At 37.9% G+C, this 487120-nt stretch overlaps 7 protein-coding genes, 2 long non-coding RNA genes, 1 other non-coding gene and 3 pseudogenes across 25 annotated transcripts; 7 read left to right on the top strand and 6 right to left on the bottom strand.

Annotated features, from left to right (window-relative positions):
- Positions 1-23007: 23007 nt before the first annotated feature.
- LOC143677087 (protein O-mannose kinase-like) lies at positions 23008-51205 on the bottom strand. 3 transcript variants are annotated; one of them, XM_077152644.1, is made up of 5 exons: positions 51143-51205; positions 50447-50543; positions 43715-44017; positions 26129-26845; positions 23008-23715 (listed from the first exon to the last, which is right to left on the bottom strand). In XM_077152644.1, the coding sequence occupies exons 3-5, from the start codon at positions 43994-43996 to the stop codon at positions 23635-23637; spliced, it is 1080 nt and encodes a 359-aa protein (XP_077008759.1). In that variant the 5' UTR covers positions 43997-44017; positions 50447-50543; positions 51143-51205; the 3' UTR covers positions 23008-23634. The 3 variants fall into 3 exon arrangements, with proteins under 3 accessions (XP_077008759.1, XP_077008760.1, XP_077008761.1); XM_077152645.1 differs by lacking the exon at positions 51143-51205 and adding an exon at positions 51001-51107; XM_077152646.1 differs by lacking the exon at positions 23008-23715 and having other exon boundaries at positions 24134-26845.
- On the top strand, positions 34860-34963 carry LOC143678500 (U6 spliceosomal RNA). Its single transcript, XR_013173303.1, has one exon. It is a non-coding gene; the product is annotated as a U6 spliceosomal RNA (small nuclear RNA).
- Positions 51206-71385: 20180 nt separating the features above from the next.
- Positions 71386-103619, bottom strand: FNTA (farnesyltransferase, CAAX box, subunit alpha). 2 transcript variants are annotated; one of them, XM_077152643.1, is made up of 9 exons: positions 103361-103619; positions 102116-102201; positions 95363-95477; positions 91554-91658; positions 82009-82135; positions 78368-78516; positions 75133-75195; positions 72304-72475; positions 71386-72035 (listed from the first exon to the last, which is right to left on the bottom strand). In XM_077152643.1, exons 1-9 carry the CDS (start codon positions 103564-103566, stop codon positions 71913-71915), a joined length of 1146 nt encoding a protein of 381 aa, XP_077008758.1. In that variant the 5' UTR covers positions 103567-103619; the 3' UTR covers positions 71386-71912. The 2 variants fall into 2 exon arrangements, with proteins under 2 accessions (XP_077008758.1, XP_077008757.1); XM_077152642.1 differs by lacking the exon at positions 103361-103619 and adding an exon at positions 99952-100049 and having other exon boundaries at positions 102116-102195.
- A 60-nt stretch (positions 103620-103679) lies between these two features.
- Positions 103680-167552, top strand: LOC143677085 (uncharacterized). The gene is made up of 3 exons (XR_013172373.1): positions 103680-103794; positions 105860-105915; positions 167452-167552. It is a non-coding gene; the product is annotated as an uncharacterized LOC143677085 (long non-coding RNA).
- On the bottom strand, positions 125939-302129 carry HOOK3 (hook microtubule tethering protein 3). 3 transcript variants are annotated; one of them, XM_077152641.1, is made up of 23 exons: positions 301877-302129; positions 301185-301531; positions 294671-294756; positions 238811-238883; positions 235845-235895; positions 228352-228484; positions 220524-220591; positions 213669-213731; positions 212219-212302; positions 198665-198828; positions 190781-190921; positions 188693-188894; positions 183156-183266; positions 182347-182434; positions 161347-161416; positions 158834-158974; positions 156597-156684; positions 152030-152064; positions 148898-148980; positions 148260-148360; positions 137146-137250; positions 136910-136981; positions 125939-134209 (listed from the first exon to the last, which is right to left on the bottom strand). In XM_077152641.1, exons 3-23 carry the CDS (start codon positions 294691-294693, stop codon positions 134069-134071), a joined length of 2037 nt encoding a protein of 678 aa, XP_077008756.1. In that variant the 5' UTR covers positions 294694-294756; positions 301185-301531; positions 301877-302129; the 3' UTR covers positions 125939-134068. The 3 variants fall into 3 exon arrangements, with proteins under 3 accessions (XP_077008756.1, XP_077008753.1, XP_077008754.1); XM_077152638.1 differs by lacking the exon at positions 301185-301531; XM_077152639.1 differs by lacking the exons at positions 183156-183266; positions 301185-301531.
- Positions 247674-249928, top strand: LOC143676695 (S-adenosylmethionine decarboxylase proenzyme pseudogene; annotated as a pseudogene).
- A 198-nt stretch (positions 302130-302327) lies between the features above and the next one.
- RNF170 (ring finger protein 170) lies at positions 302328-347780 on the top strand. 7 transcript variants are annotated; one of them, XM_077152631.1, is made up of 8 exons: positions 302627-302757; positions 307546-307621; positions 308352-308495; positions 318609-318684; positions 321085-321193; positions 332446-332519; positions 335514-335624; positions 344783-347780. In XM_077152631.1, exons 3-8 carry the CDS (start codon positions 308359-308361, stop codon positions 345050-345052), a joined length of 777 nt encoding a protein of 258 aa, XP_077008746.1. In that variant the 5' UTR covers positions 302627-302757; positions 307546-307621; positions 308352-308358; the 3' UTR covers positions 345053-347780. The 7 variants fall into 7 exon arrangements, with proteins under 7 accessions (XP_077008745.1, XP_077008746.1, XP_077008743.1 ...); XM_077152628.1 differs by having other exon boundaries at positions 302627-302914; XM_077152630.1 differs by lacking the exons at positions 302627-302757; positions 307546-307621 and adding an exon at positions 302328-302564.
- Positions 347781-351015: 3235 nt separating this feature from the next.
- LOC143677083 (dystrobrevin beta pseudogene) lies at positions 351016-357662 on the bottom strand (annotated as a pseudogene). Its single transcript, XR_013172372.1, has 2 exons — positions 357158-357662; positions 351016-356756 (listed from the first exon to the last, which is right to left on the bottom strand). The product of XR_013172372.1 is annotated as a dystrobrevin beta pseudogene (transcript).
- Positions 357162-362824, top strand: THAP1 (THAP domain containing 1). 3 transcript variants are annotated; one of them, XM_077152636.1, is made up of 3 exons: positions 357162-357518; positions 360449-360644; positions 361188-362824. In XM_077152636.1, the coding sequence occupies exons 1-3, from the start codon at positions 357448-357450 to the stop codon at positions 361560-361562; spliced, it is 642 nt and encodes a 213-aa protein (XP_077008751.1). In that variant the 5' UTR covers positions 357162-357447; the 3' UTR covers positions 361563-362824. The 3 variants fall into 3 exon arrangements, with proteins under 3 accessions (XP_077008751.1, XP_077008752.1, XP_077008750.1); XM_077152637.1 differs by lacking the exon at positions 357162-357518 and adding an exon at positions 358122-358233; XM_077152635.1 differs by lacking the exon at positions 357162-357518 and adding an exon at positions 358183-358286.
- Positions 362825-398481: 35657 nt separating this feature from the next.
- CHRNA6 (cholinergic receptor nicotinic alpha 6 subunit) lies at positions 398482-411198 on the top strand. 2 transcript variants are annotated; one of them, XM_077151835.1, is made up of 6 exons: positions 398482-398560; positions 400312-400451; positions 406559-406603; positions 407414-407523; positions 407620-408598; positions 410069-411198. In XM_077151835.1, the coding sequence occupies exons 1-6, from the start codon at positions 398482-398484 to the stop codon at positions 410198-410200; spliced, it is 1485 nt and encodes a 494-aa protein (XP_077007950.1). In that variant the 3' UTR covers positions 410201-411198. The 2 variants fall into 2 exon arrangements, with proteins under 2 accessions (XP_077007950.1, XP_077007952.1); XM_077151837.1 differs by lacking the exon at positions 406559-406603.
- A 5023-nt stretch (positions 411199-416221) lies between these two features.
- CHRNB3 (cholinergic receptor nicotinic beta 3 subunit) lies at positions 416222-465688 on the bottom strand. Its single transcript, XM_077151699.1, has 9 exons — positions 465540-465688; positions 465321-465433; positions 464626-464805; positions 444526-444609; positions 435851-436002; positions 434732-434776; positions 422122-422231; positions 420564-421446; positions 416222-418553 (listed from the first exon to the last, which is right to left on the bottom strand). The coding sequence occupies exons 1-9, from the start codon at positions 465686-465688 to the stop codon at positions 418419-418421; spliced, it is 1851 nt and encodes a 616-aa protein (XP_077007814.1). The 3' UTR covers positions 416222-418418.
- On the bottom strand, positions 424995-425483 carry LOC143676694 (activated RNA polymerase II transcriptional coactivator p15 pseudogene; annotated as a pseudogene).
- LOC143675976 (uncharacterized) lies at positions 430396-431817 on the top strand. The gene is made up of 3 exons (XR_013171728.1): positions 430396-430429; positions 431010-431137; positions 431683-431817. It is a non-coding gene; the product is annotated as an uncharacterized LOC143675976 (long non-coding RNA).
- Positions 465689-487120: the final 21432 nt, after the last annotated feature.

Raw genomic sequence — 487120 nt, 5'->3', positions numbered from 1 at the left:
GACAGATTGGCTTTTAATAAAAGGGAATTAATTTTGTTAGTTCTTCAGAGGAAAGGCAGCTAACTTTCCACTGAAGTTCTTTCTTATGTGGGAAGGTACAGGATGGTCTCTGGTGGCCTTCTCTCCAGGCCTTTGGGTTCCGACAACTTTCCCCGTGGTGATTCCTTTCTGCACCTCCAAAGGCCTGGGCTGAGCTGCAAGTGCTGAGATAAGGAATGCTGAACTGCTTGGGCTAGGCTACCTTGTGCTCATTTAAGCACCAACCAATTAAGTCAAACCTCAGTCATTGCAGCAGGCCAGCCTCCTAGCCGACTGCAGATGTAATTAGCAACAGATGAGGTTCAGGTACCCTTGGCTCAAGTCCACAGCAACTGTGCTGGTTTGAAAGGAAGTATGCCCCCTAGAAAATCCATGTTTTAACCAAAATCCCATTTCATAAAGATAGAATGGTCTCTGTTCAATATGTATGTTTGAAACTGTGATCGGATAATCTCCCTGGATGATGTGATTTAGTCAAGAATGGTTGTTAAACTGGATTAGGGAAGACACGTCTCCACCCATTTGGGTGGGTCTTGATTGGTTTATTGGAGTCCTATAAAAGAGGAAATATTTTGGAGAATGAGAGATTCAGAGAAAGCAACACTACGAAGCAGAGAGTCCACCAGCCAGCGACCTTTGGAGATGAAGAAGGAAAACGCCTCCCGGAGAGCTTCATGAAACCGGAAGCCAGGAAAAGAAGCTAGCAGATGATGCTGTGTTCGCCATGTGCCCTTCCAGATGAGAGAGAGAAGCCCTGACTCTGTTCGCCATGTGCCTTCTCACTTGAGAGAGAAACCCTGAACTTCATCGGTCTTCTTGAACCAAGGTATCTTACCCTGGATGGATGCCTTTGATTGGACATTTCTATAGACTTGTTTTAATTGGGACATTTTCTCGGCCTTAGAACTGTAAACTAGCAACTCATTAAATTCCCCCTTTTAAAGGCCATTCCGTTTCTGGTATATTGCAATCTGGCAGCTAGCAAACCAGAACAGCAACAGAATTAAGTGCCTTCACCTGGCCAAGTTGACAACTGAATCTAACTACCACAACTCTCAATTCAAATAACGGTTGGGAGTAGACGGATCAAAATGGCAAGAAGTCCAGCTTGACAGCAGATTCCAAGCGGTCATAGGTTTTATTGCTTAAGTTGGGTGATAGGTATATAGGTGTTCCTTATATTATTTTTTACACTTTTCTATATGTCTGAATTATTTCATAATGTTTAAAGCTACAATACAGTGTGGTAAGTGTCCTGTTAGAAGATGTTTGCTATGCTATGGGAACATTAACAGGGGCACCTAAGCTAGTTTGGGAAGGCTTCCAGGAGGACTGGCTTTTAAGCTGAGACCTGAAGGTTGTTAGCCAGAAGAAGAGAGGAAGAATGTTCCTAGGAGAATGAACAGCCTTTGCAAAGGCTCAGAGAAAGCAGAGCTCAATGAAGGAACTGAAGGAAATCCAGTGTGACTGAAGCGGTGTTCTGTGACAGGAGGGAGATGAGAGGAGGTGAGTTAGACAATAGAGTTTAGTTAGCCTTCTTCCTAAGGGCAGGGAGCTGTTGATAAATTTTAAAATAGGAAATAATTTTCACAAAAGTAATAGTCATAAATTATTTCACAAATGCAAGTTTTGTCCTGAACTTCATTCCCCCATGCCAGAATGTCAGGAAGAAATTCAGTTTCTCCCTCTTTCCTGTTTGCCCTCTACCCAATTGTTCAAAATCCCAGAAATGGAGGAACACTAGTATCTAAGCAGTCTGCCAAGGCCATTGTCAACCAGACCTCTTCTCAGCAGTGGTCCTCCCTGACCAGCCTCGAATGGGACCACACAGGTCATTGGTTAAATGTGTCCTCTCATCGCTTTATGAGTACAGCTCTTTCAGCTCTGTCACATTCCTCCATGCACAGGAGAGCCTGGAGTTTTTGTCTTGGGGCTGTGCATGTGCTGTTCAATCTGCTTGGAACACCCTTCCCCCAGATAACCTTATGGCTCACTCCTTGACTTCATTCAGCTCTCAGCTGGATTGTTACCTCCTTCAGGGAGGCTTTCCCCAAAAGCCCTGTCTCAAATTTATTTCTTTATTTTCTATTTTCTTATCCAACTTATCTGCCTTATTCCCTTCATTGTATTCATCCCTACCTGATATTATAATGTATATTTGTTTGACTGCTTCCATTGCACTAGAATGTAAGCTCCATAAAGGCAAGAAGTTTGTCCCAAGGACAAGAACCTTCTCTGTTCAATTATCCTGTACCAGTAAACAGCTTCCAAATCTTGGTGGCTGATTCCAATGAAAGCTCAGTTCTTATTCACACTATAAACCCAATTTTCTTCTCAAGAGCTTCCATCAGGACTGTAGCAGTAGGAAGACAATATGACAAATTTCCCAAGGGCTCTTAAAGTTCCTACCAGAAAAGACACCTGTGGCTTCCATTCACATCTCACTAGCCAAAGCAAGTTCATGGCCCTGTATGACCAATAAATGCAGGAAAAAAACGCTGGACAAAATTAAATTTCCTGTTCATGGTAAACACTCTCAGCAAACTAAGAATACAAGGGGATACAAGGGAACATCCTCAATCTGATAAAGAGCATGTATTTAAAAATTACAAGTACTTCCAGGAAGATGGCTGACTAGAACAGCTGGAGACTAGCCCTGATCCAAGGAAAATTTCAGAGTGCAGCTGACCTAGGAGAGCGTCCTGCATCACATGTGGCAGCCCTGGTTGCAGAGGCCGAGGAACTGAGAAGGAGGAACTCAAAGGCAGAAGGCTGGAGCCTGGCGTGGAGGCATGGAGCAGCCCATGGACGAGTACATGGGACTAGGAAGTAAACCAGGCGGTGTTCCTTGGGTGCACTACCGTCACGGCGTAGCCCAGTAACCAGCGTCTCACCCCACACCCCATGCACCTAAATCCTCTCACCTGCTCCCATTCTCCACGCTCCAGGCGTCCCCTCCCCACAAGCCCCCAGTGCATGTACCTGCCACACCCCCCCCACCCCAAATGCAGTCCAATCCACTTCTCCTGCACCCGTCCCGAGCACAACCTCCCCCTCCCTGTTCCCTTCAGGATGTCACCAGTGCATAAAGGTTGCGGGCACTAACTTCCATACCTAGCCTAACCCCGCCCCCGCCCCACTCCCCATAATGTTGCACAGCCTCACCCCACCCTTCCTGAGCTCAGTGCATTCGTTTACGACACTCCCAGGCATACGCATGTGTACAAGCCCCCAATTGCGTCATTCAGCTCTGGGGACTGCATGTTGTAGCAGCCTTAGAACTGCACGTGCGTACAGTCCTTAGCCTCACTTCCACCCCCAACTGGGGTCACATCTGCCCCCAATCCACGAAGTCCTAACGCTGACCTGATGCCAAAGCTCTACGCATGCACACAAAGAGCCCCATGCCTTAGACCAGCACACACCAGGTTTACATCCCCCAGACCAGTGCACCCACACAGCCACATTCTCCCTGGCTGTTGCACCCACATTCACAAGCACCAGCATAAAATCCCCAACCTGTGCCCATACCTGCCCTGAAACAAATCCCCATACTGAGTGCCCCACCCCGTGCCCTGCTCCCTGCTGTACAACCATCCTGCAAACACAGGGCCTTAGACTACTGAAAGAAATCAACTCCCAAAGTAAATCAGTTAAGATATCTACATGCAACGAAGACAGCAGAAGATCACCAAACATATCACAATGCAGACAGATATAGCTCTGCCTAATGACCAAATTAAAATACCTGGGGAGACACAGACGTTGGAACAACTAATCAAAGATGTTCATACAACTCTACTTAATAAAATAAGTGGGATAGCAAATGACATAAAGGAGATCAGGAAGACAGTAGAAGAGTACAAAGAGGAATTTGAAAGAATAAATAGAAAAATAACAGAAATCATGGAGAATAAAGACTCTGCTGACCAAATAAAAAACTTAGTAGAGGCACACAACACCAGATTTGAAGGGACAGAAAAAAGAATAAGTGATAGAGGATAGGATAATTGACTTCGAAGACTCAAAACAGTAAATGGCAAAAAAAAAAAAAGGGGGGGGGGGAAAGATTGAATGGGAACTCAGGGAAATGATAGACAAAATAAAGCACACAAATATAAGAATCATGGGTGTTCCAGAAGAAGAAGAGAGGAGTAAAGGGCTAGGAAGAGTAGTTGAGGATATAATAGGGGGAAATTTCCCAACCCTCATAAAGGACATAAATATACAAATCAAAGAAACCCAAAGAACTCCAAACAGAATAAATTCAAATAGGCCTTCACCAAGGCACATACTAATCAGTCTGTCAAATGTTGAAGAAAAGCAGAAAATCCTGAAAGCAGCAAGAGAAAAACAACCTACTACATACAAGGAAAATCAAATAAGACTGAGTTCAGATGACTCAACTAGCACTCTGGAGGCAAGAAGGCAGTGGTATGATATATTCAAGATCCTGAAAGAGAAAGACTTCCAACCAAGAATTTTGAACCCAGCTAAAGTGTCCTTCAAAACTGAGGGAGAGATTCAAGTTTGCACAGACAAAGAAGTCCTAAAGAATTTGTCAACAAGAGACAGGCCCTACAAGATATACTAAAAGGAGTTCTGCCTGCTGAAAAAAAAAAAAGACAGGAGAGGGAGGTCTGGAGGAGAGCACAGAATTGAAGACTACCACTAAGGGTAATTTAAATAATACAAAGAGAAAGAGGGAAAAGAACATATAGATCTGAAAAATAAAATTAAAAAGATAAGATGGTGGAATCAAGAAACGCCTTTTCAGTAATAACTTTGAATATTACTGAACTAAACTTACTAATTAAAAGATACAGATTGGCAGAATGGATTAAGAAACATAATCCAGCTATATGCTGCTTACAAGAAACTTATCTTAGATGCAAGGATATAAATAGATTGAAAGAGAAAGGATGGAAAAAGATTTTCCACACAAATTGTAACCAAAAGAAAGCTGTAGTAGCTATACTAATATTGGACAAAATAGAATTTAAATGTAAAGACATCATAAGAAACAAAGAACACTGCTACAAAAAGGAATAATGTCATCAGGCATGCAATGATGTGGATGAACATGTGGGAACATGTGAGACAAAATAAGCCAGAAACAAAAGTTCAACAATAGTATGGTCACCTTTAGAAAATGCTTATAAAAAAACAGGAGCCCAGATTGTAAGCTTTTAGAGCAGACACATTAAGTCCACAGTGGTGATGATTATTTCTGGATTTTGAGAGGCTGTTTTATGTATATAACCTGATATTTAGAAATAAGAATGAAGCAGAACAGGTTGGGGTTAAAGTAATTCAGAACATAGGGGTAAGGAAGACAGTGTCTATATTTTAGAACTACACATACTGTTTGAGACCAATGGAAGAAAAGTTTATTTGATCTGGAACTGAAATTTTCTGAAGTGTATAATCTAATTCAACTTATCTATATAGATCATTTTAACAACTGAAACACAGAAAGCACAGAATAAGAAAGAGGTCCTTTAATCATGTATAGATTATTGTAAGGACTGGAAACATCCTAGAGTATATGAAGCAAATAATCAAAAACTATTGGCAGTTCCCAGAGGGAGGGGAGAAAGACTATGGAACTATTAAACCTTACCATCAGGTACCCCTGATACTGTGTCAAACTTTAGGGATACCCAGTCAATAGGCCATGCCCTCGATCATGAGGCTCACTCTTGTGAAACTTATGTAGGTAGCAGAGAAGCTTAGACTACCTATAGGCATGCCTAAGAATTACTTCTGTTGTTGCTCAGATGTGGCCTCAGTCTCTCTAAGCCCAACTCTGCAAGCAAAATCAATGCCCTCCCCCCTATATGGGACATGACATCCAGGGGTGAAAGTCTCCCTGGTGACATGGGAGAGGATTCCCAGGGATGAATCCAGACCTGGCACCATGGGATCAACAATTACACCCTGACCAAAAGGTGGAAAGAAGTGTACTTAATAAAGTATCAGTGGCAGAGAGAGTTCAAATAGAGTCGAGAGGCTACTTGGGAGGTGGCTCTTATGCAAGCTTCAGGTAGACCTTGTCACCTATCATAACCTGCCAACCCCCAGCCAGGACAATTCCAGCCAATCCTAAAGAACACCTAGGGCAATTTATAAGATTCCACAAGGGTTCCAGGCACTAAAGTAACTTGCCAGAAACCTACAACCTCCAGATGGGTCCCTGGTCCAGATAAGTCCTGTAACCTAGCCCAGTCTCTCCAGAACATCAGGGAGTTCCATCTCCCTACCCCATATTAGTGACAGACCCTTCCAATATCAAAAACTTAGAATTGCCATAGCCAAACAACCCCAATGAGTGGTACGGAAAGATCAAAGGTGATAGTGGAATTACATATAGAAGATAGGACTTAACAAATGAATATGAATGCTGAATCATGAAATTGATATCTCTTTTAGTCTCCAGTATTTTAGAGCAGCTAGAAGCAAAAACCTAAAATTGTGAACTTGTAACCCATGTCAAAGTCTGAAATATGTTCTACAACTAATTGTGGTGCTATGCTTGGAAATTTATAGCTTTTTTGTATAAATGTTATTGTTCACAAAAAAAAAAAAGGGAGAAAAAGTTGATTGTGGTGATAAAAAAAAAGTATCTAAGCCCTCCAGTCTCCTATATTCTGGAGCAGCTAGAAGGAAAAATATGAGAGGATTGTTTGGTAGTCCATGACAAACTCGGGGATCTATCCTGTAACCACTTTTTGAAGAGTGCTTTGAAAACTATTGCTTTTTTATTTCTTTGCTTAGTATATATGTTATACTATACAATAAAAAAAGTTAAAAAAAAAAAAAAAAGATTCCACAAGGGTTCCAGGCACTAAAGTAACTTGCCAGAAACCTACAACCTCCAGATGGGTCCCTGGTCCACATAAGTCTTGAAACCTAGCCCAGCCTCTCCAAAGCATCAGATAGTTCCATCTCCCTACTCCATATTAGTGACAGGCTCTTCCAATATTAAAAATTTAGAATTGTCATAGCCCAAACAACCCCACAGAGAGGTATGGAAAGATCAACAATGATAGTGGAATTATACATAGAAGATAGGACTTAAATGAATATGAATGCTGAATCATTAAATTGGTGTCTCTTTTAGTCTCCAGTATTTTAGAGCAGCTAGAAGTAAAAACCTAAAATTGTGAAATTGTAACCCATGACAAAATCTGAAATATGTTCTATAACTAATTGTGGTGCTGTGCTTTGAAAATTTTTTTTTAATTAATTAAAAAAATTAACTAACACAACATTTAGAAATCATTCCATTCTACATATACAATCAGTAATTCTTAATATTATCACATAGATGCATATTCATCATTTCTTAGTACATTTGCATCGATTCAGAAAAAGAAATAGAAAGAAACAGAAAAAGAAATAAAACGATAATAGAGAGAAAAAAAATTAAAAAATAAAATAAAATAAAAAACTATACTCAGATGCAGCTTCATTCAGTGTTTTAACATAATTACATTACAATTAGGTATTATTGTGCTGTCCATTTCTAAGTTTTTGTATCCAGTCCTGTTGCACAATCTGTATCCCTTCAGCTCGAATTACCCATTATCTTACCCTATTTCTATCTCCTGATGGTCTCTGTTACCAATGACATATTCCAAGATTATTCTCTAATGTCGGGTCACATCAGTGGGACCATACAGTATTTGTCCTTTAGTTTTTGGCTAGTCTCACTCAGCATAATGTTCTCTAGGTCCATCCATGTTATTACATGCTTCATAAGTTTATTCTGTCTTAAAGCTGCATAATATTCCATCGTATGTATATACCACAGTTTGTTTAGCCACTCGTCTGTTGATGGACATTTTGGCTGTTTCCATCTCTTTGCAATTGTAAATAATGCTACTATAAACATTGGTGTGCAAATGTCCATTTGTGTCTTTGCCCTTAAGTCCTCTGAGTAGATACCTAGCAATGGTATTGCTGGGTCGTATGGCAATTCTATATTCAGCTTTTTGAGGAACCATCAAACTGCCTTCCACAGTGGTTGCACCATTTGACATTCCCACCAACAGTGGATAAGTGTGCCTCTTTCTCCACATCCTCTCAAGCACTTGTCATTTTCTGTTTTGTTGATAATGGCCATTCTGGTGGGTGTGAGATGATATCTCATTGTGGTTTTGATTTGCATTTCTCTAATGGCCAGGGACATTGAGCATCTCTTCATGTGCCTTTTGGCCATTTGTATTTCCTCTTCTGAGAAGTGTCTGTTCAAGTCTTTTTCCCATTTTGTAATTGGGTTGGCTGTCTTTTTGTTGTTGAGTTGAACAATCTCTATAAATTCTGGATACTAGACCTTTATCTGATATGTCATTTCCAAATATTGTTTCCCATTGTGTAGGCTGTCTTTCTACTTTCTTGATGAAGTTCTTTGATGCACAAAAGTGTTTGATTTTGAGGAGCTCCCATTTCTTTCTTTCTTTCTTCAGTGCTCTTGCTTTAGGTTTAAGGTCCATAAAACCGCCTCCAATTGTAAGATTCATAAGATATCTCCCTACATTTTCCTCTAACTGTTTTATGGTCTTAGACCTAATGTTTAGATCTTTGATCCATTTTGAGTTAACTTTTGTATAGGGTGTGAGATACGGGTCCTCTTTCATTCTTTTGCATATGGATATCCAGTTCTCTAGGCACCATTTATTGAAGAGACTGTTCTGTCCCAGGTGAGTTGGCTTGACTGCCTTATCAAAGATCAAATGTCCATAGATGAGTGGGTCTATATCTGAGAACTCTATTCAATACCATTGGTCGATATATTTATCTTTATGCCAGTACCATGCTGTTTTGACCACTGTGGCTTCATAATATGCCTTAAAGTCCGGCAGCATGAGACCTCCAGCTTCGTTTTTTTTCCTCAAGATACTTTTAGCAATTCGGGGCACCCTGCCCTTCCAGATAAATTTGCTTATCGGTTTTTCTAATTCTGAAAAATAAGTTGTTGGGATTTTGATTGGTATTGCATTGAATCTGTAAATCAATTTAGGTAGAATTGACATCTTAACTATATTTAGTCTTCCAATCCATGAACACGGTATGCCCTTCCATCTATTTAGGTCTTCTGTGATTTCCTTTAACAGTTTTTGTAGTTTTCTTTGTATAGGTCTTTTGTCTCTTTAGTTAAATTTATTCCTAGGTATTTTATTCTTTTAGTTGCAATTGTAAATGGAATTCGTTTCTTATTTCCCCCTCAGCTTGTTCATTGCTAGTGTATAGAAACACTACAGGTTTTTGAATGTTGATCTTGTAACCTGCTACTTTGCTGTACTCATTTATTAGCTGTAGTAGTTTTGCTGTGGATTTTTCAGGGTTTTCAATGTATAGTATCATATCATCTGCAAACAGTGATAGTTTTACTTCTACCTTTCCAATTTTGATGCCTTGTATTTCTTTTTCTTGTCTAATTGCTCTGGCTAGAACCTCCAACACGATGTTGAATAACAGTGGTGATAATGGACATCCTTGTCTTGTTCCTGATCTTAGGGGAAAAGTTTTCAATTTTTCCCCATTGAGGATGATATTAGCTGTGGGTTTTTCATATATTCCCTCTATCATTTTAAGGAGGTTCCCTTGTATTTCTAGCCTTTGAAGTGTTTTCAACAGGAAAGGATGTTGAATCTTGTCAAATGCCTTCTCTGCATCAATTGAGATGATCATGTGATTTTTTTGCTTTGATTTGTTGATATGGTATATTACATTAATTGATTTTCTTATGTTGAACCATCCTTGCATACCTGGGATGAATCCTACTTGGTCATGATGTATAATTCTTTTAATGTGTTGTTGGATTCGATTTGCTAGAATTTTATTGAGGATTTTTGCATCTATATTCATTAGAGAGATTGGTCTGTAGTTTTCTTTTCTTGTAATATCTTTGCCTGGTTTTGGTATGAGGGTGATGTTGGCTTCATAGAATGAATTAGGTAGCTTTCCCTCCACTTCGATTTTTTTGAAGAGTTTGAGCAGGATTGGTACTAATTCTTTCTGGAATGTTTGATAAAATTCACATGTGAAGCCGTCTGGTCCTGGACTTCTCTTTTTGGGAAGCTTTTGAATGACTGATTCAATTTCTTTACTTGTGATTGGTTTGTTGAGGTCATCTATTTCTTCTTGAGTCAAAGTTGGTTGTTCATGTCTTTCCAGGAACCCGTCCATTTCATCTAAATTGTTGTATTTATTAGCATAAAGTTGTTCATAGTATCCTGTTATTACCTCCTTTATTTCTGTGAGGTCAGTGGTTATGTCTCCTCTTCCATTTCTGATCTTATTTATTTGCATCCTCTCTCTTCTTCTTTTTGTCAATCTTGCTAAGGGCCCATCAATCTTATTGATTTTCTCATAGAACCAACTTCTGGTCTTATTGATTTTCTCTATTGTTTTCATGTTTTCAATTTCATTTATTTCTGCTCTAATCTTTGTTATTTCTTTCCTTTTGCTTGCTTTGGGGTTAGTTTGCTGTTCTTTCTCAAATTCTTCCAAGTGGACAGTTGATTCCTGAATTTTTGCCTTTTCTTCTTTCTGATATAGGCATTTAGGGCAATAAATTTCCCTCTTAGCACTGCCTTTGCTGCGTCCCATAGGTTTTGATATGTTGTGTTTTCATTTTCATTCACCTCAAGGTATTTACTAATTTCTCTTGCAATTTCTTCTTTGACCCACTCGTTGTTTAAGAGTGTGTTGTTGAGCCCCCACGTATTTGTGAATTTTCTGGCACTCCGCCTATTATTGATTTCCAACTTCATTCCTTTATGATCCGAGAAAGTGTTGTGTATGATTTCAATCTTTTTCAATTTGTTAAGACTTGCTTTGTGACCCAGCATATGGTCTATCTTTGAGAATGATCCATGAGCACTTGAGAAAAAGGTGTATCCTGCTGTTGTTGGATGTAATGTCCTATAAATGTCTGTTAAGTCTAGCTCATTTATAGTAATATTCAGATTCTCTATTTCTTTGTTGATCCTCTGTCTAGATGTTCTGTCCATTGATGAGAGTGGGGAATTGAAGTCTCCAACTATTATGGTATATGTGTCTATTTCCCTTTTCAGTGATTGCAGTGTATTCCTCACGTATTTTGGGGCATTCTGGTTCGGTGCGTAAATATTTATGATTGTTATGTCTTCTTGTTTAATTGTTCCTTTTATTAGTAGATAGTGTCCTTCTTTGTCTCTTTTAACTGTTTTACATTTGAAGTCTAATTTGTTGGATATTAGTATAGCTGCTCCTGCTCTTTTCTGGTTGTTATTTGCATGAAATATCTTTTCCCAACCTTTCACTTTCAACCTATGTTTATCTTTGGGTCTAAGATGTGTTTCCTGCAGACAGCATATAGAAGGATCCTGTTTTTTAATCCATTATGCCAATCTATGTCTTTTGATTGGGGAATTCAGTCCATTAACATTTAGTGTTATTACTGTTTGGGTAATATTTTCCTCTAACATTTTGCCTTTTGTATTATATATGTCATATCTGATTTTCCTTCTTTCTACACTCTTCTCCACACCTCTCTCTTCTGTCTTTTCATATCTGACTCTAGTGCTCCCTTTAGTATTTCTTGCAGAGTTGGTCTCTTGGTCACAAATTCTCTCAGTGACTTTTTGTCTGAAAATGTTTTAATTTCTCTCTCATTTTTGAAGGACAATTTTGCTGGATATAGAAGTCTTGGTTGGCAGTTTTTCTCTTTTAGTAATTTAAATATATCATCCCACTCTCTTCTTGCCTCCATGGTTTCTGCTGAGAAATCTACACATAGTCTTATTGGGTTTCCCTTGTATGTGATGGATTGTTTTCTCTTGTTGCTTTCAAGATCCTCTCTTTCTCTTTGACCTCTGACATTCTAACTAGTAAGTGTCTTGGAGAACGCCTATTTGGATCTATTCTCTTTGGGGTGCGCTGCACTTCTTGGATCTGTAATTTTAGGTCTCTCATAAGAGTTGGGAAATTTTCAGTGATAATTTCTTCCATTAATTTTTCTCCTCCTTTTCCCTTCTCTTCTCCTTCTGGGACACCCACAACACATATATTGTGTGCTTCATATTATCATTCAATTCCCTGAGCCCCTGCTCAAATTTTTCCATTCTTTTCCCTGTAGTTTCTGTTTCTTTTTGGATTTCAGATGTTCCATCCTCCAGTTCACTAATTCTAACCTCTGTCTCTTGAAATCTACCATTGTAGGTTTCCATTGTTTTTTTCATCTCTTCTTCTGTATCTTTCATTCCCATAAGCTCTCTGGTTTGTTTTTTCAGACTTTCCATTTCTTCTTTTTGTTCATCCCTTGCTTTCTTCATGTCCTCCCTCAATTTATTGATTTGGTTTTTGAAGAGGTTTTGCATTTCTATTCATATATTCAGAATTAGTTGTCTCGGCTCCTGTATCTCATTTGAACTATTGGTTTGTTCCTTTGACTGGGCCATATCTTCAATTTTCCTGGTGTGATTTGCTATTTTTTGCTGGCGTCTGGACATTTAATCGGATTTCCCTGAGTGTGAGACCCAGCAGGTTGAAAGACTTTCCTGTGAAGTCTCTGGGCTCTGTTTTTCTTATCCTGCCCAGTATGTGGGGCTTGTCTGTCTGCAGGTCCCACCAGCAAAAGATGTGGCTCCTTTAACTTTGGAAGACTCTTGCTGCTGTGTGCGTGGTGGAGACAGAGGAAAGGTTGTAGGCTGCTTTTAATGGCTTCAAATTGCGAAGTCCTGGGATCTGAATTCCTTGAGAGAGGGATTCCACCTGAGATGCGTTTCACCCCTCCCATGGGGAAGGTTCAGGTGGTAGAGAGCCCTGAGAGCAGCCTGTTTCTGCATTTGGGGCAGTTGCAACCTGTGTAATCCCGGCGCTGAGCTCAGAGGCACCAAGCCTCCGTAGAAACAGCTACAGAAGGCTCTGTTTAGCCCCCTTTCCTCTTTTTCAGTTAGCCCAATAGGCAACTTCCGCCTTGATCAGTTTCGCCTGAGCTGGGGGCCTATTTTTAGTAGTCAGAATTTGTTTATTAATGCCACTATTGGTGTTTGGTTGTACTCAGTCCCTGCTACTGTTGGAGACTCTTTCCTTTCCTTCCGGGTAGCCACCTGTGGGGGAGGGGCACCGGGCACCGGCCGCCGGCTGCCGCGGCTTGGGGATCTCGCTGATCCGAGACTCATAGCCGGTCCGGGAAGCCACCCGCAAGGGAGGGGTGCCGGCCGCCGTGGCTTGGGGAACTTGCCTCTTTGAGACTCTCAGCCGGCCCAGGAAGGAGGGAGGGAGGGGCGCCGGCCACCAGCCGCCGCAGCCCAGGGAAGCGCGCGCCGCTCGGGGATCTCACCGCAGCGGAGTCTTGCAGTTGGTCCAGCCAGTCCAGACTGGGGTACGCTGTCTGTCTGGTCTCTGTCGTGGCTCCAGGAGCTGTTCTGTACTGTTTCTGGTTATTTAGTAGTTGTTCTGGAGGAGGAACTAAGACGCACGCACCTTACAAAGCCACCATCTTGGCCCCCCTCTTGCTTTGAAATTTATATCTTTTTTGTATATATACTATTTTTCACAAAAATAGAAGGAAAAAAGTCTCTCATGATGAAAAAAAAAAATTTAAGCCCTTCAGCCTCCTTTATTCTGGAGCAGTTATATGGAAAAATATGAGAGGATCGTATGGTAGCCCATGACAAACTCTGGGATCCTGTAACTATTTGTTGAAGAGTGCTTTGAAAACTATTGCTTTTTTATTTCTTTGCTTAGTATATATGTTATACTATACAATAAAAAAAGTTAAAAATCTAAAAAAATTAAAATGTCCAACAGTAACAAAATATTGCAATTCCTATTCCAACTCCCCTTACTTCAGCGTTCCATTTCTCAGGAGCAATCACTTTCAATACTTTAAAGCTGTTTCTTCTGGTATTAATCTTCATTTCTAAGGAATAGAGTTATACTGCTAATTTCTTCATTTTTCAGTTTTGACATTATCCACTGATTTTCTTCCCTAAATAAGTCTTAAGTTCCCCTATATTCTTTTATCCCTCTTCTCTACCACATACTTACTTTTCCCCTTTTGGAGTATAGTGATATCACAATTTTTGGTTAAATCAATATTCAGTGTTTATATTACTGAATTCCTGTAAATATTCCTAGCTGAGTTGTAGAGTGTACCATGATTACATTTCACTTCTGTACAACTTTTTTTTCCTTGTTACATATCATTAATTCTTCTTGTAACCTTCCAATACAGTTGTCAAAATCCCATAAGGCTATCAAACACATCAGGTAATCTACTTCTCCTATTTTTTCTTGGAGACATTCCTGCTGGAAACTTTTAGTGTTTCTCCTCCTACCTGAACTAGCCACACACTAGGCTGAGGTCCTGAGACTTTCCTTCATTATTATCCTGGGAATTCCCTCTGCCTCCCTTCTGTGTAGGCATCCTTGTTTCCTGGGGTCTGTATCTTTCTCTTTCTTGGTTTACTCTTGCGTTTTGGCAGAGCAATCTTCCACAGCTTTCTAAGAATGAGTTCTTGGCTAAAAAAAATCTTTGTTTGGAGAAACTGGATGACAGGAATTTTGTACTACTTTTCAACTTCCATAACTCTATAATTTTAAATTAAAAAGTTTTTTTAAAAAAGTCTTTGTTTTGCTTCATTCATGATTGAAAGTTAAGTTTTAGAATTTCAAGCTGAAATAATTTTCAATCAAAGTTTTTAAAGCTTTTCCATATTAATTTATGTTGTTGCTACTAAAAAATAGGAGGCTATGCTGATTACCATTCTGGAAAAATATTTACTCTGAAAACTTTTAGCCTCTTCTTTTCTCTGACTGTTGTGAAATTTCATGGTGTGCTTTAGCGTGAGGCTTTTTCCATTCATCATGCCAGTACCCAACGGACATTTCAACCTAGAAATTCATTTTCTTTGGCGCTGAGAAAGTTTGTATATAATACTTTGATAATTTTCTCCCCTCCACTTCGTTTTTTTTAAGAATTTCTCTTAATCTATTATTGATCCTTGACCTGTCTTATCTTTTCTGAACTTTTCATCTCTTCATCTTTTTTTCTCGATTATTTTAAACTTTATCTCTGGGGGATTTATTCCTATAATAATATTAATTTCCAAGAGTTTTACTTGATCTCAGAGTGTTCTTTTTATAACATCCATTTTCTCCTCTCCCACCTCTTATTTTTATTTATTTTTAAAATTTTTATTGGGGTAACTCTTATCTCTTCTTGATTCTTTGAGTATTTTCACTGTAGTTTGTTTTAGGATTTCTGCTGCCTGCATTCTCTTTCATTAGAGTTCTTTTTCTATTTGTTTTCACACTAGATTCTTTTCTCAAGTGTCTGGTTATTCTGTTATCCTAAACTGACCATTTCTGTTTAAGAGGAAGAAACTAAAAAGGAAAATGGAAGGTATAGAGTATGTTTGGAGGAGTCTTATTTGACTGATGAGTTCTTTTGGTCTTCACATTTCATGGGGACCACCCAAAATGTCAGTATCTGTAACTGCTTCTTTGGGGTTAGGTTCCTTTAGAGATAGCAATCCTCTTGTCTCCTGGTTAGTGGAGAAGGAGAGATGGAATAAAGTCATGCTAGTAGCACTGAAGGGGATGAATTTATATGTGTTGTGGGTAGGGATGGAGTGGAAGGTGGGGAAAGATATACGCTAGCAGCAGTACCATATACTATTCAGTTTATCAATAGATCCCTCCATTTTCACTATGCCACTCTACCCTCAACTTATGCTATACCTGTGTACCCAAGTTTAGTGGTTCTCTTGTTCATTTTCCCCAGAGAGTGAGTGTCCCTTTCCCTGATGAGGAGAGGGAGAGAGAGAGAGACAGTATTTTCACTATAAGAAATTTGCAAAGGGGATCTGGAGTCTAAATGTTCCTTATTGCAACTTTCAACACTTTTTGTGTCTTTCAGTCCCATTTCTTACTTTTATATTCCAAGGAACTTGGTATCTCCAATTTTAAAGACTTTCCAGGTTATGGGGCATAAATGGTCTCGCTTTTTATTGGCCTGCCCAATGCAAGCAGTTTCCATTTTCTCTGCTCTGCCAAGTTACTTAGTATTCATCCATCTACTTTCCATACTTCAAAATTTGTTGAGCTTACTCTTTGGTGTTTTATTTCTCTTTATTTTTTTGCCTGTGTGGTTTATACTTGTTGTTCTAGTTTGGTAGCTGCGAGAATGCAATATACCAGAAATGGAATGGCTTTTAAAATGGGTTATTTAATAAGTTGCTAGTTTATAGTTCTAAGGCTGAGGAAAATGTCTTAATTAAAGCAAGTCTATAAAAATGTCCAAGCTAAGGCATCCAGGAAAAACAACAGCATTTTCCTCTCAACTGGGAAGACACACGGCGAACATGGAGACAGTTTGCTAGCTTTCTTTCCTGGCTTCTTGTTTCATGAAGCTCCCCGGGAGGCACTTTTCTTCTTCATCTCCAAAGGTCACTGGCTGGTGGACTCTGCGGTTCTCTTGTCCTTCTGTTGTGATTCTGTGGCTCTCTTCTCATTCTCAAAAAGGCACTCTCTCCAAAACGTCTCCTCTTTTATGGGATTCCAGTAAACTAATCAAGACCCATGAAGAACGGGTGGAGACATGTCTCTATCTAATCAAGTTTAATACCCAGAATTGACTGAGTCACACCTCCACAGGGGATAACCTAATCAAGTTTCTAACCTATCGTGCTAAATAGGGATTAGAAGAAACCATTGCTCCCATCAGATTAGGATTAAAACACGGCTTTTCTATAGTACATAAATCCTTTCAAACTGGCATACCTGTTTATTTCTTTACTGCCATATTAATTTGGTTTTAGAAGGGAGTAGAGATAAATGTGTGTTCCATCTACCATGTTTAACTAGAAATAATTCATCTGCTGTGTCCCCTTAGAAAATTTAAATGATATTCTAAAAATATATACATATATAAATATATCATTCTCTAGGAACAAATCATTGTTTAATGTGAGTTATACATTAAATTGCTGTTTCTTTATATCAATATATTTTCACCTCACTCAAAAACTGGAATTGTATTACCTAGTATGCTGGTTCGAATCTGTGGTAGATCCCAGAAAAGCAATGTCCTTTCATCCTCATTCAATATTGCTGGGTAGGAACATTTTGATTGTTCCCATGGAGATGTGACCCATCCAATTGTGGGTGGTAACTTTTGTTGTTGTTGTTGTTCAAGTTTTTATTTTAACAGTTATTTTGCCAACCACAAAGGCACCCAAAGGAAACTGCTGCTGACTCTGTAAATAACCTGAGCAATAGGTGTGGTACCCGCTGGAACCCATTGTGTTCACTATCCTTCTCACTGTCTCTTCAATCATCAGTGAGTCTCTCAAGTCCAAGCTCCCCTCTTTTTGGGTCCAAGCTCTCCAATCTCACTGAGTTCCTGCCCAGGAGTTAACAGGCCAAATTATTCTTGGCAAGAAGGTTGCTTAAGGGACCTGAGTCTTTACCCTTTGGTTTTGTTCACAGCATTTCAACTGTGGGGCCCATAGTGGTTTTGCTGCTGTTTGTTATGAGATCCCCAAATTAAGACACTCCTCCAGGTAGCATCCCATCATCTTTTATATGTAAGATTTATGGGGCACAGAATTATGCCTACTTAACTAAATGGCAGAATATCACTAAGAATAATTTAGAATTAAATGGCCCTAAGGGAAATTTTACCCATCTTACAGGTGCCCTTTAAAGGGGGGTTCCCGGATTAGGCCAAATAGGATGCCTATTTTTTTTTAATTTTTAATTTCATTTTCTAAATACCAAAAAACATATAACAAACACAAACATTCCTCTTTTGATCATTCCATTCTACATATAATCAGTAATTCACAATATCATCACATAGTTGCATATTCATCATCATGATCATTTCTTGGAACATTTGCATCTATTCAGAAAAAGAAATAAAACAAAAACAGAAAAAAAATTTTATATATACCATATCCCTTACCCATCCCTTTCACTGATCCTAGCATTTCAAACTGAATTTATTTTAACATTTGTTCCCCCCTAGTATTTATTTTTATTCCATATATTCCACTCATCTGTTGACAAGGTAGATAAAAGGAGCATCAGACACAAGGTTTTCACAATCACACAGTCACATTGTGAAAGCTATATCATTATTCAATCATCATCAAGAAACATGGCTACTGGAACACAGCTCTATACATTCAGGCAGTTCCCTCCAGCCTCTCCACTACATCTTGAATAACAAGGTGATATCTACTTAACGCGTAAGAATAACCTCCAGGATAATCTCTTGACTGTTTGGAATCTCTCAGCCATTGACACTTTGTCTCATTTCACTCTTTCCCCTTTTGGTCGAGAAGGTTTTTTCAATCCCTTGATGCTGAGTCTCAGCTCATTCTAGGGTTTTTCTCAATCCCTTGATGCTGAGTCTCAGCTCATTCTAGGATTTCTGTCCCACGTTGCCAGGAAGGTCCACAGCCCTGGGAGTCATGTCCCACATAGACAGGGGAAGGGTGGTGAGTTTGCTTGTTGTGTTGGCTGGAGAGAGAGGCCACATCTGAGCAAAAAAAGAGGTTCTCTTGGGGGTGACTCTTAGGCCTAATTTTATGTAGGCTTGACCTATCCTTTGTGGGGTTAAGTTTCATGTGAACAAACCTCAAGAATAGGGGTTCAGCCTATAGCTTTGGTTGTCCACACTGCTTGTGAGAATTTCAAGAATTCAACTTGGGGAAGTTGAATTTTCCCCCCGTTCACACCATTCCCCGAAAGGGACTTTGCAAATACTGTTCCACTCACTGATCAAATCACTCTGGGTTTCATCGGGGCAAACTCTGGACAAACCAACAAAATCTCATGTCCTACCCAAGGTTCCATGTACTTATGGTGTTCAATTAAGCTGTCTACATAAGTTATATTAGGAAATGCACTAATCCTAATATAAATTTTGTACCAAATAAACATTTTTTGCTTTAGTCTCACACATAAGTTGAAATTTTAAAATATTACCATCTATTTTCAGCACCCTGCAGTAATGACATTCTTTTGTTCTTCCTCATGAAAAAACATTTTCAAAATTTGTGCATTTAGTCACTATCATTATACACTATAGGCATTCCTAGATTATACCATCTCAATCTTTATCGTCTTTCTTTCTGATTTCATTTATGCCCCCAGCCCCCCTCCCTCTATCATTCTCACATTCAGCTTCATTCAGTGTTTTAATATAATTGTATTACTGTGGGTGGTAACTTTTTTTTTTTTTTTTTCATATTTCAGGTGCAGCTTCATTCAGTGTTCCAACCTAGTTACATTACACTTAGGTATTATTGTGCTGTCCATTTTTGAGTTTTTGTATCTAGTCCTGTTGCACAGTCTGTATCCCTTCAGCTCCAATTACCCATTATCTTACCCTGTTTCTAACTCCTGCTGGTCTCTGTTACCAATGATATATTCCAAGCTGATTCTCGAATGTCGGTTCACATCAGTGGGACCTTACAGTATTTGTCCTTTAGTTTTGGGCTAGACTCACTCAGCATAATGTTCTCTAGGTCCATCCATGTTATTACATGCTTCATAAGTTTAATCTGTCTTAAAGCTGCATAATATTCCATCGTAGGTATACGCCACAGTTTGTTTAGCCACTCGTCTGTTGATGAACATTTTGGCTGTTTCCATCTCTTTGCAATTGTAGATAATGCTGCTATAAACACTGGTGTGCAAATGTCCGTCTGTGTCTTTGCCCTTAAGTTCCTTGAGTAGATACCTAGCAGTGGTATTGCTGGGTCGTAATCCATTCTGCCATTCTATGTCTTTTGATTGGGAAATTCAGTCCATTAACTTTTAGTATTATTACTGTTTGGATAATATTTTCCTCTACCATTTTGGCTTTTGTATTATATATATCATATCTGATTTTCCTTCTTTCTACACTTTACTCCATACCTCTCTCTTCTGTCTTTTCGTATCTGACTCTAGTGCTCCCTTTAGTATTTCTTGCAGAGCTGGTCTCTTGGTCACAAATTCTCTCAGTGACTTTTTGTCTATAAATGTTTTAATTTCTCCTTCATTTTTGAAGGACAATTTTGCTGGATATAGGAGTCTTGGTTGGCAGTTTTTCTCTTTTAGTATTTTAAATATATCATCCCACTCTCTTCTAGCTTCCATGGTTTCTGCTGAGAAATCTACACATAGTCTTATTGGGTTTCCCTTGTATGTGACAGATTGTTTTTCTCTTGCTGCTTTCAAGATCCTCTCTTTCTCTTTGACCTCTGACATTCTAACTAGTAAGTGTCTTGGAGAACGCCTATTTGGGTCTATTCTCTTTGGGGTGCGCTGCACTTCTTGGATCTGCAAATTTAGGTCTTTCATAAGAGTTGGGAAATTTTCAGTGATAATTTCTTCCATTAATTTTTCTCCTCCTTTTCCCTTCTCTTCTCCTTCTGGGACACCCACAACACGTATATCTGTGCGCTTCATATTGTCCTTGAGTTCCCTGATACCCTGTTCAAATTTTTCCATTCTTTTCCCTATAGTTTCTGTTTCTTTTTGGAATTCAGATGTTCCATCCTCCAGTTCACTAATTGTAGCTTCTGTCTCTTTAGATCTACCATTGTAGGTATCCATTGTTTTTTCCATTTTTTCTTCTTTGTCCTTCACTCCCATAAGTTCTGTGATTTGTTTTTTCAGATTTTCTATTTCTTCTTTTTGTTCAGCCCATGTCTTCTTCATGTCCTCCCTCAATTTATTGATTTGGTTTTTGAAGAGTTTTTCCATTTCTGTTCGTATATTCAGCATTAGTTGTCTCAGCTCCTGTATCTCATTTGAACTATTGGTTTGTTCCTTTGACTGGGCCATATCTTCAATTTTCCGAGCGTCATCCATTATTTTCTGCTTGTGTCTGGGCATTTGATCAGATTTCCCTGGGTGTGGGACCCAGCTGGTTGAAAGCTTTTTCTGTGAAATCTCTGGGCTCTGTTTTTCTTTTCCTGCCCAGTAGGTGGCGCTCGTGGAGCTCGTCTGTCTGCACGGCAGTCGGCCCGGGAAACCGCGCGTGGAGGCGGGGGTCGCTGGCCACCGCGGCTTGGGAGAGTGCCGGTCCTAATTGCCCAGCTGGCCCGAAACGCCAAGCGTGACGGGAGGGTCCCGCTATCCAACGTTCCCAGTCAGACCGGGGAGCCACGTGCGTGGAGGGGACCCCAGTCGCCAGCCGCCCCGGCCGGGAAAACGTGCGCCCCTCGGGTATCTCACCGCAGCAGATTCTCCCTGCCCGTTCAGCTGTTCCAGAATGGGGTACGCTGTCTTTTTGGTCTCTGTCGTGACTCCGGGAGCTGTTTCGTATTGTTTCTGTTTCTTTAGTTGCTTTTCTGGAGGAGGAACTAAGACCCGCGCGTCTTACTAAGCCGCCATCTTCTCCGGAAGTCCTGTGGGTGGTAACTTTTGATTTGATGATTTCCACGGAGGTGTGTCTCCACCCATTGAAAGTGAAGTTGTTTACTGGAATCCTTTAGAAGAGGGAACATTTTGGAGAGAGTCCCTTTTGTAGAACCATGAGAAAGCCCGCAGATGCTGCCATGTTTGCCGTGTGCCCTTCCAGCTGAGAGAGAAAAGTTGAACGTCATTGGCCTTCTTGAACCAAGGTATCTTTCCCTGGATGCCTTTGATTGGACATTTCTATAGACTTGTTTTAATTGGGACATTTTCTTGGCCTTAGAACTGTAAACTAGCAACTTATTAAATTCCCCTTTTAAAAGCCATTCTGTTTCTGGTATGTCGCATTCTGGCAGCCAGCAAACTAGAACACCTAGTAATGAAGGAATGAATCTTGACATATTCTATTCTATAATTACTAGCCCTTAAATAATCTGAATATTTCTGAAAAAATCCACTCTGGAATGCCTACTGGAGTGATCTGCTCAAATTCATAATGTCTAAGCTGCCTACTGTGACAAGAGAATAAAAATTGACCCCTAAAAGATCATTCATCCTCTTTTGTTGCTCAGATGAGGCCTCTCTCTCTCTAAGCCAACCTGGCAGATGAACTTACTGCCCTACCCCTTGTGGGACATGACTCCCAGGGTGTAAATCTCCCTGGCAACGTGGAACAGAACTCCTGGGGTGAGTTGGCACCTGGCATCATGGGATTGAGAAAATCTTCTTGACCAAAAGGGGAAAGGGAGAAATGAGACAAAATAAAGTTTAAGTGGGTGAGAGATTTCAGAGTCAAAAAATTATCCTGGAGGTTATTCTTATGCATTATATAGATATCTGTTTAGTTTATGGTACAATACAGTGGGTACATGGAAGTACCTGAAACTGTTGAACTGTGTTCCAGTAGCCTTGATTCTTGAAGACGACTGTATAACTATGTAGCTTTTACAATATGGACATGTGACTATGAAAACTTTGTTTCTGATGCTCCTTTTATCCAGGGTATACATAGATGAGTAAAAAAATAAGGAAAATAAATAAATAATAGGGGGCATAAGGTGTAAAAAAAATTTGGGGTAGGTTGAAACACTGGTGGTCGATGAAAGGGAGGGATAAGGGCTATGGGATGTATGAGTTTTTTCTTTTCTTTTTATTTCATTTTCTGGAGTGATGCAAATGTTCTAAAAATGATTATGATGATGAATACACAACCATGACAATACTGTGAGCCACCGATTGTATGCTTTGAATGAACTGTTTGGTGTGTGAAGATATTTCAATAAATTTTTAAAAAAGATAATACATGAGAAAATCCCAAAATTTTAAAGTTTGAATTGCTTTTTAACAACATCATTATTACTTCTTTTAGTTTCTAGCATCCCATTTTAAGGTTAAGAACAATTGCCAGACTAAAAATGATGAACACAGTCTGGCATAGGTTATAATTTACATATTACATGCATAGCATTTTTCCCTCTGAAAAACGAACCCAAGATACAGATGGGATGCTGTATTAGTCAGGGTTCTCTAGAGAAACAGAACCAACAGGAGAGATCTGTGAATATGGGATTTATAAAGGTGTCTCACAGCCATGGGAATGGAAGAGTTCAATATCCATAGGGCAGGCTGTGAAGTTGGCAGTTCTGATAAAGGGTCCCGATGAACTCCACAGGAGAGGCTCACTGGCTGAAGAAGCAGTGAAAAAGTCTCTCTTCTTCCTTAAAAGCCTTCAACTGATTGGGTTATCACATTTGTGGGAGACATACCCTTAACTGATCCCAGAGGTAATCAGCTACAGCTGCAATCAACTGACTGATGATTTAATAAACCAGCCTTCTGGTTTCTCAACCAGTCACGAAATATCCTTCCAGCAACAATCAGGCCAGTGCTTGCCTGACCAGACAACTGGGCATATTACCTGGCCAAGCTGACACCAGAATCTAACCATCACAGATGCCATCTAGGTATAGAAATAAAGAGGGGGCAGTGCCTTGTAGGCTTCTGAATTGTATTCAAGAATTTTGTCCTCTTGAGCCATCTGTCTATTTCCAAATTCCTGAAAACTACTTTCTGGGTGTTCCTGCTGCCTCCAAGCTCCACCCAGTGGCCACAAGAATTCTGTCCAGGAGACAGCTTGGATGTGGTCCACAGGTCTTGAGAGTTCACAGGGTCCGGCATCTATCAGAGGTGACTAATCGCAGTGCCCACTGAGCACACACAATGGGACTTTTCCACAGCGACAATACAGACTCTCCATTTCAGCTGTGATAAAAGAGAACAGAGAGATGATGGAAAGCACTGGCTGTTAACAGATACTAGGTACATTTCTTAGTGCTAAGTCCAGAGGAACAGAACAAAAAATTCATATAATGCCATCTTCTTGTGAAATGCTACACATGAAAGTCTACCACATGAAATGAGGAGCGAATGAACCTAATTTTCTTTCTAAAGGTGTTAATTCCAGGTAGCAAAGTATAAATAAAAACTTTGAAAGTGGATGCAGTACTCTTGCTGACTTCCTTATTAGAGATTTGCTTTCAAACTACATTGCAGATCTCTAGAATCTAAATTAATTCCTTCATTCTGTGTTTGAACTCACAAAATATTACAAAGAGGCAAGAAAGTATGGTCTCACATTTTAACTTACCCATAAGTAATCAAAAGTCACTGAGAATAATGATTACTGAAATTAAGCGACATTTATTTTTAAATATGGGGATGGGAGTGGGGAATACAATAAAGGACCTTTCTAAGGAGAGCTGTGTGAGGTAAGTTTTCCATCGCCACCCCTCATTTTGAAAACTGCCAGGTGTTCTGCCTCTGTTCAAGCATTAGCAATGGACTGAAGGCCCCCAGAGGCTTGGAGCATTTGTAATATCACATGAAATGATGTAAAAATACATTACAAACCATGCAGTGGGGATGATTTTTTTTTTTTTTAACATGGGCAGGCACCGGGAATCGAACCTGGGTCCTCTGGCATGGCAGGCAAGCGTCCTTGCCTGCTGAGTTACCGTGGCCCAGGATGATTTTTTTAACACTTGGAATAAGGTAACCAGGAAGAGAACAGTGGTTCTCTGGCAGCACTTTGAGGCTGTCTTGCCTCCCCTGCCTCTCCTGATTAGATTTCTGCTGAATGTGAGGCAGCAGGTTAAGTGTGCAATGACTTTCTCATTTAGGTTTTAGTTAGAACTTCACTCTCTTGTGATTCTGCATTTCTCTTGATACTGAGGCATGTCCAGGTACAAGCTAAAGACTGAATCCTGAAAGGCAAAGTCCTGTTTGGTGTCTGGCACTGGCATTATAAAGCACCAGAGATCTCAGGGAGCACAGTGGAGGTTGGAGCCATTCCCACCAATGCCCCCATTTCACAGACTGCATTTGTCTGTGGCCACTGGCCACACTAGTAGTTGCAGAGCTGGGACTGTCAGCCCTTCTAACTCTGAGTGCAGTGCCCTTTCTTCTACACCATCTGTTTATTCTAGGTATATTGGCAATATATCAAAACAAATTAGTTTGAGGCTGACAACTATGTGATTCCAAGTAATTCTGATGCACGCTAAAGTTTAGAGGGAGGCTGAGCCCACTGCAGAGCATCTTTGCCTCTGAATGTCAGCTTTAACCACCCTATGGTGATAATTAATATACACTAACTCCACCATTTGCTGCAAGTGAGGATAAAAATGCCACAGGAGAGCAGTGCAATAGTGGCTCAGTGGCAGAATTCTCACCTGCCATGCCAGAGACCCAGGTTCGATTCCTGGAGCCTGCCCATGCCAAAAAAAAAGCCACAGGAAAGGGCTTTTTGGAGGACTCAATCATGTAACTCAAGTGGAAGGGTAAGATGCTTCCCAATAATTAATGATACTTGGTGATATAAAATGTTCACAATTGATTTTGGTCACAGAAAACCCAGAGCACAGATGGAAGGTAAATATGAATTTCACAAGTACCATCCAAAGCAGTAACAAGATATAAATATGCTCATACTCGCTGTTTAAATATTTCAGTTCCTATCCATTCAGAATTTCAAAGAGCGTTCTATTATAGTTCTTTGATTCCTTGAAAAGAGGATGGTGAAGGAGGTTCATGGAGCAATAATTTAAAACAGTAAAGACGACCTTATTGATAACATGTAAAACAGACTATAAATACTCTGGTGACCTCACACATTGATTACCACTTTAAAAATTAGCAAAAAAATCTTCTTCAGAAAACAACTTTTTTTCTTGTGCTGCCATCTAAAAATCTTTGATATAAACATTTAAGCTTATAAATTTAGTTGTTATGTTAGTTGAAGCCTCTTTGAGGTAACATTTTTGTTACTTCTTTCGAATACTGATTAGATTCACTACCTCTTTGGATCTCACCAGGGAGTAATCAGAGTTAGAAAGGTGAAGCTAGATTTAAGTGAAGTCTGATTTCCTCTCATTTTGCAACTTCAGCCAGAAAGGTACAACCCACTTAAAGTGTGGGTATGGATGTGGATGTAGATGAAGAACCATGTAGCTAAAGAACAAAAACACCTAAACCCAATAAAAGAACTCCACTGTCAGAACAGAATTGCTGTAACTATTCCATTCCATCCTTAAATCCCATCTTTTGCTGACTGGACTGGTTTTTATAGCATTTCTCTCGTCTGAGTCACGACAGCATCTATGAGTGAATTCCAAACCTTCTGGTAAGTGTCCAGAATATCCTGAGCAGTGGGTCTTTCTGCAGGATTCTTGTTCTTACATGCCTTATGAATATCAAACAAATGGAATCGGACCATATCACTCCCTTCAACATGTCCCAAAAGAAAACTGGAGACATCAGGGACCTTCCAGATGTCAATCTTCTCGTCGTATGAAGGCATGAGGTCATCTTGAAAAGGCAAGTCCTCTCCATAGGGCCACAACTGCTCTGGGGCCACAAAATCCCCATGAAGCTCCCGATGGCCGCACTTCACAAACGTCCTAGAACTGTGGTTCACTAGGGGCAAGGCATCCAAGTCATTTGCCACAATGCTGAAGTTGCTTGTCAGCAGATACTGGGAGAGTGTCTTGGGCAAGTCATTGGAGTCACACATGACTCGCATGCCCAGTGGGCTGCTGTGCAGGTAGCTGATGATGCTGACATAGTCCATAGCCAGCTGGAACCTGTGCTGCCAGGTATTCATATTTTGGTACTTTGAAAGGTTTAGTGTTTCTTCCAAGTTGCTCAAGGAACCTAAGGGGTGATATTCAGTAAGAACAGTGTTGTCATCCTCACAATAGCCAAGCAGCATGACAATATGTCTACTTTGCAGAGATTTCAGCATCTGCAGTCCATGGAGGAAATCACCTTTCATCTCCAAACTTGTGAGCCTGGAGAGGGCAACTTTGCGTTCCTTCCACTCGGAAAGAAATACCTGAAAATAAGGCACAGGAGACCATCAAACTTAAAACTTTTACCTAAATTACTGAGCTGAGAAACAACTCAACAAATGTCTTTTTCTTTTTTTTGCTATGGGCAGGCTCTGGGAATTGAACCTGGGTCTCTGGCATGGCAGGCGAGAATTCTGCCACTGAGCCATTGCTGCACCACCCTCAACAAATGTCTTTCAAGTGGTATGGAGGACACAGAAATTCATGAAACATAGACCCACTCCCAGAATTGTTTAGTCTAGAAAAAAAGACTGGCTTATGAACAAACACTCAACACCACTGTGACAAGTGCCACAACAGTGTGCACAGGCTCAGGGCAGGAGGAAGGAGGGAATAACTCTGGTAGTGGGAGAGGATGCTGGAAGGCTCCTGGGAGTTGGGCTTAAAAAAAGGATCAGGAATTGCAGGTGGAAGTGGAGCATGCTCCCAGGAGAGGGGACAGTATGAATAAAGGCAAACAGACTGCTGGTACCAAATTACTGCAGTACAAAGGGTGGGGAGACGAATGGGGATGGAGGGACTGGAAAAGTGGGAATTATTCTCCCAACTCATAGTCCTTTCAGCAGTCCTGTTTGGTCAGTAAAGAAACCTAATGGAACATGATGAATGGCAACTGATTATAGAAAACTGAACAAAGTAACTCCTTGCTTGTTGGTCTCTATGCCAAACATTGCTACTTTATTACAAGTCATAAGTACTCACTTAGGCCAATTTCATATTTTATTAGACCTTGCTAATGCTTTCTTCCGTATTTCTTTAGATCCCTCCAGCTAGCCTGCATTTGCATTCATGCCAGGAGGACAGCAATGGACATTTACCATGCTAGCACAGGGCTACCTTCACATTTGCCATGAACTGGGGGTACAAGACCTAAAGTGTAGAAACTCAACTGAAAATGTGACTCTTTCGTTACATTGATTATGTCATGCTAACCCATAATTCTTTTCCAGAACTAGAAACTGCTGCTAGCACAGTAGTGACCTACTATTTATAGCTCACAGATGGGCTATAGCCCACAGATGGGCTATAAATTGAGACAAATTACAGGGGCCTAGATGTTCTGTCAAATTTTGGGGTGTTGTCTGGTTGGGTAAGACTAAAACTATACCTTCTGCTGTTGATGACAAAGTACAAAATTATTCCACCCCCTATAGTCCCAAACAATGGCATTCCTGGGTTTATTAGGATATCGGAGACTGTTCATACTGCACTTAGCACAAATCTTTGTACAAATCTCTGTACACATTGTTCAAAAGGGGAAGACTTGGGAATGGGATATCCCCAGCAGGCTGCCTTTCAAATGGGCTATAGTACAGGAACAAGCTCTAAGGGGGGCAGATCTAAATATGCCTCGTGAATTGGACGTGACCAGTATTAATATTGGCTTTAGGGGGGGCTTATGGCAACAGGTAAAATGTGTATGTATTGGATTCTGGTCACAACTGCAGAAAGGAGCAAGAGGTAAGATACAATCCTTTAGAAAAACAATTGTGTGAAGCCCATAATGCCTTGCTGCAAGTAGAAGGACTAACTCAAAAGTTATCCAGTGGGCAGACAATGGTGGCGCAGTGGCAGAGTTCTTGCCTGCCTTGCCGGAGACCCTGGTTCGATTCTTGGTGCCTGCCCATGCAAAAACAAACAAACAAACAAAAACTGTTGTCTAGTGACTCTGCAAACCACCATCACCATATAGGGATGGGTGTGTGACACCACAAAAACCCCCATTCCAGGAAGTACTCAGCTTAGCACAATGACAAAGTGGAAAGCCTATCTCTTGCAGTGTGCTGTTTTCAGGAATAGCCTGTTAAATGCAGAGATGCATGACATCTTGGGACCTGTTTCTTGTGTGGAAAAACAGTGCTACCGGCTGACCTTCCCATGGTCACATGGAAGTGGCTGTTCCCATGCCCACAGTGGATGGGAATGGGAGCATACCCGACTCTCCCAGTACACTGATGGGCCAGCATATGGGCAGCCTGCCACTTGAACAGCTGTGGCTGTCCAGCCTAGCACTGACACCATCTGGTAGGAAACTAGGACTATGAAGAACAGCGAGGATGGTCATAGTTCATGACCCCAGTGATGCACTGACCATTTGTACTGACAACTGGGGTGGATGGCTACATGGAAACAAGAGCAATGGATGGTGGTCGGTCACCCTCTGTGGGGAAAAGAGATGCGAGAAGACACCTGGACTGCTTGCCATAAATGCAAGGTAACTGCTTTCTATGTTTCTGCCCATAATGATGATTCACTACCAGGCAACATCAAGGCAGATGCTCTGGCAAAGATCTGCAGCCTAATGCCTGCACCACATGAGGTTGTCGAGTGGCTGTACCAGAAAACAGGTCATCAAGGACATTAAACTTGTGATGACCAGCACAGCAATTTCAGCTGCCCATAACACAAAAGCAGCTAAAGGAAGTGGTAGACACCTGCCCTTCACTATGCTGGCCACTATGATGGCCCAGGATGCTTCCACATTAACTTGGTCACATCAGCCATGAGCAGCTCCTAGTTACCTAGTGGCAGGTAGACTATATAGGACCCCTTCCTCTGTATAAGGCCATAGAACTGCTGCTGGCCTTCCCAGCAGGAAAGGGCTACAATACAAAGCCTTGGAAAAATTAAATGCCTTTTTCAGGGTCCCCAACCAAATGCACAGTGATAGGAGAACCCCATTCACTGGACAATTGACTCAAGCCTGAGCCATAGAGCATGATGTTTTGTGGACTTTCCACTTACCCTATAATCCAACCACAGTGGGACTGGTTGAGAAGATGAATGGTCTCTTAAAAGAACAATTAGAGGACGACAGAAGGTCCCTGCAACTGTGGACTCAATAATTGTACTCTGCCTTGACCAACATCAACTCCAGACCCAGGGCAACTGTCCCTGTACCCACTGAGATGGTAATGGCTGGACACACGCAGGCCCTGAGGATACAGGTAAAAAGGCCAGTGGCATTACAGCCACAGGGAGGTAATGAGAACACCTTGCTTTTGCCTGTGTGTCAAGCATTAGAAAATGGGGGAAATAAGGTTAATTAGCCCCAGTCCTGGCCTATGCAGCCATGCTGATTAGGGATCTTAAGTCCATGGGGGATTGGGATTGCTCACAACTTAAGTATTAGGCCAAAGTTCTTTCATAAAATACCAAAAACTGTTTATGAACCCTGAACTAACCCCCCATACTGCAAGGTACTGTAAGTATGACATTATGGACTCTTATTATGCCTAAGCTAACTGTAGACACCATCCTGGGGACTGTGTACCGCCCCAAAGGGAAAAAATTTGGTATGTGAGGCCCCCATAACACGCCTTCTCTACGCACTCTTTTATCCACCAATGGAAGCCCAGCATGTATACTGTTAGACTACCAAGATCTGCCTCTTATTGTTCCTCACAAACATCTTTCTTTTTGCCTGCAGTACTGTGGGAAATACATTTCTTCGGTGGGCTTCTGCTGTAACCTACATGCACAATAGGTCTCAGTGCTGCTTATGCACTGAGTTGCCATCGTCCAGTGTCACCGGCCTCTTGTGGACCGTCACTCCTGCCAACCAAATGATATGGGATGCAACGCTGATGTGGCAGAACACCCACTGGTGGTGAGTTTGGAAAAAATTCTTCTCTTCCTTTCCTCATCACCAGAATTGTATCCCCTAGGGCTGACTCCTATTCCTATATATACTCTCTGGTCCGGAAAAGTCAACAAATTCTGGCCTATACTTGGATATCAAGAGTTGATGACTTAGGATGGCTCACTGCTGAGACTGTCACTGTTGACAAAGTGGTACCTGTCTACATGGAGCAAATTGAAGGGTGCAAGGACATGGAGCAGCTGCCTTGTAATTTGACCATCTGCTTGGAAAACAGCAGCCTCTTCCAATGGCAAGGTATAGTAGATATTAAAGCATGGAGCCTATCCCTCCCCCAAGGGATGGCTCTAGAGCTGTGGGCAAAATGGCTGGCCCTATTTGCCCTATAACTGGATTGGACTATGTACATGGGGACAGTGCTATGTACCTGCTACTCTTTATTACACCTTACAACATAAACCCAGTTAATTGGGAAGTGGTGAGAACTAGATATAGAATAAAGTGAACTGCCTGATGGTTCTACCCTTTAGATAAATTCATACTAGGCAGAGCTGCCACTGTAACTGAAAAACACGTAGCTGCTTTAGCTAATAACACTGCACAAGCACTTAATGAATCAAAATTAGCCATATATTTAATTAAAGATGAAATAAGCAACTTAGAAAAGTAGTTTTACAAAATAAGATGGTACTAGATATCCTTACCACCACTTAAGGTGGTACCTGCGCTTTAATAAATATCCAATGTTGCGTATTGTGTATATACAGCTGATAACTCACAAAATGTTACACAAGTTTTAAATCACACGGAAAGTTACATATAAAATATTGAGCATCTATTCGATGATCCCGCCACAATGCTTCAGTTCCTTAATCTGGCCATGGCACCACTGGCTATGTGGACTACTTTCTGCATGTGCCAGCTTGTTTGTACTCTGTTGCTGTCGACTATGTATGCAATATCTGCCCTAAGGTCAATACAAACTGCTGTGTTGGGGTGGATTGTAGGAGTCCAGGGGCCGAACCACTCCCTGAGCCTTTGTGAAACTCTAAAGCACACAGCTATTTGCATGATCTGGGCCAGTTAATGTTTAAGCTAACCACTTTACAAAGGTAGAATGCACAGATCATCAATGTACACAAGAAACCAGACCCTTCTCAGCATAAAGATGTTAATCTATACCCTACTCCCCCTTCCGGAATCATGTTTACTGTTTTTCACGAGACCCCTATGCTGTCTTTGTCTTGGCCCCTATAACTGGCCCTGTTGATTTCTGCCTACTTGTGAAACGCTTTCACACTGAGCTCTGAACCCGCTGCTGTTAGACTAGCTTGATTACCTGAATGACTGCCTTCTTTCACTCCTGTAAGTAAATTCCTATAACAAAGGTTCATGTCACAGTCTGTGTCTAGTACTTTCTTCGGTCACTCGGCTCAAAAGTCCCCTGTGGGTTGGGACAGCAAGGCTAGGGTAAGAGGATGACCACAAGCCCCCCAATTAGCAAAGGCCAGGATGGCTGGAGTGGAATGAACAAAGGGGGATGTGCCAGTTTGAAACTGTTGTGTGCCCCAGAAAAGCCATGTTCTTTAATCCTCATTCAATTTTGCTGGATGGGACCTTTCTGATTGTTTCCATGGAGATGTGACCCACCCAATTGTGGATGGTAACTTTTGATTAGATGGTATCCATGGAGACGCGTCTTTACCCATTCAAGGTGGGGTTGCTTACTGGAGTGCTTTAAGAGGGAACTATTTTGGAAAAAGCTTCAGTGTGGACAGAATCCACACAGCCAGAGATCTTTGGAGATACAGAAGGAAAATGCCCCTGGGGAAACCTTAGGAAATGAGGAGAAAAAGCTAGCAGATGTCATCAGGTGCCTTCCCAGCTGAGAGAGAAATCTGGAATTTCATCAGCCCTTTTCTTTGAGGTCAAGGTATCTTTTTCTGGTTGCCTTAGTTTAGACATTTCTATGGCCTCAGAACTGTAAACCTGCAACTTAATAAACTGCCTTTTGGGGAGTGCAAAGGTAGTTCAGTAGTAGAATTCTCGCCTGCCATGTGGGACACCTGGGTTTGATTCCCAGCCTATGCACTTCCGCCCCCCTAAAAACAAACAAACAAAAAACCAAACAAATAAAAAAATTCAACATATGGTGCTGCAATAATGGATATTCACATGGAAAAAGAATGAAATGTGATCCTGGCCATACAGCATACAAAAATAAATAAATAAATTCCTTTTAAAAGTCATTTTATTTCTGGTATATTGCATCCTGGCAGCTTAACTTAACAAACTATAACGGGGGTGCTGTGGAAATCAACGACACACTCAGTGGCCATCTCTTAGCCCTCACTTATTCTCCTCTTTTTCCCCTCTTGCTTGTTTGTGTGTAGATGTTTATGTTTCCCTCTCGCTTGTTTGCATGCAGATGCTTGGCATGTTTCTATTTCACAAGAGACTGCAGGCAACTGGGGAAGACTTTCATTTAAATCTTAACCAGTTCCAGGTGTTGCCAGGGCACAAAGGTTGGGCACTGGTAGAACCACCCCCCACCCCAGATATATAAAAGCTCAAGATTCAGTCAGGTGCCCCTCATCTTCACAGTGAGAGGTGTGCAGAGCTGCTAAGCAGTTGTCCTACTTGGAGGGCCACTCAAGGTGGGATCTTATCCCCTTTTCTGGACATTGCACAGTACAAGCAATAGAGAGATCATTTGCTGGGAGTTTCTGTTGTGCCTGAACCTATGTTCCCATCACACACAGTGTGCTAGTTTGAAACTGTCATTCAGTATTGCTGGGTGGGAGCTTTTTTACTATTCCCATGGAGATGTGACCCACACAGTTGTGGGTGATAACTTTTGATTAGGTGGTTTCCATGGAGATGTGTCTTCACCCATTCAAGGTGGTATTGCTTACTGGAGTCCTCTAAGAGGGAACCATTTTGAGAAAAGCTTTAGTGCTGACAGAGCCCCAGAGATCTTTGGAGATGCAGAAGGAAAATGCCCCCAGGAAGCCTTATAAAATGAGGAGAGAAAGCTAGCAGACATTGCCATGTGTCCTTCCATCTGAGAGGTGTCCAGAAGCCAGAGACCCCACCAGAGATGCCAGCCATGTGCCTTCCCAACCAACAGGGATGTTCTGGATGGCATCAGCCTTTCTTGAATGAAGGTAAACTCTTATTGATGCATTAATTTGGACAGTGTCATGGCCTTAGAACTGTAAACTTGCAACTTAATAAATTCCCTTTTTAAAAGTTCTTCCAGAAATTATTCCATTCTACATATGCAATCAGTAATTCTTAACATCATCACATAGATGCATGATCATCATTTCTTAGTACATTTGCATCGATTTAGGAAAAGAACTAGCAAAACAACAGAAAAAGATGTAGAATGTTAATATAGAGAAAAAATAAAAATAATAATAATAGTAAAAAAAAGACACAAACAAATAGACAAACAAACAAACCAAAAAAAAAAAGTCCTTCCAAAAAAAAGCTATTCTGTTTCTGCTATATTAAATTCTCACAGCTTTAACAAACTAAAACATATTTTATAGCAACCTGCTCCACAGGGGGTATAGTAGGAGAGAGGCTCAGAAAGGATGCAGATCTTGCAAGGGCCTTGTAGCCACTGAAAGGACCCAGGCTTTTGTTACAGTGAGGGAGAGGGAGCCACTGGAGGATTCTGAACAGAGACCTGACACTGTTTGACTTATAATTTAAGAGCAGTATTCTGGCTGCTGTGTAATATATTGAAGAGGGAGGGGTTTGCAGAAGCAGAGTGACCACCGTGGAGGCTTTTGAAAAAAATCTAAGTATAGAATGATGGTACCTTGGTGGGGGCTACTGATAGAAGTGTGAGGAGTGGCCAAATTCTGGATCTATTCTGAGTGTAGGATGGTATAACTTGCTGACGGATTGAACTTGGATGTGAGAGAAGTCAAGGATCCTCCAAGGTTGATGGTCTGAGCACCTGGACCACTGGAGTTGCCATTAATTGAGATGGGGAGAAATACAAGAAGAGCAGGCCTTGAGAGAGAAAATCTGGGACATATTAAGTTTGAGAAACCTTTCAAACATCAAAGAGGAGATGTGAGGTTGGAAATTGAATAGAAAAGTCTGGAGTTCAGGGGACAGTCTCAACTGCAGTTAAGCCATGAGGTCACCCAGTGAGTGAGTACAGGTAGAGAAGAAAGGTTCAAGGTTAAGAGGAATGATGAGGTGGACACAATAAAGGAAAATGAAGAGGAGGCATTGTTATTTCATACTTTTAAATATATAATTCCTGTAACATTGGTCCTCCAGAAAGCCTTAAGTATTAACAATCACATACGATATTTCTAAATATTACACAAAATTAGAGGGTTGCAAAGGAACTAATAGAAAGAATCATGTCCTTGTTTTGGCCACACATGTACTAAAATTGGAATGATACAGAGAAGATTAGCATGGCTCCTGTGCAAGAATGGCATGCAAATCTTGAAGAATGAATCAAATGTATTCTTCTGACAAGATCCAACCCAAATTGTACAGGTGTTTAATATACTATAACTTCCTTTAAAGGAAAAAAACTACTCAATGTAGAAACTGATTCTCAACCGTGACTTGTGATCTCCTCAAGTCACCGTCTTGGGTTGGGCACACAATACTTTGTTGGAAACATGGTCAGCATCACATGTGGCCATGCTGCCTCCTGCTCTTCCACAGTAAAATGAGGTATGATCCAAATTGCTACTCTGGTGTCCACAGCTATATGACTGAACATTCTGGAAGAATGAATGTCTCTGCTATAACATCTGTTCTTGCTCTTGCTGCCCCAAATCTATACTGTAGAAAATGAGAAGTCTTCCATGACTTAGTTATTACTGCCCTTGAGATGGCTGGGACTGTATGAATCTGGGTCTTTTAATGTAATTTTGGGTTTAAAAATATAAAAGGGATAGATCCTTGTTATCCCTAAGGAATAAGCCTAGAATGAAGAGAGGAAGAGGTTGGGGAAGGGAACTTTTACTTTGTACTTGACTTCTGTATCAGTCAGGGTTCTCCTGAGAAACAGAACCAACAGGAGAGCTCTGTAAATATGAGATTTATAAAGGTGTCCCACACAACTCTGGGAATGCGAGAGTCCAAAATCCATAGGGCAGGCTGGCAACAATAAGAAGGAGCTGGCTATGTCAAGAGGTGAGGGAAGAGGATTTCAGGCAGAGAAAAGCAACTACAAAGGCCCCAAGGTGAGAACGGGCTTGATTTGATCAAGGAAGAAAAGAAAGGCCAGAGTAAATGCAGGGTAGACAACAGGGATCTGTGATGAGTTTGGGGAGACAGACAGGGCCCAAATCATCAGGTATGGTGTTGCAGACTGTGGTAAGGCGCTTGGACTTTTTTTCCTCCTAAGAGTAGCAGGAAGCCACCAACAGGGTTTTAAGGAGGAAAGTGGCATGATTTGATATGTGTTTAAAAGGTTATTTTGATGGCTGCACCGTAAATAGCAAAAGTGGAAGCAGGGAGACCTGAGAGAAGGCAAGATACAGTGGTGATTTAATTAGGATGTGTCACAGGAAAGATCTAGCTTGAGACATATTTTAGAAATACAACTGATGAAACTTGCTCCTGGCTTAGTTAGGGCGTGAGGAGGGGTGCTGATAAGAGGAACTGAGGTGACTTCCAGGACTCTGGCTCAAGCTACTGGGTGGGAAGTGGGGCCTTTTACCAAGACAGGGAAGGCTGGTGAAGAACAACTTCAGAGGGGGAAAATGATCTAGAATTCCAAATTGGACATATTGAGATGCTCAAGAGACCTCCAAGAAAGATAAATAAATCTGTGGCTCAGTGAAGGTATATCCTAGAGAGATAACTTGGGAGTCATCAGAATAAAAAAATGAATGTAAACCCATGGAATGGGATAGCTAAGTGTATCTAAGTATATCTTAAACAAAAGAAAAGAATCTAGGAAGAAACTATGAGAAATTTTAACATTTTAGAGCAAGGCTTCTCAGCCTCCACACTGTTGACATTTTGTCCAAATAACTTTTTATTGAAGGGTGGGAGCTGTCTGCATTGGAGGATGTTTAGCAGTGTTGCTGGCCACTGGATGACAGTTGTACGCCACCCCCAGTTGTAACAACTACAAGTATGTCTCCAGGCATTGCTAAGTGTTTCCCTGAAGAGCAGAAATTGCCCCCAATTGAGAACCACAAGTTTAGAGACAAAATGGGGGGAAGGAAGCCAGCAAAGGAGAGTATTTTGGTTTCCTAATGTTGTTGGGAGGTAATATACCAGAAATGGATTGCATTTTACAAAGGGGTTACAAATTTACAGTTCAAAGGCCATGAAAATGTCCAAATTAAGGCATCAACAAGAGGATATCGTCACTTAAAAAAGGCTGATCACGTCTGGGTTTCTCTCTCACATGGGAATGGAGATGACTGCAGGCCCTTTGTTCCTGAGTTTTGTTACTTTCAGCTCCTGATTCCAGTGGTCTCCTCGCTGAGCTTCTGTCTGTCTCCAATCATCTCCAAATGTCACTTGGTTTAATCTCTCTGCTCACTGTGTCGGCTCTGAACTCTCGGTGAGCTCTTTTAAGGACTCTAGTAAACTAATTAAGACCCACCTTGAATGGGTGGGATCACATCTCCATGGAAATAACTTAATCAAAACATCCCACTCACAATATGTCTGCACCCACAAGATTGGATTTAAAAAGCATGGCTTTTCTGGGCGTCCATGACAGCTTCAAACCAGCACAGAGAGGAAATTAGGAATGATCAGTGAGAGGAAGGAAGTTAAGAAGATGTGGTGTCATGCAAACCAGGTGTGGTAGTTAGATTCAGTTGCCAACTTGGCCAGGTGAAGACATCTATTTCTGTTGCTGTGGACGTGAGCCAATGGTACATGAATCTCATCTGTTGCTGATTACATCTGCAGTCAGCTAGGAGGCGTGCCTGCTGCAATGAATGACATTTGACTTAATGGGCTGGGCTGGTACTTAAATGAGGGAGCGCAACATAGCACAGCCCATGCAGCTTGGCATACCTCACCTCAGCACTCGCAGCTCAGACCAGGCCTTTGAGATGCAGAAAGCTTTCCAGGGAAAGCTGCTGGAACCCAGAGGCCTGGAGAGAAGGCCAGTAGAGATTACCCAGAGCTTTCCCACATAAGAAAGAACCTCAGATGAAAGTTAGCTGCCTTTCCTCTGAAGAACTAACAAAAAAAAAAATCCCCTTTTATTAAAAGCCAATCCATCTCTGGTGTGTTGCATTCCAGCAGCTAGCAAACTAGAACACTAGGAGAGACCAGTGTTGCAAGGAGAGAGGAGTTAACTGGATCAAGTGCTACTGAAAAGATGAAGTAAAAGGAACAGAAAAACGTGTCCAATCTGGAGTTTGCTGGTGATCTTGATAGGAGAGTTTTGTTGGAATGGTGGTGTTTGGAAGTCAACTGGGAAAAGGCTGCAAGAGTGAATGGGAAAATAGTTATAGATGTTTAGTGTAAAAGAAAACGAAAATGGGCAGTAGCTACAGAGGAAACCGAAGGAAGGTGCTTTTCTTTATTTTAAAAGTGTGTGTATTCCAATAGGATCATCTCAGAAAGGGAAAGACCCATGATGCCGAGAGAAGACATGACTGACAAGAGTGAAGTCCTAAGAAGTAAGGATGGGTACCCTAGCTGGCAGCTTTATAGATCAGGTGGTGGTGGGAACAGTGGCTTCTGTTCTTATAATGCATGAAACAAGATCATAAGCTAAGACAGCGGTGGAGGATGTTTGAAGAAATATTTATTTCAGAGAATGGGAAAGAAAACTAAGGGAACAGAGCACGATATACTGGGCTGTGCTGAGTGACACCTGAGTTTGTGGACATGCAATGAATTATGAGCGAGTAGTGTTTTTCTCTTGCTACCTTTCAAGTGAAGATGCCAAGGAGGCAGGCAGTTGGCTTCAACCAAGTTTGAGGATCTCCAATTAGGTGTGATCGAAACTGAGGGGTACAAGGGTGTTGTTGCAAGTGCTTGGCGTAAGAGTGATGAGTATAAAAGACCACCAAGTTTTTGCTGCATAAATAGGGGAATGAAGACAGGAGGGAGTGTCAGAAAGTAAAAAATAGTGGGATCAATACACTGGAGGTCTCGATGAGATTGAAGAATTGTTGAAGCAAGGGAGCTAGACGGACAGGAGACAGAAGTCGGGGCGGTGAGATATCAAGAACTTTGGTTATAGAATTCCTATTTAAAAACATAAGCCTTGGGCGGGCCACGGTGGCTCAACAGGCAGAGTTCTCGCCTGCCATGCCAGAGACCTGGGTTCGATTTCCGGTGCCTGCCCATGCAAAAACAAACAAACAAACAAACAAACAAACATAAGCCTTCTACAGCATGGATGAAACTTGAAAAGTTACGCTATGTGAAAGAAGCCAGACACGAAAGACCACATATGGTGTGAGTCCATTGATACCACATGCCCAATGCAGGCAAATCCATAGAGATAGAAAGTAAATTAGTGATTGTCTTAGGCCAGGGTTGGGTGGGAAGAGACAGCCAATGAGTACAGGATATCTTTTTGGGAACATGAAAATGTTCTAAAATTGACTGTGAATATACTAAAACCATTGAATTGTATATTTTAAATGGGTGAATTGTATGGTGTATGAATTACATCTTAATAAAGAAGATCAAAGTTGGAGGACCCACACTTCCTGGTTTCAAAACTTATTTCAAAACTACAGTAATCAAAATAGCATCATACTGGCACAAGGATAGACTTGTAGATCAATGGAATCAAATTGAGAATTCAGAAATAAACCCTCACATCTATGACCAATTGATTTCTTTTTTTTTTGTATGCTGCACAGCGGGGGTCACATTTCATTATTTTTCTACATGAATATCCCATTATTGCAACACCATTTGTTGTATGTTTTCTTTCTTTCTTTTTTTTTTTTAAGTGCATGGGCCAGGAATCACATCTGGGTCTCTCACATGGCAGATGACAATTCGACCAATGAACTGCCTATGAATCCTGGCCAACTGATTTTCTTTTTTCATTACATAGTTGCATATTCATCATCATGATCATTTCTTAGAACATTTGCATCAATTCAGAAAAAGAAATAAAAAAGAAAACAGAAAAAAATTCATACATACCATACCCCTTGCCCCTCCCTTTCATTGATCACTAGCATTTCAATCTACTCAATTTCTTTTAACATTTATTCCCCCTACTATTTATTTATTTTTAATCTATATATTTTACTCATCTGTTGATAAGGTAGATAAAAGGAGCATCAGACACAAAGTTTTTACAATCACACAGTCACATTGTGAAAGCTATATCATTATACAATCATCTTCAAGAAACATGGCTACTAGAACACAGCTCTACATTTTTAGGCAGTTCCCTTCAGCCTCTCCATTACACCTTAACTAAAAAGGTGATATCTATATAATATGTAAGAATAACCTCCAGGATAACCTCTCGACTCTGTTTGGAATCTCTCAGCCACTGACACTTCATTTTGTCCCATTTTGCTCTTCCCCCTTTTGGTCGAGAAGATTTTCTCAATTCTTTGATGCTCAGTCCCAGCTCATTCTAGGGTTTCTGTCCCACACTGCCAGGAAGGTCCACACCCCTGGAAGTCATGTCCCACGTGAACAGGGGGAGGGCAGTGAGTTTGCTTGTCATGTTGGCTGAGAGAGAGAGCTGGCCAACTGATTTTTGACAAAGGTGCTAAGTCCACTCAATTGGGAAAGAATAATGTCTTCAACAAATGGTACTGGGAAAACTGGATAGCCATATGTAAAAGGCTCCTACCTCACACCATATACAAATCAACTCAAATGGATCAAAGACTTAAATAGAAGAGCTAAAACTATAAGACCCCTAGAAGGAAATATAGGGAAGCATCTTCAGAAATTTATTTTAGGAAATAATTTGCTCATCAAAAGTATGAGCAACACAGATGTGGCCCCTCTCTCCTGCCAACACGATGAGCAGTCTCACCACCCTCCCCCTCTCTGCATGGGACATGACTCCCAGGGGTGTGGACCTTCCTGGCAACGTGGGACAGAGATCCTGAAATGAGCTGAGACTCAGCATCAAGGGACTGAGAAAAACCCTAGAATGAGCTGAGAATTAACATCAAGGGATTGAGAGAAACTTCTCGACCAAAAGGGGGAAGAGTAAAATCAGACAAAGTGTCAATGGCTAAGAGATTCCAAACAGAGTCGAGAGGTTATCCTGGAGGTTATTCTTACGCATTAAGTAGATATCACCTTGTTGTTCAAGATGTAGTGGAGAGGCTGGAGGGAATTGCCTGAAAATGTAGTGCTGTGTTCCAGTAGCCATGTTTCTTGATGATGATTGAACTATGATATAGCTTTCACAATGAGACTCTGCGAATGTGAAAACCTTATTTCTGATGCTCCTTTTAGCTACTATATCAACAGAAGAGTAGAACATATGGAATAAAAATAAATAATAGGGGGAACAAATGTTAAAATAAATTTAGTTTGAAATGCTAGTGGTAAATGAAAGCGAGGGGTAAGGGGTATGGTATGTATAGTCTTTTTTTCCCTCTATTATCATTTTATTTCTTTTTCTGTTGTCTTTTTATTTCTTTTTCTAAATCAATGCAAATGTACTAAGAAATGATGAATATGCAACTATGTGATGATATTAAGAATTACTGATTGTATATGTAGAATGGAATGATATCTAAATGTTTTGTTTGTTAATTTTTTTTTAATTAATAAAAAAAGTTTTAAAAAAAAGTATGAGCAACAAAAGAAACAATAGATAAATGGGACTCCATCAAATTTAAAAACTTCATGCATCAAAGGACTTCATCACGAAAGTAAAACATAACATACAGAATGGGTGAAAAAATTAAGAAACTGCATATCTGATAAAGTCTTAATAACTAGAATATATAAAGAAATCCTACAATTCAACAAGAAAAAGATGAACAACCCAATTTTAAAAATGGACAAAAGACTTGAACAGGCATTTCTCAAAGAAGATATACAAATGACCAAAAAGCACATGAAAAGATGTTCAACATCATTAGCCATTAAGGAATTGCAAATGAAAACTCCAATGAGATACCATTTTACATCACTACAATGACTATTATTTATTAAAAAAAAAAAAGTAACAAGTGTTGGAGAGGATGAAGAGAAAAAGGAACACTTGTTTATTGTTGGTGGGAATGTAAAATGCTATGGCCACTGAGGAAAATAGTTTGACAGTTCCTCAGAAAGTTAAGGGACCTGGCAATTCCTCCTTTAGGTATAGACCCAAAAGAAATTAAGTAGATATTCAAACAGATATTTTCACAATGATGTTCCTAGCAATATTCACAACTGCCAAAAGATGAAAGCAACCTAGGTGCCATCAAAAGATGAACAGATTTTTAAAATGTGGTACATACATACAATGGAATATTTAGTAAAAAAAAATAAGTGCTAGTACATGCAACAACACAGATGAACCACGAAAACTTCATGTTGAGTAAAGTAAGCCAAACACAAAAGCACAAATATTGCATGAACTCACTAACAGGAAATAATTAGAATAAGCAAATTCATAAAGTCAGAAAACTAAAACCCAGGCTTCCAGGGGCTGGGGTAGGAGCAGAGGGTGGGTAGTTAATGCTTAATTAACAGAATTTCTGTTTGGAATGATGGAAACGTTTCAGTAATGGATGGTGGTGATGGTGTCACAACATTGTGAATGTAATTAATAGCACTAAATTATATATTTTAAAGTGGTTGTGCCAGTTTCAAAGTATTATGTATCCCAGAAAAGTCATGTTTTAATCCTGATCCAATCTTGTGGGAACAGCCATTTCTTTTAATCCTGTTCCTACGAGTTGGAAAAGTTTGATTAGATTATCTCCATTGGAGATGTGGCACACCCAATTGTGGGTGCAACCTTTGATTAGATAGAGATGTGACTTTACCCATTGTAGGTGGGTATTGATTAGTTTACTAGAATCCTTTAGAAGAGGAAACATTTTGGAGAGTCAGAAACAACAGAGCCAACAGGAACTTCAGAACAGAGCTAACACAGATACTGACAGAGAACAGAGACATGGATATTTGGAGATGCTTGGAGCCCAGCAGATGTTGCCAGGAGATGTTAAGTGAGCCAGAATCTGGAGAGAGTTAAGGGAAGCCAAGAGATAAGGCCAGTCCTGGAGAAGCAAAGTGAGGAACCCCCACAGGAAGAGAGGCTGAAAACAACACAGCCCAGGAGCAAGGGACCAGCAGCTGTCAGCCATGTGACTTCTCAGCTGACAGAGGTATTTCTGACCCATTGGCCTTCCTTGAATTAAAGGATCTTACCCAGGATGCCTTAGTTTGGACATTTTTATAGGCTTATAACTGTAAAGTTGAAACTTATTAAATTCCTCTTTTGAAAAGCCATTCCAGTTCTAGTATATTGCATTCTGGCAGTGCGCAAACTAAACCAGTGGTTAAAAGTGGAAATTTTAGAAACGTTACTAGAATAAAAAAAAATGTTTTAAAGCCATTGGACTGTACAACACAGTGAACTCCAAAGTAAACTATGGACTATAGTTAGTGGTACAGTTATTATAATATTGTTTCATCAATTGTAACAAAGGTATCATTCTAATAATGCTAAGTTTTAATAGGAAAAACTGTGCTTGTGTGAGGTGTGGTATATAAGAACTCTATATTTTCTGCAAACCTACAACTTTTCTATGAATAACAATTTTTTAAAAATATGCTAGGAGCAATAAGACTTACATAAAAATAAAATAGCTGGCCAAAAAGAAAATAGATATATACAATTTGTATCTAATTTTCACATCTCATCATAACATTTTTTCAGGTTGCTACTTGGGGTTCTTCATTATGCTTATTGGCTACAGAATATTTCATCAAGTGAATGAACCATAATTTAATTAACCATTCCTCTATAATCAGTTTCTAGTTTTCTATTACTGAAAAAACAAAGGAGGGCAGGCCGCAGTGGCTCAGCAGGTAGAGTTCTTGCCTGCCATGCTGGAGACCTGGGCTCGATTCCCAGTGCCTGCCCATACAAAAAAAAAAAAACAACAACAAAGGAAAATACTCCTTTTATACATTTAGCTTCTTCCTTCTTTTAGATAATGTATTAGGATAAAATACCAGTTGGGAGATCACTGGGCTAACGGGTAGAGACATTTTATGAGTTAACACCCCCACAGCAATTACACCCTGATGATAATGCAAAGGGAAATCAATAACTCACTCTCTTCACAGCTCCTTCCCCAACGCGTTTTAACTGCCTCACTTCTGTTCTCAGCTCCTCACAAGACAGCCATGGGGAGCAGTTTTTCATCTGTCCCATTCTGAAGTAACCAAAGGGACAGTGACTGAGGTCCACGGCAGAATGTTGAGGGGAAATAAAAAAGCGATCGAGGCAGAAGTAGAGCAGCGCGTTCATGAATACCATGGCAAGCAGCAGCACAACCACTGGAGGGACTTCTCGGTAGGGAGATCCTTTTTTACCATTGTGGAATTTCTTTTCCATGTTGGTATCTTCTACAATTTTCTAAAATAGAAAAAGAAACAAAACACAATAATAATGTTGGGTTTTTTGTTTTGTTTTGTTTTACATGGGCAGGGCCCGGGAATCGAGCCCAGGCCTCTGGCATGGCAGGTGAGAACAATGCCACTGAGCCACCACTGGCTGCCCTGATGTCGGTTTTTATTTCTATTAAGGTGCTTTGATCATGGTGGATTGGAGGTGATCACACCCTCTGATGGCTCTTTAAGGAGGATTGTTTTAGGATCATCATGAATATTAAATAAAATACTGAATATTAGGCTCATACCAAACGATCCAAGTTAGCTCTTCTCATAATCATCTTTTATTACAAACTAAGCTTGGATTCATTTAGATTTGATGAGAAGGGAGATGTTTGTGTCTGAATTTTGTCTCTCACACAGTTGTTTTTACTGAGTAGATAGATACACAAGAAATATTTTTAATAATGAAAGCAAAATATATATCTGTTAGTCCAGTAGGGCTAGGGTAGAGGGTGGAAAAGGAGAGTAGTAGCTACAGTAATAGGTGGGAGCTGCCAGACTGAGGCCTTGTGAAACTGGCTAAGGAGTTAGTATATTCCTTGAAAGGCATTCAAAAGCTACTAAACATTTTTGCTAAGCAAAGGCTACTCCTCAACAGGTGTGGAAGATGGATTTTGGGTGGAAGAGACTGTAGCTGAGAGACTGGTTAGAAGGCTCCAGCAATAATCCAGATTAAGAGCTACTAACACATGAGTAAGAATAATAGTGGTGAGACTGGAGAGAAGATGATTCAACAGGGACATTAGAAATAAATAATCATAGATAAGGCATGAATGCTTCTCAACAATCCAAATGCATTCTGGCTCGTGATGGAGCTGGTCCCAGAGGCCTGCAGCAGCCAGGCATTGCCATGTTAGTTGATGGATGGTGGAGGAGTCAGAGTGGGGAGGACTCAGGGAGGTGCCTGAAGAGCAGGTATTTGTCACTGATGACGCTTGGGTAGAGGCCACTTATGAACCAGAACGGAAATGTGTCAGTACCAGGTGCAGAGCTTCAGATAAGGAGTTTCTGGAGATAATAGTTTCCAAGGAAGCAGGACACTGGGTCTACTTTGCAGTTCAGACCAGATGCCAGCCCCTTTACAAGCAAGCAGCCTACTTGGCTTTGGGCTATGAACACACTGCTTTGTTTAAATTTTGCCTGATTCTGCTGTTTTAGTTTGTTAATACTACCAGAAATGCAATGTACCAGAAATGGGGCTTTTATAAAGGTAATTTATTAAGTTTACAGTTTTTACAAGTAATTTACAAGGTTACAGTTCTAAGGCCATAAAAATATCCAAAGGCCAAAAAAATATATACAGAGAAAGATTCCTTAACTCAACAAAGGCGAATCTGGGAAGGCACATGGCTAGTGTCTGCTGTTCCTTTGGCTCCTGGTTTCAAACAGCTTCTCCAGGGGCATATTCTTTCTGCATCTCCAAACATCTCTGTCTGTGTCAGCTCTGGGATTTTTCCAAATGGTTCCTTCCTAAAGGACTCCAGTAACCACCTAATCTAAAGGTCCCACCCACCCCTGCGTGGGCTACAGCTCCATGGTAACAACTTAATAAAAAGATTCCACCCAAACATGAAGTCTGCCCCCACAAGATTGGACAAGGAAAAAGAACATGACTTTTCTGGGGTACACAACAGCCTCAAATCAGCACACCTACTCTTCTCTAAAATTCTTTAAGTCTTTTACTTCAGTTGAGACACCCCAGAGGTTCACTGGCGTGTGGTTCTCCTCATTGCAACCAGTCAATAACCTGGCAATAAACCTAACAGGTTCGTTATGTGTGGTGAGACTAGATTAGGACACCTTCTCTCTTCAAATCTATATCACTTCTCCCCTACTCTTATTCTCAAAATGATGATCTTGTCTCCTATTTTGCTGGAAAAAAAAAAAAAATAGAAGCAATCAGAAGAGAATTTCCATAAGCTCCCAACATGCAAACTGTGACCCCCAGTCCTGTTACTATGAAACAATTGGCCACGCTCCCAGCCCAGCAACCCCTGTGCCTGCTCACTAAATCCCCCTCTTTCCACACAGGCAGTGGGTCTCTCCTCCTGAATCAAGAGTGTTTTCTTCTGTATAGGATGTTACAAGTATGCCATAATTTCTCCCATCATTAAAAAAACTCCTCACTCCATTTTCCCCTCCACTAGTACCCTAGTTCTCTCTTCCCTTTGAAGCAAAACTGCTTAAAAGAACATACCTATTAACACTCTCCATTTCTTTCTCCTATTCGTCAAACTCACTGCTACCCCACCGAGACCTTATCAAGGTCACAACCAGTGGCTTCCACATTGCTAAACACAGTAGTCAATTTGCAGTCTTGGTCTTACTTAACCTCTCAGCAGCATTTGGCATGGCCAGTCTCTCCCTCCTCTTTGAAACACTTTCTTTACTTGGTTTCCAGGACTCTGCCTTCTCTGGCAACAGCTTTTCAATCTCCCTGGTTGGTTCTTCCACATCTCTTTCACCTATAAATGTTGGAGTGCTCCAATGTTCAGACCTTAGACCTCTTCTCTTTCTAGCTACACTCACTCACAGGTAAGTTCATCGAGTCTCATGACTATATCTTCACATCTGACAGCTCCCATCAGGTCCCTCCTCAGAATGCAAAAGTTGCCTCTGACATGTCTATTTGGAAGTCTGATGGACAACTCAAAAATTGTATTTACCCTTGACAATAAAAAGATAAATAGCTCAATTAAAATATGCCAATTTTTCATAGTGGCATTATTCACAATAGTCACAAGGTGGAAACAACCCAAACATCTATCAGCAAATGTGCTGGTTTCAAAGGATGTATGTCCCCTAGAAAAGCCATGTTTTAATCTAAATCCCATTTCATAAAGGCAGAATAATCCCTATGCAATACTACATGTTTGAAATTGTAATGAGATCATCTCCCTGGAGATGTGATTTAATTATGAGTGGTTGTTAAGCTGGATTAGGTGACAACATGTCTCTACCCATTTGGGTGAGTCTTGATAAGTTTCTGGAGTCCTAAAAAAGAGGAAACATTTTGGAGAATGAAAGAGATTCAGAGAGAGCAGAGCAGAATGACACAGCCACGAGAAGCAAAGTCCACCAGCCTGCGACCTTTGGAGATGAAGACAGAAAATGCCTCCCAGGGAGCTTCATGAAAAAGGAAGCCAGGAAAAGAACAGATGACGCCGTGTTCGCCATGTGCCCTTCCAGATGAGAGAGGAACCCTGACCGTGTTCACCATGTGCCTTTCCAGATGAGAAAGAAACTCTGTGTTTGCCATGTGCCCTTCCACTTGAGAGAGAAACTCTGAATTTTACCAGCCTTCTTGAACCAAGGTATCTTTCCCTGGATGCCTTAGATTGGACATTTCTATAGACTTGTTTTAATTGGGACATTTTTTGGCCTTAGAACTGTAAACTAGCAACTTCCTAAATTCCTCTTTAAAAGCCATTTTAAAAGCCATTCTGTTTCCGGCAGCTAGCAAACCAGAACAGCAAATGAATGGATAAATGAAATATGGCATTTACACAGAATAAAATATTATTTATTCATTAAAAGGAATTAAGTTCTAATACATGCTACTTCATGGATCAACCTTGAAGAAGATATCATGCGGAGTGAAAAAACTTAAACATAAAAGGATAGCTATTACATGATTCTATTTATACTAAACAGCTAGAAAATGTAAATTCATAGAGACAGAAAGTAGAGGACAGATTACCAGGGGCAAGGTGGGAGGGGAATGGGGAAGTAATGCATTACTAGGTGCAGGATTTTCTGTTTTGGGGTAAAGGGATGGTGGTGAGGGTGGTACAACACTGAGAATGTGATTAATCCCACTGAATTGAATGCTTGAAAGTGGTTGAGATGAGAATGTTTATGTTGTATATATGTTTCCACAATTAAAAAAAAGAGAGACTAAAGAGATAATGACAATTAAATGCAATACAGGATTCTGAGGTAGATATAATGATGGAGAAAATGTCCAAAAGGACATTATGAGGCATATAAAACATGGAATACAGACTGTATTAAGTCTCTTAAAATTAATAACTGTGCATTAGGTACTTATATAATGAATATTCTTGTTGTTAGGAAATAATTAAGTGTTCAAAGAGCATAATGTATACAACCTACTCTCAAATGTTTTAAAAACTGCCAGCTACTGAGGCAGGATTGGGGGAGACAGAGTGAGAGAGAGAAAAGAAAAGAACAGAGAGGGAGGGGAGGGAGGGGAGGGAGGGGAGGGAGGGGAGCGAGGGGAGGGAGGAAGGGAAGAAGGAAGGAATAGCAAATGCGGCAAAATGTTAAAATTGGTGGACCTGGGTACAGGGTGGGGCGTACATTGAATTTTCTGTATGTGTTTTGTAATATTTTTACAACTGTCTCATAAGTCTGAAATTATTTCAAAGTAAAAAGTTAAAAAATTTTAAATGGCAAAGGGTTTGAATCAACAAGTCTCCAAAGAAGATATCCAAATGGCCAATAAACACAAGAAAAAATGCTCAACTTCATTAGTCATCAAGGAAGTGCAAATGAAAACCAGAAATGCACATCAAAATCTTCATATCTACTAAGACTGCTTTAGTTAAAAAGCCAGATAAGAGTTGATGAGGATATAGAGAAATTGGAATTTTCATATATTGCTGGTGGAAATATAAAACGGTATCGCCACTATGAAAAACACTCTGGCCATTCCTCAAAACGTGAGACATAGTTACCCTATGACCTAGCAATTCTACTTCTCAGTATACCCAAGAGAACTGAAAATACATGTTCATATAAAAATCTGTACAAGAATTATCAAAGCAACATTATTCAAAATAGTGAAATAATGGAAATAACACAAATGTCCACAACTGATGAATGAATACACAAAATATGGTACATCTATACAATGGGTGGATGGGAGTGACTACTAAGGGGTACAGGGTTTCTTTTGGGGGATGAAAGTGTTTGAAATTAGATAACGACAATGGATGCATAACTGTGAATATTTATACTAAAAACAATTACTTGAACACTTCAAAATGGTGAATTTTATAATATGTGAATTCTATCAATTTAAAAACATAACAAAAATATTTCCCAAACTCAATTCCTGATCTCCCCATCTGCCCCCACCCCCCCGCCCAGATCTGCTCTTTTCAGTGTTCATGATGTCAGTAAGTGGCATCTCTATCCTCCAGTTACCCAGGTCAGTGAGGCTGTGGTGATGGCAGACGGCAGCTGCATACCTTCGTCTAATCAGCAAATTTTAGAAAGAACTGATTCTGCTACAACTCAGTGTAGTTTTCCTCCATCAATAAATAAAATGTTGCTGTCCTTGTCCTTGAAGTCACTAACAGGTGCTCAGCAAACTCTGGTTCAATCGAATTGCCTCAGTTTTACTCAACATCCTCTCTTTTCATGAAATGACTGCCAGCTCATACCACCAACTTGGTCTCTCCAGATATGCTATCAATATTCAGGACGGGTGCGTGCTCACCCTTCTTATAAAGATTCCCAGTCCGCATCCTTCTTTCCAGCCCATTCCCTCCTGTCATGCTTAGGGCCCTCTGATACTATAATGACTTTTAGCACTCATGGGCCCCCAAGTTTAGGTGCTCCTTAAAAAGTGGATTAAAAAGTGGACTACTAGCTCTATTCCACAATATTTAAATTGACCAAGTGTGTCTCAGCTTGGACCTTAGGTCAAAAGTCAGCAAACTTTTTCTGTGCAGGCCTAGGTAGTAAATATTCAGGCCTTGCAAGCCGAGAGCCAAAACTGAGTTACAAATGCTTTACTGTGAATGGTTGTGCACTGAGCAGCATGTAAAATGATGAGCGTACAAAATACTGTCTGTCCTGGTTTTTCGATTTGCCCACTGGAGTGCAAAAGCAGCCCCAGACGATAGATAAACAAATGAGTGTTCCAATAAAGCTTTGTTAATAGGCATGGAAATCTGAATTTCATATAATTTTCATGTGTCACCAAATATTATACTTATTCCTTTTTTTAACCTTTAAAAATAGAAAAAGCATTCCTAGCTCACAGTCTACGCAAAAGTAGGCAACGGGCCAAGCAATGCCTTAGGTAACTACTCTGGGTTCTGTCACAGGCCATCTTCTCATCTACACATCCTTTCTATACAACTCATCTGTTCACAAGGCTTTGGTGACATGTAAATGCTGTCGATTTTAAGCCTACACTGCAGCCTCTTTCCTAGGATGTCCACACTGAGCATGGCATCTTCTTTCTGTCCCCAGGGTTCTCTCTGTGATGGGTACACAAGACACACATTGGCTCAACCTCTCAAACCAACAAATCACCATGTATTGTCAATTCTATCACCCAAATATCTCTCAAATCTGTTCACTTCTCTCCTTTCCTGCTGCCACCACCCTTGCCTAGGCCACCAGCATTTCTCACCTGGGCTTTTGCAACAGTTTCCTAAGTGGTCTCTCACTTCTTTCTCTTTTCCAGTCCATTCCTCACACAGCAAACCAAATCTTTATTCTTCCACGAACTATTTCAAGCACAGAGAAAAATGGAGAACAAGATAATGAAGATCCATCCAGCTTTGTCATGTGATCCTTCTAAAGCAAAATTTGATCATCACTTGCTTAAAAACTTTCTACAGCACCCCACTGCCCTCAGGATGAGGTCGGAACTGATAGAGCCCCTGAGGGCTGGTCCCTGACCAGTCCGGACCCCTCCCTGTACTTCCAGCCCCCAGCACTGAGCGCCCCCCCTTTCGAGAGACCCAGGCCCTGCCGTGTGCGTCCGTTATTCCCCCGCACTGTGAGTTCACAGCCATTATATGTCCAGCCTGGGCGCAGGGCCGGGCGCGGAGGAGGGGACTGGGCAGGCGGCACGTCCGCCTTCCCGGAGTCAGCCCGGCCTCCGGGCCAGCCCAGGGTAAGCCGGGCGCGGGCTGTCTCAGGGCCCGGGGCCCGGTCACCGCCCACGGTCCGGGTCTGGACCTGGGGGCGGCGAGGCCCGGCCAGGAGCAGGCCCCGCAGAAGAGGCGAGTGCCCGGGCCGCCAGGCATCCAGTGTGGTGGCTGGGGAGGGAGGCCGCCCCCCCCCCCCCCCGGTCCGCCGCACCCGCGCCGACCCCGCTTACCTGTTCGCCCCAGCCGCTCCGCGCACGGCCTCTGCAGCCCGCCCGGCCGGAAACGAGTCCCGGGAGGGCGAGCGCACGCGACTGCCCCCTGCTGTCCGCCTCCCGCCGCGCAGCTGGAGGCCTGATGTTAAAATGCAAAGCCAGGGTTTGAGCGCATCCTGATTCTAGCCTGAATGCATTGTCCCATTTTCTATTCCGGCTTTTTTCTGAGCGTCTGACGACCTATTTTTGTTTTAGTCAGGACGCCCAGCCCGGTGCTGGGTACCGCGGCGAACTGCTGTAAGATCAAGACTCTTCAAAGAACTCCAAATCATTGCAAAGCAGTGGTTTCCAAACTGTGGTATAAAGAGTACCTATCCAGCTTTGTCAATTAACATTGTATCATATTTTTTCAGGTGTTTTTTTTAAAGAAATACAATATATATATAATTGAAAATCCTTTGGGTCCCTTCCAAGAGGCAATCACTATCCTCAAGTTGTTGTAGGTCCAGTTTCCAAACTGCAGCATTCAGGACCAGCAGCATTCAGCATCTCTTGGGATTTATGAGAAGCGCAGATTCTTGAGCCCAACCCCACACCTAATGAATCAGAAACTTGGGGGAGGAGGCCTCCAATCTGTGTTTTAACAACCCTCCAGCAGCATCAGCATCTCCAGGGAATTTGTTAGAAATGCACATTCTCCACCTCATCCCAGGCCCACAGAAACTTGGAGGCTGGGAGGACATGGGGGAAGGAGGAGTCGCAGCAATCTGTCCTGTAACCAGGTGTGATGGTTAGGTTCTGGTGTGAACTTGGCCAAGTGATTATGTCCAGTTGTCTGGTTAGGCAAGCACTGGCCTGACTTTTGCTGCAAGTGTATTTCCTGGTTGGGTGATAAAATACGAAGGCTGGTATATTAAATCATCAGACAGTTGATTGCATCTGTAGCTGATTACACTGGCAATCAACTAAGGCATGTGTCTCCCACAGTGATATAATCCAATCAGTTGAATGCTTTTTAAGGAGAGAGACTCTTTGCGTCTTCAGCCAGTGAGCCTCTCCTGAGGAGTTCGTCCAGATCCTTCATCGGAGCCACCAGCCTCACAGCCTGTCCTATGGATTTTGTCTTCCATTCCCATGGTTGTGTAAAACACCTTTAAAGGTCTCATATTTACACATCTCCCCTGTTGGTTCTGCTTCTGTAGAGAACCCTAACACACCAGGCTTCCAAGTAATGAGGGGCCCCTCAAGGTTGAGAACCACTGCTGTAAAGGACACCAAAGCCCTTAACCAGTAAAGACTAAAGCTGAGTTTCACATATTCAAGGGCCTGGTGGTAAGAACTTGAGCAAGCCCCAGAAAGGGGTAGAATTTGGAAAAGGGGAGGGAGCAATCTGAGGGCAGGTTCAACCTCCATGGCTGATTCAAGCATTTGTGCCTGATGGAAAAATAAGGGGTAAAGGTTGTGGCATTAAAAGTCAAGTGTAAAAAAAAGCAAGTGTACAATTATATAATTTTTTTTCAGTCAGAAGTTTTACCAAGAGAATAAAACATGGTATTATTAAAAAGCTGAGCCTGTATTGGGAACCCAAATAATGGAAATTAAAATAAAAGCCACCCTTTTCCATCACAGTGGCAAATAGTAAAAAGGATAATATCTACTGCTGAAACAGACTCTAAAAGTTCCCCCATGTTATGTGAGTATAAGTTGGTATAACCTGTAGCAATTCTCCCTATGTAGGACTCTAGCAAATCCTATTTCTAGGAATTATCCTGCAGAAATAATTGAATCAGTATGCAAAGATGTATGTTCAAGAGATCTTGCTGAAGTTTAATTGACCAAGGATGTTTATAGTAGAAAAAAAAACTGTTTAACAATAGGGATTTCTTAAAGAGATTATGTTACATCTATGCAGCCATTAAGAATAATGCTTTAATGCTGCCATGTGCCTTACCATGTAACAGGTTTCCAGGATCACTAACTAGCACCCGGTCTTCAGGAAGAAAGCATTGTTTTGATGATACCCGGATTTGGACATTGTTCTAGTTTGCTAGCTGCCAGAATGCAACACACCAAGGATAGATTGACTTTTTTTATATATATATATAAATTAATGGAAAAAAAGAAATTAACCCAACATTTAGAAATCATACCATTCTACATATGCAATCAGTAATTCTTAACATCACATAGATGCATGATCATCGTTTCTTAGTACATTTGCATCGGTTTAGAAGAACTAGCAACACAACCGAAAAAGATATAGAATGTTAATATAGAGAAAAAAATAAAAGTAATAATAGTAAAAACAAAACAAAACAAAACAAAACAAAAACATATAGCTCAGATGCAGCTTCATTCAGTGTTTTAACATGATTACTTTACAATTAGGTATTATTGTGCTGTCCATTTTTGAGTTTTTGTATCTAGTCCTGTTGCACAGTCTGTATCCCATCAGCTCCAATTACCCATTATCTTACTCTGTTTCTAACTCCTGCTGGACTCTGTTACCAATGACATATTCCACGTTTATTCTCAAATGTCGATTCACATCATTGGGACCATACAGTATTTGTCTTTTAGTTTTTGGCTAGACTCACTCAGCATAATGTTTTCTAGGTCCATCCATGTTATAACATGCTTCATAAGTTTATCCTGTCTTAAAGCTGCATAATATTCCATCGTATGTATATACCACAGTTTGTTTAGCCACTCGTCTGTTGATGGACAATTTGGCTGTTTCCATCTCTTTGCAATTGTAAATAACGCTGCTATAAACATTGGTGTGCAAATGTCCGTTTGAGTTTTTGCCCTTAATTCCTTTGAGTAGATTTCCAGCAATGGTATTGCTGGGTCGTATGGCAATTCTACACTCAGCTTTTTGAGGAACTGCCAAACTGCCTTCCACAGTGGTTGCACCATTTGACATTCCCACCAACAGTGGATAAGTGTGCCTCTTTCGCCGCATCCTCTCCAGCACTTGTCATTTTCTGTTTTGTTGATAATGGCCATTCTGGTGGGTGTGAGATGATATCTCATTGTGGTTTTGATTTGCATTTCTCTAATGGCCAGGGACATTGAGCATCTCTTCATGTGCCTTTTGGCCATTTGTATTTCCTCTTCTGAGAGGTGTCTATTCAAGTCTTTTTCCCATTTTGTAATTGGGTTGGCTGTCTTTTTGTTGTTGAGTTGAACAATCTCTTTATAAATTCTGGATACTAGACCTTTATCTGATATGTCATTTCCAAATATTGTCTCCCATTGTGTAGGCTGTCTTTCTACTTTCTTGATGAAGTTCTTTGATGCACAAAAGTGTTTAATTTTGAGGAGTTCCCATTTATTTATTTCCTTCTTCAGTGCTCTTGCTTTAGGTTTAAGGTCCATAAAACCGCCTCCAATTGTAAGATTCATAAGATATCTCCCTACATTTTCCTCTAACTGTTTTATGGTCTTAGACCTAATGTTTAGATCTTTGATCCATTTTGAGTTAACTTTTGTATAGGGTGTGAGATATGGGTCTTCTTTCATTCTTTTGCATATGGATATCCAGTTCTCTAGGCACCATTTATTGAAGAGACTGTTCTGTCCCAGGTGAGTTGGCTTGACTGCCTTATCAAAGATCAAATGTCCATAGATGAGAGGGTCTATACCTGAGCACTCTATTAGATTCCATTGGTCAATATATCTATCTTTATGCCAATACCATGCTGTTTTGACCACTGTGGCTTCATAATATGCCTTAAAGTCAGGCAGTGCAAGACCTCCAGCTTCGTTTTTTTTAGTCAAGATGTTTTTAGCAATTCGGGGCACCCTGCCCTTCCAGATAAATTTGCTTATTGGTTTTTCTATTTCTGAAAAATAAGTTGTTGGGATTTTGATTGGTATTGCATTGAATCTGTAAATCAATTTAGGTAGGATTGACATCTTAACTATATTTAGTCTTCCAATCCATGAACACGGTATGCCCTTCCATCTATTTAGGTCTTCTGTGATTTCTTTTAACAGTTTTTTGTAGTTTTCTTTATATAGGTTTTTTGTCTCTTTAGTTAAATTTATTCCTAGGTATTTTATTCTTTTAGTTGCAATTGTAAATGGGATTCATTTCTTGATTTCCCCCTCAGCTTGTTCATTACTAGTGTATAGAAATGCTACAGATTTTTGAATGTTGATCTTGTAACCTGCTACTTTGCTGTACTCATTTATTAGCTCTAGTAGTTTTGTTGTGGATTTTTCCGGGTTTTGGACGTATAGTATCATATCATCTGCAAACAGTGATAGTTTTACTTCTTCCTTTACAATTTTGATGCCTTGTATTTCTTTTTCTTGTCTAATTGCTCTGGCTAGAACCTCCAACACAATGTTGAATAATAGTGGTGAGAGTGGACATCCTTGTCTTGTTCCTGATCTTAGGGGGAAAGTTTTCAATTTTTCCCCATTGAGGATGATATTAGCTGTGGGTTTTTCATATATTCCCTCTAGCTTTCAACAGGAAAGGATGTTGGATCTTGTCAAATGCCTTCTCTGCATCAATTGAGATGATCATGTGATTTTTCTGCTTTCATTTGTTGATATGGTATATTACATTAATTGATTTTCTTATGTTGAACCATCCTTGCATACCTGGGATGAATCCTACTTGGTCATGATGTATAATTCTTTTAATGTGTTGTTGGATACGGTTTGCTAGAATTTTATTGAGGATTTTTGCATCTATATTCATTAGAGAGATTGGCCTGTAGTTTTCTTTTTTTGTAATATCTTTGCCCGGTTTTGGTATGAGGGTGATGTTGGCTTCATAGAATGAATTAGGTAGTTTTCCCTCCACTTTGATTTTTTTGAAGAGTTTGAGGAGAGTTGGTACTAATTCTTTCTGGAATGTTTGATAGAATTTACATGTGAAGCCGTCTGGTCCTGGACTTTTCTTTTTAGGAAGCTTTTGAATGACTGATTCAATTTCTTTACTTGTGATTGGTTTGTTGAGGTCATCTATGTCTTCTTGAGTCAAAGTTGGTTGTTCATGTCTTTCCAGGAACCCGTCCATTTCCTCTAAATTGTAGTATTTATTAGTGTAAGATTGTTCATAGTATCCTGTTATTACCTCCTTTATTTCTGTGAGGTCAGTAGTTATGTCTCCTCTTCCATTTCTGATCTTATTTATTTGCATCCTCTCTCTTCTTCTTTTTGTCAATCTTGCTAAGGGCCCATCAATCTTATTGATTTTCTCATAGAACCAGCTTCTGGTTTTATTGATTTTCTCAATTGTTTTCATGTTCTCAATTTCATTTATTTCTGCTCTAATCTTTGTTATTTCTTTCGTTTTGCTTGCTTTGGGATTAGTTTGCTGTACTTTCTCCAGTTCCCCCAAGTGGACAGTTAATTCCTGCATTTTTGCCTTTTCTTCTTTTCTGATATAGGCATTTAGGGCAATAAATTTCCCTCTTAGCACTGCCTTTGCTGTGTCCCATAAGTTTTGATATGTTGTGTTTTCATTTTCATTCGCCTCGAGGTATTTGCTAATTTCTCTTGCAATTTCTTCTTTGACCCACTCGTTGTTTAAGAGTGTGTTGTTGAGCCTCCACGTATTTGTGAATTTTCTGGCACTGCGCCTATTATTGATTTCCAACTTCATTCCTTTATGATCCGAGAAAGTGTTGTGTATGATTTCAATCTTTTTCAATTTGTTAAGACTTGCTTTGTGACCCAGCATATGGTCTATCTTTGAGAATGATCCATGAGCACTTGAGAAAAAGGTGTATCCTGCTGTTGTGGCATGTAATGCCCTATAAATGTCTGTTAAGTCTAGCTCATTTATAGTAATATTCAGATTCTCTATTTCTTTATTGATCCTCTGTCTAGATGTTCTGTCCATTGATGAGAGTGGGGAGTTGAAGTCTCCAACTATTATGGTATATGAGTCTATTTCCCTTTTCAGTGTTTGCAGTGTATTCCTCACGTATTTTGGGGCATTCTGGTTCGGTGCGTAAATATTTATGATTGTTATGTCTTCTTGTTTAATTGTTCCTTTTATTAGTAGATAGTGTCCTTCTTTGTCTCTTTTAACTGTTTTACATTTGAAGTCTAATTTGTTGGATATTAGTATAGCCACTCCTGCTCTTTTCTGGTTGTTATTTGCATGAAATAACTTTTCCCAACCTTTCACTTTCAACCTATGTTTATCTTTGGGTCTAAGATGTGTTTCCTGCAGACAGCATATAGAAGGATCCTGTTTTTTAATCCATTCTGTCAATCTATGTCTTTTGATTGGGGAATCCAGTCCATTAACATTTAGTGTTATTACTGTTTGGATAATATTTTCCTCTACCATTTTGCCTTTTGTATTATATATATCATATCTGATTTTCCTTCTTTCTACACTCTTCTCCATACCTCTCTCTTCTGTCTTTTTGTATCTGACTCTAGTGCTCCCTTTAGTATTTCTTGCAGAACTGGTCTCTTGGTCACAAATTCTCTCAGTGACTTTTTGTCTGAGAATGTTTTAATTTCTCCCTCATTTTTGAAGGACAATTTTGCTGGATATAGGAGTCTTGGTTGGCAGTTTTTCTCTTTTAGTAATTTAAATATATCATCCCACTGTCTTCTAGCCTCCATGGTTTCTGCTGAGAAATCTACACATAGTCTTATTGGGTTTCCCTTGTATGTGACAGATTGTTTTTCTCTTGCTGCTTTCAAGATCCTCTCTTTCTCTTTGACCTCTGACATTCTAACTAGTAAGTGTCTTGGAGAACGCCTATTTGGGTCTAATCTCTTTGGGGTGCGCTGCACTTCTTGGATCTGTAATTTTAGGTCTTTCATAAGAGTTGGGAAATTTTCAGTGATAATTTCTTCCATTAGTTTTTCTCCTCCTTTTCCCTTCTCTTCTCCTTCTGGGACACCCACAACACGTATATTTGTGCGCTTCATATTGTCCTTCAGTTCCCTGTTACCCTGTTCAAATTTTTCCATTCTTTTCCCGATAGTTTCTGTTTCTTTTTGGAATTCAGATGTTCCATCCTCCAAATCACTAATTCTATCTTCTGTCTCTTTAAATCTGTCATTGTAGGTATCCATTGTTTTTTCCATCTTTTCTACTTTATCCTTCACTTCCATAAGTTCTGTGATTTGTTTTTTTGTTTTTCTATTTCTTCTTTTTGTTCAGCCCATGTCTTCTTCATGTCCTCCCTCAATTTATCGATTTCATTTTTGAAGAGGTTTTCCATTTCTGTTCGTATATTCAGCATTAGTTGTCTCAGCTCCTGTATCTCATTTGAACTATTGGTTTGTTCCTTTGACTGGGCCATATTCTCAATCTTCTGAGCATGGACCGTTATCTTCTGCTGGCGTCTGGGCATTTAGTCAGATTTCCCTGGGTGTCGGACCCAACAAGGTTGTAAGATTTTTCTGTGAAATCTCTGGGTTCTGTTTTTCTTATCCTGCCCAGTAGGTGGCGCTCGTGGCACACGTTTGTCTCACATGTTTGGAAGGAATCCCCCCGGTCACCGTTCTCCGCGGCCTGGGGATTTCCGATCCAATTCTCTCAGTTGGTCCGGGGGCTGCGCGTGGTGGGGGTGTCAGCCGCCGCGATTTGAGGGGACCCTGTGGCTCCTTTATTAATTCCCCTATTGGTGTTTGGTTGGACCCAGTCCCTGCCACTGTCGGAAATTCCCTCCTCTCCCTGGAGGGGTGTCGGTTGCCGGCCGCGGGCCCGGGGAATTCGCCACCGGACCAGGAAGCCGCCCGCAGGGGAGGGGCGTCGGTCGCTGGCCTCCACGGCCTGAGGAATTCACCACCGGACCAGGAAGCCGCCCATGGGGGAGGGGTGTCGGTTGCCGGCCGCCGCGGCCTGGGGAATTCGCCACCGGACCAGGAAGCCGCCCGCGGGGGAGGGCCACTGCGGCTTGGGTAGCCCTCTGATCCGAGACTCGTAGCCGGTCCAGGAAGCCGCCAGCAAAAGAGGGGCACCGGCCGCCGCGGCTTGGGAAACTTGCCTCTCCGAGACTCTCAGCCGGCCCGGGAAGGAGGGAGGGAGGAGCTCCGGCCGCCACAGCTGCCGCGGCTCAGGGAGTTGCGCGCCGCTCGGGGATCGCACCGCAGCCGAGTCTCGCAGTCAGACTAGCCAATCCAGACTGGGGTACGCTGTGTGTCCATTCCCTGCCGTGTCCCCGGCTGTTCTGCACTGTTTCTGTTCACCTAGTAGTTGCTCTGGAGGAGGAACTAAGACGCACGTACCTTACTAAGCCACCATCTTCGATAGATTGACTTTTAATAAAAGGGGATTTATTTCATTAGTTCTTCGGAGGAAAGGCAGCTAACTTTCATCTGAGGTTCTTTCTTCCCTGGGAAGGCACAGGGTGATCTCTGCTGGTCTTCTCTCCAGGACTCTGGGTTCCAACAACTTTCCCCAGGGTGATTCTTTTCTGCATCTCCAAAGGCCTGGGCTGAGCTGCAAGTGCTGAGATGAGGTATCCTAAGCTGCTTGGGCTGTGCTACATTGAGTTCGCTCATTTAAGCACCAGCCAATTAAATCAAACATCATTCACTCCAGCAGGCAGGCCTCCTAGCCGACTGCAGATGTAATCAGCAACAGATGAGGTTCACATGCCATAGGCTCATGTCCACAGCAATAGATCTAGGCACCTTCACCTGGCCAAGCTGACAACTGAATCTAACTACCACAGACATTTTCACAGCTTCAAAACTGTAAGTTTGTAATGGTAACAAATTCCATTAAGAGCCAAAATAAGCAAAAAGAAAAATGATACTGTAGATCTTTATGTACTGATATGAAAGGCTTTTCATAACAGATGGTTAAGGGTAGGGAAGCAACCCCATTTAAAAAATATGTATTTATCACATGTTTATACACTTGTGTTTATTTGCTTCTATGTATATAGGAATCATCTGTAATAAGGATACTGCGATGCTCTGGAAATGAACAGCCTCTCTAAGAAAAGATACAAAGGAGAAGAGCCAAATCTGAGCTCTTGGAAATTTTGATTTGGGGACCAGAACAAATGTTAGTGGAGGACAAAGATACTGTGAAAGGAGAGATTTCAAGAAGAATGAGTAAGAATGGTAAGATGGAATAAACACATGCAAACCTTTCCCTTCCAGTGAAGGCAACTATAAAACCTGAACAGAATTCATGGCACAGCTGTTTGAGGTTTCTGAAAAGTAAATACCACCAAGTGGATCGAGAAAGAACACCAGAATTTAGAGTACCATCAAACTGGCCATGATGCGGTCCTTTTTTTTTTCCCCTCTGATATCCTCAACCTGAACTCAATACAGCCCAAAACCTGGAAAACTTGAGTGGGGGGAGAGAGATCCAGGAGAAAAAGACCAAAAAAGAGAACTCCTAAAGCTGCAAGTGGAGAAAATCCCATCTTTTGTGTGTTTCTCCTCTCCGTTTTCTCTATTGGTCTTCCTCCCCATCCTGAAGGCAATTTGGTGGCAGGAATAGAGGTAGCAGCGAAATGGTCAGCAACAGAAAACTGCAGGAGCCAAAACTTCCAGGAAGGGAAACTCTCCTTTTAATGGAGCTCTGACTACCAGAGGGCAGAAGCAAACCTCATTGCTGCTTTCTCTTTTTCTGTCTATTCTTCCACTGCTAAGGGAGTTTCTCACCAGAAAGGGAGGTTTCTGGCCAGAGGACCAAATTGGGAGGCCTAGAGAACTGAAACATATCAGAAAGATAGTGAAGACGGAAAAGACTGGCAAAGCAATCTTCTGTAAAATTGTCTGTAAACTCTTAGGCTCACCCCTGACCTGTGCATGCATGGATCTGCTTCTAATTAGCATACCAAAGATTTTGAAAACTATAAGTCTCAGACTAACCACTGGGCAACACACACATGGGACACCTCCAAATAGCACTGAAAAGTCAATGAAAAACTTAACTGACTTTGGAAACACAGTCCACAGGAGAGCTGCAACTTGCAGAGTGTACCTAACTTGGAGAAGTGTTTTCTACAACAAAAATATCAACATTCTCCTTAGGATTTAAACAAGAACCAAAGCCTGATAATATAATATTTAAAAATACTCAGTTTGCTTTGTATATATGTTATATTATACAATTTTAAAAGTTAAAAAAATTACTCAGTATACAATTCAAAATTACCAGACAAATGGAATGCAAAAATTTCAATTGCACAGGGAAAGACAATCAATTGCCACCATGAGATGACAGGGCTGTTGGTATTATCTGACAAAGACTTTAAAGCAGTTATGAAGATGCTCAATCAGGAAAACTCAAACCAAATGAGCAATTATGAATCCTCTTGAAACAAAAGTTAAAACAGAAATTATCAGTAAAAAACAGAGGATATAAAGAACCAAATAAACATTTTATAACTAAAAAACACAACAAAATAAAAAACTCACTGGATAGATTTAAAAGCAGAATGGGGATGATACAAGAAGGGGTCAATGCATTGTTACCTATCATAACTTGCCAAACCCCAACCAAAACCACTCCAGCCAATCCTAAAGAACACCTAGGGCAACATATAAGATTCTACAAAAGTTCCATGCTCTAGGGCAACTTTCCAGAAACCTACAACCTCCAGATGGGTCTCTGGACCAGATAAGTCCTGAAACCTAGAGGGCTCACTTTCTCCAGAACATCAGCTAGTTCCATCTCCCTACTCCATATTACTGACAGCCCCTTTCAACATGAAAAAGTTAGAATGGGCATAGCCCAAATACCCCTAATGAGTGGGACAGAAATATCAAAGGTGATGATGGAGTTATACAGAGAAGGTAGGGTTTAACAAACAAATATGATTGCTGAATCATTAAATTGATATTTCTTTTAGTCTCCAGTATCTTAAGAGTAGCTGGAAGTAAAAACCTAAAACTGTGGAAGAGTAAACCATTCCAAACTCTGAAATCTGTGCTACTAATTGTTGCACTGTGCTTTGAAATTTATTGCTTGTTTGTATATGTGTTATTTTTCACAAAAAAGAAAAAAAGTCAACTGTGAGGATAAAAAAATATTTATTCCTTCTAGCCACCAATGTTCTGGAGCAGTTAGAAGGAAAAATCTGAAATGATGGTATGGTAGCCTATGACAAACTCTGGGATCTGTCCTGTCACTACATCAAAGAGAACTTTGAAAACTATTGCCTTTCTTCATTCTTTACTTTGTATATATGTTATATTATACTACAGAAATGGTAAAAAAAAAAAAATAGGGGTCAGTGAACTTGAATTTAATAGAAATTATCAATCTAAATGAAAGAGAAAAAAAGGTAGGAAAAAAAATGAACAGAACCTCAGGTTCCTGTGGGGCAAGAACAAAAGGTCTAGCATTCATGATTATCAGAGTCACAGAAGAGAAGAGAACATACTTAAAAAATATTTGAAGAAATTATGACTAAAAATTTCCCAAGTTTGGTGAAACCCAAGAAGATTCAAGAGACTGAGCAAACCTTGAACAGGATAAATTAAAAAATCGACAGCCAGATATATCATATTCAAATTGCCAAAAACTAAAGACAAAGAAAAAAGTCATGAAAGCTCATAGGGAGAAATGAAGCATAAACTATAGGTATACAAACATTAAAAGGAGAGTAATTTCTTATATGAAATCATGTCATTTAGGAAAAGTGGCACATTTTTTGCATTAACAACTGTAAGCCAGAACTCTGTATTTTGCAAAAATATCCTTTATGAATGAAGGTGAAATAAAGACATTCTCAGATGAAAGAAAATAAAGAGAATTTGTAGATTGCAAAACTTGCTATAAATTAATTTAATAGTTTTTTAGACAGAAGAGAAATTGGCAGAAACTTGGAACATCGAAAATGAAGGAAGAATGATAGAAATGGCAGATTTCGTACATATAATGGACTATCTTCTTTTCTTGAGTTCTTTAAAGTATGTTTGGTGGTTGAATTTTAAAAGTATAAAATTTTGTTGAGATTTTCAATGTCTGTAGATACAATATATAAGGTAACTGTAAGATAAATGATAGAAGTTAAAAAGACCTATATGCTGCTAAGGTTTCTACATGCCAAGTGAACTGATAAAATATTACGATTATGAAAGGTTAAATATATATTTTGTAATCTCAAGAACAACCACTAAAAAAAAAAGCCAAAATAACAACCAGTATCAGAGGGTAACAGGAAAACCTTCAAACACTTAGGAATTAATCAATACACTTCTAAATAATCCATGGTCAAAGATGAAATCTCAAGGAGGAAAATTAGAAAATGTTTTGAGCTGAATGAAAATTGAAATACAACATATCAAAATTTGTGAGATGCAGTTAAAGTAGTTATTAGAGGGAAATCTATATCATTAAATGCTTATATTAGAAAAGAAGAACGGTCCCAAATCAATCATCTATGTTTCCAACCTTAAAAAAAAAAAAGAGGAGGATTTTTTGAGAAGATGGCAAAGTAAGAAGCTCCAGGAATCAGTCCCTCCACCAAAACAAATATTGAACAAGCAGGAAATGCTCTGAATCAACTATTTTGAAATTCTGGCTTCTAATGGAACAAGTGCAGCCTCCAGGGAAGAGCTGGAGTAAGAGGTTGGTAAAATGTGTAAATATTGAATCTCAAACTCTGTTTAGTAGCTACCATCCCTATCCCCCAAACACATGGCAGGCAACACCTGGGGAGTGGAGTCTGGGCTCCTGGTAGAGCTTCCTTGATGCCAGGGTGATTTATAAGGGCCCATCCTGGCATAATCCTGGTGATGTGGTCTGATCACTGATCACTGCTTTTGATAAGCTACTTACATCACTGGAGAGCTGACTCTGAGGGCCACTGTTCCAACTCCCCTTAGGCAAAAGCAGCAGAGGAGTCTTGAAGAGGAAATGCCTATTTTTTTTTCTTCCATTCTTCATTTGGGAACAAAAATGGTTTGGAAAAGTCACAAACTGATGGCTCCAGACCTCAACAAACACAAATTCTAGCCTCCCAGAGGAGAGCTAGATTTCCAGAGTTATAACAAGATAATACTCAATGTCCAGTTCTCAACAAAAATTATAAACATGAAAGAAACAGGAAAGCATGGTCTATTCACAGGAAGAGGAGAACTTGACATCCGCAAGGAAGCTCACACATTGGCACTATTAGAGTCTTTAAATCAAATGTTTTGAATATGTTCAGTGAGTTAAAGGAACCCATATATAAAGAACTAAAGGAAATTAGGAAAAATTTGTCTGAACAAAATAAACAAATTATAAAAAAGGAACTAAACAGAAATTTTGGAGCTACAAAGTATAGTAATTAAAGTAAAAAATTCATTAGATGGGTTTAATAGCAGTAACAGCAGAAAAAGGGATCAGTAAACTTGAAGACAATAGAAATTATCTAGTGTGAGAAAAAGAAAGAAAAAATAATGAAGAGAAAGGAACAGAGCCTCAAGAACTGTGGGACACCATCAAGTATATCAACATATGCATCACTGGAGTCCCAGAAGGTAGAGAGAGAAAAAGGCAAAAACTATTAGAAGAAATAATGGCCAAAAACTTCCCAAGTTTGATGAAAGACATGAATATATGCATCCAAGAATCTCAATGAACTCCAAGCAGGACAGACTAAGGGAGCTACAAGACAAGATACAATGATACTGTCAAAATCCAAAGACAGAGAGGATTTTGAAAGAAACAAGTGACCTGCCACAAACAAGGGATGTCCAATAAGATTAACAGATTTCTCATCAGAAACCATGGAGGCCAGAAGACAGTGGGATGAGGAACTTAAAGTTCTTAAAGAAAAAAACTGTCAACCAAGAATTTATAACCAGCAAAATTATCTTCCAAAAATGAAAAAGAAATCAAGATATGTACAGATAAAGGCTTAAAGAGTTCATTACCAGAAGACCTGACCTACAAGAAATGCTAAAAGAAGTCCTTCAGGCTGAAATAAAAAGATCTTAGGAGTAGCTCAAAGCCATAATATGAATAAAGAATATTGTTCAAGGTAACTATATGAGTAAATATAAAATCTTTTATCATTGTACTTTGGGTTTATAACTGTTCTTTTCCCCATATATGACCTCGGCAAATATGTAGAATAACATTCAAAATCTGTTAATGGGCATACAATGTATAAAGATCTAATCTGAGACAATATAAAGGGTAAAGGACAGATATACAAGTAGAGAATTTATATGCCACTGAAACTAAGTTGGTACTAGTCTAACTAGATTGTTATTAGTGTAAGATGATTATTTAATTACAAAGATAACCACTAAGAAAATAACTAAAATAAAGAAAAGGAAAGAAGGGAATCAAATGGTAAACTAAACAACAACAACAACAAAAACAGCAACTTATTACAAAAAAGGGGCAGCAACAGAATGAGAACAAAACATATATGATACAGAGAAAACAAACAGCTAGATGGCAGAAGTAAATACTTCCTTCTAAAGTGTAAAGACAACCTACAGAATGGGAGAAAATAAGCCTCCACACATACAACTGAAAAAGATTTAGTATCCTGTATATACAAAGAATTACTACATCTCAGTAACAAAAAGACGACCCAATTAAAAAATGGGCCAAAGATTTAAGTAGACATTTCTCCAGAGAAAATATTCGAACGGCCAATAGGTATATGAAGATGATCAGCATCACTACTGGAGAAAGGCAAACTAAAACTCAATGAGACATCACACCCACTTAGTTGGTTATTATTTAAAAAACAGAAATAACAAGTGTTGGCAGGAATGCAGAGAAATAGGAACTCTCAAACATTTAACGATGTTTATGTGTGTTAACATAAACAATGTAAAATAATACAGCTACTGTTAAAAAGTTTGGCAGTTCCTCAGAAAGTTAATCATAGCATTACCAAATGACCTTACAATCCCACTTCTAGGTACACACCCCAAAGAATTTTAAGCAGGAACTTGCTCAGATATTCGTATACCAATGTTCACTGCAACATTATTTACAATAACCAAAAGGTGGAAATAACCCAAGGTTCTATAAAAAGATGAATGGATAAGCAAAATGTTGCATATCCATACAATGGAATATTATTCAGTTGTAAAAAGGAACGAAGTTCTGACATACTACAACATTGGTGAACTTTGACAAAAGTCATTTGAGTAAATTAGCCAGATACAAAAGACAAGTATTATAGGACTTCTTTTATATGAAATACTAAGAAAAATAAAAATTTCAGATAGCAGAATAATGGTTACCAGGGGTCAGGGGAGGGGAGAACAGGGATTTATTGTTAAATAAGAGTTTTGGTTTGGAATGATGAAAATAGTCTGGAAATATTGGTGAAAGTTACAGTATCATCAATGTACTTAATATTAAAGAACTGTCCACTTAAAATGATTTTCTATCTTATGCGTATTTTACAGCAATTAAAAAGAATTATTTTTTAAACTAATAAAACAAGCAAAATAAATCCAAACCAAGTAGAAGAAATTATAAAGCTGAGAATTTAAAAAATTTGCTATTACATTTCATTTTTTAAAAAAGCTAGTTGAGTATATGTAAATTTTTTTTTCTGTTTTTATTTTTCTGTTGTCTTTTTATTTTTTTCTGAATTGATGCAAATGTTCTAAGAAATGATCATGATGATGAATATGCAACTATGTGATGATATTGTGAATTACTGATTATGTAGAACGGAATGAGCATATATTAAGGATGTTTGCGTTTCTTGTAATTTTTTTTAATTAATAAAAAATCATTAAAACTGAGCTCCTGGGCAGAACTCACCAAACCGAAGATGGAGGGAGGAACTTTTGTTCCCTGGACTCCAGTTTTCAAGATGTCTCATTCCTGCTCTCCACACTTCCTCTCCTTGTTTCAACTGGGAAAGCACATCTGATTTTCAGACCTGACATCCCACTAATACTAGATGATAGATATTCTCCAGCATCACTTCTCTGGGATGGGCCTAGCATACCTGCTTTTCCTGGGTAAAGTCTACAGTTACATCTTTGAAGTTCACTGACTCTATGGTTGCATTGTCAAAAACTCAGCTGTCAATTGTCTTCCTCTGGATTTTCACTCACAATCAGACAAGCAGTAGATGAGCAAAGACATGAGAACTATGATTGTTGTCACCATCCTAAATCCATTGTGGTGACTTGTGCATCCCAGGCTGCTGCTCCCTTTGCAATATCAATGCAATCTGGGTACTGGAGGAAGATTCCAAGAAGAGAAAATCTCCTAATCAGTTTTATTCACACACATTCTATCCATCCTAAGTAAGCAATCAATGGCTCCTGTTATAATCACATAATTAAGCATTCATGGCAATAATCCAAATGAGAATATTTCTATTTCTTCTGCAAAGAAAGAAGAGGAAAAAACATAAAGAATAAGCAAAATAAAAAGGAGAAACAATGACAACAAAAACAAGAATCCCATACCCCTCCCTTATATCCCCCTCTTATTGACATTTAGCTTTGGTATATTGCCTTGTTACAATTAATGGAAGGATATTACAATGTTACTGTTAACATAACCCTCATCTGCATTCATTGCATTTTTTCCATATACCAACCCATTTTCAATACCTTGCAATGGTGACATTAATTTGTTCTCCCTCATGTAAAAGCTGTTTTGCATTTGCACATTTAATCACCATCATTGTCAACTATAGTTTTCACTAAGTTATACTGTCCCAGTCTTTATCCTTTATTTTTCTTTATGGTGTCATACATGCCCATAGCTTCCCTCTTTCAACAAAATTCACACTCAGCTTTGTTCGTTATATTTGCAATATTGCACTACCATCAGACAGTATTCTGCTACCCATTTTGGATCTTTACAATCAATCCTATTGAACATTCTGCACTCCTTCAGGATCCAATGCCCAATTCCTATTCTCTTCTTATCTTCTGAAAACCTGTGGTCTCAACTTTAACTCTCAAAATTTGCTCATTAATGTTAGTACATATTAGTGAAACTATACAGTATTTGCCCTTTTGTTTCTGGCTAATTTCACTCAACCTAATGTCTTCAAGTTTCATCCATGTTGCTGCATTCATCATTACTTTATTCTGATATATCATATCTTATGTTTTTTCTCTTTTTACCCTTACTGACAGTCTTCATTTCTACACTCTTCTCCAAACCTCTCTCTCTCCTGTTTTTTCCTATCTGCCTGTAGTGTTCTCTTTAGTATTTCTTCTACAGCAGGTCTCCTGTTCACAAACTCTCTCAGTGTCTTTTTGTCTGAAAATATTTTAAACTCTCCCTCATTTTTCTTTTGCATGGGCAGTCCCTCATTTTAGAAGGACAGTTTTGCTGGATATAGAATTTTTAGTTGGCAGTTTTTGTCTTTCAGAATCTTAAATATATCGTACCACTGCCTTCTCACCTCCATGGTTTCTGCCAAGAATTCCATACATCATCTTATCAAGCTTCACTTTAATGCAATGGATTGCTTTTCTCCTGCTGCTTTCAGAATTCTCTCTCTTTATTTGACATCTGAGAATCTGATTAGCAAGTGTCTTGGAGTAGATCTCTTTGAATCTGTTCTGTTTGTAGTATACTACACTTCTTGGATCTGCAATTTTATGTCTTTCATAAGAAATGGGAAATTTTCAGAGATTATTTCCTCCATTAGTCTTTCTGGCCCTTTTCCCTTTTCTTCTTCTGGGACACCCATAACATGTATATTCATGCACTTCATGTTGTGTTTCAATTCCCTGAGGCTCTGCTCACATTTTTTCATTCTTTTCCCTATCTGTTCTTTTTGAGTATAAGAGTTCAGATGTTCTACTTTCTAGTTCACTAATCCTTTCTTCTCCTTCTTCAAATCTGCTGTTGTAGGTCTCCATTGTTTTACTCATCTCTTCTATTGTGCCTTTCATTTCCATAAATTCTGTGATTTGTTTTTTCAAACTTTGGAGTTCTTCTTTATGTTCATCCATTCTCTTCTTTATATCCTTGAACTCTTGCATGTCTTCCCTCAACTTGTTGATTTGATTTTTGATGTGATTTTGCCTGTCTGTTCAAACATCCTCAATTATTTGTTTCGACTCCTGTATCTCATTTGAAATACTGGTTTGTTCCTTTGACTGGGCCATGTCTTCAATTTTCTTAGAATGACTCATTGTTTCCTTTGCTGGGGTTTAACTAAGGCATTAGATTTCCTTAGTTTACTCTGGAGGTGATTTTCATTATTTTACTTAGGGTTTCTTGTTGTTTAACTTTGTTTTCTATCTATTCTTTGGCATTCAGTTCAACATATTCTAGACCTTTAGTATAGCTCTGGCTTAATTTTCAGAATTTTTCAGCTTTTGTTTTTCTATTTCTTGCCCTGCTTATATGGAACCTTTTTGTGTGTGTGTGGAGGGTCTCTTCAGATATGACTGGGGTCTCCCCAGTCAGATTTTCCCAGACTAGACAGGCTAACATTTCAGGAGGAGGGTGTATACAATATCAAAATTCCCTGAAAGTGAGAACCAGCAGGTTTTCAGATCTTCCTATGAAGCCTCTAGACTCTGTGCTTTTCCTATCCTATCCAGCATGTGGTGCTTGTCAGCCTGCAGCTCCCCATCAGCATAAAGTGATGCGGTGCCTTTAATTCTCAGCAGGCTCTCCCTTCCAGTGGTGTGGTTGAGACAAAGGCTGAGGTAGGAGATGGGCTTAAGGTTGCTTCTGTTTTCCAGCCCCCGGGGCCTGAGTTCCCTGAAGGAGAGCAGCCACTTGAGCTGAGCCCCGCCCACCTTTTCTTGGGGAAGATACATCCTTTAGGGAACTATCCTCCCCATTCACCTGACTAGTTACTTTGTCTCTCAAGCGTGCCTTAATCCTGCACTTGCCTGGGTCAGTGCTGAAGCCTGAGACTGTTTGCAATTCTATCTAATGTGCTGCTAAGAAGGTAAAAAATAGAGTAAGAAAACCCTTTCAGAACCAGGTCCCAGCTCCCCAGGTTTGCCAATCAAGAGCTGGAGTTGGTCTATGGTTCCATGTGTTGCTGGGATCTATGTGCCCTCTTTTCTTGGGTCCCAGTCCTTTTCCAGTATTTTATGCCACAATTGGAGCTTGATTGAGCTACCTTCCTTGCCTCTAGTATGGTCTGTTTCTTATCCCCTCGGGGAGTCAGCTTGCTGTACTCATGGGTAAGGGGCACTGGCCTCCATGGCTTGGGAGACTTACAGTTCTGTGTGGGATCTCAGCTATTCTACCCATTCCAGACTGGTGTAGACGGTATGTCTGGTCACTGATATCCCCCCCAACTGTTGTTCCATATAGTTCTTAGCTATTTACTACTACTTTGGAGGATGAATTAAATCCCACATCTCACTACACTGCCAATTTGCCCCAACCGCCAAACCCTGCTTAATATTAAATATTAGTCTTCTTAAAAGCACCCTTAAGAAAATGAATAGGCAAGCTCCAATCTCAGAGAAACATATAACAGTCAAAGGACTGGTATCCAGAATATACACATTTGCCTATACTTAAAAGACTTAAAGACTTAAAATGTGTTGGGCACATTTTAATGAGATTATCGGCTATTCGTATATATCATTTTTTTGAAAAGTCTATTCTAATCTTTTGCCCATATTTTTCACTATGCTGTTTGTATGTTTAGTTGTTTATTGTAGAAGCTTTTTAATACAATTTTTTAAGAAGAGAATTTTAATGCTGAGTGTTAACTTCACAAAATTTTTTTCTATGGTTTTTGTTTTTAGTAGCTTTTTTTTAATTACATTATTCTTTGTATCTTGTGCAATAAAACTTTGTCTGTACCCTAGGGGGAAAAAAAAAGCTAGTTGAGACCCATTAACTTGATATAATTACTTATTAGAACTGAATTTAAAAAAACTCCGATTTATATAACATTATAGGTATACTTCAGAGATACACTAACCATACCTTTACTTTTTAACTGAATTACATGGGAGAGAAGCATATGCGTCTGCACAGAGCATGGCAGAGGTGGCAGTCCTGGAGCTGAGAGTCTGGACTGTGACCTCCTGATTTAGCAACTCCTGATCTTGACATAGGACACAGCAACTTTCTGGCCCAGTTCCACTGTATGGTTTTGGAATGTACTCTTAGATCAGCCAATTATTCTGTGAACTATCTATATATCTTTAAAAAACCCTTTGAGTTTAAACTACCTTGAGTGGGTTTTGTTGCATATAGTCAAAAACTTGTACCAGCTCACTTTTTAATAGCATTTCTTTTCACATAATCATATTTAGGGTTTTTATAGCTTTAAAAGAATATTTTTTCCTCTATTGCTTTTCTAAGTCCAATTTCCCTGTATGTATATTGTTAAATGATATTTAAAAAATACAAACCACTATGGTACTGCTTTTAGATACATCTACAATTTTATTACAAAACCATTCTTTTGGCATTAGTTGGTTACAGTGATAGCAAGATACTGTCAGTGTGGCAGAGAAGCTCTAAAGTAACAACTGCATTCCCTGTTTACTGAACCTAAATTTAAGTTACCTCATATACTTACATACAAGTTACCTGCAATCTTTACTGCCGCAAATCTTTACTCATATTATTTTAGGGAGCAGTTGGTGCTAATGGATTAAATGTTCAAAAGACTAGAAAAGTTTCGTTATGAGATTTTCTTTTCCTTTTCCCCTCCAAAATTACTTTACATTAAAATGTAAATCATTTAAGAATCAAATTACTTAGTGCTCGTCTGAATAACAGCAGAGACCAAGAAGCACTGAACTTAGTTCTCATTAAAAAGCAATACCTGCGCAATGCATGTTTAATGCCAGCACAGGCAAAGGGAGCAATCATTCTAGTTTTAAACTCCCTCGTTAGAGTCCCTTAAAAAAATAAAAGCATTGAATCAAATTTTTCTGGATGGTGTTATTGCTGTGCATCTGCCGACGGGTCACTTTCTGTGCTGTGTTTGCTTTGAAGGGATCTTCCAATGTATCGCCAATATTCCTTTCTTATAGTGTCCTTTTCTTTTGCTAGGATTTCACATAACTGAAAATGAAAAACAAAAATTCACTGAAGTAGATGTGTAATTCAATTTCTAGGGCAAATGCTTTTGAACAAATATAGCTGAACTCACACTACGTGAGACTGAAATATACTGACAGTCACAGACTTTCTTTACTACTGACATAGGCGTTGTCTTAAAACAGCAGAAATAGCTCTGCAATGAATTCTGAGTAACCACGCTAAAAGGGGTACAACTTTTAGCAGCACTGGGGAGACCCAAAAAGAAAGGCACTGAAATTAATCAGCTCACCTCTAATGCTTTATTAAGAATGTCCTCCTTGTTGTCACATTGGTTTTCTAGCATGTCTTCATAGATATCCACAAGAAAGGCAATTAGGTAGGGAGAACTATGACTTGGTTGTAAATCAAGTAATTGATTTAACAAATTAGGATATTTGGAAAGGCCACGATCCTGTAAAATCCTAAAAACAAAAACAAAAACAATTGTATCCAATTTTGAGTAGGAAGAGGATTTAAAAACAAAATCAGCAGAAAGAATAAAATATGACCCATAAAACACAAGCAAGGAAAAGAGACTTATTTTGAAGGAATTTAAAGTACAGATCCATTCAATTCAAGGACTCATCCTTGCCTCTGGTTTACTGTGAATGCACTGAATGCATTAAAGCAAAAGTCTCTCTCTACTAACTCCTCCTAGGGATCTGAATGAAGCACTAGAATGCTCCACTAAAAACAATGGCTAAAATATCCCAAATATGGTCTATTTTACTGGACAAATGAATAACACACAAGGTAAAAAAAGAAAGATTAACCTATATATATAAAAAGACCTCTCACCAATGCAACATGTGTTTGATATTTAGATCCTTACCTATTTATAAAACAATCAGGTAAATCCAAACTCACTGGATTTTTTTTTTATATTAAGGAATTAAGTGTTCTTAGGTATGATCATTTTATTATGGTATGTTTTATAATACTTAAGAAATTAGAAGAAAAGTTGCAGTGAGCATAGTTTCCAAATTGTGACACTTAAAAATCTACTACTTTTAAAATGTTTATTAGTAGTTCTGATACAGCTTGGTGTGGAAGGAAGCCTTTGTCAATCTAAATTTCTCCAAATTCTTCTACTTTTCTCTTGGCAAATGGGCCTTGCTCTTGATTTTATAAATTAAATTGGAAATTTCAAGCCTGAATAATTTTTCATCTGTTACATACTAGACCTAGGCACTGTTGTTTTGAAATATCCTTATCATTAAGGAGCTTACCTTCTAATAAGGAATGCAGACAATTAAATTGAATTAATATAAGCACTGCAATGAAGAACATTATATATGAACAAAGGGCCTAGAAAAGTCATAGACCAACAGCTCATAAGAGATTAAACAAACTACTTCATCCTCAAACTAAAATCATACTATATTTTCTCCCATTCTTTCTTGCAATCCTAGAAGAGGGCTCCCTTCTGACAAATGCCTTTGACCTGTGCTCTAAATCCAATTCTTCTCTTTAGACCTTTTCCCTTCTCTGCTGTCATCCTCCCTACATATAATTCTCTCTCCCATCTTAAAACAAACAAAAAAATCCTCTTAAACCATACATAACACCCTGCTACAATTGGTTTTTCTCTCCTCTTCATAGTCAAACTTTTGAAAGCACTGCTAACAATGTCTCTAATTCTTCCTTTCCTATTAATTTCTCAATCCATGAAAACTACCTGTCTTCCTAACTTAATGAAATAGCTTCCACTAAAGTCACTGTAAACCTCTTAATAGAGTAATGTATTGGTCACTTCTAAGTACATTCTTAACCACTCTATGGCATCTGATATTGTTATCACTTTCTCTCTTTTTGGAGTTTCTATAATTTCACCCTCAATTGATGGTCTTCATACTTCTCTGGCTGTTCCTCTAGAATGCTACTTTCTCTATCCACTCTCTGAATGTTATGTCCCCTTACCCCCCAGTTCCATCCTTGGCTTTCTAACTCTGGACAGTTTTCCCACATCTCTGAATGAATTACCACCCAAAGAATAATGAGGCTCAAGTCTGTACCTTCAGCCTTATCCACTCTTCTGAGATTCTAAACTGTACCTGTGTCTAAAGGCTCCTATTGAGATGTCCCACAGATATACTTCAAATTCACTTTATTAGATTTTCTAACAAAATGCCTAGGCCTACCACATAATAAATGTAACATAAGTATTTCCTGAGTGAATGAATGGGGTTGAAACTAAATGAAACTTTTAAATTATATATGAACTTTATTATGGATAATTTAGTTAAAAAGATACTGAAGTTTAAAAGTGATCACTTACAACTCAAACTGTATACTACATAAAATTAAAGCAACAGAAAATCTTCTTAGATTGAAAAGTGAAAACAAAACAAAACAAGATAAATGTCCCCGTTTCTTTTGGGGGGGAGGTCCATGGTCTAGGAATTGAACCCAGGTCTCCCACATGGAAGGCATGCATTCTTATCACTGAAACACTGAACCACCCATGCACCCTGTCCCTGTTTCTTGAGATGGTTCTTTATCCTTTTGGCTCTCCAGATTCTGTAAACCCCAAACCCTGACACATCTCCAAATGGGATTGGGTGCCATATTTCATGCTCTTTGGGCCTAATTTCCTTGAAGCCTCTAACTTAAACAAGAAGCCTGATTATGTCAGTGGCCAGGCAAGTGAAATGAAACCTTTTCTATTTAAGGAATGAGATTTGTAATAGGCCATTTCTAGAAAAAACAGAGAAAGTTTCTGGCTATCCATCTGTACAATCTGCTTGTCAAAAGTCTACCTTGCTTTACTGTGCTCCTGAGCTTAACACAAACTGAGTGTGGGTAATTCCTTGCCAGCCATAAAGCCTATATATTTTCTAAATGCAATTAAAATTGTGTTATTATTTACTCATGAACTATTTTAAAAGCTGTGCAGGTATTTGCTTGAGAGATTAACTGAAGGATAGGGAGCACTATTCTTAGGAGTTACACTTCTCCTATTAGAATCAGAAAAATGGAAAATTTTTTACTATTTATTTGGAAGATCACAGCATATATTCTATGATGCATCATAAACTTGTTTGTTTTTTACACCAGAAAAGCAAAAACAATCTTTTACCCTTTCAAATAGTTCCATGCACTTTCATTATGTGGAACTAGTTTGATCATTTCCAGAGTGTACCTGTAAGAAAAAGACACACATGCAATTGGAAAACAGTAAAACAGCTTATTGTCTTCATAGATATTTACAAAAACATGTTACAACTTGACACATGGTTTCATTTGTCCTTGTCTTCACTTATCTTAGTATACTATGGAACCTTTAGATCATATCATGAATTAGAGAATCCCTTAAGTCTGCAGTTGTCAATCTTATTTACATAGTTCCTACCTCCTGTATATCTGTGCCAATTCTGAGGAAAGACAATTAATCTAAAGGCTGCAATTCACAGTGAGTAATATGGAAATATCCTTTATGTTTGTATGTTTGTTTGTCAAGGTTTACAATGGAAATATCCTTTGAGGCTTTCCTTCTGAAGGAAATGTCGGCTAAAACAAGGAGACTGTGCTTTTCATCAAGAAGTAACCCTGAGGGGAAAGAAGGAGAAAAAAGTCTAAGATCTATTTATGCTTCACAAAGCCTTAGTCACTAAAAAAGAAAAATTACATGAATATAATCTTACATATAATAAACAATGGACTGAATGGAAATTATAGACTAATAATAAAAGCAAGAAGCCAATACAAGTATACATGTCTTGTAAGAAAAACAAGATGACTAGCAAATTAAGTAAATCCCAATCAAAATGGTCAATCCCTATTTTTCTGTTTCTTTCCCAGATTATAATTCAGATCCAATCACAACAAATTCCAAGGGAGTTAAAGACCTTTGCTTCACTGTAAACTGGTCACTGGCTTCCCAACTTTGGTTTTATTGCAGTACTGTGATAACAGAATTTCTTTCACAAGCAATAATAGATCCAGTCATCCCTAGGAAAAGGTTTTTCAGGCCTACTTTTAGAAGACCTAATGTTTTCAATTATTTGTAAAGACATGTCCCTGCAGGTCTTAACTAGTTCTTGTAGAAGATTCTTAATTTCATTTGGCAATACCTAAAAAAAATTTTATTTACATATATATGCACTAAAGGATTATCTATTTTAATGGCTAAAACATGAACTTTGAAATCAAACTGCTTGGCTTCCAACTTTTAGTGCCATCAGTTATTATCTATTACAGATAATAAGAGAACTTCTCTAAACTTCAAGTGCTTCACCAGGTATACCACATAATTATGAGAACTAAGAATTTCTGACACATAGTAATAATTATTATAAATCATAATTTTTATATAAACAGTAGCAGTAAACCATGTACTGATATTGATATATGGCCATGGTACATTAAATGAAAAAAAAAAACAATGTGTATAATATTGCTTAGGTTGGTATATATAAATGCTTGAAAATGTATTTATAAAATCTGGAAGGATTCATACTAGTCGTAGCCCACTCTAGAGAATGGGATGGGAAAGGAATGATTTTGACTTTTTACTTTATAAATTCACTACCTCCCCCCCATAAATAACTGTGCAATTTTCATAATAAAATTTAAAAAATTAAAGTAATTAGTATGTCTATAGTTTTATGAATCAAAAAACATTAATAAAATTGTGAATTCTAGATAACTACAGCTAATATTAATAATCTAGATATTTCTTTTACCTATCTTAAGGGAATAAAAAACCTTAAGTATAAAAAGCTCTTTTAGATTCTTGGTGGATTATTTCTGTTTCTATTTGGAACTGAAAGCCAATGATCTACCTTTGAAGGTTGAGAAAGAGTTTGGCTTTCCAAACTCTTCATATTCAATTTTTAAAAAATATTTTATTATTCTTAACCTAATGAGGTACAATATAGTAAATAAGGAATATGTCATATTTGAAATCTTAATTATTAATAGGATATATTCAAGGTAGAATAACCTGAAGTATTCTACATTTTGGTGAGAAAGCTATTGAACTTTCTAAAGAAAAATGCTTTGCATTCCTTCAGGGTGCTTTCTAAGAATCCTCACAACAGAACTAAACTCTAAAAGAAATAATAAAAGAGTGCCAAACAAGTGAGTCTGACTTTTCTCTATCTCAGCTCCAGTCTTTAGGTTTAAGAATGGTAAAATATTTTTCAGTTAGTCCACTATTATTCTTTATGCCAACACTGTCCAACTGGAACTTCCTGTGATGATGGAAATGTTCTAGTTGTGCTGTCCACCAGCCATATGTGTCTAGCTATAGAGCACTTGAATTGTGATTAGTGCAACTGAGACTGAATGTTCAACTTTGTTATTTAACTTCACATTTAATTAAATAATCAAATTTTTATTAAATCTGTTACATTAAATTTAAATAGCTATATTTGGCGGAAGGATACCATATTGTATAGCACAGCTTCAGACAGTAAAGCAATAGGAAGAAAGAATAAGGTGTGCTTGAGGGTGTATGGGTTTGCTCCAAACATAAGCTTAGAGCAGAGAGTAAGTACAGGACAGTGGATTATTAAGCTTCTTTTTTCTTTGATTACAGACTTAAAAAAAAAGAAAAAAACTTAAATTACCAGAATTCTATACAGAACAGATAAAAGATCTAGCTTCCCTGATCCAAGCAGAAGTGAGGGCCACGGAGATAAGACAGATAAATCAGCTCTCCTAGCAGCTCTTAAAACAGCTTTTATAATTAAAATTATGACTATGGTTTAATCAGGCTTTAAAAACAATAAATACATTTAAAATCCATTCAGGTATAATTTAATACCAAGGCAAAATGTACAGTCAGAAAATACACAGCTATTAATTTAAAATTTATATATATAATATAGAAATTCATGGCAATTCAGAAATGTGTAACACCTGTAACAGCGTTTTGTATATTAGAGCAACAGTTCTCAACCAGAGGTGATTTGGCCCACCAGGGGGCATTTGGTAATGTCTGGAGACATTACTGGATGTCATATCTAGGGAGAGAGCCTACCTAGGAATGCCATTAGACATCCTAAAACATACAGGACAGTCCCTAGCAAGAAAGATTTATCTGGCCCAAAATCCTGTTTTCTAGATACTATGGAATCTAATTTCTTTTCAATCTCTAGTAGCAACAACATTTCAATAAACTTAAGACACTACAGAGTAGAGATGTACTATATTTTTAAATTTATCATTATGCTTCATCTCAGTATTCTGTCCTATTAGTTCTATGAGAGTAGGATCTGAGCCAGTCTTGATTTTTGCTGTATTCCCAGTATCTGAAACATGGCAAGTATGTTTTTTAAACAAATAAGCAAGTACAGAAGATTACTAACTGGACTTCTCTCTCCAAAACAGTAGAATCATTGTAGCCAGTGGTGTTAGAAATTACAAAGTATCTTTGGTTCCAGACAGAGTTATTTCTCACATCTTCTATGAGAAGTTGGTCTACATATTGCAGCTCATTATCCCAAAGTTTAAATTCCTAAAACAAAATAAAAAAAAACTCAGTTGGAAATGTCTCATTATTTTAAAACTGAAAAATTAAATAAAACTTACACAAAGCTAAAAGATATAGAACTGAAGACACAAAATCTGTCACAATTTGGAAATGTTAGTTGTAGCTCAAGGACACTGAGGGGAGAGGAGAGTATAAAACTGAGGGCAGAGCCTAGGAAAACACATTGTAGTACATAGGAAGCAAGTCATCAAAGACCAGGGAAAGGTCATGAAGGAAAAAAACAGGAAGAAAGAACCATTAACAGCCAAAGTGGCCTGTAATTCAGTACAGCCCTCCTGATGAACAACAAGAGGTATTAAAATAATTAAAGAATTATATTCTAAAGAACTAAATTTAAAAAATTACAAAAAAGTTTATCTAGCTAAATGTTTAAAACCGTTTTGTTTATGGTAAAAATTTAGGAGGGGGGAAAAACCCCAATTCACCAATAATAGAATGATTAACCACATTATAGTCTATTAACCTGACATTATGTAGCTTTTAAATATCTGAAGATAACTAAGAAACAAAAGTCCACAGAATACCAAAAGGTAAAAGGGCAATATTAAAAATGCATACATATTAAAAACTACATTAAAATGCATGTGCAAAATACACACAATTGTTTTCTGGAGGTAAATGTTCACATTATAAAGCTGTTTAAATAAAAAAAAATTATGAGGAAAGAGAACCAATATAGACAATTTGAAAAAGGGATAGAATGGCCAGTATTTTAAAATGCTGCAAAATTTAGAGACTTTGACTATGGAAAAGTTAACGAAGTTTTATTTTTTACTTGGTAATAGCAAAAAAGAATTTCAGTATGATAGTCCCTGACTTTACAGGTGATAAAAAAATAAAAATGCATCAAAGAAGATACATCTTTGTGAAAATTTCCATCTGCTGATTAGAGTGTAGTTCAATGATACTAGTGTGGGCTGCTGATTGGTGCTAGTCCTCAAACTGTTTATAGTCTGCAATGCAAGCATAGAAATAGAGAAGGCATTTAGAGGCTTTTATACCAAATTAACATAATTTTTTGTCTGCTGAATCTAACATTAAAAAATTGGGTTTTGCAACTCTCTCTCTCTATATATATAATGTGTGTGAGTGTGATAAACTAATTACAGACTCACAGGGAACTGCAAAAATAGCACAAGGTCCTACAGACCCTTCATTCAGTTTCCCCAATGAGACCATTTTACATAACTAAAGTAGTTTCGAACCCAGAAAATGGCATCGGCACAATATTGTTAACTAGACCTTATTCAGATTTCACCAGTTTTTACACACCCTCATTTGTGGTTGTGTGGTGGGGGCAAGGGGGAGGTACAGTTTCAGGCAATTTTCTGTTTTATATAACTACTACCACAATCAAATACAAAACTGTTTCAATACCACAAAGAAACTGTCTCATGTTACCCCTTTATAGTTGCACCCTCCCCTTCCTTAATTTCTGGTGACTACTAATCTATTCTCCATCTCTCCAATTTTGGTATTTTGAGAATGTTATACAAATGCAATCAAACAATAGGAAACCTTTTAAGACTGACCTTTTTCACTACGTACGATGCCCCTGAGAGTCAGCCAATGTTGAAAGGAATATTACATTCCTTTTTATTGATCAGTACTAGTCATATATGCACACACGTATAATTTCATTTTTTAAGTAATATATTTTTATTGTATTTTACATAAATGAAATACATATAAAATACAATAAAAATATAACTAATCTGTAACAGACTAAGAGGAAAAATAGTCCTTTACTCCATCACTTGAGGAGCACTATTACAATTAACTTTAAAGTTTCAATTCCAAAGAATTTATAGGCCAGGTACTCAAGAATGTTCAAAATTAATGTTTAAAACTAAAATTTTCTTCATATTTATAATATGTAGATCCTAAAACAGTTTTTAAGAATTGTCTCATATTCCCATTTTAAGTAATCAGAGTATGCTGAATTCATTCATCTTCACTGGAAAGAAAAGAAGTATTTTAAAAATGGCTTTCAATGTGGAAGCAAAGGTACAGGTTTCACTGACATACACCAGGGTTTCTTAGCCCATGCACTGCTGACATTTTGGGATAGAGAATTCTTTGTTGTAGGGGACTGTCTTGTACATTTTAGAATGTCTTATCACATCCTAGGCTTCTATCATCTAGATACTGAATGCCCCCAATAGAATCATACCTCAGTTGGGACATACAAAATTATATCCAGGCACTACCAAATGCCCCCGGGACATTTACCACTGGTTGTAAATGACTGATGTACACGAATTTAAGAATGTATCTATTTTCCATTTTCAATCTTCAGTTAATTTCCTTTCTTTATTATTTGCTGTATTAAAACTCATAGATTCTCTTCAGTTTTCAGAATTCATTTGCTCACTATAGTTAAAATTAGTCTTACCTTTTAGAAACTGAGTTGTTGGAAATGCATGAAACTAATATATCAAATGTGAAAACAGGGAGTAGACTTTGGAGTATGATTTTACAGTAACATGCATTTTATTTCTACTCATGTGTTAAAATTTTATGCTAAAATCTGAATACAAGAGAATAGTTGTAACTCCCACGTTAGACATTTTACTTACTCCAGCAGACAGTTCTACTATTGTTTCCTGTGATTTTTTTTTTTGGTGATTGCTACTCTCTGTACTGTTCATTATTTTAGAGTATTTCATGAAAAAAATTTTCCTTAAAATTTTAAACTTTTTCAAAGGTATTCAATATTTTTATTTTTTATAACAACTTCAATTCTATAAGAGTACACATAATAAATATACACCTATGAACCACCACAACATCTTAAGAAATTGAACATTACAGATATACGTGAAAAGTGCTTCCCCCACTTTAAATTACTTATTAAATATTTCCATTGGAAAGTATTCTAAGATATCCCTCAATTATGTTTTAGTCTGTAAGTTTCTGTAAATGTGGAGGTACACATAATCCTCTCCCTGTTTTCACATTTGATTACAGACTTAAAAAAAAAGAAAAAAACTTAAATTACCAGAATTCTATACAGAACAGATAAAAGATCTAGCTTCCCTGATCCAAGCAGAAGTGAGGGCCACGGAGATAAGACAGATAAATCAGCTCTCCTAGCAGCTCTTAAAACAGCTTTTATAACTAAAATTATGACGGAAAATTATTCGGATACTTAATTAAAACCCTCTGTCTTTCATGTTGTTTATCCTTTATAAACTCTTTGAATATGTTGGTGAGTAACCCTGTATTAAACAAGAATAATGGAAAATTTAAAATATTTTTTAGATTAAATTTGTATCACTTCTTATATTTGCTAGCTAATTGAGTAGAAGAAATATTTGCAGATTTTTAATGCAATTGTATTGGTTTAATATGATCATATTAATGGAGAATACTTAACATTTAATAGTAATTTCAATTTTTTAATTCAGTTAAAAAATGAACATCTGAAAAACACTATAACAAGAAAGACACTACCTGGATAACCCACTGTCGATGCTGCCATGCATGGTAATTCTTTGCATCCTGATTAAGAATATCAGCAATAAACTCAAGCTCCTGAGATGGATCTTTCAGCCATTCCACTAAGACTCGCCTATGATGCCTAGAGCCCAAAGAAAGAAGTTCCGTGTTAAAAGTTTATTCGAAACTAAAATATCTGCTGCATGTTTTCTATTGCTCTAAGTGACATGAATGGACATTAAAAATTAGAAACTCATGTTATTCTTAAGACTCCACTGGAGAAAAAAGGTAACACAAAAGAAACACTAAGAGAAAAAATAACAGATTTCAAAATATTAAGAACTAAGAAACATAAAAGAATGATCTGCATGGAAAATGACATCAGACATTTAAAGGTTTTAAGAACCTTTATTTCAGGCTAAATTTAGAAGCACATTGATTGATCTTGTGACAGTGACAAAATTCTATCAAAGAATTCTGAAATATTACAAGACGGCTTATTGAGAGTAGAGGAAATGTGAAACTATTTTATCACATATAGAAGCTTCTCTACTTATATAAACAGGCTGTCAATTTTCCCAAAATGCTATCATATAAGAATTTCATATTTTACCAGTTTACTGGCAGAACTGATGTTGATTGCACTCTGGAAAGTAGCAATGACAAGTTGCAAGTTTATTAAAAGAAGAGTTTCTGTACTAGGAAAATGCCTCTAAGTGTTTTCTGCTAGGTCCACTATTTGCAATTTTCTTTGGTTAAAATATTTATTAAAGTCTAATACTGGAGTATGTGAATATACTTCAATAAAATTGCATTTAAAGATCTTTTAACTGGGGGTGGGCAATGATGGCTCAGTGGCAGAACTCTCACCTGCCATGCTGGAGACTCAGGTTGAATTCCCAGTGCCACCCATGCAAAAAAAAAAAAAAACCTATTACTGGAAAATGTTCTAAAACTAACTGTGCTGATAGTTGCAGTGTACACTTCAAATGGGTGTACTGAATGGTATGTGACATGTACCTCAATAAAGCTGTTTTTAAAAAAACTATTAGACTATAGTACTCATAATACTAAAACTGAGCAGGGGTAAAAGATAAAAGGGGAAGGATTTAAAGTTTTAACAAATGAACTATTCCACATTACAGGAAAATTCAAAAATTCATCTTACAAAATAATTAAGAAGGCAAGATACTACCAAGAAAAAAAGTTTCTAAACAATTTAAACTTCAGCAATCTTTCCACTCAGTGAATACCAGTAGCTTTATTTTTCACTTTTTATTTTAAAATAATTTCAAACTCACAGGAGGAAAGTTGTAAAAATAAATCCCTACCCCTTCAAATATATACATCTACCGATTTTAGTATTTTGCCACCTTTCTCTCCTTCCTTCCTCCCTCCATCCACCTGTCCACTTTTTGTCTCCCAAATAGATGCACACACCATACTCCTTGAACACATTATACTTCCATGTACACGTCCTACAAACAACAGTATCCACTTACATAATCATTTTATGTGCAGTTATCAAGTTCAAGAACTTTAATATTGATAAAAATATTCTTTATAATTTTATATTCTTATATATAGTTACATTAAATTCTTATAATTCTTACTCTTATATTTTATATTCCAATTTTTCCTTACCTCCAAATAATGTCCTTTATGAGCCTTTTCTCCTTCATTTTTTAGATCTCATACAGTATCATGTATTGCATTTAATTGTCATAACTTTCTTTTTTAAAAAATTGTGAAAACATATATACAACATAAATCTTCCCATCCCAACACCTCCCAAGCATGGCATTCAGTGGGATAAATCACATTCTCAGTGTTGTAGAATCGTCACCACCATCCACTACTAGGACTTTTCCCTTCACCCCAAACAGAACCCTACAATAAGTTTCCATTAACTGTCGATCCCCTACCCCCAACTCTGGGTAACTTGTACTCTACTTTCTGTAAGTGTGCATATTCCCTGCAGAACATCCTAAACCTGTAACAGTGTCATTCGCTTTGACATCAATGGAACAACTTCAATAGCATACACAAACTATGTTCCTATACCCCTCGGTCCCTCCATTTCTCTGCAGTTCTGGTCACAAATTACATATTTATACTTTATGAGTCCCAAAACACTGATTTATCATTACATTTTGGGCATCTGCCTTTTAGATCCTATAGGAAGTAAAAGGTGGAATTTCAAACCAAAAGACACAACAGTATTGGTATTTATATTTACCCATGTTGTTATCTTTTTTTTCGCATGGGCAGGCACTGGAAATCGAACCCAGGTCTCTGGCATCACAGGCGAGAACTCTGCCACTGAGCCACCATGGCCCACCCCTCATGTTGTTATCTTAACAGAAATCTTTATTTCTTCATCTGACCAGTCAAGGTTCTTTCAAGACACAGCTCCCTTTAGCATCTTCTATCAGGCTGGTCTAGTGGTGATCAAGTCCCTAAGCTTTTGCAGGAATAGTCTTAGTGACTCCTCATTTTTTGAAAGACAGTTTTTTTGGACGTAGAATTCTTGCTCAAAAGTTTTCTGGCAGCACTTTAAATCAGTCTTCCCACTTCCTTCTTACCGCCACAGTTTCCATTGAGAAAATGACATCTCTTGCTGTGGCTCCCTTGTATGTAACACACTGATTCTCTTGTGTGACTTTCAGAATTCTCTATCTTTGGCATCAGTTAGCTTTTATATAACATGGCATGATTTGGTTTATCTTGTTTGGAGTTCACTGAGCATCATGAATGTGTATGTTCATATCTTTTTGTTAAATTTGGGAAGCTTTCAGCCATTATTTGCTTGGATATTCTCTTTCTACTTCTAGGATTCTAACAATGTGTATATTGGTGTACTTGATGCTACCCCACAAGTTGCTCAGGCTTTGTAAACTTTTCTTCATTCTTTCTTCCTTTTACTTGTCAGATTGGATGATTTCAATTTCTTATCTTCAACTTCACTAATTCTTTTGCAACTCCAATCTGCTACTGAGCAGGTTGAATTTCTGTTGTTGTGGTCTTCAGCTCCATTGGGTTCCTCTTCACAATTCCCATCTCTCTGTTGATAGTCTCCTTATGTTCATCTATCATTCTCCTAATTTATTTCTTTGTCAATGTTTTCCTTTAGTTCTCTCGGCTTTTTTTTTTTTTCTGAAGTATTTGTATGGACTATCTCAGGTTTGATCCTCCCCAGTGATGGTTAATGCTTCAATCTTCTGCTTTGCCTGTGGTATCACTTCCTGTTTTGTTTTGTTTTTTGGTAATGTTTTGTAATCCTCTGTTGAAACCTCTATATTTTGATCTTTTAGCTTATTACTGCTGAATTTTAGACCTTGAGGGCTCTGTTTCTTAAACTTATATCCAGTTAGAAACAGAAGTTTCCTTGAATGCCAGGAGGTAAAAAAAATTTTTTTTAAAAGTAAGGATAAAATAAACACACCTTTCTCAATCTGCAGATTGATCTGTGATAGTGTTCTCCTTCAGAGTTTACCCGTACTAAGAGTTTATATAGTAGCTCCAGGACGAAGTGTAAGTACCTCCCTGGTCCTTTCTTCTCAGGTTTCTTGTGTTAGGCATGCATATTTGGCCCTAGGAATTGCCCCATTTAAATGGACAGGAATGTCTCCTCTTCTCTAGGGAAGTTTCCTCACAGTACTAGGCACTACACTCCAGGTCCTACAGCCAGCAATACCTTGCCCCAGGCAGCCACTTGACTGCTCACCCACAGCCTTGTGTAGGAGAGCTCCGTAAGCCACCTTCTTAACACATGGCAAGTATTGGGATAGTGAATCCCTCAGGCCACACCATACAGATTGAAACATACATACATGCTCCCCGCATGTGCATGAGGGTTATTCTGCTGTATTTGGAACTGGGGACAGGGGATGAGTTAAAGTACAGACCAATTCTGTATAGAGCCAGTAAGAGAGGCGCCAGTTAGGACGCCAAGAGAGCTACTGCTTTCAAGTAGCCCCTTTCATGATTTGGAACGCGCCTTGTTACTGCAGCCCTTTAACTGTTATCAGTTGCTTTGAGAAAGATGTGTGTGCCAGTGCTTATTGGTTGTTACTGCTAGCAGCATCTTAATTTTTCAGGGTCCTAGTAAATGCTACAATTTAGGAAAAAGTTAAAAAAAGAAATCAAACTGACTTCTAAGAAGACAATACCAAGAGTTTTATCTAATAGTCTAGGATTTAAAAGGCATTAAATGCAAGGGTTTATATTACAGCATGAGTCTTCATAATGAGAATTTAATAAAAAAGTGACTAATTAATTAGAATATAGGATTTGCATTACTTATACTGGTTATAAAAGCAAAGGGCAGAGTAGGCAATTAAAAATCGCTGGGCTTCCAGTGAATGTGTATTTTGGATAGACTGTATGGTATGTGAAGACACCACAATAAAAATATTTTTAAAAAATTGCTGGGCTTTCAATTCCATGCTTTGACTAGCTTGTTTTTCATAATGCTGGGTGATAAAGTGTTAATGACATGGTGAGGCAGGCAACTAGGCAAATGAATCTTAAGGACAGTATGTTGAAAGAATGGCAAAACAGAAAGATAAATATTATCATGCCTCATTCACATTTACTAACTATATAAACACAGAGAACTGCAGCGAAGAGCATGGATTATCAGGTTGGGGACTATTGTAAAGGGTCCTAGAGTATAAGCTCTTACAGCAGTCACATATATTCAGGAGTCGTTATTTCTAAATTCTGAGGTACTAGCTATTTTGTATTACCAAGTCGTTCCCCTGAAACTTTGGGTACTTATGTGACATCAAGGCTTTGAGTTAGAGTACTCAAGCTACGAAAGTCATCATAAACCATATAACAACTGTTAAAAATAAAGTTGAAAATAAATAAATTAAAAAAATAAGTAAACAAATAAAGTTGAAAAAGTGATCAGACTTTGACTGGAGATATGAATGAAGCTGATCTGGATAGGACTAAGGTAAATGAGAATGGAGAGTGAAGGATGATATGGTCCATATTTTAAAACTTCAACTTCTGTCTAAGACCAAAGGGAGAGATGTTTATTTGGTGCAAAATTTATATTTTGGGTAGCTCATTATATAATTTAACTTGTATGGTTAGTTTATTTGAACAGTGTAACTACATGGAATCTTGAATAGGGAGTGAGATTTGTTGGTATGGACAGGTTAGTGTGATGCCCCAATATATCCCAGAATAATTTGAGCAGAGAATAAGAAAGTATTTGCAAAGTCCACTAGAGGAATGGGGAGAAAGGAGGAAACATTCAACTCCCCCATTTGGGGAATTCCTGATATTCTTGTAAGCAGTGGGGACAACCTAGTCATAAGCTGAACCCTCAATCTTGGGGTTCACCCCAATGAAGCTTATTCCTGCAAAGGAGAAGTTAAGCCTACTTGCAATAATGCCTGAGAGTCACCCGCAGAGCACCTCTTTTGCCACCCAGATGTGGCCTCTACGCCAGCTCACCAGGTGAACTTACTGCCCTCCCCAGTATGCAGGACATGACTCCCAGGTATAAATCTCCCTGGCAACATGGGACAGGACTCCTGCGGATGAACCAGAACCTGGAATCATGGGAATGAGAAAGCCTTCGTGACCAAAAGGGGGAAGAGAGAAATGAGACAAAATAAAGCTTCAGTGGCTGAGCGGTTTCAAACAGAGTCGAGAGGTTATCCTGGAGGTTATTCTTATATATTATATAGATATCCCTTTGTAGTTTATGGTTTATTGGAGTGGCTGGAGGGAAGTATTTGAAACTGTTGAGCTGTGCTCCAGTAGTCTTGATTCTTTTAACTTTTTTTATCGTATAACATAACATACAAACGAAGCAAAGAAAGAAAAAAGCAACAGTTTTCAAAGCACTCTTCAACAAGTAATTACAGGACAGATTCCAGAGTTGGCCATGGGCTACCATACATTTCAGATTTTTCCTTCTAGCTGCTCCAGAATATAAGAGGCTAGAAGGAATAAATATTTTTTTATCATCACAATTAACTTTTTTCCTTCTGTTTTTTTGAAAAAACTAACATATATACATAAAAAGCAATAAATTCAAAGCACAGCACAGTAACTAGTCGTAGAACAGATTTCAGACTTTGGTATGGGTTACAATTCCACAATTTTAGGTTTTCTTCTTCTAGCTCCTAGAAATAACTGGCAACTAAAATAAATATCAATTTAATGATAATCAATTTAATGATTCAGCAATCATATTCGTTTGTTAAACCCTACCTTCTCTGTATAACTCCACCATCACCTTTGATCTTTCTATCCCACTCTTTAGGGTATATTTAGGCTATGGTCATTCTAACTTTTTCATGTTAGAAGGGACTGTCAATTATATGCAGTAGGGAAATGGAACTATCTTATGTTCTGGAGAGGCTGGACCCTCTAGGATTCAGGACTTATCTGGTCCAGGGACCCATTTTGAGGTTGTAGGTTTCTGGAAAGTTACTCTAGTGCATGGAACCTTTATAGAATCTTATATATTGGCCTAGGTGCTCTTTAGGATTGGCTGGAATGGTTCTGGTTGGGGTATGGCAAGTTTTGATAGATAGCAACGTCTAACTGAGGCTTGTGTAAGAGTGACTTCCAGAGTAGCCTCTTAACTCTAAGTCAACTCTCTCAGCCACTGGTGCTTTATTGTTTATACTTCTTTTCCCCTTTTTGGTAAGGATGGAATTGTTGATCCCACGGTGCCAGGGCCAGACTCATTCCTGGGAGTCATCTCCCATGCCACCAGGGAGACTTTCACCCCTGGATGTCATATCCCAGGTAGGGGGTAGTAGCCTTGATTCTTGAAGACACTTGTGTAACTATATAATACTGTAAAACTACATTTTACAATGTGACTGTGTGATTGTGAAAACCTTGTGTCTGATGCTCCTTTTATCCAGGGTATGGACAAATGAATAAAAAAGTAAAGATAAAAAACAAATAATGGGGGGGATAAAGGGTAAAAAGTTGTATAGATTGCAATGAGAGGGAAGGGTAAGGAATATGTGATGTATGAGTTTTTTCTTTTTATTTCTTTTTCCGGAGTGATACAAATGTTTTGAAAATGATCACGGTAATGAATATACAACTATGTGATGATACTAGGAGCCACTATGGATGGACTATAAGTATGTAAAGATTTCGCAATAAAAAATACTAAAAAAAAAAAAAAGTTAATGTCAGTTATCTGTAGTGTCCAAAAAAACACAAGCTATTTCTCTTAAGTCAAAATTAGACATAATAAAATGCTGAGAATGCTTGTGAAGTCTAGATCTTGAAGCTATGGATTTTATATAAAAGCATCTTTTTCCTTCTGTCTCCCATCCCCCATCATATTCGAAGCACCATCTCTTCTAACCTACGCTGATATAATGGCCTACCGGACTCCAGCACTGTGAACCTATTCCAGCCCATCTCCACACTGCTATCAGAGTAAACCTTCTAAAACAGAAATCTAATCATGTTATTTCGCTCAAATAAAATTTGTCAATAGCTCTCCACAGCTATTATGCGTTATAAAATGACTTTTGGGGGAAAATTCAACTTCTCCCAGTTGAATTCTTGATATTCTCACAAGCAGTGCAGACAACCAAACCTATAGGCTGAGTCCCTAATCTTGGAGTTTGTTCACATGAAACTTAACCCTACAAAGCATAGGTCAAGCCTACTTAAAATTAGGCCTAAGAGTCACCCCCCAAGAGAACCTCTTTTGTGGCTCAGATGTGGTCTCTCTCTCCAGCCAACACAACAAGCAAACTCACCACCCTCTCCCTGTCTACGTGGGACATGACTCCCAGGGGTGTGGACCTTCCTGGCAACATGGGACAGAAATCCTCGAATGAGCTGAGACTCAGCATCAAGGGATTGAGAAAACCTTCTCGACCAAAAGGGGGAAGAGTGAAATGAGACTGTCAATGGCTGAGAGATTCCAGAGTCGAGAGGTTATCCTGGAGGTTATTCCAATGCATTAAATAGATACCACCTTGTTAGTCAAGATGTAGTGGAGAGGTTGGAGGGAACTGCCTGAAAATGTAGAGCTGTGTTCCAGTAGCCATGTTTCTTGAAGATGATTGTATAATGATACAGCATTCACAATGTGACTGTGTGATTGTGAAAACCTTGTGTCTGATGCTCTCTTTATCTATCTTATCAACAGACGAATAAAACATATGGAATAAAAATAAATAATAGGGGGAACAAATGTGTTAAAATAAATATAGATTGAAATACCAGTGATAATGAAAGGGAGGCATAAGGGGTATGGTATGTGTGAATGTTTTTCTGTTTTCTTTTTATTTCTTTTCCTGAATGATACAAATGTTCCAAGAAATGATCATGATGATGAATATGCAACTATGTGATGATATTGTGAATTACTGATTGTATAGGTAGAACAGAATGATCAAAAGTTAAGAATGTCTGCGTTCGGTGTTACATTTTTTAAAAAAATTAAAAAATCAATTAACAAAAAAATAACTTTCAAATCCCTTATCAATATTCCTGAGGTCCTTTATAATCTTGCCTACAAGCCTAGTTTTATTTCAATGACTCCCCAAATATACTAAATACTCTAATCATATGGAATGATAAATTTCCCCAAATATACCATACTCTCACACATCTGTCCATAATATTTTTTCTGCCTGAATTTCTTCCTATGAGAATTCTTTCTTAAATTTAAATCTCAGGCGTAAAGATAGGGTAGTTTGTGTGTATGTCATTGTGTTTGAAAAGGATAAAATGGTGGCAACCCCTGTATCGGGGGCAGGTAGCCAGTGGCACAGAAAGCTGAGACAGCTCTTGGTGGTACTCCAGCGTGCCTATTCTACTTCACCACCACTATCACTCCACCACAATAACAGAAGCAACAGCAGTTTCCTTTCTTAGAGTACTCACTACATGTTGGGTGTTGTTCAAGCTCTTTATACAAGTATCCCCTTTATTTCTTTGCTATTTGTTCTGTCCCCCTGCTTCATAACTTTTGTCCCCATTGTCTTCTGCCACCCACACTCGTAATAATCCTCACTAAACTCCATACCCTTCTTCATGCTAACTTAGGGGCTTAATTTCTAGACTAAATCCAGTGAAACACTCTACCAGTATACTTCTCACATTGCTCTGTAAAATAATTGGGTTAAGTTAGCTGATTTCCCCTCTAGGCTTCTAATTTCTGGTTTATCTTTGTATCACCAGCATTAATAAAATATTTTGATGAAACAAATGAATAAAAGATCAAATATCATAATGTCATTTTATAAAATAGACAACATTTTCAATTTTTAATTCAAAATTTTTTTCTGCCTCTAGCAGTATTACAGGCTCATGTTGAAACTTGAAATAATAATACCAGCTAACATTTATCTGCTTATTGTGGGTCAGGAACCATTTTAGGCACTAAATACAAAATCATCTTATTTAATCCTAAAACCTTATAAAACAGGTATTATTAACTGCAATGTAAAGTACCAAAATCACAAAAAACAAAAAGTCCCCATAATCCCATCACCCAATTTTATGTACTGGCACAGCAACATATTTCCTTCCTATCTGTTTCTTACCAAACTTGATAGTTTTTGGGCTGTTCCTCAATTATTGCAGTGATGTAGTTCATTTCCTCATGTAGATCCTTTTGAAGTGACTTTAAGAGAACTCTCCGAAAATGCCTATAGCAAACATCAAGCATCCAAAGTCTAATTACTACAAATAAATTGCCTAGCAACAGTATCAAACAAAGCTACAACAATATAGTTAAATTTCTTTTTGGTTGTCTACATAACCAATCATTTGGCAATTTAACTTTTAGTGACTGGAAATGCAGGTGACCGGAAGAATCAAGCATTTCTGAAGTAAAAATAGTGAGAGGTAACAAATGTGAGAGATGAAAAGTACATTTTTAATAAAAGGAAATCCACAAAATAATTATTCTATGGTAACACTTTGGTTATAAGAGTGTCCTATAGTAAGAGAATCAAAGGTATCTCTTTCCCCATGTGGTATTTAGCTTGTTCTTGTAAAATTATTCATATAATAAATTAATCCCATTACAAACGTTATCAAACATTTTACTCTTAAACCACCACAAAAATACTACTTATAAATGAAATAACGTTTCTCTTCATAAGGGGAGTCAAATCATTAAAATTTTTTCCCCTAAAGATATGGTTTAGTCTGATCTATTTTCATTTTAAAACTTCAAAAATCTCCAATTCAATAAATAAGCTCACTAGCTATTTTTTAAATTATCTTTAAAAAAAAAACGCTAAATAGATGTGATCCCTCTCTCTAAACCAACTTGGCAGGTCAACTCACTGCCCTCCCCTCTACATAGGACATGACTCCCAGGGGTGTAAATCTCTCTGACAACATGGGACCTGACTCCTGGGGATAAGGTGGGATTGAGAAAGCTTTCCTTGTCCAAAAGGGGGAAGAGAAAAATGAGACAAAGTTTCAGCAGCTGAGAGGTTTCAAATAGAGTGGAGAGGTATTTCTGGAGGCTATTCTTATGCATTATACAAATACACTTTTTTTTTTTATTTTTAGTGTATATCGAATAGCTAGAAGGAAATACCCGAAACTGTTGAATAGTATTTCAGTGGCCTTGATTCTTGAAGATAATTGTATAATGATATAGCTTTTACAATGTGACCCTGTGATTGTGAAAACCTTTACAATGCTCCCTTTATCCAGGGTATGGTCAGATGAGTAAAAAATACAAGGAAAAAATAAATAAATGATAGGAGGCAGAGGGATAAAAAAAAAAATTGGGTAGATTGCAGTACCAGTAGTGGTCAATGACGGGGGTAATGGGTATGGTATACAAGGAGTTTTTATTTTTTTCTCAAATGATGCAAATGTTTTTAAAATGATCATGGTGATGAATACACAACTATGTGATGACATTGTGAGCGGCTGATTGCATACTTTGGATGGACTGTAGGGGTGTGAAGATATTTCAATAAAAATATTTTCAAAAGAAAAAAGCTAAATAGGAAAAAAACAGTATTTCTCCTATATTTTTATTAAAGAAAATTATGCTTCAAAACTCATGTCAATACAAGCAGCTTGGTTTATATAGGTAAAAACTCCAAGCATATAGTGTTTTAAAAAAAACAGCAAATAAACTTCACAAATTTTAAATGCATTCTAACTTGATTCATGCTATGTTGGTGCCATGTCTAACTGATTTATCAGGAATTTCTTAAACGTTAAAAAAGTGCATATAAAAGACACAAAATGATGGAAAATCATATTACCAAATGGATGGCATGGAATATCATAATCAACTGCAGTATTATAACATTAACTGGAGAATTTCGGTTAAACATGGTAGACTGAATAAATCATTTATCTTCACTCTCTAATAAACCCCATTAAAATGATAATAAAGTAATAAAAACGGTGTAAGTCCATAAGGACAAAGGTAAATGGGGGGGGAGGGAGACCACAGAACTCAAGAGGTCAACAAACTTAAGGGAAACAATAAGCAGATAGACAAGTTTTAACTGAGTTGGCAAAACAGAAAAGTACTTAAAACTTAACTGCCATCACAGAAGGAACTAAGGATAGTTCAGAAATCATAGGCATCTGGTATCTCCAAAGCTGGGAGTCAAGGGTGGGGCTGAAAACAGTATATAGTGTATAGACAGAATCCTTCACTGCTAAATTCTACCCCTCACCCTTAGCAGAGAGGTGACAGTACCTCTTGACCTGGGCAGGAGAAAAGTGGCTTTATTTGCTGGAAAATTCTGAAGCAGAAAGGGACAGAAGTAGAGTGGAAGGCAGGGTAAGGGAAAGAACTAGAAACAAGGAAATTAGAAAGTTAAAATACTAAACAGTGAGATACACGCCCACCCCCAACCATTTTCCCCTATCTGACCCCCTGAAGTATCCCCCTATATGACCCCCTTAGTATCACAACTTAGATGATTCCTCTTTGGAGAAACAAATTTGCCATGAGAAAAGACCTAAACAAGACTAACAGATGAAGATTTCACAATAAACTCAGTAACTTTACAGTGAAGCCCAATAATTGACAAGCTCAGCCCCCAAAGAGCTTCCAAAGAGGTTTTCCTACCTTAATTACAAATATGAAAGGAGAGCCAAGAATTACCAATCATTTGAGAAAAACAGATACATGAAACCGAACATTTACAAGAGGCCCGATATCTACAAAAGACGTAAACAAACACAGATAACAAGATATTGCACACATGAAATATGAAACAAGATACTACTAAAAAAAAGAACAAGCAAGTGCTCATGGAAATTAAATTGGCTGCAGAAATTTTAAAAAGCATTAGAAGATTAAAGCTGAGGAAACAGCACAAAAATAAATCAAAAGACAAAGAAATGAAAATAAGAAAAGAGAATCCAGGAGGTATAAAATATAACTAAAAGGCATTCTAGAAAGAGAGAAAAGAGGAAAGGGAAGAAACTATCAAAATAAATTTTACAAATTTCCCTGAACTTAAAAACAGTTTAAACAAAACAAGGAGAATTTTCTCAACTGAGAACAATAGAGACTTAAAAAAATGGAAAAAGTTTTTAAAATTCAGAAGTAAAATTATTTTAGAATTCTATTTCTCAAGTCTGGGTGCCCTAAAGACACTTTCAAATGTACAAAATCTCAAAATTTATCTTGCACCCCATATCTTTTTTTAAGTTTTCTTCTATTCTGGGATGTGTTCTATCAAAATAAGAGGGTAAATCAAGAAAGAGAAAGACATGGGATCTAGAAAACAAAGATCCAAAGCAGGATCCCCAGGATAACGGTGAAGACAGATTCTTGAAGACCAAATTTCAGCAACCCAAAATGATGGAGGGGGAGAAAAGGAACAGGAAGATTATGTGTTGTGTTCCCAGTAAAGAGAGGCATTTTATATCTATGTCACAGAGTCTAGAGGATAAATTAGCTTTAGGTACAAAGAATCCTAAACCAAACAAATGGGCAATCTGTGGAAGGGAAATTATACAACAGAATGTAGTTCAGCATGACCCATAAAATGACTAATGATTTAACTGAAAACTGTGATAGACGTAAGATCTTGGATAGTGAAATCATATCTTCCATAGAAGGAACAGAGAATGTCTAAAATAAAACAACCAAAAAACCAATGAAGCACATTATTTAGAAATACAGAGGTTAATTAAAAGAAAAAAAGAGCAGGACTCTTAGCTAGCAGCTAAGAGTGGGACCCTGGTGATGGGAAGGAAGGGGCTGAGATCATCATTTTCATCCAGCCACTGATTTTTAAATTATTACTTCGATAAAAATTAAAACTTAAGGTTCTATTAAGAGAAATAAAAATCACCCAAACTAAAACTTGAAACAATTAAAAAGAACATATTAATGATGCATATTACTTACCACACTGTATAATTGGCTGCATTTAACTCAATGGCATCTCGGGTTAACTTAAAAGCTCGTTCACTTCTTTCATCACGCTGCAGAACAGCACGGAAATAATCATAAACATCTCTAACTGGAAACAGAGCACAAAATTGTATTAGGACTATCATTCACATTTAACACTGATATTACAATATAAAATATTGTTATGCCCTATGAGGAAAAGATATTTTATTGCATGCACATCATTTATAACAAGCAAAATAAGGAGTCAAATGATTATATGAACATCTATGCCACCCTAATAATGCTATTGTATTATAGCCACAAAGGTTAGACTACATTCATATAACCACACTTACTGCTTGCATGTTTATATTAATGCCAGACTCAAGATTACCTGAAGACCTTATATGTTAAAGTAAAATTATGAGTGCATATATTCAAATATAAATAGTGAGGTTTTTGCATTTTATTTTTATTGCTTTTTTTTACAATAAAAACCAATACTATTTGAATTTACAATAAAAAAAAAATACTATTTGAATTTCCTACCTGTGCAGAGGTAGTACAAAGGTAGTACAAAAAGGTTCCCCATGAAAACCTAAATTTCCTCCCATTAAACTGTCAATTCTCCTCCCCAGAAGCAACCACTGTTTCCTGATTCTGGTGTATCCTTCCAAATATATTCTCTCTATATAAAAGTATATAGCCAAATTCCATTCTCCCATTTTTTATATAAATGAGATCAGATCACACTCAATGATCTGACCCTTCCTTTTTCACAGGCACATTATTAAAGGTAGTATAAACTGTTACAAACCTCTATAAAAAACCATTTGATAATACATGCTAAATTAAAATCTACATAGCACTGACGTATCAAATCCCAGTTTCAGTAAGTTTTCTTAAAAATACATTCTCATATGTGCCCAAATTATCCAAGGATGTTTACTGTAGCATTTGGTTACAGAAAAAATTAAGAAGAGAAATAGTACACAACTGAAATTTGTTAGTAAAGAATGTGTTAAATATATTACGGGACATCCATACAAAGAAACACTATGCAGTTATTAAGAATGAAACTGATCTATTATTTTACTGATCCAAAATAACTGCTAACTAAAAAAAGTAAGTTGTAGAGCAATATGCTATCTGTTGAGTTAAAAATATACGCTTATTTATGAATATACCAGTCTAGGGAACAAAGGCAAGAAGAAGACATTCTTTCAACCACATTTCCGGTTACAAAGTTTACCTCATTTCTGAAACAGCCATATACTATTTTACTGTCTGAGTACTCTAATTTTATTGAACCCATTTATATTCATATACATACAAAATTCATTTATAATATTCATTTATACGAATATAAATGATCTGTTTTCATTCTTTTGCTGTCCTGTGCACATGCAAATGTATCCGTAGGATAAATCCCTACAAGTGGAATTACTGAATCAAAGTTAAATGCGCTGTTGACTGAGATTGCTAAATTACTCTCTGAAGAAGTCTCATCAAAGTACATTACTGATCAATGTTCTACCTCTGCCAATCTCTTAACTGAAAAATCTATGTATCTATGTATCAGAAAAATCAACTGTATCTAACAGCAGATTTTAATTCATTGGTTTAATTTGCATTTCTTTCACTTAAATTTAAGCAACTTCTCATGTCCATATAAGCCATTTTAATTTCCCACAGATAACTGGTATTTTAAAAATATGTATTAAGAAACTTAGACTTGGGCAAACATTAACATGTTTTCTTCTCATTTTTCATAAGAGGAAATGATGCTTAGAGAGATTAACAAAGGTCCAGTGTTCTTCAGCGTCAGAATTTAAACCCAGATCAAGTCTGATGTTGCTAATAACAACTTAAGTGTATATACAGCTGTTGAAATGTCCTTAAAACATAGCATAAATCGATGTAGAGAACAAATGATGTCCCAAGATAGACTATCAAAAAACAGCTGCCATTCTTTAAATACCTCCTTTCTCCATAGTTAAAAAAATTAATGTAAACAAGCTATGTTATTTTGCTTATAGCACATCATTTTCCAGTTCCTGACACTTTACAACTTTTAACAGGTCAATATGCACGAAAACAACATCAATATACCTTAGTCTGCTCAACCATTCTGCTACTACAGATCACTGGACAATTTTCAATTTTGTTTTATAAAAATCACTGCTTTATGCTTCCACTAACCTTACATTAAAAAAATTTTAATTATACATATAACATATATAATACACATATGTATTTCTATGTGTGTATGTATTTCTGTGTGTATATCACTTCCTTAGACAGTAACTCCAAAAGTGAAATTATCAGATCAGAACATGAACAATTATACCTCTTAACATTCTCTGAGCTATATGGGTCACCTGGTTCTAAACATAATCTTGAAAAATCTGAATTAAATTTACACTAAAGGGAAATTTAGAAAATGAGTGGCTAACAACAAGGGAATAATATGCACTCATTAAGAACCAAACTTCCAAATAATTTAAAATCTATACCAAAATGCTTATTATCATGTTAACTCAATATACAATGTATAGATAAATTACTTTATATATCCACACACATATAAATATATAAAACACCACCACATGCATTCATATAGAGTATGATACCAACTCTGTTGAAACATATTCGCAGAGCAGTGGAAGGCTATACATCAAATTTTAACAGCAGTTATTTCTGGACGATGAGACTTTTCTTCTTTCAAATTTAACACATCTTCAAAATTTTCTACAACGAACATGTATAACTTTAAAAAATGTTTTTAATTAAAAAAAAGAAACACATGTTCTGTGTAAACACTGTAAACAAAAGTACATGAAATTTCCTCTACCCCAATGCCACTCCTCAAGTGTAATCACTGTTACTAGTTTGCTAAGTATCTTTTCACATATTTTTCTAAACATTTATTTGCGGTTTTGTGCTTGTGTTTTCTTTTAATTTTTTTAAATTAATTTTTAAATTAAAAAAATATTTAATAAACCATTCCTAACTTATGATCATCCCAGTCTACATATATAATCAGTAATTCACAATATCATCACAGTTAAAATTAGTTGAATATTCATCATCATGATCATTTCTTAGAACATTTGCATCAATTCAAAAAAAGAAATAAAAAGACAACAGAAAAAAATCATACATACCATACCCATTATGCCTCCCTTTCATTGATCACTAGCATTTCAATCTAAATTTATTTTTAACATTTGTTCTATTATTTATTTTTATTCCATACGTTTTACTCATCTGTTGATAAGGTAGATAAAAAGAGCACCAGACACAAGGTTTTCACAATCACAGTCACACTGTGAAACCTGTATCATTATACAATCATCTTCAAGAAACAAGGCTACTGGAACACAGCTCTACATTTTCAAGCAGTTCACAGCCTCTCCCTTACATCTTGACTAACAAGGTGGTATCTATTTAATGCATTAGAATAACCTCCAGGATAACCTCTAGACTCTGTTTGGAATCTCTCAGCCATTGACACTTTATTTTGTCTCATTTTGCTCTTCCCCCTTTTGGCCGAGAAGGTTTTCTCAATCCCTTGATGCTGCTGGTTTTTAACGAAATTAGTACATTATTCATACTGCTCCTCATTTTGCTATTCCCCTCTCATTGATATATCCCTCCATGCCTGTGTATATGCATCTGTATCAGTACTTTTTAAACTATTCCATAGATATGCATAATTTACTTACTGATGAATACTTTAGGTTGTTTCTGTTTCACTATGGCAAATAATGTTTCAGCAAAAACTGTTACATATATGTATATATTTTTACAAGTCAATGCTACTTTTCTACAGAACTGAATTCTGTAAGTGTTAACAGAACACTCAGAACTATATATTCTAAATTGACAAGAATCATACAATAATTAGGAATTATATAAAGACAATTTTATATCCATTAAATAAAAGAAACTTTTTAATCAAAACAATTTTAGGTTTACAGAAAAATCTTGCAGAAAGTACAAAATTCCTTTATACCTACCTACCCCAACCCCAGTTTTTTTATTAACTTTTTGTATTAGTTTGCTACCTTTGTTAAAATTGATGAAACAGTATTACTATAATTATAGTAATAATCCAGTTTAGAGCAGGGTTCACTTTTTGTGTTGCACAGTTCTATTCTGGTAACATCATCCATTAGATTTTTTTTATAGTTTTCTTTTGATATTACTCTTTTAATTAAAGAGTACTAACTTAACATATTATTATACTCCAAGTTCTAAAAATGTATGTGTTTTTCATTCAACATTGTTTCTGAGATTTGTTCATGTTATTACAAAGATGCAGATCTTCTTAATGCTTATAAAGTATTCAATTGTATGAGAATAATACATTTTATCTATACATTCTCCTTAAGATTAAGATATGTAGGTGGGTTTCAATATTTTGTTTTTTTAAAAAATGCTGCAAATCATGGCAGCTAATGCATAGGGGGCTTACAATGAGTCAGACAGCATTCTATTTTTTGTGTGTAATTCACTCACTCTGTAAAGTAATTACTATTATTATTCTCATTTTCCATAGGAGGAAGCAGAGGCACACAGAGGTTAAAATAACTTACCCAAGATCACAGAGACAGTAAACGGTGTAGTTAGAATTTGAATAGGTGGTCTGGCTCCAAAGTCTGTGCTCTTAACCTCCCTTTGAACAAGTCTTCTCCTGCCATGTGCCAGAACGAACCCAAAGTATATAAATAGAAGCAGCATTGCTAGGTTTAAAATATGAGCATTTCCAGTTTTATATATCATACTACTCTTCAAAATGGCTAAAATATTAAAAGAACCATCCGAAATGTATTGATCTGTTCATATGTCTTGATTTAAGTGTTTTAATTTTTGCCAATCCGATGGATGACAAATGGCAATTTCATTTTAATTTGCATGTCTTTCATTTCTAATGATAATGATCTTTTTCCTGTTTATTAGCCAACAGAATTTCCTTTTCTCTGTTCTTTCCAGTTCATGCCCTTTGATCATTTTTTTTGATTAGGTGGTTTGCCTCCTTACCCTTTTGTAGGAATTCCTTATAAAATTCTGAATACCATTTTTTTTGTTTTACATGGTAAAACTCTTGTCTTTTAACTTATCTATGGTGTCTTCTGTTGCACAAGTTTTAAATTTTTATATAGTCAAATTTCTCTAGCTTTTCTTCATGGTTTCCAATCATGACATACATAAGAACTTAAAATATCAATTATTTTTACCCCATAAAAAAGTTATTGACTTATCCTCAACAGAAATATATGATAGCTTCCTCAACATCTTTGTTTTATGTACCTTATGAATCTGAAAACACTGTTTTATATTTCTTTCATCAATAGTGAGGAACATCTTTTCATAGCTATTTCTATTTCCTCAGTGAATTATTTCTTCACACATACTATCTCTTATAGAAGTATGGAAATTTTGCAACTTTATGCAGTCATATCTTCTGACATTTTCCTTTATCAATTATGAATTTTACACCACTCTAAATAATACCTTCTCTATCCCAAGAATGAAAGATTATGATTATCTCTATATTTACTTCTAATACATCTACAACATTTTTTAGAGCTTTAATTTCTCTGTAACTTACGTTTTTGTAAAATAAAGATATAACTTTGTTCTTTTCTGAACACATAGCCAACTGCTACAAAATCATCATCTGAGAGGTTCAGCTTTTGATGTAGGTATGAGATAACCTTTTTATCACATATAGATGACCTATCATTAGATACTCTTTAATCTAGTTATTTCTCGACAAGTTCCATAATGTTAATTATTTTAGTAGTTCACTTTCATATTTGATAGCAAACCACCCATACCATTATTCTTCCCTTCAAACAATTCTTGGTGTTAACTTTATAATAATAATAAAAAAAAATATGCTTTTTGTAAAAGAGGAATAATCTTGGATAACAAAGACTAAATGAGATATTAAGAGTGAAAGAGAGGCTAAGAGCATGAATAAATTAACAATTCACTAGAGTTGAAAAACTTTCTATTCTTGCAACAAATGTGCACTGGTTTTAAAAGCTGTGCAAACTGTTTAGAAAGGATAATTACTAACTATGCTTTAACACTTTTTAAAAAATGTATGACAAATGTTCATCTTCACAAGGTCACTTTCATGCACTAAATTTTGTACAGATCCTAAGAAAATGTGTATTCCTCAAAATAAACTGTATAAAAGATATATAGTTCAAAAAAACTTAAAGAAATACATAGATAACTACAAAATTAGCATTTCATTTTACTCACTCACTCCTAGTAGAACCATTAACATTTGTATGACCTTCAATTTACAGAATATTTTCACATTCATTATGAACAAGCTGTCAAAAAAGAATCCACTCATTTTAATACCAATGACTATATTCCAACTAAATTTTAACACTTCACTGCCAAAACATATTTGAAATGCTGATTATAGTCACGAAAGTTTAGGCTAAATCAATTACTTGTTTATGCTGTATTTTACATGCAGATTAAAAAGTAGGACACAGTAGCAATTATATATTATAATGTAACATTCATTAATTATACTTAGAATATGTCCATTCTTTGGACAAAATAAAATTTACGATGAAAATAAATGAAGAAACATACAGTTAGCTTACCTTAAGTCATTCAGAGCTTTATTAGACAAAAAACTGTCCTCTATCTTGTCACCAAAAATTGTGACTCTCAACTTTGCTATTAAATTTGACTTAGAAACCATTTTCCTAATAAAAATAAACTTACATTTTTCACTATAAATGATTTGGACCACTGGATTGGGGCCATCGTTCTGCGGTACTGGGTCTATATCAGCCCATTCTGCTCTGTCCCTGAAAATACATATACATTTTTTCAATGATTACATTCAAACACATAAGAAAGAGAACTATGGAGTTTAAAAATGGCAACAATTACAAGTACATTAATATTAAAACATCTTAATGTTATCACGGTTTGAGCCTTCATGACCAATTTTTTTGTTTGTTTGTTTGTTTTTTTTCACATGGGCAGGCACCGGGAACCAAACCCAGGTCCTCTGGCATGGCAGGAAAGCGTTCTTGCCTGCTGAGCCACCGTGGCCCCCATTCATGACCAATTTTTGCCACTGTGTTTTACATATTAAAGTAAAACGAAGATAAAATAATCTTCCCACTAAAAAAGTTGATAAGTTAACATTTTGAAAAATGTTTGCAGCAAGTACACAATGCTTTTAACTTCCAAATGAATCTAATTCATCGGTCTAAGAATCAGCTTTCCCTTAATTCAAAAGACTATCTGAAGTCACCGAGCATTTTAAAAAATTTGAAAACAATTTGCTAGGAACTGACACTTTAAAATCAAAGTAAACACTATTAGTTCATAGTATACCAGAAATGTAGCCCAGGTGGTAAGAGTTGCAGGTTCTGGAATCAGATAAACTGCCTGAATTGGAATATAGGCTCTACACTTACTAGCTGTGCGACCTTGAGAAAGTTACTTAACCCTCTCGGCCTCAGTCTCTTTATCTACAAAATGGGGATGATAATATTACCCATCAACTGCAGAAGACTGTTTCGAGCATTAAACAAGGTAAAGGTATTAAGTACTATATATGTGCATTCAGTAAGAAGACTTCTGGGAGCATGGAAAAAAGCGGGAAGTTTCTTAAATTCATGAATCATGGCACCCTGACAGCCTAAGAGAGTGCTGTCCGGTGTTTGTATTTCTACGTTCCTTATAAACCGGTGAGAAGCCACAGAAATATCGCAGGTTTTCAGCTTCTCCCCTTCCTCTCTGAAAGAGTGTTGAATCCCCGAGACGCTGCAAGCCCGAAAAGAGCGCCAGGGAAGCGGGCCCCCGACTCGGCAGAGTGCGTCTCCCCGCCCGCCGGGGAACAAAACCGCGAAAACTTCAGCCCAAACACACTGAGACCGGAGACATGGACTGAGGACTGCCCCCACTTGCTGGGGAAGGGCCCCCAGCGCGGAGGCTATGTCGCGGGGGCGTTACCTGTACAGGACATAGGTGGGCGAGTCCAGGCTCAGAAACCCGTCGTCCATAGGGGACGCCACCGCTTCTCCGGCCTCAACTGCCATCTCTTCTTCCAGCTGCTGCTGCTGCTGGGGCGGCGGTGGGTGCGGCTGGGGCGGTGGCTGCTCGGGCTGACCAGGCTCGCTGCCCTGCGCAGCCTCCCCGACCCCCTCGGTAGCCGCCATCTCGCCTTGGTCCGCAGCGGAGGTGGCGGCGAAGGACCCGCCCCTCTCCGGCCCCGCCCCTCGCTCGCTTCCCCCCACGCGGCAACTCACTTCCGGTTTTCTCACCCTCTTACCATAGAGATGCGAGCCAGAGTGGCCCGGGATGTGAGCTGGAGGGAAGGGTCCACAGGGAAGGTTTCCTAACGCCCCCCAAGGCGCCCCCCAGGTTTCCTTTACTTCATGCCATCGGTAGGCCTTTCCAAATGCTTGATACTTAGGGCTATTAATTTGCTCCAGATGGGGGAGATGGTTACCCTTTTTGATGGAGGCTTAGATGCAGTACAGTGAGGGTAAGCTGAAGATCCTTTGCCCTCTAACTCAACGAAACATACCTCCAGTGCTCTGCTTTAAGCTTTTAAGGACTTTATGTTCTTGCACACATTTTTTTCCTTTGAATGCTGAGGGTTTATACCGCAGAACTTAAGTAACCCAGGGTTTTTATTCTTTGAAATTAATTTTTTAATTATACAAGTTATAGATGTAGACGTTAAAGGAAAGGGAAATACATTCATATAACAAATATTTACTAACCACCTGTTGTGTGCCAGACTTGCCTGCAGCAGTGAATAAAACAGAGTCTCTGTGGTCAAGGAGTTTACATTCTAGTGAAGAAGATGATGATAACTAATAGCTGTGTCATGTCAGTAGTGGTAAGTGAAAACATAAATGAGGAAGTAAAATATTTGTGTTGGTAGGTGCCTTTGTAGGTAGGGTAGTCAAGAAGGCTTTGTTGGGGGTTACTGAGCAGAGACCTGAATAAGAGACATATGTGCTAGCTAGAGAGAACAAGAAATGAATGCTTAGCGTGTTCTTGCTTCGGCAAGGATGCCAATATGACTGAAACCCTGTGAATGACAGGGAGGAATTAGTAGGTGAAGTTAAAGAAGTAAGGAGTATGGGCAGGGTAAGAATTTAGAATTTGGTTTTAAGTGGAAATCAGTGGAAGGTTCTGAACAAAGGAGGCACATGTAAGTTACATTTTTGAAGGATTACTCTCCCTAATGCATGTAAAATAAATGGTTGAGGAGCAAGAATGAAAAGAGACCAGTTTGAGATGCACCGCAATAGTCCAGGCAAAAGGTTAAAGTGTTTACATTTGATTCATTCATCATGTGAATTGTGGATCATGAAATTAATTTCGTCCTCTTGTGGTGGGGAAGGGGATATGCCAGCCCTCCTCCAAAGAAAGATTTGCTGGCCAGAGTCAGAAAGTGCAGGCAACAGAAAGGTCCAGCATGGCCTGAGGGGCAGCTGACACTGGGTGAATAAATGAGGGACCTGACAAAAAAAACTCCCAACAGGCAAACTCACTGCAGAGCTCCACACCTGGTAAGCTGAGCCTTCAAAGGGCTCAGTTTGAATTCACAGGTATTTATCCCAAATTTTGCATCCACATTCCATCTGACTCCATGGCCAGCATTTTTTTTTTTAATAAAAAGAATGGAGTAGAACATATCAGAGTACATTTTGTATTTAGGAAAAAAAATTAATTTTGGTAATGTTTTTATTATTTATACATATTCAGACATAATAGGTCATGTTGTAAAATATATTTCTTACTTTATATTGTGGATCAGGTCAACAGTTTTGGAAAACATTGGAACATTAGTTGTGGAGGTAATAAGCAGTAGTTGGATTCTGGATATACTTTAAAGGGTGATCTGATAGGCTTTGCTGATTTTTTAACTGGATGAAGGATTTGAGACACTCCCCCTCCTTAAACAAAACAAGACAGCTAAGTATGACAACAAGGTGAAAGTTTGATTTGATCAAATTAGGAAAAAGTCCCTTTGACATTCAATCCTGTTTTAGTTTGGTAGTACATTGAATACTTTTCCTGTGGATTTACATCCACATATAGTTTTCTGGTTTTTTGTTTTGTTTTGTTTTTATTTTAACGGGTCCTTTTTTTTGACAAATTTTAGTTTTAAATGGAAAATTTATTATTCTGAACCACGATATAAGATTCCCTGTCCTTCCTGATCTTTTGCTATGCACTTCCCCAAACTCTATTTCAACAACCTATACCTACCTATACGTTCCAGAACATATTGCTTAAAGTTGTAAGGGTAGGAAGAGAAAAGCAATTACTGCTGCCACTGCAAGTACTCTAAACTCCGATCAGCCCTCTCACAAAACCTGTCTCAATGAAAATACAATCTATGTAAAAAGACTGATCCTCCTTTGGACCAGACTGCCACCTGAACGCACTAATTGTGTGAAGTTGAATTCTGGAACTGGCACTGTCTTTCAGATCCCTGCTATGTACTAAGAACTATGTCCCTGAGTGCTGTCTTCGAAAGATACAGGGTAAATATTTAACTATCCTGCTTTCTTATCAATCTTTGAGAATATTTATAACAGTATAAAACGTGTGGTGAAAATAAGGACAGAAAGATGGAAGCCAGAGAAAGGAAATGGTGGGATTAAGTAGAAGACTTTATAACAGAGAAGGAAGGACATGTGGCTCTAGATGAATATTCATAAGGATACATGAATGGCTGGCAGGACACACAAAATTATCAAATTTGAGATTTATAACAACCTGGTAGAGAAAGCAGAGCAGTTATTATCCCCATACCTTACAAATATGCTGGGTTTGAGGGCGCTTGTGATAGGATATGGAGTAGGGTAACACTTAGGACACTGACCCCAACATAACCCAAATGACCTCCCTATTTCAAAGGTTACCTTCCTCTAGTCCAGTATTTCTTAACAGTGGCTTCACCTTAGAATCATCCGGAGACTTTTAAAAAGTTCCAGTGACTAGACCTTACCCTCGAAAATTCTAATTTCATTGGTCTAGAGTGAGGCCTTGGCACTTTTTTTAAATGTACTAGAGTACACTTTAAAAGCTCCCAAGGCATGCTAATGTGCTGCCCAGGTTGAGAACCATTGCTCTAGTCAGTCCTTGGTGCAGCCTCTTTTGTCAATCAGGTTACCTGGAGCTTTTGTCATCAGGTTACCTGGGGCTATTCAGGTACCATGATTCCTAGGGAGAGAGACCCAGGCAGGGTTGATACTAAAAATATTTAGCAACTAATATGGTTGTTAAATATACCAATCAATCAACAAATAAGTAAAATATATATTGCCTTTGTTTTGGTTTGTTAAATGCTGCCAGAATGCAATATACCAGAAATGGAATGGCTTTTAAAAGGGAATTTATTAAGATACAAGTTTACAGTTCTAATGTCATAAAAATGCCCGAACTAAGACATCCAGAAAAAGTTACCTTGATTCAAGAAAAGCCAGTATCTGTCACATGGGAAGGCATGTGGTTAGTGTCTGCTGGTTCTTGTTCTCAGTTCTGTTGCTTCTAGCTTCTGATGCCAGTGGCTTCTCTAAGTGTCTGTGAGCCACTGAGCTCCTCCGGGACACAATTCTGGGTTCTGGTTTGCTTAACATCTCATGGAAAGGCATATGATGATGTCTGCCGGGCTCTGCATCTCCAAATGTCTGTGTCTAGGTGTCTTCTCTCTGTGTCAGCACTCCAAGCATCTCCACATGTCTCTCTCTGTCAACTCTGAAGCAATTGTGTTTTATCCAAAATATCTCCCCTTTTAAAGGACTCCGGTAAACTCATCAAGACCCACCTTGAATGGGCGGAGTCATATCTCCATCTAATTAGAAGTCCACACCAACAATCGGCTGTGCCATAACTCCATGTAAGCAAACTAATAAAAAAGTCACACCCACAATTGAGCAGGCCAGTCTCAATGGAAACAATCAAAGATTTCCACCTTACAATGTTGAATCAGGATTAAAGGACATGGCTGTAATGAGGTACACAATACTTTCAACCCAGCATACCCTTATATTCTCTAAATTAACTAAACCACTATACATGTGTGTAAATAAAACTGCTTACCAAGTGATTATAGTACAAGCTGTTCCTTAGTTCCTAACACCTTTATTAAGGTGTATTTTCAGTATAAGGTGTATTTTACATAACACAAAAATTCACCTATTTCAAATATATAACTCATCATAAATTAAATTTTGAGTTTTGGAAATTGTTGCTATGAGTTTTTCTTTGGCATAGCTGTCACTTAGCTAAAGGACTGAACTCTTCCAAAGATTCCTCCCTAAGGTTGATCATCAGTATGTGCCTGCGGATCCTCTTAAGAGTCTGAACTGTCAGCTTTCAGCTTTTTCCAGGGATCTCCCAGCTTCAGCTCCTCTTTCAACAATCTCTGTACCCTATAATCAGTCACAGTGATATCATCAGGGCATTGGTTGCACTCCAGGAGCTAGTACCAAGAAAACTGCAAGCTAGAGAGAAAGAGAAAAAGGAGGGTAGGATAGAAAAGAGGACTGGTGAAAGGGAGTTGGTTAATCCTGTTTGGTTGAATCAGGATCCCATTTCTTGTTTGTCTTGTTCCACCACCAAAGATACACAGCTGGGCCCAGTCAAGAGACAGTCAGCATAAAACATCAAGGCAGTGATTGGTTGCAGCCCAATTACTAAATGAGACAAAGGGAGAAGTCAATGAAATAATAATCACAGACAGTTGAAATAAAACATCTGCCAACATAGATTTTTTTTAAAAAATGTTTTATGTCCTGCAAAAATCTTCAAGAAAGAAAACAAAATAAATATATTTTCAGATAAACAAAGACCGAGTACATTTCTTACCATCAAACATCCTGCATCTCTGACTTTCCATCTGACAGTCTGTCAACTTGTCAAATACACCCCCACCCCCAATCCCATCCTAATGAGAGTTTGGTGTACTGGTTTGAAAGTATTGCGTACCCTAGAAGAGCCATGTTCTTTAATCCTCATTCAATATTGTTGGGTGGAATCTTCTTGATAAAGTTGCTTCCTTGAAGATGTGGCCCACTGAATTGTGGGTGGGACCTTTTGATTAGGTGGTTTCCATGGAAATGTGTTTCCACCATTCAAGGTGGGGTTGCTTACTGGAGTCCTTTAGGAAGGAATCATTTGGGAAAAGCTTTAGAGCCCACACAGCCAAAGATCTTTGGAGATGCATGGAGAAAATATACCTGGGGAAGCCATTTGAAGAAGACCAGAGGGAAAGCTAGCAGACATTGCCATGTACCTTCCCACATGAGAGATGTGTCCAGAAGCCAAAGACCCCAGCAAATGCCAGTCATGAGCCTTCCCAGCTGACAGAGGTGTTCTGAATGGCATTGGCCTTTTTTGAGTGAAGTTAACCTCTTGTTGGTTCCCTAATTTGGACATTTTCATGGCCTTAGAACTGTAAACTTGCAATTTGATAAATTCCTGTTCTAGTTTGCTAGCTGCCGGAATTCAATATACTGGAAACAGAATGGCTTTTAAAAAAGGGAAATTTAGTGAGTTGCTAGTTTACAATTCTGAGGCTGAGAAAATGTCCCAATTAAAACAAGTCTATAGAAATGTCCAATCACAGGCATCCAGGGAAAGATACCTTGGTTCAAGAAGGCCGATGAAGTTCAAAGTCTCTCTCTCAAGTGAGAAGGCCCATGGTGAACACGGTCACAGTTCCCCTCTCATCTGGAAGGGCACATGGCGAGCAAGGCATCATCTGCTAGCTTTCTCTCCTGGCTTCCTGTTTCATGAAGCTCCCTGGGAGGCGTTTTCCTTCTTCATCTCCAAAGCGCTGGCTGATGGACTCGATGCTTCGTGGTGCTACACCATTCTCTGCTCTCTCTGAATCTCCCATTCTCCAAAATGTTTCCTCTTTTATAGGACTCCAATAAACCAATCAAGACCCACCCAAATGGGTGGAGACATGTCATCACCTAATCCAGTTTAGCAACCACTCTTGACTAAATCACATCATCCAGGGAGATGATCTGATTACAGTTTCAAACATACAGTATTGAATAGGGAGTATTCTACCTTTATGAATGGGATTTTGGTTAAAACATGGATTTTCTAGGGGGCATACTTCCTTTCAAACCAGCACAATTTCCTTTTTCAAAGCCATTCCATTTCTGTTATATTACATTCCAGCACCATTAGTAAACTAATGCAACTGAGGTTTTATCAGATCTACAGATCAATTTTGGGAGAGCTGATATCTCTACTATGTTAAATCTTCCAATCCATGAACTGGTATATCTCTATTTAGGATTTTAGACATATCTCAGTGAATTTTTATAGTTTCTGTGTAGAGCACTTTCACATTTCGTAAGATTTAGATTTGCATTTTCTAACATTTTCTGGTATAAAGGAATTAAATTGATTTTTATATTTAGCCACCGTGCTAATATCAATTAATTCTAATATTTTAGTGGTAGTGATTAAGAGAGTTTGGTATTTAAAAAAAATAAGGATAAAATAAATAATAGGGGGAGATATTAGGGGTAGATTTCAATACTGTTGTCAATGAGAGGTAAGGGATTGTATGAAGTTCTTTTTTCTTTTTCTGTTTATTTCTTTTTCTGAAGTGATGCAAATGTTCCAAAAATGATCATGGTGAAGAATACACAACTATGTGATGATATTGTGAGCCACTGATTCTATAATATGGTTGGCCTGTATGTGTGGGGAAATTTCTCTGTAAAAATATTTTTTTAAAAGATAAAGCAAAAACAAAACAAAACAAATGAGTGTGGCTGATGAATCACTATATTAATATTTCTTCTAACCTCCAGTTTTCTGGAGCAGCTAGAAGGAAAAATCTGAGATGGTGGAATGGTAGCACATGACAAACTCTGGGATCTGTTCTGTAACTACTTGTTGAAGTGTGCTTTGAAAATTATTGCTTTTTTTTTCTTTGCTTTGTATATGTGTTATATTTTACCATAAAAGTTTTCCTTTTTTTAAGAAAGAGAGAATGGTATTGATGCCAAGATAGACAATGAAATAGTAGAACAAAATAGAGAATGCACAAATAAATTCATGTGTATATGGATGCTTGAGGTTTGACAAAGACTTCTTTGCAGATAAGTGAGAAATAGATGATCTTCTGAATAAATGGTCTGGGACATTGAGGCATCCATATAGGAAAAAAAATGAAGTTGCATCCTTTCCTCACAGGCTACCTAAAAAGTCAATTCCATATAGATAAAAGACCTCTATCTAAAAGGCAAACAATAAAGCCTTTAGATGAAAACATAAGAGAAAATCTACTTATGATACCCATGGATAGATGTGGCCAAAGGGTATGTTGTCTGAGAAGCATAAGGATGAACAGTGGTTTATACATTGATGGAATACTGTGTGGCTAAAGAAAGGAATGAAGTCATAAGGCATGCAACAAAATAAATCATGAGGACATTGTGTTAAGCCAGGACAAGTATTGTATGGTCTCTTTTAGAAAATACTGAAAAGAAAATTGGGGCCTAGATTGTAAGCTGTTATGCAGTCACATTTAGTCCTGAGTTTTAGCGTTATTTTTTAATTCTGAGATGCTGTGCTATATGTGCATAACCTGGTATTTTCCTGGAACTTTCGGTACCTGTGTGACAACTAAGACTCTGAGCTGGAGTTCTGCAGCTCTGAAAGTCAGCGTTGCTGCATACAGCCACTGTTAAAGAAGCTGAAAAAGAGATAAGGCTTTAATTAGAGATAAGAACAAAGCTGATCTGGTTGGGACTAAGGAAATAAGAATACAGGGTAAAGGATGATATTGTCTATATTTCAGAATTCCAACTACTGCATGAGACCACAGGAAGAGAGTTTATTTTGTCCAAAACCTAAATTTTCTGTGGCACACGATCTAACTTAATCTGTCTGGCCAGTTCAGTTAACCAGTCTAAACACATGGAGCCTAGAATTAGGAATGAGGGCTTGTAATTCTGTATAGCTTAATTTAATATCTGAATACATTTCAGGGTATGTTCAACAGATAATTTTAAAGTATTGGCAAAGTCCCTTGAGGGACTGGAGAAAAAAATATGGAACTATTATACTTTCCCACCTGGGAAATCCCTAATACTCTCTCAAACAGTAGGGACTTGCAACTTAATAGGCCAAGCCCTCAGTTTTTTTTTTTTTTTTTTTTTTTGGCTTTCAATAAAAGGGGATTTATTTAGGTAATGTATAGATCTTCAGAAGAAAGGAGGTAACTTTCAACTGAGGTTCTTCTTACATGGAAAGGCACAGGGCTATCTCTGCTGGCCTTCTTCCTAGACCTCTGGGCCCTCAGTCTTTTTTTTTATTTAAATTGAGATATCTTCATGCACCATCCAGTCCATTCAAAGTATTACAATCACTGGCACAAAATATCATCACACAGTTGTGTGTTCATCGCCATGATCATTTTAAGAACATTTGTGTCACTCCAGAAAAAGAAATAAAAATTAAAAAAAACCCTATATATCCCATATGCCTTACCCCTCCCTCTCATTGACCACTAGTATTGCAATCTACTTAGTTTTTTTTTTTTTACCTCTTATATCCCCTTATTTATTTATTTTTCCATATTTTTTTTTCTCAACTGTCCATTCCCAAAATAAAAGGAGTGTCAGTCACAGGGTTTTCACAATCACATGGTCACACTGTAAAAGCAATATAGTTACACAGTCATCTTCAAGAATCAAGAATAGTGGAATATAGTTCAACAATTTGTGGTATTTCCTTCTAGCTATGCTAATCCCCTAAAAACTAAAAAGGAATGTCTATATAATGCATAAGAATAACCTCTTGACTCTATTTGAAATCTCTCAGCCTCTGAAACTTTGTCTCATTTACCTCTTCCCCCTTTTGGTCAAGAAGGATTTCTCAATCCCATAATATCAAGTCCCAGCTCATTCCTGGGAATCATGTCCCACCTTAGCACAAAGATTTACACACTTGGAAGTCATGTCCCACATAGGGGTGAGGGCAGTGAATTCACCTGCCCAAGTTGGCTTTGAGCGAGAAGCCACATCTGAACAACAAAAGGATTTCTCTGAGGGTGAGGCTTGCTCTTATGAAACAGAGTTTTTCTGTAACAGAGACACTAAGCCTACCTATAATTATGCCAAAGAGTTACTTCCAGAGAGCCTCTTTTCTTGCTCGGATGTGGCCTCTCTTTAAGCCCATTTCTGAAAGGAAAATCATTACCCCTTATGTAGGACATGACAAGCAGGGTGTACTTCTCCCTGGCAATGTGGGACATGACTCCCATGGATGCGCTTGGCCCTGGCACTGTGGGATTGACAATGCTTACCTGACCAAAAGGGGAAAAGAAATGTAACAAAATAAGGTATCAGTAGTTAAGAGAGTTCAAATAGAGTCCAGAGGCTATTCTTGAAATTACTCTTATGCAAACTTCATCCAGATACTGCTAATTGCCATAGTATGCCAAGCTCTAATCAATAATATTCCTGTAAACCCTTATGCCAGTTTGAAACTATTATGTAACCCAGAAAAGCCATGTTTTAATCCTGATCCAATCTTGTGGGGGCAGCCATTTCTTTAATCCTAATTCAATATTGAATGGCAGAAACTTTTGATTAGATTGCTTCCATGGAGATGTGACACACTCAGTTGTGTATGTAGCCTTTTGATTTTTTTTCCTGTTTTTTATTTTCCTTTGTATTTATTTATTTATTGTTAATTTATTTTTTTATTTAAGAAAACAAACAATACACTTAGAACCACCAACAACGGATTTCTTAGTTAGCTTAACCCTAGGCATATTTAAATAAAGTATCCATATAATCATTGTAAAGCCTGTGTTTCTGCAGTAAGTTTCAAAACCAATTTAAAATTAAGGCAACAAGGGAAAAAATCTACATATTCAGATAGCAAAATTCTTAAATTCTAAGTATTAAACACTAACTTAGATATCATTTGATCAGCTGTCAAAACTGAATGTTCTCAGAATATCCAGTAGAAAGTTCATACAAATATCTGCATTGCTATAGTAATGACCTGTGTTACTAAATATAGACGGAGAGATGTAACTCCACCCATTCAAGGTGGGTCTTGATTAGTTTACTAAAGTAAAACTAAAAGGGGAAACATTTTGGAGAAACCTGAGGTGCAGAGTGTGCTGGTTTGAAAGGATGTATGCCCCCTAGAAAAGCCATGTTTTAATCAAAATCCCATTTCATAAAAGTAGAATAATCCCTGTTCAAAACTGTATGTTCGAAACTGTGATTGGATTGTCTCCCTGGATGATGTGATTTAGTCAAGAGTGGTTGTTAAACTGGATTAGGTGATGACATGTCTCCACCCATTTGGGTGGTCTTGATTGGTTTACTGGAGTCCTATAAATGAGGAAACATTTTTGGAGAATGGAGATTCAGAGAGAGCAGAGCAGAACGACATAGCCACGAGAAGCAGAATCCACCAGCCTGCTTGTAACACAGTGTTACTCCAAGGTAACACAGTGACCTTTGGAGATGAAGAAGGAAAATGCCTCCCGGGGAGCTTCATGAAACCGGAAGCCAGGAGAGAAAGCTAGCAGATGATGCTGTGTTTGCCATGTACCCTTCCAGCCGAGAGAGAAACTGTGACTGTGTTTGCCATGTGCCTTTCCAGATGAGAGAGAAGCCCTGAATATCATTGGCCTTCTTGAACCAAGGTATCTTTCCCTGGATGCCTTTGATTGGACATTTCTATAGACTTGTTTTAATTGGACGTTTTCTTGGCCTTAGAATTGTAAACTAGCAGCTTATTAAATTCCCCTTTTTAAAAGCCATTCTGATTCTGGTATATTGCATTCCAGCAGCTAGCAAACTAGAACACAGAGACATAGACATTTGGAAATGCAGATTCAGATGCTTGGAGAACAGTTGGTTCAGTGCTGACAGAGACATGGATGCTTGGAGATGCTTGGAGTGCCAACAAAGAGAGTAGATGCCTACACCTGGGCAGAGTCCAGCAGATGTTGCCATGTGCCTTCCCATGAGTGCTAACCAAACCAGAACCCAGAGCTGTGTCCTGGAGGAGCTAAGTGAAGGCCTGCAGATGCTGAGAGAGGGGACCACTTGCATCAGAAGCTGGAAGCAAAGGAACTGGGAACAAGGACCAGCAGATACCAGCCAGATCCCTTTCCAGATCAGCCTTCCTTGAGCCAAGTTATTTTTCTCTGGATGCCTTAGTTTGGGTATATTTATGGCCTTAGAAGTGTAACCTTGTAACTTAATAAATTCCCTTTATAAAACCATTCCATTTCTGGCATGTTGCATCCTGGCAGCTTTAGCAAACTAATACAACCATAAAGAAACCCTATAAAAGTTTCACTCACTAAGTTTATTTTTCAAAAACCTATAATCTCCAGATGGTTCCTAGGCCAAATAAGCTCTGAAACCCAGTTACCCAGTCTCTCCAAAATCATCAACCAGTTGTATCCCCCTACCCCATAATGACACTACTTTTCAATATGAAGAAGTTGGAATGGTCCTTGCCCAAATATCCCTAGATATTGGGAGAAAGATCAAAGAAGAAGGACTTGTAACACAGAAGATAGGAGTTAACAAATGAATACGACAATTGAATCATTATATTGATACTTCTTTTTAGTCTCCAGTGTCTAAAAGCAGCTAGAAGGAAATACTGAACTAGTAGAACTGTAGCAAACCATACTTTGAAATTTGTTTTAAAACAACTTGTTAAAATGTACTTTGAAATTTATCATTTTTTGTTTATATAGATATATAAAATACTTCACAATAAAAAATATTTAAAAATAGATCTTCAGACTTTTGGGTCAGAAAAAAAAATTTAAACAAGACATAAAAAGACAATAATTTTTAACATAAGATATTTATAAGAAAAATTGATAAATCTGACTATATTACAATTAAGAACATCTATGCATCAAAATACACCATTTAGCAAGTAAAAGGTAAACCACAGAGGACTTATATCCAAAATATATAATGGATTCCTACAAAATTAAAAAAAAAATACAGATAGACCTAAAAAAAATTGGGTTAAACAGATTTTTCACAAAGGAGTAAAGCCAAATAGCAAATTAAAATTTGAAGTGGTACCCAATCTGATTACCAGTCAGGAAATGCAAATTAAAAACATTTCAGCATACGTCCTACCAGATTAGCAAAGATGAAAAAGCTGACAGCTTTAAATGCTGAAACCACTTTGGAAAGTACTTGCCAGTATGTAGGAAAGTTGATGTTACGTATTCTTATGACCCAGAAATTCTACTCTTAGATATATACCCCAAAGAAACATGTGTTTGCATGCATCGGAATAGATGAGCAAAAATGTTAGTAATGACATTGTAATAGTCACAAACCAGAAACAACCCAAATGCTCGAGAGTACAATGTGGTAGCAATACATGCAAAAATGAAAGTGAATGAACTACAGCTCACACAATAAGAAGGATGCATCTTATAAACAGACTGCTGAGCTATACAATTCTATTTATATAAATTCAGTAACAAGTAAAGCTGTATTATTTCTACTCAGGGAGACAAAGAAGATAAACACAATATTTCTTGAGTATTAGTGATCGTGCTAAGGAGGTAATGCAGAGAACAGAGGTACAAAGTGAGAGGAAAGGTTACAATTGATGGTTGTGTTAGGGAAGTTCTAATTCAGTAAATGACACTTGAATATAGATTTGAGGGAGATGGAGTGAGCCAGTGTAGTTATCTGAGGGAAGACCATTCCTGGCAAGAGTTCGAAGTCACTGAAGAAGGAGGGTCTGGTATGTTCATGGATCTAGGAGGCCAATGTCATCGGGCTGTAGTGACTGAAGGAGAGAGTAGGAGGAGATGAGATCTGAGAGTTAAAGCAGATTACATAGGGCTTTATAGGACTTAGGCTCACTCTTGAGTGAGATGGAAAGTCATTGGAGGATTTTGAATAGTAGAGTGACATAATATGATTTATCCTGTAAAGTAAAGTCACTGTGATCACTATGACTTCTGTATTGAGAATGGACTTCTTTAGTGAACTCAAAATATAGCAGGATGTTAAGCAAGGTAAAGCAGGGAATCTAGAGAGGAGGCTACTGCAATAACCCAGAAGAGATATACCATCTTAGACTAAGATGGTAATGGTGGAGGTGGTGAGAAGAGGTCAAGTTCCAGCTAAATTCTGATGGTAGATCTGTCAACGTGTGCTGACATATTGGATTGTGGGGTGGAGGGGCTGAGTAGTGAGAGAAAGGGAGGGTCAAAGGATGACTCTAATGCTTTGAGCCTGAACAACTGGAAAATGAAGTTGACATTTACTGATAGGAGGCATTCTGTGGCAAGAGGAGAAATTTTGTTTCTTTGCTTTAGGGCAGGGTTGGGGGTCAGTCAGGAGCTATTTTGGCTTTGTTAGGATTAAGATACCTTGTAACGTATACAAGCGGGCACTTAATATATGGGTCAGAAGCTTAGTCAGGTCCATGATGAAAATTCAAATTTAGGAGTCTTTAGCATATATTTGTTGTATAAAGTTATGAGACTGAACGTGATCACCAATGGACTAAGTGTAGATAGAAAAGAAAAGAGGTGTAAAGTCTGAATCTTAGTGGCATTTCAAAGATTAGAAGTTGGAGAAAAGAGCTAAATCCAGCACAAGTGACCAAGAAAAAACAGGTGGTAGTAACGGTCATAAATCAAGTGTCAATAAATTGAAACAGACTCATACATACGAAGTATATTCTATCCATGGTGGAATTAAATTTGATTGTCAAAACAGAAATATTCTTAGAAAATCACGAAATATTTGGAAACTAAATGACACATTTCTAAATAACTTATGGGTCAAAGCAGAAATCAGGATGAAAGTTAGAAAATATTCTGAACTGAATGAACACAGAAACATATAAAAACATAACATATAAAACATAATATATAAAACAGGAAGATGCAGCTAAGGCAGTAGAGAAATTTATAGAACTAAAGCCTATATTAGAGAGTAAAAAAGATTTCAAACCAATGACCTCAGATGTTACAAGAAACTAGAAAAAGAAGAGCAAAGGAAATCCAAAGTATGTTGAAAAAAAGGAAAAATAATGGTCAATGTAAATCAGTGAAATAAAAAAAAGAAAATTAATAAAGCCAAAAGTTGGTTCAGTTGACTCTCTATTAGTATTAATTGGAAATTGAAATAAAAAATATGAAATACTTAGGATATATCTGACAAAAGACATGGATTGAAGACTCAATATTAAGATATCAGTTCTCCGTCCAACATGAAAAAGTTAGAATGGGCATAGCCCAAGTACCCCTAAAGAGTGAGAAAAAGATCAAAGGTGATGGTGGAGTTATACAGAGAAGGTAGGGTTAAGAAATGAGTATAATTGCTGAATCATTATATTGATCTTTCTTTTAGTCTCAGTATCTTAGAGCAGCTAGAAGTTAAAACCAAATATTGTGGAATTGTAACCCATACCAAACTCTGAAATTTGTTCTACAACTAATTGTTGCAATGTGCTTTGAAATGTATTGCTTTTTTATGAATTTATTTTTCACAAAAATGAAAAAAAGGATATCAATTCTCAAATTGACCTATAGATTCAGCACAAATCCAAAAAAAAAAGGCCCAGTAGGCTTTATTATTCTTTTTTGTAGAAATTGATGAGTTGATTCTGAAATTCATATGGCAATGCAAAGAATCTAGATTGCAAAAAAAAAAACTTTGAAAAATGGTTGGAGGGCTTACACTATGATTTCAACACTTTAATATTACAGTGATTCAGACAGGCTGTTATTGATATCAGGAAACAGATCAATGGTATAGGAGTCCAGAAAGAGACTCACACATATAAAGTCAATTAATTTCCAAAAAAAGATGCAAATACAATTTAGTGCAGAAAGGTAGTCTTTTCAACAAATAGTGCAACCAACAGTTCTTTATGCCTGTGCAAAAAAAAAAAAAATTTAGTTTCAACCCACACCTTGTACTATACACAAAACTTAGTCAAAATGGGTAAGGAAACTAGATGTAATTTCTGAAACTATGAAATTCTAGGGAAAAAACATACAAAATCTTTGTGGCCTTGGGTTAAACAAAGATTTCTTAGATTCACACCAAAAGGCATAATCCATTAAAGAAAAATTGGATAAATTGTAGTTCATGAAAATCTAGAACTTCTGCCTTCAAAAAACACTTAAGAAAATGAAAAACCAAGCACCAGAATTGGTGAAAATGTTTACGCATCACTTAACTGATAAAGGACTTGAGTACAGAATATACAAAGAAATTTCAAATTCAATAACAAGAAACATTTCCTTTGATGAATGGTGGTAATGGTAGCACAAACATTTGCATGTAATATATATATATATTATTACATGAATGTGGTTAAAAGGGGAAATGTTATGTTGTATATATGTTAATATATATTAACAATAATTTTTTTTATGTCCATGTAACTGCACTACACAAACAGGTTAACTCTGAGTTAAACCATGGATTGTAGTTAGTAGTGCAATTATAAAACTGTGCTTTCATAAATTGTAACAAATATTCCACACCAATGCAAGGTGTTAATAATAGGACAATATATGAGAATTCTGTATTTTATGCATGATTGTTTTGTGAATCCACAACTTCTGTAAATAAATTTTTTAAAAAAAGCATGGAAAAATAAATTTGATCAGCCTTAGTTAAAAAAGCAAGAGTCAAGAAGACTACTTGCACTTCCTGAGAAGATGGCGGCTTAGTAAGATGCGCGGGTCTTAGTTCCTCCTCCAGAACAGCAACTAAAGAAACAGAAACAATACGAAACAGCTCCCAGAGCCACGACAGAGACCAAAAAGACAGCGTACCCCATTCTGGAACGGCTGAACGGGCAGGGAGAATCCGCTGCGGTGAGATACCCGAGGGGTGCGCGCTTTCCCGGGCGGGGCGGCTGGCAACTGGGGTCCCTTCCACACACGTGGCTTCCCGGTCTGACTGGGAACGTTGGATAGCGAGGCCCTCCTGCCACGCTTGGCGTCTTGGGCCAGCTGGGCAATTTGGACCAGCACTCCCCCAAGCTGCGGCGGCCGGCGACCCCCCCTCCACGCGCGGTCTCCCGGGCCGACTGTGAGATTCGGATTGGCAAGTTAAAGGAGCCACAGCATCTTTTACCGGTGGGACCCACAGAGAGACGAGCGCCACGAGCGCCACCTACTGGGCAGGAAAAGAAAAACAGAGCCCAGAGATTTCACAGAAAAACCTTTCAACCAGCCGGGTCCCACACCCAGGGAAATCTGATCAAATGCCCAGACACCAGCAGAAAATAACGGATCACGCTCGGAAAATTGAAGATATGGCCTAGTCAAAGGAACAAACCAATAGTTCAAATGAGATACAGGAGCTGAGACAATTAATGCTGAATATACGAACAGAAATGGAAAACCTCTTCAAAAACGAAATCAATAAATTGAGGGAGGACATGAAGAAGACATGGGCTGAACAAAAAGAAGAAATAGAAAATCTGAAAAAACAAATCACAGAACTTATGGGAGTGAAGGACAAAGTAGAAAAGATGGAAAAAACAATGGATACCCACAATGGTAGATTTAAAGAGACAGAAGCTACAATTAGTGAACTGGAGGATGGAACATCTGAATTCCAAAAAGAAACAGAAACTATCGGGAAAAGAATGGAAAAACTTGAGCAGGGGATCAGGGAACTGAATGACAATATGAAGCGCACAAATATACGTGTTGTGGGTGTCCCAGAAGGAGAAGAGAAGGGAAAAGGAGGAGAAAAACTAATGGAAGAAATTATCACTGAAAATTTCCCAACTCTTATGAAAGACCTAAATTTACAGATCCAAGAAGTGCAGCGCACCCCAAAGAGAATAGACCCAAATAGGCGTTCTCCAAGACACTTACTAGTTAGAATGTCAGAGGTCAAAGAGAAAGAGAGGATCTTGAAAGCAGCAAGAGAAAAACAATCTGTCACATACAAGGGAAACCCAATAAGACTATGTGTAGATTTCTTAGCAGAAACCATGGAAGCTAGAAGACAGTGGGATGATATATTTAAATTACTAAAAGAGAAAAACTGCCAACCAAGACTTCTATATCCAGCAAAATTGTCCTTCAAAAATGAAGGAGAAATTAAAACATTTTCAGACAAAAAGTCACTGAGAGAATTTGTGACCAAGAGACCAGCTCTGCAAGAAATACTAAAGGGAGCACTAGAGTCAGATACGAAAAGACAGAAGAGAGAGGTATGGAGAAGAGTGTAGAAAGAAGGAAAATCAGATATGATATATATAATACAAAAGCCAAAATGGTAGAGGAAAATATTATCCAAACAGTAATAACACTAAATGTTAGTGGACTGAATTCCCCAATCAAAAGACATAGACTGGCAGAATGGATTACGACCCAGCAATACCACTGCTAGGTATCTACTCAAAGGACTTAAGGGCAAAGACACAGACGGACATTTGCACACCAGTGTTTATAGCAGCATTATTTACAATTGCAAAGAGATGGAAACAGCCAAAATGTCCATCAACAGAAGAGTGGCTAAACAAACTATGGCGTATACCTACGATGGAATATTATGCAGCTTTAAGACAGACTAAACTTATGAAGCATGTAATAACATGGATGGACCTAGAGAACATTATGCTGAGTGAGTCTAGCCAAAAACTAAAGGACAAATACTGTATGGTCCCACTGATGTGACCCGACATTCGAGAATCAGCTTGGAATATATCATTGGTAACAGAGTCCAGCAGGAGTTAGAAACAGGGTAAGATAATGGGTAATTGGAGCTGAAGGGATACAGACTGTGCAACAGGACTAGATACAAAAACTCAAAAATGGACAGCACAATAATACCTAATTGTAATGTAACTATGTTAAAACACTGAATGAAGCTGCACCTGAACCATAGTTTTTTGTTTGTTTGTATCTTTTGTTGTTGTTTTTTCTTTTTCCTTTTATATATATATATATATTTATTATTATTATTATTTTAATTCTCTTCTCTATATTAACATTCTATATCTTTTTCTGCTGTTTTGCTAGTTCTTTTCCTAAATCGATGCAAATGTACTAAGAAATGATGATCATACATCTATGTGATGATACTAAGAATTACTGAGTGCATATGTAGAATGGAATGATTTCTAAATGTTGTGTTAATTTCTTTTCTTTTTTTTGATTAATAAAAAAAAAGACTACTTGCCTGTCAAAGTGTAGGATTTATTAATAATATTGGATATGTGGGATTTTATTCACAAGAATTTATAGCATGAGATTATATAAATAATGCCACTAGAATTTAAGCAAACCTGACCACTCAAAACTGAAGCCATGTGGATATGTGCATGTGATACCAGGACTGATTTTTTCTCACTATTCCTTCAGAAATTATATGATCAGTTTGTCAAAATATATACTGCATTTTAAGTGGTGAAAGAGTGGTTCTTAGTGCCAACTATCAATTCCTCTTTCCAGGAAACAGAAAGTATTTCTCAAATGTACTAAATGACTGCTTCATATGAACGAGTGCTTGTAGGTTTTATAAACAACCATATAAACAATGAGTGCTTACAGGTTTTCTAAACAAGCCTAAAATGATAATTAGGTTAAAATTATAATTATGTCCTTTAAACTAACTTTAGGTTAAATATATTTTATGTTTCACTTCAAAATAAAACAAGAAACAAACAAAAGTTTAAAAAAGAGAAAAGAAATATAATAAAAAGATTTGAACCATCATTTTATCTGAAAAACTATATGGATGGCAAAATAAGAACAAGAAAACTGCTCAATGTTATTGGTCATTAGGGAAATACAAATTAACACTACCAGATATCATTATGCATCTATCCAGTGGTTAAAATTAAACAGACAGACCAAATCCAAACTACAGTGAGATGCCATGTCATGCTCACTAGAATGGCTGAAATAAAAAAAGATGGACACGCATCAGCAAGGCTGTATAAGAACTGGAACTTTCATAATCTGCTCCTGGGTCAAAATGGTGTAACTACTTTGGAAAACACTTTGGCAGTTTCTAAAAGATAAGCACACATCCACAACATGACCTGGCTGTTCACCCCCTAGTTGTTTCTCCTGGTGCTTGGTGTGGAGCCCTTATCTACGTTAAGAGTTATAAATACACATTCATGGCACCTTTATTTCTAAGAGACCCAAACTGGAAACAACCCAAATGATCAACAGGTGAATGAACAAGCTAATTGTGGTACTCAATACAATGGAATACTATTCAGCAATAACACAGAATTAACTGTGGATATACACAAGTTGGATGATTCTTCAAATCATTATGCTGAGTGAAAGATGCCAGACAAAAATCTGTAGACTGTGATTCCATTCACATAAAGGTAAAGAAAATGTAGAACAATGTACAGTGAAAGAAAGCAGATCCCTGGTTGCCTGGAGATGGTAATGGGTGTTGGGGGAGCAAGGAAGGCCAGGACAGACAGAGGGACTGGACCTGAAAAAATTTTTTGAGGTGATAGATGTGTTATTTTGATTGTCATGATGTTGTCAATAGTAACAATACATTTCAAAATGTATCAAATGGTACACATTAAATATGTGCATTATACTGTATGTCAGTTATACATCAGTTAAGCAGCTAAAAAGTAAAAATTCACAGAGTTTGAAGACAGAAGAAATAAGAGCATGTTTTTATGTTGCTGTGAATGGTTCAGTAAAGGGGAAAAAACTGAAAATGCAAAGAGAGAATGGAAATTTTCTGGAAGCATGCCCTTTAGCATCTATTGTACAAATGGAGGACCTTGGCTGGGAATGTGGACAGTTTCCACTACACATAAATGCATATTTATACTTTGGATTATTTCCTTAAAATACAGTCCAGTAATTAACTATCAGGGTAGAGGATATAAACTCATGTCACATATGGCTAGACGCCTGTCAAAAAAAGTACCATAGTATTTATGGTTTCAAACTTACCTGGAGTTCTTTGTAGTATCAACCTCAGTATTTGTAGATACACTGAAGTATGTACTTGACTTTTCTGCATGACAGTGAATGTGCTTAGCATAAGCAATAGAAAATGAGAATGACTGTGACTTCAGGAGTATTATCTTCTTAGCACCAATTTCCCTTCTTTTTGAATCCGGAAAAATAACTGTGGTAACTTGCCTTCAAGATTGCCACCATCAGTTCCTTACCTTGCTATATGTACAAGTCATTTCTCCATTGAGAGGTGGAGTATATTCTGTCAGCCCCTTGATTCTGGCCTTGCTTTTGACTGTTTTGACAAACAGGTTGGAAGTGATGTTCAAGATGCTAGTTTATAAGAAACTTTGACACCTTCACCTGGATCTCTTAGAACTCTGGAATTCTAAGGGAATTTAGCTGCCATGTAAAAAGTCCATGTACATGGCGACTCCATTTTGTGAGAAAGCCCAAGCTAGTCATGCCAGAAGGTTGGGTGCACAGAGTTGCTTGATCAGGTGTTCCATTCCTATCAGTCTGGGTGCCAGACCATGTGAGAGAAAAAGCCTTGAGCTGAGTCTTGTGTCAACCCTCAGTCATCTGACTGCAACTGAATGAGGGACTCCAGTTGAGTCAAGCTGAGCCTGCCTCCAGACCTGTGAGAGATAATATTGCTTGAAGTCACCAAACTTTGGAGTGGTTTGTGGTGCAGCAAGAACAGAACAGTAGCATAATGTACTTAAGGCAAACTGGTAGGCTTTCAGCTGCATGTGTTTCTATTTAGGAATTTTCTGAGCTGTGTCCTATTTAATCATACAAGTCCTTGAATGCAGTAACATTATTTTGGTTTAATTTTTGTGATTCAAGCTATCTCCTCATCCCCCACCTCAACATTAAATAACCTGGAGCAGGCACTCCATAAATGCTAAACCTAAAATGGTTATTTTCAGCTAATGAGTAGAGAATACATATTTCTCTCTTTGATGTTAAAATGTTTCATTAAAATAATGGAGTTTTTTTTTGCCTATGTGCATATTAGTTTTCCTTCCCTTATGCTAAATTCACTTTAGAATTACCTAGCTGATTAATCTAAATATAAAATTCTACTCTATAAAAATAGATTATTATATACAATCTAAATATAAAAATATACTCAGTATATATCACTGTATAATACTGAAGATACCGTATTTTAGTAATGTTGTAAGTGGGGAAAAGGGTGAATTTACTTGTAAGGAATTAAAAAAGCAGGAAAATGGGTATTTCTTGCCTAAAACAGGCTGTCTCAACAATAATGCTTCATTGTTGTGAAATTAAATTGTCAAAGAATGTAAATATTCTACTATTGGTTCTTGCTATACTGTTTGTGGGAAAATTGATCACGTTAACATGGTGACTCCGAGGGGAGAAGACAAGTGTAATTTTTATCTGTAGGAACTTTGGCCAACCAGCAACTAGCCCAAATCAACACAAAATCTATCACAAGTACTGGGGAAAAACTCAAACAGTATTTCTTATTTACTATGAACAGTGGCATAATCTTTAAACTGACAGTTAATTTCATGTTTCAACTTGGCTAGGTCATGGTGTCTACTTGTTTGGTCAAGTACGCACTGGCTTGGTTGTTACTGTAAATTATTTTGTAGATAGATTTGCATCTATAGTGGATTGATTCCATCTAAGTGTGATTGCATCTACAACCAACAAAGGAGATTGCCACCTCAGCAATGAAGGGAGTCACCTCATCCAAGTTGTTGCAGGTTGTAACTCAGAATTGAGGATTTCAGAGATCCAAAAGAAGAATTTCTGCCTTTACTTCAGCCAGCCAGCTTCTCCTAGGGAATTCAACTTCACCTTCTTCAGTGTTTCCAACTTGTGGCCTGCCTTACAGCATTTGAATTTATCAATGCCTACAACATGTTAATTTCTATAATAAATCTCTTAGTGGGTGTATATGTATACAGAAAACATATATAAATATATACGTTTATCCTGTCATATATATATCCTGTCAGTTCTGGTTTCTGTAGAATCCTGACAAGTGCAGATACTATGGCAAGTACCAAATAAAAAGTGAAATGAATCAGAGTTTCCAACTTGTGGCCTGCCCTATGGAATTCAGTCTTGCCAATACCCATAGTTGCCTGAGCCAATTCCTATAATAAATCTCATAATATTTATATATATGCCTTTTGGCTCTGTTTTCTGGAGAACTTTGACTAATAGAGATTGAATCCCCCTTTCCACTTTATTTCATCTTCCCTCCCCAGAAATAACCATGCTCTTAAAATTTGGTGATTATACTTCTCTTGGCTCTTATCACTATTAAAACATTTGTATGTATCCATATAAAATGTGTAAGATTTTTGTTCATTATATCAGTGGTATCAGGTTGCATGTAACATTCCACAACTTGCTTATTCATGTATTGTTGTTTTATCTGATATAGATAGAAATGTATTTCAGCAATTGTTAGATTGTACTTCATTGTATGAACAATACATAATTTTTAAAACCTAGTTAAAAATGAATATTAACTGATTATTGATTATGTGCTTATCACCACTTAAGAGCAGAAAAAAATTCTAAACTGAATTTTTATGCAAGTCTTTATTTACAACTTGTTTAACAACTGTACACTTTTTGCAGCCTTGAAAACATTTTTTGTACTTGAATGGGAAAATATAGTTTGACCAAATCTTAACTTTATTCTTCATATACATATACATATTATATGCATATATAAACACATACATATAATTAATACCATAACAAATTGGCAATTGTAAAATTAAAATGCATATGTGATATGAAAAAGAAACAAAATGTAACATTTCAAAAATTTAAAATCCATCTCCTGTGATTTCTTGGACTTTGTTTTTGTGATTTAAAAATTTCTAACTTAGGTTCTCTAACAAGTTGTTCACCCCAGATAAAACAGTGAGAATATTCAACAATCTTAACACATAAAAAAGTTGGTGAACTCTGGAAACAGGTGGAAAAAAAATGTTTTTGGATTTCATTATGTACAATGTTGCTAAATCTGTCCTTATTCCATTTGTGATGTGAGAAATTTAGAGTCTTAAATTTTACGTGGACATCATTTTTTAAATACAATTACAAAGAATGAAATTGTAAATTCCAGTCAACCAGAAATAGAAATATACCAGACAGTATCCCTTTTCAAAGGCTAAAATGCCAGGTGGATAACTACGACATCAAATACCAAACTAACAACAATTCACAGAACAACCTATAATACTTAAGACATGAGTTATAAGGCTTTAGAGCTGGGACTGTAATCAGTACAACTCCAACTCCAATGTGCTAAGGTGTTTTCCAGCTCATCTGAAAAGTTTTAAAACTACTATGGGGGGAAAAGCCTCTATCCCCAAATTTTTAATAGCATTCATTAATCAATATAAGGCAAATTACTAAATTAGTATGAATTTTACCATTTCATTATACAACTAAAAATAAGGTGGTACAAATGGTGAGCCATTGTCAAAACATGAAAACTGCAAAACAAGATAAACCTGGAAATCATTCTTCATTCTTCTGAGTACAAAGCATTCTGAACTGTACAGAACTTGTAAACAGCAAAATTAGTGACAGCAATGACATTCAAGTGCATTTGAATATTAAATAACTAAGGCTTTTAAAAAATAAAAAATACTACTATTAAAAATAATTACAAGGCCTCAAATCTTTGATTGGCATTTGTGTACAGACATTTCCTGTATTTATACAAAAGTGCTATTTCTTATTTGAAGCATATTGAAAAATTTCCCTTAACTAATGAGTCTCTGTAGAATGCATAATAAATTAGGCCATGAAAGAAAATAAACTCAAATCACACCATTTATTCTTCTGTATTTGACTATGCAAGAATTTCATCATAATTTGCTTGTAATCTGACTCTATTGGATCAAGTTTGTCGCTTGAATAAAAAAATTTGAAAAGGAAAAGGAAAGCATTTATGACTTCCTAATAGTATGATTCTAACTAAGCACCAAACTGACACGAAAGAATGATTAGTCCCTTATTGCATTAAAAAAAATCAAAGATCCATCTGTACAGATCCTTTTAATTATGTTAAGCACGTTAGTAACAGGCCAAGTAAATTAATAATTATTAAAATCATTAACTAAGTCATTGGAATAGTAAATGTTTGCTTCATACATGAAACTTAATTTGATTCATAGTACAAGTTAAAAAAATCAGGAAGCTATGAAGAAAAATAAGGAAATTATTGGAATCTTGGTGTTCCTTTGAGGTGGAAGATGATCAAATGTGACTTTATGGACAAATGTTTAAAGAGGCAGAAATAAAATGTTGACAAATTTCAACAGATCTATAAAGTAAAAGTAGTAGAAATGAAGGCTATGATGAAGTTTATCAACTTGCATTTGAAAGTAAACTAAGCATTTATCAGTTCCTGCTTGATAAGTTAGACACTATATTTTATCTATTTTCAAAAAGGAGTATATAAAAAGGAAAACTCTGAAGATACTAAGTAATGGTTTATGAAATGATTTAAATATAACCCTTGAAAAATAAAGTGCTGAGAACTTTAAATATATATATATGGAAAACTAACTCAAAAGAATGGAGTTTTGATTTTTCCAAGGTTCTTAAAAAGGGTTAGTATTAATTCTTGTGAGAAAATTGCTTCCATCAACTATGGTTGTAAAATCTCTCTGGGTTATAACTTAATTGATTGCCTTATCTTGTCCTATTTTCACTTTGGGCATTACAGTGTTGTCAAATAGCAGTTTCTGATATAATGGAAATGTTCTATAGCTGTGCTGTCCAATATGGTAATCACTAATCATATTTGGCTACTAAGTACCCAAAATGTGGCTAGTGTTACTGAAGAACTAAATTTTGTAAATTGCCACATGTGACTAGTGACTACTGAATTGGACAACGCAAGTCTAGAATCTACTCATATAGATTAATAGGAAGCCAAAGAAGATTAAGACATTTAGAAGGGGAGTAAGGAAAAGAATCCTAGTGGAAAAGATATTAATAGAATATGCCAAAAAAGGAGAGAGAGAGAAAATAATTATTTAATATTAGTAAAGTGCTTTGACTCTTGCATTAAAGTATAAATAATACATAAATGATTAAAGGTAATAGTAAATAATGTTGCGACATATCTAATAGTGATGTACTTAAAATAAGCACTGTAGTATGTATACATAGTAATGAAATCACTGCCCATAGGTTGACAGATGTACCAAGAATAAATATGAGTCCCTGCTATTAATTTTATAATTGCTAAACTATTTTCCTTCATCAATTTAGAGATCTCTTAAAGCGATAACCCTTGCTCAGAAGTCTCTTACATACATTAAAGCCTTAGTACGCTTTGGTAGTTTTATTTTCCTCACTCTGATGTTGCTCTTATGAAAACTGATTCACCCTTTAAGTTCTAAGTACATATAACTCAGGATATTTAATAGTCCCACAGGCCTAAAATTTTGAGGCAGTGGACACCTTTGAGATTTCATCTTCAGACTCTTAGCACCTAATTCAGAGTCTGGTTGTAATGTATCAAGTACATAAAGGTTTTCCTTGAAAATTAGAAAAGAAAAGTCTGCTTTCATTCTCACTTTAAATAAACCTTTGTTGAGCCTAGTATGTTTAATTAAGGGAGACATGAAAGTGAGGCTAGGGTTGGAAACTAGATGAAGTGGCAGATCTAGATAACTGTTAGTTGTCATGATTTTTAGGTACTACAGATTTCTTCTCATCTCATCAAAGCACAGTATTCTTAAGTGGCTAAAGGATACTTAAGATTTAGTAATGGGTTAACATAAATTCACTACTTATATTAGACTTAGTAATGGGTTAACATTCTAAAACTGAAAACAGATGCCTTCCCTTCCACTAATAAACATACACAGTCACTGTGTACCTAGTTAATGCCTAGTGAAAAGGACAATTAGAAAATAGTCTATTCTTTTTAATCGACTGATAGAGTATAAAAGAAGATTTATGTAAACTAATACTTTAGCAACGTTTGTTAAGATGGTATAAGATTTCATTGTCTTAGTCCTTCCATTTGCCTGGATACCTGTTTATAATTAGGTCACTTCTCCTCCTGATAATCCATTCTACTCTGTAGGAATAGACTTGCCTTAACAAACGTCTGTGACTTTCTTGGACTTCTATCCTCACTTATATACAGTGTGCAAACATAATCTTAAAGAATATTGTTGGAAAATATATGAAAACAGAAAAATAATAAAAGAGCGACAACATATGATCCTTATATACAATCATTAGGAAACATTTATCACCCTCACAACTGCAAAAATATACTTGCCATAATCAGGCTCAGATCTGTTTCTTAAAATAAACTAGTGCTCCTGATTATTTTAGTGTAATGTAAGGATATTCATGTTTTAGGACAACATTAAATATAAGTTTCACAAGTTTCTATATTCACAAAGATGATACATGGGAACTATATTGATAGAAGACTATTTAAAAAGAAAATAATCAGTACGTACTTCCCTAGAATGTAAGTGAAAATTTAAAAGAGATGGATGCCATCACATTTGTGCTGTCCTTCATTTTATAAAAAGGAAGCTAAATATTAATACTTCTGTATTTGGGGGACAGAAATCATGTGTCACCAGCATATTATTTTGTTTTTTAAGCTTCTGAGAACTGAGGAGTACTTACTGCAAACTTTATAACATTACTGCCCTGAAACTGGACAATAAAACATTTTCAAATTTTTCAATAAAAGGAACATACACCAATTATTACTTAAATTATGCTTTATAGAAAGTAAAACATTGGATGACAAATACATTGATTATAGCCTTCTTCATATAAAAATTTTCATGATATAAAATATGCAAATCACTACAGTTAAAAGAATAAGTTCTGAAACTTCTTTCTAAATGTAATGGAACTGGGTTGAACAACTACCAAAATAAGCTGCCATTGTGACAGCTGGGCTAAAGGAAAAGAGATTATTGAATGGAAAACCCTTTTAATTTAAAAAAAGGGAAAAATAAAAACATGTTAAAATAATTTTCAAAGAATCTGATAACCATTTTATTTTGTTTGGTGCATTCTTTCATCACACTTAAGGATAACACGGCCTCACTGTTCAGAAGTGCAATGCTGCATCAGTCTGGCGGTCATTTCTATGCAGAGTCCCTTCATAATATAAAGCTGGAAGTCAAAATATTTTCCATAGTTTAAAGAATAGACAACACAAAGCATTTTGTCTTCGTGTTGTTATTTTATCCTTAGCAAAAAGCAAGATGCACTTTCCTGTTACTACTTGGGGATCAAACATGTTCTTTTCCACATAGTTGTAAACGAACTAGGTCTCCACTCACTGTGGGCTATGGGTGTTTTTTTTTTTCAGATAAATCTGACATGTTCCAATTGGGGATAATTGTAACATTTCTGGATTTGGGCAACTGGAGATTAAATGCAGACAGTTAAGAGATAAGAGAATTTTAAAATTTAAATTTTGTTTCAAGATAATTCTTACAATGGGATAATGATTTTCAGTTTTTAACATGTAATATCATTAAACTAATTCTTTCATTTAACAATCCTTTACTGCTGATCTATCCACACACAGCATGGATTTTCATTCACTTGTGAGGACTAATGAAATATATAGGCTGAGGTTTCTGACTGGATAATATTTAGCTTAATTTGTACAACTGAACTTTCATTAAAGAAGCAAAACAATAAAACCTCAAAACATTAGACTATAATACTATCTTTATTATAATCTAATTATAATCTGATCATCACATTAAGCCAATTTTACCAGTCTAGGGATAGGCAATGGAAATAATTCAAATATGATAAATTTGGAACATGGGCCTTATATTTAGGGACTTCTTTTCCTTGGTTAATATGAAGTAAATTAGACAGATGAATTAAAAATATATACTCAGGAGAGGAGGAAAGCACCACACTCCCCATCTGTCCCCCAAATCTTCATCCAGATCATTCTAGAGAAAATGTCAGAGGAAGTTGCCTTGACTTTCCATCTTAGAGCTGACCTCCTGCCCCCATTTCCCTCCTCCTCCCTATTTCTTCTCTCCCTCTTCTATTCCTTCTCCTATCTTCTCTTTCTTTCTCTCTTTATCTATTTCCTTTTCTCCCTCCTTCCTTCCCTAAAACATATAATACATATAATAAAATAAAAAAGATATAATCAAGTTTTTGAAATTTCTTTCAAAATATGTTCAATTGCATTACTTTATTCTTTCTTTTAGATGTGGTAAATGACTATATTTGCTGATTTTTTTTATTACAAACTTGTTAAATATACACTGTGGAACATAAATGCTACTATGCTTTAATATTCTTTCGGTGATTTACTTTGTATATTCTTACCCTGGTTAGAATAAAAACTGAAATTAAGCTTTTTGTTTATAAGAATTCAGACACTGTAGTGATGGCTCACTCTACCAGTGCAGTAACACTGTACTGACTCCACTGCTGATGACATGACTGGGTCCCACTAGAAGCATGCAGTAGGATGCTGACGAAAAAGTAGAAGGAAAACCTCCTTCTAAAAAGCTTGGCACCTTTCTGACTCACTTAGAGAAATGTATCTAGGTGGGTAGTTAGGTAGGAGACCAGCACAGGGGCAATAAACAGAGAATAATAAAACCTCTTATCTCATGGAACATGATCCCTTTAATGAAGTAGCTCACAGACTCTTTCAGTAATCTTCATCTGCAGATGAAATTTCCCAATAATTTAAATTTTACTGAGGTTAGTGTTCAAGCCCTAATTTGTTTTGAAAACAATTGACTCCTTATGCTTTTGTAAAATAAAGGGATAAGAACCACTTTAAATAAATATTTAAAAATCTTTTATCGCCAAAATTTTATATGTTGTTTTTTGTCTGCTTGGCCTCCTGAAAGCTCACAAAGCATTCTACTTAGGTGGCTCTCTCCACTGTTGCTTAAAATGTTCATATTACACTCACACTTCTTTATTTACTGTAAAAAATATTAGCTAAATCAATGGAATCATTTCTGTGTATATTCTAAATACCTTTCTTCAAGTGCAAATTCTGAGCACAAATGAAAATACTACTAACTGTAGATCAACTGTTCTTATTTTAAAAAGAGGGATTTAAATCAAAATTTTGAATATAGTTTTTGAAAATTCTTAATCACATTTAGCTTGATATAAAGTTATTTACCTGCATTAATGCACAGAACTAAATGAAACTTTCAAATAGCAAGTGCATGAAATAAAACACTCTTATTAGGTGACCCATCTTTAAAAAATAGTAATAATAATAAACCTAAGTTCAGAAATTATTTTTTTTTTTTTAAAAATGGGCTATGGTATAAGAAAAAATGGGCTACAGAGAGGAACTTAACATCATTTGAGACCAAATACTTATTAAAGAAGTCAATATGGAAAATTAGGCAGAAAGCATTTCATTTTCAAATAAATGGTATTTCACATTTATATAGCACTTATATAATCAAAGTGCTTTACAGTCATTAATTATTTGGCAGCCATTCATGGATGTAAATAAATGTTAACAATTTGTGAACAAATGTGAGGACTGTGAAGCAACCAAGTTATCCTGGAGAATCTATTCAGTAACAAAAACCTGGACTAGTGGATAGAATTAAGAAAAAATGTAAGAGACCTGCCATAAAACATCACACACAAAAGAAGTCACTTATTTATCTTACTGATTGATGTTAAGTTAAATATTAGGAACTATTGAGAAATGGAAGGGCATATATTAAAGAATAAGTAAAACAAATGAGGCACAAGTCAACAAGGAAATTGCCCAAAAAAAGTCAGGCTACCTATTTCTTGCAAATTTATGAAAAAATTTTTTTAGATACAGAAGGCATTTGAAACTATAAATATCAGCCACATTTGACACTTGATCCTCAATTACAGTAATATTCTAAAAGAAGAAAAAATTAATGCACTGCCTGATTTCTTTCATAATTTCCTCCTAAATAACCTTGCCAATGCATTTGCATCTGTCAGCACACAAGATACCAGGAAATAATGAAATTCTATGTATTTATGTTTTAAAAATAGTCTCCAAATCTTTGGACAAATTTAATTTCCTATAAAACAATGTGAAAACTCATTTTTTTTCCTTTAAATAGTTCCACCAGGTGCCTTAGTTAAGATTTCATTAGCACCTCTGCCACTGTATTTATGTCTTTGCAAAAAGTGCACCTGCCAACTATTTTATACAGTAAATATGCAAGTTATTTGAAGTGCATTTGGAAAACAATTTAAAACACAGATTAATACATCATAAAAAGATTAATTCCCTTTAAACAAAGACATTCTTATAAAGCATGGTAACACATAGGCACAATAAAGAATATAAATTGTATATCAATTATTGGCAGAAAATTTAATTCATTATAAAGCCTACATCACTGGGGAAGAGGACATTTTCATACAAAGAAAAGTAATACACTATTTTACAACACTTTTACTGAGCATTTAAAAAATTTTGGCACATTAAAAGGAACCGAAAGGACTACAAAATAAAGGACAAAGAAATTAAAACATTACGGATACAGGAGAAAAAGTCCTCAAGTGAGAAACAACTAACATAGACTGGAGACAAAATATAAGCTGGCTGAATTTCCTGAAACGTTGTTATATGTAACAGAAGTATGCTCTGAATGCAGGTTGTTTTTTATTTCTAATGCAAGACTTTTCTACCTGGCTGTGGCTGGTTGAACATGGCCAGGATAAGATCTTCTTGTGCTGGTTGCTTGTCTTTGCCTAGCCAGAAATGACTGGCCTGAACCTGTGCTAGCAAGTCTGTCTTCAGCTGCCTTTTTATGCAGAGTCATTCCCTATAATAGGAAAAAATTAATCAATGAAAACATAATGGAACAGTTTCACAAAAGATAACCGCATCATGCAGAATTTGTTATTTTACTTCATAAGGCACAATTAGGAATATAATTATTTTCATTATAGAATAAAAATCTTATCTTGTAGAAGCATTTTAATCCATCAATTTGGTACAAATCTTCTTTTGGGAAAATTAAGGCTTATTTTTCTGAATTTACAACAACTAAAACGATAGGTAATGAAGACAGATTTTTTTGAATCACTGACACTGAACTGTATTTCCCTTAAAATCAAATGTATGAAGTGATTTTCTAAGAAAAAAGTGTAATTGATTAGTAGCAGTTGATTCACATGGGGTTTTGGAAATCACTGGATTTCTTTAGAATGGAAACACTCAAATGCACGTATTTCCTAAGGTGGGAAGCCACTTTAGGTATAATACATACCACCACCAAGTTGCTTTTCTTCATTTCTGGCAGACTTGTATTCTCAAGCAAATTAAGAAAAGTTGCTAACAGCCCAAACAAGGGGGCTCAGCTGAGATGCAGGGGGTCTTTCTTGAAGACAGGAGACGCTAGCTTAGGAGGGTGAGGAGCCAACGTAGCGGCCCTGACTATCTCAACAGGACGGAGGAAATCTGGTGCTCTCTGAACTTGGGGGAATAGTAACAATCACAATAATAGTAATACTTTATTAAAGGCAGAAGTCTGTGAGTAGATTAGGAAAAAAGTTGTTTTAGTACTCATTTGACAAGGATGTGAAAAATCCTAGTCAAAGAAACATTAAGACTGAAAGCTGTTGTCTAATCTCACAAGTAACTAGAAACAAGTAAACCAAAGGGAGCAAGTGGAAGTTAAGAAAAAAATAAGCAATTGGGAGAAACGAAATAATAGGTAGATAAGACCAGGTTACATAAAAAAGAGATCCCGCTTTCCCAGAAAGAACTGTACAAAGACAGGAGACTAGAAGCTTCACTTGTTAATTTCTAGGGAGAACACTGGTCTGACTTTATACTTTTAGTATTAATTTCAGTCTACAAAAAATCCCTCCAAAATACAAGATTTCTCTATTTTCGTAATAAGAAAATCCAGAACATGTTTTTCACTCAATTTGCAATCAAAACACTTAAAATTTTTTGAATAAATTGACAAATATGTATTGTTAATCATTAATTTATTAACCCATAATGTACTTAAAATTATATTTTATTTAAAATATACTTTTTTTCATTTTCACATTTCAAGCAATTTATTCAAATTCTTTTTATACTTTTAGGACCTATGTATCTTTGTCATCATACAGCCATTCTCTGAGGTAGTTAATACCTATTTCCAGCACTCATCATCTTCTCTTCCATTTAAATTGTTTGAGATGCAGAACCTTATGAATATCAATACTGTTACTGGTTATTTTATCTGAAAATAACTTGTATGAGTTTATTTGAAGTTATTCTTTAATCTCTGGAGAGCTGAAAATTAGGACTATTCTTTAGTACAGAGAATAATAAATTTGAGTCCATAAAAAACACAATATATAGGGAAGCACAGGTGGTTCAGTGGTAGAATGCTCGCCTTTCATGCAGGAGACCCATTTGATTCCGGGACCACCCACCCAAAAAAATAAAAGCCAAAAAAAAACCCCACAATATATGTAAAGTCTTAAAAATCAATCAAGAACATGAAATTACTAATAAAGATTGAAGTGTAGCGCTCCAAGCTGCAGACCTTAAGCTTTAAGAAGCACAAAGAAGAGACATAATAGCTGGAATCAGGACTAATTTCCAGAGAACTTCTTAAATATACTTTTAACAAAGGCAAATATAGAAATGAACATGATGTCATAAAATTTTTGAATTTTTGACAAAGAGCAAACCACATTATTAGGAGGACTCGGAAATTAACCTTTAAGAGGCAATATCAATTTTAACTGTAAAATAGAAACTGGTATTGTGCTAACAACAAAACTACAGGGTCAGAGGGGTGCTGAAAGAAATCTGGTCCAATTATCTGTATAAAGCTACTAACATTTTGATAAGCTAGAAGCAGTAGTCTTACTGGGAAGAAGAACAAAAAAGAAAAGGAATGTCAAACATCAAGGAAAAAAAATGAAGAAGAAGGTATAGATGTCTCCAAAATTCACAGCTTATTCATAACCATAAAATCTTACTGAAGCCCAGACTCTTGATAAACATTTGGTTTTCCCTACAGTATATTAAACATTTTGTGTGTGTGTTGGGATATTCAATTTAAAAACCCCTAGTGGCCCAGGGTCTGGCACAGTTAACATTCTCCAAACCCCATGAGATAACTTATCCTCAGTCTAAGTGGCACTCAGTCTAAAGGACACTGAAATAGGCCAGAAAACAAAAGCCACTTCATCTGTCTTTAGATATTATTATTAAAGTCTCTTACCAATAGGATAAATAGCTCTGAGGGACAGAAATCAAACAGACATTTAAATTTCAACAAATCAAACTCCTCTAGAGAAAATAATGTGTTCAAAGTGCCCTAATCTTATTTATGATGGTTCTCATATTTGCTTTTCAGTCCTAAGCTTGGTATTAGGGTTTGTTAATTTTTGCTAGGATAGAAATTACTTCCAAATTCATTCATTAGAATTACATTTACAGTAAAGGCAATAAAAAAAAAGTATAATATTCACTGAAGTTTAAAATCTGTTTCAAAGAGCTATTTTCTTACCATATTGTACCAGGCACTAACAATATATTTCTCCTCCATCTCTCTCTGGCTCTTTGTTTTTTCATATTCTTTCTATAAAACAAGCACAGGTAAAGATACAAAATAATTCAATATCAGTAAAATACTTACAAGTAACTGTCCACATCCATGGATAAAATTTTTGTCTAATATAGCACAGTTCCTAGAGGATGGAGACTCAAAACATAAATATTTTACTGTATAGAACAGAAAACTACCTCTAACGAATGGAACAGTCGGTCTCGTTCCTGGAGTTGGTTTTTAAGAGCTTGTATTTCTGGTGCGGCTCCTTGATTCTGTTTAGGATCTAATGTACGAATAACCTGCAAAAAGCATTCAAAGAAAAATTTTAAAAACCTCAAACTTAAAAGGATATCATAACATCTGGGCGGTGTAATGGCGGCTCAGTGGCAGAATTCTGGCCTGTCATACCAGAGACCCAACACCCGTGTTTGATTCCCAGTGCCTGCCCATGTAAAAAAAAAAGATATCATAACATCTAAAGAAAAAGTTACTAAAAAAAAAATAATAATACCTGTGACAATCAAAGGCAATCTTACAAGGATCCTTTAAAATTTGAATGTATGATGACATAATATTCAATTCTTGCAACTTACTAAATAAAATAATCAGTTATAATAACCATTTCTGGCTTAAAATTATAATACTAAAGCAGACACCACAAACAGTTGTCTACTCTTTTTCTCTTTCTCCCTAACAGAGCTCTGATATGATTCAGGTAGCCATCTGTCTCTGAACAGGAGCTTATTTCAGGAAGTGGATCTTGACTGATTTAAGCCTCTCTTCTTTAGGCTTGGACAGTTGATGCAATTCTGGGCTGGCCAGCTAGAAGTATTCTGGAAAAGGTCTTTTTGTTCTTTCCCCCAACACTTTTACTAAGGAAATGTTCCAACCTATAAAAAACTTTAAAGAATAGAACAATAAAAACCCATTTACCCCTTTCTTATGCATTAAGTAGGTATCACCTTGTTACTCAAGATGTAAAGGAGCGGCTGGAGGGAACTGCCTGAAAATGTAGGGCTGTGTTCTAGTAGCCATGTTTCTTGAAGATGATTGAATAATGATAAAGCTTTCACAATGTGACTGTGTGATTGTGAAAACCTTGTGTCTGATGCTCCTTTAATCTACCTTGTCAACAGATGAGTAGAACATACGGAATAAAATTAAATAATAAGGGGAACAAATGTTAAAATAAATTTAGTTTGAAATGCTAGTGATCAATGAAAGAGAGAGGTAAGGGGTATGGTATGTATAATTTTTTTTCTGTTTTTGTTCTATTTCTTTTTATGTTATCTTTTATTTCTTTTTCTGCATTGATGCAAATGTTCTAAGAAATGATCTTGATGATGAATATGCAACTATGTGATGATATTGTGAATTACTGATTATATATGTAGAATGGAATGATCATATATTAAGAATGTTTGTGTTTCTTTGTTATAGTTTTTAAATTTAAATTAATTAAAAAAAAAACCCATTTACCCTTAAGCCAGATTTATGAATTGCCATACTGCACATTTTCTTCTCTCTTTCTCGCTGCACACACACATTTTGTTATGGGGACCATTTTAAAGTAATTTGAGGCCTTGTGACAATTCTTTCTTTTTTTTTTTGCACGGGCAGGCACCGGGAATCAAACCCGGGCCTCTAGCATGGCAGGTGAGAACTCTGCCACTAGCCACCATGACCTGCCCTCTTGTGACAATTAACCATTAAATATTTCAGCATTCATCTCCTTAGAATAAGGACATTCTCCTATATAATCATAATTCAATTATCTTTAAAGAAGACTAACAATTCTATAAAATCACTATTTGGTCCAAATTTATATTTATATCATTCCTAACATATCTTTTTTTTTTTCCTTTTTTCATGTTTCCTATTCTGTGAAATGCCCATTCACATCTTTTGTCAATATTTCTTTTTTGTTTCAAAAGCCTTTTATTGTATAGTATAACATATACACAAACCAAAGAAATAAAAAAGGAATAGTTTTCAAAGCACTCTTCAACAAGTGGTTACAGGACAGATCCCAGAGTTTGTTATGGGCTAGCATACGATCCTCTCATATCTTTCCTTCTATCTGTTACAGAATATAGGAGGCTGGAAGGCTTAAATACTCTTTTTTTCTCTTATTATATGATCATTCTGTTCTTGTTATATAATCAATAACACACACAGTCATCACATAGTTGTATATTCATCATCATGATCATTCCTTAGAACATCTGCATTGATTCAGAAAAAGCAATAAAAAGAAAACAGAAAAAAATTCATACATACTGTACCTCTTACCCCTCCCCCTTCATTAATCACCAGCATTCCAATCTACCAAATTTACTTTAACATTTGTTCCTCCTATTATTTATTTCTTTTTAATCCATATGTTTTACTTGTCCTTCAATAAGGTAGATGAAAGCAGCATCAGACACAAGGCTCTCACAACCACACAGTCACACTGTGACAGCCACATTATCACACAATTATTTTCAAGAAACTAGGCCACTGGACCACAGCTCCACATTTTCAGGCAGTTCCCTCAGTCTCTCCATTACACCTTAACTAAACAGGTGATATCTATTTAATGCGTAAGAATAACCTCCAGGATAACCTCTCGACTCTGTTTGGAATCTCTCAGCCATTGACACTTTATTTTGTCTCATTTTGCTCCTCCCCATTTTGGTCGAGAAGGTTTTCTCAATCCCTTGATGCTGAGTTCTAGCTCAATCTAGGATTTCTGGCCCACGTTGCCAGGAAGGTCCACACCCCTGGGAGTCATGTCCCATGGAGAGAGGGGGAGGGCAGTGAGTTTGCTTGTTGTGTTAGCTGAGAGAGAGAGGCCACATCTGATCAACAAAAGAGTTCTCAGGAGGTGACTCTTGGGCCTAATTTTAAGTAGGCTTAGCCTATCCTTTGCAGGATTAAGTTTCATAAACAAATCCCAAGATTGGAGGCTCAGCCTATTGCTCTGGCTGTCCCCACTGTGAGAGCATCAAGAATTCTCCACTTGGGGAAGCTGACTTTTCCCCCTTTCTCACCATTCCCCCTAGGGGACTCTGCAAATATTTCCCTATTCACTGTTCAAATCGCTCTGGTATTTATCTGGCATCAATCTGGATAAATCTACAAAATTTCATGTCCTATGCAAGGTTCCAAGTACTATGGTGTTCGATTAAGCTGTCCACATATGTTATATTAGGAAATGCACTAGTCAAAATATAAATTTTGTACTAAATAAACATTTTTTGCTTGTCTCACACATAGGTTAAAGTTTTAAAATATTAATTACCATCTATTTTCAACACCCTGCATTAATGTCATTCCTTTGTTCTTCCTCATGCAGAAGCATTTTTAAATTTGCACATTTAGTCACTATCATTATACACTCTTGGCACTCCCAGATTATACCATTTCAGTCTTTATGTCTATATTTCCTTCTGATTTCATTTGTGCCCCTAGGCCTCCGCCCTCTGTCATTCTCACATTCAGCTTCATTCAGTGTTCTAACATTACTGTATTACACTTAGGTAGTATTGTGCTATCCATTTCTGAATTTCTACAATCAGTCCTGTTGCACAATCTATATCCCTTCAGCTCCAATCACCTAATATCTACCCTATTTCTATCTCCTGATGGTCTCTGTTACCAACTAAAATTCCCTAAGTTCATTCGCTAATGTCAGTTCATATCAGTGAGACCATACAGAAACCATACTTTTGTTTCTGGCTAATCTCACTCAGCATAATGTCCTTAAGGTCCATCCATGTTGTTACATACTTCATAACTCTATTCTGTCTTACAACTCCATAATATGCCATTGCATGTATATACCACAGCTTGCTTAGCCACTTGTCTGTTGATGGACCTTTTGGCTGTTTCTATCTCTTGGCAATTGTAAATAATGCTGCTATAAACATTGGTGTGCAAATGTCCGCTTGTGTTCTTGTCCTCATGTCCTCTGAGTAGATACCTAGCAATGGTATTGCTGGATCATATGGCAATTCTATACTTAGCTTCCTGAGGAACCGCCACACTGCCTTCCACAGCAGTTGTACCATTCGACATTCCCACCAACAGTGGATAAGTGTGCCTCTTTCTCCACATCCTCTCCAGCACTTGTCATTTTCTGTTTTGTTGATAATGGCCATTCTGGTGGGTGTGAGATGATATTTCATTGTGGTTTTTGTTTGCATTTTCCTTATAGCCAGGGAAGCTGAGCATCTTTTAATGTGCTTTTGGCCATTTGTATTTCCTCTTCTGAGAAGAGTCTGTTCATGTCTTTTGCCAATTCTGTAACTGGGTTGTCTTTTTGTTGTTGAGTTGAACAATCTCTTTATATATTCTCAATACTAAATCTTTATCTGATATATCATTTCCAAATATTGTTTCCCATTGTGTAGACTGTTATTTCACTTTCTTGACGAAGATCTTTGATGCCCAAAAGAGTTTAATTTGAGGACTTCCCATTTATTTATTTATTTCTTCAATGTGCTTTAGGTGTAAGGTCTAGGAAACCTCCACCTATTATAAGATTGATAAGATATTTCCCTGCATTTTCTTCTAAAAGTTTTATTATTTTAGATCTAATGTTTAGGTCTTTGATCCATTTTGAGTTAATTTTTTATTAGGATGTGAGATATGGATCCTCTTTCATTCTTTTGCATGAGGATATCCAGTTTTCTAGGCACCATTTATTGAAGAGATTGTTCTGTCCCAGGTGAGTTGGCTTGACTGCCTTATCAAAGATCAATTATCCATAGATGAGAGGGTCTATATCTGAACACTCTATTCAATTTCATTGGTCGGTATATCTATCTTTATGCCAGTACCATGCTGTTTTGACCACTGCACCTTCACAGTATGCCTTAAAGTCAGGTAGTGTGAGGCCTCCGACTTCATTTTTCTTTCTCAGGATATTTTTAGCTATTCGGGGCATCCTGCCCCTCCAGATAAATTTGGTTATTGGTTTTTCTACTTCTGAAAAGTAAGTTTCTGAGATTTTAATTGGTATTGCATTGAATCTATAAATCAACTTAGGTAGAACTGACATTTTAATTATATTTAGTCTTCCAATCCATGAACACGGTATGCCTTTACATTTATTTAGGTCTTCTGTGATTTCTTTTGACAATTTCTTATAGTTTTCTTTGTGTAGGTCTTTTGTATCTTTAGTTAAATTTATTCCTAAATATTTTATTCTTTTGGTTGTAATTGTAAATGGAATTTTTTTCTTGATTTCCCCCTCAGATCGTTCATTACTAGTGTATAGAAACACAACAGATTTTTGAGTGTTGATCTTGTAACCTGCCACTTGGCTGCACTCATTTATTAGCTCTAGTGGTTTTGCTGTGGATATTTCAGGGTTTTCTATATAGTATCATATCATCGGCAAACATTGAGAGTTCTACTTCTTCCTTTCCAATTTTGATGCCTTGTATTTCTTTTTCTTGTCTAATTGCTCTGGCTAGAACTTCCACACAAGATTGAATAACAATGGTGATAGTGGACATCCTTGTCTTGTTCCTGATCTTAGGGGGAAAGTTTTCAGCTTTTCCCCACTGAAGATGATTTTAGTTGCTGGTTTTTCATATATTCCCTTTATTATGTTGAGAAAGTTTCCTTCTATTCCTAACCTTTGAAGTGTTTTCAATAAGAAAGGATGCTGAATTTTCTCAAGTGCTTTTTCTGCATCAATTGAGATGATCATGTGGTTTTTCTGCTTTGATTTGTTGCTATGGTGTATTACATTAATTGATTTTCTTATGTTGAAGCATCCTTGCATAGCTTGGATGAATCCTACTTGGTCATGGTTTTTTTAATGTGGTGCTGGATTCAATTTGCTAGAATTTTGTTGAGGATTTTTTGCATCTATATTCATTAGAGAGATTGGTCTATAAGTTTCTTTTCTTGTAATATCTTTGTCTGGCTTAGGTATGAGGGTGATGTTGGCTTCGTAGAATATGTTAGGTAGCTTTCTCTCCTCTTCCATTATTTTGAAGACTTCGAGCAGGATTGGTACTAATTCTTTCTTGAATGTTTGGTAGAATTCACATGTGAAGCCATCTGGTCCTGGACTTTTCTTTTTGGGGAGCTTCTTAATGACTGATTCAATTTTTTTTTACTTGTGATTGGTTTGTTGAGGTCGTCTATTTCTTCTTGAGTCAATGTTGGTTGTTCATGCCTTTCTAGGAGGCATGAGTTGTCCATTTCATCTACATTGTCTAGTTTATTAGCATAAAGTTGTTCATAGTACTCTTTCATTACTTCATTTCTGTGGGGTCAGTGGTTATGTCTCCTCTTCCATTTCTGAATTTATTCATTTGCATCCTCTCTCTTCTTCTTTTTGTCAACCTCGCTAAGGGTCCATCACTCTCATTGATTTTCTCATAGAACCAACTTCTGGTTTTCTTGATTGTTTTCATGTTCTTAATTTCATTTATTTCTGCTTTAATCTTTGTTATTTCTTTCCTTTGACTTGCTTTGGGGTTAGTTTGCTGTTCTTTCTCTAGTTCTTCCAAGTGGACAGTTAACTCCTCAGTTTTTTGCTCTTTCTTCTTTTTTTGATATAGGCATTTAGGCCAATAAATTTCCCTCTTAGCACTGCCTTTGCTGCATCCCATAAGTTCTGAAAAGTTGTGTTTTCATTTTCATTTGCCTCCAGATATTTACTGATTTCTCTTGTAATTTCTTCCTTGACCCACTGGTTGTTTAAGAGTGTGCTGTTGCGCCTCCATATATTTGTGAATTTTCTGGCACTCTGCCTATTATTGATTTCCAGCTTCATTTCTTTATGATCTGAGAAAGTGTTTTGCATGATTTTAATCTTTTTAAATTTATTGAGACTTGCTTTGTGACCCAGCATATGGTCTATCTTTGAGAATGATCCATGAGCACTTGAGAAAAAGGTGTATCCTGCTGTTGTGGGGTGTAATGTCCTATAAATGTCTGTTAAGTCTAGCTCATTTATTGTAATATTCAAATTCTCTGTTTCTTTATTGATCCTCTGTCTAGATGCTCTGTCCATTGATGAGAGTGGGGAATTGAAGTCTCCAACTACTATGGTAGATGTGTCTATTTCTCTTTTCAGTGTTTGCCACATCTATTTTGGAGGATTCTGGCTTGGTGCATAGATAGTTATGATTGTTATGTCTTCTTGTTGAATTGTTCCTTTTATTAAGACATAGCTTCCTTCTTTGCCTCTTTTAACTATTTTACATTTGTAGTCTAATTTGTTGGATATTAGTATAGCTACTCCTGCTCTTTTCTGATTGTTTTTTGCATGAATATATTTTCCCAACTTTTCACTTTCACCTTTGTTTATCCTTGGGTCTCAGATGTGTTTCCTGTAGACAGCATATAGATGGGTCCTGGTTTTTAATCCATTCTGCCAGTCTATGCCTTTTGATTGGGAAATTTAATCCATTAATATTTAGTGTTATTACTTTATGGACAGTATTTTCTTCTACCATTTTGCCTTTTGGATTTTATGTCATATCTAATTTTTTTTCTTTTTTACTTTTACTGATAGTCTTCATTTCTATACTCTTCTCCACACCTTTCTCTCCTGTCTTTTCGTATCTGTCTCTAGTGCTCTCGTTAGTATTTCTTGCAGAGCCAGTCTCTTGGTCACAAATTCTCTTAGTGAATTTTTGCCTGCAAATAAATGTTTTAATTCCCCCTCATTTTTAAAGGACAATTTTGGTGGACATAGAATTCTTGTTTGGCAGTTCTTCTCTTTTATTATCTTAAATGTATCATCCCACCATCTTCTCGCCTCCATGGTTTCTGCTGAGAAATCTATGCATAGTCTTATTGGGTTTCCATTGTATGTCATGGATAGTTTTTCTCTTGCTGCTTTCAAGATTTTCTCTTTCTCTTTGACATTTGACATTCTGATTAGTAACTGTCTTGGAGCATGTCTGTTTGGATCTATTCTGTTTGGGGTATGCTGCACTTCTGAGATCTGTAATTTAAAGTCTTTCATAAAAGAGTTGGGAAATTCTCAATGATAATTTCCTCCATTAGTTTTTCTCCTCCTTTTCTCCCTTCTCTTCTCCTTCTGGGACACCCACAACACGTATATTTGTGCGCTTCATGTTGTCATTCAATTCCCTGAGACCCTGCTCATATTTTTCCATTCTTTTCCCAACATTTTCTTTTGCTTGTGGATTTCAGATGTCCTCTCCTCCAGTTCACTAATCCTATCTTCTGCCTCTTGAAATCTGACATTGTAGATTTCCATTGTTTTCTTTCATCTCTTCAACTGTGCCTTTCATTTCCATAAGTTCTGTGATTTGTTTTTCAGACTTTTGATTTCTTCTTCTTGTTCATTCCTTGCCTTCTTTATATCCTCCCTCAATTCATTGATTTTATTTTTGATGAGGTTTTCCATGGCTGTTCGAACATTCTGAATTGTTTCAACTCCTGTATCTCATTTGAATTGTTGGTTTGTTCCTTTGACTGGGCCTGTTCTTCAATTTTCATAGTATGATTCATTATTTTTTTGCTGGTGTCCAGGCATTTAATTAATAAACTTTAATTAGTTTATTCTGGAGATTGTTTTCACTTTTTTTTTTCCTCTATGATTTTCCTGCAGGATGACTTTGTTGTCTGTCTGTTCTTTGACATTCAGTTCAGCATGTTCTAGTCCTCTAGCTTAGGTTTTGCTTAACAGATCAGAATTTTTCAGTTCTTGTTTTTTTGTTTCTTGCCCTGCCTGTATGGTGCCTTTCCCCCACCCCTTAGGAGGGTCTACTTAGTTATTATAGACCCCAGTCAGATTTTCCCAGACCAAACTGGTCTCTTCTCAGGAGGAAAGAGTCACCTGCATCAGTTTTCCTTGAAGGTGAGACCCAGCAGATTGAAAGTCTTTCCTATGAAGTCTCTGGACTTTGTGTTTTTCCTATCCTGCCCAGCATGTGGTGCTTTCCTGCCTGCGGGTCCCACCAGCATAAGGTGATGCGGTACCTTTAACTTCAGCAGACTCTCCCTGCTGTGGATGTGGTGAAGACAGGAGAGGTTGTACACTGGCTTTAATGGCTTCACTTTTCCAGACCCTGGGGTCTGATTCCTTGAGGGAGGTATTCCACCTGAGCTAGGCCTCACCCCTGTCCTGGGGAAGGCACAGGCTCCAGACAAGCTCTCAAACAAGCTCAATTCTGCCTATGCCTGCGGCAGTGGAGCCCAAGAATCCTTGCAGCTGGATCCAAAGAGTAAACAAGCCATAGAAACAGCCACAAAAGAAAAAAAGAAAAATCCCTTTTAGAGCAGCACCCCATTCCTCCGGTTTGCCAATCAAGAGCTTAAGTTGGTATGTCAACTCTGTGTATCTCCAGGTCCTATGTGCCCCCTCCTTTCCTGCAGGACCCAGACTTTTTCAGATCCAAAAAATACTTCTGTTTTTTTTTTTTTTTTTTTTTTTTTTTTTTACCTTTTTTCCTTTTCTGTCAGCCCTGTCCCCTCTGTGCTGGGGCAAAAATCAGCGACATCTGCTTTTACTTGAGGTTCGGCTGAGCTGGGGGCCTGTTTTTAGTAGTCAGAATTTGTTAATTAATTTCACATTTAGAGTTGTGTTGCACTCAACCCCTGCTGCTGGTGAAGTCCCTTTCCTTTCTCCTCTGGGAAGCAGACTGTGGGCGAGGGGCGCTGGCTGCCACGGCTTGGGGAACTCACAGTTCTGGGGGTTCTCGCAGCCAGTCCAGCTGGTCCAGACTGGGTACACCTGTGTCCAGTCACCGATGTGGCCCCAGCAGTTGTGTTATACTGTTCCTGGCTATTTACTAGCTGCTCTGGAGGACAAACTAAATCCTATACCTCGCTAAGCCGCCATCATGCCTTCAATCCCTAGCATATCTTTTATAACTGACCCCTGGCCCCTAATCCAGGATACAAAGGTTATATTTGACAGATAAGTCCCTTTGAACAGCTTCCTGTCCCCACTGCCTATTTTTGTTTTTCATGACATTGACTTTTCTGCTGGTTTTAAAGTGTTATATAACCCAGAAAAGCTGTATTATTTTTTCCTAATCCAATCTTGTGATAGCAGACCTATTGTTTAGCATGGGAACGTTTGATTAGGTTGTTTCCATGAAGATATGACCCACCCAATTGTGTGTGGGACTTCTGATTAGGTGGTTTCCATGGAGATTTATCTCTGCCCATTCAAGGTGGGTCTTAATCCACTTACCTGAGTCCTTTAAAAGGGAACAAGCTCAGAACCCACAACACTGAGAGAGACTTTGGAGATGCAAAGGAAAACACCCCTAGGGAAGCTGTTTGAAACTGGAAGCCAAAGGCTGCAGCCATGAGTCACATGCCTTCCCAGCTGACAGACGCATTCCGGACACCATCAGATGCCATCAGTATTTCTTGAATCAAGGTGTCTTCCTGGATGCCTTAGTTTGGACATTTTTATGGCCTTAGAACTTTAAACCTGTAACTTAAATCCTCTTAATAAATGCCAACCCATTTCTGGTATATTGCATTCCAGCAGCATGAGCCAACTAATATACTTTTATCCCTGTGTCAGTTTGAATCTGTCATGTACACCAAAAAAGCCAAGTTCTTTCATCCTTATTCAATGTTGCTGGGTGGGAGCTTTTTGATCGTTTCCATGGAGATGCGACTCACCAAATTGTGGGTGGTATCTTTTGATTAAATGGTTTCCATGGAGTTGTGTCTCCACTCATTCAAGATAGGGTTGCTTACTGGAGCCCTTTAAGAGGGAATCATTTGGAAAAAGCTTTAGAGCCACAACAGAGCCAAAATAACGGACAGAGTCCTGGGGAAGCCACTGAAGAGAAAGCTGGCACATCTTGCCATTTGTCTTTCCAGCTGAGAAGTTCTCAATATCATCAGCCTTCTTGAATCATGGTATATTGCATTCCAAGTCTGGATTTATCTGCTGGTTTCCTCAAGTTATTAAAGTTTTTCCAATAACCTCATTTTTGCTTTGAACTAGAGGTTAGGTACAGAGGTTTGATTAGATTCAGGTTAAATACTACTGGCAATAATACTCCATCACGAGGTATAAGATGTTCATTGCCCAACCATTAGTGTTGCTAATTTTGATTATTGTTTAGGGTGGTAACTACCAGTTATTTCCTTTGAAAAGATACATTTTCCTCTGGGTAATTAGTTAAGTAATCTGTATGGCGACCTGTTTTGATCATTGCCTCTATGTAAAAAGTTTTCTTTTGTTCCCTTGATTGTTCTCGGCACAAAAAAATCATTGTAAATACACTAGCTTTTTAGACTCCTGTGAGAAACATGATCAGAAAGTGGACTGAGAGGCTCACAAATTTATACTTACACTTTTGGCTTTCTCTAAGTATTTCTTATATCGTTCTTCCATTTGCTTCATTTCCTCTTCTTTCTTCCGTAAAGCTTCCTGTAATTCTTCAATTTTTAATGCTGTAGGTGTGACAGAGGAAAAATATCTATTTTTAGATTGGAAAAACCTTGAAAATATTTCAAATGACAATAATAAATAGTTAATAGCTTTGGGAGATTAGCTTTTGAAAACCAACTTTTTTTTTAAACAAAAGCTGTTCTTATAAATAAACAAAATCTCCAGTATGGAAGTACATAAATTTTAAAGTGAAACTATTCTACCCATACCTGCACACAAAAGAATGAATAAAGTCAAGTTACCTACAGATGTAAATACCAATAGAAGTAAAGGTTTAGCTGACTTAACTGTAATTACACAATGAAAATATCTGATTTTATAACATATTCATTAGCTTCCATAGTTAAGGAAAAACACATAACTATAACTAGAAATGTTAGGAATAGTATGCAGACTGTATACTTTTTCTGTAAATAAGGCAATTTTTTGAAATTGCTAGAACACGTAAAGGGGCCTAGTTTTAAAATTTATAATTGTATTACTATTAGGGTAACATATGGCTTACACAATTTAAAACAATGCTAATTAGAAAAACTCACAGCTGTTGTTAAATCTTGGCTCAAGATCTTCAATAATGGCTCTCTTCTTCTGCAATTCATTATTGGCTTCATGCAGCTTCTCTCTGTTATAAAAATTATAACACCGTGTCACCTACTACTGTATCTGCATTTCTTTCCACTTCAAATGAAAGGTCTAAGTTCTTTATTATTCAAATACACCTCCATAACAAATATACACTATTAAATTGATAAAAGACAACCAGTGTGAATTTTTTTGATTATTTAAATTAATTTTTAATTAAAAAAAACATGACAACAAACACAAACACTCTTAACATGATCATTCCATTCTACATATACAATCAGTAATATACCAATGTGAATTTAATATATTTTAATAAGGAAATTGCAAACATTTAAGTTACAACTTTGCAGAGTTTTACAATGCAAAATATTATAAAAAGGTGAAGTTCTGAAGAATTAGAAAGAAAACTACACACCAACAGAAAAGAATGAACAAATGATACATGTAACCACATGGATGGATCTTAGCAAATAATGAACAAATAATGAAATAAGGAACTCAGACACTAGGGTGTAATGCTGTGTGATTCCATTTATATGAAATGCAAAGTGGTAAAACTAATGAAAGGAAGAGAGATCAACATGGCAGCTAGAATGAGGACGTGACTGGCGGGGAAGAAAAACAGAATCCTGCTAGGGGGTTGCTAGAAATATTCTATATCTTGATCTAGGTTTCCTGTGTAGGTTGGTAAACATTCATCAAGCCGCATACTCAGGAATTTAGGAATTGTGTATTTTACTGTATATATAAGGTATAGTTCAATATAAAAGAAAAAGAATTAACAGAAAGTCTTGTTCCTGGTATTTGGGCAATATGTGTAGTTCATCTCATTAGTATGAGATGAAAAGGCTTGAAAAAATGGAAACTACAAATGAAATGTCTATTTCTGTTATTTTCTATGCCTACTTCTTTAATACATCTTTCTTTTTTTCACAAATACTTTTTTGACAGTGTGACATATAGTATATACACAAAAGAATACATGAAACATATAGGTACAATTTAAAGAAAAGGAAAAAAAAAAAGCCCAATCAATCACTACCAAGTTAATAAACAGACATTATTCTGTAAACTTAAAAGTCCATATTTGTTCCTATCCCCTTCTGAAAGGTAAAAAAAATTCTGAGTTCTGTTTTAATCATACTCATGATTTTCTTAATGGTTTTATAAAGATACCTACATAACACATTGCTTAATTCTGCCAATATTTACTTTATACATCAATAACCATACTGCATTTATTGTTCTGTGACTTGTATCTTTTAAATTCTTGAGAGTCATCTATGTTGATGTGTTAGCACCAGGTTACACATTTTCACTGGAGTATGGTGTAATATTGTTTGAATAAAACTCATTTCTATCTTTCATTTTACTATTGGTGGATGCCTGTACTGTTTCACCTTTTCTGTGATTACAAACAATGATGGTCTATATTTTCATCCACCTGTTTCCCAAACACATGGACAACCATATCTCTAGAAATCTAGAGTACGTACAGGGGAGTAAAACTTCTGGGCCACAGAATATGTGCCTGTTCAGTTTTACTAAGTAACATGGTATACACTCCTACCAGCAGCAGATGAGAGTTACCATTGTTCAACATCTTTGGCAATACTTAGTATGTCTGATTTTTAAATTTTTACCAATTTGCTGTTTGTAAAGTAGTCTCTCGTTGTAGTTTTAAATTTGTATGAGATTGAGCTACTTTTGAGACGTTTATGGCTCCATCCTAACAAATCCCTTCTGATAAAGAGTTTAACCGTGTAAATGACTGAAAACCAGAACAATGGTCAGGTGGTAGTTTTATGAAACAACTTACTCTATTTTTTGCAATAAAGGCATGGAATACAAAAAAAAGGCCAGAATTAAGTACTAAATTCTCATTCAAATTTTGGAAGGTAACATTTTGTCTTCTTCTAGCACATTAAGAAACTGCTCATTGTTGAGACTATGCCAGCAAATCTCAGTTGCTAGAAGTCTCATTTCTCCCAGATTAAACAAACAAAAATTTAGACAGTCTGAGGCAAACTATCAGTGTGTAGAATTTGTTTTAGAACAAGTGTAGATTATCTCTGTGGCACTACTGATGTTTGGTTTAGCAGAGGTCAACATTATAACACTAAAACAGGCTGTTAATTCATCGAAACCCTTCATTCAATGTTTGTAAAGAGAGTTTTACTAGAAAATGATGAAAGGAATTAAGGTTGCTACTGGGTGCAAGAAAAATTATGAAACATTCTTAACACTGTTAATCACACACAAAGGTAAAGATGGATAAAGACTTCAAGAGAAAACAGAGTATTTTCAAATTTATTTTATCTTTTAGATTAAAAATGTCCTGCTCAGATATGTCTGTAATTCAAGGAAATGTCAGAATATCTGCTTTATAATACTTTAAAAATTCACCTAAAATGGAAGAGTCAACTGGCTATATTCTAGAGAAGGATTAGTATACTATAGGCTGTGGACCAAATCCAGCCTATCGCCTGCTTCTGTAAGTAAAATTTTATTGGAACACAGCCATACATCAGTCAACGCAATGACTGCTTTCAAACCCCAACTGGAGAGCTGAGTGGTTGTGACTGAGACCACAGCTTGCAAGGCCTAAAATAACTGCTATCTGACCCTTTACAGAAAAAGTTGCTGACCCCTAATCTACAGTGTTTCAAATTTCTCCTATGATTATAAATGCAATTGCAAAGATATAAAATCCTTGACTCTCATTTACGAAAACAATTCTAAAGTCATTATTGTTTTGACCTCAGGACCTTGGTTAGAAATTACACTTTAGACACTATTAAATAAATTTAATTATTTTTAGAAACTTAAAATAGATTTCCTTGAAATATACCTTACAATTTTCTAAATTTTTTCTTCTTTTTTCGGGGTGGTGGTGGTGGTAGTGCATGGTCCAGGAATCGACCCCAGGTCTCCTGCATGGAAGGCGAGGATTCTACCAACCATAATTTTCTAAATCTTAAAGTACTGCCCATATCATTGTCTAGACACCTAGTATCCACCTTATATAAAACATTTATGTTCCACTAGATAATTTGAGAATTAGCCACAAAAGCTTTTATACTTACAGATGTTCCTCAAGTTTCTTTTTCAGAAGAACTGACTGAGAATGGAAAACAGAAAAGTTTATTACTTAACATTTTAACTAACAAACTTTTTAAACAATATTAAGACTATAGTTATAAACAACTCTGTGTGAGCCCTCAGTAATTTCTCTGATCACAGAACTCAAAACACACAATGTATCCAAGCTTAACTGTCTTTGATGAGGGAGACAGCAGCCCATAAATGATAGTAATAATTATAAAATACTCTGATGTAGATATCCGAATTCTTTATTTGAAGTCAGGGAAATGGATTAAAAAGCTACTTAACTACAGATCTAATATTCTTGGACTCAATAGTAAGGTAGGAGTCCAATAATAAACTTTCCCTGAGATAATTTTTATATTCTTTTTCTTGCAGCATGATAAAATCTGGGATCAATTTCCAGAAACACTTATTGACAATCAGTAATTTACTGACCATACACAGGCTGCCAATTATTTTTTGATGGCACGGGAACGTGAAGGACAGCATATGCTAGGATTTCAATATGCCAAAGAATATATTTTTGGCTGGGTATTTAAAAAAAAAAGGTTTCCTGAAAAGCAGAATATCAAAATTGATCTAAAAAATAATAAAAGACATTCTATAAAGTTTCATAATTAAATTTACACTTGTATAAGGAAAATTGCTTGTGTGTGGGAGGGTAATATGGGCTTCTAAACCAACTACTCAATTAATCAACTGCAGTGTTGGGGGGTAGGGGAAGCAAACCTCACACTAAGTTCTTTGATTTTCTGCCACTTTATTTGATAATGATTACTATAACTGTTCATTCCATTCTAACACAGCTCCAGGGTATTTAAAATTCACTTCATTGCTTAGTATGTTAACTATATCAAGGTAAGTAGACTATAACATCCTCTTCACTGCTTCTCCCAAAGATAAGAAAGGTAACTTTCACTGATTGTACACCAAGTATGGAATGTTCATATGTTAAGAATTCTGTGTTGATATGTCCTTTTGTCATTTAAAAAAAAAAAAAAGAACTAAAGGGGACTTCAAGGTCATTCCTTTTTTTTTTTTCACATGGGCAGGCACCAGGAATCGAACCCAGGTCTCGGGCATGGCAGGTGAGAACTCTGCCATTGAGCCAGTGTGGCCCACCCCAAGGTCATTCTTTTTTAAAAAATTGTTTTATAAACATTTTTTTTAATGGTTAAAAAAAAAAAGGAAAAGATAACTTTCAACCATTGCTTCCTTCTTTAGTACAGGTGATAAAATGTAAATTTTTAAGAATCTTATTTTTAATTTTTTGTACTTATATCTTTGTTAGGCTACAGGCAAAATTAATTTTAACCCTGAGATAACACGCAATAAAATAATTATTTAATGAGTAAATACAAATGACAGGCATTGCACTAAAGCAATTTCATATACATTGCCTCATGCAAACCTCACAACCCTGAATACTATTAGCACCATCTTGTAGTTGAGAAAGGTGAGGCTAGGGGAGACATCTAGTAGCTCTGAAGTGGCAGATCCAAAATTAAAACCCAGTTGTGCACCAGACCCCAAAGTCCATGCATGGTCTTCACTTCCATGCGTTCTATGTTGCAATGCCTCTCCATTTTACTATCAAAGACCTTTTTTAACTTTAAAAAAAAAATTTTTTTTTTTAATACATGGGCAGGCACCGGGAACTGAACCCAGGTCCTCGGCATAGCAGGTGAGAATTCTGCTACTGTGCCACCACTGCACAGCCCTATCAAAGACTTTTACTATCAAAATATGTGGCAGGAAGAGGCCAGACTTTGATAGGAAGCTAGCTTCAAAATAAGTTTTAAAAATGAACTACAATAATGACAAAGAGTCAGGAGTGGGATGATTTATAATTTCTAATATCTTTTAAGTATCTTAATTGTAATGGCCATAAGCCTCTAAGACAAATAACATTGGTATATTCATTTTGCATAAATCACCTTAATTTAAAATTTCATTACCATCAGCTATGATGGCAGAAACTATATAAATAAAAAAACTGAACAAGGGGGTGCATGGTAGTTCAGTGGTTAGAATGCCCGCCTTCCATGCAGGAGAGCTGGGTTCGATTCCTGGACCATGCACCCCCCAAAAAAAAGCAACAGCAAAAAAAACTGAACAAAAGGAAACATAATATATAGAAATGTATAGGAAGCCATACTTACAATAGCCTTGAGCAGAAACCATGCCAAGAGACAGAGAAGACATATTAGTATGAAGCAAACACAGCAGCCAATAGAAGGAACGATTTAGTAACTCATGAACAGAAGTAAAAGATATGCATTTTTTTTCCTGAAATGTACATTTTTCTTTCTTCTATGGTCTCCTCATCCTGTCTCGTTCTCTGGAGAGTTTTATATACTGTGGCTAGCTCAAATTATCCATATGACTGGATATAACAATGCTTTTCTGCTTCCATGCTAAAAACAAATGACATAAAAATAATAATAAAAATGTGCAAACCATCCTACGCTAAGACTTAAGGTCACATGAATGGACTGCGCTTTTGAAAACAGAAATAGGCAGACATTAGATTGTTGTTCTTCACACAGGATCAATTCCATTTGGCAGGTTGCTCTATGTATATTATACATCCCTGAGATACAATGTTATAGGTTAGTGAAGGAAAAAAGTAAGACAAAAACATCAAAAATATGCCAGGGGAACCACCTGTCTTATACCACGCTGTTTCTTCAAACCATTTAGAAGCATAGCTTCAGAGTAAGGAATGTTTTCTATTCGAATTTTGTCTACATATAGAAAAGAGCTCGAATTTCCATTTAGTATAGAGTAAGACATCTCATTACCATCTTGGCAGTAAAATAAATTGACTAATTCATGCAAATAGTACTTTATAGGCTTGTATCACACTTCTGAATTGTTTTCTTAAAGTGATGGTCCATAGCATATTTAATTAATTTAGGGTTGATGACCAGATTGTACCTCATCAGAATATGGCAGAATTATTCTTTAAATAATAAACTCCTTTATTTTTGTTTTGATATAAGCAAGTAAGAGAATCAAGTACTATAGTTATCAGTGTACCACTAAGGTTTAGCTGAAACTGATGTTTTTCTATTTTTACTTTCTATATACTACTTCCCCTCTCCCCACCAATAACAAATGAATAAAGGTCTCCTCAAAATTTTAGACTGAAACTAGTTATACATTTATTTAATTTAAAGATTCTAGTGAATTTCATCAAATTAAGAATATTAGCCCCTTTGGTTCAACTCTAAGATACTCTTAATCGGGCTTAATAACGTTTCAATACACTAATGGTGGTTTTGCATCACCTCTTTGTGACTTAGCTGCATAAAAGCATGCTTAAAATAAACCAAGACATTTCAAACAAGTTCTAACATTAATAAGGGAATAAGGCAGTTTATGTGTTAATGACAACAACCTTAGGACTATAACTTCCCAATCTGTAAAATTAAGAGAGAATAAAAAATATTCATTAAAAGACAAACTAAAATCACTGATCTTAGAAGGAGCATGCTGCCAAAATAAACTAGATGCTATGTTTAAGAAGCTGACAAAAGTAAATCACTGATGACATTTTTATGTCTGATATTCTCGAGTTTTAAGTAATATAGTTGTTTGAACTCCCCTTCTTTGATTCCTTTTGTTTTTATACCTTCTTATACTAATAAAGCTGGATGGGATTTGATATATCTATAGTTCTGAAGCTGATCTCCAAAATAACTTAATCAGTAGAAACAATAAAATAGATTTATTTATACTTCTAAGGCCAGAGTTAACAGCAAATTACACTAGGTAGTACAGGGGGAAAAATCAGCTAGTTGAGGCAAAGACTGATCACTAAACTTCAGGTGTTTTCCTCTTTATACTATTTTAAAAAACACTTCATAAGTCTCAGGTCTGCTGTATATTGTTAATTAAATTTAATGGATTTGCAAAATATGGCTTATTTACAGTTTTCATCAAAGATTGATTGGCCACTATGTGTTAGATGGTGAGATGAAGGAAGACAGTCCCTGGGATCCACACATTTATCATACTCTAGTGTTGGGAGGCCAATCCAGTAGGGAGGGCACTGTCAAAGACACCAAGAGTGCCAAGATAATAGAGAAAGTATCGGTGAACTTACACTTTCGTGGGGGTAATAAGAGGAGTTCAGAAATTTAGAGATGGCAGGATTCTAGGGATGTCGTTGTTTTCTTAATATCACAATTTTACATTAATGATTTCTACCAGTATTTATTTATTTTTTTTACCACAGGGAAAAACAGTATACTTTGTCTCTGAATACTGAGTCGAGCACACTTAAAATCTAAAGCTTCAATTAATTCTTTATCTGATAACTAGCAATGAACCTCTAATTTACAGCAGAGTACATGTGAAAAAGACAAAAAAACACTGTCTGGTCCTATTTTAAAAAGAAAGATAGTAAAAAGAAAACACTCTTTCTTTTCTGTAAGTAATATAACTAAATTATTTTGATAGAGATCATCAAATAAAAATAAAAGCTTTTCTCAACACTGTGAAGTTACTAAGCCATGGATAGTGTATATAAAAACTTACATCTTCTGCTTTTGAGCCTTGATCCTGTAAAGATTTCTGCAATTCTTCAACTTGTGACTGTACTTCCAGAAGTCTTTGGTTCACCAACCTAGGAATTAAATGTACATTAATTTTCCAAGTACTGAATTATGTGTGCCTATTTCTTTACATCATTTTGGTTAGAGAGACAGTATAAATAATACGATAAAGTCTCATGTTATAGCAGAAGTACACTTTCTTGATTATTTTTTATTTTGTTAGAAGGTGGACAGAAGGATTATAGGAACAAAGTTTATATATACTATTGAAGTTGTTCATTTGGCATCAAAGCAAACGAGATTGATATAGATTTAGGATGTTAAATTTAAATCCCAAGGTAAGCACAAAGAAAATACCAGAGGATATGCAAACTCAAAGAGACAAAAAGTCAGGTAAAGGTTACCAGGGACAGAGGGGTGAGGCAATGGGGAGTTAACGTGAAATGGGTATAAGGTTTCTGTTTGCAATGAAGGGAAAGCCCTAGTAATGGAAGGTGGTGGGGGTACTGCAACATTGTGAATGCAATTAATCCCACTGAATGGCAAGCTTGGGGGAGGGGGGTTTGATAGGAAAACTTATGTTGCATATATGTTTACACAATTAAAAAAAAAAGATGAGAAGCTAAAGCTATAATGAGAATTAAATCCAATCATGTTGAAGGAGAAAAGGCTCAAAGGGATATTACTGGAATGTAAGAAAAAATTGATATAGAATGCAAGCTTATATCAATCAAATTTCTTAAACCTGACAACTGCAATAAGGTGGTTACATAAGTGAATATCCTTGTTCATAGGAAATGTACACAAAAGTATTACATGTTCAAGGAGTATGATATATGCAACCTGTTCTCAAATGTTCAGTAAATAGATGATAGAAGATAGGCAGACTGATACAGCAAAGGTAGCAAAATGTTAAAAATGGTGGACCTGGGTATCTAGGGACTGGAGATTTGTATTATTTTTACAACTGTCGAAATTATTTCAAAATAAAAAGTTGGAAAAAAAAGTATAATTATTGAATTCATATAGTTGTCAAGGGGGTGAGGATGATCTTAAGGTCACAATATACTCTGAGCAGTAGGGAACAAGATCATGTATACTCTGAGAAATCTCTGGGCAATTCTGATATGGTTTAATTTCAACCTTCAACCTGCTCTGAATCCTGTTTGAGAGTCAATAGGTATTACAGACTAAAAAAAGTTAACTCATTAGGAGAACTAAGTGGAAAGGACTTTTTGAAGCCTACTACAAACCTTTCCTTCAAACAGAGGATATATGGATGGAAAGCAAATTGTATTTAAGGTCACACAGCTAAAAGACTCAATGGGATTAAAATCCAGGTTTCCTGATGCTGCAAACTAATAAGAAATTGAGCTGGAAACAACGTAATGTAAGTACTTATAAAACTCAGCACAAACAAATTTAGGGTAATTCATTTAAGAGGAAAAGCAAACTGTAAGAGGATGACAGGAAAAACACAAATGTTTTGCAAACACTGAAGATAAACTGGCAAGAAAGAGCATATGGATTAGGTATAAGGGGGCTCTGGAACCAGGCAGCCTGGTTCTGAGCCGAAGGTTCCCCATCTGTAAAACTTTCATAAGACAACATTTTTAAAACACTCAACACAATGTTTGGAACAAACAATTGCTCAATAAATGTTAGCTGTGATTGGTAGTTATAGATCAAAGATGGCCACAAGCTAAAGGTAAGTTATCATAGGTGTTGTAATTTAAAAACAAACACAAAACTAAAGTTGTAAACAGCTGTAGAAAAAACCAGAGGAACCTGGGAAGTGACTAATCACCTACATATATAGATACTGTAGAAATAACAACCAACTGTTCTGTTTCGGATAAAGAGCAAAAATTGTAAAGACTGTGAGAATCAATGGAAAGCATGGTAACAGAAGTTGTGGATATTTTTTTAGTGAAAAAAAAAAATCAGGATAGGGAGAAAGCTTTCCTGACTAAGATGCTTAAGATAAGCTCAAAGGCAAAGGAATAATGAGATGAACCCAAGACTTCTTTTGCCACTGGGATTACATGATTTTTGTACTTTTCAGCAAGTCTGTCTAGAAGTGGAGAAATGGGTTAAAGTACTCTTAAAAGGAAATGGAGTAGCACGTTATCACTTTTCAAAATGCAATTCAAACCTTTAAGTAGTCAAAGTTAAGGCAAATAGAGTAGCCTGTGGCTGACGTTGCTTACATATTCCTACCTATTTTCCGTCTCCAATTCATTCTTGCGTAGATTTGCATCATCTAGAAGGCTTTGCAGTAAAGCAATTTTTTCATTGTCTGAACCCTCTTGGTTAAGTTTTAATATCTTATTCTCATGCTGAAGACGAATAAGTTTTTCCCTGAATGAGCAAAATAAAAACGGATTGTCTGGTACATGAATACAATATAGTTATCAAAATATATACTTATGACAGTTATGGATTTAAGACATAAAATAGAAATGAAAAAGAGGACCTGTAAAAAACTCCTATTCTTTAGAATAGAACTTCAGCTCCTATTATAACTGGTTGAGACAATAAATTTCAAGTACTTTCTCTTTAGAGTTGATAATCTGAAGAAAATAGAGTCTTCTAATATCCTGATATAATCAATGAGATTTCAAAATCCTATTTCTTTTCTGCTTTAAACATTTAAGTTACGAGTACATACTTTTATTTTTCCATGTAAAACATGATCTCTAATGCTATTATTCTCTTAAAACTTCCACCATTTATAGAAGGATAATTGAAGATTAATTTATTTGAAGATATAATTAAAGATAAAACTGTTGGAGATATAATTCATTCTCTACATAGTGATGTAGATATTACTATGAGATACCAGATACTATGGAAAGTCATGCTTTTCATGGAAAAAAAAATAAAAACAAAACAAGAAACAACATGAAAAAAAAACTCCAACTCTGCTTTTATTTTATAAACACCATACAACATGTAATGCACTTTCGCTTTTGCTACTGGGAAGATGAGAGCCAAATTTGTGGCAAGATTCAAACAAATATATAGAACTTGAAATATTTTGTATATAGACATTAACTTCATCCTATTTTTAGACTATAAACACCCTCATTGTAAGAAAAAAGATAAAGGACAATACAAATAATTCATACCTCTATACAGTGCAAATTAATATTGAAATATGGCCTTCTAATTCTATGCACATATACACATGTGAAAACATTTTAAAAAATGAGATCATATATACATGTTACATTAACACTTGTTCTTTACACTTAAAATATCATGATCTTTTTATATCATTAAATATTTAACATTTTAAATCACATATTATTAACGTACATAGATGAATCATTATTTATCTAATCAATACCTAATTATTAGACATTTAGATTATATCAATTTTGAGTTTAACATGTTAATGATGATCACCCTTATACATCTGCCTTTGTGTATATCCTTGATTATTTCTTGAAATAATTCTGAAAAATGTAATTGGATAGACATTTTTTTAAGGTAACAGACACATTCTCGCAAACTTCTACTCTTAGTGCATGAGATTTTTCCACACCCTTACCATCAGTGTAAATTAGAATTTAAAATAGACTTGATAACTTAATTAAGAATATTAACCCCCCTGTCTATGATATGTGTTGCAAAATGTTCATACCTGTTTGCTATTTCATCTTCTTGATAGTTCTTTTGGACAGAGATTATTTTAATTTGTATGTAGCCATACTCAGAAAAGTCATTTTATTTATTGAATATGTCTTATCATTGTTCTTTTCATTAGCTTAAAAGCCAATTACATTACCTATAAATTTCCCTACATGGTTTTTTAGATATAGCCACATTTTATTTATAAACATTCATAAATAATAAGTGTTCATTCAATACATTTTATTTGCTCAATTAAATATAAAGTACCATGTGAGAGAGCAAAAAGTAAAAGATACACAAGATGCTGCCAAAATGGGTGCTGCATTATACTTCACTTATTTGTTCCTTCTTAAATAAATGACAATAATAAATTAATATTTTTCATTTATTCAATAAATATTGCAATGTTTATTGCAAACCTATCATTTATAAAACCCTTACACAATCATTACATTATTTGCTACCCCAAGGATCTTATCAGGAATCAAGACCAGTGTCTGTTTTAACTAAGGAGCAAACTAGCTCAGGAAATGTAATAGTAATATTCATAAGGAATCATTCTCTTTCTGCTGGATACTTGGCATTCCTCCCTGCCCCACCCCATTTCCCCCATTTTTTCATTCTATACATAAAGCAAGGTATAAACTGAAATAAATGGAATTTTTAAATGCATGACTAGTAAGGTGATGACTGAGGGAGGAGCAGCAGAGAAGGGGAGTTATGTCCTCCTGTCTACTGCAATAAACCTTCCCAGAAACATCCCATGTGGTTACTATATAAAGCTCAGTGACTACTTCGTAGGCTGCTGGCTAAGTATAACCTTTTTCTCTGGGCCGAGTGTCTTCACTGCTAAATGTCTGTGGAGGATATCTAAGCACGAGGCATTTCAGTTCGCTGTACATAGGAGGAAATCAAGTTGGGCCAGCTGAAGAATGCTTCCAACAAGCTGAAAACATGGAAATTTAATATTGATTTCAAGTGAAAGTGTCGGTAATAAAGGATAAAGAACTGGTCTGGTCCTTTTCATATTGAAAAGGACTAAGTTTTCAGCAGGAATACTGGGTGCATTGTGACAGCAAACATAAACTACTTACCTTATTTCAGGGGTAACAATCTCTGCTGCCAGACTATCTGAGGATTCCTGACTTCCCAGAGGCATTAACCCTAGAGGTATACATATATGAATACAAAGTTAATAGAAAACGCAGCTATCATCTTTTTTCTAAAATCAATGGAAAAAGACTATTTATTAAAAGGTGTGGGAGAGGGTGGGCCACCGTGGCTCAGCAGGTAAGAGTGCTTGCCTGCCATGCCCGAGGACCCGGGTTCGATTCCCGGTGCCTGCCCATGTTAAAAAAAAAAAAAAAAAGGTGTGGGAGATTGCTATTTAATGTGCCCCAATGAATGATGCATCCCTGTTATACAAAGGGATTACAAAAGTCAAGCACACTTTAAGTAAAAAAATCTCAAATATATAAGTTTATAAAAAAGAATATTATAAATACTAGTCACCTTTTTTTTTTTTTAACTTGAATTTGCATTTATTTTAAACTGAATTTATTTCCGAGTCATATGTCTTTGTTTCTTCAGTTTCTTCTGTGCAACCTCCTCCTCTGGTTTAGAAACAATTTTTCAGTAAGGATCATCGCCATGTGGCAAGGGGAACTCATGTCTGGGTTAATCCGACCATTTCTGTAAGTCCTGCGGCACATCTTAGGGGCTCTGTTCATCTGAATGTTCTCAATGACCAGAGAATCTATCTAAACCCTTAAGTCAGCATTACTCTGCATTTTTAAGCATGTGCAACAGAAATACAGCACTCTTTTTGGGCCACTGACCCTGCGTCTAGCCCCACTGTTTGGCCTGGGCACACCTACCAATACCACCATTGTAATGACGGAATGGAACACACTGCTTTTGTAAAGTGACATCTTTCAGGTACTTGGTGGCTTTTCGAATACGCATACCCTTGATGGCCTGAGCAGTTACTCGAGTGTTCTTAAAATGAACACAAAGATTTGAACCTCTTGATCTGCATGATTTTGTAGGGTTTTCTGGGTCAAATGAATAGCGAACCATTTTTAGTGATTACCTCAGAAGAACTCACCTACTTTTTAAAAACAGCTCTACTGAAATAAAATTTAGATAGCATAAATTTTGCCCATTTTAAGTATACAATTTATGATTCTTTATAAATTTATAGAGTTAAACAACCATTACCAAAATAAAAATTTAGAATATTTCTTATCACTCCAAAAAGATTCCTCATGTCAATGTGCTTTCAATTCCCATTCTCATCCTTAGGCAACCACAATTTAATTCCTATCGCTATAGATTTTCCTTTTCTTATCACTTCATAAGAATGAAATAATATGGTATGTGGTCCCTTGCATCTGGCTTCTTTCACTAAATGTAATGTTTTTGAGTTTCATCCATATTGTAGGATTTATCAACAGTTTGTTCCTTTTATTGCATTATGTGGGTATACGACATTTTGCTTATCTATTTACTAGTTGATGGACAAGTGGATTGATTTTCCTTTTTGGCTAATATGAATAATGCCACTATGAACATTTGCATACAGATCTTTGCGTGGCTAAATGTTTTCATTTCTCCTAAGATTGCTAATATCCCAAGGAGTGGAACTGCTGGGTTTTAGGGTAAATTTACATTTAACTTTTTAAGAAATGGCTAAACCACTACCCAAAGTGGCTGCCCATTTTATGTATCCATCAGCAATGTATAAGGTTTCCAGTTGCTGCACATTCTCTCCAGTATCTGGTTTTGTCAATTTTCTCAAGTTTAGATACTCTATTGGGTGTAAAGTGGTATCTCATTGTGGTTTGATTGGCATTTCCCTAATGACTAATGATAATGAACATCTTTTCATGTGCTTCTTAGTCATTTATATATCTGCTTCATGAAATGTCTATTTGACTCTTTTCCCCATTTCTTAATTGGGAAAATTTTTTATTACTGAGTTACAATAGTTGTTTATATATTCCAGGCAAATCCTTTATCAGAAATATGATTAAAAAATTTTCTCCTTGTTTTTTCGTTTTCTTAATAGTATCTTTTAAAGCAGAGAAGTTCAAATTTTAATAAAGTCCAACTTAACAATTTTTTTTTCTTTTATGTACTGTTTCTTTTTTTTTTGGTGTCCTGTCTAGGAATTCTTTATTCTTATGAAAGGAATAAATTTTAATTTGTTCCTTTGATTTTATCCCAGGATTTCTTCTAAAAATTTTATACTCTTCACACTTAAATTTAGTCCATGATCCATTTCTAGTTCATTTTTGACTATGGTGCAAGGTAAAGGTCTAAATTAATCTTTCTGTAAGTAGTTATCTTTGTCCTAGCATTATTTGTTCAAGATGTCATCCTTTTTTCATTGACTTGTCTTGGCACCTTTGTTACAAATCAACTGAGCACAAATGTTTGGATTTCTGGACTCTCAAATCTGTTCCACTGATCTCTATTTCTAGCCATATGCCAGTACCATGTTATGTTGATTAACTTTACAGAATAAATTATACAATTATAATTATAAAATTATAGTTATAAATGATAAAATTATATAGTTACCATATAGTAACTTTATACAGTATATTTTGAAATCAGGATGTGAAAGTTCTCCAACTCTGTGCTTCTTTTTCAAGACATGTTTTGATACTCTAGTTCTCTAGCATTTTCATATAAATGCTAGGATCAGCTCATCAATTTCTACCAAAAAAAAAAGGCTGCTGAGATTTTGATTGGGATTGCATAGCATCTGTAGACTAATTAGAGAACTGCCATCTTAATTATACTGAAGCTTCCAATACATGAACATGAAGTGTCTCTTTAATTACTCTCAGCAGCGTTTTGCAGTTTTCAGTGTAGAAGTCATGAACTTCTTTTGTTAAACTCATTCCTAAGTATCTCATTGTTTTTGATACTACTGTAAATGGAACTTTCTTAACTACATTTCCAGATTGTTCACCTGTGAATAAAGAAAGATAATTTAGATTTGCATACTGATCTTGTATTGTCAGTCCTTGCTGAGCTCACTAGTTTTAATTTTTTGTGTGTGGATTCTTTAGGATTTTCAACATACACAATCATATCATCCATGAGTAAAGACAGTTTTACTTACTTCTGTCCAATCTGGATGCCTTTTATTTCTTTTCCTCACCTGACTATGCTGGCTAGAACCTCTAATATGATGAATAAAAGCGGCAAGAGTGAACATTCTTGCTTCTTCCTGATCTTAGAGGAAAAACATTCAGTCTTCATCATTAAGTATGAGGTTAGCTATAGGTTTTTCATAAACGCTTTTTACCTGATTGAGGAAGTTCTCCTGCATTCTTAGTTTGTGACTCTTAATCAACAAAAAAATTATTGTAGGAACATATATTCAATTTAAAATTTCCCATTTTAACCTCATTCAAGTGTTTAATTTAGTGGTAATAACTGTATTCACAATATTATTGCTATCATCACACTACCTAACTCATTTCATGAAGCTAATATCATTTTTTTTTTTTTAAAGACAGACAGAGAAGGAAGGAAGGATGGAAGGAAGGAAGGGAGGAAGAAAGGGAAACATCTTTAAACATTTTCTTATTTTATTATATTTTGTTTGTTTATTTGTTTTTTACATGGGCTGGGGCCGGGAATCGAACCAGGGTCCTCCGGCATGGCAGGCAAGCACTCTTGCCCGCTGAGCCACCGCGGCCCGCCCATGAAGCTAATATCATTTTAATACCAAAACTGGATAAAGATGTTATGAGAAAGGAAAACTACAGGCCAATCTCCCTAATGAACCCAGATGCAAAAATTCTCAACAAAATACTAGCAAATTGAATCCAACAACATATTAAAAGAATTATATACCACGACCAAGTGGGGTTTATACTAGGAATGCAAGAATAGTTCAACACAAGAAAATAAATTAAGATAATACAGCACATTAACAAATCAAAAGGGAAAAATCACAGTATCATCTCAATTGTTGCTGAAAAGGCATTTGACAAAATTCAACATCCTTTTCTGATAAAAACACTTCAAAAGATAGGGCTCAAAGGTAACTTTCTCAATATGATAAATGGCATATATGAAAAACTGATAGCCAGCATCATACTCAATGGAGAGAGACTAAAAGCTTTTCCCCTAAGATTGGGAATGAGACAAGGATGCCCTCTGTCACTGTTATTATTCAACACTGTGCTAGAAGTTCTAGCTAGAGCAATCAGGTAGGACAAAGAAATAAAAGGTATCCAAATTGGAAAGGAGTAAATAAAACTTTCATTATTTGCAGATGACAAGATACTATACTTGGAAAACCTTGAGAAACCTACAACAAAGTTACTTGAGCTAATATATTCAGCAAAGTGGCAGCACATAAAATTAATGTGCAAAAATTATTACTACCATCACTAACACCCATTATTGAAATTTTTTCATTACTGCAAACAGAAACTCTGTACCCATTAAACTGTAATTCCTCATTTCCCTGGTAACCTATGATCTATGATCTGTTTCTACGACTTTCCTTATTTTCGTTATTTTATAATAAGCGAGATCATATACTATACATCTTTTCGTGTCTGGTTTATTACATGTAAGATAACATTTTCAAGATTCACACATGTACCATATATCATAACTCCATTTTTTATGGCTGACTAATATTTTATTTTGTGCATATACCACCCATTTTGTTTATCCATTCAACTGCTGTTGGATCCTTAGGCTGCTTTCGACCATTTGAATATTGTGAATAATGCTACTATGAATATTGCTATACAAAATAAGTATGACTGATGAATCATTATATTGATATTTCTTTTGGTCTCCATTGTCCTGAAGGAGCTAGAAGGAAAAACCTAAAATTGTAGAACTATAACCCATATCAAACTTTGAAATATGTTCTATAACTATTTGTTAAAATGTTTTTAATTTCTTGCTTTTTTGTATATTTGTTATATTTCATTATAAAAAAGGGCAAGTTTAAAAATGTGTACAACATAAGTCCAATTTTGAAAAGTATAAATAATGTATGTGTAGAAAGAAAACTGGAAAAAAAAGACTAGAAGGATATATTATCAATATTTTAAGTGTTATTACATTTAGGTGATATATATAAATGACTTTGAAGTTTGCTTTTTGTGTTTTCTGTATTTTTGACATTTTTCTAGGTGGGATTTATATTACCAATATAGTTTTTAAAACACAATAAAATTTAAAATAAATCTCAAAAAAATATTGATGTACTGCTTTTATTTCTTTTGTTGTTTTACCTACTTTAAAATATATTTATTTTCAAATACATTCAAACTTAAGCAACAGTTACAAAAACAATACAAATCCCTAACAGAGAACCCCAACATATCCCACCCTTCCTCCAAGATATCTAGATCTACCAATTTTAACATTTTGTTCATATTTGTTATATCATTCTCTCTCCATCCATCTACTTTCTGAACACTGGAGTAGGTTACAAACATTATGTTCTCTGAACACTTAATCCTGCCATGTACATTTCATAAGAGCAAAGATATTCACTCATGTTACCAGCTTAAGTGCAGTTATCAAATTCAATAAATTTAACACTGATTTAAAGCTTACAATCTACATGTCAATTTTTTCATGTTCCAATAATGTCCCTTAAAGTCTTTTCTCCTCCCTTGCTAGATTCCATCCAGAATCATGCATTGCATTTAATTGCCATTTGTCTCTTTAGCTGGCTGCTCCTTCTTTGTTTTTAATTTTGGAGCATATATACAACATAAACTTTCCCATCTCAACCACCAAGCATAGCAATTAGTGTGATTAATCATATTTACAACATTGCACTACCCTCACCACCTTCCATTACCAAATCTTTCCCATTTCCCCAAACAGAAATCCTATCCTCTTTAAGCATTAAATTCCCATTCCGCCTGAGCCCCACCCTACATCTTGTATTCTAATTGCGGTCTCAGTAAGATTGCATTTTCTCCAATACTTTCTTTGTAGTTACCATGGGGCTTTAATTTAACATTATAAATCTGTAACAACCTCGTTTACTTTGATACCAACTTAGAGTATACACAAACTGTGTTCCTACACCTTTCCATTAACCCTCTTTTATGTAGTTCTTGTCACAAATTACATGTTTAATCATTTTAGTACTAAACCACTGACTTAACATTACATTTTGTACATTTGCCTTTTAGATCATTTTGGAAGTAAAGAGTGGAGCCACAAAACTTCTGGAAGTGGGGTATGGAGCCTTGAAGCATCTCACTCTGCTGTCTTGTATTAGGGTGGGGTGGGGGGGGTGTTACCTATTTATTGATTTAATAATATAACATAGACATCTCTCCATGTCAAGCATATATTAGATATACCTAATTCTTTAAAACTGCTCTACAGTATACAGTTGAATGAAAACGGCATACCTATACTGCTGAACTTTTTGGTTGTTCCTAAATTTACTATTAAAAACAATGTTTTAATTCATGGCTTTTTCAATATACTCCAGGGAAATTCCTAGCGCAAAACTGCTATATCAAAGAATATGCACAAAAAGAAGTATTAATATATATAGCATTCATGTGGTAGACTGGGTTTGATTTCCGGATAATGCACCAAAAAAAAAAGAATAATAATAATAAAATTAAAAAATACATATATGTATATATGTGTGTATATACATATGTGAGTGTGTGTGTATATATATATATACATATTACTATATATATATAGGTAGCAAAGAAACAAAGGTGAGAATTTTCATAAGATGGCCAAGCAGCAGTGAAGGTTCAGTTATAATCAGAAATGATATATTTTTGGTGAAGAAAATGTGAACAGATAAATAATTTTTTTCCTTGGTCTTGATAACCAGAAACAACCAAAAACTTTCAAGCTATCTGAATTAGAGCTTGACAAGCTTGGTCTAGAAACAGGTCAAGAGAATAAAGAAAAGAGATTAGTAGTGAGAACATAGTAAAAATGGTTGACGTGCAGACTGGGTAAACTGGAAAATGAGGACAGAGAGGATTGATTAACAAAGAAGGGATTAGAAGGTGAAATGTAGTAGCTGAACAGGTTTGGTGGGAGGAATTGGAATGGGAGAAAAGGAGGCGAAGTCAAAGAAAAGGAAAACTCCGGTTTTCAAGAAACTGCAATGCCAAGTGCTGGTTGCTTTAGTGGCAGTGAACAGACCGTGAAGCTGTACAAATCCCAACACCCCTTAGCATGATGACAAAAGAAAGGCAGAAGTGTAAACCTTGAGCTTAGTGCTGCGCCTCTCATGGGAGAAAAGGAAGGTTTCCACTTGAGAAATATGTCCCTTGAGGATTTATACCCACCTCACATATCTCAGTTGAAAAAAATCACGGTTTAAGAATTTTACATATTTAAAGAGGCCATGGAAAACTTACACTGAGATAAGTTAACAAATGTTTGCATGTCATAAAATCTGTGCAACAGTTTAAAATCTGTATCAATTTTAAGGTCTCACCACCAACTTTTCACTTTCCTCTTAAATTAAATCTAATATTTTATTGATGCTATTAAAAATAAAGCATGACAACGAAGATAGTATATGACACTTCAGGGTGTAGTCACCCCCCCAAAAATTTTTGAAGAACTAGCAAAAATGAGTTCTTTAAAACTAGTTTTGAAGAGTGAAGAGCTATCTTCCTTAAAACTCTGGGGGAAAAAAAGGGTTACAGTAACTGGGCAAAGGCTGAATCAAGAAAGCGCAGTTTTAAAAATGATGGTAGGGCAGGTCATGGTGGCTCAGCAGGTAGAGTTCTCACCTGCCATGCTGGAGACCCAGGTTTGATTCCCGGTGCCTGCACACGCAAAAAAAAAAAAAAAAATAGGGAGAAGCTCTTGGTGCCCTAGCCGGCCACTTCTCTACCCCTTCTCTGGCCCAGTGCAGAGCTACCCTCACTAGCACTGAGAGTCCTTGTCTCTATTCCAAAGATAGGAGACTAACCCTGTGCACATGCTGGGGCACCTGCACATTAGTGCCAAACTGCTGGGTTGCAGTGTGAAAGACTGGACCAGGAAATGTGTCTCTGGCTCACCCTCCCAGGACTTGCCCCGCAGGCAGAAGTAGTTTGTGAACAACTAAAGCAGTGCAAAGAGAAAAAAAAAAAATCACAAGCAAAACCATATTCAGTTTTGTTTCAATTCCTCGCCTTCATTCCAGATAATAAAACTCAACATCTCTACAGTAAGTGCCTCTGCTAGCCTGACCTAAGTTGTCTTTGCTATTTGGTCTGCAGTGCAGTACACTGCATTAAGCCACAACTCAGAAGTGCTATCATTTTTGGGTTTAGTAGAAATTGTATTATGTTGATGGGAGGTCTGTTTGATTTTCAAAATGTATGAAACGGCCTTTTAATTTGGGAGCCTCCATGTCAGATATGTACTTTATTTGTGCAAAATATCAGATTCTACTATGGTGGGTTGTGCCTAAGACAGATCTTAAACTGTGTATTTTTTTTTTGTTGTTGACAAGTTTATATACTTTCTAGGAGCTCATTATGAAGGGGTAAAGAAATCAGAATAGCCATTTCTTTAATAACTATTTAAACTCTATTAATTTAATGTTAGTGGGACCATTAACTTGTCACCAATTAGGACTCTTACTTGAAAGTAAAATTTAAGACTATTTGCAACCTATGTGTGTTTAGTCCTGGTTTAAAGAAAAAGCTTCATAATACTGATTTATTCAATACATTAACCAGCTGTAAAACACAAACCTTTATCAATAGCAGGCAAAAAATTTGGGGATTCATATACAGATAACCTACAAAGCTATAGCCATGTAATTTGAAAAGCAGTGTTTCATTATGAAACAACTCTCAAGTTGCCTGTAAAGTTAACTTAATTGAAAAAGATATATAAATGTCCTTGAAAAAAAAATGGGCAAAAGACATGACTAGACATCTTTCCAAAGATATACAAATAGTCAGAAAGCATATTAAAAGATGCTCAATATTATTAGCCATCAGGGAAATGCAATTCAAAACCATGATGAGGTACCATTTCACATGTATTAGAACGGCTGCTATCCAAAAATTGGAAAATAACAAATGTTGGAGAGGATTCAGAGAAATAGGAACATAATTCACTGCTGGTGGCAATGTTAAAGTGGTATAGTCGCTAGGAAAATGGTTTGGTGATTTCTCAGAAAGCTAAGTACAGAAATATTATGTGACCCAGCAATCTCATTGCTTGGTACATATTCAAAAGAATTGAAATCAGGGACTTGAACAGATATTTACACAACAATGTTCACTGTGGCATTATTTACAAATTGCCAAAAGATGGAAGCAACCCAAGTGTCAATCAACAACAGATGAATGGTGTGTTTCCTGGCCCATGCACCATCCCACCCTTCACCCCACCCCCAAAGAAAAAAGCTGATGAATGGATAAATAAAATGTGGTATATAGATACAATGGAATATCATTTTTTGGTAAAAAGGAATGAAGCCCTGTGTCATGGTCAGGTTCATGTGTCAGCTTGGCCAAGTGGTGGTACCTGTTTGTCTGATTGGGCAAGTACTGGCCTGTCTGTTGCGATGAGGACATTTCATAGAATTAAATCATGAACACGTCATCTGCATCCACAGCTGATTCCATTTGTAATCAGCCAAGGGGAGTGTCTTCTGCAACTAGTGATGCTCAATCTAATCACTGGAAGCCTTTTAAGGAGGATTCAGAAGAGACAGGCTCTTCCTGCTTTGGCTGAGCCTCTCCTGTGGAGTTTATCTAGACCCTCCATCGGAATTGTCAGCTTCATAGCCTGCCCTGTGGATTTTGGACTCTGCATTCCCACAGACATGTAAGACACTTTTATAAATTTTATATTTGCGAGTGTTCCCTGTTGATTCTGTTTCTTTAGAGAACTCTAATCCTGATATATGCAAGCATGTGGATGAACACTGAAGACATGATATTGAATGACATAAGCCAGACCCAAAAGGACAAATATTGTAAGAGCTCACTGATTTGAACAAATTAGAATAAGCAAACCCACAGAGTCAGAATCTGGAATACAGGCTACCACAGAAAAATATGGGAATAGGGAATGGGAAGTTAAAAAATATGGGAATAGGGAATGGGAAGTTAAGGCTTAACATGGTTTCTATTTGGAATGAAGGAAATCTTTTGGTAATGAATGGTGGTTATGGTAGCGTAACATTGTGAATGTAATTAACAGCACTGAAACATATATTTCAAAGTGATTGAAAGAGGAAATATTAAATTATATATGGTAACAGAATAGACACTAAGCAAATAGTGGAACTTAAACCATGGACTTTAAGGAATAGTACAATTACAAAAATGTGCTATCATCAATTGAAAAAAATGTTCCACACCAGCACAAGATGTTGGTGACGGGATGGTGTATGGGTATCCTATATTTTATGCATGATTTTTCCATAAACACAAAACTTCTCTAATAAAGAAAATAATAATAAAATTAACAACAACTAAGCAAGGCAGCCTGTGACAAAGGACTACTTGCAAGTCATATAACAGGGAACCCAAAGTGGGAGGGGAGATCTAGTCTATTTCACAGGACATAGCAGGGGCATCCAAATTCCTGTAAACAGAGCTATTCCTAAGGCCATGAGAAAACATAAACCCAGAACAAGACACAGTCTCAGCAAAGATATGGAGCACCTCAACCTGCACTTCACTTTCACCTTGGGCTAATCTACTTGATAGGAAGGTAAACTCTGAAGGAAAGCACCGGTCAAGGCAGAGTCAATTTGCAAAGAATGTGAAAGATATCTTTGCATTTTTTTTTCTGTTAGCTACTGGCACTCAAGGAAATCTCTGTTATATCACTAACAGGATAAAAAATTGATGGACAACTCAAGAACTAAAACCTAGAGTTAACACTTTGAAGAAATAAAATGTACAGTATGCAACAAAACATACAAGACAAACAAAGAAATATGAAACGGTCACCCATTCATAAGAACAAGATAAAAATTCAGAAACCATCAACGAATATGAAATTAGAGATATAAAGAACAGTTTTAAAAAATGATTCTCAATATGTTCAATGCGATAAAGAAAAAACAGATAAAGAATTAAAGATTCTCAGGAAAATGATGAATGAATAATAAGAGAATCTCAATAAAGACATAGAAATGTTAAAAAGGAACAAAACAGAAATACTGGAGTTAAAGGCCACAGTTACTGAAATGATAAATTTCCTAGAGGGTTTCAACAGCGGATCGTAGCTGGCAGAAGAAAGAGTAAGAGCAAGTGAACTAGAAGACAAGTTCACTTGAAATGATTAAGTCTGAGGAGCAGAAATAACAAAGAATGAAAAAAAAATGAACACAACCCATGAGAATTGTGGGCTGACATGAAGCATACCAATTTGTGTGTTATGGGAATTCCAGAAAAGAGAAGGGACAGAAGATATATTCAAAGAAATAATGGCAGAAAACTCCCCCAATTTACAAAAGATGAGTATACAAATATAGGTAGCCCAATAAAGGCTGGAAAAACTAGAAGAGAACCATCCCAGACACAGAATACTTGAACACTCAAATGCTAAAGACAAGGGGAGAATTCTGAAAGCTGCAAGAAAAACTTGTAAGGGAGAACCAATAACATTAACTGTCAATTTCTCATCAGAAAACAGGAATGCAAAAAGGAAGCAGGACCAACTATTTAGTCCTGAAAAAAAACTACTGCTAAATGAGAATTTTATATTTGGTGAGACTGTCTTTCAAAAATAAGGGAGAGATTAAGGCACTCAAAGATAAACAAAAACTGAGGAAGTTCATTACCTCTTGACTTGCCCTACAGGCAATGCTAAAGGGAGTTCTTCAGACTGAAAAGAAAGGAGATTATGCAGTAGATCGAACTGGCATAAAGAAATAAAGATCTCAACCACATGGGTAATTAGAAATGCCAGTACTATTGTATTGTAATTTTTGGTGTGTGTGTGAGTTCCTCACTTTGCTTCTCCAGGGCTAGCTTTCATCTCTTGGCTTCCCTTAGCTCTCTCCAGGTTCTAGCTTGCTTAACATCTCAGGGCAATGTCCGCTGGGCTCCAAGCATCTACAAACATCCATGTCTCTGTTCTCAACGTGTCCACATCTGTGTCAGCTTCTGCTGTGAAGTTTCTGTCAGCTATAAAATTTCTGTCATTTCTGACTCTCCAAAATGTTTCCTCTTTTAAAGGATTCTGGTAAACTAATCAAGACCCACCTTGAACGGGTGGAGTCAAAGCTCCATCTAATCAAAAGGTCATACCCACAGTTGGCCATGCCACATCTCAATGGAGTAATCTACTCAAAATTCCCAGCATCCATTACTGAATCAGGATTAAAATAAATGGCTGCCTCCACAAGATTGAATCAGAATTAAAACATGGCTTTTCTGGGGCACATAATATTTTCAAACCAGCACAATATGTAACTCTATTTTTTACTGCTTACAGGTTCTAAAATGCGAATGCAAAAGAAATTTATGATAAATCTCTGGTTTTGGAATACAATGTTTAAGGATATAATCTGTAACAAGTATAAGAAAAAGTTAGGGGACGGAGGGGATAGGAACGATCTATGTATCTGCTACTGAAATTAACTTGATATCAAATCAAACCTCAGTTTTATAGATTCAGGATGTTAAATTTAAACCCCATGATAACCAGAAACTGCTTGAAAAAATGTATTCAGAAGGTATTGAGAAGGGACTCAAAAGGGTAAACTACAAAAAAAAAAATTCCAAATATGAAAATTAGCATTAATAGAAGAACTGAAGGACAAAAAGGTGTCAAACTCCCAAAGACCACATAGCACAATGGTAGAAGAAAAATTCACATTATTAAGTAGTTATTTTAAATACAAACAGATTAAACTCAAACTCTCCCGTCAAAATGCAGAGACTGGCAGAATGAATTAAAAAGCCTGACTCAACTATATTCTGTTTGGAAGAGACTGCCCAAAGACACAAGCTGGTTGAAAGTGAAAGGATGGAAAAATATATACCATGTAAACAGTAACCAAGAGAGAGCTGGGTAAGCTATACTAATATCAGATAAAACAGACTTAAAGACAAAAACCATTTACAAGAGACAGAGAAGGTCACTATATACTGACAAAGGAGTCAATTTAATAAGAAGACATAATTATAAAATATATATGCACCTAAAGGCAGAGCCACAAAATATATGAACCAAATATTAACAGATTGGAAGAGAGAAATAGGTTTGTACACTAAAAGCAGGAGATTCAATACACCACTTTTAATAACAGAACACGTAGACAGAAGGTCAATAAGGAAAAAAAAAGATTTGAAAAATACTATCAACTAACTAGACCTAAGAGACATACATAGACCACTTCATCCAACAGCAGGAAAATAAACATTCTTCTCTAACACTCATGGATCATTATCCAGGACAGACCATGCCTCTTAGGCCACAAAATAACTCTCAAGCAATTCAAAAATATTGAAATCATACAATGCATATTCCCCAACCACAAAGTTAAAGAAGCTAGAAAGCAATAACAGAGGGAGAACAGAAAAATTCATAAATACACAGAAATTAAACAATGCACTCTTACAGAATTAAAGAGTCAAAGAAGAAATCACAAGCAAAATTAGGAATTATCCTGAGGCAAATGAAAATGAAAGTACAGCATAAAATTTATGGGATGCAACAAAGGCAGTGCACAAGGAAATTTATAGCTCTAAATGCTTACATTAAAAAAGAAGAAAGACTTCAAATCAGAGACCTAACTTCAAAACTGGAAGAACTAGAAAAACAAAAAAAGCTAAATCCTAAGTGAGCAGTAGGAATGAAATAACAAAGATTCAAGTGGAGATAAATGACATAGGAAAAAAAAAAGAGAGAGAGAGAGCGATCAGTAATACCAAAAGTCAGTTCTTTGAAAAGATCAATAAAGAAAACAAACCTTTAACTAGAATGACAAAGGAAGAGAGAGAGAGATGATGCAAATAACTAAAATCAGAAATGAAAGGAGCTACATTGCTATTGATTGACCTCAGAGAAATAAAAAGGATTAAGAGGATACTATGAACAACTGTATGTCAACAAATTATTTAACCAAGATATACTGGGTACAGTGCACTCACCTCCATCCATCTTGGGTTTGGTGAGTTCTGCCTGGGAGCGCAGAAATAACCCCCCAACACACACTTTAAATTTCCTGGTGTACCTTTCTTCTTTCTCATCCTTTTGCCTTCTAAACCTTTCATCTGGTGCCGGAAACCCGGGAGAGGAGCACGGGTGCCGCCTGTCTGGCCAGAGGCACCCTGGCTTCCTCTCTCCTCCTTTCTCAACAATAGCCAGCGACAAAGGATCCTTCGGCCCACCACTGCATCCACCACAGATTGGGTAAGTCCCTTCCCTCCCAGCCTTGCTGCCGGGGTCCGTTAATTATGCTCCAAAAATCGTGAATTCACGTCAGGTTCTCTTCCGAGGGCTGAGGTGAACGGGGACGCCCGCAAGCCTCATACCCTTTTTCCGGGACTCGAAAAGCTGTGGGGACACCCCGTTTCTCGTTTCCCTGCCGAATTCAGGTCCAGGACCTGAAAGGGCCTCAAACCAGGGTGAGACATCCCCTGGGGAGACGAGCCCCTGCTCGTAAGACTCCGAGGACTCTCTCAGGGCGTTGGGATGCCAACACCCCCTGGGCCAGTCCTTTCTCCTTTGAGACCCATCAGTATGGGCAGTAGGTCCTCTCTCATTGGCCTGAGACGGGACTTTCAATTTTAATATCCTTATGAACCTCCACAACTTTTGCCAGAGGAACGACAAATGGGCCGAAATTTCTTATGTCCAGGCTTTTTTCCTTCTGTGCTCCCGCCCCTCCCTTTGTATCCTCCTCTCCCTCGCTCTACCCTCCCCTCCCTCTAGCGGTGCTCCAGTCACCATCTTGCCTTTCCCTCCCCACTTCTGCTTCGGCAACATCTCAGTGGCCATCTTGTCCTTCTCTTCCTCCTTCTGTTCCGGTGACGTCCCAGCCGCCATCTTGCCCTCCTCTCTCCCCTTCTGCGCAGGCGGCACTCCCGCCACCATCTTGCCTTTCTCTTCCTCCTTCTCAGCTGGCGCCACTTCAGCCGCCATCTTACCCCCCTCTTCCTCCCCCGGCTCCAGCAGCATTCCAGCCACCATCTTATCCTCCCCTTCCATCTCCATCCAGTCCCCCACTGTCCTCAACAGCCTTTCCCTCCTCACCTATAAGCTCTCATACCCGCCCAAAGAACTCTTTACTGTCCACTACAGGGAGTTGCGGGACCTGAGGGGTTAGTTCGAGTACATATCCCTTTCTCCCTAGCTGACCTCTCTAATACTAAGAAATGGCTAGGTTCATTCTCCAGCGACCCAACCACTTATACTAAGGAATTTCAATATCTAGCTAATGCCTAAGATTTAACCTGGCATAACATTCATGTAATCTGCTCTTCTTCCCTAACTACAGATGAAATGGACCACATTTTCAATGCAGTCAGGGCTCCTGCTAACCAGGTGCATATAACCGACCACACCATGCCGGTAGGGGCCGAGGCAGTGCCAGACCAAGAGCCAGGGTGGGACTATCAGGTTGACACTCCAGCAGGAAGAAATGGGCAGACTAGATAGGACAAAATGCTTACATGCCTCATAGCCAGCATGCAGAAAGCTTCGCATAAAGTAGTGAACTTCCATAAGCTAAGGGAAATTACCCAGGGTCCTAATGAAAACCCGGCCACTTTTCTACACCGGCTCACAGAAGCCCTCTCCCAATATACCTGCCTAGACCCTGACTTGGAGGCTGGTAAAACTGTTTTAGCCACACAGTTTATATCCCAATCGGCTCCAGATATAAGGCGTAAACTTAGAAAAATTGAAGACGATCCTCAGGCCCCTATCCGTGACCTGGTAAACATGGCCTTTAAAATTTTTAATACTCATGATGAACTAGAGAGGGCAGAAAAGGAATCCCGGGACTGCTAAAAGGCGAACTTATAAACCCAATCCCTCATTGCGGCTCTGCAGCCCACTTCAATGGAGAAGAAGCTGGCTACGACTAATCCACCACCAGGAAAGTGCTTCAAACGTGGCCTCGACAGACAGTGGTCCTGCCAGTGCCCCAATCCTCGACTGCCCAAAGAACCATGCCCTCTCTGTGGTACAAAGGGACATTGGAAAAGTGACTGCCCCTTGGTGCCTGGCTGTGGAGGGGCCGTCCTTCCAACCCCTAACCCACCGCTAGCAGTCCTAGGCCTGGCCTCCGACGACTGATGACACCCGGCCTCAGCGACCCCAATCACCCTCACTGAGGCCAGGGTAACAATCAAGCTAGCGGGTAAGTCCACCTCCTTTTTAGTGGACACAGGGGCTACCTTTTCTGTCCTCCCCTCTTACTCAGGTCAACTCCTTCCTTCCCAGGTCACGGTTATGGGAATAGACAGCTGCCCTTCGCACCCCTTAACTACTGGACCACTTACATGTTTAATAGAAGGGTACCCCATTACACACTCTTTCATAGTAAGGCCCTCTTGCCCCAGCCTACTAATGGGGCAAGATCTTCTTGCCAAATTAAGAGCCTCACTACACTGGATAAAAAACCCTCAAACAAAACTTCATAGCAAGTGCCAGACTAACGTCACTATCCACAACACCACCCATGCCCCTAAAGGACAATATTTCTGGTGTAATGGAACTCTTACCAAGTGCCTTAACTCCACTGCCCCAGGACCATGCTTTCTGGTAACTACTGTTCCTCAATTGACCCTCTATGGGGAGTCTGAACTAACTTGACTACTGCCCTCTCCTCTCTCCAAAAGGGCTGCCTTTCTTCCCATCCTGGGAGGCATCAACCTAATTGCCTCAGTTGCAGCCTCAGCCACAGTGGGAGGGGCACTGGGACATGGTATTTTAATCTCTCAAATCTTCGAAACGTGACTACAGGTAGCCCTGGAATCAACATCAGAATCCCTCTCCTCTCTACATCGCCAACTCACCTCACTAGCCCAGGTAACTCTTCAAAATCGACGGCCCTTAGACCTGCTGACAGCCGAAAAAGAAGGAACGTGTATATTCCTCCAAGAGGAATGCTGCTATTACGTCAACGAGTCGGGTCTGGTGGAACAAAATATTCAAACCCTAAACAAACTAAGAGACGATCTCTATCACAGAAAACAAGGAACCCACTCTGCCTTAAGCTGGTTTTCTTCTCCTCTGGCAACATGGCTCCTCCCGCTATTAGGACCAGTTATCATAATCTGTCTCTTTTTTTTCCTAGCTCCCTGCCTCCTTAACTTCCTTCAGGGATGCATGAAGGAACTATCCTGGGTAGCAGTCAACCAAATGCTCCTGCATCATTATCATCTCCTGCCTTCCTCACCAGATTCTTACAGCCAGCCTCCCCACTCCCCTGGCCATGATGGTTCTGGCCTATAACTCCACGCCGCCCCATTACAGCTGGAAGTAGCCAGAAAGATCTCGGCGCCCTATTACCACAAAAAGGTTGGAATGTTAGGTCGGGGGAACAGGGAAGGGCACTGCAACTGGAGCTGCGGAAGCTGTGTCGCCCCTCCCAGCCTGACTTTCAGAACTAATGAACCACCCCTTCCAGATGTCACCTGACCTCCATCCTTAAAAGCTGCCCGCGACAAAGCCCACATGCGCACTCACCTCCCTCCACCTTGGGTTTGGTGAGTTCTGCCTGGGAGCGCAGAAATAAACTCCCCCCACTTAAAAAAAAAAAAAAAAAAGATATACTGGGTACATTTTTAGAAACACACAAACTACCTACACTTACTCAAGAAATAGAAGGTCTCAAAATACCAATAACAAGTAGAGAGACTAAATCAGTAATCCAACCCTCCCTACTGCACCCCCAAAAAGCCCAGGACCCTCTCATTTCACTGGTGAATTTTACTAACATTCTAAGAGGAATTAACATCAATCCTGCTCAAAGTCTTCCAAAAAAGTGAAGAGGACGAATACTTTCTAACTCATTCTATGTGGCCAACATCACTTTAAGATCAAATGCACCAAATGATACAAGAAAAGAAAATTATAGACTTAAAATTCCTTATGAATATAGATGCAAAAACCCAAACAAAATAACTAGCAAACCATCTCCAAGAGCACATTAACACAATTATATGCCATGATCAAGTAAGATTTATCCCAGATATACAAGGATGGTTGAACATAAAATCAACACAATATACCACATTAACAGAATGAAGGAAAAAAAGATACATGCTCATCTCAATTGACAAAGAAAGCATACTTGACGAAATCCAGCACCCCCTCTTAATATAATCTCTTCTCAGGATAGGGTTAAAAAGAAACTTCCTCAACATGATAAAGGGGATATATGAAAAATCCATAGCTAACATCATGCTCAATGATGACAGTCCGAAAGCTTTCCCTCTGGGATCAAGAACAAGTCGGGATGCCTACTGTCACCACTGGTATTCAACTTATTCAACATTGTACTGGAAGTTGTAGCCCAAGCAAATAGACTAATAAAAGAATTAAAAGGCATCCCTAATGTAAGGAAGAAGAAAACTTGCCCTATTGGCAGATGACATGATTCTCTATAGAGAAAATCTTGAAAAATCTACAATAAAGCTATTAGAGCTAACAAACAAATTCAGCAAAGTGGCATGGTTTAATATCAACATGCAAAAATCAGTAGTGTTTCTATACATAAGAAATGAATAATCAGAAGACATTATGTTGAATGAAATAAGCCAGGCACAGTAGGACAAATACTGTATTATCTAAAGGACATGAAATAGTTAGAATAAGCAAATTGATAGTCAGAAACTAGAATCTAGGTTTTCAGGGGTTGGGGTTGAGGAGGGAATGCAGAGTTAATGCTTAAATGGTACAGAGTTGTTTTTTTTTCCCTAGCAATTTTTTTTTATTAATTAAAAAAAATTAACTAACAAAACATTTAGAAATCATTCCATTCTACATATACAATCAGTAATTCTTAATATCATCACATAGTTGCATATTCATCATTTCTTAGTACATTTGCATCAATTTATAAAAAGAAATAAAAAGACAACAGAAAAAGAAATAAAACGATAATAGAGAGAAAGAAAAAAAAAAAAAAACCTATACGTACCATACCCCTTACCCCTCGCCTTCACCTACCACTATTTCAAACTGAATTTATTTTAACATCTGTTTCCCCCGTTATTTATTTTTATTCCATATGTTCTACTCTTCTGTTGATATAGTAGCTAAAAGGAGCATCAGACATAAGATTTTCACATTCACAGAGTCTCACTGTGAAAGCTATATCATTGTTCAATCATCATCAGGAAACATGGCTACTGGAACACAGCACTACATTTTCAGGCAATTCCCTCCAGCCTCTCCACTACATCCTGAACAACAAGGTGATATCTACTTAATGCATAAGAATAACCTCCAGGATAACCTCTCGACTCTGTTTGGAATCTCTCAGCCATTGACACTTTGCCTCATTTTACTATCCCCCCTTTTGGTCGAGAAGGTTCTCTCAGTGTCTTGATGTTAATTCTCAGCTCATTCTAGGATTTTTCTCAGTCCTTTGATGCTGAGTCTCAGCTCATTCCAAGATCTTTGTCCCACGTTGCCAGGAAGGTCCACACCCCTGGGAGTCATGTCCCACGCAGAGAGGGGGAGGGTGGTGAGAATGCTCATCATATTGGCTGGAGAGAGAGGCCACATCTGAGCAACAAAAGAGGCTCTCTGGGGGGTGACTCTTAGGCCTAAATTTTAAGTAGACTTGACCTATCTTTTGTGGGGTTAAGTTTCATGTGAACAAACCCCAAGACTGGGGGCTCAGCCTATAGCTTTGGTTGTCCACACTGCTTGTGAGAATATCAAGAATTCAACTTGGGGAGGCTGAATTTCTCTCCACTCTCACCAGTCCCCGAAGGGGGCTTGCAAATACTTTTCCAGTCACTGATCAAATCATTCTGGGATTCATCGGGGGATCACTCTGGACAAACCAACAAAAACTCATGTGCTACCTGAGATTCCAAGTACTTATGACATTCAATCAAACTATCTACATTAGTTATATTAGGAAATGCTCTAGTCAAAATCTAAATTTTGTAACAAATAAACATTTTTTGCTTTAGTCTCACACATAATGTGACATTTTAAAGTATTAGATATCATTGGTACAGAGTTTTTATTTGGGTTGATGGGAAAAGTTCTGGTAATGGATGGTGGTGATAGTAGCATAATACTGTGCACATAATTAACAGTGCTGAATTATATAGTATTGAATACAGTTAAAAGGGGAAATCTTAGGTAGTATATTTGTTACTAGAATAAAAATTAAAAAACAAAACCAAACCATAAGATTCCACAACACAATGAACTCTATGATAAATGATGGACTATAGTTAACAGTCCAACTATAAAAATGTTCTTTCATCAATTGTAACAAATGGACTACACTAATGCAAGGTGCTAATAATAGGGAGGTATAGAGGAACTCTGTATTTTATGCATGCTTTTTCTGTAAACCTACAACTTCTCTAATTAAAAAAAAGAAATACTGTATGATCTTACTGATATGAAATATTTAGAAAAACCAAATTCAAAGAGTCACAGACAATAATACAGGTTAACAGGGGTAAGAGTAGAGAAGGAACAGAGAGTTCATGCTTAATGGGTACGGAGATTTTATTTGTGGTGATAGAAGTTTTGGTAGTGGATGGTGGTAATGATATGACAACAATGTGACCGTACTTAACCACAGTGAATTATATAGTTTTGATTAAAAGGGGAAATTTTAGATTTTATATATGTTAAAAATTAAACTTTAAAGAAAACATAGGACTGTATAACACAAACAGAGAGTTCTAATGTAAACTATGGACTATGATTAATAGTATAATTATACCAATTTTCTTTCATGAATTATAGCAAAGGTACCACGCTAACGCAAAGTGCTAATAACAGGGAAAACTGAGTGTGTGAGGGGAGAATATCGGAATTCTGTAGTTTCTTCATGATTTTTCTGTAAGCCTACAACTTCTCCAATAAAAAAAGATTTTTTAAAAATCATGTTCTTTCAGCTACAAAAATGTTTTTACCTTGGGTTGTGAGCTGCCCTTCTTGAGCCTGGACACAACGAAGCTCTTCAATAGTTTCCTTTAGAGAATCCCTTTCTGTTCTTAACCTCTGGAGGGGCATAAAAACAAGGGAGGTGAGTTTCAAGTTTTATAAGTTTATTCATCAGTGGTCCTTGCCTTACATAATAGAACAATAAATAGTAGTGAACATGGACATGTTTTATCTTTTGATCTTCTATGGAAAGGTCACAGAAGAAGGAAAATCTTAAAACAATTTTTCATTTAACAAACACTGAGTGTATAAAATGTACAAGGCAATATAATATGGTATCCACAGTTAAATGTAAGAAATTACAGACTACTCCTTCCTTAAAAATAAGTACTTTCTTAAATAACATTCTTTTTATCAAACATAAAAAGATCAAAGAACAAAATCTTTAAACATTCATGAATCATGACAAAGTAAAAATATTTTTAAAAGATTCAAAATATGCTGAACAACAACAAAGAAGAATTATGTCCTATATATTAGTCACACAGAAAACAGAAAAGCCACATAAATTTACAGAAAGTCATGAGCAGAGAGAACTCAGAAGCAACAGTAGTAGAAAAGGTAGATATATATGTAAAAGAAATTAGAATGGAAGTAAAAATATTCATTTTATCTTTTATTTTAGATCTATTTCTGAAATACAATGGAATGGAAACCTGTAATTTTAAATCTTTAACTTTCATTCATAAATAGAACGAATTAATGAAGTAAATATAAATTAAATCTTTGTCTTATTTTTTTGCAATTCTCAAAACTAAAATGCCTAATATATACTCACATCCTTTTCTTTTTGAAGACTGTCAACTTTTTCTTTTAGCCGCTTATATTCAAAATCTAATTTATCTGCTTTCTTTGATTCTTCAGACAGTCTATTTTGCAGTTCTACTACCTAATACAAAAAGATACCATTAATTTAAAAAATTTGAAACATTAAAAACGATCACTATTTTTATCTTCAGATCTATGACCTCCCCCCAAAAGACTCAAATGAATATAATAAAGCAGTCCAATAAAGTGAAGAGCTTGGAATAAAAATCTGCCCAGATACTATGAGTTCCAAAATCAGGATCTTCTAGAGTAATAACTCAAAATTATGCAAAAATCTACAGTGCTTAAAACCTTTGTGCTATAAAACAAAAGAAATGTCAGGAGAAAATATTCAATTGCATAGCTAAACTTATAAGAAAGTAAGGAAAATCCTCAGGGGAAAATTCCCATTAAAACTGGAATGGGAAGTTGATGCAAAAGCTACAGGTACATGAGATACAACTGTCAACACCCAGGAACCTAAAGGTTTAATTTTAATAGGAGATACACCACCTTGACTCTTCAATGTGGTAAGTTAGCAAAAAAATAGGTTTAAAAAAAATCCACTGACTGGCAATGCCAATAACAAAATTTTTGCCTTAAAAAAAAGCACCCCTTGAAAATTTGTAACCGTGGACTGCTAATAAATAAATTCGGGTCTGAATTTTTACTACTTGCCTTATCTGAGTAACTATAAGCCAATCAAGTAACTTAAAGTGGTCCTGGTCAGTAATGCTGAGGAAATCTGGCATAAGCAAACACATATATTGTCTGGAGGTCTACCTCAACCCAGTCCCCTCAGGATTCTCCACGATAAAGATGGGCCAAATGAAAGAGCAAAACCCAGAATTACAAAGGACATAAAAAAGTAGCACTATATGTGGGAGATGACTCCCAGGGATGAGTCTAGCCCTGGCACTGTGGGATCAACAATGCCATCATGACCAAAAAGGGGGAAAAAGAAGTGTAACAAATAAGGTGTTGGTGGCTGAGAGAGTTCAAATAGAGTCAAAAGGCTACTTTGGAGGCTTACACAAGCTTCAGTTAGACATTGCTACCTACCATAACTAGCCAACCCCCAAACCAAAACCATTCCTGCTGATCTTAAAGAACACCTAGGGCATTATATAAGATACTACAAAGGTTCCATGCACTGGGGTAACTTTCCAGAAACCTACATCCTCCAGATGGGTCCCTAGATCAGGTAAGTTCTGAAATACAGAGGGGCCAGCCTCTCCAGAACATCAGCTAGTTTCCTCTTCCTACACCATATTGTCAACAGCCCCTTCTAACAGCCCCTTCTAACCCCTAAAGAGTGGGAGAAAGATCAAAGGTGATGGTGGAGTTATACAGAGAAGGTAGGGTTTAAAGAATGAGTATGATTGCTGTATCACTGTACTTTTCTTTGAGTTTCCAGTATTTCAGAGTAGTGAGATGTAAAAACCTAAAATTGTGGAATTATAACCCATATTAAACTTTGAAATTTGTTCTACAACTAATTGTTCAAATGTGCTTTGAAATTTATTGCTTTTTTGTATATATGTTATTTTTCACAAAAAAGAAAAAAAAATTCTTCTAGCCTCCAGTGTTTTGGAGCCGCTAGAAGGAGAAATCTGAAATAGTGGACTGGTAGCCCATAACAAACCTTGAAATCTGTTCTGTATCTACCTGTTGAAGGGTACTTTGAAAATCATTGCTTTTTCTTTATTTTCTTTGAATATATGTTATATTGAACAATAAAAAATAAAAAAAGAATGGAAGAATCTATTCTATAACTACTTGTTATAATGTACTTTGAAATTTATTGTTTTTTAATATATGTTATATTTCATAATAAAACTTAAAAAAAAAAAAGTAGGGTGGGCCACAGTAGCTCAGCAGGCAGAATTCTTGCCTGCCATGCCAGAGACCCGGGTTTGATTCCCGGTGCCTGGCCATGCAAAAAAGAAAAAAAAAAGTAGCCTTATGAACAAGAAGCAGCAGAAAACAGCAACGGCAATAAAAACACAACAAATAGCAGAAAAGAACCCAAGAACGTTTGATTGGATTTATCGGATACAAAATATAAGCAGTAAATTCAATACTTTAAAAAAATTAGAGAGGAAATCTAAATTATGAAAAGGAATGAGATCATAAAAATTGATGAGAGGTTTGAAAAAGCAACCAAAGAAAATTTGTAGAAAGAAAAACATTATCACTGAAAAATAATCGACTAAAGAGTAGAATAGACAGAGGTAGAGAAAATTAATGTATTACACAGTTTCCCTACAGTATTTCTAGATATAGATTTATTATTTATTTTTTGTGATTTATTTTTAATTCTAAATCTCATGTCCTACCTTAATTCTGAAAAATGTTCAGCTATTCTTTCCTTCAAAAGATGACTTTCTTTAATTCTTTCTGTTTTCTCTCTCTGGATCTCCAATTAGAGTACTCTTTATTTTTAGTCCATACCTTCTAATCTCACTTATAATTTCCATCTCTTTAAGCACCATGCATATAGGTAATTTCTCAGCCTAAATTCAAGTTCATTAATTCTTTCAACTTTGCTGTTTGCTCGAAAAATTTATAATAAAATACTGGGGAAAAATGTACCCAACCAAAAAAAAACTACTACAGGGCTTCTCTACTAAAACTTCAAGGGATGGAAAATTCTAGTTTAAGTCTAATGCTAAAAGCAGATAAGAAAAGTACGGCAGAAAATTTCAAGTGAATCAAAGAAAAACGGTCCTAAGGAAAACAAACAAAACAAATAAAACAATGTGAAAACAATAAATAAATACACTGTGACCAAGTTAAGTATATCTCAGAAATGAAAGGATGGCTCGAATTTAGAAAACCATTAATAATAACTTACCCCCTTGACAGAAAGGAGAAGAAGCATAGGATTCTCTACACACACAGGAAAAGTAGTTGATAAAATTCAATTTCCACTTAAGATAGAAACTCTGAGCAAATTAAGAATGTCACAGAATTTCTTTATTCTAATAAAAGTCGACTATTAAAAAAACTACAGCAATCCTCATAGTATACTGATAAACATTTAAAGCATTTTGTACCAAAAAAAAAACTCATTACCCACTATTATTGCTTCCATTTAAAATTGTATTAAAGGTCAGACATATTAATTAAGAAAAAAGGTATGGAACAGAAAACTGTTTTTGTTTGCACACAAGAGAATCTACAGATAGAATTAAAACAAGAATTTGGTAAGGTTAGAGAATAAATATACTAAGAATTAATTTCATTCACATACATTAGCAACAAAGAAAACATTGTGTCTTTCTTTTTGTTAACTGAATTTGCAAAAAACACCAAAACCATAAGATAACTAAGGATACAGCAAAGTATATGCATGATATTCAAAAAGAACATTATAAAACTTAATTGAAAGACACCTAAGAGCTAAAGAAATGGAGAGATGCTATGTTCATGGATAGGAAGATGCACACTGTCATAAAGATGACAATTCTCCCCAAACTGATCAACAGAATCAATACAATTCCAATTCCCGAAGGTTTTAATGCAAAAGCAAAGGGTTAAGAACAGACAAAACAATTTTGAAAAAGAACAAGGTATAGGAGTCTAGACTATCACATACCAAAATTACCAAAAATCTACAGATAATAACCTGCTGTGGAACTGGTGTTGAAGTAGACAAACAGACCAATGGTACAGAAGAGGGTGAGCAGACACAAACCCACATTCCTAATATACGACAGAGGTAGGATTTCAGAAGGTCAGAAGTGATGGACTATTACATAAATGGTGCTAGGTCAACTGGTTATCCATACGGACCAAAAAAGTATGAAATGGATCCCTACCACAAACGCTACACAAAAATTAACTTCAGATGGATTATACACTTTAAATATGCAAAACAAACTTTATATCTTTGTAGAGGAAATCGGAGTTACATCTTTACATAGTATTGGAGACTGACTCATATGCCCCACCTAAGTAATGCTCAGGTCGCCATCTCTGGTCCTATGGATGTGAACCTATTTTACAGATAGGACCCCTGAAGGTGTTATTAGTTAGGGTGTGCTCAAAACTGAATAAGGGTGGGCCTTATCCCAGTATGGCTGAAGTCCTAAGACACAAAGGAATTTGGACACAGAGAGAAGCCATGGCAACAGCCAGAAGCTGGAAGTCAGCAGAACCCAGAAGAGAAAGAAGATGCCAGTGCTTGCATTGTCATGTAACAGAAAAAGCAAGGAAGAGCGAAGATTGCTGGTAAGCCGAAAGACATTACCCCTGGGAAGAAGCAAGCCTTCCAGCCTCTAGAACCGTGAGCCAAAAAAGTCCTGCTGTTAAGCCAACCCACTGTATGGTATTTGTTTTAGCAGCTAAAAAGCTCAAGTAAGTACGAAAAAATTTCTTAAACAAGACATAACAAGCACAAATCATCAAGAAAAAGATCCTTAAAGTTCATTACATTAAAATTATCAACCTCAAAAAAAGTAAAAGGACAAGTCACAAACTGGTAGGAGATAAATATAACATATGACTGACACAAAATTAATATCTAGAACATATAAACAACTTGAAATTGAAAAGTGAAACAGTTCAATTGAAAAATGGATAAAAGATTAAAATAAATTTTAAAAATTCACAAAAGAAATGTAGTCAGTGTATTTGCGCAAATTAAGATCATTATGAGACACCATTTTATATTCCTCCAGTTGGTAAAAATTAACGCTATCTATTGTGATGATGCACAGCAATAGGAAAAACAACTGCTTGTCTGTGGGAACATAAACGACATTCAATTACTTTGAAAAACAATTTGTCAATACTAATTACGTTAAAGACACTCTAAGGATGAAATTCCACATAGCTGTAAAACCTTCACACCTGTATAAAAGGGGACATGTTCAATACTATTTATAGAGGCATTTCATGTAATATATAAAAAAAGTTGAAACATTTTATATGTCCTTCAACAAGAGAATGGATAAATTGTAGAAGAATAACTCAATGAGCTACTATACAGAAATGAAAATGAATGGAATAAAGCCATATCTGTTAACACGAATCTCACACATAAACTATTAAGGAAAAGAAAATAAATTGCAAAAGAGTATTTTCACTATATCATTTACATAAAGTTTTGAAACATGAAAAAATACTATAAATTGTTTAGGGGTTAAATATACATAAATGTAGCAAAAATATTAAGGGATGCAAGAGAATGATAACCATAAAACTGAAAATAGTAGTTACCTGTGATGAAGACGAGTATCTTTTATTTCTTAAGCATGGATACTTACTGTTTTATTCTTTAACTATTTTATACTTTTTAAGTATGTATAATAAATTAAAAATTAAATAAAGGATTTGCTATAGAGATGAATAAATATAACTTTTGGATAAGAACTAAGTTTCACAGGTAAAAAAAAAAACAGAATACGACGAAAACGAAGACCAGTATTCTTGGTAATGAGAGTTTATAACGGAGAACTTGCTTGAAAACATCATTAATAAACTTTGTTACTATTCTTTTACCTGTCTCTTATATGTCTCAAGTTGACTTCGAGCTGCATTGGCTTTTCTTAACTCTTCCTCTAGACTGACAGTGTTCTGCATATACATAGTATTCTTCTCTTCTAAGAGTTTAACCTGCCTCCTCAAATCACCAAGATCTTCTAGCTTCTTTTTATAAGATTCCACTTGGCCTTCTAGTTTAGTCACTTTATCAGAAGAATGTCTAGAATGCAAGGGGAAATAAAAAATCAGACACACATCCACAGTTGTGAGGTGTATTAGAAAGCGCTAGATCAAGAAGGATTGGCAGGAAAAAAACATGTTCTAATGAAATTATAAGACCCAAACTATAAAAGGTTAAGTGTTTACTTAGGCTCAGAAATATGACTAAAATTACGGCTAAATGTGTAATGGAAAATGCCATATAACTGAAGGGAGAGCAAGTAGGAGGGGATAGCTAGTAGAGTCACATGTAACACAGAGGTCAAATAAACTCTCAGCCCTTCTCTGACACAGGACCCATGTTACCTCAATTATCTTTTCTCCTCTCATCTTGAAACACCTTCCTTAGCATATGTATATGTTTAGGTTTCTTTCATCTTAAAAAAAGAGAAAGGTTTATTACTTTCTCCTTCCCTCCAGAACCAAATTTTTATTAAATAAGGTAAAAGGATTGGCAGGAAAAAAAACATGTTCTAATGAAATTATAAGACCCAAACTATAAAAGGGTAAGTGTTTACTTAGGTTCAGAAATATGACTAAAATTATGGCTAAATGTGTAATGGACAATGCCATATAACTGAAGGGATAGCAAGTAGGAGAGGATAGCTAGCAGAGTTTATTTGACCTCTGTGTTACATGTGACACAGAATCCAAATGATTTAGTAATTAGTAGGTTATTAGTGACAAGAGGAACATCTGTTTCAGTGGAGTAATGGGGAAGGAGCGACACGGCAAATTTTAGTGGGTTGATGACAGAATGTTAAGTTTTACCTTATTTAATAAAAATTTGGTTCTGGGGGGAAGGAGAAAGTAATAAGCCTTTCTCTTTTTTTAAGATGAAAGAAACCTAAACATGTACATATGCTAAGGAAGGTGTTTCAAGATGAGAGGAGAAAAGATAATTGAGGTAACATGGGTCCTGCGTCAGAGAAGGGCTTAGACTCAGAGCATACATAAAGGAATTAGCACTGGACAGGAGGAAGAACAGTTCTACACTCTAGAAACAGAAAAGACAGGTAAGAACAGGGAAGTTTAGAGATACAGAATACACAGAATGTGGAAGTTAAATAAATCATGACTTTCTTTTCCTGTGAAGTAGGAGACAAGTTCTTCTGCTGAGACTAAGGCATGGGGTAGATGTGGTGGGCCAGCAATTAGGTGAGCAGAATTACAAAAATAAGAAATGGCTGTGGGAGTAACAGAGACGGAACTATCTACGGACGACCATAGGAGGGTAGACCAGTATAAGGAACCCACTGGATACTAGAGATTATTAATTTCTGGTAGCTCCAAACTATATACTGATGTGATTTTCTCTATTAGGACCCAGTATTCAAAGAGCAAAAGTAGAAAATACAGATGACTGGAATGATCCAATAGAGCCTAGGAGAAGGAAAAGTAAGGTGGCAAACAGTTGAGGGGGCCTGTGAGAGAATAAGATAAAAAGAGTCTAAATTAATTACTAGCAAGGAAATGAAGTCTTGTGGGGTCTGACAGTATCTAAAAATAGGAAGACTGGAGGTCTCTAAATTAAAGAACAGGAGTGAAGAGACTAAAAGCTTCAGTGCAATGAGAGTATAAAGTGACAGGTGAAGATTAATTTTTATTTTACACAACTTATATAGCACTTTTTTCCCTAGATAACTGTTGTAAATATTTCCAAGAACAACTCATTTAATTCCTTATATAATGAGGTAGGCAGGTTTCTCAGATGAGAAAACGGTTGCATAGAGGCTAAATAAATGGTAGGATTGGGATTTGAACCCAGGTGGGCGGCTCTTAATCATTCTGCTCTGCACAGAGGCCCTAGAGTTTAAAATGTCAGTGGCAGAGATGTCCTGGGTGATGACAGCTCCAAGCTTCCACAGAGGTGGGATGACTGCTTACCTAAGAACATCTATTTCATCTTTTAGAGACTGGGCTTCATCTGCCAAAGTGGTTAGTTCATCATTCTGTTGCCGAAGTTCAGAGATTTCCTTCTCTAGCTCTTCACAGCGTATTCGATAATCATCTTTGGCTGCTTCTAGTCTGTAACCAAAACATAAACAAACTAAGAAAGCATTACTGTCTGCTAGTAAATTTTACTGTCTTAGAAGAGTAAAGGGAGTAAAGGGAAATAAAAATTTAAAGCATGAGAATAAACTTTCCTTAAATTTGTCTCCCACTATCTTGAAAATTGTTTCCACTGTTCCAAGGCTTTAGGAAAGGTGACAGCTGATTACCATTCTTTATTCAGAAAGTTAACATCAAGTAACGTTTTCTAAAACAATGCAGGCATAATTTGTTTAAATTTTACATTTTGATTATGAAATTAACATGTTTATTGCTGAAAATTTGAAACTTAAAGAAAATTAAAATCATACATGAATCTGGAGAGATGATTAGTGTTAACATATTTGGAGTACATCTATCTTTCAGCCTTATTTCTATTCAAAGATTTTTTTTTCCAAAATATGGATAATACATTTCTGATTCCTTATTTACTTAGATATACTTAAAGTACAGCCTTCTTTTTGATTACCTGGGTCTTTTCTCTCCTGTCACAATTATTTTATCCAGTCAATAGTTAACTTTAAATTTTATTTATATAGGTATTTAATGTATGGACATTCTTAATTTTTATGTAATACAACTGGTTAATCTTATACTTTATAGTTTCCACTTTTATTGTATAATTAGAAGGTTTTTTTCTTTTAATCCTATGTTTTCTCTTGGTACTAACATGCTTTTAATTTTTTTTTTTAATGCATTGGAACTCGAACCTGGGTCTCCAGCATGGCAGTCAAGATCTCTACCACTGAGGCATAGATGCCTTAATTTTTAACATTTATTTTTATTTGCCTGAAATTAATTATGGTATTTGATGTAATGCAGGAATCTAATGTTTCCTGCCAAAATATCTACCAACTGTTACCAAATCATTTAACAAGTATTCTAACTTTTTACCTACTGATTAGAAAATGTCACCTTTGTCATATCACACGTTTTTATATATACCGAGGATCTGTTTCTTGATCTTATACTGTGTCACTGGGTTGTCTGTATTTTGCTATTCTAGTACACTGTACTTTAATCAGTGTAGAATTATATCACATTTCAGTATTGGAAATGGTAAGTACTCCCTCATTATACTTTATCCTCAAAATGTTTTGAGTCATTCCTGTTCATTAATTCTAGATGAACATAAAATTCAGATCGGAATCTAATTCAAGTTATTTAAAAATTTATGGAAATATTCTTTACTATGCTCCATAAACATGTAAAAAATCATTTTTCTCTCTCCACATATTAAAATTTTTTGTTTTACATATGTTTCATCATATAAGCATCCTATATTACTTAAAATTTTCTCTATATTTTTATAAATAGAAGTTTTCCCTGATGATACTGTTAAGGCTAGGATAGCTTAGACCTAAGGCAAATAGGACTTACAGTTACCTTCTCTCTCTTAAACTTAATGGTTCTAAGAACTTTTCAGTTGATTCTCTTACGTCTTCTAGGTAGACAAAAATATCTATAAATGATCATTTAGTTTTCACCTTTCTACTATTTTCAGCTCACTTTGTTTCCTTAATTCATTATTAGAAAACAGGTAAATTTAAACAGCAATTGTGTACCAGGTACTGTTCTCAGTTCTTTACATATAATAACTCATTTAATCTTCACAAAAATTGTAGAAGATAGATAATACTAGTACACCATGTTATAGCTGAGGGAGCACAGGTATGTCCCATGTTACAGAACTAACAAGTAGCAAGGTTAGGATATTTAGAATGGCTAGGAAAAAGTCAAATGATAGATGAACACTCATCATCTTGTACTTAATTTTATTAAGAATTCACACACCAAGATTATAGTTTTCTTTCTCCTTTAATTCATGGTTTGAAGAAGTTATATTAATAGATTTAATAGTTATTTTAATGGGCTAATAATAACGAACAGGTTAACAATCCTGGGATAATCATATGGTGCATTTTATTTGCTGCTATTTAATTTAGGATTGTTTTAAAAAAGAACTTCTCCAGTTCTGTAATTTTGTTTTGTCTTGCAGAACATCAACATATCTCCTTTTAGTTCTTTTTCCCTTTGACTACCATTCTAGTTAGCTAGCGGCTAGAATGCAACACACCAGAGACGGACTGGCTTTCAATAAAAAGGAATTTATTGGGTGGGTCACGGTGGCTCAGCAGGCAAGAATGCTCGCCTGCCATGCCAGAGGAACTGGGTTCGATTCCTGGTGCCTGCCCACGTAAAAAAAAAACAAAAAAAAAAAACAAAAAAAAACGGGGGGATTTATTTTGTTAATGTATAGTTCTTCAGGGGAAAGGCAGCGGGTGATCTCTGCTGGCCTTCTCCCCAGGCCTCTGGGTTCCAACAGCTTTCCCCAGGGTGATTCCATTCTGCATCTCCAAAGGCCTGGGCTGAGCTGCGAGTGCTGAAATGAGGTATGCTGAGCTGCTTTTTTTTTTTTTTTAATTCAATGGAAATTTATTTCTTGTTGATGAAAGTGTAAAATAGGGATTCCATAGCACTGAAATTCTTTTCTGTATGGGATACGTAAGAGAAACAGAACCTTTCCTTTGATGGATTCACCATTTCAACATATGACTTACAAATTTTTTTTCTGCCTTATTTTAAAAATTTTTTATAAATTAAAAAAAATTATAAGAAACATAAACATTCCCAACACACAAACTCAGCAATTCACAATATTACCACATAGTTGCATATTCATCATCATGATCATTTCCCAGAACATTAGCATCAATTCAGAAAAAGAAATAAAAAGACAACAGAAAAATATAACAAACAGAAAAAAAAAATTTTTACAGGCCATACCCCTTACTGATCCCTTTCATTGATCACTAGCATTTCAAACTAAATTTATTTTAACATTTGTTCCCCCTATTATTAATTTTATTCCATATGTTCCTCTCATCTGTTGACAAGGTAGATAAAAGGAGCATCAGACACAAGGTTTTCACAATCACACAGTCACATTGTGAAAGCTATATCATTATATAATCATCATCAAGAAACATGGCTACTGGAACACAGCTCTACAATTTCAGGCAGTTCCCTCCAGCCTCTCCATTACATCTTGGATAACAAGGTGATATCTACTTAATGCATAAGAATAACCTTCAGGATAACCTCTCGACTCTGGAATCTCTTAGCCATTGACACTTTGTCTCATTTCACCCTTTCCCCTTTTGGTCGAGAAGGTTTTCTCAATCCCTTGATGCTGGGTCTCAGCTCATTCTAGAGTTATCCTCAATCCCTTGATGCTGAATCTCAGCTCATTCTGGGATTTCTGTCCCATGCTGCCAGGAAAGTCCACACCCCTGGTAGTTATGTCCCACGTAGACAGGGCGAGGGTGGTGAGTCTGCTTGTTGTGTTGGCTGGAGAGAGAGGCCACGTCTGAGCAACAAAAGAGGCTCTCTTGGGGGTGACTCTTAGGCTTAATTTTAACTAGGCTTGACCTATCCCCTGTGGGGTTAAGTTTCATATGAACAAACCCCAAGACTGGGGGCTCAGCCTATAGCTTTGGTTGTCCACACTGCTTGTGAGAGTATCAAGAATTCAACTTGGGTAAGTTGAGTTTTCCCCCGTTCTTACCATTCCCCAAAGGGGACTTTGCAAATACTTTTCCACTCACTGATCAAATCACTCTGGGATTCATCAGGGCATCACCTGGACAAACCAACAAAACCTCATGTCCTATACAAATTCCATGTACTTAAGGTGCTCAATCAACTATCTACATAAGTTATATTAGGAGATGCACTAGTCAAAGTATAGATTTGTACCAAATAAACATTTTTTGCTTTAGTCTCACACATTAGTTGAAATTTAAAAATATTAAGTACCATCTATTTTCAGCACACTGCAGTAATGACATTCTTTTGTTCTTCCTCATGCAAAAACATTTTCAAATTTCTACATTTAGTCACTATCATTATACACTCTAGGCATTCCTAGAATACACCATCTCAATCTCTATCGTCTATCTTTCTTTGTGATTTCATTTATGCCCCAGCCCTCCTCCCGCTATCATTCTCATATGCCATTTCATTCAGTGTTTTAACATAATTGTATTACAGTTAGGTAATATTGTGCTGTCCATTTCTGAGTTTTTATATTCAGTCCTGTTGCACAATCTGTATCCCTTCAGCTCCAATTACCCAATATCTTACCCTATTTCTATCTCCTGATGGTCACTGTTACCAACGAAATATTCCAAGTATTATTCACTAATGTCAGTTCATATCAGTGAGACCATACAGTATTTGTCCTTTTGTTTCTGGCTAATCACACTCAGCATAACGTCCTTAAGGTCCATTCATGTTGTTACATATTTCATAACTTTATTCTGTCTTACAGCTGCATAATATTCCATCTTATGTAAATGTCACAGTTTGTTTAGTCAACTGTCTGTTGATGGACATTCTGGCTGTTTCCATCTCTTGGTAATTGTTAATAATGCTGCTATAAACATTGGTGTGCAAACGTCCATTTGTGTCCTTGGCCTCGTGTCCTTTGAGTAGAGACAGCATATAGATGGGTCCTGTTTTTTAATCCATTCTGCCAGACTATGTCTTTTGACCCATTAACATTCAGTGTTATTACTGCATGGGTAGTACTTTCTTCTACTATTTTGCCCTCTGGATTTTATATGTCATATCTAATTTTCCTTCTTTTTACCTTTACTCATAGTCTTCCTTTCTACACTCTTCTCCACACCTCTCTCTTCTGTCTTCGTATCTGTCTCTAGTGTTCCCTTCAGTATTTCTTGCAGAGCTGGTCTCTTGGTCACAAATTCTCTCAGTAATTTTTTGTCTGAAAATGTTTTAATTTCTCCCTCATTTTTGAAGGACAATTTTGCTGGGTATAGAATTCTTGGTTGGCAGTTTTTCTCTTTTAGTAATTTAAATATATCATTCCTCGCCTCCATGGTTTCTGCTGAGAAATCTACACACAGTCTTATCGGATTTCCCTTGTATGTGATGGATTGCTTTTCTCTTGCTGCTTTCAAGATCCGCTCTTTCTCTTTGACCTCTGACATTCTGATTATTAAATGTCTTGGAGTATGTCTATTTGGATCTATTCTCTTTGGGGTACGCTGCAGTTCTTGGATCTGTAATTTTAAGTCTTTCATAAGAGTTGGGAAATTTTCAGTGATAATTTCCTCCATTAGTCTTTCTCCTCCTTTTCCCTTCTCTTCTCCTTCTGGGATACCCACAACATGTATATTCGTACGCTTCATATTGTCTTTCAATTCTCTGAGTCCCTGCTCATATTTTTCCATTTTTTCCCCTATAGTTTCTGTTTCTTGTTGGATTTCAGATGTTCCATCCTCCAGTTTAGAAATCCTATGTTCTGTCTCTCGAAATCTACCATTGTAGGTTTCCATTGTTTTTTTCATTTCTTCTACTGTGTCTTTCATTCCCATAAGTTCTGTGATTTGTTTCTTCAGACTTTCAGTTCGTTCTTTTTGTTCTTTCCTTGCCTTCTTTATATACTCCCTCAATTCATTGATTTGGGTTTTGATGAGGTTTTCCATGTCTGTTCGTATATTCTGAATTAATTGTTTCAGCTCCTGTATGTCATTTGAATTGTTGGTTTGTTCCTTTGACTGGGCCATATCTTCAATTTTCCTAGTATGATTTGTTATTTTTTGCTGGCGTCTAGGCATTTAATTACCTTAATTAGTTTATTCTGGAGATTGTTTTCACTTCTTTTATCTAGGGTTTTCTTGCTGGATGAATTTGTTGTCTATCTGTTCTTTGACATTCTGTTCAGCTTTATCTGGACCTTTAGCTTAAGTTTTGTTTAACAGAGGAGAATTTTTTAGTTCTTGTTTTCTTGTTTCTTGCCCTGCTTGTGTGGTGCCTTCCCCCCCCCCCCACACTTAGGAGGGTCTACTTAGATATTATAGACCCCAGCCAGATTTTCCAGACCAAATTGGCCTCCTATCAGGAGGAAAGAGTCGCCTATGTTGGTTTTCCCTGAGGGTGAGACCCATCAGGTTGAAAAACTTTCCTGTGAAGTCTCTGGACTCTGTTTCTCTTATCCTGCCCTGTGTGTGGTGCTTGTCTGACTGCAGGTCCCACCAGCATAAGATGATGTGGTACCTTTAACTTTGGCAGACTCTCCCTGCTGGGGGCGTGGTGGAGACAGAGAGGTTGTAGGCTGGCTTTAATGGCTTCAAATTACCAAGCCCTGGGGTCTGAATTCCTTGAAGGAGGGATTCCACCTGAGTTGAGCTTCACTCCTCCCCTGGGGAAGGCACAGGCTCCAGACAAGCCCCCAAAAGAGCTCACTTCTGCCTATGCCTGGGGCAGTTGCAGCCTAAAAAGTCCTGCCGCTGTATCCAGAGGCAGTCAAGCCTTTGTAGATACACAGACACAAAAACCTCTGTTTCCTTCTTTTTTTTTCCACTTTTTTCTGTCAGTCCTGCCCCCTTGGCGCCAGGGCAAAAATGAGCAACCTCTGCTTTGATCAGGTTCACCTAAGCTGGGGGCCTATTTTTAGTAGTCAGAATTTGTTAATTAGTTCCACAACTGGCATTTGATTGTGCCCAGTCCCTGCTGCTGGTAAAGTCCTTTCCTTTCCCCTCTGGGAAGTGGCCTGTGGGGGAGGGGCACTGGCCGCTGCAGCTTTGGAAACTCACGGTTCTGGGGGATGCTCGTAGCCGGTTCAGCTGGTCCAGACTGGGGTACGCTGTGTGTCTGGTCACTGACGTGGCCCCAGGAGCTGTTCTGTACTGTTTCTGGTTATTTAGCATTGTTCTGGAGGATGAACTAAAATGCGCACATTGTTAAGCCGCCATCTTGACCCGGACTCGCTGAGTTGCTTTTGCTGTGCTATGTTGAGCTCTCTCATTTAAGCACCGATCAATTAAATCAAACATCATTCACTGCAGCAGGCACACCTCCTAGCCAACTGCAGATGCAATCAGTAACAGATGAGGTTCACATGCCATTGGTTCATGTTCACAGCAAAAGAACTAGGCACCTTTACCTAGCCAAGTTGACACCCGAATCTAACTACCACAACTACCCAACTGCCAAAGGGCCTTTTCACTCCCAGAAGACTGCTTCTTTAAATCAGCTTCTCTTTAAAATCCTCTCCCTTCATGGTGTGCCTAGAAAGGGCATCAGTCTCTAAATTTCATGTCTGTACCTTTTTAGGAGATGTGGCATCTCCTATTATAAGGAGATGCAATACTTTGAATTCCCTTTCCTGCAGGTGGTAGTCTAATATGTCTTAGTTACTTTTATTTCCCCAAGTAATTTCTGATTTTGGTGATATTTCTGGTGAGCAAGCCAACTCACCCTCAAGTCCCTTCATTAATGTTCCTCCTGTGTTTTTTTCCCTTTTATTCAACCTGCCTCTGTTTATTACAAACCTCCGGGGCAAGGTGGGGGAGGGGCAAGTATATGAAATGCATACCTGGTATTATTGTTTTTTCCTTTTACTCAGTTGTTTTGCAGTTTAGGCATTCTGCCATCAAAAAATGTTCAAGGTATAGTTTTGGTACAATTTCTCCTAAATGTATTACATTATTTCAGGTTGTGTGGAGGAGGAAATTTTGGGAAGTTGGTTATCACTCAGCCTCCTTTGTCCAAAGCTACCCAGAAATCTGAACAATATATTCTTAACTTTAAATTATATTTATAAAATTTTTAGAAATTACATTTTTTAAAAATAATTTTTTATTAATTAAAAAAAAATTAGAAATTACATTTTAATAAACGGTCTTTTACCTGAATGTTTCTTCCTGGAGCTGTTCTAACTGAGTTTGGAGCTGCAGATGCCTTCTTCCTGCTGGACTATTAGGATCTTCAATAGAATCAGACTGATTGAGTCTTTCCATTAATATTTGATTCTCTGCCAACAAACTGCTTTTCTCTTCTTGCAATGCTGCAACCTATTAGAATATAAAAACACAGTAGCTATTTCTTCTGATTATACTAGCATCAGTACAATCACTAGTGAATTATCATTATGAAATAAAGTCTGTTTTAATAAAATATAATCAACTTCCACTTAAAATATTTAAGTTATTTTGGAATATGGTACAGGCAGAGTAACATTTAAGAGTAAGTAAGCATTCATTTTTTATTTTAAATTTGAACTGATACTTTTCCAAATAAGATATATGGGTAGCAAATAAATACAGGAAAAGATGCTCATCATTCGTCATTAAGGACATGCAAGTTAAAATTATGACACTGCCACTAAAATGGCTAATATTAAAAAGATAGGTCACACCAAGCACCGGGGAAAATGGGGACGTTTCATATAGTTCAAAAACTTCTGGGAAAAATGGAGTATATTGAAATACTAGCGATCAATGAAAGGGAGTGGTAAGGGGTATAGAAAAAAATAGGGGGACCAAAGGTTAAAATATAATGCGTAGATGGAAATACTAGTGGTCAATGAGAGGGAGGGGTAAGGGGTATGGTATGTATGAGTTTTTACTTTTTACTTTTTATTTCTTTTTCTGGAGTGATTCAAATGTTCTAAAAAATGATTATGGTGATGAATATACTACTGTCTGATGATATTATGAGTCACTGTACACCATATATGGAATGTTTGTATGTTAAGAATGTTTCATGTTTCTATGATGTTTTAGTGTGTCAATAAAAAAAAATTCTGGGAAGAATGTAAACAGTTTCAATCACTTTAGAAATAGTTTAGCATTTTCTTAAAAGTTTAAACATAAAACTACCATATGACCCAACCACTCCACTCCAAGATAGTCACCAAAGAGAAATAAAAGCAATTTTCCAAACAAACACTTATAAATAAAAAAAGATAAAGTAGCAGCAGCTATACTAGTATCAGACAAAATAGACTTTAAACATAAAGACATCATAAGAGACAAAGAAGGACACTATATATTAATAAAAGGGACAATTCAACAAGAAGAAATAATAATCATAAATGTTTATGCTCCCAATCAAGGAGCTTCAAAGTACATGAGACAGATATTGGTAAAACTGAAGGGAGTGAGAGAACTTTCAACAATAATATTAGGAGACATCAATACACCATTGTCTTCTATAGACAGAACAACCAGACAAAAGATCAACAAGGAAATAGAGAACTTAAACAATCTGATAAATGAATTAGACCTAACAGACATATGTAGGTTACTACACCCCAAAACACCAGCATAAATATTCTTCTATAGTGCTCATGTAACATTCTCCAGGACAGATCATATGGTGGGGCACAAAACAGGTCTTTATAAATTTAAAAACACAGAAATTATTCAAAGCACTGTCTGATCACAATGGAATGAAGCTGGAAATCAATAATCACCAAAGAATGAGAACATTCACAAATAAATGGAGATTAAATGGCACACTCTTATACAATCAGTGGGTCAAAGAAGAAACTGCTAGAGAAATTGGTAGCTATCTGGAGATGAATGAAAATGAGAATATAGCATATCAGAACTTATGGGATATGGTAAAGGTTGTGCTGAGAAGGAAATTTATTGCCCTAAATACCTACATTAACAAGGAAGAAAGAGAAAAACTTGAGGACTTGAGAAAGAACAGAAAATTAACCCCAAAGCAAACAAAAGAAGAAAAATAACAAAGATTAAAGCAGAGTTAAATGAACAGGAGAACAAAAGAACAACAGAAAGAATTAATAAAACCAATAGTTGGTTCTTTGAGAAAATCAATAAGATCAATGGACCACTAGCAAGGATGACAAAGAAAAAAGGAGAGAAGATGCAAATAAACAAAATCAGAAATAAGAGGGGGTCATTATCATACACCCTGAATAAATTTTAAAAAAATCATAAGAGGATACTATGAACAACTGCATGCCAACAAACTAGACAACTCAGATGAAATGGACAAATTCTTGGAAACACACAAACAATCTACATGACTCAAGAAGAAACAAGATCTCAACAAAGCAATCACAGGTAAAGAGATTCAATCAGTAATCAAAAATATTCCTACAAAGAAAAGCCCAGGGCCAGATGGCTTCACAGGGGAATTTTATCAAACATTCCAAAAAGAACTAACAACAATCCTGCTTAAACTTTTCCAAAAAATTGAGGAAAAAGGAACACTATCTAACTCATTTTATGAAACTAACATCACTTTAATACCAAAAACCGGGTAAAGATGTTATAAGAAAGGAAAACTAAAGGCCAATCTCCCTAATGAACATAGAAGCAAAAATTCTCAACAAAATATTAGTAAATCAAATACAACAACACATTAAAAGAATTATACACCATGACTAAGTGGGGTTTAAGCAGGAATGCAAGGATGGTTCAATGTAAGAGAATCAATTAATGTAATACAGCACACATTAACAAACGTTACTCTTTTTTTTTTTTTTACATGGGCAGGAACCAAGAATCAAACCCAGGTCCCTGGTATGGCAGGCGAGAATTTTGCCACTGAGCCACCATCCCACTGCCCCTCATTAACAAATGGAAAGGGAAAAATCAATGATCACCTCATTCGATGCTGAAAATGCATTCAACAAAATTCAACATCCTTTTCTGATAAAAATACTTCAAAATGTAGGAATCAAAGGTAACTTTCTCAATATGATAAAGAGCATATAGAAAAAACCCATAGCCATCATTGTACTCAACGGTAAAAAATGGAAAGCTTTCTCCCTAAGATTGGGAATGAGACAAGGATGCCCTCTGTCACCACTACTATTAACATTGTACCAGAAGTTCTAGCTAGAGGAACTAGGCATGAAAAAGAAATAAAAGTCATTCAGGTTGGAAAAGAAGAAGGAAAACTTGATTACTTACAGATGGCATGACATTATCCTTGGAAAATCTTGAGAAATCTGCAACAAAGTTGCTTGAACTAATAAATTCAGCAAGGTGGCAGGATATGAAATTAATGTGCAAAAATCAATAATGTTTGTATACATAAGCAATCACCTAACTGAGGAATCAATTAAGGAAAAAAATCCATTCAAAATAGCAACTAAAAGAATCAAGTATCTAGGAACAAGCTTAACTAGGGATGTAAAGGAGTTGTACACAGAAAACAACGTAACACTGCTGAAAGAAATAAAAAATCTAAATAGGTTTGGAAAGACATTCCATGCTCACAGGTAGGAATGTAGTTAAGATGCCAATTGTACCCAAACTGATCTACAGATTCAATGCTGTACCAATCAAAATTCCAACAACTTACTTTGAAGACCTGGAAAAGCTAACTACCAAATTCATCTGGAAGGGAAAGATACCACAAATAGCTAAAAGCATCCTAAAACAGAAGAACAAAGTGGGAGGATTAACACTTTCTGACTTTAAAACTTATTATAAAGCCACAGTGGTCAAAATAGCATGGTATTAAATTTTAAAAATGTTTTTGCATGAGGAAGAACAAAGGAATGTCATTACTGCAGGGTGCTGAAAATAGATGGTAGTTAACATTTTAAAATTTCAACTTATGTGTGAGACTAAAGCAAAAAATGTTTATTTGGTACAAAATTTATATTTTGACTAGTGCATTTCCTAATATAACTTATGTAGACAGCTTGACTGAACACCATAAGTACTTGGAACCTTGGGTAGGACATGAGATTTTGTTGGTTTGTCTAGAGTGATGCCCCAATGAATTCCAGAGTGATTTGATCAGTGAGTGGAAAAGTATTTGCAAAGTCTCCTTCGGGGAATGGTGAGAACGGGGGAAAATTCAACTTCCCCAAGTTGGATTCTTGATATTCTCACAAGCAGTGTGGACAACCAAAGCTATAGGCTGAGCCCCCAGTCTTGGGGTTTCTTCAAATGAAACTTAATCCCACAAAGGATAGGTCAAGTTAACTTAAAATTAGGCCTAAGAGTCACTCCTAAGAGAGCCTCTTTTGTTGCTCAGATGTGGCCTCTCTCTCCAGCCAACACAACAAGAAAACTCACCACCCTCCCCCTGTCTATGTGGGACATGACTCCCAGGGGTGCAGACCTTCCTGGGAACATGGGACAGAAATCCTAGAATGAGCTGAGACTCAGCATCAAGGGATTGAGAACATCTTCTTGACCAAAACAGGGAAGAGTGAAATGAGACAAAGTGTCAATGGCTGAGAGACTCCAGAGTCAAGAGGTTATTCTGGAAGTTATTCTTATGTATTAAGTAGCTATCACCTTGTTATTCACAATGTAATGGAGAGACTGGAGGGAACTGCCTGAAATTGTAGAGCTGTGTTCCAGTAGCCATGTTTCTTGATGATGATTATATAATGATATAGCTCTCACAATGTGACTGTGTGATTGTGAAAACCTTGTGTCTGATGCTCCTTTTATCTACCTTGTCAACAGATGAGAGGAACATATGGAATAAAAATAAATAATAGGGGGAACAAATGTTAAAATAAATTTAGTTTGAAATGCTAGTGATCAATGAAAGGGAGAGGTAAGGGGTATGGCATGTATACATTTTTTTCTGTTTTCATTTTATTTCTTTTTCTGAATAGATGCAAATGTTCCAAGAAATGATTATGATGATGAATATGCAACTATTTGGTGATATTGTGAATTACTGATTATATATGTAGAACGGAATGATCAAAATAGGAATGTTTGCATTTTCTTTGTGTTTTTTGATATTTAAAAAAATAAAATAAAAAGATTAAAAAAACACAACAGCATGGCACTGGCACAAAGACAGAAGCATTAACCAATGGAATCAAATCAAGAGTGCAGAAATAGACCACCAAATCTATGGTCAACTGACTTTTGACAAGGCCCGCAAATCCTCTGAACTGGGGCAAAATAGTCTTTTCAATAATTGCGCATGGAAGAACTGGGTATCAATAGCCAAGAGAATGGAAGAGGACCCCTATCTGACACCTTGCACAAAAATTATCTCAAAGTGGATCAAGCCCCTAAGTTTAAGAACTAGCACCATAAAGCTTCTAGAAGAAAATGCAGGGGCACATCCTTAAGACCAAGTAATAAGGTAGCTTCCTACACTTTACACCCAAAGCATAAGCAACAAAAGAAAAAACAGATAAATGGGAACTCTATAAATCAAATGCCCGTAAAAACTTTGTGAAAAAGGTGAAGAGGAAGCCTGTTCAATGGGAGAAAAATATTTGGAAGTCACAGAAAGGTTTGATATCGTGTATAAAGAAATTACACAACTCAACAACAAAAGAACAAACAATACAGTTATAAAATGGGCTAAAGATATGAATAGGTATTTTTCTGAAGAGCAATTACAGATGGCTAAAAAGCATATGAAGAGATGCGTATTTTCAATAGCTATAGGGGAAATGCAGATCAAGACTATAATGAGCTATTACCTCACACCTATAAGAACGTCTGCTTTTAAACAAACAAAATTACAGTTGGAGAGGATGTGAAGAAACTGGAACACTTATTCATTGCTGCTGGGAATGTATAATGGTACAGCCACAATGGAAAACAGTTTGGCAGTTCCTTAGAAAACTGAACATCAAGTTGCCCTATAGCTAGGCAACACCACCAATCATATATACCCAGAAGAGCTGAAAGCAGTGAAACAGACATTTGCACACCAATGTTCATTGCAGCAGTATTCACAATCGCCAGAAGATGGAAATGATCCAAATGCCCAACAACAGAAGAGTGGATTAACAAAATGTGGTATATACATACAATGGAATATTATGCGGCAGTAAGATGAAATGATGTCCTGAAGCACATGACAAGATGGTTGAGCCTTGAGAACATAATCTTGAGTAAAATAAGCCAGACACAAAAGGATAGTGTGTGATTCCACTTTTATGACCATGGTAAAGGTAAAATCAGAGGCTTATAATACAGAATATGGGGACCTAGAGATACGTGGAAGCTAGAGATGGGTGAATGGTTACCTAATGAGGTTGAACTCAAATGTAAGGGAATAGCTGGAAGTGAAAATGGTTCACTAGTCTGTAAGTAATACTACCACGTTGAAGGTGAACATGATTGAAATGGATTGTATAGACCCATTTGTCCCACTGATTAACACTACAAACATAAATAAGTTCTTGTATGAACTACTATAAAGGTATGAATCTTATACAAAGAGTGTATAAGTACCGGGTATGGGGGAAAAACTGCTAATGCATGCTATGGACTGTGTTTAACAGGAAAACATCAGCAGTATTACAGCAACACCAGGAGGAAATAATGGGGGGAAAGACAACAGTTACGGGGAGGTTTAAATTTTCTTTTTGGTGAGGGTGTTTATTGGTTATATTTTCCTTGGGAGCAATGATATTATCTAAAATTGAGAGTGTTGTTGGACTGTTGAGTTTGGACATCATACATGATGCCCAATTTAATGGAGATGGCTGAAAGAAGCACTGACTGATAAGTAGATTGGTAAACTAGGGTGTATATATATGATCAAATAGTGTGCTGCTCCAAAAACGAACAAAGTTGTGAGGCAACCAACAATGAAACTGTGAAACATTTGGAAAATAAGCCAGAAACAAAAGAGCAAATATTGTATGGTCTCATTTAGAAAATACCTATAAGAAAAGAGGGGCCTAAATTGTAAGCTCTTAGAGTAGTCACATTCAGTCCAGGGTGGTAATTGTTATTTCTGGATTTTGAGGTCCTGTCTTATATATGTATATCCTGGTATTTAGAGATAAAAATGAAGCCAATCAGGTTGGGATTACGGTTATTCAGAACAGAGGGGGTAAGGAAGCCATTTAGAACCTCATCTACTCTTTGAGACCAAAGGAAGAAAGTTTTATTTTGTCCAGAAGCTAAATTTTCTGTAGCACATGATTTAACTCAACCTGTCTGAACAGATTATTCAAATAATCCAAACACAGCGAGCCCAGATCAGAATGAGGGCCTTTAATCCTATATAGCTTATTGCAATGCCTGAATACATTGCAGATAATCAGAAAGTATTGACAAAGTCTCTTGAGGGGTGGGGAAAAAATATATGGAACTATTAAACTTCACCACTGGGGAAATCCTTGATACTGTGCTAAACATTAGGGACACACAAATTAATAGGACAAGGCCTTGATCTTGAGGTTTGCTCTTGTGAAGCTTATGTACATAGCGGAAAAGCTTAGTATACCTATAGGTATGCCTGAGAGTTACTTCTGGAGGACTTTTTTTGTTGGTCAGATGTAGCCTTTCTCTTTCTAAGCCCAATTCTGCAAGTGAAATCATAGTCCTCCCCACTACGTGGGACATGGCATCCGGGGTGAAAGTCTCCCTGGTTGCATGGGAGAGGACTCTCAGAGATGAGTCTGGCCCTGGCGCCATGGGATCAACAATCCCATCCTGACCAAAATGGGGAAAAGAAGTATAACAAATAAGACATTAGTGGCTGAGAGAGTTCAAATAGAGTCAAGAGGCTACTCTGGAGGTCACTTCTACACAAGCTTCAGACAGACATTATTACCTATCATAGCTTGCCAGACCCCAAATAAAACCATTCCTGCCAATCCTAAAGAACACCTATGGTGTCATATATATAAGATTCTACAGATGCACTAGGGTAGCTTTCCAGAAACCTAAAACCTCCAATGGGTCCCTGGACCAGATAAGTCCTGAAATGCAGAGGGGCCAGCATCTCCAGAACATCAACTAGTTACATTCCCCTATCCCATATCCCTTCCAACATGAAAAAGAATGGGCATAGCCCAAATACCCCTAAAGAGTGGGAGAAAGATCAGAGGTGATGGTGGAGTTGTATGGAGAAGGTGCGGTTTAACAAATGAGTATGATTGCTGAATCATTATAAAATTATTTCTTTTAATCTCTAGCATTTTAGAGCAGCTATAAGTAAAAAACTAAAATTGTGGAATTGTAACCCATACCAAACTCTGAAATCTCTTCTCCAACGAATTTTTGTGACATGCTTTGAAATTCCTCGCTCTTTTGTATATATGTTACTTTTTACCAAAAAGAAAAAAAAATGATTGTGATAAATGCAGCTCTACATAAAAAAAAAAGAAAGTTTCCAAGTTCTCTGTACTTCTCTTTAGCACGTTACCTAACGTGGCCTCTAAAAGAGAATGTTGCTAAAGTATTTCTTATTTTGAAATGAAGATGGGTAAGTAAGATTTTTTCTTTTTTGTAATTTGATACCTACATATAATGAACTATTCAACCAAGAGTGGAAAATACCCGGTATGAAGCCAAACCCCTGTTATTTGAGAGTCACTATTCTGACTCTACATTCTCAAAAGACTGTTGAGGATATGACAAACTACAAAAAAAAAAAAATGGAAACAAATGAAAAAGAAAATAATATTAGTGATATAATTTGGCCAGAGGGCTTGTGGATGTTCATCTGTGCTTAACCCAGCAGAGTTGCATGTGAAGGAAAACAAAGAGCACCTACTAACAAAGGGGCAAAAGGCAGTCTCAAAGGGCCACATGAAGAGATCTCGATTGAGTCATGTTATTATGTGGAAGTGAGAATGAGTGTTACACTACACATACAGTGGATCTTAAGTTAAACTCGGGACTTAAATTGTACAGTTTTAAAATGTGCTATCATCAAGTGTAACAAAAGTTTCGCACCACTGAAAGGTAATACATGGGAATCCTGTATTTACGTATGATTTTTCTGTAAACCCACAGCTTCTCTAACAAAGAAAACTTACGAAATGAAAAAAAAAAGTAATACAATTAAAAAAAAAGAACAAACACTTGATACCAGCAATTTGGATGAAATGTAAAATAATGAAAGAAGTCAGACCAAAAACAAAGAGTACATACTATATGATTACTTTTTCATGCAATTCCAGAAAATATAACTTAATCTATACTGACAGAAAGCAGACAAGTCGTTTCCGGGGACTGTGTCAGGGGGTGGAGTATGTTGAGGGGGTAGAGGTTTATTACAAAGAGGCATCAGGCAACTTTTGGAGTGATGGGTTCATTATGTTGATTGCAGTAATGGTTTTGTGGGTTTACACATACGTCAAAACACATCAGAATTGTACATTTAAATTTATGTATTTTATTGTATATCTATATTTCAATAAAGTTGTAAAACTAAAAGCTGCCTGATTTAGCCAATTCTCTCCTCCTCCCCCACTTTCTCTTGAGCTCATTCCAGTCAGGCTACTGCCCCCACTGCCCCATGACACTGCTCATCAGGATCACTGATGACCTCCACGTCACTAAGATCTATCAACATTTGACACAATTAATCATATCCACCTTGAAGCACTTTCCTTGCCTCACTTCCAGGATACCTTACTCCCCTGGATTCTGTAACAACTCACTGATCTTACCTTCTCATTTTTTTTCAGGCAACTCCTCTTCATCTCTCTTGTTCTCTTGGACACTGGAATGCCCCAGAACTTTTCTTTTCTAAATATGGTGATGACTTCATTTTATCTGTTCATTGACACCATGTGCATTTCTACTACTAGTCTGAAACCCTGTACTGGACATCATTTCCACTTGGATGTCTAAGAGGCATTTCAAATTCAAGTTTCCAAATGGAACTCTTAACTGTATTCACCCAACTCCTTGCACAGTCTTTCCCACTTCGGTTAATGATAATTATCCTTCCAGTTGCTCAGCCATCATTCTTAACATTTCTTTCTTACACCCACATCCACTCACTCTGTCAGCAAATATCACTGACTCTACCTTCACACATATATTGTTTTTTATATTCATCATCATGATCATTTCTTAGAACACGTGTATCAATTCAGAAAAAGCAGTAACAAGAAAACAGAAAACCATTCATACATACCAAACCCCTTGGCCCTCCCCTTCACCAATCACCAGCATTTCAATCTATTAAATTTATTTTAACATTTGTTCCCCCTATTATTTATTTATTTTTAATCCATATGTTTTACTTGTTTGTCGATCAGATAGACAAAAGGAGCATCAGACACAAGGCTCTCACAACCACAGTCACACTGCAAAAGCCATATATCATCATACAATTATCTTCAAGAAACATGGCCACTGAGCAGAACTCCACATTTTCAGGCAGCTCCCTCCAGCCTCTTCCTTACACCTTAACTAAACAGGCGGTATCTATTTAATGCATAAGAATAATTTCCAGGATAACCTCTCGACTCTGTTTGGAATCTCTCAGCCATTGACACTTTATTTTGTCTCATTTCACTCTTCCCCCTTTTGGTGGAGAAGATTTTCTCAATCCTTTGAAGTTGAGTTCCAGTTCATTCTAGGATTTCTGTCCCATGTTGCCAGGAAGGTCTACACCCCTGGGAGCCATGTCCCAAGTAGAGAAGGGGAGGGCAGCTAGTTTGGTTGCTGTGTCGGCCGAAAGAGAGACAGAGGCCACATTTGAGCAACAGAAGAGGTTCCCTTGGGGGTGATTATTAGACCTAATTTTAAGTAGGCTTAGCCTATCCTTTGCAGAATTAAGTTTCATATGAACAAATCCCAAGATTGGAGGCTCAGCCTATTGCTTTGGCTGTCCCCACTGTGTGTGAAAATATCAAGAATTCTCCACTTGGGGAAGTTGACTTTTCCCCCTTTCTCACCATCCCCTCTAGGGGACTCTGCAAATACTTCCCTATTCACTGTTGAATATGGATTTATCTGGGCATCACTCTCGATAAACCTATAAAATTTCATGTCCTATGCAAGGTTCCAAGTACTATGGTGTTCGATTAAGCTGTCCACATAAGTTATATTAGGAAATGCACTAGTCAAAATATAAATTTTGTACCAAATAGACATTTTTTGCTTGTCTCACACATAAAGTTCTAAAATATTAATTATCATCTATTTTCAACATCCTGCATTATTGACATTCCTTTGTTCTTCCTCATGCAGAAACATTTTTAAATTTGCACATTTAATCACTCCTAGATTATACCATCTCAGTCTTTATGCCTATATTTCCTTCTGATTTCATTTGTGCCTCTTGGCCTCCTCCCTCTGTCATTCTCACATTCAGCTTCATTCAGTGTTCTAACATTACTGTATTACACTTAGGTAGTATTGTGCTATCCATTTCTGAATTTCTACAATCAGTCCTGTTGCACAATCTGTCTCCCTTTAGCTCCAATTACCCAATATCTACCCTATTTCTATCTCCTGATGGTCTCTGTTACCAACTAAAATTCCCTAAGTTCATTCGCTAATGTCAGTTCATATCAGTGAGACCATACAGTATTTGTCCTTTTTGATTTGTCGGCTAATCACACTCAGCATAACGTCCTTAAGGTCCATTCATGTTGTTACATATTTCATAACTTTATTCTGTCTTACAGCTGCATAATATTCCATCTTATGTAAATGTCACAGTTTGTTTAGTCAACTGTCTGTTGATGGACATTCTGGCTGTTTCCATCTCTTGGCAATTACAAATAATGCTGCTATAAACATTGGTGTGCAAATGTCCACTTGTGTCCTTGCCCTCATATCCTCTGAGTAGATACCTAGTAATGGTATTGCCGGGTCATTTGGCAATTCTATACTTAGCTTCCTGAGGAACCGCCACATTGCCTTCCATGGCGGTTGTACCATTTGACATTCCCACCAAGAGTGGATAAGAGTGCCTCTTTCTCCACATTCTCTCTAGCACTTGTCATTTTCTGTTTTATTGATAATGGCCGTGCTGGTGGATGTGAGATGATATTTCATTACCTTCACACATATTTTGACCATTTTTCACTATCTCCACAACCTGATCTAAGTCAACATAATTTCTTGCCTAGATTATTGCAGTGGCTCTCTTCACTGTTCTCCTTGTTTTGGCCCTTGCCTCTCTTCTGTCTATTCCTCATACAGCAGCCACTGCGATCTGTTAAAACAGAAGTCAAATCACATTATTACTCTGTTCAGGATCCTCCAATGGCTTACTAGACGTGAAAGTCAAAGCCTTTACAAAGGCTTAGTAGGCTTAGCACTCTGAATTCCTTCTCCTATTCTCCCCAACATTCTCTTCTCCTGCCATCTTCATCTTCTTGCCTTTCCTTTAATGCAACAGTCACACTCCTACCTCAGGGCCTTTGTACTTACTGTGACACTTAGGGCTCCCTCTGCCAGTAATGCTACTCTCCCAGAAATCTGAGAAGTTCACTCTCCTAACTTCTTAAGGATTTTACTCAAATATCACTTTTCCAAGGGGGTCTTTGTTAACTACCCAATTTTAAATTAATTCTCCTTACTCCATATTCCCTATTCCACCTCCTTTGTAATTTTTCTCTAGAAAACTGACTCTATGTAATACATTATATTTTTATTTTGCTTATTATCTTTCTTCACTAGAAAGCAAACCCCCTGAGCACTGGAATGTAATTAGACCAGTACATGATACATAGTAGGTGCTCAATAAATGTTTGTTGAATAAATGAATAAAATTGAAATGCAAGCTCTTTAATCAGAGTTCCATAAATGCATGGGTCTTTTCTGCAGTGTACTGTATATCACTGGCCTGTTTCATTCATTTCTGCTCTTTCTGTACTTTAAAAAATAAATATTTAGGGCTTTAAAGGTACTGCCTTAGCTACCTCACAAAGATTCTGATATATGATATTTTTGCTTTTGTCTAGTTCTGAGTATTTTTCTACTTGCTATTATGGTTTATATTCAACCTACAAGTTATTCAGAAGCATGCTTTTAGATTTCCAAATGGATGGGATTTTAAAGAACTCATCTCTTCTTTACTCATTTCTAATTTTAACTGTACTATGGTCAGATAATATGATCTGTATGAGGCAGATTCTTTGAATTATATTGAGAGCTGTTTTATTTAACGTGGTATACAGTCAATTTGTATGAAGTCTGAGTGTTTAATGAAAATTTTTAATACTAGAATTTATCAGAGTAGCTAACGTTGTGAAAATATTTTAATTCAGTATGGTATGACAGAAATGCTTTTTACACACAGAAACATGATTTAATTTTAGAAAAATCAAAGGTAAAGGGGCTTATAATGAAAAGCTACAGCTTTCTGTTGAGTTTTCCCACCCCCAAAAGACAATCGGTTATAACTGCTTCTCATTTTACTGCTTTGGCATGTTACTTTAAATCTCTAAATGTTACAGTGCTATTTTTTGATTCATCAACCTTCAACTGAACTGAAAGGTGAACTGAAGGTGAACTGAAGCTGATGGGTTTGAGCCTCTGGTATGCTTTGCAGATGTACATGGAAGCAGATTTTGTCAGTGAGCTCAGGGTATCTCAAAGAAGGGTAGAAGTCCTAATGTCTGTTAGATACCCATACGAATGCTGTTTGCTACAGTTCTGCGTCCTACGCTTGGATGTTTTTTATAAGAATTGTCAATGTTGGAAATTCTTAAATAAAACTGATTTAAAGTAAAAAAAAAAAAAAAAAAAGTGGTATACAGAACAGACCTCTTACCTGCATATCTAATTCATGGCATCTTTGAGCAATTTCTTCTTTTGCTGACAAAGCTTCATTTAATTCCTCCGTAGTTTTCTTCAACTGGTTAAAAACAAAGAGATAAGATTAACATTTCAATATGGCAACCATTATTAATTACATATGAACAACAGAGAATCAAAAGTTTTTCCAGAAAATTCCCACATTTTCCCCCTTCTCCTTTTTTAGGTGGGGGTAGGAAATAAGAGGTATGTGTCGGGGAAGGAGAATCAAAAACCCTTCTGCAAGAATCTCAAAAGGCACTTATAAATTTGAATTTTTTTTAGTTCAAAGTTTATCTTTTCTGTCTTTTCCCTACATTAAATTTTCTTATACATTTTATTCTTATTATTAATATTATCAATTTTTATTCTGGGATATTTGGTCCTTGGTGCTACTGATTCTATAACTGAGACAATTTACCTTGGTATAAAGTATGCATGTACTACAGGTAAGAGGGGTTTCAACTGTTAAATATACATCTAGTCTATTTTCAACATAAGTTTTTTAGTCATCTTAAACCTTTATATGCTAATTTGTATATCAGCATTTTCAAAATAAAAGATTTTATTATGATTCTCAACATAAAATAAGCCTTTCTGAGTTGTGTACCAATATCACTTCGTTAGCAGAGAACCAAAAAATTGAATAAAAAAATTTTTTGTTTTTTCATTTCATATAATGAAACATCTGTGTAATATAGATCCTAAAAATGCATTCAAGGTATAACAACTTAAAAATGAAACACCACAAAGTAAAAGAAAGACAAATTATAATTTGGGTTAAGACTATAGCATATGCAAAGATTCTTCTGCAAAATCTTGAGAAGATATGAGAAAACAAAGAATACAAAGACTTTTTGCCCAGAATAACGTGAACAAAGAAACTGACAAATATAACTAACAATATTTCACTAAGAAGCAATCACTGAAATTATAAAATAATTTTCTGTTAAAATCACTGCTGTGTTCTCAAAAAATACAGTAGTTCCCTTAGTGCATTTAAATATCTCCTGGCAGATGATTCACTACTTCACAAAGATAAAGGTTAGGGTAGAAGAGATATCCTCAATTGAAGAAAAAAGTGAAGTAAAAGATAAATTACATTTTGTATTATAAATAAATCCTAAGATTAAATGTATGCCATTTTCCAGGAATGCATCTACTGTGACTTGACTACACAAATTACAGTTATTTAAAGAAGTTAATTTATTTTAAAGGAGGTTATACACAGATGCTATTTATTCATAAATGTGTAGCATCCATTAGTAAGATGGCTTTTTAAGTTCTTAAATTTTAGGTAAATTATAAGATTTTAGAGAATCATATCAATATAGCCCATAAGAAATTTCAGCCAAAACGTTCTTTTCACCAATACAAATGCATCCATTTTAATCTTCACGTGAACACACTCATGAAAAATTGGATACCTGGCGATCAAGGTCAACATAGGCATCATTTCCAGCAGAGACAGGGGATTCTTTACTCATCAGCTGAAATTAAGATGTAAGTAATTATAATTTTGATGTAAAGAAGACATATAACATAACGTACACAACAAACGTAAGGGCCCAGCCACAATATAATTATAAAAATTAAAATGAAACATTAACATAAAAAGGAACATTTTCTTATATAGTAAAGATTTTCAGTATGGAACATATCTTGTATTCCAAGATAATATAATGCTTTCATTGAAAATGAGAGGCCTAAATTCTGGTGCTCATTTTCACAATAGGCCCACTCATAAGAATCAAGTGTTATTTATTCTTATCAATAAAGACAAGTCTAAGTTAAAAATATGGCTAGGTATCTTAAAACAGTGACTTTTTAGTTAAAACTAACAACACTATTTCTAAAGAATGAAAGGTGGGCATTAGCCAATGCTAACTGGTTTATATTTAATAATACATGCACATACACAAATCGATGCCTTAGTGTCACCAACCAGTGTGCTGCAAAGAGAGAAGATCCAAAGGGTATGTGCAGGGGTGGGGGAAAAGAGGACAGAATTCCAATTGTGACTAATGGCTGGGGCAGATTCAAACGGTAGCAATCCCTTATGGTTTCCTTATGTTCTGTGTGAAGGACAAAAGGGAGGACCAATTAGAAATGTGGGGAGATACTGTGAAAGAGCTTGTGATTTCAGCCTTGACTCCACTCTCTAGAGAAAGGAACTGTTACATTCAGCTACACTTTTTTCCTCTCTATCAGTGGCTCTCAAAGTGAGGTCCCCAGACCAATAGCATCAGCACTGACTGAGAACTTGTTAGGAATACAATTTTTAGGGAGGGCCACCCCAGGGCCACCAGAAACTCTGGGGTTGGGGTCCAGCAATCTGTCTAATAAGTTCTCCAGATGATTCTGATGCACACACGTTGGAGAACCATTGCTTGATATTAAAGTAATGAGAAGAATTGAAAGTCCCTCTAAATAATAAGGAAAATAAATATCAGGAAGAGTGAAAAAACTGCCTTCATTCTTAGGCTTTTGCCATTATAACATTAATATAAAATATTTTTTTAAAAAAACTTTTCTTCCAATTGACAAAGAAATAACCATTGTAGAGAAGGTAAAATTCAGAAAATTAAAAAAAAAAATCATTATTCACCATTCAGAAATGACCACTTTTATAATTTGTAAGTATTTAAGAATATCAGTGCCTACTATCAATAGACAAGGACTGTGAAAGGATATTCAAAGCCAATGCATCTAACTCAGATGGGAGTGGCAGAAGGGAGAAGTATTTTCTTCTAGTTTTTTTCTTTTTCCCATTGTTACAGCACTGCCTCAGAAATAAATATCCAGGTATTCCACTCTCTAAATACAACTTTCTCTTGTTCTAGGTCTCTCACTCAATTACATGTAGGATTTCCATTCAACTTCATTGAAGCTTCTAGACCCCATACTTTTCTACTCTTCTCCCTACTTTGCAGTCTTTCTTACTTTGCTTAAACACTAGTGGACACCAGTTAGTTTTGCCTGCCTTAAGTTTACTCTTTTCTTTTGCTAACAAAATCTTGCTAATTTTGGGAATACCCATCTCCCTACTTTAGATATTGCAGTTCATGATTTGTTTAATCAATTTCTTCTCTATCCAGCCTAGGTTTCATGGCCTATTACTTTTGCCATGACCTCATACTCTTTTTCTAACCTCATTCCTTCGCCCCGGCAAAAATCTCAATCCAAGATCAACTCAACTAGTTATTTCTTCTGGTCATATACACTGACTGCTAATACTGAGAGTAAAACATTAAACAAAAAAAAAAACCCAAAAAGGTAATATTATTATTAACGTACAGTTTCCGATCTCAAATGGGCCTTTGAAGGTACCCCACCGTAAAGGTATGCTTCCCCAGTCAGCAGTCTCCTTTATTCTCTTTAGAGGTTGTTCCAAACCTTTCCCACTTCTCAAATCTCACCAAATACCCCACATTCTTCATCAGAAAACCTTGCCCCCAGATAAGAATTTCCTTCAATTTCCAATACCCTAACTAAGTTAGCAACATTCATGTCCATTCTTGCCTTTTTCAATCCTGTTACAATATCCATGGTCATTCTTTCTGTCCAAGGCTAATCCCGCCACTTGTATTGTCAAACCAGTCTCTTCCCATTTTCTCATGGACCTTGTTCTATTTAGTCTAACAATCCTCTTGTATATTTCAACTGCTCTCTTTCACTTTCTTATGGTTTCTTCCTATTAGTATTTAAATAGTTAAAAGACCATCATCTTACAAAAGCCCTTCTTCAATTCCATGATTCTACCCAGCTATCCCTATCCTACCCTCCCCCTGCCCCAAGTCCAGTAAGTCTCCAAGATTACTGATTCAAGCTCTGATACCGTTCAAGTCTATTTCTTTTCGACCTCACTGCCATAATTTACTCCAAGCCTCCATCAATCTTTACTGGATAATTACTCAGGTCTCTTAATTGGTCTCCCCTTTTCCAGCCTTGATTTCCTTCAATCCATTCTTCCTGTTGCACAGATGTGCTCAAATACAGGCCTCAATGTATTTTCTCCTTAAAACCATTTATTGGTTTCCAAAATTCCAACTCGTTTAACAAAGTTATACAATATCTTAATGATCTTCTTTCTCTAACTTTAATCTCTAAACGTTTTCTGTATCACATTGTTTGCTATAGGCATTCTTTTTTCAATACCTTCCACATGCCATACAGGTCTTGGTTTCTCTTGACTTCTAACTTTACAATATTTTTTGCCCCTCCCTCACTTATCTCATCCTCCAGTGCTCAGTCTAGAGGCAATTTCCTTTGAGAGCCTTCCCTAGTGCCCCCAAACTGAGTTAGATTCTCCCTTCAGGTGCTCCCATATTTTTCCTATCATGGAATATTTCACAGCAGATTTGAATTGCTTGTTCAACCATTTCTCCCATGAAACTTATGCTTCCTAAGGCTAAGACCATGACCATCTTTTTTCATACTTATATGCTTAGGCCTGCTAAATTGCCTGGCACATATTAGGTGCTCAATAAGTATTTACTAAATGAATAAAAGGATATGCATATAATAGACATAAACTATTTTTTAAACCTAACTGGGATCATACTATAATGCAATTTTTCATCTTGTTTTTTAAATAGTCTTTCTTCTATCATGTTTTTTTAAAATGTTCACATACTTTTTCTTTTATAAGTTATCAGCTATATAAAATTTCCTCATATGGAGGTGCCATAATTTAAATACTTGCTTTTCAATGGACTTTTACATATTTTTACATTTCTAGTAATATAAAATAGTTTGATAAATATCATTGTGCCTAATCTTGGTCTGAATTTGTAAATAATTCTTTGGGATAGATTTATAGAATAGAAATCCCTTGGTTAAGGAATATCAATTTTACAACATTATCCTGATTATAGATATAGTACTTATTATTCTAGAAAAATTGGAAAATAAAGAGTTAAAAAAATCAACCATTTGGATATGTTTAACATTTTGGAAAGTATATTTTATTGCACTCATTTTAATTTTTATTTTTTATTATAACTGAAATGGAATCATGCTGCTAAAGTGTTTTGTACTCTACCTTTTATTTTACTAATGCATTGAAAGTTTTTCCCTATGTCACTAAATATTTTTCAGGATAGTCCCCCTAATCCCCCAAAATTCAGAACTATGCTTGGTTAATTAAACTTTTCTGTTATCTAATTTGCTCAAATTACCACCAGAAATTGAGATGTAATGGGAGTTACATAAAATTATCATACCAGAAAATTGGGTTTTTGAATGAATTTTAAACTAAGATGGGGTTTCTGAATTGTTGCAGCCTTTGCTGGAAATGGATACCATTAAAAAATTAGAACCATATAAAACAAAATAACCTTTTCTCTTCTTCTTTCAAAACATAAGGTAAATTTTCACTCTGAAAATAATGAAGACTGAGATTATACTACATAACTGAGGCTGGACGAATACTTTGATGTAGACCCAATCAGAAGCTGAGTAATCTAAATTCAATACCTTGACCATCAAATAGTAACTATAAGGCAAACTACTTCCTATTTCCTGAAGGGTGTAAAATCTAATTCATGCTGCATCAGAACAGATTAATAGCAAAGAATATCATTTGGATACCTAAATAAAATTACAATATATTATTATACTATAATTTATTTATCCATTGTCCTATCTTATTGCTGGGCATTTAGGTTGTTTCTAATGTTTCACTACTTGAAAATAACTGAAAGAAATGATCTTGAGGCACCATAGCACAAGGGTTATAGGCAATAGGGTCTGGATTCAGACTGCTCAGATCTTATCCTACCTGTGTGAACTTGAGCTACTTATTCTAATTCTCTTATGCTTTAGTTTCCTCTTTTATAAAATGAGAAAAATAATAGTACACAACTCACAGGATTGTAGTAATTTGTAAATAAGTTAACAGATGTAATGGGCCAGCACCATCTAGCACATGGCAGGTGCTAGATAAATGTTTGCTATTACTATCATTATTTCATATCTTTGTATTTCCTTGAGATAAATTGCTAGAAGTGGATGTGCAGGATCAATTAGGGTAAGGCAGAACTAGTAGCTCCCTTACTCATGTTCCTGTTCTTGCTTAATAACAGAATTCTCAAATTTTGACTGGGTCTGTGATCACCTCCATTAAAGATCATGTTTTCCAGGACATCAAGGGGTGAAAGACTTTCTAGCAATGAGGGATCTGACTTCCAGGGATGAGCCTGGCCCTGGCACTATGGGATCAACAATGCCTTCCTGACCAAAAGAGGGAAAAGAATCATAAGAAGTGAAGTATCAGTGGCTGAGAGAGTTTGAATAGAGTCAAGAGGCCACTCTGGAGGCTACTCTTATGCAAACCTCTGCTAGACATTGCTACTTATCATAGTTTGCCAACCCCCAACCAAAAACATTCCTGCCAACCCTAAAGAACATCTAGGGCTTTATCTGAGATTCTACAAAGTTTCCATGTACTATGATTACTTTCCAGAAATCTACAACCTTCAGATGGGTTCCTAGACCAGATTAAGTCCTGAAACCCAGAGGGCTGGCCTCTCCAGAACATCAACTAGTTCCACTCCCCTATCCCATATTATCGATTGTCCTTTCCAATATGAAAAAGTTAGAATTGGGACGGGCCATGGTGGCTCAGCAGGCAGAATTTTTGTCTGCCATGCTGGAGGAAACCCAGGTTCGATTCCCGATGCCTGCCCATGCAAAAGAGAGAGAGAAAAAAAAGTTAGAACGGGAATAGTTCAAATACCCCTAAAGAGTGGGAGAAAGCTCAAAGGAGAAGGTGGAGTTATAACAAAGAAAATAGGAAGTAACAAATTAATAAGACTGCTAAATCATTACATTGATATTTCTTTTAGTCTCCAGTGTCTTGGAGCAGCTAGAAGTAAAAACCTAAAATTGTGGAATCACAACCCATGTCAAACTCTGAAATCTGCTCTACAACAAATTATTGAGGTGTGCTTTAAAATTTATTGCTTTTTTATATATGTTATTTTTCATAATAAAAAAAAAATCACGTTTTCCAGATTTCACTTATGTTTGGCTCTCTGAATTAGTTCTGAGTAATGGAATGTAGATAGGAATGGGAATTTTTGATGTTTCCTTAAGGAAAGTGGATAATGTTCCTTTTATCCTCAGTGCTGACTAGAATGTGATGTGATAGCTGAAGCTTGAGAGGTCATAGCTGGACCTTATGAGAATCACATGTTATGATGGTAGAGCAATAAGGCAGAAAAATACTGTGTCCCTAATGACTACAGAGCCTCCACAATAGCCCAAGATCATTCAAAGGCAAAGTAAAATTCTATTTTGCTTAGGTGACCATCATTTTGATATTTTAACACTAACAACCAGACTTTATTTTATATGATACAATGGAATATACGGTTTTTAAAAGATGTACAAATTTGCACTTCAATCATCAATGCTAACTGTAAACTGATAAGCATTTTTAAAGCTTTGGTTTTTTTTAAAGGATTTTGAAAAACTATCTTAATTAGCAGTTAGCATTTTTTATGCTTGTCTTTTGTGTTTTTTGTTAGTTTCATAATCATGTCCTCTATATAATTTTGATTTCCCTAAATTTTTGTTTCATTGCTTTTATGATTAAAAATGCTGCTCCCTGGGGGGTGCAATGGGTAGTTCAGTGGTGGAATTCTTGCCTGCCATGCAGGAGATCCAGGTTTAATACCTGGACTATGCACTTCCCCAAAACACAAATAATCAAAGAAAGAAAGAAACAACAAATTCAACAAATGGTCTGCAATAATGGGATAGTCGCATGGAAAGAGAATGAAATGTGGCCTCCATATAAAAAAAACAAAAAAAATTGCTCCCATTCTGAGATAAACCAGCTATTGATCTATTTCTTACTTTTATAATTTTGTGTTTTACATTTAATATAATAATGTATCTAGAAACGCCTTTGGGTATGATTAGAACTGAAGGCCCACTTCCTTCCAAACAAGAAAATAATAGTTATGTGCAAGGTAGTCAGCTGGTTTAAGATAGAGATTACTAATAATGCCTTTAGAAATTAGTCTACTCTTCTTAGTTCACTAAAACCATTAAAAAAAATTAAGAATAGTAACTTAATATCTATATCTGCAAGGTAAGTGTTTAACATTTAATAAATGAGAAATTTAAATTTCAAGAGTTAATATCAAGAGTTCAAAGAAAAAATTTCTCTAAAAATAAACAGTAGACTTTAAAAATTTTTTATTTCTACTATTTAAAGACATGTTTGGTCTTCAATTTTTCATAAACTGTAAGCACAAAGAGTTCTAACATACCTCTTGAATGGCTGTCATGACAACATGTTGAACAGATTCCTCCATCATCATAATGGCCTGGATGTACTCTGAAAATGAGAATAATCTGGAATGTCACTGTTCAAGTTAAAGAGAGTCAAGGGAGTAAAGCTAATACCTCACAGATTCTTTTAAGAAGCAGTTTCTTGTGCTTTGATCTTTCCTAGGAATCCCTCACATATTGTTAATTACACATGCCACAGGCAAAGAAAAGGCTGAGAGTTGCATTATTTATCTTTTCATGAGATGTATTTTTTCCACTTACCATTCCTCATCAATTTAGTTGAAGCTACGGCTAAAGATCATGGGAATGCAACATCAGCAGGAGTGCGGGTCAACGTAAAACAATGCAATAGAAAAGCCTATAGTCAGGATGGATAGAATGCCATAGCATTTACCTAAAACTAAAAAAATACCTGTCTTTCAGTTTTCTTTGGTTTGTTAAAAATTTTGAAATCTGTGCTTTATTCTTATGTGAAATCGATGTACTGAATTATGTAAAAATCCTGCCCTAACACTCTTTGGTATAAAAAACAAAACGATAATGAACCAGATATCTGTGTAGCATAAAAGATTAAGATGAATTTCAGAAACTGATGCTATAGTTAAATGGATCATAACCCACATCTCTAAGAAGTTGAAGGAGCAACTTCATCAATCTCAGCCTTACCAATGTCAAAAAAGAGAAGAATCTGTCAGAAGTAACAAAATTGAAAATAACAATTTTCTGTCTTCTAAAAAAGCACTGGGAGCAATTTTCAATATTTTTAAATCCAACAGATGACAAAAGTGGCACAAAGCATTAAAAAATAGTAGGCCAGCTGGACTCCGACAATAATGGTAAATACATTTAATAAGATAAATTTAAAAGGGTAATTAGGAAATTAAAAAAAAATCGTCTTACCCCTCTAAGTATTATATGAAGGGATTATTAAGAAAACATGATGTTTTAATGAAACACCACCTTAATTACAAAAATAATAATAATAATAAGGACTTAAATTAAGGTCATTATGCTCAAAATTAAGTCTAAAAAATACTTTTATGACTCTTTAAAAACTTGAAAGTGTACTGAGAAGAGTTACTATGAAATTGTCAAAGAGATCTTTTGGCAGGAGTCTCCTGTATGTGGGATATGAAACTATAATTCAATTTCCAACACGTATACTGCTTTAAAAAACTATTTTTACAATACTATTACATTGTGACATTCTAACACTTAATGCCAAAGCTTTTGGTTTATTGAAGACATATTTTTAAGCAACTACTGTCCTAAGGGTACTTGTACCTAAACAAATATGAGTGTACACATGCAAATACACACAACACACCTAAATTGTAGGCATTGTCATTAGGCCACCAGTTTGGAATATGCCATATGTTAGTCAGAAAGCACTATTTGGTCAAAAAATAATTCATTAATCTGAGCTCATCTCTTTTTTTCTTAATATGGGGCACCTGATGAGTGCTGGAATACAGCATGGGAGTACCTTTAGATATTCTGTTCAAATGCACCACACAATTCAAAGGCTACAGAGAAACTAGCAGCATAGCATAGCTGGGTTGACTCATCTGTCCTCAGTATAAAACACTGTGAATACGGAAGAGAAGCAACATTGGCATTGATAATGGAGAAGGAAAACTTAATAACAGCCTACTGGAAGTGAAGAAAATAACAGTGGGAATGGGGAAGTCAGGAGGTTAGTAAGGTGTGAGAGGGGAAGCGTTAGTTAAGAAGCGGTGTTGCCACGTCAAGGCCCTTCCCCGCGAACACCGTAAAATGCTATATGATAAAGTGACGATGAGAATTACATCAATACACATTTTTTAAAAAAGAATTTACAAATCCTTAAAATTCAAAATACAAGTATATATGATTTATTGGGTGCACATCTGTGTGGCAATGCTGGAGAATGAGGTAAGCTGTGTAAGGGAGTTTATCCTAAAAAACTAGTTTTTAGGTCTAAAATTTACAGCACAGTTTAGTACAAAAACTGCAAGATTAAACGTGGAGAAGACTTGGGTTTTTGTCCTCACTTGCCTTATATCATAAATGTCTACTGACAACTAATACTGAACTCAGGAACTCTTTTAATTTGATTCTTAGTTCTCAATTGTGTTCCTAGGAGTGGAGGATGGCTTAAATCTGGATAAATGGGACGTTAAAATTCATTCCATAAGTTTTTATCATTTTTACGATTTGGGGGGGAAAAATGGAATCAAGTTATTCTATATAACTCTTAGCTTAGTATGAAAGTTCAATAAATATTATGACTATCTTCTTTTCCAAAGGAACACATATAAAGATAATACCCTATTTTTCCCTATTCATATCCTGTAATAAATAATTAACCAACTCTTAGCTATACACTTCCAAGGATCCCTGTCTTAAATAGGATCCCAGGACCTGATGAGTCTCCTAACAGAATCAATATGCCAAGTCATTATCTGATATCAATGAACTATATTAATTTCTCACCTACATTAAAATCAATGCATCTACTTAGAGATTCAATGTTTTTAAATCTTCATCTGCACCCATATTCTAACCTTTGACAAAACTAGTTAAATATTACAGTAAATATACAAAACTCACAAATGCAGAAAATTATGTATTTTAACTTTTGATCTAAACGGCATAAGCTAACAAAAATTTAGTGCAAGGGCATGGCATGCTAAAATCTAAAAGGACTTGAGAAATAACCACATTGTCAAAAAAAAAAATCCTGAAATCAGAGACCAATAACACTAGTCACAGCTTCAGGAAAACAATGTTCACTATTATGATGCTTATCACTAAAACACCAAAAAGGTTTAGACAATTACTAAAAACCTGGATTGCATTACTGGGGATGGGGGGGAAAACGAGAAAAAAAACTTTCGAGTTAAAAACAAAATCCATCCTTTTCAAAGTCCATATAAATAATAATGAAATAACAGGCAGTCATCATTTAGAATAGTCTCTACTTAATTATCTATTTAATCTCCATTTATTCCATTCTCCAATTATGGTGATTGTTTCTTTTAATTCCTAAAGACAATTAAGGTCTTTTTTACATTCAGCTTCTGCTGCCTACGATGCCTACGCTTCACCCCTTATCCTTCATATCTAAGCTTAAATATTTTTCCCTTACCCACTTAGACTGTCCCCCCTTACACTTCACCTTCGGAGTGCTTCCTACTACCTTGGTTCCACAGTTAACTGTGGCATTGTTTAATACCTTCCCCCCACCCTAGACTCAAGTCCAAGAGAGCAGTTATATTGCATCTGTTTTCTCAAACATTTTGTGCCTAGCCCTGCGTGGAATGTATGGATTTAATAAATATTTGTGAAAAAATCAACGAAAGAAGAGGGAAAAAATAAATGTAATAACTAAGGTAAAAATGACCTACTTTATGGATGATGAATTGGAACAGAATTTTTATAGAAAACAAATTATTTCTATGCAAATGAGAAATGTCAACAGAGGGAAGAGAAAAGCCATTTAGAAAAGCACTTGGGAAGAACTAAAAAAAAAAGATGTGAATTTATAATTATCAAAGCTGGTCTTCAAGTAATCTCAACAAAACTTTACTGAACTGGATATGTTACACACAAAAAAGTACTGCATTTATTTTTTTAAACTCTGTAGAATAAAATTTAATTTGTTTCAGTGTAAATTAGTGATTTTACTAATAAGTATAAATCATTAGGTAAATACCAAGACACTACCTTATGGTAACTAACACTTAAAAATTTTGGCTACTTGAAAGGTCACCAAAACACACAACAGTAATCTGAATGAAACTTAATATTTTTAAATACAATACATAAAAAATTATAACAAAATCATTTCAAGTTTGTCAGACACTATACTAACTGTTTCACATACATTACCTCTTTTATTTTCCCCAATAACCTCAGGAAATGAGTACTAACATTAACATTTTGCAGACTGAGAAATCAAAGATTTCACTTAGAGATTAACTGATTTACTCAATATCCCACACTTTGTGAGTGGTAGATCAGGATTTGGACACAGATTGGCTGGACATTGGAGCCCATGCACTTAAATTCAAGTACAGAAATTGCCATTATACCAACCAAATTAATAAATAAATGAACCAGTATTTAAATAATATGATGATATTGAATCAACGTGGCTAGGAACTTAAAAAATTAGATATTTTAGACTGCAAGTAAAAAAGACACAAGTAATAGAAAAAGATTATAGTTCAAACTTCTATGATTGGCAACAAATTTTTCTGGCCTTGAGATATTTTTGCCTTTAAAAAATAGTCAAGGCAGAAAAGACATGAACTGACATTTTTCCTAAGAGGAAATACAGATGGCTAAAAAGCACATGAAAAGATGCTTAGCTTCAGAGCTACCAGGGAAATGCAACTCAAAACCACAATGAGATCTCATTTCACACCTATTAGAATGGCTGCTATTAAACAAACAGGAACCTACAAGTGTGGGAGAGGATATGAGAAATAGGAACACACTTTCACTGCTGATGGGAATGCAAAATGGTACAGCTGCTATGGAGGATATGTTTGGTGGTTCCTCAGGAAGCAAAGCATAGAGCTGCCTCAAAACCTGGCAATCCCGCTACTCAGGTATATAACCAGAAGATCTGAAAGCAGGGACATGAATAGACATTTGCACACTGATGTTCACAGCAGTATTATTCACAATTGCCAAAGAACCTAAATGTCCATCAACAGACGAATGGATAAACAAAATGTGAGGTACCCGTACTATAGAATATTATTCAATGGTAAAAAGGTATGCAACAACACGGATGAACCTTGAGGATATTATGTTAAGTGAAATACAACACAAAAGGACAAATATCATATGATCTCACTGATATGAACTAATTATGACATGTAAACTCACAGACATAAAATACAGAATTTGGGTTACCAGGATATAGAATGAGGCTAAAGAACGGGGAGCAGTTGCTTAATAAATGCAGATTGTTTAACTAGGTTTGACTTAAACATTTGGAAATAGTCGGGTAATGGTAGCACATTATTGTGAGAATAATTAACAATGCTGAATACTGTGTGAATGTGGTGGAGTTTAGAGTCACGTATGTCACCAGAAGGAAAGTTGGAGGTTAAAACATGGGAATATTAAAATGTCAGAAACAAAAAAACAAATATTATCATACCTCACTCATATGGATTAAATATAACATACAAACTCAGAGAATTGATGTCGAGAGCATGGGTTACCAGGTTGGGGTGTATTGTGAAGGTCCTTGACTGTAAGCTCTTAGAGCAGTCACATAATACTACGGAGTTGTAACTGACATTTCTAAACTCTGAGATACTGAGTTATTTGTATGTAACCTGGTCGTTCCCTGAAACTTTGAGTATTTCTGTAACACCTGAGACTCAGAATAGAGCACTGAAGCTAAGAAAGTCAGCATTACCCCAGTATTTATGTGACATTTGAGACTCAGAATAGAGCACGAAAGCTAAAAAAGTCAGCGTTACCCCAGTCAGCAACTATTAAAAAAGCTGAAAAAGTGACCAGATTTGGATAAGACTAAGGTAAATCAGAATACTGGGTAAAGGATGATATAGCCCAGTTTCAAACTTTAATCTCTGTGCAAAACCAAAGGGAGAGATGTTTGTGTGGCACGAAATTTGTATTTTGGGTAGCACATTATCTAATTTAATATGTATGGTCAGTTTATTTAAACACCATAATTACACTGAATCTGGTTGGTTTGTACAGGTTAGTGTGATGCCCCAACATATCCTAGAATAATTTGGGTAGAGAATAAAAATTTATTTTCAAAGTCCCCTTGGAGGATTGAGGAAAAGGAGAAAATATTAAACTTCCTCATCCTGGGAATTCCTGGTATAACTTCAAGGAGGGAGAACAACCAATTCAAAAAGGCTGAGCCCTCAATATTAGACTTCGCCCCAAGAAGCTCATTCCTGCAAAGGAGAGGCTAAGCCTACTGATAATTACGTCTAAGAGTCACCCTCAGAGAGACTCTTTTGTTGCTCAGACGTGCCTCTCTCTAAGCCAGTTCAACAGGTGAACTCCCTGCCCTCCCTGCTATGTGGAACATGACTCCCAGGGGTGTAAATCTCCCTGGCAACGTGGGACCTGATCCCCAGTGATGAGCTGGGACCCGGTATCATGGGAATGAGAAAACCTTCTTGACCATAAGGGAGAAGAGAGAAATGAGACAAAATAAATTTCAGTGGCTGAGAGTTTTCAGAGTTGAGAAGTTATCCTGGAGGTTATTCTTATCCATCATATAGACATCCCTTTTTAGTTATGGTGTATTGGAGTGGCTAGAGGGAAGTACCTGAAACTGTTGAGCTGTGTTCCAGGAGCCCTGCTTCTTGAAGAAGACTGTATAACTATATAGCTTTTACAGTGTGACTGTGTGACTGTGAAAACCTTATGTCTGATGCCCCTTTTATCTGCAGTATGGAGAGATGAGTTAAAAAAAAAAAATACAAACACATAAGGATAAGGAATCAAGAAATAACAGGAGGAGATAAATGGTAAAAATTGGGCAGACTGAAATATTATGAGTCAATGAGAGGAAGGGGTAAAGGGTATGGGATGTATGAGTTCTTTTTTTTTTTCTTTTTATTTCAATTTCTGGAGTGATACAAAATGTCCTAAAAATGATCATGGTGCAGAATACACAACTAAGAAATGATACTGTGAGTCACTGATTGGATGATATGCTTGAACTGTACATGTGTGGATGTTTCTCAATAAAAATAAAATAAAAAACAAACAAAGAAACACACAGGAATGTATGACACAATGAATCTTGTGATGGACAATGTCCATGATTAACTGCACAAACATTTAAAAGTTTTTTCATTATCTAGAACAAATGCACAACACTATTAGAAGGAGTTAGGAGGAGTTAATAATCAAGGAGTATATGGGAAAAATGTACCATTGCAAACTATGGACTATAGTTAACAGTAATATTTCAATATTCTTTGATCAACAGTAACAAAAGCACTACATCAATACTATAGGTTAATAATAAGGGGGGCTTTGGGAGTATGGGAAGATATGTGTTTTCTTTTTTAGTTTTCTTTCTTTTCTGGAGTAAGGAAAATGTTCTAAAATCGACCATGGAGTTGTATGCACAACTGTGCAATGATACTGTCAATGAGTGATTGTATACTTTGGATGGTTTGTATGGCATGTGAATATATTTCAATAAAACTGCATTAAAAAAAAATAATAACTACCCAATGTAATTTAACTACCCAATTCCCTGAGGATAACTACCAGATTTAGAGGTAGGTGACCCAATTTCAAATCTATTTTTTATTGTTTTAGAGACCGGATATAATGATACCCTTTTCCCCACAGTAACTACAAATTTGTAAATATCTCCACATGCAATAAGCCTCAATAAAAAGGTCTAAGACATCTGTCTCTTCCAGATGTATACTGGGAAGGCAAACTCGAATACCTATTAAACTACTGTGCATCTCTGCTCATTTTTTCTAAACTGACAACATGTGGACCCTAGTTCATTTAACAACAAATTTCATTATACTCAGTATAGTTAAAATGCACTAAAAATAATCTACTCAAAGAATTTTGTGTTTTTGCAGAAAGAAGAAGTATATCATCACAATCAAATTTATTCTAGTTTGTAAAGCAAATTATTAGCAAAATATTGTAGAAAATCACATTCTTTGTAGGTAGCCTCACAAAGATGTTATTGTCTGTATGGGTAATTTATATATTAAATATACAGTATGTATTACTTTCCTATGTTATTTTAAACACATACACCAACTTCAAATAAATTACCTTGCTTCTGTTCACAGTTCACAGCACAGCCTAAAATGAGCTGAAGCATCCTTCCAAGTTCTGCAGCATCAGAATGTTCTCCAATCAGGTTCACATCAGGAAGGGTAAAGTCATTAATTTGCTGTCCTAAAATCTGAAGATAAAAAGATTACATTTGCATTTATATATATATATATATATATATATATATGGCCAAATAAAATACTTGATAGAGATTAGTTTTTCAGCACCAGAAATTCACTATCAAGGGCAGAGAGAGCTATTATGCCTATCTCATTCCCAGTTTCTGCTACCTCCCATACCTAGGTTAAATCTATTTTGAGACATAGGAACTAAATCCCTAATCTTATATGCACGTACCTGAGCAGAGACACTGATTATTACTGATTCCTTCCCTACCCTAAAACTGAATGTATACTCTCTGGAGAAGGAGAAACAGGGGTTCTGAACCAGGGGCACCAGAAATAGCTGAGATTAAACATAAATTCACATCCCCAACACTAAAATTCTCCCTAGCCACCTTCATTGCATTTGACTCTGAAAGTGCTGGCAGCAAGAAACTTGTAACAGGAAGCAGACTGGAGGATATCTTTATAGGAAAACTGGCCCTAAATGAAAAGATATATATATCTAAACAAATGGGTAGGTCTTTAACTGAAAACCCTACAGTGAAATGTATCACTCAAAAAGCACCCCTACTCAGATTCCAATGAACTTTTTTTTTTACAGCGCTCTACCTTTTTTTATGGCTTTTTTGGGAGGAGTGGGGGTGGTGGTGCACGGTCCAGGAATCAAACATGGATTTCCTGCGTGGAAGGCAAGCATTCTACCGCGAACCACACGTGCACCCCTACAGTGCTTTACTTTTAAATATCAACAACTAACCAAGGATCATCAAGACACTGAAAAAAGTCCTCTTGGACATGAAAAAAAGAGACATAACAGAAACTCAGAAGAAAGCAAACAATGCAGTAAATGGAAGAAAATTTAAAAATTTAAATTCTATAATTGGAGGTATACACAGGAGGTAAAACTACCAGGAAAAGGAAGCAGATAATTGTCTTTAAAAAGCCAGGATAGGGCAAGGGTGGCTCAGTGGCAGAGTTCTCGCCTCCCATGCAGAGACCCAGGTTCGTTTCCCGGTGCCTGCCCATGTGAAAAAATTTCTTTGGAAGGTGGGGAGGAAAGAAGGTGTGATTAAGAAGGTGAACATGTGTCTTCTGGGGGTGGTGGTTATGCCCTATTTCTTAATCTATGCTACATGATCGTTCCCTTTTTAACAAACTATTAAACTGTACACATACATTTACATACGCTTTGGAATATATGCTTATTTTATAAGAAAAAGAGTGTTGGATGTATAGGATACCAGGGACTAGAGTAGGGTAGGGAATGGGGAGTTAATAGGTGGCACATGGAAACTCTGTATTTTGGCATGATTTTTCTGTAAACCTACAACTTCTCTATTAAAAAGGGGATGAATGGCTATTTTAGGTAAGCAGTGAAGAGAGGCCCCCATGCTAAGGTAAAAACTGAGCAAAAACCTGAAATAAGGAAGCAAACCATATAGCTATACATGCAGGGGAAAATACAACAGGCAGATATTACCATAGTGCAAAGCCTTGAGGCAGGAGTTCATTGAGGAACTGTGGGAACACCAGGAAGGCTAGCATGGAATGGAGAGGGGTAGAAGATGAGGAAAAAGGGTTGCGGTTGGGGGATGGTGGTCACTTAAGTCTTGTGAGTTATGTCAAGGATGTGAATTTTATTCTGAGTGATATGGAAAATAGACAAATAGAAATATACCCCCAATGCAGATTAAATTTAGTTTTCCTCATGTATAAGAAAAAATCATCTCTAGAAGGACACACAAGAAACTGATAATAGGAATCTGGGCAGCTGGAGTAGGAGGATGAATAGCTTTTCACTGTTCACCCTTCTCTACCTTCTTAGAATGATCAATTCATGTATTATGAATAAAATAATTAAAACATGAAATTAGAACATGAAAATTAAAAGGTCTAAAATTAATATCCTGAGAGTTAAGAAAATATTTAATCTAATAAAGATTAAATATTTGTATTTAAAGGGATACAAAAGCTACATTCAGAAAAAAAAAGTGCTCTTAGAAATTACAAATATGATAGAAATGAAAACTTCCATGGGCAACCTGGAAGAAAGGTGTATATCTCATAAAATAGGGCAAAAACACAAAGAAAAAAAGGAGAGAAAAGGTTAGGTAACGAAAAGATCAATCCAGGAGGTTCAATAGCTAAATGGAATTCAAGCAAATGAACATAAAGAGGAAGAAACAATAGAAAAAATAATATATAAAGAAATCTTCTAGAACTAAAGTTACAGAGTATTGGGATTTTAAGGGCTTGCTAAATGGCAAGCACAATAAAAGCACACAACAATGAACACTGAAAATAATAAGTTCCTGAAAGCTTCAGAAAATGAACAAGTTACCAACAAGAGAATGGGAATCCAAATGACAGACCTTCAACAGTAGCACTGTAAGCAAGAAGACAACGGAGCAATACTTGAAAAAACCTGAGGAATTATTTCCAAGCTAGAATTCTATCCAACTCAATCATGAGGTGTGGTCTAGTTTGCTAGTTGCTGGAATGCAACACACCAGAGACGGATTGGCTTTTAATAAAAGGGGATTTATTTTGTTGGTTCTTCAGAGGAAAGGCAGCTAACTTTCCACTGAGGTTCTTTCTTATGTGGAAGGCACAGGATGGTCTCTGCTGCTCTTCTCTCCAGGCCCCTGGGTTCCAACAACTTTCCCCGGGGTGACTTCTTTCTGCATCTCCAAGGGCCTGGGCTGAGCTGCGAGTGCTGAGATGAGGAATGCTGAGCTGCTTGGGCTGTGCTACATTGCAGTCTCTCATTTAAGCACGAGCCAATTAAGTCAAACGTCACTCATTGCAGCAGACACGCCTCCTAGTTGACTGCAGATGTACTTAGCAACAGATGAGGTTCACGTACCATTGGTTTATGTTCACAGCAACAAGACTAGGTATGCTCACCTGGCTAAGTTGACAACTGAATATAACTAACACAAGGTGTAACAGGGGAATTAAGATAATTTTGGATATGTTGCACATAAAAAAAAAATCTACCTATTGTGTACCTTTTCTCAAGACACCACTAGGAAATTTGCTCCACCAAAACAAGGAAGTAAATCAGGAAAAAGAAGTACACGGGATTCAGCAAATGGAATTTAAGATAGGAGAGAGAGAAAGGAATTTCCAGGATGAAAGTGAATGGTAATTAATATAAGTTGATTATTCTTATTTATTTCATTTAGAGAGAATTATCATGTTTGCTGCAGAAATATCAATGTAACAGAATATGGGGGTATAGCCCTAGACCCCATGGGAGATACTTACATAATACACAGTATATACATGTTATCTTTCTAAAATCTGAAAAATTCTGGATTTCAAAATGAATCTTGCCTAAAGCATTTTTGATTTGAGGTTGTGGATCTGCATGTACATATTTTAGGTACATTTCTGTATATTTCTAAAAAATTGAGATCATATATACACACATAACTTCATAATTTTATATTATTAAAGTATTTATAAAAACGAATTTTCATGACAGTGTGGTATTTGTCTTATAAATGTTTCATTATTTTCTTACTGTTAGATATTTAGATTATTCTCAATTTTTACCTACTATGAAATGATGATGAGGTAAATGTCCTTGTATAGTTCTGTAAGATAAATTTCTTGATGGCATTACCAGGTCAAAAAATGTTATGCATTCTAAAAATACTTGAAATAAACAACGTCAAATGGCCCTTTTGAAAAACCATGACCATTTATATTCCCACCATCTATCACTATCTCTGTGTAAAACTGCCTTTTCCCCTGTACACCAAACCTTTAACAAGAACTGTATGTCCACTCATTCAACAAGTATTTGCTGGGTGGGTGCTATACTAGGTACTACTCACATAATGGTTAACAAAACAGTAAAGAATTTATAGACCAAGGGTAGAAATCATAAAATGAATAAGTAAACATACAAAGAAATACATAATTACAAATTATAGGAAGTATTATGAAAGAAAAGAACATTGAGCTATGAGTGAGGTTAAATGTGGAGACTGGTAACAAATCACTAAATGGTTGCGTGTATTCAGATTAAGCAAACACAGACCACACAAACTGATTTTTGTTTTACTGACTCTCAAGCTCTTTCCATAATCATGTAGTAACAAGTACAATTAGCTGTTTAAAAAGCGCAGTCCAACCACACTAAACTATCCTCAGAAATTGCTGTTTTTTTTCTTTCCCCTAGTATTTATCAGTAGAGAAAGATAATGTTAATTAGGACCACAGGGTAACACGACAGACCCAAGAACCAAGGCATTGACAAGGAAAATTTCAAGGGGTTGGGTGAAAAAAGAAAAGTAACAGGATGGAAAGAAAAGTAACAGGATGGAAAGAGAAAGCAGTATACATGGTTTTAACTATCAGCACCTCAGTTTCTCATCTATAGTATGGAGATAGCACGTAGGCTCACAATAACACTCAGTAAGTGGTTCCTGTGATACTGTCATTCTCACTGTCATATATTTTATTTCTTTAGTGTAATACTTGAAGAACCATCTGCCTTTTACAAAGCAAGCATGATAATCAGAACATAGAAATCATTTCTTCTAAGCCCAAAAGGCCTACTAAATATGAATTTCTTTAGCACATTTAGAATACAGTAATATATTCTTCTGACCAAAAAAATTACACTCTGGTCCACTATATTTCTTCAAGATCTGTAAAAGTAACTCAATATGTACATTTATATATCTGAAATATACTTTTCTTTGAAATGAAATACTGAGTTGAAACAATGTTTTATTGAAATTATATTTACTTGTTGTTTGAAATTTTACAGACAGTGCTGAGCTAAGGGAAGGCAATATAACAATGACTATGACAGGTCTGGTTTCAACCTCGTTTCCTGGCTCTGGTAAAGAAGTGGGTAAGTCAGGTGGAGATACAAATGTGTGGGACATGTCTGCTAGGTGGTGACTGAAGCCCATGGGTGAGAGAGAAGGGGACCAGGAAAGCATAAAACCTGGCTGGATATTTGCTAACACTGAGGAACTGATATTAATATATTTAGGAATAGTACTAGTATTATGGTTATGTTTTTAAAAAGTTATTTTAGAGATTGTAATGGTTAATTTCGTGTGTCAACCTGATGAGGTTCTGACGTCTAGTTGTTTGGCCGAGCACACACTGGCCTGACTGTTACTGGGAGGGTACTTCCTAGGGGATTTAAATCACTAGTCACTTGATTACATCTATGGCTGATCACATCTTTAATCAACAAATGAGACGGCCTTCAGTAATGACAGAAGTCTCCCCTTCCAATCAGTTGAAGGCCTTGAAGCAACAACAGAGGATTTCACAAATCAGAAAGAATTTCTGTCAGCCAGCCAGCTCCTCCAGGGACATTCATTGTCACCTTCAGATTTCCCAACTTGTGGGCCGCCCTAAGGAATTTGGACTTGCCAATTCCCACACAGCCTGAGCCAATTTCTATAATAAATCTCATTATATATTGAAAAAAAAAAAAGTTGGGTGGGCCACGGTGGCTCAGCAGGCAGAGTGCTTGCCTGCCATGCCAGAGGACCTGGGTTTGATTCCCGGTGCCTGCCCATGTTAAAAAAAAACAAAAAAAACCAAAACAGTCATCCTGGCTTCGGAGTGGAGAACAGATTGTATAGGGGCCAGGGTGGAATCAGTTAGACTATTCTAGTTATCTAAGCAGGCACCAATGATGGCTTGGTGTAGCAAGAATGGATTTGGAGGTTTAACTAATAGGTCTTGCTGAAGATATCAAAAGAAGTCAAGAATTAGGATGATTTCTAGGTTCTGGATTTGAGTAGTTGGGAAGGAAGTAGATTAATTTACTGAGATGGGGAAGATCGATGATGTGGGTCTAAGTGTAGGATATGGGGAAAACGACAAAGTTCCTTTCTGCACTGACAAAGTTTCCAGGGAAATGGGTTGTAGGGAGGTTTAAAGAAACAATCTATCAGACAGTATTCTCAGAGAGTGGGAAATAACACATGAGGAAAATAAGATAGGTTTCTAAAAGCAGTGTTCATGTGACACCTGTGATAAAGTGAAACTAGTTAGTTCTATTGCCTGATTTTCCCCTAGCAATGTGTGACTGTTCTGTTGAAGACTTACAGGATAAACTGAGTTGATCTAGGAGTGGGATTTTGCCCAAGGAATAAAATGGAGGCAGACAAAGGAGTTAATTATAATGAAGAATGGATGCTAAACTACTTTCAGAAGAAGGAAAGAAATGAGAGCGTTAATAAACAGCAGAAATCACAGCAAAATTTAACATAAATTAGTGATCTTCTAAAGCTATCCTATAATACAGCAAAAAAGACTATTCATCTATTAACCACTTAAACTATTTTTGAACAAACATTAAACATTATTAAACATAATTGTAAAAATACAATTATTCTTTTTTTATGATTCATTTGCGTGTTTTTTTAAAATTTTTTTTATTGTATAGTATAACATATATACAAAGCAAAAAAATAAAAAAGCAATAGTTTTCAAAACACTCTTCAACAAGTGGTTACAGGACAGATCCTAGAGTTTGTCATGGGCTACCACACGATCCTCTCATATTTTTCCTTCTAGCTGCTCCAGAATATAGGGGGCTAGAGGGCTTAAATACTTTATTATCATAATCGACTTTCTTGTCCTTTTTTTGTGAACAATAACATATATACAAAAAAGCTATAAATTTTAAAGCACAGCACCATAATTATTTGTAGAACATATCCCAGGCTTTGACATGGGTTACAATTTCACAATTTAAGCTTTTTATTTCTAGCTGCTCTAAAATACTGGAGACTAAAAGAGGTATCAATTTAATGATTCAGCATTCATATTCATTTGTTAAGTCCTATCTTTTATGTATAATTCTACCATCATCTTGGATCCTTCCCTACCTCACCTGAGAGTTGTCTGGAGTATGGCAATTCTAAATTTTTCATATTGGAAGGGTCTGTCACTTATATGGGGTAGGGAGATGGAACCATCTGATGTTCTGGAGAGGCTGGGCTAAGTTTCACAACTTATCTGGACCAGGGAACCATCTGGAGGTTGTAGGTTTCTGGAAAGTTACTCTAGTGCGTGGAATCTTATTTATTGCCCTAGGTGTTCTTTAAGATTAGTTGGAATGGTTTTGGTTGGGGGTTGGCAGGTTATGATAGGTAGCAAGGTCTACCTGAAGCTTACATAAAAGCAACCTCCAGAGTAGCCTCTTGACTCTATTTGAACTCTCTCTGCCACTGATACTTTATTAATTACACTTCTTTTCCCCCTTTTGGCAAATTATTAATTTTCAAGATAATTCTTCCTTAACTTGAAATTATTGCAAAATTAAACTATCCTATGGTAATATTTGCAAGTATCATGAGGAAAAAAAGGTCTTACCTCATGATTGTAATCCAGGATTCCTTTTAAAATTTTCTTTAAATTGCTTATCTATTTAAAGAAAGAGAAAACAACTGGCTTAAGGGCAAGCACAAATCAAAATATATCATAACATAAAAATTTTCTGAGCCCACCAACCAGTTTAGTTAATCATAAAGTAAATATAAAAAATTAAATTTTAGTAGTATATTGGAATTACTATCATCTTCAAGAAAGAACCATTAATAGCTGAATTTATTTCACCTAAGAGATTTATAAAACAAATAATTTCCAATAATGAAAATTTTTCAATGTTAGGACCACATTAACAAAAACTAGAGGGTAATGGCATGAAATGTAACAGTATGATTAAATTATTTCAATTTTCTGCAGATGAAGAATAAATGTACCATTCTTAATGAAGACTTGAGCTTGGTACTGCTACCCTAGAAAAGGGGAGGTGAATCTTACATAGAAGTTAGGTTCTAAAGTCAGAGCAGTAAGTAAAAATAGTCAAAATTATTTTTGAAAATCTCCTAAATATCATGTCACCAAATCCGTCCAAGAAACAAAAAACTGCTGTTCCTTTAGTTGAGCACTAAATAAAATACTTAGTAATTATAAGCTTAAAAAATATTACTATATCTTGAAACACAGAAATAACACTCAGCATGCATGCTACTTGTGCTATAAGAAGCAACTTAGAAACGATACAGGATGAGAAGCCAACAAATATTGAGTCCTAACTCTGACTATGATTTTTTTTCAGTCAGGTCATAAATTCACTGGCCACCTGTTATCTAAATAAAATGGCAGACAAAATCACCTGCACTACTTACTGTACAAATATTAATTTTCTCTCCCCCCCCCCTTTTTTTTACCCAACTCATAGGCTTCAATTTGTGTTAATTTGAGTGTGCATATGTCACGATTCTGTTGATTATCTATCAAGCCTTTCCTGGTCAATGTCAGTAGTTGAAGATGTCCTGGGACAAAAAACAGTAGAGCTTATGGCAGAATCACAGCAGAGTGATCCAGTAGTTAATCAAAGGAAGAATTATTTTTAAGGGAGAAATAACCTGAAAACTGCTAATTAAATTAACATGCTTACACTTCTGAAAAAAATTGGAAGCATGGAAGATATATAATATACTTTATTACTCTTATGCTAGGTTTTTTTTCTTCACATTTTAACACTTAAAACTAAAATATCTTAATAATCGTAGTGTTCATTTAAAACGGTAATGTGTTTTTCCCCTTAGAAAAATCTACATATCCTATGAATCTGGCATCTTAAGATTGACGAGAAAGAACATAGGGTAAAATACTGAGGAACAGGAATACAAAGCAGAACAAAAACAGCAGTTATTAATATTAAGAATATAATAAACTTTTTCCCTTTTCCAATGCCATACTCATGACACTGAAGAAGTGTGTATGAGTGTGTGTGTGCATTTGTGTGAGTGGGGGGCATGGAGAGAAATGTACAACTTCTGCTAGTCAAATGAACAAGCAAACACAATTGATGATTAAGTGCACTATTTTAAATATCCGTAAATTGTTTCAAAACTTATGTAAAGCATTAAAAAGCAATTATTTTAATTGTCTATTCTTGAAATATTGTTTAGAAAATAAAACAATACCATCAAACAGTTTCCATTTATTCTAGGTTAGTAAAAAGAAATTTGATTTGCGCAGACCCATAACATAAGCAATCAATATATACTTTCTGTGGGAAATACATGTGTTGAAGGGAAAAATAAAGACTAAGTTGGCATATCATAAATTCATGGCCTTCACATGCTTTCTCGATTCTACTTTTAAGTCTATATCAAAAAGAAATGGTTTAGTTTTCCAAACTGTGAGTATACAGTATATATACTACAGTAGTGGAAAACAAATGAGTGGATGCCAGGGATTCGGGATGGGGTCTTGTGGGTGTGCCCCAAAGGCAGCAGCAGACAGCTGTGCGGTGGTGGTTACATGAATCTGTATGTGTAATAAAATCATATAGAACTATTCTCACACAAATACAAACGAGTGCATATAAAACTGGTGAAATCTGCACACTCTGTGGATTGTACCAATGTCAATTCCCTGTTTTGATGTTGTAGCAGAGCTATGCAAGTATCATCATTGGGGGAACTGAGCAAAGGAGACCCTGATGAAGGGTACACTACACTTTTTTTTTGTAATTCCCTTTGAATCCACAATTATTTCAAGATAGAAAATTAAAATATCAATTTAGTGGGTTGCAAACAATATTTAAGGTAAAAAAACATCACTGCATAAAGTAAAAGTAAAAACCTGTTTCAGCTATATATATATATAAAAGAATACATTTAGGTGTGTGGCAAGTCGCAATGTAAACCATATTTTTCATGTGGAGTTTTCGTTTAAGAAGTCTGAAAACACTGGAATATAGTGCTACTAGAAAGGAAATGAAAATGTTTCATTCTATGATTGCTTTGGACACAGCTAAAATGGCTAGTATTTTCTCATTATTAACAAGAGCAACGATAGCAACTGACACTTATATGTGTCAAGAACCTTCTAAGTTGTGACTATGGTGGTGGTTACACGAATCTGCATGTGTGATAAAACCATACAGAACTATCCTCACACAAACATATATTAACTCATCTGTTTCTGTCAGGTACATTGCATTACAATCCTCACCAAACAAATAGGGAAACTGAGGCACAGAAAGATTAAACAACTCGCCTACAGATAGTAAATGGGAGAGCTGTGATATGGACACAGGCACTTGGGCTCCAGAGTCCTGCATTTGTACTTGGTGAGCAACTTCCATTTGTATTTAGTGAGCAACTTCAGGTTACCACCAATCTTCAATTCTAGATTATTTCACTATGGGTAGCCTAAGTTTCTAAAGTTCACTGGACACATTAGACCAAAAATCAACAATATCATAAACACATACAAGTATTTTAGGATTAATTTACACATAGAAAATAAAAGGAAAATACCTTTAGCCTCCAATTATCTCCTACTTCAGTTTTGATTCTGTTTAGCCAATTGTCATCAAAATATGCAGGATCTCTGCAAATAAGGAAAAGCTAGCATATTAAGATTATGAATCTATCAAGCTGAAAAAAAACAACAAGGAAAACTGAAATCCATCCATATAACCACTTAACTACAACATAAAAATGTACTTGCTACATAACAGCCATTAAATAACTCAGTACATGGAACCAATACAGTCACAGCATAATTCTCTAAAATCAACTTGATTGTTATTAGCCCATTAAAGAAGACATTTTACCAAAACATAAACCAAAAGGTAAAACTGGTAACACAGTTAATACATTTTAAAAACAAATTACAGATGATTATATTAACCTGGAATTATTGTAGACACCACACTAACCTAAAAATGATTAAGTATCAATGACATGCTTTTAAACAGGCAAAAGAAAACATGGCAAGAAAGTTAAAATAAGTTTTTCAGTTAATATTTCAATGACTCCCATCACCTCATACTGTCAAGATCCCCCATAGTGTCACTAATATTTCAATTTCTTCGAACAACATAAGCTGAGAACTGTTTGTCAGATGTAGTACTAGATTAGACAAAGTTGGACACTATTTGGTTTACAAAAGGCTTAAAATCAAAGATAACAATGGGGCAGACAAAAATATAAACAAACAATCTTTTGAAACAGCATTATCCTCATTTTAAAGATTTGAAACTGAGACACTAAGAAAATAATTTGTCCAAGATCACAAATAGAACACCTATGTTTGACTCGCTCTAGCAATTACTAGGTCCAAAGATTTTCCTATAACACTACAGTTATGTCTAGTCACCGAAAAATAAAACGACAATGAGAGAAATGTTAGAAAAAAGTCTAGATTTCAATGCTTACTTCAACCCAAACAGATCAATACAATAAGTAATAAATTCTGTCCAAATTATCTTTAATGAAGTAATATGCTATTTAGAAATTTTAATTTTATTATTTAAAAATGTACTTGTACATATTTAAAAAAGGTTAAATTTACCTCTGTAGAAATATGTTATTATTTTTGAAGCCTATGTCATTTCACTAGATAACAGGGATGTCTATCAGTGTACTTAAAAAAAAACAGCTTTATTGAGACATAATTCACATATTTAAAGCATACAATGCAATGGTTTTATATACTCACAGAGTTGTGCAGCCATACCAAAACCTAATTTTAGAACATTTCTATCTCCCAAAAAGAAATCCCATATCCATTTGCAGTTACTCCCCCCTTTCCCTTGCCCCAACCTCTGGGAATCACTAACCTACACTTTTTATCTTTATGGATTCTGCATATTCTACATTATTAAATGAAATCATATAATACATGGTCTTTTGTACCTGGCTTATTTCATATAGCTTGATGTTTTTAAAGTTCATCCATATTGTAGCATGTACCAGTACTTCAAATAATGTTTCTTTGTATAGATAAATCATATTTCATTTATTGATTCATCAGTTGACAAACAGCTGTGAAGTAAGTGGGCTGTTTTCACTTTTTGGCTATTATAAGTAATTCTGCTGTGAACATTCATGCACCAGTTTTGTGGCTTTATGTATCAGGTAGGTCTATACCTAGAAGTCGAATTGCTGGGTCACAAAATAATTCTATGTTTAACATTTTTTTTGAAACACAGCATACTTGTTTTCCAAAGAAACGGTACCATTTTACATTCCAACAGCAATGTGGAATGTAAATTTCTCCATCACCTTGCCAACACTTATCTGCCTTTTTGACTACAGTCATCCTAGTTGGTGTAAAATGGTATCGCATAGTGATTTTTTTTATCATCACATAGCTGTGTTTTCATCACCAGGATCATTTTTAGAACATTTGCATCACTCCAGAAAAAGAAATAAAAAGAAAAAAGAAAAAGCCCACACATCCCATTCCCCTTACCCTTCCCTCTCACTGACCACTAGTATTGCAATTTACCCACCTATAATTTATTCACCCGCCTTATAATTTATTTATTTTTTGTTCTTATTTCTTTAACTCATCTATCCATACCCTGGATGAAGGAAGCATCAGTCACAAGGTTTTCACAATCAAACAGTCACACTGTAAAAGCTACATATTGATACAATCATCTTCAAGAATCAAGGCTACTGGAATACAGTTAACAGTTTCAGATACTTTCCTCTAGCCACTACAATGCAGCAAAAACTAAAAAGGGATATCTCAAGTAATTTTGATTTGCATTTCCCTAATCACTAATGATATTTAGCATCTTTTAATGTGCTTACTGATCAATTTGCATGTTTTCCTTGGAGAAAAGATTATTCAGTTCCTTTGGTTTCCAGCTGACAGAGAAACCTCAAATGTCATTGGGCCTTTCCTGAATCAAGGTATCTTTCTCTGGATGCCTGAGTTTGGACATTTTATGGTCTCAGAACTGTAAACTTGTAACTGAAACCTCTTTTATAAAAGCCAACCCAGGGAGAGAATGAGAGATTCAGAGAGAGCAGAACGATGTAGCCATGAGATACAGAGAGTCCACGAGCCAGCAACCTTTGGAGATGAAGAAGGAAAATGCCTCCCGGGGAGCTTCGGGGAACTGGAAGACAGGAGAGACGGCTGGCAGATGACGCCATGTTCGCCATGTGCCCTTCCAGCCGGGAGAGAGGCCCTGACTGTGTTCGCCACGTGCCTTTCCAGATGAGAGAGAGAAACCCTGAACTTCATCGGCCTTCTTGAACCAAGAAAGCCCACGAGAGTGCTGTGGGACCTGTATAAACAGAGCTGCTGCCAGTCTGGACTAAGGGGTTCAGAGAATAGACACATTGGAGGAAAAATAACTTCAGAGGCAAAACCACGGAGGCTGAGGTCTGAAGTCAAGAGCCTCGGGACAGGGGAGCGGACCCACCCAAGCCCGTGGAGAAGGTGAGTTGGCCCCAAAGGCAGAGAATGGGCCTTCCACCTCATTGCAGTGGAAAAGTCATGCTGCCTCAGGCCTTGGAGAGGGTGAAGCACATTCCTTGGGGTTTGGGGAGAGCCTGGCTGCCACCACATGGAGGGGCTGAGCGTGTGCCCCGGAGATGGCAGAGAGCCCAGGTGCGGCCCCAATGCTTGGAGAGGGTGGAACCGAGAAAAAGGTGGTCTCCCAGTGTCCCCCAAGGTTGTATTTGGAGAGAGGCAGGCCTCTGTGTAGGCCCTTGGAAAGGGTGGGACTGCCACTTTCTAAAGCCCTGAGGATAAATAACTCTCAGACTTTGAAATCTAATGGACTTTGCCCTGCAGGTTGTCGAAACTGTATGGGTCAAGTGATCCCTGTATTCCTTCCTCCCTATGGAAATGTGTATATGCATTCTATGAATGTTCCTCCTTTATATGTTGGCAGCAAATAACATGTTATGAGTTTTCAAAGATCCAGAGCAAACAGAGAATTTTGCCTTAGGACAGACCATGCCTGTAGCTGACTTGATGAGATTTTATACTGTCTCTAATTTTGTACTTCCTTTGTATTACTACTGAAGGGTTTAAGATTTCTGATATTGTTATGAAATTAATGTACTTTGTATATGGGAAAAACATGTCTTTTTTAGGGGCCAGAGGGTAGAATGTGCTGGTTTGAAAGGAAGCATGCCCCCTAAGAAAAGCCATGTTTTAATATAAATCCCATTTCATAAAGGTAGAATAATCTCTATTCAACACTGCATATTTGAAACTGTAATGAGATCATCTCCCTGGTTGATGTGATTTAGTCAAGAATGATTGTTAAACTGGATTAGGGGATGACATGTCTCCACCATTTGGATGGGTCTTGACTGTTTATTGGAGTCCTATAAAAGAGGAAATATTTTGGAGAATGAGAGATTCAGAGAGAGCAGAAAGATGTAGCCATGAGATGCAGAGAGTCCACAAGCCAGCAACCTTTGGAGATGAAGAAGGAAAATGCCTCCCGGGGAGCTTCAGGGAACCGGAAGACAGGAGAGTAAGCTAGCAGATGACGCCATGTTCCCATGTGCCCTTCCAGCTGAGAGAGAAGCCCTGACCGTGTTTGCCATGTGCCCTTCCACTTGAAAGAGAAATCCTGAACTTCACTGGCCTTCTAGAACCAAGGTATCTTTCCCTGGATGGATGCTTTTGACTGGACATTTCTACAGACTTGTTTTAATTGGGACATTTTCTCGGCATTAGAACTATAAACTAGCAACTCATTAAATTCCCCTTGTTAAAAGCCAAAAAAAAAGAAAAAAAAGCCAACCCAGGGGTGGGGGTGGGGGGCAGGCAACCGTGGCTCAGTGGTGGAATTCTCACCTGCTATGCTGGAGACCTGGGTTCAATTATTGGACCCTGCCCATGCAAAAAAAAAAAGAGCGACCCCATTTCTAATATATTGCACTTCTGGCAGCAGTAACAAACTAAAACAGGAAATGACAGCATTTTTTATGTAATAAGCTTCCAATCTACTACTTAATGTGGAACATATCAAGAATACAAATCTACAACCTTCTCATATCCAATGTGATTTTTCCTAGTAAATAAGCTTTGATTAAATATGCAGGCATCTGGCCATATCTTCTGTATCTAGTAGTAGTCTACAATTTCAACAATGTTTTCTAAATACCCCTTAACTATAGCTCTCAGGCTAGGAACAAACGACAATCTGGTGATTTTCTAAAAAATCTTAATAGATTGCAGTTCGGTGTAAGTATGTAAACAAGAACTGATAATCTCATTGGGAAAGCCATCTTTAGCTTCTTATTATGTCCTGACTTCTGCTAAGAAAAAAAAAAGATACAAAATAGGTTGCTTAAATTTTGTTAGCAACCTATTTGTGTGTAACTTACTAGTTATAGCTTAAATTAAAGGAAAAGCTATAACTAATTTATAATTCTTAATCCAGAAATATACTGTCCGCATGCCAAGTGCTTTTACAGAAAAAAAAAATTAAATTTTATTTCTACCGCTAGAATGATTTAAACACAATAATATCTTAATGCATCTCTCCCCCTAATTAAGACAGAGTCCAATATAAACATTGCATTTGGTTCCATTTCTTAATAGGGTATTTTTTATTAGCAAACTTTTAAAGATATTTTAAAAGATACTTTAAAAGATATTTAAAAGAAAGGTAGACTGCTAGGTATAATTATTTTCTAATGATCTTTTAAATATCAAAAATAATAATGTTGGTCCCTTGCCATTAAATGTGTATTGAAAAACTGGTTATAATTAAGTTTCAAAACCATAATAACAACAAAAATATGGCAAATTATGTTTAGGCCTGTGCAGGTTTGAAATTGTTATGTACCCCCAAAAAGCCTTGTTCTTTTAATCCTGATCAACGCTTGTGGGGGCAGACCTATAGTTTAAGGTGGAACCTTTGATTAGATTGTTCCCAAGGAGGTGTGGCCCCACCCATTTAAGGTGGGTCTTAATTAGTTTACCTGAGTCCTTTAAAGGGAAATATTTTGGAGCGATACAGATGTTTGGAGATGCAGAAGAGGCTGAGAGAGCTGTTTGAACACAGAAGCTAGTAGAGAAGAAATCTCTGGCCCCAGGAGATGCTAACAGATGAAACCCAATGTTTTGCCCTAGAGTAGCTAAGTGAGGTGAACAGAAGTTTAGAGAGGAAACCACTGTAATCAGAAGCACAAGGCTGGAAGCAAAGAACTCCAATGCCAGCCATGTGCCTTCCAAGCTGACAGAGAAATCCTGGACACCATTCGGACTTTCTTTGGAGTGAAGGAATCTTCTTCTAGATGGCTTATTTGGACATTTTTAAGACCTTACAACTGTAAACTTGTAACTTAACAAATACCCTTTATAAAAGCCCATCCATTTCTGGTATATTGCATTCCAGCAGCATTAGCAAACTAAAACAAGGCCCTAGTGAATCAAAATTAGCAACAAAGGCACATGAAGAATAGGTTCTAAACCAAGGGCAGATAACTTAGGTTACTATAAAAATAAAAGTATACATAAGAATCAATCCATTAAGAGTTATTCTACCATTGTTTATAGCTTAACCCTCATTTTCTTTCCTTTGGTCTCATATACCTCCTTTTTTCCCCCTTTCTTGAACTCTAAAACAAAAACTAATGACACTGAGAGGTATAAATTGCTATTTCCTATCCTGACTCTTTCAATTGGTATGCACTGACAAAAGAGAAAAGACAGTTCTCTTTTAATTTCGAAGTCAAATTTTATAGTTCCATATTCCTTCCTTCCACAAATATTTCCTGAATCTACTATAGAGTAGGACAAAGGAGATCTGGAGTGTAAGAGCGTTGACAACATTAAATAGGGTGGTCAGGACATGCTTCACTGAGAAACTTACAAATACCAGTGAAGGTTAGAAGGTGGAGAGGAAAAGTGTTTTGTAGATATCAGAATGAAGAACATTCCAGGCAGAGGGAAAGGCCATGCAAAAATCTTAAAGGCAGAAGAATATCTGATGTGTTGAGGATGAGTAAGGAAGCGAGATGGGAAAAAACTCAGGTAGAGATCACAGGAGAAATAAGCAGACCAGATTACTTATGGTCTTATATACCATTATAAGGAATTTGGCTTTTACCCTGAGTGAAATGGGGTACCACTGCAGGGTTCTGAGCAGAAAATCTGCCCTACTAAAGGATCACTCTGGCTGCTGGGTTCACATGAGACTGTGGGGCAGGCAAAGGTAAAAACTCAGACACTAATTAGGAGGTGTTCTAGTTTGCTAGCTGCCGGAATACAATATACCAGAAAAGGAATGGCTTTTAAAAAGGGGAATTTAATAAGTTGCTAGTTTATAGTTCTAAGTCTGAGAAAATGTCCCAATTACAGCAAGTCTGTATAAATGTCCAATCAAAGGCACCTAGGGAAAGATACCTTGGTTCAGGAAGGCTGATGAAGTCCAGGGTTTCTCTCTCATCTGGAAGGGCACATGGAGAACACAGGGTTTCTCTCTCTTGGCTGGAAGGGCACATGGCGAACACACGTCATCTACTAGCTTCCTCTCCTGGCTTCCTGTTTCACAAAGCTCCCCAGGAGACATTTTCCTTCTTCATCTCCAAAAGTCACTGCCTGGTGGACTCTGCTTCTCGTGGCTGTGGTTCTGCTCTTCTTTCTCTGAATCTCTTTCATCCTCCAAAATGTTTCCTCTTTTAATAGGACTTCAGAAACTAATCAAGACCCACCCAAATGGGTGGAGACATGTCTCTACCTAAGCCAGTTTAACAATCACTCTTGATCACTCAAGATCACATCAAGATGTGACTCCCTGAGATGATCTAATTACAGTTTCAAACATACAGTACTGAATAGGGATTAGAAGAAACGGTTGTCTTTACAAAATGGGATCAGGATCAAAACATGGCTTTTCTAGAGTACATACATCCTTTCAAACCAGCACAGGAGGTTATTAACATAGCCTAGGCAAGAAATGACAGTGCCCAGACAAATGTGATAGCAGTAAAGGTAAGAACTTGATAAAACTTTTTCAAACACACTGAAAAGTAGAAAGAATATGGTGAGCAACCATATGCCAATCACAGACATTTAACATTCTTCCATGTTTGTTACATATTGTTTTAAAAATTATCAAATCTAATTTTCACTCTTAACAATTAAGTTTGCGTCTCTAATAAATAAGGACACTTCCTATATAAACCAAAATTCTAACATAATAAACATCCCCAAAATATAATCTAATGCTCAGACCATATTCAAATTTTCCATTATCCTCAAAATGTATTTTATAGTTGGTTTGTTTAAACAGAGTCCAATGAAGAATTATGTATTAAATCAGGTTAGCATCTTTCTCTAGGTTCTTTGATCTAGAATAGTCCACCCTCTTCATTTCTTCTCATGATATTGATTTGTTGAGAAAACAAGGCAAGTTGTCCTTTGAAATGTCTCACTTTCTGGATTTGCCTGAGTGTTTCCTCATGACTTAGTTTGTTCCTCTAGTCTCCGTAAACTGGAAGCTAGATCTCAAGATTTGATTTAGATATATTTTGAAAGTATAGTCATCAGGAGTTCTTGACAGATTGTGTGTTGGATGGGAGAAGAAGAGAGAAGTTAAGTTTACCTCCAAAAGTTTTTGATCTGAGAAACTGGCTCGCTAGAAATACCAAAAACTAAAATGAGAAGACTTCTGGTGGAATGGTTTTAATGTAGAAGATTGGGAGTTTAGTTTTAGATACAAGTTTGAGAAGTCTTGTATTACACCAATCTGGAGATGCTGAGTAAACAATGAGACAAATCTAAAGATCAAAGGAAAGATTAGTACTGAAGATATAAATTAGTCATTAGCATATGGCTGGTATTTAAACCCATGAGACTGGATGAAATCAAGGGAGTGACTGTAAATAGAAAAGAGAAGAGCAAAGCCTAAGTCCTTAGACAATTCAACATGAAGAAACAGAATGGAAGAGGAAACACCAGCCAAGAAACTATGGATCACTCATGACACAGGGTGAAAAGTGAGAGTGTAACAGTATCCTAGAAGCCAAATATAAAATATGCTTCAAGTAAGTAAGCATAGTTATTGGAGTCTTGGTACCAGAGACAGCAAGGCAAAAAGATCAGAAGTAGTGATCCAATAATGGAAAATACAGAACTGGAGAGGTTTTATATTTCTGATCATTACAAGGTGTAGGGTATGAGCTTAGGAACAAGAGGCTGAAGAAGAAGACAAGATCAATGGAAAGAAAGAGTTCAAGAACTAGAAGCAAGGAGATGAAGGGGAATCTAAAACATATTCAAATAACCAAGAATTTAGACAATAGTCATACTGGAAAGCATGACGGTGGATCCAAAATTGTTGAGAAATGAGAAGGAATGAAAACAACAAGGAGTAAGATTAAAAACTGGGAGCCATTAGGGAAGATGAAGGAGAATGGTCTAGAAGCTGCACTGAGGGGTGCCATTTCTGGGCTAAATGGTATATGAAAGCTGCGAGAGAAAAAATAGTCATCACTTGCCTGGAGCAGAAGCAGTGCTATTAGGAGAAGTCCAGATTTCTTTAAGAGCAAAAAGGTAAAGGGAATTGAAGATGGATCAGGAAAAAGCACTGATTGTTTTTAGGCACATACACCATAAGTTCACCAAGATCAAAGGTTTTATATAAAAACAGTCCATTCAAGTTCCAGCTGTCTCATAAAAAACATGCTGTACTGTCCAACATGGGGGCTACTTTGCAAAAATTTTTATGAAGTCTAATGGCAATTTTTTAAAACCACAAAGTTCAAAAGAGGAAAGAAAATTCAATAAATGCTTTTTTTTTCATTTTTTAATTGTTCTCATACAAATATAAAAGAATAGACTCAACCTTGGACAGAGTTTTCAGTGACTGATAAATTAGTAGAAAATATTTAAATGAACAAGAATTTAACCATTCTTGAATAATGTCTGTCCATTAGGCAGGTCATCATCATCAAAGCCCTAAAAATGTGGAAAGGAATCTTTTCAACAAAGTGCAAGAACAATCATCATAAGCCAATAAATAAAATGGCCTTACCTCACATTATATGCAAAAAGTAACTCAAAATACATCACACACCTACACATAGGCATTAAAACTATAATGTTTCTGGAAGAAAACACAGGAAAAATCTTAGTAACCCTGGGTTTGGTAAAGATTTCTCAGCACAATAAAAAAATATGAACTAAAAATGAAAAAAAATCAATAAATTAGGTTTCATCAACGTCAAGTATTTTTGTTCTGACACAGACACCATTAAGAAAATGAAAAGGAAAGCTACAGTGATATGGGTCGAATTGTGTCCAAGAAAACACATGTTCAAGCTTATAGTATGCTTGGCAACATTAGCGGACACTTTATTGTCAATAACGAGGAAATAGTGGACTACAAGAGACTCACTGAACTGAAACCACCTCTATTTCCAACAGACTCAGATTCAACTTTCATTTAAAAAGCTAGGGAAAGTTTAAATCTCTTTAAAAAAAAAAAAGTTAACATAAAACTAGAGCCAAAAAAAAAAAAAGAACCTGAACTTTAGTAACACAGCTGTAGTGGTGGTGGCAATGGCAGGAAAACAGACTTAATTTAGTTGGTTTTCTGTGGTTGTTGCTTATTTATTAGTCTCACAATGATAAAAGCAGAACATCTTTTCAGAGACCAAGAAAATGCTGGACATCTGGTGCTCCCAGCAGCAGTGTGATGCAAACCAATTATCTGGGGAGCTTTGCACCATCCCAAGATCTGAATGGGACATACTTTTGAAGGGTATGCAACATTCAAACATAAGTGTGACAAATAACTGACAGGCAGAAAGCTTATGTATTCAGTGAGGTTAGTATGTCTGTCTCTAAGAGATGTTTCATTTTGAAAACATGTGGTATTACCCTCTTACTGAGAGCATTGGTGTGTCAGTTAAAGCTTGCTAAGGATTATAGTGGGTTTGATTCAATTCAAAGCCTCTTTTATTCTCATGAGAATTTCATGAAGCCTTCTCACTAGGTGTATCCAAACCAGAATTTCCAGGAAGAGAGTTTCTTAATACAATTTTCCCAAATGGAGCAATGCATTATATGGGATGTATGAATTCTGACTCTTGCTTGGGATTTCCTAGAGAGTCTACATGCAATCAGTCAGATTAAACCCTGGAAATTATAATGAGTGGACCTGATGGCAGCAGTTATGGACAATAAAATATGAAAGACGGTGTTACTGAAAACGATGTCACATGTGAGAATGGAATTCATCACGTTACCAGGTTCTGTCACTGATGCCACACCATTCAATCCTTGTGGGTATTTAATGAATGGAACATGATCAGATGGAATTTAGTAAACTATTCAAATCACTCCACAACCAGAATTTTCTTATGCTAGCTTTGAAACAAATTTACTTCAGATCTTCTAGAATGCCCTGATCTAGAAAGTTGTGGAAGTCTTCAAGCCAGGAAAATTTGTGGCCACTCTATTTGTAAACAGAGCTCTAAGTGTCACATAGTGCTTTCTTCACCTAGAGATGGAAGGTTTTAAATGTCCTTCTTGCCTATCAGAGTGCTATGTTTAATGATTACAACGTTGTTTTTACCAGTTTTGCAAAGAAGCACTAACAACAGAAGAACTGATTAAGAAAAATAAAAGCTAAAAGAGAACACATACAGAGGAAGGTGGTCATGGATTTCTCAATATTGATATCGAGGGACATGCCTTCTATAACCTTGTAGTGGCAGGAAGCCCTGATTGTAATCATGGTGTAATCATTCTGAATTATACATATTATCATATCAAAGAGTTAGACTTCTTGCATGAATGCTTCCTTTTGTGTTCACGCTTGTTGTGAAACTGAAGAGCATGAAAGAAAAAACCTTTTACTATGTTTAACTTCACAACACTTATGAAAATAATTCAATATGGTTTATGTTCAGTATGGTGTTTCTCCAGGTATCACCCAAAATTTACCACAGAGAAGGCTTTCATTCTCATGAGATGTCGACCTCCACTTACCATCTGGGACTGCTGTATTAAACTGCCACCAGAATTTTACATCCAGTACCTCCACTTTCTAGAATGCATTCTCCATTAATGTTACTGAAATGAATTTCTACTTCATATAGATGTATTTTCTGCAATAGCAGTTAAAGTTTCTCTCCCACTAAAATAAAGATAAATATAAGTCCTAACTGTCAGTCCTATGAATGTGATCCTATTTGGAAATAGGATCTGTAGATGTTTGCTAGTTAAGATGAGGCCAAACTCGATTAGATTGGGCCATAGCCCAATAGACTAGTGTCATCATAAGTAGGGAGAACTTGGACACAGACTGAGGGAAACAGGGGAGAACACCATGTGCCTACTGAGGCAGAGATTGGAACACAAGTATTGCTGGCAAACCACCAGAAGCTAGGAAGAAGCAAGGAAGGATTCTCTCCTACAGATTTCAGACTTCTAGCTTCCTAAGCAGTGAAACAATCACTTCTATTAAGTCATCTGATTTGTGATACTTTGTTTAAGCAATACTAGCAAGACCCAGATTAACAGGAAATATTTTAAAACATATATCTGACAAAGGACTTGTATCTAGAACACATAAAGAATTCTAAACTCATTAATAAGACAAACAATCCAAATAAAAAGTAGGGAAAAGATGTGAACAGATACTTAACCAAAGAAGATATTCAGATGGCAAATAAATATATGAAAAGATGCTCAACATCATTATCTTTAGAGAAATGAAAATTAAACCCACTACACAGCCACTAGAATGGTGGAACTTAAAAAAACCGACCTTGACTTAGAGGAAGATGGCAGAGTAGGGAAGGCTGGTTTCACCCCTGCTCTGTGGGGCAACAGGAGAGGGAAGAGAAAAAAATGACTGGAAATGCCACCCATGGTGAAAAGCTGTGCCTGCCAGGCATTGGGATCAGTAGCTCCACCAGTAATACTGTAAACAGTCATCCCAACCACGGCTACAAGCGGCAGTTCCACTGGACACCAGGATCAACTGCCCTGTCCCATGTGCTAGGACCAGCCATCCCGCTGCACGCCATCTTTCCCAGTTGACTACCATAGTGAGGAAGAGGTGGGCTTGAGGGGAGGAGGTGATTCAAGAGTGCCATATGCTGGGAAGAAGCAGCAAATGCAACCTGGCAAACTCATTATTTGCTTTTCTTTTTTTTCCCCTTTCTGTTTTGTGGGCACCAGTCTGAGTTCATTCTCAATATCTCTCGGGGTGTCTCCTTTTGGCTTCAGGGCCTACTATTGCTAAGGTGCAGTTTTTTATGGTGGGGGCAGGGAGCATGGGCTGGGAATCTAGTCTAATCTAACAGGTATTCTGCCACTGAACTACCCAGGCATTCCTGCCTAGCTTTTAATAGACTCTCAAGTAGACCTGCACCCCCTACATGAGTTCTGGGCCTTGGTTTGACAGAGAACTACTAGCAGGAGATGGGGTCTGGAAGAGGGCACAGTATTGACTACCAAATTACTTCAATTACCAGGAAGGGTAATTTGAAGGATAAAAAGAGAGGGAAAACAATATACAGACTTGACAAATAAAAACTAAAGGATAAGATGGTAGACTCAAGAAATGCTTTCACAGTAATAAATTTGAACATGAACAGATTAAACTCACCAATTAAAAGGTACAGACTGGTAGAACAGATAAAAAAATATAAACCATCTGAACTAGTTTGTTAAGCTGCTGGAATGCAATATACCAGAAACAGAATGGCTTTTAGAAAACGGAATTAAACAAGTTGCAAGTCTATAGTTCTAAGTCCGAGAAAATGTCCCAATTAAAACAAGTCTACAGAAATGTCCAATCTAAGGCATCCAGGGAAAGATATCTTCGTTCAAGAAGGCCAATGAAGTTCACAGTTTCTTTCTCAAGTGCAAGGGCACATGGCAAACACAGTCAGAGTTTCTCTCTCAGCTGGAATGGCACATGGCAAACATGGCATCATCTGCTAGCTTCTTCTCCTGGCTTTCTGTTTCATGAAGCATTTTCTGGGAGGCATTTTCCTTCTTCATCTCCAAAGGTCGCTGGCTGGTGAACTCTGCTTCGTGGTGCTGCAGCATTCTCTGCTCTCTCTGATTCTCCTTTATTCTCCAAAATGTTTCCTCTTTTATAGGACTCCAGAAACTTAAAGACCCACCCAAATGGGGGGAGACATGTTCTCACCTAATCCAACCTAACAACCACTCTTGATTAAATCACATCTCCAGGGAGATGATCTGATTACAGTTTCAAACATACAGTATTGAATAGGGATTATTCTGCCTTTATGAAATGCGATTTTGACTAAAACATGGCTTTTCTAGGGGACATACATCATTTCAAAGCAGTACACTGCTCCAGGACAAAACTCTAGGTTTCATCTTTTAGCTTAGCATCTGTCGGGGCTGGAGATTTCTTCTCTTCAGGTTTCGACTATTTCTGTGAGTCCTTGCTTAGGAACCAGGCTATCTGTGTCTCAATCTTTAACAATGGCTCTCTCTGTCAGCTCTAAGCTCTCTCCAAAATGTTTTTTTTTAAGGATGGAAGTAAACTAATCAAGTCCCAACTTGAATGGGTAGAGTCATATCCTATCTAATTAAAAGATTACACCCACAAATAAGAAACGAAAAAAAAAAAAGAGAATAAAAAAAACAAGGTCACACCCACAATTGGGCAGGCCACACTGACGAGGAGATAATCTAATCAGAATTTTCTGCTCTACAATACTGAACGAGAATGAAAAGGAACGGCTGCCCACACAATATTGTATCAGGATTAAAGCATGGCTTTTCTGGGGTACTTAATAGCTTCAAACCAGCATACCATCTATATACTGTCTACAAGAGAAGGAGCTTAGACCCAAGGACACAAATTGATTGAGAGAAAAAGGATGGAAAAAGATGTTCTATGCAAGCTGTAACCAAAAGAAAGCAGGAACACTATAATAATATCAGGTAAAAAAGACTTTAAATATAGTGTGTTAGATTCAGTTGTCAACTTGGCCAGGTGCGCATACCTAGTCTTGTTGCTGTGGACATAAGCCAACGGTACCTGAACCTCATCTGTTGCGAATTACATCTGCAGTCAACTAGGAGGCGTATCTGCTGCAATGAGTGACGTTTGACTTAATTGGCTGGTGCTTAAATGAGAGACTGCAATGTAGCACAGCCCAAGCAGCTCAGCATTCCTCATCTCAGCACTCGCAGCTCAGCCCAGGCCCTTGGAGATGCAGAAAGAAGTCACCCCGGGGAAAGCTGTTGGAACCCAGGGGCCTGGAGAGAAGACCAGCAGAGACCATCTTGTGCCTTCCACGTAAGAAAGAACCTCAGTGGAAAGTTAGCTGCCTTTCCTCTGAAGAACCAACAAAATAAATCCCCTTTTATTAAAAGCCAATCCATCTCTGGTGTGTTGTATTCCGGCAGCTAGCAAACTAGAACATATAGACTTCATGAGAGACAAAGAAGGACACTACATATTAAAAGGGACAATTCACCAAGAAGAAATAACAATCATAAATGTTTATGCTCTCCATCAAGAAGCTACAAAGTACATGAGACAAACGCTGGCAAAACTGAAGGAAGCTATAGACATTTCAATAATATACTAGGAGACTTCAATACACCGCTCTCTACTATAGATAGAACAACCAAACAGAGGATCAACAAGGAAATAAGAGAACTTAAACAATACAATAAATGAATTAGACCTAAATAATTATACCCAAAACACCAGGATATACATTCTTCTCTAGTACTCATGGAATCTTCTCCAAGACAGATCATATGCTAGGACACAAAACAGGTCTTTATGAATTTAATAAGGTTGAAATTATCCAAAGCCCTTTTTCTGAACACAACAGAATGAAGCTAGAAATTAATAATCACCAAAAAAAAACCAGAACTTTCACAAATAAGTGGACATTACACGACACATTCTTAAATAATCATGGGGGTCAAAGAATAAATTGCTAGAGAAATGGGCAAATATCTGGAGATGAATGATAATGAGAATACAACATATCAGAACTTACGGGATGTGGCAAAGGTAGTGCTGAGAGGGAAATTTATTACCCTAAATGCCTATCTTAAAAACCAAGAATAAGTAAAAATCAAGGATTGAACTGCTCACCTGCTAAAATTAGAGAAAGAATAGGAAACTAATCCCAAAGTAAATAGAAGAGAAACAAAGATTAAAGCAAGAAAAATGAACTGGAGAATAAAAAATTGGAAACAATCAATAAAATCAAAGGTTAATTCTTTGAGATAATCAATAAAATATTGATTTTTTTTGTCAGCTAGGCTGACAAAGAAAAAAAAGAGAATGAAAATAAAATCAGAAACAAGAGGGGGTTAGTTACCATGAATCCTGAGGAAATTTTAAAAATCATAAGAGAATACTATGAATGACTTATGCGAACAAACTAGGCAACTTAGATGAACTGGACAAATTCCTCAAATACATGAACTAGCTATACTGACTTGAAAAGAAACAGAAGATCTCAATAAACCAATTACAAGCAGAGATTCAATCAGTTATCAAAAATCTTCCTACAAAGAAAAGCTTAGGACCAAACAGCTTCAGAGGTGAATTTTATCAAGCATTCCAAAAAGCTAACACTAATCCTCCTCAAACTCTTCCAAAAAAATAGAGGAAGACAGAACACAACCTAACTCTTTTATGATCTAATAGCATTCTAATTACCAAAATCAGATAAAGATGCTATAAAGAAAGGAATAATACAGAGCCATCTCACTAAGGAACACAGACGAAAGAAATTCTCAAAAAAAAAAAAATAGTAACAAATCAAATCTAACAAAACATTAAAAGAATCACATATCACAACTATATGGGGTTTATACCAGCAATGCAAGGGTAGTTCAACATAAGAAAATAAATCAACGTAATATAGCACATTAAGAAATTGAAAGGGAAAAAAAATCACATGATTATCTTGATTAATGCTGAAAAAGAAAGCATTTGGCAAAATTCAGCATTTTCTGAATTCTTTCCTGATAACATATCAAAAGGTAGGACTGAAGAAAACTTCCTCAATATCATAAAGGACATATATGAAAAAACCCATAGCCAGCATCATACTTAGCAGTGAGAGATGGAAAGCATTCCCCTAAGATCAGGAACAAAACAAGGATGCCCATGGTCACCACAATTATTCAACATTGTACTAGAAGTTTTAGCTAGAGCAATCAGGCAAAAGGGAATAAAAGGCATCAAAACAGGAAAGGAAGAAGTAAAATCTTCATTATTTACAGATGACATGATACTATACTTGGAAAACCCTGAAAAATTTATGGCAAAGCAACTTGGGCTAACAAATTCAGCAAAGTGGTGGATACAAGATTTATGGACAAAAATCATTAATGCTTTACCCAGGTAATATTCCAGTTGAGGAGACAATTAGGGGGAAAAAATCCATTGAAAATAGTAACCAAAGAATCAAGTATCTAGGAATAAGCTTAACCAGGGATGTCAAGGGCATGTACACAGACAACAACAAAAACACTGTTAAAAGGATTGTCATTATTGCAGGGTGCTGAAAATAGATAACTAATACTTCAAAATGTCACATTATGTGTAAGACAAAAGCAAAAAATGTTTGTTACAAAATTTAGATTTTGACTAGAGCATTTCCTAATATAACTCATGTAGATAGTTTGATTGAATGTCATAAGTACTTGGAATCTCAGGTAGCACTTGAGATTTTGTTGGTTTGTCCAGAGTGATCCCCTGATGAATCCCAGAATGATTTGATGACTGGAAAAGTATTTGCAAGCCCCCCTCGGGGAATGGTGAGAGTGGGGAGAAATTCAACTTCCCCAAGTTGAATTCTTGATATTCTCACAAGCAGCGCGGACAACCAAAGCTATAGGCTGAGCCCCCAGTCTTGGGGTTTGTTCACATGAAACTTAAACCCACAAAAGACAAGTCAAGTCTACTTAAAATTTAGGCCTAAGAGTCACCCCCAAGAGAGCCTCTTTTGTTGCTCAGATGTGGCCTCTCTCTCCAGCCAATATGATGAGCATTCTCATCACCCTCCCCCTCTCTGCATGGGACATGACTCCCAGGGGTGTGGACCTTCCTGGCAACGTGGGACAAAGATCTTGGAATGAGCTGAGACTCAGCATCAAAGGACTGAGAAAAACCCTAGAATGAGCTGAGAATTAACATCAAGACACTGAAAGAACCTTCTCGACCAAAAGGGGGATGAGTAAAATGAGGCAAAGTGTCAACAGCTGAGAGATTCCAAACAGAGTCGAGAGGTTATCCTGCAGGTTGTTCTTTCGCATTAAGTAGATATCACCTTGTTGTTCAGGATGTAGTGGAGAGGCTGGAGGGAACTGCCTGAAAATGTAGTGCTGTGTTCCAGTAGCCATGTTTCCTGATGATGACTGAACAATGATATAGCTTTCACAATGAGACTCTGTGAATGTGAAAATCTTATGTCTGATGCTCCTTTTAGCTACTATATCAACAGAAGAGTAGAACATATGGAATAAAAATAAATAATAGGGGGAGCAAACGTTAAAATAAATTCAGTTTGAAATAGTGGTAAATGAAAGCGGGGGGTAAGGGGTATGGTACGTATAGTTTTTTTTTTCTCTATTATCATTTTATTTCTTTTTCTGTTGTCTTTTTATTTCTTTTTATAAATTGATGCAAATGTACTAAGAAATGATGAATATGCAACTATGTGATGATATTAAGAATTACTGATTATATATATAGAATGGAATGATTTCTAAATGTTTTGTTTGTTAATTTTTTTAATAATAATAAAAAAAAACACTGTTAAATCAAACACCTAAATAGATGGAAAGATGTTCTGTGCTCATGAATAGGAAGGCTGAATTTCATTAAGACATCAATTCTATCCAAACTGATCTATACATTCAATGCAATATTAATCAAAATTCCAACAACCTACTTTGAAGACTTGGAAAAGCTAGTTATCAAATTTATTTAGAAGGGAAAAAGATGTTGGATAGCTGAAGTTACCTTAAAAAAGCAAAGTGAAGTGGGAAGACTAACACTTTCTGAGTTTAAAACGTACTACAAAGCCACAGTGGTCAAAACAGCATGGTACTGTCACAAAGATAGAAGTACTGACCAATGGAATTGACTGAAGGTCTATTTGGAGACAGACCACCAAATCTATGGCCAATTATCTTCAATAAGGTCCCCAAATATACTGAACTGGGACAGAACAGTCCTTCCAATAAATGGGCATGAGAGTACTGGATATCAATAGCCAAAAGAATGAAAAGAGGACCCCTACCTTGCACCCTATACAAAAATCAATTGAAAATGGTTCAAGACCTAAATGTAAGTATCAGTACTATAAAACTCCTAAAAGAAAATATAGGGAAACATCTTTAAGACCTAATAATAGAAGGTAGCTTGTTTTAAACTTTACACCCAAAGCAAAAGCAACAAAACAAAAAATTGATAAATGGGAACTCCTTAAAATCAAAAGCTTTTGTGTCACAAAGGATTGTCAAAAAGGGTGAAGAGGCAGACAACTCAATGGGAGAAAATATTTGGAAACCACATATCTGATAAAGGTTTGCTATCTTGTGTAAATAAAAAAGTTATAAAACAACAACAAAAGAACAAACAATCCAATTATAAAATGGACAAAGGATATGAAGAGACGTTTTTCCAAACAGCACATTGAAATGGCTGAAAAGCACAAGAAGAGAGGCTCATTTTCATCAGGTTCGAGGGAAATGCAAATCAAGATGACAGTGAGACAGCACCTCACTGCCAGTGGGAATGTATAATGGCACAGTCGCTGTGGAAGCAGTGTGGTGTTTCTCAGAAAACTAAATATCAAGGTGCCCTACGACCCAATAATACCAATAATCAGTACATACCCAGAAGAGCTAAAAGGCAGTGACACGAACAGACAGTTGCACAAAAAAATGACAGTTGACATTTTTTACAATTGCCAAAAGATGGAAACAATCCTAGTGCCCATGAACAGATGTGTGGATAAACAAAGTGTGGTATATACAAACGATGGAATGTATGCAGCAGTAAGACAAGATGAGGTCCCAAAGCATCTGAGGACATAATGCTGATGAAATGTCAGACACAAAAGGATAAATACTGTATGATTTTGCTATTATGACTCTGATAAAGGTAATGTCAAAGGTTTACACTGTAGAATGCAGGAACCTAGACATACACAGAAGGCAGAGACAGGGGAAAGAATATCCAACGAAGCTGAACTTCAATGTAAGGGAGCAGAAATAAGTCATGGCAGCTGCTTAATGGGGTTATAAGTAACACTGCTGTGTTAGTTTGCAAGTTACCAGAATGCGATATACCAGAACTCGAATGGCTTTTAATAAGGGGAATTTAATAAGTTACAAGTTTACAGTTCTAAGGAAGTGAAAGCATCCAAATTAAGGAACGAACAAGAGGTTACCTTCATTCAAGAAAGGCCAATTGGTCTGGAACACCTCTGTCACCTAGGTAGTCATGTGGCTGGCATCTGCTGGTCCCTTGCTCCTGGGCTCCGATGCCTTCAACCTCTGTTCCTATTGGAGTTCCTCACTTTGCTTCTTCAGGGATGGCTTTCATCTCTCGGCTTCCCTTGGTTCTGTGCAGGTTCTGGCTTGCTTGAGAAGTCATGGCAATGTCTGCTGGGCTCCAAGCATCTCCAAACATCTGTGTCTATGTTCTCCACATGTCCACATCTGTGTCAGCTCTGATGTGAAGTTTCTGTTGGCTCTGAGGCTTCGGTGGTTTCTGTGGGCTCTGTAGTTTGTCAACTCTGTAGTTTCTCTCCAAAATGTTTCCTCTTTTAAAGGATTCCAGTAAACAAATCAAGACCCAACCTGGAATGCATGGAGTCACATCTCCATCTAAACAAAGTTAACACCCACAATTGAGTATGTCACACCTCCCTGGAGAAAATCTAATCAATAGAGTCCAACCTACAGTATTGAATCAGGATGCAAAGAAATGGTCTCTCCTACAAGACTGGACCAGGATTAAAACATGGCTTTTCTGGGGTACACAATAGATTCAAACCAGCATAATTGCCATATTGAAGATGAATATGATTGAACAGGGATACATAGTGCCATGTATCCCAATTAACTCTACAAATAAAAATAAGCTCTCACATGAACTCCTTCAAAGGTTTGGTCTTGTATAAAGAGTCAATAATAGAGGGGTATGGGGGAAAACTAATATTATATGCTATGGCCTATAATTAACAGGAAGACAGCAACAGTACTGCAGCAATGTGAGGGGTAAATAATTGGCGGCGGGGGGGGGGGGGGGAGACCTGATTAGGTGAGATTTTGATCAACTACTAGAGCTGTGTTCATCGGTTCTTTGTCTCTTTGGACCAAAGAAAACTGTCTAAAATTGAGAGTGCTGATTGTTGAACAGCTAAGTGAGGACACTGTTAGACATAGTGTTTACTATGGACATCACCCATGATGTCCAATAGATAGAGGGGGCCAAAGAGTACAATGACTGAGAAGCTGAAAGGTGAACTGTGATATATATATATCGGAATATTGTGGGGCTACAAAAAGTAATGACGTCATGAGACACACAACAGACTGAATAAACCTTGGGGACAATGTATTGTGCAAAATATGCCAGAAACAAAAGAACAAATATGCTATGACCTCTTTCAGAAAATACTTATAAGAAAATTGAAGCCTAGATTATAAACTCTAATAGCAGCCATATTTAGCTCAAAGTTTTAAGTACATTTCTAGATTCTGAGACACTAAGCTATGTGTATAAGTTGGTATTTCTCTGGAACCCTGAATACCTCTGCGACACCTAAGATTCAGAACTAGAGCTCAGCAGCTCTGAAAGTAAGCCTTGCTACATATGAAAACAGTTAAAGTAACCAAAAGAGAGATCAGGCTTCAATTAGAGGTAAAAACGAAGCCGATTTGGTTGGGACTAAAGTGAATAAGAATATATGGCAAAAGATGATAGTGTATGTATGCTGAGCTTCACTTACTGTATAAGACCAAAGTGTGCTGGGTTTAAATTATTATGTACTCCAGAAGAGCCATGTTTCAATACTGATTCATTCTTGTGGAGGCGGCTGTTTCTTTTAATTCTAATTCAATAACGTACGCTGGAAACTTTTGATTAGATTATCTCCAGGAAATGCGATGTGCCCAAACCTTTTCATTAGATTGAGATGTGACACCCCCATTCTAGGTGGGTCTTGACTAGATTACCGGAGTCTTTAAAAGGGGAAACACTTTGGAGAAAAGACAGAAATGACAGAAGCCTCAGAGCCAACAGAAACTTAACATTAGAGCTGACATAGATGCGGACACATGGAGAACAGAAACACAGATGTTTGGAGATACTTGGAGTCCATCAGACATTGCCATGGTTGTTAAGCAAGCCAGAACCTGGAGAGAGCCAAGGGAAACCAAGAGATGAAAGCTAGCCCTGGAGAAGTAAAGTGAGGAACGCCCACAGAAACAAAGGGTGAACACAACAAAGTCCAGAAGCAAAGGCCCAGCAGATGTGAGCCACACAACTACCCTGCTGACAGAGGTGTTCCTGACCTATCAGCTTTTCTTGAGTGAAGGTAACCTCTTGTTGGTGCCTTAATTTAGACGCTTTTGCCTCCTTAGAACTGCAAACTTGTAACTTATTAAATTCCCCTTTTTAGAAGCCAGTTCTGGTATATCACATTCTGGTATATCACATTAGCAAACTAACACACAAAGGCAGAGAGGTTTATTGTGCCTAAAACCTAAATTTTCTGTAACACACAATCTAAATCAGCCTACCTGGATAGCTAGTTTAAACAACCCAAACACATGAGAACAGAATGGGAACAGGGCCTTGGAATTTCTGTATAGCTTATTATAATACCCAGAGATATCCCTAACTATGCTGGGCTAATAATGAAAAAGTATTGGTAGAGTTCCTCCAGGGACTGGTTGAAAAAAATAAAGTGTTGGTAGAGTCCAACTTCCTCCAGTGACTAGAGGAAAAATATGGAACTGTTGAACTTTCCCATCTGGGAAACCCCTGGTGCTCTCTCAAACATCAGGGAATCCCAAGAAAATAGGTCAAGCCTACAATTCTGAAGCTTACCCTTATGAAACTTATTTCTATAGTGGAGAAGCTAAGACTACATATAATTATCCCTAAGAGTTGATTCCAGGAATCCTTTTAGTTGCTCATGGCTAAGAGTTGAAATAGAATCAAGAGGCTATTCTTGGATGCTACTCTTATGTGCAAGCTTCAGCTAGATACTGCTAATTGCCAGTTTGCCAAACCCCAAAGAACATCATACCTATTAATTCCTAAAGAACACCAAGGGCTTTAACTGAGACTCTATAAAAGTTTCATGCACTAAGTTTACTTTCCGGAAACCCATTACCTCCAAAGAGTTTCTAGGCTAGAAAATCTCTGAGACCCAGAAGGGCTTAACTACACAATAATACCAACTAATTTTATTCTCCTATCCTTTTATCATCAACACCTCTTTTCAATATGGAAAAGTTAGAAAATGCACAGCCCAAAGATCCTTATTGAGTGGGAGAAGGATCAAAGTAGAAGGAGGAGTTATAACAGAGAAGATAGGATTTAACAAATGAGTATGACTGTTGAATTACCATATTGATATTTCTTTTAGCCTCCAGTGTTTTGGAGAAGCTAGAAGGAAAAACCTGAAACTGTGGACTGGTAACCCATACCAAACTAAGAAATCTGTTCTGCAACTGCTTGTTGGAGTATACTTTGAAAATTATTGCTTTTTTTTTTGTATATATATTTCAAAAAACGTTAAAAAAAAAAGAAACTGACTTTATCAAGTATTGGTGAGGATTGGAGCAAGTGGAACTCTAATATACAGTTAATGGGAATATACATGGCACATTTACTTTGGAAACAGTCTGTTAGTTTCTTAAATATCAAGTATATGCTCATACAAGGACATGTACACAAATATTCATAGCTTTATTTATAATAGCCCCAAAGTGAAAATAATCCAGATGTTCACCAACAGGTGAAGGGAAGAGTAAATCATGGTATCCAGACAATGGGTATTTGTCTGGATTTCATTTGCAACAAAAATGAACTATTAATATAGGCAACAACATGAAGAATCTTTAAAACAATTTTCCTGAGTGAAAGAAGTTAGATACTCCCCACCCGCCAAAAAAAGTAAACATGCTGTGTGAAGTTCTAGAAAATACAAACTAGTCTATACTAACAGAAAGTAAATCAGTGGTTGCCAAGGGCTGGGGGAGTGGGAGGGTGGCAGAGATTAAAAAAGGGCACGAGGAAACTTTCTGAACTGATCGATATGATCATTATCTTGATTAAGGTTATAGTTTCATATATACACATGTCAAAATTTATCAAACTACATTTTAAAAAATGTGCAATTTACTGCATATGATTTTATCTCAATAAAGCTGTTAAAAGATGGGGAAGCATGGACTTACATGGAAAAAGGAATAAGAGAAGAGCAACAAAATTTGGAAAGCAAGAATACAAATGAACACGTAGAAAATGACAAAGAATAAAGGGAGAAATAGAAAATTTCTATTAAAACTACAGAAAGATAGCTTTCACATTTCAGCTCAGCTAAAATGGAAAAGGATGTTATTTCTAGTAATACTCACCTCTGAGCACATACAATTTATGGACTTTACTCCTGCCTCTGCTGATAGTTTATCTAGCCAACCAGTAAATGCCTAAATTCTTTAAGGCTTAGATTAGACATTTTTGTTTCTTATACTATAACCTTCCCTGGGTGATTTAACCCATACTATGTCTTCAACTAGGAAATACCCAAATAGATATCTCCAATTCAGATTCCTTTTCAGAACTCAAGACCTGTTCAGTCAATTGCGAACCTGGCATTTTGTCTTGATGTATCAACACACTCAAATACAATGCCCCCCAACCTAAACTTGTGATATATCCAGCATCCCTCCACACCAGATCCTCTTCCTGCATTCCCACGTCAGTGATTTCTACCCCTTCCAAGTATTTGCTTAAGACAGAAACTTAAAAGTAAACTCTTAAACCTTTTTCTCACTACCTCCCTCATGTTAATCATCAAAATCTACTGTGTGTCATTTTGATTTCACCCACTTGTTTTCATCTTCTTCATATCTCCTAGTCCAAAGCACCATCATCTTCCTTCTGAACGAGTATAATTTCTTTCCAGCCAATTATCCATCATTCACTCTAGCCTCTTCCAATTCATTTTATACAATGCAGCCAGAAAATTCTCAAAATGTTTGAATATGTTAACCATGCTCTCCTCTTTAATTACTTCTCACAATCCTTAAAATAAAGACAAAACTCCTTTGCATAATTTGTGAGGTCTTACGAGAATCTACTTTTCAATTCTCATTTTGTACCATGCTTCTCTTCTCTGCTTTAGTGACTTAAACCTTTCATTCATTAGTAGTAATCACATATTACATTATCCCACTGGGCCTCTGCATATGGTCTTCCCTCTGCTTAGAAATCTTGTTACTGCCCCTCCTGCTCCGGAGGCTCTCCAACCACCACCGTGCCCTCTTCCGCCTTCACTGGCTCCTCCACCACCAGCCTCGAAAGCCGTGCCACCCTCACCTTTCCTCCTCCAGAACAGCTACTGGGGGATGGAGACAATACAGAGCAGCTCCTGGAGCCAAGACGGAGATCAAAGGAACGGCGTACCCCATCCTGGAACGGCTGACTGTCTGGGAGAACCAGCTCTGGTGAGATCATCGAGAGGCGCGGGTTTTCCCGGGCAGGACAGCAAGCGGCCGGAGTCCCTCCCTTCCTCTTTCCCAGGCCAGCTGGCAGAATTGGGCAGGTGGTCCCGGTGGGCGGCGGCGGCTGGCGCCCCCACCACGCGAGGCCCCCCGGAACAACTGAGAGAGTTGGGTCGGAAATCCCCAGACTGCGGAGAATGGTGACCGGGGGGTCCCTTCCAAACACGTGACTCCCCGGTCCGGCTGGGAACAGTGCACTCTCCCGGGCTGCGACAACTGGCGCCCTCCCGCCATGCTTGGTGCCCCAGGCCGACTAGGAAATTCGGTCGGGCACTCTCACGTCCTGCGGCGGCCGGCGACCCTCCCCGCGTTCGGAACCCCGGGACAGCTGGCACTCTTCCAAGCCGCTTCGGCTGCCGAACCTCCCCTACGGGGAGAGTTTTCCAGAGTTAAAGGACCCACAGCAACTTTCACTGGTGGAACCCGTAGACAAACGTGTGCCACGAGCGCCACCTACTGGGCAGGATAAGAAAAACAGAACCCAGAGATTTCACAGAAGAATCTTTCAACCTGTGGGGCCCAACACCCAGGAAAATACGACTAAATGCCCAGACGCCAGTAGAAGATAACGGATCACACTCAGAACATTGAAAATATGGCCCAGTCAAAGGAACAAACCAATAGTTCAAATGAGATACAGGAGCTGAAACAATTAATGCTGAATATACGAAGAGAAATGGAAAACCTCATCAAAAACGAAATCGATAAATTGAGGGAGGACATGAAGAAGACATGGGCTGATCAAAAAGAAGAAATAGAAAAACTGAAAAAACAAATCACAGAGCTTATGGAAGTGAAGGATAAAGTAGAAAAGATGGAAAAAACAACGGATACCTACAATGACAGATTTAAAGAGACAGAACACAGAATTAGTGATTTGGAGGATGGAACATCTGAATTCCAAAAAGAAACAGAAACTATCCGGAAAAGAATGGAAAAATTTGAACAGGGTATCAGGGAATTCAAGGTCAATGTGAACCACACAAATATACGTGTTGTGGGTGTCCCAGGAGGAGAAGAGAAGGGAAAAGGAGGAGAAAAACTAATGGAAGAGATTATCACTGAAAATTTCCCAACTCTTATGAAAGACCTAAAATTACAGATCCAAGAAGTGCAGCGCACCCCAAAGAGATTAGACCCAAATAGGCGTTCCCCAAGACACTTACTAGTTAGAATGTCAGAGGTCAAAGAGAAGAGAGGATCTTGAAAGCAGCGAGAGAGAAGCAATCCATCACATACAAGGGAAACCCAATAAGACTATGTGTAGATTTCTCAGCAGAAACCATGGAAGCTAGAAGACAGTGGGATGATATATTTAAATTACTAAAAGAGAAAAACTGCCAACCAAGACTCCTATATCCAGCAAAATTGTCCTTCAAAAATGAGGGAGAAATTAAAACATTCTCAGACAAAAAGTCACTGAGAGAATTTGTGACCAAGAGACCAGCTCTGCAAGAAATACTAAAGGGAGTACAAGAGTCATATACGAAAAGACAGAAGAGAGAGGCATGGAGAAGAGTGTAGAGAGAAGGAAAGTCAGATATGATATATATAATACAAAAGGCAAAATGGTAGAGGAAAATATTATCCAAACAGTAATAACACTAAATGTTAATGGACTGAATTCCCAAATCAAAAGACACAGACTGGCAGAATGGATTTAAAAACAGGATCCTTCTATATGCTGTCTACAGGAAACACATCTTAGACCCAAAGATAAACATAGGTTGAAAGTGAAAGGTTGGGAAAAGATATTTCATGCAAATAACAACCAGAAAAGAGCAGGAGTGCCTATACTAATATCCAACAAATTAGACTTCAAATGTAAAACAGTTAAAAGAGACAAAGAAGGACACTATATACTAATAAAAGGAACAATTAAACAAGAAGACATAACAATCATAAATATTTACGCACCGAACCAGAATGCCCCAAAATACGTGAGGAATACACTGCAAACACTGAAAAGGGAAAGAGACACATATACCATAATAGTTGGAGACTTCAATTCACCACTCTCATCAATGGACAGAACATCTAGACAGAGGATCAATAAAGAAATAGAGAATCTGAATATTACTATAAATGAGCTAGACTTAAAAGACATTTATAGGACATTACATTCCACAAGAGCAGGATACACCTTTTTCAAGTGCTCATGGATCATTCTCAAAGATAGAGCATATGCTGGGTCACAAAGCAAGTCTTAACAAATTGAAAAAGATTGAAATCATACGCAACACTTTCTCGGATCATAAAGGAATGAAGTTGGAAATCAATAATAGGCGGAGTGCCAGAAAATTCACAAATACATGGAGGCTCAACAACACACTCTTAAACAACAAGTGGGTCAAAGAAGAAATTGCAAGAGAAACTAGTAAATACCTAGAGGCGAATGAAAATGAAAACACAACATATCAAAACTTATGGGACGCAGCAAAGGCAGTGCTAAGAGGGAAATTTATTGCCCTAAATGCCTTTATCAGAAAAGAAGAAAAGGCAAAAATGCAGGAATTAACTGTCCACTTGGAAGAACTGGAGAAAGAACAGCAAACTAATCCCAAAGCAAGCAAAAGGAAAGAAATAACAAAGATTAGAGCATAAATAAATGAAATTGAAAACATGAAAACAACAGAGAAAAATCAATAAGACCAGAAGTTGGTTCTATGAGAAAATCAATAAGACTGATGGGCCCTTAGCAAGATTGACAAAAAGAAGAAGAGAGAGGACGCAAATAAATAAGATCAGAAATGGAAGAGGAGACATAACTACTGACCTCACAGAAATAAAGGAGGTAATAACAGGATACTATGAACAACTTTACGCTAATAAATACAACAATTTAGAGGAAATGGACGGGTTCCTGGAAAGACATGAACAACCAACTTTGACTCAAGAAGAAATAGATGACCTCAACAAACCAATCACAAGTAAAGAGATTGAATCAGTCATTAAAAAGCTCCCTAAAAAGAAAAGACCAGGACCAGATGGCTTCACATGTGAATTCTACCAAACATTCCAGAAAGAATTAGTACCAACTCTCCTCAAACTCTTCAAAATAATCGAAGTGGAGTGAAAACTACCTAATTCATTCTATGAAGCCAACATCACCCTCATACCAAAACCAGGCAAAGATATTACAAAAAAAGAAAACTACACACCAATCTCTCTAATGAATATAGATGCAAAATTCCTCAATAAAATTCTAGCAAATCGAATCCAGCAACACATTAAAAGAATTATACATCATGACCAAGTAGGATTCATCCCAGGTATGCAAGGATGGTTCAACATAAGAAAATCAATTAATGTAATACACCACATCAACAAATCAAAGCAGAAAAATCACATGATCATCTCAATTGATGCAGAGAAGGCATTTGACAAGATTCAACATCCTTTCCTGTTGAAAACACTTCAAAAGATAGGAATACAAGGGAACTTCCTTAAAATGATAGAGGGAATATATGAAAAACCCACAGCTAATATCATCCTCAAAGGGGAAAAATTGAAAATTTTCCCCCTAAGATCAGGAACAAGACAAGGATGTCCACTATCACCACTATTATTCAACATTGTGTTGGAAGTTCTAGCCAAAGCAATTAGACAAGAAAAAGAAATACAAGGCATCAAAATTGGAAAGGAAGAAGTAAACTATCACTGTTTGCAGACGATATGATACTATACGTAGAAAACCCAGAAAAATCCACAACAAAACTACTAGAGCTAATTAATGAGTACAGCAAAGTAGCAGGTTACAAGATCAACATTCAAAAATCTGTAGCTTTTCTATACACTAGTAATGAACAAGCTGAGGGGGAAATCAAGAAACAAATCCCATTTACAATCGCAACTAAAAGAATAAAATACCTAGGAATAAATTTAACCAAAGAGACAAAAAACCTATATAAAGAAAACTACAAAAAACTGCTAAAAGAAATCACAGAATACCTAAATAGATGGAAGGGCATACCGTGTTCATGGATTGGAAGACTAAATATAATTAAGATGTCAATCCTACCTAAACTGATCTACAAATTCAATGCAATACCAATCAAAATCCCAACAACTTATTTTTCAGAAATAGAAAAACCAATAAGCAAATTTATCTGGAAGGGCAGGGTGCCCCGAATTGCTAAAAACATCTTGAGGAAAAAAAACGAAGCTGGAGGTCTCACGATGCCGGACTTTAAGGCATATTATGAAGCCACAGTGGTCAAAACAGCATGGTACTGGCATAAAGATAGATATATCGACCAATGGAATCGAATAGAGTGCTCAGATATAGACCCTCTCATCTATGGACATTTGATCTTTGATAAGGCAGTCAAGCCAACTCACCTGGGACAGAGCAGTCTCTTCAATAAATGGTGCCTAGAGAACTGGATATCCATATGCAAAAGAATGAAAGAAGACCCGTATCTCACACCCTATACAAAAGTTAACTCAAAATAGATCAAAGATCTAAACATTAGGTCTAAGACCATAAAACAGTTAGAGGAAAACGTTGGGAGATATCTTATGGATCTTACAACTGGAGGCGGTTTTATGGACCTTAAACCTAAAGCAAGAGCACTGAAGAAGGAAATAAATAAATGGGAACTCCTCAAAATTAAACACTTTTGTGCATCAAAGAACTTCATCAAGAAAGTAGAAAGACAGCCTTCACAATGGGAGACAATATTTGGAAATGATATATCAGATAAAGGTCTAGTATTCAGAATTTATAAAGAGATTGTTCATCTCAACAACAAAAAGACAGCCAACCCAATTACAAAATGGGAAAAAGACTTGAACAGACACCTCTCAGAAGAGGAAATACGGATGGCCAAGAGGCACATGAAGAGATGCTCAATGTCCCTGGCCATTAGAGAAATGCAAATCAAAACCACAATGAGATATCATCTCACACCCACCAGAATGGCCATTATCAACAAAACAGAAAATGACAAGTGCTGGAGAGGATGCGGAGAAAGAGGCACACTTATCCACTGTTGGTGGGAATGTCAAAGGGTGCAACCAGTGTGGAAGGCAGTTTGGCGGTTCCTCAAAAAGCTGAATATAGAATTGCCATACGACCCAGCAATACCATTGCTAGGTATCTACTCAAAGGACTTAAGGGCAAAGACACAAACGGACATTTGCACACCAATGTTTATAGCAGCATTATTTACAATTGCAAAGAGATGGAAACAGCCAAAATCTCCATCAACAGAAGAGTGGCTAAACAAACTGTGGTATATACATACGATGGAATATTATGCAGCTTTAAGACAAGATAAACTTATGAACCATGTAATAACATGGATGGACCTAGAGAATATTATGCTGAGTGAATCCAGCCAAAAACTAAAGGACAAATACTGTATGGTCCCACTGATGTGAACGGACATTCGAGAATAAACTTGAAATATGTCATTGGTAACAGAGTTCAGCAGGAGTTAGAAACAGGGTAAGACAATGGGTAATTGCAGCTGAAGGGATACAGACTGTGCAACAGGACTAGATACAAAAACTCAAAAATGGACAGCACAATAATACCTAATTGTAAAGTAATCATGTTAAAACACTGAATGAAGCTGCATCTGAGCTATAGGTTTTTGTTTTGTTCTGTTTTGTTTTGTTTTGATTTTACTATTATTACTTTTATTTTTTTTTCTATATTAACATTCTATATCTTTTTCAGTTATGTTGCTAGTTCTTCTAAACCAATGCAAATGTACTAAGAAATGATGATCATGCATCTATGTGATGATGTTAAGAATTAATGATTGCATGTGTAGAATGGTATGATCTCTAAATGTTGGGTTAATTTCTTTTTTTCCATTAATTAAAAAAAAAAAAAAGAGAAGGGATAATTGGAGATGAAGGGATACAGACTGTACAATGGCACTGGATATAAAAACTCAGAAATGGACAGCACAATACTACCCAATTGTAATGCAATTATGTTAAAACACTGAATGAAGCTGCATGTGAGGTATAGGTTTTTTGTTTTTGTTTTTTTTGTTTTTTTCTTTCTATTATTGTTTTAATTCTTATTCTGTTGTCTTTTTATTTCTTTATCTAAATTGATGCAAAAGTACTAAGAAATGATGAATATGCAACTATGTGATGTTATTAAGAATTACTGATTGTACATGTAGATTGGAATGATTTCTAATTGTTTTGTTAATTCTTTTTTTAATTAATAAAAAAAAATAAAAAAAAAAATGGATCAAAGATCTAAACATTAGGTCTAAGACCATAAAACAGTTAGAGGAAAATATAGGAAGATATCTTATGAAACTTACAATTGGAGGCGGTTTTATGGACCTTAAACCTAAAGCAAGAGCACTGAAGAAAGAAAGAAATAAATGGGAGCTCCTCAAAATTAAACACTTTTGTGCATCAAAGAACTTCATCAAGAAAGTAGAAAGACAGCCTACACAATGGGAGACAATATTTGGAAATGACATATCAGATAAAGGTCTAGTATCCAGAATTTATAAAGAGACTGTTCAACTCAACAACAAAAAGACAGCCAACCCAATTACAAAATGGGAAAAAGACTTGAACAGACACCTACCAGCAGAGGAAATACGGATGGCCAAGAGGCACATGAAGAGATGCTCAATATCCCTCGCCATTAGAGAAATGCAAATCAAAACCACAATGAGATATCATCTCACACCCACCAGAATGGCCATTATCAACAAAACACAAAATGACAAGTGCTGGAGAGGATGCGGAGAAAGAGGCACACTTATCCACTGTTGGTGGGAATGTCAAATGGTGCAACCAGTGTGGAAGGCAGTTTGGCGGTTCCTCAAAAAACTGAATATAGAATTGCCATACGACCCAGCAATACCATTGCTAGATATCTACTTAAAGGACTTAAGGGCAAAGACACAAACGGACATTTGCACACCAATGTTTATAGCAGCGTTATTTACAATTGCAAAGAGCGGAAACAGCCAAAATGTCCATCAAGAGAAGAATGGCTAAACAAACTGTGGTATATACATATGATGGAATATTATGCAGCTTTAAGACAAGATAAACTTATGAAGCATGTAATAACATGGTAGGACCTCGAGAATATTATGCTGAGTGAGTCCAGCCAAAAACTAAAGGACAAATACTGTATGGTCCCACTGATGTGAACCGACATTCGAGAAGAAACTTGAAATATGTCATTGGTAACAGAGTCCAGCAGGAGTTAGAAACAGGGTAAGACAATGGATAATTGAAGCTGAAGGGATACAGACTGTACAACAGGACTAGATACAAAAACTCAAAAATGGACAGCACAATAATACCTAATTGTAAAGTAATCATGTTAAAACACTGAATGAAGCTGCATCTGAGCTATAGGGATTTTTTTTTTTTTACTATTATTACTACTTTTATTTCTTTTCTCTATATTAACATTTTATATCTTTTTCTGTTGTGTTGCTAGTTCCTCTAAACCGATGCAAATGTACTAAGAAACGATGATCATGCATCTATGTGATGATGTTAAGAATTACTGAGTGCATATGTAGAATGGTATGATTTCTAAATGTTGGGTTAATTTCTTTTTTTTTTCTTTCCGTTAATAAAAAAAAAAAAAAGGAACTAAACAGAACTATTGGAGTTAAAGACCACAAAAAAAAAAAAAGAAATCTTGTTACCAATCATCCTTCATGTTTAACTTATTTTTACTATGCACTCAGCTTTCATAACACTGTGTACTTTATGTAGTACTTACTAAAATAAGTATCTTATTTTGGTGGTTATTAAAATCTGTTTCTCCCCAAGTTATAAGCTCCTAGAGGGCAGCTTCCATGTTGGTTGTGGCTCACCCTTGGATCACCAACTGGACACAAAGCAGCCATTAAATAAATACTTATCAAATTGACAAAGGAGTGATTGAATGTTGGTAAAGTCATGTATATCATACACTTATTTAAAATAAGGGAGATAATATGAAACAGTATGGATGAATTTCAGACCTTGCGTTGCATGAAAAAAGCCAGACATAAATGCATTTAGTATGATTCCACTTATAAGAAGTTCAAGAACAGGCAAAACTAGTTGATGGTGATACAAGTCAGAAGCAAATCTACATTTGGGGTAACCAAGGCTATGATTAGGAAGGAAAATGAGAGGACCCATCTGAATGCTAGAAAGCCTGTATATTTTTTTAATGCAATTTTACTGAGATGTATATATACACAACAAATAATCCATCCAAACTGTACAATCAATGGCTCACAGTATCATCATATAGTTGTGCATTCATCACCACAATCAATTTTAGAAACTTTTCATTACTCCAAGAAGATAATAATAAAAAAGAACACTTAAAACATCCCATATCCATTATCTGCCCCCTATTATTTATTTATTTATTTTTGTCGTTATTTTTTTTATTCAACTGCCCATATACTAGATAATGGAATTGTCACTGTGCTGGTTTGAAAGGAAGCATACCCCCTAAGAAAAGCCATGTTTTAATATAAATCCCATTTCATAAAGGCAGAATAATCTCTATTCAATGCTGTATGTTTGAAACTGTAATGAGATCATCTCCCTGGATGATTTGATTTAGTCAAGAATGGTTGTTAAACTGGATTAGGGGATGACATGTCTACACCCATTTGGGTGGGTCTTCATTGGTTTATTGGAGTCTTATAAAAGAGGAAACATTTTGGAGAGATTCAGAGAGAGCAGAGAATGCTGTAGCACCACAAAGCCGAGAGTCCACCAGCCAGTGATCTTTTGAGATGAAGAAGGAAAACGCCTTCCGGGGAGCTTCATGAAATAGGAAGCCAGGAGACAAAGCTAGCAGATGATGCTGTGTTTGCCATGTGCCCTTCCAGCTGAGAGAGAAGCCCTGTGTTCGCCATGTGCCTTCTCACTTGAGAGAGAAACCCTGAACTTCATCGGCCTTCTTGAACCAAGGTATCTTTATCTGGATGCCTTTGATTGGACATTTCTATAGACTTGTTTTAACTGGGATATTTTCTCGGCCTTAGAACCTTAAAGTAGCAACTCATTAAATTTCCCTTGTTAAAAGCTGTTCCATTTCTGGTATATTGCATTCCAGCAGCTAGCAAACTAGCACAGTCACTCACAAGGTTTTCACAATCACATGGTCACATGATAAAAGCTATATAGTTATACACTATACAATCATCACCAGGGATCCATTCTGTATTACAGTTCAACAGTTTCAGGTATTTCCTTCTAGCTATTCTAATACATTAGAAAGTGAAAAAGAATACCTATTCAATGCATAAGAATAATCTCTAGACTGCTCTCTTAACTCTAGCTGAAATCTCTCAGCCATTGAAACGGTGTTTTGTTTCACTTATTTTCCTCCTTTTGGCCAAGAAGACTTTCTCAATCCCATGATGCCAGGACCAGGTTCATCCCTGAAAGTCGTGACCCATGTTGCCAGGGGTCCCAAATAGAAGGGAGGGCAGTGAGTTTATTTTCAGAGTTGACTTATAGAGAGGCCACATCTGAGCAACAAAAGAGGTTCTGTTGGGGTGATTCTTAGGCATAATTATAAGTAGGCTTAGCTTCTTCTTTGTAAGGACAAGTTTCATAAGGGCAGGCCCCAAGATCACGGGCTTGATAAATTCCCTAATACTTGTGAGAATATCAGGAATTCCAGAGGTGGGGAAGTTTTAACATGTCCACATTTTCTCCCCAGTCCTTCAAAGGGAACTTGTAAATACTTTTTTATTTTCTGCCCAAAATACTCTGGTATTACATTAACCTGTACAGAAAAAATGTTCTGTATTTAATCTGGATAGTGGCTACATGGATATTTGTGCTATTATTTATGTATACATGTATGTATGTATGCATACAAACATGTAAAAATGAAAACAGAAAGCATTTCTCAGAAGTCAGAAATGAAGTATTTATGAGAAATAGGCCGAGATTTTGATAAGTTAAAACAATCACTCTGCAGAATGTTATCTTTTATGATCTTACATAGATAAAACAATATACAGATACATTTTTTCTAAAGGTTGCAAATAGCAGAAAATCTACTCAAATTAGCTTAAGAAATTCATTTATTGACAAAGCCTGGGTGAATATGGAAAGCTCTGGAAAGTTTGTGGAAGTAAATTTTTTTTGTCATAGTCAATGCTAACTAAAATTTGATAAGCTTATGGGAACGTGTTTTTGTCCTAATATAAAATAGCTAGTTTTAACAGAATGAGAGGTAGGCATATATAAGACAAGATCTGAATGCAGATGGAAAGTGGCAGAGGGTTTACGAAAAGTGAATCTTGCTGGCTGTAGTCAATACTGACCAACAATTTGAGGGGCTTTTGTTTTTTTGATAGCCTTTTAAATAATATTTTTAAAGACCTTTTGCATCAAACTATGTATTTGTGCAAAAGTGGACTTTATTTTTCTCTCTGTTAAAGTAATATGATCGCTGGTCTGCTCTTTTTTTTCTCTCTTTTTAATATTTTCATTGAGAAACATCCACATACACATAGTTCAACCATACTACACAATCAATGGCTCACACCATCATCACACAGCCGTGCACTCCTCACTATGACTACTTCTAGAACTCTTGCATTACTCCAGAAAAAGAAACAAAATCCATGTATCCCACAACCCCATAACCCTCTCCCCACACAGATGTTGGTCTGCTCTTAATGAAAGGTTATCAAAAGTTTTTCTTAACCATCTGAGTACTCTATCTAGAAGACAGACTCTGTTTCATATCAGAATAATATCCTCGCTAATGTTTATATTGACCTCATCATCCTTTATTTCAGAAGACAAGTCTTCTCACTTTTAAAGGCAAACTGTTGCAAAGGATTCTTTCTTTCACCTAGTGAAGGTGAGGTGCTAAAAATAGTTTAATATACTACATGGGCAGGGGGGAGCAACGGTAGCTCAGTGGTGGAACTCTCGCCTGCCATGTGGGAGACCCGGGTTTGATTTCCAGCCCATGCACTACCCTCCTCTTCCAAAAAAAAATAAAAATCAACAAATCGTGCTACAACAGGATAGTCACATGGCAGAGAAATGTGACCCCTACAATACAGCATACAAAAATTAAAAAAAAGGAGCATATTACATAGGAAGTGTTTGGGAAGTGTTATAATAATTAAAAGGATGTCTAGCCTTCTGTTGGGTGATATTGGGAATATTATATGGGTGATATTCATACATGCTATTCATATATGTAGATACTGTTTAATGTTCATGGGGACTTGACAATGCCCTTGCTGTCCACGTTATGTCCTGATGTTGATCTGCAGGATGTTGTGATGTTTTTGGTCAAGGTTTTAGTTATCCTTAGAAGAACGCTGCACATAATGGAAACAATCACGTTGCCTTGCCACTCTGTTTTGCTCTAATGCTTCTCTGGAAATGCACGTGATCAGCTACAGATTACAGCTTCATGATTACAGCTTCATCATCGACAAAAAGAACTTTAAAAGTGAAATAAGGCAAGTCTACCTATTAATTAACATTAGCCTGGTAAAAGAATAAAGGTGAGAGAGGAGAAAATTTTTGCTATGGGTCTGTGATTGATGATCTCAATATAAATTAGCTGTCAAATGTTTTTATTTCTGGAAATAGCTTCATTTAGAAAAAGCTCATAGGAATTAGGACCTAGATTTTAAACCTAAAGCAACATATTTTTCCTAGGCTTTAGTTATTTCTAAATTTCGAAGTGCTTTGCTCCTTGGGTATGTGACATATTAACTCCTTGGAACTCTGGATGTCTGTGTGACACCTAAGACTCAGACTCGGAGTTTTCCACTTCTGAAGGTACTGAAAGGGCAGCAATACTCCATACAGAAAGTGCTAAAAAAGCTGAGAAAGGGATCAAACTTCAATCAAGGCTGTGAATGGTGCTGATTTAGTTAGGATTAAAGTGAATCAGCACACAGGGTAAAGGATGATACTATCTGTATTTTAAGACTTTAATTTCTATGTGAAACCAAAGGAGGAGAGATTTATTTTGTCCAAAATTTAAATTCAGAGTGGATAAACTGTAGAACATACATATGATGGAATAACACACAGCTATAAAGATGGAAAAAAGTCATGATGCATGCAACAATATGGATGAAACTTGAAGACATTATGTTGACAGAAATTAGCCAGAAACAAAAGGACAAATACTGTATGGTCTCACTAATATGAATTAACTATTACGACCAAACTCTGAGAGCTAAAGTTGAGAATACAGATTAACAGGAGATAGAAAGAGGGCAGCAATTGGGCATTTGATGCTGAAGGAGGACAGAATGTTCAACAGGATTTATTGTAAAGATTCAGAAGTAGATAGTACAATACTGTGTGAGTGTAGCACAATATAATAAGTATGATGAACCAAGCTGAGTATGAGTATGGTTGTAAGAGGAAGACTAGGGTCATGTATGATACCAGAAGAAAAGAAAGATGATAAAAACTGCAACTGGAAAAAGAGCTGGAAGATGGCGGCTTAGTAAGACGCGCGGATCTTAGTTTCTTCTCCAGGACACCTACTAGGGGAGTAGAAACGATACAGAAAGCACCCAAAGCCACAAGAGAGATAAAAAAGACAGCGTACCCGATCCTGGAACGGCTGGCTGGCTGAGAGAAGCAGCTCGGGTGAGATCGCCGAGGCGCGCGGGCCTTACCGGGCGGGGTGGCAAGCGGCCGGAGTTACTCCCTTCCCCCTTCCCGGGCCGGCTGGGAGAATTGGAGAGGCGGTCCCCTGAAACAAAGACGGCTGGCGCCCACACCACGCGCAGCCCCCGGACCAACTGAGAGAATTGGATCGGAAACCCCCAGGCCGCGGAGAACGGTGACGGGTGGGGGAGGCCCCTTCCAAACCCGTGACTCCCGGGGAACGTGCACTCTCACAGGTGGGCCGCTGCGGCTGGCACCCTCCCGCCACGCTTGTTGCCCAGGGCCGACTAGGAAATTCGGACGGGCTCTTTCCCTGGCTGCGGCGACCAGCAACCCTCCCTGCGTTCGGACCCCGGGCCGGCTCAAGCCGTTTCGGCTAGCGAACCCCCAGGACGGCGAGAGTTTTCCAAAGTTTAAGGTCCCACAGCACCTTCTACTGGTGGGACCCGCAGACAAACGGGTGCCACGAGCGCCACCTACTGGGCAGGATAAGAAAAACAGAACCCAGAGATTTCACAGAAAAATATTACAACCTTGCTGGGTCCAACACCAAGAGAAATCTGAATAAATGCCCAGACGTCAGCAGCAGAAGATAACTGTCCACGCTCAAAAGATTGAGAATATGGCTCAGTCAAAGGAACAAACCAATAGCTCAAATGAGACACAAGAGCTGAGACAACTAATGCTGAATATACGAACAGAAATGGAAAACCTCTTCAAAAATGAAATCGATAAATTGAGGGAGGACATGAAGAGGACATGGGCTGAACATAAAGAAGAAATAGAAAAACTGAAAAAACAAATCGCAGAACTTATGGAAGTGAAGGATAACGTAGCAAACATAGAAAAAATAATGGATAGCTACAATGATAGATTTAAAGAGACAGAAGATAGAATTAGTGATTTGGAGGATGGAACATCTGAATTCCAAAAAGAAACAGAAACTATCGGGAAAAGAATGGAAAAATTTGAACAGGGTATCAGGGAACTCAAGGACAATATGAACCGCACAAATATACGTGTTGTGGGTGTCCCAGAAGGAGAAGAGAAGGGAAAAGGAGGAGAAAAACTAATGGAAGAAATTATCACTGAAAATTTCCCAACTCTTATGAAAGACCTAAAATTACAGATCCAAGAAGTGCAGCGCACCCCAAAGAGATTAGACCCAAATAGGCGTTCTCCAAGGCACTTACTAGTTAGAATGTCAGAGGTCAAAGAGAAAGAGAAGATCTTGAAAGCAGCAAGAGAAAAACAATCCATTACATACAAGGGAAACCCAATAAGATTTTGTGTAGATTTCTCAGCAGAAACCATGGAAGCTAGAAGACAGTGGGATGATATATTTAAAATACTAAAAGAGAAAAACTGCCAACCAAGACTCCTTTATCCAGCAAAATTATCCTTCAAAAATGAGGGAGAAATTAAAACATTCTCAGACAAAAAGTCACTGAAAGAATTTGTGACCAAGAGACCAGCTCTGCAAGAAATACTAAAGGGAGCACTAGAGTCAGATACAAAAAGACAGAAGAGAGAGATATGGAAAAGAGTGTAGAAAGAAGGAAAATCAGATATGATATATATAATACAAAAGGCAAAATGTTAGAGGAAAATATTATCCAAACAGTAATAACACTAAATGTCAATGGACTGAATTCCCCAATCAAAAGACATAGATTGGCAGAATGGATTAAAAAACAGGATCCTTCTATATGCTGTCTACAGGAAACACATCTTAGACCCAAAGATAAACATAGGTTGAAAGTGAAAGGTTGGGAAAAGATATTTCATGCAAATAACAACCAGAAAAGAGCAGGAGTGGCTATACTAATATCCAACAAATTAGACTTCAAATGTAAAACAGTTAAAAGAGACAAAGAAGGACACTATATACTAATAAAAGGAACAATTAAACAAGAAGACATAACAATCATAAATATTTACGCACCGAATCAGAATGCCCCAAAATACGTGAGGAATATACTGCAAACATTGAAAAGGGAAATAGACTCATATACCATAATAGTTGGAGACTTCAACTCACCACTCTCATCAAGGGACAGAACACCTAGACAGAGGATCAACAAAGAAATAGAGAATCTGAATATTACTATAAATGAACTAGACTTAAAAGACATTTATAGGACATTACATCCCACAACAGCAGGATACACCTTTTTCTCAAGTGCTCATGGATCATTCTCAAAGATAGACCATATGCTGGGTCACAAAGCAAGTCTTAACAAATTTAAAAAGATTGAAATCTTACACAACACTTTCTCGGACCATAAAGGAATGATGTTGGAAATCAATAATAGGCAGAGTGCCAGAAAATTCACAAATACGTGGAGGCTCAACAACACACTCCTAAACAACGACTGGGTCAAAGAAGAAATTGCAAGGGAAATTAGCAAATACCTCGAGGCGAATGAAAATGAAAACACAACATATCAAAACTTATGGGACGCAGCAAAGGCAGTACTAAGAGGGAAATTTATTGCCCTAAATGCCTATATCAGAAAAGAAGAAAAGGCAAAAATTCAGGAATTAACTATCCATTTGGAAGAACTGGAGAAAGAACAGCAAGCTAACCCCAAAGCAAGCAAAAGGAAAGAAATAACAAAGATTAGAGCACAAATAAATGAAATTGAAAACATGAAAACAATAGAGAATATCAATAAGGCCAGAAGTTGGTTCTATGAGAAAATCAATAAGATTGATGGGCCCTTAGCAAGATTGACAAAAAGAAGAAGAGAGAGGATGCAAATAAATAAGATCAGAAATGGAAGAGGAGACATAACTACTGACCTCACAGAAATAAAGGAGGTAATAACAGGATACTATGAACAACTTTACGCTAATAAATACAACAATTTAGAGGAAATGGACGGGTTCCTGGAAAGACATGAACAACCAACTTTGACTCAAGAAGACATAGATGACCTCAACAAACCAATCACAAGTAAAGAAATTGAATTAGTCATTCAAAAGCTTCCTAAAAAGAAAAGTCCAGGACCAGATGGCTTCACATGTGAATTCTACCAAACGTTCCAGAAAGAATTAGTACCAATTCTCTTCAAACTCTTCAAAAAAATCGAAGTGGAGGGAAAACTACCTAATTCATTCTATGAAGCCAACATCACCCTCATACCAAAACCAGGCAAAGATATTACAAAAAAAGAAAACTACAGACCAATCTCTCTAATGAATACAGATGCAAAAATCCTCAATAAAATTCTAGCAAATCGTATCCAACAGCACATTAAAAGAATTATACATCATGACCAAGTAGGAATCATCCCAGGTATGCAAGGATGGTTCAACATAAGAAAATCAATTAATGTAATACACCACATCAACAAATCAAAGCAGAAAAATCACATGATCATCTCAATTGATGCAGAGAAGGCATTCGACAAGATTCAACATCCTTTCCTGTTGAAAACACTTCAAAAGATAGGAATACAAGGGAACTTCCTTAAAATGATAGAGGGAATATATGAAAAACCCACAGCTAATATCATCCTCAATGGGGAAAAATTGAAAACTTTCCCCCTAAGATCAGGAACAAGACAAGGATGTCCACTATCACCACTATTATTCAACATTGTGTTGGAGGTTCTAGCCAGAGCAATTAGACAAGAAAAAGAAATACAAGGCATCAAAATTGGAAAGGAAGAAGTAAAACTATCACTGTTTGCAGACGATATGATACTATACGTCGAAAACCCGGAAAAATCCACAACAAAACTACTAGAGCTAATAAATGAGTACAGCAAAGTAGCAGGTTACAAGATCAACATTCAAAAATCTGTAGCATTTCTATACACTAGTAATGAACAAGCTGAGGGAGAAATCAAGAAACGAATCCCATTTACAATTGCAACTAAAAGAATAAAATACCTAGGAATAAATTTAACTAAAGAGACAAAAAACCTATATGAAGAAAACTACAAAAAACTGCTAAAAGAAATCACAGAAGACCTAAATAGATGGAAGGGCATACCGTGTTCATGGATTGGAAGACTAAATATAGTTAAGATGTCAATCCTACCTAAATTGATTTACAGATTCAATGCAATACCAATCAAAATCCCAACAACTTATTTTTCAGAAATAGAAAAACCAATAAGCAAATTTATCTGGAAGGGCAGGGTGCCGCCGAATTGCTAAAAACAGCTTGAGGAAAAAAAACGAAGCTGGAGGTCTCACGCTGCCTGACTTTAAGGCATATTATGAAGCCACAGTGGTCAAAACAGCATGGTATTGGCATAAAGATAGATATATCGACCAATGGAATCGAATAGAGTGCTCAGATATAGACCCTCTCATCTATGGACATTTGATCTTTGATAAGGCAGTCAGGCCAACTCACCTGGGACAGAGCAGTCTCTTCAATAAATGGTGCCTAGAGAACTGGATATCCATATGCAAAAGAATGAAAGAAGACCCATATCTCACACCCTATACAAAAGTTAACTCAAAATGGATCAAAGATCTAAACATTAGGTCTAAGACCATAAAACAGTTAGAGGAAAATGTTGGGAGATATCTTATGGATCTTACAACTGGAGGCGGTTTTATGGACCTTAAACCTAAAGCAAGAGCACTGAAGAAGGAAATAAATAAATGGGAACTCCTCAAAATTAAACACTTTTGTGCATCAAAGAACTTCATCAAGAAAGTAGAAAGACAGCCTTCACAATGGGAGACAATATTTGGAAATGATATATCAGATAAAGGTCTAGTATCCAGAATTTATAAAGAGATTGTTCATCTCAACAACAAAAAGACAGCCAACCCAATTACAAAATGGGAAAAAGACTTGAACAGACACCTCTCAGAAGAGGAAATACGGATGGCCAAGAGGCACATGAAGAGATGCTCAATGTCCCTGGCCATTAGAGAAATGCAAATCAAAACCACAATGAGATATCATCTCACACCCACCAGAATGGCCATTATCAACAAAACAGAAAATGACAAGTGCTGGAGAGGATGCGGAGAAAGAGGCACACTTATCCACTGTTGGTGGGAATGTCAAAGGGTGCAACCAGTGTGGAAGGCAGTTTGGCGGTTCCTCAAAAAGCTGAATATAGAACTGCCATACGACCCAGCAATACCATTGCTAGGTATCTACTCAAAGGACTTAAGGGCAAAGACACAAACGGACATTTGCACACCAATGTTTATAGCAGCGTTATTTACAATTGCAAAGAGATGGAAACAGCCAAAATCTCCATCAACAGAAGAGTGGCTAAACAAACTGTGGTATATACATACGATGGAATATTATGCAGCTTTAAGACAAGATAAACTTATGAACCATGTAATAACATGGATGGACCTAGAGAATATTATGCTGAGTGAATCCAGCCAAAAACTAAAGGACAAATACTGTATGGTCCCACTGATGTGAACGGACATTCGAGAATAAACTTGAAATATGTCATTGGTAACAGAGTTCAGCAGGAGTTAGAAACAGGGTAAGATAATGGGTAATTGAAGCGGAAGGGATACAGACTGTGCAACAGGACTAGATACAAAAACTCAAAAATGGACAGCACAATAATACCTAATTGTAAAGTAATCATGTTAAAACACTGAATGAAGCTGCATCTGAGCTATAGGTTTTTGTTTTGTTTTGTGTTGTTTTGTTTTGATTTTACTATTATTACTTTTATTTTTTTCTCTATATTAACATTCTATATCTTTTTCGGTTATGTTGCTAGTTCTTCTAAACCAATGTAAATGTACTAAGAAATGATGATCATGCATCTATGTGATGATGTTAAGAATTAATGATTGCATGTGTAGAATGGTATGATCTCTAAATGCTGGGTTAATTTCTTTTTTTCCGTTAATTAAAAAAAAAAAAAAAAAAGAGAAGGGATAATTGGAGATTAAGGGATACAGACTGTACAACGGGACTGGATATAAAAACTCAGAAATGGACAGCACAATACTACCCAATTGGAATGCAATTATGTTAAAACACTGAATGAAGCTGCATGTGAGGTATAGGTTTTTTGTTTTTGTTTTTTTTGTTTTTTTTCTTTCGATTATTGTTTTAATTCTTATTCTGTTGTCTTTTTATTTCTTTTTCTAAATCGATGCAAATGTACTAGGAAATGATGAATATGCAACTATGTGATGTTATTAAGAATTACTGATTGTACATGTAGATTGGAATGATTTCTAATTGTTTTGTTAATTCTTTTTTTAATTAATAAAAAAAAAAACAAAAAAACTGCAACTGTATAACTACAGCAAATCCATGAGTGGACAACAATGGTGATCAAATGTACAAATATAAATAAGTTTCTACATGACAGAAAATAAAAGAATGTCAACAGTGCAAGGTGTTGAAAAAAATGGGATGGTACGTGAAATAAAAAAAAAAATCAATGCAAACTAGGGTCTACAGTAACACTGTAATATTTTTTCATTAATTCTGGCAATATATCCAAGCTAAATGTCAAGAAGAGGGGGAATATAAGGGAGAGGCATGGAATTCTTGTTGTTGTTTTTTTCCTTTTTATTTAAAAATTTTTTCCCACTTCTTTCTTTGCAGAAGAAAGGGAAATGTTCTCATATACATTGTGGTGCTGAATGCATAACTATGTGGTTATAACAGAAGCCAGTGATTGCACACTTAGGATGGATTGTATGGTGTGAATAAAACTGTTAAAAAAAAACAGAAAAATACAAGCGCTGAAGAAGAGGTGGAGAGAGAGATAAACCTATTCACTTGCTAGGGAAGTAGAATGGTGCAGCCCCTCTGGAGGGCAGTGTAGTAATGCCATAGGAGGCAAAGAATAGGGGTGCCATATGATCCTGCAACCCGATTATTAGGTATATACTTGGAAGAACTGAAAGCAGGGACACGAACAAACACTTGTACACTGGTATTTATGGTGGCATTATTTCAAGATTTGCAATGGACGGATGTAGTCCAAGGGTACATGGACTGATGAATGGAAGGGCGAATTGTGATGTATACATACAATGGCATATTGAATGGCTGCAGGAAGTAAGGAAGTCGTGAGGCATGCAACCTGGTGAAAGAACCTTTAGGATGTTATGTTGAGTGAAGCAAGCCAGAAATGAAGGGACAAGTATTATACGGTCTCATTAATGTGAACTAACTATAATGAACAAACTCTGAGAACTGAATCTGAGAACATGGGTTGTCAGGGGACAGAAAGTGGGCAGAGTTTTGGCAAGCAATGATTAAAAACAGAATGTTCAAAAAGGTGCACTGTTAAGATTCCTAGACTCCTTTGTCCCTCACGGCTGGTGGTCGAGCGCGGGGAAGGCGTGCCCGCAGCCAGAGAACGCCTGCCAGCGCCTGGAGTACGCGGGGACGAGTCTGGAGCCTGCTCACGGGACAGGCCCTGAACGGAGGGGATTGAAATAAAACATGCTTCTGTTTTTGTAAAAAAAAAAAAAAAAAAAAAGAAATACAAACAGTACAGAACAGCTCCCGGAGCCACAACAGAGAACAGAAACACAGCGTACCCCATTCTGGAACGGCTGAACTGGCTAAGAGAATCCGCTGCAGTGAGGTCCCCGAGAGGCGCGCGCTTCCCTGGGCTGTGGCGGCTGGCGGCCGGATTCCCTTCCTCCCTCCTTCCCGAGCCAGCTGGGAGATTTGGATCGGCGGTCCCTCAAGCCGCGGCAGCAGGCGCCCCCCACCACGCGCGGCTTCCCAGGCCAGCTGGGAGGTTTGGATCGGCACCCCCCCCCCAAGCGGTGGCAGCCGGCGCCCCCCTCCCACACGCGGCTTCCCAGGCCAGCTGGGAGCTTTGGATCGGCAACCCCACAAGCCGCGGCGAATGGCGCCCCCCGCGGATTCCCGGGCCAGCTGGGAGATTTGGATCGGCACTCCCCCAAGCCGGGTCGGCTGGCGACCCTCCCCCACAGCAAGAGTCTTCCAAAGTTAAAGGAGCCACAGCATCTTTTACTGGTGGAACCCACAGACAGACGAGCACCACATACTGGGCAGGATAAGAAAAACAGCCCAGAGACTTCACAGGAAAGTCTTTCAGCCTGCTGGGTCCCACACCCAGGGAAATCTGATTAAATGCCCAGACGCCAGCAAAAAATAACGGATCACACCAGGAAAATTGAAGATACGGCCCAGTCAAAGGAACAAACCAATAGCTCAAATGAGATACAGGAGCTGAGAAAACTAATGCTGAATATACGAACAGAAATGGAAAACCTCTTCAAAAACCAAATCAATAAATTGAGGGAGGGCATGAAGAAGGCATGGGCTGAACAAAAAGAAGAAATGAAAAGTCTGAAAAAACAAATCACAGAACTTATGCGATTGAAGGACAAAGTAGAAAAGATGGAAAAAACAATGGAAATCTACAATGGTAGATTTAAAGAGACAGAGGCTACAATTAGTGAACTGGAGGATGGAACATCTGAATTCCAAAAAGAAACAGAAACTATAGGGAAAAGAATGGAAAAACTTGAGCAGGGGATCAGGGAATTGAATGATAATATGAAGCACACAAATATATGTGTTGTGGGTGTCCCAGAAGGAGAAGAGAAGGGAAAAGGAGGAGAAAAACTAATGGAAGAAATTATCACTGAAAATTTCCCAACTCTTATGAAAGACCTAAAATTACAGATCCAAGAAGTGCAGTGCACCCCAAAGAGAATAGACCCAAATAGGCGTTCCCCAAGACACTTACTAGTTAGAATGTCAGAGGTCAAAGAGAAAGAGAGGATCTTGAAAGCAGCAAGAGAAAAACAATCCATTACATACAAGGGAAACCCAGTAAGACTACGTGTAGATTCCTCAGCAGAAACCATGGAAGCTAGAAGACAGTGCGATGATATATTTAAATTACTAAAAGAGAAAAACTGCCAACCAAGACTTCTATATCCAGCAAAATTGTCCTTCAAAAATGAGGGAGAAATCAAAACATTTTCGGACAAAAAGTTACTGAGAGAATTTGTGACCAAGAGACCAGCTCTGCAAGAAATACTAAAGGGGTGGCACTAGAGTCAGATACGAAAAGACAGAAGAGAGAGGCATGGAGAAGAGTGTAGAGAGAAGGAAAATCAGATATGATATATATAATATAAAAAGGCAAAATGGTAGAGGAAAATATTATCCAAACAGTAATAACACTAAATGTTAATGGACTGAATTCCCCAATCAAAAGACACAGACTGGTAGGATGGATTAAAAAACAGGATCCTTCTATATGCTGTCTACAGGAAACACATCTTAGACCCAAAGATAAACATAGGTTGAAAGTGAAAGGTTGGGAAAAGATATTTCATGCAAATAACAACCAGAAAAGAGCAGGAGTAGCTATACTAATATCCAACAAATTAGACTTCAAATGTAAAACAGTTAAAAGAGAAAAAAAAGGATACTATCTACTAATAAAAGGAACAATTAAACAAGAAGACATAACAATCATAAATATTGATGCACCGAACCAGAATGCCTGAAAATACGTGAGGAATACACTGCAATCACTGAAAAGGGAAATAGACACATATACCATAATAGTTGGAGACTTCAATTCCCCACTCTCATCAATGGACAGAACATCTAGACAGAGGATCAATAAAGAAATAGAGAATTTGAATATTACAATAAATGAGCTAGACTTAACAGACATTTATAGGACATTACACCCCACAACAGCAGGATACACCTTTTTCTCAAGTGCTCATGGATCATTCTCAAAGATAGAGCATATGCTGGGTCACAAAGCAAGTCTTAACAAATTGAAAAAGATTGAAATCATACACAACACTTTCTCGGATCATAAAGGAATGAAGTTGGAAATCAATAATAGGCGGAGTGCCAGAAAATTCACAAATACGTGGAGGCTTAACAACACACTCTTAAACAACAAGTGGGTCAAAGAAGAAATTGCAAGAGAAATTAGTAAATATCTCTGGGCGAATGAAAACGAAAACACAACATATCAAAACTTATGGGACGCAGCAAAGGCAGTGCTAAGAGGGAAATTTATTGCCCTAAATGCCTATATCAGAAAAGAAGAAAAGGCAAAAATTCAGGAATTAACTGTCCACTTGGAAGAACTGGAGAAAGAACAGCAAACTAACCCCAAAACAAGCAAAAGGAAAGAAATAACAAAGCTTAGAGCAGAAATAAATGAAATCGAGAACATGAAAACAATAGAGAAAATCAATAAGACCAGAAGTTGGTTCTATGAGAAAATCAATAAGACTGATGGGCCCTTAGCAAGATTGACAAAAAGAAGAAGAGAGAGGATGCAAATAAATAAGATCAGAAATAGAAGAAGAGACATAACTATGACCTCACAGAAATAAAGGAGGTAATAACAGGATATTATGAACAACTTTACGCTAATAAATACAACAATTTAGATGAAATAGATGGGTTCCTGGAAAGGCATGAACAACCAACTTTGACTCAAGAAGAAATAGATGACCTGAACAAACCAATCACAAGTAAAGAAATTGAATCAGTCATTAAAAACTTCCCAAAAAGAAAAGTCCAGGACCAGATGGCTTCACATGTGAATTCTACCAAACATTCCAGAAAGAATTAGTACCAACTCTCCTCAAACTCTTCAAAATAATCAAAGTGGAGGGAAAGCTACCTAATTCATTCTATGAAGCCAACATCACCCTCATACCAAAACCAGGCAGAGATATTACAAAAAAAGAAAACTACAAACCAATCTCTCTAATGAATATAGATGCAAAAATCCTCAATAAAATTCTAGCAAATCGAATCCAGCAACACATTAAAAGAATTATACATCATGACCAAGTAGGATTCATCCCAGGTATGCAAGGATGGTTCAACATAAGAAAATCAATTAATGTAATACACCATATCAACAAATCAAAGCAGAAAAATCACATGATCATCTGAATTGATGCAGAGAAGGCATTTGACAAGATTCAACATCCTTTCCTGTTCAAAACACTTCAAAAGATAGGAATACAAGGGAACTTCCTTAAAATGATAGAGGGAATATATGAAAAACCCACAGCTAATATCATCCTCAATGGGGAAAAATTGAAAACTTTCCCCCTAAGATCAGGAACAAGACAAGGATGTCCATTATCACCACTATTATTCAACATCGTGTTGGTTCTAGCCAGAGCAATTAGACAAGAAAAAGAAATACAAGGCATCAAAATTGGAAAGGAAGAAGTAAAACTATCACTGTTTGCAGATGATATGATACTATACGTCGAAAACCCGGAAAAATCCACAACAAAACTACTAGAGCTAATAAATGAATACAGCAAAGTAGCAGTTTACAAGATCAACATTCCAAAATCTGTAGCATTTCTATACACTAGCAATGAACAAGCTGAGGGGGAAATCAAGAAATGAATTCCATTTACAATTGCAACTAAAAGAATAAAATACCTAGGAGTAAATTTAACTAAAGAGACAAAAAACCTATACAAAGAAAACTACTAAAAACTGTTAAAAGAAATCACAGAAGACCTAAATAGATGGAAGGGCATACTGTGTTCATGGATTGGAAGACTAAATATAGTTAAGATATCAATCCCACCTAAATTGATTTACAGATTCAATACAATATCAATCAAAATCCCAACAACTTAATTTTCAGAAATAGAAAAACCAATGAGCAAATTTATCTGGAAGGGCAGGGTGCCCCGAATTGCTAAAAATACCTTGAGGAAAAAAAACGAAGCTGGAAGACTTGCACTGCCTGACTTTAAGGCATATTATGAAGCCACAGTGGTCAAAACAGCATGGTATTGGCATAAAGATAGATATATCGACCAATGGAATCGAATAGAGTGCTCAGATACAGACCCTCTCATCTATGGACATTTGATCTTTGATAAGGCAGTCAAGCCAACTCACCTGGGACAGAACAGTCTCTTCAATAAATGGTGCCTAGAGAACTGGATATCCATATGCAAAAGAATGAAAGAAGACCCATATCTCACACCCTATACAAAAGTTAACTCAAAATGGATCAAAGATCTAAACATTAGGTCTAAGACCATAAAACAGTTAGAGGAAAATGTAGGGAGATATCTTATGAAACTTACACAATTGGAGGCGGTTTTATGGACCTTAAACCTAAAGCAAGAGCACTGAAGAAAGAAAGAAATAAATGGGAGCTCCTCAAAATTAAACACTTTTGTGCATCAAAGAACTTCATCAAGAAAGTAGAAAGACAGCCTACACAATGGGAGATAATATTTGGAAATGACATATCAGATAAAGGTCTAGTATCCAGAATTTATAAAGAGATTGTTCAACTCAACAACAAAAAGACAGCCAACCCAATTACAAAATGGGAAAAAGACTCGAACAGACACCTCTCAGAAGAGGAAATACAAATGGCCACAAGACACATGAAGAGATGCTCAATATCCCTGGCCATTAAAGAAATGCAAATCAAAACCACAATGAGATATCATCTCACACCCACCAGAATGACCATTATTAACAAAACAGAAAATGACAAGTGCTGGAGAGGATGCGGAGAAAGAGGCACACTTATCCACTGTTGGTGGGAATGTCAAAGGGTGCAACCACTGTGGAAGGCAGTTTGGCGGTTCCTCAAAAAACTGAATATAGAATTGCCATACGACCCAGCAATACCATTGCTGGGTATCTACTCAAAGGACTTAAGGGCAAAGACACAAACGGACATTTGCACACCAATGTTTATAGCAGTGTTATTTACAATTGCAAAGAGATGGAAACAGCCAAAATGTCCATCAACAGATTAGTGGCTAAACAAACTGTGGTATATACATACGATGGAATATTATGCAGCTTTAAGACAAGATAAACTTATGAACCATGTAATAACATGGATGGACCTAGAGAACATTATGCTGAGTGATTCTAGCCAAAAACTAAAGGACAAATACTGTATGGTCCCACTGATGTGAACCGACATTAGAGAATAAACTTGGAATATGTCATTGGTAACAGAGACCATCAGGAGTTAGAAACAGGGTAAGACAATGGGTAATTGGAGCTGAAGGGTTACAGACTGTGCAACAGAACTAGATACAAAAACTCAAAAATGGACAGCACAATACTATCTAATTGTAACATAATTATGTTAAAACACTGAATAAAGCTGCATCTGAGCTATAAAAAAAAAAAAAAGATTCCTAGACTATAAGTTCTTACAGCAGTCACATCTATTCCTGAATTTTAACTGTTATTTCTAAATTCTGAGATGCTGAATCCTAGCAGTGTCCTGGAACTTTGGGTATCTGTGTGACATCTGAAATTCAGATGCAGAGTTCTGTAGCTCTGACAGTCAGCATTATGCCACACAGCAACTGTTAAATAAGCTGAAAATGAGATGAGGCTTCAATTACAGATATGAAAGAAATGGACCGCGTTAGGACTAAGACTATATCCTCCTTTGCAGGGCAAAGGAGGATATAGTCTGTATTTTAAACCTTCAACTTTGGGGTAAGGCAAAAGGAAGAGCTGTTTATTTGGCCCAAAATTTAAACTTTCTGTAGCACACTATCTAATTTAACCTGTATGGTTAATTAATCTAAACAACACAATTACATGGAACTTAAAATAGGGAATAAGAATGTGTTATTCTGTACAGGGTAATGTAATACCCTGATACTTTCCAGAGTATTTAGGGGGCATAAAATAAAAAAGTATTTGCAAAGTTCCCTTGATGGATTAGGGAAAAGATGTGGAAATATTAAACTTCTCCACTTGGAGAACTCCTGATATTCTTTCAAGCATTAGGGACTCCCAATTTAATAAGCCAAACCCTAGATCTTGAAGCTTGCTCTTATGAAACTTCTTTCCGACATGGTGAAGCTAAGCCTACTTATAATTATGCCTAAGAGTCAGCCCCAGAGTACCTCTTTTGTTGCTCAATTATGGCTTCTCTCTCTAAACCAACTCTGAAAATAAACTCACTACCCTCACCCCTTTATGTGGGACATGACTCCCAGGGATGAGCCTGGCCATGGTAGGCTTTTGACCAAAAAGGGGAAAAGAAATGAAACAAAAAGTTTTAGTGACTAAGATATTTCAAAAAGAGTCAAGAGGTCATTCTGGGGGTAGTTCTTATGCAAATTTTAGGAAGACATTTAAAATTACCATAGTATGCTAAGCTCTCACCAACAGTAGTCCTGAAAACCCTAATACTGTGGGCTCTAAGACTCTGTAAAAGTTTCTCTTACTGAATTTATTTTTTCAGAAATGTAAGGCCTCCAGATTGTTCCTATGCCAGAAGAGTCCTAATCCAGAGGTACCAGTCTCTCTAAGAATTATCAACCAGTTTTATTCCTCTACCCCAAAAGATCAACACTTCTTTCCAGCACGAAGAAGTTAAAATGGTCATTTTCTAGATATCCCTGAAGACTGTGAGAATGCTCAAATGAGAGGGAGGAGGTGTAATTGAGAAATCCTACCAAAGGATTATGACTACCGACTTGTTATATAGATATTTCTTTTGGTTCTTGTGTATTAGAATAGCTAGAAGGAAATACCTGAAATCACTGAACTGTAATCCAGTAGCTCAGATCTTTGATAACTGTAAAACTATATAGTCTTTACTGTATGACCATGTGATTATAAAAACCTTGTGACTAACACTCTCTTTATCCAGTGTACACGGAGATGAATAATAAAGACCAAAACAAAATTTTAATTTTCTGTGGCCCATTAACTGATTTCACTTGTCTGGTTAGTTTATTTGAACAACCTAATTCAAATTTATTTGACATGGAACCTAGAATATGGAATTAAATCTTGGCATTCTGTACAACAAGTTGATATAATATGCTGATGCATTTCAGAGTGTTTGGGGCACAAAAGGAATAGGTATTTGCAATTCCTCTGGGGAACTGGGTAAAGAAAGCATGGAATTATTAATGTTTTCTTCCTGGGGAATTCTTGCTATTCTGTCAAGCAACAGAGCTCCCAATTTAATAAGCCAAGCCTTCAATCTTGAGGCTTGCCCCTATGAAACTTATTTCTGTAATGGCCAAGCCCTTGATTTTGAGGCTTGCACTTATGAATTTATTCCTGCAAAGGAGAATTTAAGCCTACTTATAATTATACCTAAGGGTCACCCTACTGCACCTATTTTGTTGCTCACATATGGCATCTCTCTAAGTCAAACTCTACAAATAAACTCACTACCTCCACCACTACATGGGACATGACACCCAGGGGTGAGCCCTGGCCTGGCACTGTGGGACTGGCAAAGCTTTCCTTACCAAAAGAGCAAAAAGAAATAAAGTAAAGTCTCCAAGATTTAAAACGGAGTTGGGAGGTTATTCTAGAGGTTACTCTTACACAGGTTTTAACCAGATATTGCAAACTGCCAAAGTATGCAAATCCCCAAGTAACAGTGCTCCTGAAAACCCTAAAGGAATACTCTGGGCTCTATCTAAGAATCTATAAAAAGTTTTATGTATTGAGTTTATTTCTCAGAGACTTAAAGCCTCTGGATTATTCCGATGCCAATTAAGCCCTGAAACCCAAAGTTACCAGTCTCTCTAAGAATGACAACCAATTTCATTTTCCCCACCCCATAATGTTGATGCCCCTTTTCAGCATGAAGAAGTTAGAACAATCTTCACCTAGATAGCCCTCAAGAGTAAGGAAATAGACAAACAAGAGGGAGGAGTTGCAACTGAGATTTAAGAATTAATGAATGATTATGATTTTTTAAACTTTCTAGCATATTATAGAATTGCCAAAAGCTAATGCCTGAAATTACTGAAACTCACTGAACTAGTCCCAGCCCTTGTTTTTACTTACTATTGGGATGGTTATTCTAGCCTAGTGTCAGCCTGTGTTCATACTTATTAATGTGATAGTGACAACTCCATCGCCCCTTGTTTGAATCCATAAAAAAACTTAACTCCTTAGGCTTGAGAAAACAGATTTTTAGGTCCAAAGGCTATTTGATTTCCTGCTTTGTCCTTAGCAATAACTCTTCCTCCTTTTGGAGAAAAAAAAATCATTTATTGACACATACCTGGAAAACTCACTTAACTAAGCCCATGTGCCCACAAAAAAATATTGTTCTTTCACTGAAGTTTTCAACTTCAAGCTCTAGAACATCTCAAAGCTAAAAATTATTAGGATGCCACTCAAAGATGACCATGAAGTTATAAGATCACTCTTCTCAGAATGTTATAACCAGGTTTCAAAGGGGGCTTCACAAGTTTCATCAAAAATCTTGTGTTCCTACAGATTTGAAAAGATTGACCATTCAAGCAAAATAAGAGAAGACAGAAAAACAAGTTATGGTTTTTAAGCATGAGTCTCCAATTCTAAAAGCACAAAGGCAAATGCTTGAAAATGCAGGCTTATGAGCTGCTTTTAATATGGCAACTCTATATAGCTTATAACAAGATCAGTGGAAGTGTTGAGTAGCAGTATTTAATGATGATACTGATTGTCAAAAGAACTGCAGAAAATTCCCACTAGTCATACCAGGCTGACAAATGCTCAGGGCTTCAAAAGAAAAGAGTAGCTCCCAAATTCTTCAAACTCAACTTCTTAAATTCACAGGTAATCTTCTATTTTTAAAATTCCTAGGTCAAAAGTTAAAGACAGCCATACAATACCCACTTTACAACTATTAGGTGTTTTCAAAATACTTAGAAGGAGGGTGCATGGGTGGTTCAGTGGCAGAATGCTCGCCTTCCATGCGGGAAACCCGGGTTCAATTTCTGGACCATGCACTCCCCCTTCCAAAAAATATTTACAAGGAAAGAATCGGGTATAGTTTATATATCCTTGTGGTAGACTGAATTACGGACCCCAGAAAAACATGTTATTAAACTTAATCCATTTTGTGGCTGTGACCTCATTGAAAATAGAACTTTCTAAAGATGTTATTTTTAGTTAAGTTGTGGTTAACTAAATCAGAATGGGTCTTACCCCTATTACTAGAGACTTACAGAGGAGGCCACACGGAAGCAAGAACATGAAAGCCAAGGGAACCAGGAAAAGAAAGAAGAGGCTACAATGTGCATTGCTAAGTGATAGAAAAGTCAAGGACCCAAGGACCATCTGCAGCCAGCCCCGGAACTCTACAGTTTTTAGGGAGGAAGCATCACCTTGCTGATGCCTCAATTTTGGATTTCTCCTAGACTTAAAACTGTGAGCCAATAAATTCCTGTTGTTAAGAACAACCCATTTTGTGGTATTTGTGATCATAGTTGGGAAACTAAGACAATTCCAAAAAGATATCTCATTCCTTTAGTCATTCAACAACCATGAGCATCCATAATGCAGAATGAACCATAAAAAACTGCTGATATTTGACTATTTTTGACCTATGAGGAATGGTAATTTTGAGTGGTTCAATCAAAAACCAGGTACGGTCCTAGTGTTAGGATATGGTTGTGAATAAAATAAATTCTCTACCTTTCTATGGTCTATATTTGTGTGTGCACATGTGTGTGTGTGTTTACATGTGAGTGTGGGGAAGATAAACAAACAAGTAAATAGATCATATATGAGACGGTGTTACCTGCTTTGAAGAACACAAAAGGGTAAGAGTGATAAGGAGTCAGAGAAATGGTTGTCGCTATTTTATATAGGTGTGCAGGGAAGGTCTTGCTGATAAGATGACATTTGAGGAAAATCCTAAATATAAAAGTGGGAGTTAGCCTTTCAGATCCCTGTACAATGGCAAAATGTGGTCAACAGCAAGAAAATTTCTGTTAAGTTCATGCTAAAAAAAAACAAAATAACAAATAATTCTACTAAAGCTATAGAGTACTAGAACAATTACAGCTCCAATTAAACTTGTAACCAGTCAATCCACACCTAACAAGGTTATTTCACCAAAATTATCATTGTGGCTTACAGTTCATATTCTACATGAACATGAGTTTCATGCTAGCATTATAATTTTTAATCTATGTTTTCAATCTAATAAATATCAATGATTAAGAACATACAGAGATAAGCAATTTATTCTTACATCTTTTGAAGAACCTGGGCCATCACAACCCCATTCGTTAAATCTTCCACAGTCTGGCATGGCGCATCTACATTAAACGTCTGGATCTGAAAAAAAAAAAGCGGGGGGGGAGATTCTATGGTTAACTATATAAGAGAGTTCTTAGGCTTCCTTTTGCAATTATATCATCTAAGGAGTCGAAATACATTTTAAAAAGTAGAATAGTTGGGGGCAGTTTGACAGTGGCTCAGTGGCAGAATTCTCACCTGCCATACCAAAAACCCAGGTTTGATTCCCGGTGCTTGCCCATGCAAAAAAAAAAAAAAAAAGTAAAACACTTGGAAGTATTCCAGTGTGGATAATTTCATGCAGATTATTAAAATTTCCCCAATTTATTAAAAGAAAAATTGTGGTAGACAATGGGTGACTACCCAACATTTATTTACTCAAAGATGACCTATCCAGGATAACCACAGTAACTTCATCCCCACACCAGAGCCTGATTCCGGGATGGATAGGTCAAGCCAGTTTGGGCCAATGAGAAGCAAGATGCTTACTTGAACTTCTGGAAAAGAAATGTTAATCTCCTCAATGTGAATAAGGAAGTTACTGCTTGAATTGTCACTAGCAGTCGTCTTGTGACTATGAAGGGATTAAGTCCTAGGATGAGGTCAGTGTGGTAGATGGCCAAGAGAAGAGAAAATGAACTAGATTTTTGATGCCAAAATTGACCCACTGATTTGACAAAAACTTTAAAGCTTCCTTTTATATAAGGTAAATTTCTTTATTGTTTAAGCCAATTCAGTTTGAGGTTTCTGTCAGTCAGAGACTAAGCATTCTGACACTGTATAGATGGTGTCATACTTACTATGGTTAAGTTAGATATTCAATTCACTCTGATTTCAAATGTACCCTGAATTAAAATTTTGTACTGACCAACATGATGTGGCCATCAAAGTGTTATAATAATCTTATTGTAGAAATTAACTTGGTGAGTAAGAAAATGTAGCTGAACTAACAATGATTAGATCCAGCAGTACAATCAGGACTTAGAAGGAAATATAATCACTTAGAACAGTCAGATACAGCCTATGCCCCCACAGAGTTTACAGTTTATGAAATGAAACAGTACTACAGGAAGTTTAAACAGCAAGGACAGAGATGAAAAGTGAGAGTGGGATGTAATGTAAGAATGAAAAGAAGCTTAGTGTGGATTGGGTAGGGGGGTGGGGATTAAAATGGTGAGAGACAACTAAAGAAGCATACAAAACTTCATAAGTCATGTAGGACTTTATCCTGAAGAGCAATGGGGAGTCAGCAAAGAATTTTTAGCAGGAAAGTGAGGTCATATGTGTTTATAAAGATCATACAGGCTACAATACGAAGAAAGGATTGGATGGAAAAAGGCAGGGAGATCTATTTTAAGTAGGTTTACATATTACCACAGATGAGATTATATGGTAGGCTAAATAGTGATAATGAAAATATTAGGAATAATGCATAGGGGACTGTCTTCACATACATCTTTATTTATTGGGTCATATTCCTAGAAATAAAAGTGGTAGGTCAAAGCACATGTAGATTTTAAGGCTCTTGATAAATATTGTCAAACTGTCCTTAATAAATGCTGCAACTCTCTTAATAACAGTAGGCAAGTATCCACTTCTCTATATCATATCTATAAAATTTTTTAAAATACCTGTATTTCATGCATGATTTTTCTGTAAACCCACAACTTCCCTAATAAAGGAAGAAAAAAAGGAAAAAAAAATTTTTAAAAGGAACTATTAACAAATACAGTCAGCAGCTTCTTCATATTTTCTATATAAGAGAATCTCATGCGTAATGATCAGGTTATGGTGGTAGAGGCTAAGGGAATTAACTTGAAGGTCCATATAAGTAGCTTTTACTTAAGAATCTATTTGAGGCAGGTAATGAAAACAGTGTCCTTCTAAGTCACCCCCATGATGCTAACCTAATATATAGCATTGGCTTAGTAAATGATTGGTAAATGAATAAATGCTACAAATAAACATCATCTGCAGAGGATGAGTCTGAGTTTTAATCCATACTCTCAGCTGCCTCCATGTAGGCCATGTGGTGGTAATAATGTAGTTTAAAAAGAAATAAATACCAGCGTTCCTTTCACAGTTGGTAAGTTAATGGCTCATTTTTCAAAAAAATCAATCTCCTTTCTTGTAGATTTGTTTAGAAGGAAAAAGAGAGGCAACAGTGAGAGCCATATCTCACTTTATCTCTCTATCACTAACCTTACCACAGTGCTCAATACAGAATAGGCCCTCAGTGTATGTTGTCTTGAACGGAACCTACTAATTTTACTCCCAGCTTTGTTCCTAATTTGCTGCATTAGATTGGACATGTCACTTCATCTCTCTCAAAACTGGTTTTCCATCTAGAAATTGGGGACAAAATGCCTTCTGGAGGGGTGTGTTGCTTAAAGAATGAATGAGAAAACAAACACACATGATGTATTTTGAAAAGTCTAGGTAAAGCACTAGAACCCAAACATGGTTGTACATCAGAATCATCTGGGAACTTTCTATTTTGAAAATACACATTTTTTGGCTCCACCTACTGAATCATAATCTGTATATAGTGGTGGGGGAAGAAGGCTGGAAATCTACAAACTCATCAAATAATGCTTATGCAGCTGGGCACTGGTTTGGCATTTGGAACCCTCTGATCTAAAACACTACCCAAATGTAATGATGAAAGATTAGAAAGTTGCCTCTTATCAATGAGAAGAAACAATTCAATAAAGCAGGTAATTTAGTTGTAAGACTATCTGTTTTTCTGTAGGGATTTAAAGTCTTTTTCATTTTAATTTCTAGACAATTCTTATTTTCTCTGTATTAGGCCTTGAGATAAATAGATGTTCACTGAAGGCTAGAGGATGTCCCCTCTATTTTGGCATGAAAGTAAAGCAGATCCCAAGGAGATCTCTTCCTATAGGGTTTCCTTTTGGGGTAATGAAAATATTCTGGAATTAGTGGTGATGGTTGCATAGTTTTGTGAATATACTAAAAATCACTGAATGTTATACTTCAAAAGGTTGAATTTTATGGTATGTGAATTATATCCTGATTTAAAAAAAAGTCTATCACCCCTCAGTTCCCCAATACTCTGGGGTAGTTCAGTAAAGCAATATAGTAAAATCTGAAAATAATTGCAACTAATTGAATTAAGGCCTGAAATTCTACCTGAAGGGTCAGAATCTCTCTTTTAATTCCACCAAGCTCTATTAACATCATTCAACCTCCTACTTACTCTGCTCTGGAATAAGTATCATTAGAGTAATGATTCTCAACAGGGGCAATTTTGTTCCCAGGGAGACATTTTTGGTTGTTACAACCAGATGGGTGCTATTGGCCTCTGGTGGGTACAGGCCAGGGATACTACTAAATGCCCTACAATGCACAGGGGAGTGAGTGCCCACAACAAAGAATTATTCAGTCTCCCAAAAATGTTGATAGTGTCAGGGCTGAATAACTTTGGTCTAGAAGTTGTTCTCAAAGTATGGCTCTCAGGCCACTAGCAAAAGGGATGACTGCTAGAAACAAAAAAATCTCAGACTCTAGCCTGACCTATCTGGAGTTAGAGACCAGCAACCTGTGTGTTAACAAGTCCTCCAGGTGACGCTGATGAATGTTAAAGTATGAGAACCAATTCTACAGTTAGCAACCTCAGTATTAAATATAAATGTAATTAAAACACAGAGGTGAAGTTATCTGTCCATGGTCATCTATAGTTTGTACGAAACAAAACTAGGATTTAAACCTAGTCTAATGTCAGAACCTGAATGCTTAACTACTATGCCATAATGACCCCCAATTTAAAAAAATAATAAAAAAGCTTCAAAAAATATGTGACAACTTTTATACAACAGTGATTTCTTTATTCCTTCGTGAGAGGGCAAAAATTGTTGCCCTCCCTAATTCTATGGACTAGTACACATTTCATAGGCTGCTAAAAATCAGTACTATGATTATTATAAGAATATGTTACTACTGTTGCTGGCTTCCCAGAATAAATGTACTCAGCCTATATGATGATTCTTTCTCCATGCAATTTATGGCCATTAACTGGTAGCAATCCAGATTCTTTCATGTTTTCAGTCCCTAAAACCAAGGAAAGTACAATCTTTTCATTGAGATTCATATATAGTTCAAGAAATTAGCCTTGACAGGTTTAATAGGGCAGGGCAGATATTTCTAACAGGCACATTTTGACTCAGAGGGTGGGGAGAGGAGGCAGAATGGAAACTTCAAGCATATCCTGTTGAACTTGCTTGCTGCACAAACTCTGATTTGAAATTTAAGGTTAAGATTTTTTCCACTGGTAGGATAATACTTGGTCTTTTCCTAAGTATTCCTCTTTCAAAAGACATTTGGGCAGGTGATGGTGGCACAGTGAAAGAGTTCTCACCTGCTGTGCTGGAGACCTGGTTTGATTCCCGGTGTCTGCCCAAGCAAAAAAAAAAAGAAATTTGGAACATTTGTTTTTTGGGCTCTCTACTATAATGGCAATTATCTAGCATTTGGGGCAATGAGTTAAACCACAGAATTGAAGTCTGCATGGGTGACAAAGGTAACCCTTTTAAGTGCCTGAACTTTAACCATTTCTGATGGAAGAACTTCTAAAATGTATTATACACATCTCTCTTCTCTCAAACTAAATGCTATATAGTGAAAATACACTAAAGTTTGATATTCAGGATTATTATGATCTTTAATACTTGAACGTGGAGGCTCTTATATAAGGCTGTCAGACCAAAGACTGAATCACCCAGACTGAACTTTCAGTTCCTGGGTCTTCTCTGTCACTGACAGCTGTCTGGATTTTGGAGAGTATTGCATTTCCCTTCCAACCTGATGGGTGCAAAGAAAACACACAACCAAGTTGGCTACAAGTTTATGTAAAATAGAGTCAATTATTTAAATGAGAATCTTTTCATTGAAGTGAATTGCATAGATAATTTTCTTGCATTTGGTCTTTGAACTGTGTTCAGCATTAACCAGGCCTCAGTATATGTGGGATGTTACTAGACTACATGTACACTTTCCACTACCTCAAACATTTTTCATGTAAACATTTATTCTGCCTCTTATAAAAATTAAAACTCAAATTTTTAAACGTTTCCAATGCCTCTACACCTTGGAACTCTACATCTTTGTGTGAACCTGACCTCCAGTTTCTGTCACTGATAATCGCTAATCTTATCTCTTCCAGAACTTTTTCGTTGATTAGACTTTCAAAGACCTTCAAAAAGCCCATTCTACAACACCACATTCCTTGACTTCTCTACACCTGATAATATGAATTATCTTGGTTTTCTTGACATTTTTGCCAAATTCCAAATTATTCTAGATTTTCTCATATTCTCTAGTTTGTTAGTATTTCTTCAAACTTCCTCTATGATTTTTCCTCATTATTATTAGCATTTCTCAAAGTGCACTACCCATCCTTTTGCAGATACTCTTCAAATACACCTGTTTCCATGACTTCATAAATTGTAAACAATGTATCCCTACTTATAATTGATTAGCTTCCTCATCTTTGCCTTCTTATCTCTTTTTCTAGCATTGAGGGAGGCACTACTTGTACAGGCTCAAAACACAAAATCTTCAGATCCTCAGCCTTTGGTTTCAATCTCTGCCAAATCTATTCCTTCCACAGTATCAAAGAAAGTGGTAATTCTTTATCTCTCCCTTGCCTAGTCAAATCTTGGCCACATTATGCAACTTATCAGTTTTTCCCTCCTCCAAAACACAGCAGTAAAACCCATCTTCTTTGCCTGAGTTTGGAACATTACAGCTCATTATGGTTGTAAGCTGTGTCATAACTATGTATTATTGCAAATAATCTGAAACGCAAAAACGGTTAATATAGAAATTAAAGAATACGCCAAGTCTTACCACTGTATACATTTCAATGTTTTAGAGGACATAATTTGATTTGTAAAACAGCCAAATTATGAAAACCTCACACTCTATTTCCATGATAACTTGCTACAACCAACCAAAGGCAATGCTTCACAAACCTTTCCGTCAAAGTTCCAAGCATAGGAGAGTAATATATCTCCAAGGATCTGAACTTCTAACCCAAACCACCAGCGTTTTACCTTCAAAATTAGAACAAACGTTGTAGTCTTCTCTATAAATACATTCCTGTTTATTTTGCCAAAAAACATATATATTTTCAATATTTAACTATGAGTAAAATAATGCTCCAGAAGGAAACATCAGTTAATCCGGTAATTTTGCATACCCTTCACACTCCTTCTTCAGAAACCGGCACCACAATTTGAGTAATAAGCAAGTATGGCTTTAATGATCGGTCCTTGAAGAAGCTGCTTAAATGCAAGACTGCTGGGATAAGAATTGAACGCATATTTGCTTCTAAAATGTGAGAATATTAATAACCGTTTAATAAAGTTATAATCCAAAAACGCTACTCCAAACGTCCTTGGGTTTCATTACTAATTCTCAATTGCCTTACAGATCTATGTATTTACCTCTAATATCTTTTATAAACACCTCCATACCACTTCCTTTCAAATCTCCAAAATGCATCTTGCCTTTTAATACTCTCTCTTTCTGGGCAAAACCCCTGAACAATTTTCTGGACCCCAATCCGGAATGTCTCTCGGACTCCTTAAAAGTACTTCTGTTTTCTTTTCCAGTGGACAGGGCGCGTCCCTGGAGGGGCTAAGCTCCATCCTCCGTGAACCAAACAACAAAGGCGAGGAGCGTCGTATCCAGGGGTCCCGAGTGCCTCTACCGGCTGCGCGGGGGCGCAGGGAGAACCAACGCTTTGGTGTCCTCTCAGAAGCGCAAAAGGGAAGCACCAGCGCCTCACCAGCTGCAACCAACAACAATCCTAATTACAGTGTCGCCTGCATCCCATCATTACCCTCCACTGAGCCGGTTTCCCCTCGGACAGCAGCCAACACCTCAAGCCAGGCAAGTTTCTCTCTGACCCTGGGCCAAGCCTCCTCCCCACCACCGGCCGTTCCCCGCCTGACCCCGGCGGAGCCGCGGGTGTAGCCGCGGCCCGCACCCGCGTCCCCCGGCTCCGCCCGCCCCAGGCCCCGGATGTGACGGCACCGCCGCCCTCAGCGCTTGCCCCCCGGGACCAGTGTGGGGGGATCCCGGAAAGACGGCTGGGGGAGGGGGTCTACCCACAGACCCGCCAGGCATCACATACCCAAGTGAGAAGGCTTTCGCACAGCTCCACCCGCTCCACCGACTCCACGTTGAACATCTTTCCCTCCTGGGGCTCGGCAGTGCCTCCCTACTTAGCCAGAAACGGCTGCTGCTCGGGTTCGGGTGAGGCCGGAGGGTCCGGGCAGCTGACCTGGCCTCTGGTCCACCGTCTCCTCCGGCCCGGGCTGCCGACTGTGGCCGCGGAGCTTGCAGCGGCTCCCGCACCGTCACCCCCTCTGCCCCTCCTTCTTTCACTCGGGACCGCGCGCCCGGCGCGCGCGCCCCCGGCCACGCCCGCAGTCCCGTGTCCCCGCCCCAGCCTCGCATACCCCTCCCCCCGAGAACCACGGCCGGGCGAGAGCCGTGGTGGCCGACCCACTGCGCATAATCGCACTCGGGACCGGCCCGCCTCCCCGCGACCGCGCGCGTCCCCGACTCCGGCCCCGCTGCGTGTCGCCTTGCGCACGCGCTCGGCTCCGGCTCCGGCGGCAGCGGCCGCCAGGTTCTTTCTCGCCCGTCCGCTCGCGCCCGCACGGAAGCTCGGCAGTGCGCGTGCGCCTGTGCCTGCATCCCAAATTAAAAAAAGAAGCTGCAAGTGGTTTCCTGGGAGGGGTGGCGGGGGCAATCCCCGGAAATAAGCTATTTTCAGTCAACGGGAATTGGCGAGGTAGTTCCTCTGCGGTGGAGAGGTACGCGGCCCCCCTCCCCCTCGGCCCGCGGCCTCCCGGCGCCCTGCGCGCGGCGAGCCACGCCCACCCGGATCCGGGGCCCGGGAGAGTCGCCGACGACTCGGGGCTGCCGGGGCCGGCAGTTCCATCTGGGGGTCGTCTCAGGGCTGCGGAGTTGCTTCGGGGAGGGAGCAGTCGCTGCATCGAACCCCAGGTCTCCGCCTTCCTTTGGGGATCCGGGCAAAGCCCCAGAGTCGCACAGTTGCCGTCGGGATTGGCCCGGAGACGGAGGAAGGGCCGACGTGGCGGGTGTCTCGATGGTTCTCGTGGGCTTGGCGGGCGGTGAGGAGAGTCTGCCGAACCTTCTTTGGGTCAGTTGGAGTCTTGACTCCCTGAAAACTTTAAAGTAGGGAGAGGGTGTGCGCTTGGTCACTAATCCGTAAGCGTTTTGGAGCGTTCCTAGGGCCTCTTGGTAGAGGCTTGTTCAGAGTTGGCTGTCTCCCTTAGTGGAGAGGTGGCTTGCCCTCGAGCACTCATCTTTTTCGAGTAGTGAATCTTTACAGGGTTACCGAAGCTTATAACAAACCCAGAGGAGTGCATGCAATATACAGATTTAAAGACTAATTCATAATAAAACACCCAGATAAAAACAACATTGCCGGTACCCCAGGAGATCCCCCACTCACACCCGGGTTGCTCTGTAAACATAATTCCCTCCCTAGACTGATTTTTGTAATAATCACTTTTTTGCTCTTCTTCATAGCTTTACCATCTGCATACGTGCTTAAACAGTATAGTTTTACTTTGCCAGCTTTTGAACTTTATGAAATCGTTTTGCTATTTTGTGGCTTTCAATTAAATATTAAATTTGTATATCTGTAGGTAATTTTTACTGTTGTCTAGTATTTCTTTGTCTGATTAGAACAATGTTTCCATCCTGTTGTTTGGCATTTTGTTGTTTCAGTTTAGGGCTATTAAGAACAATGCTATAAACATTCTTGTACCTGGACCCCTGGGGGCATATGTCCAGAAACTTCTTTAGAATACTTCTTGGAGTACTAGTAATGGAAATGTTGAATCATAGGGTATTTGTAACTTTACCAGATAATTCCAAACATTTATTTGAGATTCAGCAAAGATAACTTCCCAGCACACATGTTTACTTTATTTTGCAGGTGCTGGAGTCTCCCTTTTCCGATTAAGAGTAGGTTTTCTCATTTTGCATCCAAAAGCTGGCAAGACAGCATAGAATTTTTTAACAGTACTGTTGAGAAGGTACCAGTTAATAGTTCACACATGATGATATATCAGCTTTTTGAATATTAAAACATACTCGAAGTCTTCTCCGTGACCTTTCCTCCACAAAGGGCAAGAGAAACCTTTAGAGATTAAAAATACGTATCTCATCTTGTTTGGTTTAGTCTATTGCTGCCTCTGGAAGTTTGTCAAACCTGAGTTCCTACATTCCATATTAGGTTGTTTCTCTAGATTTTGTATCACGTCTTAGGCTTATAAAGTCAGTAAGTATGTTATATTGACTTAAGCCTGACTCAAGTGCGTCATGTCTTTGGGGAGATGAGCAAGATGCTAGCCTTTGCTGGAAATACTGTGGTGTAGCCAACATCTTTACTCCAGATGCTCAGATTTTCAAGACTTACCTAATTGGCCTCAAACTTTTTTCTTGAATGTTTACACACAACACTTTTATGCATGATATTGCAGTGTTCTTGAGGTTTCATTTTTGTAGTCCCAGCAACCTTCACTGAAGGAAATGATAATTAAAAGCTGGGTTGTGAGTTATTTTCTGCGGAAGCCATGTGACCTTCAAGATTTTACATGAGTTTGGGTGAAAGGACACTAAGTTTCCCCTTTAAAAGTTTTGGAATTTCCTGTATTTCCTTTATTTTTCTGTTTTTTGTTTTTTCCTGAAAGCTTGGAAAGAACCCAGGAAAATAATATGGTACTTGTCATTTCCTTAGTGCAGTTAGTTGAAGGCGTGTGTTCTCATCAATGGCTGTTTATCAAATTCAAGTAGCCATATGACAACGTACTGAAGTTCATCCTGAATCCCAGGGGAACACATGTTTAGAGCTTTGATTAAAGAGTGTTTGAGATGCTCCACAGTACAGCTATGGGGAAGGCATGGCTAAGTATTATCATGGTTCTCTGATTCCTTGACAGTTGTCAATAATAGTGATTAAAAACTTTAGACTTTCCCTCTTCAGAGAGCCTATCAGATATGCCAAGCAATATGCAAAATGTTCTGCCTTCATTATCTCATTATAAATCTCTTAAAGCAAGGAATTTTTGACCAAAAAAGTGGTGGTTTGATATGATTCAACATAATTTTCCATATCTTATAATGAGCAAGTGGAGACCCACACTCCAAGCCTTGATGCTTCTTTGCTACTTAAACTACTCCTCAGTAATACTTAGCCATCTGAACAATAACGAAGCCAAAGCTAGAAGCCAGTTCCACTTCAGCGTTCTATCAGTTATACCAGAGTTTCCAAATTTTTTTTGTATATTTTGTTCTGTTTTTGTAAATCTCAGTTAAAAGCAGACTCAGTACTAAAAATGCATTTTTGTATGTGACAGGACCTAGAGAAATATAGTAGATACCATGTTCTGTGAATTTAACAACCTTGTTTCAGTTTTCAAGTAGACAGCATTTGATGTCCCCTGCAAGATGTAAGACCCTGTTCTTTGCTCAAAGGAATGAGTCTGGGTTCCTGATCGAAAGGAGCTCATGAGTGAGGGACTTTAGCAACTGCTATTGAGGAAGCTGTAAGTATGGGTGCCTTCCCTCAGCTCTTCGCTGTCTTTAAAAAGCACCATCAGGAAACTGAGAGTGAGTAGGGGCAATTGGTCGGAATGAGACTTGAGGCAGACTTTTTAAATCTTTGAGAGTGAAACGGAATTTGCGTCTCAAGGAAGGAAGTACGCTCTGGCTTTTATTTTTAAAGTAATATATACCTGAAAATAATTCAAACTATATATTTCCCCTGTATTCAGGGGAAAGTGAAGGTCTCGGTCTCTAGTTTATGTTCCCCACTAGTAACCACTTTACCCTTTGAGATTTTTCTTTCCTGCCTTTTTTTTCTATTCCAAAAACTCTGAACCAGAGGTATGTAGTCGTGGTAGGAATTTGAAAAATCATCACGTCCGATTTTTACATATTGCAGAAAAGGAGAGGTTCTGAGACATTGAGGGGGGTCATAGTTGTGGTGTCAGAATTGGAACTAGATACCCAGGCTCTTAATATCCAAGTAGCAACTGCTTTGGGTTGAGTTTAGACTCTGCTGTTGGACAGAATCACCAGTGCTTTTTTGTTTAGACAAGTCCTGATTGTGAAAAACAAAAGTTGGAGAACTGAAATCCAGATTGATCTTGAAATTCATTTTCAAAATTGAAGTATATGGTACCCTCAAGGAGGAAATTTTGTTCTCTGTTGTTTAATAGTAAATCAGATAAGCCTCTTTCCAAACTAAAGTGATGTTTTTCCTTATAATACATCATTGTTTGAGCTGTTAACTCCTACATGTCCTTTTTTACTCTATTAGAAAAACTGCTGGCAGCAGTTGTATCATTGAAGCTCCCCAGGAGTAGGTCAACTCCATTAGTAGATCTCCATGTGAGAGCCCTAGGTTTTAGTGGGGATTTCCAGATGCTGGGAAAATGCAGCTGATGTCTGTTCCTTTCAAAAACTTATCAACAATCTCCTCCTACCCTGTTATTAGGGCAGAACCTCCTTTAGTGGTACCAAAATTTGTGGAAAGAAAAAGTAACCATTTTTTTTTTCAAGGGCATTGGCAACTTCTGCTATAAAATGGTGCAAATAACTTTATATAGCCATGTAATACTTAAAGTAGCCTGGATCTCAGATATCTTGGAACCTGTATTTTAAGATTATAATTGTGTACAGGTCAAATACATATTACCACATATATTGCCATATAATTAGTCACATTACCACTGATTACATCTGGAAGAACTAAAGTAAATGTAACCCCCTCTTTTTTTTTTACTATAAAGTAGTAAACTGCCCACATATATATCATAGGAGAAAATGTTTCTTTCTAGTGATAACTATAATACCTCTGCTGGTGCACTTAACGTGCAAAGCACTTTTTGCCTTTGTTAATTTGGTTTAATTCTCACGTCTCTAAATAATTAGATTTTGTAATTAGAGGCTAGGGACTCTTGCCACAGAGATAACACTTTGGTTATCTTTAAACAGATGCACGTAGCCCTCACTAGGACTTTTGACAGCCATAACATCTCTAGATTAAAAAGAGGAAAAACAAAAGAACAAATAATTTAAAAGAGGGAACATGATAAAATAAAAATCTAAATTGACTATATGCTCCACCCCTAGATTATTTGAGGCTTTTTCTCACTTTCGGTTGGCAGTTCATTGGACTCTTCTTTTGAAATTAAGGTACTAAAATTAGAGCTCGATCTCATAGTTTCTTGGTGTGTACCTTCATAATGGGTATTTGAAACCTGTCATTAGAAAGCTCTGACCTATCAGGCTATTACTATGTGTAAAGCTGGTGAAACCTGCCTTTGATCTGTTGTCCTGTTTAGGTTTCTTCCATGAGAGGTGATTTTCTTACTAGCAGCCTTGTTGAGATTCTTTTCCAAGGGCTTAGACTTCCACACTCAGTTTCCCATTAACAGAGACTCAGCTGATTAATGATGATATTGGATAAAACTCTTTTCAGAACAATAGGTTACATAAATGCAGAACATTATTTTAATTATTAATAGTCATATATATTTAAACATTTATTTCCTTTATCTCCCTTTAGGTGTCTTAATAAGACTTTGAACTTCACTGTTTTGCCATCTGAAAAAATATGTGAATTACCTGTGATATTTGGAGTCTGATATGGTTGGGCTGTCTCCCCTCATACCTGTAGAATTGGGTATTATCATTTTTCCTCTAGTTTAGAATATAGGAAGTAGAGTTTCATATCCTCCCTTTTCTCTTCATAAGGAAATGCAGCCTCAGAGTGATTCCATATTTCAGGCAGTTCAAAGAATTCAGAACCACAAGCTCAGCTTAGTTTCAGGTGAGGCTAATGGTTTTTTAAGCACCAGAATTTTCATTTATTCAATGTAGTTTTAGTATAGATATAAATGTCCTATAGTCTAAATGTTTTTCACCAAATTACTTACACTATAAGTGAGGTAAGTTACTCTTTGACTTTAAACATTTATTAGATCCCACTGTGTACCTGACACTATACTAGTGTAATATAGGTGTATTTGCAGAAAACGACAATACATTGCTTCCCTTAAAAAACACTGACATATTAGGCAAACTAGGACAGATCTATAAATAGCAGCCATACATTAAATTCCATAAAGATGAAAATTCAGTGAAATGAGCGAAGAGTTTGATCTAGTTAGAATTTAATTGGTGTTTGAGGAGTCAGAAAAGAGCAGTTGGGCAAGAGCAGTATCTTTTTGCTTAAATAAAATTAAAGGAGCTGAGCTTGAAGGGAGGAGGGTATTTTTAGTATAAATTTCTTTAAAAGAAACTAAATGGATACTAAATTACAGTGATTGTTTTCTTTAAAATGGAATTCTGTATTCCCCCAAATGTCACTGGCAAATTTGAAAGAACTCAGTAATGGGGGAATATCCACTAGAGTTGTATTTAATGCAGCCTGCTTTAAGTGGATGCTACAAAAAAGTTAAATATGTTAGAAATCAGTTATATATTGTGTGTTTTTTTTTTTTACTTTATTTCATTTTCTCTATGTCATTTGTAACTTCTGTCTTTTCTTCATCTTTTAGTCCTGGAATGGCCACATATCAAGGTGAAGTTCAAAGTTTGAAACTGGATGATGATTCAGTTATAGAAGGAGTAAGTGACCAGGTACTTGTGGCAGTTGTGGTCAGTTTCGCTTTGATTGCTACTCTGGTATATGCACTTTTCAGGTGAGGACAAAGGACAGAAGAATTGAAATAATATATATTCTCAAGGGCCACCGATTTTTGACAGCTTCTAATAATGTTTAATATGACAAGCAAATAATAGATTTCTGTGATTAAATAGATTTACTAAGGTATTTTATTTTTCAGTGGGCTCTGAATGTTACCATATATATTTCTTACTATTAACTGTCTTATAAATTCAAATCTATAATATATATTTCAAATGAAATTTTAATATTTTATATGGGAATATTGCAGTTTTAGAAAAATATAAAATTTTCATAATTGAGTCTGTCAACTTGTAGGCAATGTAGATAATAAAGATACCATATTTTCAGTTTTAAATGGAGAAACTGGGCAAAAAGGATTGGATTTGGACAGTGTAGAAAGAATTCGGATTAGAAATAAAATTACTGATACTAGAATCAGGAATAATGTTTAAAGGCCTCAGATGACTGTGTAACAATACACAGAGACTGGGTAATAAAGTATAAAGTAAAATTTTATATGTATCATTGAAAGCAGAAACAGTAAAAAGTATAGAAGAGAATATAGTTAATTACAAAAGTTACAAATCAGTAAATTTCCTATAACAATTATAGAAAGGATTAATCAACAGAATGTGAACACTTAGAAAAAAGTGGTGATTACTCTTTTACCTCTGCAAGAAAAAAGTGGTGATTACTCTTTTACCTCTGCATTATTAGTCCCTTAGATTTGGGCAACGTTATATTTATTTTGGTAGGATATTTTATGGACTATTTGGTAATACACTGGTGGCCCTAAACAGGGAAAAAAATGACTAAATGATAGGTGAATTCATATTCCATCGCCTAATACAAGGTCCTGAAGATTTTCCCCTCTGTTTTCTCCTAAGAGTTCTATAGTTCTGGTTCTTATATTAAGTTCTTGATACATTTTGAGTTAATTTTTGCAGTTGGTGTGAGGTAGAGGTCCACTTTCATTAGTTTTCATGTGGAATATCAAGTTTTCCCAATACCATTTATTAAAGAGACTATTCTTTCCCCATGGTGTGGACTTGGCACCCTTGTCCAAAACCAGTTGACTGTTCATGCATAGAGTTATTTCTGAACTTTAAATACTAGTCCATTGGTTTATTTGTTTGTCCTAATAGCAGTTCCACACTGTTTTGGATTATTGTAGCTTTGTAGCAAGATTTGAAATCTGAAAGTGTGAGTCCTCCAACTTTGTTCTTCTTTTTCTAGATGGTTTTGGCTATCCAGAGCTGCTTGCCATTCCATGTGAATTTGTTAATTGGCTTTTCCAATTCTGCAAAGAAAAGGCTGCTGGAATTTTGATTGCGATTGCATTGAATCTATAAATTGCTTTAGGTAGTATTGACATCTTAACAATATTAATTCTTCCAATCTTTGAACATGGGATGTCATCCCATTTACTTAGGTCTTCTTTGAGCAATGTTTTGGAGTTTTTATTGTACAGATCTTTTACATCCTTGGTTAACTGTATTCCTAGATATTTTATTCTTTTAGATACTATTATAAATGGAATTGTTTTCTTGATTTCCTTTTCTGATTGTTCATTGCTTGTGTATAAACACATAATTGATTTTTTGTGTGTTGATTTTGAACCCTGCAACTTTCCTGAATTCTTTTTTTTAGCTTTAGTAGTTTTCTTGTGGCTTCCTTGTGATTTTCTAAATAAAAGATCATGTTATCTGTGAACAGATGTAATTCTATTCCTTCTTTTCCAGTTTGGATGGCTTTTATTTCTTTTTCCTGCCTGATTGCTCTGGCTAGGATTTCCTCCACAATATTGAATAGCCATGGTGAAAGGGGGCATCCTTGTCTTGTTCATGATTTCAGGGGAAAACTTTCAGCCTTTTACCATTAAGTATGCTATCAGCTGTAGGTTTGCCTTTATTCAAAGAAAGTTCCCTTCTGTTCCTAGTTTTCTGAGTGTTTTTATCAAAATAGGAGGCTGGATTTTGTCAAATGCCTTTTCTGCATTAATTGAAATGACCATGTGGTATTTCTCCTTCATTCTATTAATATGGTGTTATATTGATTAATTTTCTTATATTGAGCTACTATTGCTTTCCTGGGATAAATCCAACTTGGTCATGGTGTGTAATCCTTTCAGTATGCTGTTGGATTTGGTTTGCTTATATTTTGTTTAGGAATTTTGCGTCTATATTACTAAGGGATGTTGGTCTGTAATTTTCTTTTCTTGAGATGTCTTTATCTGACTTTGGTATTAGAGAAACTGGCTTCATAGACTGAATTAGGAAGTGTCCCTTCCTCCTCAATTTCTTTGGAAAAATTTGGGCAGGATTGGTGCTAATTCATCTTTAAATGTTTGGTAAGTTCACCAGTGAGACCATCTGGTCCTGGGCTTTTTTGGGGGCAGGGAGAAGTTTTGATAGTAAATTCTCTTTATTATCGGTCTCTTGATATTTTCAATGTTTTCCTTTGTCAGTTTAGGTAATTTGTGTGTTTTTAGAAATTTATCATTTTTATCTAGGTTATCTAATTTGTTGATGTGTAATTATTCATAATATCTTTTTATAATCTTTGTATTTTTAAGGTGAAAGATGTCTTTCCCTCCACACACACACACACACACACACACACACACACACACACACACTTTCATTTCTGATGTTAGTTATTTGCTCTTTCTTTTTCTTTTTGTCAGTTTAGATAAAGGTTTGTCAATTTTATTTATCTTGTTGAAAAGCCAACTTTTGGTTTCATTTATTTTCTCTAATTTTCTATTCTCTAATTTTCTATCTCTGCTCTAATCATTATTAATTCCTTCTTTATGCTCTGTTCTATTCATTTTCTTATCAGCTTGGATGAAGACATTAATGGCATGCTTATTAAATTGTCTGTTGGGAGAGTTAGCTAATATATTGGCACAACAGAATCAAGATGCAAAAATAGGTCATGACTGGGCAAATACAAGTAGTGTCTACTCTTTACTTATTAAGAGTGGGATGCAGATGTGAATTTATTGTCATGTGAAAGTATTCATTATAAATTTTTAAGGGATAATTGTTGAATGCAAGAACAGTCATCACAGAACTGTAATTAGTCTGTTTAAAAATATTTTTGTAAGAGTATTTTAATTTAATTTTATTTTATTTTATATATTTTTCCTTGATTTCTTTCCCCTTATATGTTTACTCTAGTATGGATATCTATTACTTATGTAATAAAAGTTCTTTCCTCCAAAGACTAGAATGATGTGATAGGTACAAATTTAAAGTTTCCATTTAAAAGTCAATTGTAAGGATTCATCCCAGGTATGCAAGGATGGTTCAACATAAGAAAATCAATTAATGTAATACACCATATCAACAAATCAAAGCAGAAAAATCACACGATCATCTCAATTGATGCAGAGAAGGCATTTGACAAGTTTCAACATCCTTTCCTGTTGAAAACACTTCAAAAGATAGGAATACAAGGGACTTCCTTAAAATGATAGAGGGAATATATGAAAAACCCACAGCTAATATCATCCTCAATGGGGAAAAATTGAAAACTTTCCCCCTAAGATCAGGAACAAGACAAGATGTCCATTATCACCACTATTATTCAACATTGTGTTGGAGGTTCTAGCCAGAGCAATTAGACAAGAAAAAGAAATACAAGGCATCAAAATTGTAAAGGAAGAAGTAAAACTATCACTGTTTGCAGACGATATGATACTATACGTCGAAAACCCTGAAAAATCCACAACAAAACTACTAGAGCTAATAAATGAGTACAGCAAAGTAGCAGTTTACAAGATCAACATTCAAAAATCTGTAGCATTTCTATACACTAGCAATGAACAAGCGGAGGGGGAAATCAAGAAACGAATCCCATTTACAATTGCAACTAAAAGAATAAAATACCTAGGAATAAATTTAACTAAAGAGTCAAAAAACCTATATAAAGAAAACTACAAAAAACTGCTAAAAGAAATCACAGAAGACCTAAATAGATGGAAGGGCATACCGTGTTCATGGATTGGAAGACTAAATAAAGTTAAGATGTCAGTCCTACCTAAATTGATTTACAGATTCAATGCAATACCAATCAAAATCCCAACAACATATTTTTCAGAAATAGAAAAACCAATAAGCAAATTTATCTGGAAGGGCAGGGTGCCCCGAATTGCTAAAAACATCTTGAGGAAAAAAAACGAAGCTGGAGGACTTGCACTGCCTGACTTTAAGGCATATTATGAAGCCACAGTGGTCAAAACAGCGTGGTATTGGCATAAAGATAGATATATCAACCAATGGAATCGAATAGAGTGCTCAGATATAGACCCTCTCATCTATGGACATTTGATCTTTGATAAGGCAGTCAAGCCAACTCACCTGGGACAGAACAGTCTCTTCAATAAATGGTGCCTAGAGAACTGGATATCCATATGCAAAAGAATGAAAGAAGACCCATATCTCACACCCTACACAAAAGTTAACTCAAAATGGATCAAAGATCTAAACATTAGGTCTAAGACCATAAAACAGTTAGAAGAAAATGTAGGGAGATATCTTATGAATCTTACAATTGGAGGCGGTTTTATGGACCTTAAACCTAAAGCAAGAGCACTGAAGAAGGAAATAAATAAATGGGAACTCCTCAAAATTAAACACTTTTGTGCATCAAAGAACTTCATCAAGAAAGTAGAAAGACAGCCTACACAATGGGAGACAATATTTGGAAATGACATATCAGATAAAGGTCTAGTATCCAGAATTTATAATGAGATTATTCAACTCAACAACAAAAAGACAGCCAACCCAATTACAAAATGGGAAAAAGACTTGAATAGACACCTCTCAGAAGAGGAAATACAAATGGCCAAAAGGCACATGAAGAGATGCTCAATGTCCCTGGCCATTAGAGAAATGCAAATCAAAACCACAATGAGATATCATCTCACACCCACCAGAATGGCCATTATCAACAAAACAGAAAATGACAAGTGCTGGAGAGGATGCGGTGAAAGAGGCACACTTATCCACTGTTGGTGGGAATGTCAAATGGTGCGACCACTGTGGAAGGCAGTTTGGCGCTTCCTCAAAAAGCTGAATATAGAATTGCCATACGACCCAGCAATACCATTGCTGGGAATCTACTCAAAGGAATTAAGGGCAAAAACTCAAACGGACATTTGCACACCAATGTTTATAGCAGTGTTATTTACAATTGCAAAGAGATGGAAACAGCCAAAATGTCCATCAACAGACGAGTGGCTAAACAAACTGTGGTATATACATACGATGGAATATTATGCAGCTTTAAGACAGGATAAACTTATGAAGCATGTAATAACATGGATGGACCTAGAGAACATTATGCTGAGTGAGTCTAGCCAAAAACTAAAAGACAAATACTGTATGGTCCCACTGATGTGAACGGAGATTCTAGAATAAACTTGGAATATGTCATTGGTAACAGAGTCCAGCAGGAGTTAGAAACAGGGTAAGATAATGGGTAATTGGAGCTGATGGGATACAGACAGTGCAACAGGACTAGATACAAAAACTCAAAAATGGACAGCACAATAATACCTAATTGTAAAGTAATCATGTTAAAACACTGAATGAAGCTGCATCCGAGCTATAGGTTTTTGTTTTGTTTTGTTTTGTTTTGTTTTTACTATTATTACTTTTATTTTTTTCTCTATATTAACATTCTATATCTTCTTCGGTTCTGTTGCTAGTTCTTCTAAACTGATGCAAATGTACTAAGAAACGATGATCATGCATCCATGTGATGATGTTAAGAATTACTGATTGCATATGTAGAATGGTATGATTTCTAAATGTTGGGTTAATTTCTTTTTTTCCGTTAATTAATAAAAAAAAAAAGTAAATTCCATCAAGCATGGTTGTGAGATGATGAAACAAAGAAATTTTGCAACAATCTTGTGTTTTGTAGGGAAGCTTTTTCAAGGAAGTTCAGATTCTTTCCACATTTAATAATCTCTCATCAAATGCTTCTGCCTCTCAGATTTGGCCTTCTTATTTTATAGATGAGGGACTCAAGAGCAGGGGCTGGTTAAGTGAACACAAAAAGAACTATACAAGAATGTTCAAAGCAGCTTCATTCATAATATCCCAAATGGGAAACTACCTAGATGTCCATCAACAAGTGAATGGATAAACAAAATTGTGGTATATTCATACAGTTAAATGCTACTCTGCAATAATTAGTGATGAGCCACATAACAATGTGGATGAATCTCAAAAACATTATATTGAGCAAAAAGAGCTGACGACACAGTAAAAGTATATACTGTAAAAAAAAAAAAAAGTCAATTGTATATTGTAGCTGCCGAAACTTAACAGTGTTATGTTGTATTTATCAAAATGGCTAGTTATAGGTCTCATCTACATTATATTCAGTTTAGGGCAAACATTTTAAACCAGAAAATATTCAGAGGAAACTGTCAAAATAGAGAAAGATAGGGAAATGAGTCCTTTAAAAATGGTTAAACAACCTGGCAATATTCATCTCAGGGAAAGGAATGGTTGGATATATAAGCCGACTTTATGTTGAGGGCTTGTTTTTTGGAAAAAGAATTAAATTTATTCTGTGGACAGAACTAGAGCCAATAGATGGAATAAATGATGAGGTTTCGGTTCAGCCTAAGAAATCGCTTTCACATTGTGTAAAGTGTTCCCATTGCTTGGACATTGCTTTGAATACTATATGATGGGTTGAGAGGTTGGTTTAAATTCCTGTCCAACTTTTCAGATTCAAACGTAGTTGGCAATTGTAATCCTCTCACTTTACTGATGTAAATAATTAGTGATTGGTTAGAGAGGGTATGTGCAGTTTAAAATTCAAACAAAGCAATCTTTTGTCTTCTTTCTGAAATTTTTTATGTTTTTAGTCATAATAATTAATTCTTTTAAAATTCTTTTTATTTCCTTTTCCTTCCTCATAGTATATTAATAATAACTGCCATTTACTGACATACCAGAAGTCAGTTAAAAGGGTCTGGTATGGGCTTTAGCCTGCAAACCACACACTTCTGCACATTTGTAAACTTCGAGTCAAACTTTTTTTCTTTGTCCCAGGGTTTGAGTATCATTTCTTTCCTCTTATCAGAGGTTCCTGACTCCTTTCCAGGGCCACATACAACTGCATTTGGTTTGATGTTTCTGATTTCCCCTTTCAGAGAACACAGAAGAGCTGTAAGTCATTGGTAAATGTAGTAACAGCAACAGCAATAACAACAGATGCACTCTGGTTGTATATTACAGCCATAGTCTTCACTGGTTTCTGACTTTAGACCTACTTAGTGTCAAATGCCATGTCATTTCCTCATAACTAAGGTGACAGTAATTCCCAGATGTTCTGATCTAGCTTTCCATTTATGTTAATTATTTCAGAGTTAGGGGATTCTAAGGTTTGCTTCTGTACTCACAGCTGCCCAATTACATTCAGTTAATTAACTGAGCTACAGGCATTGCTCAAGCAGCTTGGGCTGTTACTAAAGGGATGGCTATACTTTGACTTTTCTAATATCCTACTGCCTGATTTAAGATTTCCCAATCCTCTCTTTTATGGAAAGAAGCCAAAAGAGAGACCTTCCAGTCTCATGGGTCTATACTCTGAAAAGTCATGACCATATTTTTTCAATGAAAAAGAAATGGTTTTCTACGCATCTCTAAAGAAATGCTTTTTAGCTAGGTATTTATTAGTATTTAGGTAAGTTGATTTCCTAGGATGTTCCTTGATAGACTGCCTTCATATACAGGTAACCTTTCAGAGATAATTTATTCGGTCATAAGAATGTAACTTAGTTTAAAATAAACTATCAAAAGTTAAGGGGTTTAATTAGAGATAAGAATGAAGCAGATCTGGTTGGGACTAAGGGCAAAGGATTATACTGCCTGTACTATAGAGCTGTACCTACTGTATGAGACCGGAGGCAGAGAGATTTATTTTGTCCAAAACCTAGATTTTCTCTAACACACAATCTAAATCAGCTTGCCTGGATAGCTCATTTAAACAGCACAAACACATGGAGCCCAGAAGGGGAAGAAGGGCTTTTAATTCTGTGTAACGTAAGGTAATACCTGGGTGCATCTTAGGGTATGTTGGGCAGATAATTAAAAAGTATTGGCAAAGTCCCTTGAGGGACTGGAGAAAAAATATGGAACTATTAAAGTTTCCCACTTGGGAAACTGCCAGTGCTCTTTCAAACATTAGGGACTCCCAAGTCAATAGGCCAGTCCCTTGATCTTGAGGCTTACTCTTATGAAACCTATTTCTGAAGCAGAGAAGCTACGCCTGCCTATAGTTATGCTTAAGAGTTACTTCCAGAAAACTTCGTTTGCTGCTCAGATGTGGCCTCTCTCTCTAAGCCCAACTCTGCAAGAAAATCAATACCCACCCCACTATGTGGGACGTGACATCCATGGATGAAAATCTTCTTGACAACATAGGACGTGATTCCCAGGGATAAGTCTGGCCCTGGCACAGGGATTGACAATGCATTCCTGACCAAAAGGGGGAAAAGAAATGTAATAAAATAAGGCATTGGTGGCTAAGAGATATCAGAAAGAGTCTAGAGGCTATTCAGGGTGCTATTCTTATGCAAGCTTCAAATAGGTATTGTTTAATTGCCATGGTTTGCGAAACCTCAACCAGCATCATTCCTGTTAATCCTAAAGAACACCCAGCTATGTCTGTGATTGTGTAAAAGTTTCATACACTAAGTTTACTCTCCAGAAACTTATAACCCTTGGATGGTTCCTAGGCCAGATAAGCCCTGAATCCCAGAGGGGCCAGCCTCTTCAAGAACATCACCTAATTCCATCCTCCTATCCTATATTGTTGACACCCCTTTTCAGCATGAAAAAGTTAGAATGGGCATAGCCCAAATATCCCTTAATACTGGGAGAAGGATAAAAAGAGAAGGAGGAATTATAATAGAGAAATTAGGATTTAACAAATGAGTATGTCTACTGAACCATTATATTGATATTTCTTTTTAGCCTCCAATGTCTTAGAGCAACTAGAAGGAAAAAAAATTGTGGAACAGTAACCCGTACAAAACTTTGAAATCTGTTGTATAACTACTTGTTGAAATTTATTGTTTTTTTGTATGTATGTCTCAAAATAAAAAACGTTTAAAAAAGGGGGGTTTTAAACTGTTCACAAGTTTCATTACATTTATGTTGAACTTCTGATTAGATCTTGTGACTTTCATTTGTTTTTCTGTCCTCCCCAAACTAATGGTTAATTTTGTCAGCCTTCTTTTCTAAAATTTTAAGTCTTTCCTAAAAATGGAATAATTATAGAGTGGATTTCTTTAATTTTCCTTCTATTAGCATATTGATTTAGAGTTCTTACCTCTGTTGGAAATTTGCTCACCCAGAGAGAAAGGATTCTTCTATAGAGTAACACTGGGATTGAGTGGATTTAAAATATTGCTGTTAAAAGATGTTTAAGTTTAGAGAAAACTTCTATAGCCAAATGAAATTAAGCTGTGATGCAGATGTAAATCTTTACCTTTTCCTTACCCACCCTACCACCACTTCTAATTTTCAGTACTCACATCTTACCCATTTATATGAGCCACTCAGTTCTTACCTTTGATTCCCCATTTTAATTGTTAATGTTAAGATACTAGTGTATGTTACATTTTGGCTTTTCTACATTATATAGTTTTAGTTCCAGTTTTTGCTTGTTCCCTCCCCTTATATGTGATAAGTTGGGAGAATGGTTAAATTAGGTATGGATATGTGTTCAAATGTATATTTAAATGCATAATAATATGTAGATTTATGTAGCTGCTTATTTTTTTAATTCCACAAAAGAAATGATAAATGTTAATTGTCCTTTTATAGTATTTGAAAGGCTGCAATTACAATAAGTCCCTAAAGTACTAGACCTCTGGATTACATAATTTGCCAGTTAAACCATTGATTAATGATTTTAGAAGAACTAACCATAGAGTAGCCTGGACTATTTGGTCCTGGAATTGGAGAGCAGTCATATGCCATCATTTATATTTAAGTTACCATTAGTTCTAAGTTGAAAATTAAACTTGTAAAGAAAATTGATTTATCTGATAATAATTTGTATTCAAAGTCTATTATATTTTATTCAACAGAAATGCACATCATAACATTCACCCAGAAAACCAAGAGCTAGTAAGGGTGCTTCGGGAACAACTTCAAACAGAACAGGTATTGAAGTTATAGAAGTATGTGCATTTATGTAAGTAAGGAGTAGATGTTTTAGTTCTCCCTGCATATGAAATTGAGATGAAACATTAATAAGTTATTTTTTGGGCAAAGGGTTTCTTTCCTGCTTTTAGTTTCCTTAAATTATATATAGATTGTATATATTTAGGTTAGGCAAATGCCTAATCTTAATGTATTCATATTTTTCATGTTTGTTTTTTTAACCTGCTTTACAAGTCAGAGTTTTCCTATTATTTATTTGTGTGAGGAAATAATCATTGTCTGATTGATCTTAATGAAATGAAGTAGAAAAACTATTCTTTCTAACATGTACTCCTTGAAACCTACAAAGAAATTACTAGAAAGGATGGATTTTTTTTCCTCAGTGGTCAAATCTAACAAAACTAGTTAGGCAAAGAGAAAAAACTTTTCAGCCTCTTTGCTTTTCTCCAGACAGAATCTCTAAGAACCAGAAATGTTATATACTGTATGAAATAGGAAACTGGAAGAAGTAGGATATTTCATGCTGAAATAGCTATCATCAAAAACAAAAACAAAATACTTGCATTCCTATCCACTGAGAAATCTTCAGTTCTAACAAGGGTTTATAATTTATCCATTTACTAAATAGTTATTGTACATCTACCATATGCCAGACAATGCTCTAAGCATTTTGAAATTCAATTGTGAACTGAACAGATAGAAATTCCTACCCTCATGAAACTTTAATTCATTGATACAAGAATAGTTTTTAAGCATGTTACAAGTAACCCTCTGATCCAGAATTATTGTTATCAATTAATTCATGTCAGTATAATGTTTGGCAGTTTACAAAATACTTTTTTATATAACTATCTTATTTAATCCTCAAACACGCAGACTTGATTGTAAGTCTGCTGTTCTAATCCCCATTTAACATATTAAATTGCTAAGACTTGCCTAAATCCACACCAGTGATTACATGACTAGAGCCAACAATGCAGGAACCCCAGATGGAGGTTAGTCTTCCAGCTTTCTTTGTACCATTGTCCCATTCCTCTCCTTCAGACCTTCCTCAGGCATGGCATATAGCTCTTAGAGTGAGAATGAAGCTTGTGTCTTAGCCTCATTCTGCACTGTCCAGTATAGAAGCTACTAGTCACATGCATCTGCTTAAATCTAAATGAAATAAAATTTAAAATTCAATTATATGGTCATACTAGCCACATTGCAAGTGCTAAGAAGCCACATGTGGCTCATGGCTACTGTATTGAACAGAAGAGATAAAGCTTCCTATTCTCAAGGAAAGTTCTATTGAACACCACTGGTAATTGTTTTAGGTCAGTTAATTTCTAAAGAATAATCATGAGAAAAGGTAGAAAGGAGAACATTAAGAGCTGTATGTTTTTACTGCACCTTTAAAACCAACATAAAAGACTTTATTATCAAGATGTCACCTTGGCAGATAGACTATTCTGCTATTTTAGGAAATATGAAATTTCAGTTATAATTTATTTACCCAATTAATATTTCTTGGGTTAATTGACTGTTACAACCAGTTCATATCTTCAATATTTGATATGTTCTTTTTTACTAATTTGATGTTTTTATGTCAGCTACTGTGTTTATAAGCTGGGTGCTGGGTGCTATAAACAGGTTTTAACACATTTGTGTTTTAGCAGATATACATTAAATACTAGGACTAGCTACTTTTCTAGGGGATGGGGTACTAGACTGAATCTTATAGATAAAGTCTGTGACCCCATGGCACTTATATTCTAGTGGGTCTTTGATATTTAGATGCTTCTTGAACTGTTAATTCTATGCAGCATTTCTGTTACAATCACAACAGTCATATAACTGAGAAACATCAAGTTATTAATTTGACTATGTGAAGGATTAAGTTCAGTTTGTCAGTAGTGTTAAATTTTTCTACCTTCAAAATGACCAAATAATCTCTGAAAATACACTCTTGTCTCTTGTGAGGTTCAGTATACACGCAGCACTTATAAGGAGGAAATGTTAAAAATGAAAAACAGCTAATGTGTAGAGAATAGTTTGACATTTCTTATTCTTCAGTTTGTATATTAGTTTAGCCTTGTGTAACTCAAGATAATTTAGTCATTCCAACAGAAAAGAAAGAGAAATTCCTGAGTCAATCTAAGTTTTTATCTTTAAGTTACATTTCTGAAGGAAGGTAGAGACCCATGCAGCTTAAACAAGATAATAGTATTATCATAACCTTATCAAACATGTAATACCTTCACTATTGCATATCTAAAGTTTGATGAGGATTATGAACTTTGGGCTATAAACTTAAATATAATTAAACAAAAAGATAATTTTGAAAACCCTCTGTGTGTCATGTATAAATCCGCATGTATGTATATATATATATATATATAATTTTATTTTTCTTATCAGGATGCACCTGCTCCTGCTCGGCAGCAGTTCTACACTGACATGTACTGTCCAATCTGTTTACATCAGGCCTCCTTCCCCATTGAAACAAATTGTGGACATCTTTTTTGTGGTAAGCAAGTAATGCCATACTTGATAAAAATGAATATTTAGACCAAGACCCATATGTGTACATAGACTGGATTCCAAATTTTCTTTTTCACATTTCATATCTCCTGAGTCTTGTTTCAAGTGAATCCTTCACTGTTTATCATTTTTTGGTGGTAAACAAAAACATTTATTATTCATTTTTTTCTAGGGCAGAAAATTTCTCTCAAGAGCCCTGCCAAAGCCCTTCCTTTTTACCTCTGAGTTAACACAAAAGTACTAAGCCTCTCTTTCTTTCTGATGTCAAGAGGGTTGGTGAGGGAGAATAAGATACCTAAAACAGAAATACTGGTTTTATATTCTTTTAGTATCAGTAAGGGGTGTTTTCTACTTTCCATAATTTTTCCTGACCCTCCAGAAAGATTTCATAGGGAATAATGAGTTATCATATAGTCATTGCTTGGTATGGTCATACAAGATTGTGGGGAGAGAGGCAGAATCAGTTGCTAAATGCCCACTCTGTGCTGGGCACTCAACATACACTTTGTCTTATCTAACTCCATAAATGAGAAAACTGAGGCTAAAAGATGTTAAGGAACATTACAAAGCATCGTTTAACTGCTAAATAACAGAACCAGGTTTTAAACCCAGGTCTAACTTCAACTCCTACAGTAAGTTCTGCTACATAACTGGTGGCTTACACATGGTGAATACTCTTAAGGACCACTGTCTACTTAGATTTGTGCCATCACTTGATCTGTTTTTTTTTCAGCAGTCATATTTATTTATTAAATCCTATCTTCTATATTATAGTCTTCCTTTTCTTTTTTCTTTTTTATGAAAAATAACATACATACCAAAAAGCAATAAATTTCAAAGTACATTGCAACAATTAGTAGTAGAATAGATTACAGAATTTGGTATGGGTTACAATTCCACAATTTTAGGTTTTTATTTCTAGCTGCTCTATGTACTAGAAACTAAAAGAAATATCAAAATAATGATTCAGAACTCCTACTCATTTGTTAAACCTGAACTTCTCTATATAACTCCACCATCACCTTTAATCTTTCTGTTACTCCTTAAGGATATTTGGCTATGGTCATTCTTTTTCATGTTGGAAAGGGCTGCTGATAATATGGGATAGGGGGATGGAACTAGTTGATGTTCTGGAAAAGCTGACCCCTCCCTCTGCATTTCAGAACTTATCTGGTCCAGGGACATATCTGGAAGTTGTAGGTTTCTGGAAAGTTACTCTAGTGCATGAAACCTTTGTGGAATCTTATATAATGCCCTACATATTCTTTAAGATTGGCAGGAATGGCTTTGTTTTGGGTTTGGCAAGTTACAATATCAGCAATGTCTAACTGAAGCTTGCTTAAGAGTGACCTCCAGAGTAGCCATTTGATGTTGTCTGAACTCTCTCAGCCACTGATACTTTATTAGTAACACTTATTTTCCCCCCTTTTGGTCAGGATTGCATTGTTAATCTCACAGTGGCAGGGCCAGACTCATCCTTGGGGGTCATTTCCCACACTGTCAAGGAGACTTTCTTCCCTGGATGTCATGTTCCACATAGTGGGGAGAGCAATGTTTTCACTTGCAGTATTGGGCTTAGAGAGAGAGAGAGAGACCACATCTGAGCAATGAAAGAGATCTTCTAGAGATGACTCTTAGGCATACATATAGGTAGACTAAGCATCTTCATTACATATAAGCTTCACAAGAGCAACCCTCAAGATCAAGGGCTTGGAATATTGATTTGGGTGTCCCTAATGTTTGACACAGTACCTAGGATGTAAAGTTTGATAATTCCATATTGTTTTGCAATATTTTTTAAACGGGCAGGCACTGGAAATTGAACCCGGGTCTCCAACATGACAGTCAAGAATTCTGCCTCCTGAGCCAACATTGCACTGCCCTGATCTGTTTTTTTAACTGGCAGTATTTCTACCTGTTTGAACAGCTATATTCAAGATAGGGTCCTAGTTACTCCCAAAATGTACCCAATTTTCACATGAAGACTAATTTTAAATGTAGCATATAATAATCCTAAAATTGCTTTCTCTCCTTCATATCTTTGTCTAACAGACTTCATCATATAGAATTCTTAGGTACAATATTATTGTTTCTGTTCTTGGAAACAACATAAGTATTTGAAATCCATGGCATGCAATGCAGATTTCTCCATACTTTGTACTCATTTATTAAATACTGACCAATCTCATTATTGCCTCATTCATTTTTTTAACCTCTTCACTCAGGCATTTGCGTAAGCAGCTTGCAAATTATAAAACCCTTATTTCACTTTCTATCTTTATCTGTTTAAAATACTAAGAAACAACAAGATAAAGAAAGATCTATGGAGAGAATCAAATGTCCATCAGAGAAAGCAGATGCCTGGCATCCCTACAACTCTCCTACCAAACCTGTGGTATATACTCCTTATCTCTTTTCTTCTGAGTCTGAATATGGCCTTAATCAGCCTCTCAACACAGTATTCCACCCAGGTGTTAGGAATCAATGAGATTTGGCAGGCAACATAAATTCTTTTTGCCAAGTAAGGCTTAGATTATTCACTAAGTGTAAAACTCAGTCAGTTGAGAGATGGCTGTATTGTGTTCTTAGTTTTACCTCTGGGTTTGAGGTAATAGGGTAGATTGCTTCTGATATCCTGTTCTACTTATCAGCACCTTTCATTTAGTGTCTGTGAATTAGAAGGTTAAAAAAAACGAGTTATTCAACTTCTTAATAAGCAGAAATGTGTTTCTTTGACTAGAGGTTCAACTATATCAATATCATGTATATTGAGAGCACTTTGGCGTAATTTCTGCATGAATCTACAGTTATGTTTCGTTACAGTGGTTAAGAATGAAAGCAATGACAGGCATCACCTTATTTGCATTTGTGGCGCACATTTTATTTAATTCTCCAGTAGTCTTGTGAAGGCTGTGTTATTCTCACTTTACAGACAGAAAAATAGATTTAGAGAAATGTGACCCAGATTAAAGTCATTCAGTCATTTCTTACACAACTATCCTATTTCAATGGTTTTCTCTTTCTCTAGAGAAGGAATGTTGAGGAACAGGGATACATCAAGCTTATCATAGCAGGTGTGTATGAACTCAAGTATTTGATTTGCTGGACCACAATTTTTAGTGCAGCCAAGTGGCAATTACATAGTCTGCAGAACAAGGACACTTAAACCCCAACTTGTGAAAAAGAGAGATGTAAGATTAAGTGAAGTAATACATGTTGTCATGGTCAGGTTCATGTGTCAGCTTGGCCAAGTGGTGGTACCTGTTTGTCTAGTTGGGCAAGTGTGGCCTGTCTGTTGCTATGAGGACATTTCGTAGAATTAAATCATGATCACATAGACTGCATCCACATTTGTAATCAGCCAAGGGGAGTGTCTTCTGCAATGAGTGATGCTTAATCTAATCACTGGAAGCCTTTTAAGGAGGATTCAGAAGAGACAGGCTCTTTTCCTACATCAGCCGGTGAGCCTCTCCTGTGGAGTTCATCTAGACCGTCCTTTGGAATTGTCAGCTTCGCAACCTGCCCTACAGATTTTGGATTCTATGTTCCTGTGATTACGTGAGACACTTTTATAAATTTTATATTTACGAATATTTACTATTGATTCTGTTTCTCTGGAGAACCCTAGCTAATACAACTTGGTACCAGGAGTGGTTCTTAAGAAACAGAATCTTAAAAATGGATTTTTATGAATGGTTTTCTACTCTTACTGGACTCAGACAGTAAGGACTCTGATTCCCATAATCAGAATGACACTGCCAGTCCATGGAGTGAGGTGGCAAAAGAGCTAGTCAAAATATCACCATTCAGTTCTTCTAATGCTTCACTTGCATGAAGCCAGGCTCTGGGTGATAATGTTTTTGACACCTTTACGGAGTTTTGTGGAAATAGGAGGTATAGAGATGTTGGCTGGTTGTTGTTAGATACACTGGATACATTAATAAATGAAAAGGATGGGCTTAAGGCTTCAAACGAGAAGCTTAAGCATTGCCTGATAGATGTAGAAATTTCTATGAGTGTCCTGAAGGAAAATCTTATTTCCTATAGTTGTAGACTTGAGATCTCTGATAATCAGACTCAGAATCTTATTGTTAGAGTAGCAACTTTACAACATAAACTGAAATCTCAGTCTTGCATGGTGTCTGTCGTGAAAGTGAGGGCACTGATTGGAAAGGAGTGGGACCCTGAAAAATGGGACGGCGACATATGGATTGATAATGGTGTTGGGGGCAAGGTTGAAACCCTAGGTCATGCTGAATCTTCTCTAGATAACCCTGTAATAGCCTGCCCTGAGGACATAGCTGCCCCACCTCCAGCTGGCCTTGAGAAGTTGGCCACCCAACCTCCATCTGAAGGGATTAGCCCTAAAGTGATTAATCCTGTTTGACCAGATGAAACTGCAAATGAATGCCCTGAAGCAAATGGCTTGGAAGATATTTCTAATTCTTTTCATGACCACCCCCACCACCCCTCATTTCTTCCAGATCTATAACTGGACTAAAGTCCCAACAGGCCCCTAAAGGCTCCTCATCACACATGAGGAGGTACGTTATACTCCAAAGAACTGTGTGAGTTTTCCAATTTATATAGACAGAAATTAGAGGAATATATGTAGCAGTGGATTTTAAGGGTGTGGGATAATGGTGGGAGGAATATAAGGCTGGATCAGGCTGAATTTATTGATATGGGCCCACTAAGCAGAGATTCTGAATTCAGTGTTATAGCTCAAGGGGTTAGAAAAGGCATTAACAGTTCAGATGGTTGGTTGAAACATGGAACAAAAGGTGGCCAACATCTGAGATTGAAATGCCAGAACTGCCCTGTTATAATGTAGATGAGGGGATCCAGAGGCTTAGAGAGATTGTAATGTTTGAGTGGATTTATCATACAAAGCCTGCTCTTATACCCCAGGAATGTCTGGAGGATGCACCTTTACCTCAGTGCAGAACAGTGAGAAATGAATTTGTGAGACTAGCGCCATCATCCCTGAAAATCTCTGTAGTTGCTCTTCTCTGTAGGTCAGATATTACTGTGGAAACTGCTGTCAGTGAGCTGGAATCCTTAACACAATGGGGGTGACAGGATCCCAAGTTGGCAGAAGCCACGTGGCAGCACTTATTCACCAAAGACAGGGTAGACATGGCTATTATAATAGCAAATTCAAAACAGGAGTCAAAATAATCCTGACTCACAGAGATTTGTGGCATGGCTAGTAAATCATGGGGTACCTAGAAATACAATAGATGGGCAGTCTACTAAATTCTTGTTTGAGCTGTATAAACAAAAGAGTTCTAGGTCAAGTGAATAGAAGTCTAACCTGAATTACAAAAACATAGGCCCCTTAAATCAATTTCCAGACTTGAAACAGTTTACAGACCCAGAGTCCCTTGAATAAAGGGAAGGCTAGGTCTCTTTGGGGGAGAGCCCTGTTACACTGCCACAAATATTTGCTGTTAATCTTCCTCCAAGCTTTCCCCAAGGAGACCAGTGGCCTTTTCCCAGGGTGACTGTACATTGGGGAAAAGGAAATGATCAGATATTTCTGACCCAAAACGTCACTCTGACCCACCTTATGGAGGCCAGGTGATCGATGGAGTTTTAGCTCAGGTCTGTCTCACAGTGGGTCCAGTGGGCCCCCGGACCCATTCTGTAGTTATTTCCCCAGTTCCAAATGTATAATTGGTATAGACATACTGAGCAACTGGCAGAATCCCCACATTGGCTCTCTAACTCATGCAGTGAGGGCTATTATGGTGGGAAAGGCTAAGTGGAAGCCACTAGAACTGCCCCTACCAAGCAAAATAGTAAATCAGAAGCAATACCAGATTCCTGGAGGGATTGCAGAGATTACCGCCACTCTTAAGAACTTGAAGGATGCAGGGGTGGGTGATTCCCACCTCATCCACATTCAACTCTCCTATTTGGCCTGTGCAGAAAACAGATGGGTCTTGGAGGATGACAGTGGATTATTGTAAGCTCAACCAGGTGGTAACTCCAATTGCAGCTGCTGTTCCAGTTGTGGTATCATTGCTTGAGCAGATCAGTACATCCCCTGGTACCTGGTATGTAACTATTGATCTGGCAAATGCTTTTTTCTCAATAGCTATTAGTAAGGACCACCAGAAACAGTTTGTTTTCAGCTGACAAGGTCAGCAATACACTTTCACTGTCCTACCTCAGGGGTATATCAACTCTCCAGCCCTATGTCATAATCTTATCCTCAGGGACCTTTATTGTTTTTCCTTCCCACAAGACATCACACTGGTCCATTATATTGATGATATCATGTTGATTGGACCTAGTGAGCAAGAAGTAGCAACTACTCTAGACTCACTGGTAAGGCATTTGCTTGTCAGAGGATGGGAGATAAATCCAACAAAAATACAGGGGCCTTCCACCTCAGTGAAATTTCTAGGTGTCCAGTGGTATGGGGCATATCAAGATATCCCTTCTAAGGTGAAGGATAAGTTGCTGCATCTGGCCCTTCCTACAACCAAAAAAGGCACAACACCTAGTTGGTCTCTTTGGATTTTGGTGACAACATATTTCTCATTTGGGTGTGCTACTCCAGCCCATTTATCGAGTGACCAGAAGAGCTGCCAATTTTGAGGGGGGACCTGAACAAGAGGAGGCTCTGCAACAGGCACAGGCTGCTGTACAAGCTGCTCTGCCACTTGGGTCATATGATCCAGCAGATCTAGTGGTGCTGGAAGTGTCAGTGGCAAATAGAGATGCTATTTGGAGCAAAACCTTACCATCTGCTGCAGATAACTACTCTCCTTTTGAGAAACAGCTTTTGTCCTACTACTGGGCCTTAGTAGAGACTGAATGCTTAACCTTGGGCCACCAAGTTATCATGAGACCTGAGTTACTATCATGAGCTGGGTGTTGTCTGACCCACTAAGCCATAAAGTTGGGCATGCGCAGCAGCACTCTGTCATAAAATGGAAATGGTATATGTGAGATAGGGCCAGAATAGGTTCTGAAGGCACAAGTAAAAGTGGCCCAAATGGCCATGATCTCGACTCCTGCCACATTACCTTCTCTTTCCCAGACCAGAGCTATGGCCTCTTGGGGAGTTCCTTACAGTGAATTGACTGAGGAAGAGAAAACCCGGGCCTGGTTTACAGATGGTTCAGCACAATACGCAGGTAACACCCAAAAGTGGACAGCTGCAGCACTACAGCCCCCTTCTGGGGTGTCCTTGAAGGACAGGGGTGAGGGGAAATCCTCCCAGTGGGCTAACTTCGAGCACTGCACCTGGTTCATTTTGCTTGGAAGGAGAACTGGCCAGAGGTGCGTTTGTATAGTGACTCATGGTCTGTTGCTAATGGTTTGGCTGGATGGTCAGGGACTTGGAAAGACCATAATTGGAAAATTGGTGACAAAGAGGTCTGGGAAAGAGGTATGTGGATAGACCTTTCTGAGTGGCCTGAAAACATGAAGATATTTGTGTACCATGTGAATGCACACCAGAGGGTGACTTCAGCAGAGGAAGGTTTTAATAATCAAGTGGATAAGGTGACCCTTTCTGTGCATACCAGTCAGCCTCTTTCACCAGCAACTCCTGCCATTGCCCAATGGGTTCAGGAACAAGGTGGTCATGGTTTTAGGGATGGAGGTTATGCGTGGGCTCAGCAACATGGACTTCCACTCACCAAGGCTGACCTGCTTGAGTCAGCCTTGACTCTGCTGAGTGCCCAATCTGCCAGCAGTAGAGATCCACACTGAGCCCCCAATATGGCACCATTCCCCAAGGTGACCAGCCAGCTACAGGGAGGCAGGTTGATTACATTGGACCACTCCCTTTATGGAAGGGGCAGCGATTTGTTCTAACTGGAATAGACATATACTCTGAATATTGGTTTGCTTTCCCTGCATGCAATGCTTCTGCTGAAACTACCATCTGTGGGCTTATAGAATGCCTTATCTATCGTCATGGTATTCCACATAGCATTGCTTCTCATCAGGGAACACACTTCATGGCAAATGAAGTGCGGGAATGGGCACATGCTTGTGGAATTCTCTGGTCTTACCATGTTCCCCATCATCCAGAAGCAGCTGGATTGATAGAACAGTGGAATGGCCTTTTGAAAACTCAGTTATGGTGCCAACTAGATGGCAGTACCTTGAAGGGCTGGGGTAATGTTCGCCAGGAAGCTGTGTATGCTCTGTATTAGTGTCCGCTGTGTGGTGCTATTTGTCCCATAGCCAGGATCCATGGGTCCAGGAACCAAGGGGTGGAAATGGGAGTGGCACCACTTGCTATTACCTCTAGTGATCTACTAGGAAAAATTTTGCTTCCTGTCCCTGCAACCCTGAGCTCTGCTGGTCTGCAGGTTTTAGTTCCAAAAGGGGGAGTGCTTCCACCAGGAGAAACAGCAATGATTCCATTGAAATACTACCACCTGGTCACTTTGGGTTACTCATGCCCCTGGATCAACAAGCCAAGAAGGGACATTATTGGCCGGGGTGATTGATCTTGACTATTGGGGAAATAGGACTGCAGCTACGCAATGGAGGTAAAGAAGAGTTTTCCTGGAATATAGGAGATCCCCTAGGATGCCTTTTAGAACTACCATACCCTGTGATTAAAATCAGTGGAAAACTGCAACATCTCAATCCCGGCAGGACTACCAATGGCTCTGAAACTTCAGGAATGAAGGTTTGGGTCACCCCACCAGTTAAAGAACCACAGCCAGCTGAAGTGCTTGCTAAGGATAAAGGGAACATGGAATGAGAAGTGGAAGAAGGTAGTGATAAATATGAACTACAACCACGTGATCAGTTACAGAAATGAGGACTGTAATGCTGCTTTGTTTGTGTTATACTATTTAAGTTGTAAGATATCAAGTTTAAGAATGAATATTACCCTATTTTAATGAATATACCCAAGTTTAAGAATGTACCATATTCTGGAGAGATTTAATGTGTTTCTGGTTATATGCAGGACAGTTGAGTATTGTTAGGTGAAAGAAACAATGTGTTTTATTGTTTTTTGTTTAGAAATTAAGTATGGTTTGAGGTGATGTGCATAGCTGCCAAGTTGACAAGGGGTGGACTGTCATGGTCAGGTTCATGTGTTAACTTGGCCAAGTGGTGGTACCTGTTTGTCTGGTTTGGCAAGTGCTGGCCTGTCTGTTGCTATGAGGACATTTCGGGAATTAAATCATGAGCACATCAGCTGCATCCACAGCTGATTCCATTTGTAATCAGCCAAGGGGAATGTCTTCTTTAATGAGTGATGCTTAATCTAATCACTGGAAGCCTTTTAAGGAGGATTTAAAAGAGACAGGCTCTTTTCTTGCTTCGGCTAGCAAGCCTCTCCTGTGGAGTTCATCCAGACCCTCCATTGGAATCGTCAGCTTCACAGCCTGCCCTTCAGATTTTGGATTCTGCGTTCCCATGGTTACATGAGACACTTTTATAAATTTTACATTTACAAATATTTCCTGTTGATTCTGTTTCTTTCCCTAACTGATACACATGTCTTAGGTGAAAAGCAATAGTTAAGTTTCGGGAATCTATTACAGATGGTAATAATAATATATAAATATAATAACAGATTAATAAGTTTTGCCTTCATATGTTCCTGTATGAAATTATATTGCTCAAACTACTTAATATTATCTAATTAACACAGCATTCTGTCAGAGAAAAGATATTAGATAAAGATGGTTTCACTTTTAAATTCATGTTTACATCAATAAGCAAGTTTTTCTTGTAGTCACTATATTGTCCAATTTGGACAGCCTTAGCTTAACCCATCTGTTTGGCCACCAGCCTCCTTACACACCATTTATTTCTTCTTCTAGTATTTGCTCTTGCTGTTCATGGAACCTGGAGTGTCCTCCCTCTTGTTTTCTGCCTAGCTAAACTTTACCCTGTCTTCAAAGTTCAGTTCAAATCCTCTCTGCTCTATAAGTTACTCTTTCTAAAGCCTCCCAGAGAGTTTTCCCTTGCTGCACTCCATATATACTTAATTTTATACAGTTCAAGATTTAACTATTTTCTAATTGGTTTAAGTATGCCCTCGTGGTCTCCTCAATTTGATTGTCACTGCTTGCTTTGAATTCTGAACACTTATTTGATCTGAAGGAATTAGACTAAGAAATAAGTAAGGACTAAACTAGGTTGCTAAGGCAAGAGTAGGAATACAGGGAAGATCCTGGCATTAGAAGGAAGAAGGAAAGCAGTGTAGTTCAACCTCACCTTTGAGTCTGGATGGTTGGAGAAGCAGGAGTCCTGCAGAGAAGAAAATGAATTAGCTCCTTAAATATCAGGCTGTATTTTAAATATTCCTTCTTCATCTTTTACTGACGTAAAGGGGAGTGCTTATGTACTACGTAAAGGGTAGTGCTCACCTACCAATTTTTTTCTTTAATGCAACTTTTTAAAGGCAATGTTATTGAGATGTATTCACACACCATACAGTCCATCCTAAGTATACACTCGATGGCTCACAGTATCATCACATAGTTGTGCATTCATCGCCACAATCAATTTTAGAACACTTCATTACTCCAAAAAGAAAAACCTTTTGTACTCCCTATTTTTGACACTTACATTGATGTGGTATCTTTGTTACAATTGATAAAAAGAGAAAACTAAAATATTACTGTTAACTGTAGTCCATAGTTTGCCTTATCACCTATCGATTTTTAAGGTCATATATATTCTTCCTTTAGGCTGTGCCACTCACCTTTAGCTGTTTGATGCTCTTCAGTACCTTAAGAAGAAAAATCAGATCCATCCAGTATAAAAGTTGATTCAACTAGTGAATTGGATCATAAACTTTTTTTAGGGCAGGCAGCATGTAATCTTTGTGTCTTTTGGCTCCTTGATCGTACTATTCAATTATTACTGGTTGATAATTCAGTAATTTGGCTTTCTAAACTCTTGAAAAAAGAAAAAGTTGTGTTTTTATCACAAATACATATCAAATTTGGAGCAGAAAATTTATACTGGGAATTTACATAAAAAATGGTAAAATATTTAGTGGTATAGCATCAAGGCAGTTAATGCATTCTTGTTGTGTAAAATGTCTATAGTTTTACTAGCAATTTAAATGAAATTATTTTTCAGTAGCTGGGAATTGATACAAGACTTGTGTTTGCATACAGTTTTATGGGTAAAGAGTTAGTTGGATGAACTAAAAAATATTTAAAAATAAGGCGATACTATTACACTATTTCAAATATATGAAGTTTTCTCAGTATTGATTTTTTTTCCCATTAGGTACCTGCATTATTGCATATTGGCGATATGGTTCATGGCTTGGGGCAATCAGTTGTCCAATCTGTAGACAAACGGTAATGTTTCTATATGGAAAGAATCATTTATGCTAATTCATTTTGTAAATTTTTAGTTTCAGTATCAAAATTTTGTATCACTTTATTTTTTACCCAAAGTATCTATGATGTCACTGTTATTTTAAAAGGCATTTTTAAGACATGATCTCAAAAAGGGTAATTGCCTTTGAAGTCTTATATTTTTACTGAAAAAAAAAAAAAAGAAAACCTCATAAATGAATCCCCCTCACAATCCTTATCCAATCTTTGTTGTAATACCAACAGAGCATTAACTGAATAGCTAATCAGGAGTAAGAAAATATACCACATATACTACTTTTGAAAAAAAAGAAAACCACTTTTATTTCTTTTTAATCTGCCCTTTTGCACTGAGGGTTCAGATAGCTTTAGATAATGAAAAATAATTTTTAAAATGTTCCAGTTCTTTTAGAGACACATCCACATTGCATTGTACAGAACAGATTAGAACACTAGTCAGTATAGAAACCACCTCAGGAGGGAAGCAGTGGATTTTTATTAATTTGAAGAATTAAAATGATAGCACCATGTGAAAAACTATAATGTGCCAAATTTTGTCAATCTCTTTGACAAACTAGAAAACAAAGTGATGTTCAATATGAGAAGCCGAAGTTCTTAGCTTTTTAATTAGTAAACATTTCAAAATAGGACCTTCTATCAGTTGTAAACAGTCATTATTTCCTAATACCCTTATTTTATTTTTCATATATATATATATATATATATATATATATATATATATATATATATATATATATATATATATACACCTTTCTGATAGCAAGTTATTAACATGTAAAAAGATCGTATTTCCTTAGGAGTCTTTCAGCAAGTAAAATGAAGTCCTAAAAAGTGATAGAGGAGATCTATGTAAAGATGTCAGACTGAATGCTGCACACATTTACTTTTGTTCCTTCTTGAAACCTCAGTAAAATAACAGTAAAAGGAATTTTGTAAAGGCATAAATCCCCAGAGACCAAAAAAAAATAAATGACAGAAGAGGCAACAATTTTTCAAAAATGCCATGTGAAATATAGCAGCAGGCATACAGAAAAGCACCCAATGAATAATCACATGGCAATGCTCAAGTAACCACCACCAAAATAAATAGAAACTTGTCATCAACCCCAGAGAGAGGCCCCCCTCTGAGCACCCCTGCCCCCTCACCTAGAGGTAAGCACTAAAGTGGCTAGTAAGCAATTCCATTATTTTCTTTATAGTTTTACTACATAGATATACCTCTAAATATTGTTTAGTTGTGCCTGATTTTTCAACTTTATATAAACAAAACCACATGGTATGTATTATTTTTAAAAATACACCCACACATATATATAAATATCTTTCCTTCAGCATTTACTTTGATTTTCTCCATTTTTTTGGTACTGAAAGGAAGGTTCAAGTTTTTCTCTTCCTTCCTTCTTGCTTCCACATACCCTTTCACACTTAATTTTTTTTATTAACGTGATTAAAAAGAAAATTGATTTTTTTGTACTGCCTCCAGTTGATTTGATGAGTGGTCCATGTACTACTTATCATCATCTTTTCCCATCTGTCAGCAACATTGAGACCATAAGTTGTAGGTCTTTGCATTAAAGAATTAGCCTTGCCACCTGTGTCCTTTTCTTGATTCTAACCGTGGCTTTTCTTAAGGTTTATGTATATTGGTTGGTATTTTCCTTTGTACCATCCATAAAAGGAATTTTTGGATTGTAAAAAAATTCCTTGTACTGGTTCTACAACTGTAGAGCAGTTCATCTTGGAGGCAAGGCAGGTGGCAGATACCTGCTCAACCTTTCACTGGGCTCCTTTTATAAATGGATATGGAGATAATAATGTACCAGCTCTTACCACGTCTCATCCCAAAATGCATACACAGACAAAAGTTCTACACATATTTCAAGGCCTAGCTTAAATTTCAAACTTTCTGAACACCCCAGGCAGAAGAGATATCTACTCTCATGTCATCATTATAGCACCTACCACAGCATCCTGGAACAGGCTTTTGAACAGGTCTGCTTCTCCTTCTGTCTTGGTTATTGTGGTCACCAAGGGGCAGTCCGTGTCTTCATTTTTCTGTATGCCTAGAAGTTAGCAGTGCCTGACCCACAGTAGGTGCTCAGTTAATGTTTACTGAAAGAATGCATTTAAAAAAAAAAAAACTTGTAAAGGAAGAGATGGCTGTGCCTGCTCTTACCACCACCTACTGCTCGTAGTCACTCCTTTGTTTAGCTATTTGGAAAGCATTTGAACTGAAAGAATAAAAGCAACAGTTGGAAGATTTGAAATTACTGCTTCTTCCCATCTTTATGGGAATGACCTTTTTTGAAAGGTACTGTCATCTTCAGATTATCCCTGTGCAGTTGGGACATGTATGCCCCCTACCACTCCTATGGAGGAAGCTGGGTTAAAAGTATTACATTTTACATAACAGTATAAACAGTTACATTTTTTTACATTATAGTATATATTGCTGTTTGAGAACTAGTCCCTATTTAATCTCTGAATTATGGTTGATAGCATTCAGAGATGTTTCAGACATCAGTGAGAATAAGGAATCATGATTTTCATACCAAAAAAGAAATCCCTAATTTTTTCTCTCTCTAGGTGATAAATATTTTCATGTCACTTTTTGTACCTGAATATTTTTTCATCGTTCTTATATCTTCAAGTATCTGTTGGCCCAAACACAGTCTACTGCATTTATTCTTAGTGTGGACAAGAAAATACTAAAATCAGTGCTTGGATATGGTGCTCATTTTATTTTATAGGAGTTCAAATAACATTTTACATTGTATTTTATTATAAGGCAATAATATTATAGCTTACTTCCCCTTTCTCCATGTTGCTTATATGAAAAGAAACAAATGAAATATTAAATTCAGGAGCTTTTCTCATTCTATTGAGTAGTAACACAAAAATGAAAAAAGTTAATGATACAGAAAGATGTAATATTATTTTTTCTGTAATATACAGGTAACTCTACTCCTAACAGTATTTGGTGAAGAAAATCAATCTCAGGATGTTGTACGATTGCATCAAGATATTAATGATTATAACCGGAGATTCTCAGGGCAGCCCAGATCTGTAAGTAATGCTACAGTAGGTAAAAAAAAAAGTTAGAGGGAGCCGTTATACTTTTTTTTTTCCTAAACTAAAATTTTCCAACAAGTATTCTTTGAACTATGAAAAATCCCATTGCTTGTGTGTATTGGGTAAAGTTTTTAGATTTTTTCTCCTTCATTTTTGTTAATCACTGAGTTATATCTTTTTTCTTTCTTAAAAAAAAAAAGCAAAAACACAAATCAAACACATGATAAAAATTTATGAGAGAAACCAGCAAAAAAAAGCAGTAAGAAAAGCTGGAAGGAAATATAAAATTATTGACTCCCATGTGATCCTAAATCATGGTTTGTCTTATGAGAATTTCTGGAGTGTTCTAATTTTCTAGCTGCAGGAACACAGTATACCAGAAACAGAATGGATTTTAAAAAGGGGAATTTAATCAGTTGCAAGTTTACAGTTGTAAGGCCATAAAAATGTCCCAGTTAAAGCAAGTCTATAGACATGTCCAATCTAAGGCATCCAGGGAAAAATACCTTGATTCAAGAAGGCCGATGAAGTTCAGGGTTTCTCTCTCAGCTGGAAAGGCACATGGCGGGAAAGCCACATGGCGAACATAGTCAGGGTTTCTCTCTCATCTGGAAAGGCACATGACAAACACGGCACCTGCTAGCTTCGTCTCCAGGCTTAGTACTTTATGAAGCTCCCTGGGAGGCATTTTCCTTCTCCATCTCCAAAAGTCGCCGACTGGTGAACTCTGCAACGTTTTGAAGCTTTCTCCAAAATACTTCTTCTTTTATAGGATTCCATTAAACTAATCAACACCCACGTTTAACAACCATCTAATCAAGTTTAATACCCACACGAGTCATATCTCTGTGGAGATAACCTAAGCAACTTTCTAACCTATAATACTGAATAGAGATTAGAAGAAATGGCTGCTTTTACAAAATGGGATTAAGATTAAAACGTGGACTGTTCTAGGGTGCATAAATCCTTTCAAACTGGCACATGGAGAGACATTTACAATTGTGGTTTTTTTTGTTTTTGTTTTTGTTTTGTGCATAGGCAGGCACCGGGAATCGAACCTGGGTCTCCAGCACAGCAGGCAAGAACTCTGCCACTGTGCCACTGTCGCACTGCCCTACAATTGTGTTTTATATTATTTACTCCCTTCCCTGTCCCACCCCGTCCCACCCCATCTGCCACCCCCACCCCAATTTGAAATGTGTCTAAATAACCCTAGGTTTAAAACTCTCTTTATTTGTTTTTGTTTCTGTTTTTTCTTTTTCGCATGGGCAAGCATCAGGAATTGAACCCAGGTCTCTGGCATGGCAGGCGAGAACTCTGCCTGCTGAGCTACCATGGCCTGCCCTGTTTTGTTTTTTTGTGTGTCATCTTAGTTTATTAAAAAAATATATTTTATTTTTAAAGAACACATTAATTACTACAGTTAACCTCTTCCCCAAAAAAGAGCATTTGGTAAATTTAAAATTACCACATTTTGCTGACTTATTACGGTTTTCTTAAAATCTAACAAATGATTCTAGAAGCGTGTACAGGACTGAATATGTACTTCCAAAGCCAGAATATACTAAGTACAAGTTTATATAGAAAGCCCAACCATCTCCTCTGAGCTTCAAACAAAACTGCTTAGTTTCCTCTCCACTTGGATGTTCCACTGATATCTCACACTTAACATATGTAATATTGAATTCCTGATTCCTTCAACTCAGTTTATTCTTTGCTCAGTCATACTCAACTCAGTAAATGGCAACAACTTCTATTCAAGCCCAAACCCTATGTACCATCTTTGATTTGCTCCTCTCCCTCGTTCCCTTCATCTGATCTACAAATAAGTCCTAACATTTCTTTTCTTTCTTTTTTTTTGGATGTCCCGTCATTTTTACCTCATAAAAATATCCTGACTGTGGCCACTCTTGTCTTTCACCATAGCCATCATATTAATCCAAGTCATGTCACCTGTTGCTTAGGACTCCTGCAGTGACCTTCTTACTTCTGCTTTTTTCTCTGCACAGCAGCCTGAGTAATGTTTTAAAAACAGAAATCAGACCATGGTGCTCTTGTGTTTTAAAACTTACAGTACTCTTGAATAATCACAGAAGCCTTATGATGACTTACAACGCTCTGCAATATCTGGTCCCTCCTTCCCTCTTTTTTTAAAAAATATTTTTATTGAGAACTATCTACACACATACAGTCCAATCATATTATACAATCATTGGCTCACAGTTATCATCACATAGTTGTGTATCCTTCATCAGGATCATTTTTAGAATATTTGCATCACTCCAGAAAAAGAAATAAAAAGAAAAAAAAGAACCCATACATCGCATATCCCTTACCCCTCCCTCTCACTGACCAACAGTATTTCAGTCTACCCAATTTTTACCCTTTATTTCCCTCCTATTACTTATTTATTTTTATCCTTACTTTTTTTTTTTTACTCATCTGTCCATACCCTGGATAAAAGGAGCATCAGACACAAGGTTTTCAGAATCATACAATCACATTGTAAAATCTATATAGTTAATACAGTCTTCAAGCATCAAGGCTACTGGAACACAGTTAAACAGTTTCAGGTACTTCCCTCTAGCCACTCCAATACACCATAAACTAAAAAGGGATACCTATATAATGCATAAGAATAATCTCCAGTATAACTCTTGACTCTATTTGAAATCTCTCAGCCCCTGACACTTTTATGTTGTCTCATTTCTCTCTTCCCTCTTTTGGACAAGAAGGCTTTCTCATTCCCATGATGCCAGCTCCCAGCTCATCCCTGGGAGTCATGTCTCATTTTCCTACATGAGCCATGGTGGGCAGTGAGTTCACCGGCCAAATTGGCTTAGAGAGAGAGGCCACATCTGAGCAACAACAGAGGTTCACTGTGGGGGTTACTCTTAGGCATAATTATCAGTATGCTTAGCTTCTGCTTTGTAGGAATAAGCTTCATAGGGATAAGCCCCAAGATTGAGGGCTCAGCCTATTGAATTAGTTGTCCCCACTGTTTATGAGAATATCAGGAATTCCCCACATGGGGAAGTTGAATATTTCTTCCTTTCTCCTCAGTCCCCCAAGGAGACTTTGCAAATACTTTTTTATTCTCTGCCCAGATTACTCTGGGATATATCAAGCATTACACTAAACCAACACAATCTCACACCCTATTCAAGATGCCATGTAATTATGGCTTCAAGTAAACTGATCATACAAGTTAAAATAGATAATGTGCTCCCCAAAATATAAATTTTGTACCAAATAAACATATCTCTGTTGATCTCACACAGAGTTTGAAGTTTAAGAATATGGGCCATATCACCCTTTACCCAGTATTCTGATTTACCTTAGTCCTATCCAGATCAGCTTCACTCATATCCCTAGATGAAGTCTGATCATATTTTGAGCTTTTTGAACAGTTGCTGAATGGGGTAATGCTGACTTTGATAGCTTTAGTGCTCTAACTCTGAGTCCCAGGTGTCATGTAAATACCCCAAGTTTCAGGGAATGACCAGATTATGTACAAATAGCTCAGTATCTCAGAAGTTAGAAATGTTAGTTACAACTCCTAAATATATGTGACTTCTATAAGAGCTTACAATCTAGGAACCTTTACAGTAGCCCCAACTTGATAACCCATGCTCTCGACTTCAATTCTCTGACTTTGTAAAATTACACTTAATCCATATGAGTGAGGCATGATAATATTTGTCTTTTTGCTTCTGATATTTCATTCAACTTACTGTCCTTAAGATTCATTGATCTAGTTGCATGCTTTACAACTTCATTCGCTCCTGCAGCTGCTTAGTATTCCTTGTATGTAAACACCACAGTTTCCCCTTCCAATCCTGAGTCATTATACCCTTCAGCCACCTCCATCCATTGCAAATGGTAAACAGCAGTGTGCAAATGTCCATTTATGTCCCCACTATCAGTTCCTCCAGGTATATACCTAATAATGGGGTTGCAAGATCATACGGCAACCCCACCCCTGTCTCCTGTGGAACCACCACACTGCCCCCCAGAGGGGCTGCACCTCTCAGCTTCCCTAACACCGGTGAATAGGTAATTCTCCTTCTCCATGTTCTCTAGCATTTGTTTCTGTCCATTCATTTTTAAACAGTTTTATTTGCACATCATAACTAGTCCTATCTAAGTTACTAGACATGCCTTTGCCACCAAAATCTAAATGAAGACAATTCCTTTTCTTCTGCATATAATCCATACCCTGCCCGCCCCCCCATCCCCGCTTGTTGACATTTAGTTTTGGGATGATGCCTTTGTTAACATTCAGTGGAAGCATATTACAATGTTACTGTTGATTATGGACCCTAGCTTGCATTGATTGTACCTTTTCCTGTATACCATCCATTTTCAACCCTTTGCAATGTTGACATTCATTTGTTCTCCCTCATAAAAAAAAAGTTTTCATATTTGTACATTTAATCACCATAATTGTCCACTCTAGGCATTCCTAAATTATACTGTCCCAGTCTTTATTCTTTCTTTCCTTCTGGTTTCATATGTGCCCCTAGCCCTTCTCCCTCAATCATACACATTTAGCTTCATTCAGTGTACTTATATTATTGAGCTATCATCAGGTAGTATTGTGCTATCCATTTCTGACTTTTTATAATCAGTCCTGCTGCACAATGTGTATTCCTTCAGCACCCAATGCCCAATTTCATCCCTTTTTCTATCTGCTGATAGCCTGTGTTCTTAACTTTAATTCTCAAAGTTCATTCATTAATATTAGTTCATATTAATGAGACCATACAATATTTGTCCTTTTGTTTCTGGCTAATTTCACTCAAAATAATGTCTTCAAGATCATCCACATTGTTACATCTTCATGACTGTGTTCTGTCTTATAGCTGCATACTATTCCATTGCATGTGTATATACCATAGCTTGTTTAACCACTTGTCCATTGATGGTCATTTGGGCTGTTTCCATTTCTTGTCAGTCATAAATGCTGCTAAAAACATTGGTGTGCAAATGTCCATTTGTGTCCTTACTTCATTTCCTCTGGATATATACCCAGTAATGGGATTGTTGGTTCTTATGACAATTCTATACTTACCTTCTTGACGAACCGTCAAACCACCAAACTGCCTTCCAGATTGATTGTACCATTTTACATTCCCACCACCAATGGATAAGTGTGCTCTGTTTTGTTTTTTTTTTTTAGGATGGCCATTCTAGTAGGTGGAAGATGATATTTCATTGTGATTTTGATTTGCATTTCCCTAATAGCCAGTGAAGTTGAGTATTTTTTTCATGTGCCTTTTAGCCATTTGCATTTCCTCTTCTGAGAAGTATCTTTTGTCCATTTTTTTAATAGGGTTGCTTGTCTTTTTGTTGCTGAGTTGAGGGTATCTTTATATATTCTGGATACTAAACCCTCATCTGATATGTGGTTTCCAAATATTGTCTCCCATTGCACAGGCTGCCTTTTTTCGTTCCTGACAAAGTTCTTTGATACACTAAAGTGTCTAATTTTCAGGAGATCCCATTTATCTATTTCTTTTTTCAATGCCCGTGCTTTGGGTGTAAAGTCTAGGAAACCACCTCCCATTACAAGATTTATGAGATTACAAGGTTTATAAGATATTTCCCTACCTTTTCTTCTAATAGTTTTATGGTCTTAACTCAGATATTTGAGTCTTTGATCCATTTTGAGTTCATTTTTATATAAGGTGTGAGATATGGATCCTGTTTTATTCTTTTGCTTATGGATATCCATTTCTCTAAATACCATTTATTGAAGAAGCTGCTCTGTCCCAGGTGGGTTGGCTTGACAGCCTTATCAAAGATCACTTGCCGTAGGTGAGAAATAGAGGGTCTATTTCTGATCACTCAATTCTATTCCATTAGTCAGTATATCTAGCTTTATACCAGTACCATGCTGTTTTGACCACTGTAGCTTCATAATATGCTTTAAAGTCAGGTAGTGTGAGACCTCCCACTTCATTGTTCTTTCTCAAGATATCTTTACCTATTCAGAGTACCCTTCCTTCCCAAGTAAATTTGGTTATTGGTTTTTCTATTTCTGCAAAGTAAGTTTTCGTGATTTTAATTGGTAGTGCATTGAATTTATAAATCATTTCGGATAGAATTGACATCTTAGCTATATTTAGTCCTGCACTCCATGCATACGGTATGCCCTTCCATTTATTTAGGTCTTACATGATTTCTTTTAACAATTTCTTAACAATTTTCTGTGTATAGGTCTTTTGTATCCTTAGATAAATTTATTCCTAAATAACTGATGCTTATGCTTGTTATTGTAAATGGAACTTTTTTCTTGATTTCTTCCTCAGATCAGTCATCACTAGTGTACAGAAACACTACTGATTTGGGGGTGTTGATCTTGTACCTGCGACTTTGCTGTAATAATTTATTAGCTGTAGTGGCTTTGCTGTAGATTTAAAAAATTTTTTTTCAATTTAATAAGCTATTTATGGCAATAGTCATAGAAGAGGGAGCTTCTCCTGCTCTCACTGAGATGGATTATCCATCTGCTTTTCTCATGGCTGATGAGTCATCTTTTAAGTCCTTCTTAACTAGACCCCTTTCAGAGAGCTTTCCCTGATCAACTATGATATTCTCTATTATTGCCATCTGTACATTTCCTTCCTAGTGTTTGTCACACATAGTACTCAAACCTTGTTCATTATCTTTCTCTCGCTAGACTGAAAATTCCACGAAGGCACGGACTGTGTCTGTTTAGTTCACTATATAATCCCAGTGCCATGTTCAGTACCTGAGTCACAATAGGCCCTTGATGTTTCTTGACTAAATTAATGAGTTATTCTTAAGAATTGATATAACTCTTCCTAGCCAAGAATATCAAACTGTTAAAATGCTTCAGTAATAAAATGTGTTCTTCTGTGGTCCCTTGCACATACACCTTATTCTTTGATGTCATGTACCTTTGAGGGCATATGGTTTCAACTGTTGTGGAAGACAATGGGTAAATCTTTTAGGTGTTTAAGCAACAAGAAAACTTAATCCAGTCGCTTTTATCCTCCACAGTTATCTGCAAACTTTTTTGCTGTTCAGCAAATTTTATTTTTTTATCATCCAGTGACATTCGAAGGATGATTCTTATATAATTAACAGATTTATATAAATGATGATAACCATATTAAAAGTGAAAGAAATAGCTCTGATAAAGGATAGAAAGAAATTCAAAAGACATACTTGTTGTTCACTAGAATATTTAAAGTGACTTGCTATAGCCTTTGTTAAACTGTGCAGCTGTTTTGCTTTAAATATTAGTTTCTTCCATAGGGAATGGAAAATTAACATAGGAAGTGATTCTAAAAAGATCATTCTTGTTCTTTTGTGACCAGTATTCCAAAAGGAGTTATAAGGCTTTCCTTATCTGGAAGGGTTTTTTGAACTGTTTCCTCCATACTTGCTCAGTTCTTCCCATGTTTGTTTCCGTGCCATCTCAGTTTATTTTTTGGCACTTTGTGAAACAAAACATATCCAGAGTTGAATTTGTGATTTTTATATAGATTGCTTAAAAATAGCTGAACTGTGGGCAGAATGGCCATAGGAAGTGATTTATTCTTCTGGTTAGTTTCTCATAATAGATCATTACTAGACAGGACCTTGTAAGTCACGTAGTCAAATAGCCACACTTGACAAACGAGGAGTTTGCCATTGCTGAGAGCAAAGTGACTTGCTTAGGGTTATACAAATAGGTATTGGTTTAATTTCTCTCTCCTTTTTTAAAATTTATTATTATTTTTATATTTACTGAAATATAATTCACATGGCATAATGTGTACCTATTTAAAGTATACAATTAAATGGTTTTTAGTGTATTTGCAGAATATTTTCATCATCTCAAAAAGAAATTTTGTACCCATTAGCAGTCATTTCCTATTCTATCCTTTACCTCTCCATAGTCCGTGGTAACCACTAATCTACTTTCTGTCTCCATACATTGTCTATTCTAGACATTTCATATGAATGGGATCATATAACATATGGTCTTTTGTGTCTGGCTTCTTTCACTTAACATAATGTTTTCAAGGTTCATCCATGTTGTAGCATGTTTCAGTTCTTCCTTCCTTTTTATTGCCAAATATTCCATTGCATGCATATACAACTTTTTATTTATCCATTCATCAGTTGATGGATATTTGGGTTGTTTCTACTTTTTGGCTATCATGTATAATGCTGCTATAAATATTCATGTACCAGTTTTTGTGTGGATGCATGTTTTCATTCTTCTTCATTAAATATCTAGGAGTGGAATTGCTGTATCATATTATACCTCTGTGTTTAAAATTTTGAAGAACAGTCAAACTGTTTTCCAAAATAGCTGTACCAGAAAAGCCTGAAGCAATTTCTGCACATCTTTCAACTGTGTAAATTTTTATGTTCATTTGTATAAGCTTCATGATTCATGTGTTTTTCTGTACATATTCAGGAATTTATTAGGACCTGTATATAGAAAATCTTTATGGCAATTAGTAATTTGATTAAACTCATGCTAAGCTGATTAAACATATTAAGCTGATTAAACATCCTATCTATAAAGAAATCAGTTTCAGTACTATTTTTAGACTTTCAAAGCCATAAAAGTTGATAATGTTTAGATGTGTATTATCTGGCAGTTTATGAAGGTCTTTTATGTATACTGTCTCTTTTAGTTCTTAGAAGTTCTGTGGTATATAAATGTTCAATTTGTTATTGAATTTTCTCCAGTAAATTAAATAGCTTTCCCCAAGGTCACCTGGCTAATAAGTGACTTTGAATTCACAACCAGATCTTTCTGATTTTAATACTGAAGCTTGAGCTCAAGCCTCAGACTATAATCGTATATACTAGGTTGTTAATTTAGTTTATTTTACTAACTCAAATTAGAGATGACTTGAGTTTTGCATTACTGTATCCCATATTTTAACCTTGTTGACACTTAGGTGCTTTTGAGTTATCTCTAGTAAGACCTATTTTGTAAGAATTTAGTAATCAAAGAACTATTTTTATATAAAATGCATAATTAGAAAACATGATGTGCAATCAACAGGTAAAACTCCTTAGTATATCTTACCTGAGTTTTTCTACATAAGAAAATTCTATGATTTTGAAATTTTACACCTTAGATACCAAATCATAATATTTGTTCTTTCTCCTACCAGATTATGGAAAGAATTATGGATCTGCCCACTTTACTGAGGCATGCATTCAGGGAAATGTTTTCAGTAGGAGGCCTTTTCTGGATGTTCCGCATCAGGATAATTCTTTGTTTGATGGGAGCTTTTTTCTACCTTATATCACCTCTAGATTTTGTTCCTGAAGCCTTGTTTGGAATTCTAGGCTTTCTAGATGATTTTTTTGTCATCTTTTTGTTGCTGATTTACATCTCTATTATGTATCGCGAAGTGATAACACAGAGGCTAAACAGATGAAAAACAAATGAGACAAGAATATTTGAGCTCATGTATAGAATCAGAGATCCATGGCATTATAAAGCATTTGAATATTATCTTACAGGCTTAAAACCACTGTATGACAAACATTTGATTATCAGTTGACAAATAGCTAGCAGTATATAACTGGAATTTTAACATGTTGCAGGTTCTAATATTATAGTTAGAATTATAATGATTTACAACTATATCTTGATTCTATGTTGTCTATAAAGTCTCTGGAAAAATTAGAATTATATAAAAAGGGATTTTTATATATTTTTCTTTCCTCAAAAATGACTCAGATTAATTGGATGTTTAGTGAGATATATCTTACTAAATTTATCTTCCTCAGTAGGTACTTATATGATAATATATGATTATGAAACTCATCTAAATATTTTCATTACAATAATTGTATAATATTGAGGGACAGTCAGTGTTTCCTTTAATACTAGCAAAGTTTTGTGCATTTGGAGCAGTTCTGTTTTTTCCATTCTGGTACAATTCTTTTATCAGCTGAAACTGAGGAAAGAAACTTGAGCTTAATAATTTGATTTCATATTCTGCTTTACAGAACAATTTTTTAACCAGTGGGAGAATTAACTAGATGAAAAACATTTATCTCTAGGCAGCACACTTGATGTCCACAGCTGTGACTTTGAATTTGTTCCTTTTATAAGATTAGTATATGAAAGTAACTTGTGAAGGGATAATTTTTTCATGAACTTGGGTGACACTGCAGACACTTTGTAGTTTGATGCATTTCTGGAGAAAGTGGATGTTCATGACTCTGACCATCAAAGCCCTTAGGAATTTTAAATTTGACTACTGAAATGACTGATTTAACTCTAGCAGCAAAATAAACAAATTTGGTTTTCTGTTCCACCAAAATACATAATATTGCCTCTACATGGCAGCATATAGCCCCTCACATATAAAAACAACGTGTAGAATAAGCAAATATATGAAGCGAATAGGTAGGAAAGTTATCTTTTTTATTTTTGTGGCTATAACATAAGGATCTAATGTGCTCTTCTACAATTTTAGGTTAAGAAAGATAAATACCACAAGTATTATAAGATCCTAATTCACCTCGGCTAGCATTGTTCCTTAATGAACTTAGGGCAGTATGGAATAAGGTGATGCCCAGGAGTCAATGTTAGTTTAACTTGTGTTCACTGATAATAATATTATCCATTAATTTATTAGTGACCCTCAGTAAGTGTAGATAGGGAGATAAAGAGAAAAACTTGTCCAGTTTTCCCAAGTTAATCAGATTAGCCGACAACTAATGAGATTTTGAATGATGTGTCAAGAGTGGTGTTTCATAATTTGGGCATAGGACAAAGCTGTTGCTTGTCACAGAGAAAAACAATAATGCTTAAACATAGCACATTATAATTACAGCAATTTCTTATATACTTTGCATTTTATCCTTAATCAATTTTGTGACCAAGGCAGGGCATTACCTTTATTTTCCTAAATGAAATGCCCATGTTATAGATGAAAGTTTTTTGCTGAAGCCACATGACAATGAGTGAACTGAGATTGGACTCTTGGGACAGATGTATATGTTGCTTAGATTCTGATAGTGAAGGTTATTATGAAGGGGGAACAAAAGAGAAATTGAGAGGGATCCTCTGAAAGTCTTTCAGAATCTATCAGTCCTTCCTTGAAGTAGAATAGCTTAGGTATTTCTAAGAAAGGAAAAAGTCTAGAAAGATAACACATCAAGACTTCAGGAATTCTTCCAAATCATCTAACAGGGTAGCATACTTCATAGAGAAACAGTAGAGCTGCAGTCACCAACTTGAAGAGCAAATGCTGGGAATTTGTCACACCACAATTTATGAGACTAGAAAAGCATTTCATAGCAATTACAAATATGGTATGGGGCTATAGCAATGTCATTTTTGCAAGTATTTTCTGTGTATGTAAGTGTTCTGCTCCAACTGTCACATTTCTGGTTATAATAATTTTTTGTGATATTTTGAAATTCTTTCAGACTTTCCTGGGAAAAGTCTATTGCAGCAAATTTTGTAAGATACAAAATACTATATGATCAGGCGGGCCACAGTGGCTCAGTAGGCAGAGTTTTTGCCTGCCTGCCATGCCAGAGACCCGGGTTCAATTCCCGGTGCCTGCCAATGCAAAAAAATGAAAAAAAAAAAAACACAAAACTGTATGATCTGAAGTCTTATTAAATTGAAAAGGGAACATGCTGACATCTCAGAAATTTAGACCTGTTTCTTATATCACCTTCAGTTACAGAGAATAAATGCAGAGGGGACTTGAAAGAATATTTAAAGCAAGTAGAGTTAATCAGTGTTTTAAATATCATAGTAATAATTCTATGATTTAGAGTGAAATCATATAAATCTAACATTAATTTGGACTTTTTAAAACAACAATATTGTAACTGTCACAGAAACAAATGGTTCAACCCCAGGAGCAGAAAATAGGGTGGCTCTGTGGGGCACAAGACAGATGAAACAACTGTTTTCACTGCCTACTAAGACAGCAGTTTCAGTTACTACAGTTCACACCTTTTGATTCAAGCACAGGAAAAATGGAATTGTATAAATGATCCCTTGTGGCTGTGCAGATACCTACCTCACAGAGTTGTTGTAGATGATTGGTAGTTTGGTTCAAACTTTGCAATTTAAGAGTTTGTCAAGAAGTCTATTATTTTTGAATAAAAGCACGATATGTAAAATTTTAAAAATAGATGTTATTTTCCTGTTTCTTTGATATTGCTTCCTTTAAAATTCAGAACTCCCAAAATGGCATTCAATATACTGGCTGTAATGGCTTTCGTACTAAAGGGTATCCAATATCTCATCACATATCTAATTAATTTGGTTTAGATTTCTTAAAATTTGAAAGGTAGAAAAGAGGTATTTTGTTTTTAAGGAAAGTGATTTAATTGGGGCAGTCTATTAATGCTGGACAATAATGGAGGAATTCAGTGTTTAGCTTGATCCTCATTCCCTATCCTTTCTCCTTTGATTTATATTTGAATTGTATATTTGATAACTGAAATTTTCTTTTCAGAGTCTTATGTTTGCATCACACAAAACCCCAACTACCCACCCAGCCCTCAGAAACCCTGAATGTCCTCCAGGCCTTTCCATTTTGCTAAACAACAATCCATAAACTTGAGACTGTGGGAGGAGGTAGGAGTAGAGTATTCAAGGCTTTAGGCCTTAGAACTTAAGAGTCTCCCAGAGCCAAGGCAATACTGTTCAAGGACTGCTGACAGGAGGCGATACTATAACAGATCACAGACATGACCACTGAGTTTTGTGGTTCTATCAGAACCACACCGTCTTCATGGCACCAATATTTGTTCTAAGCATCAAGTTCTTGATTGCTCACGGTGTTGTAAGGATTCTACAATGAACTTCACCATCTTTTATCACTCTCTTCTGCAATCACCTGCGAATTCTGGCTTGTCCCATGTTCCAGAATGGTGCATGAGAGAAGTAAACACATCATAGAAACATTATGCTCAGGCCACTGTCCTTGATCTCCTTCTCACACTAGGGGGATTTGGCTTGGATTTCAGCTGTAGGCCTTTAGAGGAAAATATTATATGTGATGTAGAAGTGGGTGAAGGACTAACAATGTTTTAAAGTCACTGATATTTACAACAGTTTAGAATTTTTTTTTAGGTTGATCAATCCATTGAGCACTATCAATGGATTTGCATTGATTTTTTTACTTTTTATTGTGAAAAATAACATATATACCAAAAAATGATAAATTTCCAAGTACCTTCTAAAAAGTAGTTACACAACAGACTTTAAGGTTTGGCATGGGTTACATTACACTTCCACTATTTTTCATTTTTTCTTCTAGCTGTTCCAAGATGCTGGAGACCAAAAGAAATATTATATTGATTCAGTAGTCATATTCATTTTTTAAATCCTGTCTTCCCTTGTTTTTTCCTTTTTGTGAAAAATAGCATATACAAAAAAGCAGTAAATTTCAAAGTACAACAGTTAGTTGTAGAACAGATTTCAGAGTTTGGTATGGGTTACAAACCTACAATTTTAGGTTTTTACTTCTAGCTGCTCTAAGGTACTGGAAATTAAAAGAAATAACTGATTCAGCACTCACACCCATTTGTTAAACCTGGTCTCTGTATAATTCCACCATCACCTTTGATCATTCTCTCATTCTTTAGGGGTATTTGGGCTATGGCCATTCTAACTGTTTCAGTTTAGATTTCAATTTTTAAGAAAACATAAATTAAAAAAAATATTTTAAAATACCTGCTATTAAGATAAAAACAGTAACCCTTCTTCTAAACGATATTAGAGAAAACCTGTAATTTACATTTACATGAAAATCACCCTAATCTCTGTTTTACTAATCCTAGAATATTAGAGTTGTAAGGGATCTTAAAGTTTGGCTAGGTTTTGTAGGTTTTTTCTCTGTGAAAATCAGATGGAAAGCTATGGACAGCTCCCTGGAAAAATGAACATATACACATACATGTATAATTTTGCAATCATTTTCAGGGTATGCAAAGGCCTGAACATCTGTGGACTCCAAATTAAGCATTGCTGATTTAGTCCTACAGCCCCAGTCTACAGAACAATCAGTGGTTCACATTATCATCCCTTAGTTGTGTATTCATCACTGTGATCATTTTAAAAACATTTGTATTCCAGAAAAACAAATAAAAAAGGAAAACCCCATACATCCCATACCCCTTACCTCTCCCTCTTACTGAGCACTGGCATTGCAATCTACTCAATTTTAAGACTTACAATATGGAAGTAACTACAACAGTGTGGCACTGACACAGAGAGAGAGAGAGAGAGATCAGTGAAACAAAACAAAACATCCAGATGTAGATCCATACAAACACAGGCAACTGTTTTTTTTTTCTTTTTGCTCTATAGTTACCCAGTCATTATCAAAGATCAGGGCTATTAGATTACACTTCAACAACTTCTGGTATTTCCTTCTGACTATTCTAAAACACTAGACTCTAAAAAAATATATCATATAATGAGTCAGTAGTCATCGTCATTTGTTAAATCCTACTCTCCTTCCTCTCATTTAATCTTTCTCACCCTTCAGGAATCTCTGGGCAATGACCGTTTTAATTTCTTTGTGCTAGAAAGGGGTGTTGGCCTTCTGGGGTAGAGGAATGGACCTGGTTGTTCTGGAGAGACTGGTACCTCTGGGTTTCAGGAATTACCTGCCTAGGCTCAATCTGGAGGCCTTAAATTTCTGAGAAAATAAACTTGCTAAGAAAAGTTCTTATACAAATTTAGAGTTCAGGGTACTCCCTAGGGTTTTCAGGAATATTTTTAGTTGGGGCATGGCATACTGTGGTGGTATAGAAATACCTGGCTAAAGCTTGTTTAAGAGTAGTCTCAAGAATGCCCTTTTGATTTTCCGTTAATTAAAAAAAAAAAAAAAAAGAGAAGGGATAATTGGAGATGAAGGGATACAGACTGTACAACGGGACTGGATATAAAAACTCAGAAATGGACAGCACAATACTACCCAATTGTAATGCAATTATGTTAAAACACTGAATGAAGCTGCATGTGAGGTATAGGTTTTTTGTTTTTGTTTTTTTTGTTTTTTTTTCTTTCTATTATTGTTTTAATTCTTATTCTGTTGTCTTTTTATTTCTTTTTCTAAATCGATGCAAATGTACTAAGAAATGATGAATATGCAACTATGTGATGTTATTAAGAATTACTGATTGTACATGTAGATTGGAATGATTTCTAATTGTTTTGTTAATTCTTTTTTTAATTAATAAAAAAAAAAAAAAAAAAAAAAAAAAAAAAGAATGCCCTTTTGACTCTATTTGAAATCTCTTAGCCACTGAAACTTTACTTTTTAAGATTTTAAAAATTTATTTATGTATTATTTTTATTTTTTTATTAATTAAAAAAATTAACACAACATTTAGAAATCATTCCATTCTACATATGCAATCTAAAATTTATTTACTTTTAAAATATAGCAACATACAAACATGAACATTCTTACCAGATGATCATTCCATTCTCGATATATAATCAATAACTCACAATATCATCACAGTTGTATATTCATCATCATGATCACTTCTTAGAACATTTACATCAATTCAGAAAAAGAAATAAAAAGAAAAAATAATCATACATACCATACGCCTTACCCCTCCCTTTCATTGATCACTAGCATTTCAATCTACTAATTTTAACATTTGTTCCCCCTATTATTTATTTTTAATCCATACATTTTACTCATCTGTCCATACCATAGATAAAAAGGAGCTTCAGACACAAGGTTTTCACAATCACAGTCACATTGCAAAAGCTTTCTCATTATACAATCACCTTCAAGAAACATGGCTACTGAACACAGCTCTACATTTTCAGGCACTTCCACCCAGCCTCTCTATTATACCTTAACTAACAAGTGATATCTATATAATGCGTTAAGTATAACCTCCAGGATAACCCCTCGACCCTGTTTGAAATCTCTCAGCCACTGACACTTTGTCTCATTTCTCTCTTCCCCTTTTTGGTCGAGGTTTTCTCAATCCCTTGATGCTGAGTCCCAGCTCATTCTAGGACTTCTGTCCCATGTTGCCAGGAAGGTTTACAACCCTGGGAGTCTTGTCCCATGTACAGAGGGGGAGGGTGGTGAGTTTGCTTGTCGTTTTGGCTGAGAGAGGCCACATCTGAGCAACAGAAGAGGTTCTCTGGGGATGACTCTTAGGCCTAATTTTAAGTAGGCTTAGCCTATCCTTTGAGGGGATACATTTCATATGAACAAACCCCAAGATTGAGGGCTCAGCCTCTTGCTTTGGTTCCCACTGCTTGTGAGATTATCAGGAATTCTCCACATGGGAAAATTGAATTTTCCCCCTTTCTCGCCATTTCCCCAAGTGGACTTTGCAAGTACTTTTTATTCACTGTTCAAATCACTCTCAGACTTATCAGGACATCACTCTGATCAAACCTATGAGGTGTCACGCCCTACTCAAGGTTCCATGTACTTATGGTGTTAATTAAACTGTCCACATAAGTTATATTAGGAAATGCACTAGTCAAAATATAAATTTCGTACCAAATAAATGTTTTTGCTTTAGTCTCACACGTAAGTTAAAGTTTTAAAATATGAATTACAATCTACTGAAACGTTATTTTGTTCCATTTCTTTTCCTCCTTTTCATCATTCTCAATCCCATGATGCCAGGGTCAAGCTCATCTCTGGGAGTTATGTTCGACATAAGGGGAAGGATAGTGAATTTATTTGTAGTGTCGGCTGGAGAGATGATATCTGAGCAACAAATGAGGCTCTCTAGAAGTGACTCTTAGGCATAATTGTAAGTAGGCTTAGCTTCTCCTTTGCAGGAGTAAGTTTCATAAGGGCAGGCCCCAAGATCAAGAGCTTGACTTATTAAATTGCGAGTCCCTAATGCTTGAGAGAATATCAGGGACTCCCAAGGTGAGATTCCCAAGTCCCTCACGGGGCCTTTGTAAATACTTTATTTTCTGTCCCTTTGCCTTTCAGAGCTGCAGAACTTTAACTCTGAGTCTCAGGTATCACACAGATACCCAAAGTTCCAAGGAATTTACCAGGTTCTACACAAAGAGCTCAGCATCTCAGAATTTAGAAGTAACAATTAAAATTCAGGAATAGATGCAACTGCTATAAGGGCTTACAATTTAGGAACCTTATAATAAGCCTTACTGAACATTCTGTACTCCTTAATCATCAATTGTCCATGTTCTAGCCTGATAACCTATGCTCTTGAATTCTATTCTCAGTGTTTGCTCATTTCAGAAACTGGTCAAACTTGCTAAATATAATTAAGCCTTTGGAACCTGGGTATCTGGGAGAAAGCATACCTCAATATATCCAGCACTTTTCCACCACACATGGTTGCTAACATAGCTTTAACTGAAAATACCGGCCCTCACTGACATAACACAGCAATCATAAAGTTGAGGAGGCTGATGGACTCTTCAACACTGATCTGGTGAGTGGATGGAAGGCATTTTGTTCAGCTGGTAGTAGATGGACAAGATGATAGTTTCAAGGCAGGAGACACTGATCTTGGGTTTAGGGTCCAGTATGTTAAGACTGTTATCTCGAAAAGCTTCAATCAGTTCCCGATATCAACAAGATGAAGGTTGCATCGTTTTTGTACAAATCATATCCTGCAAGCTGTTCTGTAAGTTGATAGTCTAGGCCATCAAAATTATGAGCACACATTTCTATACACAATGCCTCTTCTCTGCCATGGTCTTCCGCTTGGTCCCACTTTGCTCAATCATCTTCTCGGCTGGATCTGGGGACTTCAGGAAGTTCTTCGGTGACCACAGCCTTCTTCACCTCCTCTAGGCCTGGCCCCCACAGCCAAAATTACCAGGTACCCACTCCCGCCCAACCCATGCTTGATATCTTGATTCCTTTTCCTTCCTTTCTCATCTTCATATACTTTGTATCAGCAAACCCTGGCACTTCTACTTCCTAAATATATCTCGAAGCCTACCACTCTATCTCTGCTGCTATCATCTTGGTCCCAGCTATTACTGTCCCTATTAAAAGTCTCCTAATTGCTCTGCTTCCTGCATTGTCACCCCTTTATGAGAAACTCTCCACACAATTGCCAGAATGACTTTTTAAAAACATGTATTAGACCATGTCTCTCCCTTGCTTAAAATCATTCAATGGCTTCCCACTGAAGTTAAAATCCAAACCAAGACCCTTACATACTTTTCAACCTCATTTCATGCCCTTCTTCCGCAGCTCACTGTGCTCGACCCCCCAGCCTCCATACAGTTCTAGAAAATTCAGAGCACTTTAATACCTCAGAGCCTTAGCTCACATCCTTTTGCCTGGAATGCCTTCCCAAACCTTTCCGCTTCATTCTTCATGTACTGGATATTTTCCATTCTATGGTTCTCAGGTTAAATGTTCCCAACTCTGACAAACTACCTAACCATCCCAGCTAAAACAGGTAGTGACTCTCCATTCCCCTAAGTCACCTTTAGAGCATTCTGCTGTATTCAGGCATCTTAGCACAATGTTATTTTATTTACATTTTTACTGACTGTTTTCCCCTCACTAGAATATAAACTCTATGCAGACAGAGACTTTGTCTTGCTGACCAATATATTCTAGACCTAGCATAACATCTGCCACAATAGTAGGGGCTGAATAAATAAAGAGTAATAAATAAACGAAAGGGGGAAAAAAGGCAGGAGAGTACACAAGGAAAGATCACTTCTTACTCCTTCATTGCTTCCCAAGTCACCATTATTTCTCACCTACATCACCACAGCAGCCTTATAACCAGTCTCCTATCCTCCTAGTTGTCCCAGTATCTATACTCAACACAGTAGAGATCTCTTTAAAAGATTGTATCAAACCCTGCTTTCCATTTCACTCAGAGTAAAAGCCAAAGTCCTTACACTAGCCTACAAGGGTTTACATAATCTTGTTCCTTGGTTTTCTCTGACCTCATCTCTCGTCTCCCCCAGTCTATCTGGCTCCAGTTACATAGGCCTCTGTGCTGCTCTTTAAACATTACAGGAACACAGTGACCCTATGAACTCTGCCTTAGCCATTCCCTTTGCCTGCAAGGTTCTTCCTCAGGATACCCTTAGCTCTCTCACCAACCCCAAATCTTTGCTCAAATGTGACTTTCTCAATTAGGCCTGGCCTCTGCATTATATTTAAAACTGTTATCCCTCATCTCCATGTAGCACCTTTCGCCCAACATATGTGGTTGCTTATGTTTCCTCTCTGCCTTCCCCAACCCTCATTAAAATTAATTAGCTCCATGAGGGCAAAAACCTGTTTCACTCACTTATGCATCCCAAACCCCTAGAACTGTGTATAGAACATAGCAGATGTCCAGTAAATATTTGTTGAATCAATTGATGAGTAAATAGTTCAGTGAACTCCGAGTTAAAACGTACTTTTTCAGTTCAGTTATCGCATTCTGACATTTATTGCACAGGGAACCACAGAAGAAATTACCACCCGTCTCAATAACCACTTGGAATGCTAATAAGCTATTATTCTGGTGCTTTTGTATATGGATATGGCCCTTACACTATTTTAGAATTAGTTTCTGGGCCCAGTTGATTCAACCAAAAAGTTCTAAATATTTAATTTATGCAAGACACTGCAAGCTACAAGATTATGAAAGACTCAGTTCCTGTTCTCAACAGGATCATAGTTCTAGTGAAGAAAACAGACGTACACAGAAATTACACTATGCGGGCTTATAACTGCAATAGAAAAATAAGTGCGGGTACCTTAAAATTTTAGAAAGGGTAAAATTCTATCAATTTCCAGAATTGACAGAAATCAGATCAATGTTTGCCAAAGGTTGTGGGTGAGGGAAAGAATTTTCTACAAAGAAGCACAAGAGAACTTCCTGCAGTAATGGAAATGTTCTATGTCATGACTGTAACAGGAACTATGCAACCATATATGTTTTTAAAACTCAGTGAATTGCAGAATTAAATTTTGTGAATTTTAATTTATGTAAATTATACTCCAATAAAGCTGATAAAAAATTTACCTGCAAAAAAAAAACAGGATTTCATTAAAATAACAGAGATGCTATGTGATGATATTGGGAATTACTGATTATATATATAGAATGAAATGATCATAAGTTAAGAAAAATAAATAAAATAATAGAGATGCCTATGGTGAAAAGGACAAAGAGGGTAGGGAAAGTTTGAAAACACTTAGATCACATCTTAAAAGTTGACAGGTCAGGGACAGACATTTCTGGCAAAGGGAAAGAGCCTATTTAAGGAAATCATGAGAAAGCCTACCTTCTGTAAGACATGAAGCTGAAAAACAGTTTAAGGACAAATAGAAGGAAGAGTAGAGAGGAGTATCCAGTCCTAAAGCACTTTGTGTCCCCATAAGTCTGGACTTTATTCAGTACACTGCCAGGGTAGCCACTGAAGGACGTGAGCAGTGGAGTGACATAATCTGTTTCTGTGGAGGACGGACTGAATAGAGGCAAAACCTGACGTTAGGACAGTTAGGTTGCAGCAATAGGAAGGGAAGGAAACTATGTGGGGCCTGATCAAGAACCAGTGCCAGAAGAGATGCAAAAGGATGGATTTAAGAGGTTTTTATTTCATAGGATAACCTGGTGATCAGAGGATGTGGCGGGTAAGAAGGAAATCCCAGAAACTCCAAGGTTTCTGGCTTGACCAACTGAATAGACAATTGACAGATGACACTACTGAAGGCATAACACATATTTAAGAAATAACATATTTGGGATGTCATGGCATTTGATTGAGGTGAAGGAGCAGGGTGTTTACAAGGAGGGCAGAGGATCACATCACATGGGAAACATCACATTTAAGAGAGGCAGAAAGAGGTCTGAAATTACTCAACACAATATCTAGGTTTCCAGACTCTGATCTACATAAAGGAGGGGAGCAAGGAAGAAGGAAGATTAAGACCTTTCTTCAATGAGATAATCGCTGTAGGGCTTCGTGATTTCCAGCACAGCAGCTGGAGATCACTGTAGAAACAGCCTTCAGAAGCGGGTTTGCTTGGTTAGTTGCAACGGAATGGCTCACCGAAGCCAGAGAGGATTAGGCCAAACACGTGGGAGTGTGTGCGTGTTTGGTTTCTTACATCGCTAAAAATTTGTCACCTGGGTTTTCACAGGGCCTTGGGATACCTGGAAAGACAGGTAATAGGACAAGATTAGGGCTCGGGAAAAGGGGTCTGCGAAGGTTTACCAATGATATACCACCCGTGACCATCCTTCAAAAGATGAGCGCAATTAGAAAACCACATCAGCGTTACACTCTGGTCTCCTTTAGGTCCTCGGACCCAAAAGGCCATATTTGTTCCTCATCCTAAAACGCCCCAGGAAAACTCTGGACAAATTTACCCACGGAGACTCCAGGAGTAACTGGAGCTTGGGCCAAGTTCTCGCGCCCCTAGCCTACCCTTCTCCCCTAATCCCTCTTTCTCTCTGCAAAAAAACTCGGGGACCCCGCCCACTTCCTCAACGTAGACCCCCAACGCGCAAGACGTCTTGTCTCAGCCAATCGCCTGCTTCCCAGGAAACGTTACCTCTGACCTTGGAGCTAATCAGTGAGAGTGGAATGAACTCCTCGCGAGAGGTGAAGTTGAAGCTGCCTCCGCCATCTTGGAGATGGGAGACGGGCGATGGCTGTGGTCTTTCTGTTATAGCAAGCAACAGAACGGGCGCGGTACTCATACCCGAGTGAGGCTACCATCACTGTAACTGTTGGCCAAAGCTACAGAAGAAACAAGGGTGTCAAAGCCGAAGGCGGCGACACGGATAGCGGCTTCACCTGCCTGCCGTGACGGCAGAAGTGAACTGACTGAGGACCGGAAGGATGGTGCAGTCCTGTTCCGCCTACGGTTGCAAGAACCGATATGATAAGGATAAGCCCGTTTCTTTCCACAAGTAAGTGTCCTCCGTGCCTCGCGGGACCGGCCCCAGCTGGGACTGGGGACGCGCGATCGGCTAGTGTCGGGGGCGGAGCCCGGCGCGGGTCTGCTTTGAGACTGAAGAGGGAGCGGAGGCAGGAGCAGGGGGCGGAGGCAGGGGCGGGGCGCGCCGCGTCGGGGGCGTGCCGGGCGGGGGTCCTCGTGGAGAGGCGCGGCTCCTGCGCCCGAGCCGCGCTCTTCCGGGCCGCGCGCGTTCGCGGTGCGTTGCCGCGGTGACCGTTACTCGTGGTCGGAGAGGCGCACTTGTGTCGCTTGCTGACGGACTCGTGGTGGCGAGTTCCGAGCCCGTGGGCGAGGCGCCGAGTCCCCTCGGGTGCTGAGATGTCGAGGCTCTCAGATCCGAGCCCTGCAGAGTGAGGTGGCGGTAACTCCTCAGCGGCGTTTTTGAAATAGAAACAAAGACATTTACAAAGACGGTGGACGTCAGTTTTTCGTTCCTGAGAAACTTTCTGTGAATGGGCGGCCAGAATCGCAGCAGTATGGATTCATTTTCTGGCCAGGATTTGAGGGAGCGTTTTATTAATTTTTTATTTAACTCAAAGGAACAACGTCAGGGACTCCTAAGTCTTAGAGGAAAGCTTCTGGTACTGCCACGATAACTGATTGTCTTTTCAGCACACCGTAGTCGTAATATGGACCATAATAAATGCCGTGATAAAGGTCAATATGAGGTACTGTGGGAACATAGAGGAAGCCCTCGCAGCCTTCAGGGCTGTTTTATCCAGTAGGTGCTGCAATTACAACCTTATGGCGAAAAATATTGTCTTCTCAATGGGAAAACTACAAAATCGAAATTGAGTTGATGTTGAATGTCTACAGCGTGGGCCATGACGGCATTTTTATTCAGCCAAACTTAGTATTTACAGATTTTAAATTTACGTTAAATTTTCTTTGCGAGAGCTTCCGAATCTACATAGATAGCTGAGAAATCAGAGCAAATAGTAAAATATCAAAAATTTTTCATATTCAAATAATTACAAAAGCCAAATTTTAAGTATTCTTTGGGGTGGGGGGAAATAGAGAGTGGGGATTACATACTGTTTATGTTTAGTCGGGGATGTGGATGATCTTAATCTGTTTGATATAATGTGAGATTGACGCTACAGAAATGGGAGCCTAGAATGTAGATCTTGAAATGGAAGCTTAGAACATAGATTCACGTAGGAGGGTATAGAATACTTGCAGGATTCAGTTCAGTAGAGCCTAATATCTCTTGATTTATTGTAATCTCAGAACCCTAATGACATTGACTTCCAGTAGGAATAGGTCAGATATAGTGCCACTATCGTTTGCATTCAGCTCCCCATCCACGCATTTCTGTTGATACCTCACCTCAGAGGGAATCTAAAAACTCTTCCTTGGCACTGGAAAGTGGTTAAGGATGACATTCACACATTAGAAACATTGAATTTCTGCTGGATATTAAAACGATTGATTCTAAAGAACAGCTAACTGCATCTCACCCCTTACCTAAACAGTATTTGGGGAAGTAGATGGGAAAGATCTTTTTTTTATGAAAAAACGTTTGTTTTATGATTTTTTTATTTAAAAAAATTACAGAAACACAAACATTCCCAAAATGTGATCATTCCATTCTACATATATAATCAGTAATTCACAATATCATCACATAGCTGCAGATTCATCATCCTGATCATTTCTTAGAACATTTGCATCAATTCAGAAAAAGAAACAAAAAGACAACAGAAAAATCAAACGAAAACAGAAAAAAAAAACATACACACCATACCCCTTACTCCTCCCTTTCATTGATCACTAGCATTTCAAACAATTTATTTTAACATTTATTTCCCCTATTATTTATTTTTATTCCATTTGTTCTACTCATCTGTTGACAAGGTAGAGAAAAGGAGCATCAGGCACAAGGTTTTCACAATCACATAGTCACATTGTGAAAGCTATACCATTATACAATCATCATCAAGAAACATGGCTACTGGGACACAACTCTACATTTTCAGGCAGTTCCCTCCAGCCTCTCCATTTCGTCTTAGATAACAAGGTGACATCTACTTAATGCATGAGAATAACCTGCAGGATAACCTCTCGACTCTGTTTGGAATCTCTCAGCCATTGAGATGGGAAAGATCTTGACAGAACCTCACACACAACCTGAGAATTTGTACCTTGGTTCAGGAGGCCATATGCAGCAGGGACCCTCTTAGAAGTACCTTTTCTCCCAGTTTAAACTTGTTGACAGCAGGATGAGCTGTGCTGGACAAAGAGGGGCGATTGTCATTAAGATCAGTTCGCTCTTAATGATAATAGCAGTAAGGCCCTGGCATACCTTAGATGAAAGAGAAACTGTAGAATAGAATATAGGTTTGAAATATGCTTTTTTGGCTTCTTTGAAATCCTCCGGGTTTACTAGATCTTTGACCTGGAAAATAAAATTACAGTAAATTTAAATTCTTCTTACCTCCCTTTATCTGGGCCTAAGGGAGATACTCCATTTACTTAAGAAGTAAGTCAAAATAAAGACATAATTTTCTTTATTTCTTTATCATTATCATTCGCCTATAATTTGATTAATTCAAATTCCATCTGTTCATATTTATCAGATTAATTCTTGAGAACTAGAAGAGTTTTCTTCCCAGCACATAGATATAAATGTGCAACTTTATTTTACAGCACACACATACGTACAGAAAATTACTGGTATAAACAATACTACAAATTCACTTTATGACAAGTATATTGTTTGAGACTTTGTGTCTTCAAATAAAGTTAACTTTAATCAATGAGCTAAATAGATATATGGAGCTATTCTTTAAACAAAAGTTCTTTAGTATGTTAACACCAATGTAAGGTAGTGCTTTTTTTTTTTTAATAATGTCACAGAACTGAGTTATGTCATCTTCTTAGGTTTCCTCTTACACGACCCAGTCTTTGTAAAAAATGGGAGGCAGCTGTGAGAAGGAAAAACTTTAAACCCACCAAATATAGCAGTATTTGTTCAGAGCACTTTACTCCAGACTGCTTTAAGAGGGAATGCAACAACAAGTTACTGAAAGAGAACGCTGTACCCACGATATTTCTTTGTACTGAACCACATGACAAGGTAATTGTGTTTTAAAATATTAGGTGCTTTCCTGTTTATAAAACTAATGTATGTATTGTGGGAAATTTGGAAAATTCAGAGTAATGTTAAGAAAATAAATACTACCTAGTACCCATTACTTATAAATAACTACTATTAACAGAAATATACTGTTTAAAAACATAAGATGCAGTTTATTAAATAAATATTTTCTTTCTTAGAAACATATATTGACTTTGTAACTTAAAGATCATTCTATAACCCTTCTTGTATGTTGGTAAGTTTGGGTTTTTCTTTATCAGCCCATAGTCTTTTGTTCCTCAGTTTTAAGCACTTAGTACATATTTAATTAAATTGAAGTGCTTGTTCTGCCTGTTTATTGCATCATGCTTTACTTCAGGTAGGAAAGTATAACTAAAACTTAAACTGTTTTCTTGTTTTGGACAGTTTCGCTAACCATGGACTCACATAGCAGTCTAATATCTCTTAAATTTTACAGATTAATTCTTTAACCTGTATTTTTAGTTACTCAATTCAAACATAACTCTGCATTGTTGTTTTTAGAAGGAAGATCTTCTGGAGCCACAAGAACAGCCTCCCCCACCTCCTCTAACACCTCCCGTTTCCCAGGTTGATGCTGCTATTGGATTACTAATGCCTCCTTTGCAGACTCCTGATAATCTCTCAATTTTCTGTGACCACAACTATACAGTGGAGGATACCATGCACCAAAGGAAAAGGATTCACCAGCTAGAACAACAAGTTGAAAAACTCAGAAAGAAACTCAAGACTGCGCAACAGCGATGCAGAAGACAAGAACGACAGCTTGAAAAATTAAAGGAGGTTGTACATTTCCAGAAAGAGAAAGATGACGTGTCAGAGAGAGGTTATGTGATTCTACCACACGACTACTTTGAAATAGTTGAAGTACCAGCATAAAAAAATTAAATGTATATTGATTTCTAATGGGGCGATAACCACATAGCCTCTTATAATCTATAAAGGAGTTTGATTTGAAAAAGTAAACACTTGATTACTTGTATAAAAACAATTCAGAATATTTTTTTAAAAAATAAATTAGATATTTACTGTAAAATTGTAATTTTTGTTTGTAATTTCAGGTTTTTTACATTTGAACAAAATATTTTAAATGTAATAAACCAACCTCAGAGCTCCAGCATAAGTTGGTTTTGAGATTGGGTATATTTGTTTTTTTAAATTTGAATATTTATAGAAATAATGTAAAAATTAAAGCGATGAGAACAGTACAGAAAGGATGACTTAAATTAAAAATGCAGAATTAATACAGGATATTGAAAGAACTCAGTTATATTTTAAATCAGAAATATGGGTCAGATCATGGGACATAACTTCTCAAAATATATATATATTCACATTTATTTTTTAAGTAAAAAATTTCATTTATCCTTCTGAATCACTTGTCAAGGATAAATTGACAGGTCAATACTTAGGGGAAAAAGTTTGGTTGTATTTGGAACAGAAAATGAAAAGTCTTTCCATACCTAATCAAATATAGTTAAATCAGTTTATAAAAATCGAATCTTTATGAATGAGCCCTTATTTTTCCTACCATATAGCATTATAAAATTAGACTTTTTGTCTCCAATGGAAGAAACATTCTTCAATATAAACAAAATAGACATTGTTATTAAGGAAGTGATAAAAATGGGAGTCTAATCCATGGCATGCTGTTTTTTCTCATTACCCAGTAGCTGAGGGACATCCAGTTCCCCACCTACTATAATTAGAACTGCATCCAAATTCCCAACAAATGTGTTGTGTTAGTAGAGTTTGATTTGTATCGTAATATGGTAGTCTTGCTCTTGACTCATTGAGTTTAGGCAATACATCTTTTAACAACAAGCTGGAAATTATATCCCATTTATTTAAATGAGTAATTTGTTCAAAGCAGTTAATATGTAATGTTTATTTTTTTGGATGTAGAGATTTAAACACTGAGGTTTCTGTTCAGACTGTGAGTTGTGTTCTGACTTTGTGAGAAATTTTACCTATATTTGAAATGAATGTAAGTTCTGAGTAAACAAATATTCCCATAGGAATTTTCTATTTAGATTTAGAATAACTGTTCCAACTATAATTATTACTTTTATATTTCCAAGTACATTGAGATAGTTGAAGATTAACAGACCTTTTAAGACAGTATTAAAGATGTGAAACAATGACGTTTAAAAGTGTCTTTTGTAGACCTGGTTTTCAGCCTAATTCACTGCCATGCTGCCAGTGGATAGCACTTTGATTCATGAAAATTTGATATTTTTTAAGAACCAGTAGTTCAAAAATAGAAAATAACGATTACTTGAAGTTACATAGCTTCAGATAACATTATTAAGAATTAAATATAATGAGTCAGGATTTTTTTTGTAGGTATTAATGGATCACATAACTTCTTTTTTGAAGCCACATAGTTTCCAAGTAGTTGTTTTTACATTTAATCTCTCCAGTGATTTCTGGAGGTTATGTGAGTAAACATTTTTCCAAATATACATCTTCATCCTAAATTGTCTTCTACATAAAAGATAATCACTGTATCCATCTGTATGTATATAAACCTCCCTCAGAACCAAGAATCCAGCTTAGATTGTAAAAGTAGTAATTATAATAGTCATAATGACTAGCATCTGAACATTATGATTTAACCTAAAGCTACTTTCTTTTCCTAACAGACATAAATCCCTATTTCCAGAGGACTATGCAATCAGCATGTATTTTACCAACTGCTTGAATTTAAATAATTTATCATTTTAGTTTTAATATAGGAAATTTGAAGTGCAGGTGCTTATTTGTGATTTGTGAGATGTAAACTTCATTTTGTCTTTTGTATAGTTTATTATATTACTAAGAAAAATATAACAGGCTAAAAAAAATTCTTTTCAAACATAGTGAAATTTATCAATTTGAAACAAACAGGTCAGGCCTCAATCTGGCACAAATGGGGAGTAGGCTAATGTGAATGGCAGTATTCTGAGAGATGAAATTTGTTTCAAGCACATATAGTAACATACTGAAATTTCTGTACATGTGTGACAAAATCTGGCAGCAATGTTAAGAATGAACTGCTCCTTCCATTAACATTCAACATGATTACTATAAAGGCAGTACTTACTTCAACCATCTTACCCTTAGTCTTTTTTATGTCATATCTTATTTTTTGTTTTTCTTTTTACCCTTTAAATTTCCCTTACTGATAATCTTCATTTCTTTGCCGATCCCCTTTCGCCTGTCTTTTCCTTTCAGCCTGTAGATGTCCCTTTAGTATTTCTTGTAGGGCAGGTCTCTTGTCTCTCTGTTTCTGTTTATCTGTGACTATTTTGAACTCTCCCTTGTGTTTGAAGGACAGTTTTGCCAGATAATGAATTCTTGGCCTGCAGTTTTTATCTTTCAGTATCTTAATATATCATACCATTGCCTTCTTGCTTCTGTGGTTTCTTTGTGTGTGTGTGTGTGTGTGTGTGTGTGTGTGTGTGTGTGTGTGTGTTGTATGGCAGGGGTCACAGTTCATTCTTCTTCCCTGTGAGTTTTCCCTTATTGCAGCACCATTCGTTGAATTTTTGTTTGGTTTTTCGTTTGTTTGTTTGTTTATGAAGTACATGGGCTGGGAATAGAACCTGGGTCTTCTGCATGGCAGGCGAGAATTCTACCACTAAACTACCCTTGCACCTCCCTCTGTGGTTTCTAATGAGAAATTTGCCCTTAGTCTTAATGGGGATCCTTTGTATGTAATGAATTGCTTTTCTCTTGCCTGTTTCAGAATTCTCGCTTTGTCTTTGGCATTTGACATTCTGATTAGTATTTGTCCAGGAGCAGATCTATTTAGGTTTACTCCATTTGGAGTATGTTGTGCTTCTTGGATATGTATATTCAGGTCTTTCATAAGAGTTGGGAAGTTTTCAGCCATTATTTCCTCAAATAATCTTTCTGCCCCCGTTCCTTTCTGTTCTCCTTCTAGTACACCGATGATACATATGTTTGTGTGCTTTGTGCCATCATTCAGTTCCTGAACTGAGTGACCCTGAGGTCCTGCTGAAATTTTTCCATTCTTACTTCTCTCTGTTCTTTGGACTGTATGATTTCAGATGTCCTGTCTTCTAGCTTGCAGATCCTTTCTTCTGCCTCTTCAAATCTGCTGTTGTATGCCTCTGTTGTATTTTTAATCTCATCGATTGTGCCTTTCATTCCCATAGGTTCTGTTATTTGTCTTTGCATGCTTTCAGATTCTTCTTTGTGCTCACACATTTCTTCCTAATATCCTTCATCTCTTTAGCCATATTTCCCTTTACCTCCTTGAGTTGATTTAGGAGACTTGTTTGAGTATCTTTGATTTGTTCTAAATTCTGTTTTCTCTGACTTTTTAATTTGTTCCTTTGGGCCATGTCTTCCTGTTTAGTATGGCTTGTGATTTTTTGCTGATGTCTAGGCATCTGATTATCTTGATACATTTGCTCTGATGGTCAGTTTCTTTCTCATGCCTAGAGTTTTATTGTTGATTGACTTTGAGTTTAGGCTCCTCTTTGACACTTGGTTCAACTTATTCTAGATCTTTAGAATTGCCTGTGTTTAACTGATCAAAACAGGGCCAGGAAACCATGCAAGAGGCACAGATCAGTTGCATAGGGCACTGGGAAGAGGGCCAGGAAAGATATCAAAAGTCTTTTTTTTTTTTCCACCTCCCCAAAGCTACTCTTTCCTGACCTGCCTAGCAGATGACACTCTTTGGAAGATCTTTTCCTGCAGCGCTAAGAAGGGTGTGTACTTCCTCAACCTCCATGGGGTGGTGTTGAAACAGTGGCCGCAGAGACTCCTGCTTTGAGCATGCTTGAACCACGGTTCAGAGCCAAAACCCAGAAATCCAGACTTGCCAATCAGAAGCCATGTTCAGCACTCAATGTATCCCCCACCATTCCTAGGAAGGAAGAACCTTCATACGCCTTTCTGTCAGCAGCAGCCAGCCACTGATGGTATCGGAGGCAATTCTCAAGAGTAGGGGATGGGTGCCAGCCACTGCCCAGGAGTTGTCTCTCAGTTTTTGCTGTAGTTTCTCAGTCTTACCATCCTATTCTTTCCTATGTGCTATAACAGTGCTCTCCTGGTCTCTGGAACCCCAGAACCATTGATGCAGACAGTTTCTACCTGTCTATTAGCTGTTTTTGTAGGAAGAGTGTAGCCTGTCTTTCTTATTCCATTATCTTTCCTGGAAGCCCTGAATTGTTTCTTAATAGAACTGCTGAGAGAACTGCAGAAGCATGGAATTTTAGAATTGGAAAGACTCAGAAATCCTTAATTTGAAATCTAACCACCCTACCTGCAGAATCCCCTTCTGTAATATCTTTGAAAAGTGTTCATCCATTCTTTGTTTACCATTTAAGTTTAAGCAATTACTGTGTTTAGGTTCCTCAAAATAATTTTCTGGATTAGAATAAAATGAGTTGCTATTTTTTATGCCTCCTTTATGCACTTCACCTTGAATTACCTAGATTGAATAATAAATTTCAAATTAAAGAAGTTTTAACAATTTTGTAAAATTTAAATGTTTGCTAATTGTGTACCTGTTATGTGTACTTAAAATAATTCTGTCATTGCAGTAAAGAAACAATGGTGTTTACAAATTATTAGCAAAACTTTTTACTTGGAAATCCAAGGGTGTGAGGGGCTTTTTTAATTTGAAGTATTATTTGTGTAATTCCTTTCTCAGATGTATCACAATAGTGGTAAAGGTAAATGAAAGTTTCACTTGATACGGATTTTTTTTTTAGCTTAAATGAATGTTCTCAGATCATCAGTTATTAAAAAATTTATGCACTGTGCAAACCCAACACCTATTGTTTTTTTTTTTTTACATGGGCAGGCACCGGAAACTGAACCCGGGTCCTCAGGCATGGCAGGCAAGCACTCTTACCTGCTAAGCCACCGTGGCCCGCCCACCTATTGCTTTTTTAAAGCCAGTAGTAAGTAATGTAAAATAATGAATTAAAAAAATTCATTTGATCTATAAAAATAAAAATCCTTTGTGTTCCAGAATTTTAAAATGATAGTTAAGCATAGTGACATGAATAGCAATTAAAGGTAAAGAGTCATAAGAAATTTGCCTGATATTGGGGACTCTTTGATTTGGAAATGACCAGTGAGTGAAGAGCACTGATCTTAACTGATGGTAACTGGTGTTTCTGGGTGATATGGGTTTATGTAATCTTGTGAATTAAAGTACAATCATTGACATGAAGGAAAAACACCACAGGGCGAACCCAGTGGTTCATAAGCAATAATCATTGTACTTATATAGGTAACAGAAAGGTTTGCTCAAAGCAATATTATTTTATATAATTCCATGTCTTGATTTCTTTTTTACATTGAATATGGTTTTAGTCTACTGAGATTTTTTTTTACGTGATAAATATTTTTAAAGCTCTAAAACCTGAGACTTTTTATTCATTCTTTTCTAAGCTTGTTGTATTTTGTGTTTTGAGATGATTAAATTTTCATTTTTAAAAATTCTAAGAGATATGAATAAATTTCCGTTGTTTTACACTGTTTTTGATGAGGTAAACTATAGAATGTCCACAATAATTGAATAGAGAGATGACTTCTGGAATGACGAGTGCCACCAACCCACTATGAAGGGTAGCAACCATAATTGGTGAACATTGTTTAAAAGGAACACAATTAAGTCTCTGCAGATTGTTGTAAGCAATATAGCAAATGAAGAAACATTCAAGAAAATCTACTAAATCTTGGTAAGAACAGTAAGAGTCTGTATGGCATTTGAGTCACAATTTATCTTTTAACACCTACCCTGCACCCCCCCACCCCCCACCCCAGATCTGTGTGATAGTGTAATGACAGAACTTTCCTTGAAAACCAGAGGCTAACAAAAAAAAGGAGAAAAGAAACATCTTTCCTAGTCTTTGCAGATTGACCTGCGCAAGTGCTCTCCTTCAGAGTTTATTCATGCTGGGAGTTTAGAGAATAGCTCCAGTCCAAAGAGGAGTAGCTGTCCCAATCCTTTCTGCACATGCGTCTTATCTTGGGCATGCGTCTGTGGTCCCAGTAATTCCCCCATTTACAGAGTTCTGAATGTCCCCTTCTTCCTAGGAAACAGTTTCCTTACAGTCCTGGATGCTGTAGTGTAAGTCCTAAAGCAAGGAATCCTTTGCCCCCATCACAGTGTTCTTTAGGAGACTCATGAGGCAACTATAGGAGACTTGCCTGTACCATACAATCCTCCCAGATTTTTCCTTCTAGCTGCTCCAGAATATAGGAGGCTAGAGGGCTTAATTATTTTCTTATCATCACGATCGACTTTTTTTTTTCCTTTTTTTGTGAAAAATGACATATATATATATATATATATATATATATATATATATAAAGCTATGAATTTCAAAGCACTGTACCACAATTAGCTGCAGAACATATTTCAGAGTTTGACAATTTCACAATTTTAGGTTTTTACTTCTAACTGTTCTAAAATACTGAAGTCTAAAAGGATACCAATTTAATGACTCAACATACTTATTCATTCAATAAATCCTATGTTCTCTGTATAACTTCACCATCACCTTGGATCTTTCCATCCCTCTCTTTAGGGGTGTTTGGGCTATGGCAATTCTGAATTTTTCATATTCTAAAATTTCAGTCACTGATATGGAGAAGGGAGATGGAACTATCTGATGTTCTGGAGAGGCTAGGCTAGGTTTCAGGACTTATCTGGACCAGGGACCCATCTGGAGGTTGTACGTTTCTGGAAAGTTGCTCTAGTGCATGGAACCCTTCTGGAATCTTATATGTTGCCCTAGGTATTCTTTAGGATTGGCTGGAATGGTCCTGGTTGGGAGTTAGCAGGTTATGATAGGTAGCAAGGTCTACCTGAAGCTTGCATAAGAGCAACCTCTAGAGTAGGCTCTCGAATCTATTTGAACTCTCTTTGCCACTGATATTTTGTTAATTACACTTCTTTTCCCCCCTTTTGGTCAGGATGGAATTGTTGATCCTATGGTGCCAGGTCTAGATTCATCCCTGGGAGTCATCTCCCACGTCACCAGGGAGACTTTCACCCCTGGATGTCATGTCACGTAGTGGGGAGGGCAATGATTTCACTTGCAGAGTTGGGCTTGGAGAGACTGAGGCCACATCTGAGCAACAACAGAGGTCCTCCAGAAGTAACTCTTAGGCTTGCCTATAGGTAGTCTAAGCTTCTCCGCTACTTACATAAATTTCATAAGAGTAAGCCCCATGATTGAGGGCATGGCCTATTGATTTGGGTATCCCTAAAATTTGACACAATATCAGAGGATTCCCTGGTGGTGAGGTTTAATAGTTCCATATTCACTCTCCCCTCTCTCAGGGGACTTTGCCAGAATTTTTTGACTATCTCCTTAGGAAACTCTAGGGTGTTTCCAGGCATTACAATAATCTATAAAAAATTAAAGGACCTCTTTCTTATTCTATGCTTCCTGTGTTTCATTTGTTCAAATGAATTATACAGACAGGTTGAATTAGATTATACTCCACAGAAAATTTCAGTTCCAGATCAAATAAACCTTTCTATCACTGATCTAAGAGAATGTGTGTGGTTCTAAAATATAGACATTGTCTTCCTTTCCCCTATGTTCTAAATTACTTTAACCCCAGCCCGCTCAGCTTCATTTTTATCTCTCAAAATCATGTTGTATATATAAAACAGCCTCTCAAAATCCAGAAATAATAATCACCACTCCGGGCTTAGTGTGTCTCCTCTAAAAGCTTACAATCCAGGCCACTGTTTTCTTATAAGCATTTTCTAAAGGTAACCACACCATTCTTGTTCTTCTGTTTCTGGCTTATTTTGTCTTATCAAATGTCCCACATGTTCATTCACATCTTTGCATGCCTCATGAGATCCTACCACTTTTAAATAGCCTTTTTCTTGATTTGGAACTTGCCCTGTTATTGTAGCCCTTTAACTATTTTCTGGAACTTTGAGTAAAATGTTTCTACCAGTTCTTACTGGTTGTTCAAAGTTTCTAGAAGCTTCTGATGGAAGTGTCCTAACCCATCATCTTGATTGGGGCAGGGCCAACACCTGGAATTTTTAAATTATATGTTTGTGGAAAATGTTTTTCACGATTTATTTAGATATAGTTCCCTATATATCACGTGTGGATACATAAAAAGAGAAATATTTGCAAAATAAGTTGGGGTATTCCTAAAACGTCTCATTCAGAATCTTACTTTTTAAAGTAACTCTGATTTAGAGTCTGTTTTAGGGTTCTCAGAGAAACGTATGTGAAAGGATATATATATATATATATATATATATATATATATATATATATATATATATATATACATAGGTATTTTACTGGAACTGGCTCATGTGACCATGGGAATTGGCAAGTCTGAATTTCACAGAGCAGGCCAGGCCATGAGTTGGAATCTCAGATGAAGATGATTTAAATTCCCCAGGGGAAGCTGACTGACTGGAGTAGAAGTAGAACTTCTTTTTGACTGCTGAAATCTTCAGTTCTCACTTTAAGGCTTCCAACTGATTGGATGAGGAGGCTCCTCTCATTGCTGAAGGCAATCTGCTTTGTGGATTGTAGATGTAATTAGCCATAGTTGCAATCAATTGACTAATGATTTAAATCCAGTTACCAAATACCTTCACAGTAAACAATCAGGCCAGTGCTTGCTTGACCAAACAACTGGATACCATAACCTAGCCAAGTTGGCACATGAAATTTACCATAGAGTCTTTGCGAAATATTTTCTCCCATGCAATATTCTATGTCACCAAGTGCTTAGGTGATTGAGCATTTATTAAAAAGTGCTCCACTATTGTCCCTTGAGGTCTCTTCCAGGTCATTGGCATCACTTCTTCAAGGTGTGATGCTGACATTTTATTGATTCACACCATAAGATGTGAATAGAAGATGCTCAAACTCATATTTTTTTCTTCAAATAGACCTTAAATACCTTGTTGACAGAAATATACAGTTTCCTTTCATGCCAGTAGACATAACCAGTCTTGCATATGTTCAGGCAATGGTTACTATGTCATGACTTTCACCTGGCCAACAGCAGTTATAAGGCACCATCAGTTAAATTTCAATAGTGTTAGAAGTGAAAAAATGTATATTTTAGAATAAGTGAACTATAATAATTCCTTTTTCGCTTAAGTAAACCAGAATTGATTTTTATTTGCTTAAAACCAAGAACCCTAATACACTTCCTAACCCACACATTCAAATTAAACATTTGTAATACCCGGGGTTTTAAAATGGAAGCCTCCTTTTAGGATGTGGTGCTCAGAAGGACTTAGAGTGTGCCTACCCCCAATCCCTTCTCCTCTCTACCAACCAAGTTGGGGCCCCTGGTTGTCAGCTGGGTCCTTATTCTCCATCTCAGGGGACTCATGATGAGTTAGATCATACACCATTCAATCTGCTAAAGCAACAACATCACAATGATCCTGTGAACACACTAGATAAATTCTGAAGAAGTTAAGTAATTGGTCAGCTTCTAACTTAGGACAGCTGCAGGATACTGGAGCATGATGGTCATTGGCTAGCCAGCTCTTCTGTCACTATTTATCTGAAATTATTTGATTCTTTCTTTACTTTTGGAATGTCTTTATTTTTCAGTATGTTCAGAAAAATCACTTTGTCCATCTTCATGGTTTGGCTTAGGGTGCCTGGGTGGCATATTTGGTAGAGGATTCCCTTAAGGGTCGTGCAGGACTGGAGGACCAAGGGCTCTGCTATTCATATACTTCTGATTCAAGATGCCTGACGACTGTATAAGGACAAAGGAGCCACCGGGTGAAAGGATTAATACTGGATCTTTCCCTCTCTCTTTTTTAATAAACTTTTTATTTTGAATAATTTTAGATATATAGAAAAGTTGCGAAGCACAGAGTTCCCATATATCTCTCATGCAGTTCCAGTTTCTCCCAATGGTTTCATCTCACATTACCATGGAACATTTGTCAAAACTAAAAAAACCAACATTAATGTATTTTTTCTGTTCCAGGTTCCAGTCCGGGATAAAACCACATTGCATTTAGTCGTCATGTCACCTTAATGTCCTTGGGTCTGTAGCACTTTGTTTTTCATGATTTGACAGTTTTGATGAGAACTGTGGACTCCTCACCTTTTGAGGTTCAATATTATTAGAACCTTTATGGAGAAGTGAGTGACGACCACTGGCGGGGAAGGCTCCAGGACCCGCTGGGGAAATTAATATGAAGAGAAGGAGCCTCTGGCCTAGCAACAGGAGGGGCAGGACGTGAGGGGCAGGGTATGAATGTTCTGCTCCATCTTTCTCAGCTCACAGTGGGTGTGCTTAGGCAAGAGTAGCTGAGCATGTGAGTGTAAATGAAAGTCCATGGGGCAGCCTTGACCAAGGTGTAGTTGAAGATGTGGACTTGTCCCTGTAAAGAACTGCTGCGGTAGAAAGGGGAATCTGTCCTAACTCTGGGGGTCACAGAGCGGCCACATTGCTTTGGCCATAACTCTCCCAATAACAGTCCTTAGCACAGATGCTACCTCAGTAGTGGTCATTACCAGTCCCTTCCTCTGTGGTCAGTTTTCATTGCTGGTTATGCTTGCCTAGCTTCAAAGGGCCTGCATCTGAGTTCCTGCTTTGGCAGGAGGAGCCCAAGAAATAGATAATGGGATTTCTGCTAATCTGGGCATGATGGATTTGAGTGAATAGTTTGAGAAATAAAAATGATGTGGAGTCTTGAAGCTCAGGCTGGTGAAATAGGCCACACTGTTTACAGTTATCATTTATGATATGTCTACTACTACTTTTAAGTCTCACAACAATCTTCTTTATGTATATATATTTTAATTGGTATATCTTCATGCACCGTACAGTCCATCCAAAGTATATAATCAATGGCTCACAATAGCATCACATATTTCTCACAAGAATCTTATGAGATATGTTTTAATATCAATGTTTCAATATTATAGATGAGATGAGGAAAGATAAGTTCAGATGGCCCTGGGAATTTATCAGTAAGAGGCTGATAGAGCAGGTCTGACAAGCTGAAATCAGAAGTTACATATGGAGATCCCTTATTCTAAAAAGACCATTTCCTCTTCTAGGAAGTTCACATAATTATGGCTTCAGCTAAATGTTTTCTCTGGCCCCTCTTACCCCTACCCCTCTTGTATATTATTGTGGGGATTATTATGGGAGTGGACTTTCCATGGGTGTCCAGCTATATCTGCCCAGGCTAATACACTGATCTACAGAATGGTAAAAGGATAGGGATCTTTGCATTCTGCTGTTTTTCTGCTTGTGAGCTTCTAAATAAACCCTCATCTTCATGCATACCTCAGGGCACTAGTGTTTTATGTGGGTTTGTGACTCTTTTGCACAAAGGCATCACAGGGAAAGACTAATTACATGGCCTAGGTCACACAGCTAACAAGTGATCCAGCTGAGATTTGAACTTAGGTTTCAAATGTCAATTTTTCAGATTTTCACAAATCCCATGAGCAACCCACAGCCCCTTAATTTTTGCAAAAAATTATAAGAGAATCTCTGCCCAGCATTTCCCTACCACAAGGATATAATGTTATTAAAATGTTGATATTACACAATGTTAAGTGACAATTCAGGATACAGGTAATTAAAGGCCATGATGAGTGGCTGAGACGTATCAAGTCACTGGCTATTTTATACCTTTGCGTCTTTGATCAGTTGTTCCCTCTACCTGGATTGACCTCCCCTCTTCAGCACCAGGGAAATGCCTCTGGTCTTTTTTGGTCTCCCAGAAGGCTGGACTACTTCCTCCTTTGTATTTTCCCTGTACTGTGTAGAGACTTTTAAAATCACAGCACATCTATGTTTTATTGAACCTGTTCTCATACCTGTCTCTTTCTCTGCTAGACTGTATGATGCTTGAAAGCAAAGGTCGTGTCTTATTTACTGTCATCCCCTTAGTGTCGTCAGGGTGCTCATCATACAATAGGCGTTTGATAAATAGTTAAATGAATTGTTCAGAAAAATGATCCAAAACATGGAATAAGGAGAAGAATGACTGCATGTGCCTTCGGTGTCACACTGGAGCATTATCCAACAGGCACATGCAAAGATTATTTAATTCTCTAGGAAACTGATCTTTGCTTGAATTACATTTTCTTATTGATTAGGACCAAGACTCTTTCGAGTTATATGTCAACTTGTAGAATTTTTTTTTGTTTTTCACATGGGCAGGCACCAGGAATTGAACCCAGGTGTTCTAGTTTGCTAGCTGCCGGAATGCAACACACCAGAAACGGATTGGCTTTTAGTAAAAGAGGATTTATTTTGTTAGTTCTTCAGAGGAAAGGAGCTAACTTTCCACTGAGGTTCTTTCTTACCTGGGGAAGGCACAGGATGGTCTCTGCTGGCCTTCTCTCCAGGTCCCTGGATTCCCACAACTTTCCCCGGGGTGACTTCTTTCTGCATCTCCAAAGGCTTGGGCTGAGCTGCAAATGCTGAGATGAGGAATGCCGAGCTGCTTAGGCTGTGCTGTGTTGTGCTCTCTCATTTAAGCACCAGCCAATTAAGTCAAACATCATCCATTGCAGCAGGCATGCCTCCCAGCCGACTGCAGATGTAATTAGCAACAGATGAGGTTCACATACCATTGGCTCAAGTCCACAGCAACAGAACTAGGTGCCTTCACCTGGCCAAGTTGACAACTGAATCTAACTACCACACCAGGTTTCAGGCATGGCAGGTGAGAATTCTGCCTGCTGAGCCACCGTGGCCTGCCCTACTTGTAGAATTTTGCTTAGTAGAAATGCATAAAATTTCTATCTTGTAGAAGATAGAACTCTTAAGGTTGTAGTTTTATTGCCCTGGAAGACCTTAACCTGTTTTGTATATAAATCTTTGGCATATGATCACTTTACTTTTTTTTTTTTTTTTTTTTTTTGGCACGGGCAGGCACTGGGAACACTTTACTTTTACGACAGGAATGCTTTTAACTTTTTAACATTATACTTTGACAATTTTGGAGGCCCCACCAATATGTCCAAGTGGACTCACCTACCCAAATTTTTTAAGCTGTGTTATCCAAGAAGTGCACCTCAGGGGCCCTTTAACCCAGGTACATCTTTTCTTGAGTCCCAGAACAAATCTAGAGTGGAAATAGGACATTACCTTCATTGACTCTCTGATTTTCTTTATTCTTTTTGCTTTTGATTCTTTATTTTCAATTTTCTTTTCTTTTCTTTTTTTGGTCAAGTCTGTTAGTCTAGCCACAGAGTGGGCTGTGTCCCTTTCCACAGTGGGGTCCAGGCAGACACTGGTGTGTAATGGATTGCTAGGGCAGACCCTACCTGGTGGTGGAGAAAACATCACATGTATATGTGACTGTGGCTTATACGTGGCCAACAATTTGTTCTCCACTGGTGATAGCAGTAATTGGGAATCTGATTTTATAGTTTGACCTTTTTTTGATAGAAGTGATGGGGAGCTGTCTAATTTCTGTTAGGTGAAAGATAACAGAGAATCTGGTTTTGTTTTTGTTTTGTTTGTTGTTGTTTTGATTGTTTATTTGTGAGCCTAAATTAATTAAGAAGATATGTTGTCACCTGGACTGGTGAAATTTTTATTTTCTTTCTTTACTTTTGAAATGACTGATGTAAAATTGAAGCTTTAAACTCTCTAGGTGTTTGTGTGGCTGCAATTGAGAAGTCTGCTTACGTGTAAGAAGTAATTTTCTACCTCTGGAAGATATTCATAAGTTAGATGACAGTCTTTTAAAATAGGATCACTCTTCTGATCGGTTTATAGAAATTAATAAGCTCTTTCAAAAATCTAGTGTTCCCAGAATTCCCCATACATAAAGAAACAGAACATCTAATACATTAATTTTACTGACCTTTTAAGGAAAAAACCCTTCTCACAGAAACAGCTAGCTCAGAAGCAATTTTCTGTGAGAAACAAATTTCACGTAATCATGGGCAAATCAGACTGGTTTAATAATGTTCTGTTTTCCCATGGATGTGGTAGGAAGACTTCTCTTCTGTATTTCTAACCTAGAATTTAATAGACTACATTTTGGCAAACTGAAATGAAGCTTTAAATATTCTCACTGTCCCCTTAGAATTCAGGGACAAATACTTCTATTGAGTCTTTTAATTTGTGGCAGAGAATAGATGATTAAAAATATGCCCCAACTTCTTTTATGTGACTGATATATCATAGCCAAACATAGCAATATAAGGAAGGAAAATTACAGGTTGCTCTCACTTACTCTGATGTAAACTTAAGGTAAGTTTATCTCATAAATATTTGGATGGTTTAACTTTGGAAAGATTTATTAATGTAACTTGCTATATTAGCAGGATAAAGGAGACAAACCAACTAGAATTATTGATACATGCAGGGAAAAAGATAAAATTCAACACACATTCATGCTTTTAAAAACTTTTAGAAAACTAGGAGTAAAAGAATATTTCCCAATAAGATCAAGGACGGCAGAAGTGTATTTGCTTCCATCATTTCTATTCAATGCAGTACTTGATCATAAACAGTATAACAAACTCAACAAGAGGAATAATGATTTGAAAAGGAAAAAAAAAAAGACTTTAAAAAGTCATAGAACACAAGCAGTGTGGACAACCAAAGCTAAAGGCTGAGCCCCCAGTCTTGGGGTTTGTTCATATGAAACTTAACCCCACAGGGGATAGGTCAAGTCTACTTAAAATTAAGCCTAAGAGTCACCCCCAAGAGAACCTCTTTTGTTGCTCAGATGTGGCCTCTCTCTCCAGTCAACACAGCAAGCAGACTCACCACCCTCCCCCTGTCTACATAGGACATGACTCCCAGGGGTGAGGATCTTCCTGGCAGCGTGGGACAGAAATCCCAGAATGAGCTGAGATTCAGCATCAAGAGATTGAGAAAAACTCTAGAATGAGCCGAGACCAAGCATCAAGGGATTGAGAAAACCTTCTCGACCAAAAGGGGGAAGAGTGAAATGAGACAAAGTGTCAATGGCTGAGAGATTCCAAACAGAGTGGAGAAGTTATCCTGAAGGTTATTCTTATGCATTAAGTAGATATCACCTTGTTATCCAAGATGTAATGGAGAGGCTGGAGGGAACTGCCTGAAAATGTGGAGCTGTGTTTCAGTAACCATGTTTCTTGATGATGATTGTATAATGATATAACTTTCACAATGTGACTGTGTGATTGTGAAAACCTTGTGTCTGATGCTCCTTTTGTCTACCTTGTCAACAGATGAGAGGAACATATGGAATAAAAATAAATAATAGGGGGAACAAATGTTAAAATAGATTTAGTTTGAAATGCTAGCGATCAATGAAAGGGATCAGTAAGGGGTATTGCCTGTAAAATTTTTTTTTCTGTTTGTTATATTTTTCTGTTGTCCTTTTATTTCTTTTTCTGAATTGATGCTAATGTTCTTGGAAATGATCATGATGATGAATATGCAACTATGTGATGATATTGTGAATTGCTGAGTGTATGTGTTGGGAATGTTTGTTTCTTGTAATTTTTTTTAATTAATAAAAAATTTTTAAAACATAAATAAAAAAATAAAAACCACTGAATTATATACTTTGAATAGGTGCAATGTATGTGAATTATATCTTAATAAAGATATTATAACAAAAAACAAAAACAAAAGTAAAAAAAAAATTCATAGAAAATATAAGCACCTTAAAAAAATAACCCCCCAAAGCTTTTACAAATAAGTATTAGAGATTAATGAAAGAATTTGCCAATATTACTGGACATAATGTCAACATAAAAACATAATTATGTAAATATACTCCAGCAAAAACTCATTTAGGAAATGTCATTTTAAAACAATACATTTAATAGTATTAAAAATATATAAAATACCTAAGAAGTATTAAAAATATATAAAATACCTAAGAAGTAATCTAACAAATCTAACAAAAGAAATGCTCATCTTTATGGAGAAAATTATAAAACTTTATTCAAAGTGACCTAAAGAAAACATGTTTGTGAATAGAAGGACTCAATTGCAAAGATTCTCCTCACGTCGATTCATAAATGAAATTAAAACTACAAAGAAATATCATTGCATTCCCACCAGAATCACAAAAATTAAGAAATATGCCAATATCAAGTGGGAGTAAGGCTGTGGAATAATGGAAAACTATACGTTGACGCTAAGTCAGTACAACCATTTGGGAGGACAATTTGTCAATAACAAGAAATTTTGAGATATGCGAACATTCTGACAAAGCAATTGCTCTCTAAGAAACTCAATATTTCTACATGGGGGCATGTTCTAGTATGTTCAGGGAAGTAGTGTTTGTATTAGTATAAAATTGGAAACTATCCAAATGTCCATCCAAAGGAATACAGACAAGTGATCCTTTCATAGCAATGAGCAAATACTCATTTCACAGCAATGAAAATGAATGAACCAGAGCTATACTGATCAACACGGATGAATCTCATAATCATAATGTGGGTTAAAAAAAAGTAACCTACCGAAGATTTCATACAGAATGATATTTATATAAACTTTCAAAACATACCAAACAAAAGAAGTATTGCTTAGAGATACATATACAACTGTAGAAAATTTACGAAGAAATATGTTGGATTGATAGACATATAATTCAAGATAATGGATACTTCTGAAGAAGATGATGATGTAGTCAGGGAGGGGAAATAGGAGATTTCAAACTTTATCGACAATATTTTATTAAGTTAAATGGGGTGCACACTGGTGTCTGTAGTGGGTGTGCCTCATGGCTTATTCAGGAGACATTTTTTTTTAATTGCAATCAATAGCCACTAGGTGGCAGGGAAACCTTGGTATTTGCAACGTCCAAAACAAAAAGTTTTGAGTTTTTTTCTTCCTTAATCAAGTAAAAATACGCTTCCCCTTTAAAGTCACTGTCATCACCTGTTATTCTTCAAATTAGAATGGATTACCCAAAAACCATTATTTTCCTTGCTCATATATATTCATTAATCCTAATAATAACCCTGTGGTTTTTCTTTCAAAACATGTATAACTTCTCAATAGGGCAACCTCACTCTTTAAAAACATTTCCTTAGTTTCTGTCATTTCCTTACTTTCTAATCTTTTCATAGCTATCAAATGTATGTTCACAATATAAGCTCAATTGTATTCATTATTGAGGAATAGTGATGGCAGTAGATAAAAAATGTGGGGCTACCCAACATATGAGCAAGTAGGACATTGCAGGTTTCATATTAGGGATTAGATTTGCTTATATACAGTGTTTATACTTACTATCTGTTTTACCATGGACAAGTTATGTAACCTCTCTCAGCCTCATTTCCTCAATTGTAAATGTGGATATTGTTTGAGGATTAAATGCGAAGTACTATATACAGTGAGTGCTGGGTCCATGCTGAGCACTCAAAAACATCATTGAAAAATTCCATATCAGTCTCTGTTTTGACAAGCTTTACCCATGACCTTGGGAGATGGTAGAGATGGTGGAGCATAGCTACTAACAGAGTGATTCCTAGGACTTGTAATAACTTCTTTAGCATGTCCTATTTAGTTTTCATATTATAAATTCAGCTCTCAATAATTTTTTTTTCCATTTTTGGTTTCCCTTTGGCATGGTAAACCACAAGAAAATTCTCACTAAATTGTCTTATTTTTTAAGAAATTTGAACTCTCTATTAAAACAACACAATAGAAACTTCACGTTTTTGTATGTGAGACTAGAGATGGAGGGAAAGATTCCCTCTCTATGTCAATTATACTCAGCTCTACATAACAGAAGCCTCAGCTTCTAGTGGTTTAAAAAATAAATGTTTTATCAATGTCATTGCAGCATTATTCCCAACAGCCAAAAGGTGAAAGCAACCCAACTGTCCATCAACAGATGAATGGGTAAACAAAATGTGGTGTATATAAATGCAGTGGAATATTATTCGGCCATAGAAAGGAACTAAGTCCCGATACATGCAATCGCATGGATGAACCTTAAAGACATCATGCTGAGTGAAATAAGCCAGACACAAAATGACAAATATTGTATGATTTCTATTATATTAAACACTTGGGATAAGCAAATTCATAGAGACAGAAAGAACAGCAGTCCCCAAGGGTAGGAGGAAGAGACAATGCAGAGTTTGGGCTAAATGAATATGAATTTTGGTTTGGGATGATGAGAATAGTCTGGGGATAAATAGTGGTGAGAGATACACAGTATTGTGGATGTACTTAAAGTCAAAGAATTGTTGGCTTAAAATGGTTAAAATGATTTTTATGTTACATATATTTCCACAACTAAAAGTAAACAAATTACTATTTTTAAAATAAGTGTTTTGTTTTTCTCACATAAATATGGAAATATTTGTAAATAGACAAAATACGTTGGCATGGCAGCTCTTGGACCCAGCTCCTTTATCTTGCAGCTCAGCCATCTTTAGAATGTGACTTTTGTCCTCATGCTTTATCCTGTCGTCACATGGTAGCTGCTCTACCCCCAGCATTATGTCCTCATTCCAGGGAGGCAGATGATGGAAGATGAAGGACAAAGGTATGTGTGTATCAGGGAGTTGTTCACTAGAAGGACCCTTCCGGGATCTTCAACCCAGGACATCCCATTGGCTAGAAACTTGTCACGTGGTTACTCCTTGCTGCTAACGAGTAACGAGGTTGGGATTTTTTTTTTTAAGCCAATGTACATTGTCTCCCTGAATATAATATATATTCTGAAGGGAAGATTGGATATTGGGTCAGTAGCCGAATCTAACACATCATGTAAACTCCGGGAGTCTCAGTGTCCTTGCTAATATTTTGAGAATTTCTGACATGAAAGGGATGTCACTTATGTTTTCCTGACAGTCATTAGTTAACTCCAAACGAACTCCTGCTCCTAAATCATTTTTACAGCATCTCTCCTGTCTTTACTGAACAGTCCCTTCCCCTTAATTGTAAACTCATTCACAAATACCCAGATTCTTTTTTGGTTTGCATTCAAATCTGTCTCAAAACATGTATTTAAAAACACATTTGGACGAGCCACAGTGGCTCAGTGGAACCGTTCTTGCCTGCCATGCCAGAGGCCGGGGTTCAATTCCTGGTGCCTGCTCATGCAAATAAAACCAAAACCAAACAAACAAACAAAAGAACCGCACACACATTTCAACAGCTCTTAACATGACCTTGAGAATGCAACAAAAAATAGTACCCTTTTAATCTCATCTCACGAATTCTTTCTTAAACAAAGATTTTTGTAATGGATGGTTCTAAATCATGAGTAAACATGCCCTTCTATGTTTTTTGCTTGTTTGTTTTTAAGGCAACCAATAGTATTCTCTGTTTAATTAACTGACTTTCTCTTAAAATCTCATATTAAGCCCAGATGTTATGGCTATGATCGGATTTAATGTCAGATCAAAAAGTCACTTGATTGAATTTATTAAAAGCTCTTATACCGTCTTGAAGACTAGAAAACTGGTGTTTCCAAATGAGTGTCCCAGATGTATATATAAGCCACAGTAAATGAAACAGTCCATTTTTTTGGTCCAGTCCAATATGACCATTGTTATACAAATATGACCTTATCACTAGAGGCCTGACTTATCTAAGCAATTTCCTTGAAGTAATGTGATTCAGTGTTTAGCTTGAGCTACCATAATCCTGACTTTTAGCTCCTTGACATTTAAAATGCCTCTTTACACAGAGAGAAAGGATCACTGTTCCTGATTAGACCAGCCGAGTTCAGGCAGCATAACCACGGTTTCTTAAATTTTTCTCCTCCCATTAATTCGGATCTTGTCTGAGTTGTTCAATCTTTGTTATCATCTTGCCTTTATATTCACTATTTTATACATAAATAAACTCTCCATACACTGTATTTATATTATAGACCATTCCCTCAGTCTAGTATATATATATATATCCATGTCCATTGCTAAAGGTATAAAGAGTTATAAAACATGACCACTGCTTTTAAAAGTTTATATTTTGGTTTTGGCAGTGGTTTGGAGTTTGAATTTCTAAGCCCTAATTATGGTTCCCAAGAGTGGCTATTGTGGTTGTTGGCAAACATTCGTTCCAAAGCAGATGAACTGGTTCCAACTCAGAATGGCAGCTCCATCCTCCTCGTCTGTGGTTGGTTTAGGAATGGGCATGTAAATTAGTCTAGAATTCACAGAATTCAGGCGTTTGCTGGGGGAGTTTCTGGGAAAGTTCTTCTTTCACCTAAGAGTGAACCACAGGAGACAGATTTTTAGTTAAATACAGTAGATTGAAGAATAATTCTCTTCCAACTGGAAATTCATTAAAATGACAGTAAAGATATTAAAAAGAGTATAATTCATAAAGGCAAAGATGATGGGAGAAAAGGACACAATTTTGGAAGCCAAAGGAGGGGCAGGAAAGTGATAACGCATTCATGACCTAGGAAAAACTAAAATCTAAGCTGGCAGTGGAGAAAGTGCCAGAAGAAGTCAACTGGTCCTGCAGAATCCTAGATTTGACGTCTAATTTGTTGACTATTAGTATAGCTACTCCTGCTCTTTTCTGGTTGTTATTTGCATGAAATATCTTTTCCCAACCTTTCACTTTCAACCTATGTTTATCTTTGGGTCTAAGATGTGTTTCCTGCAGACAGCATATAGAAGGATCCTGTTTTTTAATCCATTCTGCCAGTCTATGTCTTTTGATTGGGGAGTTCAATCCATTAACATTTAGTGTTATTACTGTATGGGTAGTACTTTCTTCTACCATTTTGCCTTCTGTATTTTATATGTCATATCTAATTTTCCTTCTTTCTACACTCTTCTCCACACCTCTCTCTTCTGTCTTTTCATATCTGTCTCTAGTGCTCCCTTTAGTATTTCTTGCAGAGCTGGTCTCTTGGTCACAAATTCTCTCAGTGATTTTTTGTCTGAAAATGTTTTAATTTCTCCCTCATTCTTGAAGGACAATTTTTCTGGGTATAGAATTCTTGGTTGGCAGTTTTTCTCTTTTAGTAATTTAAATATATCATCCCACTGTCTTCTTGCCTCCATGGTTTCTGCTGAGAAATATACACATCGTCTTATTGGGTTTCCCTTGTATGTGATGGATTGCTTTTCTCTTGCTGCTTTCAAGATCCTCTCTTTCTCTTTGACCTCTGACATTCTGACTAGTAAGTGTCTTGGAGAACGTCTATTTGGATCTATTCTCTTTGGGGTGCGCTGCACTTCTTGGATCTGTAATTTTAAGTCTTTCATAAGAGTTGAGAAATTTTCAGTGATAATTTCTTCCATTAGTTTTTCTCCTCCATTTCCCTTCTCTTCTCCTTCTGGGACACCCACAACACATATATTTGTGCGCTTCATAGTATCATTCAATTCCCTGAGTCCCTGCTCATATTTTTCCATTTTTTTTCCCTATAGTTTCTGTTTCTCGTCGGATTTCAGATGTTCCATTCTCCAGTTCACTAATCCTAACCTCTGTCTCTTGAAATCTACCCTTGTAGGTTTCCATTGTTTTTTTCATCTCTTCTACTGTAGCTTTCATTCCTATAAGTTCTGTGATTTGTTTTTTCAGACTTTCCATTTCTTCTTTTTGTTCATTTCTTGCCTTCTTCATATCCTCCCTCAATTCATTGATTTGGTTTTTGATGAGGTTTTCCATGTCTGTTCATATATTCTGAATTAATTGTTTCAGCTCCTGTGTCTCATTTGAACTATTGGTTTGTTCCTTTGAATGGGCCATATCTTCAATTTTCCTGGTGTGATTTGTCATTTTTTGCTGGCATCTAGACATTTAATTACTTAATTAGTTTATTCTGGAGATTGCTTTCACTTGTCTTACCTAGGGTTTTCTTGCTAGATGAGTTTGTTGTCTATCTGTTCTTTGACCTTCAGTTCAGCTTTTTTTGGGCCTCTAGCTTAGGTTTTGTTTAACAAAGGATAATTTTTCAGTTCTCGTTTTCTTGTTTCTTGCCCTGCTTGTAAGGTGCCTTTTCCCTCCCCACCCTTAGGAGGGTCTACATAGGTATTATAGACTCCAGCCGGGTTTCCCTGGACTAAACTGGCCTCCTATCAGGGGGAAGGAGTCACCTGCGTCAGTTTTCCCTGACGGTGAGACCCAGCAGGTTAAAAGACTTTCCTGTGAAGTCTCTGGGCTCTGTTTTTCTTATCCTGCCCAGTATGTGGCACTTGTCTGCCTGCGGGTCCCACCAGAAAAAAAAGTTGTGGCACTTTTAACTTTGGAAGACTCTCCCTGCTGGGGGCATGGTGGAGACAGAGGAGAGGTTGTAGACTGGTTTTAATGGCTTCAAATTGCCAAGCCCTGGGTTCTGAATTCCTTGAGAGAGGGATTCCACCTGAGTTAGGCTTCACCCCTCCCCTGGGGAAGGCACAGACGGGAGACAGCCATGAAAGCAGCCCGTTTCTGCCTATGCCTGGGGCAGTTGCAGCCCGAGTAGTCCCGCCGCTGAATTCAGAGGCAGCCAAGCCTCCGTGGAGATAGCCACAAAAACCTCCATCTCATCCCCTTTCTTCTTTTTCGGTTAGCCCAATAAGCGACCTCCACCTTGACCAGGTTCGCCTGAGCTGGGGGCCTATTTTTAGTAGTCAGAATTTGTTTATTAATGCCACAATTGGTGTTTGGTTGGACTCAGTCCCTGCTACTGTTAGACTGTCTTTCCTTTCCCTCTGGGAAACTGCCTGTGGGGGAGGGGCGCTGGGCGCTGGCCGACACAGCTTGGGGAACTCACGGTTCTGGGGAGACTTGCAGCCCGTCCAGCTGGTCCAGACTGGGGTACGCTGTGTGTCCGGTCACTACCGTGGCTCCGGGAGCTGTTTTGTACTGTTTCTGGTTATTTAGTAGTTGTTCTGGAGGACGAACTAAAACGCGCACATTGCTAAGCCGCCATCTTGGCCCCTCCCCAGTCTGGATTCTTTTTCCTGCAGAACCCTAAAAAGGCCCAAGAATTGGAGGTATTGGTTACTTACGAAGTGGGGGTGGGTGGGTGGGTGTGATTTCTGAAATTCTGTATGATGCGCACCATATGCTCTGGTCTCCTTTCCTCCTCTAAGCAAAAGACTCAGAGATTTATTTCCTGGAGATGTTGAGTCAGAAATACACACCCAGCCGAGGATGGGGTTTGAAGGAGGGTACCTTGTTGAAAACAGGGTGATAAAGTGAAACTCTCCATGTTGAGTGCTAACATGCTCCCCCCAGGACTTGGATTCTGATAAAGTGAGTTAGGCACTGACCTTCTGCACAAAATTTAAGAGAAACTCAAAAAACTCAGTAATCAAGATAATGCTTGTTTACATAATCCACATGTTCATGCTTTTCTTTGCTTACTGTTTCTTCTCTCATCGCTGATTTTCCTTATGTGATCACCTTTTTTCCTTCTGGACATACCTTAGAATATTATAGCAAAGGTCATTTAGTTAATTCTTAGGTTTTGTTATCTCTTTATTGAAAATTTTTGAAAGATAGTTTTGCTGGGCTCACAGTTCTAGGTTGACTGTGGTTTTCTCTAAATACTTTTTTTTTTTCAGGGGGTCTGAAGCTTGAGTTTACATCAGACAGACTTCAGACAATTTTATTCTTAACCAGATCCTGGTTATATACCACAGGATGACAATAGGCATGCATGCATTTCCTGAGGGAACAATGTTCTTATCTTTCAGTGTTCTTCCTTCATACTTAAAATAACCATTTGGGGTAAACAAACATTCTCTTCCTCCTAGACTGTCTTACATAAATCAGATAACATAAAGCAGCTTACTGCCGCCACCACCCTAATGCCATCTACTCCCACGTAGTTCCACAGGTCTTTTGTTAATCCTATCTCCTACATTTCCCCCTTTTTATTTTATAAGCCGAGGTGACTGCACCTGTCTTAGGTTGCCCTTAGGCTCTGAGGGAAGGGTCTTACCCGTCATTGGCTACCAGTCAAGCTCTCTGACTTTGATTCAGGAGGGAGCCAAGAGTTTTTGCAAGAATCACATTGTTAGTGCGGCTTTGCTTAGTGACTGTGCCTGTCTTAGGTTGCCCTTAAGCTCTGAAGGAAGGGTCTTACCCATCATTGGCTACCAGTCAAGCTCTCTGACTTTGATTGAGGAGGGAGCCAAGAGTTTTTGCAAGAATCACATTGTTAGTGTGGCTTTGCTTAGTGACTGTGCCTGTCTTAGGTTGCCCTTAAGCTCTGAAGGAAGGGTCTTACCCGTCATTGGCTACCACTCATGCTCTCTGACTTTGATTATTAGTTGTTGAACACAGCTGAGGAGGAAGAGAATAAGTATCAAGAGCCCCAAATTTAACAATGCAGTTCCAGTGACCATAGTCACTGTGATAATTCCAATGATTCCAATGACAGCTATAATAATGAGTCTTAGTCCTTTTCAGATATTCTTTTGCCAAATGGATCAGGACTTGTGTATCTGGAGCGGATTGCCAGGATCTTGACATCTGCACCAGCAGCCAAATACCTCTTCTTCTCCTTGCTGCTACAATCATCTCATTTTTCTGCAACATAAATGCTTGGAGACAAGTGAATAGAGAATAATTCTCACAATTAAAAGTTTGATTTCCTGTATGTATATAGTGTTTATGGCTCCTATTTAGAGAGAAGTTATAGTTACTAGAATTTGCTACAAAAATTGGTCCCAGTCCTAGGAAAATTTCCCATAAATCTCTCTGAATAATGTATTTATCATCCCAAATTTTGGTACAAATCATCCTCTATGTAATAACTCTGGTTTAGCTTTCCTGTCCATATAATCTCAGTTATCTTCAACCTCACATCTCTAAATACTTTGAAGATACTATTCCACCACCTTCTGACTTCCATTGTTGCAGTAGATAAATTTATGTTCTGTCTAAATGTCATTTCCTTTTATATGATCTGTCTTTTCATCCTATTTGTTTTTTTTTTTTATTAACGGAAAAAAAAGAAATTAACACAACATTTAGAAATCATACCATTCTACATATGCACTCAGTAATTCTTAACATCATCACATAGATGCATGATCATCGTTTCTTAGTACATTTGCATCGGTTTAGAGGAACTAGCAACACAACAGAAAAAGATATAAAATGTTAATATAGAGAAAAGAAATAAAAGTAGTAATAATAGTAAAAAAAAAAAAAAACCCTATAGCTCAGATGCAGCTTCATTCAGTGTTTTAACATGATTACTTTACAATTAGGTATTATTGTGCTGTCCATTTTTGAGTTTTTGTATCTAGTCCTGTTGCACAGTCTGTATCCCTTCAGCTTCAATTACCCATTATCTTACCCTGTTTCTAACTCCTGCTGGACTCTGTTACCAATGACATATTTCAAGTTTATTCTCGAATGTCCGTTCACATCAGTGGGACCATACAGTATTTGTCCTTTAGTTTTTGGCTAGACTCACTCAGCATAATATTCTCTAGGTCCATCCATGTTATTATATGCTTCATAAGTTTATCTTGTCTTAAAGCTGCATAATATTCCATCGTATGTATATACCACAGTTTGTTTAGCCATTCTTCTGTTGATGGACATTTTGGCTGTTTCCATCTCTTTGCAATTGTAAATAATGCTGCTATAAACATTGGTGTGCAAATGTCTGTTTGTGTCTTTGCCCTTAAGTCCTTTGAGTAGATACCTAGCAATGGTATTGCTGGGTTGTATGGCAATTCTATATTCAGCTTTTTGAGGAACCGCCAAACTGCCTTCCACAGTGGTTGCACCATTTGACATTCCCACCAACAGTGGATAAGTGTGCCTCTTTCTCCGCATCCTCTCCAGCACTTGTCATTTTCTGTTTTGTTGATAATGGCCATTCTGGTGGGTGTGAGATGATATCTCATTGTGGTTTTGATTTGCATTTCTCTAATGGCCAGGGACATTGAGCATCTCTTCATGTGCCTCTTGGCCATCCGTATTTCCTCTGCTGGTAGGTGTCTGTTCAAGTCTTTTTCCCATTTTGTAATTGGGTTGGCTGTCTTTTTGTTGTTGAGTTGAACAATCTCATTATAAATTCTGGATACTAGACCTTTATCTGATATGTCATTTCCAAATATTATCTCCCATTGTGTAGGCTGTCTTTCTACTTTCTTGATGAAGTTCTTTGATGCACAAAAGTGTTTAATTTTGAGGAGTTCCCATTTATTTATTTCTTTCTTCAGTGCTCTTGCTTTAGGTTTAAGGTCCATAAAACCACCTCCAATTGTAAGATTCATAAGATATCTCCCTACATTTTCCTCTAACTGTTTTATGGTCTTAGACCTAATGTTTAGATCTTTGATCCATTTTGAGTTAACTTTTGTATAAGGTGTGAGATACGGGTCTTCTTTCATTCTTTTACATATGGATATCCAGTTCTCTATGCACCATTTATTGAAGAGACTGTTCTGTCCCAGGTGAGTTGGCTTGACTGCCTTATCGAAGATCAAATGTCCATAGATGAGAGGGTCTATATCTGAGCACTCTATTCGATTCCATTGGTTGATATATCTATCTTTATGCCAATACCATGCTGTTTTGACCACTGTGGCTTCATAATATGCCTTAAAGTCCGGCATCGCGAGACCTCCAGCTTCGTTTTTTTTCCTCAAGATGTTTTTAGCAATTCGGGGCACCCTGCCCTTCCAGATAAATTTGCTTATTGGTTTTTCTAATTCTGAAAAATAAGTTGTTGGGATTTTGATTAGTATTGCATTGAATCTATAGATCAGTTTAGGTAGGATTGACATCTTAATTATATTTAGTCTTCCAATCCATGAACACAGTATGCCCTTCCATCTATTTAGGTCTTCTGTGATTTCTTTTAGCAGTTTTTTGTAGTTTTCTTTATATAGGTTTTTTGTCTCTTTGGTTAAATTTATTCCTAGGTATTTTACTCTTTTAGTTGCGATTGTAAATGGGATTCGTTTCTTGATTTCCCCCTCAGCTTGTTCATTACTAGTGTATAGAAAAGGTACAGATTTTTAAGATTTTTTTTCTTATGGTGTTCTGCAATGTCGCTGTGATGTACGTTTCTTTTTAATTATCCTTCTTGGTATTTATATCAATTCCTGAATTATGTCTCATAAATTCTGAAAAATTTTCAGCCATTATCTCTTCGAGTATCACATCATTCTTATTCTTTTTTATCATTTCCTTCTTGAAAATCAATGTAATGTGCTTTAGACTTCTCTCTCTATTCTGCATGTCTCTTGATATAGCTTTCATATCTTTTATCTCTTTTTCTCTCCATGCTACATTCTAGATAATTTTGCAGATCACTAATTCATTGTATATAATTATAGCTTAAGCTATCCATTAAGTCTCTAATTTCATTTATCATATTTTTCTACTTGATTCTTTTCCTATCTGCCATGTAATTTTGAGAGTCTTTTTCCTTCATCATACTTATGAAAGCCTCTTTTCTTTTTAAACATGTGAAATATATTTCAAAATCTATGTCTGATAAATAACCTAATGACTAAACCTTTGCAAGTTTTATTCTGTAGTTTTTTGTTTCTTATGACTCTTAAGCATGGTGTCTTGTGTCCTGTGTGTAACTATTTAAAATTTTTTTTATTGTGGTCACATATATAGCACACAAAATTTTAACCATTTTCATGTGTACAATTCAGTGATATTGATTACATATGCACTATTGTGCAACTATGACCACCATTCATTAACAAAACTGTTTCCTGGTCCCAGACAGAAGCTCTGTACACATTAAGCAATAAATCCCCATCCTGGCCTTCTCTTAGTCTCTGGTAATCTGTGATTCTACTTTCTGTCCTATGAGTTTGCATATCCTAAATATTGTGGAATCATATAATATTTGTCCTTTTGTACCTGGCTTATTTTTACTCAACATGATATCTTCAGGGTTTGTTTATATTATAGCATGTATCAGAAATTCATTCCTTTTTTTATGGCTGAATAATATATTGTATGGATATACCACATTTGTGCAATATCTGTTGTGTTCATTATTCCATAGAAGAACACATTAAAATTATTTAATAAGCATATCAAACTTATTATAGCAAGTTTGGAATTTCAGTATTTGCTGGGAAAAAATACTTCCCCTAATCAAGAGATATTGTTCCTTCAAACACGTCTAAGGCACCAACTTCTTCCTTATAAGAATTTGGAGGGAGTTCATATTTCCATGTTGAAATGATCTATATGCTGATTATTTAATCAAGTAAGTCTTCTCATAATTAGCCAAATTCAAAGCACTCAGAGAGGTATTTGGTGAATTTTCCAAAGAAAAATAACCTCTGTATGTTTTTAAAGCTTTGAAGATAAAATTTGATATTATACAAAGTGATAAACAGTACTTTTACAATCTAAATGGAACTTTTTAATATGTCCCCAAAAGACTTATTTTAAAAATTCTCTTAAGAAATTTAATTTCCCATGATTTAGTAAAGGCCTTAAGGAAGTGTCTGAATTAACTGATAAAATTCTTTGTTTAAATGGCTGCTCTAAGATATAAGAAAGATAAGAGCCAGACCAAGGACACACTGTGGTTTTCATTTCATTCCACTGTGAGTGTGTATGTGTGTGTGTTTCTGGGTATCTGAGTATTGCTACACTGGGAGAAAATGCTACTGCGATTTGGGGAGTGAAAGTTCTTTGTGGGTTTCTTTTATTGGGCCACCCCAATGGGCCAGGTGGCCTTGGGAATACTTAAGCACATATCATAATATATTGCCAATATAACTTAATTTGTTTAAGTAGTAGATGATCTAGCTCTAAACTTGATTCTTGGTGGCCCTGTTACATGATACCTTCTAACATTAGAATAATTTTTGATTATTAGGCAGTAGTAAAAGAAAGCACTGCACGTTTACTCATGTCACTGTATTTCATTAAATACAACTAAGAGCTAGACAGAGGCTTTGAGTTCATCTGACCCACTCACTTCATTTCAAGAAAGAAAATGAGGCCTGCAAAGGTCAGTTTCATTTACAGACTGGTGAAAACTGAGGCATGTGAGTTCTATACACTATTAACTTTACCTTTTCCTCCCCTTACAGAACACTGGTTCAATACAACATTGTTAAGATCTACAGGTAAGGGATGTTTGGGGCATTATATTAGTATTGGCTTTTAATTTTTAACAGAAAATGTTCAGCATGTTATACATTCTTTGTGGTATGCTGAGACTTTTTTTGTGTCCTAACAAAGGGCCAGGTTTTAAAAATCTTCCATGGGTCTTGAAAAAATAAATGTTTATTTCACTTAACTGTATTTCAGCATCTATTACAGTGACCAGGGCATAGTAGGACTCAGTAAATACCGATGGTGAATTGATACAGTTTTGTCATCAGACTATAACGACTTCAAAATATCTCTAACATTTTTACTTCGTGACAAATAAATTTGCAGGGACATATATGTCCCAGAAATGTCTAACTCTATTATATCACAGAACCATAATGTAAATGGATCGTGTGGAAATCTTCCTACAACTCTCTGGAGGAGTGTTTTTAGACTGACCATCTGCATCAGGATCAAATCAGAAACTTTCTTTTTAACTTCTTTCCTTTATTAGAAAGTTGTGGGTTTACAGAACAATCATGCATAAAATACCCTGGTAACATATTGCATTGGTGTGGAACATTTGTTGCAATTGATGCTAGAGCATGTTTATATATAAATGCACTATTAACTATAATCCATAGTTTAAGTTAGCATTCACTGTTTGGGTAGTGTAATTCCATGGATTTTTAAATTTTTATTTTGTTACTTTATATGCAATCTAGCATTTCCCTTTTTAATCATATTCAGATACATATGACAGCACTGTTAATTATGTTCACGATGTTGTGCTACCATCACCACCATCCATTACCAAGACATTTCCATCATTCCAAATAGGAACCCTGTACATTTCAAGCCTTAGCTTCCCATTCCCTATCCTCACCCTGTCCCCTGGTAATCTAGATTCTAGATTCTGACTCTATGAGTTTGCTTATTCTAATTCTTTCAAATCCATGAGATCATACAATATTTGTGCTTTTGTGTTTGGCTTATTTCACTCAACATGATACCTTCAAGATTCATCCATGTTGTTGCATGTATCAGGACATCATTTATTTTTATGGATGAATAATAACCACTGTATTTATGTTCCACATTTTATTTATCCATCAGCATTTGATGAACACTTGGGTTGCTTCCATCTTTTGGCAATTATGAAAAATGTCACAGTGAACATCAGTGTGCAAATATCTCTTCGGGTACCTGCTTTCAACTCTTTGGGGTACATACTGAGTAGTGGGATTGCCATGTCATAGGGTAATTCTATACTTAGCTTTCTGAGGAACCACCAAACTGTCTTCCATAGCAGCTGCATGTACCATTTTACATCACCAGCAATGAACGAGTTTTCTATTTCTATGAATCCACTCCAACACTTGTTATTTTCCTTTTATTTCTGTTTAAATAGTAGCCATACTAATGGGTGTGAAATGGTATCTCATTGTGGTTTTGATGGCTAATGATGTTGAGCATCTCTTCATGTGCTTTCTGGCCATTTGTATATTTACTTTGGAAAATATTCAAGTCTTTTGCCCAGTTTTACATTGGGTTGGTTGCCTTTTGTTGTTAGGTTGAAGGATTCTTTATATATTCTGGATATTAAACCTATATTGGATATGCAAATGGTGCTGGAAAAACTGGATTTCCATTTGCAAAAAGAAGAAGGACAACTACCTCACAACATATAAAAAAAGCAACTCAAAATGGATCAGAGACCTAAATATAAGAGCTGGTACTATAAGACTCCTAAAAGAAAACATAGGGAAACATCTTTAGGACCTTGTGTAAGGCAATGGTTTCTTAGACTTGACACCCAAAGAACAATCAACAAAAGAAAAAATAGATAGATGGGTCTCCTCAAATTAAAAACTTTTGTGCCTCAAAGGACTTAACCATGAAAGTAGAATGGCAAACTACACAATGGAAGAAAATATTTGGAAACCACGTATCTGATAAAAGTATCTGTTCTTCAGCCTGATTCATTTTAGGTGTCTTGTCTTCGAGTTCACTGATTCTCTCTTCTACCAGCTCCAATTTGCTCTTTAAATCCTCCTGGGAATTTTTCACTTTAGTTACTGTAGTCTTCAACTCCAGTATTTCTGTTTGGTTCCTTCATAAAATTTCTATCTCTTCACTAAAATTTTCATATTGCTCATTCGTTGTTTCCCTTTAGTTCTTTCTCTGCATTTTCCTTCATTTCCGTGAGCATTTTTAAGATCATTTTTTAAAAGGCTGTGTTAGGTATGTCCACATTCTGGACTTCTTCATTGGTGTTTTCTGGATTTTTATCCTCTTCCTGTAAATGGGCCATTGTTTCTTATATCTTTATTTGTCTTGTACTCTTTTGTTGTACATAGCGCATTTTAGTATTTTAAAATGTTAATTCTGTGATTTATTCTCTGAGATGTCTCTCTTTTTTTTTTTGTAACCAGCAGTTGATAAGACAGGGATTTTCTTGAGCTTCAGCCTTCCTATTAAGGTCCCCCCAAGGTGAATGCAGTGTGCAGGGTTTTCTCTGTCTTTCTGAGCCTCTGTTTTGTCTAAGCTTTTTCTTGTTAGTTGTTTTGGAGTTTCCCCATTTATAGGCATTTGGTTGTCCCCTCTGTTTCCCAGTCTACACACTTCCCTCTCCCAGGTTTAAAGCCAGCAAGTCTTTGCCCCAGACTTTCCGCTTCTATAGTTTTTTTAATGCTCCTTTCTCGACTCAAGCTGCTGGTACCTGGAGTCCATATTCTTTAGGAGAGGCAAGCAGGAGAGGACTTCCCAAATCAAGTCTTTCCTAGCTGAAACAGAGCCCGGGACCCACTAGTGGATGCAGTCCAGCTCCATAATGTCCTCAGAGGGGAATCAGGAAGGTCGCCAAGATCTTCTTGCATGGCTCCCGAAAGCTGAGCTTTCTTGGTTTGCCCAGCAAATGCAGCCCCTCAACGGACTGTTCCCCGCAGCCCTGAGAGGTGCGGCTCCTGACGTCTCGACTGCCGCCACCCACCACGGGCGATTTGAAACGCTGGTGGGTGCTTTGTGGGTCCGGGCAGGTTGGAAAAGAGGCTGCCGGCTCTAAGCTTCTTAAAAATGCAGTTTCCTGGGCCCCTAGACCTACTGAATTGGAATTTCAAAGGGAATCTGATCTTTTCTGACTGCCCGCCCCAATTGTTTCTAACGCCCGCTAAACTTTGAGAACGCTCAGGTGCCATTTTATGAGCAGTTTTTCAGTATTTCTTCTTCAAAAGAACGAGAAATCTGTATCCCTCTATATGAAAGCAGCCTCACCTGCTGACCCTCCCCAGTAGCTCCCAATCTGTTGTACATGTTAAATCGTGCTGTCTGGAAGAAGAAAGTCACTGCGTATTGCTCCCCGAGCATTTGAGCCACTATTATATACATTTTCTAATCAAATCATCACCGCAGTCCTGTGAGATGGGAACTGCATCCCACTTACAATCGCAGAGCTGACTATAGTAGAGGAATAGATTTTATTACCATATCCGCTGGTTTAGGACAACGGTAAACCTTGAATTGACTCTTTTTTTTTTTTAGGAGACTTATGGTGTAAGTACATTGCCTTGACCTTGCAGGTCCAAGAGAGAAGTGCTGCCAGTTTAGTGCGATGAAAAAGGATGGAGGGGGGCGGGCCGCGGTGGCTCAGCGGGCAAGAGTGCTTGCCTGCCGTGCCGGAGGACCCCGGTTCGATTCCCGGCCCCAGCCCATGTAAAAAACAAACAAACAAACAAAATATAATAAAACAAGAAAATGTTTAAAAATGTTTCCCTTTCTTCCATCCTTCCTTCCTTCTCTGTCTTTCCTTCCTTTAAAAAAAAAAAAAGGATGGAGGGAAGTGACGGAATCGCCGGGGTCTGGGCAGCGCTGACCCACGGGACCTGCAGGGCTCGCCACGCGCTCTGCGTGGCCTCGGGCCGGCTACAGGGGCGGGGGCGGTGGGGGCGTCCCAACCACAGCCCCCCGAGCCCCCCGTGTGGCTGCGCTGCCCACTGCTCCAGGGTTGGGGACTGTCCTGAGGTCAGCCTGGGCCCTAAGCGGGGCGATCTCACAGGCTTGCCCTCTGTCTGGCCTCCATTTCACTGTTCACAAACGATGCTCACCTATCTCATCTTGGAAGGAGCAGGACTAGGGGATCCGTGGTTCCTGATAATGAAGATGGGTTAACCAAGGCTCACTTCAATAATAACCCCGTAAAAGTATGTTGACTTTATAAAGTGTCCATGTATCTAAATATAGTTTTTGTTTTTGTTTGGGTGGGGGTTGTGGGGTTGGCGCATAGTCTGACACGGGAACCCAACCCGGGCCTCCAGCGTGGCAGGCAGGAATTCTACCGCGGAACCACCCTGGCATCTCCACTCTGGCATAGTTTTTAAGGTTAAGCACTAGTTTAGGTTCAGACAGACCTGGATTTAAATCCTAATTAAGCCATTTACCAGCTATAAAGGACCTTTAAGCAAGTTACTTAAGCTACCTGAGTGTCAATAACCCACTGACAACATTGTGTCATGCTTCACATGGTTGTGAGGATAAAAAGAGAAAATGGGAAGGACCAGCACGGTGATGGCACATAGTAAGCGCACAGAGCTAAAGAGTTATTATTCAACGTCTTACATTTCCAGCATAGATTTGACTTCCTTGCACTACTTTACTCAGCTCAGCTTCTCAGACTTTATTTGCTTAACAAATAGGTAGATTAAAGACGGGCCTTGGAAGATTAATTTGAACCTGTCATCATTAGCTCCTTATTAAAAGTTTCTTTCTGGTCTGGAATGAGCATTTCATTTAATATTTTCCCTTTTATGTTTTGCTTTTCCTGCACAGGAAATGTCAAGTGTGGTGGGTGTGAAATGCTACTGATTGGGGATACTGAACATGTGAAAGTTGAAGACACAGTTATTTAAAAAAAAACAACAACAAAAATACCCAAGCATATGGGATCATTAAATTATTGATGCTGTTTTTGCAGTGGTGGATTTATGAATAATACATGTTTTAAGAGTTATTTCCTTTATAATTCTTTAGGGAAAAAGAAACAATCTTTTCATTTTGAGTTTAAAGAGAACTGACAGTTGGAGAAAGGTCAACAAAATGTTCATTCGTGCAGTTTCTATTCCAAAAACTCCCAAACTTCAAACAAGAACATAATAACTGATTTTATATAACCGTGTCAAGTAGTCTCCCTTATTTTGGGAGCAAAATGAGCCAATGGATTTAATTTGACTTATTGGGGGGGAAAGTTTAAAATAATTTTAATATTAAAAGTTTCTTATTAGATTATGGTGAAGATACACAACTATGTCATGATATTGTGAACCATTGATTGTATACCATGTATGGGCTGTATGTTTGTGAAGATTTGTCAATGAAAATATATATTTTTTTAAAGTTTCATATTAAACAGTTATTTCTTTTTCTTCAGAAAACTTCCAAATTGAAGGTAGCCTCTATGGATAAAAACAAAAAAGAAACCTAACAGTTATTCTCTGTGAAGCCTACCAGTTTCCTAATGCATTAGCTTTTTAGCATGTGTTATTTTTAAAAGGGAGAGTATAAAGTGACTGGTGAAAGAATCAGGCAAAAATTATGAAACCAGCTGCAGTTACTCTCTGCTGTCCTCTCCACCTCTCCCTGCTCAGAGCTACAAGAATTTCCCTTACCTCTCTTCATCCTTTTCGTTTCATTAAACCATAGGCAACACTGAACTTTTGTCTGCTTCAATAATATGACTGAACAAAACCTAACTACTAGAATACAAACATAAGCAGTATCTAGTAACATCAGGAAAAGATAAAACATCCTTAATTCTTTTGTTTCTTGAATTAAAAAAAAATTTTTTTTTGAAACCATGCTTGTATTTTGAGGGGCTGTGTTTGTTTATAACTTCCATCTCAGCAATTTCCAAAAATGTTTGAAGCAGGCTATAAATCCATAATTCAATTATAAAACCCTTAGGTATTTTTCTGATGGTGCGGACATCATTTAAATGCTTTCTTTGAATGGGAAGAAGAACTTCTTTTATAAGTATTTAAAAAATATTTCCTTCCTACAAAGTTCAGCCTCCAAGAGTCGCTTAATTGTGTCAAGTAGTTGTAGTGGTTAAAAAAAAAAAAGTAAGTGGAAATCACATGTAAAATTGTGTAGGGAGAGCTGAAATGATTTATGCACTGAGTTTAATCCTTCTGATTGCCCAGATTTTTTTTTGCAGACAAAGATGAGGGAGATGTCAGGGCCAGAATCCTGACTCCTACATCCACGCTATTCTCTAGGCTTCTGCTCCTTTCTGGATGCTGTACTGCTAACCCCTTCCTCGAGGATCTGCCTCCTCCCTCTCCCCACCCTTGGCGCAGAGGAACAAGCTTAGTGAGCCCTTGGCCCAAAGCAGAGGTTGGCTGCGGGTGCCTCTGCAGGGACCCTTCTCAGCTCTGCTCCTGTGAGCCGGCAGGCGGTGGGCTCAGAGAAGGATGGGCAGGTGAGGGATAAAACAAAGATGTGACACGACAGTTTTCTTGAAAGACAGCAAAGTTTCTCTCTTAGAAAGTCTCACTAACATACCAGTGTGAACCTGAGCAAGGGAAATGGTTGAGGGTGTCAGTGCTTTGGGGAACAGGAAATTCGCTTTGGGTTTTTACTTTAAAAACTAAAAAGTGTGCTGTGTGGTAGCATTTTATCCGTCGTGGATTTCAGTGTTGTTCGGACCTCTTTTCTTTATATCACCCTAGGTTTTCTTCAAATGCCACAGGATGTTGCTGCAAAGGGCAAATGTCCATCTGCCAGGGAGAGACCTTGAGTCCCATCTTGGGATGGCATAGCTAAGGCACCCACCCCAGTGCCTGGCCTAAGGATGGGTCTAAATACATTGTAGTTCCTCTTTCATTCTCTCAAGCTATGTGAGCCTAAGGATTTTAAGGCAAGTGATTTGTCTGAACTATGCACATTTGCTAATTGTACTTTATTTGTGGTGACATCATAGAATGCTCTAATGAGAGGCCCTCAGAGATCATGTGTGAGTCCAAGAGAGAATTTGGGGTCCAATTCTCTCTTTAACCAGCATCCAAATTTTATTAGAAGGCCCAAGTAATCAGAATCCTATTGGCACTAAACTTAAAGAGGAAAGAAAAAAATTAAGTGAAAATCAACCGATGACAAGGATGTTCAAATAAACATTAAAAACATACAGGTGGTAATCTGAGTTCCCATCCAGTCCTCTGCAATCTCCCTCTGATCTCCGATATTGGGTGGTGATCATTGACCCTCAGAAAGACAAGACCTGCAGTTATCAAAAAGCAAATAAATTCTGTTCTCTCTAAACCATGCCTGCAAAAACAGGAATGCGGACTCATATTTGAGAAAATCCTCTAATAATGAGGATTTTCTGCTTAAACCTGGATAAATTCATCTTTGGGTCCTAGCATATGCCTTACCTATAGTTGGAGCTCTGTAAGTGTCAGTTTATTCTCCTAAGGATTATGGTTGAGACTGTGCCGAGGAAAGACTTACCACGTTATTACGTTTTCCATCCTCCCTGGCTCCTGCCTGCCTCGCGTTCCCTCACTGCTGTTCTCCACTGTTCTTGCACGCAAAGAGATCCAGGATGACAGAAAATGTCATGACTCATCTGACATCAGATTGAGTCCTTTTTTAAAAAATTTCCCCTTTATGTCTGCCTCAGTCTCTGCTACGGGGAACAACTGTGTATGTTTTGTGAATGTTTTTATTTCACAGAAGACATACATGGATTGCAGAGGGGACTCCGATGATGTAAAGGTCTGATGCGCTTAGCTGTCTGCTAGCTCTTTGTTTTCCACAATCCTTTGCCTAGAGGAGAATTCAGTGTGTTTTAGTCATGCTGGCCAGCAAGGGTCAGGGATTGCTTCCCTTTGCTTTGTGTCTCAGGTTGTGTGTGTTTATGTATTTCTTTAAAGGTAGGTTTTATTTCTGCTTTATCTCATACTCCCTTTTTTTTTTCAGTTGCATGTTTTTACTTTTCCAGTTGTTGTGTTTGAAATGAGCAGATATGAAATATTCTGTGGATAAATATGTTAAGTGTCTGCGTAGGAACTATCATTGTTACACCTGCTAAGAAATGCGTTTCTTTGCTTTGTTTTGTTTTGTTAGATTTAAGATATGAGATGATTGAGGGTGGGAAAGAGAAAATGAAACATAAAATATATTTTACTATGTTACTTTCTGTTTCCAACTGAAGTGGTGATAATAAGAATGCTGCTTTCTACTCATCTCTGCTGTGAATGTACTCAACTCACTAATTTTTAGTTGTAGTTAATATTTTTTGAAAACTGTGATTTCTTTGTTATCTGATGCTATTATTCAATCTATAAACACTTCTGTTTTGTAGGTAATCCCCTGTTTTGGGGGGCAAATGTCATATTACTATGCTGAAATGTGTCTTAAGAATAAGAGCATTCATTTGTCAAGTTAAGCCTTAGAAATGGGCCAATTCTGGCTCTGCTGAACAAAACCACATTTCCGTGTGCTGTTAGGGTGACAAAGGACTCACTCTTCAAGACTTTTAAAAGGGTTTTCTAAAATGTTTCAAACAGGAGGCGCAGTGGGTCATGGGGAGCACTTTTTATCCCGTCTCTTTTATGTAGAAGTATTTTTATCATTATCAATTATGATGGCAAGAATGATATTTTACATTTTAAAAATGTCTTTCTTGCTGAAGTCCCAGTGTTTCCAAAAGTATTTATCAAAGCAACTATTTTATTTAGTACTATAACAGCTTTCCTTTCATTCTTTTTTCCTGGTGAGCTTTTCAATCCCTTTTCATTTTTTTTTTTTTAAATGAAGGTATAAATCAATTTGGGAAACTTTTGGAATAATATATCAGGTGTCAAATTTTAATTCTATAAGGGAAAATGTAGAGGGGGTATTGATGACAATGATGTTTGTCAATTGAGGGTAAGTAACTTACTTTAAATGCATAATTGAAAAAATACAGTGACAGGCACTGAACTATTGTCTATTATTTAATTGATGGAAATGCTGTCATTTAAGAACCAATTTTGATTTCTTTTAAAAGTGTTCTGAATAAACTTGCATGAAAACCTTGCATTCTCACAAATCTACAAAATAATTGAATTTCCAATTTGATTTTAAAAAGGAATATGTCTTGTTAGTACCCTAATGAAATTATTGGCCATTTCAGTTTGCTTTGTGAAGGTTCTCCAGCTCAGCCCCTTGCTGGTTTTAAAACAGGGGTCAGTTGAATCAAGAAAGGGCAGAACTTTCCCATAATGACTGAAAGGCTCCTAGTCTGCTCAGCGTTCTTATGAGCTACATTCAGTGACAAAAGCAAAAACACCAGATCTTATTTCTATCCCTTTACATTTGTGGTACTTTAGACTTAGAAACACTTTTACAAAATGCTATCATTATTTTTATTTGCTCATCACACTTGTCCTGAGCTGTAGGCATTGTTATGATCTCTAATTTAAAGGTGGAGGCTCAAAGAAGTGAGGGGACTCCCTTGGGTGACAGGTCGAGGAGCAGCGATGAGAGTGAAGCGGGCACTGTTGGAAGTGACAGATAGCACAGGGGATGGGATGCTCAGTTGGCTGGATGTCCCCATTCCCCGATGACCCCTGTGATTGAAGCCTCATGTGCCTATATCCTCTCTGCTTCTCTAACTCTTCCCTCTGTTTGACCAATGCAGGCTGTGCAGGCTGTGCATCTGAGGAGAGACTCTTTCACAAACTCTTTTCTCATTATAACCAGTTCATCAGGCCGGTGGAAAATGTTTCTGATCCTGTCACGGTGCATTTTGAAGTGGCCATCACGCAGCTGGCCAACGTGGTAAGTGCTATTTCCTCACAAGGTGTATCTGCAAGGAATCCTGGAATCCGAGGGATCAGAGTAATCCCAGATATTGTTGCACTTTTTTGCGTGTGATGAATAAAGGAATTTTAAAAATGCAGACAAACAAACAAATAGTGACATGAATGACGGATCCTTCTAAGCAGTCCCCTTGGGAGACGGATACTTTCCCCAGTATTGCTGCAACTGTGCACATTTAGGCAGCATTTTAATGGAACCTCTTTCAGAACCAGTCTATAAAGCAAAGAAGTGAGGTGAAGTTGGGGGTAGAATATGAAAGGAGCTAACTTTATTGTGCATCTCCTCTGCACCAGATACTGTGGTTATACTTAGTGCTATCCTTATCTGCATTTTACAACTGAGGAAATGGAAGCTCAGTCAGGTAACTTTCCCAAGTTCATGTGATTAAGAAAAGAGAGGGTGAACCATCCTTATTGTCGACATCCCTTATCAAAATATAACAAAAATAGGGCGGGCCATGGTGGCTCAGCAGGCAAGAATGCTTGCCTGCCATGCCAGAGGACCGGGGTTCGATTCTCAGTGACTGCCCATGTGAAATAAAATAAAAATAAAATAAAAAATAAAAAAATAGAGTGGGCATTGCCCAAAGATCTCTATAGACTGGGAGAAGGATCAAAGGAGAAGGAGGAGTTATAGCAGAAAATAGGATTTAACAAATGAGTTTAACTGCTGAGTCACTATATTGATATTTCTTTTAGCCTCCAGTGTTTTGGAGCAACTAGAAGGAAAAATCTGAAATAGTGGAACTGGTAACTCGTACAAAGCTCTGAAATCTGTTCTGTAACTCTTTGTTAACATGTACTTTGAAAAAACTTTTTCTTTCTTTTCTTTGTATATAGGTTACATTTTATAATTTAAAAACACTTCAGAAAATAAAAATGGGAGCTATAAAAAAAAAAAAAAAGAAAGAGGGTGGAACTGGGACTTAAACCCAGGCTGGTGCAGCTCCAAAGCTTATGCTCCTTTTAGTCCATAGAAAAAGAATTGTTTTGTAAGTCTACTGTGTTATGTAAGAAAGCAGAAATTCACTTTCTCCCATAAATGGTTCCATCCAGCCCTGAAAAGCTACATAGGATGGGGATTTAGAGATCTTATTTTAATTTTTTTGCTACTGTGTTCAAGGCAATCAGGACTAGACTTCTTCCTTTCGTGTAATCTTCACTTCCTAGTTGCTGAGCAAGGGGACGGCGGGCCTGGTGTTCTGGTGCAGAGCAGGGTTCTGGGCCCCAGGGCTGGGCATGGGAGGGACCAGGACTGGCCTGAAGCTCAAGGTCTGGACCAAATTCCCGGAATAAGCAGGCTCAGGAAGTAAGGAAAGTCTGAAGCATCGACTGAGAGGGCATTAGGGAGAGTGCCTGAGACAACAGTGTATAGAAGGAGGGGACCCCTTTCATCATGTCCTTAGCACCCTCAGCCTATCAAGAGGAAAGGAGCTTGATAGGCTCTCTCCTTCCTCCCAGGCCTTGTCCATGGGTGAAGCCGTGGTGGCTTCTCTAGGTATCCTTGGGGAAAGACCTTCCTCACAGATGTGAAGTTGGAGTCCACCATGTTTCTCAAGTCCATGCTCCCCAGTGGACTCAGCTGACCCTGCTCTGAGTTTAGCTTTTCTTATGGGATGTGTTGGTTCCTTACCCTGGCTCACCGGGGCTGGCTATCATGGAGAGCTCCATGGATCTATCAGAGCTGGAACGTTGAATCACAGGCCAAACTCCAACAAGGGGCCAACTGGAGTTGGAAGGCACCTGATGGGTGACCACCACAACTTCAGGGCCTCGGCTTGTGATCCTCCAGCTTCTGGCCCAGGAGAGAAGTAAAAATAAATCTATAAAGCCAGATGTTTTCTCTCACCTAGACTTGTTCCTTTAATAAATATTTATTTAGAACCTATTCTGATCCTTTTCCTGCCCCTAATAGCTCAGTACTGGTTTTCTGGGCTGTGCTAGAAGCTGTACTTGCTATGGATTGGCTTGTTGTGAATGGAGAGCTGAACTGAGTTTCACCTGAAGTCATTGAGGGCCAGCTCACTGTAAAGCATCATTTCCAATCTTTGGTTAATATGCCTTACTGGGTGGGTGGTGGACTGCTGAATGCAGATTTTGACAACATCTGGAGACAGACTTAGGACCTGTATCAGCTAGAAATTGCATTTTGCTGCTAATGATAGAATTTTTAAAGTATAGCTTAAATCAAACAAATTATGCACTGCACGATTCCAGGGGAGGTCACTCACATGGACCATAATGCTAAAAGCATAAACCAGATGTGATGTCAATAACCATGGTTCCATCTTTAGCATGTGGCTTCTTACCTCACTTGCTTCATTGTTGCCTCATGCTCCAATATAACTTCTGTATTTCCAGCCATCACATTCACATTCTTGGCAAGAAGCAGGAAGAAGGGAGTTAAGAACCAAAGGGGTGGATGCACGGGTAGTTCAGTGGTTAGAATGCCCGCCTTCCACGTGGAAGACCCAGGTTTGATTCCTGGACCATACACCTAAAAAAAAAAAGAACCAAAAGGGTACATGTCAGCCAGCTCTGATTCTCTAAGTTTGCTGACAGTTTCTGCTTTCTATCTCACTGGCTAACTATATCTGTAAGGGATACTGGACAATGTAGTTTTAAAAATTGATATAATTATTGAGATACTTGTAGATTCACTTGCATCCGTAAGAAATAGTAGAGGAAGATTCCTTTTACACTTTGCCCAGTTTCCCCAATGGCAACCACCACTCTGTCCTCCATTTCTAAAATTTTGTCATTTCAAGAATATTATATAAATAGAATCAAAGTATGTAACCTTTTGGGAATTCCACCCACTCTCACTCATAAGTCCCTGAAAAGTTATCCAAGTTGTTGCATGTATCAATAGTTCCTTCCTTTTTGTTGCTGAGTAGTCTTCTGTGGTTTTTATGTAGCACAGTTTATTGAAGGACATCTGGGCTGATTCCAGTTTGGGGCTATTATGAGGAAAGCTTCTGTGAGCATTCATGTCCTTGTTTTTGTGTGAACAGAAGGATTCACTTCTCTGGGATAAATATTTTAGCAGAATGTTTTTTGAGGTTCATCCATGTTGCAGCATGTATCAGTACTTCATTTCCTTTTATTTCTGAATAATATTCCATTGTATGGGCCTGCTTTTTAGTGCTTGCATGGTACAACTTTTTCCATCCTTTTACTTTCAACTTACCTATGTGTCAATTCATTTGACGTGAGTTTCTTGTATAAAAGCATATAGTTGGGGTAACCTTGTCCAGACCAGAAGTCTCAGGAAATATCGTTTTAATTTAGCTAGAGACACTATCACCCAGGAAAGTGGGAAAATAAATATTGGATGGCCAACTAGCAATCTTTACCATAAGATGGTAAAGTTGGAGATCAGGTGAACATCCATGGATGCAGAAGACATGTTTTAGTGAGCAGTCTGAACGAAGGCCTGGTTTGAAGTAGCCATGTACATCTTCATGAAGATATTTGCAACTACCAAATTTGTGTTAGATATACACCACGAAGTTAGGTCGGAAGTGAAATACGGGGTAGCTAAATCCATAAGGCCTTTGGGAACCCAGGAAGGGCTGCAATGATCTTTAGGTTCCTCAAATCGGTATTTAGCTTAGGCATAGATATCCCCAGTGTTGGCCCATTGGAGGCTACTGGTTCTCATGTGGGGGTCACTAGAGGTCCTTGTGAACAATATTCATCATCTTCACTTAGCCATGGTGAGTTATGAGGATGGCTGTGTGATGGAGCACAGCCAAGATGCACAACTGCCACTGTCTTCTAGAAGGCCTCTGGGTTTGAACCCCCAGGATGGCTTTAGAGCTGCAGAGTTCTACTTTGAGGTGTCTGTTTGCTGCCCATGTAGAATGATTTGGCCATGAAGTTTTCTGGGTGGGCAATGTTCCAGTGTAGGAGCATCATGTCCACTGCCACCATTACCCACCCCACCCCACCAGCCCAATGATCCAGGGAAAAGCCCCTGCCCAATATTTTTGATGGCCTGTCATTATCTAAAATGATAAACCAAAAACGCTTGTATAATTCAGCCCACCTGGCCTTTCTGATATGATTCTCCAAATCTGTTGTGCTGTGCCAGAAACTAATTGATTTGAAATCATAACTCAATTTAATGCCGTTTTGGAGTCAACTAACATTTTTTTTCCCCAAGAATTAGGCACAGGATAATGGTCCCAGGAATGCAGGATGCTATTGTGGTTCTTCTACTAGTGCCCACAGCCATGGATCTGTTCTGGAAATTGAACACCCCTGAGGGTGTCCAGATCATCACAGAGCAGGTTCACCCACCACGGACCTTCACCACATAGAGGCTCATCAGCCTGTGGAAATGTGGGTGAGGAGACAAGGATATTGTCAGGAAGGTGTTGCCAAAAGATTTTTATTCTCTGAACACAGCATACTAGTCCAGAGAGGATGCAGGTTTTGGATGATCAGGGGCTTATGCCAACTACCTCTGAGGCTTTCTTGGAATTGAGCCACAGAGCCAGTGCATTTTGAAGTGAGAGCTGGTGGAGTTATTGGCATGGCCTCTGCTAAAACAAGGTGATCCTCTCATGACCATAAGGAGCCAACCTGAGGCGTGGGCCAGTGGGCAAGTGCAGCCCAATTTTCTTCACTTGCCAAATGGAAAGACATGAATGTAACTCTTTTTGCTGATCTCTTATAAACCCTGGATCTTACCATATGTTGACACAAACCCATTTGAAGTAGGACGTTTGGCATGGTCTCCAGTTGGCTTATGAGTTTTCTAGAAGCCCAGTGAGAATGGGGTGAGGGAGGTGGAGGACTTTAAAGAGGCTTGGGAAGCCAGGACAGTCTGGATTCTGAGCCCTGGCCAACCCCCCTCTGCCACAGTTGAGCTGCTTTACTCTGGAATGTGCTTTTGTATCTTGGGAAGCAAGGTTGGCTGAATAGGTTTGGGAACTCACTGATGGCCCCTGAGTACCTATCAACAGCTCCAATCTGTTCTGTTGTAAGGCTGCAGAGTCTGGGGCTGAATTTCTGAGTGTATCTCCAGTAGCTCTCCTACTGGAAGGCAGTAGCTGCCTGAGATTTCCCTATATTTGGGATATCAGTCTGGAATATTCTTCCTCCAGAAAGCCCCATGACTCTCTTCAGGTCATTTAGGTATTTGCTTATATATCACCTCCTAGGAGAAACCGACTTTGATCATCCTATCTAAAACAGATGTGTGTGTGTGTGTGTGTGTGTGTGTGTGTGTGTGTGTGTAGCCTACACATATATACCACTCTATCCTTCTATTTTTCTTCATAGGACTTATCACCATCTAACACTGTATTATATATCTATTATTAATTTTTTTATATCATCAGCTAACATCTAAGACCCATGAAGACAGGAACTTTTTCTGTCCTGTTTATTGCTTTATCACCAGTATTTATAGCACATAGTAGGTACTCAATAATTGTGAATGAAGCAATCAGAGGTCTGTTGGGTGGAAGTAAGGGATGCAGTGTGGGCTGAGTGGCAAATTCTAGCTGTAGAGTTTCATCATGAGCTGAGGCTCTCATTTTAAGATGGGATCCTGGGTCATATGAGTTCAGGGACTCAGAGCCTAGTGAGTTCTGATGCATACTGAAAAAGGGAAGTTTTTAGGGAGTTGGGAAGAAGACAGCAAGGACAGTGAACCAAGTTCAGATACCTATAGCCATCTCAATAGTTCCCCTCCTTCCTCTCTCCTTTTTTTCCACTCTTTTCTGTTCTTTCTTTCCTTTCTTGGAATCAGAAACCTTTATGGACTCAGGTGATCAGGAAAGCCTTCCCAGAAAAGGTGAGACAACTCACCTATCAAAGACGGTCTTGAAGTCATTTTCCCTTTTGATCAACAGGATTGGGACCAGATGTAGAAATCTCATGTTTTAGTGCATTCTAGATGCTCCTCATATATTGTCTTTTCATTCTTCTTGCTTTCTTCCATTAGCATGAATAATTCAGATTTGGCTCTTTTGAGCTGTCATTCTTGTGCTAAGACCCACTGGTATTACTAAGTGCATTTGAGGCTAAAAATACTATTTTTTTTCTCCCCAGGATGAAGTAAACCAGATCATGGAAACCAATTTGTGGCTGCGTCATGTATGTGTCTATAGCACATGCCCCTCTCTTTGAACAGTGTTACCCACAGCTTCATAACTTCTAATGGGTGAAATTCACTAGCTTTCCCTCTTTCCATCTCCAGTTTGTGATAGAGTATAAGATATTATCCAGCTCATTATCACCAAAGCTTGAAGTTCAGCTCTGGTAATAGCAGGCTTGATGCAAGATTCACAGGTGCAGAAATGTAGTGACAAGGTCTCTTTGACAGAGAAATTTCTGTTGTTTCTGGTTTCTGCTTTCAAGTCTCCTATTTTTAATCTGTAACTTAAGCACCAGTGTCTGATGCTTGCCCATTCTTTGATCCCTGCTGCACCAGGTCTAGCAAAGTCAGTAGCTGAGTTTATGAGCATGTACTCATAGTCAGATTGGTTAGATTGCCACCAGCTGTTCTTTTTTTCAGTCATGCCATCTCTTCCTTTCTGTCTTAATCTTTTACCCAGATTTTGTAGCAAACTCACCATCATTAAAATGAACTATTATTTTAATATTAGAAATGGATTGCTACTGCAGTTTGAGTATAATCCATGGAACATGGAACTTGAATCTGTAACCTTGGCTAGCTAATTAATAATAAATAGATAATTAGCTAATTAAATATTTACCAAATCACCCCAAGGACTTTATCTGACAACTTTTGATACAAAGCCATGTGCTCTTGAAAACTCATTCAATCTCCACCAAGTGTAAATAACATTAGGGTTTATTTTTTTTTTAGAAATAACCTATTGAAACATATAGAATTCATATTGGAAGAAATGAGCTTTTAAAAGTAAATGCTATTTCCTTTAGATTTGGAATGACTATAAATTGCGCTGGGATCCAATGGACTATGATGGCATTGAGACTGTTCGTGTTCCCGCAGATAAGATTTGGAAGCCTGACATTGTGCTCTACAACAAGTATGGACGCTTGTCGTCTCTTTCCAAAGTTGCCTTTGATGCATGCTGACCCAGCACAAAGGGGATGTTGCTAATCGTGTCTGATTTACTTTGCAGTGCAGTTGGCGATTTCCAAGCTGAAGGCAAGACAAAAGCTCTTCTTAAGTACGATGGCATGATTACCTGGACCCCCCCAGCTATCTTTAAGAGTTCCTGTCCTATGGATATCACTTTTTTCCCTTTTGATCATCAAAATTGTTCCCTGAAATTTGGTTCCTGGACATATGACAAAGCTGAAGTCGATCTTCTAATCATTGGATCTAAAGTGGATATGAATGATTTTTGGGAAAACAGTGAATGGGAAATTGTGGATGCCTCTGGCTATAAGCATGACATAAAATACAACTGTTGTGAAGAGATATATACAGATATAACCTATTCGTTTTACATTAGAAGACTACCAATGTTTTATACCATTAATCTTATTATCCCCTGCCTCTTTATTTCATTTCTGACTGTTCTGGTCTTTTATCTTCCTTCTGACTGTGGTGAAAAAGTAACACTTTGCATTTCCGTTCTGCTTTCCTTGACTGTGTTTTTGCTGGTAATCACAGAAACCATCCCATCCACATCTCTCGTGATCCCACTGGTGGGTGAGTACCTGCTATTCACCATGATCTTTGTCACCTTGTCCATTGTGGTGACTGTCTTTGTGCTGAACATACACTATCGCACTCCAGCAACACATACCATGCCCGAGTGGGTGAAGACAGTTTTCCTCCAGTTGTTACCCCAGATCCTAATGATGAGGAGGCCTCTGGACAAGAAGAAGAAGACATGTTCGGATGGAAACCCCAAAGGCATTTCCAGTAAGCCTGCCAAAGTCAAATTTGCTAAACATGGAGAGCCTAAGCTTCTTAAAGAATGTTGTCACTGTAATAAATCAAGTGATCTCGCTATCAGCAAGAGAAGATTAAGTCATCAGCCCTCACAATGGATGACCAAAAATTTGGAGAACTCACCTGAAGTTGAAGATGTGATTAATAGTGTTCAATTCATAGCAGATAACATGAAGAACCAAAACGAAACAAAAGAGGTAACCGCATGTCTCCTTTAGCCTGCCTACTTTTCAACTTTAGGAGGCCTACAAGCACTTGGTAGACATGGCCAGTTCTTAAGTATGAGCTCTGTTTACAATTGGCAGTCAGGTAATGTTGCTCCGAGATCTAGTTCTGTTTATTATGCAGCTATGTGTGGACAACAGGCTCACACTTAGGTGTTAGGTAGGGTAAGCAAGATGTGTAGCACCAGGGGAAATCTCTACCTTCAGAAAATTTAACTGGAGTGATAGCTGGTTAAAATAAACATTAAGGGAATCCTTGGTTAATGAAACTAAGAGCCAATGCACAAAGAAACTGGCAGACAAAGGATGAAAAGAGAAAAGCTGTTTCCAGAGGGGAAAGAGAAATGACTGCAGAGCAGCTGCAGTCTGAGGGCTGTAGGTAGGTGGAAGTGAGACTTCTGGCAGCGACAATCCCTAACCCACCTCAATGAGAGGGATTGAATGAGACCCAGTGATATTTTTAGTATTATTTCTCAGTACCATTTTCTTTGCTTACTTCCTAGAGTCTAACTATAGCAGCATGGACCATCATCTACCCCACCAAGAGAGAGCTCAAGAAAATCATGGCTAGTTTGCATACCATAAGGACCAGTAGCTGAATGCATCTGAAAATTCATGCTGGGTATCTGGCTTTGACCTCAGACTGCAGCTCCCGGCACCCATATCTCCTAGTGAAGGGATACTGTGAGACCTAAAGTCCACCCTGTTGGTGCAGAGGAAGATGCCATAGATATCTGTCCCACAAATGGGACAGGTAGATGCATCACAGGACAAGAAAGTCCAGCAAAACTCATCTTCATGGTGACATCTTCATAAAATCTAGAAGGGAGTCACTATTGATTTAAGCACCACCAGATAGGGCTCTCAAGACATAATTGCTAAGATTTTAGCAAGAAGGTTGGAAGTCAGGAACTACAAGGGCAGAAGAAATGCTACGAGTTCTTCCCACCCAGCATCAAATTGGAGTACTCGAGGGCTGTCTGTTCCTGATAAGGCTGCCCTAGATCATATCTGCGTTCTAACACCCTTTCCCCACCTTCTATGCCCCAGTTACAAATCCATTTCCCAGACTCGCCAAGGGACCAGAATATCTAGACATGCAAATGATAAGAGTTGAGCTACCTGAGCAACTATTTCTTGCAGTTAGGAAAGGTCTCTTTTGAACCATGGAATCATGGATTATTTAGGTTTTCTGCACACTCTGTGGCCAGTTTCATGAAACAGTAATGGAGCAAATGCATAGATCGAGTCCTCATCAGACATAACATTTCTTACATGTCCTATGTAGGGGGGCAGCAGCTAACCATTATGATACTGGTATCTTTGCTTTTAAAATGCCAGGGAAATCTTGTTTGAAAAAGAAGCAGTTTATGTATGAAGCAGAGCATGTTTCCTATGGCTTTGACTTAAAAATATTGCTTTGACTTTTTGTTTGCATTTCAGGTAGAAGATGACTGGAAATACGTGGCCATGGTGGTGGACAGAGTATTTCTTTGGATATTCATCATTGTTTGTGTGTTTGGAACCGCAGGGCTATTTCTGCAGCCACTGCTATGGAACACAGGAAAATCTTAAGCTCTATTTTCCTTTTATCTTCAGAAACTTACAGATACTGCATTTGTTCTGTGTTCCCTACCATAAGGAAAGGGACATAAAGCTTCCCATCCATGTCACCCATCTACTGTAGCCAATGACGAGATGGAAAAAGAGAACTTTCCAGCAGCTTAGGAACAGGCATGCCTTCGGCTGCAGCACACGGCATCCCTGAAGGTGTTTTATGATGCTAGCGCAAAGAGCTGGCACCAGCCTCAGGCTGAGCATGTCCAGCCTAAACATGCTGGACTTCCGGGGACGTGAATGACCTGTATGACAGGCAAACCCCGTAATTAGCATCAAGCCACACTAACAGGGGTTCTGTTATGCTTCCCGTTTATGCTGCTTATCCACACAACGGCACACGCAAGAGGTGGGTAAACCTCAGACTTGGACCTTGCTGATGTTATCGGTACTTGTGGACTGTCACATCCTTGCTCTCCTGTGCACGTGTCTGTGATGTAGTTCACACACATCAGCATTTTTTTAATACACTGATTACTAGCGGGAGTCTATCATCGCAGGCCTGATTTAATTAGGTAACCCCCAACCTGTGCTGAGCACCACAAGGGGATTGAAGTAGGGTCTGTCCTCAAGCACTTGCAGTTTTTTAGGAAGACTCATGTATGCACAGTCCTGCAGTACCGGGCATCATTTGGGAAATGCCACTAGAGCAATCAAAATAGGAGGATCTGGGGGGCAGGTGTCCAGACAAACCTGAAGCAATCTTGGTTGTGGGTCAAGAGACAGTGTCCTTCTGGCCTTTTCTCATGAATAGCTTCTAATTGTTCATTGTAGTTGAGACTGAAAATAAAGTTATTTCTTTTGTAAGAAAGTATAATCTTGGGCCTTGGTGGGGCACTTTCTTTTCTGAGAGGGAAATCCTTGGGAATTCTGCCTTATCCCACCCTAGTGTATCCTCTTATTTGTTGCACAAATATTGTTATAATAGTCTTAAAGCAGAAATGAAATAAATCTACTCTAACACAGGAACTAATTTCAGGCTCTCCTTTTCCTTTCTTTCTAGTCTTTGTCAGTACGCATACATAATTTTACATTTCAATTTTACCTTTAATTTTAATTTTGCTTTTGTCTCAAAACACGATGTTAACAACATTTCTCAATATTCTTACTAGTCTTGAAGTATACTTTTTAAGATCGTACAATTTCTGTTGTGCTGATACACCATAATTTCTGTTATCACAACATAAATTCTTCCTTGTCTCCTCTGGAGCATAAGGCATTATGGAGTACAGCAGGCAGAGGTCTTGAATTGGAATGGCTCTGCTTTAAAGTATTTTTACTCCCTCTGCAGTGATTTTGACACTACCTGGAGTTAGACTAAACTTCACAGGTTAAGGATGTGGTCCGGGGCTCTCACTGCAGACACGTCAGAAGTTCAGGGGTTCCCAGGCAGCACCCTCACTTCTGACCAACTGGCTACAAATTTGGGAGTTTCTCATTTTCAATAATTCACTAGAGTATGATTCACAGAGCTCAAGAAAGTGCTATACTTACGATAACAGCTTTATTACACTGTTACAAATCAGAGCTGGCCAAATAAAGAGATGCACAGGGCAAGGTCAGGGAAAGTCCCCAAATGCGAAGCTTCTGGTGTCCTCTCACCCTAGCTTCCATGTCCAGAGTTTTTATTGAGGTTTCATTACACAGACTTGATTGATTGATTCAACATCACATGGTTGAACCCAATCTCTCATCTCCTCCCCTCTCTGGAGTCAGGCTGAAATCCCAGGGCTCAAAGCCTCTACCCTCTAATCACAGGGTTGATATTCTGGGGTGGCCAGTCTCCACCCCAAGACTACTGATGTGACCCTCCCTGTCCTAGAGTCACCTCCTCAGATAAACTATCAGGTGTGGTGGGAAGGTCAGTGCCCTAGGAATAGCAAAGCCCCTCCTGTCTAATTCCAAGGATTTAGAGGGTCTCTCCCAAGAACTGGGGACAAAGGCTAGCCAAGTTCTTTATTAAAGTTCTTAGTTATACAACACCCTCTCATATTTGTGATTGTAGTACCTATATTTTATCTTCCTATCTTTGTTAGCAGACAAAGGCCGTGGATTCTTTTGCCCAACATGCTCAATAACCAATTTCTGAGACACCAGGGTTTCAAAGAGAGGAAGAGTTTATTGTTAGGTGTGTAGTAAAAAAGAGCAAATGGTCTGTTAGCCCAAAATCTGTCTCCCTGAACTGCAGTCCTTCTGATAGTTTTATTAGAGAGAAAGATGGGCAGGGTCTAGGATAATGAGCACAGTGGCTGCAGATGATGTAGAGGTGATGTAACTATTGAGCATGTGCAGATTGATGACATGCTTAGAGAAAATATGTAAGAAAATGGTGCAATGAGTTCTAGGTGACTTGTAGGTTAAAGTCCAAGCTACTGCGCATGTCAGGCAGGCCCATTTTGGTTAGATCCAGTTTCAGTTATTAAGCTAATTTTGGACTTGGAGTGGGTTAGTTCTGGGCTGACTCAAGACCCTTCATTAATAAACATGAGGGGGTGTCTTCAGTGATTTAAGACTCTAAAGTTGAAAAACTAGATAACTGGGTACAAAGGAAGGTTAGTCAGAAGGGTTTTATACTCACAGGGGCAAAAGATAAAGGCTCTACAATCATTATCAGAGATCAAGGCAGCTGGATTACAATTTAGAGATTTCAGGTCTTTCCCTCTGTCTACACCAATATGCCAGACAGCAAAAAGCAATATGTATATAATGACCCAGTAATCAAAATCATCCCTTAAATCCTGATTTCTTGGTTACACCTTTACAGTGGACTGAAGGCTACTGTTTTTAATGGTCTGGGAAAATATATATATATGCCAGAACTAAATAAAATAGATTGAATAATTTTTATGATATATTTTGTAGGTGAAAGACACAAAGTAAAAATATTAAGACAAGACTTTTAAGAACTCTGTAGAAGGAAGACAGGAGAGAGTGCTTCCAGCTGGGGGCAAGGAATCCCCCTCCTGATTCTTAACACTGTTTTATACCTGATTATAAAGACTTTCCAACTCAGCCTTCCAGAAACTGTTTATTTATCCTCAGGGGAGGGAGGGTATTGTACATACAAGTAAACAAAACTAACAACACACATTTAAAAGAAGTGAAATAAGTATTTGAAAAAAAAAATAAAGGGAAGTCACAGTATGTGTTCAGAACAAATGGGTGTAGGGATGGAAAATTTGTACCAGGTCATGAAGAGAGCCAAACAAAGAATCTCTTGCTAATTCAGGTTTACAACTCTTAGAATACTTGTCTTGAAATTCTGTTGATTGTGAATTAGTCATAAATAATCTGTGTGTGTATATGTGTGTTGTGTGATGGGGGTGCTGGAGGACCTTGTGAATCTAAACTAAAGAATCAGCGACTTTTAGAGCTGAACTCATAGCTTATTGCACCTAACTCTTTTATCTCAAGAGGTGGCGGGACTTGTCCATGATCACATAGCTAATTAATTAATAACAAATCCAACACTATAGCCCTAATCTCCAGACTCTGAAACCATCCTCCTGTCTCCAGTACAGTGTTTCTCGTGGGATGGGAATAGGAAAAGATAATAAATCAATTGAGAGAACACATCTTTTCCTCTCCCCACCCTCAAGTCACCTCATGGTGGGAACTGAATAATCTACCCAACAAAAAGTATCTTCAGGCTCCAAGCCCTGGCTCTGTGGATGTGAACCCATTTGTAAATAGGACCTTTAAAGATCTTACGAGATCAACTGTGCCCAAACTGAGTGGGGGTGGGCCTTCATCCAGCATGGCTGAGGTCCTTATGAGCAAAGGAAATTAGATGCAGAAGGAGAAGCCTTGGGTAGCAGACAGAAGCCGAAAGTCAATGGAACCTGGAAGAGGAAGGAGAAGATGCCATGGGACAGAAAAGCCAAGAGCAAAGGATCACCAGCACCCAGTTCTAGAATGCCACAGTCTTTGGAGTGGAAGCATCACCTTGCTGATGCCTCAGTTTTGGACTTCTAGCCTCAAAACTATGAGCCAATAAATTCCTGTTGTTTAAGCCAACTCCTTGTATGACATTTGTTCTAGTGGCTGGGAAACATTTACACTCCAACAAAACCAAGGGATAATACCTAGAGTAGGAAGAGTGATTTGGAGGAACTATCAGTAGCCAGCAGGGGAAGGAAACTTTTGTAATATAAACCAGGCTAGGCAGTTGGAGCAGCAAAAGTTTCCTTATTTTAGGAAGGTCAGGACTGGTATTTGGCAAAATAAAAATATCAAAGTTATTTTAACAAGGGTGGGGAATGCATATATCTAAGGTAGACTATATATGGGTCTTCAGAAGGAACTCAATCAGCGAGGTAATAAACTGTTGAATATCAGACATTTGGGGAAGACAAGCCACAGGCCAGAGTGGAAGCATCCAGGGGTTTCCTCTCTTTGACTCTCTACCAGTTCACACTTCCCTTGGCAGAGCCAACAGAAACTGGGTAGAAAAGAAAAGCTTTTGACATTTAACAGGTGCTGAACTGCAAAGGGAGGAGCCAAAGGTAGGCTATCACTCAGGATTTAAAAGGAGCCAAACTGGAGTGGTGTGCCCCATCTAAGGTCCGTTTGCCCCTCACTAGCTCTACCCCATCGTCATTAATAATGGACTGTGGGTCAATGTGCTTGATCTTCTGATTTTTCAAGAGAAACTGAATATCCAATTTTTTAAAAAATACAAAATCTCCTAGTTTTAGGGTGGCTAACGGTGGCTCAGTGGCAGAATTCTCGCCTCCTGTGCTGGAAACCCGGGTTTGATTCCCAGAGCCCACCTATGCAAAAAAACAAACAAACCAACCAAAAAACCTCCTACTTTTAAGATGTGGCAATTAAATTAAGAAACAAAAATAAAGTATTTGTGTTAGCCAAACAAAACATGTCTGCATGGCCATGAGTTTGAAGTCTTTGACTAAACAAACTGGAGCTTGAGTCCTTCTGTTGGGAGAAGTAATGAGGGAGAGAAATCAAATGGAAGGAGGAAAACCAGCAGGAAAAAGAGAAAAGGGAGAGGACTGCAAGATGTGGGAGAGGAAGAGGTAGACTCTGAGAATGATCGAAGGCATCATCCCATCTACTTGGGATGTTCCCATCAAACTCCAGTTTTTCCTAAAGACGAGGGAAAAGTTGGGGTTGGCACTTTTGACTTTGGAACTATCATCTGAACTCTTCAATAGTATCTAGCAAGTCTCAATTGGAGACGCTATTGCAACATCCCTCCGCCCACAACATACCCACACACTACTTTCAGTTGGTTTTGGGAAATATCTAAGAGGATGTATTTATTATCACAATAACTGTGAGTGCTATTGTCATCTGGGGCCTAGGGGCTGGGGGACACTAAGCATCCTGCAATGTGTAGGACAAGCATTGTAGAATGCCCATAATGGCCCCTATGAAAAATGGGAACCCTCATGAAAGTATTCATTTGGGGCAAAAGTTGGTGAAGGCACATGCTCAGCATTCTCCCTGGGGGTTTCTCAGCGGCAGGATCATCCACCCTGCTGGAGAAACAGTAGGGTTGACCCTTTTTGCAGATGGCGAGACTTTACTCTGTAAAACATAATGCCTTCCTCATAGGGTTGCTTCAAGGTTACCTGAGATCATCTTCACAATATTTCTTCTTTCATTTATATTTCTTTGGCTAGTCTTTGTTCTGGTCTAGCTGTCTCTCCTCCTGCTGCCCAAAGCAAGGACCATGCTTGAGCATTCTGGTAGGCATGTAAATTCTACAGAGGCCAGGCTGCCCTGCCCCTGCAGCAGTTAACCTTGCCTGACTGTATGATAATCTAAATCAGTAGCTGTTATGTTGCTCTAAGCTCATTTTCCCATACCTAAGATTATGTCCATGAGCCAAAGAGCTAATGTTACTTTTATTTTTCACTGTTATTTTATTGACATGCTGAACAGAAAGTCTTAATACAAAGAAGGAATACATGTCAAGTTAAGCAAACAATATTAGTCACTATGGCTATTAATTAAATGATTTATTTTTAACACATAGTAGGTGCTTTATGATCTAATCAAATCTCAGCATAAAATTTCTCTTTGGAAATTACAGTATTCCAACATGTCTGGTTAGAAAGCAAGGTCATAGACACGATTCTTGATAACTTTGCTGTGTTTTATGGCCACAGACCATATCACTAAATTCATCAGTGGATACAACAAAGAGATTAAACTGTCATTACCCTAATGCGAGGATTAATCTTAACACTAATAAGGAGACAACCAGAGAATATATCCCCTGATACAGTACAAAATGAGTTACACATCATCATCTATGATGTATTCCAGCCAAAAATTATTGAACTGAAATTACAATAGGGTTGCAGTTCTAACTTACAGTTTATAGGAAATATAGAAGACAGAGGAGCCAGAGACACCAAAAGCAAGCAACCAGACAAATCCAAAAAGTGGGACATTTTTTGGGAAAATTGACCTAGTCCTTTCAACAAGATAATGTCAAGAAAGAGATTAAAATAAATTGAAGAGACATAACAATATAGTCCTGGGTTGAATCCCATTTTAGACAAGTTGAATATAAAGGATATTTTTGAGACAGTTATAGAAACTTGAATATGGAATTATTAATTTTGTTAAGTATAATAATGCTATTTTGGAAATTTTATAATTTAATGGTTATTTAAGATACATATATTTTTATGGGTTGGATTGTGTCCCTCAAAAAGATATGTTCAAGTCCTAACCCCTGGGCCCATGAATGAGATCTTATTTGGAAAAAGAGTCTTTGAAGACGTGATTAGGTAAGATGAGGCTAAACTAGAATAGGGTAGACCCTACTCCAATGACTGGTGTCCTTACAGGAAGAGGAAAATTTGGACCCAGAGACAGACACAAGGGGAGAATACCATACAATAGCAGGGACAGAGATTGAAATTCTGCAGTGCAAATCAAGCAATGCCAGCATTGCCAACAAGTCACCAGAAGCTAGAAGAGGCAAGGGAGTTTTCTCCCCTACAGGATTCAGAGGGAGCTCAAACAGTATAGACTGGTTTCTCTTCTCTGGTGCAAAACGGATCATACAGAACTGCGACCTACCAAGCCCAACCCAGAACAGTTTTTGGCCACCTCGGGACACTGGCCATGATGGGAGTTCTTCCCCTGCCCTTTTGAACTCCTTGTGCTGCGTAAGTTACAAGAAGATTTGCCCTTTCTGGACTCTTTATTCTGTACAATAGAGGAATCATTTGTTGAAAGTTTCTGTCGTGTCCTGTGTTCCCTCCATGCACCTCGGTAGCAATTTATTCCACAAGCACTACTGGAGTGGCTTAGATTAGATAAGGTGAAATAAAAAAGCGTTATCAGAGAATGTTCCGTATTTCCATTTTCTAGGAGAAGATAGTGGGTATGAATGAATGCACTTGCGGTAGCAGATGAATGTGCTTCTATGATAAGTTATGCTGATATGACCTTAAAGCAAATCACAATTGACTAAAGGTTCTAGTCTTACCATCTGAAACCCTTCATAATGCTATGAACAACCCAATGAAACAACTGCCTTAGAGGCATTCGAGTGAGACTGCTGTGGATGACTGTCATATCTCGTGGGGTGTGGGGGGGGTGGCAGTAGTTGGCCCAGTGCCGGGCCAGGTGTGTTGGACAAGTGTAACTTCCCAAAAGATTGCTGAGATTTGTTTAAACTCATCGAGAGAAGCATGCAATACAGTGAACATTCCCAGTTTGCAACTCAGGCAAAGCCATCTAGGAAGCCAGTAGATGGAGGAGACATCCAGGTTTCGACCACACAATGGCTCGGCCAGGAGACCTCCTTGAACTGGTGGGGATGCCCCGAGGTATGCCTCGTCAGCCTCCCCCTTCCGGGGGGGCATCAATCTCACAACAGCAACTGTTCCAAGCGCTCCTGGCTCGGGACCTTAGGCCCGAACAGGCAACCCCTCCCTAGGAAGCTAAGGTGGAAACCTGGGGAGACTCTGCTCTGTTTCAACTCAACTCGCTCTAGTGGCCACTGCAAAATAACTGTGGGCAAAACCACATCCTCCAAGCTCTCTGCCAACAGGAGGCGCTTACTTTCCGTGGGGGCTCTGCCACCTGAGCACGGGGGATTGGTGTCTGTATGTATGCCGGAAGGATGTCAGTTCCAAGGTCTACTTCTGTCTTTTTGGGGTGTCTTTTAAATTGCTCTGGGGACTTGTTCCTAGTGGTAACTGTGAAGCCACATCTTCAAAGCAGGCGTAAAAATCAGGACCGAGCCGGTAACTGATACTGTCAGAAAGAGCCACAGGAAGATACGGTCGAGAACTTGAGCTACGAATTTCCAGTCCTGTACTACCTGCAAAGGAGGAAAAGACACCTTTAGTTCACGATGCTGGGCAACTGTTCTGAATTCATTCCAACGTATTTTTAAAAAGTAATATTCAGATTTATGGTGCCTATGTTTTCAAAATGACCCTATGTCACCTACAATATAGGATCAGATTATTTCCAGCAATTTCACCAATAGCACCACCTAAAAACGGCCTGGGAAGAACCACTTTCCTCAATATTGAAGGAGCAAAATAGAAAAAACAGGATAATCTATGCTTTGGCTAATGTTACTGATTAAAGATCGATTTAAGTCAAATAAAAAGCCAGTATATCTTAGTACATCATTTCCTGATACACATATGAAATTAATCACAAATTTAAAAATTAGAAATTATTGTGGCCAAATGTCACAGGCCTTCATTTCTTCCACTCCATTTGTGGATGTGGCTACTAAAGCTCCAGAATGATGACACTGCCAAGGAGCAGAACTGACCAGGGCATAAAGAACATTCATGGGGAGAGAGGAAATCCAGGTCCCTTTGGCTAGGAAAGGGACCTGGGGAGAATGAGAATTAAGTCCACACTAGGGGTGACAAAGTAGGAAGAAGCCACAAAGTTAGGGAAGTCTGAAGGACAGAGGTGTGCTTTCATCTCCTGAGGGAAAAAGAAATGTCCCAATTTTATTACATGGAGATTAAAAATGGACTAGAACAGTAGGCTGGCATCCTAGAAGGGAGAGTGAATGCAACGTTGCTACTGCAGGAAGCTGCTGGCGTAGAACCTGAATGTATTGTGTGTATGTAAAAGTTCAGAAATAAAATCTTGGGGAAACTCATCAAGAAGGTGGATTAAAAGTTACATGTGTTAACCCTCAGTGGTCAGATGGGTAATGATTTTAATCTTACTGTTGATACGTTTCTGATCATGTATTACCTATTTAAAACTTTTGAAAAAGTTATTTAAATCTTTGCATTAGAAGTTTACAAAGATGTAAACAAACAAAAACCACATAAGAATTGCTGGAATGTTTGTTCTAGAGTGGTGATAGTTTTTTCCCTTCTACGTGGTCGAAAAAAACAACAAATCTTTTTTTTTTCACAGATACAGGCAGTGCCTGTGCAAGGAAGATGAAACACAGACTATTTCAATTTAAAAAAAAAACATTTCATTAAAAAACTGTCCTTTTCAAGTTCATTTTTGGGAGCATGCTCTTGACATTTATTTTCACAGAGTTTAGAGTAAAATAATTGAACCCAATAAAATATAAACTGGTCTATGTATATATATATATAACCTGTTTTAGGCAACAGGCCAGTTTTTCTGTTTTCTTTACACTGAATATTTGTATGTCAAACAATATTTTCATTGCATTGTAGAAAGACCATCTGGAAAAAGAATAAAAATAAAAAGATAAATGGGTGTGAACATTCATTGACTGCTTATATAGACACAAGGTGTGCCCATGTGCTGCAGTGTAGGTTTTACATTTTATGTCATTTAGTCCTTGTGACAACACTTCGAGATAAGTCTCACCAGTCCTGGAATATAGATCAGAAAACTGAAACTTAGGTTAAGTGACTTGTCTCAAGTTTTCTTTATAGAAGAGGTCAGATTTGAGCCCCCAATTTTTTTTTTTAATCTGTGAACTAAATAACAGCACCCTTTTCCCTCACCAAAACTTCTGTTGTAATACCAGATTCTCATATTAATTTTGAAATCTGATTCTTTCTGGTCTTTTATTTCTAAATACTGTGGGTGGAAATATCTATTGTTCCATGAAAAAAAAAAAAAAAAGAGAGAGAGATAAATGACCAGAGACCAGGATAATCAACTTAAAAATAGAATTGAGGCTAACAATAAGGAATAGTGTTTAATCTACAGTCGCTTCACTTTTACCCATAATATTTTTGTGACCTTCCTAAGCTAATAATGTCACATTTTAAACAATGGTAGAATTTTGCTGTCAACACATATCAAAATATCAGTCTTCTGTACCCCCACAGTAGCAGCATTATTACCAAACCAGTTTACTCACCTGGCTGATAAAATGTTCCTTTTTCACATGTCTGGAAATGTATCTAATGGAATCAGTGGCCTTTTCCAAGAAAGCAACCAAAACTTTCTCTCCGTCTTTGATGCGTCTTGGTTTTGTTTTGTCCAGGATTTGAGCTTTCACTACCGGTTCACTTTCATCTTTATCTGGGAAAGGGGAACGGTCTGCATGGCTCTCCATGCAAAGGAATTTCGGAAGGGTCTGAAGGAACAGCCTCTTCACCCAGGGGGCCATGGGGTGGTAGGTTGAAGAAGATCTATGGTGAACATTAATTACAAAAACGGTCACAATAATTGACAGGGTAACAAAAATCATAATGAACAACAGGTATTCTCCGATGAGAGGGATGACTTTGGAAGAAGATGGGATTATTTCTTCAATGACCAAAAGAAACACGGTCAGGGAAACCAAAACAGAGGTTGATAGTGAAAGTTTCTCGCCCTCATCAGAAGGCAGGTAGAACACGAGAACCGTCAGAAAGGACAGTCCCAGGCAAGGGATGATCAGAAAGAGGGTGTAAAACAGAGGCAGGCGTCTCAGGACAAAAAAATAGGCAATAAACGGATACCAATAGTCACCATCTCTTCGGTTTCCCTTCAGCCCTTTTGCATTTAAGATTTCCCATTCTCCATTATCGAAGAAGTCTTTCCGGTCGACATTGTCGTTTATGAGAATGAGGTCGACCATGGCGCCATCGTAAGTCCACGATCCAAACTTCATCGAGCAGTTCTGCCGGTCAAACGGGAAAAACGTGACGTCCATGGTGCACGAACTCTTATAGCTGGCTGGAGGAGTCCACGTCACGGTCCCGTCATATTTCACGATGACTTTTGTCATGAGAGACCCTTCAAATCGGCCATCAGCACTGTAATGGAAGCAGCTTGACTTGAGTGGCTAGTTAGCGTTTATCACTCGGTTGGTTGTGTGGGTTTTTTTTTCCTAACCCACAGCTGGACTATTTGTAGCTATTACCTACTTTAGTGTCAGACACTATTTTTACAAGAGAAACAATACTTTAGTTCCTTAAAGGTATATAATTGACTTAATTATTTTGCCCAAATCAGGCTTTTCTATTCTTAATTCTAATCTGACCAGTATGTACATATTTTTTGTGCAATACTTGCTTTTTAATTTCTTCATAATCCTTGCTTTATTTTAAAAAAATATTTTTATTATAAACAACGAACAAACATACAAACATACTTGACATACAAACATTCTTGACATAAAAACATTCCTGTCATGGTGTATAATCAATGGCTCATACTATCATCACATAGTTGTGTGTTCATCACCATGATCTCTTTTTTTTGAATATCTGCATCTCTCCAGCAAAAGAAAGAAAAAAGAAAAACTCATACATGCCATAGCCCTTACCACTCCCTTTCACTGACCACTAGTATTTCAATCTACTCAATTTATTTTAACCTTCGTTCCCCCTATTATTTGTTTAATTCTTACCCATATTTTTTACTCATCTGTCCATATCATAGATAAAAGGAGCATCAGACACAAGGTTTTCCCAATGTGCGATACTTACTTTTCAAAGAGAACTATGTCAGGAAGCCAGAGAGATTCTGACGGAACTTTAATCGAATGAATTCCACCATATTCATCAGGATTCCAGCGTAATTTGTGGTCTGTCCATTCCTATATGAAATTAATATACTGTAATTTTATTCTGAAAATTAAATATATTAAAACTTGGGCTCTGAAAGTTTCTTTTAATTATTGATCCAGTTGCTGCATTAAGAGAGGGAAGCTCCTCTGCTTTAGACCTTATGACACTACTCTCTGGGATTCCTTACAATTCAGCAAATTCAATTTGAGGCAGCCTGGCCTCATCTTAATCACATGGCCACATACTTTGCCTGTCTGGTAGTCCCCAAACCACCACATCTACTTCTCACAATGAAGAGGTTTAGTAAAAAATGCCACTGAATCATGATCTACTTTTTCAGATTCTTCTCTTAAGAAACACAAAAAATGAAATACAACTGATAGATCTAATAGTTTTGTAGTGAAGTTGGTCCAGTGCTATTTTAATCTCATAATAATGGGTATGAAACGATTTGAAACATCACTCAAGAGTCTTGGCCAAGTATGCATCCGGTATGTTAATATGAAATATCTAGCATCTGCTGATTATTCCTGATGACATTATAACTTTCATCCAATGAAAACATAACTCCCAAGAATTTCTAAAATTCTAATCTGAATTTTATGAGCTCCCAATAAGTTTTAAATTGTAGTGCTGATATTACTAGTCTCCAGATGCTTACATATTTTTCCTCATAATAGAATAATATCATTAAGCATGTTTTACAGAGGCTGATGGATCCAGATTAACAAACTTGATCACTAATTGATTGGATTGTGACGGTCAAGAGGATGATATATGGATGACCCAATTGCAGCAGAGGTGGACTTTATTTGAATGACTTTGGATCCAGCATCTTATAAAATCTGATCTGAACATTGAATTCTTCTATTCCACTGTCCCTCATGTAGACAGTTGAGTAATGATGCAGGATAATGTAAAATAGCATTTCAGAGAGGTAGAAGGGTATGCCTAGGGGGAAGCCTGGGTCCCAGCAATACCAACTTCATCATTAAAAAATCAGGAGTCAGCAGATGGATGGCTTCCCTAGATGGCAAAATACTGAAATATTCATGATGCCTGAAAAATGATGGAACTTTTTCAGCCCAGATGAGACATTGACTACCTTAGATATTATTTGTGAATCTTGATCCTTGATGAAAAAAAAATGTGAAAGATATGAGCCATAAGGAAGCTAGAATTTAAAGCAAAAAACAAATTGCATGACTATTTATGGAAAATCATGTATATGAAGATTGACAGTTTAAGAGCACAATCTAATAAAGTATTTACCATATTTGCTTGGCACTCACAGGCTTCTCCCTTTTTCCTCCTCCTTTGCCCATTTTGAAGAGCAAATATAATTTCCACCCCCCCCCCCCCACCACCACCATGATCATTTGCTTCCTAAGAAGACTTAACTATCATCTCATCGGCAGGTTGAAGCTCAGAAATGTTGGTTGGAACTCACAGTAGCATTTTGTTGTTGTTGTTTCTGCTTAACTTCCACTTTATTCACTTAAAATTTTTTCTTTTGATAAATTCAGTCTTTTTGTGTGCAGGTCTACATGCAAACAGTTGTATAACCATTACCACCAGCAAGGTACAGAACATCTCTGTTTTAGTCTCCCAGCTGCTAAACCAAATCCATACATGTTGGTTTGACAACAGGAATTTATTGGCTCATGGTTTCAAAGCCTAGAAGGCTTGCTGTCTCCTTGGGTCAATAGCTTCTGGCTGGTTGGCAATTGTTTGGATTCCTTGGCTTTCCATCACGTGGCAATGCACATGGTGGTGTCTTCTCCTTTCTCTTCTGGGTTCTGTTGACTTCCAGCTTCTTGCTTCTCTGTTGGCTTCTCTTTCCATGTCCAATTTCCTTTGCCTATAAGGACCTCAGTCATATTGGATTAAAGCCCACCCTCATTTAGTTTGGGCACACCTTAACTAACAACATCTTCAAAGGTCCTATTTACAAATGGGTTCATATCCACAGGACCAGGGCTTGGGGCATGAGCATGACTTTTATAGGGCATATGATTCAACCCCAACAATCTCCATCTTCCCCTAAAATTCCCCTTTGTAATCAACCACCCCTCCCCCCATTTCCAACTCCTAGCAACTACAATCTGTTTTATGTTCCTAGAATTTTGCCTTTTCCAGAATTGCATATAAATGCAATCATATAGTATACACTTTTTTTTATTCTAACTTCTTTTACTTAGTACAATGCATCATGTATTCTTCCATGTTACATGTATGGGCAGTTTGTTCAGTTTTATTACTCCCACAGTATGTTCATTTTTATTACCGAGTAGTATTCCATTGTATGACTGTACCACAGTTTGTTTATTCATTCACCTGCTAAGACATCTGGGTTGTTTCCAGTTTTTGATGATTATGAATAAAGTTGCTATGCACATTTTGTTCAGTTTTTGGGTGAATATAAATCCTTATTTCTTTTGGGTAGGTACTTAGAAGTAGGATGGTTGGGTCATACGGTAAGTATATGTTTAACTTTGTAGGAAATTGCCAAACTGTTGTCCAAAGTGGCTGTATCATTTCTTATTCCTACTAGCAATATATGAGAGTTCTATTCGCTTTGCATCTTCTCCAGCACTTGACATTGTCACATTTTTAATTTTAACTCTTATAATGGATATGGAGAGGTATCTTGTGATTTTTTTTTCAAGATTGTATTACTTGATTTTATGTTACACTAGGTGGTAGGTATGAAGCAATCCTCCTTAATAAATCTGACAATTAGCTTCACTCAGAACATTTTTAATAATGCACATTTAAAAAAAGCATTCATCTTACAAATTATTCTGCAATCCAAAATAGCTTGGAAAACAATGTTTAGAAAACAAAAGCCAATGTAAAAAGACAGGTTAAAACAACTAGAGACAGAACAGATTTTATACGGCTCTAATTTTACAGTTTTCCTTACTGCATGATTAATGTCAGAAATCAGTTCCTTTAGCTGGCTCCGCTGCTCAGGATTTAAAGACATACCTTTTCTTCCTGGTTCCATCTCACCTTCTCTAATGTCAATTAGGACTTTCCCTTTAAAGTCCCCAACACTGACGTCCTGCATTTTTCCAATCTGAAGCATGTTATCATCTCTGCGGCTGCTGCTCTGCTTGGAAGGTAATAAATAGGGCTCTTGAGGTTTCACCAGTTTTTTGCGTCTTTACAGGTTTTTCCTGAGTAACCTGCTTTTTCCTTTTTAACTTTTTGTCGACGTCACTATCAGAATCACTGCCAGCTGAGCTCAAAGAAACAAGTTTCTTTGATTTAGGCATTGCTCTGCTCCCGTAGCCCGACTGCCGCCCGTTCCCTTGCTCGCTTCCTCAAGACTCCTTGTTATTTTAATAAGCATTTTCTAGTAACTAATAATAATGAACATCTTTTCATGTGCTCTTTTGCCACCCATCTATCCTATTTCATATATGGATGGCATATATCAAATATATAGAGTAAAGATAAGTAAATAATACATTTTATTGTTTATTACATCATTTGTATACTGTTTATTATATAATTAATATATGAATAAATAAATATATTATTTGAAAATACACGATTTCAAAGGTGTATCCTGTTGCCTTGCTCAGTTCATGCAATTTTTGAAACTTTTTTGTAGATTTTCTGCATAGACAACCATGTCATCTGCAAATACAGAAGTTTATTTCTTCCTTTCTGATCTGTGTGTCTTTTATTGTTTTTCCCTGCTTTAATTCACTGGCAAGGACCGCCAGTATGTTTGCTTTCTTATCACTGAGTTTTTAGTTATATGGGCTGGATACAAGCCCTCTGTCAATAATTGCTTTGCAAACTTTTTCCCCCCCAGTCTGTGGTTTGTCTTTTTATTCCCTTAAAAATATCTCTCATGAGGCAGAAATTTTAAATTTTGATGAAATCCAATTTACCATTTTTTCTTTCATGGATTGTGCTTTTGGTGTTGTATCTAAAACAAATCTTTGCCTAACCCAAACTCATAAAGATTTTCTTCTATGTGTTCTGCTAGATATTTTGTAGTTTTAGGTTTTAAGTGTAGGTCTATGATTCATTTTTTAGTTCATTTTTTAAAGTGTGAATTATGGATTGAAGTTCAGTTTGTTTCTGATCAGAAAAGTTGTAGGTTTGCAGAAAAATCAGGTATAAAATACAGAGTTCCATATACTACCCCATTATTCACATCTTGCATCAGTGTGGTAATTTGTTATAATTGATGAAAGAACATTTTAATAACAGTACTGTTAACTACAGCCCATGGCTCCCCTTGAGGTTTAGTATTTGTCCTTTATAGTCCTGTGGGTTTTGTTTTGTTTTAATGCTTATTTTAGTTACATATGAGGTTTAGTTTTTTGCATATGCATGTTCAATTGTTCTAGTACCTTTTGTTGAAAAGAGGGAATTTTCTCCATTGAATTGCCTTTGCATGTTTGTCAAAAGTCACTTGGTCATATTTGCATGGTCCTATTTCTAGGCTCTCTATTCTGTTCCATTTGAGCATCTACAGGAGGAGTTCACAACTTCACACTGACCGTGAGGTGAAGGGCGCCCCCTGAGGCACGCAGGCTGGTGGCCCTGCTGGAATCCAAGCCAAGGGCCACCTGAAGCCATCTGTTCTTTTCCCTCTCCCCAGGCTGCGTTATAGTAGAGAAACGTGTTAAAAATTCTTCGTAACTTCAGTTGCTTTCATCAGGCATTCCATGGCTCTGTTCTTATAGTTATTTTTGGTGCTGATAGCTATAGAGCTTATTGATTGTATACTCAGGCTAAAACAGTAGCTCATCCCATCTCCCCTCTGTTTAAAAAAAGCTGCTTGAATTTAATAGTAAAATATCTGTTAAATGAGGAATTATACAAATAAGCATGTTACACTGTGTTCTAGTTTGCTAGCTGTCGGAATGCAACACACTAGAGATATATTGGCTTTAATAAAAGGGGATTTATTTCATTAGTTCTTCAGAGGAAAGGCAGCTAACTTTCAACTGAGGTTCTTTCTTATGTGGGAAGGCACAGGGAGATCTCTGCTGGCCTTCTCTCCAGGACTCTGGGTTCCAACAACTTTCCTGGGGTGTTTCCTTTCTGCATCTTCAAAGGCCTGGGTTGAGCTGTGAGTGCTGAGATGAGGTATGCTGAGCTGCTTGGGCTGTGCTACATTGAGCTCTCTCATTTAAGCACCAGCCAACTAAATCAAACATCATTCATTGCAGCAGGCACGCCTCCTAACCGACTGCAGATGTAATGAGCAACAGATGAGGTTCATGTATCATTGGCTCATGTCCACAGCACCAGAACGAGGTGCCTTCACCTGGCCAAGTTGACAACTGAATCTAACTACCACACACTGTGACCAAGTTCAATGAGAATCAATGCGAGCAAATATTATGGGGTGAAGAGGAACTGTATAACAGGAGCTATCAGTTGACTATATGAAGGAATTGGCATATCACACGATCTTTGCAGAAAGAGATAAACAGAAAATAAAATAGATACTGTGGTGTCTGCTGCCTCAAATTTATCTGCCCTTTTCCTAGCGAAAGTATGTCAGTTTCCTTTTAGGGAACCACCCTTCTCATTCTCAATCACCAGCTTTGGGTGGAGCTGACTCTGTAGCCTGCTGAGAATGGAAATGCATCCCAGCCCTGTCCATGGTGATTTTCAGGGATGAACAGGAAACCAAGCCAGAGTCAATGAGATGCCATGAGGCCTCAGGGACCACAGGAAGAGAGGCAGGCCATTCTTTCCTGCTGGACTTGAACATGAGAAGCATTTTGAACATGGAATTGATGCAGCCACTCTCTGCTACTGCTAGAGAAAAGCCTGGATGACAGTGGTCCACTCCGGGGGACGTGGAGCCCAGTGATACACTGAAGGAATACCAGGTCCTGAGAATATTGCCTGAACCCCTGAATTAAATGGCATGTGAAGACAGCCCTATCTCTGGACTTTTCAGAATGGGAAAGTCAATAGGGAATCGTTTTGCTTATGTCAACGTGGGTTGGGTTTTCTGTCACTTGCAACCGAAGACTCCTAGGCTGATCCTGGAAAGAATCCAAGTGGACATCCATCAGGCAGCATGCTGCAGACACACAGCCAGGGAGCATCAGAGACAGACACAAACTCAGGCAGATTGGCTCCAGAGATGCACTATTACCCTTCAGGCTCATCTTTAAAAAATAATGTTACTGAGCCCAGCTAATGGGTTCACCCTCACAGTTCCTTCCATTTGGAACATAAAGAATGCTAGAAACTAATTGCCTGCAACTTGGATCCAGTTTTCTTCCTCCTACAAGCATAGCCAGCCTTAATCTAAGCCCAGTTTTACCCAGCAATGAAGAAAACAGAATAACTAAAATTCTAGTGTTTATTGCAAACCCCAGCAAACAAATATTAATTTTTACAAATGATTCTAAAGGAACTAGGGCAAGCACCAGCAGGAATAGATTTTTAACTCAGAAAGATTTGACTTGCTGACCCAACCTCCAGCAGCAGCCCTAGGAGCTATGGGCTGAGATGTCATAGAAGTAGTGTCTCTGGGGGTCAGAGTTTGGGGTGGGAGGGGGTGGGAATTCATTCATTCAACTAATATGCAAGGCCATGAGCACAGAGAGGTGATCACAACAAAGTCCCAGCTGCCGTGTACCCCTGGTTGGCCCAGACAACACACAAGTGAGCAGATAAGTAATATCCACACTTTGTGATTATTGCCTTGGAGATAGTGATTTGGGTTTAATGATAAAGAACAGTGGAGTGGACAGGAAAGGGATCTTAAAGGAGATGATGTGTAGGCTGAGAAATGAAGCGTAAGAAGAAGTCAGAGTGGTGGGCTGTGGTGTGGGGTAGGGAGAATGTCATAGATGGAAGAGCATGTGGGAAACCTTCGGGATGGAAACAGATGAATGAATGAATGAATGAATGAATGAATGAGGGACACACTGAAGAGGATATGGAAAGATCTATAGTGGATTTGGTTTGCATTCTTTTCCTGAAAAGAAAAAAGGGCCAGGTGGCACTCTTAAACGGTGCCATTAACTTGGTGTACCCAGAGGAGAAAGAACATTGAATTAATGTCAAAAAGTGAGTTTCACCCCTGGATTGTCTGTCCTTTACTAGTTGTTACAATCTAGAGAAGTCACTTTCTTGTTTCTAAGGAACCATGAGATTTTCTGGTCACTTCTCTGATCTCTCTGAAACCGTGGGCATCTGGAGGTTAACCTCCTCACCCTTCTTAAAGTAAGAGATTAGAAATAATAACCTGTGTTTGTGTAGCATGTTCTAACAAGACTCTCAAAGCCCTTTGCAAACATCAGCTTCACATTACGACAGCTTCAGGTTTGAGAGCTATGTTATTGCAGGAAACAGAGTCAAATATCAAAGTTAATCTATGACTAGGGATAAAAAAATGGAAATATACTTTAATTCTAGGCTTCTTGATTTTGAAAAAGTGCAATTCCAAATCCATACCACATATATTTCCTTCAAACTGCCTTTCTCACAGCATATTTCATCATTATAGTACTCCAAAACCAAATTTCATTTAAACCTAAATATATAACCTTTTTACTATAAATAAATTCTTCAAATTATTCTTAGTTTAATATTAAGACTAAAAGACAGTAAGGAACAAAATATTCCTTGTCTCTGTCTTAATTTGCTGTCCCTTGGATACCTCTAAAATCTCCAGGTATTCTAAGGTCAGATGTGAAATTCTTAAAAACAAATTAATCTCTAATAGTAAATTTACCAACATGACATACTATATGTCTCAGGAACCCATGGGCTTTTAAGACCCAGAAATGTGGTTTGTCCTTAAGGACAAGAAAACCTAAAAAAAAGCATCAGAAGGAATTGATATCCACTGAATTCCTACTACATTCCAGATAATCTGATGGCCACACTCAGTATATTATCTCATTTGACCTCCCAGCAACCCAGTGAGCTAAGCATTGCCTCTATTTTGTAGGTTAAGAGACAGAGGGTCACAGAGGTTAAATGACTTGCCCAAGTTTATATAGCTGCGTCCTTTGACACTTACTCATTTGGCTTAATTCTTATGCAGAGTTCGCTTGAATACAGAGTCCAAACTGGCTTCCTTTGCTAAGGTCAGAGTGAGATAGTAGAGAAGGAAGGAATAAAAGCTACACATGCCATTCCAGACTTTGGGAGTCACGTCCTTTTATGACACGCTTTCCCTTCCATCGTAGGTGGTTTATTTCTCCTTACAGACATGCTCCAGGTAGCTATCCAAGGAGGCTTCCTTATGTTAGCCGAATTTTTTGTAGATGTTAAGATAGGAATCAGCTTTTGGATTCAGGCGGCTGTATTTCCCTTGGCGTTGTCATGGGGAGTGGGAAAGCAAACGTCTCAGCTACAGCGGAGGCCGGGTTGATTGTCTTCTCACTGTCTTGCTAGTGTCTACACCCAACAGCGCCTTACTCAGTGCCTGAAACATAGTAGGCTCTCAGCAAATGCTTGCTGAGTGAGTAGGTGAACTTGGCATCTGTTGCCCTTGTGATTTTTCATCCGACGACATCTAGGCAAAGTATCCAATCTTTGTGTCATTGAAAAAAGGATTGGTTTCATTTTCCATTTCCTTTAAGGATGCTTGCAATGCAGTTTTTGTAAGCTTGGATATACTGATGCAGAATCTAAGTACTTTCTCATGTAGTTTTAGTAAGTCGATGTCAATCTATTTATGGCTTATCGGGTTTTATGACTCTCTGGAAGTATGAAGGAGGAAGACAAAAGAGTTTGCAAAATAAGATCAATAAAATAAAAATAGCCTAATGTGGAAAACTTTCTATGGATGTCACTAGATTTGTGCCTGATAAAGCTTTTTGGTTGAGATGATAAAAGAGGAATGTCTAAATCACCAGAGGAAATTGGGTAGAAAAGGAAATTGTCTCAGTCATGTCTGCTATCGTGGAATGTGCTTTTGTTCCAAGTAAGTAGAATTTCATTCTCTATGTGGATATGAATTGGGAGCACTCTTCAGTGACTGGGGGGTGGGGAGTGGGGATAAGAAAAGAGGAAAAATTGAGCATACTTTTCTTTATTTTGACTGAGATACACAGGGGTGACTGGAAAGAGTTTCCAATGGGTTTGTTGGGGTGTGAGAACCTATCGGCCATGTTATTAGGTGCTTCACAAATTTTCCCTGTGTTTGGCTTGGAGAACTTCTATTTACTCTTCAAGACCCAACTTAAATCCCTTTCCCCTTTGAAGCTTTTGCTCACTTCCACCCTGTCTCATTGTCCTTTTGATATCATCACAGTACATTATGCATTCTTTTCTAATGGTGATCATCATATTGCAGTAATTATTTTTCACACCACTAACACAATGTCCTCTCCTTGAAGGCAGGGGCTGTGTGTAATACTTCTCTGTATATCCAGCCTCTTGCAAAGTATCTGGTTCTCAATAAACTCTGTGGAATGAATAAGATATGGAGCAAATCCTAACTTCATTTTCTCCTAAATATCCTCCTAGACCATCTCTATGAAACCTTAACTGATTCCTCCACCTTAATAGACTGAGAGGCCCCAGAGGCTGAGGGTTCAAGTCGGAGCAGGAGGAGACCCTGATGGAGAGGAGAACTGAACACCCTCGCCAGCTCCCTGCAGTCGAAGGCAAGGGAATGATTTTTTTTCTATAATCCAGACATCACTTAATAGTGTGTAACCTTGGACAAGACATTTAAACTCTCCAATCCTCATTTTCTCATCTACAAAGTAGGAATAAGAATAGAACCTACCTTTTAGGGTAACTGTGAGAATAAAATGAGATGAGTCACATGCTGCCCTCAGTGTAGGGCTGGGCCTTCCAAGTGCTTCATAAAGCTTTGGTATTATTACTATTAGCTGCTCTGAAACTAATAGAGTATAAAACACCAATGCAAGCTTTTTTTTTTGGTTTAACACCAATTTTGTCTTTTTTTTCCATCTCTTTTTTCCTTCAACTTTCTTTTTCCATCCAGCTTTATGAAACTTTTTTTAAAAAGCAATAGTATGGCCAAACTCACATGCCTCCCACTCCGTGCAGGCTTCTCTGACTGCCACCCAGGCCAAAGAATCATCTTCCTTTTTGACTCCCACTTCGTTTGTACCATAACATAGCACAAAAGGCATACTCATTTCCTACTCCACTTCTAATATGTTTATGTCTTACAGGCATACTCATTTCCAACTCTACTTCCAATATGTTTTTATCTGTGAGCGAACATCACTTTGACAGTATTTTCTGTGGTTCTATGGCTGTGCAGCTTCTTTTCTCTTACTTTGGTTTCTCCTATGATTTAGAGACATTTTTGGTGTTTGGCACAGAAGCAGCGATATACGGCAGAAAAGACCTAATCAGAAGTTAGGAGACCCAGATTTCAGCCAGAGGCGTTTCTAGACTCTTCTACCTCTGTAAAATGGGGGGTAGTGATACCTCTTTTTCTAACTCAGGGTGGTTGAGAGGCTTACATCAAATAGGAGCAATAACAATCCTTTGTAATCTAAACGAAATTAAAGTCCGTTAGTCTCATCATTTCTATTAAATGGGGACCCAAATCAGTGGGCTGACTTCACCAGGTATCAACTTGCTCCCTGTGCTACAGATTTCTCACGTTCCTTTTGGGTGTTGGAGATTTTTAGGATTTGACTCAGTTTTGAGCAGTCATTATAATTCTGGTGGCATAACTGGGCTGAGAGGCATTTCTGAAGTTACAGCTAAGACTCAAGCAGTCCATGCTTGCACCCCTCCATGTCCAAATCTGTTCTCTTTTTTTTGGAGGGGGGAGAGGTGCATGGTCTGGGAATCCAACCCAGGTCTCCCGCACGAGAGGCGAGCATTCTACCACCGCATCTGTTCTCTTACACCCGTCCATGTCCAAACCTGTTCTATTTGATGGAAATGACTTTTTGTTTTCAAAAATCACAAGAAAAGTGAAAATAACCTATAGCCTCGGTGTTAAAGGTCAACAGTCCCCTTTATTTTATTTTAAGTGAGAGATTATGAAAGCTTAATCTCAAGGAGTGACTGGGGAAAGAGGTATGTGTGAAGGAGGGAGGGCTTTTTGTTTGTGTGTGAGTTTTGTTTGTTTAACCTCCTCAGCCTATTGACACGTTTGCAGAAAAAGTCTGAGTTCTTTTCTACCCTGCAAGCTCAAATACAAGTTCTAATGTCTTTATTAACTCAGATTACCTCCAAATTCCACAGCCTCTAAATTTCAGGTGTGGAATAAGTTACTGAAAAATGAGCAATGTGACTAGTGATATCTGTTTATTTAAATCGTACATATATTGGGCGGGACACGGTGGCTCAGCAGGCAAGAATGCTTGCCTGTCATGCCAGAGGACCCGGGTTTGATTCCCGGTGCCTGCCCATGTTAAATCATACATATATACACAGTGTCAGTGTATTATTTTCTCCTGGATGTTTTCTATATGCAACTAAAATAACATGCAGCTCCATTTCCTAACTTGCTTTCATACCTACCAATTGAAGAATTAGCAGAACAGAAAGTGATAAAATTTTTAAGAGTTTTCTAACCAAAGTTTTTGGGTGGGAGAAATTTGATGACTCTAAATGAGCCCCAGAGAATCCCCTTGCAGTTTATCGATTGTTCATTATAGTTATTGGCAGAAAGAACTCAACGATACATACAAAACCTGGATAGATAACTTACTTCAAAAAAGTATTATGCACGTATGTTAAGTGAAACATTTAAGATCTCTCCACCAGGAATATTTTAAATCCACAGACAGTTTAGGCAATATCTGGACATTCATTAAAAACCAAGCAATTAATTGCTAACAAAACAAAAACCAAAGCAAACAATTTGGTTTTTTTGAGAAAACCCAAATTTCTCACCAATCAGGGAAGTAGCGGTATTTTCTCTTTTTCCATAATATGTAAAATTGAGTTTTGAACGGTAATTATTTACTAAAAATTCTAGAACAAAAATCTGTCTGACAGATTCCTTTTGGCAACAGGCTACAGCGAAGCTGAAAGCAACAGCCTAAGCAGAAGGCTGAACATAGTTCAGAATGGATTTTTAGTTGTGTCAGAAAACATTTATTCATCATTTTGTCCTAGGCCTCACTTTGTTCTGAAACAACTGATCTTGAGCTCTGCTCTTTCTAGGGAGCTGTCAGAAGTGACAGAAGTAGGTTCAGGCCATGGAGGACTGGGCGAAATGGGGGAATTCAACATCGCCAATTTCTCATCCAGTTGCAGGACCCCACTGGGAGGAGATTGCACGGCAGAGCCTTTCCCCCGGCTGTCAGTCACCGGCACCCAGAACCCTCCCCATCTCCACTCCCAAGAGCAACAAAGCAGAGCCATGTATACTTAGGAGCTTCCGGCTCTGCTCTCCAACTCTCACAGAAACGTAAAATAAAATCACTGACCCTTCCCCAACCAATCCCAAATATCTCCCAGAAGAACAAGGAATACTCTCTAAAATAATTATTTTTTCAAATGGAACCTTTCTAAACTGAAGCGAATCAAAAGATCTTGGGTTGACAAATACAACCCCTCTGTTGAAATTTACCTGTTTGAGCCACACATTTGTTGTCATCAGCTGGTTCTTTTCATCCTAAGAAAATGACATTTAACAATATTTTATACATTGAAATTAAAGGAAGATCTTTTTTTTTTGTAAAAAGGACCTCTGACCTTACCTTTGTGACGTTCAAAGAGTAAAAGGATTTTCAGCGTCAGACCAGTGAAACGGCATACTGGTTCTAAAATGTTATAACTATTTTTCTTAAAATGAAATAATCAAAGCAAGTACCAGTTCATTGCAGGGTATTTAAATAAAATCGTATAATCCTTAAAGGGGTGCAAAGTAGAACAAAATATTAGCTAAGTTGGAGGCTGGCTAGGTGAAGGGAAGTCAGTTTTGCACGGCTTTCTAGTTGGAATTCGGGGACACTGGGCCAGCTGGGGCTCCATTGGGGAGTGTGTGCGTGTGTGCGTGTGTGTGTGTTTGTGTGCACGTGTGTAGTGGAGCGGGGGTTTGGGAAATGTGGAAGGGTCATTCCGGGACATTGAGACCACAGCGGGAAGATTTTGCAGCATCAAGGAGAGTGTAAATTCATAGATTTCCCCAGAAATACAGCCATGGCAGAAATGTGAGAATGTTAGGGTCTGGGTGAGCAGGGGAAGTCATGGGGTTTTCAGGGACTCAGGAAGGTGACAGGTCACTCAGGGAGAGCAGCTCCCCGGAGTGGGGAGAAGGGATGGCTCAGGTGCTGTCTTTCCCCTTTCTCCCCTTCTGGGGCCAATGGAAGCCGCCCAGATGCACCCACCCTGAGCCCCGCCCCTCTACTTGCCCAGCTCCCCACTCCCGCCCGGGGCTTCTCCAGAAAACCTGGGGGTGGGGGGTGGGGGGGTGGACCATGTCCCTTATAAAACCACATTCACCCCACCCCCACCCCCCAGCAAAAAGGTCCCAGACTAACGTGTTGCAATGAAAGTTTATCCCATGCCACTTCTCATTCTTTCCTGGGCTCATTTCATTGGCTTCTTGAGGCAGACTTTCCGTCAGTAAATTATTTTTAAGATTTAAAAAGCAGACATGGAGAAGGAAAACAAAATAAAATCTTAGACTTGACAAACAGATCAAGGAATGCGGTTTCTATTTAGCTTAGTGCCAAGGGTTACTCACCACATCTACTAGCTGAGATATTTTCAATCCAAAATGCACTTTTATGGTGTCATTAGAATTTAACACAGGGCGAACCCATTTCTGATAACCTTGGAATAAATGTCTGAGAAGGGCATCTTCATTCTCAGCTACTGAGCGGAATCCTGCAGCGGCTGTAAGAAGCACGAGGGAACCTGAATTAAGTATCATGTCTGGTTTATTATTCTCTGGTTTTTACAGGGAAGTGAGGGGCTGAGGATGGCAAAAAACCATTGTGTCTTTCTAAACAGCCTAATTCAGCAGAGGCAGCCGTGAGTATATGGGTCTCTCTTTGATTCCGTTCTCATGCTCACCCCGACAATCCCAATTATACATTGCTAAAGATAGACTCTATTTATTTACCCAGGCCCTGCACACCCACAGGGTGTTTCCATTTATGGATCCCCAAAGGCTCATGTACGGGCTGCCCCTTCTGCTCTATGGCCCCTCCCTCAGGTCTCACCTTAAAGGCCACCTCCTCATGGACGTGGTCTCTGCCCACACACTGTGCCCCGTCTCCGCATCCTGTTTTTCTCCCTCGTGTCTTGGATCACGCTTTATTGTTCTATATTGACTGGTCATCAACTGTCTGCCCCAGGAGCTCCAGGAGGGCAGGGACAGGACCATCCTCATTTGCTAGAGTTTTCCCAGCACCCGGAACAGTGCCTGGCATGCGGCACGTGTTCGTGTTATAGATATTCAATGAGGGAATCGATGGACGGAGCATGTTGCTCCTGGACCGAGACAGTGGATTCTTTTGCCCAATGTGCTCAACTGACCAATTCCTGAGACACCGGGGCTTCCAAGAGAGAAAGAGTTTATTGCTAGGTGTCAAGCAGAAAATCATATGACCTATCAGCCCAAAATCTGTCTCCCCGAACTGCAGTAATTCTGATAGTTTTATAGTATTAAAAGATGGGCAGGTTTTAGGATAATGAGCACAATGGTCTCAGATGATGTGATTAGAAGTGATGTAATTATTGAGCGTGCACAGATTGATTACATCCCCAGTCACAGAACATATGTAAGAAAATGGTGGCCTTAATATGATGATGGGCATGATTTGTAGTATTATAATGAGGTCTAGGTGACTTACAGGTTCAAGTCTAAGCTACTGTGCATGCCAGATGGGCCCATTTTGGTTAGATCCAGCTTCGGTTATCTAGATAACATTTGAATTGGAGTGGGTCAGTGCCGGACTGATCCAAGCCCCTTCATTAATAACCATTAGGGATGTCTGCACTGATCACAAAACTCAAAAAATTGAAAAACTGGATAAATGGGTACAAATCAAAGTGAGTCACAAGGTTTTTACAGATCACAAGGGCACAAGATGAAGGCCATATGAGCATTATCAGAGATCTCAACCACCAAACTGTGAGGTCCTGAGAAACACCATCAGGTTATGCTTTAACTTTCAAGCTGGGGAAATGGCTTAGGACTGGGGTCTAGAGATAAGGTCTGTTTCTTTCCAATGCTGGACTATCAAGTGTAAAACAAGGGAGCACTTCTTTAAAATACATGGCTTCTTCCCCGAACGCTCAGCATTCCATTAATATTCCATAGCAATTCTTTCTGCACTGTATGCTTTTCCATGGAATGCCATTTTTCTTTCCACTAAACGATGTAGATAGTGGGCAGCAATCACATGCAAGACATACCCCCAAGTTTATGCACTTGAAATTCAAACATCCTTGATAGAGAAGAAAAGCAAAGTAGCACACCATTCCCACTACATGGATGGCATTTTCATTAAAGCACTTTACCAAGAGGGTAACAGTTAGAGGAGCCCTGTGGCCAATTTACACACAGAATGCGAGGGCTCTGCCCTACCCCCTTTCTCTTCCACTCAAGAAAGCATATTCAGATGCAAACGAGTGATCCAGAGGGAAAGCCTTACATTTGTGCTTATTTATTTAAAAAGCGAACCATTGCCAAGCTTGATACTTGAGCTATTATCAGTAGCCAGGAGCCTAAGGGGCAGGACAATTGAGCAGTTGCCAGGGCATCAGTTTATAAGGCCCCTAAACCCTCCTAGGAAATGTAGGAAGAGGAAAGAAATTTTAATTCCCTGACGTCTTCTTAGGGAAAAGGAGTTCAGTGGCACAGACTGAAATTCTTGAAGTCATCCTTGGCTCCTCTCCATTTCTCCTACCCTACATCCAATCTCTCAATTTCCTTTTAAATTCTTCCCCATTCTGATTACTTTCCATCTCCTTCACTGGGACTACCCTAATCACAAACTCCATTCATTCTCTCTGAGCTTACTATGCCAGCGTCCTAGTTGCTTTCCCTCTAGTTGCTTTGCAATCCACTCTCCATGCAGCAGCTAGAGTTACCTTTTAAAAATAGAAGAGGATGATGTCACTTCCCCAATGGCTTCCCATCACAGTTAAAACAAATCTCTCCCAAGTCTTCATTGTGATCTCCCAGGCCTCTATGAAAAGGCCCTGCCCACTTCCCCCCTTGCCCTCTCCCACCTGCCCTGACCGCCTGCCCCTCCCCAGGCCCGCTCGTCCGTCCTGCTCTTTCTGGAACATGCTCCCAGAGCGCCTGATGATTCCTCCCCTTGCTTTGTCTGGCTTTGCTCCAATGTTATCTCCTTATGGGATCTGATTTTCCACCAGGGCACTTTGTCATATTATATCTTTATTTGTTTATTGCTTGTCTGCCCTGGCAGAAAATGCCACCTCAATGAAGATGGCAGTTTTGTCTTGCTTGATACTTATCTCCAGTACCTAGAACAATGCCGGCACATAGTAGCTACCGAGCAAAGCATTGTTGACAGAAAAAAGCATTTGAGTAACTAACAGTTAGCTGTTTGACTTTTGTTTTGTGGAGAAGGCTTGGAGAGTTTGGGCCAGAGCTGAATTGCTGAGGACAAGAGCGGAGCTGTGAATGCGGCAGCCATCTTCCTTTGGCCTTCCCCTACACCAGGCAGCCCTCTCCTCTCAGGCTAAGAGCACTGTTTGAAGGGCACCGCGGCAGACACTGCTAGTTCTCTGCCCAACAGCTGTTCTCTCTTTCTTCTTTAGTAGTAGATAGTAATATTTTTTTCAAGGTTGCGTGGTGCTGGCTTAAAATACACAGCATCCCAGGCTGTGTGGCCAATTAAGATACAAATGGAAGCCATTGGGTGGGCTTTGTAGAAAAGATTGTTAAAGAGGATGGACTCAACCTCACATATGCCTTTCCAGTTTTGACTTTTTGCCCTTTGCCCTTCTTCCTGTCTGGAATTGGGATCTGATGTCGAAAGATTTGACAACCCACGCATCTTGCAACTGTGATGAAATCTACATGCATAGGCTAGAAAGACAAAAGGGCCTGGGTCTCCAATAGCATTATGGAGCTGCCACACCAGCCCGGGACTGCCTGCCTCCAAGTATTCTGGCATATAAGAAAAGAATTCCCTATTTGGTTAAACCACTGTTACATGCTTCTGAATGCAGTGCTGACTTACACTGGCCTCAATCTATTAGCCTGCTGAGAGTGCCAAATTTTTTACCTTCCTGGAGAGTCCTTGTGTCCCAGTCTGGTCCCATTAGCATACATTACTTAAGATACCATCTCACAACTGTTTGGGACACTCCAGGGAGACTGAGAACAATTGAATAATGTCTTAACCAACCAACACGTACAGGTTTGAATTTCTTAACTCAGATAACCCCGAGTGGAGAGAATTTGGGGCCTGTGATGGGGTTCCTGACCTTCCTTTCCTGGAAGGACATTTTTAATTCCATTTTGAAGGGAGGTGGAGTTGCATGTTGGTGGGGAAGAATCTAAAATTATAGCCTTGCTATTCAATACCCCACATTGGCCATCCCATGGCCGTAACCCTTTCTGAGGAGACTTGGATCCTTTCTTTAGCAGGACCCAAAAGGAAATGAGCACATCTGTCCTTTCAGGGACCTGCATATGTTTCAATCTGTGTGAAGACTGTCAAAGAGTGAGGCTGAGCCATCGAGCTGATGAATCGAGGAAGAAAACACACACACACACACACACATATATACATATCTTCAAGCTTCCCAAACCTTCCCAAAGTAGAAGCCGAAGTCATGGACATTATTAGCACAGCTGGAGGGCCCAGGCCTGGAAATGCTCCTATCTATTCTTTTTGTAAAGTAGAGCATTATGGGGAAGGCAAGAGCGTCTCACTGCGGGTTCTTTGAGGCCAGGGCCTCCCTAAGCATTTGATGATATTTGGAGAATGAACAAATAAATGAATAGTTGGAAACCAAAGGCCTCAACGGGTGCTTTCTGTGCCACAGAGGAGGGAAGCCGAGTCCACCTGATTCTAGGCGGTGTAAACATCACAGATGTGCTCAGAATTTCCAGGACAAGAGGTCTTGGAAGGAATAGATGGGTTCCTGAAAAGTTGCATGTGAACCAAATTTTTGCAGATTGACTTGTATTTCCAATTAATTAGAGAAGACTAATGTTTTATGATGCAACTCAGTGACTGTTGAAGAAACTGCTCTTGCACGATGAGGCCCCCCACCCAGGATGCTTCTCTTTGGAAAGCTTGGATTTCTCAATATCGGCCTTCTCACAGGGGACGGATGAGAATCGTTTGTCTCCATAAATAATTTCGGAATCACTTGAAAAGGAAGACAAGAAGTGAAATGACAATGGTGATAAGAAGTGGGGCTGAAAAGGAACTCAGATATCATAAAGTCCCTCATTTTACAGGTGAAGCTTCTGAGGGGAAGTGATTGCCAGCAAATGAATGGCAGGTGTGGTTTCCTGGCTCCCAGGTGAGCGACTTTGTAATACCTTGAGCAGTCTGGAGTGGGGGGTGCAGGGAGGGTGGAGAGGAGACCACGATGGTCTCCTTTCTATTCCATGAAATTTGTTTGAACAATTCAATCCTATGAACATATATTCATTGTTATTGCTTGTTGTTGTTGTTGTGAGCATTGCATTTTGCAAAATGCTTTACTGTTGTTGAAAGCAATCTACTACCTAGAAGACGGATATTTGAAAACCAGGCTACAAATAATATTAGTCTGGTCATAGGGAGATTCTAAAAGTAATGATGGTGTTTTGTAATCTTATTCCTATCCGCCTTGGCCGTAGGTGGCCTCTGGCATAGAGTGTTTTGCCCTGAGGCCTCTTGAATGGACATCCCACTGTGGTTGCTGTCCTCAGAGGGGGGCACCCTAGAGCTCTACAGCGAAGGAGAACTTGGGCTTAAAACGTGACCCTGATTCTCCACATTTCCTTACTTTGAATCCTGTCACCCTTCCCATCTTCCCCCAAACGCTTGGTCCAATGCACATGCTCAGAGGCTGTTTGCTGCCTGGTTAAAGCTTTGCCTCATCACTGTTTACAAAGGAATTTCATTGCTCTCCTGAATCCCGGTTGTCACCTCTCCTCTCCTCTCCCTTTTCTCTCTGCTTGAACTTTGTCTCATTTTTCTTTGTCAAACTCTTTCCTTTGGGACCAGACATTCAACTCCATAGGAAGAAAAGGGAGAGCCACAGACAACAGGAGCGCGTGCCAGCAATGCAGACAGAGATGGGGGTGGAGAGGGTGCTGCCTAATTCTATTTCCTCCATGTGGAACTTGGTCCAGGTCGGGGCTGCAGGAGAGCGCCCTGCTCTTGGCTCAGAATCCTGACTCTCGTTCAATTCCCAATTCCCACCCATGCACTCAAAAAAACAGAATCCTGACGCTGTACCAAACTCGTCACTCAGCACAATGAGAATCCAGCAAATATTTATTTAAGAGGTAAATATTTATTTAACGGTGTCTGAGACACTGGACTCAGATTTAGAGCCATGAGTTCTAGTCCTGATTCCAAGCTGCATGATCTTAAGGAAGGCATCTACCCTCTCCCAACGAAGACAGGAAGAGGATGATTTCTAATTCCCTTGCAGTTAGCACACTTTGTGTTTCTAGAATCTATGTCCATGAAACACCAACAAAACGTGGCCTATTAATGCCAAATATTTGCTGTTCAAAAGATTCAAAAAAGAGACGAAGTTGAAGCTGTGTCACTGACTGGGGACAGCCCTTCACTCCGCCAGCCCTTCACGGCAACCAGGAAAGCATCCAGCTAAGGGCCACTAAGGCTATCAAGGCACTAGAGAGGGCAGCGTGTGAGGGCTGAGGGCTCCCGCACCCCCAATCAATGAACCATGGGAGATTTGGATGAGGTGTCTGGTTCCAGGTGGAGGCAAAGAAAATTTTCCTTTGGGACCTATATCTCCACCTTCTGGTCTCTTTACCTTTCTTGATCGTGATCCCTTTCCCCAGGCACTCAGCACCCCCCCCACTCTCCCCCCAACCCAGTATCAGCATCCGCTGTCAGCAAAATGTTGACAAACTCATTCACACCGAGGTATCAGTAACTGATAAGTTGATGAAAAATTCCATGATCATGACAACACCATCACTCACCCTCAGCCAAGACAGTGCATCAATAATTGAAGGATTTCAAACCTCAGCAACACTGTTTAGGAGAGAGAGAAGTTTGTTTTGACACCTTTGGGTTTATTTTGCTTTTGCCTTCTATTATCACACCCTCTTCCAAAAAATCAAACGTGGTAGGCTCTCCTGACACCAGGTGGAGACAGCCCTGACAGTGAAATCCAATAACAAATGTTTGATGGAATCTTGCTCGCAAGGGAGCTTATTAGAGTGACTTTGTTTTCTCCCTCTTGCATCTCCACATCCTGGAACTGTGCCCAGGATCCAGTAGATGCTCAATAAATACTTATTGCACAAATAAGTGAATAAACACAAGTTATCATTTAGTAAGAGTGTTAAAAGGATGAATGAGATTCAAGCCCCGTTGCAGACACAAACGTACAATTGTGAATTAGCAACAGAAGAGATATCACATGACTGTACACGATTATCTTTTATGCCAAAGCCAGGAAAACAAAAATGAGGGGTTGCCCCTTGTCATTTAAAAAAGGTAGCTTGGGGCAGGCCACGGTGGCTCAGCAGGTAAGAATGCTTGCCTGCCAAGCCCGAGGACCCGGGTTCGATTCCCGGTGCCTGCCCATGTAAAATAAATTTTAAAAAAGCAAGATTAAAAAAAAAGGTAGCTTGGTGTAACAAAAAGAAACTATTTTCCTTAGGGTGGGTAGTAAGTTAAAGAACTTAACACAGTGGCACAGATCTAAAAATAAAAGTACATTCCAAGATCTAAAAATAAAAATAGCTTCCAAAGGATCTAGAAATATTCAGAGATGCAAGATTTATTACAGGTTATTACAGAGATTCATTATGGCTCTATGACAGATGTGTCCACATCTCAGCACACATTCCCGAATTCTTGCAGGCTACATAATGGAGAACGAGTACAGGCTTGCCTCTAATGCCAGTTTTCTTATGTAACCAATATTGTGCAGAGAGTACGATGCATGGTTGAACCAAGAGGTCCTTGTCAACTATGCTTGCTAACCAGTGAGACCATTTCCCTAGGGAAAGAATTCTTCCATAATAAATAGGATACCATAATAAGTTAAGGAAGGAAAATATTGGAAACCTGCAATATTAATTGAATGCTTAAACATACAGGAGTTGGTTATGATTTTTATGATTTTAAGACTTTATGGAGACCAAATCTAGTCACATTTGAAAGAGGTTGAGATGCTCTCTGGACTTAGAAATTACTCTTCTTGATTTTGAGTTCCTGGTATGAGGAAAGCCTCAGTCTTTGAAGGTTTGGATGTGTTCAGGTAAGTCTCACGGCCCTGTGACTTCTAAATCTAGGTTTTACTTCTGGACCTGGGTAAATCTATCTCAGTGAGTCCCATTATTCTCCATTTGGACATTACAATAACCATATGTGGAAAAAAAAAATACTAGTGGGAAATACAAAATGCTAATGGAATGACAGCCTCTGTCTCCTGGCTTTGGATGCTTTCCGGTCTAAGGAAAAGAGCTTTCTGTTCTTAAGTTACATAAAAAGTGAAATAATTCCCAAATCCAGAAAACTGGTAGGTGCAACTGATCATTGTTTCCTAAATTCTTCAGTATCTTTTTCTTCTCTTTTTCCCTCCTTATCCCCTCTCCTTCTATTTTTGCCCCTCTCCCTTCTTTTACTCTTATTTATCCTCTTTCCTTATCAAGAATTCCTCTGTTTTCAGTTGGATAATGAGCACATAAGGCAGACACATGCTCATGGGCATTTGATAAACACTTCTGCTTGTGATATACAAACATACCACAACTACCGGCACACACAAATTTATTAAAATATTTACGTCGATCTACAGGATATATTAGGCAGAATTAAATACCCACCCACAGGTGGGGTGATTATTAGTAGATATGATTTATAAATGTTAAGATAGAAAATTTCTATGCCAAATATTTAAACAATTCTCTGAGCAACAAATAGTTAGTACACCCAGCAACATTTTTCCTGCTTCTGTATCTTCCACCTGAGTTACTAATGATTCGACAGGAATAAAAAAATAAATAACAAATGCACAAACATTATGAAATTCAAAGATGCGATCTCTTTAGAAATATGCAGATTACACAGGATCACTCATATGAGTCATTTTTTAAAAGTTATCCTAGAAGTATCTATATATTACATCTTGTGAACCTAACGTTATCAATGCCATAGTTTTGCCTCTCCTGCTTAAATAATTGTACAGTTACGGTTTTAATTTAGTTTAATTCAAACTTACCTGAGGGGGTGATCCCAAGGGTGACAAGCACAGGTATAAAATCTGGCAGCATCATGATGTCAGTTTTAGAAAGATAATTTCTTCCTTTTCAACAACAGAGTATTTCCACGGTTAAACGAGTTTTTGGCAAGCAAATGCAGTGGTTCAAAGTCTGAAAAGAAACCTCTGAAGTGGGATAAAATCGTCTCAAACCATTTCACTTGAGTGTGAAGTCTTCCCGCACAGACCATTGATTTCCAGGCAGCTGTCAGAGCCTGTAAATCTAGCAACTGTCCCTGGGTCCTAACTCCTGACTTTTTAATTTACTCTCTTGCAAATAGATGCCGGGCAACAGTGAAAATGTGAAGTTAGATAACTTTCTGGATGTTAAGTGGGGTTTTTCTCATCGTTGGAGAGCTGTTTCATGGAGGAAAAACTGCTCTCTGAAACACCCATCTTGGAAGTTAGCAAGAAGTTTTTCATATACATTCCTCTTCTCTTGTCTTTTCATTTTAGACACAGCGTTTAAGAATAACGACTATGTCCCTTAGTCTCCCCATCAAATGGTTCTCAAATGCTTTAGTCTCAAAGCATCATCTCCATCTTACCCCCTACGGAAGAAAGTGTGGTGGGAGCTTAGTCTTGTCTCGTTTTTTGTGTTTTTTTTAATGAGACTAAGAGACCAATAATGCCTGCCTGTCTTTGTTTCCTCTTCACAGTTGATCAGATTCTCACCCAGAGGGTCCTTAGTAAATGAACGAGTGGGGAGCGGGGAGGTTAGGGCCAGAGCAAGGAGAGGGCAGGTGGGAGCTCAGCGTCACCTGCACAGGGACGAGGGAGCCTGGAGTGAGACTCCAGGACACTGAGGAACTTGGCTTCACCGACACTGATTTGGTTCAGTTAAACATTTTCTCAGTGGTATCTCATCAAGCCTTCACTGTGCGCCTTTAGCAACTTCCAAACACCCAAGAGGTGCTCAGGAAGGGGCCGCCATGCAAAGGAAGGAGCAGCTGCCCTAGGAGTGGGGGTGGGGGTGGGGGGTTGGGAGGTGGGGCGAGTGCTGTGCCCGCCCCCACCCCACCCCTACCCCGACCCCACTCCCACCCCCACAATCCTATTGACTCATCGACCCCTGCTTTCTTTGACTCTTGTATCCCCAGTCCTGTCAAAGGAGATGCTTTATAAAATGTTGGCTGAAAGAAGGGAGAGAGGAAAGAATGATCCGTTGGAATTCTACTCCAGGCCCGCTACGAATTTACTACAACCGTCTTGGGAATATATGAGGCACCGCTGGCCCAGGTGTGCAGGGCCTATCAGCTTTCTTTATTTCTAATAAACCAGATTGCATGAAGCTTGCCATCCCACTCAGCTGCCAGGAAATGCAATCTCGGCCATCACAGGGGCTCCAGCGCCTTCCCTGGGACAGCAAAAGCATCTGAAAGGCTTTTGTGGTCTCCCTCAAATGCGCAGGTCCTGCACCCCCAGTCCATCTTGAGCACAGCAGATGGGCTCAGAGGGGCTTAGAGGGACCGGGCACCTCTGTCCCTCTCAGCCCGGCCAGGGGCACAGGACGTGGCCAAGTCTGGTGATGTCTCCCCGCAGCCACCTCCCCCTGGGGGCTCATCTCCTTGCCCACCGCTGGCCCTTCCTAAGTCGTGGGAAGTTCTCCTCCGTCCTCCCTTTACAACCACCCATCTCCCCTGAAAGACTCACCGCTCCTCCCTCTTGCTTTAGAAACATCAAGTAATCTCTTGAGCGAGTTTAGACATTTAGTGGGAGCAGACGTCAAGCAAACACAGCAAGAGGGGGTGTGTTTATACAGATTCTGCTTTGGGTCTCCACAAACACAGACAGCCCTGCTACCTTTTGGAATAGGAAGGAAAAAACATACAGAACACAAGGTACAATTTCATATCTCAAAAAAACAAAAACACCCTACTCTGAGCCAGTGTGTGGTCTATCCCTCACCTGCTCTGTCACTGATAATAAGCCTTGGCCAGGCAGCTTCCTGGAATGTGCTTCTATTATGCTCATGGCAAAGGTGGCCGGCAGCTCTCCATTAGCACAGAGGCGTGCATTTGCACTTTAGGACCTGAGCGAAACCTCTCTTAGACCATCACTGACCAAATGTTCCATTTGTGCAGAAGAAGGCTCTGGAAGGCCCCCCAGAGTCCTTCCATTACAAATGTACCAGGCAGAGAGACAACAGGTGTACTTTTGATTGAAGATTTAAAAAATGTGTTATGATTATTATTTTTTAAATTGTGAAATACCATCATCCAAGAACTAAGTTTTAAGAACAGAAAAATCACTTGTAATCCATCTTCTTAACCCAACCACCATCAAGATTTTGGTTTACTCCCTTCCAGTACATGTGTGTTCACACACACACACACACACACACACACACACAGCTGTTACCTAGTTTATATACAAGTATATGTCCTTCAGCTACTGTTTCCAATAGTTACTATTTATAATATAAAACTTGACACCATTAAAAAGGAGAACACTTTGGTCTCAACTTTGAGAAATTATTTCATGATCTCTTGGGGGACAAAAGGGAGAAGTGTAGAAGTTTTCATAGTACAACTGGGTAGATTCATAGCTAGTTGTACAAATTTAAACAAGGGCATTGATTAATACCCAGAAGCACAGATGTCACCCTGGAGAAGGGCCCCCGTGGAGGGCTGCAGGGCTCTGACCCATTTCACAGCTTTCTCAAGTACTTTCTCAAAGGCATGGAAGGTAAGCTTATCAGGTTTGCAAACAATGCAAGAATAAAATCAATCAGCTGGATCACTGAGGTCCTTTCCTGCCACCTTGTCATCTGTATCAGAATCAAGATACAGAAGCCTGGGATTCTGGGCCCAAATTAACAAATTAACAAACTGGGATAATTTAGTTGCTGTGACTACATTTTTGTTCACTGGGCCAAAGTATGTTTTTCTGACTTGTGATTTTATTTCTACAAAAAGAAAAAAAAAAAACAACTTACAGGTTGAGAAAATTAAATCACATTCAGGTATTCCTTTAATTATCTTTACTGCAAAAAATACAGTGACAACATAAGAATGGTGCCCAGAGGGACAACTCTGCCTGCCAGATCCATCTGCAACACTGTTTTTGTTTAGGGCAACATGTTAGACAAAAGCTAAATCTGTTTATCAGGGGAAGATCAAAAGTCCTGGGGACTGGAAAGCGGCTGTAGGAGGGATGATTAAAGAACAAGAAGTTTAAATTAGAATGAAATAGTCTTAGGGAACTTTTTTCTGTGAAAAGCTTAAATGTTAGCATTAACTCCTTCCACACCAACACCATTTTACAGGTCAGGAAGCTGAAGCCCAGAGAGGTTGAGTCACTTGTCTGGCATCACACAGCTAGATGATGGGAGAATAGGGACCAGATCCTCATCTCCTGCAGCCCAGGGCTGTTACAGAGTTGCACCATGTCATTTAATAGGTCACTCACTTACCAGAGAGTACTAGTTTGCTGAGAAATGATAGTGGAGAGAATGCACACTCTGCCTTCTGAAGGTTTATACATTCTATCCTTTCTCAGTTACCCATTAAAGATTTACAGACTCTCATTGGCCCTTCCTTACAGCGTCCCTCAGTTGTTCTTGTCCGGCCCTACATCCAGCTGGTGCTACTAGAATTTCAATCACCCACATCCTCTTCACACTGCAAAAGGGAATGTTTTATTGGAAGGATGAGAGGTGGGTGTTGGTGGCCGTGGGGCTCAGAGGGTCTGGTGTTTTATTGTGCTAAATTGTAACTTCATACTACCCTCCCAAATAGTTTCTCCATTTGATGCCTAAAATCTCACCCTGGAGATCATTCTTTTGTCTTAAAACTTATCAGATCCAAAGTTTCTGGGAGGGACAGCGCGTTCATCCAAGGAACCCTTTCTCTTCCCCTACGCTGTTCACCCGTGTGATATTCTCCCCAAAGTAACATTTCTCGTTATATCCACAGTGATTTGAAAGTCATGGCTTTAAACTATCAAACATTTAGTCTAAGAGTGAGTAAGTTCAGATTCTTTTCCTGAGATCAAATCAGGAGAGCCACGGTCTCCTGGGACCGCTTTGCAATTTCCCCAGGTTTGACCTGAGCAGAGACCTTGACAAGGCGACACTTCGATGCAGCATGGGACTTGGGCGCCCCCTGGTGGGCTATAGATCATACTACAGACTTATGCAGACACTGGTTTTAAAGGATGTACGCCTTAAGTATTATTTGTCCCTCAAATTAAAACAGAACAAAACAAAAAACCACGTGCCCAAGTCCATAAATAAGTGCTAGGAGGGCCATGGGCTGTTGTCTAAGCATCCATCAGTGAAGGAAGGCAGGGCGAACCCAGAGGGGCTTCACACTCACAGGCCTGGCGGACAAGGACTTAGAAAGCTGAATGCGGGGATGCCGGTTACCGCGCTGGAGGCAGGCAGGTCCCAGAGCTGGAAGGGCCCATGTAGGGAAGAAAGGTTGGAACAGAAAGAAACATCACCTACAGAAGCATTTCCCAAACCTGTACTTCCCAGGCATCTGGAGAACTTTTGAGAAGCACAAAATCCTGGGTCCTTACCCAGGAAATTCTGATCCGGTGAGTCTGGGATGGAGCCCAGTTGCAAACCACTGCCCAGCAGCCCTTCTAAGTTAACCTCCCCCCAACAGGAGAAACCGTTTGACGGGAGCCCAGTGGTTGTACAGCCGAAGCAGGTTGACCCTCCGCAAACAAGCAGGGCCCTGGGGGTGGCTCACACACCTCCCGGCTTGCAGCCCTGCTAAGGCCCAAAGCGTCCATAGGAACACATCCCTGCTGCTGGGGCGAGGGCCGGGGGTCCAGTAGGGTGACCCGGGCTGGCCAGTAGAGCTTTCTCATTTTCCTTCTTCTTTGTCTTCTCAGTTGTGCTTTTTCCTTTTCTTTTCTAGGAGGTTTTCCTTCCTCCAATTTGATTGACACTTCCTTCTACCATCGTCTTCACCGCCATCGTTCTCCAGCACTTCTTCTTGGTCAGGTTAACACTTGAGCTGTTCCTGGTCCCAGAGCTGCCAGGCCTGCAGTTTGGGTTTCCAAGCCTAATCGTTCAGAGGTGTTTTATTTCATTCCTGGCTCTATCTTCAGCAGTGATGCTTGTTGAGTGCCACAGCAGTGAAGCAGTGATGCTTCAGCAGTGATGCTTGTTGAGTGCCACCAGGCCCCTTAAGAAATGGGGGAAGGGGACTTGCATTACAGGCTGCTGCAGACTCTAGAAAAGCAGTTCTGTGGATTAAAGAAGCGTTGTATTAACAGCTCTTAGTGGAAGTGCTGGCCAAACAGGCTGTGGCTGAGCTGGGCTCTGGACCCAGGACACCACTGGAAGAGAAAAATCCCAGCTGTTCAGTAGTAGACGGGTCTAAGGACAACTACAAGCTGAGGTGAGACAGGGCTGGGGTCAAAACAGTTGAAACCGAATCTGTAAGCGGGACCAAAGGGGGTGCCTGGGCCCGGGACAGATTAATCTGAAAGATCAGCTCAGCAGCTAGGGGAACTTAGGAGCAGAGCATGCTGCTAGGGAGGGAAGCCAGCAGCCAGCGAAGAGAGTTCTGGATTTCTACAGTGAGTATGCACAAGCTCAAAGGTCTGTTTTATTGAGAGGAAGGCAAGTAGCATTGGAATAAGTTGCCCTGAATTAACAGCACTGGGCAGGAGGTTGCCTGTGGGTGAATAATTGGCCCATAAAAAGATTGTGGTGTGTGCAAAGATCATTGACCCAAAGTGAGGAACCCTGAGTCTTGCCCTGAATTAGCTGTGTGGCCTTGGACAGATGACTCTGGCTGACCTCAGATTCCTCATCTATAGGTGCACAAGTTACATTTGATCATTTGTTTTCAATGCTGGCTGTCCACTAGAATCCCATGGATTCTGATGCCTGGGTCCTGTACTGAGAGATTTTTACTTAATTGGTCTATCATGGGGCCCAGGAATCAGATTTTTTAAGCCCCTCCCATCCCTCGCTCCCAGATAATTGTTCTCTGCTGCTGGAGTGGAGAATCACCAGAACTCTCTGCTCCCTTTGGGGTTGAAAATTCTGTGTCATAACAATGGCGGCCAACCATCCTGGTGTTTCCGGGACTGTCCTAATTCTGAACTGAAATTCCAATGTCCCAGGAAATGACTCAGTCTTGGGCAAACCCAGGCACTCTAGTTATAACTTTTATAGCAGGATTTAGAGAAACATGAACTTCCAAGTACATCAGTTACTCTCTTAGTCAACTGCATTGCTTAACCTAACACTATTTTGCTACATGTTGCTTTAAGAAAGTGGAAAGGCACTTGCCTACAGCTCTTAGGCTCTTAAAAATCCATTTCTTAAACTTAGTTTAAAATGCTAGTGATCAATGAAAGGGAGTAAAGGCTATGGAATGTATAAATTTTTTTTTCTGTTTTCATTTATTTCTTTTTCTGAATAGATGCAAATGTTCCAAGAAATGATCATGATGATGAATATGCAACTATGTGATGATATTGTGAATGACTGATTATATATGTAGAACGGAAGGATCAAAATAGAAATGTTTGCGTTTGTTTGGTGTTTTTAAAAAAATCAATTTTCTCCTTTTCCACTTACTTCTTGCATTAACTGAAAGCCTTTAGATATATATATTTTTTACATGGGCAGGCACCAGGAAGTGAACCTGGGTCCTCGGGCATGGCAGGCAGGCATTCTTGCCTGCTGAGCCACAGTGGCCCACCCTGGATATATTTTTTATGCTTCCCTATAACTGTAGGAACTCAGGCCTTGCTTCTCAGGAGAAAAACATGACATCTCTCTCCCTGTGACATCAGTACAAAAAGAAAGAAGAGAAGTGCTCTCCTGGATGTATGTTGGTGTATGTGTGTTTTATGTGTGACTTCACTGGGCCTGTCGATAAGCGAATTTACGGATCTGCCATTTGCCTGCTAGTCTTTAAGTACACATTTGGGTAAAACCTACCCTGTGCTGATTTCTAAAGATTATACTGTGTACATATATGTATATATCAGCCATCTCAGCTTGTTGCCTGATCTCCAATCTGATGCTTTGAGCAAGCACGCTTTTTCTTTTCCTGGCTCAAGATAAAACAAAGAAAAATTAAAAGCAGAACAGTTTTAAAAGACATTCATTCATTCAAGTAGCCCTCTGCCTTCGGATTCCTTCTTTCTCCACACTGTATCCAAATCCACCACCGTGTCATAACTTCTCTGCCTTCAAAATATAGCCTGAATTTCACCCCTTCTTACCACCCCCACTTCTATTACCTTAGTCCAGTGTTTCTCAGAATTTAGAAACATCAGAATCACCTGCTGGGCCTGTTAAAACCAATTCTTCGGTCCTGCCCCAGCATTTTTGATTCAGGACTTCTCTGGAAAGGCAGATGATCTGCATTTTCAGTAGAGTCCCAGGATGCTGGTGCTGCCAGCCCAGTACCACCCTGAGAAGCAGCCACCCAGCCTAAGCCACCGTCCTCTCTCCCTTGAATCACTACAATTCCCTAATAGCCATCAGGGCTCCCTGTTGCTTTTTGCCTCTGTACAGTTTATGCTCCACATGTCATCAGAGTGATACCACCCCCCCCTTTTTTTTTAATTAGAGAAGTTGTGGGTTTATAGAAAAATTAAGCAGAAAATACCACCTGTCCCCACATACACAGTTTGCCCTATTATTAACTCTTTGCATTAGTGTGGTAATTTTGCTACTATAATTGATGAAACAATATTATTATGATTAAATTGATGAAACATTGTTATGATGATTATACTCTTAACTATGGTCCATATTTTACACAGTTTACTATAGTCCATAGCCTACAGTTTATGTTGTACAATCCTATGTTTATGTTTCAATTTTTTATGCTAGTAACAGAAATACAACCTGAAGTTTCCCCCTTTTTAACCACATTCAAATATATAATTCAGTGGTGTCAATTATTACATTTACAAAATTCTGCTAAAATCACCCTTCTTTATCAAAACTTTTCCATCACCCCAAATAGAAACTCTGTTCCAACGAAGCATTGACTCCCCATTCCCTACACCCACCCCTAGTAACCTGTATTCTACTTCTGATTGTATGAATTTGCTTATTCTAATTATTTCACATCAGTGAGATCACACAATACTTGTTCTTTTGTGTCGGGCTTATTTCACTTAACATGAAGTTTTCAAGGTTCATCCATTGAAGAAAATTCATCCAATGAAGGTGACTTCATTCCTCTATGTGTCTCTTTGAGTTTATCTGTTTGGATTTTGTTAGACTTTTTTGAATGCGAATATTCATGTCTTTTGTTAAATTTGAGAATTTTTCTGCCATCATTTATTTGAATATTCCTTCTTTCTCTCTTTTCCTTCTGAAACTCCCATAGTGCGTTTATTGGTGCACTTAATGGTGTCCCAACAGATCTCTTAGGCTCTGTACTTTTTTCATTTTTTTTCTTTCTGTTCCTCAGCCTGTATCATTTCAATTATCTTGTCTTCAAGTTCACTGATTCTTTCTTCAGCCAGCTCCAATCTGCTGTTGAAACCCTCCAGGGAAGTTTTCATTTCAGTTATCATGGTCTTCAACTCAATATTTCTGTTTGGTTTTTAAAAAATTTCTCTGGTTATTGAGATTCTCTTATTGTTCATTCTTCATTTTCCCAAATACCCTCTAGTTCTTTCTCTGTGTTTTCCTTTATCTCCTTGAGTATATTGAAGTTTTTTTTTAAGTCTTCATCTGGTATGTCTAAAACTTGGTCTTCTTTGTTGATGTTTTCTGGATTTTTATCATCTTCCTTTGGATTGTCCATCATTTTCTGTTTCTTTGTCTTGTAATCTTTTACTGCATCCAGTACATTTAAATATTTTAAAGTGTTTGCATTGGGATATAGTACCTGACCTGTCTTTTCCTTAAGTTTGTATGCAGCTGTTGAAATGATGGAAATTTCTTTGAGTTCCAGGAAATTTCCTTGAGTTCCAAATCAAAAATGACGAAATAAAAACCATTCACAGTCTTAACAAATTGGCTCTGCATCGATTGGTGCTGTCTTTCAGAGTTTAGCCCTCCTACCAAGAAGAGCAACCTGAGATGAATGTGAAGTGTAGAATCTTATCAGTCTTGTCTGAACTGGTCTTATCTTGTCCAGGGCTTGGGATTGCTCATGGCCTTAGGAATTCCCCCCTTTATGAGAATTTGAATGTCCCTTGTACTCTTTCTGGAACAGACTTTCTCTCCCTCCCATGTGCTCTATTATATGACTTCAAGAAGTTAGTCCTTTGCCCCAAGCCATGTTGACTTAAATGTTTATTTTTATTTTTTTTTATTAATGGAAAGAAAGAAAAAGAAATTAACACAACATTTAGAAATCATACCGTTCTACATATGCACTCAGTAATTCTTAACATCATCACATAGATGCATGATCATCGTTTCTTAGTACATTTGCATCGGTTCAGAGGAACTAGCAACACAACAGAAAAAGATATAAAATGTTAATATAGAGAAAAGAAATAAAAGTAGTAATAATAGTAAAAAACAACAACAAAAAAACCCTATAGCTCAGATGCAGCTTCATTCAGTGTTTTAACATGATTACTTTACAATTAGGTATTATTGTGCTGTCCATTTTTGAGTTTTTGTATCTAGTCCTGTTGCACAGTCTGTATCCCTTCTGCTCCAATTACCCATTATCTTACCCTGTTTCTAACTCCTGCTGGACTCTGTTACCAATGACATATTTCAAGTTTATTCTCGAATGTCCGTTCACATCAGTGGGACCATACAGTATTTGTCCTTTAGTTTTTGGCTGGACTCACTCAGCATAATATTCTCTAGGTCCATCCATGTTATTACATGCTTCATAAGTTTATCTTGTCTTAAAGCTGCATAATATTCCATCGTATGTATATACCACAGTTTGTTTAGCCACTCATCTGTTGATGGACATTTTGGCTGTTTCCATCTCTTTGCAATTGTAAATAATGCTGCTATAAACATTGGTGTGCAAATGTCCGTTTGTGTCTTTGCCCTTAAGTCCTTTGAGTAGATACCTAGCAATGATATTGCTGGGTCGTATGGCAATTCTATATTCAGCTTTTTGAGGAACTGCCAAACTGCCTTCAACAGTGGTTGCACCATTTGACATTCCCACCAACAGTGGATAAGTGTGCCTCTTTCTCCACATCCTCTCCAGCACTTGTCATTTTCAGTTTTGTTGATAATGGCCATTCTGGTGGGTGTGAGATGATATCTCATTGTGATTTTGATTTGCATTTCTCTAATGGCCAGGGACATTGAGCATCTCTTCATGTGCCTCTTGGCCATCCGTATTTCCTCTTCTGGTAGGTGTCTGTTCAAGTCTTTTTCCCATTTTGTAATTGGGTTGGCTGTCTTTTTGTTGTTGAGTTGAACAATCTCTTTATAAATTCTGGATACTAGACCTTTATCTGATATGTCATTTCCAAATATTATCTCCCATTGTGTAGGCTGTCTTTCTACTTTCTTGATGAAGTTCTTTGATGCACAAAAGTGTTTAATTTTGAGGAGCTCCCATTTATTTATTTCCTTCTTCAGTGCTCTTGCTTTAGGTTTAAGGTCCATAAAACCACCTCCAGTTGTAAGATTCATAAGATATCTCCCTATATTTTCCTCTAACTGTTTTATGGTCTTAGACCTAATGTTTAGATCTTTGATCCATTTTGAGTTAACTTTTGTATAAGGTGTGAGATGCGGGTCTTCTTTCATTCTTTTGCATATGGATATCCAGTTCTCTAGGCACCATTTATTGAAGACACTGTTCTGTCCCAGGTGAGTTGGCTTGACTGCCTTATCAAAGATCAAATGTCCATAGATGAGAGGGTCTATATCTGAGCACTCTATTCGATTCCATTGGTCGATATATCTATCTTTATGCCAGTACCATGCTGTTTTGACCACTGTGGCTTCATAATATGCCTTAAAGTCTGGCATCGCGAGACCTCCAGCTTCGTTTTTTTTCCTCAAGATGTTTTTAGCAATTCGGGGCACCCTGCCCTTCCAGATAAATTTGCTTATTGGTTTTTCTAATTCTGAAAAATAAGTTGTTGGGATTTTGATTGGTATTGCATTGAATCTGTAGATCAGTTTAGGTAGGATTGACATCTTAATTATATTTAGTCTTCCAATCCATGAACACGGTATGCCCTTCCATCTATTTAGGTCTTCTGTGATTTCTTTTAACAGTTTTTTGTAGTTTTCTTTATATAGGTTTTTTGTCTCTTTGGTTAAATTTATTCCTAGGTATTTTATTCTTTTAGTTGCGATTGTAAATGGGATTCATTTCTTGATTTCCCCCTCAGCTTGTTCATTACTAGTGTATAGAAAAGCTACAGATTTTTGAATGTTGATCTTGTAGCCTGCTACTTTGCTGTATTCATTTATTAGCTCTAGGAGTTTTGTTGTGGATTTTTCCGGGTTTTCGACGTATAGTATCATATCGTCTGCAAACAGTGATAGTTTTACTTCTTCCTTTCCAATTTTGATGCCTTGTATTTCTTTTTCTTGTCTAATTGCTTTGGCTAGAACTTCTAACACAATGTTGAATAATAGTGGTGATAGTGGACATCCTTGTCTTGTTCCTGATCTTAGGGGAAAGTTTTCAATTTTTCCCCATTGAGGGTGATATTAGCTGTGGGTTTTTCATATATTCCCTCTATCATTTTAAGGAAGTTCCCTTGTATTCCTATCTTTTGAAGTGTTTTCAACAGGAAAGGATGTTGAATCTTGTCAAATGCCTTCTCTGCATCAATTGAGATGATCATGTGATTTTTCTGCTTTGATTTGTTGATGTGGTGTATTACATTAATTGATTTTCTTATGTTGAACCATCCTTGCATACCTGGGATGAATCCTACTTGGTCATGATGTATAATTCTTTTAATGTGTTGTTGGATACGATTTGCTAGAATTTTATTGAGGATTTTTGCATCTATATTCATTAGAGAGATTGGTCTATAGTTTTCTTTTTTTGTAATATCTTTGCCTGGTTTTGTTATGAGGGTGATGTTGGCTTCATAGAATGAATTAGGTAGTTTTCCCTCCGCTTTGATTATTTTGAAGAGTTTGAGGAGAGTTGGTACTAATTCCTTCTGGAATGTTTGATAGAATTCACATGTGAAGCCGTCTGGTCCTGGACTTTTCTTTTTAGGGAGCTTTTGAATGACTAATTCAATCTCTTTACTTGTGATTGGTTTGTTGAGGTCATCTATTTTTTCTTGAGTCAAAGTTGGTTGTTCATGTCTTTCCAGGAACCCGTCCATTTCATCTAAATTGTTGTATTTATTAGTGTAAAGTTGTTCATAGTATCCTGTTATTACCTCCTTTATTTCTGTGAGGTCAGTAGTTATGTCTCCTCTTCCATCTGATCTTATTTATTTGCATCCTCTCTCTTCTTCTTTTTGTCAATCTTGCTAAAGGCTCATCAATCTGATTGATTTTCTCATAGAACCAACTTCTGGTCTTATTGATTTTCTCTATTGTTTTCATGTTTTCAATTTCATTTATTTCTGCTCTAATCTTTGTTATTTCTTTCCTTTTGCTTGCTTTGGGATTAGTTTGCTGTTCTTTCTCCAGTTCTTCCAAGTGGACAGTTAATTCCTGCATTTTTGCCTTTTCTTCTTTTCTGATAAAGGCATTTAGGGCAATAAATTTCCCTCTTAGCACTGCCTTTGCTGCGTCCCATAGGTTTTGATATGTTGTGTTTTCTTTTTTATTCGCCTCGAGGTATTTACTAATTTCTCTTGCAATTTCTTCTTTGACCCACTTGTTGTTTAAGAGTGTGTTGTTGAGCCTCCATGTATTTGTGAATTTTCTGGCACTCTGCCTATTATTGATTTCCAACTTCATTCCTTTATGATCCGAGAAAGTGTTGTGTATGATTTCAATCTTTTTCAATTTGTTAAGACTTGCTTTGTGACCCAGCATATGGTCTATCTTTGAGAATGATCCATGAGCACTTGAAAAAAAGGTGTATCCTGCTGTTGTGGGATGTAATGTCATAGATGTCTGTTAAGTCTAGCCCATTTATAGTAATATTCAGATTCTCTATTTCTTTATTGATCCTCTGTCTAGATGTTCTGTCCATTGATGAGAGTGGTAATTGAAGTCTCCAACTATTATGGTATATGTGTCTATTTCCCTTTTCAGTGTTTGCAGTGTATTCCTCACGTATTTTGGGGCATTCTGGTTCGTTGCATAAATATTTATGATTGTTATGTCTTCTTGTTTAATTGTTCCTTTTATTAGTATATAGTGTCCTTCTTTGTCTCTTTTAACTGTTTTACATTTGAAGTCTAATTTGTTGGATATTAGTATAGCCACTCCTGCTCTTTTCTGGTTGTTATTTGCATGAAATATCTTTTCCCAACCTCTCACTTTCAACCTATATTTATCTTTGGGTCTAAGATGCGTTTCCTGTAGACAGCATATAGAAGGATCCTGTTTTTTAATCCATTCTGCCAGTCTATGTCTTTTGATTGGGGAATTCAGTCCATTAACATTTAGAGTTATTACTGTTTGGATAATATTTTCCTCTACCATTTTGTCTTTTGCATTATATATATCATATCTGACTTTCCTTTTTTCTACACTCTTCTCCATATCTCTCTCTTCTGTCTTTTTGTATCTGACTCTAGTGCTCCCTTTAGTATTTCTTGCAGAGCTGGTCTCTTGGTCACAAATTCTCTCAGTGACTTTTTGTCTGAGAATGTTTTAATTTCTCCCTCATTTTTGAAGGACAATTTTGCTGGATATAGGAGTCTTGGTTGGCAGTTTTTCTCTTTTAGTAACTTAAATATATCATCCCACTGTCTTCTAGCTTCCATGGTTTCTGCTGAGAAATCTACACATAGTCTTATTGGGTTTCCCTTGTATGTGATGGATTGCTTCTCTCTCGCTGCTTTCAAGATCCTCTCTTTCTCTTTGACCTCTGACATTCTAACTAGTAAGTGTCTTGGGGAACGCCTATTTGGGTCTAATCTCTTTGGGGTGCGCTGCACTTCTTGGATCTGTAATTTTAGGTCTTTCATAAGAGTTGGGAAATTTTCAGTGATAATTTCTTCCATTAGTTTTTCTCCTCCTTTTTCCTTCTCTTCTCCTTCTGGGACACCCGCAACACGTATATTTGTGCGGTTCATATTGTCCTTGAGTTCCCTGATACCCTGTTCGAATTTTTCCATTCTTTTCCCTATAGTTTCTGTTTCTTTTTGGAATTCAGATGTTGTATCCTCCAAATCACTAATTCTATCTTCTGTCTCTTTAAATCTATCATTGTAGGTATCCATTGTTTTTTCCATCTTTTCTACTTTATCCTTCACTTCCATAAGCTCTGTGATTTGTTTTTTCAGTTTTTCTATTTCTTCTTTATGTTCAGCCCATGTTTTCTTCATGTCCTCCCTCAATTTATCGATTTCGTTTTTGAAGAGGTTTTCCATTTCTGTTCGTATATTCAGCATTAGTTGTCTCAGCTCCTGTATCTCATTTGAACTATTGGTTTGTTCCTTTGACTGGGCCATATTTTCAATTTTCTGAGCGTGATCCGTTATCTTCTGCTGGCGTCTGGGCATTTAGTCAGATTTCCCTGAGTGTTGGACCCCACAGGTTGTAATATTTTTCTGTGAAATCTCTGGGTTCTGTTTTTCTTATCCTGCCCAGTAGGTGGCGCTCGTGGCACACGTTTGTCTGCGGGATCCACCAGTAAAAGTTGCTGTGGGTCCTTTAACTCTGGAAAACTCTCGCTGTAGGGGAGGTTTGGCAGCCGACGCATCTTGGAAGAGTGCCAGCTGGCCCGGGGGTCCGAACGCGGGGAGGGTCGCTGGCCACCGCAGCACGTGAGAGCGCCTGACCAAATTTCCTAGTCGGCCTGGGGCGCCAAGCGTGGCGGAAGGGCGCCAGCTGTCGCAGCCCGGGAGAGTGCACTGTTCCCAGGCGGACCGGGGAGTCACGTGTTTGGAAGGGACCCCCTGGTCACCGTTCCCCGCGGTCTGGGGATTTCTGACCCAACTCTTTCAGTTGGTCCGGGGGGCCTCTCGTGGTGGAGACGCCAGCCGCCGCGGCCTGAGGGGACCGCCTAACCAATTCTGCCAGCTGGCCTGGGAAGGAGGAAGGGAGGGACTCCAGCCACTTGCCGTCCCGCCCAGGAAAGCCCACGTCCCTCGGTGTTCTCACCGGAGCTGGTTCTCCCAGACAGTCAGCCGTTCCAGGATGGGGTACGCTGTCCCTTTGATCTCCGTCGTGGCTCCGGGAGCTGTTCTGTATTGTCTCCACTCCCCCAGTAGCTGTTCTGGAGGAGGAAAGGTGAGGGCGGCAAGGCTGTCGAGGCTGGTGGCGGAGGAGCCGGTGAAGGCGGAAGAGGGCACCGTGGTGGTTGGAGAGCCGCCGGAGCAGGAGGGGGAAGAGGGGAGAAAGAGGGGAGAAGGAGGGCGGGCGGGTCGGCTGCTGCGGGGCGTGGGTGCCGCGCGGCGGGCCGGCGGAGAAAGAGGACTTAATTGTTTCTTATACTGCTTTAGCTGTCTGCAAGCTGCCTCTGCCTGCAGGGCAAGTTCTGGGTGGGCAAACCAGAGACAACTTTCCTGGTTCAGTCTTTCAGGCTGCCACCTAAAAGTTTGGTGCTGACATATAGACCCTGCAGTATGCACATAGTGCTTACTCTGCTCCCTCCAGAATAGGCTAGGGACCCACAATAGATGTGAAAACTGGCTCCACATTATACTGGGAGGTGTCGGCAAGACCACCATGAGCTTCTCCCACCGTTTCTTAATGCTGTGTTTTCCTGAATCAGCACTTACCAAGTTACTGCCACCCTCTATTTCTGGAGTTCTAAGAAAGAGGGTCATGTTAGTTTTTGCTATGTATTCAAAGATTTTGTGGGGGAATGGCACTCTGGAGTATCTTATGCAACCATCTTGGTGGAATGGCCCAGGTGATCTCTTAAAATATAAACCAGTTCATGTAATGTCCCTGTTCAAAACTCTTCCAGTGGCTTCTTATTGTCCATAAAATAAAACCCAAGTTCCTAACCACATCATCTTGCCTCTACCTCCTCTGCCTGGTCCCACTTGCTTTTCCTGACTTAGTGTGTTCTGACCTCACTGTTCTTTGCTATTCTCCAAAGATGCTGAGCTCCTTCTTATTTCACATTTGCTGTCCTCTGCTCTTGGAAAGCTGTTCTTCCAGAACCCCACCCAACTTCCTCTTTTTTCTCATACAAGTCTCCTCTTTTATATCTTCAGAAATGTGTCTCCCAAGTAGGTAGACCCTATTTCAAGTCATGGTCTATTTCCTTATCCTATTTTATTTTTTTCATAGTACTTACTGAAATTACATTGTTTAATGTTTGTGTCCTCACAAGAATGTAAGTTTCCCAAGGTCCAGAATCCTGTCATCTTTTCACCACTGTATCCCCAGCACCTAGAGCAGTGCCTGTCAACTATTACTAATAATGCTCAATAAGTATTTCTAGAATGAATGAATGAAATCATATAGGTACAGACTATACCATACATAATAAGCGCTATGATCAAAATACATAGGGTGCTATGATATGCGAAATAATGGGGGAGGGACTACACTAAATGGCTGATTAAGGAAGTTTCTTCAGAGGGGAGAATAAGCTCTGAGCTGAATAGTAATAAGAAACTAGCCTGGGGATGAGCCAGGGAGAGAGTGTAGAGAAGAATCCCTGAAAGAAATAAAAACTTGGTGTGTCTTTTCAGACAAGGATAAAAGACCAGTCAACACACACACCAGGCTGGGTCACATTTGCTGGGGAGAAACGAAGATTCATGAGACTGAAGTTCTGGGTGTGTGGGCCCTGTTACCCATCGCATGCACAGTGATCTGGCCAGTTGGGCATTGGACTCCAGGAGAGGAATCTTGATCCTTGGGCTATGGAGGCTTTTTCTCTTTTAACTTTTTCATTGTAGAGTATAACATATATACAAAGCAAAGAAATAAAAAAGCAGTAGTTTTCAAAGCACTCTTCAACAAGTACTTATAGGACAGATTCAGAGTTTGTCATGGGCTACGATCCTCTCAGATTTTTCTTTCTAACTGCTTCAGAATATGGGAGGCTAGAAGGCTTAAATTTTTCTTTTATCACCACAATAGACTTTTTTCCTTCTTTTTTTTGTGAAAAAAAATAACATATATACAAAAAAAGCAATAAATTTCAAAGTACAATACCACAATTAGTTGTGGAACATATTTCAGAGTTTGACATGGTTTACAATTCCACAATTTTAGATTTTTACTTCTAGCTGCTCTAAGATCCTGGAGACTAAAAAAGATATCAATTTAATGATTCAGCATTCATATTCATTTGTTAAATCCTATCTTCACTGTATAACTAACTCCACCTTCACCTTTGATCTTTCCATCCCTTTCTTTAGGGCGTTTGGGCTATGGTTTTTCTAAATTTTTCATATTGGAAGGGTCTGTCACTAATATGGGGTAGGGAGATGGAACTATCTGATGTTCTGAATATTCTCTAGGTTTCAGGACTTATCTGGACCAAGGACCCATCTGGAGGTTGTAGGTTTCTGGAAAGTTACTCTGGTGCCTGGAACCCTTGTGGAATTTTATAAATTGCTCTAGATTGTGGAATCTTATAAATCTTTAGGATTGGCTGGAATGGTCCTGCTGGGGGTTGGCAGGCTATGATAGGTGGCAAGGGCTAACTGAAGCTTGCATAAAAGCAACCTCAAGAGTAGCCTCTAGACTCTATTTGAACTCTCTCAGCCAATGAGAAGTTTTACTTCTTTTCCCCCTTTGGGTCAGGATGGAATTGTTGATCCCATGGTGCCAGGGCCAGATTCATTCCTGGGAGTCATCTCCTGAGTTGCCAGGGAGACTTTCACTCCTGGATGTCATGTCCCATGTAGGGGGGAGGGCAATGATTTTACTTGTAGAGTTGGGCTTAAAGAGAGTGAGGCCACATCTGAGCAACAAAAGATGTCCTCCAGAAGTAACTCTTAGGCATGCCTATAGGTAGTCTAAACTTCTCCGCTACCTACATAAGCTTCGCAAGAGTAAGCCTCAGGATCGAGGGCATGGCCTATTGATTTGGGTGGCCCTAAAGTTTAACACAATATCAGGGGATTCCTTGATGGTGAGGTTTAAAAATTCCATGTTCTTTCTCCCCTCCCTCAGGGGACTTTGCCAATACTTTTTGATGATCTGCTTAATATACTCTAGGATGTATCTAGGCATTACAATAATCTATACAGGATTATTCTGGGTTCCCTGTGTTTCAGTTTTTCAAATGGGCTACACAGATAGGTTGAGTTAGATTATGTGCTACAGAAAATTTCAGTTCCAGACCAAATAAACCTTTCTTCCTTTGGTCTCAAAGAGTGTGTGTGGTTCTAAAATATAGAAACTGTCTTCCTTACCCCTGTGTTCTGAATTACTTTAATTCCTACCTGATCAGCTTCATTCTTATCTCTAAATATCAGGTTATATATATAACAGCCTCTTGAAATCCAGAAAAAATAATCACTACTCTGGACTTAATATGTCTGCTCTGAAAGCTTACAATCTAGGCCTCTGTTTTCTTATAAGCATTTTCTAAAGGTGACATACCATTGTTGTTCTTTTGTTTCTGGCTTATTTTGTCTCACCAAATGTCCCACATGCTCATTCACATCGTTGCATGCTTCACGACTTTGTTCCTTTTTGTAGCAGCCCAACTTTCATTCATAAGTATGCACCATCGTTCACCAATCTACTCTGTCAGTGCATCTTTCAGCCACCTGCATGCATCAGATATCATGTATAGTGGTCAAAGTGCATGGTCCATATGTGATGATATTGTGAATTACTGATTATATATGTAGAATGGAATGATCATAAATAAATAAATAAATAAAAATAAAAAATAAAAACTTAAAAAAAAAGTCCACGGTCCATCAATTCTAAATTTTAGATAATTTCATTGTTCCCAAGAGAAAGAAAACCAATAAACACACCCTTGCCAAATAGAAAATCTAAACCTCCTCTTAACTTTTGTCCCTCCCCTATGGAGGCTGTTAAGTACATGATTAAGAAAGTGTGTGCATCTGCAGTTTAAAAAAATCCTTAGTGGGAACTGTTAGAAAGAAAGCCTTTCTGAAAGAGAACAAACGCTCAATTAGATTGTGGACAAAAAAAGGATTTATTCACGATCTTGCAAGAACAGGTGCTCAACTGAAAAAATGATGGTTAGTGCGCCAAGCGATGGAATGCCGCGGATTTTATACCCTAAACCTAGCACGCAGGTCCCTCCCCTGTTTCCCCGCTGATTGGCTACTCCAGAGGTTACAGCCTATCCAGATAGTCTAACAAATTCAAATCTTTCTCCGAAGGTTCCCACTCTTGATTGCACTTTACACTTCAGCGACCCTGGCTGTGACTTATTTGAACTTGTTTTTGCCTATATAAGGATTTGGCACCAATTCCAGGCTTGCATCAGAGGCCTTCTCCTTTTTCTGCCGCAAGACCAGTCTGAGCCTTTTGTTCTCCCATCCTGTGCCATCTTGTGTTAAAGCTAAATTTAATTTTATTCTCACAGAACTTACTGGGGAAGAGAGATAAATGCATTCCCCCCCCCCCACTTTTTTTTTGCTCATTTCTATTTTTTGTTTTTTCATTTTTCATTTTCTTTTTTGTGTTTTTGTTTTTTTCTGTTTTTTAATTTTTAATTTTGATAAATGTAATTTGAATCAGAAATCTTCTTACCTATGTTTTGATGAAACTTCTTTCATCTTCACCCTTTACCTTCATTCTCCTTTCTTATTTTTCTTTCCTCTACTGAGCATCCATCTCCATGCATGCTTCATTAGCCCGTATCCAACCCTCCAACCTATAAGACACCCATCTGAATTGTTTCCTTCTCAGACCTAAAGGATCTTTCTTGAGCCACAATGGACCATCTTCTCCATCAAGTGTCAAACAGTAGAAGTTTGGGTGAGTTATTGGGTGCTTCTTAAACACATCCATCTTTTTCGAAATCACAGAGCAAATGTGCTTTGGTTTATAAAGGAAATAATAGGGCCTAACAGTAGCTGAGTCCAGGAGGGCACTTTTTTTTCTGTGCAATTGCTGAGAGCTACCCGAGTACTCCATCTTCCCAACCGGCCATTGTCTGAAGGCAGACAAGGGAACTAAGGCAGGTCCGATGGGAGGAGAAAGCGTCAGAGCCGCACCGTGCAGGTCTCCAGGTCTCTGGGAGTAGTATCCTTCTAACAGGTCAGTGCCATCCACAGGACACAGTCCTGATGGGCAATAGGTATCTGGGGGGAAATAAATATGGTCAAATAACAGCGAAGAATACTGGGTTGATCAAGGTAAAACTAGGGGGTTACTGCAGGTTTACTCAGCGCCTGCATACACCAGTGCCAAGCCCTCACTCTCCAGGATGACGGAGGCCTTTTGCGGTGTTTTCTAAGCTGTGTCACCACCAAATACTTTTTTCTTTGGCGTTATCTTACAAGAGGTTTTATCCTGCTGAACGTACTTGGAAAATGCCGCATTAGCTGAAGCTGACTGTGAATACCAATTCTACTGCTGATCAAAATACTCCAGGCATTGCTCAATTGCCCATGCTTTTTCAGAAAGCAGTGTAGTGGTGGTAAAAAGTGATTGAAAAGGGAATTGAGGATTTTCATATATTAACTTGTTCATCTTCTCTCTCTCTCTCTCACACACACACACACATACACACACACACACCACGAGATAGGTATTGATTTATTTTTTGTTGCAAGTGGGGAAACTGAGGCATGGGGAGGTTAAATAACGTGCCCACCATCGCACATCCAGTGAAGGTATGATCTGAAATTTGACTGGGGCAGTAGGCTTCCACAGCGGAGGGGCACGGCTGCTTCATTAGACTGCCTCTCACAGCAGGACGTCAGCGATCTGCGTGAATTTTGGCAAATCCCTTAAACATCCTGTGCCTAATTTAATTCCTAATACAAGGTGGGCAATAATAACGAACAGCAAAAAGAAGAATTAATCGACAAACAGCCCTTGAAAACCATCTTTAACGTCATCTGTGAGAAAACTTTTTTTACACAAAAATGCTGTGACAGAAACCTGGGTCTGATGAACTTGGCAGCCTGCAATTGCCAATACTTTCTTGCTTTCGATGGACAAAGCTCCAAACTCACACATGTTTAGAATAAAAAGTTGGAGGGGGGAGTTCCTGGAGGGACTCTAGAGGGGCTTATGGAGCCAAACGAGGAGCTAAATACCCAGGCTCAGAGAGGCTGAGACCCACAGAGACCAGGTCCCGAGATTCAAAGTCAGCAGGGCTTCCTGCCTCTCTCTGGGTGAGGTTTTAGTGTCTCCTTCTGTCCATGGGTTTCCACCTGATTGACAATATCAATATGGCTGCTGGAGAGTTGCTGGGTTTCTCCACACGACAGATAATAGGGTGGCCGCTGCCTCCAGGCTCATCTGACAGGTCCCTGACTAAAGAGAAAAGAGGTTGTCTCTTCCAACCTTGAAAATGTCCAAAAAGAATTTTGGCTGTTAGTTTCTGTGGTCAGGAGTGAGGTGTGCTGCTCCTCCCAGCCTGGGTCCTGTGCCTACCTTTGTAGCTAGGGAAATAGGTGGGGTCCTTTATGAGAAGGAGAAAGGACTTGGTGTCAAACAAAATCAGTGGTTACCATACAGTCATTCTGGCAGCAGGAGACTCGTGGACATGAAGCAAGAGCTGTGAGCACCCTACGACAGGCATGGGAACTGTAGAGCAGATAGATGGTGAAGAGCCATCTCCTAGGCTGCAAAAGCCTGTTCGCTGCTATTGCACCCCAGTGGCTCTCTGGCTCACCAGAAACACCAGGTAGTCTTTGAAATTCCAGACTTGAATCATAGAATAGTTCAATTAGGCAATTAGGGAGAGCTCAGGTTCCCTTATTTCAATGTCCCAGTGGCCATCAAAGGAGCCATCAAAAGGCTCTTGGCCTTTGACTCAGAAAGTTTTATGACTTAAGCTCCTTGAACTCACCAACTCTGCCGTCCTGTGCAAATCCTCTGTGCCCTGCCTCTTGGTCGAAGATGTCCTGGATCCCAAAATGTTGTCATAAAATTTAAATTTTATTATCCTCTTTTCTTATATATGATGGCTCCTCTCCCTTCTCAGTGTCTATCATGGAGTTAATATTTCCCTTCTCCCTTCCGTGCACCTTATATAGAGTAGCATTGGCTGTGTAGACGGCACTTACAGGTAGGTAGCTGTGTTCTTGATTTTGAGTGTTGGCCTCCTATCTGCTCAGTGTAACCCAGCACTTCTCAACTGGGACCCATTTGGCCCCCAGGGCACATTTGACAGTGTCTGGAGACATTTTGGTTGTCACAGCTGGAGGAAGGGGTGCTATTGGCACATGGAGGGCAGAGTCCTGGGATGCTGCTCTTATCATCCTCCGTGCACAGAGCAGCCCCTCCACAACGAAGAAATAGCCTACCCAAAATGTCAAGAGAGCCAAGACTGAGGAACCCTGGTTCCGACCCAACATAAAGAAGGAGGACAGTTCTCTGAAAGGTTAAACATAGGGATAAGGTAAAGTGGAAAGAAGGCTCTTGAACTGTAGCCTAACTGTTCTTGGGTGGTGAGAAAGAGAAGGTACCCACGGACCTTCCTTCCCCAGCCTAGAGCCTGGGGACAGCAGGAGAGCTTAAGTGGAAAAACAGAAGGGAGCCTTCTAGCGCTGCTGCTCCAACAACCAGTAGAGTCAGGGCAGCGGCAGCCTTGGACCAAACATCTCTCTTCTGTCATCTCAGGCTGAGCCTCCACCAGCATGGAAATAAATCCCAGTTCCCAGATGCCTTCCCTGGGTGGAAGGGCCCTGTCCTGCTCTGGCTCGAGGCTCTCAGAGAGAAACCCACTCTTCTCGGGTTGAAATGCTGACAGTTTGATTTTTACATGAAGACTTGGTGTCTCTGTATTTTGTATATTTTAAACTAACTTGGCTCTAATTGTTCATGTTGCCAATCCCCATGAAAAGAAAATGTGAGCATATAAGCGAGCTCTTGTCACTGGAAAATCTCACCCTAACACATGGCATCATGAGAACAGGATGCATTTCACATTCAACAAGAAAGAAAGAACATTGAGAAAAATACTATTTAGATATAATTACATTTCATCAAAGACACAATTGAATTGGAGGGGAGGAGATGAGGGAAGCTCGCTCTCCTCACGCAATGCCAAGGTCGGTTGACCACACAGAAAACATGCACTTAGGAATGATCATTAATCTTTGCTTTACCGAGGGTATAAGGTTCCCAATCACCCATTTCTTCATTCTTTCATTTGTTCATTCATTCTGGTTTTCTTCACTTTAGAAAGGGCACAGGGGTAAGAGCTCAGAGAATAAGTAATACACAAGATAATGGTTACTCACCCTCAAGGAAAAATACAATTTTTCTCTCTGTGGAATTGCCTTTGACGCCAGCTACATGCTCACAACGAGGACTTCTGTTTTCCTGTATGGGAGTTCCGATGTCATGCCACAATGTCCCTTATCCATAAATTGGTCAGATTGTCCTCACCTGGTGAATAAGGCGGGTGGGAAATGAGGGGCTGAGAGATTCCGTTTTGACTGGTGTGTAGGATGGAGCCTACATTTGTTTCTGCTCCAGGCGGCGCCATTACCAAGAGGACACCGGATCCCAGAGTCCTGGGGGGTGCACCCTACGGCTTTTCCAATGCCACATAGTGGGGATCAGGGGGCTTTAGAGGAGTTTGTGGTCCTTGGGGATCTGGGAGGAAAGGTTCTCTGAGACTATATTTTTTTTAATTAAAAGTATGCCATATATCGAGTTTAGTGAACAAATCTAATATCTACAACTTGAATGTTTGCATAGTTTTCTACTCTTGTAACCACCACCTGAATGAAGAGGTGACCATTCCCAACCCCAGAAGGCTGGCTAGTGCCTCTTCCCAGATTCTACTCCCTCCCATAACCATTAATCTGACCTCGCCATTATAAGTTGTTTCATTTTGAAATGCTTTTAAACTGACAGGACATTTACAAAAATAATGCAAACTCCATACATACAACTGCGACACACTCCCCCCCGCCCCGCGTCCAGATATCCAGATCCATCAATCTTATTGTTTGCCCATATTTGTGGTATCATTCTACCTACCTATCCATCCATCTATCTATTTGTCTATTAGTTTATTGATCCATTTTCTGGACACTTGGCTGTAGGTTGCATCCTTCATGCTCTTTGAACACTTTATATTGCCACGTACATTTCCTAATAATAAGGATATTCACTTATGTAAGCACTTTAAGTGCCATTATCAAGTTGAAGAAATTTAACATTGATATAAAGCTTATAGTCTATATTTCAATTTTTTCGTGTCTTTTTTTTTAACTTTTTACATTGTATATTATAATATATATGCAAAACAAAGAAATGAAAAAGCAATAGTTTTCAAAGCACTCTTCAACAAGTAGTTACAGGACAGATCCCAGAGTTTCTCATGGGCTACCGTGATGATAGCGCTAGCATTATTATTTTGATACTGTTGTGTATAGATTATGACATGAAGTAAACAAGGGAGAAAGGAGAAACATGTAAGATTGATAATAAGTGGAAACACTGTAGTTCTGAATTTGATTTAGAGTCATAAATATGAATTCACCATTTATTCATATTTATGAATGCTTTTAAAAATGTATTTCCTAATTCTATCCACTGAAAAGTCCTAGAAACAGCATCCATCCCACTAAGATTAAGCACTTCTAGCACCTGGATTATGGTATTTAAATATCAATTTCAAAGAAAAGGATCCAGGAAGAAAATGCATTTATTCTGCCTTTCCAAATCAAATTGAACCTCGCCAAAACCAAACAGCTGATGAGGGGAAGTTTCTCCTTAAAGAAGTAGTCTAGTGAATACATGAAGAAGGAATATAGAATATCATAATTGTGCAAACCCTAATTAATGATCCTAAGCAACAACCATCAAAGACTGCTAATGTCACCCAAAGGGAGACACGCAGACAGCATATGCCTCCTCACCAAAAAGTTCAAGCTGGAATCTGAGAATGTCCCTTGACTTAACCATTAATTTACAGGTACTACAGGAAACAGAGAAGAATATTAACCTGCCCCTTGTGTTATGATCAGCAGCGTCTGTATCGTAGGAAACTCTACAGCTTTCTTCAATAGATAAATTGTAAGGAAAAAGAGTGATACGAGGGAACCTAAGATAAAAAGAAAAACAAAAACAGGAGACGCCAACCACTGCCGTGTATGGATCTTATTTGGATCATGAGTCAAACGAACTGTAGAACAATTGTTAGATAATGAGGAAAACTTGAACACTGATTGGATGTTTTATCATTTTTTAGGGTGGTAATAAGTACAGTCTAGATGAAAACTGACTCATCATGAATCGAAACCACTGAAGCTGTGTCATTACAGTCTTCTCTAGTTTGTATATGTTCAGTATTTTCCATAATGAAATACTGTCTTGGAAAGCCTACTCTGGATATTTAAAGCTGAGTATTACCCTCCTCCTTCTCTTTCCTTTCCTGTTGTAACAATCCTAACCCTCCTGGAGCCATTTCCGAACATTTATTTTCAATGGAGAATGATAAGTTCTACTTCACATGTGTTTAATCTGAGATCCCAACTCCAGTAGGAGTTGAAAATACAAGACCTCAGAATGGTCACGTCAAGGCCGAAGCTGTGGAAAGAATGACATCATCAGGAGAAAAAGTATGTGCAGAAACGAAAAAGACAAGGACTTATGAGAGTGCCTTTTCCTACCTTCCTTCCTTCACTCACTCATTCAAAACTATATGTGATAATTATTTATAAGATGTCAGAACCTGGGGATAAAGAGATGAAAAGATGGGGTCTATTGAGGAAGAAAGGTACTTAAAAATATGAAAAGGATTAAGTGGTGGGAGGGAGGTATATACAAAGTACAGTAGATATATAGAAGATCTTTTAAATTTGCCTGAAAAAAAAATCAGAGAAATACTCATGTTTAGGAAGACAGAGTAAAAAGTGACACTGGGACCAGAGGCCACGTTTCAGTCTGGCCAATAGATCAAAGGGGAAAAAATAAGTGGGGGAACTTCTGTGAAGAGGTTTTCCTCCCTGATAAAGGGAAAGCCCTTTTCTGCCCATTTCCTTCCTCCTGCCTTACATTTGGGATGCAGTAGAAGGTTATGATATTTGGTGCAACTGCAGCCATCTTGTGACTAGTAGTCAACAAATAAGAGGACAAAAAATCAACATGCTGAGGATGTAATAAAGTGCCTGAGACCTTGATAGCTCTGCTGAAGTGCTAAACAAACCCTAAACAGTCTACTTCTGGATTTAATGTCAGGTAAACAATCAATGTTCTTACATTTAACACACTGTTAGTTGAATACTCTGCTACTTAAAAACTCTTGTCACTTTTAGTGCAATGAATTCCTATCCGATATAGTGTCTCTTCCCTACCAAATCATGAATGACTTGGAGAAGCAATATAGCATAATGGTTTAGACAGATAGGTGCAATGTTTATGATCCTAGTAATGAATCCAATGAATGATTGGTGTGGCAGAACCAGGTGTAAAGGAGTGAGTGGGTGGTAAATGTTAGCTTGTGGGATCCTCCACCCACTGGGAAAGAGGATAAGCATCCAGGCCAAATACAGATTGAGTCAGAAGATAGGAGTTAACTGAGAGCACTTTGGGTATTCCCTTTTTGGGCTCTGACTTCACAATCCCTTTTCCTTCCATACAGACGATGCATCTCTGCAGACCCAGGAATGCCCCCTGCTGGCACAGTGATAGGGATTTTTCTTTCCAGGAAAAGGAAAGAAGGAACAGCATCTTGAGAAAGTAGCAGGATCAAGGAAAGAATGTGGGGTGGGTGGGGTGGGGAGTAGAGGTGGATAAATGCGAACATGTTTGTAGACTGAAGGAAGAGAAAATCTGAAAATAGAAGGAAAAGGGGCTGAGCAATGGAGCAAGATCAAGGTGGTGGAATCAAGAGGTTTAGAGAGGAGGAAGTATTTCCCTGTGAAACAAAGGGCAGATAGAAGAGCATGTACAAAGGAAGGATGAGTTGGGGGAGGGTTTTCTAGCTAACTCAACCAAGGGAAATCATGTGGTAGTTTGGGGAAGAAGAAATAACTGTTTGGTCTTCAATGGGATCCCCAAAATCAGGGTTCAGATTTCAGCCCCCCATTTTAGAAACTGATTTTGTCAGCATGATCAAAATTAATTAGGCTGAGAGTGACTATCTTATGCTAACCTAGTCAGTCACTCTTGGGCATGAGACAGAGCTCAATTTCCAGAACTTGGGTAATCTATTCAAGCCTCAGTTTCTCTATTTACAAAATGATGTGAAAAATAATACTTAATCTCAAAGGGTGACTGTTATCATTTAACCTGATAATTCATGTAAAGCATTTAACCTGATAATTCATGTAAAGACCTAGCATGTTGCTAAGCCCTTAGCAAAACATTATCTATTATATCATATTTATCCAATAAAATTATTGAACACCTACTATGTGCCAGGCACCGTGCTGGGTGTTAGGATCTACATCGGTAAATAAAACTAACAGAGTGCAGCTGTTTTCAGGTAGTTCTCATCAGTGCTGCCAAGAGAATAATGAATACAATGGGTGAAAGTCCCTACCTGAGAAACTCCAGAGACTCTTGTTTTGGGGATGCGTGACCATGGCAAGTTCAGTGAAAACACACCAGCCTAAATGATCGTTTCAGTTTGCTCTGAGAAACATAATGACGCAGTGATATATCAATGAAGGCAGCTCTACAGAACAAAATCGGAATGTTGCTGGGTGACTGGGCAATCAAAACAAAGCAGATCTGTTCGGTGGGAATGGCCTGTGGACTCTGGGTGCTGGAAGACAGGCTGGTCTTCATTATGTGGTTCTACCCGCCAAGGCCACTGCACTGCTTCCATCGACTGGTCATGGCGCCTGGGCTCTCCCTTTTCAGTGGAATTCAAGCTGACCCTATCCCTTCTGCTCTTTCTTTCTTCTGACAGAGTTCAATACGACAGATGTGTTTTCACTAAGCTTTTGCAGTCATGCATCCCCAGAACAGACGGTCTCTGGAGCTTTCCAGATGGGATCGCTCACCCGTTGCATGTAGGCTCTTCCTCGCTTCACTTTTGGAGTTCTGGACGTTTCCTGCCCAGAGCCTCCTGTACTACTGACATGAAGCAGAAGCAGATGATGGATGCTCTTCTGAAGAGGTGTACTGGAGAGGGCCTGAGTGGGGGTCGGGACAAGACAAGTGTAAGACAAAGATTTTGTCTACCGATCTTTCTTGCCTCTACTGTGTGCAATGTCGGTTGAGAAATTTAGACACACTCTTCTAGGAAGATGGTAACTCCATAATCATCTATTTCTTTCCCTCTGACTCCTCTCTCCACATGCTATGCCATTTGGGTTTAAAAATAAAGTCATCACCACATTCCATTTTAAAACATTTTCATTACTCCAAATAAATAAATAGTGTCCAAAAAATGTTGGGGCCAGTTAACAATGACTCTTACTGCAGCCTTGTCGGAATTACTCTGAATCTCCAAAAGTTTTGAATTTCTACTTGTTTATAACCTTCCAATGGACCTATGTGTAAGGAATAAAAATTTGGCCTTCTATTTGTGCAACAACAGCAACTGACAAAATAAACACAGTGGAGCATATTTGAAAATAGCAGGATGGAAAATAAAGAGCTGGAAGGAGTACAAGTTCTCTGGACTCTGGCCGCACTTCACCCCTTATCATGACACAGCCTCGCTGCCAACGCTTCCCTTAGCAAGAGGTGCATACCTCAATTGACAGCTGTCCTGGGCAGCCTGGCCTCAGTTATTCATGTTTGTCCAAATTGTCATGTTTCTCTTCCTTCTTTAATTTGCCAACCTCGGGGTCTCAAATACTACATGATATCAATATTCATCTTCCCAGGATAGTGCTTTGCACACGGCAAGCACTCAATATATGGCTTATGTTGAATAAGAGTTACTTTCTGTGCTGGTTTGAAAGGAAGTATGCCCCCTAAGAAAAGCCATGTTTTGATATAAATCCCATTTCTAAAAGGTAGAATAATCCTATTCAATACTATATATTTGAAACTGTAATGAGATCATCTCCCTGGTTGATGTGATTTAGTCAAGAACGGTTGTTAAACTGGATTAGGGGATGACATGTCTCCACCCATTTGAGTGGGTCTTGGTTGGTTTACTGGAGTCCTATAAAAGAGGAAACATTTCGGAGAGATTCAGTGAGATTCAGAGAGACTCAGAGAGAGCAGAGAATGCTACAGCACCACAAAACAGAGAGTCCACCAACCAGTGACCGTTGGAGATGAAGAAGGGAGATGCCTCCCGGGGAGTTTCATGAAATAGGAAGCCAGGAGAGAAAGCTAGCAGATGATGCCGTGTTCGCCATGTGCCTTTCCAGCTGAGAGAGAAGCCCTGAGTGTGTTCGTCATGTGCCTTCTCACTTGAGAGAGAAACCCTGAACTTCATCGGCCTTCTTGAACCAAGGTATCTTTCCCTAGATGCCTTTGATTGGACATTTCTTTAGACTTGTTTTAATTGGGACATTTTCTCGGCCTTAGAACTATAAACTAGCAACTCATTAAATTCCCCTTTTAAAAGTCGTTCCATTTCTGGTATGTTGCATTCCAGCAGCTAGCAAACTAGAACACTTTCCTTGCACCTTTTTTTTTTTGGCATTTATCTCTTAACATGCACGACTACATTATGACCTTTTGTTAATTGCTGACACATGGGATGTGCTCAAACAAAATTTATTTTCTCTCCCAATGTCCTTTTAAATTTATTCATTGAAGGTGATCATCCTTGCCTTTGGCTGGAAAATTGGGCAGACTTCTGACTTTTCTGCTTACTCTTTAAGAAGACAGCCCTCCTGTCCCTATAACTTCTCTGAAATGAGAATGTTTGGTCTAATGTAGTAATCAAATGCTTCGATCTCCATTCAAAGTTAAGATTCTCTGTTCCCTCCTACCTCCGTGCTAAGGTCTGTAGTTGATAGGCTTTTAGGAAGAGGTACCCACCTAGAGGAGAAGGTCTCCTCCTTCTCATCCACCCCCCCTGGTTTTGGTTACCAATAAGAAAGAGAAAGAGGGACAGAGGGGAGGTAAGGGCTGTCCTTACTTCCCTTTGGCTTCATGCTTTGGGCCTGACAGACCCTGGAAGCTGACTCTTTCTCCTGTGGTCCTTTCATAGGCTCTTCAGAGATTCTGACCACCAGAGCCCTCTCTCCCACATTCCCTTGGCCAGGAGGAAGCCTCCCCATCCTGGGGTTGCTGGCCATTCCTTCCTCAGCCCTTGGAATCTCGTGTGACCTCAGCTCAGTTCTCCAGCTCTCCCTGGTTTCCTTATTTGGCAGAACCACGATGAATCCACAAACAAGCTCTCTCTTTTGCATGGCCCGCTTCAAGGCAGAGGGAAGTCTCCTCTGTGCCTCACCCTGGCAACCTCTGGGTGTGTGGCAACTCTTAGTGCTGCCACTTTTGTCCCTCTGTCGCAGGATACTCAAATTTACCTAGGTTTGATTCATCAACTCTGCTGGATTGAACAGTAGTCTCCCCAGAATTCAGGTCCACTCTGAACCTCAGAATGTGACCTTATTTGGAAACAGGGTCGTTATAGATGTAAGTTAAGTTAGGATGAGGTTATATGGAGTAGGGAGGGCCCCCCTAAATCCAAATAACTGGTGTCCTTATAAGATGAGGAGAGGACACACAGAGAACAGATACACTCAGGTAGAAGATGGTCATGTGAAGACAGAGTGAGAATCTGGAATTATGCTGCCACAAGCCAAAGACCACCAAGGATTGCCAGTAACCCCCAAAAGCTAAAAGAGATAAGCCTTCTTCCCCAGAGCTTTCAGAGGGAGTGTGTCCCTGCCGACATCTTCATTTTGGACTTCTAGCCTCCAAAACTGTAAGAGCGTACATTTCTGTTGTTTTAGCAACCCAGCCCAAGGAAACTAATACTCCATCCCTCTGGGTCTCCCAAAAGCAAGGAACTCAACTCAAGTTCTCTAAGTGGTCCTGTGAATGGCCCGTCTCTAAGCTTGAGGCAAAGGAAATAGCACCCAACCACCCACCCACACCTCTTCCACTTTCTGGCCCTTCTTTATCCACTTTATCTGGTTAATGGGTCCAAGAGTTATGGGAGGACCCATATCTGAGGAGCAGATTTTCAACATCTCCTTTGCAAAGTCTGCACATGGGTACCTGTGTCATGCTGACTCTGGTATCTGGTATATATTGTACTGGTATTTTGATAAAAACTATATTACTATGTGAGATTGTTAATTTTTATGAACATCATAGCTTTGTTACAAAAAGTTGAGCTTCTTGGAGACTAAGGCCTGTGCTGGTTTTGTGTCTGCTGCGCTTTGCACGTGGGAAACATAACAGGGCACTGTTATGTTTCCTGAAGGACATTGTAAGGTGGTGGTGGGGACACACATGTGTCTCAGTGACTGTTCTAGTTTGCTAGCTGCCAGAATGCAATATACCAGAAACGGAATGGCTTTTAAAAAGAGAATTTAATAAGTTCTAATTTACAGTTCTAAGGCCGAGAAAATGTCCCAATTAAGCAAGTCTATAGAAATGTCCAATCACAGGCATTCAGGGAAAGACATCTTGATTCAAGAAGGCCAATGAAGTTCAGGGTTTCTCTCTCAAGTGAGAAGGCACATGATGAACACAGTCAGGGCTTCTCTCTCATCTGAAAGGGCACATGGCGCACACGGTGTCATCTGTTAGCTTCTTCTCCTGGCTTCCTGTTTCATGAAGCTCCCCGGGAGGCGTTTTCCTTCTTCATCTCCAAAGGTCACTGACTCGTGGACTCTCCGCTTCATGGTGCTGCAGCATTCTCTGCTCTTTCCAAATCTCCTTCATTCTCCAAAATGTTTCCTCTTTTATAGGACTCCAAAAACTTATCAAGACCCACCCAAATGGGTGGAGACATGTCATCACCTAATCCAGTTTAACAACCACTCTTGATTAAATCACATCTCCAGGGAGATGATCTAACTACATATTCAAACATACAGTATTGAATAGGGATTATTCTGTCTTTACGATTTGGGATTTAGATTAAAACATGGCTTTTCTAGGGGACATACATCCTTTCAAACCGGCACAGTGACCCACCCCCAAAAAGCTGATTTCAGGGCACACATACCTTCATGCTTTGTTATTTGCAAAAATGAACAAAACAAAACCAATTTCCCTATGCTAAGATTGCTTGGCTTCAAATTATTGAGTTTCAAAGCATTTTTATCTTAAATCGTCTAACTATACTGTGCTTCTGTTTTATATTTGTTTGAATTTCTTTTCTTAAGCAGTTTAACGTAAGTGAAGAGAGGGAAGATGCCCCCTGAAGAAAGCTATTTGAAGACTCCTGAAGTGAACTAATTTTCTAGGACCTATAATCAGTCCTCAGCATAGATAAAATAATAGGCTTTGGTTCATGTTGACAACTGAGGGGAGCCATGTGAGTCAAGATTCTTTACACTGCAAGTGACAGAAACATAACTTGAGCAAAACAGTTGGTGGCTCCTGTGAGTGGGAAGGAGGGGTGGACTGTGTACTAGATGGATTGGATCCAGGACTTGCCCTCCCCTTCTACTGGGCGTATAGCCTCAGTCTCATTGGCTGTGGCTCATTCCTAGCCTTGTTACTCCAGAAGCATGAGGCTACCTTTCTTGGTAGCTCCAGAAGGGAAAGTCCTGGGGAAGGACTCTGGTTGGCTTTGCATAAATCAGGCATGCATTGAAGGTGAAGGAGCAGGTCCAGAAGCTTGCTGCATAGCCAGAACACAAGGAACTACTACAGCAACACACCAGAGTCGCAACCCCACTACCATAAGAAGGAAAGAAGTCAATTAGGTTTATTACTTATGACTTCTTCTGTCATTTACTCCCTTTATCTCACATCCCAATGTGGGCTTCTCTGCCAGAAGGTGACTGACGTATGTTGAATCCTAGTGTGAAACTCAAGTCTCTATGAAAGGAAAATGGAGTTGATCTTTGCCTCTTTTGAACTTCCTAGTACAAGGGAGGTGATAAGTAAAATAAAATGGCCATCTATGTTGGGCATTGTCAGGAGAGACTCCTTTCTGAAAAGAGATTTTTCCAGAAGTTAAAAGCAATTGACCTGCAGGGGCTTTCTGAGAAAGTGGAAAGGACCCTATAGAATTGCAGATAAGCAACATCTGGTGATAAACCAGTTTTGATCCAGGTGAAATAGCATATCAGAATGGATAAGCATACCATACTAAACAATGTAAATCTGACCCCCCCCCCCATTTTGTAAGGACCCCTCCCTGTGTAAAATGGAAACTTAACAGCCAAATAGAACATTTCCTCACTTGCTTCCCTATTTGTCCTATATAAGCTCTCCTCTTCCACTCTGTCAGCCAAGTTCCCTTCTCCTTTCTGAATGGTTTGCCGCCTGGTTCATGAATTGCTCAAAAAAGCTGTGAGATCCTAAATTGCATGAGCAGTTTTTCTTTTAACAAATGGTGTAAGGTGCTTTTGATTACTTAGCTTGGTAGAGGGCTGCACTTCAGAGAAGGCCAGGAGGCCAGAGCAAGGGGCAGACCCTCTGACTGCAGCAGTCCAATCTGGCCCTGTGTCCCGCAGCATGCAATTAGGACTGACTCAGTGCCAACACCATCCTGCTTGGCCCCAAAAGCAGAGCAGATGGCAGGAACAAAGAGCAGCAGGAAGAGTCATTTCCTTCTCTCCTGCCTCCAGGCAGGAACTGTACAGAGCACCAATTCTCATGGTGGCCTGGCTGGGTGAGGACACAACTAGGGTGAGGTGAGTGAGGCACTCACCTCGGGCACAAAATTTAAGGAGGCCCCAAAACGTAGCAATCAAGAGAAAAAATATTTTGATGCAATATTTAAAAAAAATCAAATTAAACCAGAAAACAAACCTAGGAAGAAGAAAATATTACTGTTGTTTCCTTTAGTCTCAGGCTTAAGTATGTCATCAGAGTACTTTACTGATCCATTCTTTTTTAAAAATCTTGGTTATTTTGTTCACCATGGATTTTTTTGCATTGATTTTGATTTATTGAATTATTACATTAACATATTATCTATCTAACTTCTGGAGGACGTCTTTTGTTGCTCAGATGTGGCCTCCTCTCTCTAAGCCCAACTCTGCAAGTGAAATCATTACCCTCCCCACTACATGGGACATGACATGCAGGGGTGAAAGTCTCCCTGGCAGCGTGGGAGATGACTCCCAGGGATGAGTCTGGCCTTGTCACCATGGAATCAACAATGGAATCCTGACCAAAAGGGAGAAAAGAAGTGTAACAAATAAGGTATCAGTGGCAGAGGGAGTTCAAATACAGTCGAGAGGCTACTCTAGAGGTCACTCTTATGCAAGCTTCAATTAGACATTACTGCCTGCCATAACTTGCCAACCCCCAACCAAAACCATTCTACCCAATCCTAAGGAACACCTAGGGCAATATACAAGATTCTACAAAGTTCCACGTACAAGGGTAACTTTCCAAAAACCTACAACCTACAGATGGGTCCCTGGACCAGATAAGTCCTGAAATACGGAGGGGTCAGCCCCTCTACAACATCAGTTTTTTCCATTTCCCTATTCCATCTTCTTTGACAGCCCCTTGCAACATGAGAAAGTTAGAATGGGCATAGCCCAAATATCCCCCAAAAGTGGGAGAAAGATCGAAGGTGATGGTGGAGTTATATAGAAAAGGTCGGGTTTAACAAACGGGTATGATTGCTGAATCATTAAATTGATATTTCTTTTATCTCCAGTATCTTAGAGCAGTTAGAAGTAAAAACCTCAAATTGTGGAATTGTAACCCATACCAAACTCTGAAATCTGTTCTACAACTAATTATTGTGCTGTGCTTTGAAACTTAATGCTTTTTTTCATATATATGTTATTTTTCACAAAAAAGAAAAAAAAAGTTGATTGTGATGATAAAAAAAAATTTATTCCTTCTAACCTCTTATACTCTGGAGCAGCTAGAAGGAAAAATCCGAGATGATGGTATGGTAGCCCACGACAAACTCTGGGATCTGTCCTGTAACCACTTGTTGAAGAGTGCTTTGAAAACTATTGCTTTTTTCTTTCTTTGTTTTGTTTGTATGTATACTATACAATTTAAAAAGTTAAAAAAAAGAAACCAAACAAACCTTTTATCTTCAGTTGCATGAAGAACATGGCTTTTTGGAATTTCCTGTAATGAGAGTGTCTTCTGTTCTTCACAGTGGGCCCAGGACACACCGGGCGGTTACAGGGAGGGGCGACCACACCTGCTGTCTTAGGGTAGGGCGCTGGCCACACCAGGATGACCAGCCACATGATTAGGGGGTTGGGGCTTTGAGCCAGGCCACAGCAGCCCCTAGTAGCCCACTTCCCCAATCTCTCGCTGGTGAGTCAGCTGCAGATTGAATTTGGCCACATGGTCACTGCTTCTCCTGATCGTAATGAGACCTCATATAAACTCCGGACACTCGGAGACTCGATGAGCTTCCACGGTCGATGAGATGGATCTCTGTGCCCAAAGGGTGACACGGTCTGACTCCATGTGGAGAAGACATGGAAGCTTGTGTTTGAGCCCCTCCCAGACCTTGCCCTAGGTGGTTTTTTTTTTTTTGGGGGGGGTCTTCTTATTTGTTTCCTTTTACGATCGTAAATTTATCCTGGTATGTATAATGCGTTCAGTGAATTCTGTGAGTTGTTCTAGTGAGTTATTGAACCCAAGAGAGTTGATGGAAATCCCCAAGTTTGTAGCCAGTTGGTCAGAAGTGCAGGGGGCTTGTCCCCAAAACTATGACAGCTGCCTGACAGGCAATCTTGTTGAGGATTGTCCTTAGCCCGTGAGATCTGACCTAACTCTGTGTAGTGAAGAGTCGGAATTGAGTTGACTGCAATATTGCAGTATTTGCAGTTGGTGTCAGAAGCTGTTGTGGAAATCATTGAAGGCTTTGATATGCTACTTACATTCACACACACACACACATGCAAGGGTTAGAAAGAGGTGGAAACCAGTAATATACCGATAGCATGCCAACAGAATAAGATGTCAATATGCAGGAAGTTGGGTGTAACTTTCGGTGACCCTATAATTATTCCTAATAAGAGGATTTTAAAATATATTATTAGTTACTGAGCTTTTTTTTTTGTCACGTATTTAAATTTGGAGCCTAAAGTAAGTGCCTCAATTCCTTTCCTAGTCCTAGCCCTGCCCGCTCTGCCTTAACGACCACGCTCAAAATAATGGGAGTATCAGCCAAGAATTTCAGGTCACTCCGTGACTTTACAGAATCTTTCCCTTTAGGCCACAAACAAGTCAGATTCTCCTGTGAATTTTGTCCCTGGAAGACACCGTCCCCTACCATCTGTCTCTACCTCCCCTTTGTCTGTCGGTGCACACAGTGTGGAATGTTCCATCACGAGCAGCAATGGGATAAACTTTTACTTTTTTTACTTTTTTGTTCTTTGACCCGTTCAGTTCCATTTTAGTAAAGATTGTCTGTGGTGTAAACAAATAATGTCACAATAAATAGCAATGTTGAACTTCACCCGAGTCCTGTGATCCTGGAAAACAGTGAAGTTTAAGCAACGCCACCAACCTCAGAGTTTCAGAAAAGGGAGCACTGCAAAGAAGCCCCTTCCCCAAATGGCTTTGATAAGACTCCAAGATGCCCCTTGTTTACCAGTGACCAGGCCGGACACAGCCCCTCCACATTCCCATTCTTTGCCTCATAAATCATTAGCTGCACTGCTTGTCCCCACTGATGAAGTAGGAGAAAATGCTGGTTAACCAAACTTTGGATAAGCTTCTGTCCTTCTTCCAGTTCCCTGAACTTTAAGGGCACCTCCTGGAAAATGGGCTGGTTTAACGTAAATCACTGCCACCCTGTCATCCCACTTGCCCACCCCTTCTTCTTCATTCCTTTCTCTAGTGGAAAAATCCTTTAAGACACTTGCAGACTTATAGTCAGAACATTCTCCCTAGTGCAGTAGATTCTTTCCTTTCTTACAATGGTCTCTTTGAATCAACTCTCTCCTTACCAAGTCTGGATTTGGTTTTTACTTGACACAACTCATTGGAAATTTTAGTTATGTAAGTCAGGATCTATAGTTTTAACAAGTGTCCAGGCGATTTCAACATGCAAACCAAAGCAGAGAACCCTGCTCCATGCCAGAGTTCCTTGATTTTGCCTGAGTATTAGAATCTTCTGTCAGGATCATCTGTGAATGCAGTAGAAATGCAAATTCTGGGGCCACATTCCAAACCTAAGAATCAGAAACCAGGGGTGAGGGTGGAGCCCAAAAATCTGTTTTTGAAAAGCCCTCAAAGTGAGTCTGATGCATGCTAAAGTTTGAGAACCATTGCTCTAGAACTTAATATATATATTTATATATTTAGGATGTCTGAACCCACCCACGGAGGGTCTGATTTCACTGGTCTGAGTTAGGGCATGAATGTCAGTGCTTTTAGAGAGTTCCTCAGAGAAATCTGAGCACCAGCAGCTCTCTGCTGCTTCCTGGCCCCAGCATGGTTTTCTTCTGGGTGCTTATATTTCCTTCAGAGAAACAGATCTCTTCCTTTAACAGTTGTCGAATGAGTTAAAGGAAAATACTTTCGGAAAAATGCCATTTTAAGCACCCACAGCTTCCAAGGAGACTCTTTATTTGAAAGGATTTTAGTTTGTGTATTCTTTTCCTTTCTCTTCTGCATTCCCACAGGGTGACTAAAACCTCACAGATAAAACAGGAAAAATTGTTCTAAACCTGGTCTGGGACAAAAACTTTTTGTTGGATATAATTGACAACTACTCCTGGGGATATTAACTTATTCCTGATAAAATACTAAGCAATTTTCTCATTAAATTTAGAATAAGTAAGACCTGTTCTGAGAAACTAATCACCCACTGAGCTGAGAGTCAAGAGCCTGGTGAAGTTTAACCCAACATTGTTTATTTAAAAATTCTCTTATCCAATAACATGCCCCTGCCAAGGTGAATCGTGGCTGCTGGAAGCCTTCTCCTTTACCGCAAGATTATAATAAAACTTTGTACTCACAACTTAGTCTGAAAAAAATTTTGATACAAGCTATGCAAACAATAGAGATGGATATACAATCACTAAAAGCAACTTTAAGCAATGCAAACATGGTAATGAGTGAAAGTTGCTCCACAGAATTCCACTTCCCAAAGATAACCAGTTCCAGTTTGTTGTGTGCCTATCCTGGCCGTTTCCCGTTCATTCATTCATCCAACTTTTTTTTTTATTATTAAACAGTTTTATTCACACACCACACGGTCTATCCTAGGTGACAAACAGTGGCTCTTGGCATAATCACATAATTACATTCACTACCACAGTTATGGGAACATTCTCATCTCTTCTGAAAAAGAAAAAAACCCATACTCATTATATCCCCCTGTTACTAGCATTTAGCTTTAGTACAGTGCCTTTGTTACAATTAAGGAAAGAGTATTATAATGTTACTGTTAACTATGGACCCTAGTTTGCATTAATTCCAACAAATATTTTTTGAGCACCTGTACTGTCCCCAGCTGAGCACAGGGGATATAGGAGACTGATCTTCTTGGCTCAGAAGATCTTGGCTTTCTACTTCTTGGCTCTTACATGAATAAATAAAAGCACAAACTCGCATTCACAATTGGCTGAATTATTAAGAAAGAGACTGACTCCTGATTTTTCCAGCTGTGGATTCACCCAGGAAGAGTCAAAGTTTCCCTTTACCCCGTGTCACCCAAAGGGGGAATGACAAGGCCATTCTGTCCTCTCCCTCATTCCTTTCCACTCTACTACCCCACCCCACTACAGCCCATCACCAGCAGCAGACTAAACATCTTACGTGTTTCAGATCCATTTGAGGAGGATTAAGATGGATTGTCCAGGAGAAGTCTCAAGGTGTGCATCAGGTAAGGGACAGTGGAAAGGGAAGACAGATCCCTCAACAACTGAAAGAAGTGAGGGGCTTTGGGGACCACTGGAGGCAGCAGTGACCAAGTCCCAATTGCACCTAGGACTCCATGGGAGAATAGTTTCAGGGTAGTCAAAGGAGGCAGCAGATGAGGTGTGTCCACTTGGGGGCTTTGGTGAAAGAGCCCCTGCACCAGCCAGGGCAACAAAGCTGCTGACCTTTAAAATGGACAAGTGGAGGTTGGACATTGAACTACCTAGCTGTGACCAGAAGGACTCAAGGGCAGAGGACCTTTCTCAAATTCCCTGCACTGAATAAAGAAATCCAGGACTCTTGAATGGGCCTGAGGCAGGGAAGGGCCCTGCATTAGACAGCATTTTCCAGAGAAACAGAACTAATAGGAGATTAGATAGATAAATAGATAGATAGATAGATAGATGATTGATAGATAGATAGATAGATAGATAGATAGATAGATAGATAGATAGATAGATAGGTTATAGGAATTAGCTTATGTAACTGAGGGGGTTAGTAAGTCCAAATTTCGCAGGGCTAGCCACAGGCTGGAAACTCAGCTAAAGATGACGCTAAATGCCTCAGGGGAAGCTGGCTAGCTGAAGTAGAGGCAGAAACTCTTTGTTTCTGACTCCAGAAATCCTCATTTCACTTTTAACATCTTCAGCTGATTGGATGGTGTGCTGGTTTGAAACTGTTATGTACTATAGAAAAGTCAGATTCTTCTAATCCAGTCTTGTGGGGCATGGTGGGGTCTTCTGATTAGATTGTTTTCATGGAGATGTGGCCCACCCAATTGTAGGTGGGATTCTTTGATTAGATTGCTCCATGGAGATGTGACCCCCCCCCCCCCATTCAGGTGGGTCTTGATTAGCTTACTAGGGTCCTTTAAGAGTAAAACATTTTTGGAGAGAGCCAAGACACAGATGTCTGGAGATGCAGAAGATGCTGAGAGAGCCATGTGAACCCAGAAGATGAAAAGAAGGAAAGCAGACGCCTCTATATGCCTTCCCATGTGACAGAGAAACCCCATACTTGATTGGCCTTTTTTTTCAACTTTTTTTATTGTGAGATATAACATCTATACAAAAAGGCAGTACATTTTAAAGTACCTTTTAACAAGTAATTATAGAACAGATTTCAAAGTTTGGTATGGGTTACAGTTCTACAATTTCAGGTTTTTCCTTCTAGCTGCTCCAAGACTCTGGAGACTAAAAAGAAATAACAATGTAATGATTCAAAAGTCATACTCATTTGTTAAATCCTAACTTCTCTGTTATAGCTTCTCCTTCTCCTTTGATCATTCTCCCAATCGTTAGGGATATTTGCACTATTCCCATTCTAACTTTTTCATGTTAAAATGGGTGTTGACATGTCAACAGACGAGTAGAACATATGGAATAAAAATAAGGAATGGGGGAACAAATGTTAAAATAAATTTAGTTTGAAATGCTAGTGATAAATGAAAGTGAGAGGTAAGGGGTATGGTATGTACAATCTTTTTTTTCTGTTATTGTTTTATTTCTTTTTTTGGCTGTCTTTTTATTTCTTTTTCTGAATTGATGCAAATGTTCTAAGAAATGATGAATATGCAACTATGTGATGATATTGAGAATTACTGATTATATATGTAGAATGGAATGATATGTTAATGTTTTTGTTTGTTTTAATTTTTTTAAATTAATAAATAAATTTTTTTAAAATGGGTGTTGACAATATGGGATAAAGGGACAGAACTGGTTGATGTTCTTGGAGAGGCTGGCACCTCTGGTTTCAGGACTTATCTGGCCTAGGAACCATCTGAAGGTTTTAGGTTTCTGAAAAGTAAACTTAGTGCATAAAACTTTTGTAGACTCTCAGATAGAGCCCTGGGTTCTTCAGTGTTAACAGAAATGATGTTGGTTGGGGATTGGCAAACTGTGGCAATTAGCAATATCTAGCTGATGATTGCATAAGAGTAGCCTCCAGAATAGCCTCTCAACTTCATTTGGACGATCTTAGCCACTGATACTTTATTTTGTTACATTACTTTTCCCTGGTTTGGGTCCGGAAGGCATTGTCAATTCCATGGTGTCTGGGAGTCATGTCCCCCATGGCCAGGGAGAATTTCACCCCTGAATGTCATGTCCCACATAATGGGGGAGGGTAATGATTTCCCTTGCAGAGTTGGGCTTAGAGAGAGAGAGAGAGAAAGAGAGAGAGAGAGAGAGAGAGACCACATTTGAGCAACAAAAGAGGTTTCCTGGAGGCTACTGTTAGTCATAATTATAAGTAGTCTTAGCTTCTCCACTAAAAAAATATGTTTCATAAGGACAAGCCTCAAATCAAAGGCTTGGCTTATTTTCTTTGGAATCTTTAGTGTTTGAGAGAGTACCAGCTGGGAAAGTTTAGTAGTTTCATATTTTTTCTCCAGTCCCTCAAGGGACTCTACCAATACTTTTCTTTTTTTCATGTGGGCAGGCACCGGGAAATGAACCTGGGTCTCTAGTACGGCAGGTGAGGACTCTGCCACTGAGCCACCACTGACCTCTACCAATATTTTTAAATTATTAGCCCACTGTAGCCTGGGATGTATCCAGGCATTACATTAAGCTATGCGGAATTACAGGGCTTTGTCCCATTCTGGACTCCATGTGTCTGAGCTATTCAGGCAGGTTGATTCAGATTGTGTGTTACAGAAGATTTAGGTTTTGGACACGTAAATCTTTGGTCTCATATAATCGGTGACGTTCTGGAATACATACACTATCATCCTTTGCCCTGCATTATGATTTGCCTTAGTCTCAATCAAATCATCGATCAGCTTTTCTTGAGTGGAAGTATCCTCTTGTTGGTGCCTTAATTTGGACACTTTCATGGGTTTAGAATTGTAACTTTTAACTTAATAAATCCCATTTAGAAAAGTCAATACATTTCTGGTATATTGCATTCTGGCAGCTTTAGCAAAACAAAACAGATGAGAAAATTCTCCACATTGCTGAGGGCAATCACCTTTGTTGATTGTAGATACAATCAGCCATAGATACAGTCAACTGGCTGTAGATGTAATTCCACCTACAAAATACCCTAATAGTAACAATCAGGCCAGCACTTGCTTGACCAAACAACTGGACACCATAACCTAGCCAAGTCAACACATGAAATTGACAATTACAAGCCTCTGATAAAAATTGACATTGAACATCTCCCTACTATGGTGATTGAGACTTGGAGCCAGAAGCTATATAATTTAGAAAAATAAAACAACATGATGTTTCCTATATCCAAGTGTTGTGGAACAAATTTAAGCTCATTACACATATATCCATTCACATGCATGCTTATAGTTTTATTTATCAACTCCTAACAATGGGTTATCATTTGTACCAGTTTGAAACTATTATGTACTCCAAAAAAGCCATATTTTAATCCTGACCCAATCTTGTGGGGACAGCCATTTATCTTATATACATATATATTTGGGCACATGGTCCAGGAATTGAACCCAGTTCTTCACCATGGAAAGCAAGCATTCTACCACTGAACCAACCATGCATCCATAGCCATTTATCTTAATCTTGACTCAACATTGTAATTTTTTATTAGATTGTC

This window comes from Tamandua tetradactyla, chromosome 3, assembly GCF_023851605.1.
Source record: "Tamandua tetradactyla isolate mTamTet1 chromosome 3, mTamTet1.pri, whole genome shotgun sequence".
Lineage (NCBI taxonomy): Eukaryota > Metazoa > Chordata > Mammalia > Pilosa > Myrmecophagidae > Tamandua > Tamandua tetradactyla.
The sequence above is the reverse complement of the archived record's forward strand: the minus strand, read 5'-3'. Positions and strand labels throughout refer to the sequence as shown.

What these genes read in the sequence shown, in the direction of transcription:
- LOC143677087 (XM_077152644.1), bottom strand. Translation starts at nt 43,996, where the DNA reads ATGGAAAAGAAATTCCACAATGGTAAAAAAGGATCTCCCTACCGAGAA. An exon ending in GGGAAGGAGCTGTGAAGAGA is followed by an intron (nt 26,846 to 43,714) that starts GTGAGTTATTGA and finishes CCTTATTTTCAG; the next exon opens with GTATTTCTTTCCGAGTGGAA. An exon ending in TTCTGGACACTTACCAGAAG is followed by an intron (nt 23,716 to 26,128) that starts GTTTGGAATTCA and finishes CTTTTATCACAG; the next exon opens with CTGAAATGGAGAGTCTGTAT.
- FNTA (XM_077152643.1), bottom strand. Translation starts at nt 103,566, where the DNA reads ATGGCGGCTACCGAGGGGGTCGGGGAGGCTGCGCAGGGCAGCGAGCCT. An exon ending in CCCACCTATGTCCTGTACAG is followed by an intron (nt 102,202 to 103,360) that starts GTAACGCCCCCG and finishes ATGTATTTTCAG; the next exon opens with GGACAGAGCAGAATGGGCTG. An exon ending in TTCTTAATAAAGCATTAGAG is followed by an intron (nt 72,036 to 72,303) that starts GTGAGCTGATTA and finishes TTTCATTTTCAG; the next exon opens with TTATGTGAAATCCTAGCAAA.
- HOOK3 (XM_077152638.1), bottom strand. Translation starts at nt 301,933, where the DNA reads ATGTTCAACGTGGAGTCGGTGGAGCGGGTGGAGCTGTGCGAAAGCCTT. An exon ending in TCATGACAGCCATTCAAGAG is followed by an intron (nt 213,732 to 220,523) that starts GTATGTTAGAAC and finishes TCTTAATTTCAG; the next exon opens with CTGATGAGTAAAGAATCCCC. An exon ending in GACTGTTCCATTCGTTAGAG is followed by an intron (nt 136,982 to 137,145) that starts GTAGTTTTCTGT and finishes CTTGTTTTATAG; the next exon opens with AAAGAATATGAAAAAACAAA.
- RNF170 (XM_077152630.1), top strand. Translation starts at nt 308,359, where the DNA reads ATGGCCACATATCAAGGTGAAGTTCAAAGTTTGAAACTGGATGATGAT. An exon ending in CTGGTATATGCACTTTTCAG is followed by an intron (nt 308,496 to 318,608) that starts GTGAGGACAAAG and finishes TTTATTCAACAG; the next exon opens with AAATGCACATCATAACATTC. An exon ending in TCTCAGGGCAGCCCAGATCT is followed by an intron (nt 335,625 to 344,782) that starts GTAAGTAATGCT and finishes TTCTCCTACCAG; the next exon opens with ATTATGGAAAGAATTATGGA.
- THAP1 (XM_077152635.1), top strand. Translation starts at nt 358,195, where the DNA reads ATGGACCATAATAAATGCCGTGATAAAGGTCAATATGAGGTACTGTGG. An exon ending in CTTCAGGGCTGTTTTATCCA is followed by an intron (nt 358,287 to 360,448) that starts GTAGGTGCTGCA and finishes TCATCTTCTTAG; the next exon opens with GTTTCCTCTTACACGACCCA. An exon ending in GTACTGAACCACATGACAAG is followed by an intron (nt 360,645 to 361,187) that starts GTAATTGTGTTT and finishes TGTTGTTTTTAG; the next exon opens with AAGGAAGATCTTCTGGAGCC.
- CHRNA6 (XM_077151835.1), top strand. Translation starts at nt 398,482, where the DNA reads ATGCTGGCCAGCAAGGGTCAGGGATTGCTTCCCTTTGCTTTGTGTCTC. An exon ending in GACATTGTGCTCTACAACAA is followed by an intron (nt 407,524 to 407,619) that starts GTATGGACGCTT and finishes TTTACTTTGCAG; the next exon opens with TGCAGTTGGCGATTTCCAAG. An exon ending in ACCAAAACGAAACAAAAGAG is followed by an intron (nt 408,599 to 410,068) that starts GTAACCGCATGT and finishes TTTGCATTTCAG; the next exon opens with GTAGAAGATGACTGGAAATA.
- CHRNB3 (XM_077151699.1), bottom strand. Translation starts at nt 465,688, where the DNA reads ATGTGTGAGTTTGGAGCTTTGTCCATCGAAAGCAAGAAAGTATTGGCA. An exon ending in CCTTGGGATCACCCCCTCAG is followed by an intron (nt 436,003 to 444,525) that starts GTAAGTTTGAAT and finishes TGCTTCTTACAG; the next exon opens with CCGCTGCAGGATTCCGCTCA. An exon ending in GACATAGTTCTCTTTGAAAA is followed by an intron (nt 421,447 to 422,121) that starts GTAAGTATCGCA and finishes CTTCCATTACAG; the next exon opens with TGCTGATGGCCGATTTGAAG.